This window comes from Anabrus simplex, chromosome 2 (genome assembly GCF_040414725.1).
Source record: "Anabrus simplex isolate iqAnaSimp1 chromosome 2, ASM4041472v1, whole genome shotgun sequence".
In the NCBI taxonomy this organism is placed as follows: Eukaryota; Metazoa; Arthropoda; class Insecta; order Orthoptera; family Tettigoniidae; genus Anabrus; species Anabrus simplex.
The window spans coordinates 143,763,303-144,282,809 of record NC_090266.1 but is presented as its reverse complement, the minus strand read 5'-3'; the positions used below and the strand labels follow the sequence as shown (position 1 = coordinate 144,282,809).

The window sequence follows — 519,507 nt, the reverse complement described above, 5'->3', positions numbered from 1 at the left end:
TGTGATTAAATTCTGAGGTGGAATGATTGGGGCAGAAGTTGGAATGCTATCTCCTGGACGGTGATTTCATGCAAGTTCCATCTCAAGTAGGCCTACATTATCGCTCGACTCTGAATCAGAATGACTAGGTTTGTAATCATGTGAACTGTAATCCAATCCCAAACCCTCAGATTCAGAACCACGTTCGTCATTTTCACTATGTGTTCTGTATCTATAGCTACCTCTAGGTAAATGCAATAACAAGTACACGAAACTTAAAGTTAAGAAGACACTTGTTTACTTATTTCAAGTGACGTAAAACCATTCCCATTATTTTTTGCGCTTTGTTTTTAATTTTATCCATTATCTAATTACCTACTTTAGAGAGATATGTAATTCTTTACTAGCTGAAAAACATATGATTGTCAGTCAAATAATATCATAATAAACACCATTTTCACCAAAAGTGGGCATGTCAGCTTTTACGATACGACTCCGGAATTGTATAATAATGTTTTAAGGACCTAAGCACTGGGTGTAGAATGGGCGGTCTGTCTTGTCCTCTATAGGAGCATTCACTGTGATGCTACCCGCAACAACGTAAAGTCGGACAAGTTGCCAAATATTGATGAGGTCGCAGCAAGTTGAATTTCCAGATAGGCTGCTGCCCCTGCAGCGTTCAGAAAGATATCCGACTTAAAGTTATTGCGGGTAGCTGTTTCGTGCATCGCAATGAATGCTCCTAAAGTGAACCAGGTAGACCACCTGCTCTACTGCGATGTTGTATGTCTCTGAAGCACTCGGATCCTTTACAGGCTATACGAAGTCTGAGTAACCGAGCAAGCGACTAAGTGGTTTGAGTCATGTAGTTATCAGCTTGCATTCGGGAGAAAGTGGGTTCGAACCCCACTGACGGCAGCACTGAAGATGGTTTTCGGTGGTTTTCCATTTTCACACCAGGCAAATGATGGGGCTGTAACTTAATTAAGGCCATGGTCGTTTCCTTCCAATTCCTAGACCTTTCTTATCTGTTGTTGCAATAAGACTTATCTGAGTCGGTACGAGGTAACGCAAATTGAAAAATACTGGGTAACTCATAAATTCGCATAGTTCGTACTCTAGACACGTCCAGGCCCTCAGAAAACCAAACAGGTCGTTTGTAAATGTGCACTTTATTCAAAATAACATACTTCCCCTACACTGCTAGTCAGCTAACACTAAATACGTATTTTCACTTTCCAAAGGAATATATATATGTGTGTGTGTGTGTGTGTGTGTGTGTGTGTGTGTGTGCGAATTGATGATATGATTTCATCTATTGTTACGATCTCTATATGAATGTAGACGAATGAACATAGAGATACACAGGTGAGTGGACACGAGCTTCAACGGTCCCTTATTAAACTATAACGTATCAGACAGAGCTTCAAATAATAATAATAATAATAATAATAATAATAATAATAATAATAATAATAATAATAATAATTGTACTGGGCTAGTTTATTCTGTGTATTTGAATTCATCATCATCATCAACAACCTCAGACTATGTGGTCCTTCACAGTGGCAGTATACCGTTTCATCGGACTTCCAGTAGATCTTTCGTCAGTGGACACATATTGTAGGGTTTGTTTTGGTATCCTTCTTCTGTTCATTCTTCCAACATGTCTCTTCCAGTTTTTCTCTTGAATAAGTGGCGAAAAGGTTCAGTTCATAAAGGCGAATAATCATTTAAAACTATTCAGGTGAATTAATGTGAGTGGAATTAGTTAATTTAGTTGCATTTTCATATAACATTATCACCGAGCTCGATAGCTGCAGTCGCTTAAGTGCGGCCAGTATCCAGTATTCGGGAGATAATGAGTTCGAACCCCACTGTCGGCAGCCCTGAAGGTGGTTTTCCGTGGTTTCCCATTTTTACACAGGCAAATGCTGGGGCTGTACCGTACCTTAATTAAGGCCACGGCCGCTTCCTTCCCCCTTTCCTGTCCCATCGTCGCTATAAGACATATCTGTGTCGGTGCGACGTAAAGCAACTAGCAATATATAACATTATCTTTGATTGTTTTATATGTTTTTATTTGCATTCTTCTTTCAGTTACACATCCTAGTTTTTTAATTAGTTACTGTACTATTGTGAATTTAATATCCTCCCATTTATTCTAAGATATAAGTGTTCGTGAGAAAATAATATTTGTAATAACTGCAGAGGAGTAAATGAGATTTTCATATCTTACAAAGGGGGATTTCAGCTGGAAATATTGGGGAACTACTAGTTTATAGGGTTACTGCATGCAGCCCGTAGGATGAGTTAGTTCAGTGGCTAGCGAGGCAGGTATGATTGTATACAGTATGAGTCCGTTTTATAACAGATGTCGTTAGGAATCATACTTCCTAATTACTTCAAGTATTACACTGAACGTTTGTTTGTAACCATAAATTGCTTGGAACCATTTCACTTCATTTCTTATAATTATTAACTCAAATTATCGTTCGCAAAATATTCATTGAATTAGCGTGGAGCCGCCTTATTTAATTCCTTTTCAACATTAAATTACATATGTGAACTATTTATTCTTCCTTTCTTAATCCGGTTACAGTCCAGGGTTGCTTTTTCCTTCGGACTCAGCGAGGGATCAATCCTCAGCCGCCTCAAAGGCAGTGTCCTTTGGGTCTGGGGTTACAGCTGATGAGGAGGACCAGTACCTCCCCCAGGCGTTCTCACCTGCTACGCTGAACAGGGGCCTTGTGGCTGGATGGGAAGATTGGAAGGGATTGACAAGGAGGAGGTATGGAAGCGGCCGTGGCCTTAAGTTACGTGCCATTCCGGCATTTGCCTGGAGGAGAAGTGGGAAACCACGGAAAACCACTTTGAGGATGACTGAGGTGGGAATCGACCCTCCCTGTACTCAGTTGACCTCCCGAAGATGAGTGGACCCCTTTCCACCCCTCGTACCACTTTTAAATTTCGTGGCAGGGTCGAGAATCGAACCCGGACCTCTGAGGGTGGCAGCTAATCACACTAACCACTACACCACACAGGCGGTCGGAACTATTTTCATTACATTTAAATTTGTTTTAATTAATATTTTCTCCAATAAACGTAAACAAATCGAAATTTAATTGATATGATTAACTGAGTCTAGCTCCTTGGCTCAATGGTCCGCGAACTGACCTTCGGTTCCGAGGGCCCTGGGTTCAATTCCCGGTCAGATTGGGGATTTTAACAGCGTATGGTGAGTTCCGCTTGCTCGGGGCTGTCCATATTTGTTCGTCTTAATACGTTTCACACTACTAACCACCAAAGAAACACATAGTAGTGAAGACATCCCTACACATAAGTCAGCATAAGGAAGGACACCCAACCGTAAAACTACGTCGAAATCACATCCGTTTCTGACCCGGTAGAAAACATGTCAGGAAAAAGAAGATTTGTAGTGATTATTTCAATTCTATAGATGTCAATGCCAAAAACCCGTAACTCTCCCATCTTAACACATAGTGCCTTTTCAAAATAGAAACAGAAAACAACAATTAATTTGTGTCATTATCTTCCCTGTTACTAATTTGAGAGTTACAGGATGCTTCTGTGTAACATATGTGTTTTATTTGAAAACTTTAACCGTCAATAATTCTATTTCATGCTTTCAGAGCCAGGTAGTACTGCAGAGAACTACTCAGATGTAACTGGGCCTGGTAGCGTACATTTCGCAAGAAAATTACCTTAGCATTTTCCTGGAATGGTGTAGCAAACGCGAAAGGATTCTACATTCTGGAGAGTTGTAATCAGCTCTGGGATTTGAACCTCACATCTCTGAACGTTGCAGCTGCTCAGTGGTAGCGTGGAGAAGCTTTACCATTCAACACAGTGCATCCCGTTCGCTCAGTCGTACGGCGCACAGGATCAATTTCAACAATACCACCAAACAGTATAACAGTCGTGGGGGACCATAATCACCAAAGTAATGAACGTTTGCCCATACAACATTTCTCGAATAATGGTCAGCACAAGAACCTGGATGATATCCGTACAAGAACTTTAGTACTATTTCATTCATTTATTCATTTCGATTCTATTTAAACTTGAAATCTTAATATTCTTGATGAAATTCTCAGTAAGCTGACAAGATACGATGTCCTTCATGCTCGAAAAATTAAGTGTAGAGAGGGGTGGGGGAGGGGCACTAGCCTCTCATACTTCGCGAAGATAGGCAACCAATCTAACACTGATAGTCCTTAAGTTCGAAATTTCTCTGCTTGCTACCGGTATGTCTGCAACGTAAAACGAGGCAGACTTACACAAGAACAAAGACTGAAGGCAATCTTTGCGCCAAAATAAAATGACCATTCCACAAACATGCTTTTATGTGTGCGTCTTTTTAATACATGTAAGTTACCGCTAATACGAGCTAGTTAATAGCTTTTATGAAGTGACCTGTTGTGGAATAATGCAAAATGGACGCTGCAAACACAAATCAAGGATATGAAAAGTATGTTACATTGGGAGATTGATGGCCATGCACTGGAAGCTATTTGCTTTACGTCGCACCGACACAGACAGGTCTTATGGCGACGATGGACAGGAACGGGCTAGGAGTGGGAATGAAGCATCCGTGGCCTTGAATAGGGTACAGTCCCAGCATTTGTCTGGTGTGAAAATGAGAAACCACGGAAAACCATCTTCAGGGCTGCCGACAGTGGGGTTCGAACCCACTATCTCCCGAATACTGGATACTGGCCGCACTTAAGCGACTGCAGCTATCAAGCTCGGTATGCACTGGAAGTACGTCTTCTAAGAGCCAAGAGCTCGATGATAAGCGCGGTTGAAGTGACAAGGTTCAGGTGACCCGACGAGACAGACAGCTGATAGACGTTTTGATTACAGCCTATCAAATATTTTTGTAAGTTTTCACAGATTCCTAGTTAAAAGACAGACAACAGGAATCCTAGGCAGTCCCTTCTCGGGGACTATGTAAAATATAAGGATGCACGAGCGTGTACCCTCGTTTCCTCTATTCACTTTATTTTATGGTGACTACGTTTTTAAATTCTAAATTTTTGGGATCTTGTATTATGGATTTTAACTTTTAATCACCAAGTAGTACGGCGGGTTTTCTATCCTATTAGGTTTTATTGTCAGGTCATGTATTGGGAGTGCAAGAACAGTCAAGTTAGACCAAGGTATAAATAGCACACCAATTAAAGTAGCTATGCAGTATTTATGTACAAATGAAATGATAAGGTTAACACGGGATAGGGTGGCATGGAAGCTGGGTCAAATCAGTCCGTGAACTGATGACATACACACCATAATAAGACCATCGAATACAGATTAACTGGTACTAATAACTGATGTTTTGAAAATAAAATCTATCATCAATAAAAGGGGACACAAGAGAATCATAAGTGTGAGTGCAAATGACAGACGATCACATTCTCTAAAGAAACTCTGCACAGGTCACTGTCCTAGTTCGTGCTAAGACATCTTAAGAAATGAGATTTTTTGTTATAAACAAGAAAGTATAGGATTGTTCTGTTTCTGTTCTAAATTATCTCGAATTTCAATTTGTTCACACTTCGAGAACGATGTCTTATATTTCCTAAATTTCAGCATAAAACCTAATCATATTCCATATAACGATGTATGGGAGCCCTCCGTGTATTCAAGACTATGTGAAATTCGGGAAGTTCAGCCCCTTGCCTCTCGTCTTGAATCATGAAAACTAAAATGATCGAAATAAAAAACTTGTAGTATAAGAACTTGACGAGGCACATTTCCAACTTCTCAGCGTGAAAATTTCAATTTTGAATAACAAAGTTTTAAAACCAAAATATGTATCACTGCGTGGTAGATTTTACACGAAACAATTAACCCTGGGCAATGATAGAGTTATGTCTAGTATGGTAGTCATGGGAAATGTCTGCGGGTGAGGTACTTTAACCTTCGTCAGTGTGCTGTATATACAGACATATTGTAACATTCTGTTCATTCATTAATAAGCGATATTTAACGCAGAAGTAATATTGCGCAACATGACGCCAACTGTAAGGGCGTGATGCCATATAGAACGCGGAAATTCAGGAGGTGATTCCCTTGGCAGGGTGTGGTTATGCACAAGTGAAACTGAAGATATGTGGGAGAAGGAAAGAAAGATAATAATTTTGTTTTGGGAAGTACCATACCACCCTAACAATATTTTAAGGGGGAGTAGTCAGGTTCACCTCATCACGGGAATCGAGTGATATCTCCTCTATCTGAAGGATTTCCAGAATGATAAAAAGATGAAAATTATCTCCAGAATTTTATGAAGCCAATGATACGTTTAATGTTGTTAACCAGGAATGAGATTAATAACTGCGTAATAATCCGACCACCGTGGAAAACTGTTTAGTGGCTGCATACCAAACTCAAGAGTGTTTCCAGGGACTCCACCCCCCTCGCTTCGCTTTTTGCACCCTATAAGAGATGAGAGATATGTAGGGAGGTTGTTCATTCGATGGCGAGATTGCTGCTAGTGCGTGTCGCGTGTTTGTCTCTATTTGCGCCAGAAACCTTTATTTAGGACAAAGACTGTGATTACTTTAGTGCAGATGTGCTAACGTTTATTCAGTGGATCGGTGATCTATATACTTTCCAGTAATTATTCAATCGTATGATGGCATTTAGACGCTTTACAGTGAGGTCGCGAGTGCCTAATTAACCGACTGTAGACAATGCCGTAGTAGACTTCATCATGAAGTGGTACGGGTAAACCCGCAGATACAGTATATTGCGAAGTGCGGAAGAAGTGCAAGTATAAACTAAAGCCATTTGTGTTATTCCCGGTAGACTTATGAGTCTGAATCAGTCGAGCATGAGATAATGACAATACGTTCGACCGATCAGGTTGCTGATTTCAGATAGTAGATATATTGCCTATATTTATTCGTGCGCGGTTAAGCAGATAAAGGGGAAGAATGATTTTTAACGTCGCAGATCGCCAGTACTGATTTCTGTCTCAAAAATTAAATAAAAGTACTAGGAGTGACATGCTGTTAATAAATTAGGCATTTCATTCTAGTGAAGACCTGTGCTGTGTTTCGAGAGACGTGTGATACGAGACTTTCCGACCACAACCGCAAGAAGACGACCTCATGAACGAGCCATCCTTCAAGAAGACTGCATCATGAACGAGCCACCCATGGAGACTGGACCCAGAGGATCGACCCAGGACCACATCGCTGCCATGATGGGCTGAGCAGGCACAGCCTAACCCGGACAGTGGGATGAGGAGGTCACCAAAATGATAGATAAGTGAACCACACTTGTAAGCATGTGTTAGGGTTAGGGGGTCGTTACGCAGAAATATAGTAATGAAATTTGTAAATATTAGTATATGACTTGATTATAGTCCATCAGGATATTTATTAAGATGATTTTAAAAGTAATAAAATTGTAAAGCATAAATATTTTTATGTAGCAGATAGCGACGTAAGTTATGTTACATGGTGGGAAGAGGTGTGCTTAGTGTTACGTAAGTTTGTTTCGTGTGTATTAGATCAGTATATTCCTTAGTGTCTTTCGGCGGATAATAATTTCTTGTAAGTATTATTTGGATCAGTTTATCATTCTCTCTATTGGGATAGATAGATCTGCGTAACGTAGTGTTTGCATGCTGCCTGAATATGATTTATATGCATGCATTTATTTGATCGACTCCGGGTGAAATTAAACCACATCGTAGGCTGTGTCATTAAAATCTGTGACTCCGTTTTACTCTGCCAAACAGGGGCTTGTACCTTGGACCTAAAAGTTACCAAGAACACGTCATAAGGATAGACGGTGGTGATTTTATGAGAAATAGTATGGTATAGTGCTTTATATGAAGTAAATTAGGCCCTGGTGGTCAGTTAGTTGAGCCAGATATATAGAATGAGAATTGCTTCCTCATTTGTTTTAAGGCTTATTGGTTTGTCATGTGTAGACGCAACTGAGAGCCCTTTTATGATGTTCAGTCCAGAAAGCAGAGGAACTGGGTCGCTGGCTTCCTTATATATGATTTATTTTGCGTGGGATGTGGGAGGCTTTACTGGAGAGACGAGCAGGTCAATGTCCAACCCTGCACTTCGGGGAGCCGCAGCCATTTTTAAAAGCCAAGGTTGTAAGGGATTCTTTCTTTTTCAGGCAGAGAATTATTTGTGACAGCGATTCTTTCCTTTTGTTTTCCCCTTTCATTTTTCCACTTACTTGTCTATATTGATGTGTATTTTACATATGATATCTTGGTACCAAGGAATTAGGTTTATTAGTTTATCTAGTGTGTATAAAGTAGGCCTATACTCTGTGGATATGAGTGCACATCCCTATGCATTTTATATGTGGTCGGGTAACGTGTAGCTTCGGCGTTGGGTTTATATTAGTCGGCGTTTGTAACATGCAGTGCTGCTATTTAGATGTATATATTTCCCCAGAATATGAGAGAATCTTTAATAATAGCCTTATTTCTGCGAAACATCTCTAATTCTAGCATCATGTTCTTTTATTTTGTAGGTCTATTGGTGCTGTTCCATGTAGGGGCCACGTTTTTCTTTTGGTTCACTGATTTACTCCGCACAGAATCATCAAGCTATTTTATGTTGTCTTTGGAAATTATAGATGTAAGCGTTTACGGCATTTATCTTTTGCACTACGAGTGCAATCTATTGTAAAGAAAAACTGGTTATGAACACAGAAACTTATGCTTTGTAAAATTATATATTCAAAATGCAACTGAGTTCCTCATTTCATAATTTAGAGTAATAGAGTAGTTTTCCTGACCCCATATACTCTCGTCACAAGAACCCTAAATCGACCGTCTGCCGGTTGCAGCTGGACTGGTGCAGTTATTCATCGACAGGTAAGCAGGTAAGTTCGATAATCCATTATTGTTTACGCCCTGTAGGGTATAATATATACAGTACAAGCAGACAGCTACCGAGCTCGATAGCTGCAGTCGCTTAAGTGTGGCCAGTATCCAGTATTCGGGAGATAGTAGGTTCGAACCCCACTGTCGGCAGCCCTGAAGATGGTTTTCCGTGGTTTTCCATTTTCACAACAGGTAAATGCTGGGGCTGTGCCTTAATTAAGGTCACGGCCGCTTCCTTCCCACTCTTAGCCCTTCCCTGTCCCATCGTCGCCATAAGACCTATCTGTGTCGATGCGACGTAAAGCAACTAGCAAGAAAAATGGCCAGCTATAACCTTCATATCAAAGATCTTGCTTTCAGTATTCATATTGACTTATATGTAAAATTAAAAGTAATATGTTCGTTCACATTTAAATGCCAACGGCCGTAGCCGTGTTGAAACACCGGATCCCGTGAGATCTCCGAAGTTAAGCAACATTGGGCGTGGTCAGGAGTTGGATGGGTTGCCACGCGCTGTTGGTGGGGGGTAAGGGAATGAAGGAGCGGCCACCCTACCGCACATAAACTCCGGCTCAGGAACACCTCTGCGGAGGTTCGGACCTGCCTTCGGGCAGAATAACCCGTACCTTACCTACATTTAAATGTGTTTTCAGAAATGGAATTAAGGATAAACTGTGATAATCAACATCCTTTCTGTATAAATGATTTCCCCTTCAAAATAATTGCGAATACGTATAAATAATAGATACATTTAATATTCCTGTGGAACAAGAGGTGGGAAGGTAAGTACTTGTGTAGAAAAATACTGGTTTAATAACAAAAATATATCGGTAATATAAATATTTTAGAAAATTCATAAGAAATTATTTGGCATTACGCGATATTTTTCTCTTAGCAATAACTAAATGCTAGGTGCACCAAATATCAACAGGAATTTAAAATTAGTGGGATTTTGAGAGGATGTCGGTGAGGATGTCCGGGGTAGGGATCTTGATGCGTCACTCACCACAGAGCGACCGCTCGCTTCAGTTCTTCAGTACACCATGAGCGAGCAAGAGGTACACACGTCCGTTGCGCAGCGCATCATCATCAAGTTTCTGGCGAAATAAGTCACCAAAGATTCGGTAATGTTGAGAAGGCTCCATGCACAATTTGAGGACGCAACCCTTTTAAAGACCCAGGTGTATGAATGGCACAAACAACTTCTTGCAAGACGGGAAAAAGTGTAAAACTAGCCCCGCCAAAGACGACCACGGACAAACATCACTGGAGACAACATTCGTGCTGTACGTGGCCTTATTGAAGAAGATCGGCGCATAAACATTTCTGAAATTGCTTCACTCGTAGGAATAAGTTTCGAAGTGTTCAAGCCATCATCAATGATGAACTCGACCTTCGGAAATTGTCTGCCTTGTAGGTGCCTCGTCTCCCCACCCAGGAACAAAAAATTTCCACCAGGATGTTTGTCAGAGGCATTTGAATCGCTACGAGGAGGAAGGATATGATTTTCTGCGTCGCATTGAGACTTCTGATGAAGCATGTGTTCATCATTAAACCCCGGAGTCAAAACAAGCAAGCATGGAGTGGCGGGAACAAGGTGCAGCTGGTCCTGTCATGGCCAAAAACGCCTTTCTGCTGGAAAGGTGCTTGCAACTGGTTTTTTGGACTCTAGGACATTTTGCTTGTGGATTTCTTGCATGAACGAAGGATAGTGAATGCAGCCTATTACTGCCATCTTTAGGTCGAGACAAAAGCTGCATATCTCAACAAACGTCGCCGGAAACAGATCCGAGATGTTCTTCTTCTGCGCGGAAATCAAAGGCCACATACTGAATGGGGAGCTAACCAGAATTTGTAAACATACTCTACTCGAATGTTAAATTGTGTTAACCTTCACTTCTATTATTCAGAATTCACCGGAGTCACTGTTGACGTATTTATAATATAAGAAAAGCGTTGTAATTTTGTTAAGGAACAGACTCGCTACCTGCACAAACAGGAGTGTTCTTTGTAAAGCTTTGGCAAGAAAAGGATTTCGTGGCATCGTAGGAAATAAGAAAGTCGTAGGGGTAGATGAACTGAGAGACTGTGAGGGAGAAATAGAAGGTTGTGACTTTGCGGAGAAATGATGTGTCACTTAAAGTTAAATCTCATTGAACAGTTCAGTAGACCACGCCACGACGAGGGGCTAAGGTGGTAGAGCACTGGCCGGGTTCGATCCCGGCAGAGACAGGTAGTATTTCAAGATATTGTACTCAGATATGCCAGCCTCGCGTTCCTAGATTAAATGCAAAAAACATCCGCAAGAAAAAATTTCCTCCACTTCGATGTTTTATCTTTGAAGACTCTTAAACAGTTAATAGGATATGATACCTATGAGGTACCGAGGGAGCTGGCCATGCGGTTAGGGGGGCGCCGCAGTGAGCTTGCATTCGTGAGAGAGTGGGCTCGAACCCTACTGTCGGCAGCCCTGAAGATGGTTTTCAGCGGTTTTCCCTTTATAGCACTAAGCAAATGCTGGGGCTGTACCTTAATTTAAGGTAACGACCGTGTCGTTCCGACTCCTAGCCCTTTCCCATCCCATTGTTGCCGTGAGATCTGTCTGTGTCGGTGCGACTTAAAGCAACTTGTAAAAAAAAAAAGAAAAACAGACTATGAGATTATTATTATTATTATTATTATTATTATTATTATTATTATTATCGTCTCCAGGAAGAATTGCCTACACTGTCAAAGTCATGTAGCTGCAAGGTTTTATTCGAGAGATAAAAAGTAAATTAGTGCCCTCGTCCCGAGATGGTGCAGGTCTTTACCAAAACTTACCTGTGCTGGTGTGACGTTAATTAGCACGTAAAAAGAAGAAACCACGGGTATCTCGTATTTAAGTAGTCCTACTATCTTTTTTATTGTTAGTGTTTTTTCTAGTGGCTTTACGTCGCACCGACACAGACAGGTCTTATGGCGTCGATGGGATAGGAAAGGCGTAGGAGTTGGAAGGAAGCGCCCGTGGCCTTAATTAAGGTACAGCCCCAGCATTTGCCTGGTGTGAACATGGGAAACCACGGAAAACCATCTTCAGGGCTGTCGACAGTGGGATTCGAACCCACTATCTCCCAGATGCAAGCTCACAACCGCGCGCCTCTAACCCCACGGCCAACTCGCCCAGTGTGTTAGTGGTTTAACGAACACATTGAAGGTTTTCGGCGACGCAAGGCTGAGAAAGGGCTAGGAGTGGGAAGGAAGCGGCCGTGGCCTTAATTAAGGTACAGCCCCAGAATTTGCCTGGTGTGAAAATGGAAAACCACGGAAAAAGATCTTCAGGGCTGCGGACGGTGGGATTCAAATAAGGGTTATCTAGGCGCGTGCCTCTTATGTTCAAGGCTGCGAGATTAAAATCCCGCGCAATCTGTTGGTATTCTCGAGTGCTAAACCCTACATTTTTGTAAAAATTTTAACTTCGCAATGACTCAGGTTTTTGATTACGATGCTACGGGAAAAGGCTAAGATTGGAAAGATGGCCGAAGGCTTAATTGAGTTACAGCTCCTGAATTTGCCTGGCGTGAAAATGGAAGACAACGGAAAACCATCTTCAGCGGTTAGAATCCATGGAAAATAATGACTCCACATGGGACATTCCATGTGAAACCGGAGGATACATACATATATACATTATCATTATAGACTGTTATGCCTTTCAGCGTTCAGACTGCATGCCTCTGTGAATTTACTAAACGTCACCAAAATCCTCGATTTGCAACTAGTGTTGTGGCCTCATTTAGTTCTATACCTCTTATCTTTAAATCGTTAGAAACCTAGTCTAACCATCGTCGTCTTGGTCTACCTCTACTTCTCTTACCCTCCATAGCAGAGTCCATTATTCTCCTAGGTAACCTATCCTCCTCCATTCGCCTCACATGACCTCACCACCGAAGCCGGTTTATGCGTACAGCTTCATCCATCGAGTTCATTCCTAAATTAGCCTTTATCTCCTCATTCCGAGTACCCTCCTGCCATTGTTCCCACCTGTTTGTACCAGCAATCATTCTTGCTACTTTCATGTCTGTTACTTCTAACTTACGAATAAGATATCCTGAGTCCACCCGGCTTTTGCTCCCGTAAAGCAAAGTTGGTCTGAAAACAGACCGATGTAAAGATAGTTTCGTCTGGAAGCTCACTTCCTTCTTAGAGAATACTGTTGATCGCAGCTGGGAGCTCACCGCATTAGCTTTACGACACCTTGATTCAATCTCACTTACTATATTACCATCCTGGGAGAACACACGACCTAAATACTTGAAATTATCGACCTGTTCTAGCTTTGTATCACCTATCTGACATTCAATTCTGTTGAATTTCTTACATACTGACATCAAATTAGTCTTCGAGAGGCTAATTTTCATACCATTCTCATTGCAACTATTTTCAAGTTCCAAGATATTAGACTGCAGGCTTTCGGCACAATCTGCCATTAAGACCAAGTCGTCAGCATAGGCCAGACTGCTTATAACATTTCCCCCTAACTGAATCCCTCCCTGCCATTTTATACCTTTCAGCAGATGATCCATGTAGACTACGAACAGCAAAGGTGAAAGATCACAGCCTTGTCTAACCCCTGTAAGTACCCTGAACCAAGAACTCATTCTACCATCAATTCTCACTGAAGCCCAATTGTCAACATAAATGCTTTTGATGGCTTTTAATAATCTGCCTTTAATTCCATAGTCCCCCAGTATGGCGAACATATTTTCCCTCGGTACCCTATCATATGCTTTCTCTAGATCTACGAAACAGAAACACAACTGCCTATTACTCTCGTAGCATTTTTCAATTACCTGGCGCATACTGAAAATCTGATCCTGACAGCCTCTCTGTGGTCTGAAACCACACTGGGTTTCATCCAACTTCCTCTCAACGACTGATCGCACCCTCCCTTCCAAGATGCCAGTGAATACTTTGCCTGGTATACTAATCAATGAGATACCTCGATAGTTGTTGCAATCCTTCCTGTTCCCTTGCTTATAGAGAGGTGCAATTACTGCTTTTGCCCAATCTGAAGGTACCTTACCAACACTCCATGCTAATTTTACTACTCTATGAAGCCATTTCATCCCTGCCTTCCCACTGTACTTCACCATTTCAGGTCTAATTTCATCTATTCCTGCTGCCTTATGACAATGGAGTTTATTTACCATCCTTTCCTCTTCCTCAAGCGTAATTTAACCAACATCATTTTCCTCCTCCCCATGAGCTTGGCTGTTCACAACACCACAAGGATGATTTCCTTTTACATTGAGAAGATGTTCAAAATATTCCCTCCACCTCTCCAGTGATTCCCTGGGATCTATTATGAGTTCACCTGAATTACTCAAAACACTGTCCATTTCCTTTTTCCCTCCCTTCCTAAGATTCTTTATTACTATCCAGAAAGGTTTCCCTGCTGCTTGACCTAGCCTTTCCAGGTTGGTACCAAAATCTTCCCATGACTTCTTTTTGGATTCAAGAACTATTTGTTTCGCTCTGTTTCTTTCATCTACATACAGCTCCCTGTCTGCCTCGGCCCTTGTTTGGAGCCATTTCTGATAAGCCTTCTTTTTACGTTTACAAGCTGCTCTCACTTCGTCATTCCACCAAGATGTTCGCCTTTTCCCATCTTTACACACAGTTGTTCCTAGGCATTCCCTTTCTGTTTCTACTACAGCATCCCTGTATGCCACCCATTCACTTTCTATATCCTGAACCTGCTTACTGTCTACTGTTCGAAACTTCTCACTAATCATATCCATGTACTTCCGTCTAATTTCCTCGTCCTGGAGATTTTCTACCCTTATTCGTTTGCAGACCGACTTCACTTTTTCTACCCTAGGCCTAGAGATACTTAGTTCACTACAGATCAGATAGTGGTCTGTATCATCGGAAAATCCGCGGAAAACGCGCACATTCCTAACAGATTTCCTGAATTCGAAGTCTGTTAAGATATAGTCTATTATGGATCTGGCCCCCCTAGCCTCCCATGTGTAGCGGTGAATAGCCTTATGCTTGAAGAATGTATTCGTAACTGCTAAACCCATACTAGCACAGAAGTCCAGCAAACGCTTCCCATTCCCATTAGCTTCCTTATCTTCCCCACATTTACCAATCACCCTTTCGTATCCTTCAGTTCTATTCTCAACTCTCGCATTGAAATCGCCCATTAGCAATATTCTATCCTTGCTGTTGACCCTGACCACGATGTCACTCAATGCTTCATAAAACTTGTCAACTTCATCCTCATCTGCACCCTCACATGGTGAATACACGGACACAATTCTAGTCCTAATACTTCCAACTAACAAATCTACCCACATCATTCGCTCATTTACGTGCCTAACCGAAACTATGTTCCGTGCAATGGTATTCCTGATAAAGAGCCCTACCCCAGACTCTGCCCTTCCCTTTCTAACACCCGTCAAGTACACTTTATAATCTCCTATCTCTTCCTCGTTATCTCCCCTTACCCGAATATCACTTACTCCTAGCACATCCAGATGCATCCTCTTTGCTGACTCAGCCAGTTCTACTTTCTTTCTTCCATAAGCCCCATTAATATTGATAGCTCCCCATCGAATTCCATTTCGTTCGCCAAGTTGTTTCCAAGGAGTCCCTCGCATGTCAAATGGGAGTGGGACTCCGTTACTCCCATAGGTCCGAGGCTTGCTTAAAATGTTCCGAGCTCGGTAGATTCATGAAGCAGGATGCTACCCTACCTGCACATAGTCCAAGTGAGGATCTCTCCTCTAACGGGTTATGGACCACCGGTGAATTGTATAGTCCTAGCCGCCTGAGCACAAGGAGGGCCAGGACTCAGAATATGTCCGAGATGCCCACTCCCATTGCATAGCAACTGGTATCCCGACTCTCAGGACCACTTACTAGGCCACTCAACCGTTGCCCATGGTTCACGAACTAGGACGTGACTACAGTAACCCACAAACATGAACCATCCGGAGGAAACACAAAAAACAAAACAAAAACAGATTTTTTTAAAATTTTGCACTAATATCTTACAAAAATGAAGTGGTTGGATATATTCAGCCGGCCGCGTGGTGTAGGGGTAGTGTGCCTGCCTCTTACCTGGAGGCTCTGGGTTCGCATCCCGGCCAAGTCAGGGATTTTTACCACCGGGCGAGTTGGCCGTACGGTTAGGGGCGCGCAGCTGTGAGCTAGTATCCGGGAGATAGTGGGTTAGAATCCCACTGTCGATAACCCTGAAGATGGTTTTCCGTGTTTTCCCATTTTCACACCAGGAAAATGCTGGGGCTGTACCTTAATTAAGGCCACAGCCGCTTCCTTCCCACTCCTACCCCTTTCCTGTCCCATCGTCGCCATAAGACCTGTCTGTGTCGGTGCGTCGTAAAGCCACTGGATCTGAGGGCTGGTTCGAGGTCCACTCAGCCTACGTGATTAGAACTGAGGAACTATTTGACGGTGAGATAGCGGTCCCGGTCTAGAAAGCCAAGAATAACGGCCGAAAGGATTCGTCATGCTGACCACACGACACCTCGTAATCTACATGCCTTCGGGGTGAGCAGCGGTCGCTTGGTTGGCCAAGGCCCTTCAGGGCTGTAGTGCTGTAGTTTTGTTTTGGATATATTCATTTCTGCGCACTATCAACTTCACTGAACCCTGCTGTCCGCAACCCTGAATATTTGTTCCGTGGTTTCCTATTTTCGCACCACTCCTAGCCCATTCCCATCCCATCGTCTCCATAAGACCTATCTGTGTCGGTGCGACGTAAAGCAAATTGTAAAAATAAAAAAATAAAGAAAACATCCGAGAGGCATGCGTCAGTAGATTTACTGGAATATGAAAGAACACATTTTCAAGGCAAAATTCTGGCCCTCCGGGCATTTTAAAACCGGCAGCCGTTGACAAACTTGGAACATATAACACTATATTATTGTAATACAGCGGATGTCATCATCACCATCTAATATTTATCACCAATTCTGATTACTCCATCACCAATCAGTTCACAAATGTCAAGGTACGTTTGTATATTTTTGTCTACCACGGATGTGGTTGCATTTTGGTGTTAGCCTCAAACTCCATTTTAGTAAATAATTAGTGGTCATGTCTGGTATAATGACGTAACCACAGTTGCATGTTCACTAATTACAAATAAAATACCGACTAACTCAGTCCGATGTATTGGGTAATCTCGATTAGAAGCTTTTATATAATGAAATTCAGCCTGCTGTATCTTCCAACAACCACAGTGAGCTATAGGCTGTAAAGCCAAGCTGTTTCTAACATCCGATAGCTGCTAAAGAAACTTGTGGGGCACTGCAACTGGACTAATACATACATACATACATACAGTGCGCTATGTCTTCTGGTATGAGCTAGAGCAATTTAGTTACTTTCATTGATCTGTCTCTGTCTCATCCTTGGCTTTGATAATATGAAAGTGACCGAGATATGAGGGATGCTAGTAATGCCATACCTCATGCAGGCAGTACCTGTTGGGAATGGTGTGAAAATGTTGCTCATAGGGTCGGTTGGTGCATGCATTTCAGTGGACTTGGGAAGCTGATATGTAATAGCAACTTCTGACTCAATGAGGAAAGCAACGGGAAACTTCATCATTCCTAAATTCTCTAGTACCGAGCTCGATAGCTGCAGTCGCTTAAATGCGGCCAGTATCCAGTAATCGGGAGATAGTGGGTTCGAGCCCCACTGTCGGCAGCCCTGAAGATGGTTTTCCGTGGTTTCCCATTTTCACGCCAGGCAAGTGCCGGGGATGTACCTTAATTAAGGCCACGGCCGCTTCCTTCCACTTCCTAGGCCTTTCCTCTCCCATCGTCGCCATAAGACATATGTGTCGGTGCGACGTAAAACAAAATAGCAAAAAAAAAAAAATTCCCTAGTACGCCCCTTCAGTGATGCCTAGGCCATCTGTGACAGTTAATGACGGAGATTTTGAGGATTCAACCAGCCTTCGGGAGAGGACTGAACATACATTTTTCTTACAATCTGTTTTACGTCGCACCGACGATGGGATAGGAAAAAGGCTAGGAGCGGGAAGGAAGCGGCCGTGGCCTTAATTAAGCTACAGCCCCAGCATTTGCGTGGTGTGAAAATGGGAAACCACGGAAAACAATTTTTAGGACTGCCGACATTGGGTTTCGAACACATTAACTCCCGAATGGAAGCTGATAGCTACGTGACCCAAACCGCACAGCTACTTGCACGGTAGTGACCATACATAAACAAATACTATATAGCCACTGAACACAGTACATCCTACCGGCAGCACCCCATAACCCTATAGGTGATCTGAAACTATAATGTCCCATTCTGCGATCTATATAAATAGTAGAATTTTCTAATTTTGTTTGCATATACTGTGCAGTAGTGAGGAATAAAAAGACGTCAGTGATGAAGGAAACAGAAAAATAAACCTAATCCGGTTTACGTAGTTCTTCCGGCGAGCGAGCTCCACAATTTGGATTATGCCAAAATGAAAAATTCCAGCAAGAAATACAGCAAAAGATTATAGATCACCATAAGTATGATTATATTCGGCGCTGTCATCATTGACATTAGAGATGCTTGGCGATTTTGATGTTCTACAGTGGACTATGAAAAGGAAAATTTGGAATGAAAGTCACCATCAGATAGTGTGTACGGGCAACTAGAGAACGCTGTAGGCATGACATTTTCCTCCACATGAACCGGACAATTCACTCGTATAGTTACTACTGTACTGACGAAATGAGTGTATAATACCTATCTTTCAAAACAGTCGCAGCAATATCAACACAAGCAAATGGTTGTGCATATCAGCGACGTGACTCAATCTTTCATACAGTAGATACGTTCGACAATTACATATGGAAGTTTCGTTCCTTTGCCGAGGGGATAGAAATGTATTCAACTTCATCTCCCCAGATGTTTCCACTTCACAAAGTATGTTTAATAAATAGTATAAATTGAAAATATGTCCTCCTCTGTGGTGTAGTGGTTAGTGTGATTAGCTGCCACCCCCGGAGGCCCGGGTTCGATTCGCGGCTCTGCCACGAAATTTGAAAAGTGGTACGAGGGGCTGGAACGGGATCCTCTCAGAGTCGGGACGTCAACTGAGTAGAGGTGGGTTCGATTCCCACCTCAATCATCCTGGAAGTGGTTTTCCGTGGTTTCCCACTTCTCCTCCAGGCAAATGCCTGGATGGTACCTAACTTAAGGCCACGGCCGCTCCCTTACCTCTTCCTTGTCTATTCCTTCCAATCTTCCCATCCCCCGCCAAGGCCCCTGTTCAGCATTGCAAGTGAGGCCGCCTGGGCGAGGTACTGGTCATACTCTCCAGTTGTATCCCCGACCCAGAGTCTGAAGCTCCATGATACTGCCCTTGAGGCGGTAGAGGTGGGATCCCTCGCTGAGTCCGATGAAAAAACCGATCCTGGAGGGTAAACAGATAAAGAAGAAGAAGAAGCATATTGGGAAATTAGAAACACTAAATTAAACATTTCAAAACGACCCAATTATAATACTGTTATTGGCTTTACGTCTCACTAACTACTTGTACGGTTTTCGGAGACGCCGAGATGCCGGAATTTAGTCCAGCTGGAGTTCTTCAACGTGTCAGTAAATGTACCGACACGAGGCTGTCGTATTTGAGCACCTCCTAATACCACTGGACTGAGCCAGGATCGAAACTGCCAAGTTGGGGTCAGAAGGCCAGCGCCTTAACCGTAGGAGCCACTCAGCCCAGCAATAACACACTTATTTAATTACGACATATTTGTATTCATGTTGACGATTACAATTGTAGGCGTCTCCTGGGGTTTTTGGGCAGCGCATGGATTACATTTTCTACGATACATGTTCTTCTTTGTATATACACAAAAGAACTAACGCATTCAATCTTTCCTGTGCAGCCATATTCTGCAAATTCTGCGTATAAGCGTTCTGGTGTGTCAGTAGTTACTGTAAGACAGCAAACAGTTTTTTTTTTTTTTTTTTTTTTTGCTAGTTGCTTTACGTCGCACTGACACAGATAGGTCTTACACCGACAATGGGACAGGGAAGGGCTAGGAGTGGGAAGGAAGCGGCCGTGGCCTTAATTAAGGTACAGCCCCGGCATTTGCCTGGTGTGAAAATGGGAAACCACGGAAAACCATTTTCAGGGCTGCCGACAGTGGGTTTCGAACTACTATCTCCCGAATACTGGATACTGACCGCACTTAAGCGACTGCAGCTGTCGAGTTCGTGCAAACAGTTTCAGTACTCGATGTATTGTTGGGGAAATATCACTGTCGCAATGTATTAAGTGCAGAAATGAAGTCCATTGGCTTTAGAAGTAAAACTTATTTATACTTACAGTATATTAATAGAAGCATCAACACATTGTTGGCAAATACGTAGTTCAAACTAAAAAACAATAACCTACCTAAAATTATTTATATGGTTGCCACAATTAATCACATAATCACAAGTTCTAAACTTCAAAATGGGGGGGAGCGTATTTATCCCTCCAATCCCCCCACTTCTGCGTACGCCTATGCTTCTTTCTGTCAATTGCAAAAAAGTCGAGTCGACGCACACAACCACCTGTAGCGAGACAGTGAATTTCCTCATTCCAAATTCCTTTAATCCGTTTGCTATCACCTTCCTGACTGAGCGTACAAGTGTACTTAGCGAACTTACATCATAACTTCCGGAAACATGCCTTCGCCATGGATGAGCGAGCACCTTCTCTGTTTACGTTTTGCATGTGGGCTACTCAGTTACACACATTACAACATTTCCCATGAAATCACAGGTCGTTGGTCTGTTTACGTTTATAAACAAGTTGATGGCCAAGGACGTATATTGCCACAACAGCAGCATATTAAATCATACGATAAGAAGGTTATCAACGACAAGTGAATCATCTGTTCAGGTCACAGACTTCAAGACAACGCAGAAAAGTACAACAGGTCGTAAATGAAGTGCAGATCTTCGTACATTGGACTCTAGATAAGGCATATTTATCAGGTGTAATATTGCCCCTCCAACTCCGAAAACTGGCATTGAATGGAGTTGTACTTTTCATGTTGAGAGGCGCTCCATGACAAGATAGAAAACAATGTCATCAATTTAGTGTTCACGATGATTTCTTTCTACACAAGAGGCAGATCACACCATGTTCAATAGCTTCCCATAACCATGCAATCTAATACATAATTTGCATCTCCCACCTAATAATAATAATAATAATAATAATAATAATAATAATAATAATAATAATAATAATAATAATAATAATAATAATGGGCCGATGACCTAGATGTTAGGCCCCTTTAAACAACAAGCAACATCATCATCATCATCATCATCATAGTAAACATTTTAATAATAATGTTAATGTGTTGGACAACAAACCTAAAGTCTCGGATAAATGGTTTAAGGAAGTAAGGAAGGACCTCAAGAGCATGGGACTGAATCAGGACATCCTTAACCGATCAAAATACAGATCAGTGATCAACAACTTTAAAGGCTTCCAAGATGAGCAAAAGCAAACAGCGGCTGGAGAGAAGAGAGAAGACAGGCGGCAAGAGAAAGAATGCAGTTTTCCTGGGCTGCAAAAGAACGCTTCCAGAAATGGCTTATAGTTACTTGACATGGTCTCTAATGGCCTTAAACGAAATAATAATAATAATAATAATAATAATAATAATAATAATAATAATAATAATAATAATGGGCTGAGTTGTGCAGGCAGTAGAGCGATGGTCCTCTGAGCTCAACTTCGCAGGTTCGATCCTGGCTCAGTCCAGTGGTATTTGAAGGTGCTCAAATATGTGAGCCTCGTACTGATAGATTTACTGGCACGTAAAAGAACACCTGCGGGATTAAATGCCGTCACTTCGGCGTTTCCGAAAACCATAAAAATGTAGTTAGTGGAACGTAAAATCAATAATAAGAAGAAGGAGAAGAAGATAATAATGCCCAGCTTTGAGTAGCTAAGGAGGTAGAGCGTTCGCTTTCTGAGCCCAGGTTGGTAGATTCGTGCTCAGTTCAGTCCATTGGTATTCGTTTTTGCTACTGCTTTAACTTTACACTAACCTATTGAAGTGTTCGGGGTCACAAGGCTGAGAAAGGGCTAGGATTGGGAAGGTAGTGGCCGTAGCCTTAATTAAGGTATACTAACCAAAAAACTAACCCTATGGCACTACAGCCCTGAAGGGCTTTGTCCTACCAAGCGACCGCTGCACAGCCCGAAGGCCTGCAGATTACAAGGTGTCGTATGGTCAGCACGACAAATCCTCTCGACCGTTATTCTTGGCTTTCTAGACCAAGGCCGCCATCTCACCGTCAGATAGCTCCTCATTTCTAATCACGTAGGCTGAGTAGAAATCGAACCAGCCCTTAGATCCAGGAAAAATCCCTGACCTGGCTGGGAGTTTAACCCGGGGCCTCCATGTAAAAGGCAGGCACGCTACCCCTACACTACGGGGCCGGCTTAATTAAGGTATAACACCAGCATATTCTTGGTGTTAAAATGGAAAACAACGCACAGAAAGCCATCTTCAATGCTGCCGATGGTGAGATTCGAACCAACTCTCTCCCAAATTCAAACTCACAGCTACGCGACCCTAACCGCACGGCCAACTCGCTCGGTTCCAGTGGTGATTGAAGACGCTTATACGCCTTATACGGAAGAATTACCGGCACTTAAAAGAACTACATCGGGACAAAATTCTGGAACCTCGGTGTCTCCGAAAACAGCAGAAATTTAGTTAGTGGGACGTAACACCTATAATTTTATCTATAAAATAATTACACTTTCGTGTGTACACTTCCAATTTTCGCCCCAACACTTCGCTTTATTCTCTCTCGGATGAGGTATTCAAAAGTCGAAAGTGAGATAGAATATGCCAATAATTGTTCATGATATGGTGTTTGATCATTAGTAATAATAATAATAATAATAATAATAATAATAATAATAATAATAATAATAATAATAATAATAATAATAATAATAATAAAGTTCAATTGTTGTTTGTTTGTACATCATGGGAGAACAGCTTAACACAATTTCTAGAGACTCGGTGTTTAACTTCAGGGATATCTGTGGAGTGCACTAGTCTATATATTCTTTGATTAGTATAAAGTGGCGTAGAAAAATTACGGGCACTAATACAAGGAATATTAATATTAGCTGTATCGAAAAACTATACATTATAAACATAAAGGTATTTGTCACTGGTTCAAATATGTTGACGACATTTTTGCCGTCATAGATCAACAAGATAGAGATGAGGAGGGTATTTTAAATTACCTTATTTCCTTAGATCCCTGTACTAAATTCTCCGTGTGTTCTGAAGTTAACCATTCATTAAATTACTTAGATCTCAGTAATACAAAGAATAATAACTGCCTATCTTACGAAAGTTTTAGAAAGCCCACTCAAAAAATCAACCTAATTAAACAGGACTCCTTCCATCCATATTCAAACAAGAAGGCTTCATTCTATAGTTTGGTGCGTAGAACTTTAAAACAGCCCTCTTTCCAAAGAAAACTACAAGAAAGAAATTAATACAATTTATAAAATAGCTCTGAAGAGCGGTTATGATAAAAACTTCATTAATAAAGTAATTGCTTGCAAAAGTTATGTAAAATCCAATGTCTGATGTTTTGTGCACTTTCCTATCTTTCTTTCTTTCTTTCTTAATCCGTTTACCCTCCAGGGTTGTTTTTTTCCTCTACCACCTCAATGGTAGTGTTCTGGAGCGTGAGACTTTTGCGTCGAGGGATAGAACTGGGGAGGAGAACCAGCACCAGTCGGCAAGGTGGCCCGACCTGCTGTGCTGAACAGGAGCCTTACTGAGTCCGGGGAAGACCAACCCTGGAGAGTAAAATGATAAAATAAAATAAAGTTTTAGTGCAAAGTCCATCAACGCCGAAGATCGCTAATATTGTTCAATCGTCAAGGTAACGACTTAAATGACTAAAATAATATCGTCGTGATTGCATTTATAATGTTCAAACCGCGTGATCATCAGCACAAACTGTTCAGGAAGATAATTAATATAAGTGAGAAGAAAAACACGAAGAAAAATAATAGGAGAAAAGGAAGTCATGAGATAAGGTAGAAATGAAAGACACCTTCATCCTCGAATAACGTAATATTGCCGAGCTGGAAGAAAACTAACGACGGTGGCCTTCAATGTGAAAACTAATCAACAACATCAACAGCAACATTACACTCTCCGGCTCCATGGTTTGCGTACAAGCCTTTGGTCCGGAGGGTCTCGGGTTTGATTCCTGGCCTGGTGGAGGATTTTAATTGCGTGTGATTAATACTTCTGGCTCGGGGACTTGGTGTTCGTGTTTGTCGCAACACTCTCCTCTTCATATTCAGACAACCCACCATACTACCAACCACCACAGAAACACGAAACAGTGAATAATTCTCTTCATATCGGGTTGGCGTCAGAGAGACCATCCGGCCTTAAAACAGGGCCAAATGCACATGTACGACCCCACAAGCGTGGAAAAGTGGTAGAAGAAGAAGTAGTTGCTTTGCCACTCCATATGTACTAAAACGGGCTCAAAGGCTAACAAAGAAATAGATACTTAATGTTTCAGAAGTTTAGGAGTCTGTCTAACGGAAGGTATAATTTGTCAAAATAAATAAAATAAAACAAAAAAGAGCCTGCCTCTTTGGTGTAGTGGATAGTGTGATTATATGCCACCCCCGGAGGCCTGGGTTCGATTCCCGGCTCTGCCACGAAATTTGAAATGTGGTAAGAGGGCTGGAACGGGGTCCACTCAGCCTCGCGAGATCAACTGAGTAGAGGTGGGTTCGATTCCCACCTCAGCCATCCTCGAAGTGGTTTTTCGTGGTTTCCCCACTTCTCCTCCAGGCAAATGCCGGGATGGTACCTAACTTCAGGCCCTGTTCAGCATAGCAGGTGAGGCCGCCTGGACGAGGTACTGGTCATCCTCCCCAGTTGTAGCCCGACCCAGAGTCTGAAGCTCCAGGACACTGCCGTTGAGGCGGTAGATGTGGGATCCCTCGACCCTGGAAGGTAAGCAGACAAAGAAGAAGAAGAAGAAGAAGAAATAAAAAAGAAAGAATGAGGGCATGGAGTTATATAAGTTCCTTACAATTTGGTTTACGTCACAATGACACAGATATGCCTTATGGCGACGATGGAATAGGCAATGGGTAGATGTAGGAAAGGAACTGACCGTAGACTTAATTAAGGTACAGCCCCGGCATTTGCCTGGTGTAAAAATGGGAAACCACGGATCACCATCATCAGGGCTGCCGACTGTAGGGTTCGAGTCCACTATCTCCCGAAGGCAAGCTTATAGCTGTGTGACTCAAACCGCGCAGCCACTCGCTCGCTTTAAGTAAACAATTGAACTTATAAATAAAATGTTTGTTGTGGGTGTCCACGGGGTTTGTGTCTAAATGTGACGTGAATTATAATTTGATAATAATTGAGAAACAATTTGCTTTTACGTCGAACGGACACAGATAGGTCTTATGGCGACGATGGGATAGAAGGGGTCCAGAAGTGGGAAGGAAGCGGCCGTGGCATTAATTACGGTACAGTCCCAACATTTGCCTGGTGTGAAAGTGGGAAACCACGGAACATCCTTAGGTCTGCCGACAGTGTGTTTCAAATCCACTATCTACCGGATGCAAGCTCACAGCTGCGCGCCCCTAACCGCACGGCTAACTCGCCCGGTTGATAATAATTAAGTCTGATAAAATACTAAATGCTAGGAATATACAATCCCATGCGCCTATAACTTTTTTGAGTGACAATGCATGGTTTATAAAAAACACGTGCAGTCCTATCCCCATCGGGTTGTCCAGAAATTGAAAAACAAAGCATCTATTGAAATGAGCATCAGATTAATTCCAGCGAGTATGGGTGGCCAGACTATCCCATTCAGGGCTAGAGGTTGCAGGTGGTGAAAGCTCTTACCTTTCACTCCTCTAAAGTCCTTAATAAATTGTGTGGAGGTAAGCTCGTAGTTATATGTCGAACCCGTGCTCTAGAGTTAGCGAGCCTAACTCTCCACCCAGAAGCCCCTGCTTCGATTTCCAGCCAGGTCAGTGATTTTTGCTTGAATTTGGGAGCTGTTTCGGGTTCCAGACAGCTTGCGTGAGAAAAATTAATGAGCTATCTGGCCGTAAGATAAGAGCCTCAGTCTAGAAAGCTAAGAATAGCGCACTGACCACGCGTCAACCTCGTAATCTGCAGGCCGTCGGGTTGAGAAGCGTTCACATTGTCGGTCAAAGTTCATCAGATCTGTAGCGCAATGGGGTTGTAGTTCTGTTTTGATAGGGAATCACAAAGATATGACTGAACGTTTCAAAAAATCCACATGCAATGGACGGAATTCGAACCTCGGAAGCCGTGGTGTAAACCCAGCGACTATGCCACATGGTTATCTCGCCCCCCTGAGAGGGCCTTGCTTCATGATTGATGCTCCGTCAAATGATGTACGTCTTGAGAATTTCAGAGGTTTTTCTTTCAAATATGTCTCTGAATTTGCTGCCACAAGCCTTTCTCATTTAATGTTAGCTTGTATTCGGGAGATGGTGGGTTCGAAATCCTCTGTCGGTAGCCGTGAAGATGTTTTTCTATGGTTTTGCATTTTAACACCACGTCAACGTTGGGGCTGTGCCTTGATTAATTCCACGCTCGCTTCCTTCTCAGTCATATTTCATTAGAACTGTCTGAGTCGATATGACGTAAAATCAACAGCAAAATTAATAAATAATAAAATCGTCTCATTTAAGCGCTCTTCAGAAACCTTGAGCATAGGCGGCGAGTGCCTAACGATCTGCGTTACTCAGGCATTAAAATGCCTATCTCTTTGCCCACATGTTGAGGTTGTCTGTTGATATCTGATAGACGACCCAATTTGTATCCTATCCGTCACCAGATTTGAAGAATTATTTCTGATTCAGTTTGAAAAATAAGGGAAAGTGTCATCCCTCGATGTTTTGCTTCAGTGAATGAGTAAGCCATCCCTGTAGTAGCTGTGGCGTGGCTACCTTTTTACCTGGAGGATGTGGCTTCTTTTCCCAGCTCATCCATTGATTTTTATCTTGGACTAAGAGCTTGAGCGTGGTACACTCAGCCTCATGAGGCCACCTGAAATGCTGTCTGATATGAGAGGCAGTGGACCCAATGAAGAAAGCCAAGAAAAATGGCAGAGGACGTCACACTCCAATACCTACATGCCATCTGTCTGGGCGCCAGACACCTTGACGCTTAATGTTCTGTAGACTACGTGCTACCGCCTTTGAATGTTGTCTTATATTATTGGTTGTTGTTATTCACGTTGTAAAATACTTTACTTTGATTATAGCCTAGTGCTTTAGGACTAGGAAGGATGCCCAAGGACTTGGAAGGAGATTGACATCCAGCACCTTATTTCACACGAGACCAGAGAATCATGTACAGGTTTCTCCCAGAGAGTTGCCGTCGATCATTTATTTTGCTTCCGAATCTTGTAATGGTGACGTGATTTAGCACGCATTCGTATGGAGATTGACACTTGATTTCGATAGGACTTCGGGTAATGTCAGAGTTGAACTAAGTTATTGTTCAGTGTAAAAATTCTACAGCATCATTCTGATATTACCAGCCCTTCAATCTTCTGTGACTGCCATTTCGGCTGATTTATATCAATAGACACCAGTAATTTGTGAATAGTTGATATTCTAAAATACTGTATGATTTTAGGCCTTGGTAATGCCTACCAGTACATTAAGAGAAACGTAGGAAATATGTTTAAGAATAGAATGCAGCATCATAATACAAGGAACTCTAAAGGGAAGACACACATTCTCTTAAAATATTTTATCTCTGGAACTTGGCTGATACATTTTATTTTATCCTTGAGACACTTAATTTTATACCTCACTCCTACAATAAAAAATAAATAAAAATAACATACATTTTGTTATAGAATTTTGTGCCTTTCATCTTCTAGTCTGCAAGCTACTGTGAATTAACTAAGCGCCTCATCAATCTTTTGCTTGTAGCTAGCTCTGTGGCACCGTTTATTTGCACACTCCTTATAAAATCATTAAAAGCTGAGCCTAACCTTCTTCGCCTTCGTCTCCCTCTGCTTCTCTTACCGTCCATTATTCTGCTAGGTAACCCACCCCCCTCCATTCATCTCACATAACCCCACCAACAAAGCCGTTATAAACGTACAGCTTCACCCATAGAGTTCATTCCGAACTGAAGCCTGTATCAGCCCATTCCGAGTACCCTCCTGACTTTATATCCACATGTTTGTACCAGCAATCATTCTCGCTACCTGCTACTTACGAATAAAATATTCTGAGCCCAGGCTCGATATTTGCAGTCGCTTAAGGGGGGCCAGTATCCAGTATTCGGGAGATAGTGGTTTCGAACGCCACTGAAGATGGTTTACCATTTTCACACCAGGCAAATGCTGGACTGTACCTTAAGGCCACGGCCGCTTCCTTCCCACTCCTAGCCCTTTCCTGTCCCAACGTCGCCATAGGACCTATCTGTGTCAGTGGGACGCAAGGCCAATTGTAAGAGAAATCCTGAGTCCACCTAGATTTCACTCCCGTACAGTGAAGTCAGTCTGGAAACAAACGTGCGTAAGGTTCGTCCGAGAGAATACCGTTGTTCTCTATTGCGAGCTCACAGCATTAGCTTTGTTGCCCCTCGTTTTAGTTTCACTTAGTAAAATACCGTCCGGAGAGAATACACTTCCTAAATGATCCGCCTGTTCCAGTTACGTTTTCCCAATCTGACTTTTTTTTTTACAGTTTGTACTACTGACATCAGTTTATACCTGTAAATGCTAATTTTCATATCACGCTCGCTGCACCTCTTTCCAAGATTCAAGATAATAGATTGCCGACTTTCAGCACAGTGCGCGATTAAAAACAAAGTCATCAGCATAGGCCAAACTGCCTAGTAAATTCTATATATATATTGTTTTGCTATATGCTTTACGTTGCACTGACACAGATAGGTCTTATGGCGACGATGGGATAGGAAAGGCCTGGGAGTGGAAGGAAGCGGCCGTGGCCTTAATTAAGGTACAGCCCCGGCATTTGCCTGGTGTGAAAATGGGAAACCACGGAAAACCATCTTCAGGGCTGCCGACAGTGGGGCTTGAACCCACTATCTCCCGATTACTGGATACTGGCCGCACTTAAGAGATTGCAGCTATCGAGCTCGGTCTAGTACATTTCCTGCAACTGAATCCCTCTCTGAAATTTAATCTTCTTCTTATTTTCCTACCGCTTTTCCCACACCTGTGGGGTCGCGGGTGCGAACTACGTCGCACATGTGGGTTTGGCCCTGTTTTACGGCCGGATGCCCTTCCTGACGCCAACCCTATATGGAGGGATGTAATCACTATTGCGTGTTTCTGTGGTGGTTGGTAGTGTATTGTGTTGTGTGAATATGAATAGGAGAGTGTTGGGACGGACACAAACACCCAGTCCCCGAGCCAGAAGAATTAATCAGAAGCGATTAAAATCCCCGACCCGGCCGGGAATCGAACCCGGGATCCTCTGAACCGAAGGCTAGTACACTGACCATTCAGCCAACGAGTCGGACCCACTCTGAAATTTAATACCTTTCAGTAAATGATCCATGTATACTATGAAAACAAAGGTGAAATATTACAGCCTTGTCTAACTTCTGTAACAAGGGAAATTTGTTACGAAATCTTTCCAGCTTTAAATTAATTCGGATAAAAGAGTGTCCTACTGTACCTGGTTTGAGAGTTCGCTGAGGCGAAAGTGGAAATCCACAACAGAGCAAGTCTTATCACGTACATGGTGTTCATTCAGTGAGCGTGTACTGCCGTGTGCTTCGCCCTCATATAGCCTAGGTGAGCTCATGCGCCCACCCCTCCCCTTCGCCTTCCAGCAACCAATAAGACTTGCTTTTCGAAGGACCGAAAAAAGTGACAAATAACACGTTCGAACGCTACTAGGTTTGTGCAACTTGGAATGATAAAAGCTGAGATAGGGCGTGAAAGTGGGCACGGAGGCTTCCATTAGTACCTATCTGTGCGTCACTACGATGGATAGCTTCACTACACTCACTATCGTGCAAAATAGCGCCCGTTTACTTCTCCGCCTGCCTCGCCTGTGTTCATTGAAGTGGATGGCACATTTACTTTCCACTTATCCTTATTGAAGCATAACAATATGATGTTCATAAGAACCTCCACAGGAGAATCACACACATTACCCATAGCTTATTATGATTGTGAGGAGATTGTGCCACTATATTGATGCCTGACGACCATGTGGTCGGTGTAAAGATATACTCAACTAGCAAGGGAACTGATTTGGCTGGACAAGACAGACTGTGTCCGTCCCTGTGGTGCAGCGGTTAGTGCGATTAGCTGCCACCCCCTCAGAGGCTCGGTTTCGGTTTCGATTCCCGGCTCTGCCACGAAATTTGAAAAGTTGTACGAGGGCTGGAACGGGGTCTACTCAGCCTCGATAGGTCAACTGAGTAGAGCGGGGGTTCGATTCCCATCTCAGTCTTCCTTGACGTGTTTTTCCGTGCTTTCCCACTTCTTCTCCAGACAAATGCCAGGATGGTACCTAACTTAAGGCCACGGCCACTTCTTTCCCTCTTCCTTGCCTGTCCCTTCTAATCTTCATATTCCCCACAAGGCCCCTGTTCAACATAGCAGGTGAGGCTACCAGGGCGATGTACTGATTCTCCTCCCCAGTTTTATCCCCGACCAAATGTCTCACGCTCCAGGACACTGCACCCGAGGCGGTAGAAGTGGGATCCCTCGCTGGGGCCGAGCGAAAAGCCAATCCTGGATGGTAAACGGACTCCAACAAATTTCTCTACGACCTTGCGTTCTTAGGTGGGCTGCCACGGCGTGGCAAATTGAGTGATTCTGAACGGGAATCGTTCAGTTTCCTTGCGTTTTGCGTTTTGTTTATAGTATACATGCTTATATAAACATGGCTAAGTTTTCATACAACATTTTTTGTACGCCGTACCTGACACAGATACATCACCGGGCTGAGTGGCTCAGACGGTTGAGGCGCTGGCTTTCTGACCCCAACTTGGCAGGTTCGATCCTGACTCATTCCGGTGGTATTTGAAGGGGCTCAAATACGTCAGCCTCGTGTCGGTAGATTTATTGGCACGTAAAAGAACTCCTGCGGGACAAAATTCCAGCACCTCGGCGTCTCCGAAAACCGTAAAAGTAGTTAGTGGGACGTAAAACATTAACATTATTTATTATTGGATACTTACATCTAGCGATTGACACTCAGGTGCCGTCGTCGGCTATATTCGCTGACACTAGGCTCATAGTGCCGAAGCATGTGTCGTCACAAGTCCCGCTCACTTTTGATTTTTTGAGAAACTTGGAGTGATATTTAGCTAGTGTATTATTTATTTCTAAAATAGTAATGAATAATTCGTGTGCCCAGTACGTTGTACCAGTACATCCTTTAATAATATGGACAAGGATTTCTTCCCTTCCTTTCAGTGTGTGCATTCCCGAAGATCCTTCTCGAAAATAGGCTTTCTCTCAATCTGTAATCTGTAGCTTGTGGTAGTTAGAAGTTTGTTGAAACGTGGATTTAAGTTTTTTTCTTTGAGAATTTTGGAGTGAAATTATTAATTAAGCTAGAGTACTTTTTTTCTAAATAAGTTATGAATAACTTGGTGTGCTCAGTATGTTCTACATCCTTTAATTATGGACAACTGAATCATAATTTTAAGACGAAACATTAAAGTGAAGCAGTAATACTCACATGTGACTTCTGCATCTACAATATTATATGGGCCTCCATTAGAACGATATGATAATATGAATAATTGTAAGTAGATGTATGTTTTTCATAATAATATTAGCCACGTATTTTCTTTTTAAGTAGAAATAATGACTGTGTAGCAAGTAGCATTAGAACCGATTATAATCTGGGCACGCAATAGCACTGTGAGCGTTCATTTATATCACTGAGCTTGTAATTCTGTTCACAATACAGAGAGCTCGAGAAAAATTGTTAATCCTTAGTTTTGAAAAGCTCAAACAGAGGGAGGTTGTGGCTAAATATCCTGCCACTACGACCATGCACGGACTTAGCCGATAACGGCTCCTGAGAACAAAGTGACACAGATAGGTGTTATGAGGACAATGGGATAGGAAAGGGCTAGGACTGCAAAAGAAGCGGAAGTGGCCTTTATTAAGGTACAGCCCCAACATTTGCCTGGTGTGAAAATTAGAAACTACGGGAAATATTCTTGAGGGCTGCCGACAGTGAGATTCGAACCCACTATCTCCCGAATGGAAGCTCACAGCTACGCGATAATAATAATAATAATAATAATAATAATAATAATAATAATAATAATAATAATAATAATAGTAATAATAATAATAGTAATAATAACCGCACGGCAACTCGCTTTGTTGGGGAGGAAGCGACCGTGCCCTTAATTAATGTGTCAAAATGGGAAACCACGCGAAACCTTACTAAGGGCTGCCGACAGTGGGGTTTGAGCCCACTCTCTTCCGAATACAAGCTGATAGCTACGTGACTCGAGCCGCGCGCCAGTTGCTCGGTATGCTACATAATACTTCAGCTTGTATTATAAACGATACAGAAGTATAAAAACCATAAGTTTGCATATATTCATACATGGCACGTGTTAGTGAAATACGCTCTGGAGAGTGAAATTCTATTCGTGTCGTTAAAAACTCATTTTCAGTATAATGTGTTTTATGTTACTTTAAAATAGAACTATAAGTATATTTTAGAGTGGTCCGACTCATTGGCCGAATGGTCAGCGTTGAAGCCTTCGGTTCTGAGGGTCCCGGGCTCGATTCCCGGTTGGGACGGGGATTTTAATCGCGTCTCATTAATTCTTCTGACACGGGATTGAGTGCATGTATTTGTCCCAACACTCTCCTCTTCATATTCATACGACACACCACACTACCAACCACCACAGAAACATGCAATGGTGAATACCTACCTGGCATTGGGAAGGGCATGCGGCCGTAAAACAGTGTCTTATCCATATGTGCGACACAGTTTGCACCCGAGATTCCACAGGTGTGGGAAAAGCGGTAGTAGAAGAAGAAGAAGAAGAAGTATAATTTTACAGTGCATAATCAATACACGCAATATTGATAGTGTGTAAGGGTGTGTATCAATCAAATAATCCCGAGTCAGAAGAATTAATGAGACGCGATTAAAATCCCTGTCCCAGCCGGGAATACATCCCACTAACCACTTTGTTACGGTTTTAGGAGACGCCAAGGTGCCGTAATTTAGTCTCGCAGGATTTCTTTTAGTGCTAGTAATCTACCGACAACAGGCTGATGCATTTGAGCACCTTCAAATATCACCGGACTAAGCCAGGATCGAGCCTGCCAAGTTGAGGTCAGAAGGTCTGCGCTTCAACTGTCTGAGCCACTCAGCCCGTCGAATGTGTTAATCAATACACACAATAATAATAGCTTGTATTTTTATCCCTTGTTTAATAATGTTTTTACAGGTATGTTGTAGTATAATATAACCTGTGTGTTTGATAGACTGAAGAGCTTTTAAGTTACATTTTGTTGTAATAAAAGTGAATGATTTTGGTACGATACGACGAAATGTCATTATGATGCGATAAGTCTCCAGAGTGATTTCTAGCATATTATTATTATTATTATTATTATTATTATTATTATTATTATTATTATTATTTAATCTCCAAAGTGCTGTGGACCCTATTTTACCATAAGGTATGTTCGGGCTGTAGTTTATACAAAATATACAATTTCATTGATAAAATTCAATACGTAAACAGTAAAATAGACATGAACAGAAATGGAAAGATAAAAGTATGATATATACAATCCTTAATACCAGGGAGTCCGCCTCTGTGGTGTAGTGGTTAGCGTGATTAGCTGCCACCCCCGTAGGTCCGGGCTCGATTCCCGGCTCTGCCACGAAATTTGAAAAGTGGTACGAGGGCTGGAACGGGGTCCACTCAGCCTCGGGAGGTCAACTGAGTAGAGGTGGGTTCGATTCCCACCTCAGCCATCCTCGAAGTGGTTTTCCGTGGTTTCCCACTTCTCCTTCAGGAAAATGCCGGGATGGTACCTAACTTAAGGCCACGGCCGCTTCCTTCCCTCTTCCTTGCCTGTCCCATCCAATCTTCCCATTCCTCCACAAGGCCCCTGTTCAACATAGCAGGTGAGGCCGCCTGGGCGAGGTACTGGTCATTCTCCCCAGTTGTATCCTCCAACCCAAAGTCTGAAGCTCCAGGACACTGCCCTTCAGGCGGTAGAGGTGGGAACCCTCGCTGAGTTCGAGGGAAAAACCGACCCTGGAGGTAAATCGATTAAGAAGAGGAAGAAGAAGAATACCAGAGTACTAATATTTAAAATACCAGATCATAATATATACAATACAAATGTTAAACAGCTAATAAGCAGACAATATCAAATTATATATGTTTAAATTCTGAAAAATGAAAAGTGCAGCATTTTTTATAAAATATGAAATTTAGTGATTTTTCAAAATAGCAACTGCAAGTTAACAAAAGCATCTTAAGTTCAAAACGTGCTCTCTAAAAAGCAGGGCAGTTGAACAGAATGTGCTCTACAGTTTGAATGTCTTCAGTGCAGAAGCACAGTGAGCCATTTTGTGTTGGAATTTTGAATCGCTCGAAGTAAGCATTGAATTTACCATGACTTGATAGCACTTGAGTTACATACACAAGCTTTTAATTTGCTTTTTTGTAAAATGTGAAAAATGCTAGTTATGGCAGTGTTGATCTGAACCGTCGACGTACGGTAAAATGTTAGCATAAGCTGGCCGAGTGAGCTTTCCCTGCAGTTAGGGATCGCCTCACTGTGAGCTTGTATTCGGGATGTGCTGGGGATCGTATCCCACCGTCGGCAGCCCCGAAGGTGTTTTTTCCGCGGTTTCCAATGTTCACACCAGGCAAATGCTGGAGCCATCTCTTAATTAAGGCCACGGACACTACTTTTCCATCCTAGCATCGCCGAAAATCTTCGATGTGTTACTGAGACGTGAAACTACTAGAAAAAAAGGAAGGAAAAAGGAATCGAAAAGAAGTCTATCACCATTACTGTGCCAGGTATTTCAAGAGTTGTAATCTGAGACGAAACAATAAGGAAAAATACAAAATTTGTGTACATTAAAATCAGGGTGCGATGATTCAATTCAGTTGATTTTTATAATAAAAATCTATTATTTATATCAGTTTATTTTTATAATAAAGATATGTGATTAAAATAAATAAATAAATAAATAAATAAATAAATAAATAAATAAATAAATAAATAAATAAATAAATAAATCAACACTGATCTGCCCAGGTGGCGGATTCCCTATCTGTTGTTTTCCTAGCCTTTCTTAAATAGATGCTAAGAATTTGGCAATTTTTCAGTTGGATTACTTATTCTCATCTTATTACCTGCTGTCTATTGTTCAAAATTTATATAAATATCAACTACTTTCTTTCTTATTGTTGTCTTATTGCTTGTGGTCTACTGCGTGGTGCAATGGTACCCATACCGCACGTTTGGAATCATAGAAAAATGATGTCTTACGGTACCTGAATTAGTAGAGCGGAGAGATTCTTACTTTATGATTGCCAGGGATTCAGAATCCCATCACAAGACGTTTTCTTACTTATATAGAAGAATAAAAACTGAGACAGTGCACAACAAATGTACATATTAGTAATTATCAAATGATTCCTCTTCCTCGAAGGACTCTTTAATATTCTGAAATATTCTGTGTGATAATAATATTGAACTAGCGAGGATATAAATTGAGGTTAAGGGGAGTCATGACTGAAATTTTGAACTTCTACAATTTACCACTTATCAAAACCAAATTTAGAAAACAAGCACATATTTATAAGATACAGTCCCACACAAAATTTGGAGTTGATGATTTAATTGGTTGCGAAGTTATTGGCAAATAATTTTTATTTTTGTATGTTGCATGGAAAATGTTCCTTACGGCAGAGTTTTCATTTATTTTGGTTATAATTGGGCATACTTGTCAAAAATACTCATATATTTAAGAACAACCCCTGTTTTAGCAGTCGGGTAATAAACTGTTGGAGATATAAGTTTTCCAATTTTTCTTTATTCATTCAATAGGCAAAAATCTAGTTTCATGCTATTTCAGGAGCAAACATATTCTTCTTCTTTTCCTACCGCTTTTCCCACATCTGTGGGGTCGCGGGTACGATCTGCCTCGAACATGTGGATTTGGTCCTGTTTTACAACAGGATGCCTTTCCTGACACCAACTTTATATGGAGGGATGTAATCACTATTGCGTGTTTCTGTGGAGGTTGGTAGTGTAGTGTGTTGTGTGGATATGAAGAGGAGACTGTTGGGACGGACACAAACATCCAGTCCCCGAGCCAGAAGATTTAATCAGAAGCGACTAAAATCCCCGACCCGGCCGGGAATCTAACCCGGAGCCCCCTGAACCGAAGGCCAGTACGCTGACCATACAGCCAAGGAGTCGGACTACTTCAGGAGTAAAAATATGAAGGTAATATTCAGCTGATCAGGGCCTCTCAAACGCCCAAAATAGCACGCGCGCAAACAGCGGTGCAGAGTTCCTGTGAACAGTGCATCGGTCCCGCTCGACTCGGCTCGTCTCTGGGCTACTCGGCTAAGCTCGGCTCAACTCAGCTCAGATTTGGAGCGCTGCGGAGCAAGTGAGGAAGAGGGAGACAGGGGGAGCGAGCGAGGCAGGCGTGGGGAAAGAGAAAGACAGCGCTATTGCTCCAAATCGAGGAGTGGGGGTCTGCACTCTGATCAACCAAGCGAAGTTGTCTTTTGCACCGTGCACAGTGCATGCACCAGGCGCATGCACCCTGAGAGGCCCTGCAACAGATAATGAAATTTAGGAATAATTTTAATTCCTGTACATATTGAAACATTGTCTGAAAATTTCAGGTGAATCCGGTAAAAACTCTGTCGCAGGTAGCATTTTATGCATGACAAAGAGCTGAAAATACGTTAAGGTACATAAAAGTAATTGAAAGTTTTAAGAAACATACTAGCTTTAAAACTGCCCCGGACTAAAAATTCCTCCTTGAGATGTCTTTTTCCCCTTACGCCTTCTACAAGGTAAATACATTCCAGCGGTATTATTGAAATGGTAGTCCGAAAGTTCTTTGAAGGTAATTTTGTATGATAGTGTGAGAGAAAGGGGCGTGGTAGAACCTCATTAATGTGAACTAATTGGGGCTCTAAGTTGTCTGAATTAACGAATGCCCGGATTAAACAATATAACTTATGAAATGCTTCCAATTTGCTTTACGTCGCACCGACACAGATAGGTCTTATGGCGACGATGGGACAGGAAGCGGCCGTGGCCTTAATTAAGGTACAGCCTGGTGTGAAAATGGGAAACCACGGAAAACCATTTTCAGGGCTGCCGACAGTGGGGTTTGAACGCACTATCTCCCGAATACTGGATACTGGCCGCACTTAAGCGACTGCAGCTATCGAGCTCAGTACTTATGAAATGAGTCAAGTTAGATATTTAAAAGCTGTCTTCAGTAAAAGGACGTGTACAGTACAGTACTTTTAATTTAAGAAATAGAAAGTTTATTTAGTATACAAGATAGAATGCAATACAGTATGAGGCCCTACAAAATACAGAATAACTAGTGCAGTACAGAATGTAGTCCGCCCCTGTGGTGTAGTGGTTAGTGCGATTAGCTGCCAGCCTCGGAGGCCCGGGTTCGATTCCCGGCTCTGTACGAAATTTGAAAAGTGGTACGAGGGTTGGAACGGGGTCCACTCAGCCTTGGGAGGTCAAATGAGTAGAGGTGAGTTCGATTCCCACCTCAGCCATCCTGGGAGTGGTTTTCCGTGGTTTCCCACTTCTCCTCCAGGCAAATGCCGGGATGATACCTAACGTCAGGCCACCGGGCGAGTTGGTCGTGCGGTTAGGAACGCGCAGCTGTGAGCTTGCATCCGGGAGATAGTGGGTTCGAACCCTACTGTCGGCAGCCCTGAAGATGGTTTTACGTGGTCTACCATTTTCACACCAGGAAAATGCTGGGGCTGTACCTTAATTAAGGCCACGGCCGCTTCCTTCCCAATCCTAGGCCTTTCCTCTCCCCTCGTCGCCATAAGACCTATCTGTGTCGGTGCGACGTTAAGCAAATAGCAAAAAAATAAAAAACTTCAGGCCACGGCCGCTTCCTTACCTCTTCCTCGTCTATCCCTTCCAATGTTCCCATTCCGCCGCAAGGCCCCTGTTCAGCATAGCAGGTGAAGCCGAGGTACTGGTCATCCTCCCCAGTTGTATCCCGGCCCAGAGTCTGAAGCTCCAGGATACCGCCATTGAGACGGTAGAGGTGGGATCCTTCGCCGAGTCCAAGGGAAAAACCGACTCTGGAGGGTAAAAATAAGAAGAGGGAGAAGAAGAAGAAGTACAGAATGAGAACATGGCAATCAATGCAATCATTGACCACACATGACACGCTTACTAGTTTGAAGAAACTGCCGATCTTTTGTTGTCTTCCTTTGACATCCATTTCTTTAATAATTAACTCACGCACATGCCTCAAATGTTCGCATTATGAAAATGCTTAGATGGTCTTTAATTTCACCAAATTTTGGCTTAGGATTAATTCTATAACCTGTTTCGTCCTGGTCATATTCATCCGTTTCAGAGCTTTCGGCAGCGATCGCATTTTCAACGATCCCCTCCTCTGCGTAGTTCACAACATTTCGCTCGTGACTCAGCTTTATACTGTAATTGAATTTATGTATTACTAGCAGTTGCCCGCGTTTATAAATTCAACCGCGTTAGATTTTTCTAAACCCTTTAATTAAATGAAAACTAAAACTATATTTATTAACATACATCGTTTTCTCTTTTCATTGGTCGTTTTCTATCATTTTGATATTTCACCCCCATTCAACCCCGCCCGTAGGGGTGTCTTACCCTACATTTCACTTTCCCAAACAGTAAGTCATATGAGTATCATATATGCTTGAGAGCTTTGCTGGAATATTCGCACGTACATCCATGATCTCGGTCATTTTGGACACTCCCTTCACCCCTTCTAACCCCCATCCCCATTGGGAATGAACTTTGGCTCAAACGGCATCCAGAGTGTTATGGTTCATCTTAGCTACCCCAATGACTTTGAACTCGCCACTAACATCGGTCATTTTTCGGATTTTTACATTTCAGCTTTTCCTTTAGGAGTGTTAGGGGTTTCTTGCCCCTACAGTATGCTGAAACATACACGCACATTCACCCGTAATCTCTGTTATTTTCGACATTTTCTTTCTTCACTCCTTCTCACCCCCTATGCCATGGGGACTGAACTTGGACTTTGCATTTTTATATACCGTTTATATAATAATAATAATAATAATAATAATAATAATAATAAGAAGAAGAAGAAGAAGAAGAAGAAGATAAGTTAGAAACACATCATAATCTTTACATACTGTTGGTTAGGGAACCCGCTGACCAGACTTAACATGCGGTGTATTTACCTTCGCCTATTTTCTTCTTTTTTTACCTTTCTCACCCACTATGGCGAACTATCCATCATATTTCGTTCAAACCACTTTCTAAACCCTCCCAGGGGTAATAAGAACAAATTGTGAAATTTTCAGTGAAATCGGTCCAGTAGTGTTTTAGTCAATTGGAGACATACATACATACTTTCTTTTTTTGCTACTTGCTTTACGTAGCACCGACACAGATAGGTCTTATGGCGACGATGGGATAGGAAAGGCCTAGGAGTTGGAAGGAAGCGGCCGTGGCCTTAATTAAGGTACAGCCCCAGCATTTGCCTGGTGTGAAAATGGGAAACCACGGAAAACCATCTTCAAGTCTGCCGACAGTGGGGCTCGAACCCACTATCTCCCGATTACTGGATAATGGCCGCGCTTAAGCGACTGCAGCTATCGAGCTCGGTATACATACATACATTTTTATATATATAGATTATTAAACAGCTGTCCGGATTAAGCGAAGTCCGGAGTAATGGATGCTACCGTATACGCCGAACCGCTATCCATTAAATCCTACATTTAGAGCTTTATGGGTTCGAACCCCACTGTCGGCAGCCCTGAAGATGGTTTTCCGTGGTTTCACATTTTCACACCAGGATGTACCTTAATTAAGGCCACTGCCTCTTGCTTCCCACTCCTAGCCCTTTCCTGTCCCATCGTCGCCATAAGACCTATCTGTGTCGGTGCGACGTAAAGCAAATTGTAAAAAAGCATTTTGAGCTTTAAGAATGGCGATAGGTAAAAATTGATCAAAGGGATTTGAAAGAGGAAGAATACGGAGATTTTAATAATAATAATAATAATAATATTAATAATAATAATAATAATAATAATAATAATAATAATAATAATAATAATAATAATAATAATAATGCTACTTGCTTTACGTCACACTAACTACTTTTTTACGGTTTTCGGAGTCGCTGAGGTGCCGAAATTTTGTCCCGCAGGAGTTCTTTTAGGTGCCAGTAAATCTACTGACACGAGGCTGACATATTTGAGCACCTTCAAATATCACCGGACTGAGGCGGGATCGAACCTGCCAAGTTGGGGTGAGAAGGCCAACCGTCTGAGGCACTCAGCCCGGCTCGGAGATTTTTGAAGGTTAAAATTGAAAATTCGATTTTTTAGGTAAAAATGCGTAAGTGCAAGCAGTGGTTAAGTCGGTAACAACGACGTTAGTTTCAAAGGCCTAATTATACTGTAGCAACTCTGGTACAAATATTATGCATGGTAATATGATTGGACGAACAGTGAATGAAAATTGCGATTGTGCAATATACTGTAAGCTGTAATCAAATACACTATAGAAAACTGGACACTTCCGTATTCTCCCGTACTAAACTGAAATGAAATGAAATGGCGTATGGCTTTTAGTGCCGGGAGTGTCCGAGGACATATTCGGCTCGCCAGGTGCAGATCCTTTGATTTGACTCCCGTAGGCGACTTGCGCGTCGTGATGAAGATGAAATATTGATGATGAAGAAGACACATACACCCAGCCCCGTGCCAGCGAAATTAACCAATGATTGTTAAAATTCCCGACCCTGCCGGGAATCGAACCAGGGACCCCTGTGATCAAATACCAGCACGCTAACCATTTAGCCATGGAGCCGAACGCATTAAAGTGAGGTAAATGTTGACAGTAGCGCACCTGGCAGCCCAACTTTAAACATCAGGCGGCAAGATTGAAACTACAAAATTTGCATGTTAAAATTGTTAGAAATAATGAAACAAAATAATGATTTTTGCTTTGTTCTACTACGAAAGTTTAATATTAAAACTGATAGAAATAATGAAACTCTATAATGATTTCGTTTTGTCCGAATCCTTGGCTGAATGGTCAGCGTTGAAGACTTCGGTTCAGAAGGTTTGATTCCCGGCCGGATCGGGGATTTTAATAGCATCTAGTTAATTCTTCTGGCTCGGAGACTGGGTGTCTTTGTTTGTTCTAACACTTTTCTCTTCGTATTCAGACAACACACTACACTTCCAACCACCACAGAAACATGCATTAGTGATTTTTAGGTGCTAAAATGTTATTTTAGCTGCCCAAAATAGACTCCCAAATAGGTTCTAAAATATGTTCAGGCAGCCTCAATTTTATGTATGTTACTAGGCATCAACTGAAATACCATGATTATTTTGCTAAATTGATAATAACTCGTTAGGGGGAAATATAAAACAAGTTGAGTTACGCCTCTGAAGACTTTATCAATGCCCAGGTTAGAGCTTCTGGCTTGTTGTATAGGAAAGCGTTTGGCAGCCAGTGTGAGGGAGACATTAGGTAAAAACATCCCTGAGTATTTCTGGACTGACTCTACTACAGCATACCACTGGATCAAGACAAATGATGCATCGTGTCCATTTGTGAGTAATCGTGTGAAAGTGATTAGAACACTGACGAGACAACGAGACTGAAGACATATAGCCGGTGATCTGAATCCTGCTGACCTTCCATCTCGGGTGATCTTCTGTACGATCTCTGATTGACTCCCGATGGTGGAAGAGGCCAGATTGGAAGAAAAGGACTGACCCCTATCATGTGTTAATGCAGACGAAGATGAAATTCAGGAAGAGAAGGAAAGGTCGTCTCCATGCTTGATTACTACTTCACACCAAGACGTAGCATGGTATCTACGGTTTTCCAAATTTACTCAGAGTGATTTCTGCCACGGTAATGTTTCTGATTTCATTCATAATGATTTCGTTCAGTTCCTCCAATGTGCAAGGATTTGTTCCATACACTTTTTCTTTCAGTTTACCCCACAAGTAAAAATCACACACTGTTAGATCTGGAGAACGAGGGGGAATCTGACGAGCACTGATAACTCTGTCTGCAAACACTTCCGAGATTATAAGATGGGAATATTCTGCTGTATGTGCAGAGGCTGAATCTTGTTGAAACCACCTACGCGATTTTTATTTTTCAGTTAACTGATGGAAGAACGGCGTCAAAATGTTATCTTGGTACAAACACCAATCTTCCTATCATAATGAGGGACTTCATAAACACCGTTAGGATTTTCTGCACACCAATACCGAGAGTTATGACTGTTCAAACGACCATTAGGTTGAAACCAGGCCTCATCCGAAAAGAGCACAAGCTGTGTGTCGAATAAACGATCATTCAACGATGCAGGACACCACTCACAATATATCACTCTTGTGGCTGGATCAGCAGGTTTTAGACAATAGGCCCGTGTAAACCTGTGTGGTTTGATGTGTAACAGCTTTGTAGCTCTGTGTGCAGGAGTCATGACAAGCTACAACAGAACAGATCCTTCCGATCCACTTCTCAGGAAAATAACTGCAGCATAGGCACTTTTGCTGGCATCACAAAGGTCTGGCCTTGGCATTATCGGAGACTATATATTGACAAGGACCGAAAGAAGCGAAAATAGTATTAAGGCAAGAAATTGTAGACTGAGCGGTGGCGAGCTTAATCGGAAATAGCCATGAAAACCTAGTGAAACCATCTACACATACAAGAATGAATTTGTTCCCATTCCCCTTCGATTGAGGGAAGGGTCCGACGTAATCTATATACAAGCGTTCCATAGGGCGAGGTGCTTGATGAGATTATAATAGCCTTAGCTTATTGGACAAGGTGGGCTTACTAGGCAAGCAAGATTTACAGGCTTTAACCATTTCCCTGATTCCACCGTCCATATTCTTCCAGATGTACATCTCTCTAAATTTTTCTCTAGTTTTGAAGATGCCTAAATGTCTCCCTAATGGGGTCTCATGATAATACTTGAAGATAGTGGGCACAAGAACAACTGGAATTACTACTTTCATCTTATGATCATGCCTCGAAGGGCAACACAGAACCACGCGCCTCCCGTACTGCAGCTGCCGTAGCGCAGAGTACAAACACCGTGTGTCTGGGTTTATATGAGAGACATTGTAATAATGAGCTTCAATTGCAAATACTTTTTCAGAAGATATTTTTCAGCTAACGGTAAGATTTAAGCTTTTTTCGAAACACAGTTCAAAAAGTACAATCTGTCAAATTCACACTTGTGCAATTGCACACTTTTATTCTGGATGAATATTTGTCTTTCTTTGGTTTTCCTGTCAGTTTTTGGTACGGAACCTGAGCCGATATTATTTAAACGAATTATAAGTCTGTTTGTATTCTTCTCAAGATAGATCATGAGTGTGATTTCCCACGCGCCTAGACAAAACATGTTAACTTCCCAGTGTAAAAATATTGGCACTAAACAGTTCTTCTTTGAACATCTCCAACCCTGTTCACTATACATTACATTTTCACTTTTCTCCATTTTAATGATCACTGTTCTACACGTCTAACAACACTTTTCAGTACCTTACTTTCTCGGAACTAGATTCATCAATACTACGTCCTTCTCTGCCCGCCCCGTGGTGTAGGGTTAGCATGCCTGCCTCTTACCTGGAGTCCCCGGGTTCGATTCTCGGCCAGGTCCTGAGGGCTGGTTCGAGGTCCACTCAGCCTACGTAATTAGAATTGAGGAGCTATCTGACGGTGAAAAATTGTTAGCATATTTCATTGTGCCAGTAACTACGGACTGCTGTAAAACAGTCATATTGCCGATGTCACGGAACAACATATAGGCATCAGTCAAAATAGCACTAACACAAGAAGGCATGGAAATAGAAGGAGAAGAACATTCCTCAGACTCAATCGAATCAATGTCACCAAAAAACATGCGGCTTAACCCATCTGCGACCACATTCTCTGATTTCCGAATGTGTCGCACGTCAAATTGAAACGCTGAGATGCGGATGGCCCAACGTGCGGTAAGTCATGTACGACAGGGCCTAGCCAAAACCCAACTTAGAACCTGATTGTCTGTTTCTAACTCAAACTTATCATGTTCCAAATGCAGGCGGTACTACTCCAAGGCAAACAGGACTGCAAGTTCTTCTAGTTCATAAATGCATTACTTGGCTTCTTGTGCCGATAAGGTCCCAAATGCACAGACAGTAGGTCGCCTTCCGAGGCTTAAAGTCACGAATTGCCTGCGTTCTGGAATGGTCGATTGAAATTCTATGGGGCTAGACAATGTGCCCTAAGAAGGACAGAGAAGGATTAGCAAAAGCTACCTTACGGAGGCGATTTAGAACTTCCTTAAGATGATCTAAGTGCTCTTCAAAGGTTTCAGAAAACACCACGACATCGTCAAGGTAATGGTAAAGAAAGTCGAATTTGATGTCGGAGAAGACCCTATCCAGCAGTCTAGTAGGAGCAGCCGCATCAGTGGGGAGGCCAAAAGGCACGCGGTTGTATTCGTACAAGTTCCAATCCTTAGCGAAAGCCGTCATATGTTTTGATTCTTCCGCCAGAGGTATATGGTTATGCGCTTGGTTAAGATCTAGGATGGTGAAGAACTTAGCATTACGAAACCAAGAGAAACATGAATGAAGATCAGGAAGGGGCACTGATTGCAATACGACCTTACGGCTTAACGCCCTGTAATCGATGACAGGCCTGAAACCACCTTGGGGTTTGGGTACAGGAAAAACAGGTGATGAATACGCTGACTTTGAAGGTCGATTAATACCATCCGTCAACATTTGATCAATAATCTCCTTAAGAGCCTTCATCTTAGGTGGCGATAGCCTATATGGAGGAAACCTTACCGGTATCGAATCCGTTACCTCGATCTTGTGTTCAATTAGGTCAGTAACACCAAGATTTTCCGAAAATACACCGGGAAAATTCTGACATAATTTACGAATACTATCAGCCTGGTCCTCGGGCAGATGTCTAAGGTCTAACGACATCTCACTATGGCTAGGTGAAATTTATGAAGATGAAGCAGAATTACCTTTTAAAAGGGGAAATATTTAAGTAACTTTTAAATTTGATTGTGTAAGACTTGCTCGGAAGATCGAGCATGAGACCAGAATGCGACAGGAAATCGGCCCCCAATATTACAGGGCATGACTACTGTTTGGCAACGAACAACTTCACTTCCCAAGTAAATTTAGAAATTCTAACTTGAGCATGAATAAATTCTAACATTTCGTCTTTCTTGCTATTTGCTTTACGTTGCACCGACACAGATAGGTATTATGGCGATGATGGGACAGGAACGGGCTAGGATTGGGAAGGAAGCGGCCGTGGCCTTAATTAAAGTACAGCTCCAGCATTTGCCTGGTGTGAAAATGGGAAGCCACGGAAAACCATCTTCAAGGCTGCCGACAGGGGGTTCGAACCCACTATCCCCCGAATACTGGATACTGGCCGCACTTAAGCGACTGCAGCTATCGAGCTCGGTCCTAACATTTCTAAGGGTGAAGAGTTTGCCGGAACACATTTGACAGAAGATAAATAATAATCCGGAAATTTACAGCAAACTTTCAGTTTAGAATACCACTCTTCAGAAATAATCGAGCTAACACTTCCTGAGTCTATCAAGGCCGTGAATGGTTCGTTATTTATCTCAATTTTGAGAAAGGGCGCCAATCCCGGGGTCTCAGAGGCGATTTTAAGAGATTCCCTTGGGCTTTCAAAAGATATATTAGAGAGGGTTTCTTCTTCAGGGAATTCGGTGACCGACGTAACCTGAGCTGAGTCTCATGAAGCTGAACTTGGTGACTCAGCCGACTGCGCTAGTCACTTCCTATCACCTAAATTAGTGGAGGCAGCACCAGAAGAAGAACAGGAAGGTTTCCTGTTAGGTGACGTACAATTTTTGGCAAGATGTGAGAACGACCCGCACTTAAAACATCCCTGGGATGGCTCTGCTCCATTCCTAGTTCCACCAGTCTTTACAAAGGGACACTTACTTCGAAGATATTTGGATGACCCACACGCAAAACACTTGCGGGGAGAGAACGCTCGACGAGGTGGAGGCCGAGGACTATAATCTGATGGAGGAGGCTTCCTAACGGCTCGTAAAGTGTCAGAATACCTAACTCCCTCCGTTGACATAGCCAAAGCCTCAAGTTCAGAGAAAGTTTGAGATCGAGAAGTGAAACATAAATAAGACCTGTAGGATGGAGAAATCTCTTCGAGGATGGTCTGTGCCATGTGACATTCCGAGTAATGAAAGGCGAACACCCTCGTATGAAATTTTATGTCTTCAATAAAGTCAGCGAAATTCTCGTCCAGCTTTTGGACTCGGAAATATTATTTTTATCAACGACGACATACCTCTTGCAGGAATGAAATTCACTAAAAGATGTGAATGAAAATCTTCTATAGAACTTCTCTCAGCTATTGCCTTTACAATTTTGTCCGACAGGACGCCAACAGAGTCTGGGTAAATGATTTGGAGAATTCGATAACGAGACAGAGAAAACACTAAAACATGATCCTGAAATTCCACCAGAAACCTTAGAAAGGTGGTCACATCGTTAGTCGAATTTATGGAAAATTTTGAGAAGCTCTTAAGCAACATGGCTAAGGGCTGCGGCAAGTTACTAAATCCTGGAGATATTAACGGAAATGGCGCTGGATTTTGAGGGGTTCCGAAAGCTGTGTTACTGATGAAGAAAGGTGGAAGCTGTTGTGGATGATCAGCTACTTGTTGAGATGGGGCAGAAATTTGCTGTGAGACAACAGATTTCCTACTCTCAGCAAATTTACAAGGGTCCTCTTCCGTTGTTAATTTTACTATTGGAAGATAGTCACTCTTAGCGCTAGCGGCTCCTGACAACAATTGATTAACCTTGTTTTAAATCTCGGAAAGGTGTTCAACTAGCGTATTAGCTTCACTAGCATACTCATCCTTCATCTTTAGAGACAATAGGTCCCTAGCCCTATTCTAAAAATGGAACAATCTAGCCTGAACTCGCTTTAGCTGATTTTCAGAAAGTTCACCTACTTCAAAATAATTTAAAACAGAGGTTAGCTCAGTAGTGTTGTCGGTGATGGTGGACAGAGCCTCATCAATTTCCTTTTCCTCATATACCGGAATACAGACGGGAAGTTCTAAAAATTATTTAAGTTTAGCTATGTCTATTGCAACCGTGCCACCAGATTGGACTTTTCTATTCAAAGGTCGTAAATAAGCTCTTATTTGCGTAGATACTACGGTGCAAGAACTTCCCTAGGACAAGACATAGTGACAGAGAATCTGACAATTTTAGAAAATTCCAGAAACGGAAAAAATTTTATAGTTCGGTTTCTATTTTTATGAACAGCCGTCAAAAGGGACTTTATCCAGATCCATTCAACCACGCTCTGCTACCACCTGCTACGGGAATACCGTGGTGTACAGAGGTGAAAGAAGATGTGGGCATGAATGGGTGGATAGAGACATTTTTAAAAATGTAAAATTTGACATTTTATTTCTTTCCTGGGATTTCTGGTTTAGTTTCAGATTTAAAACTTTGTTAAACAATAACAAATAACAATAGGACAAAGGTTAGCTCGTGAGCTCGAGATTTTTTCAGAAAAGTCTCGATCGACAACGTTTTACAAAATGAGCTGGAAGGTCCCAAGTTACAAATTTTAGAAGAGCACCATTACTCCCTTCAATAAATCCTCAAGGAGACTGAGATACAAAATACACTGCATTTACACGGAGCGTCTTTGCTTCACATACTTAAGTAGGAGACTATTCTCCAAAATTTACAATTTTCAAGCCTCTCCAAGGCACGAACTAACTGTTACAAAATAAACAGTATTCACTGTCTTATCCGCTGAACAGTCTGATTTAAATTTAAAAAGGACATTAATAATAATAGTTAACTTCAGCAGGGGTGCCCCAGTGCCCATTCTACGTGGCCTTAGTTAAAAAAAGAAACGATTAAAGTTATTGGCCGAAAATCAAAATGTTATGAGGCGAACACTTGCGCTCCTTCGGAATTCACTAGAACGTCATTAAAACCTTATGTGGGCTTATGGCCCGAAGTTACAGTGGCTAAGCCTGTGATACGGAGGTGACTAGATGGAGAGAAAGTTTTAAGTTACAAGATTAAGAGATAGATTTTAAAGATTACAAAATCGTAGTCACCTCAACACCAAGTTGAAGGGGAATAAATGACGGTAAACACTCTTTATTCATAAATTTGACTAAAGCACGCCACTTACTACCGAAATGTTGGCCAACATGCTCTCCGACGTGCTCGTCAACATGCTCTGTTTTGGCCACACACCGAGTCGAACTTAAGTTACACGCGAGCAGGGAGGTGTGTTGACCAACCAGCCCACACACAAGTGAACTTGGTGTAGCAACTTGTGTTGACGAGCATGTTGGCCAACAAGTTCGCTCGTGAGTGGCCTGCTTAAGGTCTTAAACCTGGTTTAAAGATTTACAGAATTACATTAAGAATCGATTTTGAAACCTTCCCCTCGAGTTAGCTTTCAGAGACTATTACATGATTACAAGATGTCTGCCATTACCTTGAGCTGGAGGGCCTTCTGGAGATGGGTGAGGCGCGTCCCCTGCCTCCTCTATGAACACATTCTATTGCTGGATTGGAGCGATCGAAAGACAACATGGCCCAAAAGGTTCCAGCTTTTATAGCGGAGAGGAAGGTTCCCAAATTCTCTGGGCCGAAGCCTTGAACACACCCATAATTTTGATTTGTTGGTTAAATAAATTTCAAAAATTCCTTATTGGCTAACATATAAAGTCGGCGGGAAGTGACAGAATTGTTGATAAGCTTAGAACACAAAAACAATATACAAACAATTCAGTTTTAGAAACTAATGACAACAAAATTTCTCTTGAAAATTAATTGTCTATCCTCTCACCAGAGGAAGCACCTAGGTTGATAGTAGAGGCATGTGTCGATAAACGTTCAAACTCATTCCGAAATGAGTTTTACTGATCATATTATAGGTGGCCTTCTAAAAGACGCTTAGTTTGAATGTACGGAGTTGGTGTACCTCCGGGACACTTACAAAGGAAGTGTTCAATAAATTCCCAAATTCTTTGCAATTATTTAAGAAAAGACTAGGTAGACAACAGATAGGGAATCTGCCACCCAGGCGACTGCCCTAAATGCAGATCAATGGTGATTGATTGATTGATTGATTGATTGATTGATTGATTGATTGATTGATTGATTGATTGATTGATTGATTGATTGATTGATTGATTGATTCGGGAACCCATGGAAACTGCGTGATATAAAAGCGTTCTTCCTTTCTAGAGTTGTTCATCAGTTTTATTAAAAGTACAAAATTAAACAACTCATAAATTTCTGCAGAACAGTTAACAGTAAATGAAATAATTTGCGAAACACTGCTTCTGAACATCTGCTAACGCTAGTGAGCAATTGATTTATTACTCGTCGGTATCTGACGCTAAACTACGAAGAGCAGCTTGAACCATCTTCTTCCCTCTGGAACCCATAATTACAATACAAAACCCTCTGAAAACTCGTACATGTACTTCTCTTGTTTACTGTTTATAGCATGAGCTGAACACAGCCAACTACAAACAATGTATGCGACAGATGAAAAACATGCCGTTATCAACAGCGAGAGGTAATGCAGATGTGTAGATATCTCATAGTTCTCAGACACGATGTTTTACGTTTTCTTACAATTGGCTTTAAGTCACACCGACACAAATAAGTCTTATGGGGATGATGGGATAGGAACAGGCTAGGAGTGGGAAAGAAGCCTTATTCAAGGTACAGCCCCAGCATTTACCTGGTGTGAACATGGGAAACCACGGAAAACCATCTTCGGGGCTGCCAACAATGGGGTTCGAACCCACTATCTCTCGAATGCAAGCTCACAGCTGCACGCCCCTAACCGCGCGTCCAACTCGCTCGGTTCAGACTTGTACAACAGGGTACCCTGTTGCCGATGGTGACGATGGAATAATAATGGATAAGGATAATGAATAATAGATAAGGATATTGTATAAGGATAATGGCTAAGGATAATGGATAAGAGCAAAATAAAGCTACCGTGGCCTTACTTCAGGTACATCCCGAGGATTTAACTGGTGTGAAAATAGGAAACATGGAAAATTATCTTCAGGGCTGTCGATCGTGGGGTTCAGACCACCATTCCCAGAATGCAAGCTAACAGCAAGTTAATACCACCAAAACGTGTACAGTGCAAGAAAGAAATTTCAGGGCAGGTGACACAACAGCCGGTTCAGTAGAGACAACGCATAGCAGTGCAGCAGGTACCGAACGGTTTGTATTGGTGACCACAGGGCTATTTCTTAATGTAAAATCTTACCCTCCTCCAAATGTTTCTATTCAGATAACGAAATATAAGAAAGGAAGCTAGTGTTTGATATATTTAAACACGTGCTGTATTTAAATAATAAACTGTCTTACATTTGCAGATGGTTTTGCCATATTGTCAGAAAACTTGAAAAATTTAGAATACAAGTCAATCTCTTGGAAGAAATAACCAACAAAACAGTTTTAAGAATTTCTGTGTAAAAAAATCTATATATTATAAAGAGAAAAAGATTTGTATGTTTGTACACTGACTGACAGAGCAAATGCACCACCAAGAAGGAGTGGTCAGAACTTTATGCCAATTGCAGGGTAGACTGACGTCACTGAGGTATGCTCATGATGTGAAATGCGCCGCTGTGCTGCGCACGTAGCGAACGATAAATGGGACACGGCGTTGGCGAATGGCCCACTTCGTACCGTGATTTCTCAGCCGACAGTCATTGTAGAACGTGTTGTCGTGTGCCACAGGACACGTGTATAGCTAAGAATGCCAGGCCGCCGTCAACGGAGGCATTTCCAGCAGACAGACGACTTTACGAGGGGCATGGTGATCGGGCTGAGAAGGGCAGGTTGGTCGCTTTGTCAAATCGCAGCCGATACCCATAGGGATGTGTCCACGGTGCAGCGCCTGTGGCGAAGATGGTTGGCGCAGGGACATGTGACACGTGTGAGGGGTCCAGGCGCAGCCCGAGTGACGTCAGCACGCGAGGATCGGCGCATCCGCCGCCAAGCGGTGGCAGCCCCGCACGCCACGTCAACCGCCATTCTTCAGCATGTGCAAGACACCCTGGCTGTTCCAATATCGACCAGAACAATTTCCCGTCGATTGGTTGAAGGAGGCCTGCACTCCCGGCGTCCGCTCAGAAGACTACCACTGACTCCACAGCATAGACGTGCACGCCTGGCATGGTGCCGGGCTAGAGCGACTTGGATGAGGGAATGGCGGAACGTCGTGTTCTCCGATGAGTCACGCTTCTGTTCGGTCAGTGATAGTCACCGCAGACGAGTGTGGCGTCGGCGTGGAGAAAGGTCAAATCCGGCAGTAACTGTGGAGCGCCCTACCGCTAGACAACGCGGCATCATGGTTTGGGGCGCTATTGCGTATGATTCCACGTCACCTCTAGTGCGTATTCAAGGCACGTTAAATGCCCACCACTACGTGCAGCATGTGCTGCGGCCGGTGGCACTCCCGTACCTTCAGGGGCTGCCCAATGCTCTGTTTCAGCAGGATAATGCCCGCCCACACACTGCTCGCATCTCCCAACAGGCTCTACGAGGTGTACAGATGCTGCCGTGGCCTGCGTACTCTCCGGATCTCTCACCAATCGAACACGTGTGGGATCTCATTGGACGCCGTTTGCAAACTCTGCCCCAGCCTCGTACGGACGACCAACTGTGGCAAATGGTTGACAGAGAATGGAGAACCATCCCTCAGGACACCATCAGCACTCTTATTGACTCTGTAGCTCGACGTGTTTCTGCATGCATCGCCGCTCGCGGTGGTCCTACATCCTACTGAGTCGATGCCATGCGCATTGTGTAACCTGCATATCGGTTTGAAATAAACATCAATTATTCTTCCGTGCCGTCTCTGTTTTTTCCCCAACTTTCATCCCTTTCGAACCACTCCTCCTTGGTGTTGCATTTGCTCTGTCAGTCAGTGTATATTTGTTTGTAATGGATAGACTCAGGAACTACTGAACCGATTTTAAACATTCTATCACCTACAGAAACCTATATTACCAGTGAGTAACATGGACTGTATTTTATTTTCACAACAATTAGAGATCCCTACGAAAATTGAAATAATATAACCCAAGGTACAAAAAGTGTGTTGTATGTATGTATGTATTACACCCTTCCGGGTCTCGAATGGAAGACACGTGCATAAGAATGCCTCCACATAACTGGGTAAACACCCCCGGATGAGACTAGAGTAAGGGGGCTCGACTAGCCTAACGAGCTTCGAACCGATTCCCTTCCTACTTTCTGTGCTAGCCGCTGCAGCCCGAGCACTTGGGGGAGTGGTTACGTTCGAATGAAAAAAAATATTTAAGATGGAGCCTTATGTAACATGAAAGTAGGATTCTCCGGGTTCAGCTATTCCTGGATACTGCTTAGCATAACTATAAATGACAAGAATCATAAAATGTGGGGTTACGAATACTAATTTATTCAAAATATGACATAATAAAAGAAGGAAAGTACACCACCCTATACAATGAACTCTCCGCATACGGGAGGAAAAGAAAAGTAATTGACACCCTAAATATGACTCGCCTAAGGGCGTCGTCGGCACAACGGTATAATTGAGGTTTTGGGACCACCTTCGCCCATCTTTCCCTCATAAGTTCATGCCGTTTCATTACATTTTATTCTTATATTCTTAGCACGTAATCAACCGGTCCCTACGCTACATAATTGACACATCAAAGAGATATTTACATAATACACAACAAAAACACACATACTATTTAGCTAAACCCCGGACTCCCCTTATCTATCACCAAGACCAGACAACGCTGAACGACGGTTCTGTTTGAACTCAAAATAGACGCGCCTTACATACCAAACACATACAGATATATACACTTCATGCCGAAAAGAGGCCATTCCTGTAAGAAAAACATGGTCATCAGTATCACTTGCCTCAGCCCATCTGACCTGGGCTCGAACATATGCCTCCGACCGAGAGGTGCATTCCTGAAAGAGAATCCTAACTAGCTACGGTCCCATATCACCGGACGTTGGGGAGAGATCCACATTCATTTATTAATTACCTTTTAAAATCACCGTGATATTATCATTATACAGTATAAGTATTCTTCGCTAAGCCATTTAAACCAAACAAAAGAGCACGGCGAAAACCCAGGGCCCGAGTCTTGCGACAATAGGACAGCAGGTCCCCTTCTGTCACAAAGGGGGCGAACAGACCCGCACAAAAAAAAGGAAGAAAGGGTAGGTCATTCGCCGTACTGCAGCCAGCACTCATTCATTACCTACGTCAGCTTCTTGACTCCTCTCAATTATAATGGCCAGGCCTCCTTTTCCTCGGAGAGACACATATCTCTGGCCCATTTGTTTATTCATCTTACCGAAGAATTCCCATGAGATACACATTTATTCTATACCTTCTCATTCTTTTCATGAGCACCATCACTTCCGAATTATCTCATCAGAAACTATCTGGACATTCGGCCCTCTCATTACGTCTCATATCGCGTATCTTCTTTCTTTGGGCATAGAACTCTCATTATTCCTTGATTCCACGTTCTTCAACTTCTTCGCTTACCGCCCAGAGTTGTCTATATTTATATTTCTACCGTACATAAGACTCTGGCTTCCCTGGATCTCAGCCGGTTGCATACAAAAAAATCCATACCTTTCTGGTTAAATAATCAAGAATCACGGGAAACTTGCGAACTGTCCCTCACTATTATACCTAAATAACATAATGCACCTCTCTCTCGGTCAGGATTTCTTCTCTCTTGTTGTACATGCACTTATCATATGTGTAAATTACGCATGCATCGTCTGATTGACCCATGAGTTTCCCCAGCAAATACAATCGCCATGTTGGACATTAACTAGCAACCTATGGACATGATTTTCTCTGCTAATTTCTTATTGTTCCAGCCACCCCTAAGGGAAACTCAACTATTCTCCTATCCTTGTCTCCCTTACTTGCTAGGATACACCACATATTACTAAGAATAACCCCTCACGATAAACTAATCATTAAGAAGAAAAAAATGGGTCGTCCGAGGTGTTAGCTCCCTTGAATTTACGTTAACATTTTAAAGAACAATAAATTCCCATATTAGGACATGCATTATTTTACAACAGTTTGAGTCTTTACAAATGAAAGCTCATCCTATCCCCGGTCATACATTATCGTGCTTAAGAAATTTATATTTGACATCAACTCATCTGTTTGGTGGCCGTGGTTTTTCCTTCCACGGGAGACCCATGGTGGAGTTTACTCCTGCATGACCTCGGCGCTGGCGTCGAGCGTGCTGTCCTGTGACCCTGGTACACACAGGTACGACATTCTGGCTGGCTCGTTCACTGCTGAAATCTTAAAGTAATCCAAGGGGTAACACTCCACAACTCGTCACACGGTCCTGCTGTTACCACGACACGAACACAGAGTCTGCCCCATGAACAAGCTGGTCATGCCACTTACAGCGAGCGCGTTCACAGCATGAATCGGGTAGCTCACAACACCTGAGCCCCTGACTTAGAGTAGCAACTTGGGTGATACCAATTTACTAATATCACGGACTCATTTAGGCTGGCATTGTACATAGCCGAACCCGCTACTCGTTTATAAACTCTACTTGCAGCTTATTTACTGACACGCGGCACAGAAACATGCCTAGGCTCGCTTGGCTTCCCGTCCGCACTTCACAAAGGCTTCGTATTTCACCGCCGCGAAGGACACAATAGCATTGTTTTAATACGCTGACAATAGGGTTCTGACTGTAAAACTGGGGCACAACGTGACACAATGTCCCCTCTCAACGACCCGCTAAGAACTGTCTTCAGCGAGGGTCAGCTCAGCTTTTATGGTATACGCACCGGAAGATAATGGGCGTAAACGATTCACGGTTCATTAAGGACAAGAGCTCCTTTCACCCCAGGAATTCAGACCATTTAAATAGTGGATATTGTAGCCCTCTTTTTCCTCTCCTTATTGATCCAGGTGCGCTTAACCAACGATCGGCAATTATCCCTAATTCGACTCCCGCCTTTAATTATTTCATTAGCGTCCCTCGGAGGTGGAGTCATCTTTTGAGGGCGACTCCTAGCTTGGGTGACGCTGTTGTATTCACATGTGTTTGCAATCTGTTAAATCTGGACATCTGGTGACCTCCTTTCTTCAACTGAATAAAGTATTACATATTTTTAGTCTGGGAAACGCAGAAAATTCAGCTCTATTCATTGGTGTGTCTCACATTAATTTTCCTATGTCTGGATCAAAATATCATCCCATTTTTACGCGCCAAAATCCGACGTTGGCACCCGTAACACGTGCATAAAAAACCGGAAGTTCCTTATGTTAGTTTGGAACTCTGGGAAGCTAAGCCACACCTCGGGGCGTATCTGACTACTACAGCATCGCGTCCTCTTCTAGCTCTCTCTGCAAGTTGAGAGGGTCTTTTCGCGGGGGCTTGGCTCCTGCTCAGTCTTCCCTTTGTTTTCCAGGCGCTCTTCCGCGGGTTCCATTCTGGCCGGACGCCGCTCGATCCCCATCGCCCATACTACTACCAATTACGCGACCTTTAGGAGTGATTTTAATGAAGTAGAAAGGCACCTATAATTCCAATGAGCTGTACAGGACGATGTACGGTTTCAGTATGTATGTACACTGACAGAGAGAGCAAATGCAACACCAAGAAGGAGTGGTCAGAACTTTATGCCAATTGCAGGGTAGACTGACGTCACTGAGGTATGCTCATGATGTGAAATGCGCCGCTGTGCTGCGCACGTAGCGAACGATAAATGGGACACGGCGTTGGCGAATGGCCCACTTCGTACCGTGATTTCTCAGCCGACAGTCATTGTAGAACGTGTTGTCGTGTGCCACAGGACACGTGTATAGCTAAGAATGCCAGGCCGCCGTCAACGGAGGCATTTCCAGCAGACAGACGACTTTACGAGGGGTATGGTGATCGGGCTGAGAAGGGCAGGTTGGTCGCTTCGTCAAATCGCAGCCGATACACATAGGGATGTGTCCACGGTGCAGCGCCTGTGGCGAAGATGGTTGGCGCAGGGACATGTGGCACGTGCGAGGGGTCCAGGCGCAGCCCGAGTACCGTCAGCACGCGAGGATCGGCGCATCCGCCGCCAAGCGGTGGCAGCCCCGCACGCCACGTCAACCGCCATTCTTCAGCATGTGCAAGACACCCTGGCTGTTCCAATATCGACCAGAACAATTTCCCGTCGATTGGTTGACGGAGGCCTGCACTCCCGGCCGGCGTCCGCTCAGAAGACTACCATTGACTCCACAGCATAGACGTGCACGCCTGGCATGGTGCCGGGCTAGAGCGACTTGGATGAGGGAATGGCGGAACGTCGTGTTCTCCGATGAGTCACGCTACAGTTCTGTCGGTGATAGTCACCGCAGACGAGTGTGGCGTCGGCGTGGAGAAAGGTCAAATCCGGCAGTAACTGTGGAGCGCACTACCGCTAGACAACGCGGCATCATGGTTTGGGGTGCTATTGCGTATGATTCCACGTCACCTCTAGTGCGTATTCAAGGCACGTTAAATGCCCACCGCTACGTGCAGCATGTGCTGCGGCCGGTGGCACTCCCGTACCTTCAGGGGCTGCCCAATGCTCTGTTTCAGCAGGATAATGCCCGCCCACACACTGCTCGCATCTCCCAACAGGCTCTACGAGGTGTACAGATGCTTCCGAGGCCAGCGTACTCTCCGGATCTCTCACCAATCGAACACGTGTGGGATCACATTGGACGCCGTTCGCAAACTCTGCCCCAGCCTCGTACGGACGACCAACTGTGGCAAATGGTTGACAGAGAATGGAGAACCATCCCTCAGGATACCATCCGCAGTCTTATTGACCCTGTACCTCGACGTGTTTCTGCGTACATCGCCGCTCGCGGTGGTCCAACATCCTAATGATTCGATGCCGTGCGCATTGTGTAACCTGCATATCGGTTTGAAATAAACATCAATTATTCATCCGTGCCGTCTCTGTTTTTTCCCCAACTTTCATCCATTTCGAACCACTCCTCCTTGGTGTTGCATTGTCACTGTCAGTCAGTGTATATATGTATGTATGTATGTATGTATGTATGTATGTATGTATGTATTGTGACCGTTCACAACGTCACCTATGGTATGTCATGATATCCAGGAGATGAAATATGCCGTTTTCCGCGTTATTCTACGATAAAAACTGCCCAAGTTAGAATTTTTCTGCCCGCTCCAGGACTCGAGTTGCAATATCCCGAGTCGCGCGACCCAGCTCTAGTTGTTGGTAATTAGCAGCAAGGCGGTGCAAGAGCGCTTATACTGGAAGTTTTCTCACTCCCACCGCGAGCGAGACGAAACGATACGCGTTATCACGTGACAAAGAATCTAGGTCACTAGCTGAGCCCAGAGAGTAGGTCCAACGTGAAAACTAACATTATACCCTGTTTTCCTCGCTTATTCACCACTGCCCACTTAACGCATTCAACTGTTTTATTTCTGTTAATTTTCATAAATCGCAAAATACCCAATGGATAATTAAGCGCAAACATTCATTTGAATCAGGGAATTTTACGCATAATTATGGGACCGAGAAGTGCTCTACTTAACTGACAGAGCGGTAACTACGCTGTAAACAAGGGCGCGTCTTAATGACTAACAGATGTTGGACCCTAACCGTGCCAAGGAACACAAGGAATCCCCTGTGCTCGTCATCATTCACCGCCAGAGACTAAAGGACGCTTTTAAGATTGCTTCAAAACCTACGAAGTTATTTTAATAACAGTCACTCAGTGGAGATGGGAATACAAGAGCTACATTTTGATATCCTGTTCGTCACTGAACGTTGCGTATTAACGGACCAATGTGTGAGAAAGGATTGCATTTTCCCCCACCCTCAGCATTCAGGTCTCTAGCGTAGCGCGCCTATATATTCATGAGCTGAGGAGGAGACACTACCCAGTGCAATCTCAGTGAAACGCCAGTACGGTAGTATTTCGTCGTGGTTTGTGTATGAGTCGTTTGTGAAGAAATAACCTTGTAATTTGAGCAGTGTAATGCAGATTCATTAAAGCCTGTGAACATCTGCGAAAATACCCACAATCTAAGTTTTTTTTGCGAGTACAGTGTGTCGCTAATTAATATAGTGGGAGCAGCACGAAACCGAAATGACCGCTGTCCGTGTGTCGAAGAGGTCGTGCGTCGAGCCTCATATGTGCCGATACTAATACGGCTCAATTAACCACAATAGCCAGGTATCCCAGTGCGTGGAGTTGTGTGTGTGTGTCTCGACATAATTGAGAGATACAAAGAAAGTGCGTGAACGGCGCAGTATCGGCATAATTAAGGGTAGTGTCACGTCTATAAATCTATAATGCAGTTGAGAGCCTGACTTACGCATGACTAGGCGAAATAGAATATGCTTGAAGTGTGGTCGTGTGAGCCGAGAAATTTTAATCCAGTAGTGGCCTAACCAGTGACATTCTTTATTCAGGACCTAGAATAGTTGTATGCTGTTTATAAAAGAATAGATAAATGAGAAGGGATTAATGTCGGGCTTCTGGGACATTACCGGCATTGGGTTGGAATGCTCGTGCTATTGAGCAAATCCAATCATATGTTCAAATTGTGGTGTGTGATAAACTAACGCATTCACTTGAGATAATTTCCCCTCATTTACATGTCTACGTGAACGCCGGAGTGAACGCCGACGTCCAGTTGAATGCCAGAATTTTGCCTGTGTACCGGGGTGAACGAGTCATCTAGCTGTTTGCCGGAATTTCGTCTGGTAGCCGAGAACGTCTGGAACGTCGCTGTCATGTGTATGACCTGCCAGGAAGTCATCATGGGTCTTCACATCGCCGATAACGTGATGCAAGCAGCTTAAATCCGTGGAGTGCCCTCCTGTAAAGCTGTGAACGTGGTATCCAGAAGGCTGAGTACATTTCCAAGTATTTATTTCTTTGAAGGTCGTGTCCCATTGTAAATATGTAAATTTTTCACTTAGATATAACGTAGACTGCAAGCACGCCATTTCAGAGGGATAATAATTATAATTTCATTTTTATTTGGGTCTTTTATAGAATACTTTCTTCATGGTTTGGGAACGACCATATTTTAGTTCCATTTTTTTACAAGGGTTTGATAATGCATGACGTAAATTTAAGGACCTCAGATTAATTATGTGTGAAGTACTGTAAGTAAAAGGGCTTAAATATTGTACGTAAACGACTCCAGTTATCATCTTTCTACAGCCAATAGGAGTCCTCAAAGATATCTCAGTAACTGATTTTTTTTGTACTTCACAAGCTCTTAGGAAATCCTCCTTACTAGAAATTTAAACTGCTGGAACAACGAATGGAGCATGAGATTGGGGTATATATCTTACATCGCTAATTAGTTCGCGAATGCGCAAGTTAATTTGGACCCTGGTGGCAGGACATCATCAATAAATCTGCATCGTAGTCAATGTACCGAAAGGAGAAATGAAATGGGTGAACAGGCGGTAGCCATAATATATAGTGTGAAATAAAAATGTTAAGTTCCCTTGGAACTCTTTAGTAATGTACACGAAGTGGATCTCGTGTTGTGAATATGTTAATTACGGCCGGACATAGCCGATATTGAATGTGAGGCCATAGTGGCTTGAAAAAAAGAAAGCAAGGTCGTTTACCGCGAAGTCATTGTATGGAGACGGCCCAGTGGCCGCCCTTTAGAAATGGTTCTTGGAAGGCTATCAGCTGAATAGATTTACGAGCCTGGCTGTAGGGACGAAGAGAAGTGTTTTCTACATTGAAAGTAAACAGATACAAGTGGCGAGTTTCTTTCCTTTTTGGTACAAAGATTACGCGTGTTAATTTAAATAGAGCCAACGTCGCAGAGATTCCAAATGAGCATTAAATGAAGGATCCCTCCAATTTATTTCTTTAATTATTCACAGCGTATAGGGAATTCCAGGTCAGATATACCCTGTCTCAGAAGGTCCTGAGTTCATTGCAGGAGACAGTAAAGCTTACTGTCACAAGCGGCAGGTAAATAAGGCCACCTGCGGCCCATTGTGTGTATGTGAAATGTATATATTCTTGTCCATTTGTTGCAGGTAGTGCTATAATACTTTGTTTATGATGTCTGGTATTGAAGTCGCTAAATGCTTGTCCATAGGTAACATCGTTGTGTAAATAATGTCCTGATATATGTGTTGATGAAAATCCTAATGAAATGAGCGTGTTTATCATACTGCCCCCATTTTTCCCGAGCTAAGCCCAGCCATCGAGCGAGGGATCCCAAGGTGGACCGTTCGATCGTTGGCTATCACTTTCTAGAGGCATTTAAGGGATGTTAGGGATTGATGACCAAGCAGGATAAAAAGAAATGTTAAAACAACACTCTGACATTTATTCACATAAGCAAACAAACAAATGAAATACTCTTGCTGATGTGTTTACAAAAATAGAACTCTCATAATATTGCATTTCATCCTCGATTTAGAGTGACACGTGTTCTTAATCTCCAGCCTTACTGTGCTGTAATGAAACCAAAGAAAAATTAGGCCTCTTGCCTTTTCAAATCAAAATATTTGACTGAAAGAATTAAATAAATTAACACCGAACCTGAAAAAGAAAATGATTAACAGCTGTCTTGCGAACGAGGGTTTTACAATAAATGTGTTCAAAGCTTTACCAATTCAAAGTAGTCTCAACACGTGGTTTTAAGAGGTACTCAACTGAATTTGTCATTTACAGTATTTAATAATAGTCAATGACACCAACATGAACTTCAGTAGAAAATGACAATTGCTTTCAAAATTCTCAAAATTAATTAATTATTATTCTGATTATTATTATTATTATTAATATTAATTTCTCCTCATTTAATTAGCCTATGTTTCATTGTCGCACGATCGTGCTCTTATTAATTTTCCACTGCATTATTTACCTAATGATCGTCATTAGCATTTCAGAATAATTATTTTGAATTAATTATTAATGACTTATTTTCACCATAACTCCAATTAATCATGCGGCTAACAAATTTCTACCTCTGATCTTTGTATTTCATTTCTATTCAAATTAATCTTAAAATACTTCACATTTTAGAAATTTGCATTACCAACGTGTGAGCTAGTTAAATAAATTTTATTTACAAATCGAGTGCCTTCATAAAGTAACGAGATGATCTTTCCTTTTAAATCTCGCTAATTAAGAAAATAAATTCTTCCTAGTCTTCCTCGACTTAACTTAATCAAACTTTCCCTTAAGGGCATGAAAATTATTTCTTAAGGCAACACACAACGATGAGTGTAATCTGCGTCACAGCGAGTGCGTGACCAGATCAAAATCAAATGAAATCAACATGACAATATACATATTTACATACACACACACATTCACACTAGGGAAACACGTTTTTATGTGCATTATTTACATCGAATCCTGTTTTGGCAAGTTTATTAATGATTTTTATTGGTGGTCGGGACGCGTAATGTCTAGCAGAAATAATCCGTGTACTGAAATTATTCTTCATTATAGTGGCTAGTGATCGAAGTCATGGGTATCACTTGGTAGAAACACATTTCACATCTCAATGTAAGTTCATCTAACTCATGAAATTATAATGGAAGATTCTAGTAAAATCCATAAGCACTACCATCATTTGGGCTACAGGTTGAAATTACCGCAAGCGTGAGCCTTACTTGTATTACTTTTATTTCCTACCTGTGAAATACACTCGCAACACGTGCTCCAATAATTATAATCCATCTTGCGCTCCCAATACACAAGAATAAGTCAAATATCATAATTAATTCATCAATTGCACAATTATACAACAAGTATCCCTCAGGATTGGCCATATTCCAGACCCTTCATGAACAGAGCACATTCAATCTCACATATAAGGACTCTACAGTAGTTTTATGGCTCACGAGCGTTTACTTCTGTTTTACCCGATCTTTAGTTAATATTATTATGATTTAAGTGATTATTACATCTACTGATCCTCATGGAATATCGTAGAATTAGATGACTTCATCATAAATGCAACAAGTGATCTTGAAAGACACTAGGTTCGACCCTATTCACTCAAAATGTACACGTAAATTTCCATCCAGTAACTTTCAACATTACAAGGAAAGTAGATTTATCGTGTGGTCAGTGATTATTAAATATAAAGCTCCTTAAGCATGGGAAATCATTCAAAGACAACCTACATGTCTACTCTAATAGATTCCAAAATTTCATTCACACGTACCTAGTCTACCACGACACCTTAAGAAGTGGAAAAATGAAATATTTCTAACTACAACAAACTAATCGATCTACGACTTAAGAAGAAAGACCTCTAGTTGTACAAAAGATAAGACAGATAAATTAAATTAAAAAGGTACTCAAGTTTTTGATGTAGTTCGATTCCCGTCGACAGTCAGTTATTCCAGCATACTCCTCCGGTCAGTCTCCTTCCAATTACCAGATACGCCTCACATTTTACAGCTCCATGGAGGCTCTGCAACAGGTGTCCCTCGATGAAATGATGTTGTCGGTAGTTGCGGAATTATCCATCTTGAGATGTTCATTTCTAAGACGGCTTCCGTAGAATGCCGGTCACAAGCTGTAACTGAGATGACAAAATTAAGTATTTTGCACAAGCACACGCCGGATATAAATAGCTCGTCTACACTGTCACACTTAACTTGGCTCCTAGGCGTCTTTATTCCATAGAATTCACTAATGGTTTCTCTAAATTCTAGCAGAACGGCGTCGACTTGAACTGGAATTACTTCTCCACGTGGTCTGAGAATGTGGTGCAGCACAACACGACGAAGGATATTCAGAGTAAGAGCTTCAAGAGAGCGATTTACTCGAAACAAGGCCTTTTATCTAATTAGCTAGGGAGGTGTGATCTTCAACAGGGACGGTAATTGGCTGATGGTCTCATTTAATTGGCTCAGACTATTCCAGAAACAAGCTGGGTTGCGCGCGTGCGAAGGCAGTCACGTGGTTTGCTCTGACCTTGGCACAGTCTTGCCGGTGTGTCACCCCTCTGAACGACGAAAAAACTCGTTTTCAGCTCGCCACAACTCCCCAAATGATATACTGCAGTTACAAGCAGACAATAAAATTTTCACTTTCCACTTGTTAAAAATATTCGTAATATCGCCAATTTTAACGGGGACAATACTGCATATTTGGCAACGTTTAACTTAAGGTAGTGTTGTAACGCGACTTTCAAAGGATTGGGAGTGTAAATTGCCTATTTCAGTTCATACGATACTAGCAAACTTATATCATAATTTGATGCAAATTGAATATATTAATTCTTGGTAGGTAAACAGATTTACAGCGGGGTGTGTCCATAATGATTAAATATGTGTGTGATGTAATATAAGTGTAGAGTGAAATAATTAGAGAAGAAACGCCTCTCTAAGTCTGAGGTAGTGTAATAGTTCGAGAGGGAACAACTTCTTAAGTTTGAATATTTAAACATATAATGAAGTGTAGAAAAGGACTACCGAACATTTAAACGTCAAGATCACCCAAGTTACTATATGTAAGGTGTTTGTATGGCATACTCATGTAGATAATGTGTTTCACTAGTATAAGTAAAGATTTGTTATACAAGATATTGTCTCTCTTCTCACTAGTAATGAAATGGTATTCCTTTCATAATTAACTTTTCCCCCTACTATAGAGACTATTACTAAAGGACTTACCGCCCCATCGGACAGTCCACAGACCCGAAAATGCGATACCGACTCGGCTAGCGAACTATTCCAGTAGGGGAGGGTGAGGCTTCGACAAACCGGGCTGAGTTCGAAGTTCACCGATGGTGCTCCATTCTAACGTCATATTTATGAACAATGGTAACTGGTTCATGTACTGATGCCTTGGAAAGGTTACATATCTGGCGTCCCGTAACGTGTGGCCTTATTGTTGTTTGGGGCGAGCTACATATTGTTCTCGCGACGCATAATTTAGCGTCCCGTTGTTGGGGCAAGTTTGTAAAGCCCTACGGCACCATAAATATTGATATAGCCAATATTATGGCACAAGTTCGAATACCACTACTATAAAAAGGAGTACCAAAGGTAGAAGGATTATCAGATTGATTCGGTTAGAACTGAACGAATGGAAATACCAAATTTTACCCGTATATTAAATTTGTTACGAGAGAGGAATACTCAATAGAATCAGAGCGTGTGAACGTGATAGTTAATATGAATAATGTGTCGGATGGAGTGCGTAAGCCGCTACCATAGACAGTTACGTCACGCGCAACGATATTTGAATGAGTGACTGGAATAAATTAAATTTAACGGATGTAAGGAGAAGAATGAAGAGATCGTGTACCAGGTTAAGTGGAAATATACACGATGGTCACTCAGAAGTATGACGGACCTGAAAAAAGTTATGGAGTTGTGTAACTTCAGGGGAGCAATAAAATGACCTTCCCATTGTTGAGGATAAAATGACTGGACTGAGTTCTTCAAATTCTTCTGGTCACAGGTTCATGCCGAAGGCGATGCGCTTGTAGCAGGCCTTGGTAGTTTAGAGGATTCATCCAATGTAAACAGAGTAGATATCGCGGACTAGAGTGGAAGCCTCATCACTCTTAATTTTTTTTCTCAAAATGAACAGTGCAATGTTGTCAGTTCGAGACGGGGAATTGTCTGCTAAAGCATCTTCCAAATCTCGAGGCTGAAAACATCCAATGTTTATTAAGTGCATCACAATTTTGGCACACGTAAAGTACCGAGCTCATTTAGGTCGCGGATTTAGGTAATATTTATTTTAATAAAGGGCTACATAAATTTAATTATTTAAAAAAATATGTCGGGATAATGCTTATGAGTTACGTAAGAAAATACTAGGGAAACACAAGTAATTATTAGGAGGTGTGACGCAGCTGTTTTGAAGCTAATTTTGGCGTAAAACGACTTGGTCATTTTCAAAAATTGCACACCTTCCTAAGTTTAGGAAACTGAATCGTATGAACTGAAATACCACGAGCAGCTTAATTCAGGGGGGCACAAATTTCTCAAGAAGTGAAGTATTATGGATGTGGAAGGTATTAAACAGTTGATGGCCGCCTTACTGGCCGAACAAAGTGAGAAGCAGGCAGAGCTTTTCAGGGAACAGAGTGCGAAGTTTGATGAGCGTCTAGCGAAATTGGAACAGGCTAATGCGGACATTAGTGAAAGACAGGCAGGACTTTTAAAGGAGCAGCTAAAGGCCGATAGTGAAAGACAGGCAGAACTTTTAAAGGAGCAGCTAAAGGCCGATAGTGAAAGACAGGCAGGACTCTTAAAGGAGCAGTTAAAGGCTGATAGTGATAGGCAGGCAGAACTATTAAATAAACTAGGACAGGCAACCACACAAATTGAAGAACGTTTAGACAAGCACAATAGACGAGTAGGTCAGCTCACTGCACGGTTAGACGGATACGAGGCGTCGTGTAAAGCCCAAGCCGCGGAGCTCAAAGAACATGTTAACTCCCGCATTGATGACGTGACGACACGCATAGATTCCCTCGCGTTGAAGCTAGAGCAAACCAGTCGCCGTCTGGATGAGCGTACAGCCGAAATAGAAATAAAAATGACAGCTCAGGAAAGCAAAATGGAAGAAATGGAATGGAAGGTTAACGCCAGCACGGAAGCCATGATAGACCTACAAACAAGATTTGAGGACCTGTCTTTAAGGACCGAAGAAATGGAAGGACAAATAACGCAGGTTCGGGACGGCACAGAGACTAAATGCAAGGAATATATTGATCAGCACATGGATCGGGCGAAGAATGAATTGAACGTTACCGCCGAGGGAAAACGTCGGGAAACGCAGGGAAAGGTCCAGGAGTTGAAGGACAAAATTGATAAATTTGAACTGAAGGCTCATAAAGCTACCATTAAATTAGACGTCCACGAGAGGCTAATCTTGGAACTCCAAGAAGAAGTAGAGAACCTCAAGACGCAAGAATCTCGAGGAGACGACCTGTTGAAGTCCATCTTGAACAAGTCTGATAAGAAGGACCAGGAACCGCCAGGAACGCACAACGAATCTGACTTGACGGGAAAATCAGTTCCAACCCATGAGAACAATCAAACTCGCTTTGTCAGGACGCAGCTCAACACCACAGGATCTTGGTTCGATCCCTTTTTACAACCTTTTGCGTTTCAGTCATGATGAACCTAAGAAATTCGGGTCCAATGCCCATATGACACCGAAGGGGTTCTTAAATGAGATGGACCAATATTTTTCCGACCACAATGTCCCCGCAGAGAGGCGCCTACGGATAGTTGAAAGATATCTCGCGGACCAGCCGTTGATATGGTTCAAGGCATTTAAATACTGCTTTGACGGATACGAAGAATTCCGGCGTAGGTTTTTAGAGAAATACTTGGGCATCGAGACACAGCAAGGGTTACGCCTCGAGCTGTACTCACGGCGATACTCGGCAACTGGACAAACGAGGTTTTGTGAGTACTTCGTCCATCAGCTTCTTCGCATGAAGGAGTTAGACAGCCCACCTTCCGAGTTAGAGCTGATCTCAGCGATCGGGAAGCAACTTCCGCCGGAAGTCCAAAAGATTCTCATCCCTGCCAATGTTAAGACCGCAGTAGAAGCTGAGCACATTTTGCGCCAGTTGGACCAGACAACAAGTGGAGGACATGTGAGACAGAGACACCATGAGACGGTGCACACGATAGACGTGAAATCAGAAGGAGGATCACCGAAACGTCGAAATCAGGGCACGAGTACCGAAGAGAGAAGGGAAACTTACTCAACGTCGAGGGATGGTGATAGGAATCCTCCGAGATGGAGTGAGCCGAGAGATAGACGCTGTGAAGAATGGAATTCCAGGAGTTGTTACTACCAAAGACGACCTGAACGGAGAAATAGGTTTAGGTATAGTCAGGTCGACCATTGTAGAAGGCCATACGGTAGATGGAGAGGAGAGAGTAGACGGTCATGGGATAGACCGAGGAATATGGACAACCAGATACGGGATCGACAAGCGGAATCGAAGAGGTACGTCGAGCAACTCCGAAACCAGACCGCAAGAACTGACAAATGGCAAAGGCCTATCCAAGAGATGGCATCATCTGAAGAAGTTACGGGAGCTGAGAATATCGAATTCCAAGCTCAACGGGAACAAGACCGAGGAAACCGGCTGAACCCTCATGCGTCAGAATACTTCGCAGGGGGCGGAGCTGTTAAAAAAAGCAGAACTAGGTAGCGAGGAGATAGTTTCTCCACACATTAGCAACCATCGAGACGATTCAGACTTAGTCATTGTCACGATTGACTCATGGGAAATTCAACCCGAAGATTTGTTAGAGGATCCAAGTCCATGCTGTAAAAAGATTATCCGAGAACTTCCAGTAATTTATATTCGTGTCCAAGAGTTACGCGCACGCTGTCTAATAGACACAGGAGCTAATGTCAGTGTAGTTTCAAGAACGTTTGTACGTGAAATACAGTCAAAATTCAAAATTCCGAATTTTACCCGTTTCCAAGGTGAAGGTGCGAGGCATCATTCCGGATCGCACGGCAGTATGTGACACGCAAGTGTATTTGGATTTACAAATAGGCAACGCCACACTCGCACATCCATTTCTGGTCATGGACCGAATGGAATACAACATTATCCTGGGATCTGACTTTTTACCTGAATACAAGGCAGTCGTCGACATGGATCAAAACCATGTTAAGTTGTACATAAATATGATTCAAGAGAACGTGAAACTGAATGATAAACCAGAGACCATGGACGGAGAACGGATATGGACGACACAGTTGTCACAAGATGCAGCGGAAGACTACCACGAATTCTTGAATTGGGACGAACAGAAAGTTGAAGAAATTAGAAAACAATTCGACGAGATGGTTGCTAAACTGGAGAAAGTGGAAGAAGCAGAACCGAAGTTTGAGGATAATGTACAGGTCAAATTGAGCGAGGCGAAGATTGATGACGAGAACAAGTGTAAATTAGAGGGAATTTTGGAAACTTATCGGGATGTTTTTGGATCTCAACCAGGAAAGATTCTAAATTTCAAATATAACATGGTTGTAACTAGTTAGGAACCATTAAAAGAAAAACCCCTACCCTGTACCAGAGAAGCACTATCCTAAGGTGCGCGAGATCATCAAGGAGATGGAAGACAATGACATTATTTCAAAGGCTCCAACACCATTCCTAAACCCATTGGTCATTGTTGCTAAACCAAACGGATCTCTGAGGGTTTGCTTAGACGCGCGAGCAATTAACGAGAGACTCGTGCCGGAATACGACCGTGCGCCGAATATCAAAGAGCTCCTAAAGAAGTTTCAGCATATGCAGTTCTTTTCCAGTGTAGACTTGCGAGCATCCTACCATCATGTAGAGTTGTCAGCCGAGTCAAAGGTCTTGACTGGTTTTCTGTTTGACCAGCAGACATACGTTTACAAACGTCTCCCGTTCGGACTCAAAAACGCTGGGTCAGCCCTCATTCGAGCACTTGATCGCAACTTAAGTGATAAGGTGAAGAAAATCACAGTCCAATATGTAGACGACATCTTGATAGCTACGCAAACTTTGGAAGAACACATGGAACATTTGCGTCTCGGTTTGGAAGATTTAGGCCGAAACAATTTCAAAATTAACCTTGAAAAATCCCATTTTTGTCAACGCAGTATCCTCTTCTTAGGGCATGTCATTGATGCCGAGGGTATCTCTCCAAAACCCGTGAAAATCAAGGCAATTCAGAACTTCCCGAAGCCAACCAGAGTGAAGCACGTTCGGCAGTTCTTAGGCTTATGCGGATTCTTTGCGGATCACTGTCCGTCATATACCACCACGGTTGCTCCCTTGCAAGAGCTATTAAAGAAAAACAACCGATGGAAGTGGGATACAGCCTGTGAGGAAGCTTTCCGTAAGACTAAGGATCTGATGAGTAACAGCGTTAAATTAGGATATCCTGATTATAGCCAGAAGTTTATAATACAGACGGATGCGTCCATGATTGGTGTCGGCGCAGTGTTATATCAGGAGAAGGACACTGAGCCACGAATAAATTACTTGGCCTTCATGAGCCGCAAGCTACGCGGACATGAGCAAAATTACACCGTTACCGAATTGGAGATGCTTGCGATCGTAACTGCATTGAATCACTGGCGCAAATACATCTATGGTTTTCCCATTTTATTACGAACGGATCATCGAGCTTTAACATTTGTACTCAAATCCACCATGGCCTCTGAAAGGGTAAATCGTTGGACCTTATTCCTTCAACAATTTGATCTGGAGATAGAACATTGCGCGGGCAAAGAAAATATCATTGCGGACGCCCTTAGCAGAAATCCTGATCCCGAGGGCGAAGCCATACATCATCTACAGCTAGTTGAGGAAGATCGAGAGACCTTGGATCGACTCAGACAAATTCCTGAAGAACAAGGAAGTTGGCCGGAGACCCATCGAATGATTCAGTTTCTGCGAAAACAGTTGCAACGAGGAACGCCAGAATATCAAGACGCTGAGAGACATGCGCAAAACTATAACTACATTAATGGGATCTTGTACAAATATGTGGATGATGCGCATACTCGTCTTAGAGTGGTCGTTCCACCCACTCTCCAGGTTGACTTAATATGGCTGACGCATCACTCCATAGGACACGCTGGCGTAGACAATGTCATGGCGACGCTTAGAGAAACCTTTACACGGCCGCGAATGAGGAGGATGACTCGTACAGTTTTAATGACTTGTGACATCTGTCAACGTATTAAGCCCAACGCGTAGTTACTCAAACAACCACCAAAGCCGTTAATTCCCGAGAAGCTCCGTGAACTGTTTTCCATGGACTTCTATGGTCCGCTTCCAAAGGCGACCAGGGGGCTCCAATTTATTTTGGTGTGCATGGACGTCTTCAGCAAATATGTTATGCTGTGTCCAGTACAGAAAGCGAATACGCGTACTGTTGTCAACCAGATAAGGAATAAGATCATTCCCAAGATGGGCAAACCCGATAAACTCTTAACCGATCACGGATCGCAGTTCACATCAGCCGCGTTCCGTAGAGACATGGAACAGATGGGAATTCAACACCTCATGAGTTCGATTCGACATCCAGAATCGAATCCGTCTGAAAGGATTATGAGGGAGATCGGAAAATTTTGCAGAATCTATTGCCCGAGACAGCATTGCCGGTGGGTAGATGTTGTTCCAACCATAATGGAATGCATAAACTCAACCGTACACGAATCGACAGGGCAGATTCCTAGCGTCGTGCACTTCAACGAACATCCCGAGAGACCATGGAAAGATGTCGTGCCATGCCCAGAAGATCCAAGACCATCAGTAGAGTTGAGGGTGTGAGATACGTTGAAATCTCTGAAGAAACAGGCAGAGAAGCGGTTACGACGATTGCGACGCAAACGATTCCACAGACCTCTACGTGTGGGAGAACTCGTATTGGTCAAACGTCCCGCAACTTCGGATCCTCCACGGAAATTTTACCACAAATTTGCAGAGCTGTATATTGGACCTTATCGAATAATTCAAAATTTAGAAAATAACGCGTACAAGGTACAATCCATGGATTGGACAACTGAGGCTATCTATAACGCCTCAAATCTAAAACTATACCATGTGCCAGGACAATTACCGGAGGAGAATCCAAACGATCCAGATGACCTAGAAGATGAAGGACAACCTCCAGAAGAAGACGAGGACGACGACGGAGTGGACGTCGCGGATGAGGAGGATCCTGAAGAAGAAATGAATGGAGTAAACTACATGGAACTAGAAGATCACCATGGGATGGATGATAACATTGACGAGTCGGGAGATGAAGATTGTCTAGCATGCACGGAAAGACGAGATATCATGACCCAAGAATACTTGCGTATCCTTATGTCAAGATACGCTCTAAGACAAGAAAATGCTATCCTACGATACACTCACATTTAACAACACGAGAACCATGTGATTGGTAAGAAAAATAGCCACACGTGATTTTTCTTATTTTAAGCAGGGGAGGGATGTGACCGTTCACAACGTCACCTATGGTATATCATGATATCCAGGAGATGAAATATGCCGTTTTCCGCGTTATTCTACGATAAAAACTGCCCAAGTTAGAATTTTTCTGCCCGCTCCAGGACTCGAGTTGCAATATCCCGAGTCGCGCGACCCAGCTCTAGTTGTTGGTAATTAGCAGCAAGGCGGTGCAAGAGCGCTTATACTGGAAGTTTTCTCACTCCCACCGCGAGCGAGATGAAACGATACGCCTTATCACGTGACAAAGAATCTAGGTCACTAGCTGAGCCCAGAGAGTAGGTCCAACGTGAAAACTAACATTATACCCTGTTTTCCTAGCTTATTCACCACTGCCAACTTAACGCATTCAACTGTTTTATTTCTGTTAATTTTCATAAATCGCAAAATACCCAATGGATAATTAAGCGCAAACATTCATTTGAATCAGGGAATTTTACGCATAATTATGGGACCGAGAAGTGCTCTACTTAACTGACAGAGCGGTAACTACGCTGTAAACAAGGGCGCGTCTTAATGACTAACAGATGTTGGACCCTAACCGTGCCAAGGAACACAAGGAATCCCCTGTGCTCGTCATCATTCACCGCCAGAGACTAAAGGACGCTTTTAAGATTGCTTCAAAACCTACGAAGTTATTTTAATAACAGTCACTCAGTGGAGATGGGAATACAAGAGCTACATTTTGATATCCTGTTCGTCACTGTACGTTGCGTATTAACGGACCAATGTGTGAGAAAGGATTGCATTTTTCCCCCACCCTCAGCATTCGGGTCTCTAGCGTAGCGCGCCTATATATTCATGAGCTGATGAGGAGACACTACCCAGTGCAATCTCAGTGTAACGCCAGTACGGTAGTATTTCGTCGTGGTTTGTGTATGTGTCGTTTGTGAAGAAATAATCTTGTAATTTGAGCAGTGTAATGCAGATTCATTAAAGCCTGTGAACATCTGCGAAAATACCCACAATCTAAGTAAGTTTTTTTTGCGAGTACAGTATGTCGCTAATTAATATAGTGGGAGCAGCACGAAACCGAAATGACCGCTGTCCGTGTGTCGAAGAGGTCGTGCGTCGAGCCTCATATGTGCCGATACTAATACGGCTCAATTAACCACAATAGCCAGGTATCCCAGTGCGTGGAGTTGTGTGTGTGTGTCTCGACATAATTGAGAGATACAAAGAAAGTGCGTGAACGGCTCAGTATCGGCATAATTAAGGGTAGTGTCACGTCTACAAATCTATAATGCAGTTGAGAGCCTGACTTACGCATGACTAGGCGAAATAGAATATGCTTGAAGTGTGGTCGTGTGAGACGAGAAATTTTAATCCAGTAGTGGCCTAACCAGTGACATTCTTTATTCAGGACCTAGAATAGCTGTACGCTGTTTATAAAAGAATAGATAAATGAGAAGGGATTAATGTCGGGCTTCTGGGACATTACCGGCATTGGGTTGGAATGCTCGTGCTATTGAGGAAATCCAATCATATGTTCAAATTGTGGTGTGTGATAAACTAACGCATTCACTTGAGATAATTTCCCCTCATTTACATGTCTACGTGAACGCCGGAGTGAACGCCGACGTCCAGTTGAATGCCAGAATTTTGCCTGTGTACCGGAGTGAACGAGTCATCTAACTGTTTGCCGGAATTTCGTCTGGTAGCCGAGAACGTCTGGAACGTCGCTGTCATGTGTATGACCTGCCAGGAAGTCATCATGGGTCTTCACATCGCCGATAACGTGATGCAAGCAGCTTAAATCCGTGGAGTGCCCTCCTGTAAAGCTGTGAACGTGGTATCCAGAAGGCTGAGTACATTTCCAAGTATTTATTTCTTTGAAGGTCGTGTCCCATTGTAAATATGTAAATTTTTCACTTAGATATAACGTAGACTGCAAGCACGCCATTTCAGAGGGATAATAATTATAATTTCATATTTATTTGGGTCTTTTATAGAATACTTTCTTCATGGTTTGGGAACGACCATATTTTAGTTCCATTTTTTTACAAGGGTTTGATAATGCATGACGTAAATTTAAGGACCTCAGATTAATTATGTGTGAAGTACTGTCAAGTAAAAGGGCTTAAATATTCTACGTAAACGACTCCAGTTATCATCTTTCTACAGCCAATAGGAGTCCTCAAAGATATCTCAGTAACTGATTTTTTTTTGTACTTCACAAGCTCTTAGGAAATCCTCCTTAATAGAAATTAAAACTGCTGGAACAACGAATGGAGCATGAGATTGGGGTATATATCTTACATCGCTAATTAGTTCGCGAATGCGCAAGTTAATTTGGACCCTGGTGGCAGGAGATCATCAATAAATCTGCATCGTAGTCAATGTACCGAAAGGAGAAATGAAATGGGTGAACAGGCGGTAGCCATAATATATAGTGTGAAATAAAAATGTTAAGTTCCCTTGGAACTCTTTAGTAATGTACACGAAGTGGATCTCGTGTTGTGAATATGTTAATTACGGCCGGACATAGCCGATATTGAATGTGAGGCCATAGTGGCTTGAAAAAAAAGGAAAGCAAGGTCGTTTACCGCGAAGTCATTGTATGGAGACGGCCCAGTGGCCGCCCTTTAGAAATGGGTCTTGGAAGGCTATCAGCTGAATAGATTTACGAGCCTGGCTGTAGGGACGAAGAGAAGTGTTTTCTACATTGAAAGTAAACAGATACAAGTGGCGAGTTTCTTTCCTTTTTGGTACGAAGATTACGCGTGTTAATTTAAATAGAGCCAACGTCGCAGAGATTCCAAATGAGCATTAAATGAAGGATCCCTCCAATTTATTTCTTTAATTATTCACAGCGTATAGGGAATTCCAGATCAGATATACCCTGTCTCAGAAGGTCCTGAGTTCATTGCAGGAGACAGTGAAGCTTACTGTCACAAGCGGCAGGTAAATAAGGCCACCTGCGGCCCATTGTGTGTATGTGAAATGTATATATTCTTGTCCATTTGTTGCAGGTAGTGCTATAATACTTTGTTTATGATGTCTGGTATTGAAGTCGCTAAATGCTTGTCCATAGGTAACATCGTTGTGTAAATAATGTCCTGATATATGTGTTGATAAAAATCCTAATGAAATGAGCGTGTTTATCATACTGCATATTTGGCAACGTTTAACTTAAGGTAGTGTTGTAACGCGACTTTCAAAGGATTGGGAGTGTAAATTGCCTATTTCAGTTCATACGATACTAGCAAACTTATATCATAATTTGATGCAAATTGAATATATTAATTCTTGGTAGGTAAACAGATTTACAGCGGGGTGTGTCCATAATGATTAAATATGTGTGTGATGTAATATAAGTGTAGAGTGAAATAATTAGAGAAGAAACGCCTCTCTAAGTCCGAGGTAGTGTAATAGTTCGAGAGGGTACGCCTTCTTAAGTTTGAATATTTAAACGTATAATGAAGTGTAGAAAAGGACTACCGAACATTTAAACGTCAAGATCACCCAAGTTACTATATGTAAGGTGTTTGTATGGCATACTCATGTAGATAATGTGTTTCACTAGTATAAGTAAAGATTTGTTATACAAGATATTGTCTCTCTTCTCACTAGTAATGAAATGGTATTCCTTTCATAATTAACTTTTCCCCCTACTATAGAGACTATTACTAAAGGACTTACCGCCCCATCGGACAGTCCACAGACCCGAAAATGCGATACCGACTCGGCTAGCGAACTATTCCAGTAGGGGAGGGTGAGGCTTCGACAAACCGGGCTGAGTTCGAAGTTCACCGATGGTGCTCCATTCTAACGTCATATTTATGAACAATGGTAACTGGTTCATGTACTGATGCCCTGGAAAGGTTACAGTATGTACACTGACTGACAGAGCAAATGCAACACCTAGAAGGAGTGGTCAGAACTTTATGCCAATTGCAGGGTAGACAGACGTCACTGAGGTATGCTCATGATGTGAAATGCGCCGCTGTGCTGCGCACGTAGCGAACGATAAATGGGACACGGCGTTGGCGAATGGCCCACTTCGTACCGTGATTTCTCAGCCGACAGTCATTGTAGAACGTGTTGTCGTGTGCCACAGGACACGTGTATAGCTAAGAATGCCAGGCCGCCGTCAACGGAGGCATTTCCAGCAGACAGACGACTTTACGAGGGGTATGGTGATCGGGCTGAGAAGGGCAGGTTGGTCGCTTCGTCAAATCGCAGCCGATACCCATAGGGATGTGTCCACGGTGCAGCGCCTGTGGCGAAGATGGTTGGCGCAGGGACATGTGGCACGTGCGAGGGGTCCAGGCGCAGCCCGAGTGACGTCAGCACGCGAGGATTGGCGCATCTGCCGCCAAGCGGTGGCAGCCCCGCACGCCACGTCAACCGCCATTCTTCAGCATGTGCAAGACACCCTGGCTGTTCCAATATCGACCAGAACAATTTCCCGTCGATTGGTTGACGGAGGCCTGCACTCCCGGCGTCCGCTCAGAAGACTACCATTGACTCCACAGCATAGACGTGCACGCCTGGCATGGTGCCGGGCTAGAGCGACTTGGATGAGGGAATGGCGGAACGTCGTGTTCTCCGATGAGTCACGCTTCTGTTCTGTCAGTGATAGTCACCGCAGACGAGTGTGGCGTCGGCGTGGAGAAAGGTCAAATCCGGCAGTAACTGTGGAGCGCACTACCGCTAGACAACGCGGCATCATGGTTTGGGGCGCTATTGCGTATGATTCCACGTCACCTCTAGTGCGTATTCAAGGCACGTTAAATGCCCACCGCTACGTGCAGCATGTGCTGCGGCCGGTGGCACTCCCGTACATTCAGGGGCTGCCCAATGCTCTGTTTCAGCAGGATAATGCCCGCCCACACACTGCTCGCATCTCCCAACAGGCTCTACGAGGCGTACAGATGCTTCCGTGGCCAGCGTACTCTCCGGATCTCTCACCAATCGAACACGTGTGGGATCACATTGGACGCCGTTTGCAAACTCTGCCCCAGCCTCGTACGGACGACCAACTGTGGCAAATGGTTGACAGAGAATGGAGAACCATGTCTCAGGACATCATCCGCACTCTTATTGACTCTGTACCTCGACGTGTTTCTGCGTGCATCGCCGCTCGCGGTGGTCCTACATCCTACTGAGCCGATGCCGTGCGCATTGTGTAACCTGCATATCGGTTTGAAATAAACATCAATTATTCGTCCGTGCCGTCTCTGTTTTTCCCCAACTTTCATCCCTTTCGAACCACTCCTCCTTGGTGTTGCATTGTCACTGTCAGTCAGTGTATGTATGTATGTATGTATGTATGTATGTATACAGGAAAAGAAAGGACATAATTAAATTTCACTGAGGGTTCAGTAGCCATCGAAGTTATTCGGAATCCTTGAAGATGCCGAACGCGGACTTCGGTGAAACGTCGGGGACCATCATATGCCCCTAGACCACGGCCTACAAGCCCAGAAAATACAGACATTGTTTATATTTCCTTGTTGCACTGAAAATTAATTGAAGTTAAATAAGAACAACTTTGGAATCTTAATTTCCTGTGCTTGTTTAAAGAAAGGTGAGACGCAAGCAATGACTGTCTTACTGTCACACGGAAGGATCCGATAAGAATATTTATACTGATTACACAAGTTCGCACTTGGTTTCTTTGTCTCACACTCATTATCAAACGTTCAGATTCCGGTTACGTCATTTATCAGACGTTATGTCCTCACCTTACTACTATACCTACGTAACTCCATTTTTCAAGTTTTGAATTATGTGCCCTGCGCGTTTCTGCTTGAAGGATTCTTCTGTCTAATGATACAACTGGAAATCTCACGGAATGGACTGCTGCAGCCCAATATGCATTTCAGCAAGTAGGCATGTGTTCATCTAGGGCATATTATCATGCTGCAAGAGGGTACCTGAAGAATTCAAATTGTCTCGTGGTCCCTAGAAGATCCTAACAGAGAAATAATAATAATAATAATAATAATAATAATAATAATAATAATAATAATAAACGTAAACAACATCCTCTGTTATGCGTGAAACTGAAACACATGAAGAAATGTTATAATTTCTGTGTTATAATAACAATTAAAATTAATTATTACTATTATTATTATTATTATTATTATTATTATTATTATTATTATTATTATTATTATTATTATTATTATTATTATTAATATTATTATTATTATTATTTCACCGAGTAAGTTGCTGCATGGTTTGGGTCACGTAGTTATCAGCTTGCATTCGGAAGATGGTGGGTTTGAAACCCCTGCCGGCAGCCCTGGATGTGGTTTTCCGTGGTTTCCCATTTTCACACCAGACAAATGCTGGGGCTGTACCTTAATTTTTTTTGCCAGTTGCTTTACGTCGTTCCGACACAGATAGGTCTTATGGCGACGATGGGACAGGGAAGGGCTAGGAGTGGGAAGGAAGCGGCCGTGTCCTTAATTAAGGTACAGCCCCGGCATTTGCCTGGTGTGAAAATGGGAAACCACGGCAAACCATTTTCAGGGCTGCCGACAGTGTGGTTCGAACCTACTGTCTCCCGAATACTGGATACTGGCCGCACTTAAACGACTACACCTATCGAGCTCGGTGTACCTTAATTAAGGCCACGGCCGCTTCCTTCCCACTCCTAGTCCTTCCCTGTCCCATCGTCGCCATAAGACCTATCTGTGTCGGTGCGACGTAAAGCAACTAGCAAAAAAAAAAAAAGGTTCCTTCCCACTCCTAGCTCTCTGCTATCCCATTGTCGCCATAAGACCTATCTGTGGCGGTGAGACGTAAAGCAAATTGTAAAAATTATTATTAATACATACAACATCATTTTACACTGTTATGCCTTTCAGCGTTCAGTCTGCAAGCCTCTGTGAATTTACTAAACGTCGCCAAAATCCTCTGTTTGCAACTAGTGCTGTGGCCTCATTTAGTTCTATACCTCTTATCTTTAAATCGCTAAAAACTGAGTCCAACCATCGTTCATCTTGGTGTCTATAACAGAGTCAATTATTCTCCTAGGTAACCTAGCCTCCTCCATTCGCCTCACATGACGCCACCATTGAAGCCGATTTATGCGTACAGCTTCATCCGTCGAGTTAATTGCTAACTTAGCCTTTATCTTCTCATTCCGAGTACCCTCCTGCCATTATTCCCACCTGCTTGTACCAGCCATCATTCTCGTTACTCCTAGAAACCTATGTGTGTCGGTGTGACGTATGAAGAAACATTCTCCTTACTTTCATGTCTGTTACTTCGAACTTATGAATAAGATATCCTGAGTCCACCCAGCTTTCGTTCCCGTAAAACAAAGTTGGTCTAAAAACATACCGATGTAAAGATAGTTTTATGCTGGAGCTGACTTCCTTCTGACAGAATACTGTTGATCGCAACTGCGAGCTCACTGCATTAGCTTTACAACACCTTGATTCAATCTCGCTTACTATATTACCATCCTGGGAGAACACACCCCCTAAATACTTGGTATTATCTACCAGTTCCAGTTTTGTATCACCAATCTGACATTCAATCTCATGGATATCCTACCTACTAATATCTATTTAGTCTTCGAAAGGCTAATTTTCATACCATATTCATTACACCTATTTTCAAGTTCCAAGATATTAGACTGCAGGGTTTTTTTTTTTTTGCTAGGGGCTTTACGTTGCACCGACACAGATAGGTCTTATGGCGACGATGGGATAGGAAAGGCCTAGGAGTTGGAAGGAAGCGACCATGGCCTTAATTATGGTATAGCCCCAGCATTTGCCTGGTGTGAAAACGGGAAACCACGGAAAACCATCTTCAGGGCTGCCGATAGTGGGATTCGAACCTACTATCTCCGGATGCAAGCTCACAGCCGCGCGCCTCTACGCGCACGGCCAACTCACCCGGTAGACTGCACGCTTTCGGCAAAATTTGCCATTAAGACCAAGTCGTCAGCATAGGCCAGACTGCTTACTACATTTCCACCTAACTGAATCCCTCGCTGCCACTTTATACCTTTCAGCAGATGATCCATGTAAACTACGAATAACAAAGTTGTCTGACCCTTGTAAGTACCCCGAACCAAGAACTCATTCTACCATCAATTCTCACTGCAGCCCAATTGCCAACATAAATGCCTTTGATGGATTTTAACAATCTACCCTTAATCCCATAGTCTCCCAGTATGGCGTGACATATTTTCCTTCGGTACCCTGTCATATGTTTTCTCTAGATATACGAAACATAAACATAACTGTCTAATCCTCTAGTGAATTTTTTAGTTACCTAGCGCATACTGAAAATCTGATTTTGACAGCCTTTCTGTGGTGTGAAACCACACTGGTTTTCATCCAACTTCCTCTAAAACACTAATCGCACCCTCCCTTCCTCGATGCCAGTGAATACTTTGCCTGGTATACTAATCAATGAGATACCTCGATATTTGCAATCCTTCCTGTTCGCTTGCTTATAGATACGTACAATTACTGCTTTTATCCAATCTGGAGATATCTTACCAACACTCCATGGTAATCTTATTATTCTATGAAGACATTTCATCCCCGCCTTCCCATTATATTTCACCATTTCAGGTCTAATTTCATCCCTTCCTCTTGTTTTAAAACAATGGAGTTTATTTACCATCCTCCACTTCCTCAAGCGTAATTTCACTGATATCATTGTCCTCCTCCCAATGAGATCGGTTGTTCGCCAAGTCACCAGGAAGATTTTCTTTTTACGTTGAGAAGATTTTCAAAATATTCCTTCCACCTGTCCAGTGATACCCTGGGATCTATTACGAGTTCACCTGAAGTACCCAAAACAGTATTCATTTCGTTTTTCCCTCCCTTCCTAAGATTCTTTATTACTGTCCAGAAAGGTTTCTCTGCTGCCTGGCGTAGTCTTTCCAAGTTACTACCAATATCTTACCACGACTTCTTTTTTGGACCTAACAACTATTTGTTTCGCTCTGTTCCTTTCATCTACGTACAATTGTTCCCTGTGTGCATCAACCCTTGTTTCGAGCCATGTCTGATACGCATTCCTTTTACATTTACAAGCTGCTCTCACTTCATCGTTCCACCAAGGTGTTCGTTTTTTCCTATCTTTACACACAGTTGTTCCAAGGCATGCCCCTGCTGTTTTTACTACAGCATCCCTGTATGCCTGTGTCGTCGCGATTGTGAACAGTCTTGATTTCGGACAGTCGCGACTGCGGACACAAAATATTTGGGGAGAGTGTGAACTCGTTCCAGGGTTTTACCCTTTCGGTTGCGTCTTTATTGTGGACAGTCTCGATTGCGGACACACCATTAGTAGTCTCGATGTGACCATTTCCTACAGATAAGCCTTCGTGAAATAAAATACCTATGTTGTACTTTTATTACTAGTGCAAGTGGGTAAAGGTTCATTGTTAGCGCTAACCGGGACTGCGTGTCCTTTCTTTTAGAGCACCTCACTTATTTTCGAGGTAGGTCTGCCGTGTACAGCAGCTCCGCACATGAAGTTAACGGCAGGGGCTCAGAAGACTCACGGACGCCATGAACCGCACGGTTAACCGTACTCGGCCTTTAAAATAATGAATACCTAGTCCCGTAATTAGCTGCTTCTTTCTGCTTTGTCAGAATAACTGTTTGCATTTTTTAAAGAAGTTTGTCGTTTTTACTACTAATTATTTACCTGTTAATTTAGGCTTATAATTATTTCTCATCTATAAGATTCGTCATGATTTTACATACGTACTGTTAATAATACACTCTTATTTACAACATACGTTTTTTTTTTTTTGAACGAACGACGCTTACGCTTACTCCATTCTGGGGACAAATGACATTACGTCCAAAAACCTTTCCAAATGCCATCCTCATTGTACTTTCTCGTGCCTCGAGCAATTCTTTCGTCCAGTTTACAGTGTTTTCTTTTTCTTTTAGTATCTTCCAAATTTAAGTCCATCCGCATAATTAAATGATCTGAATTCTCTGCTTCCAGGTTTATATAGGTGATTAGATCTCTTATTCTTGTGTAAGGCCTTTCAGTTTTACTATTGATTTTGTAATTCCGTCAACAAAAAACAGCGTTTTCTCTCGAAATATTTCCTTAACTAAAGAAGTGGCGAAAATTAACATTCTGTCATCTTTGCCGTCATCTGAAAGGAGAAAGCACTTTCCGTCGAGCATTGTCAACAATTCTTCACTGAGGACGATTTCTGACGCTAATTTCGGTTCTTTCTGCACTCCATGATCCTTATTCCTTCCATAGTGCATCGAATGTTAAATATTTTCAAACTGAGGAATGTATGTTACAAGTTCATATCCTTTATTATGCAAATTTTGAAATTCTTCAGAATAAATCTGAGGTATAGAAGAATTAGGCTCTTCGATAGCCCGTTTCTTTGCACGAAATATTGCTTGTTTTACATCCAGTTTAGCCTCGTCAGGTATGCAATCATGATTTACAATTCCCACGACTTCATCACCTAAAATAAGTAAGCAATTACATAGTAATTAGTAATTAAATATTAATAATAAAAATAAGAATAACAAAGATTTAATAATAAAAACAATTACTTTGTTTGCTAATACGTACAACCAAATTAAGTTCAAAATTTATTTTACACGCTTCACGTGCAGAGAGACTTTATGTTTGTCAATCTGGGAAAAATGAAATTGGATCACAAAGAGTAAATATGTATTTTAATATATTTGCAAGTAAAGTTTAAATGAATCAGAGTTGAAACTTAACAGAGAGGTATACATATTAAAAATATTGAAACTCTTAACGTTAAGTTCTGTCACACACCTTTAGTAAATAAATTTCCTTTGCACTTTTCGTTTTCTCCTCCAAACAAATCCATGTGGTAACACCATTTTTATCCTTCTAAACTGTCTGTAACTATAACCATGCAATAAGGCACGTGGCTTACCTTTCTCCGTCTCAATAACTCCCATAATAGCACAACGAGCTAACGTTCTGTATGATATCCAGAGCAGAACTGGATTGGTAAGACGGGTGGAAGAGGGGGTGGAAAGCCCTGGAACGAGCTGGCACTCTTCCCAAATGTTTTGTGTCCACAATCGAGACTGTTAATGAGGTATCCGCAATGGACACTGTCCACAATCAACACAGCACCTGTATGCCACCCATTCTCTTTCTATATCCTGAACCTGCTTACTGTCCACTGTTCGGAACTTCTTACCATTCACATCCATGTACTTCTAATTTCCTCGTCGTGGAGATTTTCTACCCTTATTCGTTTGCAGACAAATTTCACTTTCTCTATCCTAGGCCTAGAAATACTTAATTCACTACAAACCAGACAGTGATCTGTATCATCGATAAATCCCCGGAAAACCCGTACATTTATAACAGATTTCCTGAATTCGAAGTTGATTAAGATATAGTCTATTATGGTACCCATACCCTCCCATGTTTAGCGGTGAATAGCCTTATGGTTGAAGAATGTATTGTGATCATGAAGCTGTTTTTGTGGTAGTTAAAAATAAATGTGATAGAAAGGAAGGTCTTAAAAGTAGGACTGTTAGGCAGTACCATATGGCTGATAAAGCAGGTATGAGGCAGTTTCTAAAAAGTAACTATGATCGGTGGAAAACGGTAAATAAAAATGTAAACAGACTCTGGGATGGGTTTAAAGAAATTGTTGAGGAATGCGAAAACAGGTTTGTACCTTTAAGGGTGGTAAGGAATGGTAAAGACCCACCTTATTATAATAGAGAAATAAAGAGACTAAGAAGGAGGTGCAGACTGGAAAGAAATAGAGTTAGAAATGGCTGTGGAAGTAAGGAGAAATTGAAGGAACTTACTAGAAAATTGAATCTAGCAAAGAAGGCAGCTAAGGATAACATGATGGCAAGCATTATTGACAGTCATACAAATTTTAGTGAAAAATGGAAGGGTATGTACAGGTATTTTAAGGCAGAAACAGGTTCCAAGAAGGATATTCCAGGAATAATTAATGAACAAAGGGAGTGTGTATGTGAGGATCTTCAAAAGGCAGAAGTATTCAGTCAGCAGTATGTAAAGATTGTTGGTTACAAGGATAATGTCGAGATAGAGGAAGAGACTAAGGCCAAAGAAGTAATAAAATTTACGTATGATAACAATGACATTTACAATAAGATACAAAAGTTGAAAACTAGAAAAGCGGCTGGAATTGATCAGATTTCTGGGGATATACTAAAGACAATGGGTTGGGATATAGTACCATATCTGAAGTACTTATTTGATTATTGTTTGGCCGAAGGAGCTATACCAGATGAATGGAGAGTTGCTATAGTAGCCCCTGTGTATAAAGGAAAGGGTGATAGACATAAAGCTGAAAATTACAGGCCAGTAAGTTTGACATGCATTGTATGTAAGCTTTGGGAAGGCATTCTTTCTGATTATATTAGACATGTTTGTGAAATTAGTAACTGGTTCGATAGAAGGCAATTCGGTTTTAGGAAAGGTTATTCCACTGAAGCTCAACTTGTAGGATTCCAGCAAGATATAGCAGATATCTTGGATTCAGGAGGTCAAATGGACTGTATCGCGATTGACATGTCTAAAGCATTTGATAGGGTGGATCACGGGAGACTACTGGCAAAAATGAGTGCAATTGGACTAGACAAAAGAGTGACTGAATGGGTTGCTATATTTCTAGAAAATAGATCTCAGAGAGTTAGAGTAGGTGAAGCTTTGTCTGACCCTGTAATAGTTGAGAGGGGAGTTCCTCAGGGCAGTGTTATCGGACCTTTATGTTTTCTTATATATATAAATGATATGAGTAAAGGAGTGGAATCGGAGGTAAGGCTTTTTGCGGATGATGTTATTCTCTATAGAGTGATAAATAAGTTACAAGATTGTGAGCAACTGCAACGTGACCTCGAAAATATTGTGAGATGGACAGCAGGCAATGGTATGTTGATAAACGGGGCTAAAAGTCAGGTTGTGAGTTTTACAAATAGGAAAAGTCCTCTCAGTTTTAATTACTGCGTTGATGGGGTGAAAGTTCCTTTTGGGGATCATTGTAAGTATCTAGGTGTTAATATAAGGAAAGATCTTCACTGGGGTAATCACATAAATGGGATTGTAAAAAAAGGGTACCGATCTCTGCACATGGTTATGAGGGTGTTTAGGGGTTGTAGTAAGGATGTAAAGGAGAGTGCATATAAGTCTCTGGTAAGACCCCAACTAGAGTATGGTTCCAGTGTATGGGACCCTCACCAGGATTACCTGATTCAAGAACTGGAAAAAATCCAAAGAAAAGCAGCTCGATTTGTTCTGGGTGATTTCCGACAAAAGAGTAGCGTTACAAAAATGTTGCAATGTTTGGGTTGGGAAGAATTGAGAGAAAGAAGAAGAGCTGCTCGACTAAGTGGTATGTTCCGAGCTGTCAGCGGAGAGATGGCGTGGAATGACATTAGTAGACGAATAGGTTTGAATGGCGTCTATAAAAGTAGGAAAGATCACAATATGAAGATAAAGTTGGAATTCAAGAGGACAAACTGGGGCAAATATTCATTTATAGGAAGGGGAGTTAGGGATTGGAGTAACTTACCAAGGGAGATGTTCAATAAATTTTCAATTTCTTTGAAATCATTTCGGAAAAGGCTAGGAAAGCAACAGATAGGGAATCTGCCACCTGGGCGACTGCCCTAAATGCAGATCAGTATTGATTGATTGAACTGCTAAACCCATAGCAGCAGGGAAGTCCAACAAAGGCTTTCCATTCCTATTTGCTTCTGTATCTTCCCCACATTTACCAATCACCCTTTCATATTCTTCAGTTCTATTTCCAACTCTCGCATTGAAGTCGCCCATTAGCACTATCCTGTCCTTGATGTTGACCCCGACTACGATGTCACTCAATGCTTCATAAAAGATGTCAACTGCAACCTCATCTGCACCCTCACAAAGTGAATACAATGAGATAATTCTCGTCCTAATTCCTCAACTGCCAAATCTACCCACACCATTCGCTAATTTACATGCCTAACAGAAACTATGTAGCGTGCAATAGTATTCCTGATGAACAGCCCTACCCCACACTCTGCCCTTCCCATTTTAGCACCTGTCAAATACACTTTATAATCTCCTATCTCTTCCTCGTTATCTCTCCTTACCCGAATATCACTGTCTCCTAGTACATCCAGATGTATCTTCTTTGCTGGCTTAGCCAGTTCTACTTTCTTTCATCGAAAAGTGTAGTTAAGTTGAAAGTGAAAATATTAGTGCGCATTGAAGGCGCCCGAACAGTTGTATTTTTCAATCAAAAACGAATTAAAAACCGTGAAAATTCTTAATAAACGCACCGCACAATGCATGAAATTGCATTGAATTTATCTTATTACAGACTGTGACTGTCGACTGTGGACCATGGATGAAAGAGTTAAAAATTATGTACGTTAGGTTGTTGAGCATAGTATTGTGTTAACAGTATGTTTAGTTAAAATATTTGGACGTAAAACACAGATCTGCCTGCATTTGTTTCAATTTACGGGCACGTTTAGTGGACCGTAAACCAAATTGGCTATTTTTTCTGTCGTTTTCCACCTGATATTTAGCACATTTATGTATTTATGTATTTCATGTCCCGCCTTCTTCTGAATTGCATTCCGGTGGCACCTTGAGATTTCAAATATGTTCAATTTGTAATTTTAATATCACGTCAATGGCTATGTGGATTGATGGATTAGTCATATACAAATTCTTCTTAAAATGCTTATGGAAACTTTCGGCTACTTTAATAGCAGGAGGAGTGTGTAAACTCGTATTAGCCCAAAGTACAGGAGAAAAGGAGCCATCTTCTACCCCGTATAGTAAGTTTCAAGAATGTAATCGAAAAGACTGCTAACTCTGTCCACTTGTGGTGGAACGCTGATCGGAACGAAAAAATACTTCTTCGATATCTGTTGAAGTCAAATATTGAAACCCTCTCACTCACAAATAAACAAATAAATTAATAAATGTATAAACAAGAAATTTATCCATTCACTTACTTTTCCTTTACTCTTACACAAGCTTGCCAATCCCAACTCAGAACTTTTAAGATACTGTACCGGCTTTGACCAAAATAAACAATACTGAAGCGTGACGGAAGGGGATACCATTTTTCTTGCAAGATGTGCAGCTGTCTCAAAATCTAAACTGGTCATTATATAAGAGGCGATCAAAGTTTCCGTTCGACGGCCGTGCAGTTCTGAATCGGGATGCCAAACAGGCAAAATCGCCGTGGACAGTGAGGCACTCATCCCACCTACGCGACGCACCAGGTTGAAGATCCCCGCGTGGTAAATGACCGTGTCCTGCTGCGAGAAGAAGTCTGTAACCATCTGCTGCACATCCTCGTCCGACAGGAAGCGTCGACACTTTTTGAGGGGACCGAAGACGTGATAAGCTCATGGGGAAACATCAGGACTATGGGTTATGCGCCGGTCAGCCCTAATCGCCTCATCCACTCCCCGCTTGTTTTCCGCAATGGATGCGGCTGGCCTCCCAGATCTACTAGCATCTTGTGTCGAAACGCGACCCAGCACGGGACTTGGTGCACCATTCCCCAGCGGTAGTTTTCGACAGATATGCTGCCGCATACACAGTCTTCATTCTCCGATGGATGTCCATCGGTGTTTGTCCTCCGGCAGCCAAGAACAGAGTAACAGCACATTGGTCCTGTTTGGACGCATCTGGTAATAACGTCGTCATAGTTCATGTGGCCGCATTTCACGCACGTATCTCGGCACGAGACAACTGCCACACTAATCCACTTGCCGACGTCGACGACAAGAAGTTTTCATTCCCCTTCCTGAAGGGGATATTTGGCCGGGTTAAGGAGGGAGTGATAGATTGTGAGGTGGGTAAGCGGAGAGATTAAGTGAATGAACGAGAGGGGATGGTATCGGCCTTTTGGCTAAATGCTGTGAATCCATTATGAGATACAGAACTTAGTTTTCCAGGTTACAGAAGTTGCCTATTGAGGATTATATTAGGAACTGTGTCACTTTGAGTCTACGCTATGTAGTTTGGTTGGTACGACTGACTGAAGAGTATTGTTTAACCATGCGAAGTGCATTTACTTTTGTTGTTTGGATTCATTGCTCGGTAAGTATTTTATACAAATGGATTCAATATACAGAGGTGATGGTAATAGATTTACAGATCTATGGTCCCTGAATTTGAGCGAGCACTGAATAATTACGGACATCTGACATACCTTGTACTAGTGAGACCTGGATGGAAGGAAAAAAAGAATATACTACATACATTGAATAAGACCAATTGCCTACAATTAATATAAATCACTGTTTTAATTTTATTATACCAAAAGTGTATGTGGGTGTAAGTTTTCTTCCTTCCTTCCTTTTTCATACAATAGTGGACATTACATGTACGATGGAATAACAAGAACATTCTACAGCATGAATAAGTTTGGCGGAGTAGTTTCATACACTATGAACTTTTACTAAAATCAAGAGGGTAATTACATGCAGGAATTATAGGTAATAACAGTAATGCTATTTATTTCAAGTCTCAATGGATATCTTGGGAAGAAGATGTGTAAGTAATAATTGTAATAACATATACATATATAGTATATCAGTAATAGATTAGCATCAATTTGTTTACCTTCAATACAACTAAATAATTACAAACTTTAAACATACAGTTCTACTAATAGTAAGATTCTACTTTATTATGAATCCACGTTATGAATTATATACATCAATAACTAACAGCAAACTGTACAAATTGAATTGCAATAAAGGAAATAAGGGGTGCCATTCTTGTAGATCTACACAATAAGTTCAGCATATAGAGAATGGGGGGATTGGCAGTTCTTGATTGAGGTGGATATAAAAGCGCTGGGGAGATGAGTGCCATTTAAGAGATGTGAAAGTGATTACTAAGCACAGACGAATGTGTGAATTTAATTGCCCCTACACAGTCTCCTCACGCTGCCTGGGAGGGGGAGGGGTTTGAGGGGATCTAAGGAAATGGATAGGGGTAGGGACGAAGAGGGGGGGAATTAAGAGGGTTCTTGAGGAGGTTAGAAAGGATGGGATGATTACGGTTGAGAGAACGCTGGAAAAAGCGGGCTGCTAAGAGGGAGACGTAGGTGTCGAGTTTGGGGATTGGGAAGATGTTAAAAAGGTAGGCGGTGTGGAAGGTTTAAGAGAGACGAAGGGTGATGCGGATAAGGCGACGTTCCAAGGATATGAGTGGCCTGTATAGGATGGGACGGGAAATGGCGTCAGCTACCCAGGCGGTGAATTCATAGGTTATGGCGGAACCGATAGAGGAGGTGTTGGTGAGGATGAGGAGTTTGGAGTTTAGACCCCAATTGGTGCCTGCCAGTGGGCGCACCAATTGGACTGTATGGAAGGATTTGGTTTGGAGAGTCTGGAAGTGGGACCGGAATGTCAGGAACATATCTACGGTAATACCAAGGTATTTGAGGGTGGGTTGGGTAGTTAGTGGTGTGTGGCGAATGGTTAGTCATAGATGGTTGGGATCATGGGTGACGGCGGAAGGGTGACGACTACGACGGAGGAAGATACACTGTGTTTTGGATGTGTTGATCTGGAGATGCCATTGGTCGCACCAGAAAATGAAGGAGTCAAAGTAGGGTTGAAGGAACTGGTTTATCCGAGAAGCGGAGGGAAGGGGAGAAAGGACAGCAGTATAATAAGCGAACTGAAGGAGTCTGATAGGAGTGGGGAGTTTGTGGTATGTCAGCTACGAAAAGGATGAACAAGATGGGGAAAGCTGGGAGCCTGGAGGGATGCCGTAGGGTATGGGGAAGGGAGGGGAAAGTTCGTTATTGATAGATATCCGCGCTGATCTCTCAGAGAGGCAAGAGGCAATAAGGCGGATGTAGGTGTCAGAATGAGCAAAACTGGAGTTTAAGAAGAAGGGCGGAGTGCCAGACGGTGTCAAATGCCATGTGGAAGTCAATGGTGATGTGGAGAGAGGGTTGGCCAAGGTTGACATTGTTAGAAGCGGGTAGGATAAGGTTTAGGAGTTGATCGGCAGGGGATAATCCTGGACGGAAACCACACTGGGAAAGAGGAGTAAGTTGTTTGTGGCCAGGTAGATGTGAAGACGACGGACTAGAATTTTATCTAGAATGTTTGCAAGGACTGTGATTAAACAAATGGGGTGATAGGAATCAGGATCCGGAAGAAGTTTACCAGGCTTGGGAAAGGGGAGCATAGTTGATTGTTTCCAGGAATTTGGGTAGTATCCGATGCGGAGAATAAAGGTGAATAGGACGACAAGGATGGAGAAGAGAGAACGGCTCCTTGATAAGTCGCTATTAGATTCGATCTGGTCCAGGTGCGGTATTTCTGGTCTTGCCAAGGACCTCACGGACATCGGTGGGTGTAATAGGAATGTTGAGAGAATTTTGGGAGGGGATGTGGGTGGAGGAGGGTGTAAGCTTTGGAGAGGATGCGATAGAGAGTTAAAGTGGTGCATCTTCTAAAGGTAATTTCGGGCTGTTCTCAAGGTTTGGCGACGAAGACGGAGGAAATATGCGTCGCGGATACGGGAGTAGGATATTGTGAAAGTTTCTGGAGGTGAAGGAATTTGGGAGGAAAAGTTTCAGTATTTGTTTCAAGCCACGAAAGAAAATTCACGAGCACGCGCGGTTGTTATGAGTTTTCCTCCCTTAGGTGAAAATTATGGAAGAGCCATTCAAGCACTTAAGGATAGATTTGGGCATAATGACCTCCTTATTGAGTATTATGATCGGGAGCTACTGAGTTTGGTTTGGAAAAGAAGACAGTCAAGATCAGCACTGTGTATGACAAACTAAAAACTCAGTTACGGGCACTAGAGGCATTAAATATCTTCTCGGATAATTATGCCGCATTATTGTTTCAGCTAATATAATCGTGTCTGGCCACAGACATATTGAAGTGTGGCAACGTTCCAATGAACCCAACAGGACACTGCAGGAGCAAATGGGTAACTTAATGTTGTTTTTGTAAAGAGAAGTAGAAGGGGAGGAGAGACTCACAATGGAAAATGATCGGTCCCTTTCCTATAGACAGGCTAAGAATCCGGGGAAATCACATGGTACGGACAAAGTTCATTTTGCCTCTGCGATCGATCTTGCTACTCTCGGAATTGAATCTGACTCTCAGAAGTGTGTATTTTGTAAAGGGGTGAATCATTATTCAACAGAATGCCTCCATGCACACAAAATGTCACCTGAAGACAGAAAAGGGGCTCTATTTAAAGTTAAGTGATGTTTTTCTTGTACCAAATCAGGCCATTCTGCGCAGCAATGTCGAGCACGATGTGTTGTTTATCGTGGATGGCATGTGCCATTATTATGCCCATCTGTTGAGAAGTACCAAACGGAAGAGAAAGAATATATTGAAGGGAGGCATCCTGAGAGCAAACAAGAAGAGGTTTCCTTATTCAATACTTCATCTGTTGATAGCAATTTGTCAGTTAGCTCCCAAATGGAGGTCTGTCTACAGACTCTGCTAGTTTATGTAAAGAATGGTAACAGAATTAGGAAGGCCAGGTCACTGATAGACAGTGGATCCCAACTTTCGTACATTTCTAGTAGTTTGGCCGAAGAAATGAACTACTTTACAATTGGGGAAGAAAACATTATCCACTCTCTTTTTGGTGGTAAGCCAACAGAGGTAGTCGAGCACAGATGCTATATAGTGCACTTACTCAGCTTATGTAATGACTTTGCATGCAACTTCATAGCGTTAGACTAGAGAACAATTACAACTGCGATTCCATGAGTAGAAGTCAGGGAGGAAGTGAGGGAAGAATTACCGAGAGAACACATTCCGACGTACAGAGATTCTAGGGCTCCGATTGACATCTTGATAGGTTCTGACATTGCGAGAAAGTTGTGGACGGGCAAAATGAAGACTCTACCTTCTGGACTAGTAGCCGTTGAAACTCATTTAGGATGGACGGTAACAGAGAAGAAGAAGGAAGTATGCACCATAGGAAAAAGCAATTTAGCCAAGCATGCAAGTATTGCGAATACAGTCACTGCACTCAGTATTACTCAGCTACCTGTATCTGATCTATGGAAAATGGAGACCAATGGGATCACCGATCCAGTAGGGAATGCAACAAAGTAGGAGAAGAGGATGTCAGCACTCAGATATTTCAAAAATATGGACCGAGCCCGATAGCTGTAGTCGCTTAAGAGCGGCCAGTATCCAGTATTCGGGAGATAGTAGGTTCGAACCCCACTGTCGGCAGCCCTGAAAATGGTTCTCCGTGGTTTCCCATTTTCACACCGGGCAAATGCTGAGGCTGTACCTTAATTAAGGCCACGGCCGCTTCCTTCCCACTCCTAGCCCTTTCCTGTCCCATCGTCGCCATAAGACCTATCTGTGTCGGTGCGACGTAAAGCAACTAGCCAAAAATACGGTTAATTTTGTAGATGGCAGGTATGAGGTGCGTCTTCCATGGAGGAGAGACGCTCCAGACCTTCCAACCAATAGAGAGATTGCAGAAGGCAGATGAATTCGAATGACCCTAAAATTAAAGGCAAAGCGTGGACTCTATACAAAGAATATGATACCATCATACAAGACTAGGTGAAAGGAGGCATTGTCGAAGGTGCAATGGATCTATCTACAGGATACTACCTTCCTCACCGCCCCGTATTGAAGGAAACTAGTGCAAATACGAAGATGCCTCCCGTGTTCGATGCGTCGGCGAAAGGGAAAGGTTTCCCATCACTGAACGACTGCCTTGAAGAAGGACCAAACCTCGTTGAAATCATACAAGAATTGCTCTTGAGGTTTCGACAATGAAGGATAGGTATCACAGTTGATATAAAAAAGGCATTTTTGCAGATAAGAATACACCCAGAGGAGAGAGAATACCTGAAGTTCTTGTGGTATGAAGATAATGAGAAAAACCTACGAATCCTTCATCATGCCAGAGTGGTATTCGGTGTTACCAGTAGTCCGTTTCTTCTTGGAGCAGTTATTGGGTACCTCCTAGAAAAATGTATGGAATCAACTGATCCATAGGAGGCTAAAATTGCGGCATCATTGAAGAATAATTTTTTATGTTGACAATCTAGTGACAAGTCTCGACCGAGCAGAAGTAGAGGAATTCGTTTATCTTTCGAAGACCATCATGGCGAGGGCCAGGCTCGACCTTCGAGGGTGGGCTTTGACCGGAGACAACTCTCCCTAGGAGTCTACACTGCTTGGCATTAGGTGGAATCATCGAATATCAATATGGATTGGTGGGAGAAATCGTGGGAAATGGAAAATCTGACAAAAAGGACTGTTCTTTCAATAGTTCACCGCATTTTTGATACGATTGGACTAACCTTTCCAGGAACGATACGGTTGAAAATGTTAAGTTATGGACCAGAACGTTAGGATGGGACGAGCCTATTGACAAAGATACTCGACGATATTTTGAGAGGTGGTTGAAGGACTTGCCTCACTTGAGAGAAATCGGGATGAAGCGCCACCTCGGCAACGAGGAGGATATCTCACTGCATGTATTCTGTGATGGAAGTCAGAATGCATATGCAGCTCTCGTCTTTTTCAGGAGCGGTTACCATGGAGAGGTACACATTCGGTTAGTGGTAGCTAAAGCAAGAGTAACACCGCTTTAGCGCCTGAACATTCTTCAAGTGGAATTATTAGGAACTCTCATTGGAGCTCGTCTACTGAAATCAGTTCAAGAAAGCCTAGATTGGAAAGAAGTCCCTGCTCATTGTAGGACCGACTCAAGCACTGTGTTAGCATGTATTATTGCCAATGAAGACAAGACTGTGTTTGTTAGGAATCGAGTGAAGGCGATAAGGGAACTCACTGATGTACGAAGCTGGAGACATATACCAGGCGATTTGAACCCCGCTGACCTACCTCCAAGAGGATGTACCGTCGTACAATTGCTCGAATCCGAGTGGTGGAAAGGGCGTAAGTGGCTTGCTGAAGGAGAAGAAAACTGGCCTGAATCTCACATAAGCTATGAAGTGGCAAACGAATATAATCTTATTGCAGTCACTCAAGAATACTACGTGACTGTATCACAGGTTCATCTAATATGAACAAATTGTGTGGATGGTGGGATGGATCTTCAGATTTCTCAACAACTGTCGACACACTGAAATTAAAAGAAGACGTCCATTATCGACAAGTGAGGTAGCTGCAGCTGAAGATAAAATTGCTCTGCTCATTCAGGCAGAGTCCTTCGAATTCCCAGACGATCATAGACTTAAGAATTTTCAAGTATTCCAAGATCAAAAGGGCATAATCAGACTCCAGACACGGATATTCGAACGTGTGGACAAGGGCCCCTTCAGACAACCAGCCTTGATGCCTCCCGAACAGCCGGTGGTCAAAAGGTATGCGGAAGAAGTGCATCGTAAAAATAATCATCCCGGTCCAGCAACTCTCCTAGGTTTGTTACGCGCGAGATTCTGGATCATTAAAGGACGCTAGTTTGCGAGAGGAATCGTCAAGAAATTTTCTATTTGCCGGCGTTTTCAAGCAAAAAAAATTGTGATCCTCCTTTGCCTGATCTTCGAGTTAAGGATGCAGCCGCATTCGATGTCATCGTGTTAGATTTTGCAGAACCATTGTATCTTCGTGATTCGTCAAAGACATGCATTGCCCTATTCACGTGTGCTTGCTACCGGGCTGTCCACCTGGAGCTACTTCCGTCTCTGTCAACCGAAGCATTCATAAGGGCACTGAGGCGTTTCATCGTACTGCGTGGTCGACCTAAAGTGATCCTCTGTGATAATGGCACAAATTTTCGAGGAACATGTAATGCTCTGGAAAAGTTAGATTGGGACCAAATTGTTACATACAGCACCGGGGAACGTATAATTTGGAGGTTCAATCCACCTACGGCTTCGTGGTGGGGAGGCTTCTGGGAACGATTAGTGAGCCTGGTGAAGCAAATTTTACGGAAGACGCTGGGGTAGGCTGCATTGTCTTGGGATGAACTTCAGACTGAACTTATTGACTGTGAAGCAGTGACAAATGCAAGTCCATTGACTTATAAGGCGGAAGATAATAAAGATCCCATTCCATTGACTCCATCCATGCTACTACAAGAAGTACAAGAGACAGGAGTGCCTGACTTGGACTGGATTGAGTCTGCAAGCAACACTCGGAAAATTCGGTATCTGCAAAGACTGAGAGAAGAGGTAAGAAGACGTTCCCGTTCAGAGTATCTGGGACAGTTAACTTGGAAAAAACGACGTGAAACTCGCAATCCTATAGTTGGTGAGATGGTAATAATAGGATCGGACAATCGAAAAAGGATGGATTGGCCTTTGGCAAGAATTGAACATCTCATTCCAGAGCGAGATGGAAGAATCCGGGTGGTTCAACTAAAGACAGCAGTGGTACCGTTGTACGTCCTCTACAGAGAGTGTACCCCTTGGAGGTCCAGCCTAGCGCCGAGAGTTGCCAAACAAAACCCCATCTCCAGGATGAAGACGTGTCTAAATCCCCTGAAGAATTAAGAACAAGAGCAGGAAGAAATGTGGTTCCTCCTAAATGACTAAATCCTTAATTTCATTAGACAGAGGAGAAAGAATCCACTTGGCATCCCTTGTTCAGTTACTCTCAATGTCTTGATAATTTCCAATTTTGAGAAAATTGGTTGGCAATGTTTGTACCTTTACTCATTAGGTTTAGTATTCTGTAGACTGGTGTTAACATGTTTTGATTGTGAATAAAAGTTGTTTATGAATATTGAAAATTGAATACGTTGTTACAAAAATAATGTGTATTTACGACCTAATCAACAATCGGGGAATAAGTTTATTAAATTTTGGCAATGGAATATATGCTAAAATAATAAACAATAGACCTAAGATTATAGCACACAATGTCTCACTGGAAGAACAACGTGGACTTAGAAAAGGCAGATCCTGTACAGATAATATATTTAATTTAGTCTCAAACAGATACTGGAGAGAGAGAATTTAACTTGAATGCTTACGTTACGGTATGTCGCTTCTGTCGACTATGAAAAGGCTTTTGATAGGGTAGATAGAGAACAGTTATGGAATATAATGGTAAAAAAATGCATACCCTAATCATCTTATTCAAGTTATCCAAAGAATGTACAAAACGACGAGAATTGTGTTAGAACTAGAACACAAATTAACGGAAGAAATATTAATTAACCAAGGTGTACGCCAGGGATGCAGCCTCTCTCCAACACCATTAAATATACGAAGGTTGGAACTTGAATAGTGGCCACTATTTATTTACAACAGATAAAAAGAGTTACATGTTAGCAACCTTTACTCTCCTTCAATGTAGTCACTAACGTTGTGTATAACAAGTTGCCAGCGATGTGGAAGTCGTAGTGTAACTTTAGCAGAGCATGTTCTGTTGATGGTTCAATCAATCAATCAATCAATCAATCAATCAATCAATCAATCAATCAATCAATCAATCAATCAATCAATCAATCAATCAATCAATCAATCAATCAATCAATCAATCAATCAATCAATCAATCAATCAATCAATCCTGATCTGCATTTAGGGCAGTCGCCCAGGTGTCAGATTCCCTATCTGTTGTTTTCGTAGCCTTTTCCTAAATGATTTCAAAGAAATTGGAAATTTGTTGAACATCTCCCTTGGTAAGTTATTCCAATCCCTAACTCCCCTTCCTATAAAGGAATATTGGCCCCAGTTTGTCCTCTTGAATTCCAACTCTATCTTCATATTGTGATCTTTCCTACTTTTATAAACGTCACTCAAACTTAGACATGGAGCGGTCTACTACCTGTCGAATCTCTGCGCAGTTCTGAAGCGCATGCGCACGAGTCATCTGATTTCAATCACTGTCCAGCAACTTCGCACTGACGCTCGTAGGACGACCTGCTCGATGAATGTCCGCCACAGTTTGCCGACCATCTTTGAAGGCTTTTACCCAACGTGCCACTGTTCTGTAAGGCAATGCAGATTCCCCGCAAGCCACTTGGGGACGTTGATGACTCTGTCGTGCTGTACGACCTCTGGCACATTCAATCTTGATCCAACTCCGTTGTTCCTGTTTGGAAAACATAGTGACAACGTTACGTTAGACCGCTAGCTCACACGTGACTGTGTTTCTCTCGCTTGTGCGCACGCAGGTGATGTGGGAAGGACGAGTCCATTTGCTCTGAGGTAAGGTTGGTATGTAACCAACGTGTGCTACCAGCGACAATATTAAATTCCGTTGCATAGCGTCTCCACAGCAGTGTTGCCACTATTTAAGTTCCAACCCTCGTATATATATACATAGATGAAGTAATCAGAAAGTGGAAACGAACTGTGCACTCTGGAATAAAATTGAATACAGGCACATACATACAGTAAATACTATGCTCTTTGCAGATGATCAATTTATCCTGCAAGATGATGAAGATAAACTCCAAAAATTAATACACCATTTAAACACCATTTTTAAAAGTCATAATCTTCGACTATCCAGAACGAAAACCAAAGTTATGGCATGGCAACGGAAGTATCCACTCAGAGCGAAGATAGTAACTGACAATCAACCAGTAGAACAAGTCTCAAATTTTAAGTACCTTGGTTGTGAAAAATCAATAAATTACGATGACGAGGTGAAAAAGAAGCTTCATCGATTTCGATATATGTGTGGGAACACTGAAAGGAAAAGTAAGAGAATTATAAGACTATATAAGACTATGGTTGAACCAACTTCTTTATATGGAAGTGAGACATAGGTGGATAAAACAAGCTGTAGGAACAAAATACAATAATCTGAAATGAGATTCCTAAGATCACTGAAAGGATACTCCCTAAAAGATAAAATACGAAACGAAGAGAAAAGACAACAATTAAATATATTTTCAGTGAATGAATAAATGAATATTCCAAAACAGGATAAATGGGAAAAACCAAGTTCTGACGATGGACGATGGATAATAACATAATCCCAAAACTTGCCATGGAATACCATTCTACGGGAAGAGGTGATTTTGATCGTCCTATGAAGAGATGGAATGAAATTTGAGGTCGGAACAGGCTATTAGCCTAGTCCATAAAGGGGAAGTGAGTAAGTATCAATTAAACACGGGATGTTAAGCAGGTGAATTGGAAGTGGGTTTTGAGGCCGGAGTGGGTGGTAACGAAGTGGAGGTTGAGGATTTGATTGGTAGCTGCTTGGAGGTGAGAGAGGACTGAAAGGCGGTGGTAGGGAAAACGGTTTAGGAGAGAAAGGGTGATGAACCGTGGGAGGTCTTTGACAGAGGGTGGTGGAAATTGGGATCGAGTTCGTTGTGTGGGTGAATCGATAGTACGGACAGAGGCGACTAATTCGGGACGGTTTTCAGGGGGAGTAAGTCGGATGGGTTTCAACGCAGGTGTGACAACGAGGCGGTTGGGTGGTTTCGGAGCATTTGGAGGTGGGATGGATCTGTGAGCAATGCCCATAGACAGGACCCGCGGCTTTACAGTCTGCCGTTTTTTGTACATTGTACTGAAGGCACCGCTGACAGCGAAGTGGTTGGGGTGGGTGAGATGTGGGTGGTTCCACTCGGTGGTGCTGCCTTTATATGGATAGTCCGTCCCTCTGAAGTCTATCCACATCAGCTGTGGTGGGCAACTGCACCCGCACCATGAAGGTCGGCCCAGATGAATTACGGATTCTGAGAAACCTTTTTGGCAGGAACGCCCTCGGCGTATAGTTCTTCTAAAATTTCGCTATCGTGTATGTCGGGGTCCAACCCCCTGATGACACAGGAGAAGAGACTGTAGCGGAGGGGGGGGGGAGTGGGAGGCGTTTTGTTGCGTGGCTGAGACAATAGTTTTAATGGTGTGGTTGAACTTAATTGGTGTGCTCAACTGAGTTGGTGAGTTTGGATGCAGCTTCTTCGTCGGAGGTCTTGATAAGGACGCCCTTGTTGGTGGGCCGGATGTTTGCGATATCTTCTTTCTTGATGTTAAAGTGGAGAAGAGTGCGGAAGATTTTTTGAGGAGACAGAAATTCGGTGGAAGGATTGTAAAGGATAGAGGTGTGGCTGCCGGTGGGAGGTTTTTGCACAGTGCGTGGATTAGTTAATGGTCTATGAGTGGCTGATAATGCGGGAAGATCAGGGGTGGAGGCAGGGTTAGGGGATGGTTCATTGGAATCCATCGGGGTAACTGTGATGCCTGCAGTGGCGGATGATGCTGACGGATCGATGGTGAACTTCAGGACCTGGAGGTTTAGCTAGAGTCCTCTTGATCCCTTTGGATGTCTCTCATGTCGAGCTTGGGTAGATATAACCGGTGGTTGTGGAGGTCAGTTGATGTCTGGGTACATAACGCCCCTGGAGTGTGCTAAGGTGGTGCCGATACATGACGATGATAGCATTCTGGATTCGGTAGTGGTAATCGTAGAGGTGGGGGGGGCGGGTGGTGGTTGCGGCTATTGTTGGAGTGGCCATGGTGACAGAGACCACTTACATATATGTTGGGGTAAAGAATTCTGTAGTCGAGTGGGTATAAACCCATGCGATGAAGGGGATAATTCTCCGGAGCGCTGGATGACAAACCAGGTATCCTGAGAATTGCCATGGGTCACATAATACAAGAAGCGTTAGCAAATCCTGGGGTGAAACCCCACACCAACCACTCGGTCCACATATTCAGTACACTTTTTCAAACGTCCCTAGGACGTCGTGTCTGGAGTACAGTGTACGGGTAGTGTCGAACATAGCACTAGTCGAATGACGCATAAACATGCCATGAGAAGCACTGCTGTCGGGGAAAGGATGTCCCTTTGCCTACATGTCCGTGCCTATATAGGACCCGCATCGGCGTCGCACTACGTTGCATGTCCGCTGCAGAAACGCCCTCAAATGGAAACATTTTGATTATACTGTACCCAGGTGAGATGGACCATCGGTACCATGATTTGGTATTATAAAATAAATTCAGGGATATGAGAACATTGAAATACACCGTGTAAGTCTTGAGTGGACGGAAAGATTTCAACATTGTCAGACGTGCTGCGACAAGCTGGCACCAGGAGATTTAAGCCTGTATAATGGGTGATTATTTCCATGTCGAAAGTTAAGAGGATTAAATCGAGCACTCATAACAAAAGGACTGATTGCTACAAGAAAGTGACGGAGCGCTTATTTCTGAACAAGGCTGCAACCCATACGTCACCAATACGGAGTAATGTCGCAATAAATTTTTCCGTGCCTCCAGGCATATTGTTGTCAAGTTGTCGAGGAGAGATATTTAAACTACCCGCTGAAGTTTCAGCCAGTGACAAAATTTCTAAAGTACCCACAGATGCATCAACATGACAGAATACAATATGAACTCCAATTGTCCTCTCAGATAATGACAATTAAAATATTTCAACCACCGAATTGAACAGATGGGAATTTTTAGATATCATCCCCATGTTAGTTAATTGTAAGTTTGATGAATTAAAATACTGAATTCCAGGAATAGGCCCCCGCTGGATCACTATTGGTCAGAAACACCACGCGTACTTGGACGCCGACTTTGCGCGCGGAAAGAGGAGGACAAAAATTGAGTAATATCTTCGTGATCTCCGAGCGATATGAGATGAGAATACGACACGTGAATGTTTATCGCCAGTTTATTAAGTGGGATAAAATAAGAGGTCGAAATCAACGTACAAGTGCCGATTTATGAAAACCATCACCCCCTCTCGGGAATGACCGCGAATGAACCACGCAAGAAGGCACATCATCCATAAATACGAGGGACAGGAAGCTCACAAATACAGTTTGATACTTTGACACGTCAAGTCAGTACCTCGAGACGCATTCTAAGTCAGTTAGTTAGAACCGCGAGTACATGAAGACGGTTCCACGCTGAAAGTACGTGAGTCATTACGGAAGTGAAGACGGACAGTGATATTATTCGTAGTACCGAGCGTCAATATCAGTATAACTGTATGATGAAATTTATACACTTATAAAAGTTTCATGTGATTGAAAAATTATCAACAGAAAGCCGAGAGTACTTTATGAAGGCAGAGTGCGAAGCCTGAATTTATAAGTTTCAAGATAGACGGTAAAACAATTATCCGGAGCAGGAAACTGTAGGAGCGTGGCGAACAATAGACGGCCTAGGAATATTTCGGGAAGTGCCAGTTGAAAATCGCGAAACGCGCCGGGTCGAATAAAACGACACCTCGTCGTAAGTGTCAAAGCTTGTGGTGCGGGCTTAAGCGAAGAAAAGAAGTGTGAAAGTGTAATGGGTCTTAGGCACCTATAAGTGTTTAATTGTATAAATTATTGCAACTTCAAAATTAAGGTGTTAATAATGGGTAATTGCTTAGGAGTTGCTTTTTATATTAATGTTATAAAGTTTGGCGAGATGAACGAGTAAACGAATATGGGACCATGAGGCTTCTCAATCGCCACGAGACGATGGAATTCTACACAGGAATTAGTATACAAATTTTATATATTTGGGGATGTTACCGCGATAAGACGGTGATAAGTGTAAATTAATCATGGTTACTTAACGTAACGCTTGGATCGCTTCACGAACCCATGATTTTTTTAAGATAGACGGATGAACTAATTTACATTCACGTAATTATGGGTTAAACCAATTAATTGATTATTTGTTTGTTGTATATAATGTAAATATGGGTTATATCTTTCGATTAATGCATGCTGTTTGTAAATACATCGACTGAAGTTCATTTCAAGTGTCGGATTTTTGCTTTATGCTAACCCAGTTTATTTTGATTTCTCAATCACTGCGGTGATTATTTGTACCATAGTTATGCATATTTGTTACCAGACATCCAGATATAGGAAAGTGCCAGGGTGTGTAATTATGTGTTTGCGTACGGAAGATCATAAATAACAGCAATAATAATAATAATAATAATAATAATAATAATAATAATAATAATAATAATAATAATAATAATAATACTTTGTGAGTTTGCAAGTTAAAGTAAAATAATAATGATAATTATAATACTTTGTGAGTTTGCTAGTTAAAGTAATAGAGATATGGAGAACATGTGGCGTAAAAGACTTTAATTCAGCAAGTAAATTTGATTTTAACATTAATTGTTAATTTAACGTTTTTGGACTCCATAATACTGTAATCATAAATATTTGTTTAGAAGCGATAGAGGCACTAGTATATGATGGTCACGCTACGTTAAAGGCCCAGAGTGGTTTGAGCCCATTGTTGATGTTGGAATTCGTGCGGGACAAAAATCCGGCATGAGATGAAATTGGGTCGTACTGATGTTGATGAAGAAAGAGATGGATCCTGAGGCCTACGTCGATATAATATGCCGATTCCGGTGTTATGAGTGGCAGAAGAGTCCACGCACCGAGGATTAATTAATGAATTATATGTTTGAAGAGTTCCAGTGGAATAGATGGACTTCAAATGAAAGGGATGGAATAATTTAGTACTCGCAACGACTGGATGTATTTGCCCAGCTGCGAGGTGCCATGGGATTTGAGATTTGGTCTTGGGAGGACATGGTGTTCCCATAAATTAACGGCAGTACGAAAATCAATGTTGCGGTTCGGAATACCGTTATTATGTCTCGACCAATGTAAAAGCAGATATTGGTGGTTCATATTGGGATTAAAACATATGTGACTAAATTCTAAAGATTGGAAATTAAAATATAATATTTTCAAATTAATAATAATCCAAGCAAATCATGTCTTAATTGATTGCTTAGTGTCCAACTAGACCGAAATTGTAAAAGCTTATGCATTAAACATAATAATAGTTATCTGCAGTGTAACAAGTGAAATTTATTTATCATAATAATAATTTGAAGAAGAATAAAAAGAATTTATTATATTATTTCTGAGATTAATAATAATGGTGAAAATGAAATAAAAATATTATCAATGATGAATAAGTGTTACGATAAAGATAATCTCCGCTGATAATAATAATAATAATAACATTTTTTTTTATAAAATTGATCATTAAATTGTGCAGATTAATTACGAGGAAACACCATCCTTCGTTGAAACGTCGGCGAAGGTTAGCATATAATCATCCCGGATGATAAATGATAATAATCAAATAAGGATGATAATCGAAATAAATGATAAAAATAAAATAATTGATGATAAGCAAAATAAATGATAATTAGATAATAATCATAGGATAATATAATGGTAACAGCCGTCATTGGTCGGAACCATCATTGGTACTCCATTTGGGAGATAGTTGGCAGCATGTGTGGAATAACCCACGGACGGCCCACGTTCTAATTATGGGAGAATTAGATATAACCTTTCCGTACGTTATTGTCGTATTGACAAATATAAATATTGAGTTAAGCTTTCAGTTGACGAGCTATCTCTGGCATGTTTGTAAATATGGTTATATAGGCTAGGATTCGTCCGTCCAATTAGTTCCCGTTTTAGATACGATAACATTTCCACAGTGGGAATGCGGCCTGCTAGAATGTAAATATCCGGAGGTGACTCATATCAAATACAGTAGAGACAATACGCGACACTCAGCGAGATATCGACGGACAGCTATTAGAGCTCTCTCTCTAGCGGGTAGACCTGAGAACTACGGATTCTGTCATAAGAGCACGTGTATTTGTGTTGAAGTTTTTGGTGTTATTTATGCGTTTTCAGTGAGTTGACATAATTAAATAGTAGCGTGTGTCATTCCTTGATATCTCCTCTCAACATGAGGGGAAAGGTATGTGCTGTGTTTGGCTGTAGTAACTATGAAGTAGAGAAGAATGCGCGGTCTTTCTTTCGCTACCCTCGTGACAACAAAATGTAAGTAATATTGTTTTTGCATATGTATTCTTCCAGTGACAAAGATATTTTTATAGTACTTCATAGTCTTCTGACCTGCTCGACCCATATTTTAACTGGCTTAAAATGTAATACGCATATTTTATTGTATCGTGCAGCAGTTAACCTTCAATATCGATGTGTTGTTGTAGGTGTGATCTGTGGGTTTTGAAATGTCACAGAAGTGATTTGGATAAGGTGTACAAGAAAGAAGGGACGTTACGCTTATATAAGAATTATAAGATCTGTTCAGATCATTTCCAGGCCAGCGACTTTAAAATTCCTCGATTATACAGCCAAGGGTATGTTACATTTTTACTCTAATTGCACGTAGATATTCCTCAAAGCATCACTATCGATAACATTTTCATACTTTTCTTCCTTTTATCCCTCTTCTCAGATTAAAACCTGGATTTTATATATTTTCTTTCTGTTAGTAGGCTTCATGTTAAGAGGAAAATTGTCCAGCTTTTAAATGTAAATACTTTGCATCATGTGTGTAAGGAATGTGCCGATATTTTTATTGGCAAGTGTCTTAATGTTATGATACAATGTTTTTTAAAAGAGAAAAAAGACAAATCTAACCGTAAAAGTTCAGGCAGAAATGCTAAAGCAATAAAAAGTAATGCATAAATGAAAGATCAACCCATTTCACAGCAGTCCATTTCACATCTTGTTTATATGTCTACTTTCAGTATTTAATAATAACCTTTTAAATAATTCTTCATGCATTTATCCAGAATTGCTTTAGCAACTTCGAAGTTAATATCTCAATAATACTTTCTTTCTAGACGTAATTTATGTATCCATTTTCGCATATGCATTTCCATTGATATTTGAATTTAGAGCGACTTTTCAGGTCAAGTCACTAGGAGCGCCACCGTCGAATTGTCTCCCATTTTTACAAGGCTAAGTTCCGTAAGTGTCGCGTATTGTCTCTACTGTATTTGCTCATATCCCACGGAACGTGGGGATGATGGTGAATCAGGTATACTCTCATGCCCACGTCTCCGAAATAAGATATCCAGCGGTGAAATGTCCACTCATACGGACGTGGATTCGATCCCCAGTGACCAACGGGACGAATTCACCAAATGTTATTCACACCACCAGAGGAGTGAGAAGAAACCTAATTCACGTATTCTTTTTCAGGATGGAAGTTTCTAGAGTGTAATAATTGCCATCACATGCCGTTTGCGAATTAAGTTAATAAATTGCTCCTTATTGCAAATTCAATAGGAAACAGTTTCCATATATTTTTTATTGTAGTTAGTCTAGTTTGCCCATGGAATTTAAGTAGTCACTTCCCAGTCCTATTGTGTAGTCCTAAAATTTGTGTCTATGAACGAGCCTTCCCCTACCTTAATTTGAATGCTCCGTTCATCCCTGTGTTTATTTGTGCGCCTATATTTTTTATTAATAAAATTTTGACATCTATTAAGAAGTGATCACCCCAGAGTTTAATGCTAGTCTGAGACACAGAGGGTGAGCGGGTGCAATACAAAGAGTAAATTCCTCTCCACATCTTTTCATAAGAAGCAGTAATTTAGACGTCAAGAAGCAAAATACAACCTGATAATAATTTTCATAGCATTAAACCAAACCAAACTCCATGGTACAACGACCCCGAAGGGCCTTGATCTACCAAGCTAATGCTGCTCACCCCGAAGGCCTGCAGATTACGAGGTGCCTTGTGACCGGCACGACGAATTTTCTCGGCCGTTCTTCCTGGCTTTCTAAATCGGGGTTGGTATTTCGCCGTCGGTTAGCTCCTCAAATGTAATAATGTAGACTGTATGCACCTCGAACCAGCCATCAGATCCAAGTAAAAATACCTAACCTGGTTGGGAAACGAACCCGTGGCCTCCGGGTAAGGGACAAGCACGCTACTCCTACACCACGGGGCCAACAGCCACAACATACACATACACGGTTTTGAGGTCTTGTTTCTGGATGAAAATGTACGGTTGAAAGGTACCTTCTTAAAAGGATCTCTCTTCAAAAATTGTCCATCTAGTAACCACATCCCTGATTTGGGTGTTACTATCATTAATCACTTGGCACGTCTCGCGATGTAAGGGTAGCACTCCTGCCTCTTACTCCTGCTAGGTCTGGGAATTTTATCTCGATCTGAGGGTTAGTTCGAGATCCATTCAGCCTACGAGATTACACCTGGGGAGCTGCCTGACGGTGGGATAGTGGCCCCTGTCTAGAAGGGCAAGAATTTACGACGGAGTGGGTGTGTATGTGTAACCCCCTAAGCCCGATAATGTTCAACGTAGTTACGCATGATGTGTGTGTGTGCGTGCGCGTCTGAATCATTAATCACTTGAACACTAAAAAAAAGTAACCCAACTGCAACATATTTGTCACCAGGTGATTGGATTCTTGCACTAAAATCAGATGCAGCTCACATTCCAATGGAAATTTGGGAAGCTCGTTTTTCAGAGCTACTAGAGAGGATGATGCTCACAAAACGCGACATAACAAGGACCCTCCCAGAAAAGGGACATTTCTCCTATATAGCTGAAGCAGAAGTGTGGTCTGTTGTACAAAGGAGCAAAAACCACAAGGCAGCAGGACTGGACAACATCACGAATGAACTTATAAAGGAATCCCTTCCGTACACCGTTAGCTTATGAACAGCTCTGTACAACAAGTGCCTGGAACTTCAGACCATTCACAATGCCTGGAGGTGGTCGACAATAAAGATGTTCTATAAAGGCATAGGACCTCAAAATTCACCGAACTCATACAGGGGGATTCCTCTAGAATGCGCTGCCTTTAAGATAATGTCCGCCGGGCTGAGTGGCTCAGACGGTTAAGGCGCTGGCCTTCTAACCCCAACTTGGCAGGTTCGATCCTGGCTCAGTCCGGTGGTATTTGAAGGTGCTCAAATACGACAGCCCCGTGTCGGTAGATTTACTGGCACGTAAAAGAACTCCTGCGGGACTAAATTCTGGCACCTCTTCGTTTCCGAAGACCTTAAAAAGTAGTTAGTGGGACGTAAAGCAAATATTATTATTATTATTATTATTATTATTATTATTATTATTATTATTATTATTATTATTATTATTATTATTATTATTATTAAAATAATGTCCAGTGTAGTTCCAAACAGAATACTTGAACGACTAATGGAGGCAATTCCAATAGAACGGTATGGTTTTATACTAGGGAGGTCACCAGTGCAAGCAGTGCACCGTGTGATCGAATATATTGCAGCCTCACTAAGTCAACCAAAAGGTCATGTGTACGCGGCTTCCATAGGCTAGAGTAAGGCCATTGATAGAATAAATAGAAACATTCTCCTCCAGAAACATGAAGCAATCCTAGGTCCAGAAGACCAATTCCTTAAACTCATAATCAACACCACGGAAAACAGTATAATTACACAAATGTTCATAAAAACCGGAACACCTTGAAAGACTAAACATGGCAAGTTCATATTCACAGCACATGTGCATTAGTGTGTTTTGAAGAAATGATTAGCATTTGAAAGATGTCAGCCCTCAGGTTCAAGGTTCACATCGATATCTCGGCGCACCACCACCGACTGGTAAAATGTGGCTGCGGCTCTCGTTGACGTTGTAAACCGAAAGTAATAGATCAGTGTGACTTGAGCAGACGTGCAGGATGCCTCGTAGATGTATGCGAGAACCGTACCGTCAAATGAGTTAGTGAGAGAACGTGATGCATCAATCCGGGAAATTGCTGCTCGTGTGGGACGAAGTGTGTCGGCAGTACAACGGTTGTGAACAGAATGGTTCACAGAAGGCCGTAGAACACGAGGAGATGGCTCTGGTCGCACTACCCAGACCACCCCCCGAGAAGATAGACACCTCATCCCAATGGCATTGCAGGACAGATCTGCGTACTTCTCTGCTCTAGTGCAATAATGGAACAGTGTAACACATCGTACACTATCAGGAGTTAGAGTCCGTCACCGTTTATTACTGTCTGGGTTACCGGCGCGTCATCCACTTCTCCGCCTACCTTTGAATAATGTCCATAAACATGCTGGACTGCAATGGTGTATGGAACGACGTCACTGGGGCAGGAATGGCAGCAGATGGAGTTTTTGGACGAATCCGGGTTCTGTTTGTTTGGAAATGATGGCTGTATTTTGGTTCGTCGCAGACAGAGGGAGAGGCATCACATTGACTGCATTCGCACAAGATATACAGCGCCAACTCAAGGCCTCATGGTGTGGGGTGCTATTGGGTACAACCACAAATCACAGTTGGTGCATGTCCAGGACACTGTGACCAGACTGACCTACGAGAATGACATCCTGCGACCGTAGCAATTCCCTTTCTTCATGACACCCCAGACGCCTTATTTCAGCAGGACAACGCGCGCCCACATGTTGCTGCACGAACAGGTGCCTTCTTGTTGTCAGAAGATGTCAGACTGTTGGCCTGGCCCGCCCAATCACCTGACTTTCTGCCAATCGAAAATGTGGGGATATGGTGAAACGACGGGTGCAGCGCTGTGAGCCAATGCCAACCACAAAAGATAAACTTTGGATCCAGGTGAATGCAGCATGGATGATTATACCCCAGGACGCAATTCGCGCCTTATACCCGTCGATGCCATCACGAATGGAACAAGTTATCAGTGTCCATGGAGGACCTAATGCTTACTAGGCAACAGGAGACATGCTCAATCTAGGTGACTGAAATGCTAATCGTTTCTGCAGAACATACTAATGAACATGTCCTATGAATATGAACTTGCTATCTCTAGTCTTTCAAGGTCTTCTGTTTTTTATGAACATGAGTGTAATATCGGCGACGGCCTACTAGAATCAGCCGCTGTCATGAAACGAACGGGGTCTTACAAGGTGACCCATCTAAGCCCGATAATGTTCAGCGTAGTTACGCATGATGTAATACGAAAGGTGACAAGCAAAGACGTGAAAATGTCCCTGTATGACAACATGGTCATACTGAGTAACAACAGGACATCAATACGAGAAGGGTTCAATAAACTAGATGAATGGTCTCATGATAATAGCATGCACATAAACCAGAATAAAAGAAAGATCATGAAGTTTCGTAAACGACGAAAGCTGGCAACAAATGACACACTCCTCTGCGCAAATCATAGACTAGACACTGTTAAGTCGTTTAAAGTCTTAGGGGTGACACTTGAAGGCCATGGGAATCACTTTCACGAAGCATATTGAGGAAAGGACTATAGCTGCAATAAAAGGCGCGATGGGCATTGGCAATCTTAAATCTCTCTCAGTCAGGACCACAATATCCCTGTTTAGACTAAAGTAAAACCTGTGGCATCATATGCTATAAAAGTAACATGGCTGTATCTGAAATACTAAAATCTTAAAGCCTTAGAGAGGATCAAAAATCAGAATCATTTGGAAAAACTCTCTGTATCTCAAAGTTTCCCCCAACCCGTCTTGTATAACAGCTGGCAGGATATACATATTTTATAGAGAACCTGATGACCACTAAAACCTGTTGCCTACGCTAGCCAGTACAAATTTCCTAGAAGAACGACGACAGAAAACAGCTGAAATAGATTAAGAGATTTCCGCACCCCAGCCATGATCAACGAAGAATGGAAAACAGCCAACTACAATTTGAGACACCACTACACGCGAGGAATAATAGAATAGAATAGAATAGAATAGAATAGAATAGAATAGAATAGAATAGAATAGAATAGAATAGAATGGAGTACGCCCATCCCCTAGTTCCGGATTCCGGAATTATGGGAGAGAGTACTCTTTTATTGCAATTTGTTCAATTTGATACATGCTTAACAATTAACATTTTCCTCTTACATTTGTTTACTGTACTAAATAAAATTTGTTTTGTCCTAAACGTTAGCATTGCTATCTTGTCTAGGACAACATGTATCTTACCTTAATTTATATATACACTTAAATTAACGAAAAAAAAAGATCATTATCAAACAATGTAACTGCTCACCTTGCGGCAAACTAACAAAGGCACACACTTCTACTTTACAGCAGAAATAAATTAAATAAGTGTGAATACCCACTTTCCAGCGGATACTACATATTATGTGAAACCTTTTCAGGCAAGTCACAAAGCGCCTTCACAGGCATTTAAATAACCTTTACAGGTATATCAATCTGTTCCACTGCATGCTTAAATGCCACCATGTATCTTACCATTACTATATTTGACGGAAGTGCTTGTTTAACAGTAACAATACTTGTGGTTATTGCTAGTGTCTTTTCGTTTCCTTATGCTATATACTTCTTGAAATCTTATTAACTCATACATTTCTGCTATTTCCGAGATCTCTTGTTGTACAATCATCATATTATCTCTCTGCTGCGCTTGTAACTTTCATTGTCATCACACTTTACTCTAATCTGCACATGCAGAAGTGCTGAGTCAACACTGGGCTTGAGATAGGTAGGCCTATCTCTACCTCTCCCTACTCTACTATACTACAGCAGCCAAAACAAACTAATTAACCATCCCACAGCAAATAAAACAGGCTAACACACAGCAAACGACCTCATTGTAAGGAACTCATTACTGTTAGCATGTTGCTGAACTAAATCTGCTACTTAGCAATATACAATATCTAATATATAAATGAACACTGAACAACTACAAGAGAAACATAATCCTAAACTTATAACTATAGTATTTCCGAGATCTCTTGTTGTACAGTCATCATCATGCTCATGTATATTACATTTACTATCATTTACCAGTACTGTTATTACTTTCTGTTATTACTAATCTCATTTTAATTTCTTTCTTCCACATGTTTCTTAGAATACAGAAAAATTTAGCTAGTTTTCCTGGGGTGATCCATTCTCTATTTAACAGTTTGGTTATTGTATAAAATTCTTTCTCTCTTTCTACTTTTAATTTATATTCATCTCCAAGGTATTTAGTTCTCAGTGCCTCCGTTCCCTTACATGTTCTCAGTAAATGAGCTTCTCCCATTATGTCGTCACAAAATAAACACTGATTTACGTTATGGTTCTCACTTATTCCCTTATTTTTGTATAAACCCAAAAGCCACCACAACACACCTCTTAGTTCCCTATTTGTGATTCTATTTTTTCTTATTGACATATATTGGATAATGCCACAAAATTCTACTAGTGTTCTTTTGGTTTCACATTCTGCCCTGATCGTCTGTTTCTCTATGTCCTTTACTCTAATCGTTAATATTTTAATGAAGCTGTTTTCTTTACCGTTCATCTCCTTATCCCAATATAGCCCCATTCCTATTTTTTCTAGCATACCTTTTACTTTCGATAACCAATAATTCTCATCCAAGTGTCTCATCTGGTGCTGGTAGGCTAGGTTTAATATTTCCCTCCCCTCTCCTCTTTTTAATCTTAACCAATATTTTACTATTTTCTTACTTATGTCTGTTTGGATGCTGATATCTCCACATATAGTTCTCACTCCACTATTTGCTGAACATTCTGGTAGGCCCATTATTATTTTACAGAATTTGTTACTTATGATATCTAGTTCTTTTTTATCAACTTCTATACCCCATATTTCAACCCCATACAGTGCTTTTGATACCACAAGGGCATTAAAAACATTTTTATGTACTTTGTATTGCAAATTAGGCATCTTCTTTTCTAAGGCCTTTATACTTGATAGGGTGGCCACACCTTTTATTTTTGCATGACGTATCTGTTCCTTCCACAACCCATTCTTTGTTAATATTATTCCTAAATATTCTAATTTATTTACAACTTCTAATTCAACACCATCTAACAGCCATCGCCTTTCATTTCTTTTTAATTTATTTCCTCTTTTGCAAACCATTACTTTTGTTTTTTTGGTATTTATTTTCAAATTCCGTGTATTACAGTATTCCACCATTTTTTGAGGTTACTTTGCATACCTGCTGTTGTTAGTGAGAGCAGCAGGATGTCGTCTGCGAAGACTAGACCGGGGATCTCTTTATTGTATAAGCAAGGGCTAGTACTATTCTCTTCGGCTAGGCATTCTATTACATCATTAATAAAAAGCAAAAACAGTATTGGTGATAGTTTACATCCCTGCTTAAGTCCAATGTTCGAGTGGATCTTTCCTATCATTACATCTTCTTTGACTTTAACTGAACATATTACTTCGGCATATAATTCTTCTATGGCTTTAATCATTTTCATTGACATTCCTATTCCGGCCAGCTTCACAACGACAGCCCGTCTGCTGACTGAATCAAAAGCTTTTTGTAGGTCTATAGCTGCGATGTATAGTCTACCACCTTTCTTTCTTATGTACTTATCCATTAACGTTTTGATTATAAATACATTGCCAGTAGTTCTCATTCTTTTCCTAAATCCTGATTGGTATACCGAGAAAATAGAGTAATCTTCTGCCCATTTCATAATTCTTTTCGCTAAAATCCCAGTGTAGATCTTACTTAGTGAGTCCAACAATGTAATCCCCCTGTAGTTGTTCGTATTCGTTCTTTCTCCCTTTCTTTTGTAGATCGGGCAAATTACTCCTTCCTGCCAAGATCTTGGAATTTTTCTTCCCTGAAATATTTTATTGAATATTTTAGTTATTATTTCAATCATCTGACCGTTGTTACTTATCTCTTTCCAGAATTCATGCGTAATTCCATTAGCAGCAACTGATTTTCCGCCCTTCCCTTTTTTCATTACATCTAGTACCTCGTCTGTGGTTATTATATCGTCTAGTATAGGCAGCGTAAACTCCATTTGTCTCAGTATACCAATTTCGTTTCTGTTCTCTACCCATGTGTCCTTACCCCCTAATAACCCCTTAAAATAAGTTAACCATTCACGAGGAATAATGCATGGTTTGCACTATCGCATCTGTAATAGGAAAGCTATCATCAAGTGTCCAGTGATTGCATCTGTGGAATCTGCGGACTATACTGCTCATTATACCACTTGTTCGAGTGCACTCTAAGAACCCTACCTATCTCCCATTATGCTAACTGACAATGGCTGCCAAACATTTTGAAATGTTTAATTAATTTTTTCTCAATCAGATTGTGTTTAGTAAATGTATTAAAAAATCATCAGCAAAATGGCATACTTCTTAGACCTTGTGGATAATCTGTTGACGTTCTTCTACCAAAGAAAATATTAAGTACGTTCTGTACATGGATGCTATCGCTGCAGAAACTCCGCTAAAAGTTCTACTGACGGGTTGAGTAGCTCGGACGGTTGAGCGCTGGCCCCCTGAGTCCAGCTTGGCAGGTTCGATCCTGGCTCAGTCCGGTGGTATTCGAAGGTGCTCATACACGTCAGCCTCATTTCGGTAGATTTAATGGCATATTAAAGAACTCCTGCGGGACAAAATTCCGGTACCTCGGTTTCTCCGAAAATCCCGTAAAAGTAGTTAGTGGGACGTCAAATCATTATTATTATTATTATTATTATTATTATTATTATTAGTAAATGTATTAATGTAAATGTATTATTATTATTATACCGGGGGTACACATTCTCCGGCCAGTTAAACTGCGCGCCTTATATATAAGGCCATCTATGTAATCTACCTTGAACTGATGTTATGCAAGATAGTTTGACTTTCAACTATTACTGTAGACGTCTCTACCATAATTTTAATTGCTCCCTCTTGCGGTAAACTACAATCTATATATATAAAATAACTTGTCCTGACTGACTGACTGACTGACTGACTGACTGACTGACTGACTGACTGACTGACTGACTGACTGACTGACTGACTGACTGACTGACTGACTGACTGATTCATCATCGCCGAGCCAAAACTACTTGACATAGAGAAATTAAATTTTGGGGATATATTCATATTAAGATGTATGTGCTCGCTAAGAAAGGATTTTTGGATATTCCTTCGCTAAGGGGGTGAAAAGGGGGTGAAATTTTAAAATGTGTGTATCTATATCTCAAAACTTTGAAAATTTACAGATGTAAAAATTGGTATTTAAAAATAAGTAAACACGTATTTTTTTGTTTTCAGAAAATCCCAATAGGAGGGGTGAAAAACGGTGAAAAAGGGGTTGAATGCCTTTAATCAGAATACCGGTACTTATATCTCAGAAACTGAAGATATTACAGACCTAAAAATTGGTACTTTTGATCTCTTTTAAAAATAAAAAAAACACGTATTTTTTTGTTTTTGGAAAATCCAATTAATGGGAGGGTGAAAAGGGGGGTGAATTTTTAAAAACAGTGCATCTATATCTCAAAACTTTTAAAGTTTACAGATGTAAAAATAGGTATTTAGAATCTTCATCAAAAATAAAGAAACACGTATTTTTTTGTTTTCGGAAAATCCCAATAGGAGGGAAGAAAAGGGGTGAAAAATGGATTGAATGCCTTTAATGAGGATACTTATATCTCAGAAACTAAAGATATCACAGACCTGAAAATTGGTACTTTTGATCTCTTTTAAAAATAAAGAAACACGTACTTTTTTGTTTTTGGAAAATCCGAATAATGGGAGTGAAAAGGGGAGTGAATTTTGAAAATGAGTGCATCTATATCTCATAACTTTTAAAGTTTACAGATGTAAAAATTGGTATTTAGAATCTTCATTAAAAATAAAGAAACAAGTATTTTTTTGTTTTCGGAAAATCCACATAGAAGGGGTGAAAAGGGGTGAAAAATGGGTTGAATGCCTTTAATGAGGATACTTATATCTCAGAAACTGACGATATTACAGACCTAAAAATTGGAGTTTGGAATCTCCAAATAAAAAGCATGTGATTTTTTGTTTTCGGAAAATCCAATTAATGGGGGGGGGGTGAAAAGAGGGTGAATTTTTAAAATGTGTATATCTATATCGCAAAACTTTTAAAGTTTATAGATGTAAAAATTGGTATTTAAAATCTCCTTTAAAAATAAAGAAACACGTATTTTTTGTTTTCGGAAAATCCCAATAGGAGGGGTGAAAAAGGGGTTGAATGCCTTTAATGAGGATACTTATATCTCAGAAACTGAAGATATTACAGACCTGAAAATAGGTAATTGGGATCTCTTTTAAAAATAAAGAAACAATTTTTTTACTTTTGGAAAATCCAATTAATGTGGGGGGTGAAAAGGGGGTGAATTTTTAAAATGAGCGTATCTATATTTCAAAACTTTGAAAGTTTGCACATGTCAAAATTGATATTTAGAATCACCTTTAAAAGTAAAGGAACACATATTTTTTGTTTTCTGTAAATCCCAATAGGAGGGGTGTAAAACGGTGAATAATGGGTTGAATGAATTTAATGAGGATACTAATATCTCAGAAACTTAAGATATTACAGACCTGAAGATAGGTATTTGGGATCTCTTTTAAAAATAAAGAAACAATCTTTTTGCTTTTGGAAAATCCAATTAATGTGGGGGGTGAAAAGGGGGTGAATTTTTAAAATGAGTGAATCTATATCTCAAAAGTTTTAAAGTTTATAGATGTAAAAATTGGTATTTAGAATCTCCTTTAAAAATAAAGGAACACGTATTTTTTTGTTTTCTGTAAATCCCAATAGGAGGGGTGTAAAAGGTTTGAATCCCTTTATGAGGATACATTTATCTCAGAAACTGAAGATATCACAGAACTGAAAATGTGTATATGGGATCTCCTTTAAAAATAAAGAAACACGTATTTTTTGTTCTTGGAAAATCCAATTAATGGCAGTTAAACTGGAGTGACAAATTGGGGTGAATTTTTTGAAAGACTATATCTAAAGAATATCTGAGAAAGGTAAAATGTTACAGACGTAAAAATTGGGTATTTGTAATTTCCTGTAAATGTAAAGGAACGTAGGTGATTTGTTTTTGGAAACTCCCCTTAAGGGGAAATAAAAAGGGGTGAAATTTTAAAATGAGAATTTCTACAGTATATATCAAAAAACTTAACATGTTACAGAAGTGAAAATGGTATTGTTATCTCTATTAAAAACAAAGAAACGTGTATTTTTAGTTTTCGGAAATACCACTTGGGTGGAAATGGGGTGTGTGTAAAAGTAACTGAAAATGGTGTCGATTTCTTTTAATTAGGCTACTGATATCTCAAAAATGAAGATGTTACAGACTTGAAATTTGATATTTGGAATCTGCTTTAAAAGTAAAGAAACACGTATTTTCAGAAAATCCAATGAAGTTGGGGGATGAAAGAATTGAAAAATCAATTGACATAATTGTATGAGAATACATACATCTAATAAAAACTAAAGTTGTTACAGACGTGAAAATTGGTATTTGGCTCTCCTTTAAAAACAAAGAAAAACACGTTTTGAAGGGGAAACCATCTTGGGCGGCTTGAGTGAAAAGGAGTTGAATTCCTTTCATGAGGACACACAAATCAAAAACTGAAGAATTTAAGAGTCGTGATAATTGGAATTTAGAAGATCATTTACTATTAATGAAACAAGTATTTTTTGCCGGAAATTTCACCTGCGGCTGGGGGGCGGGTGAAAGAGAGTAAAAAAAAGGTGAATTATTTTTATGGGGATACTTATGTCTCAAAACTGAAGGTAATAGACGTAAACATTGGTGATTGGAATCTCCTTTAAACATAAAGAAACACGCCTTCATTGAATTTTTCCTTGGGGGGGGGGGGGTAAATAAACTTAACGGCGGTGGTGTGTAAAAGGAGGTGAGTCCAATTGATTTTACTGTTCATAATGAACCATTCTGTTCATTGGAGCAATTGTATTAATTTGAGGATTGGATATTGGAATCATACTAGGCCACCCACGAAGCCGATGTCTTACAGTATATGTCATAAAGGGGTCCAGAAGAAGCGTTCTTATGTGAAGTGAGCGCGAGCGTCATTATGAGAAATCTCCAGAACTCATTAAAAGAAGTTATGTCCCAAGCCAAGCCTCTTGATGGAGATTGGGGATGCTTTCCAGTTCCCGGCTAAACTTATTCTAGGAGGGAAGAATGAAATAAATTAATATCTTTGGTTACAGAAGAGTTGCATTGGATTTGAGACAAGAATTGCAACCTGTATTATTTCTGCTTTATTTTGATAGGCATTAGGGCTGCATTAATTAATGCATTCGCTAATTTGAGCTCATGATATAATTAATGCGGGAAATTTTCCCGGGCACGCTAAGATTGCACGCAGCCAAGCGGCTTGATGACGCTACCCGGAATTATAAATTAAGGCCGCCAGGGCATATCAGAGTCATTCTTGGACCGAGAGGCTGCGGGAACGAATCGTCATACTGCGTGTTGGTGCTGAGAACAACGCTTTGTCTTCAAGCTACACCTACTACCTGTACTGCTATTTCTGCAAAGATGTAAGTAATCAACTTGAATATTCAGAGGAATTGAAGATTTTACCTGTGAGATTATGCTATGGGGAGATGAGGTACTGCTTATAAGAGACTAATGAACTAGTAGCTCCATATTTCTGTGAGGTCAAGGGATTGCGGACGAAATGCTAGAATTATTATTGGCTCAGGTTAGGAATTCTAAAACTATATGTTGTCCATGTGATAGGGTGATAGAACAGTGACTGAGAGTAGTGAAGAAACTATTGTGTACCAGGTTAAAACTCTGAACGAGACTTGGTCAGTGACGTGTGAGACACGCTAACAGTGAAGACAGGCATCGAGTTTGGACAGTCTGTAATATATGAATTTATTTTCAGTTACCCCAGCATCAAGTCAGAACGAGTGTTTGACAGCATCATTGCAAAAAAGCCACAACCAGGAGCTGAAGCCAACACAACAACGGGCATCGATCCAGGAACGTTGGGAGCACCTGACCAGCACAACATCGAAGAGGACACCTTCCGACTACAGGGGGAGCTGTACGAAGACGCCACACCAGCAAGAATGTCTCCAAGTGGTCAACAGTCTCTGATGACAGCTCTGCAGTCTATCAGAATGTGGTAGATCCAGTGGTCCACAGGGATGGCCGCTCCGCTATGTTCTCTAAATTAAGGTCAGAGCTTTCCAATTCTGTTTCAAGCATGTCATTTAAATTTAGATAGGAATATGGGGGCCGTCAGTCAGCAGATTTGTGGTAATAGGAGAAGTTCCCTTGTAATATAGAGCTAGGCCTCAAACTCGAACCCCGTACTTTAAGGTAGATGTTATTTGTAAAGTCCTTGTTAGCGAAGTTATGGTTCATTGTAATTGCGTTATTTTAAAGTACGTGTTTTTGTAAGGGTCTGATTGAACTCATTTGGGCATAGGAGGTTAGTCTACAGATAGGTACTTTTATTAGATCACATTCAGGCATTTGTTTCTGCAGACGTAGAAGTGTATAGTTATGACCAAATCGTGACCAAGTCGTGACCAGGAATTCACCCAGATTCACTGACAGAGTGAGCGAGTCCAAATATTTAAGAGATTTGAGCCCATAAGAGGCAGAAGTAAAATTTGCAGTTGGTATGAGAGAGCCCAACTATTGAGAGTTTATTGAATATATTTTGGAAATGCCTAGTATGGCAATGTGACGATCGCTTAATGATTACTGTTTTGTAGCACCAGGATTTAGCCCATGAGAGGCATTAGTAAGATGAGCGAGATTGCTGAAGGTATGGAGACGAGGGCAGATAGCCCAGGTATATTTAAATGATGGCTTTAGCAGCTGACTACGTGAAGTGTTCTTTTGAAAGGCAAGACTTTAGCCTGTCTCCCCGTTGGAGCTCATAAATTAGGGGACTGCCGCAAGTGGAGGGGTGAGAATGGAGGTCATTGAGCTTGACGTCACAGGCTGGTGTGTTGGTCGTCTGCAGTATTTCAAGTATGCTAGGAGGGGAAGAAACGACCTTCTTGTTTTGAAAGCAGAGAGAGAGAGATTTGTTTTATGTCCTATTTGTTTTACGTAATATTTTAACACTGGCCCGTTTTATAATGACACCCTTGTATGTGTTGATTGGATTCTTTCATATTGTTTGCATAGGTATCTTGGACACCTTACCTGTCATAGGACTAGGGTTCGCGACCAAGTCAGGTCATTGTAAATTTTGTGGTGATTTTGTTGGCACCGGGGTTCGACGGCGCGAGGCATTGTAAATTTTTATGGGAATCATTGTTTTTGTGTAATTAAGCAGATATCCATCTTCCAAAACTTCGTTACTTACACCATTGTTACATGCTTGTTGCAGCTCACGTGTTTTCATGAAGGCAGTGAACTGATAGTCATCGGCTCAGCGTCATTTTTGCATCTCATATTGAAATGATCTTTTATTTGTAAATAATTCAATTTTATGTAATAAATCCCTATTTGTTAAACTTTGAATGCAGCGGTGTTTTCTGTTAGATATTTTTTTTATTTTTTTTAGTCGAATTCTTACCTGAGTAGGCACATGTCCTAGTGTTTTATCTTTATGTTGCCCCGTTATACCCATGTTATCCCTGAGAAGAGCGCTCTCCCGGCTGATTGAAGAGGACAGTGTTCAGGTAAGACTATGTGCACCAGCTCACATCTGTGAGAGTTCGTTCACTACTGTACTCTGGGTTCGAGACCGGCCTTCGCCTGGACGGAACTTTATAGTGCAGTAGGGCACAATAATGTACTTATAAGGAGCCTCCGTTGCTCACTCGGCAGCGCGCAGGCCTCTCACAGCTGGGTTCCGTTGTTCAAATCCCGATCACTCAATGTGATATTCGTGCTGGACAAATCGGCGGTGGGACAGGTTTTTCTCCGGATGCTCCGGTTTTCCCTGTCATCATTCATTCCAGACACACTGTCCAATATTTAATTTCATTTGTCATTCATCGCTCATTGCCCCAGAGGAGTGCTTCGGCAGCCGGCACAATTCCTACTTTCGCCGCTAGATGGGGCTTTATTCATTCCATTCCTGACCCTGTCGAATGACTGGAAACAAGCTGTAGATTTTCGACGTACTTATTCTGATCATAAACCGATCATTTTTAATCTTTCCTGGGTTCGATTTCAACAGCCATCTTTTCCTTCGGAGAACATTCCTAGATTACAGTAGACTCTCCTGGCATATAAATAAAAAATTAAACACATTTGAAATAAACGATACGAATGAGATTGACCGTCAAATTATTAACCTCTATAATAAGGTCAGTAATGCACGGAAGTATGTCATTCGTATCGCCAGAAATCCCGCACACTTGCCTACGCGCGACAATGGGGCTGGTCACATTGTCAAAATGACATTGGTAGCAGATGTAATTTACCGCCAAGTAGAGGTCTTGCATCTTGCTATGGGGTCCAGAACATCTAATAATAATAATAATAATAATAATAATAATAATAATAATAATAATAATGTTCTGGACCGTCGTCAAATTGTGCGGAAGGCACTGGAAACGGGTCCTGGCCTGGTAATGACTACGAATACAGTTAAGCCGCGGGTTCAGTACCGCCAAGGCACCCAAGATGACACCACGCCGGATCTCCTTCAGGATTTGATCCACACTAAAAATGCTTATAGGGAAAGATGGCAAAAATTTAGGGACCGAACTGACCGCGTGGAATACCTGGACCTACCTCGGGAAGTACGAAATTGATTGCTGGAAAGAAAGATTGAAAAATGTGAGGAACTTTGCCGTAATCTCACAGAAAACGAGTCAGATCGCGAATTTTGGCGGATTCTCTCTGAAAACGTGTCAGATCGCGAATATCGGAAGATTATATATAATACGTTAAGCATTTAATTATAAATTTCAGTATAATACCGTAGCGAAGCACGGGTATCTTGCTAGTCTATATATATAAAATAGCTTGTCCTGACTGACTGACTGACTGATTCATCATCGCCGAGCCAAAACTACTGGACATAATGAAATGAAATTTTGGGGATACATTCATATTAAGATGTAGGTGCTCACTAAGAGAGGATTTTTGGATATTCCGTTGCTAACGGGGTAAAAAGGAGGGGTGAAATTTTAAAATGAGTGTATCTATATCTCAAAACTTTAAAAGTTTACAAATGTAAAAATTGGTATTTAGAAACTTCTTTGAAAATAAGGAAACACGTACTTTTTTGTTTTCAGAAAATCCCAATAGGACGGGTGAAAAAGGGTGAAAAATGGGTTGAATGCCTTTAATCAGGATACCGGTACTTCTATCTCAGAAACTGAAGATATTACAGAACTGAAAATTGGTACTTTTGATCTATTTTAAAAGTAAAGAAACCCGTATTTTTGTTTTTGGAAAATCCAATTAATGGGGGGGTGAAAAGGGGGGTGAATTTTTAAAATGAGAGTATCTATATCTCAAAACATTGAAAGCTTACAGACGTAAAAATTGATATTTAGAATCATCATTAAAAATAAAAAACACGTTTTTTTTTGTTTTCAGAAAATCCCAATAGGACGGGTGAAAAAGGGTGAAAAAGGGGTTGAATGCCTTTAATCAGGATACCGGTACTTATATCTCAGAAACTGTAGATATTACAGACCTGAAAATTGGTACCTTTGATCTCTTTTAAAAATAAAGAAACAAATACTATTTTTTGTTTTTGGAAAATCCAATTAATGGGAGGGGAAAAGGGGGGTGAATTTTTAAAATGAGTGTATCTATATCTCAAAACTTTAAAAGTTTGCACATGTAAAAATTAATATTTAGAATCTCCTTTAAAAATAAAGGAACACGTATTTTTTTGTTTTCTGTAAATCCGAATAGGAGGGGTGTAAAAGGGTGAATAATGGGTTGAATGCCTTTAATGAGGATACATATATCTCAGAAACTGATGATATTACAGAACTGAAAATTGGTGTTTTGCATCTCCTTTAAAAATAAAGAAACAAGTATTTTTTTGTTTTTAGAAATTCCAATTAATGGCAGTTAAACAGGAGTGACATTGGGGTGAATTTTTTGAAAGACTATATCTACAGAATATCTGAGAAACGTAGAATATTATAGACGTAAAAAGTGGGTATTTGGAATCTCCTGTAAATGTAAAGAAACATATGAGGTTTGTTTTTGGAAACTCCTCTTAAGGGGAACTAAAAAGGGGGTTAAATTTTAAAACGAGAATTCATACAGTATATCTGAAAAACTGAACATGTTACAGAAGTGAAAAATGGTATTGTTTATCTCTGTTAAAAATCTTTTTAGTATTTTTAGTTTTCGGAAATAACACTTGGGTGGAGAGGGGGGGGGGTAAAAGTGACTGAAAATGGTGTTGAATTCTTTTAATTAGGCTACTGTTATCTCAAAATTGAAGATGTTACAGACGTGAAATTTGATATTTGGGATCTGCTTTAAAAGTAAAGAAACACTTATTCTCGGAAAATCCAATGAAGGGTGGGGGGCAGGTGAAATAATTGAAAAATTAATTGACTTAATTGTATGAGAATACTTGCATCTATTAAAAACTAAAGTTGTTAGGGCCTACAGACGTGAAAATTGGTATTTGGATCTCCTTTAAAGACAAAGAAAAACGCGTTTTGGGGGCAAATCATCTTGGGGGCGGGAGTGAAAAGGAGTTTAATTCCTTTCACGAGGACATATAAATCAAAAACTGAAGAAGTTACAGAGTTACAGTCGTGATAATTGGTATTAAGAAGATCCTTTACTATTAAAGAAACAAGTATTTTTTGCCGGAAAATCACTAAGGGAGGGGGAGGAGTGTGAAAGTGAAAAAAGTGAATTATTTTAATCTCAAAACTGAAGGTAATAGTCGTGAACATTAGTGTTTGGAATCTCCTTTATCATAAAGAAACACGCCTTCTTTTAGTTTTTTTCGGGGGTGGGGGTGGGGAGAGTTAGGTAAATAAACTTAACGGCGGTGGGGTGTAAAAGGAGGTGAGACCAATTTATTTTACTGTTCATAATGTATTTATAAGGAGCCTCCGTTGCTCAGGCGGCAGCGCGCCTGCCTCTCACAGATGGGTTCCGTGGTTCAAATCCCGGTCTCTCCATGTGACATTCGTGCTGGACAAAACGGAGGCAGGACAGGTATTTCTCCGGATACTCCGGTTTTCCCTGTCATCATTCATTCCAGCAACACTGTCCAATATAATTTCATTTCATTTGTCACCCATTAATCATTGCCCCAGAGGAGTGTGACAGGTTTCGGCTCCCGGCACAATTCATATTGTCGCCGCTAGATGGGGGCTTTATTCATTCCATTCCTAACCCTGTCGAATGACTGGAAACAGGCTGTATATTTTCGATGAACTTATTCTGATCATAAACCGATCATTTTTAATCTTTCCTGGGTTCGTTTTCAAGAGCCATCTTTTCCTTCGGAGAACGTTTTTAGATTGCAGTAGATTCTCCTGGCATATAAATAAAAATTTAAACACATTTGAAATAAACGATAGGAATGAGATTGGCCGTCCAATTTTTCACCTCCATAATAAGGTCAATACTGCACGGAAATATGTCATTCGTATGGCCAGAAATCCGGCACATTTGCCTACGCGTGACAATGGTGCTGGTCACATTCTCAACAATGACAATGCCAGCAGATGTAATTTACCGCCAAGTAGGAGTCTTGCATCTTGCTGTGGGGTCCAGAACATCTATAATAATAATAATAATAATAATAATAATAATAATAATAATAATAATAATAATAATAATAATAATAATAATAATAATAATAATAATGTTCTGCACCGTCGTCAAATGTGCGGACCGCGCTGGGAACGGGTCTTGGACGGGTAATGACTAAGAATGCAGTCCGGCCGCGGGTTCAGCACCCAAGACGACACCACGCTGGATCTCCTGAAGGATTTGATCCATATTAAAAATGCTTATAGGAAAAGATGGCAAAGATTTAGGGACCCAACTGACCGGGTGGAATAGCTGGACTTAGCTCGGGAAGTACGAAATCGATTCCTGGAAAGAAAGATTGAAATATGGGAGGAAACTTGCCATAATCTATTAGAAAACGAGTCAGATCACGAATTTGTGCGGATTCTCTCAGAGAACGAGTCAGATCGCGAATTTCGGCGGATTATATATAAAACAATAAGCATTCAATTATAAATTTCAGTATAATACCGTAGCGAAGCACGGGTATCTTGCTAGTTAATCCATAAATAAATTTGTAATGAGGAGGTTTTTCAACCTGGTTCTTAGGATTGCTTTTTTATGTATCAAAGTTGTCTACACTTCTGTTGCTTCCTTCTTCAAAAGCTATCAACCAATCAGAAATTTATAAATATTTTCGCCAGCCAATTAAATTTGGGTGTGTGTGTACAGGAATCCAGCCTATCTATAAAGAGTTCAGGAAACTTTCGCCCTAAATACTATAAAAGCTGGGCGCTTTAGGCCCGTACTGTCATCTTCATCGCTCCAGTTTAGTGAGTGCGGCGTGTTCTTCGGAGGCAGGGGCCGCGGTCGGCGTTCGGAAGGCCTAGAAACTGAATGTAAAGGCAGAATTTTCATAACATATGATAGCTCCGGCAGATAGCTTGAGGGGAAGGTATCAAACCTTTTTTTATTTATGTAAATGTCTAAACCTGGTGGCTTAAATGTAGAATTTTCGGCCGGTCTGAGGACTCTGTTCTATTCCCCTCATGGAAATATATAATGTAAGAGAACAAAGAGTGATTACTCTCTGTTGATTCCCATTCAACTTGGTATGGGGTGAAAAAGTTTCTAATAATCTAAAATACTTAATACACTTTTGGAATTTGATGTTTCTTATTTAGTCATCCTGGCATAGAATAGGCTTAGCCATAAGCCCACTTAGGATTTTAAAATATTCTCGAGGGAGTGCAAATGTTTCGCCTCCTAGCCGTTTGTTCATGGCCAATCATGTTAAACGTTTTCTCTTTACATTAAGACCATTTAGTATGGGCATTCACTGGCCATGTTTATTCGGTAATTGTTTATGGATCAGTGTATAACAAACTGCTGAGCGATAAATAAGCCAACATCAGCACAACGATGTGTAAATACTTCAGTTAAGAACAACTTACAGGTTGTAAGTGCTCTATTAAAAACTGATGGCTCTGTCAGGCTGAACTATGATATACATGGAGCCCAGACTCCCTTGTAGTGTGAAGGATAGGAGCAAATAGTGCTCTTGTAAATTTTGCACCTGCCAAGAGAAATCCAGCTCTTTTCTGTGGAAATTAGTATTTGAAATTCTCTCAAGTTGTACCTGACTTTTGTGGTCATTGGAGCAGTTGATGGAGCTAACGAGCTCATTGTTATTCCATTTAACTGTTATTTGCTCTAAATTTTCTATCTTTCCAATGTTAAAGTAAAAAACGAAATAAATACAATTGGAAAATTTATTGTTTTAATTCATGCTCTACTTAATTCCTTGTCCGCCCATTCACCCCAGAAGGTTCTTACACCTCTGTGATCCACGATATTCCTGTAGCAAGTGGTAGCGGAGCGTGCTTGAATGGGCCCAGACAAAGCCCCTTTTGACGGCTCTCCTTAAAGTTTGGAATTGAATACTAGAAATTTTTCGGTTTTCCGATTTTTCAATATTTAGTCAAACATTCTCTCATTATGTCTGGCCCTAGAGTGGTTCTTGCTCCTTGGTATTTGCGCAAGGAAGAACTTATTTATGAATTAGCTTTTAGAAAGGTCCAGTCTGGTGGCACCAATATTGCTGACCTCGCTACTGTTCTGTGTTTTTTGAGTGATGAATATTCAAGTATGGCTACCTCCTTGGCTCAACATATTTCTGAGCTGTCTAATGAAGTTAATCAATTTTTGTCTGGGTCTCCGAATGGAAAGAGTGACTATGCTGCCCTATTAAATGTCAATACGGAAGGGGACCCTAATAAGTCTTGTGATAGTGGGGAATCGGTCGAGCAACAACAAGCTTCTGCCACATCTGAAAAAGTTGTAAACCCCGTTGGTAATCCACAACATCGTCCTCCACTTTTCATTAGTAATTCCGCTTTCGAATCCCCTCAAACTCCGGTGCCCTCTCCGGTCATATCGCCGGGCTTTAGCATCTTACCCCATCCTTTAGCCATGTTGCTTAAGGGGATTTCAAAATTTTCCGTGAATTCAACAAATGACGCCATAACCTCCTTAATATTTCTCGTAGAATTCCAGGACCATGCTTTGGTGTTTCCCCTGTCGCACTCACAAATCTTGCAAGTAATCTATCCTTACGTAGTTGGTGTTCTGTCAGATAAGATCGTTAAAGCTATATCCGAAAGGAGTTCAGTTGAAACATTTCATGTTCACTTGTTGGCAAACTTTATTCCCGCGAGAGGTATAGCATCTCTGATTCAGAAATATTACTTCCGAGTCCAGAGGCTAGATGAAAATCTAGCTGACTTCATACAAGACATTAAGTTTTACACCAGAGTTTTTGCCTTGCATTATTCCGAATGTCAAGTTGTACAGATATTTGAATGGATTTCGCCATCTTATAGATCATATTTATGTATTGCTTCCCGTTCGCAAATTATACGGAACTTAAGGCTATGTCCGTGTCTGCGGAAGGAGTAAGATATACAGATACTCTGCGAGTCGCGCGAGAACCACCACCTTCTTCTAATATTTATCGGCCACCACCTCGTCGAACTTTCACGCCCCGTAAATATTACGCGTGTGGGTCTACTAACCATTTACGAAATAAGTGTCCTCTATTAAATAACAAAAGAACTAAGAATGTATCATCGTCTTCTGCAGGTTGTTTCAAATGTGGATCATTTACACACCCGGGTAATAATTGTAAATTACAGAGTAGTACTCCTTCATGTTCTACCTCTAGTTCCAACTCAATTTGACTCAAGTGTCCGGCTGAGTCCTCTCCCCTAGCTCAGCCCAGTTTAAACCTGATGTTATGAACCCATAATTCTACGACGAAAAATAATTCCAAATATTTATTTCAGCTACAAGCAACTTTTTGGGAGTAGCCATGTTTTTATTTGAAGAGCCTCGCACTCTCGTGGGAACGAACTCACCGTGCTAAGTGAGCCGCGAGCTCGTGAAATGCCGGGATACTTCGGTTGACCTCGAGTACCGAATAATTTATCAATTTCGGAAAATCCTTCTTAACGAAAGACTTTGGCGACATGGTAAATCCAGGAATAAAGAATCTAAATTATTAATAAACCTTACGTGAAGATAGAATCCCCAGGGTAAATATAAATGCAGTTAAGCCTGGAGGAAAGTTGGCGACATACTCGCGGATTTGCGACACGTGTCAAGGCCGATTGCTGAAGAAAGACTGTGAAACTACATGTCAGAAATAAATTTTCATTACGCCCGTTGCAAGTATGGGAAAAATATGAAATTAACACCATGATGAATTATAAGTCTGTCCGAATTTATGGAATAAATTTCAAGAAAATTGGTCCAGTGTATGTGGAATTAGCAGATGCACCATCGTACTTCATGTTGAGGATGGCGTCCTCTCAGAGGGTATATAAGAAATCCCCTCCACCTACTTTTTTGTCATTCTATCAGATGGTCTGGATGGTGAAACCCACGTCACTCGGCTGCAAGAAAGTGCGGGGTTTTGTTCTCAAAATCACTTCTTATATATCCGTGTCAATGGTTCAAGTAGGAAGGTGATAGAAATTTTCCTGAGCTTTCACCGATGAAAACTGTGAAGGCTTAGATATCTGTTTAAAATACGTAGCTGAGTTTCTCTCCGTATTACAATTGTGTGTGTTTGATATTGTCAAAGGGAGTCTGGAGGCTAACCGGTGAGGGCTGATTTTTTGTTATCTATTTGAAACACCTGGACAGCATTAGAGTGGACGAAAGCAGAGTTCTGGGGAAACAGTGGCAGTCGCCAGTTGAGAAGGATGCTCGTCGCATGTTAAACGCGAAGAAAGTGCGTCATTTGCGGTGTTAATCGATACCAAGTGTAAACTCTGTGTAGCTTAAGTTATATATACAAGAAGATGATGTCTGTTGTAGCCATGATCGGCTAAATAAGAGGGCAGCTGGCAAAATGCGGCCGGAATCTCCAGGATGACTACTATTACAGGTCTGTGTCTATATTTTGTATCAGTGTTGTAGTTTAGAATTCGTTTGTCCCAATAAAATTTTCCGTGCGTGTGTCGAATTAATATTTAATAATGATCAGGCGAATGTGTTACATTTCTGGTCGTCGTGTGAAACTCTTCAGGGCAGTAAAATCCACGTCGAGAAACTGTAAAAATGCGAAGTTTAAATAATGTGTTAAAATTATTTGAGATAAGTAAAGTTAGAAATGTGACAACGATAATGTAGTCGTGGTGTATGCCTTAATTTCGAATATCGCATGAGTTTAGAATTTTTTTGCCGAAATAATAATAATAATAATAATAATAATAATAATAATAATAATAATAATAATAATAATAATAATTACAATTACAGCAGGATAAAACAAAATTTCAATGCTAAACGTGTATTTAACAGATCCGTTGATTAAGATTTGCGTTCATCTCGAAATCCAGTGGAGTCTGATAAAGTTCTATTTATTTTTTTTGCTAGGGGCTTTACGTCGCACCGACACAGATAGGTCTTATGACGACGATGGGATAGGAAAGGCCTAGGAGTTGGAAGGACGCGGCCGTGGCCTTAATTAAGGTCAGCCCCAGCATTTGCCTGGTGTAAAAATGAGAAACCACGGAAAACCATTTACAGGGCTGCCGATAGTGGGATTCGAACCTACTATCTCCCGGATGCGTTCTATTTATTCGTTGGAGGGTAATTTTTGTGACATCGTGTATGTCGGTGATATGGGAAATCACGGTGTGTTATTGTATCCTTGAGGTTCGAAAGTTGTAGTAAAAATGAATGAATATGATCATTATAGATTTGTTCGTCACGGGAGTATTGAGGTTTGAAAAGTTTTGAAACAGGAAGAAATGGATTGTGCCGGAATGATATGTTTAGAGAATAGTTGTGTAGATGTTGAAGGCATAGGAAGCCTGTATTTCATGTGTGATGCCGCCGTGATAGGCGATGAAGATCAATTTTTGAGACAGGCTATATTTGTTGATGGCGAAGAATTTTTGAGACAGGCTGTATATTAAATGTGATATTTCTGAGGCAGGCTGTAGTGAGATTTCGCTAACAATCCGGAACAGCTGACCAAGTGAAGGTTGGTTCGAAATGAGTGCTCTGTGACGCACATTATGATTTCAAGTTAAGATCTCCCAGTGAAAAACAATTTCTGTAGAAGATTGTAGCTCTTGGCAGTTAAGTCCAAATGACGATTTATGTAAAGTCAGCATAATGAATATTATAGTATGCGACCTCAAGGGTAGAAGAGCATTCTGAATACACGATTGGTGTTATTTGACTGTATTAACAAATTTCTACTCAGTAAATTTCATAAATTACGAGACGATAATTTATCATTAAATCGAAAACATTGTCGGATGAGATATTGGACGTTATTAAGGCGATAGTTTGGCTGTGTAGATTCATTGAATTTCGCTTCACTGGATAGTTTATGGATATAAATGTTTGGAATAGTTAGATGGTAGACGATTTTGGGCCTCACCCTAGAATTACAGTGTGGATTTTTGCGATGGTGATGATTACTGTTTTGACGATATTCATGGAATGTTAGACGTGTGTTGTAATTCATTATTATTTTTCCAAACTTCATTGCGTATGTCAAGATCGTGTGGATTGTTTGCCACGCGTTATTTATTTTCAATTTCACGTTTTATTGACAAGATAGGGACTTAGTTGCATTTCCAGACTTGCGTTCATTTAGTGGCAAGATTTGTTTCATTGTATGCTATAGTTTCGATAAGGTTTCCAGCTAAAATATCTAAGAGTGTGTTTGAAGTTAGGATTTCGCGTGACATTCTAGAGGAAGCGTAGACAACCCGGTTTCCGCTCGACGGTAGATTTAGGACGTCACACGTTATCATAGGAGTATACTGATGATGAGACGTCCCACTTTACGCTCAACGATAGGTTTAGGAAGGTGTGTTTGTACATAGAGGTTAGTGTTAGTGTGCGTAGACACTAGGTAGGCCCGACGATAGTTTTAGGGTGTCGTCTGTATATACTCAAGTCTTAGATTCGGTGGTTTTGCGAAGTGACTTGAAAGATGGTAGTGTCTGCAGTAGTGTATGCAATGCAAAGAGTGTTAGCTAAGTAATATTGAGGCCACGTTTCGACAGCCCGTACCAGCTGGAAGGTGTTTACCTAAGATTGTGGAACCACTAGTGGCATGAACGTGAGGGTTGTCCAATATTGGGTACTGAGCTAACGGCGATTGAGTATTTACTGCGGTTTGCCATGTGCGTTTGAGTTCATTGAACTTTAGTATTTTATGTTAGTTAGGGACTTAATTGTTTTGTCGTTCTGACGTCCGATTGCTTTGTTAGTGTGCGTGTTGACACTTATCTTCTTTATGTGAGACTTGAGTTACGAATGCGGGTTCGATTCGTCAGCTGGGAATATATTTTATTTTCAATTTTTCGTCCTTTCATTTTTATAATAGTTGATTGTGGTCGATCAATAACTTTGTAGTTAGTTTGTTGGGACAAACTATAAGTAGATGAATCTGTAATGGTAGTCGGAGTTATAAAGGAAAAAATTCCCTGGATTTTTTTATTTTATTTTACCATGTGGACTTGTAATTTTATTAAGCTTAACGTAACCGTTTATAACCTGAAATTTGGTTCTATAAGAATATTTTTCAAGTGATGTACCACTTTTTACTTTAACTTCAGTGTTTGGCATTTCTTCTAAATGCATGATGAATAAGTGTTTCCTGCATTTCGCAGTTTTGTTCCTTCAGAACGACGTAACGTAAGATCCTCTCTAATCGAATTGTTGTTGGTTCCTTCTGAACAGCTGTTCGGGTGATGCACGTTTCAGCATCGGGATTATTCTATAACTTAAGGGTGTCATGAAATGACAACACATGGTGGAATTTAATTTTTTATTATGACTACTGCTGTTAACTTGTAGTGAACACCATGCTTTCCAGTAGTATTTCGCAACCTATCCAAAGCAAGTGATAGTCAATTTGGTTCGATTAAGGGTCCATTCGGCGGGTGTTCCCATATCCAACAGGATATTTGACTGGTGGATAACCTTAATTAAATGTAAATCTGGAATTCTACTTGTTGAAGGTCAGATTTTCCACGGATCGTGTGGATTAATTCTCAGTTATCGTTTGGATCAATAGGTGCCCGATTTTTAGGTTTACGTTTCATTTTTCTAAATTTGCTGTCCACTAATATGCGATATTTCTACTTTTCTCCGAAGAAAGTTCTTCGATAAATGTAACTAATAAAACTCACGCAATGCAATGTGATTGTTTGAAACATTAAACAATTAATTTTTGATGAATTATTTTATATAAAAAATTTGCATTTAATTAATTCAATAAAAGTTAGTAAGCACATACTTGCTCCTCATTTCAAGTAGTTAGGCTGTCTTCTGAACCCCATTGTTTGGTTAAAATCGTGACCGAAATATTTCCGCTACGACCCCAAGATTTAAGAGTTCGATATTGCTCTACTGTAGCAGCTGTGGCCGACCAACAATGGAATGGTAAGTTCAAGGGTTCAGGTACTATGTCACATAATCAGGAAGGAAGACCGTTTAAGACCATCTTCGAAGCTGACGAGCTCATTGTTATTCTATTTAACTGTTATTGGTTAAAAAGTTTCTATATCCAATTTTAAACTAAAAAGAAGGAAAGAAATAAAATTTCAAACTTTATTGTGTTAACGTATGCTGTATTTAATTCCTTGTCCACCCATTCACCCCAGCAGCTTCTTACACCTCTGTGTTCCACGAAATAAAGTTGAAGACACGCCTAACCAAACAATTGAAAAGAAAATGAATTAACCAACTTTCAGATTATTTACTGTACAATTCATCTTTCTTTCCTTCTTTCCTTCTTAATTGAACGGGGTCCTCCCAGCCTCGGGAGGTCAACTAAGTAGAGGGGGTTCGATTCTCGCCTCAGCCATCCTGGAAGTGGTATTCCGTGGTTTCCCACTTCTCCTCCTGACAAATACCGGGATGGTACCTAACTTAAGGCCATGGTCGCTTCCTTCCCTGTTCTTTGCTCCAGCCTTCCCATCTCCACCCCCTCCCCCCGCAAGTCCCCTGTTGAGCATAGCATGTGAGGCCGCCTGGGCGAGGTACCGGTCATCCTCGCCAGTTGTATCCCCCGATCCAAAGTTTCACGCTCCAGGACACTGCCCTTGAGGCGGTAGAGGTAGGATCCCTCGCTGAGTCCGAGGGAGAAACCAACCACGGAGGGTAAACAGACTAAGAAAGAAAGAAATAACTTAATAATAATAAACCAAAGAAGACCTGCAAATGCTACATATCTCAGCTGAAGACGCCCTTAACAGAGATCTCTTCCACAAGAAAATATTTACGAACGGGCTAAACCGAGACGAGCAGGCCAAGTTCAGTGTCAAATGCAACAAGACTTAACGTGGTCCTTGATGGCCCCAGTAAATTATATACAATAATAATAATAATAATAATAATAATAATAATAATAATAATAATAATAATAATATATTTTTGCATATGTTTGTTACTAACCTGGTGCAGTCCTTGTAAGGCAGACCCTCGGACGAGGGAGAGCTGCATCTGCCGAGTATAGGAAACTGGGTGTTAGTGTGGTGGAGGATAGTGTTATGTATGGTGTATGAGTAGTAGGAATGTTTGAGACAGCATAAATGCCCAGTCTTCGAACTAAAGTAATTAACCGTTTACGAATGGAAATTCCTCTATGTAGCCGTGAATCAAATTCTGGGCCCCGAGGATTGAAGGCCATGGAGCAGTGTAATAAACATTTTTAACCTATCTAAAATTTCCGAGGAGTGATGATACCTCCAAAGCCCAAAGTGTCAGAACTTCTAAATCCGGTCCTGTTGTCGACCTCTGTGGCGCAGTCGGTTAGTCGTTTCACTTAAGTTCCCAAGGTGTCCGGCTCCATAACTAAATTTTTAGCGTGCTGGCCTTTGGTCACAGGGGTCTCGGGTTCGATTCCCGGCAAGGTCGGGAATTTTAACCTTAATTGGTTAATTTCGCTGGCACAGGGACTGGGTGTATCTGTCGTCTTCATCATTTCATCCTCATTACGACGCGCAGGTCGCCTACGGGAATCAGATCAAAAGATCTGGATCTGGCGAGCCGAACTTATCCTCGGACACTCCCGGTACTAAAAGCCATAAGCCATTTCATTTCATTTTAGTTCCCAAGGTAGCAGGATCGATGCCAGCTGAGATCCGTAGAATTTTTGGGCGTAAAAATGCGATAGTTCCGCATCACTGGCTTCTGTGGGACAGAATCTCGACACCCCGACATCTCGTAAAATCTATATCAGTTGAGGGGACGTTAAACATTTGTTCCAGCCACGTTTTAGGTCAACCTGTCTGTTACTGTCACATCGCCAGGGCAATGGGATGTGTGTTGCTCCACCCCTCCTAATGCACAAGCTCGTGTTTTCTTCCAGTTGTCAAGTGTTCGTAATGGAATACGCATTGTTGGTGACTAACTTACTGGAAACAAGGTTAATTCGTCTACACGATGTCTCAAAAGTTATGTTACCAACCGAGATGAATTGAGGAGTTATCTCCAATAATCCCTTAACGCCGAAAAAGTGAAATATTGATTCTGACGGTCAAAGTTTTAATGTACAAAAATACATTGTACAGAGGCATAGTATAACACTCAACTTAACCACGGAAAACCATCTTCAGGGCTGCCGACAGTGGGGTTCGAACCCAATATCTCCCGGATGCGAGCTCACAGCTGCGCGCCCCTAACCGCACGGCCAACTCGTCCGGAAACCATAAATAAACAGAGAGGATAGTGGCAAAAGTTTATTGCTGTTTTCTCTTTTCATTTATAAAATATTTTATTTGGCTGGACGGGAGAATTGCCGGCCCCGTGGAATAGGGGTAGCGTGCCTGCCTCTTACCCGGAGGCCCCGGGTTCGATTCACGGTCAGGTCAGGGATTTTAACTGGATCTGAGGGTTGGCTCGAGGTCCACTCAGCCTATGTGATTACAATTGAAGTGCTATCTGACAGTGAGATGGCGGCCGCAGTCTAGAAAGCCAAGAACAACGGCCAAGAGGATCCATCGTGCTCACCACACGACACCTCGTAATCTTCAGGCCTTCGGGCTGAACAGCGGTCGCTTGGTATGCCATAGCCCTTGGGGGCTGTTGCGCCATAGGGCTTGGGTTGGTTTGGTTTGGAAGGGAGAATTGAGGGGTTCTTTCATGCTCGTAGGTGAGGAAGTATATACGATGAGGAACGCAAGGTTCGTTAGCAGTGGCGATCTGACGGAGCGAAGCCTAGCACACCTATTCCCCGGACCCCGCATCTATCGGACATACAGCAGGTAGCCGCATGAGGTGAGGCGAGGGGAGAGGGACGCATCACCTGGGCTGCAAAATCAGTCTCCGATGCCTTGCTCTCAGAAATACGTTCAACGTTTTTTCTAATTGCTTCCAAGTTTTGTAAATGGAACAATGTGTCAGACGCTTACATTAAAATGTGTTTTAGATTATCATCGTCCTCATTTGAGGGTTGAATTTCACCGATAGCCTTGGTACCCCTCAGTAAACGCCACTAATCAACAGACACGCTGTCGTACCGACTACTGATGAGAATTGCTTTCGTAGACAGATACGCTGTCACAGAGACGATTATCGTAAGAAGAAAGATGCTCTAGCCAGTCTGAGCTTCAATTATATAGATTTCACTTCTCAATCTCCGTCTTCATTTGTCTTCCAGAACTCTTCCAAAGAAGAGGCATCACCAGTGATCTCAATCTACATATATAAAATAACTTGTCCTGACTGACTGACTGACTGACTGATTCATCATCGCCGAGCCAAAACTACTGGACATTGAGAAATGAAATTTTGGGGATACATTCATATTAACATGTAAGTGCTTGCTAAGAGAGGATTCTTGGATATTCCGTCGCTAAGGGAGTGGAAAGGGGGGTGAAATTTTAAAATGAGTGTATCTATATCTCAAAACTTTGAAAGTTTACAGATGTAAAAATTGGTAATTTAATTAGAATCTTCTTTAAAAATAAGAAACACGTATTTTTTATTTTCAGAAAATTCCGATAGGACGGGTGAAAAAAGGTGAAAAAGGGGTTGAATGCCTTTAATGAGGATACTTATATCTCAGAAACTGAAGATATTCCAGACCTGAAAATTGGTATTTGGGATCTCCTTTAAAAATAAAGAAACACGTATTTTTTGTTTTTGGAAAATCCAATTAATGGGAGGATGAAAAGGGGGGTGAATTTTTAAAATGAGTCCATCTATATCTCAAAACATTTAAAGTTTATAGATGTAAAATTGGTATTTAGGATCTCCTTTAAAAATAACGAAACGCGTATTTTTTCGGAAAATCCTAATAGGAATCATGAAAAAGGGTGAAAAATGGGTTGAATTCCATTTAATGAGGAAACTTATATCTCAGAAACTGAAGATATAACAGATCTAAAAATTGATATTTGAGACCTCCTTTAAAAATAAAGAAACATGTATTCTTTGTTTTTGAAAAATTTAATTAATGTTGGGGGTGAAAAGGGGGCGAATTTTAAAATGAGTATATATATATATATATATATATATCAGAACTTTTAAAGTGTACAGATGTAAAAATTGGTATTTAGAATCCCCTTTAAAAATAAAGAAACAAACTTTTTTGTTTTACGGAAAATCCCAATACGAGGGGTGAAAAATGGGTGAAAAAGTTGTTGAAATGAGGATACTTATATCTCAGAAACAGATGATATCACAGACCTGAAAATTGGGATTTTTGGATCTCCGTTGAAAATAAAGAAACACGTATTTTTTGTTTTTGGAAAATCCAATGAATGGGGGTTAAACAGGAGTGAGAAATTGGGGTGAATATTCAAAAGACTATTTCTACAGTATATCTCAGAAACGTAAAATTTTACAGACGTAAAAATTGGTATTTGGAATCTCCCGTAAAAGGAAAGAAACATAGGTGATTTGTTTTTGGAAACTCCACTTAAGGGGAACTAAAAAGGGGGTGAAATTTTAAAATGAGAAATTCTACAGTATATCGCAAAAACTTCACATGTTAGCGAAGTGAAAAATAGTATTTTTTATCTCTATTCATAATAAAGAAACGTGTGTTTTTTGTTTTCTGAAAAATCACTTTGGTGGAGGGGTAAAAGTGACTGAAAATGGGGTTGAATTCTTTTAATTAGGATACTGATATCTCAAAATCTGAAGAGGTTACAGCCGTGAAATTTGGTATTTGGAATCTCCTTTAAAAATAAATGAATACGTATTTTTGTTTTTGGAAATCCACCTAAAAGGGGGAGGGAAATGAAAAATTAGTTTAGTTATTTTTATGAGAGTACTATTATCTCAAAAATAAAAGATTTTGCAGACGTGAAAATTGGTATTTGGAATCTGCTTTAAAATTAAAGAAACACGTATTCTCGGAAAATCCAATGAAAGAGGGGGAGGTGAAAGAATTGAAAAATTAATTGAATTTATGTTATGAGGATACTTACATCTAATAAAAACTAAAGTTGTTACAGACGTGAAAATTGGTGTTTGGATCTCCTTTAAAAACAAGTAAGAAAATCGTTTTGGGGGAATCATCTTCGGGGGAGGGCGGGGGGTGAAAAGGAGTTGAATTCCTTTTACGAGGACACATATCTCAAAAACTGAAGATGTTAGAGTCGTGATAATTGGTATTTAGAAGACCCTTTACTATTAAAGGAACAAGTATTTTAAATGGGAAATTCACTTGGGGGGAGGGGGGATTGTGAAAGGAGGTGAAAAAAGTGAAGGTAACGAACGTGAACATTGGTGTTTGGAAACACGCCTTCTTTTTTTTTGGGGGGGGGGTAAATCAACTTAACGGCATTGGGGTGAAAAAGGAGTTGAGACCAATTGATTTTACTGTTCATAATGTACTTATTACGATCATAAACTGATCATTTTTAATCTTTTCTGGGTTCGTTTTCAAGAACCATACTTTCCTTTGGAGAACATAAAGTTAGATTACAGTAGATTCTCCTGGCTTATAAAAATTTCAACATTTGAAATAAACGATAGGAATGAAATTGACTGTGCAATTATTCACCTCTATAATAAGGTCAATAGTGCACGGAAGTATATCATTCGTATCGCCAGAAACCTCGCGCACTTGCCTACGCGCGACGGTAATGCTGGTCACATTTTCAGCAATGACAATGGCAGCAAGTAGCAGTCTTGCATCTTGCTGTGGGTTCTAGACCATTAATAATAATAATAATAATAATAATAATAATAATAATAATAATAATAATAATAATAATAATAATAATAATAATAATAATGTGCGGACCGCGCTGGAAAAGGGTCCTGGCCGAGTAATGACTACGATTGCAGTCCGGCCGCGGGTTCAGTACTGCCAAGGCACCCAAGACGGCATCACGCCGGATCTCCTCAAGGATTTGATCCATGTTAAAAATTCTTATAGGAAAAAATGGCAAAGATTTAGGTACACAACTGACCGGGTGGAATACCTGGACCTAGCCCGGAAAGTACGAAATCGATTGCTGGAAAGAAAGATTGAAAAATGGGAGGAACTTTGCCGAAATCTCTCAGAAAACGAGTCAGGTCGCGAATTTTGGCGGATTCTCTCAGAAAACGAGTTAGATCGCGAATTTCGGCGGTTATATATAAAACGTTAAGCATTCAATTATAAATTTCATTATAATACGGTAGCGACGCACGGGTATCTTGCTAGTATATAAATAGGATTCACAACAGCTGTGCTTTGGAACTGCATACATCGTGACGTTCGAATTGGCAACTCGGTGCGTATTGGATGCAAATTATTGGTAAATTGTGCTCCTGACTGAAATATTTATTTCGAGATGTGTTTTCGTTTTAGCACATCTACCGATAAAAAGATAACTATATTACTCTTATAATAGCAGCCCTGCAGTGCCTTCCTTCAAGGACGTAGAATTAAATGTGAGTGAAATACCAGCATTCTGTTCTGGACTTAACTATTTGCTCCATCCTCCGCCATGCGGCCACCACTTAGGAAGGACAACTTAGGAATGGGAGGTCGGCCCGTTACTGACGTCTCCCTGGAATGATCTGGACGGCCAAGATGAGAATGTTCGAACCGGGAGTTTTCTGGACACCTCCTCTTTGTGTAAATATCTCGAGTAACTGATCCGACCTATATAAGGTGGACAGGCAGGCAGTCAGTCAGCCAGTCAGCCAGTCAGCGGTCCAGTTCAGTTCAGTACGTCTCTGCACCGGCAAAACCTCGTTTCCCACAATGCCCTTCGTCGTATATAACTCACTATGAAACTGACTGATATCTGACTTAATCTTAAGCGTTACATAGCCACACACTCCTTATACATTATATACTTTACTTTACTTGTTTGTACAGGTTTTCATTTTCTCGGCCTGATATTCTGAAGAAGTGGGTTCAAGCAATATGCAGAGAATATTGTTCATCATCATCATACAGCAGACATATTACACGTGATTGATATCAATCACGGTCTGGTACACTTGTACAATTACTGAAAGAAGATGCTCTACTATCAGTCTTCAGTTTTCCAGGTGTTCTGTAGCATATGTTTTTATAACAAGGTTCCTGCCGATCTACTGACGTAATTCCTATCCATTATTTTCCTTAAGATTCGTCACATATTGTGCCATTTCACCGTTAGCAGTGAAGATTTTGGTGCAAAATGGTCGCTATACCGTGAGAACGTCGGAAATGACATGCTAACATAATCGTAAATATCAAGATGATACTTTTACCAGGTACAAGTAAGGGAATAAAATATAGAAGGCGATGAAAAAGACAGAAATATGGAATATTGTTAAAAAATTATTTTTGAAAAATAATTCCATTCGAGAAGGAGCTACTCAACCAGATCGCTACGGCAAACTGACGCAAGAAGAAGACTAGGCTTGTAAAAGAAAGTTTAAAATTAAAGAATAAATAAGAATAATCAGCGGAGGAATCCTGCAAGACAACGGCATTACCGCATGCCTACAGGCTGACAAAGTAGAATAGAAGAGCTGGATCAGAACATTACGTAATCACTTACGTCACGACACACCGAGAAGACGTACCCAGCGACAAAATTCGATCTCAAGAAATTATAGAGGAATAACAACCAGTAAAAACAAGCTATAGGAAATTAAATACCGTCACAATTGAAGCTTTAATAACCATATTGATAGACTGCAGAATTCTAATACGACGCCATTATAAGAAGCATTAGTCGCAGGATATTTCTAAATCATAGAAGGCTTTGTAACCTAAGATGACGAAAATGACCATCTCAATGTTTATTTCTGTTTCAACTGCGCAAGAAACCACCTACGTCATGTGCTAAGAAGACTGAGGCGGAGACTACCTGGACACGGAGACATGAGCCGACAAATCTATTCCCTGATGACCGTAGAGGAGCAAAGACCTTCCCAGATGTTCCCAGAGGCTGATATGATGTCGTAATCGCATTAACAGCATGTCCTAGGCAGTTGGACATATCACAGCGACGAGGGGAAACAGGAAGAAAAGATAAGTCAGTAAAGAATCTAATATGTAAGTAATTCAAATAATATTTTGTTTAAGAAGTGCCATTTTCTATTCTCGTGAAATATACATGTGATGTGCTACCTTGAATTATTCAAAGAAGTGATATTACGCGGAAAGTCAACCGAATTAATGACATAAGAGGTTATTAGGTAGTCATCTGACCAGAATGACAAGCTCATTGGATTCGGGGATTATTATGGTTAGTGTAATGTAAAGTGAAATACGAGATGTGCAATATGAAGTAGATAATATATGTGTGTGAAGAATGGTCGCGTATTAAGAAGAGTAATGATGATGATTATTGTTTCATCGAGATTGAAGAAATGGATATTTTTATTGACGATGTTAGGTCAGTAGACGCATTTTAAGGTCGAGGATAGATATACTTGATTCCCTAGTGCATGTTAATTCTTCAGTAGTCCACATATAATACAGAATACGATCTATATAGCGTGCATATGTTAACTAAATACCTGTAGATCATCAAAAATAAATCCACATAGGGAGAATAACACAAACGTAGCCTATATTGTCACGAATTTCTAACCACAAATATTTTTACTCAAATGAGAAGAGTTAGGAGGCTTATTTGGTTACATTGAATGGTATCACTTGTAATATTATCTGTAATTGAAAATTGATATTGATTGGTAGAGTCTTCTGACAAGCCAGACTACTGAATATCCAGAAGAATTTTATTAAATAGTTGTCAGATGTAATTGATAGCATAATGACAGATCACGTATGATAAATGTGTTGGGACTTAAATTGATTTTTGAAATTAATATTTATTTTTGATGAATAACTTGAGTAATTAGCAGTAATGGATAATTTCGATTATTTTTAGAGTAAATTGATGACTTAATGAACTAACTTTTCTTCCATAAAACGTGAATGTTAGAGATGAGAACTTTGAAACACTCGATAATTTTTTAAATTAATGAGAAGATTACTTTACATGAAAGAGTAGACGAATGTTTTTCTTTTTATGGCAGTTAACAAACAGTTGTGCTGATAATGAAATATGGACAGCTACTTACAGGCAAAGCTAACTTATACTGTGAATTGATTAGTAAAGGTGATAAATGTGTACATTAAATGAAAATTTAAGGAACTAGATTCCGTAAAGATAAGTGCAAGAATAAAACGTGATTTTATATTTGATATTACCCTGAACAATGTGCATCAGAGACATTTTCTAGATTCTAATCAAAGCTTTTACATAACATGAATTTGTTCTTTTTCAATTTAACTAGAGGCCTTTCTTTTAAAAATATCTTGTGAATAATAAGTAGACTTCGAAGTCAGCTGATGATAATTAGATTCTTTTTTCTTGATATTAGATTATTCAAATCATTTCTCAAGATGTTCTTTTATATTTAATAAAATAATAGGCTATTAGTAAAACTTTATTCACTCTTTCAATGACTTCTTAGGTTAAGCATGTAGTTTTAAGTAAACATACGTTAAGAATCGTTGAGAATTTGAGGAAACGAACCGGATCGCGAGTTGGAGACGTCTAATGCGTAGATGTTGTATTTATTCAACTGTTTATCCCGTTTGGCCACTCTCGATATGAACTCATGACCCTGATTCGACCCCGATTGGAAATTAACGAAACTTCGAGCTAGTCTGGATCTGATTGCGACTCGACCTGGACCCGGGAACAGCGCAGTACGGATATGCAGTCCATTAGAACAATTTTTTGTTGTTTTCGTTTTTGTATGCTGTCGTGTAAAGGAAAATGAACTTTTAGTACATTACACTGTAGGAGTGCATAAATAAGTCATGCAAACATACATTCCTAGAGTGCGGTACGGTAAGTTTTATTTTTCTTTAGGGTAATCATACGAAAATTAACACAACGAACATTGTTCAGATGGACTAGATACCCATATGTGGCTGGGAGGTGTGACTAGTCTTAAGGAATATAATGGATAGGAGGAGCGTTGAGAGATATGACCTTTTGCCCGAACAGCGACGATATTTTCTTAAATGTGGTCAAATATGAAATATTATTTTTAAAATATGGGTTTAGCCAGCAAATAACAGCCTTTTATTACCTCTTAGGAACTACAGATTAACATCAAACTACTCAACACATGAATTAATTAATATTGCTTCTTATTACTCCCCGCCCAGTTCTTAATTCAGTATGATTCTGAAAATCTATGCCACAAAATGGGGTTTAAAATTTTCAGATGTGAAGCTTCTCTTACGCCGCAGTAGTTACATATACTCTTTCCAGCTACGCTCTGTATCACATGAGGCATGGGTGTGTGCTTAACATTGAGGAATAACGCTTTCCCATCTGTTGCAAGATATTCAATTTAAAAGTCATAACATTCATTTTTAATTTGACAATTGTAGTTTCTTTTGCTATTTGAAAGTAGGAAGCTCACGGGACAAGAGTGGATTAATGACTAACAGTGCTGGTTGATGCTTCCCTGCTAACTGATGGATTATCATGCCAACTTATTTTACCTAACTCAAAAGGGTAAAGGGATATTCGCTGTTATTCAAGTTACACCCACATACTTTTTTAAATCTCTCTACATCTCCTCAAAGAATTCACATTAAGAAGCTACTTTTGTATTAACTGTTGACTTTACCTGCATTGCCATAGTTTTTGTCACTGAAAATGTGCAGAGTTCTGGCTGTCTTTACTGCGGAAGAAATATGCGTATGCATATTGCATTACAACCACTAAACATGAAATGATATCGTCGCTATTACAGACTCGAATCTCCCAATGCTCTTCCTATCCATTATTTTCCTCAAGACGCCTCACAGTCGCATATGGATATGTAGTCCATCAGAACAACGTTCGTTGCGTTCATTTTCCTATGGTTATCGGTACAGGAAATTGAACCGTACCGTAGCGTGCTTTGGGAAAGTGTGTTTGTATGATGTATAGGAAAAACAACGCAATGAAAATTGTTCTGATGGACTGCATATCCATGTGCGGCTGGGAGGCGTGCCCAGTCTTAAGGAGAGTAATGGATAGGAAGAGCATTGTCAGATTCGTTGTATTAGAACTAGGCCATAGATATAAATCTTAGCCCTATTTATGAGTAATCATCTCCCTGTAGTCATCCTCATAGCAGTATTTCATCCATTAAAACTTCACACGCATGAAATTGCCTTTATCAAGGTATTTTCTTTACTAGCCGTAGCCTTCATTAATCACAAATACACACTCAGGGGAGGTAATTTAGACACAATCCACAATGTCCAATATGTTGACAGAATTAGTTAGTTAGTTAGTTAGTTAGTTAGTTAGTTAGTTAGTTAGTTAGTTAGTTAGTTAGTTAGTTAGTTAGTTAGTTAGTTAGTTAGTTAGTTAGTTAGTTAGTTAGTTAGTTAGTTAGTTAGTTAGTTAGTTAGTTAGTTAGTTAGTTAGTTAGTTAGTTAGTTAGTTAGTCAGGTAGTTAGGTAGTTAGCTTATTGTGTAACATAGACGCGCACAAATTGAGTAAGAATAACGCGATGAAAAACAACGAATACTTTATAAATCAGAATAAATATAAAAATTCAAAATAAGACAAAATATAGAAATCGAGAGAGATATGTGCGATACAGAAAAGGAGAAAGAAAATACACAAAAACACAGAAATGATCCAAATACAAGTAAATAATAAATTAAGAAATTAAAAATGTGAGCTTGCATCCGGGAGATAGTGGGTTCGAACCGCACTGTCGGCAGCCCTGAAGATGGTTTTCCGTGGTTACCCATTTTCACACCAGGCAAATGTTTTGGCTGTACCTTACTTAAGGCCACGGACGCTTCCTTCCCACTCTTAGACCTTTTCTATTCCTTAGTCGCCATAAGATCTATCTGTATCGGTGCGACGTTAAGCAATTTTGTTTAATGATTACTAAACTAGTATGTTTGGTTGTTGCAGCCACTGAATGGCCGTTGTTTAAGCTGTCAGAAGGTCGTCGATAGTTCCGCAGAAAGCTCTATGTGGCCATCAAAAGGTGATGTGTAGCTTTGTCTGGAATTCTTCACCACAGTCACAGCTTGTAGAATGCATCGCAGATCCACTTCTTCCACGCCCAGTGAGCACTCTGTTTAGTGGGACCCATGTACTCCGCAGAAAATGAAATACGGGCGGGGGCTGCGTAGGGTGAAAGATCGATCTCCATTCATCGGGAGCCTTAACAGTCCATACTGTACCTTATCTTGTCTGCTGTAGGCTCCGGCTAGACAGCGATGAGACCGCAGTCTGTTCGATAATTAAAAAAAAATAGGTTTCTAAAATATAATTGGCAGGACCAGGATCAACGTGCATAATTGTGAATCAGAACTCAACGACATAAGTTTGGGCAAATTTAATGAGAAAAACATAAAGTCTGGAATAAATTCTCACTAAAACCTGTACAAAATACTTAAAACCCTAGCACATAATTGTTTGAGTGATGGGTCCGCTGCCCATATTAATTACATCATCGTCTTTATTTTGTGGATACGTGAGATAGCTTGTTGTTCATGAAAATATTATGATCTTTTAGTCCGAACAGACGGATATTTACACACAATTAAACGTCCATTTAACACGGGAAAAACTTGATAGGCTCGCGCATTCACATCCACGAACATTTAAAACACAAAACACAATAGCATTTTTTCAGGACCTTTCTAATACACCCAAAATAATCACCGACTCTAGATATGGACGCGGTTCCATATTTCAGTTGGACGAGTACAGAAGTAAGTAAGTAAATAAGTAAGAGAGAAATTAATCTTTATTAGTGGCGAAGTTAGGGCTCGTCCGCCTCTGTGGTGTAGTGGTTAGTGTGATTAGCTGCTACCCCCCGAGGCCCAGGTTCGATTCCCGGCTCTGCCACGAAATTTGAAATATGGTACGAGGGCTGGAACGGGGTTCACTCAGCCTCGGGAGGTCAACTGAGTAGAAGTGGGTTCGATTCCCACCTCAGCCATCCTGGAAGTGGTTTTCCGTGGTTTCGCATTTCTCTTCCAGGAAATGCCGGGATGGTACCTCACTTAAAGCCATGGCCGCTTCCTTCCCTCTTCCTTGTCTGTCCATTCCAATCTTCCCATCCCCCGCCAAGGCCGCTGTTCAGCATAGCAGGTGAGGCCGCCTGGAAGAGGTACTGGTCATCCTCCCCAGTTGTATCCCCCGACCCACCACTGCCCTTGTCGCGGTAGAGGTGGAATCCCCCGCTGAGTCCGAGGGAAAATCCAACCCTGGATGTTAAACAGGTTAAGAAAGAAAGAAGTTAGGGCTCAAGGCCCTCTCTTACACTTATCCACAGCATTTAAAATAATTAACAGACATATAATTTTTAAATACAACAAATATCACTCCCCTGTGTAAGCTAACGAGCTCATTCCCGGTTATATCTAGGACAAAACAACAATAAAATGACAATGAACACTGTGAGAAAAATTCAAAGAAAACACGCAAATAAATATCTCTGTACCTGAAACACACAAGAAATCACTCGTCGTGGAGGTTTAGCGTATCGTAAATCTAGTGGCTAAGGGTGATCCCGGATTACCGCCTTGGAGCTAACAAGAACTGAGACAGGATCGTTGTCGGCTGCTCCCCTTTTCTCTGTAAGCTTGTCTCTCTCCTCACCAAACTCGTAAAACGCACCAATACACGCCCGAATTTTTTCGGCTGGGTGGCCCTCACCTATAAACGCAACCCAGTCGGCCCAATAAAAACATAAATAGGCAGACGCCTAGTTGGCAGTCGCCTCCACTCACCATATCTTACTGCCTCATCCCTGCCGTGGATCTCACAATACCAGAAGATCACATATATGAAGATCCCCGAGCAGCAGACGTCCCAATAATCAACGCCTACCGATTACAGGACGGCCACACCTCAGCACTATCCACCCACGTTTTGGTTCAACTAGAAGGAGAAGAAGCTCAACGCCGCCTGTTCGCCACTGGAACAATTATACGTAACATAACTTATGCAGTGGTGCCACCTCCTCCATCCGTCCTCAACCAACTAAAAGCCGACCCATTCAATGTTCCCATCCTCCATGTGCCTCCATACCAGAAATCGCCCCCATCCAACTGTACCAACCTTCGCAACAACTACTAACCGCACAACCTTAACAACCACAACATGTACCCCCTCCCCAGTCACAGTCACTAAACCTATCACCCATCCACTGTAATGGCATCATCCCTCCCACCCCAGCAGATCCCTGACACTCCACCTCCGCCGGATGCTGAAGTCCCACCAACATCAAACCAACAAGAACCGCCCGCTCTTACAGCCATCTACAGCTGCGTTCTACGAGGGATACCACCAGAAATCACCGAGAGAGAAATTACATAAGAACTACGGAAAGCTGGAGTACCTGTACATCGAGCCATACGAATTCATAGCGCCCATGGACCTATATTTATGATGCGCCTGCAGATGCCCAGTGAAGAAGACGCCCATCACCTCATCAATACCGGCGCCATCATCGAGCGGAGCCCTCCCACTCCCCATCCCCGCCTGACAGCCAACCCTCAAACAATACACACCGCCACCCCCGACCAGCCCCTACCCGTGTTCACCCATATCCACAACAAAGTCCGTCCCCTCTCCCAACTGGACCCATCCCCCTACCCTTTCAAACATACGACCTTTTCCGCCTAATCTCCTCTCTCCATAACATCACCACCCCTCTCCAGTTCCTAAACTTACATAGCTACCCCGGACCCCACTTCCGACCGACTTAGTCATATCATACTCAAACATCAAGAATTGTATCACCTCATCCATCACTATCTATCTGAATTGTAAAGCTGTAACACAAATGTATCTGTATCACTAAAACAATAAATACATAGAACAGACTACACTCCCTTAGCCAAGAGGCCAATCATCCAACAGCCCCCCCCCCCCGTTAATACATCGCCGTTTTCCCCTCTTCCAACTTCTAAAATCCTCCAAACCCGCCAAATCTTCTGGCCAGAGAGAAGGCGTTATCTTCTAGGTGGCCCACCCCTCCCCTTCGGGGAGGGAAATGAAAACCTTTCCTAGGTCCTAGGTCCTTCTAAATACTCAAGATAAACAACCTTCCCTGGGCGAGCGAGGAGGAAACATAGCTGTACAGACATGTGTTTCGTGGCTTTCAAAGGGTAGTCTAGGCGCTTTTGACATTCATTTCTAACCTCTTGATCTTACATTCCTTCTCTTCAAAGTTACCCTTGTTCATAATTCTACCATAACTTATTTTATCGCATTCTTCCTATTCCATGGGCCTCGGTTCATATTCCTCGTAATATTTCCTATCTCAGAACCCTTGGTTCATATTTCTCGTAGGATATCTCATCTTAGAACCCTTGGTTCATATTTCTCGTAGTATAATTTATCTTAAAGCCCTTAGTTCATATTCCTTGCATGTATTTTTTACACTATGTTCCCTAGATCACATCTCTCGTCTTAATAGCTTTTATTTAATTGGCCCTTGTCCATGTCTCTCGCCCTACCATGAATTACCTTTGCCCGAATATCTTTGGGGACTCTACTTCGTCAACGTTGACCCGTCTTGCTCTCCCATCTCTTCAAATGTCCGACTCGTTAGCTGAATGGTCAGCGTACTGGCCTTCGGTTCAGAGGGTCCCGGGTTCGATTCCCGGCCGGGTCGGGGATTTTAACCTTCATTAGTTAATTCCAATGGCCTGCGGGCTGGGTGTTTGTGCTGTCCCCAACATCCCTGCAACTCACACACCACACATAACACTATCCTCCACCACAATAACACGCAGTTACCTACATATGGCAGATGCCGCCCACCCTCATCGGAGGGTCTGCCTTGCAAGGGCTGCACTCGGCTAGAAATAACCACACGAAATTATTATTATCTCTTCAAATCACTGTAAATTCATGTACGTAGTGTCATTATTGCAATTTCTATCGCTAGGTAGTCTATCCCCCATACTGATCTACAGTGGCCACAGAAAGTATTCGTACACCTATGGAATGTGATGGAACATCATTACGGCTTACGAGCTGAAATTAGATTTATAAACGGCATAAAGACAGACATCAGATTTACACACTGAACATACAGATCGTTTAAATACGTAACATGATCGGCACGATGCTGTATACAAACGGCAGATCGTACCGCCAAGAAAGTATTCGTACAGTGCGGACTGCGCATGTACTGTCATTGTGATTGGTTAAATCAGTTGTCGTCACAGGTGTAGGCAGCTTTGCCTGCAGGAAGGGTTGTTTTCTCTTCAGTCATCACTGTACTGTCGTTGCCGCAAGGTTATTTAGTTTGGGGGCGAAAGACGACGGAACTTTCATTGAGTCAACGAGTGAATATAGTGTCACTGTATAAACAAGATAAAAGTTATCGTCAAGTTGGAAAACATCTCTGCATTAGCTTTACAACAGTGAGTTCAATAGTTAATAAATACAAGCACAGCGGACAAACAAAAGACAAACCCAAGTCTGGTCGTCCAGAAGTGCTGACAGTACGGGAGCGATGCATTGCTGTGCATTCAGCGTTCTGAAGTGCTGCATCGATCGCTAAAGAACTCACTTCAAGGTCCAACAAAAGGGTGAGTGCGCAAACTATAAGGAATGTATTGCACAGTGCGAACCTGCGTCGTATATGTCCACTAAAGAAGCCACTTATAAGTGAAGGAAATAGGCAGGAACGTCTGCAGTTCGCGAAAGATTATTGTGAAAAGACAATGGACTTTTGGAACACCATTATATTTTGTGATGAAGCGAAGTTTACACAGTTTGGACTGGCAGGAGCAGCAAGGTATTGCGGAAGCCAAACACCGAACTTGAACCTCAACACGTAATCCCCACGGTAAAACATGGAGAAGCGAAAGTGATTGTTTGAGGCTGCATGGCTGCGAATAGAGTGGGAAACCTGGCATTTATTGATGGTATATTGGATGCCAGGAAGTACAGAGATGTGTTGCGCCATAAGTTAAGCAGCAATGCACACAAGCTTCATCTGGATGGAGTCTTGTCCTTTACACAGGATAATGATACTAAGCATTGTGCAGTGATAACCCGTGAATGGTTGTTGTACAATGCACGAGTAGACTTCTCACTCCACCGCAGAGTCCAGATCTCAGTCCCATAGAGAACCTGTGGGATCATCTAGGCAATGAAGTCCATAAACGCCATCCTATTAGTAAAGAACTTCTTAAAGAGACTCTCAGATGCATGGACCAACATATTTGAAGAGTACACCAAACGTTTAGTTAACTCAATGCCAAGACGTCTGGAACAGGTCACCAAAGCTAAAGGTAAAGTCGGTTCCTTGGTCTGTTTAAGGACCCTAACTCTCATATCTCATGTCCCTAGACACGATACGACTAACCAACTAACAAACTACAAACATATAAACTATCCTAACACATGTCCCTCAAAACCAATAACCTGATCCCACATACAAAAACTGTACACACAACTAAGACATATTTTGGTCCTGAACCTGCCTAATTTGCTATTCATTTGCCTTGAGGCTTAATTAAAGATTCATTTACTATCAAATTAGCGAACCCTACTATTCTAATCCATGCTAATATCTGTTCAGACTTATTTATGTGATGTCGTCCGACTCCATCGTCTTGGACCACGGCGAAAATTAGTATTACATAGTCCCTCTGGCACGTTCTCCACAGCAATCCATGGCGACGTGATCTGTTTGGCCGGAATGAAGTCGAATGGCCACGATCTCCTCAATCGATGCTGCTATCACTCGTATAAACCGTTAAGTCCTATCACCTCGTTGAAATGAAATGGCGTATGGCTTTTAGTGCCGGGAGTGACTGAGGACATGTTCGGCTCGCCAGGTGCAGGTCTTTTTATTTGACGCCCGTAGGAGACCAGCGCGTCGTGATAAGGATGAAATGATGATGAAGACGGCACATACACCTAGGCCCCGTGTCAGCGAAATTAACCAATGATGGTTAAAATTCCCGACCCTGCCGTGAATCGAACCCGACATCCCTGTGACCAAAGGCCACCACGCTAATTATTTAGCCATGGAACCGGACATCACCTTGTTATCCTGGCTCTATTCGTTCTACTGGGTTGAGCGCTGTTAGTCACTGTAATCAGCCTAGAAGCATTTGCTGTCGCCTGGGCGTTATGATACTGTCATTGACTTCACTATCACATAATAAGTCAAAGGATATTGCTATTGTAATCGAACTATGCCCTCCTTTAGCGTTATAATACGTATGGTTTATAGGATCTCTCCCTAATTACTTTCAACGCCCCGTTCCACCAGTATTAATGTCTTGGAATCTATTCCTTTCTTTCTTTCTTTCATTCTTTCTTAATCTGCTTACCCTCGAGGGTTGGCTTTTCCCTCGGACTCAGCAAGGGATCTTACTTCTACCGCCTCAAGGGCAGTGTCGTGGAGATTCAGACTTTTGGGTCGGGGGATACTACTGGGGAGGATGACCATTACCTCGCCCAGGCGGCTTCACCTGCTTTGATAAACAGGGGCCTTATGAGGGTATGGGGAGATTAGAAGGCATAGACAAGGAGGAGGGAAGGAAGCGGCCGCGGCCTTAAGTTAGGTACCATCCCGGCATTTGCCTGGAGGAGAAGTGGGAAACCACGGACAACCACTTCGAGAATAGGTGAGGAGGAAATCGAACCCCCTCTACTCAATTGACCTCCAGAGGCTGAGTCGACCCCTCGTACCACTTTTCAAATTTCGTGGCAGAGCCGGGAATCGAACCCCGGCCTCCGGGTGTGGCAGCTAATCACACTAACCACTACACCACAGAGACGGACATCTGTTCCTTCAATTTGAAAATTATTCTGGATTCTTACAGTCTTTTCGGAAAGTCTGAATGATATTATTTCCCGCTCTAGCGCACTGTCTTACCCTTCAATTGTCTCTTGATTCGCGCACCGTAACATAGGCACAACCACTTCCTTCCATAACTACTTCAGAATTCAAGAGCGTCTCTTGGTTCTCTAACCTTATACAGTGTGTTCAGCAGCCCCTTCCAATATCGTTTGCTGCAGTCCAACTAAAGTGCACACGATTATAGAGGTGCTATTCCCCTGGAGGCATACTGTATGATACTAATGTTCAGTGAGCACATTTTGCATACGATTCTGAACCCTAGCGAAATGTTATATCATCCGTTCGCAAAACATTACGCCTTGAAATCATGTAGCAACGTCCTTTTACCATGTAACTATGTTAAACCATTAGTGCATAGTGTCCGAAAAATCGGAAGTCTTAAAAATGATAAAAAGTACAAATTTTATGTATGGTTTTAAGCCCACACTTACTTTCCTTCACTTCAGAAAGGCTGTAGCCAACAGGAAACAAGAATACATTATTCTCAATTCTTAGCGTTCATTGTTGAATCACATTTGTAGCCAGGTAGGCTGCAAGACAAAAAAAAACTTTATGAACTAATGTGTCGTCCTTCGTACCGGGTGTAACGAAGAGGGGAATCAATGCACAAAACTAGGTAACAGTGCAGTAATTAATATCTTAAACACCGAACTTGATGGCGTATGTACTCTGCTCTCGTCGTACTACCAGCATCTTCCCACCAGTGTAACGTACCGGATGTGGTTAGGCGTTCGCCTAGCAATCGACGGAATGTATCAGTGGCGTTTCGAATCCTGCGTTGTTCCAATATTTTTGCGTCGGTATGATGCTTGAATACGTAAACGCAGGCCCACGTTTGCCACATTCAAACAGTAGAATGACGTTGTTATTCATCTTGTGCCTTGCGCATACTCCGCTGGTTAGGGCGTGAATGTACTGTAATCCCTGCTGTCATTTGGCATGTTTTCCACAGAGGAATACGTTGAAATTCTCCTCATTTATGGGGAAGCAAGACAAAACGCGTGAGAGGCACTACGTCTGTACCAGGAATGGTATCCCGACAGGCGACACCCAGCGGCTACGACATTCCGTTGTGTTGAAAGACGCCTGAGGACAACAGGCGTATTTTCCAACCAGCAACTAGTCCGCGATAGGCCCGTTACATCGGGTGAAACAGAAGCGGCCGTTCTGGAGGCAGCTCGTAATAATCCACACATCAGTACAAGGGCGATTGCACGACAGGTGAACACCAGCCAGCCGTCGGTCTGGCGAATACTGCATGAACATAAATTTCACTCATACCATCTTGAGCTACACCAAGAGCTCCATGGGCGAGATTTCGAAGCTCGAATTGAATTCGGTCAGTGGCTATTAGGCAGGCTGGACAATGATGCAGCATTCGTATCGCATATCTTGTTCTCGGACGAATCGCGCTTTCACAATAATGGGAACGTCAATCGCCACAACATGCACTGTTGGAGTCCGGACAATCCTCAATGGGTGCCACAGGCAGCCCATAGAGTACGATGGGGAGTGAATGTTTGATGTGGAATTTTGGGGGATCGCCTGATTGGACCTTATTTCTTTGAGGGCCATTGGACGGGCCCACGCAACCTTCAGTTTCTGTGTCAGGAACTCCCACTGCTGCTGGATGATGTGCCCTCGTACAATCGTTTGACGATGTGGTTGCAAGAGGATGGAGCTCCACCACATTCTACTTTGCCCGTTCGTAACCATCTGAACGAGGAACTGCCAGAGAAAGAGATAGGATGAGGAGGCCCTGTTTCTTGGCCCGCCAGATCACCGGATCTAACGCCGTGAGACTTCTCCTTGTGGGGACATTTGAAGAACGTCGTTTACATCCAAGCGCCGGAAAACACCGACAGCTCCGGCAACTCATCAGGGACGCCTGCCGAGCAATTACACCTGGAGTGCTTCAGCGCGCAAGATGATCTATTGGACACCGGTCCCGAATGTGCATACACCAAAACGGTCATCACATCGAGCATTTCGACGGCTTACTTTTAAAATCTCGTATGTCCCAGTGCTCTTCCTATCTATTATATTCCTTAAGACCGGTCACGACTCTCACCCACATATGAATATGCAGCCCATCAGAACAATTTTCGTTGTGCTCATTTTCCTATGGGCCTGTGCAAAGGAAAATTAACCTTAAATACATTATACTGTAGGAGTGCGTAATTTCGCTTTCAAACGACATCCCTACAATACGGTACGGTAAGGTCTATTTTCCCTTACACATTAACAGAGGAAAATGAATACAACGAAAATTATTCCGATAGACTGCATATAAATATGAGACTGGGAGGCGTGGCCAGTCTTAAGGCATATAATGGGTGGGAAGAGCATTGGGACATACGAGGTTTTAGAAGTAAGCCATCGATTTGCTGCGATAAAACTTTGTCAGAGCAATTGTGTTCCTACTATATCAGGTCTGTATGTGTCCGGCCTGCTAACCAATCAGCCCTTCTTAGGGCCACAAACACATTCATTCACACACAATTTGCATGAAAGCGGGTATTGAACTTACGTTGCGTGCGGTAGGTCCCACGTATTAAACAAATATTTCAAAAATGTTTAATCTTCGCCCCGGTCTCGAACCTTCCATCTGACATTCAAGTCCGCTCTACCTCGCCTTTACCAACTACAGTACGGTTCCGTACGGCACGCTGGGCAGCTTATAGCAAGTATTAGGTTTAATGCGGTCACAATATCAATTTAGTGTTTCGCCGCCGTGTCAGGTTCATATGATCTAGAATGCACACGCATCTCTTCCAGTGTTTAATACGAGTATAAGATTACGGGGTCTTATCATGGTGAGGCGGTAAATAGCAAGTTATACGGTTATGTTGTCTGAGCATACCGGCAGGGCAGATGTTTTCAGGACGGAATGAATATTGTGGGTTGCATAAAACTACATTGGAAGGGGCGGCTGAATCACGCTGTATAAAGCTCTGGGAAGACGCTATGCTTTGGGGAATCACTACCAAACACAAGCTATCTCTTTGTGATGAGTTCGCGTGGGTTCCCCTGCTCCTTAAAAATCAGTTATTTATTACAATTTGCACAAGTTAGCTGATCTAATCTCATCGAGAGAAAGAGTAAATTTAACCAATATTATCTCACGTTTCACACTAGCAGAACATCGCTTGTAGGCGCATTTAAATAATTATTTTATTACCATTTCACAACTGTATTTTACCGCTTTTTGTGGCGGGATGGTGGCATCTGGAAGACTCGTTATCAGAGGTAGAGACTAAATTGTAGTTTCCCGCAAAATGCTGGGGTCCCTGCACGTCGTGTATGGGCCGCTATTGCGGTTCGTCTCACCTTCTGACTCTCTAACCTAGCTTCAATCCCTGGCGCTAATACATTATATGCATAAATAAATTATCGTATCTTCCTGGATCGATACGGTTCAATACTTCATTCCACGTCCGCAGTCCACGTTTTTGAGCCAGGGCAGGGTGTCTGGATTTCAGTCGGGTTGAAGCGACTCTATGGATGTCTTGGGGAAATGGAAGTGATTTTTTTGGCCTATAGTTTATTTGTTACCGAGCTCGATAGCTGCAGTCGCTTAAGTGCGGCCAGTATCCAATATTCGGGAGATAGTAGGTTCGAACCCCACTGTCGGCAGCCCTGAAAATGGTTTTCCGTGGTTTCCCATTTTCAAAACAGGCAAATGCTGGGGCTGTACCTTAATTAAGGCCACGGCCGCTTCCTTTCCACTCCTCGGCCTTTTCTGTCCCATCGTCGCCATAAGACCTATCTGTGTCGGTGCGACGTAAAGCAAGTAGCTGAAGTTTTTTTGTTTCTCAGACGAGTTTTTTCATTCAGCGTAGATCCGGAGGATGGATGTGGCTAGGGACTAGAAGCCAGTGCAATTGGGCTGTTTTGATGACACCGCTGTTAATCCGCATTGTCTGATTCAGGACGGTGTCAATTTTCTTCGTGTGGATGCTATTCAGCCAGACGGAAGAGCAGTATTCAGCTGTTGTATAGGCCTACACCAGACTTAACGCTGTGGATCGCCATGTGCTGCCAGATAGCTTAGATAGGATGTTGTTTCTTGGACTTAGTTTGACTGCAAGGTTGGAGAGATGTTTACTGTACGACAGTGTCCGATCCAGTGTATACCGAGATACTTTGGCTTTGGGTTGTACGGTAAAATGCTGTCTTGGAAAGTCACTTTCAAGGTGGTCTGAGCTAGTATGTTACTCAAATGAAAGCAAGATGTTTCCGTTTTGGTTGAGACAGGTGCCAATTTTGAAAGAAATTTGTCATTAAGCAGAGATCATTCGTTAGCGTGTCCTCAAGGCTGTTAAATATTGTGTGTTACGTGGCTATCATAGGGACTGTTGCTCAAGTTTGTTCAAGTCATCCCTTGTCAGAAGCTAGCATGCTTACTAAACAACATGTTATCCAACCGTCGACTTGCTGTATTTCTGAACGGTGAAAGAAGCAGGTGGAGATCTCTAAATAATGGTTTACCCCAAGGGTCAGTTTTATCTCCCATTCTATTCAATCTTTACATCCATGACCTGCCAAGAACAACTTCAAAGAAGATACAGTTTGCAGATGATCTAGCTTTAATTACTCAGAGTACGGATTTGGCACACTGTGAGGATGTATTTACAGAGGACCTAGCTACCATATGCGACTATTTTCATAAATGGAGACTCCAACAAAATCCTAGTAAAACGGAAGTAACAGCATTCCACTTGCATAACATGGAAGCTAATCGGAAGCTACATGTGCTTTTTAACGGAACAGATGTCTCCCAGAACTTCTTCCCAAAATATCTGGGTGTCACACTGGATCGGTCCTTGTCGTTCAAACATCATTGCTCGAATCTGTCAAAGAATCTGAGTACAAGAGTAAATCTACTGCATAAACTAGCGGGCAGCAACTGGGGTGCAGATGCAAACACTCTTCGCACTGCTTCACTTTCTCTAGTATACTCGGCTGGTGAGTACTGCGCTCCTGTGTGGGAAAACAACGTACATTCGAGCAAGATTGACGTACAGCTCAATGAAACCATGAGAGTTGTTACTGGTACAGTGAGGTCCACTCCTACTCAGTGGCTGCCTGTTTTAGCAAACATTGCTCCTCCAGATCTGAGGAGAAAAGCAGCAATAGTACAGTTGCTCAAGAAGACCTTTGCACACAGGAACTCACTTTTGTTCAATGCCTTACGAGATCCACCTGTGATGAGGTTAAAATCCAGGAATCCACTCTGGATTGATCTACACTCCTATGAAAAATTCAGTGTAACAGCAGAATGGAGACAACGATGGGAACAATGTCCAGCCACCAACGCCTTTCTGATTAAAGACCCAACGAAGGAAGTGCCAGGTTTCGATCTTCCTCGACATGAGTGGTCAAAACTCAACCGTTTCAGAACAGGCCACGGCAGGTGCCGATATATGATGAAAAAGTGGGGATATTGTGAAAGTGCTGCGTGTGAGTGTGGTGCTGAGAAGCAGACATTGCTTCATGTTGTTGAGAGCTGTCCACTGTCAGCATTTAAGGACGGTTTACGGATTCTGCATGAATTGACACCAAGTGCAGTGGACTGGTTGTCGAAGCTGGACATTCTAGTTTAATTACCACTATATTTTAATTTGTATGTTAATTGTATATTTTTACAGAATATGCTTGTAAATCATCATCATCATCTGCTTACCCTCCAGGTTCGGTTTTTCCCTCGGACTCAGCGAGGGATCCCACCTCTACCACCTCAAGGGCAGTGTCCTGGAGCTTCAGACTCTTGGTCGAGGGATACAACTTGGGAGTATGACCAGTACCTCGCCCAGGCGGCCTCACCTGCTATGGTGAACAGGGGCCTTGTAGGGGGATGGGAAGATTGGAAGGGATAGGCAAGGATGAGGGAAGGAAGCGGCCGCGGCCTTAAGTTAGGTACCATCCCGGCATTCGCCTGGAGGTGAAGTGGGAAACCACGGAAAACCATTTCGAGGATGGCTGAGGTGGGAATCGAACCCACCTCTACTCAGTTGACCTCCCGAGGCTGAGTGGACCCCGTTCCAGCCCTCGTACCACTTTTCAAATTTCGTGGCAGAGCCGGGAATCGAACCCGGACCTCCGGGGGGTGGCAGCTAATCACGCTAACCACTAAACCACAGAGGCGGCTATGCTTGTAAATGCCATACGATAATAATAATAATAATAATAATAATAATAATAATAATAATAATAATAATAATAATAATAATAATAGCCACAGGAGCTCCAGCTGTACGTAGAATCCGAACCACAGGAATTTGTCGTTTAATTTAACCATCTGACATCTATTGGCTGGAATCGAAATCGTGGCAACTTAAGTGGTTCATTTTGAGTTGTTGATAATAATAATAATAATAATACATTGACTGACAGAGCAATTGCAACACCAAGAAGGAGTGGTTCGAAAGGGATGAAAGTTGGGGAAAAAACAGAGACGGCACGGACGAATAATTGATGTTTATTTCAAACCGATATGCAGGTTACACAATGCGCACGGCATCGACTCAGTAGGGTGTAGGACCACCGCGAGCGGCGATGCACGCAGAAACACGTCGAGGTACAGAGTCAATAAGAGTGCGGATGGTGTCCTGAGGGATGGTTCTCCATTCTCTGTCAATCATTTGCCACAGTTGGTCGTCCGTACGAGGCTGGGGCAGAGTTTGCAAACGGCGTCCAATGAGATCCCACACGTGTTCGATTGGTGAGAGATCCGGAGAGTACGCTGGCCACGGAAGCATCTGTACACCTCGTAGAGCCTGTTGGGAGATGCGAGCAGTGTGTGGGCGGGCATTATCCTGCTGAAACAGAGCATTGGGCAGCCCCTGAAGGTACGGGAGCGCCACCGGCCGCAGCACATGCTGCACGTAGCGGTGGGCATTTAACGTGCCTTCAATATGCACTAGAGGTGACGTGGAATCATACGCAATAGCGCCCCAAACCATGATGCCGCGTTGTCTAGCGGTAGGGCGCTCCACAGTTACTGCCGGATTTGACCTTTCTCCACGCCGACGCCACACTCGTCTGCGGTGACTATCACTGACAGAACAGAAGCGTGACTCATCGGAGAACACGACGTTCCGCCATTCCCTCATCCAAGTCGCTCTAGCCCGGCACCATGCCAGGCGTGCACGTCTATGCTGTGGAGTCAATGGTAGTCTTCTGAGCGGACGCCGGGAGTGCAGGCCTCCTTCAACCAATCGACGGGAAATTGTTCTGGTCGATATTGGAACAGCCAGGGTGTCTTGCACATGCTGAAGAATGGCGGTTGACGTGGCGTGCGGGGCTGCCACCGCTTGGCGGCCGATGCGCCGATCCTCGCGTGCTGACGTCACTCGGGCTGCGCCTGGACCCCTCGCACGTGCCACATGTCCCTGCGCCAACCATCTTCGCCAGAGGCACTGCACCGTGGACATATCCCTATGGGTATCGGCTGCGATTTGACGAAGCGACCAACCTGCCCTTCTCAGCCCGATCACCATACCCCTCGTAAAGTCGTCTGTCTGCTGGAAATGCCTCCGTTGACGGCGGCCTTCCATTCTTAGCTATACACGTGTCCTGTGGCACACGACAACACGTTCTACAATGACTGTCGGCTGAGAAATCACGGTACGAAGTGGGCCATTCGCCAACGCCGTGTCCCATTTATCGTTCGCTACGTGCGCAGCACAGCGGCGCATTTCACATCATGAGCATACCTCAGTGACGTCAGTCTACCCTGCAATTGGCATAAAGTTCTGACCACTCCTTCTTGGTGTTGCATTTCCTCTGTCAGTCAGTGTAATAATAATAATAATAATAATAATAATAATAATAATAATAATAATAATATATTTGTTTTAATTGTATCTTTTTGAACTATGATATTTATTCAGTGGTTGATTGTCTGGCGGGACGCCACTGCTTGGAGCATAAACAAGTAACTCCAGCCTACACGATAGACTGATAGTGCACAGTGTTGATGGCTCCTGTCTTAAATAGATAACTTTATGATGAATATTGGAACATGTAAATTTCTATTCTAATATATTATCACTTCATTGCCTTAAATTATTGCCTGACAGCATGTAATACAATGTTGAATACTGATATGATTATTTAATTTATACAGCGGTAATTAGCTTGTTTTCTATGATTAGGCTCTCCTTTCACTTTTATTTCTTTGCTCTTTATCATGTGGCGTTTATCTCCTTATATGTTACATTTTCTAACTATTCCAGATAAATCGTAAATACCAGCAGATGTTTGCAGCAAACAGTATTCTGGTTAATTATAAATATAAATAATAAATAAATAATAACATATTATTATTATTATTATTATTATTATTATTATTATTATTATTATTATTATTATTATTATTATTATTATTATTATTATTATTATTATTATTATTATTATTATTATTATTATTATTATTATTATTATTATTATTATTATTATTATTATTATTATTATTATTATTATTATAGTCTGCAGAAGATGTGGAGAAATTGGTGAAATGTATGGACAGAGTCTTGGAGAAGGAGTACACGATGAAAATAAATAGGCCTAAGTCCAATAAAAGCAAAGTCGAACGAAGTCAGGTGATGCAGGAAATATGTATATTTTTGCTATTGGCTTTATGTCGCACCGACACAGATATGTCTTATGGCGACGATGGGACAGGAAAGGGCTAGGACTGGGAAGGAAGCGGCCGTGGCCTTAATTAAGGTACAGCCCCAGCATTTGCCTGGTTTGAAAATGGGAAACCACGGAAAATCATCTTCAGGGATGCCGACGGTGGGGTTCGAACCTACTATCTCCCGAATACTGGATACTGGCCGCACTTAAAGCGACTGCAGCTATCGAGCTCGGTGCAGGAAATATTAGATTAGGAAATGAAGTCTTAAAGGAAGTAGATGAATATTGTTGCTAGGGTAGTAAAATAACTGTCTACGCTAGAAGTAAGGTGGGCATAAATTGCAGACTAGCACAAGAAAGAAAGGCCTTTTTTAAGAAAGGAAATTTGCTATCTTCGAACATTGACATAGGAATTAGAAAGTTGTTTTTGAAAACTTTCGTCTGGAGCGTGGCATTGTATCGAAGTGAAACATGGACGATAACTACCTCAGAAAGAAATAGAGCTCTTAAAATATGGTGTTTTAAAAGAATGCTGAAGGTTAGACGGGCAGATCCAGGGGGGGGGGGGTGCGTCATTAAGGGCTAAAGGGGCTTAGCCCCACCAGATTTTCGGACATAAAAAGTTTAGAAATGTTATATAACTTATATTTTAGAGAATTAATTTAATGAGACCAAATTAATATCTGAGTACCACTGTTCTGAAGTAATGAGAAAATGAAAGTATGGTTGTACTACATGTTTCGTACGTTTATCCTGACACTGGGGCTAATTCGCTCTCAGTCCTCACAGCGAGTATAGGTAACTGTTTTGAAGGTTAATGAATCTTTGAGGGAGTGAAAGTTTGAATGCATTTTAAAATGTAAAGCTAGGGGCTAGCTTTGGCATGCCTGCAAAGAAAAAGAACGATATAGACGAAGCTGTAGCGGCGAGTGTTATGGTGATATTATTGCAAACTCGCTTGTATTCTTCTAATCTCATGTAACATCTTCTTGTGACCATTCACAGAGTGAAGCTTTCGCCACGTTTCGAATTTTAGTTTACAGTTCGCTTTTAGCTGGTGCGGAGTGGAGAGCATAAGTTCTGGATAGTTTTTGTTCAACAGTGGTTAGTATATAGCGTTTAAAATAGTGAATAGTTCCACCGCAGAAGAATCGACGAGCGCAGTGCCTTTGTAAATGAGGTAGGCCCTCACTTTTAGAGTATTTTATTATTAGCATGCACTAGAATCAAGCATCCTTAACTGTACTGATACTGCGAATAAAAATGTGATGACAAGGTTTAATATGCGTATATAAACAACAGCAGAAACAACAAGAACTATAATAATAATAATAATAATAATAATAATAATAATAATAATAATAATACGCACATTAGCCCCACCTGCCATTTGAGCCACGAGCCTCCACTGGGCAGATCGAATCAGGAACGAAGAGATACTGAATCGAATTGGTGAGAGAATATCGATTTGGCTAAATTTGATTTGAAAGAAATATAGAATGATAGGCCACATCTCAAGACACCCAAGACTTGTTCAGTTGATTTTTGAGGTAAATGTAGGGGTAAGAACGCTAGGGGTAGTCCAAGGTATGAATATGACAAGCAGATTAGAGCAGATGTAGGATGTACTAGTTACGTAGACATGAAAAGTTTAGCACAGAATAAGATGGCACGGAGGGCTGCATCAAACCTGTCTATGGACTGTTGACCCAAAAAACAACAACATTATTATTATTATTATTATTATTATTATTATTATTATTATTATTATTATTATTATTATAAGGTTATTGCTACGGTTCCTGAGATTTGAAATCAGGTGGTTTACATGCAGAGCGCTAGATGAAGCCTGCACACTTGATGACCTGTTAGCTCCTAGAGTATGATGTGTTTAAGGTTCATTTGCCTTTACACATGCGCAAAGGAAAAAGAACTCAACGAAAATTGTTCTGATGGACTGCATATCCATATGTGACTGGGAGGCGTGATCAGTCTTAACGGAAATAATGGATAGGAGGAGCATTGTCACATTCATGGTTTTGCCATAGGAGTAACGATATCCCTAGTCTACAATGTTAACAAAGTATTTTAATAAATACAAACTACTGTACATATTTAGAAGAAAAAGATGCTCCATAGCACAACTACTTAATCATTCTGTATAGTATGTACTAATTCTTTTAAAGAAGTCTTCTATATTATTTTGTTTTTCCTTTTAACATCGTCTTCTTGCAGCTATGTCACGCCACCGTTTCATTAGCAGATCATCAGAAGGCTCTGATTCGTCACATCTTTCGACGAACCGTTTCCACTTGGTTGATATGACGCGCAATAAAGTCACGTCGCAGAAATGGTACAATCACCACTGCGCGGACCATTTCCAGCGCACTAATGAAAGAGTCAAAACAAACTGAGTTAGCAATAGAGAAGGGAAGGAGGCAGTCAATGCATTCCGTTACTCATCTCCTTTGTCATAATTAGAGCCCGGAAGTTCAGGCATTTAATTTTGCTAAAATAGGCTGACAAATAAGCACTTAACATTGAGGAAATAGGCAGTAAAATAATAAAATAGGCAATTACAAATGACAAAAATGACGAAAAAGGGCACTAAAACAATAAAGATGCTTTAATGTAAGCTACGTAACACACATCTGGATCACATTTTAGTACTTAATCTTACATTTCCCTGGGCGTCAACGTCAACGGTATCCCCTGTCTGTCGTAAGAGGAGGCGACTAAAAGGGGGGCCAGGGCCTTTCAACTTGGGAGCATGGTTTGGCGACCATAGTTCCCCTGGCTGAGTGTGGCGTTGCTTCCAGTTACTTGTGTCAAGTTTCTCGCTCTTACCCTTCCTGTCTGACCTCTCTTGTTCTACTCTTGTTTTTCGACTACGATGGTATAAGATTTGAAAGACCAAGAGAGTCTTTCATTTTTACGCTCTTCTAGGTCCTTCCTTTTATTTTGCCGATGCCTTCATTTTCCGAAGTATCGGATCTCTTCCATTCTCCTTCTGATTAGCGTTATAGAGGATTTTACCAAGTTGTTCTTCATCTTAAAATAATGATCACCACCAGCACTTAATTTTACGTAGCAAGGACGAGACCTGGCAATCCTCTCGACCATTTGGCTTATGGAGTTTTCAGTAGAGATTTGTGTAAAATGAAAATATCGTTTATGAAAATGTTATTTTTTATTTATTTATTAAAATGATTGTTTTCTTTATTATTGATACAGTACATTGGAATTATTTCATTTTTCTTTCCACCGATTAATTTTAATACGTTATCAACGGCGGAAAAAATCCACAACAACTTAAAAAGTTCAAAAAGTGCATTAAACTACCAAAAGGCTACGGAAGCTAAAACATATACAAAAAAAGGTAAAATAATAACTAGTCTGCCGTTCCCAAACGTACGGAAACATGTTTGTCTCTATGTGACACTACGATAATATATCCACCTAGATAAAAAAAAAGGCATTTTGCCTAACTTCCCGCCTTAAGTCATAACATGACGAACGATGCTTCTTTCATTCGTTTTAACCAAAAATATACATTCTCGGTCCTTTCAATTAAACGGTATTTCGTTTAAAAGTGCTATATGTTCTGGGCGTCGACCCATGTGGATATTTTGTCCCTACTGGCACCATATTGTATGAACCTGCGTGCAATTGGAATGGCGGTAGTGTGGAATGTTGTGTGTGAGGAAAGGAAGACCAAAGAAGTCACAAACACCCAGTCCTCAGGCCAGAAATATTAATCATTACAATTTAAAAACCCTGACCCGACCGCGAATCGAACCCATGGCCACCGAATGAGAGGCGGAGGCGTTGCCCCCTACACCGCGGGGCCGTACTGCTCCGGGAGTAGGCATGTGCGTACAGCACACTGACGTAAGGCAAAGTACGTCGCCAAGAGTTGTTTGCCATGACTGCCTGCTTGTCGCGACACTCTTGTACAGACCAACGTCTTTGACAGGCCAGTTCTATGCACTTGATGCATAATATGATACCTTCAACGATCGGGCGTACCCTGGTCAATATTAGGAGTTAACCTAGCAGCAGATCCTCCCACCACCAGGACGCTAAGTGATTTCAAAATCAACCGCGCTAAACAACTTCATCGAAGTAGTCTTCAAGGCCGGGCACCAAGACACTTTAACCGACAATCACAACCGAGCTATTCTCCTTTAGTACGTGGACGACAGCGAATATGGCTATTCAGTATTAGTTCATTCCAACAAGATTGTACATGCCTAGTTCACACAAACACAGCATGTACGTCAAAGGTCCCCATGTGCCAAAAGACTACGTCCAACCATGCAAGATATCACAGTTCGTCCTAGTCCAAGTACAAGAGAAACTTACGTAAAATACTTTTGGACAAACATTGTGACCTCGATTTGATGCCACCATCTGCTTTTGTGGTTGCCCTATAACCGCATAACCTTTTGTGATTCTATTTGAGGATCCAACCAGCCTTCAGACGGATGACTTAACGGGCAAAATATGTTAAGCTATGTTTCTTACATCCGTTAAGAGAAAACATGCTGGACCCAATTAGATTGGTCATCATTTTCAGTTGGATCTGATATGAATTGTCCACTTCTTGCTAAGTGGGACCGTTTTGGGGTAGAAAAGTAGAAAGAGCGATCGAGGCGGGGTTTAGGCAAAACCAGAACAAAATTCAGCTTCCACTGAAGTCTCAGGCTCAAGTGGTATGGAAGTTGCTGACACATTGCTGGTAGAGGATGACTGGTATATTGATGGCTTTGTTTTAAAACCTCGTATGTCCCAATGATCTTTCTACCCACTATTTTCCTTAAGACTGGTCGCACCTCCCAGTCACGTATTTATATGCAGTCCATCAGAATAATTGTCATTGTTTTCATTTTTCTATGCCAATATGCAAAGGAAAATGGACCTTACCACACCGTAAGTAGGAATCTTGTTTGTATGGTGAATGTACGCACTTCTACAGTGTAATGTATTTAAGGTTCACATTCCTTTACACGTTAGCATAGTAAATTGAACACATCGAAAATTATTCTGATGGACTGCATATCCTTATGTGGCTGGGAGGCGCGACGAGTCTTAAGGAATATAATGGGTAGAAAGAGTATTGAGACATACGAGGTTTTAAAAGAAAGTCATCGATATCGTCGTTGAAGAAACAATACCGAGTATCAGAACCTTACCGTACTGTACTGTAGGAATGTATGTCTTTATGACGTACAGTATTTACTTACTCCTACAGTACAATGTATTTGAGGTTCATTCCCTTTACACACCAGCATAGGGAAATTCTTTTGATGAACTGCATATCCTTATGTGGCTGGGAGGCGTGACCAGTGTTTAAGGAAACTAATACACTACGTGACAAAAGAATTGAAGCAGCCAGAAAAAATGGTCGGATGGCAATGTAACTTCGTACACGTACACACATTCGGCAGGTATGTAAATGATTACTGTTGCAATTCTTTGTGACAGGTAGAACGACCACCAGTCATTAGTGCTGTTCGTGTTGTTACCAGGCCTCGTAGAGCATATAATGGGTGTGAACATTGTCAGAAGTTGAGTGATCTCTGTGAAGGATACAGAGATGCCGCGTACTCGTGTGAGATAGCGTTATAAGCACCTGACAGAGTTTGAAAGGGGCCTCAATGTGGGTCTCCATTTGGCCGACTGGTCGAGACTTGTGGAGCATTTGGATGTGACAGTGACCCGATGTTGGACTGCATGGGAAAGTGACGGCATGCCTACTCGGCGTCAAGGTCCCGGTCGACGACGTCTGTCCATCACAATGGAGGATCTCTAAGCACATCGTAATCCCTTCACATCTGCACCTGCCATCCAAGAACATCCTGCATCCCTGCCATATTGGCCAGAGACTAGTAGCAGCCGGACTGGGAAATTACTGTTCCATGCGTAACCTGCCTTGACCGGGAAGCATGGACTACTGATGAATGGCATCACATTGTGTTCAGCGATGAATCGCGGTTCTGCACTATCCCGGATGATCATCGTCCGCGAGTATGGTGGCGACTTGGGGAGAAGTCTCATTCTTCCAATGTTTTGAAGAGGCGCAGCGGTGTTACTCCTGGTGTCATGGTGTGGGGAGCCATGGGGTATGATTTCAAGTCATGGCTGGTAGTGACTGAGGGAACTCTGATGGCACAACGGCACGTCAGAGAATCTGACCGACTGCCGTGCTAACAACATGTGTGTGGCTGTACGTCACAAAGGGAGAGAAACTGTCCAGCTTCCGTGCTAGTAATGTGTGGGTGGCCGTGCAGGTCTTGTAGGTTATGTACGTAGCAGTGAGCCGCAGAACCAGTTAAATTTGGCTTAGCAAACGGTACAGAAATTGCAAAGGGTTACGCGAGGCAGAGAAGGAATCACTGTGTACAGCATAGTTAGCAGACTGCCAGTACAAGGCAATTGCACGAACTTCGAACTGTTCATCAGGAGGGCCGAGTGTCATAGCGAGCCTATTCTATCAGTAAACCAAACCTGGTAATCAGAACTGTTGGGAGAAAAACTATTCTGGTCAACGACGGAGTTTGAGGGTGTTGTGTTCGAACCCCGGAGCTACACATCCGCGTGAACGAAACATCGCATCACTCAACGCGACTACGGTATCGTGGGCGCAGAGAAGTAGTCAAGAGCGATGACGACACAGAAGATTGAAGAAATCTTCAATCAAAAACTAAGTAACTACCAAGTGTGTATAGTCAAGGACTACGGACATCCTGCGTCCTCGTGTGCCACCTCACATGCGACATGCGTCCACACACAGCACGTGCCTCTATGAACTGTATGCGTTATGTTGAGGTACTCCCGTGGTCAGCAAGATTCCTAGATCTGTCCCCGATAGAACATGTGTTGGGCCAGCTCGGACGTGAACTCCGTTCCAGTGCCAGTATCCAGGATATCAAGGATCAGGTGCAACAGTTGTGGACCAGCTTGCCTCGGGAGAGGATAAGACGGTTTTATGACACCCTACCCTTTCCAACTGAATCAGTGCCTGCATCCAGGCCAGAGGGGAGTGCAAGATCATACTGATCAGTATATTCGTACTGCCAAGTTCTTTGTAAATGTGGCTCGATTTTGTAATCACTGAAATAATACGTGGTATTCAACATGGAAAGTTGCATTTCGATTTCCTTCCCATTCTGGGCGCTTCAATGTTTCCTGTCCGGCAGTGTGGATGAGGAGAGCATTGTAGAAAATGCGGTTTTGTTTCTTCAGCTACGATGTCTGAAAGCAATTGAACATGTAAAAAACGAAGCAAGCTTGTAGATTTACATAACCATTAATACTGAAATCATAGGTATAAGTCCTCCAGTTTTACGTTGAATCCGAACTACAACGGAGTGATTTTTCATATCTAAAATTCCACCCGCTTTGACCAGGATTTGAACAGTAGTCGCCACTCGGCCATCATGATACTAGTTCACAGAGTCAGCAATGGTACTTTCTGGTTCAGCGAGAAAGAAAATGGCGAACTACGTCACTCATAATTTTACCCAATATGCCTCAATATCACACCACCATCGAATTTTATGGATTCTCCACTGTGTAACAGATTGATTTTTAGTGACGCTATTTGAGGATACAACCAGCCTCCGGGTGAGGGAGCTTATAACATCTTGAGGTTTAGACGTGACAACATCAATAAAATCTCCTTGCTGAATTCGTCAATCTACCGCATGGCGGATTATGGTAATTCATTCCTACCTGTGACCATAAACCAAACCAAACCCCATGGCACTACAGCCCTTGAAGGGCCTTGGCCTACCAAACGACCGCTGCTCAGCCGAAGGCCTGCAGATTACGAGGTGTCGTGTGGTCAGCACGACGAATCCTCTCGGCCGTTATTCTTGGCTCTCTAGACCGGACCTGTGACCATATCTTCCTGTAATTTCCTAGCGGTTATAGTTAGATACATATTAGTAGAAATATATTTAAAAAGACACGTTAGAAATGGTACATAGACTTAAGAAATAGCACTCATTTAACTTGTAACATTAATGTATCCATCAATAATGTATCTGGTTCGAATCCCAATGTCAGCAGTCCTAAATGTGGTTTTCCATAGTTTTCCATTTTCCATTTTCATACCAGGCAAATACTGGGTCTGTACTTTAATTAAGGCCACGGCCGCTTCCTTCCCATTCCTAACCCTTTCCTGTATCATCGTCGCCATAAGATCTATTTGTGTCGGTGCGACGTAAAGCAACTCGTAAGAAAAAGGAAATCTGGTGCTAATAAGTGTGAAAACTATCGCACTATTAGTTCAGCATCTCACGATTGGAAAATGTTAACACGTATTATTTACAGAAGAAGGGAAAGACAAGTTGAAGTTGAGTTTGGGGAAGACCAGTTTGGCTTCAGAAAAACAATTGGATATTTCTTTAGCATCCATTCTAAAACGATAGGTTTTAAGGGACTTGATAGTGACAGACGCTCGCCCCCTAGGAGTTGCCGTACTCAGACACCTCCAAATGCCACCGACCTCCCCGGGATCGAACCCCATGACATGGGAACAGAAAAAAGAACGACAAGCCGATTGTGCCAGTGGGTTGGCAGCTTCTTCATCAATTAGCAGGGCTGCACTTTGTACAATGTTGAGTTAAGGACATCTTGGTAATAAAGAGAAATCAGGTATAGAAGGTCATTACTTTGCGTATCCAAACGCAAATCTGTCCTTGGCACACATGGTGCGCGTACACAGCTGCTTGCAAGGGCATTAGGGCATGATAATCGTCCGCCACCGTAACCAAGCTTCCTGCTTCTCTTGTCCAGATTCAATTCTCGGCACTGCAACACATTTTTAAGTGGGTTGAGTTACTGTAAAGGGGTACACGAAGCACCAAGGAACATGAGATAAAAACCTATACCAGACCATTTCAGAACTGGTCTTTGGACACTGATACCATTATTAGAGTTGGTGCTGTTGTTGGTATTGGTTAGTTCATCAGTCCGTAAGTTGGTTTGATGCAGCTCTCTATGCTACCCTATCCTGAAATTACCTCTTCATTTCTACGTAACTATTACATTTTACAAATTCATACCTTGATCTACCCCTACCGCTCTTACACTTCCCTCAAAAACCAGTTGAACATGTCTTGGGTAACTTAAGATTTGTCATAACTCTTCTTCTGGCCAAATTTCTCTCTATTCGGGAGATAGTGGGTTCGAGCCCCACTGTCGGCAGCCTTGAATATTTTTTTCCGTGGATTCCCATTTTCACACCAGGCAAATGCTGTGGCTGTACCTTAATTAAGGCCACGGACGCTTCCTTCCCACTTCTAGTCCTTCCCTGTCCCGTCGTCGCCATAAGACATACCTGTGTCGGTGCGACGTAAAACCAATTGTAAAAAAAAATCTCTAAATCATTCACCCTTCACCAAGTCGACCAACTTGATTCAGCATCTCTTCATCCGTGATTCGGTCTACCTATCTGGAATTCAGCATTCTTTGTAACACCACATTTTAAAATTTCTATTCTGTCATTCGGAGCTAGTTATTGTCGAAATTTCACTTCTGTACAGTTCCCCTCTCCAGACGAAAGTCTCCAAAAGCACCTTTCTAATTCCCATATGAATGTTCTAAGAGAGCAAATATATTTCTTAAGAAAGGCCTTCCTTGCTTGTGCTAGTCTATATTTTATGTCCTCCTTACTTCTGGCATCGTTAGTTACTCACTCTACTACCCAAGTAACAATAATCGTCTACTTCCTCTAAGACATCATTCCCTGATCTAATAATTCCTGCGTCACCTGTCTTCCTTCCTTTGGACTCAATTACTGTTTGGATGTATTTAAATTCATCGCGTACACCTTCTCCAAAGCTACAGTATATAAAAAGTAAACACCTTAGTTTTTTGCCTCACATGTCTTCTGAATAATTGAAGACAGCGATAGATGGCTTTCCCCTAAATAACAAACAAAAAGGGGCGCATGAAAAAAACGTGCAAAACATGTCCCATGATTTAATAAGTACCTAGGTAGCGATACCAATTTACTTTCTAAAAATATAAACCTATGACGAGCACATGGCACATCTTTTTCTATCTGCTTTACGTCGCACCGACACAGGTTTTATGGAGACGATGGGATAGGAAAGGGCTGGGATTGGGAAGGAATCGGCCATGGCCTTAATTAAGGTACAGCCCCAGAATTTGTCTGGTGTGAAAATGGAAAACCACGGAAAACCCTCTTTAGGGCTGCCGACGGTTCGGTTCAAACCCACTATCTCCCGAATGCAAGAGCTGCGCGCTCCTAACCGCACAGCCAACGCGCTCACTCGTGCAATATGCGTCCCATGCTTTAATAAGTACCTAGATATCTAATTGCTTTAAAAATACGAAACTATACCCATTTATGTCGTACACATAGTTTTTAGTAGGAAGCCACATTCAAGAATGTAATTATTTCCACAGTTAGACATATATCACTTGCGAAAAGGATTCCTGAATTGTACAGGTATTCAAAAGTGGCGCCAACATTCTGAACTTTGAATACATGAGGAAGGCTATGCTTGAGAAGCAGCTTTTATGTTCAATCTCCCTGGTGGGTTGCCGGATATCTGCTGTCAAGGAGATTTGCGGTCACCGGGCATTTGCGGGCACAGAGATATACTTGTGCCCACTCACAGAAATTCCCCAGGAGTCACAGGAAATTTGTGGTCACTCCAACGGAGGGGGGGGGGGTTCGTTAGAATAATCTCGAGGTATCCCCGCTAACCTGCCTGGGCTTCTGCTCACTTGGTTCGAGAACAACATTTATTTCTCGTGCTCATTAATTACAGAAACAATTTCTTGAAATTGACGCATCGTTAAAGCAGGTCCACCTGCGATAAAAAATATGAAAATATAAATTACAAATTTCAAACCAACATGTCTTAACATGAAAAGAAACGAAGAAAATGATGCTGTTATTGAATTTTCGGTAAGCCAGTTGCTTCTTTCATATAAACAACCTCCAAACACTAGTACACACAATATTTTCGTCGACTAGAGTGATGACCCACTTCTCCGGCGCCAGATACCCTCTCGCACCTCGGCCGACACAGCGCGGGCACAAACAGATCACAGTGACCGCAAATGTCCGGACACCGGCCAGTAGTACTTCCTCTTAAAATAATCACCCCACCATTAATGTGTAATAACACCTGATGGCACCACATCTCAAGGAATGCACATTTCAACACTCATTTTCGCTAGTACCACATATATGTCTGTGGAATTAATAACGTCGATGAATGCGACTGCCTGCCATCAACTATGCACGTGTCAGAAATGGGTATAGTTCCATTGAAATAAAATAAAAACATGATGCAGCTATATCGTTATTTTCTAAAGCACGGAACACATACTGCAAGTTCCTTTATGTGCCCCTTGTCGTTATTCACCTAGATGTAAACCATATACCACAATATTCACCTAGTCAGAAGATGCTTGAAGTGAGAAACTTTGATAGGTCACACTGTATTTCGGATTACCACGTTTCAGTAAACGGGCTGCCTGGCCGAGGCGGTAAAGGCGTGCTCGGTTCGCCCGGAAGGACGTGGGTTCGAATCTCCATCAGGAAGTCGTACAATTTAAGAAACGAGATTTCCACTTCCGGAGGTGCATATGGCCCTGAGGTTCACTCAGCCTACACTAAAAATGAGTACCAGGTTAATTCCTGGGGTCAAAGGTGTCCGGGCGTAGAACTAACCACTCTACCCCAACACGTGCCGAGGTTAACAATGGTGGAAGCCTTTACCTTCCACTCCTCCAAGGGCCTTCATGGCCTGTACGGAGGTGACACTGCTTTGCTTTTACGTTTCAGAGGGTTAAAGCTGTCTATGTTCAGGTACATGGTGGCTCTACGTCATCACCACACAAACTTAGCGCCCCCTCCCTCCCACAGTCGTATCTATCACGTCATTGCCCTCAGAGGATTAAGGATATCTAACAAAGGAGGAGCTCTTGGACTCAATTGGCAGCACTTGTTTGGTGTCGAGGTCACTCCTAATATTTTTCAAACAGAAATCCGTATCCTGTTCATATAATAATGTGATGTTATAGAATAACATTAACTACAAAAATACGCAGCATTGCATATCGACGGCCTTCTTTTAAAACCTCGTATGTCCCAATACTCTTCCTACCCTTTGTATTCCTTAAGACTGGTCACGCTTCCCACCCACATATTCATATGCAGTCCAGCGTTTTCGTTGTGTTAATATTCCTGCGCCAATGTGTAAAGGAAAATGAACCTTATATACGCTATACTGTAGGAGTGGGTAAATTTGCCATGGAAACATCATCCCTACAATACGATATGGTAAGGTCAATTTTCCTTTACACATAAGCATAGGAAAATGAACTCAACGAAAATTATTCTGATGGACTGCATGCAAATACGTGGCTGCGAGGCGTAACCAGTCTTAAAGAATTTAATGGGTAGGAAGAGCATTGGGACATACGAGGTTTTAAAAGAAAGCCACCGGGCGAGTTGGCCGTGCGCGTAGAGGCGCGTGGCTGTGAGCTTACATCCGGGAGATAGTAGGTTCGAATCGCACTATCGGCAGCCCTGAAAATGGTTTTCCGTGGTTTCCCAGTTTCACACCAGGCAAATGCTGGGGCTGTACCCTAATTATGGCCACGGCCGCTTCCTTCCAACTCCTAGGCCTTTCCTATCCTATCGTCGCCATAAGACCTGTCTGTGTCGGTGCGACGTAAAGCCCCTAAAAAACAAAAAAAACAAAAGAAAGCCATCGATATGTGCAGAGGAGAATTTTACTTGCATGCTGCTGCGGCTGTACCTTAATTAAGGCCACGGCCGATTCCTTCCACTCCTAGCCCTTTCCTATCCCACCGTCGCCATAAGACCTGTGTATGCCGATGCTACGTTAAAAAAACTTGCTTGCTATGAATTCTCTAATTAAATATTGTTACAACAAAATGAAACCCAGAAAATGGTATTCTCGATTATTTTACCATCTGGTTGATATAACACTGACAAAAACTTGGATTTTGTATAAAAATTAAATGATTCTAAGGAAAAAGGACCTTCAACCAGAAAAATAATTGATTTCATCTTGCACAAACCCTGTGCCAGATTGGAACATTGAATTTCAAGTGGAGACCAAGTTCGGAAATATTTGAGGAAATGATAGCAATGTACTGAGGAATGAAATGTCGTATGGCTTTTAGTGCGGGGATATCCCAGGACGGGTTCGGCTCGCCAGGTGCAGGTCTTTCTATTTGACTCCTGTAGGCGACCTGCGCGTCGTAATGAGTATGAAATGATGATGAAGACAACACATACGCCCAGCCCCCGTGCTATTGGAATTAACCAATTAAGGTTAAAATCCCCGACCCGGCCGGGAATCGAACCCAGGACCCTCTGAACCGAAGGCCAGTACGCTGACCGTTTAGCCAGCGAGTCGGACTACTGAGGGATAATCAATCTCTACATCTTAATAAGGGAGGATTCTAGCGACCACTGGCCACTGCGGAATGCAAGATGCCCTTAAGTACAGGGTACACTTTCATCACATAAGAGAAATATAAACGTAATGATTCAACGTCGCACTAACACATTGAAGGATTTCGGCACCGAACAATTGGCCTTGCGGTTAGGGTCGTGCAGCTGTAAGCTTGCATTCGGGAGATAATGAGTTCGAACCCCACTGTCGGCAGCTCTGAAGATTGTTTTCAGTGGTTTCCCATTTTCACACCGGGCAAGTGTTTGGGCTGTACCTTAATTAAGGCCACGGCCGCTTCCTTCCCACTCCTAGCCCTATCCTATCCCATCGTCGCCATAAGACCTATCTGTGACGGTGCGACGTAAAGCAAATTGTACAAAAAGGTTTTCGGGGACGGAAGGATAGGAAAGGGCTAGAAATGGAAAGGTAGCACACGTAGTCTTAATTAAGGTACAGCGCAGCATTTGCCTGCTGTGAAAATGGGAAACCATGGAAAACCATCTTCAGGGGTGCCGATGGTGGGATTCGAACCCTCCATTTTCCGAATGCAAGCTGACAGCTACGTGGCAATAATCGCATGGCCATCTCGCTCGGTAAATAAACATTTATCTGAACAGAAAAAGACAATTTTTCAAGGCGTTTCATGCTGATTAGCTGGAGTGAAGTGTAAACTTAAACAGTGAAGGTGAAACCAGCAATAAAATGGTGTTTATCTCTGACTATTCATGAGCATGGACATTCCCTAGGACTAAAGTGTGGCTAATTGTGCAGGTATACATATTAAAAAAATTCAAAACTCAGAATATCTTCAGTTTGATTTGAAAAATAAATTTTAAGATACTTTTGTCTTGATAATGGGATGACAAAAATATTTGTAAGAAATAAAGAAGATGCGCATTTAATAGTTAGACCAACAGCGAGTTTTTCCCGTATTGGTCCATGAATCTATCTCTCACCCATATTTTAAATTCACTCCTCTTTGAATATCGGAATGTACTTAATTAAGTGTAAAAAGAACGAAATGTTCATAATAAATACTTCAGGTCCGCCTCTGTGGTGTAGTGGTTAGCGTGATTAGCTGCCACCCCCGGAGGCCCGGGTTCGATTCCCGGCTCTGCCACGAAATTTGAAAAGTGGTACGAGGGCTGGAACGGGGTCCACTCAGCCTCGGGAGGTCAACTGAGTAGAGGTGGGTTCGATTCCCACCTCAGCCATCCTCGAAGTGGTTTTCCGTGATTTCCCACTTCTCCTCCAGGCGAATGCCGGGATGGTACCTAACTTAAGGCCACGGCCGCTTCCTTCCCTCTTCCTTGCCTATCCCTTCCAATCATCCCATCCCTCCACAAGGCCCCTGTTCAGCATAGCAGGTGAGGCCGCCTGGGCGAGGTACTGGTCATACTCCCCAGTTGTATCCCCCGACCAAGAGTCTGAAGCTCCAGGACACTGCCCTTGAGGCGGTAGAGGTGGAATCCCTCGCTCAGTCCGAGGAAAAAACCGAACCTGGAGGGTAAACAGATGATGATGATGAAATACTTCAGACTAATCAGCCACACAGTAAATTCGATCAATTGTATTTAAGGTCCATGATATTTACTGACACTATAGTTTGAAGCCTTGATAGGTTAAGATTCCAGGGCATTTAGCCCTTTTTCAGTTCAGGGCTGTGCTATGAACGTGTTAAGATCTGGTTTGAGTGTTCGAACAAGAGCGTCCGTGTCTTAGGTGGCAGCGAACCGGCCTCTTCATTGCTGAGTTCCGTGGTTCAAATCCCATTCACTCCATGTGAGATTTGTGCTGGAGGAAGCGAAGACGGGAACATGTTTTTCTCCAGGTACTCCGGTTTTCCTTGTCATCTTTCATTCCAGCAACACTCTCCAATATAATTTCATCTGTCATTAATCATTGCCCCAGAGGAGTAGGACAGATTTCGTCAGTCGGCACAATTCCTATCCTCGCCGCAAGATGGGGTGGGGTCTTCATTCCCTTCCTTACCCGGTTGAATGATTGGAAACAGGCTGAGGATTTGCATTTGAGTGTTGGTACAGAGTCACCCAACTTTGTGAGTATAGCTGTGCAGGAAAATAATTTCGAACGTTAATTTTTTTAATCTCGAAGGGACTTTTCCATAATATTTCTTCAGCTCCAGGTGAATGCTCGTTATACAGGGCATGCTCGTTTTTCTTTATCTCGTAAAGCAGTGACGTCAATCAGAGCGTACAGTACATGCCCGACGCTGCTAGAGCATACCGAACTCGCCCCTCCGGACAGAGGCTTTAGTCAGAGTTCTACAAAGCAAAGCTCGAAATATCTGACCCAAACTGCATAATGGGAATTTCGTTTTTAGTTGATATTTTTGAATGTCTTAACCCTTAACCATTGACATGTGTTCTGTGCCAGTCGTCATCAAGTAGTTGTTCTAGGGAAGAGGCGCTATTTGCTCCGCTCGGCATGGCTGCTCCACGTGAAGAGAGAGCAGCGTACCGGCGGGTTGCATACTGTAACGGTACTTGCAGTAACCGCACGGACATATTGTTACCATATGAATAATAATAATAATAATAATAATACTTTGGAGCATGGATCATGAGGAACGAACAGGACACAAATTATAGAGTAAAACAAGTCAAGAAAATTATTCATCATTCATCGACAAAGGAAAAATACAGCAGTGTCCTGAATAAATACATTTTCACGATTAAGTAACTAAAGTTTCGGGACAGATGCATTTATTGAAATAAAATATAGGCTTGAACGTCGTGCAGTATGAGAATAACGTGCATCCCCACTGGCCTTTAGTACGTATTACGACATGCACTTCCCCTCACTGTTCGCTCAGCAGCTCTCGTTCCTCAACAGCGGGGAGCAAACCGGCTCCAAAGTTGTTTCGCTCTGACTTGACGCTAGCTGTTCTATACGATCATTCCTCTTAGTGTTTGCTCATTTATAATAACTTCTTGGATCAATCAAGTCTATCATTCATGTTCATCTTGATCCCATTGGTATTAACGTGGCCGCGAAAATAATCAGTTGCTCTTCATGGCGGTCCAAGAAACCACACGTCCATGGTTTGTAGCTGGAGACAGAGTGCAGTGAAGAGATGTCAATCCTACATTACCTACGTTACACAAACTTGATATGTTATGCCGTAGACACAAATACAACAACATATGAACGATTTCAATATTCAAATCAGAATGATTAATGATTGATGCTTCTTTCAGAGCTTGACATTTGAACACTGTTAGCAGTGATTAGAATTTAAAACCATAACATTTCAACTAGTAAACAAATAAAAGTTGATAATGCGATTTTTTAAATTTTGAAGAGCTCTTTAAAATGCAAATTGGCTTCCACTCTTTTTTTAATATTGTCCAGAATAAAATTAGTACTAAACGGTCACTAAAACCTTGCACATGTGCTAGTGTTACAAATAAGCCATGTCCATTGTTAAAGGTTAATAATTTAAGTTTGAGACTGTACCTTTAAATCTGTAATATGGTTGACACCGTTAACAGCTTCAGGATGAAGTTATCGTTGGATTATCTCATTTATCAAAACGCAATTTCTTTCACTTTCAGCATATTCAGTCACTGGTTACTAAAACTGATACAGAAAAATATATTGCAGAATGTTAGAATATGTCGGTACGTACTTCGACACGAAATTTCGGAACTTGTAGGTAATCACACCGAAAATTTAACTCTTCTGTTGACTTCATGCTATAAATGAAGAGACTGTACCGTAGGAAATGCAGCTAGATATAATTATCTTGGCAATACAGTATTATGTCCGCCTCTGTAGTGTAGTGTTTAGTGTGATTAGCTGCCACCCCAGGAGCCCCGGGTTCAATTCCCGGCCCTACCACGAAATTTGAAAAATGGTACGAGGGTTAGAACGGGGTCCACTCAGCCTCGGGAGGTCAACTGTGTAGAGAGAGGGGGGGGGGATTCGATTCCCTCTTCAGCCATCCTCGAAGTTGTTTTCCGTGGTTTCACAGTTCTCCTCCGGGCAAATGCCGAGATACTACCTAACTTAAGGCCACGGCCGCTTCCTTCACTCTTCCTAGTCTATCCCTTCCAAGCTTCCCATCCCCCAACAAGGCCCCTGTTCAGCATAGCAGGTCAGGCCTCTTGGACGAGGCACTGGTCCTCTATCCCAGTTTCATCCCCCAACCCTAAGTCTCACGCTCCATGACACTGCCCTTGAGGCGGTAGAGGTAGGATCCCTCGCTGATGCGAAGGAATAACCAACCCTGGAGGGCAAACGGTTTAAGAGAGAAAGAAAGAAAGAAAGAAAGAAAGAAAGAAAGAAAGAAAGAAAGAACACAGCTTTATTAAAACATGTATATAATTATCAGGATATATATAGCTTTAATAAATCTGATGGCTCGTAAATTTGTATCGCAAATTATGACGAATTTCGGTAAAGCTGAACCAGGGGCAGAATTATCCGATAAGAATATACTTGTACGGTTAGATTTGCGGCTTCAGAAAAGATACTACCAGGCATTACAAGAACGATATGCAAAAAAAAAAAAAAAAAAAAAAAATTAAAAAAATGCATTGGCGATTCTTGTGAGATTTCATTTTTAAGAGATTCATTTTCCTATTTTCACTATTACAGTGAAGATAATAATTGTAATAATGTAGAAGATTCAGATATAATTATATCTGTTACGCTATTTTAAGTGATTCAATCAGTACAATAATACAAAAGTAAATCGGGCTGATTATCGTAAAGCATATACATCTTCTCCAGCTGTAAGATCATTTCATGTATTAAAAATGTATAAACAAGAGTGTAAATACGAAAGCAATTCACGTAAACATAAATTACATGATCATTATGATGCTCATTAAGAAACCCTTGCATAGTTTACATAACGAATTGACATACGAGAAATAATAATAATAATAATAATAATAATAATAATAATAATAATAATAATAAACAAAGTGTCAGTGACGTGTCAAGGAGAGGGGCATGATGTGGCAGTGGAAAGGACGTGACGTGACGAAAGTAGGTCAACGGACTACAGCTAGGACCCACGCCAAAGACAGAGCAACGGTTATCCAAACACCTCGCAGTTAATGCTGGAGTGGAGACAAAGCAGGACGTTACTGAGATACGTTCTAGAAATTAAGTTCCTAAATATTAAACGGAGATAAATATAAATATTATTTCCAAATATCTGAGTGTGACTTGATAGAATCAGATGATGTTCTTTTAAGAACGAAGCATGTCATTCTTTGTTTAAGAGTGTATATTTTTATCCCTTGTTTAATAAATGATTTTTACAGGTAACTTGTAGTATAATATTTATGTTATGTAACGTCTGTGTTCGACACACTGAAGAGCTTTCAAGTTACATTTAAAGAGCTATTGCATATCGACCTTACAATTATAATCCCTCTTTCCTGATCCTTCCTGTGTTTACAGCAATCCACTCCAGTACAGTAGCATGCGAAAGAATCGCTTTGACAACACTGGTTATTCTATCTTCAGCTTATCTGAGATATTTCTAGGGTCGTTAGAGGCACCCAGGATCATTTTGCTTTTGACCAAAGAATTACGTCGATGCCTTGCGCCGTTGTCATTTTATCAGCTTCTGAAGTTAGCCAATTAGATCTCTTCGCGGGCGAATTCAAATGGGCTGTACGAGGCGGTGTTGCTAAATCTGCACGTAGCCTGGTCGAGCTTGAGAGCCATGCCGAGAAATGAGCATCAAACACTAACATACCGTGGGTTTCTGCCAATGCCACCGTAGCGTTACTCTATCGGAGGACGGAAGTATAAAGCACGCTACGTTACTTTAAGAGACATAGAACATACTGAATTAGGTGACCTGCGCAATGATGCATATAACTTACCGTGGGATGACATACGTAATCTTCATGACGTTGACTCAAAGGTTAACAGATTCAACTCATTAGTGTTGAATGTATATGACAAACATACTCCGGAGAGGCAGGTAAGATTTACCCGCCCCCCTCCCCTTCCCATGGCTGACGACTGGATAAGATCTGCTATGGCCAGCCGTAGTGATGGGACATTCGATTCATTTTACTGAATCGATTCATTTGATTCCGTTCACGTTACTGAATCGATACAGTGATCCGATTCACGGCTCATTGGTCACCGCTCCTACTGCATCTGTGTAGTATGTGCTGGTAAGACAGCAGCAACAGCATTCACTGCTCGCAACTTCAATCTGGTCTTCATACTATGGACTCCTTTCTTAGAAAAAATGCTAGTTATTCTAATACATCAAAGGTTTCCGGCGGCGCAGGATGGGAAAAGTTAGGATTAGGAAGGTTGCAGCCATGGCCTGAATTAAGGTACAGTCCCAGCATTTATTGGTGTGAAAATGGGGAACTACGGAAAACCATCTTAACGGCTGCCGACGGTGGGATTCGAACCCACCATCCCCCGAATGCAAGCGCATAGCCACGCGATATTAACCGCACGACAACTCGCTCAGTATTTTTCTATCAGCTGAGGATTTTTTTTAAATCGTCATATTTTGTTTAGGCTACCCGAGATGTGCAGTAGCCCGCTGGTTTTCTGATTCAACATACTGTTATTGCGTCTGTCCACATTTGAAGTCTTGTGCAACGATGTGACATATGAACTGAGAGAATACTGAGCCGTTCTTCCCAATATAAAACAGGTACTTTTGAGTGGTCATGAGCATGACTCATAGTCATAGGGCAGGCTAGAGTCGAGTTTAATTGTCAAAAGTCAACTAAGTTATAATACTAAGATTCATTAAACTAATAAATAGTATAACCTAATAGCCTACCTACTTACTACCTACTTCAGAATTATGTTGTGACTACCCTTTTAAAACTGTAAATAAATCCATCTATTATTTAAACCTCCCTGTAAGAAGAGGACAGTGAATGCAAATGGGTATTATTTTCAAATGAGCTGAGCTCGAGAGTCCATTATAGCATACGATTCTTTCAGTGTAGCATGGCTCACTGTATGTCTCGCTGCAGTGAGCCGATAAGGAGCCGTGCGTATCTTGTGTCTCACTAAGCCGGCTCGTTCACGATTCTTTCGGTGTGCCATGGCTCACTGTATGTCTCGCTGCAGCGGAAGCTCGGCTCTCCGCGAGTCCAGTGAGCCGATAAGGAGCCGTGTGTATCATGTGTCTCACTGAGCCGCGCTCGTTCACGATTCTTTCGATGTGCCATGATTCACTGTCTCGCTGCAGCGGAAGCTCGGCTCCCCGTCAACGTCCAGTGAGTGCGCCACTCAGCACTGTCCGCTGGGAGTAAGCTGAATCGTGTGCCGTGAGCTCGCCGTTCCTGTGAATCGATTCACTCGGACACTTGAATGAATCGATACACTGCTTCGAATCATGCATTCAGTAGCCAACACTACAGCCGTGGCCATTGGTACAGGCAATTCAGACGAGCATGTGACAAAGATGACTTTGAGCAATACAGGAATCTTAGGAACAAAGTCAAACAGCTAATTAGAAACAGAAAATGCCACTTCTTTCAACAGTTCAAAGAAATAATAATTTAAGCCAAACCTGGAAGAAGCTACGACCTTTTTAAAGCCATAGATGAGCACATTCCCACCATATCTCTAGATGCTTACTTTTCTCAGGCAAAAGTCGGACCAGTTCCATTACCGGCTAATCCCACAAACTCCGTATGCCGGTCCCAGCGTGACCATTTCTTTTTTCCGCACGGTTAGCGCAAATTATATTAAACATGTGCTGTACTCTATCACTTCCGATGGGACAGGTAATGATGGTATCTCATAAAATTAATAAAAACATCATCGGGGCTGTACTGCCGATACTTACATATTCAACTACTGCTTGACCAATGGAGTATTCCCTAACGTTTGGAAAGACGCACTAATAAGGCCAGTCCCGAAAAACACTACCTTGGATTCTTCATCAGATTACCGCCCTGTGTCCATTCTACCACCTCTCGCAAAAGTACTCGAACGTGTGATTCATGCACAAATCACTGTATACGTGACCCAGAATTCCCTCCTTGACCATTTGAAATCCGACTTTAAAAAAGACATATTACTGCGACAGCATTACTGCAAGTTACGGACGATGTCAGACATGAAACAGACCAACGATTTGTGACTGTAGAACACTACTAGGCCTATGAAGCGCCTTTGACACAGTTAGCCCTGGATTACTACTGCTCAAACCCCGCAGTCTCAACTTAAATGGGATACCCCTTAATTTTTTTGCTCCTGCCTCACTGACCTTCGGCAACGAGTATCAGTGGGAACAATGTACTCAGAAGGGCATAACAAGTCAATAGGTGTCCCGCAAGGATCGGGTTTGGGCTTACTTTTATTTGTTGTTATTGTGAACGACATAAAAGACGCATTTAAATATTGCAAGTACCACTTATATGCAGATGACCTTCCGATTTATTATCACTCATATCCACAAGACATAAATGTAGCCGCTGACAGAGTAAATTTTGACTTAAATTTTGACTTACGACGACTGAATTGCTACGCCCAAAATAACAGCTTGTTAATAAATGCTAACAAAAATAGGTACAAATTTGGTACAAAAAGAAACCTTAACTTGTTAAAAAGTAGACATGTTCCCCCAATTATTTTAAAGAGTACTGTCGTGCCCTATTGCATGTCAGTAAGAAACTTAGGTGTTACAATGACTGACACGCTAAATTGGACTGAACAAGTGACGAATACATTCCGTAAATTTCAGAAATTCCTTTTTCCTCTCAAACGCTACTCCGCTATATTTCCAAAACATTAAAATACAACTGGTAAACTCCCTAACCTTACCTATTCTAGACTACTGAGACACTGTACTTACGGACATATCTCAAGACAGTAAAAAGATGCTCGAACGGAGTTTAAACACTTGTATTCGATTTATATTTAAGCTGCGATATGATTCTCACATTTCACCTTATTATAGGGAGTTGTCATGGCTTCGTGTTCATGAGCGTCGCAGTCTCCACATGTTATCACTTCTGCATGGAGTTCTAAACTCAGGTGTACCGGAGTTTCTCTCATCAAACTCTGGCTCTTCTTTAACTATATCTCTCAGTTACTCCAGGGCTTACAACCGCTCCTTTGTAGTAACTGCCGCTAGGCTATGGTATACCCTCCCTGCTACCATTAGGGATTTGCGTTCTCGTAGGAGATTCAAGGTTTGCCGAAATTACTTGCTGAATACTTCTAGCTGACTTGTACGACGAGTGAAGTGTGAATGAGTGCGTGGATGAACGTATTTTCATAAAAATTAGAAATGCATTTGCTAGCTTTCTTATTTTATTATGACTATTGTTAGCTTTATAATTATCATCATGTTCATTTTTTGTCATGTTATACATTCTATATTTATGTTTTATTACTATCTCCATATTTGCTATTATTACTATATTATTTTAAAAAGATCTGTTGTATTTAAAAAATTATATTTCATTTATTTTGAATGTTGTGGTTAAGTGTAAGAGACGGCCTTGAGCCCTAACTTCGCCATGAATAAAGACGAATTAATTAATTACTTAATTACTTACTTACTTACCTACTTACTTACTTACTTACTTACTTAACTTAACTTAACTTAACTTAACTTAACTTAACTTAACTTAACTTAACTTAACTTAACTTTACTTACTTACTTACTTACTTACTTACTTACTTACTTACTTACTTACTTACTTACTTACTTACTTACTTACTTACTTACTTACTTACTTACTTACTTACTCTATACAGTATATACAGCACAACAATATACATTTCCAAACACCACAAAAACACGAATTAGTGAATAATAGATCCCTACACATAGAGATGACATCAGGAAGGGCGTCGGGCCATAAAAGTAGGACAAATACACACCAAATTCCGACCCTAATAAATTGCGAAAGAGACCAGGCAAAGCAAGAACAATACAGTACACGGATCTGTTGACCACGCAGTCCAAAGTTCTTTGAGAAAAGTAACATCAACTGTCAGTAATCTAGAGATGTTATAAGCCAGTGACCAGCAGCGTCCTTGTGAACTGGCTCTCATTCGTCCCCAATGAATGAATGAATGAATGAATGAATCAATCAATCAATCAATCAATCAATCAATCAATCAATCAATCAATCAATCAATCAATCAATCAATCAATCAATCAATCAATCAATCATCATTGATCTGCATTTAAGACTGTCACTCTGGTGGCAGATTCCCTATCAGTTGTTTACCTAATAATCTTTTCTTAAATGATTTCAAAGAACCATCGAAAATTTTCCTTAATAAATTATTTCAATATCTAATTTCTCTTCCTATAAATTACTATTTCCACCAATTCTTCCTTCCACATACCGATCGAGCTGGTTATGCGCTACAGTTTGTATGGCAGTGAGCTTACAATTTGGGAGATGGCAGCTCTAAACGTGGTTTTCTGTGGTTTCCCAATTTCATACCACGTGAATGTCAGGGTTGTGAGTTAATTAAACTACAGTTACTACCTTCCAAGCCCTAGCAGTTTTCCTATAACAGCGTGGCTGAAAACTGACGTAAAATAATAATAATAATAATAATAATAATAATAATTTACATCGCACTTACTACAATAAGTTTACTGTTTTCGGGGACGCCGAGCTGCCAGAATGTTGTCCCACAGGAGTTCTTTTACGTTCCAGTAAATCTACCGATACGAAGCTGACGTATTTGAGCACCTTCAATACCATCAAACTGAGCCTGGATCGAACTTGCGAAGTTGGGGTCAGAAGGCCAGCGCTTCAACCGTCTGAGCCATTCAGCCCGGCCCACGTTAAACAACTTCCGCGTGGGGCGTACACAAGGCTTTAACAACGGAATGACCATAACATGCAGTCGCAATAACGTAAATTATGTTGATGAAGGAAAATTATACTGCACTTTAATACCTGAAGAGGACATACGATGTCAGCGGCATGAAATGAAAGCACAGATTTGCCAGTGTAAACATTCTACTATTAAATGGTAAGGGAAGTTCAAAAAATAACCGGGGTTCGAAGATAACTCTTTATGGGGCTTACCTGCAGCCTAGTTAGCTTTGTATCCTTAGAGGTACTCACCTCCTCTATTATTTAATCTCCCCCAATGCCGATTCCACTTAAGGAAGCTGCCCTGGAAGGCAATTTGTGGAATCAGTTCCACCTGCGTTTTAGTTTGATCTCGTCAACTAACTGTAATCTTCGTCCTTTCCGGGAGAATTTCAGATTAGGAAATTAAAAATGTTTGTAAGGGCTAGTTCAAGTGAGTAGGTTGATGGGGAAGCATAGCTGTCTTCGTGTTCGTCAAATGTACGAATCAACTACAATGGGTGAGATGGCGTATTATTGTGGTGGAGGCTCCAATAAAAGTTCACCGTAAGTCTGGTGTTTTTGTCCTGAGAGTTTCTCTCAAACGCCTCAAAGTTTCGAAATAATACTTGAAATCCACCGTTTGACACTGAGAAGGAAATGATGATGCACAATTCCTTAGATGTCAAAAGAGACCGTCTGCAACACTTTCACATTTGGCAAGATCTGTCAAGATGTTTTCCGCCTCGGCGATACTCCAAAATGTCTTCATCATTTGGTATGTCCCCGTAAACATTTTCCCCAGTTTGAAGCAAAAGCCAATGTTCACGCGCTGCTCGTAATATTCAGACATCTCGGCAACCGCTACTCATACTCAGTACACTCACAAACAAACAGCTGCTCAGCGAAAATTAATTGTTTGGAAAAAAAAAAGTGCGGTAAATGGTTAGTTACTTAAGAACTACCTACCAAGAAAACCGCTAAAATATCGCATCTGTTCGGTATTTTCAAAGTGCGATTATCTGTTGATTCGGCCTCGAATTTTTCTACTTCTTAAATTGTTTTTCAAATATTCCACATCTTATGGAATACAGTACATTTCTCATCCTTCAGCTATCTGGTTATGTAACTTAACACGCTACACACTCTCAAACTACTGTAAGGCAAAAAATATGGCGCAATAGCCCCGAAGGGCCATCGCCTACCAGGCGACCGCTCCTCAGCCCGAAGGCCTGCAGATTATGAGGTGTCGTGGGGTCAGCACGACCAACCCTCTCGGCTGTTATTCTTGGCTTTCTAGACCGGTTCAAACTAAGGCACTTACTCGCACGGGAATGCCCGCACTTCGCAGTTCAGGTCCGTGCTTAGAACGTGTATTAAGTGTTGATCTGTCGCTCCAAATGTTCTCCAGTTGTGAAGTGTTACATCGGGGTATAATTCTCTTAACGCCTCCACATGTGCACACTGTAGAGGAAGGGTATTTATGTACGATAAATATGTGAAAACTGAGTCTTGCAGGGAAGTCATTAGGCGATCTGTAACACAGTTTCCAGGTATACGCCCTCCACAAAGGGACCGTGCGGAAATTCGCAAACGAATTGAGAGGAACTAGTTCTTTACTCGATAAGAAGTAAAGTGTTAAAAAACGTGTACATAACGAGGAAAAAGTAAATGAAATCGCAGAAAGATCAGAACATACGCCTACAAACTCCCTAAGACGACCTGGACAAGAACCCGTGGTTTCGAAGCGTTCAGCATGGCGGGCTACGAAAATGTTAAGGTACAACTTATTTTCTTAATCACTTATTTTCTTAATTTTAATTGTTATCTCATGTCATGCACGGATAAAGTGAGCGAAGTGCTGTTGTTGTTGCTATGCCGCGGAGCGGGGAGTGATGAGTCAACGGGAGGCAGATAAGCTGGGCGCGCCTGGCGGCCAACCGATGAGAGAAACTCACTGTATTTGGATCGAATTTCTTAAAGAGGCATATGCATCTTTTCGGCCATTTACATTTTCTTCTCATTTCATACTCTCGATTGGTTTTAAACGGGCGTTTGTCATGCTTCTGGTTCAGTGTCAAATGCATGCTGAAACTTTCATTTGTTTTGGAACGGGCGTATTTCACTGAGATTTGTTTAAATGTATATCCAGAGGTAATTAAAATAACGCCCGCCGGGCTTAGTGACTCAGGCGGTTCAGGTGCTAGCCTTCTGACCGCAACTTGGCAGGTTCAATCCTGACTCAGTTCGGTAGTATTTGAAAGTGCTCAAATACGTCAGCCTCGTGTCGGTGTACTAACATATAAAAGTACTCTTGCGGGACACAATTCTGGCACCTCGGCGTCTCCGAAAACCGGAAAGTAATTAGTGGGTCGTGCAACCAATATTACTATTATAATAATTATTATTTAAAATGACGCCCAACTACCATTTTATTGCATTACTAATTCTCAGAATATTGTATTCATAAAAATGAAGAAACTGATTGTTCGCTTGCTTTCCCTAAAAGCTAAAGCCTGTGTGGAGACGATGATGTGGAGATTACGATTATCATTATTAAGTTATTATTATTTTTATTGTTATTATTACTAGGGGTACATCTTACCCGGCTATTTAAACTGTGCGCCTTCTCCACTATGGCCATCTCTGACAGTGATTAAAAACTCTTAAGACGTTGTAAAACTTGTTGCTCCGATGGTTAGATGGCTCTGGCATCTACTTTCTAGTGATCTCTGCTGGGCTATGCTCCAGTGAATCTACTGAGAAATTTAATTTGTTATAGTTGGTAAACCCTTTGTCTTGTTATTTTTTTAATTTTTTTTTTTTTTTTTTTTTTTTTTTTTGCTATGTGCTGAAGTTACCAACTCCACACCTGGTTCCTCCTCTAATGTAATCTGCCTATCACATGCCGGTAATGAAGTTTTCTAACCAATCAGAACTCAGATTAGTGAATGGAAATTTACCCTATCAACGCTCTGGATTCAAATATAGTCTAGAACCTACCCCTGGGGTCCTGTTTAAGCATTTGGGCCATCTTGTTTGATATTGCTCCGGTGATTGTGTGTGCGACATGACGGAGGTTAGAGTGGGCAGGAGGCATGGGACGGCCGGCTTGTAGATCCAGAGCTAACAGGTAATGACAGAATAAACCTAAATATGTGATTGTGCTGGCGTGTGTTCTGAGGGGAAGATTTCATCGGTTTTCTTTAAAATAGAATATGTAAGCTTTTCATTTTTCTCTGTAATGCAGGACCATCTGCGCAGTCTTCGGACTGAATTTATATTCTCTACTGGGAAAATAATTAAATGTAAGGGAGCACGAGTGTTTTACTATCGGAACCCCCCTTCTATTTCTGAGCTGGGTGACTAAAGTCCTTCAACCACTAAATTTGGAAATTAGTCTTGGCCATCAATGCTCCTCTTTTTAGTCAACCTTTTAGCATGGGATTAGCCTCTACTTCAGTGGCCCTTAATCCCACTTGCGTTCTTGTCGTCTCCATTATATTCTTTTTAGGAGTGCTAGTGTTTCACCCCCTTGCCTTTTGTTAACGGTCTGTATTTTTGTAACCTTCTTCTTTTCCTTCGTAAGGCTTATTAGGATGGATAATATTCACCTGTAAATGCATTATGGTTTTGCGGGTAACCGTGTCTCCATTTACATTACAAGTGGAAAAAGTACTCCAACTGTTTGTGACATTTTGTAAATGATAAGCCCACCATGGGGCACTATGAAATGGTGTCACCCAATTGGTTACCAGTGTAATTGGGAAGGTAACAAGCGACATATCGCTTCATATAGGCTAGCCTCTATTAAACTCTTTCATACGTATGTAGGTTAATAACAAGGAGTTACTTGTCATTAAATTTGTACCTGATTAAGGACTTCTAAGTCCCCTGTATTGTTGGAGCTGATAAGCTCTTTGTTATATGTTACTATTCTCAAGTATTTTTAACACCTATGTTTTTTGTGGTTCTTGTTAAATCATTTAACTACTCTATTTGGATTTTAAGAGAGGATAGAAATACAATATCCAATTTTTGTTAGAGTTTACTCTAAGTGGTCCCCTGTCCAACCATTCACCCCACGCGCTTCCTTACCTCTGCGGTCCACGGTAATTCCCTATAACACTTATTATTATTATTATTATTATTATTATTATTATTATTATATAATTCGCTGGGGCCATCAAGGACCACGTTAAGTCTTGTTGCATTTGACACTGAACTTGGCCTTCTTTAGAGCCCAAATTTCCCTCATTCTTTGTGAGTGGGCCTGCTTACGCTCCTCTGTCCAAGGGGCACCGTGTCTTCTCTTCGGTTGCTCGTCTCGGTTTAGCCCGTTCGTCAATATTTTCTTGCGGAAGAGATCTCTGTTAAGGGCGTCTTCAGCTGAGATATGTAGCATTTGAAGATCTTCTTTGGTATTTCTAATCCAGGCAATTGTGGTTTTGGGGTTTGAATAAAAAAAAGTGAACGATTTCTTTAGTTAACTTTCTTCCGTCCATTCTTTTCAGATGACCGTAAAATCGTGCCCGTCCTTTTCTGATTGTGTCGGTAATTTTCTCTATTTTGCTGTAGACTTCCTTGTTGGATCTCTTTTGATGGATTCCAGTTCTGTACTTTGATCCCAAGATTCCTCTCACAATTTTGCGTTCTCTTTTCTCCAGTTCTTCAAGGAGTCCTTTGTTGGCATTTAGAGACAGGGTTTCGGCTGCATATAGAACTACTGGCTTCAGAACTGTTTCATAGTGACGTATCTTGGTGTTTTGGGAAAGGCATTTTTTGTTGTAGATTGTGCGGGATGTTTGGTAGGCTATTTCCAGTTTGCGTACTCGCTCCTGAAGTGCTTCTTTGACCAGTCCATTTTTCATGATGATCTCACCCAGGTATTTGAATTTGTCTACTCGGTTGATGTCCCCGTATTTTGTACGGAGTTTTGGTGGAGCCTCTTTGATGTTAGTCATTACTTCTGTTTTCTCAAACGATATCTGCAAACCAGTTTGTTCGGCAATTTCCTTTAAAATTTCAACTTGAGCTCTAGCGGTTTCTATGTCGTTTGAGAGAACAGCAATATCATCAGCAAATGCTAAGCAGTCTGTTGCTATCCCCTTGGATTTGGTTCCTATTCTTAATGGACTGTAGTTGGTTTCCTGTAATCTCACCCGCCATGTTCTGATGATCTTTTCAAGAACACAGTTGAAGAGTATCGGGGATAGCCCATCACCTTGTCAGACTCCTGTTTTGATGTCAAAGGAATGCGAGAGACATCCGTGGAACTTCACCTTGGATTTTGGCTCTAATTAATGCCAGCAGTTTCAAATCAACTCCAAATTCATTTAAGATGTTTAGCAGGACTTCCCGGTCAATGGAATCGTACGCTTTCTTAAAGTCCACAAAGACAGACACATACTGCTTGGACCTTAGTGTACAATATCTGATGATCGTTTTGAGATTTTGGATCTGTTCAGCTGTTGAGCGACCTTTTCTGAACCCTCCTTGGTATTCACCTATTTGATGTTCGACTTGTGCTTTCAAATGCTCCAGGATGGCAAGTGATAGAATTTTGTAAGTCACGGGTAGTAAAGATATTCCTCTGTAGTTGTTGATGTTCTTTATGCTGCCTTTTTTGTGTAATGGATAGATCATAGCTATTTTCCAATCTTCGGGTAGGGTCTCCTTGTTCCAAATTTCTTCCATTTGCTTTTGAAAGATATCAAGTGATTCCTCTGGGGCATATTTCCATAGTTCTGCTACTACTGAGTCTTCCCCCGGCGCTTTGTTATTTTTGAGACGGCGCTTGATTTCATCTCTGTCGGGTGGTCTGGAATCTGGGTACCTGAGTAAGGGTTCCTTGGTCTCAATGTCGCTTTGCGGTTTAGAGCAATTAAGTAAATTCTTGAAGTAATCTGCCAGAATGCTGCAATTTTCTTCATATGACGTCGCCAGTGTGCCGTCCTTTCGCTCAAAGCCTAGAGATGGTGGTTTATAGCCAGTGAGTTTGCGTTTGAAGGCTCTGTAGTACTCTCTGCTTTCATTCTTCCTAAAATTTTGTTCTATCTTTTCAATGAGAGATTTTTCGTATTTACGTTTCTCAGTTCTGAACACTCTAGCTGCTTGGGCACGTTGGGTTTTGTAAGTTTCCCAATCATTTTCTGATTTCGTAGAGTAATACTGTTTCCACGCATTGAGTCTTTCTTGGAGGACTGATTCGCAGGTACCATTCCACCAGGCATGCTTTTTGCTTCTCTTGATTTCTGCGACGTCTTTGGCGGCCTCAACAAGGAGACTTTTGGCGTTGTTAAAGTCACAGTCATTTGGTCTAGCCTTCTCCTGGAACTCCTCGACCCTTTGCTTAAGTTTATCATTGTCGAAGCGTGTGATCTGTTTGGTTGTCTTCCTTGTGTTTGCGGGAATTGGTTTGAATCTGATAAGAGACATATAATATATTGCAACATGGTCAATTTGGAACTCTCCGAGAGCTTGGACGGGAGAACTCCAAGTCATTTGCTTTCTGGATAGATGGCGAAAGTGGGTCGACATGACCTGCAGGTTGTGATTTTCGCAAATGGACACCAGTCTTTTGCCGTTGGGATTGGTTCTTTTGTGAGCAGGGTAATTTCCTATAACTTTCTTGTACTTCTGTTCACGACCTAGTTGGGAATTGAAGTCACCCAAAAGAAGCTTGACATGGTGTTTGGGGATTTTGTTTAATTTTTCATCCAGTAGGTCCCAGAAATTATCAACTTCGTCTGGATCAGACTTGTTCTTATCGTTTGTAGGAGCATGTGCGTTAACTAGGCCGTAGGTTTTGTTCGCGCATTTAATTGTGAGTATAGACAATCTGTCATTCACAGGTTCGAAATTTGCAACCGATTTAAGGATCTTGGTTCTAACAGCAAACGCGGTTCCAAGCATCACAGCTCCATTGAGGATTCCTCTTTGCACTTTGCTCTTGAAAAATCGGTAGCCTTCGTATTCAAAAATCTCTTCATCTGGGTACCTTGTTTCCTGTAGGGCCATTATGGATATCTGATTTTCGTGAAGAGCTTTGGTGAGGGTTTTCAGCTTGCCAGTTTGTGTAAGTGAATTTATGTTGAAAGTTGCTAGAAAGGTTTTAGATTTTGGCCTGAGTTTTTGACTCATTGGGGTACACCGAGACGCTCCGACTCGTCTCTTGCATGATGTCGAGGCTCCCCCAGAATCCGTACGAGACTCGTGCGCCGTGGCGTTCACGACGAGGGATTTATCCGAAGATTTACCCCCTGGGGTATGTTTCTTGAAATGTTGTGCCATCATGCTTTTTGACTTGACTTTGCTTTGGACGGTCACCCATCCTTTTACAACTAGGGTTGTTAGCCCTAGAGGTTGCCTCAAGATGTTTTCTGGCTTCTGGTCATTTACCAGTCTTCGCCGTAACCCTGGCAAGGGACCAGTTTTTTTTCACGGTGGTATTTTATTTCCCTACTACCCTCTGACTCTGCTGGCGGCAGAGCCAGCGAGCGTCCCCAATTCTAATGGGACACGCCCGATGGAGGTAACCGGTAAATCCCCACACGGGTATTATTATTATTATTATTATTATTATTATTATTATTATTATTATTATTATTATTATTATTATTATTATTATTATTCCTGGTCTTTTCTTGATAACCCGGAGTCATCAATTTGCATGAATTTAGTCCAGTTTTCCGGTCGGATGCCCTTCCTGACGCCAAAAACTATATGGAGGACTATATTCAATATTGCGTTTTTCTGTGGTCGTCCGTAGTGTGATATGTTGTATATAAATTAAGATGTGTATTGGCACGGAGACAAACATCTGGCCACCGAGAGAGTTGGCCGCGGTTAGGATCATGTAGCTGAGAGCCTGCATTCGGGAGATGGTGGGTTCGAATCCCACGCTCGGCAGCCCTGAAGAGGTTTATCCCTGGTTTCCCATGTTTACAACAGACAAATACGGCCACGGTCCAGTCCTAGCCCTTTCCCATCCTTATGCAGCCGAAAACGTTCGATGCGTTACCGCGATGTTAAATCACTAGGAAAGAAGTAAATCTATTATCTATTTATTGGATTAACACTGAGACATTTCCAAGTGAAACATTTTCTATTACCCGAATAGTATAGGCCTTAATTATTTTGTGGAAGTTTTACGAGACATCATTTATCGTAACTTAAAGGGCTTTCGTTGAACACACAAGTTCAATGTAAAATATCACGCTATAACATACCTGTAAAAAGTACACATTATTGAACAAATAATAAAAGCATATACTTTTAAACAAACGCCTAGCATTGTATGCTGGAGTGGAAAGAAAGCTGGAATTTTTAGGAAAAAAGCAAAAGAAAAGTCATCTCCGTACAGGCCATGAAGGCCCTTGGAGGAGTAGAAGGTGAAGGCTTCCACTATTCTTAACCTCGGCGCGTGAAGGAGTAGAGTGGTCAGCTCTACGCCCGGCCGCCTTTGCCCGCAGGAATTAACCTGGTACTCATTTTTGGTGTAGGCTGAGTGAACCTCAGGGCCATATGCACCTCCGGAAGTGGAAATCTCGTTTCTTAAATTTTACGACTTCCTGACGGGGATTCGAACCCACGTCCTTCCGGGTGAACCGAGCACGCCTTTACCGCCTCGGCCAGGCAGCCCCTAGGAATGTTTAGGATAGGTCCCAAATTTCAAACTCGTAAGTGTTTGGACAAGAAATAAATATAAATATTTCCAAATACTGAGTGTGACTTCATTGAATCTGATGATGTATCAAGAAAGAAACATGCCATTGTTTAATTCATAGTGTGTAGTTTTATTTCTTAATTAAGCTTTTAATTTACATTTAACTGAGTCGACGCGGGAAAATAAGGCTTCCTTCTTAACAGATCATTTATTATTAACTAGCAAGATACCCGTGCTTCGCTACGGTATTATACTGAAATTTATAATTAAATACTTAACATTTTATAAATAATTCTCCGAAATTCGCGATCTGACTCGTTTTCTGAGAGATTACGGCAAAGTTCCTCACATTTTTCAATCCTTCTTTCCAGCAATCGATTTCGAAATTCCCGGGCTAGTTCCAGGTATTCCACGCGGTCCCTAAATCTTTGCCATCTTTTCCTATAAGCATTTTTAGTATGGATCAAATCCTGAAGGAGATCCGGCGTGGTGTCGTCTTGGGTGCCTTGGCGGTACTGAACCCGCGGCCGGACTGTATTCGTGGTCATTACCAGACCACGATCCGTTTCCAGCGCGGTCCGCACAAACTGATGACGGTCCAGAAAATTATTATTATTATTATTATTATTATTATTATTATTATTATTATTATTATTATTATTATTATTATTATTATTATTATTATTATTATTATTATTATATGTTCTAGACACCACAGCAAGATGCAAGACCGCTACTTGGCGGTAAATTACATCTGCTGCCATTGTCATTGTTGAGAATGTGACCAGCACCAATGTCGCGCCTAGGCAAGTGTGCGGGATTTCTGGCGATACGAATGACATACTTCCGTGCATTATTGACCTTATTATAGAGGTGAACAATTTGACGGTCAATCTCATTCCTATCGTTTATTTCAAATGTGCTTAAATTATTATTTATATGTCAGGAGAGTCTACTGTAATCTAAGAACGTTCTCCCAAGGAAAAGATGGCTGCTGAAATCGAACGCAGGAAAGATAAAAAATGATCGGTTTATGATCAGAATAAGTACATCGAAAATCTACAGCCTGTTTCCAGTCATTCGACAGGGTCAGGAATTGAATGAATAAAGCCCCATCTAGCGGCGACAATACGAATTGTGCCGGCTGCCGAAGCACTCCTCTGGAGCAATGGTCGATGAATGACAAATGAAATGAAATATTGGACAGTGTGGCTGGAATTAATGATGACAGGAAAAACCGGAGTATCCGGAGAAAAACCTGTCCCGCTTCCGTTTTGTCCAGCACGAATATCACACGGAGTGACCGGGATTTCAACCACGGAACCCAGCTGTGAGAGGCCGCCTGAGCAACGGAGGCTCCTTATAAGTACATTATGAACAGTAAAATCAATTGGTCTCACCTCATTTTACACCCCACCGCCGTTAATTTTATTTACTCCCTCCCCAAAAAAAAATTAAAAGAAGGAGTGTTTCCTTTTTTTTAAAGGAGATTCCAAGCACAAATGTTCACGTCTATTACCCTCAGTTTTGATATATAAGAAAAATCACACGAATAATTCACTTTCTTCACTTCATTTCACACTCCTCCCCCCCCCCCCGCCAAGTGAATTTTCCGGCAAAAATTTACTTGTTTCTTTAATACTAAAGGATTTTCTAAATACCAATTATCAAGACTATAAGTTCTTAAGTTTTGATTTATGTGTCCCCGTGAAAGGAATTCAACTCTTTTTCACTCCCGCCCCGCAAGATGGTTCCTCCTCCCCCCAAACAGCGTTTTTCTTTGTTTTTAAAGGAAATCCAAATACCAATTTTCACGTCTGTAACAACTTTATTTTTATTAGATGTATGTATTCTCATACAATTTAGTCAATTAATTTTTAAATTCTTTCAACACCCCCCCCCCCCCCCGCGCTTCACTGGATTTTCCGAAAATACGTGTTTCTTTACTTTTAAAGCAGATTCCAAATATCAAATTTCACGTATGTAACATCGTCATTTTTGAGATATCAATAGCCTAATGAAAAGAAATCAGCACCATTTTCAGTCGCTTTCACCCTCCCTCCACTCCACCCAAGTGGTATTTCCGAAAACTAAGAATACACGTTTCTATATTTTTAATACAGATAAAAAAAATACCATTTTTCACTTCTGTATCATATTAAGCTTTTGATATATACTGCAGAAATTCTCATTTTAAAACTTCAATTATTTTTAATTCCCCTTAAGGAGAGTTTCCAAAAACAAATCACCTATGTTACTTTACATTTACAGGAAATTCCAAATACCCACTTTTTACGTCTGTAACATTTTACCTTTCTCAGATATTCTGTAGATATTGTCTTTCGAAAAATTCACCCCAATTTGTCACTCCTGTTTAACCGCCATTAATTGGATTATCCAAAAACAAAAAATACGTGTTTCTTTATTTTTAAAGGAGATCCCATATACAAATTTTCAGTTCTTTAATATCTTCTGTTTCTGAGATATATGTATCCTCATTAAAGGCATTCAACCCTTTTACACCCCTCCTATTGGGATTTACAGAAAAAAATACGTGTTTCTTTATTTTTAAAGGAGATTCTAAATACCAGTTTTTACATCTGTAAAATTTTAAAGTTTTAAGATGCAGACACACTCATTTTAAAAATTTACCCCCTTTTCACCCCCCATTATTTGGACTTTGCAAAAACGATAAAATACATGCTTCTTTATTTTTAAAGTAGATCCCAAATACCAATTTTCAGGTCTGTAATATCTTCAGGTTCTGAAATATAAGTAGCCTCATTAAAGGCATTCAACCCATTTTTCACCCTTTTCCACATTTCCCATTGGGATTTTCCGAAAACAAAAAATACGTGTTTCTTTATTTTTAAAGGAGATTCTAAATACCAATTGTTACATCTATAAACTATAACAGTTTTGAGATATAGATACACACATTTTAAAAATTCACCCCCTTTTCATCCCTCCCCAATGAATTGGATTATCCAAAAACAAAAAATACGTGTTTCTTTACTTTTGAAGGAGATCCCAAACACCATTTTTCAGGTTCTGAAATATAAGTAGCCTCATTAAAGTCATTCAACCCATTTTCACCCTTTTCCACCCTTCCTATTGGAATTTTCCGAAAACAAAAAATGAGTGTTTCTTTATTTTTTAAGGAGATTCTAAATATCAATTTTTACATCTATAAACTTTAAAAGTTTTGAGATATAGATATACTCATTTTAAAAATTCGGCTACTTTCCACCCCCCATTAATTGGATTTTCCAAAAACAAAAAAAACAAAAATACGGGCTTCTTTATTTTTAAAGGAGATTCCAAACACCAGCTTTCAGGTCTGTAATATCGTCAGTTTCTGAGATATAAGTATCCTCATTAAAGGCATTCAACCAATTTTTCACCCCTTTTCACCCCTCCTATTCGGAATTTCCGAAAACAAAAAAATACGTGTTCCTTTATTTTTAATGAATATTCTAAATACCTATTTTTACATCTGTAAACTTTAAAAGTTTTGAGATATAGATGCACTGTTTTTAAAAATTCACCCCCCTTTTCACCCTCCCATTAATTGGATTTTCCAAAAACAAAAAAATACGTGTTTCTTTTTTTAAAAAGTGATCAAAAGTCCCAATTTTCAGGTCTGTAATATCTCCAGTTTCTGAGATATAAGTACCGGTATTCTGATTAAAGGCATTCAACCAATTATTCACCCTTTTTCACCCCTCCCATTGGGATTTTCTGGAAACAAAAAAATACGTATTTCCTTATTTTTAAAGGAGATTCTAAATACCAATTTTTACATCTGTAAACTTTCAAAGTTTTGAGATATAGATACACTCATTTTAAAATTTCAACCCCCTGTTCACCCCCTTAGCAAAGGAATATCCAAAAATCCTCTCTTAGCGAGCACCTACATCTTAATATGAATCTATGCCCAAAATTTCATTTCTTTATATCCAGTAGTTTTGGCTCGGCGATGATGAATCAGTCAGTCAGTCAGTCAGTCAGGACAAGTTATTTTATATACACTGACTGACAGAGCAAATGCAACACCAAGAAGGAGTGGTCAGAACTTTATGCCAATTGCAGGGTAGACTGACGTCACTGAGGTATGCTCATGATGTGAAATGCGCCGCTGTGCTGCGCACGTAGCGAACGATAAATGGGACACGGCGTTGGCGAATGACCCACTTCGTACCGTGATTTCTCAGCCGACAGTCATTGTAGAACGTGTTGTCGTGTGCCACAGGACACGTGTATAGCTAAGAATGCCAGGCCGCCGTCAACGGAGGCATTTCCAGCAGACAGACGACTTTACGAGGGGTATGGTGACCGGGCTGAGAAGGGCAGGTTGGTCGCTTCGTCAAATCGCAGCCGATACCCATAGGGATGTGTCCACGGTGCAGCGCCTGTGGCGAAGATGGTTGGCGCAGGGACATGTGGCACGTGCGAGGGGTCCAGGCGCAGCCCGAGTGACGTCAGCACGCGAGGATCGGCGCATCTGCCGCCAAGCGGTGGCAGCCCCGCACGCCACGTCAACCGCCATTCTTCAGCATGTGCAAGACACCCTGGCTGTTCCAATATCGACCAGAACAATTTCCCGTCGATTGGTTGAAGGAGGCCTGCACTCCCGTCGTCCGCTCAGAAGACTACCATTGACTCCACAGCATAGACGTGCACGCCTGGCATGGTGCCGGGCTAGAGCGACTTGGATGAGGGAATGGCGGAACGTCGTGTTCTCCGATGAGTCACGCTTCTGTTCTGTCAGTGATAGTCACCGCAGACGAGTGTGGCGTCGGCGTGGAGAAAGGTCCAATCCGGCAGTAACTGTGGAGTGCCCTACCGCTAGACAACGCGGCATCATGGTTTGGGGCGCTATTGCGTATGATTCCACGTCACCTCTAGTGCGTATTCAAGGCACGTTAAATGCCCACCGCTACGTGCAGCATGTGCTGCGGCCGGTGGCACTCCCGTACCTTCAGGGGCTGCCCAATGCTCAGTTTCAGCAGGATAATGCCCGCCCACACACTGCTCGCATCTCCCAACAGGCTCTACGAGGTGTACAGATGCTTCCGTGGCCAGCGTACTCTCCGGATCTCTCACCAATCGAACACGTGTGGGATCTCATTGGATGCCGTTTGCAAACTCTGCCCCAGCCTCGTACGGACGACCAACTGTGACAAATGGTTGACAGAGAATGGAGAACCATCCCTCAGGACACCATCCGCACTCTTATTGACTCTGTACCTCGACGTGTTTCTGCGTGCATCGCCGCTCGCGGTGGTCCTACATCCTACTGAGTCGATGCCGTGCGCATTGTGTAAACTGCATATCGGTTTGAAATAAACATCAATTATTCTTCTGTGCCGACTCTGTTTTTTCCCCAACTTTCATCCCTTTCGAACCACTCCTCCTTGGTGTTGCATTTGCTCTGTCAGTCAGTGTATATAGATTTTAGAAGTCATTATCATGCATGTTAAAAGTTCGTGGCTAGCAGCAACAATATATTTCTAGCCTTGTAATTAGTATTTTAAGGCCACCTCCTAAATATTATAACCTCCGAATTTCTGAATGTCCCATATCTCTCTAACTAAATAAAGACCATTCTGTCGTAAGCAACATTCATAATATTTGAATTCACCATAAATCATCACATATCTTTGCGAACAAGAACATGGAAGAAATATGGTATGCGGTCATACATTAACAGTAGTATATAATATTTCAATTGTGTGACCATAGAGTTACATGTCTTCATACCGGATTTAGAATATTGAATTGGTAGTATTTGTTGCAATATTTTCTTTCTATGGAATTGCTTGTTGTACTCTTGTTTTTGTTGTTGTTGTTGTTGTTGATGTTGATGTTGTTGGGTAATTATGTTTAAACTTTACTTTATTATCACACTACTATAAGTGATAATTGCCACTGGAATATTTCCCAGTTGTGATTTGTTTGTTAACAATAATATAAAAATGCCATTATTAGCTTCCTAGAGACGATATGACCATTGCTATGAGATGAAGAATGCCGTTGACATTATCTCCGCAGTTAGATACGCTAGCAGTTAATATTTACACAGGGATTACGGCTCCTCTAAAGCAGGCAATAAACCAAACCAAAGCAAATCCTATGGCGCTACGGTCTAGAAGAGCCTTGGCCTTCTCAGCAAGTGCTGCTCAGCCCCAAGGCTTTCAGATTTTAAGTGCCGTGTGGTCAGCGAAACTAACTCTCTCGGCCGCTATTATTGCCTTCTAGACGGGGGCCGCTATCTCACCATAAAATTGTTCTCACGTAGGCTAACTAGACCTAGAGCCAGCCCACAGAGCCACGTAAAACCATTGACCTGACCGAGAATTGAACCCGGGGCCTTCTGGTAGAGGCAGGCTGCTACCCCTAGACCGCTGAGCCAAAGAAGCCAGTAATTAAATTGATTAATCAAAAGATCGGTTAATATCCATATCTACAGTAACTCAGATTTGTTTCCCTTTGCAAGTAAGATTCCGTTAGCTCATGTTTTCTTCATGATAGTTGAAAGTTTGAAATAAATGAAAACAAAAGTACCATAAATTCACATCACACAAGGTATATAGTTGCTTACAGCACGTGTTTAGGATTGCTTCATTGTGTACGAAGTCAGCCAGCAATTTATTCCGCGATTTCAACCATTTATCTTGACAGCTTGACATTCCAACAAACAATAATCATGTCACTACTGCGTACGTCAAATGAAAAGACCAACAACCGGTATACGTCCTTGTCATATCACTCGTATCTAAAGAAACAACTTGGCTAGTTTGATATTAGAACTATTATCTTATTTGTCAATGAATGTTATTCTAGAAGCCCATAACCTAATTTAGAGGTACGGGCTGTGAACTGATATGGGGGCTGCCTAGTCAAAGCAGTAAAGGCGTCTTTGATACACTGAAGTAAATTCGTTTCTTCATTCCGAGGTGGTGCACCTCTTCTTAGGCACACCCCGCAATGGAGGTAAGCTCTGGCAGTACCGGGAACCGAACCCGGGCCACCGAGGACGGCAGCTAATAGCGCTAACCATTACGTTACAGAGGCGGAAATTTGGTACGCTCAGAAGACCGAATAAGAACGAAGAAAACCAAACCCCATGATGCAACAGCCTTAATGGGCCTTGGCCTACCGAGCAACCTCAGCTCATTCCGAAGGCCTGAATAATACGAGGTGACGCGTGGTCAGGGTGATGATACATTTCCACTGTTTTTCTTTTTACTTTATAGACCAGAGTCACTCCCTCGTTATCAGATAGTTCTTCATATTTTCTCACGTAGGTTGAGTGGAGCTCGAACCATCCCTCAGATCCAAGTAAAAATTCGTGAGATGGCCGGAAATCGAACTCGAAGCCTATTAAGGACCAGGCCCGTTACCTCACCGCTACAATATATAAATAAATAAATAAATAAATAAATAAATAAATAAATAAATAAATAAAAAGCCTTTATTATCCGAGGCGAATAGAATAGAGTGGAATTAAGTCAGACATTAAGCATTTAACGTACAATAGACATTAACAAGAAAATCGTAATAATAAAGTTATTGATGTTACGTCCCACTAACTACCTTTACGGCTTTCAGAGACGCCGAAGTGCCGGAATTTTGGCCCGCGGGATTTCTTTAACGTGCCAGTACATCTACAGACACGAGTCTGTTGTATCTGACTACCTTCAAATACCACAAGACTGAGCCAGAATCGAAACTGCCAAGTTGGGCTCAGATGGACATCGCTCTACCACCCGAGCTACTCAGGAAATCAAGGAAATCAAACCCACAAAATGTGCTTCTACGATCTAAGAATAATTTGTAATTTCAAACACACAACAAACTCATTCATTTCAAAATATTTCTGCACTGCCGAAATCGTATGATACGGAGTGTCGAATGAACTTTGAACCACCTTTCAAATATCCGACTACCTGTGCTAGATCTGAACCCGCGATTATGGGATCAGGGGAGCGACTTTCTGCCATTGATCCACAGAGGTAACTACTGAGTAAAAGTGATGCATTATAAAGGCTAGTACACACCAAGCGACAAAGTTGCGGAACACGTGTATCGCGACAAGTTCCTTTTTTTTTTTTTTGCTAGGGGCTTTTACGTCGCACCGACACAGATAGGTCTTATGGCGACGATGGGATAGGAAAGGCCTAGGAGTTGGAAGGAAGCGGCCGTGGCCTTAATTAAGGTACAGCCCCAGCATTTGCCTGGTGTGAAAATGGGAAACCACGGAAAGCCATCTTCAGGGCTGCCGATAGTGGGATTCGAACCTACTATCTCCCGGATGCAAGCTCACAGCCGCGCCCCTCTACGCTCATGGCCAACTCGCCCGGTGCGACAAGTTCCTGGGATGTCCTGCGACATTTTTTCCGTGTTTGGGACTGTCGCGATACAAAAGTTGCATGTCGCAGGTCTCCCATTCGAAATGGGATATATGATACAAATGTTGCGCAACATGATGTAGTCTGGACGTGTCGCGAGACAAAGTCCCGGGACACGCCGATGTCAGTGTGCAGATAGCCGCCACGTGTTGGTGTTGTGTTTCGTGTTCTGTTGTTTTGCGATGGGAACTACTCTCAAAATCATTGAGGATTTACACACCCTCCCTTGTCTTTGGGATGTTATGTCTACCGAGTTTAAAAACAGAGACAAAAGGAGGGAAGCAATGGAGTCTCTGGCCAAAAAGTTCACTATGTCCATTCACGAGATAGAGAAAAAGATTCAGAACATTAAAAACACATAAATCAATTTCTTGCTCCATTTCGCGCCGATTCCTGTGGTGCAACTGGCTCTATAGATGTGGACGCGGGACATTGTATCGCAACAGTCTAGGGACAGTGTCTCGCAAATGTCCCCATACAATGTCTCGCGACTTTGGCGCTAGGTGTGTACTATCCTTTAGTCCATATACATAACACTAATAATCTGTTTTCTGGTAACGGGAATTGTGAGGAAACGGCTGAACTATTTCAATGTACGACCCCGCATTAAAGCGTACAGTCCAAAGGACTTCGAGAAAATAATAATTTTTATAGGATCGCCAGGTTTTCTATATATCTTTCTAACTATTTATACTTTCTAATTAGTTCCAAGTTTTTCCGTTAGGTACCGTGGTGCGCGGCTAGGTACCGTGCGGCAGCTGACGTAGTTCCAAGACCAACCGCTAAGTACCGTATCATCGCCACTAGCGCTACAGCAGAAGAAAGCAGTGATAGTTGGCGTACTGAATACGCAGTAGCGTGAAGTTCCTGTACTACGAACTGTGGCTTGAAGGCTAGTTGTTACGATATTACAAAGTTACCTTCGCCCTACAAAATGTAGTGTACAAGTCATTCTATTGTCATGTTTGCTAGACGTCCTCGCACGTAAGAAGTGAGAATTACAATACAACAACTAGATCGTAAAGACCTATTGCAGAAGAGCGTTTTCCTTATTTTTTATAGTACTTGTTCCACAAGCCACTAGTCATATTTCAGCCTAAAATCGAATACAGTATAGTCTCGATTATCCGGGTTAATGACCGGAGTGAATGGCACGGATAATCGGAAAACACGGATAATCCAAAAGCATGTGGTTATTGCAAGAAAAACGCATTCTATAATATTTTAAATTACAGTACCATATACAGTAGGCTGTAATACATTTACATTTTTATGGTTCTCTGCTTTCGGTTGTTCATCTGCTTCCTTACCTCGAGACCTATTTTGCGTGCGGCAATGAAAATGAAAACCTACAACCTGCTTTCCAGCCAGTGACCAGGTCATGGATGGAATGAATGAAGCCCCCATCTTGCGGGGACGATACGAATTGTGCCGGCTGCCGAAGCCTGTCGCACTACTCTGGGGCAATGATTAATGACTGACAGATGAAATGAAATGATATTTGGGAGTGCTGCTGGAATGAAAGATGACAGGGAACACCGGAGTACCCTGAGAAAAACCTGCCCTGCCTCCGCTTTGTCCAGCACAAATCTCACATGGAGTGACCCGGATTTGAACCACGGAACCCAGCGGTGAGAGGCCGACGCGCTTCGCCTGAGCTACGGAGGCACTCCTCACATTTAAAAATATAGCCATTATATTTATCAAGTTAATTTTCATAACTCAACGGAATCTACATATATTTGATTAGGAAGGCATAAGAGAATCTTTCTTTTAAATAAATTAAATTCTGTATTATTCATAACCCCTTTGTTAAATGAAAGTATTGAAATAAATCGAAGGGTGTATATCGTAAATGGGATCTAATACTGTATAGTAAGCTGAGATTATACTAAGATGTATTAATGAAATATCAAATATTAATAACACAATATAAATAATCTGGGCTTTATGGATTAGTCATGCGATTACAGTATAAACTACAGTACTTTCTTTCCATTCGACAAATTTCAAATGCAACTGACATATGATTTCTCATTATTTACTTCCTGATATTAATGACACTCACTACATTCGTTAAATAATACAATTGCACCATTTTTCAAAGTGGCAGCTGACACGTGATGTAAAATGACATAACGATTATGGTTTGAAAATGGGGTCCTATCACCAAGACAAGTGAACCTAAATGGAATTCAGCATTATCTTAAACGTCAAGCTCTCGACTCATAGCCTGGGCCTTCTATTCAACTAAAGGAGATTAAAAAACAATAGATCTAGATTAGGAATTCTACGTGGGGTCCGGCATAAGAATATCTAATGAGTAAGGCGTTGTCTTCCAGACTTTAAAATAAATGAAAATAAGTAATGTTGTTGTTGCTGCCAGTAAGTGGCTTGTGACATTCTGGTCAATAGCCCGTGTAATTAGCGGTTGCGAAGTCTTGCTTGATAGTCTGTCCATCAGTACTAATGATTTCATTTATGTGTGCATGGTAGCTGACGAGCACTTTATCCCACCTCGAGGTCCGGAAAGCACAGAGTAGTTGATATCATTGAAAGCTCCTTGTGCAATTTTAGCTGCTAATGGAAAGGAGGACGATGGAAAGTTTACATTTGAGCAGGGGTAGTTCCTCATAAGGGCGTGAAAGTGCCCCCTCCCCACTGGGAAATTTTAAGACATTATTTCAACCCCACGAATTTTAAAATCATTTTATTTTATTTAAAAATATATGAGGCCGCCTCTGTGGTGTAGTGGTTAGTGTGATTATCTGCCACCCCCGGAGGCCCGGGTTAGATACCCGGCCCAGCCACGAAATTTGAAAAGTCATACGAGGGCTGGAACGGGGTCCATTCAGCCTCGGGAGGTCAACCGAGTAGAGGGGGCTTCGATTCCCTCCTCAGCCATCCTCGAAGCGTTTTTCCGTGGTTTCCCGCTTCTCCTCCAGGCAAATGCCGGGATGGTACCTAACTTAAGGCCACGGCCGCTTCCTTAACTCTTCCTTGTCTATCCCGTCTAACCTTCCCATCCTACAACTGGGCCCCTGGTCAGCATAGCCGGTGAGGCCGCCTGGCGAGGGACTGGTCCTCCTCCCCAGTTGTATCTCCGAACCAAAGTCTCACGCTCCAGGACACTGACTTTGAGGCGGTGGAGGTGGGAGCCCTCACTGAGTCCGAGGGAAAAACCAACCCTGGAGGGTAATCGGATTAAGGAAGAAAGAAGAAAAGTATATGAATGAGAAATATGTTTTCAGTTTAGATACCAGATGTTATTTTCAGAAAGCATGTAGCTCGGCGCGAAAGAAGCTGTGCCAAGAGCGCCTTGAAAGCAGGATTTTAACAGACAAGTGTTGCGGATGGAGCTTCCTCATATTGTTTGTGTCTTCCCGGCGTGGCGCGTATGTGCCCGCGCCGTGGCAAAATTATCTTGCAAATTCCTGCCATTTCTCCTACCAAAATTTTAGCGTTCAACTCACAAGTTCTATAGAATAGTTTGTACGTGTTTTATAGGATTATTTACAATCTCTGCCATTATCATGATACATTGTTATTGTACTTGCCTCTGTAGATCACCATAAACAAGTTAAATAATGCGCCCTGGTGGGGGTGGGATAGGCGTCATTCAATTGTAAATAATTATTCAGGAATATACATTTCATTTTCAGAAGAAAGAATATCTTACTGTAAGTACAGAACAGGCCGAGATGGTATTGTGCAATCTGCCACAGACTGTTGTCTCCACTAAGATTAAGAAATCCAAGGGACAGCAGAATTAGAATTCTCAGAAATGGTGACGAAGGGGAAAGAGAGAGGCGAGAATTGTTGACAAGTTAGCGGAAACATTCATCGCCCCGAGCGAAATTGGTAGTGGTGTATAGAGCCGTGTGCAAAATTCGTAGAAAAGATGTCAAAGGAGCTCCAAGTTACTAGCAGTAGCTGAGCGCAAGGTTGGCACTTGAAGAAAAAAATATGAAACTTCTCTGTCCCGCGCTAGCATGGACCAATCGTAAAATTCATAGACCAGTAGTAGGTACGCCAACTTCGTATTGTAAGAAGCACCGTCAACCTTAAATCCACGGATTAAATTTATAGAAGGAAGTGAGTTATAAATTCGGAATAAGGTGGAATTTAGAAGCCTAACCATATAACAAAAGTTATTAAAAGTCACTAACTGATGGAGACTGATTGGCGTAATTCTGAGAATTCATGAATGCTATCCGTTGATTGGCTGCAAGCAAAGGACGTAGCAAAAGAGTGCGAAATCCCAGGCCGGGATACCAGAGCTAAATTCGCAATTATATCAATTACAAGCGAACGATGCTAGTTGAGAATTGGCATGGAGCCTTTGAGAACATAATTACATCATTGGATCCCATATTTAAGCCACTGGCAAAGGCGCAAATAGTCGGATGAGGATATCAGAATTGCATGCCCTAAGATGACCTCCCGTGAACTCGGAGGAGAGGGGAGTCGAATATAAATATAGGGTCGTGGAGACGGACTTACTTACTTCTGATAATGTGTTCGAGCTGTTACCACGCCAGGGGTGCGTAACTTACTTGTGAAGATTCTGTGCCGTTACTACGCCAGAGAGCATGTGTGTATTTACTCGTGCAGTAGTGTTGGAAGTGATTGAATGTTACGTATTAGAGTGATTCGTGACGTTAAGTAGTTCATATTACAGTCTTGAACAGTCTGCTAGCAGGAAGAGTTCCAATAATTACCGAACAAATTATATTAAAACCTATGGATAGGAGAGTGAAATTCTACAAAAAGAAATTAGAAAGTACGTGGCGTGAGAACGATCACGGGTGTTCGACGTATTTCACCCAGTAAACAGTCAACCATCAACTGATACCTGGTCAGCTGCGTGAAAACGAGACGGGAATTCGAGTGCGCGCCCGGGCCGTTGTAAAAGGGGATCCCGAGGTATCCCATGTTCCTAGTGTCCGGCAGAGGAACAAAGAATGTATATTTACATTAAGTGGGCTTGATAAGAGGCCAGGAATGTAAAGTTTCAGTTCAATATTAGTGTGTGTAAATTTATTAAAGTGTTAAAATTTTAAAACTTGAAAATTAATATGTGTAAATTCGAAAAGTGCATCGGATTACATCTTCAAGCGGCCATGAAAACCAGTAGAATGCAGGGCTAGACTGGAACGGGGGCTATGCTCCTCGTCCAGTTTAGCAAACTACAGGCTGAGATGAGTACCCATTGACATACATTTGTAGATTGCTATCGTTAGCGGGAAGAAATCATATTCCTTCATTATGGTAACTTGATTGCTAAACGAGCTGTTTCCGGCTCGTATAAATTCAAAGATAGATATACAAAGGGACAAATTAATATGTACATAATTAGATCAAGCACTCATCATAATTTTGATTATTTAATAGATTAGAGTAGGGTTGATTCGTTTATTCAAGTGCTTGAATTGTTTGAAATTATATGAAGCACGTTTCACGTAAAGATAAGATTAATATTCATTTCATAAGTGCTCAAATGTGTTTTCCGTTATCGGAAACTTTATAGATATTAAGGCATGTTGTAAGAGTATCCAGAGGTAGAGGGTTGCCGACTGATGTTTGTTCTTGTGGGACGGAATGAAGTCCATTGAATTCTCTGTAAATATCGATGATTATTCGTGGAACGAAATTTATATTGAAATTTTGTGTATTTGAGAGACTGGAAAGTTTTAATGTCCCATTTGACTAAGTCGACACTGGAAAGTATGGCTTTCTTCTTAACAAATTAAGAAGTTCGTACAGAATCGATATTGTACCCATACAGTTTCTAATGGAAGCTACTTCACAGTCACTGGATACAGCTAAGTTGAGGCTGTGTGCTGAGCAGTGGACATATAAATCAGACGGAATGATTTCCCTTACATGTACCTGAGCTCAGTTTACTTTTCCTGTCATGGACATAGCTCCGTCATACCCTTGACCACGAATCTTATTTATGTCTATAATGAACGCATCTTGCCAAATATCGCTCTTTTGATTCCTTTGCGGTCACATCATAATATAATGGTACGAATTGTAGAAAGTGTTTCTTTACAGTGACATTTTCTCTATCAACATGATGAAAAAAGTGATAACTGTTTTAAGCCTTGATATGTCTGACATCTCATCGGCGAGAACAGAGATGAAGTTGGAGGCAATAAGTACTTTCACGAGATTGCACACTTAAGTTATTTCATTCTGTATTCTAGAACTGGTGTACTGCGCAATGTCGACACTACAAGTCAAAATATTTTTGAATACAGAATCAGTCTCACATCGAAAGCGAAGAAGTGCCCTGAAATTGCCATCATTTTCTCCTGGTCTTTGGTCGACCGCTATTCCTCCCGAATCCCTGTGGCCTCGCAATACGATACATTGTTTCACGTAAAACAAAACACTTTCAATAATAGGAATAAGATTTTTCCTGTTCTACAGTTTATTTTGAATTGTTACACATCGATAGACATTTTTTCCCACATGAAATACAGTATCAGCCAAAGTACCGGCTACCTCCAAACTTTCATACAGACAAGTCTCATGTTCTGAAAATCGCTCAAAGGCATGTTTCTAAGTGTCAAATTTCCCATTACAAAGTTGACCTAATGGTTGCTTGCCAGGTCCAACACTATCAGTTGTAGCATAAAGTGCACAAAATTTACAAAACCTCCCTCCCTTGAATTTGGAATATGCAAGCCACTTCCAGCGGTAAAGCCATTTAAACAGAAATTGCAGTTGTTTCTTTCCTTTCGCTGGAAAAGCAAACCCTGGATTTGATTTCTGGACATTGTTCAAGACTTCCAGTTTTCTTTCTTCATAGACAAGTTTTTTCCTACGTGAACTCCAATGTCATAAGTGCGTGATTCACTGAAACTTGTAGATCCTGATGCTTCCGGAATCAGAACAATATATATCGCTTCTAAATGATTCAGCAGCTACGTCAACATTACTGAATCATGTCGATGTACATTCACTATCAGCTAAGTTTTCACAGGAGGACTTAATACTACTTTCGGGAAGAACGTTTACGACAGCATCGTTACGCTGCGTTTGCGAAGAAACGTTTGGCAATGTGAAATTTTCATTAATCTCGTGAGAATCTCTACCGGTACGCGACATTTTGCTTTTAAAAAATGGTAAAATTCAGTATTGCGGTAGCTTAAACATATCAAAGAACCCGGAACGATAGTGTGAAGTTTCTATTTTAAAATATGGACTGGCAAATGCAAAACATGTTGAACGAACGCTCCACAATAAAATCTGAACTGAGACTACCGGGTGAATACTGCTCGACGTTGTAAAATATTTCATATATATATACTGCAGAACTGTCAAAACAATGTGATTTACAACACGTAGATGTAGGGTACCGGCCTTATTTTATTAGAAGTTCGGTATTATTATCGCCAGTGAGAGCACTGCCGCGTTCTCAGAATAGTATACTGAATGACAGCTACTTGTGTCCTACGTTCAGTGATGTACGATGTACCGCAGTCCAAAGTTCAGGGATTATACTCTTAAAGAAGGGGAGGGTTGACTTTATCTTATGTCGATAGATTTTTTCACTCTGACCGTGAGAAATTAAAGGGCAGAAAACGATTATGGACTTTCAAAAAGAATACTCAAATATAAACATGTCAATTTTTATTTTATATAGTTGTATAGACCTAAGCCCGTCTGGTGGCCATAATCGTAAAGACGCTGAAGTTTGAACGGTCTCACACCGTGGTTATCCGGTTCGAATTCCGTTGGTCGAAAAACTTTTCACCATCTGAACGTTGGCCGGTAGGGTAGGGGAGGTGGTTGTATACAATTTCTGATCACTAGATTGCATACCAAAACATTACATTATCATTATAGACTGTTATGCCTTTAAGCGTTCAGTCTGCAAGCCTCTGAGAATTTACTAAACGTCGCCACAATCCTCGATTTGCAACTAGTGTTGTGGCCTCATTTAGTTCTATACCTCTTATCTTTAAATCATTAGAAACCGAGTCTAACCATCGTCGTCTTGGTCTCCCTCTACTTCTCTTACCCTCCATAACCGAGTCCATTATTCTCCTAGGTAACCTATCCTCCTCCATTCGCCTCACATGACCCCACCACCGAAGCCGGTTTATGCATACAGCTTCATCCATCGAGTTCAATCCTCAATTAGCCTTTATCTCATCATTCCGAGTACCCTCCTGCCATTGTTCCCATCTGTTTGTACCAACAATCATTCTTGCTACTTTCATGTCTGTTACTTCTAACTTATGAATAAGATATCCTGAGTCCACCCAGCTTTCGCTCCCGTAAAGCAAAGTTGGTCTGAAAACAGACCGATGTAAAGATAGTTTCGTCTGGGAGCTGACTTTCTTCTTACAGAATACTGCTGATCGCAACTGCGAGCTCACTGCATTAGCTTTACTACACCTTGATTCAATCTCACTTACCATATTACCATCCTGGGAGAACACACAACCTAAATACTTGAAATTATCGACCTGTTCTAGTTTTGTATCACCAATCTGACATTCAATTCTGTTGAATTTCTTACCTGCTGACATTAATTTAGTCTTCGAGAGGCTAATTTTCATACCATACTCATTGCACCTATATTCAAGTTCCAAGATATTAGACTGCAGGCTTTCGGCACAGTCTGCCATTAAGACCAAGTCGTCAGCATAGGCCAAACTGCTCACTACATTTCCACCTAACTGAATCCCTCCCTGCCATTTTATACCTTTCAGCAGATGATCCATGTAAACTACGAACAGCAAAGGTGAAAGATTACAGCCTTGTCTAACTCCTGTAAGTACCCTGAACCAAGAACTCATTCTACCATCAATTCTCACTGAAGCCCAATTGTCACATAAATGCTTTTGATTGATTTTAATAATCTACCTTTAATTCCATAGTCCCCCAGTATGGCGAACAACTTTTCCCTCGGTACCCTATCATATGCTTTCTCTAGATCTACGAAACATAAACACAACTGCCTATTCCTCCCGTAGCATTTTTCAATTACCTGGCGCATACTGAAAATCTGATCCTGACAGCCTCTCTGTGGTCTGAAACCACACTGGTTTTCATCCAACTTCCTCTCAACGACTGATCGCACCCTCCCTTCCAAGATGCTAGTGAATACTTTGCCTGGTATACTAATCAATGAGATACCTCGATAGTTGTTGCAATCCTTCCTGTTCCCTTGCTTATAGACAGGTGCAATTACTGCTTTTGTCCAATCTGAAGGTACCTTACCAACACTCCATGCTAATTTTACTACTCTATGAAGCCATTTCATCCCTGCCTTCCCACTATACTTCACCATTTCAGGTCTAATTTCATCTATTCCTGCTGCCTTATGAAAATGGAGTTTATTTACCATCCTTTCCACTTCCTCAAGCATAATTTCACCAACATCATTTTCCTCCTCCCCATGAGCTTGGCTGTTTGCAACACCACCATGATGATTTCCTTTTACATTGAGAAGATGTTGAAAATATTCCCTCCACCTCTCGAGTGATTCCCTGGGATCTATTATACCAAAAGTCTGGATTAAATTCCAAACCTCTCCGCAGTGCTCATATGGAGTGAGGGCATATGACGCTGTTGATGGTGATTAGTCCGTCGGATGGAGAAGTTAAGCCTTGAGCAGACCCCTTGATGCTATTCGACAGGTGTAGGCTATGCGCCGGCACCGGATTTCACCCTTTCCCTTCCTATTACACTAGTTAACAAATTTAAACTTTTTTTTTTGCATCTGGTTTGTAAATGGGTGGATTTACCTAATTTTGGGGTGCTGAATACACTGGTAAAATCAGTTTTTCTCTATGACGTCACATTTCCTAGATATACAGCAGAATAAAAAACGGCAATAGCGAAAATTGACACAATTAAGTCAAACAAAAATACACATTCAGAAATCAATCAATACTGTTTTGTATGTATATATGGGCATGATGCCAATAAAAGGTCCAAATTAGTTCAGAAGATATTTTCACCCTTAATCGTCTTTGGTTTTTGAAACATTCGACGACGGAGCTCTTCTTTTATTTGCCGTTTCATCACACTCCCTAACAAGACCCCAGCAGTAGTCACCCATCATCGAAGAGTTCCAATGGCCTTGGTAACGGTGTTCCATGGTAAGAATGTCTTGGTGAAAGCGTTCACCATGCTCATCGCTTACGGCTCCCAACTTTTCCGGGAACAAATCAAGGTGAGAATGTAAAAAGTGAATTTTAAGGGACATTCTACACCCCATGTTCTTATAGTTGTCCAACAGATCATTCACAATGGTAACATAGTTTTTGTCTTTCCTGTTACCCAAAAAGCCCTTCACAATTGCTTTAAAAGAAGACCAAGCAGCTAATTGGATATCTGTGAGTTTGGTATCAAAGGTTGGGTCTTTCTTATTTGTGGTCCAACAAATATACTCTCTTTCAGCTTTGCCTCATTTAATTTGGGAAACTTTTCTTTTAAGTGATTGAAGGCCTCACCTTCTTTATCCAGAGTTTTTACAAAGTTCTTGATAAGGCACAACTTGATATGAAGGGGAGGCAAAATGATTTTATCGGGCTCAACCAATGGGGTATTGTTCACATTTACGTTTCCAGGAACATATGACTTCCTTATAGGCCATTCCTTGACTGTATAGTGGTTCTTGGTGTCACGGCTGTCCCAAAGGCACAAAAAGCAGCATTATTTCGTGAATCCAGCCTGTAAACCTGTAAGGAGTGCAACAACTTTTAAATCACAGCAAAGCTGCCATTCATGATCCTTATATTTGATTGCCTCTAGCAGCAAAGCCATGGCTTCATAAGTTTCTTTCATGTCTACTGCGTAAGCCAAAGGTACCGATGGAAATGCATTGCCATTATGCAGTAGTACTGCTTTCAAGCTGGTTTTACTGGAGTCAATAAATAGTCGCCACTCCTGTGGATTATGTTGTACACCTAGCTTCATCATCAGACCATTGACATCTCTACATACACACATTGAATTCTGCATATCGAAATATTGAGCGAAGGAAACACCTCTTGATCTGAAACAGGAAATTTTTGTCCCTGGAGCTAGAAGGTTCCGTTGCTGCAGTCTCGACCCTAAGAGTTCAGCTTGCTGTTTTGAAAGTTTTAGATCGCGAACCAAATCGTTCAATTCCTCTTGATTAAAGAGCTGAGGCGAAGTGTCATGATATTGAGGGCAGTACTCTTCTATATGTTCAGTACTTTCTAATTCACTTGACATGGTGTCTGGTTCCGTGGCTTTCAAGTTACAGAGAGGAACAGGCAACCCCTCATCATGGGGCACAGGCAAATGCACTGAAGATACATTTGGATACTTTATTTTATGTCTAGTTTTGCTTGAATGTCCCGAAATATTTGTAAGACAGAAGTAACAGTCTGAATAATGGTCTTTAGGCTCACACCACACCATCGGAACAGCGAATGGCATGGCTCGGCGTTTTCCTTTCAAGCACTCGGTTAAGGTCGTAGTACACGTTATGCAGGCAATATGAGGTGCAAAATTTTTATCTCGATCACCAACAGGACAATCAAAATACAATTTATATGCCTTCTTAACCAAATCAGTGATTGGTTTTCTTTGGTCTTTTGGAGTGAATTTCCCACACACATAACAAAAGTTTTCGGGGTGGTTTAGACAGCAACGAGATTTACTAGTTGCCATTTTTCTTAGTGTAAGTTTTAAACACAAAAAGTTTGCACTATCTTTCACAGGAAACACTCACTGAGGATCTCTTTCACACCACTGGATTACCACACCAACCATTTACTGACGATTCGTAGATCTTCTAGCTCTCCTCTGCAAATGAATAAGAAACAATTAAACATCAAAACAGAAGAACAGCAAAAAGCGAAATACTGAATACAAAATTAAAAAAATCTTTAAGAACTCAAAAATGGTGCGTGCTAGAACATTTTGAAAGGTATATTCGGATTCTAAACACCAAAATAAATACTAGTTGATGTATCACATTCCAGATGCAAAATGGCTGTTGACTAACTTGACTTACTTGACTTATTTCCTGTTGCTCCCTCTGGAGCATAGGGCCTTGGCGAAATTTCTTCACACAGTACGGTTCCTGGCCATTCTCTTCACTTCGCTCCAGGTCTTGTCAACCTCTGCAACTTCCTTTTCAGTCGTCCTCTTCCAGGTCTTCTTTGGCTGACCTCGCTTTCTGGTGCCTTGAGCGTTCCAGTCCAGCACTGCCCTCTCAACAGCTCCATCCGGCTTCCTTAATGTGTGGCCGATGGCTGTTGACTAGTGTTATCATATATCACGTCATTCATTTCATCTCATCATCTCCTCTGAAAAGGTTGACGTCAGGGAGGGCATCCGGTCATAAAAACTCGCCACAACAGATTCATCTTACCTCATACACGACCCCGTAGAGAAAGGGGACAAGGGTTGGACAAAAAAGCAAACAAACATATAGGCCTAATATTAAAAATGTGGTTAAACGTTCAAGGGGCTTCAAACCCGATACCCCCTTCCCCACCTCCGCACTGGTATATCTAAGATATACAAGGTGTACCAAAACTCGACGGCAAAAGTTTAGGAATGGATTCCTCACATAGAGAGAAGGAAAGAAGTTTGTTACAACATGGGTCCGGAGACGTATACTTACAGATTTATTCAAACTCTTGTACATTTACACCGTACGCCTGTAACGGCAGCTGAAACACTTTGAGCATGTATCAGGGGAAATGTTCAAAGTGACGACCTTCAGCTTGAATACAAGCTTCCGCTCGTCGTCACATGGAGTTACGCACGCGATCAAAAATGCCTGGTGTAGTGCGTACTGCCTGAGATGTTGTCACAATGCGATTACATAAAGTTGCTTCATCAGGAACAGGAGTCGCATACACGAGAGACTTAACGTGTCCCCACAGGTAAAAGTCCAGGAGGTTCAAGTCAGGAGAGCGTGGTGGTGGCCAAGCAACCGGTCCTCCTCTACCTATCCAGCGCTCAGGATAATGGGTATTCAGGTACCTGCGGCCAGCAGACTGAAATGTGCGGGAGCACCATCATGCATGAAAAACATTCGTCGACGGGATGCAAGTGGCATGTCTTCCAAGTAATCAGTCAATGCAGTACGCAAGAAATTCGTGTAGTTCTGTCCAGTAAGCCTATTCGAAAGAACGTAGGGTCCCAACAAGGAATCACCAAGAATGCCTGCCCACATGTTAATGGCGAACCTCTGTTGATGAGACGATTGGATGATTGCATGAGAACATGTAAATTATTACTAAAATTATTTTGTGTCACAAAGTTTGAATAAATCTGTAAGTATACGTTTCCGGACATATGTTGTCATAACCTTTTTTTCTTCTCTCTGTGTGAGGAATCCATTCCTAAATTTCTGCTGTTGAGTTTTGGTACACCTGTATAAGAAACATCCAAAACATGTCTCGAGATCTCTACAGGAATGTTTTCGTTTAACGTTTCTCTTTAGGTTTTCAATAATGTGTGTGCATTTATCCGTAAGTTTAACTTTTATTACTAATCAATCAATCAATCAATCAATCAATCAATCAATCAATCAATCAATCAATCAATCAATCAATCAACGATCTGCATTTAGGGCTGTCGTCCACGAGGCAGCTTTCCTATTAATTGTTTACCCAGCTTTTCCTTAAATGTTTTCAAAGAACTTGGAAATATATCGAACTTTTCCCTTATTCTTATTCTTCTTAATCTGTTTACCCTCCAGGGTTGGTTTTCCCTTGGACTCAGCGAGGGTTGCCACCTCTACCGCCTCAAGAACAGTGTCCTGGAGCGCGAGACTTTCGGTCGGGGGATACAACTGGGGAGGAGGACCAGTACCTCGTCCAGACAGCCTCACTTGCTATGCTGAACAGGGGCCTGGTTGGGGGATGGGAATATTGGAAGGGATAGACAAGAAAGAGGGAAGGAAGCGGCCATGACCTTAAGTTAGCTACCATCCCGGCATTTGCCTGGAGGAGAAGTGGGTAACCACGGAAAACCACTTCCAGGATGGCTGAGGTGAGAATCGAACCCACCTTTATTCAATTGACCTCCTGAGGCTGAGTGGACCCCGTTCCAATACTCGTACCACTTTTCAAATTTCTTGGCAGAGCCGGGAATCGAACCCGGGCCTCCGGGGGTGGCAGCTAATCACAATAACCACTACACCACAGAGGCGGACTCGAACTTTTCCCTTTATAATTTATTCCAATGCCTTACTCCTCGCCCTACAAATTAATATTTGTCCTCTTGAATTTCAACTTTATATTATTCAGGATAACGTACCATGAAAAACAGAAACATTTAAAAAAAAATGGATTTTAATCACCGATGCTAGTTGGCAGAAGTCGGACAATCTGAACGCCATTTGAGTTTTTATAAACTTGAAGACTGCACAGAAGATGTGTACAACAGTTTAGATAAATTTAGTGCAGTTCTGCGCGTGATCTTGAACCCCCCCAAAAAATACAAGAAGCGAACGTCGCGCAGGGTTCAGTCGGTTTTTCTAGCTGAAAATAGAAAGTGATTTGATCGTGCGTGTGCACTTCCGGACTATACGGGGTTATTCACCTAACATGTTACACGGAAATAATTTCTAAACCATGAAATGAAATGTCGTAACTTATGGCTTTTAGTGCCGGGATATCCCAGGACGGGTTCGGCTCACCAGGTGCAGGTCTTTCTATTTGACACCCGTAGGCGACCTGCGCATCGTGATGAGGATGAAATGATGATAAAGACAACACATACACCCAGCCCCTGTGCCATTGGAATTTTTTTTAGATATAAATAAAAACAGCATGCACGGTTTTGCATGCCGCAATTAGACGGCGTGAAGTTGGCAAGGACATATTGACGCGCAGGCAGTTTCCTGGGAGTGAGTTCAGCCACAGAATGGATACCAGGCATGTAAGCACCTCGTACACATGTGATGGGTTTGCTAAGTGTGTATGACAGGCGAACTCATGACAGGACAGGGAGGGATGATGTGTTTAGAAGGAATAAAATAAGTACTGTGCTTGAAAGGAACATAACCAAAGCTATAATTGTTATTGGTTTTAGTGTACAGTACAGCCGCTCGCATAAGTATTCGTCCGTCTGCCCTTTTCATATATTGAACACCAAGAATACATTACAAAGCTTAAGGTACGTTTAGAAAGAAGTAAGCAGTGGATATGCAATATATGTATGTATGTTTAGTCCTCAGCCCGAAGGCTGGTTGGATCCTCAACAGTTCCGCCATCAGCTGTCATAGATGGCCTAGGCATCACTGAAGAGGTGTACTAGGGAAATGAGGAGTGAGGTAGTTTCCCGTTGCTTTCCTCGCCGAGCCAGAAGTTGCTATTACATATCAGTCTGCCAAGCGCACTGAAATGCATGCACTAACTGACCCTATGAGCAATATTTTCACACCATTCATAGCAGGGACTGGCTGCAAAAGGAATGGCATTACTAGCATCACTCATACCTCAGTCACTTTCATTTTGTCCAAGCCAAGGATAAAGCTGAGACAGATCAATGAAAGTAACAAAATTGCTCTAGCCTATATCAGAAGACATAGTGCATTGTAAACACTAGGTCCTGCCAGCAAAATACTTACAATAATAACGGCAGAATATACCCTCTTGCAGGTCAATACTCTTTAATAAAAAATAATTAGTGTGGTTAAGCTAGGAAATGGTAACGCAAAAGTATTCGTCCACCTTGTGCATGGTCTTGTATAACGATCACAGAATTGAGAAAGTCAGTCATATCACCAAGCTCAGCCATTCAGTGTCAGATGCGGACAGTGTCAGTGAGGGAACATCTAGTGCATGCCCCGAGTACAATGGTTAAGATAAGGAAACGAGCTGTTATTGAACACGAACATGAACGCGTGGTCATGTAGCCCCGTTTGCTTGGATGTGTGTGTAGTACAAAGCGCACCTCGTTTTGTGCTGGGTTATTTCAGGCGAAGGAGCAGTGTTACCAATGCTGGATTATTTAGATTGGGATAGGTTAGACATTAGGAGACAAACAGCTCGACTTATTATGTGGGATGTTCCGAGCTGATCGTGGTGAGATGCCAGCAACACTATTATTTATTTATTTTACACGCATTAGTCTCCGCGGAGCTCAAGCGCGACTGTAGTAGCGGGCATTCGGGAGAGCGCAGGTTCGAGTCCTGCCTCGTCCAACCTGAAAGTGATTTTCATGGTGTCCCATGTTCAACACCAGGAAAATGCCGGATAGGTACCTTTGGGATAGGCCACGGCCGACTTCCTTTCCAAATCCTTCCCATTCCCATCCGTGGGAAAAGACGCTAAACTGAGCGCAACCTATTACACATGGATGTCAAGACAAAACAAAGCCAAACAACTTTAATCTCCCTTCCTCGTTGTGTGTTTGCCAGTCATACAATAACGTTGCACACCCACGGTATGTTACGGTATATCACATTATGTTTACAGTACATGTCTGGTATCCGTTCTGTGGCTGAACGCACTCTCAGGAAACTGCTTGCGTGTCAATATGTCCTTGCCCGACTTCACGCCGTCTAATGCGGCATGCAAAACCACGCATGCTGTTCTTATTTATATCTCAAAAATTAATTGTCCGATTTTGAAAATACTTACAGTACTTATTTGACTTGTACGCAGTTGAACTTTTAGGCCAGCTGTATGAATTTGTGGCATTCATTTTAAAAATATGGAGTTAGTATCAATATCTCGGCAATTAATCATTCCGTGAGTCTAAGTAGCACGTTATTTTACAAGACCCTGGGTACCATTTACGAATATGAAAACAGAATGCCGATATTTTTTATGGTTTAGAAGTTATTTCCATGTAACATGTTAGGTGAATAACCCTGTATACCGGTAATAACATTAAAAAATGCTCTGTGCCAAAGAAAGTGAACACCGATGGTACTCGCGGTTGGCCTATTAAGAAGTTCGAGCAACGTTCGCTGAAATGTAAGGAAAGGCGCGTAGGCCCTTTTGTAGCGAATAACTCTGCGGAGGAGCTTCCCTTTGCTGTTCATCAGGCAGCGTCTAAAGAAGACACACCAACACATGAAGACTCCCGGAATAAGGATGTAAACAACAAATTTTTGAGAAGTAAGATTTCTGTGGAAATAGGGTGTATCATCACGCCCCTATGCTGTGGTGTGATCTCATATCCTACATTTGAACTTAAAGCTGGTTGACAGCCAGCAGAACTTTGTCCTCTGTGGTTAAAAAAAATGAATTGGCGTATGGCTTTTAGAGCCGGGAGTGTCCGAGGACAAGTTCGGCTCGCCAGATGCAGGTCCTTTAATTTGACTCCTGCAGGCGACCTGCACGTCTTAATGAGAATGAAATGATGATGAAGACGACACATACACCCAGCCCCGTGCCAGGGAAATTAACGAATTATGGTTAAAATTCCCGACCCTGCCGAGAATCGACCCAGGGACCCCTGTGACCTAAGGCCAGCACACTAACCATTTAGCCATGGAGCTGGACTGTCCTCTGTGGTGTAAGGATGGAACATCAGTCAATATGGTGGACAGTTCTTGTGTTGATTCATCATCAGGTGTAATAGATTATTTAAATAAAGGCCATAGACGAAATCACATTTATATTTTGAAATATTTTCTTGACATTTTTGTTATGATCTGATTTTTTTTTTTTTTTTTTGCTTGTTGCTTTACGTCGCACTGACAGAGACAGGTCTTATGGCGACGATGGGACAGGAAAGGGCTAGGAGTGGGAAGGAAGCGGCCGTGGCCTTAATTAAGGTACAGCCCCAGCATTTGCCTGGTGTGAAAATGGCAAACTACGGAAAACCATCTTCAGGGCTGCCGACAGTGGGTTTCGAACCTACTATCTTCCGAAAACTGGATACTGGCCGCACTTAAGCGACTACAGCTATCGAGCTCGGTGATTTTTATTATTACAATAATGTTATTTATCATTTGTGTCCCGAGTCCATGTACAGGATTTCTCTTGTGTTACATACAAACGTAAGACACAATTGCAGATTATTTCCCATTGCATACTTCAATTCATACATTATTTATAAAACCTTAAGTTTAAACATAAAATATTGTTTTCAATAGAACTAATTTGTACACTTATATTACTGATATGTTGGTTACATCCTTATTCCGGGGAGGCCATCAGATAACGAATAACGAATATACCAAACGTCTATCAGTTATGCAAGCCTTATCCTTAGTTGTAAATCTCGATCCTTGAGGTCGGCCATCAACAGCATTCATGAAAACTGTTTCCCTAGCTTATACAGTGTAAAGCAAGCAAATTTCAGTCGCCGAAACATCTACACAGGTATAGACTTATACTTGGGGGCGAAACATAACGAGCTCGCCTCACACTAATACCTTCCAGCGGCAGCCCGGTGTCTATTAGCAGCGTATAGGATTTACTGCGTCTACTGTATGTGGAGTTGCCAAATCGTCTACTGCACTCGACACGAAGAAAGGGTAAAGACTGAAGAGAGTGTGGAAGAAAGTAGTTTGGCAACCTCTCCACACCAAAGCAGGATCACTTAGAACAAATACACTATTGATAATACTGGACACATCAGTATTCTCTCGTACTAAACTGAGAGACATGTTGACAGTGGCGCACCTAGCGGCCCGACCTTAAACATCAGGCGGCAAGATCGAAACTATAAAAGCTGCATGTTAAAACTGATAGAAATAATGAAGTGCACCTCTGTTGTGTAGTGGTTAGCGTGATTAGCTGCCACCCCCGGAGACCCGGGTTCGATTCCCGGCTCTGTCACAAAATTTGAAAAGTGGTACGAGGGCTGGAACTGGGTCCATTCGAACCCGGGCCTCCGAGGGTGGCAGCTAATCACACTAACCACTACACCACAGAGGCGGACCATAATAACTCATTAGGGGGAAATATAAAACAAGTTTCACTCACCTATTTGCTACAAACATCACAGAATATAATTTTTTTTTGCTAGGGGCTTTACGTCGCACCGACACAGATAGGTCTTATGGCGACGATGGGATAGGAAAGGCCTAGGAGTTGGAAGGAAGCGGCCGTGGTCTTAATTAAGGTACAGCCCCAGCATTTGCCTGGTGTGAAAATGGGAAACCACGGAAAACCATCTTCAGGGCTGCCGATAGTAGGATTCGAACCTACTATCTCCCGGATGCAAGTTCACAGCCGCGCGCCTCTACGCGCACGGCCAACTCGCCCGGTGGAATATAATTTTACCATCCGATATGAAATGGGGAAACTCCTGTACCCTAACGACTTTTTAACTGAAGACGACTTGGAACCTGACACTTTCGGTATAATCCATAATCTACAAGCAGAAATTTAATGATTCTCATGTCAAATATGCGGATGAATACCTGTTTTTTAGTGCCTCCGTCCCTATTCAATTGTTTAATGTACTGTAATATACGGAACAGTTGCCTCCGTGGCTCAGGTGGAAGCGCGCCGGCCTCTCACCGCTGAGTTCCGTGGTTCAAATCCCGGCCACTCCATGTGAGATTTGTGCTGGACAAAGCGGAGGCGGGATAGGTTTTTCTCCGGGTACTACGGTTTTCCCTGTAGCCTTTCATTCCAGCAACACTCCAAGATCGTTTCATTTCATCTGTCAATTAATCATTGCCCCAGAGGAGTGCGACAGGCTTCAGTAGCAGACACAATTCCTATCCTCACCGCTAGATGGGGGTTTCATTCATTCAATTCCCGACCCAGTCGAATGATGACTACAAACAGGCTGTGAATTTTCATTTTCAAAATCCGGAACAGCCCTGTGGTGTAACGGTCGTCTAGAATCAACATCGTACTGAACGTCTATTATATTCGTTTTCTCAAAATAATTGCCGAACTGAGCAAGTTGGCCTTGCGTTTAGGGGCGCGCATCTGTCAGCTTGAATTCGGGAGATATTGGGTTCGAACACCACTGTCGACAGCCCTGAAATGGATTCCCATCTTCACACCAGGCAAATGATGATGGTGTACCTTAACTAAGGCCACGGCCGCTCCTTTTCCATTCCTAGCTCTTTCCTGTCCCATCGTCGCCATAAGACCCCTGTGTGTCGGTGCGATGTAAACCAAATTGCAATAAAATATTTTATTAAGTTATTTCTTTTTCAGGTAGTTTACAAATTCATTTATAGGATTTATAGAATTTATTTATAGGATGGTTGGTTCTAATCCCATCGTTGGTAGCCGTGAAGATGTTTTCGGTGGTTTTCCATTTTCACACCAGGCTGTGCCTTAATTAAGGCCACGGATCCTACAGATCTCAAAATTTACAGAGAATCGAATGGCATACATAATGGCAGACGAAACATTCTTTCTGGAAGACATCAAACAAATATTCGGACTACCAGACACCGCCGCATCGACTGCCGTCCTTGAAGAAAGGAGACAGAAAGCCCAGCAGACACCTGAAGGTTTCTACGAAACAGAAGTAATGAAGAACAATGAATGCAGGAGCCCAAACTACAAAGTACGCCATGTAGTGTGTCCACGGATTCCACGGGAGAATATGCCTAACCATCAGACTCCACGCCCCAGACGAAGAATATATCTGCCGTCTCTGCGGCATGACTTGTCCTAGGTACCACATGATGATCTGTACTAAACAAACACAACGCATCAGCACACTTGGTGAAGACTGGTAAAAACGAAGTGATGTACCAAAAGAAAAATAATGACAAATTGTAACCTTTAACATATATGTACACATTGTGTTTAATTTAATAATGTTATTTGCTTAACGGGGATCGTATCCAGTACGGTAACTTACATGTACAAGGGCATACGCAGAAATTATTTTCGGGGAAGTGGGGCGGTATTAAATGTTAAAATTTGAGGATATCTATAACACTCCAGTGGTCGCGCGAAGAAATGTCACGTTAGTGGTCGCGCGGATCACAACTGTGGTCCGTACTTTCTTTGTGATGTAAGGCTATTCTATGACACCTTATTCAATGAATATGATTATGCATTGTGAAAAGAAGTTTATTTTCTGTACAATATAATATAATTATGCATGCATTTATAAGAAATACCTGAAAAATTACCGGACATTGTGATTTGTCTCACTTACTCCCTACATCAGGTTTTTGAGGTATCTCAACTGTCTGGTTCATTCAGCCATCGATTTATATTCTCATAGTCATCCATTTTGTGCTTATATACCAGTAATTAATATAAACTCATAAAACAGAGTAGATATATGCACATGAACTGAGATTAGACATCGTAATAAGAAAACAAACAAAGTCAAAAAATATCACGTTAGTGGTCGCACGGATCACAGTTGTGATCCACAAGAATAAATTGCTTTATAACACAACAACCATTAGTCAAGGTTAGCAGACTACTGTCTTATCAGAGAGGGGATTGGGTGCGAGGAAGGTATACAGATGCTCAAGGTCAACAGTCATACCAAAAAGCAGGAGCGGAAAAAACTAAACTGCTGGATCACTATTGTGATCCGCGCGACCACTGGAGTGATAAAATAATGTTGGGTGCATATTGTGAAATTAGAAACATTAAATGAAAACTTTCAAAATAACACAATTATTTAATGAAGACACATTTGTATTCATGTTGATGATTACAAGAGCAGACGGCTTCCTGAGATTTTTGGCCAGCTCATGGATTATATTTTGTACGGTCACATGTCCTTCTTTGTACATATACAAAACAGCTAACACATTCAATCCTTCCTGCGCAGTCATGTTCTGAAAATAACTTTTTTAAACCGTATTTCTGGGATGAAAAAGAGAGTTCTGGTGTGGCAGTGGTTGCTAGTAAGACAGCAAAGAGCTTCAGTACTCGGTGTACTGTTGGGAAAATATCACTGTCGCAAGATGTTAAGAGCTGAGATGAATTCCACTGGTTCAGAATGATTGCTTTTAGAAAAAAAATTTACATACACTATATTTGTTAATGGAAGCACCAAAACATTGCTGTCAAATGCGTAGTTCAAATTATGAGCAAAACAATGAGCTACCTAAAATCTTCATTTACATGGTTGCCACAATGAATCACAAGTCCTAATCTCCCCCTCTGCATACGCCCCTGTACGTGTACTCAAATCGATTCCAATCCCCATGTAAACGTAGTATGTCTCTATAGCGGCGTGCTAGGTGTGCTCTACCATGGCATACATTCTCTGCTGTGCATTTACGCTCCAGTTAACATCCCTGGTAAACAGCAGGACACAGCTGGAAACGATTGAATTGAAACTCATTTCAGCATTATATTTAACTGCTCAGCATTGCATATGTGTAAATGAGAATTAACCTGCTTGCTATATACCCTATTAGATAGTTGAGTTTTTTTATTTCTGCTTTACACGTTTGCAAAAGTGTTTTATTACTTCTACCTTCCCGATATACACGCTAGGTGCCGTCAGTATAAAATACTGAACAATCTTTTGTTTCTAGACTATTCATGCTAAATAGTTGGAGTGATGTGTAAACTTTAAACAATGAAGGTAAACTTAATACTGAAATGTACAGTAGTTTATCTCAGACATTCGATGGCATGGATATTGCCTAAGAATGGAATGTGGTAGTAAACTCTGTAGCTAAATGCACAGCTTTGTATAGCCTATAAGTAAATAATTCAAAGCTCATATTTTCATTTTGACTTAACAAATATTTTACAGAATGTATTTATGATGAATATTGGAAAGAATTAGATGATATGGTTCGGAACAAGAAGAGCTTTGAGAGACCTAAATACGAACAAGGCACCTGGAACTGATGATATACCGATACCCTCTGAATTACTATTTTTGCTATTTGCTTTACGTCGCACCAACACAGATATGTCTTATGGCGACGATGGGATGGGAAAGGACTAGGAATGGGAAGGAAGTGGCCGTGGCCTTAATTAAGGTACAGCCCCAGCATTTGCCTGGTGTGAAATGGGAAACCACTGAAAACCATCTTCAGGGCTGCCGACAGTGGGGTTCGAACACACTATCTCCCGATTACTGGATACTGGCCGCACTTAAGCGACTGCAGCTATCGAGCTCGGTCCTCTGAATTACTGACCACCCTAAGAGAAACCAGCATGACGAAGTTATTCTAATTAGTGTGCAAAATGTATGATATAGAAGAAGTGCCATCCGATTTGGGAAATAATGTTGCTATACCCGTTCCCAAAGAAGTAAGTACCGACAAGTGTGAAATCTATCGCACCATTAGTTTAGTATCTCATGCTTGCAGAATTTTAACACGTATTATTTAAAGCAGAATCGAAAAACAAGTTGAAGCTAAGGTCAGTTTGCCTTCAGAAGAAATGTAGGATCACGTGAAGCAGCACTGACTTTAGGTCTGATCTTAGAGGATCGAATTAAGGACAAGCCCACATACATGGCATTCGTAGATCTAGAAAATCCATTCGTAATGTTGATTGAACCAAGTTATTTGAGGTTCTGAAGGTGATCGGGATAAGATACTAAGAAAGAAGGATTATCTTCAATCTGTATAAAAATAAGTCTGCAGTGATAAGAACCGAGGGCTATGAAAAAGAAGCAGAAATACAGAAATGATTGTCCCCTTTCCTTTTCAGTGTGTATATAGAACAGGCGGTAAAGGAAATCAAAGAGTAATTTAGAAAAGGAATCACAATCCAAGGACATGAAATCAAAACTCTGAGATTTACCGATGATGTTATTTTATCTGAGTCCGCAGAAGATCTGAATGGTATGGACCAGTGATTTAGTTGGAACAAAATATTTACAGGAACTCGCCTTATTAACTCAGCATTTTCCAAATGGACTCTTATTGGGTGTCAAAATGTTTCCGACAAGTTGTTTCACCAGCTGAACGTCTCCCCTTTAGTAGCCATGACTTGACATATGGTTGTGGGTTAAATATATGCACAGGAGGTCTAACGCTGCTTATAAAAATAAGTCTGCTTGATCTTGTAACCAGCAGCCTATTTCTCTTTTCGGTGAGGATCTCATCATGGTACTGAAAGCTCTTTCAGCTTCTGTTGAAGAGATGGGAATGTTCTGTACAGTCTTGATTAAAGGAATCACCTCCACTGGAATTTCCTTGGTCACGACATACTTTCTAAAAGCATTAATGTACCTCCTCTAGTCTGACACGTGGAAAAATTCACAAAGGTTGCCAACACTCTCATCACCATAGCAGATATCCAATGTAGACGTGGAGGGCCAATTATTTTTGTATAGTACCTTTCAATCACTGATAACTTTTGTCATTCTCTCATGTCTCTGCTGACTAAAGCTGGAACCAAGATGAGATGATGTGGACACATTTTCTATAAGCATGTTGTTTAAACTGTTCACAAGACTTCTGAAAAACTTATTTCTGTCAATTTTTGCAACTTTTTTTAGAATCATGTAATCCTATGTTACTAAACTTTTTTGTTTTCTGCTGCTTTAAGAACTGTTCTGTAGTATTGTCCAGAAGCTGAGTTACACATAGATTCAAACAGTTTTATAGTGCGCTTGATTGCATTTTGAGCCTCTGTTAGACTTGCCTCTCTTTTCTGCAACTCTAATGTCAAATCAGCTAACTCAACAAGAGTACACCCATGACGTTTAAGCGCTATGTATAGATACATAATTGCAATATTTTCTAGGAATTCCACATATGTTAACATACTATCTAGACCTTGGAATTTTGCCCTTTCTTGGGAGTCTCTCTGGTGGTCATTTTTGGCCTCACTACAATGTTTTACTAGTGCACACTAGTTTTCCCAGACAGCTTTTACAGTTCTCTGGCTCAATACTACCCATCTCATTGTAAATATTTTGGATTCACTTGGATTCACACAAACATAACAATTGGAAGAAGGTTGTTGTGCTCACTTCCCGCTCTCCGAATCCAGTAGCAATGTAGCCAACCTTAGAGAACCAGAAAACCGCCCAGGAGTGTAAAACCGTAAGGTTCGATATTAATCCGCTAGAATAGGTACACACATGACGTTTCAGCGCTATGTATAGATTATAAGATTTTCTTACTGAATGTAAAAATCTTACGTCATTCTAAAGCGGGAAAATATTTTCCGGAACGACGTTCCGGTCCAACTAAACCACTGGTATGGACACAGTCTTACAGAAGTAGTTCAAGATGAAAATAAATGAATCCAAAATAAAAGTAATGGAGTGCAGTCGAATGAGTCAGGTGACGCAGGAAACATTAGATTAGGAACTGAAGTCTTAAAGCAAGCAGATGCATATTGTTGCTTCGATAGTAGAAAAACTAACAATGGCAGAAATAAGGAGGACATAAAATACAGACTAGCACAAGCAACAGAGATCTTTATTTTAAGAAAATAAATTTGCTCACTTTCGTAATTGATATAGGAATTAGAAAGACGTTTTTGAAGACTTTCGTCTGGAGCGTGGCGTTGTGTGAAAGTGAAACATGGACGATAACTAACTCAGAAATATAGGGAATAAAAGCTTTTGAAATGTGGAGTTACAGAAGAATGCTGAAGGTCAGTTGGGTAGATCGAATCACGAATGAAGAGATAATGGAATTGGTGAGAAGAGAACGATTTGGCGAAATTTGACCATAAGAAGAGCTAGAATGAAAGGACACATCTTAATACACTCTAGGACTTGTTCAGTTGGTTTTTGAGGGAAGTGTAGGTGATAGGAACGGTAGAGGTAAACAAAGGTATGAATAATATACCAAACAGATTAGAGTAGATGTAGGATGTAGTAGTTACGAAGAAATAACAAGTTTAGCACAGGATAGGATGGCATGCAGAGCTGCATCAAACCAGTCAATGGACTGATAACCCAAACAATAACAACAGCACGCATTAGTTATGAAATAAAAAACAACATTCGAAAGAAATAATATATTGCGCATTTCAAGGTTAAAATTCGGAGAGTTCTTTGAATTCGGCTCTATGAAACTCAGACACATACATGTAAATTAATGGAATAATAACTAGGCTATCGGGAATTAAAGAAGCATTTTCAAGCGGTATGTTCATTTCAAGTTAAATAAAACTACAAGAAGTAATTGTGCTGTGAGTGGGTGTTCGTCGTCTTCCCTTGAAAAGGCATCATTATGCTCAGTGCAGTAATTTCAATAATAATCATAATGTTCCTAAAGCCACTGGGTTTCATCTCGTACTTCGCTTCATTAATCTGTCATCGTACCCAATGTTTGGATTTAAGCAAAATACTAGGTTATGCTCTGAATTATTGTAGGTATAGCAGTCGCAGAATTTACATGATAAGCGGCCTATTCGCTCACTGCTAATTGCAGTCATAAATTCAGTCATACTCACTTTCTGTTTTATTGTGTTTTGGGAAAATATAGAAAGTATGACTCGCCTTTCTAGCTGGCAGTCAACCACTCACTGAAGTAAAAAAGCATATGAAACTCGTTTATATTTACTTGTTACTAAACGAGGCATGTTTTAGGCCTACATTACCCGGTAAAAAAATCTTTCCATTGAACTGAAGAGTATGATTCCAAAATTCACCCACGAGGAAACGGTACGAACTCGGGTGGCGAATTTCAATTTTGTTCTTTTTACATATTCGTGAAGGTCTTTTTAAGCTGAAACAGGTAGTGGGGGTCTAATTTCTTGCTAGGCCTTTCTAAGGAGGGATTTGAGAGCTCCAATTTCGCTGTGCGCACTCTTAATGATACAGTACATGGAGGTGATGACCTAGATGCTACTATAGATGTTAGGCCCCTTTAAATAACAATCATCATCATCATCATCATCATCATCATCATCAGTACAGTACATGCCAGAACACAGCAGCGCTCACAGCCAGCGGCTGTCTTGCCTCGCCTTCCCTCTCCGAACGTTCAGTTCTCCATTGGCCCTCACCACATACGGCTGCCTACAGTTGTGTATACTTGACGTCGCGTTAAGATTGTCTGGTGTTTCTTTCTTTTCCTGCCGCTTTTCCCACACCTGTGGGGTCGCGGGTGCGAACTGCGTCGCACATGTGGATTTGGCCCTGTTTTTACGGCCGGATGCCCTTCCTGACGCCAACCCTCTATGGAGGGATGTAAGCACTATTGCGTGTTTCTGTGGTGGTTGGTAGTGTAGTATGTTGTCTGAATATGATGAGGAGAGTGTTGGGACGGACATATACACCCAGTCCCCGAGCCAGAAGAATTAATCAGAAGCGATTAAAATCCCCGACCCGGCCGGGAATCGAACCCGGGACCCTCTGAACCGAAGGCCAGTACGCTGACCATTCAGCCAACGAGCCGGACAAGATTGTCTGGTGTAATTCGGAATATTAGTAGCAATATGTTTAAAGCTTTCTGCGAGATTACAAGGCAATCTTTCTTTTCACCGATAACGAAAATACATCACAGAATTATTCATTGACAATTACTTTTAATCACCTTCTTCCACTTCTTTTTCCCATACAGGTGGGGTCTCGAGTACGAAGTATGTTCCGCATGTGAACTTCGCCCGATTTTATGACCGAATCCTCCTCCTAACGCGCTCCAAAAACCGTAAAAGTAGTTCGTGGAACGTAAAGCCAATAACATGATTATTATTATTATTATTATTATTATTATTATTATTATTATTATTATTATTATTATTATTATTATTATTATTATTATTATTATTACCTGAAGTAACCAAACTTTGTTCTTTAATTTTGATTATTTCTGCTCTTAGAGCTTCTGCCGAACGATCTTTCTCGGCAATGAAGCGGATAAAAACTTATTTAAGAAGTACGTAAGCACAAGAAAAATGATCAAAATTGTCATTAATTTCAATTAAGAAGAACCTCCTGAAAAGTTGTACGAACAGTCCGGGTTTCCACGATTCTGTTGTAGACATTTTTGCTGCAAAACACCGCTGGATAGAGCTTTGCTACGATAAATAATATATGCAGATGTACAGAGAGGATTGATTCTTGTAAGTTTAAGAATGCACGCCTCTATTTAAGCTTTAATATCCATCAATTGTTTTTGTCCATGTTTATACAAACGTGTGTGCTAACACTTTGATAAGGGTCACGCACCGTCTCTGGCAGCGGCCGTGGCCTTAATTAAAGCGCAGCCCCAGGATTTGCCTAGTGTGAAAACGGGAAACCAGAGAAAACCATCTTCGGGGCTGCTGAAAGTGCGATTCAAACTTACCACATCCCGAATGCAAGCTCACAGCTACGCGACCCTAGCCGCACGGCCAACTTGCTCGGTACTTGAGTATAATAATTGAAACAAACGGTGCACTAGCCGCCAACGTCTTGGAAAGGTGTGCCAATTCAGCTTACGAACCCACTGCCACAATGGGGTGAAACACGAACAATTCCACGAATTAAAAGGCATACAGATCTGAATATTTCAACATTCGCAATCGGTGAAATTAAATTATGGTTTCCTTCTGGGAAAAGTTTTGATATAAAAGCCTAAAGCAGGCACTTATACAAGTGGAGTTTTATATCTCCCTTACTATATCATCACTGCTTTGTCCTACAAAGGAGGCTTACAGCAGAGTCTCGTGCCACCCCCCCCCCCACCTCCCACATCTCACGAGAGATCCTCAAAGCCCACTGCGGGCGACACACGCACAGGCTTTTCATCACCATCTCCAAATAGGTCTATACTTTACGTCCACGCATCTTTTCGTCTTTGTATGCGGCCGGGTGGCTATCATCTATAGTTGCCACCTAGCCGCCCTCCAAAAAGCATAGGTTGACGCCTCGTTGGCTGTCGCCATGTACACCTGCGTCATCCCGACATTGCTCCAGCCATCTCCGAAGATGATATCTGCACCGCCATCCACTCCACCGGCTTCCGCATACATGACGCCTACCGGCTATTGGACGGCACCAGTTCATCACCATATCCACTGATTCTTCTCTACATACCCACGTTGGATGATCAGCAGTGCCTCATCGACGCCGGCGTATCCGTTCATAACCGTTTCTACCCCGTGGAATGTACTTCTCCGTCCATACTTGCCCAGCTCTCTGCCGAGCCCACCACCTCCCCGTCGTCCACATGCCACCGACCATAACCTCGCAACAACCCACAACGACCTCTTCTTCCCTTTCCCCTACAACAACTATCACCACCACGACTTCTACCACGACGCCTTTGTCCTCCTCTCATATACCGGTTACCTTTGTCGCGACTTCCCACCCATCACCCATTGTGACCTTCTCCCTTCCACATTCAAAATTTTCTACAACGGTTAACCCCTTCCCCCTTCCTAACAACCCCTTGGCATCCGCCGCCTCAGCGCCGCCATCGTCTTAATCATCGCTTCAAGACAACGTCGCAGCAGCACCACCGTCATCGTCGCCCACGCAGCAACCTACATCTCTTCCTGGTCTCCCCAGCTGTGTGATCCGTGGACTCGACCCTTCCATCTCCAGCCAGTACATCCTACAGGAACTTCACGCCCCCGGAATCCCCGCCTGCCGTGCGTTTCGCATTCAGACCAGTTCAGGCCCAACATATATGGCACGTCTCCTCCTCCCGACTGCCGCCGACGTCCAGCACCTCATTGCCACTGAAGCCCCCATCTATGGTCATCCATATAGAGTGGAGCCTTCTCGTTCACCACCTCCACCAGCACGCTCTCCAACCCACACCACCTCTCGTCGCCCCCGGACGACCCCTCCTCCTGTTCCACTCCCTGCTCCATCTACTTTCTTCTTTTCGCCACCACCGTCCTCCCCTGACCTTTTCCGACTCTTACTCACTTCTCTTGTAACCTTCGCATCGGTGTTTCATCTCCTTGCTCTTCAACTCCCTCCTCACCCCCTTGCTTAAAACTTCTCTTCCTTCAGTTCCGTCATGTCTCTCTTAAGTCATATATTAAAAACTTCCACACGCACCTCACTTTTCCTCACTTCAAATTCCCATCTACCAACTGCCTTTGCTCCTTCCCAACCAGCCGAAACTCCTGGCCAGGGTGAAGGCGTAACCTTCAGGGAGGGGAATGGGGAATGAAAACTTAGGAACAAAAAGAGTCTCGATCTCGGTAGATTGAGAGTGAGTCTCGGCCCGTGAGTGACCACGGCTGATCCGTGGTCCAACAGCTCTGCACTCTGACCGGCCAACCAAGCAGAGGAGGGGTGGCCACGGCTCTACCGTGGCTCAACGCCTCTGCATTCGGGAGACGGGACAGGGCTGGACCTCATGGCCGGCCCCAACCGTCGACTGTCCTGAGAATGGTTTTCCGTGATTTTCCATTCTCCTGCACTAAGCCGAATGCCAGGACAGTTCCTAGTATAGGCCACAGACGCCAACCCCCTCACCTTCTCCGAGCATCTCCTTAACCGTAATAAATCTCCCGGCCTGAGAGACGGCGTCACCGTCTAAGAGGCCCGCCTCCCCCTTCAGGGGAGGAATGAAAACATTTTAGTAGTAGTAGTGTCTCAACGGTGCACTAGCCACCAGCGTCTTGTAAATGTACAGTATAACGCCCACGGCCACACTGGGGCGAAACGCAGGTAATTAGGCCTAGATGAGTTGAATACTGAAACAAAATAATTTTCTCGCTCATAGTAGGAGTGGTGTTGTTGTTGTTGGTGGTGGTGGTGGTTCGATTATTTGCCCCATATAGTGAATCATAGAATGGCTCATTATGACGATGGTGGTGCTGCTGGTGGTGGTGGTGGTACGATTATTTGCCCCATATAGTGAATCATAGAAGGGCTCATTTTCTTCTAATATGAACCTGTAGTATTCGTATTTAGTTAGAGTTGGCACATTATGATGGTGGTGGTGGTGGTGGTGGTGGTACAATTATTTGCCCCATATAGTGAATCATAGAAGGGCTCATTTTCTTCTAATATGAACCTGCAGTACCGGTATTCGTATTTAGTTAGAGTAGACCGTCCCGCAGCACAGGTGAAGCAGAGAATTTGCCGACACATTTCGAGTTTAGACTGGAAATTTACTTCTCGGAAGCGCCTGTTACTGAACTGGATATACTCGTACCTGAAGCACGTGGTATGTATGTATTGTACCCGACAGGGGCATGAACCAAGGACTAAAGAATACATGACGAAGTTTATTAAATTGTCAGAGGGGAAGTTCGCGGGCTTTTGAAGCGTGCAGTGCTAAGAAGCTTCACCCAAGCCATCCTCGTAGCGACACAGGGAGATACAGTGGAACGAACTAGAGAATCCCCTAGGATGAATAATTCAGTCACGAGCCCTCAGACAGCATGACCAACACTGATCTCGTTGCTTGCATTTCAGTTATTGAATTACTACGACGTGGGAGATGAAGTCAGAACATTACTATCTGAATTTATAAGGACCACTGTCATATTCCATTCTACTACAAATGATGAGAATAGGTATTTGTGTTACATAAAAGCGGAAATTTTCATGAGCCATCTGGCTATCGTCCGGCAGATACTTGAGAAACAGAGTTTCCCCTCCAGGGGGGAGAAAAGATAAGCCCTTAACTCTATAAATTACAATCGGATCCTTTACGGACCAATCTCAATCCGCAACTAATAATATTAGCTGCCTGACAACCACACAATTTCATTCATAACACTCCATGGATAGGGAGTAGGCCTACTCGATTTTGTTGTGGGGGAACAATCCGAAGTTACGTCATTTTTTCACTGATGGCATATAAGTACCAGAGGCACCCGTACCACAGAAACTTGACTATTTTACCTCGAGCGTAACACCTGTGGGTGCATCGGAAACGTTTTCCTTTGTGGGACTTGTTTTGTGAACATTTTGAGAAATAAATATAATTTTTAAAATATTGATTCATAAACTAGTGCCCAGTAAGGAAGCCGTATGCACGAAGCGATTTGACTAACTTTTCGGGATGACTGAAAACTCTTGATTATTATTATTACTATTATTAATCAACTTTGAAAGAAGGTGGTAGACAGACGAAATCGTAAACTGTGAGCAATACTAGAACGAGTAATTATAAGTACAGACATCAAGTCGCGTAATTCAGTGAAGTGAAACGTGTAGGAACGCGTAAAACTCTTAGTAAGTCCCCGAGTCTAGAACAGTGTGTCGGGAAAAATCCCGGTATCGAAAGGTGAGCGTTGTATGGTGGCGTTCGAAAAACAGGAAAATAACTAAGTGTGTTCGCAGCATGAGGAGTGGATATTAAAGCCACCAGGACCATGGACTTCCATGGTATGGACGGGAACTGGAACCAGGATTTCACGGAAATCAACGTGGAGGAGATGACTAACTAACCACACTTCCCAGAGTTCGAATGGAGACGTGGAGAGGCATAAGGCTGAAAACAAAATTACTTTCTACTGCATGGGCATGTCGGGTGGCGTGTTGAAATTGTAATAAATTGTAAGAGTAGGTGATAGTACTTGGTCTAAAATGTGCCTAGAATGCAGGTCACAAATTTAATGTTAGGAGAAGTACGTAAGTTGTCATTGTGAGTGCCCGTAGCTTTTCGAAATATTTAGCTGTTCGTATTATTATTATTATTATTATTAATAAGTTGCTTTACGTCGCACAGATAGGTCTTATGGCGACGATGGGACAGGAAAGGGTTAGGATTGGGAACAAAGCGGCCGTGGCCTTAATTAAGGTGCAAAACTCGGAAACCACGGAAAACCATCTTCAGGGCTGTCGACAGTGGGGTTCGAACCCACCATCTCCCGAATACTGGATACTGGCCCCAATTAAGCGACTGCAGCTATCGAGCTCGGTGTTCGTATTATCAGAGTCGTCATCGTAATGTTTAGGCCTGGAAAGAAGCATTTCCGGTACCAGTACAGTGATTTATTTAGTAATTTGTAAGGACATGTTAGAGCGTGTCTTGGACATTTGAGTTAGGACTGGCATCCTAGATCTTGTGCATGTGGGGTTGTTAAGTAGTATAACAGATCTGTGTAAGAAATGATGTGAAGCAAATCTGAGACCGAGGTTCGAACTTCGTCCTCCCTTATAGCTAGGCGTTCGCCGTACAGGCGAGCAATATTGTGTTTACCCCTTTGGCATTAAAAGGATCATCAGTAAAATCATTTTTATAAAAGAATTAAGGGCTTTGTGTAGAAAAATGTAGTAGATTTACACTAACTACACAAGAAAAAATCATTTAAAGAAAGCATTTAGCTGCTGTAAGTTCATTATGTCTCTCATTACTTCTAACTTGAGCTGATTGATCTGCAGTACAACACTCAGTTCAAGGACATTTTTCAGCAATCTTAAAATGTGTCCGGTTTTAAATAACGCTCTCCCAACAGCAATATCCCTGTCTACACAGGCAAGGTTCTAAAGTTCTTTCATTGTTCGGTTCTATCTATCTATGAATGCGAGCGTTTTTTTAAATTTCCTTCCTGTTACGAAATTGAGCGAGTCCCGGCAACGTGCAGATTTAGTGGACCTGCGCAACTTCGTGCGGTTGATTGTTTCGTGAACCCTTGTTTCAAACAGAGTACACATTATATAAATTAACTAACATAGTCCCATCTTAGGTCACGGTGTTCTTTGTATTACTGTAAAGGGTGAGTCCCCGAACTATGCAAAGCGGTGTTGTTATACAGTACATTAATAACTTATTCTTTTTGTCATAATATTACGTTTGTTTAGTAAAGCTGTGAACGTGGATTTTTGTTTTTCAGTCAGATTTCACCAAAAGCACACCCTCCACTTATCCCCACAAATGAAATGAAATGGCGTATGGCTTTTTAGTGCCGGGAGTGTCCGAGGTCATGTTCGGCTCGCCAGGTGCAGGTCTTTTGATTTGACACCCGTAGGCGACCTGCGCGTCATGATGAGGATGAAATGATGATGAAGATGACACATACACCCAGCCCCCGTGCCAGCGAAATTAACCAATGGTGGTTTATGATGGTTCCCTGCCGGAAATCGAACCCGGGGCCCCTGTGACCAAAGGCCAGCACGCTAACCATTTAGCCATTGAGCCGGACTTTATCCCCACAGACCGCGACTGTCAGCATAGGGCCTACATCCGTCTCTCCTACTAACTACACCGAATATCGCAGTGGTGAGGGATAGCTAAAGCGCTGGCCAGATGTCATCGAACTCCTAGGGCGCGCTAGCACGCGAGGGGCTCGAAGTCGAGGTCACCACTGTGCTAAACGCCCATATAACCGAGGGGCTGGTAGAATATACTGGTTAGACAATTCTGATGTACAACGCTGGGTCGTATCAGAACAAACCTGAATAACATCCTCTTAGATTGGGCTAGTGGTTAAAGACCGCATCAACAAGTCACAACCACAGGAATTTTCGCTACTCTAAGACTGTTCTATTTTCGCTAATGTACCTATATTATGATGAATGTGTTGCTAGGTACGGTAATTCGGTAGTGTGCTCTAATTACTGTAAAAAGAAAACTGTAAAATTTCAATCAATCAATCAATCAATCAATACTGATCTGCATTTAGGGCAGTCGCCCAGGTGGCAGATTCCCTATTTGTTGTTTTCCTAGCCTTTTCCTAAATTATTTCAAATAAATTGGAAATTTATTGAACATCTCTCTTGGTAAGTTATTCCAATCCCTAACTCCCCTTCCTATAAATGAATATTTGCCCCAGTTTGTCCTCTTGAATTCCAACTTTATCTTCATATTGTGATCTTTCCTACTTTTATAAACGCCATTCAAACTTATTCGTCTACTAATGTCATTCCACGCCATCTCTCCGCTGACAGCCCGGAACATACCACTTAGTCGAGCAGCTCTTCTTCTTTCTCTCAATTCTTCCCAACCCAAACATTGCACCATTTTTGTAACGCTACTCTTTTGTCGGAAATCGCCCAGAACAAATCGAGCTGCTTTTCTTTGGATTTTTTCCAGTTCTTGAATCAGGTAATCCTGGTGAGGGTCCCATACACTGGAACCATACTCTAGCTGGGGTCTTACCAGAGACTTATATGCCCTCTCCTTTACATCCTTACTACAACCCCTAAACACCCTCATAACCATGTGCAGAGATCTGTACCCTTTATTTACAATCCCATTTATGTGATTACCCCAATGAAGATCTTTCCTTATATTAACACCTAGATACTTACAATGATCCCCAAAAGGAACTTTCACCCCATCAACGCAGTAATTAAAACTGAGAGGACTTTTCCTACTTGTAAAACTCACAACCTGACTTTTAACCCCGTTTATCAACATACCATTGCCTGCTGTCCATCTCACAACATTTTCGAGGTCACGTTGCAGTTGCTCACAATCTTGTAACTTATTTATCACTCTATAGAGAATAACATCATCCGCAAAAAGCCTTACCTCCGATTCCACTCCTTTACTCATATCATTTATATATATAAGAAAACATAAAGGTCCGATAATACTGCCTTGAGGAATTCCCCTCTTAATTATTACAGGGTCAGATAAAGCTTCACCTACTCTAATTCTCTGAGATCTATTTTCTAGAAATATAGCAACCCATTCAGTCAATTTTGTCTAGTCCAATTGCACTCATTTTTGCCAGTAGTCTCCCATGATCCACCCTATCAAATGCTTTAGACAGGTCAATCGTGATACAGTCCATTTGACCTCCTGAATCCAAGATATCTGCTATATCTTGCTGGAATCCTACAAGTTGAGCTTCAGTGGAATAACCTTTCCTAAAACCGAATTGCCTTCTATCGAACCAGTTATTAATTTCACAAACATGTCTAATATAATCAGAAAGAATGCCTTCCCAAAGCTTACATACAATGCATGTCAAACTTACTGGCCTGTAATTTTCAGCTTTATGTCTATCACCCTTTCCTTTATACACAGGGGCAACTATAGCAACTCTCCATTCATCTGTCCTTAGTACGGTATCGCTTTCTTTTTTCCTCTCTATGCGTCTTCCTTTTAACTCCTCAAATTTTAATACATAAACATACATACATACATTATCATTATAGACTATTATGCCTTTCAGCGTTCAGTCTGCAAGCGTCTGAGAATTTACTAAACGTCGCCACAATCCTCGTTTTGCAACTAGTGTTGTAGCCTCATTTAGTTCTATACTTCTTATCCTTAAATCGTTAGAAACCGAGTCTAACCATCGTCGTCTTGGTCTCCCTCTACTTCTCTTACCCTCCATAGCAGAGTCCATTATTCTCCTAGGTAACCTATCCTCCTCCATTCGCCTCACATGACCCCACCACCGAAGCCGGTTTATGCGTACAGCTTCATCCATCGAGTTCATTCCTAAATTAGCCTTTATCTCCTCATTCCGAGTACCCTCCTGCCATTGTTCCCACCTGTTTGTACCGGCAATCATTCTTGCTACTTTCATGTCTGTTACTTCTAACCTATGAATAAGATATCCTGAGTCCACCCAGCTTTCGCTCCTGTAGAGCAAAGTTGGTCTGAAAACAGACAGATGTAAAGATAGTTTCGTCTGGGAGCTGACTTCCTTCTTACAGAATACTGCTGATCGCAACTGCGAGCTCACTGCATTACCTTTACTACACCTTGATTCAATCTCACTTACTATATTACCATCCTGGGAGAACACACAACCTAAATACTTGAAATTATCGACCTGTTCTAGTTTTGTATCACCAATCTGACATTCAATTCTGTTGAATTTCTTACCTACTGACATCAATTTAGTCTTCGAGAGGCTAATTTTCATACCATACTCATTGCACCTATTTTCAAGTTCCAAGATATTAGACTGCAGGCTTTCGGCACAGTCTGCCATTAAGACCAAGTCGACAGCATAGGCCAAACTGCTTACTAAATTTCCACCTAACTAAGTCCCTCCCTGCCATTTTATACCTTTCAGCAGATGATCCATGTAAACTACGAACAGCAAAGGTGAAAGATTACAGCCTTGTCTAACTCCTGTAAGTACCCTGAACCAAGAACTCATTCTACCATCAATTCTCACTGAAGCCCAATTGTCAACATAAATGCCTTTGATTTATTTTAATAATCTACCTTTAATTCCATAGTCCCCCAGTATGGCGAACATCTTTTCCCTCGGTACCCTGTCATATGCTTTCTCTAGATCTACGAAACAGAAACACAACTGCCTATTCCTCTCATAGCATTTTTCAATTACCTGGCGCATACTGAAAATCTGATCCTGACAGCCTCTCTGTGGTCTGAAACCACACTGGGTTTCATCCAACTTCCTCTCAACGACTGATCGCACCCTCCTTTCCAAGATGCCAGTGAATACTTTGCCTGGTATACTAATCAATGAGATACCTCGATAGTTGTTGCAATCCTTCCTGTTCCCTTGCTTATAGATAGGTGCAATTACTGCTTTTGTCCATTCCTAAGGTACCTTACCAACACTCCACGCTAATTTTACTACTCTATGAAGCCATTTCATCCCTGCCTTCCCACTATACTTCACCATTTCAGGTCTAATTTAATCTATTCCTGCTGCCTTATGACAATGGAGTTTATTTACCATCCTTTCCACTTCCTCAAGCATAATTTCACCAACATCATTTTCCTCCTCCCCATGAGCTTGGCTGTTTGCAACACCACCATGATGATTTCCTTTTTATTGAGAAGATGTTCAAAATATTCCCTCCACCTCTCAGTGATTCCCAGGGATCTATTATGAGTTCACCTGAATTACTCAAAACACTGTTCATTTCCTTTTTCCCTCCCTTCCTAAGATTCTTTATTACTGTCCAGAAAGGTTTCCTTGCTGCTTGACCTAGCCTTTCCAGGTTATTACCAAACTCTTCCCATGACTTCTTTTTGGTTTCAACAACTGTTTGTTTTGCTCTGTTTCTTTCATGTACGTACAAATCCCTGTCTGCCTCGCCCCATGTTTGGAGCCATTTCTGATAAGCCTTCTTTTTACGTTTACAGGCTGCTCTCACTTCATCATTCCACCAAGATGTTCGCCTTTTCCCATCTTTACACACAGTTGTTCCTAGGCATTCCCTTGCTGTTTCTACTACAGCATCCCTGTATGCCACCCATTCACTTTCTATATCCTGAACCTGCTTACTGTCTACAGTTCGAAACTTCTCACTAATCATATCCATGTACTTCTGTCTAATTTCCTCGTCCTGGAGATTTTCTACCCTTATTCGTTTGCAGACAGATTTCACTTTCTCTACCCTAGGCCTAGAGATGCTTAGTTCACTACAGATCAGATAGTGGTCTGTATCATCGAAAAATCCGCAGAAAACTTGTACATTCCTAACAGATTTCCTGAATTCGAAGTCTGTTAAGATATAGTCTATTATGGATCTGGTACTCCTAGCCTCCCATGTGTAGCAGTGAATAGCCTTATGCTTGAAGAATGTATTCGTAACTGCTATACCCATACTAGCACAGAAGTCCAGCAAACACTTCCTATTCCCATTAGCTTCCATATCTTCCCCACATTTACCAATCACCCTTTCGTATCCTTCAGTTATTCCCAACTCTCGCATTGAAATCGCCCATTAGCACTATTCTATCCTTGCTGTTGACCCTGACCATGATGTCACTCAATGCTTCATAAAACTTGTCAACTTCATCCTCATCTGCACCCTCACATGGTGAATACATGGACACAATTCTTGTCCTAATTCCTCCAACTGACAAATCTACCCACATCATTCGCTTATTTACGTGCCTAACAGAAACTATGTTGCGTGCAATGGTATTCCTGATAAAGAGCCCTACCCCAGACTCTGCCCTTCCCTTTCTTTTTTTTGCTAGGGGCTTTACGTCGCACCGACACAGATAGGTCTTATGGCGACGATGGGATAGGAAAGGCCTAGGAGTTGGAAGGAAGCGGCCGTGGCCTTAATTAAGGTACAGCCCCAGCATTTGCCTGGTGTGAAAATGGGAAACCACGGAAAACCATATTCAGGGCTGCCGATAGTGGGATTCGAACCTACTATCTCCCGGATGCAAGCTCACAGCCGCGCGCCTCTACGCGCACGGCCAACTCGCCCGGTCCCTTCCCTTTCTAACACCCGTCAAGTACACTTTATAATCTCCTATCTCTTCCTCGTTATCTCCCCTTACCCGAATATCACTTACTCCTAGCACATCCAGATGCATCCTCTTTGCTGACTCAGCCAATTCTACCTTCTTTCTTCCATAAGCCCCATTAATATTGATAGCTCCCCATCGAATTCCATTTCGTTCGCCAAGTTGTTTCCAAGGAGTCCCTCGCCTGTCAAATGGGAGTGGGACTCCATTACTCCCATAGGTCCGAGGCTTGCTTAAAATGTTCTGAGCTCGGTAAATTCATGAAGCAGGATGTTACCCTACTTGCACATTGTCCAAGTGAGGATCTCTCCTCTAACGGGTTATGGACCACCAGTGAATTGTATAGTCCTAGCCGCCTGAGCACAAGAAGGGCCACGACTCAGAATATGTCCGAGATGCCCACTCCCATTGCATAGCAACTGGTATCCCGACTCTCAGGACCACTTACTAGGCCACTCAGCCGTTGCCCATGGTTCACAAACTAGGACGTGACCACAGTAACCCACAAACATGAACCAGTGCGTCTTATATGCCAGTGCTGTTTATTTTTTATTTTCGGACAGCTAAGGCATCATTAATCTCTGACGGAAATATGACAATACTATGGTTTATCAGTTTCTCTCTATGCAGTATACATATTACAATTTGCTTTACGTCTCACTGATACAGATAGGTCTTACGACGACGATGGGATAGGAAAGAGCTAGGAGTAGGTAGGAAACATCCGTGGCCTTCATTAAGGTATAGCCCCAGCATTTTTCTTATGTGAAAATGGGAAACCACAGAAAAATCTTGGTGGGGCTGCCGACAGTGGGATTTGAATCCATTATCTCTCGAATGCAAGCTGACAGCTACGTGACATAAACCACGCAGTCACTCGCCCGGTCCTACGATATAGGGGCAATGTTCTTTAACATACAAGTACACTTTACAGCTATTTGGTATGGTCGTCTTTCAGCAAAAAGAGATGGAAAGTGAGGGTCAAGGAAAATATTGTACAAGATTTCTACTGAATTTTGAGACTTTCCTGTGCCTTATACTATGAGTAAAGTGCTCCTGCTAAGTGAGACATAAGTGATGTGCAATGTGTGAGCTACTTTACTGGTTTCAGTAAAGCTCAGTGTGATATCACAGTGCAGGTTCTACGCTACAAAGATGAGAACGTTCTCTTTTTGTGTAACTAAATCAATCTGAGGGGCAGAATGTCCTATCAAAGAATAGTTTTATTTGTTGGATGTGGCGCGATGGTATTCCTTCGATACTGACAACAGTGGTCAGATGAATATTTTCATTCTCGAAACAAAGGAATCCGCATCTGTGGTGTACTGTTTAGCATGATTAGCTGCCACCCCCGGAGGCACGGGTTCAATTCCCGGCTCTGCCATGACATTTGAAAAGTGGTACGAGGGCTGGAATGGGGTCCACTCAGCCTCAGGAGGTCAACTGAGTAGAGGGGTGTTCGATTCCCTCCTCAGCCATCCTCGAAGTGGTTTTCCATGATTTTTTACTTCTCCAGGCAAAATGCCAGGATGGTACCTAACTTAAGGCCACAGCTGCTTCCTTCTCTATCCCTCCCAATCTTCCCATTCCCCCATGAGGCCCCTGTTCAGCATAGCAGGTGAGGCAGCCTGGACAAGGTACTGGTGGTCCTCCCCGGTTGTATCCCCCGACCCAAAGTCTCATGCTCCAGGACACTGCCCTTGAGGTGGAAGAGGTGGGATCCCTCGCTGAGTCCAAGGGAAAACCCAACCCTGAAGGGTAAACAGATTAAGAAAGAAAGAAACAAAGGATTTACATGGCCCAAATACCCCTTAAGATCATCTTAAGGACAATAGTGACAGACTTCACCTTTTCTTCAGCATAATTCCAGGACAAAATGGCACTGATAGGACAAAAAACATAGTCACTCAAAGCAAAGGGAAAAAAAAAAAAGAGAGCCCATGGAGTTTTATAAGTTCTTCATAGGTACACTTTTTTCTGAAACAATCTAACCTATATCTAATGTTATCCATGGGATTTGTATGTGTATGGGAGGTGAATTGTATTTTGATAATTAAAATTAGGTTGGATAAAATATGAAATGCAAGCAACACACAATACCATGCAGTCTTTCTTCTTTATTAACTACCATTTTGATGTTAATTATTATTGTTTTGTTTTATTTTCTGTATCAACATCTAGTGAAAAACATACATATATCTTGGAGGTATGAAAAGCATTCAGGGCAATGGAGAGACTAAGTTCCTTGTACTTTCACTGGTAGCAGCACAACAGCACATCCCACCTCTTGTGGCATTCATTCATACTACATGCCTCGACTGTAAACAGCAACTTACACAGCTTATTCCTGACCTAATTTGGAATCAGTTATCTGTGACAATAGTGTCCAATTTATTATTATATCTTGGCATACAATATATTAAATTCAATTTGTAAACAAAGAGAATACATTGCTCTTAATATACAGTGTATTTTGTATCTGTTCTACTTTGGTAGTTCTTTCTAAAGCAGTGGCGGTGGGCCCTCAGGAGCACATGAACTCCCAATTCTAATGCACATTCATGCATTCATGGATTCATGGATAATTCAAAATTGTTTCCTTTGTTTCGACCTGACTGAATCAATCGATTGCAAGCATTCGACTTACATCGAAGCTCTGTTACACTGACAAAGCAGGCAGCACACTGGCTGTTGTGTTACGAGCCTGAAAACTATACGCATGCGCATGCCGATTATGTCATGGTTTATGAACAGATAACCCCCATGAGTGAGGAGCATGGTAAGGTATGTGTGTTTCCTTCTAAGCCACCCTCAAACCTGAGATAGTATTACAATTAACCACAAGGGTCCGCCACCTCCCCTGTTACTGCTGGCCACAGCTCCCATAAGTTACTGCTGCATTACATTGCCGAAAGATTTTGCTAGTACGTAACTCTGAACAGGTGTTCGTTATAGTGTGAAGAAGTTTGTTTTACATTATAGGTGAAGAATCGTTTCCAGTGAAATTAATTTGAATACCGGTAAATGTGGTACCACTACATGTTGTTTTTATACTTGTTGTCATACCTAGGTGAACTTGGTACTATGAAAAACCAAGAATAGTGTTCATATCTTTTAACATTCCACTCAGCCCAGCAGTGGTAATTTTAGTTTTGTTGTACACTCACAGATTAATCTCGGAAAAATGCATCCTCCGTTGCAATGGTTATATCATATTACGAGAGGAGAAGGAACTGTACAAGGAACTTTTAGTAAAATGATGTAAGTAAGCTGTTTTGTACTGATTTGCATTCTACTTTGGTACATTTGAGGCATGAACAAAAATGTTGCTGTGAATCCCCTGAAAATTTTGTCACAAGCCGCTGTTCTAAAGTGTTGTAGAGAAAATTGGCACGTGCGCGTTGAAGGACGATGGTATGCATTTGAGGTTTCTGATTATTACAGCAGAAGTGTGAAGTCTGATATTGGGTTCATAATACGATCTACAGAGCTGCAGAACCACCAGAATGATAGATATAATATACAGCGATGAGCGATCCCATCCTGCATACTGAATGATGTTATCAAGTCAAAAATCAATAGACATTTAGTTACTGGTGATCTTGCAATCTTCCCTGGATCTGCAAAGGGCAGCACGTTAGGGACATATGGGACCAGTGTTCGTGGAATAAAATCAATGTTGCCCGTGGCAAAAATTAATCAGAATGTTATCGAGGATTACGCGAAGCTTGTGGCGAAAATGCACAATGGGTCAAGGTGTTTTGTGTGGGTCGGAATGTGACTGCGGATATGCACCGTACATGTCGGCCGTCCATTCCTCAAGATCAGATTTACATCAGAGTGGTCTCATTTCCGTAGACCATCGATGGACTGTTGGATTAATCCAGGCTATAATTCAGGCTTTTAGGCTCATGCCCATGTCTCATTAATGGCGACAGAACACTTCAGAAATGTGTCTCCGTCGTTGCGGTATCTGTTCAGGTGGGTGCCCGCCAGTGCATACCGGTGCCATTTCTGTACATCGGTGATTTGATGTGGAACCCAACAGGATGGGATTTTCCTCATATTAAGACATTTCATAAGTATGTGACACACACTTTGGTGACTGAGACCAACCTCTATGGATAATCCATCGATGGACAAGTTTCTCGATGCCACTTGCCCTCTCTAACTCCAGTAGTGTCCACTGTCTGTCTTCTTCCAGGAGCTACTTGATCACAGCACGTGTCATATCGGTCTGTACACTGACAGGTTGTCCTGAGCATAGCTGATCACCGGTTGCCACACGTCCTTGCTGAAACGTTCCTACCTACCAGGCTACTGTACAGTATGAGAGGGCATTATTCCTAAGGGCTTCCACCAATTCACTGTGACATTCTCTCACATTTCACCCCCGGAGAACGGCTATTTTGATGTATGCGCGCTGCTCAACACGGGTTACTTCCATCTTGCCACACAACTGATTTCACAGCGCTCTCTGTGCTACTACACGCAAACACAGAGCCATCTGTAGTAGTGAATTCACACTATGACTGTACAGCTTCCACGCAACAAATAGCAATTTGTGATCCGCTCACATACCTGCAAGAAAACAAAGTAGTTCAAATGACTTTTGTCCCAATGCTCGTATTAGCTTTGGCACTCACCATGATGATTACTGTATTACTTGCAGAATTCTAGAGAGGAAGTCAAAAGTTTTGTATATAACTCTGATGATGGGAAAATTATTCAGAGTGAGAACTGTGTTCAAAGAAGCTAATAAATTTTATGATTGAAAAAAAGGATTATACTACCATAAAACAATATTTTGATATTCAATGAAATCAGCCTGTATCAAAACTTTCAGCAACAGACACTTTCTAGGCAAGTAAATTTGGAAAGTCAGGTTACCGATTGATGATTCCCAAAAGTACACTAAAGTCTGGCAAACCGGGCGAGTTGGCCGTGCGTGTAGAGGCGCGCGGCTGTGAGCTTGCATCCGGGAGATAGTAGGTTCGAATCCCACTATCGGCAGCCCTGAAAATGGTTTTCCGTGGTTTCCCATTTTCACACCAGGCAAATGCTGGGGCTGTACCTTAATTAAGGCCACGGCCGCTTCCTTCCAACTCCTAGGCCTTTCCTATCCCATCGTCGCCATAAGACCTATCTGTGTCGGTGCGACGTAAAGCCCATAGCAAAAAAAAAAAAAAAAAAAAAAAAAAAAAAAAAAAAAAAAAAGTCTGGCAATAAACTCAGCTACCTTTGACTAGAAACTAATTCTCAATGTGGAGTCAATGAAACAGCTCTGGCATTTTACACCTTCTTCAAAACATTGAAGACATTTTGATTCAGGCAGGAGTTAAAAGTACAAAATTTTTCCGTTTTCACGTAACTATGCAGGTTAACACAAATTTCTCCATATTGGCTGTACTAATGCATTTCACAGAGAAAAGTAAAGTTTTAAGAGAGGTATCATATGTATTCCCTTTCCCTGGACATTGTTGTATTCCTTCAAAATGAGTATTTGAAAGGACAGAAAACAACAATAGACGTAAGGAAGACGTTCTTTCTCCTCAACAACATTGTGACATACTGAAGGAACATGAACATTCAGATGCTCAATCAGTACTGGGAATTAAAGGACTTCAAGAAAGCTTTACATCTCATATTTAAGCCTAAGTTGCCTGTTCATATTTCGGAGGCTGAAGTTCTAACACTAAAGAAAGAGCAAGAAGAAATGTAACTTATTAAATTGCTCCTCTTACACAGGACCAACTGTTGAATATCAAAGACTTGGGTAGTCAGAAGAATGACCAAGAGTGAATAATGTTTCCTCAGCCAAAACAAGAGATGTTACAAACCAGCATTTCAAAGTATCTGAAAATTCTTACAATTTTATTCAGAGATCTTGTTCACAACAGGAATAAGGTTAACAGATTATAGTTGGCGATTATATTAGAAAGTGTTCCTAATTTCATGGAATACTGTTCCAGTCCTAGGTGTGTTAATATGTAAATATTGTCCACACTACAACTTCTATATTTCAAACAAAAGACTGTTTATTAAGGGCTATATAACCATCTACGTACACTCAACTGCACAAAATTTACGCATCGCAGAAGATCTTTCAAAATCCGTGTTTCAAATAGGACAAACATATTCAGCAGGCAGTAGGATTCTACATATCATCTCTTTGGCCACCGGCTATCCGCAGTTCACGAATATCCTCATGTTTTGAGGATGTATAAAAATAGGTATTACTGCAAAACTGTATAGTTTGACTAATAGGGAACAACCTTAGTCCTTTGATGGTTATTTCTGGCTTGTTGAAATGTGAATTGGAGAATTATCATGCTGTATATATTGCGACTGAGGAGAATTGACAGTTGCAAACTTGGTGTCTGAAAAATTAAAGAATGGTATTGAAGAATGGCGTGTCAAATGTGAATGTGAAATAAAAGTTTGAGAATGTTAATTTTTATAACTTAATTCCTCAAGTCCTTGTAGGGTTGCTTCCAGTGGCCTTGCTAGAGGTGCACTGCATGTCGTCTTTCACTTGTGACGAGCTATTGCTTGGAGTGCAGGAGGGGAGGGAGATGGGGGGAAAGGAGGGGCTGTGGGCGGAAGAGGCTAGAAGGCATGTTTACAGTGTTGATTAACAGTCTTATCAGAACAGAAGTTAGCAATTAAAGGGATGGTAGCATTATATTAAAAGATGTTTGCTTTTTCTGTTATTTCGTTCAGGTTACAATTGGGGTTAGTATATTGATCTAAATGTATGAAACATTCTTCAATAATATTGAGAGCAGGGTACCTTTTGGTGTAATTTTTAGGATTTTTAATCCTGTTCAATATTTGAGAAATTACGTTTAAAGTCAGCCCATTGCAGAAAAGTGATTCTATTTTATTGCACTGGTATGTTCAACATAATGGGTGTTATTTTGAGATTACGTTTTTTGAATAAGTTGGTAATATGGTGAGTGGTGGTATTTTTTTTGCTATTTGCTTTGTCACCAGACACGATACGTCAAGTACTTAATATGATATAGGGGTCACATAAACCCCGATTTGCAATCCTCTTCACCGAAAAGAAGATCCATTTTAGTTTTGGACATTTTCCATATTAAATAGATTAGGACCAAAAAACTTTACTGTATTGACTTATGTTTGTATATATTGTATATAATGTATATGTTGTATATAGTGTATATATTAGTATGTTTATATTAGTTAAAAAGGTCCCAAACCTTGACCTAAAGGTTGTTTACAGGCTGAAGATGCCCAAAATAATGGGTGAAACATGTACCTGACCAAATGAGTCTACATAAAATCATGTAGATAATAACCACATTAAACGTGGAAAGTATTGAATAGGTGGTTTTTTATTTAATTATCCTTGATATCTATGCCTAACGTCATCTTCAATACGGAACAATAATGAGAGTTGTTACTTGTAATTTGCTTTACGTCGCACCGACACAGATAATGTCTTACGGCGACGATGGGCTAGGAAAGGCCTATGAATTGGAAGGAAGCGGCCGTGGCCTTAATTAAGGTACAGCCCTGGCATTTGCCTGGTGTGAAAATGGGAAACCACGGAAAACCATCTTCAGGGCTACCGACAGTGGAGCTCGAACCCACTATCTCCCGATTACTGGATACTGGCCACACTTAAGCGACTGCAGCTGTCGAGCTTGGTGAGTGGTGGTATTATTAAAAGTGAAAGAGGTATATTCATTTTTAGATTAGTCGTCTTTAATCCAACCGCATCTGTAAGCATACGAGTATGCTGACGCAATAAACGGTTCTATAGCCATAAGGGTACTAGTACGCAGCACTCATCTGTCCGCCAAAAATGAGATATGCCACTTTCTGTCGGTAGACCTGTTCAACTACTTGGTAGTTCTTAACAGCTGTTTACCAGAGATGAGATAGCCTGCACCCTGCGGGCTGATTTAAGAACTATTTCATTTGAGTGGTGCTTGTAAAAATACTTGCAATCTCCGAACCAGATTGTTTGGAAACAATGGCTGATGAACAGAAGCATGTGTTCGTTAGTGGCAAGGATGATGAATTAATGCCTTATTTTAAACTTCTAGGCTCTGATTATAGTAGTAGTGATGATGAGGAAGATCCTGGTGATAATATGCATGTACGTTCAAATTGTAATGCAACAGCAAGCGAAAGTGAATCAGAACTTGACAACACAACGTCAGTGGCAGATGAAATTATGCAGACAGTAAATTTTTTTTGCTAGTGGCTTTACGTCGCACCAACACAGATAGGCCTTATGGCGACGATGGGATAGGAAAGGGCTAGGAGTGGGAAGGAACCGGCTGTGGCCTTAATTAAGGTACAGCCCCAGCATTAGCCTGGTATGAAAATGGGAAACCACGGAAAACCATCTTCAGGGCTGCCGACAGTGGGATTCGAACCCACTATCTCCCGGATGCTAGCTCACAGCTGCGCGCCCCTAACCACATGGCTAACTCGCCCGGTCAGACAGACTAGTGAACAGGAATTACAGATAGAACGTTTCAAGTGTTCAAACAGAAACTGGCTGAGGAATTTATTGCTAATCACTTCAAAGAAGGCATTGTCAAGCGACGAGCAGCTACACCTGGAGAATTGCTGTCACAATTGAATGGCCAACATTTTCGCGCCAAGATCCCCCCAACAGAAGCCAAAGGAACTAAAACTGCAAAACGCTGCGTTTCATGTCAGCAAAAAAAGGCCAGAAGGGAAAGTATATGGCATTGTGACTCCTGCAAGATTCCATAGTGTGTGAAGCATCTTCAGTCACACCACACAAAAAAAAGGCCTACTGATTTTTGAATCACAGCATGATTCAGCTGCCCCTTCCAATGTAGTTTTATGCAACCCACAATATTCATTCCGTCCTGAAAACATCTGCCCTGCTGGTATACTCATAACACACAACCGGATATCTTGGTATTTACTGCCTCACCATGATACGACACCGTCATGTTATACTCGTATTAAACACTGGAAGACATGCGTGTGCTTTCTAGATCATATGAACCTGACACGCCGGCAAAACACTAAATTGATATTGTGACCACAGTAAACCTAATACTTTCTATAAGCTGCCCAGTGTGCTGAACGGTACCGTAGTGTAGTTGGTAAAGGCGTGGTGGAGCGAGCTTGCATGTCAGGTGGGAGGTTCGAGTCTGGGCCGAAGATTACAAATTTTTGAAATATTTGTTTAATACGTACTGCACGCAATGTAAGTTCAATGCCCACTTCCATGCAAATTGTGTGTGAATGAATGTATTTGTGGCCCTAGGAAGGGCCGATTAGTTAGCAGGCCAGACACATACAGACCGGAAATAATAAGAACACAACTGCCTTGACAATGTTTTATCGCAGCAAATGCTCAATGTGATGACCGTTTTGGTTTATGCACATTCAGGCCCGGTGTCCAATAGATCATCTTGTGGGCTGAAGCATTCCAGATGTAATTGCTCGGCAGGTGTCTGTGATGAGTTGCCGGAGCTAGTCGGGGCTTTCTGGCGCTTGAGTGTAAACGACGTTCTTCAAATGTTCCCACAAGAAGAAGTCTAACGATGTTAAATCTGGTGATCTGGCAGGCCAAAAAACAGGGCCTCCTCATCCTCTCCATTTCCCTGGCACTTCCTCATTCAGATGGTAATGAATGGGCAAAGTCGGATGTGGTGGAGCTCCATCCTGTTGCAACCACATCGTAAAACGATCATGCAAGGACACATCCTCCAGCATCAGTGGGAATTCCTGATGCAGAAAGTGCAGGTGGCGTGCGCCCATCCATTGGCCCAAAGAAATAAGGTCCAATCAAGCGATCCCCTAAGATTCCGCACTAAACTTTCACTCCCCATCGTACTTGATGGGCCGCCTGTCGCACCGAGTGATGATTGTCCAGACTCCAATAGTGCATGTTGTGACAATTGATGTTCCCATTATTGTAGAAGCGCGATTCGTCCGAGAACAAGATATTCAAGGTTATAAACTTAATTTTTGGTTCTGTATTGAATTAAGATTACATATAAAATAAAATGTTTAATCCACCTACTCAATACTATACAGTAATTGCAATGTTTATAAATACATTACAATATATTAACAAGGTACTAGTTTCGACCCTGTATAGGTCATCATCAGACTAACTAAGATACTTATGGATATGCTGAAGTCCAACTATGATAACATATTGTAATGTATTTATAGACATTGCAATTATTGTACAGTATTGAGTAGGTGGAATAAACTTTGTAAATTATACGGTGTTCACCTGTCGAGCAATCGCCTTTGTACTGATGTGTGGATTATTAGGAGCTGCCTCCAGAATGGCCTCTTCTGTTTCACCCAATGTAATAGGCCTATCGCGGACTGGTGGCTGGTTAGAAATCACACCTGCTGTCTTTAGGCGTCTTTCAGCATGGCAGAATGTCGAAGCAGCCAGGTGTCGCCTGTCGGGATACCGTTCCTGGTACAGACGTAGTGCCTAGCACACATTTTGTCTTGCTTCCCTGTAAATGAGGAGCATGTCAGCATATTCCTCTGTGGAAAACATGCCGAATGAGAGCAGAGATTATAGTACACTCAGGCCCTAACCAGCAGAGTATGTGCAGGGCATAAGGTGAATAACAGCGTCATTCTACTGTTTGAATGTCGCAACCGTGGGCCTGTTTTTATGTATTCAAACATCACACCGATGCAAAAATATTTGAACGATGCAGGATTTGAACCACCGCTGCCACATGCCGTTGATTGCTAGGCAAACGCTTAACCACATCCGCTACGCTACACTGCTGGAAACATGCTGGTAGTACGATGAGAGCAGAGTACATACACCATCCGGTTCAGTGTTTAAGACATTAATTACTGCACTGTTACCTAGTTTTATGCATTGATTCCCCTCTTTGTTTCACCTGGTCACGAGGCATGACACATTAACATAGTTACATGGTACAAGGACGTTGGTACACGATTTCAAGGCGCCATGTTTTTAGAACGGATGATATAACATTTCACTAGGGTTCAGAATTGTGCACAGAATGTGCTCACTGAACATTAGTACCATACAGTACGCCTGCAGGGGAATAGCACCCCTATAACCATGAGCATGTTAGTTGGGCTGCAGCAAACAATATTGGAAGGGGCTGCTGAATCACACTGTATATAACTGCTGCTTCACAACCCTTTTCTGTAAACAGAAACAATTGTTGTTAAGGGCAAATTTGAATATATTTAGAAATTCTTCAACCTCTATGAGACTTAATTTGCCATGCTGCTTGAAATTGGTTTCTAGAAATGTTATGCTTCTTTTTGTACAGCAATTTATGATGATTTATTCAGAGGTCTACAAACTGAACAATTTGTGCGAAAATTCATAGTTTCCAAGCCCTTTTTGCTATAGGAGGAGGCAGATGTGGATGGGTTAACTAGGTAAGGCTTAGGCTTGCATTTTACATTAGAAATAATTTTGTTTATAAATTTTCTATTATAACCATTATTTCCAGCTATTGTGTGAATGATATCTATTTCTTTGTTGAGGTTTTTGGAAGATAATGGGGTATTAAAACCTCTGTGGACCACACTGTAGTATGTAGCTCTAATTGTTCTAAAAATAGAATTACCATGGGTGAAGCATTCATCTACTATAGCAAAGATGTTTTCTACAAACCTAGACCAAAAAAGATATACTGTATTGTTGTTTTTGTGAATTTTGGAGTGTTCTAAGTGGTCTAAATAGATCTCTGCTATGATCCCTGAGGCCGGCGATCTCATGGGAAGTTAATGTTGTTGATAGATGCCGTTGTTGAAACAGAAATAATTGTTGTTAATGGCAAATTTGAATATATTTAGAAATTCTTCAACCCCTATGAGACTTAATTTGCCATGCTGCTTGAAATTGGTTTCTAGTAATGTTATGCTTTTTTTTTTGTACAGCAATATTTGGATACATATTTGTAATGTTGTATGAAATTAATGAAGGGTAAGGTGTTTTTTTAGTGATATTACAGAATTCTATGGTATTTTCTACTGTACTTTTTGAAATAAATATATAACTTAGTGTTTTTTCAAAAATCTTTGGATAAACTGTGAAATCTTGTGGGTGGGGCTGGGTCTAAAGTTTGTTATGGGTCTCATGGGAACATTGGTCTTGTGGATCTTGGGGTATGCTTTATCTGTCGGGAGTCTAGACTACTTAGAACACTCCAAAATCAACAATATATTTTTTGGTCTATGTCTGCAGATGACGTCTTTGCCATAGTAGATGAACACTTCACCAATGGTTATTCTATTTTAGAATAACTGAGTACCTTAGATCAAAACATAAAATTTACGATAGAAATAGAAACAAACCACACATTAAATTACCTTGATATAACAGTCACCATACATGATGATCATTTATCATACAATATTTACAGGAAACCCTCCCAAACTTCAAAAACTATAAAGTGAGATTGCACCCTCCCTATGTCTCATAAAAGAGCTGCATATTACAGTATGGTCCATAGAGCTTTTGGCATCCCATTATCTTCCAAAAACCTCAATAAAATAGATATCATTCACACAATAGATAGGAATAACAGTTATAATAGGATATTTTTACACAAAAATATTTACATAAAACACAAACCCAGGTCTAACCTAGTTAAGAAGACAAATCCAAAAATGAATGACTCTTTCACTTTTAATAATACCCCTTCTCACCATATTACCAACTTATTCAAGAAACAAACTCAAAATAGCATTTAGAACTAACAATAATTATATTATTTTCCAGCTGTTGAGGATCCAACCAGCCTTTGGGCTGAGAACTGAACTTACATACAATTCCCAGTCAGTTAATAAATCCAACAAATATAACCATTCAGGTATCTACATACTGAAGTGCATCAACTGTATACACCAAACAGGCAGAAGTTTCAACACCCGTTGTACTGAACATATGGATGCAATAAAACAAACATATTTCCACGTCGGGGCTGCACATGGCTGACTATAAACAAAATTTCTCTAATACTGAACAGGGTTTAAAAATCATAAAAATTACAGCAGAAGGTACCCTGCTCAATATCATTGAAGAATGTTTCATACATTTCGACCAATATACTAATCCCAATTGTAACCTGAACGAAATACCAGTAAAAACAAACATCTTATACAATGCCGCCATCCCTTTAATTGCTAATTTCTGTTCTGATCACTGTTAATCAACACTGTAACATGCCCTCCAGCCTCTTCCGCCCAAAGTCCCTCCCTTCCCCCGCACACCAACTCCCACACCTCCTGCACTCCAAGCAATAGCTTATCACTAGCGAAAGACGACATACAGTGCACCTCTAGCAAGGCCACTGGAAGCAACCCTACAAGGACTTGAGGGAGTAAGTTACAAAAATTAACATTCACAAACTTTTATTTCACATTCACATTTGACACAGCATTCTTCAATACCATTCTTTACTTTTTCAGACACCCAGTTTGCTACTGTCACCTCATCTCAAATGCAACATACAGTAAAACCTCGATTAATTGTTCTGCGAATTAACCGTTGCAAATAAAAAAAAATAAAAAAAATCTATTTTTTAAAAGCAATGTACAGTCGCTCCTAAACTGAATGAGTGTACTCTTGATGTCAATAATAATAATAATAATAATAATAATAATAATAATAATAATAATAATAATAATGTTATTGGTTTTACGTCCCAGTAACTACTTTGACGATCTTCGGGGACGCCGAGGTGCCGAAATTTTGTCTTGCAGGAGTTCTTTTACGTGCCAGTAAATTACCGACACGAGGCTGACGTATTTGAGCACCTTCAAATACCACCACACTGAGCTAGGATCGAACCTGCCAAGTTGGGTCACAAGGCCATCACCTCAACCGTCTGAGCCACTCAGCCCGGCTCTTGACGTCAAGGTATCTTGATACAGTATTCTGTTTTGGAGTGACTGTACATTGACTCTCAGACTCCTGAGTCCACGATCATAACGTACAGTAACTACTGTATGTACATGAGCATAGACCGGCGATCGGCATTGGAGACATGACTTCATACATTTTTTTACTACGTAATTTTATGTTGTGTAAAATTTTTTAACTTTTAACTGTTATGAAAGAAGAGGGATGCTATTCAAATTCAACAGTCACAAAGTTTATTATCCATTCCATTGTTGACGAATAATGTACTGTAATGTGCCTTTCCCAGCCCACGGAGCGTAGAGTACGGTATGCTGGTCATTTCTACTTCAGAACAATACCTACAACTTATTTGGTACCGTACGTAGATCTTTCATATTGTTCTCTGTCGAGGTTAAATACTTTCGCCACAGGCTACTGCATCATAAATATTTCACAATGCACAGGAATCGGAAACCAGCGTAGCGGTCTGTCATAGTCAACCTCCGCTATTAGTAGACAGCTAGGCTACATTCTGTACTGTAGTACAAAGTAAGGAAATGTGAGAGTGACTGATGAAGCTGAACATTTATTTTCTATTCTAACAGCCGAGAAATGTTGAGATCGAAATCTGCAATAAAAAGAAAACGTGTACTTTTAACCATACAAAATAAAGTTAATATAATTGAATGGTTAAAGAAAGGTGAACTAGTCACAAATTTAGCATCAGAGTTCGGTGTGGGTGTGACAACAGTGCGGGACCTAATGAAGAATAAAGACAATGTGTTACAGTTTGCGGCGAGTTCTGACAGCTCGCATGGACTCGCTTAAAGGAAAACAATGAAAGCATCTGCTTTAAAAGAACTGGATGCTACGTTATTCATGTGGTTTCAGCAAAAGAGAGGCGAAGGTGTACCTAATAGTGGTCCTATGATAACAAGGCAGGCACAAATTTTTCACGAAAAGATGGGGTTCTCAGGGTCCTCACCAGTGTCCAATGGTTGGTTACAGAGATTTAAGGACAGACATGGCATTCGAGAATTAAACATCGAAGGAGAAAAACTAAGTGGTGACAGCAGTGCAGCAGAAAACTTTAGATACGAGTTTAAGTCCATAATTGAGAGATACTGTACCCTACAGGGCACATCAACACTGCAGGATCAATACTTACCTGCTCACCTGTTCTTACATACGGGCACCAGCTCAGCTGCAGTCGGCAGAAATGGTCGACAACTGGGTTCTTATGACGAGAGGATCATGGGGAACTCATACAATTACATTAAACTACGAAATGAGGAACACTTTCGCTGCGATCAGAATTTTTGAGCATAAGTTTGTATTCACAACTCAAATTATTTACAATGATTGCACCTGGAGTGCCCACATAAATGCCGCCAAAGGCTCACATCTACAGTTTAAAAAGAAAACAAAGAAAATACAATCTGGATGATGACGTTATGCTGAAGTTTGTCGATCTGTGAACCAGGAAAGAACGGATGTGTCCCCCACATGGAAACAGCATCACTATGCCTACGGCATAAAATGACATGATGGTAGAATTAAGGATATCAGCAGAAATCAGCGCTATTATGAAAGTTTCCTCCCAAATCGGGATATTTATATACACAAAAATAGCAGCACAATAAGTATAAAAGTAATCTCAGATAACCTGCTCTACCGCCCTATATTACATATTTACGTGGACGTGAACCCACGTCCACCAAGCAGAACTTTGTGTGAACAGATGGGCTCTCGTAACAATTACATCGCGCAGGATACCTTAAGAGTAATACGCAACCATAAGAAAGCAGAAACAACAAAAGAGAAAGGAAAGGAGGTAAACGTTTAAATGAATGAAGCAACAGTGTCTCCAAAAAGCTGTTCTGCCAGAAGACAGACGACCTTCCACCGGGCTATACAAAGATGGCCGCTCGAACCCCAAGGCGCGGGCCGTGCATTGACCTGTTTCGTCTAGCCATGAGAGGCTCGCCCTCACCAAAAAAAATATTTCATAAACACCGACCACCTGTGACCCAGTATCCTGGTTCTTGGGCTCCCAGCGCTAACTTCACAAAGGGGGCTTTTATTTATCTACACTTGACAAAGCAATGGCCACATAAATAAGTGAGGAAAATACATCTCACTCTATGTATCCGATTTCACTAACAAACCACCACAGGCCCCATTTATATCATATAAAGTATTCTACCATACTATACCCCAATAAAAACAACATCGTTGGTACATACGACGGGTTCACAGTAACCTTAGGTCTGCGGTTCACGCCCTGTTTGGCAGAGTCGCACAGAGTCAAAAATAACATTTATGTCTCCACCTGTGTTATAGATTACGTTCATCAAAGTTGCATAAATAGAGCCATGCATATGATCGAGATACAATCAGCATGCACAAATAACATCATGCAGATATGTCTGCCCTTCCCCCGGAATATAATGGTACTTACTCATAGTGATCCTAACCCTACAAGGAAAATGTATTCACCGACCGACCCAAAAGAAAATGTCCGGTCTATCGTACTCAAACAATACGTATCAACTAGGCACACTACCTCTTGCCGCGTTAACAAAATTACATCATTGTCTGGTTTACATAAAAAAAAATCTATCTACCCTTACCCTTTAGATATATCAAAACTATCTTAATATGCAGCCTGATGGGCCACAATCAAATCCTATATTAATATTTACAAGTTTAATTCTACTATCTCTGCGTGACTCCCTAACTCTATTACATGTCTAGGAAATCATGGTCCACTTATCTCGTTATGATGACCTCCTCTTCTCCCCCTCCGGGTAGGCTATAGTGATTTAGCCCATCATGGTGGAGGTCTCGTCCAGGGTCGATTCTTGGAGTCCGATCTCCCCGTCCCGCTGGTCCATGGTGCTGTCTTCCTCTTGAGGGATGCCTCGTTCAAGGTAGCGTCTTTGAAGCCACGTTCTGAAGTTCTTGCACCTCACTTCCCTCGGAATATGTCTCGACCTCTTACTACAATGAAATGTTCACTTTAAACACAACGCATCATTCTGGACTTTCATTTAGGTTGAGCCATTGAATTATAGGTTATACTGGAATGCTGACTGCAGTGGTAGCTCTCGCAGAAAACTGCTTCCTGTTCCTTGGCTAGTCACGCCCCCTCGTGTACGGCAAAGTTGACTAGATACAGAGCCTGGAAGTTAGCTGATGTATTGTGTTTAATGGACTCTTTTGTTAATATCTGACCGTACGTCAAATTTGTGATACAATCAAGATGCCTATTTTTCGTATAGCATACGGTTGCGCTAACAGGTAGCCGAAGAAACTATTTGTGACCTCACAAAAGCTTCATTTCCACAGGTAAGCAATCTCAGCATTATCTCACTGCAAAGCTATATATGTGGTATTTTAAAACGATAATTACTATTTTCTTCCGGTTTGGCTCTTGTCATTAGGTATTCTATGTCTATGGAGATATCTCACATGATACTTTGGCATATTAAATGTCGTACGTTACGTTTTATAGGTTATAGTCAGAATGATATTGTTACATTTTAAAACGATAATTACTATTTTCTTCCGGTTTGGCTCTTGTCATTAGGTATTCTATGTCTATGGAGATATCTCACATGATACTTTGGCATATTAAATGTCGTACGTTACGTTTTATAGGTTATAGTCAGAATGATATTGTTACATAATTTATAATTTCAATTGCAGATTTCCGTGGAAACGTCCGGAAATATTAAAAAAGTGAGTTATAGCTGTGAGAAGGAAATACTGGACCCGAACAAAATGGGAGATGTTCGATACATTTTCAACTTTTGTGAAATCATTTCAAAAAAGACTAAGGAAACAACTGATAGGGAATCTGGCACCTGGGTTGGCGCCCTAATTGCAGATCAATTATTTTGTAACGTGTATATATTTTGTTTATTAAGTGTATATTCCAATGCGAAGTTGTGTGTGTATGTATTAATATGTATACATGCATACGCATGCTGCCTTTGTCCTGATAATAAATATGGTTCAAAACCTGATTACAATGTATTTTCAATTGACCATCATTCGCAGATATTTCCCGTCTAAACTCACTAAGCCATAATTTTTTATGCATATGTTTCGTTTGTATGGCGTCTATTTTATTGCCTTTCTAGTGTAGGTATCGGTCTCGAGAGCCAAGAATAACGGCCGAGAGGATTCGTCGTGCTGACCCCACGACACCTCCTAATCTGCAGGCCTTAGGGCTGAGCAGCAGTCGCTTCGTAGGCCCTGGCCCTTCGAGGCTGTAGCGCCAGGGGTTTGGTACTTGTTTTTAATGTAGGTATACGCATTTACTGTCTTGTGATCCCTTGAAGAAAAAATGTTTGAGAATAATCAGGCCTAGAAATATTTTCTTTTTATCCAATATTCCTAGCCATATTGTTTCAAATTGCTATTAATCCTCTGAAATATATATTTCACCGTTAATCAGGTGAAATCTGCAAGAGACATTCCGCCTAAATGTTTAAAATTCGCCAAGATACCTATGTCTCATCGCATGTACGTATATGTCAATCATGCCTCCATGCCGTACAGCTAGTCGCCCCGGAAGCTGCACTTCGCTCCCATACAGTCAGCGTTCCAGTATTACCTACAGTTCAGTGGGTTGAGCTAGCATACAGCTCTAACACTTTGCAAGATTACAACTCCTTGTCCTCAATTCTCGTATAACCGAATACTCACTAACTTGTGCACTATGCCATAAACTATTTTCAGCCCTAGAAAACTATCTACTCAGTTATTGTGTTTTCATGCCCACTTAATTCGGATTCACAAGTCTATCAGAGGATGGATATAGACCTCCTTAGCCTATTGTCCACACTTCCTCGGCACCTCGGGAGCTTCACCCCTACCGCTATTTATCGGAGTCTATAAGTACGGCGTTCCTTTGTTGCCGATACAATTAGCCACATGCGACCTCACTGATAGGTATCTGAACATTGTCACATCTATGAATCTACCACCTGTAACTCTGTAGATCACCGATCCACTGGATCAAAGTTACCGCAATGCAATAATTACTCACTGTCTTTGTTCTGAACAAAAGGGTTTCTGGTGCAATCTAGGCAGATACGCGACGCGTACAGGCAGCAATATGATCGTCGACTGGATGCCCCTTTCCATAACTCTCAGCTCTTATAGGAGGCAACATACCAAGGGACGCCCGGGAATCCACCGAGAAACATCTCGAGTCTGGAATGCGGCCACTCCAGATCTTCCCACGGTGGTTCTGCTTGCTGCGTGTTTATTGGTCTAATTATATATTAATAAACCTTGAGGTATCTATGGCTTCGTAAAATTCTGGCATTCATTTCCATCTTTTTATTTTCCTGAGAAACCTTCAATTATACAAATTAGGGCTCGATTCCCGTAGTGTGGTGACCCTGTCTGCTCTCGCTTAAAATTCTGTTAGGTTGGCGCTGGGACTTCTCATAACAAAATCTTATCTCTCTTTCTCTCTTCCACATATACTCTTTCTCACTTGTACACAGCCGCACCCTGCCTCGGGAATTACCTTCTCGATTCCCGCGCTCTATATAGCATCACGCCCTTACAAGCAGCGTCCTACATATGAATAGTAACACAGTAAAGGTTTCCACCTATTCAGTACTAATATGTATTTACAATGTTATAACTTACATGGAACTAGTTTCGACCCACCTAGGGGGTCATCATCAGCCATATTAAAGCATACCTAAGTTTTTGTCGAATCCTAAAACATGTTATTTTTAACTGTAATAATCGTATGGATTTTATAATTGAAGGGTCAGGGGAAAAAAGCAGGAGAGTCAATATTTATGCAACTTGAGAAAAAGCAACTTTTGTGCTCGACTTCCCTAGTTCCTTCCCCTAACAGCGAAACTTTGAGTGCTAATTTCTCCTGACTCGCCTGCTTGTTTTTCATTTCTGACCTCTCAATAGATGCGGATGATCACTCTGTAGCGCACTGTAACAATATCTTAATTTCGATGAAAAAGTGACTTACCTGGTTTTTTCCCCCGACCCTTCAATTTATAAAGTGAAGTTTGGTAATGAGATGAGAAATGTTAGTATGGTACAGGTGAGTAGTAAATAATAATATATATACAGACAAGTTTGGAACAAAGTACTAGTGAGGTGCTTAGAGTTGTAAAAATATAACCTCGTGGATGTCAGTAGCCCTCGTACTAAAGAAACAATGTAAAATAACACATATAAACATATATACAAGTGTGTACAAAGTCTGGAGAGTAAAGAGTGATACTCTTTTAATGTCGAGTCGGCTTGACACTGATCACTTAAGCGGAGAAATTAGGTATTTGGTGTATTAAAGCTGTGTTGGTCGGTTGCGTTGTTGATTGTTGGACGTGAAGTTATTTTTGAATTTCTGGTTGAGAAGAAGGTGGAAACTGCGCGTGGATATATTGATTCTCAGTTCTTAGCGGAAACCAAATTGGACCTGTTTAAATGGAGAAAGTCGGTAAAAACAAAAAATGGAGATAGGAAAAGGTTAACATAAAGTGAAAGGACGCTTACCTTGCGCTGCGGTGTGTGTAGTACAGCTGATGGTGTGTGATTGGTGGCAGGAGAGAAGTGTGGGCAGAGAAGAGGGCAGGCGCGTGCGGGTTAGGAGGGGGTTAGGAAGAGTGGGGGTGGTTTGGGGTGAGGTGGGGGTGGGGAGCTTTTAAGGCGGGGCTGAAGGGTGCGGGAAAAAGGGTAATTGTCCCGGAAAAGTACCTTTGATTAGACTTAGGATTGAGTTTTGGTTGGCTGCATTATTGTTTCTGAGGAAAGTGATGAATAGATCAAAGAGCTCTGCGCAATATTTTTACTGCGTTAAATATCCATTCTCGCGATTAAACAGAATGGTACATTTGCCTCCCTACACACCAAAGAAAAATATGAAAAAATTTATCTTTTTGTATTTTTCTTTGCGTCTGACATTCAACGCTCGTGTGCCCCTTTCTTACGTTCCAAGCTATCCTGTGGTGCTTTCGGAGCTTGCTCCAATAATTCCTCACGTTCCTTCCTGATTTCATAGTAAGCATCTAACAAGGCTAAAAATTTTCTTTGATGTCCCAAACATGCATTACGTTCAACTTCGATGACTTCCTCTATCGAGCTACTCTTCGGCTCCATTTCTTCTGCTTCTACCATATTTAGAGACGTTTCATTCGGGTCATTCCCAAGGTTTGAATTTTCTCCGTCTTGTGCCTCTGCGAATTCTTCTGCACCTACCACGTCTTCTTCATCATCTTCTTCTCCTTCATCCATCTCTTCATTCTCTCTATTATCCTCGATTGGCTGTTGTCCTCCGGGAAAATAAACCTTAAGATTCGATGAATTAAATACCTTCTGAGTTCTACCATCTAGACTCTGTACTCTATAGGCATTATTATCGTAACACTGAATTATACGATAAGGTCCCACATACAGTTCGGCAAATTTATGGTAAAACCTAGTCGATGGTTGGCTCGGAGTAGGGCGCCGAATGAGAACTAATTCATTAACTCGTAAGGGGAGGTGGAAACGCCTCCTTCTGGTCCTTCTCATCCTACGTTCGGCCTGTGCTTTCAGCTGGTCAGCGGCCTTCCTCACAGACATCTTTTGTGACATTCTCGTGTCGGTGGGGCACGGAATAACGCCCTCCCACGGTCGGCGGGGGTAGACATTGTGGTGTAAAACTGAAGGAATTTGCGCCGTAGCTTCATGTCGTGTTGAATTTATGGACTCTGTAATGATGGGTATCACACTCAACCACTTATAATGTTCTCGTGGGCAATAGATACGACAGTACTTAGCAATCTCTCGCATTATTCTTTCACTGGGATTTGCTTTGGGTTGCCGTATGCTACATAGCACGTGTTTGATTCCCAAACATTCTAGTTCCCCTTTAAAAGCCTCAGAGGTGAACTGCGCACCGTGGTCCGATAATAGACTCTCAGGTTTCCCCACGGAAGGAATTATCTTGTTTTTCAACTGATTTAGCGCCGTTCGGGTATTTGCTTTCCGTACCGGACACAGTGTTGCATATTTACTGAAAACATCCATGCAGACTAATATGTATTTAAAACCTCTACTTGCTGCGGGGACTGGCCCATACCAATCTACTGCGATGAGTTTTCTTGGCTCCGTAGGGAGTAACGGTTTCGGCTTTTGCTTTAGTAGGTAGGGGTTCGGATTCACCTGTTGGCATATATCGCAGGTCTTAAGCAACTGCTGAACTGAAGGCCTCAACTTAGGAAAAACGAAAGCTTCTTGTAGTGTCGCAGTAACCTTATCAATACCTGCATTTCCTGTAGCATGGTGTGTAAGCCAAATTAAACCTGTCTGTAAATAGGAAGGTACAACTATTCGTAACCGGGCGTGTTCTTCATCCACAAACTTATGTAACATTCCGTTAAGGAAATGGTAGGATGCAGCCTTCTTCTCTGCCTCAATATATTCTGGGGTTCCTTGTTGTAATTCTTTCTTAAAATACTTCACCATGAGACTAGTAACGCGGTCTTCTAATTGCTCTTGCCCTATGTTTCGCAGCTGGTCTAAAACTTCCTGATCTTCCTGTCCCAGTGTTGTCAAGTTTATCGAGACTTCTTCCGGATTCTGATTACGGCTCAACGCATCTGCCAGTACATTCATTTTCCCCGGACAGTGCTCAAAAGTTAAATCAAACTGCTGGACATAAAGCGCCCATCTAGTAACTCGGCCGCTTGCCAGATTTGTCTTTAATACAAAAGTGAGAGCCTTATGGTCTGTTCGGATTATGACAGGAAAACCATAAACATATTTCCTCCAACAACAAAAGAGAAAGGAAAGGAGGTAAACGTTTAAATGAATGAAGCAACAGTGTCTCCAAAAAGCTACTCTGCCAGAAGACAGACGACCTTCCACCGGGCTATACAAAGATGGCCGCTCGAACCCCAAGGTGCGGGCCGTGCATTGACCTGTTTCGTCTAGCCAAGAGAGGCTCGCCCTCGCCAAAAAAAAATTTCGTAAACACCGACCGCCTGTGACCCAATATCCTGGTTCTTGGGCTCTCAGAGCTAACTTCACAAAGGGGGCTTTTATTTATCTACACTTGACAAAGCAATGGCCACATAAATAAGTGAGGAAAATACATCTCACTCTATGTATCCGATTTCACTAACAAACCACCACAGGCCCCATTTATATCATATAAAGTATTCTACCATACTATACCCCAATAAAAACAACATCGTCGATACATACGACGGGTTCACAGTAACCTTAGGTCTGCGGTTCACGCCCTGTTTGGCAGAGTCGTACAGAGTCAAAAATAACATTTATGTCTCCACCTGTGTTATAGATTACGTTCATCAAAGTTGCATAAATAGAGCCATGCATATGATCGAGATACAATCAGCATGCACACATAACATCATGCGGATATGTCTGCCCTTCCCCCTGGAATATAATGGTACTTACTCATAGTGATCCTAATCCTACAAGGAAAATGTATTCACCGACCGACCCAAAAGAAAATGTCCGGTCTATCGTACTCAAACAATACGTATCAACTAGGCACACTACCTCTTGCAGCGTTAACAAAATTACATCATTGTCTGCTTTACATAAAAAAAAAATCAATCTACCCTTACCCTTTAGATATATCAAAACTATCTTAATATGCAGCCTGATGGGCCACAATCAAATCCTATATTAATATTTACAAGTTTAATTCTACTATCTCTGCGTGACTCCCTAACTCTATTACATGTCTAGGAAATCATGGTCCACTTATCTCGTTATGATGACCTCCTCTTCTCCCCCTCCGGGTAGGCTATAGTGATTTAGCCCATCATGGTGGAGGTCTCGTCCAGGGTCGATTCTTGGAGTCCGATCTCCCCGTCCCGCTGGTCCATGGTGCTGTCTTCTTCTTGAGGGATGCCTCGTTCAAGGTAGCGTCTTCGAAGCCACGTTCTGAAGTTCTTGCACCTAACTTCCCTCGGAATATGTCTCGACTTCTTACTACAATGAAATGTTCACTTTAAACACAACGCATCATTCTGGACTTTCATTTAGGTTGAGCTAGCATACAGCTCTAACACTTTGCAAGATTACAACTCCTTGTCCTCAATTCTCGTATAACCGAATACTCACTAACTTGTGCACTATGCCATAAACTATTTTCAGCCCTAGAAAACTATCTACTCAGTTATTGTGTTTTCATGCCCGCTTAATTCGGATTCACAAGTCTATCAGAGGATGGATATAGACCTCCTTAGCCTATTGTCCACACTTCCTCGGCACCTTCGCCCCTACCGCTATTTATCGGAGTCTATAAGTACGGCGTTCCTTTGTTGCCGATACAATTAGCCACATGCGACCTCACTGATTAGTATCTGAACATTGTCACATCTATGAATCTACCACCTGTAACTCTGTAGATCACCGATCCACTGGATCAAAGTTACCGCACTGCAATAATTACTCACTGTCTTTGTTCTGAACAAAAGGGTTTCTGGCGCAATCTAGGCAGACGCGCGACGCGTACTGGCAGCAATATGATCGTCGACTGGATGCCCCTTTCCATAACTCTCAGCTCTTATAGGAGGCAACATACCAAGGGACGCCCGGGAATCCACCGAGAAACATCTCGAGTCTGGAATGCGGCCACTCCAGATCTTCCCACGGTGGTTCTGCTTGCTGCGTGTTTATTGATCTAATTATATATTAATAAACCTTGAGGTATCTATGGCTTCGTAAAATTCTGGCAATCATTTCCATCTTTTTATTTTCCTGAGAAACCTTCAATTATACAAATTAGGGCTCGATTCCCGTAGTGTGGTGACCCTGTCTGCTCTCGCTTAAAATTCTGTTAGGTTGGCGCTGGGACTTCCCATAACAAAATCTTATCTCTCTTTCTCTCTTCCACATATACTCTTTCTCACTTGTACACAGCCGCACCCTGCCTCGGGAATTACCTTCTCGATTCCCGCGCTCTATATAGCATCATGCCCTCACAAGCAGCGTCCTACTGCGCAATATTTTTACTGCGTTAAATATCCATTCTCGCGATTAAACAGAATGGTACAATACATTTTCCTTCCAAGTCAAGTGTACAATGCCGATGAAACTGGACTTTATTGGAAGTGCTTACCCAGTAAAATACTAGCAGCTGCTGAAGAGAAATCAGCTCCTGGTCACAAATCTAGTAAAGAGTGCGTTACCATCTTGTGCTAAGCGTATGCTAGTTTCAACCATAAATTAAAATTTGCTGTTGTTGGTAAAGCAAAAAATCCGTGTTCTTTCAAAGAAACAGTGATGAAATATTTCCCAGTAGATTATTGTCATAACAAATCTGCATGGACGACACACAATATTTTCAGGACTTGGTTCCATAATAAGTTTGTTCCGCGGGTTCGAGATTTCTTGCCGTCCAAAAGCTTGCCATTAAAGGCCGTCCTTTTTCTTGATAATGCACTCTCTCACCCTGTTGATAGAGTTGAAATCAGAGGATGGAAACATTTTTGTTTCCTATTTGCCACCTACTGTAACTTCCTTAATTCAGCCGATGGACCAAGGTGTCATCGCAACCTTTAAAGCGCATTATAAGAAGAAATTTCTAGGCCTCTTACTTTCTGAAGAAACGTCGATGGTTGAGTTCTGGAAAAAGCTCAATCTTAAAGAAGCAGTTTATCTTGCCCAGAAATCATGGGATCTAGTAACCGCTCAGAACATCACTCAATCATGAAGAAAATTGTATGTTGATGTCGAAGAGCTCGCCGACGATTTTCACGGGTTAACTGATGAAGATGAAAATGAGGGATTGATGATCAAAGATATCCTGAATACTATTGAAAATGACATTCATTTTGGAGAAGTGGATGAAAGTAACATTGAGGAGGGCTTCATACTGACGATGTATTGCCTGTGCAGCACATTTTAACTGATGACGAAATAGTAAATAAAAGTGCGAACAGGAACTCTGCAGTCAGCTGCGAAGTGACGAGTGAAAGTGAGGGGGATGGGGAAGAAGAGTGCGTCACAAACAAGCGCGTATTGCTTCAGACCGCACTGGAGTCAGCTGAAGCGTTAATGGAATTCTTGGAGCAAGAGGATGATACGGATTTTTCAGACATTCTTGTAATTAGAAAGCTCAGAATGGACATTAAGTAGAAAATAAGTTGTAGGGAGCGCAATAAAAGAGTAACGGATTTTTTTAAAGCAGCTTAAATGACAAGGTAAATTAATTGTTTATGGTCTTCTGGTAATTTAGGTGAATATTTAGTATGTATTGTTGTAGCTTTGACTACATTTAGGTTTTAAAGAGGGTTTTATGCACTGCATTTTAAGGTTATAGAGTGTATATTTTATGTACTTTAAAGTCCATTAAAATTAGTAGAATGGATTATCCAATTTTTTAAATTAACCATTCACCCTTTCCCGGGCATTAGAACGGATAATCGAGGTTTTACTGTATAGAGCATGATAATTCTCCAACCCACATTTCAACAAGCCAGATATAGCCGTCACAAGGACTAAGGTTGTTCCCTGTTAGTCAAACTATAAAGTATTGCAATAATAGCTTCAAGTGTGCTGTCAAATACATTATCATTCTACATATCAATTCAAAATAACAAACTGTACTTATATTTTATATGTATTTAACAAGTGCACAACAATCAATTCAAGCAATCACTACTGATCTTGATTTAGGGCAGTCGCCCAGGTGGCAGATTCCCTGTCTGTGGTTTTGCTAGCCTTTTCTTAAATGATTGCAAAGAAGTTGGAAATTTATTGAACATATCCCTTAGTAAGTTATTCCAATCCCTAACTCCCCTTCCTATAAAACAATATTTGCCCCAATTTGTCCTCTTGAATTCCAACTTTTTCTTCATATTGTGTTCTTTCCTACTTTTAAAGACACCACTCAAACTTATTCGTCTATTAATGTCATTCCACACCATCTCTCCACTGCCAGCTCAGAACATACCACTTAGTCAAGCAGCTCGTCTCCTTTCTCCCAAGTCTTCCCAGCCCAAACTTTGCAACATTTTTGTAACGCTACTCTTTTGTCGGAAATCACCCAGAACAAATTGAGCTGCTTTTCTTTGGATTTTTTCCAATTCTTGAATCAAATAATCCTGGTGAGGGTACCATACACTGGAACCATACTCTAGTTGGGGTCTTACCAGAGACTTATATGCCCTCTCCTTTACATCCTTACTACAACGCCTACATACCCTCATAACCATGTGCAGAGATCTGTACCCTCTATTTATAATTCCATTTGTGTGATTACCCCAATGAAGATCTTCCCTTATATTAAGACCAAGGTACTTACATTGATCCCCGAAGGGAACTTTCACCCCATCAACACAGTAATTAAAACTGGAACACTTTTCCTATTTGTGAAACTCACAACCTGACTTTAAACCCCGTTTATCATCATACCATTGTCTACTGTCCATCTCACAACATTATCGAGGTCATTTTGCAGTTGCTCACAATCTTGTAACTTATTTATTACTCTGTACAGAATAACTGCATCTGCAAAAAGCCTTATCTCTGATTCCACTTCTTTACACATATCATTGATATATATAAGAAAACATGAAGGTCCAGTAATACTGCCTTTAGGAATTCCCCTCTTAATTATTACAGGGATAGATAAAACTTTGCCTACTCTAATTCTCTGAATTCTATTTTCTAGAAACTTAGCCACCCATTCAGTCACTCTTTTGTCAATTCCAATTGCATTCATTTTTGCCAGTAGTCTCCCATGATCTAACCTATCAAACGCTTTACACAGGTCAATTGTGATACAGTCCATTTGACCTCCTGAATCCAGGATATCTGCTATATCTTGCTGGAATCCTATAAGTTGAGCTTCAGTGGAATAACCTTTCCTAAAACCAAACTGCCTTCTATCGAACCAGTTATTAATTCCACAAACATGTCTAATATAATCAGAAAGAATGCCTTCCCAAAGCTTACATGCAACACATGTCAAATTTACTGGCCTGTAATTTTCAGCTTTATGTCTATCACACTTTCCTTTACACACAGGGGCTACTATAGCAACTCTCCATTCATTTGGTATAGCTCCTTCATGCAAACAATAATCAAGTAAGTACTTCAGATATGGTACTATATCGCAATCCATTGTCTTTAGTATATCCCCCAAAACCTTATCAATTACAGCTGCTTTTCTAGTTTTCAACTTTTGTAGCTTACTGTAAATGTCATTGTTGTCATAGCTTTAGTCACCTCCTCTATCTAGACATTATCCTTGTAACCAACAATCTTTACATACTGCTAACTGAATACTTCTGACTTTTGAAGATCCTCGCATACACACTCCCCTTGTTAAATAATAATTCCTGGAATATCCTTCTTGAAACCTGTTTCTGCCTTAAAGTACCTATACATACTCTTCCATTTTTCGCTAAAATTTGTATGACCACCAATTATGCTTGCCATCATGTTATCCTTAGCTGACTTCTTTGCTAAATTCAATTTCCTACTAACTTCCTTCTATTTCTCCTTACTTCTGCAGCCATTTCTAACTCTATATCTTTTCAACCTGCACCTCCTTCTTAGATTCTTTACTTCTCTATTATAATATATTGGATCTTTACCATTCCTTACCACCTTTAAAGATACAAACCTATTTTCTCATTCCTCAACAATTGCTTTAAACCCATCCCAGGGTCTGTTTTAATTTTTATTTATTGTTTTCCCACTGATGATAGTTACTTTTTAAAAACTCCCTCATGCCTGTTTTATCAGCCATATGGTACTGCCTAATAGTCTTAATTTTAATATCTTTCTTTCTTTCACATTTATTTTTAACTACCACAAAAACAGCTTCTGTTTCTCTATAGAGCCCACTTGGTTTTACCAGCACCACATCCAGAATATTCTTCCCTCTAGTTGGTTCCATCACTTTTTGAATCAGATGCCCTTAATTTATTTGCCATTTGTTGGTCATGCTTTCTGTCGTTTGCATTACCTTCCCAATTGACATTTGGTAAATTGAGATCACCCACTACAATCATGTTCCTTTCCTTATCGTTTCCCACATAGCTGATTATCTTATCAAATAATTCTGAACCAGCGTCTGCGTTACCCTTTCCCGGTCTGTACACTCCAAAGACATCAAGTTGCCTATTATCTTTAGAGATAGAGTTTCATGTTTGTCATCTTTCTTTTCGTAGCTTACAAATTCTTCTTCATCAGAATGAATAATCCCCCTCCTACCAGTCCTATCCTATCTCTACGATACACACTCCAGTTTTATGAGAAAATTTCTGCATCCATTATATCATTTCTCACCTATGATTCAACTCCTATTACAATATGTGGTAAGTATATATCCATTACATTATGTAATTCTATTCCTTTCTTTACAATACTTCCACAGTTGAGCACTAACATTTTTATGTCATCCCTACTTGATTTCCAGTTCCCTGTTCCCTTATCACCGCTCCCTAGGCCACCCCATTTCCCTGAATGTACTTCCCTACAACCCTTCTGAACAAATTTCGTAACTTATATGTACCACTGCGTTTTAAATGAAGGCCATTTGAGCGCAAATCTCTATCTCCTACCCACCCATCAGGATCTATAAATCTCACTCTCAGTTTCCCACATACCCACTCCATAGTCTCATTTAAATCCCCAATCACCTTCCAGTCAGTATCCCTCCTACACAGTATTCCATTGATAACAATCTCCGCTTCCATAAAACTTCACCTGTACTGCATTTACCAGATCCCACACATCCCCAACTATGTTGGTACTTATAGCTGTTTGTCTTACGATGTTAGTACCAACGTGAAACACTACCACCTTCTCCTTCTCTCTTACTTTCCTCAACATCTGCCTTAACCTAATTCCTGGATATCACTCTACCCTGGTACCCTTTCCTCCAAACAATTTCCCGACATGTCTAACAATGGAATCCCCTACAACCAGAGCCTCAACCCTACTTACCTCATTTAATCCCCTCCCCTCCTGGTCAGTCCTATCTTTCCTGACAGCTGCAGAAGCTACTTCCTCCTCCATTTTCTCCATCCCATGACCCTGTTCCACCCATCTCTTCCTATCCACTACTCCATATTTCCCTTTCCTACCTTTTCCCTTTCTCCTACTTCCACACTTCTCAGCAACAGTTCCCTGTTCCTCAACTTCCCTCGGTTGTTCTACCTGCAGTCTTTTAAACAACCCTATTTTACTATGAAGAAAGTGCATCTCCATGGCTAAATCGTGAGCGTGCTGGCCTTTGGTCACAGGGGTCCCGGGTTCGATTCCTGGCAGGGTCGGGAATTTTAACCATCATTGGTTAATTTTGCTGGCATGGGGGCTCGGTGTATGTTTTGCCTTCATCACCATTTCATCCTCATCACGTGCAGGTCGCCTACGGGCGTCAAATCAAAAGTCCTGCACCTGGCGAGCCGAACATATCCTCGGACACTCCTGGCACTAAAAGCCATACGCCATTCCTGTGAAGAAAATATTTTAAGACAATAACAGTGCTATTAAAAAACAGTGAACTGAGCCATTTTAGAACTTAACTGAAAACGGCCAAAACTAGTACTAAATTGAAATATAAGTACATATTTTTGTACATATAATGTTTTGATTAGGGGGTAACAGCCCATCCTTATGTCTTGTGAATTGTAGACTCATCAATACAGAGAAATAAAATCATTAGCATATGTTTTATGGAAGATGAAACAGGAATGTCCCGTCTCTACTGAGCCCCAAATATTCTAGTACTCCATCACCAGCAATACAAAAGGAAGCTAGCCACGAATGGGATAGCTGGAGTATGACAGCAGTAGTGCTGGCTGCTGTTGAGTTGAAGTGTCAAGTGTGTGGTAGGTGTCCTACCAGAGTCAGAGTATTTTCGGGTTTGAGTGTTGTTGGAGTACTGTGTGAGTACTGCCGTGGACTGTAGACTGACATGGAGTCGCTGTGTGTGTGGAACAGTAGGTGTAAGCAGAGTTGGAACAGTGTTAATTGTAGTCATTGTGAGGAGTATTGTAGTGCTGCTTAGCACTGTTGAGTTGTTACTGCCGTTCTCAGGAGCCTGAGTTTGATTCCCGGTACCATTTACGAATGGCAGGAAGGCTGATATGTGGTAAAAATGGTATATACAACTCCCCTCCACCGGGGGCATGTCCAAAAAGAGCTGCACCACCTTGGGATGAGAAAAAGAGTTTACTTTAGTTAAATATTCATGGTTGTTGCTATGAATACAGCAGGCGAGATCATTCACAAAGTGATCGTTTAATCTCTCGTAACTCGGGCCAATATAGGTATTTTTTTGGAGAGAAACAAGTTTAAAATGCAATTAAAACAATACAATCATAACAATTGTTTCAGTCATCAATGTACCGAACAAATAATAATAATAATAATAATAATAATAATAATAATATTGATTTTACGTCCCCATTTACTTTTAACGATTTTCAGAGATGGAAAAAAAAATACTATGCATTAATAAAAAATGGAGACAATGAACATACGAAATGAAACATTATGATAATAAAACACATTACCGCCACACCTGTTGATATCCATTAATGCCGTAAACTTTCCTGTTATTTATTTTTATTCCTTCCGTTGTGGAATTTCTGGCACTACCTGGGCACTTGATAGCATACCTAACCTAAACAATGCAGTCTCTCTCACCTCATTTACAGCTGTTTAGGTAAATTCTGATGTGATAAATGTAGAGGACAAGCATGAAATATACTTAAAAATAAGGGCCTGTCTTTCAACAGCCGCAGTTATCCAAAGAATGCTTCCAGTCACTATGTATTACATTCGGAAGTACAAATCGGAGCATACACTAGTTATCAGCTGGTGGTTTGGCACACTTTCTACAGCACGGCTTTATTCGGAAGGAGTGGCTTCTGCTACACATACACCAACTGGAAATATCAGAGACCATCTCCATAAACCATTAGGGAACAGATTCTCCCTGTCTGGACTCTGTAGTCGGGAACTAAACTACTTTTTAAAGTTTCAGAAAGACAGGACCTCGAATGCTCTCGATTGCAGTGCATGGCTGACGAGATGGCAGTGAAGATGACGTCATCTGGAATGACGACACGTCGGTAGCAGGGAAGTTAGCGGCCTAGGATGATAATTCAAATGAAAGCAGTAATCATGTTTACAGTCTGGTAGGCCTGCTGCTGAACTGAGAGACACAAATAACTGGCCATTAAGTTCTTTTGTATCATATTGCTAATATGATAATACAATACCCTTATCCCTTTTCTCTACTGGGTCGAGTATGAAGTGAAGTGAAACGAATCTTCTTAGCAAGTTTTTACGACTGTACGCCCTTTCTGACGTCAACTTCATCAGAGGAATTAATGAGATGAAACTAATGACTTGATATGAGTAACTAAAACTGACTATATTTACTTTATATGTAGGTCTAAAAGTCATGTTCATCATTTGTTTTTTGTTTTTACATTTAGAAATACTGCCTTCCAACAAAAATAGCCAGTATAACTCAGATACGTTCATATGTTTGTTAAAGAATAGTGTAGAATGTTTACATGTACAATTTTTAGCTCTTTATATCCTAGAAGTTGTGTTCATTGCACAAAATTTGAGTTAATTGCATATTGGACCCCCCACCACCAGCTTAGTGTTTTTTTGGCTGCAAAAGTGGAGAAAAAAAGGGGGTCTAATATGCGAGTAAATGTGGTACATTTTCCTATAATAAATTTGCCATTACTATCTTAGCACCACGGTAACAATTTTACATTGTTCATTATTTGTTGCAATTTACTGCAGATGAATACAGATGAATCCTGTTATAGACGGATACATTATCTGCAATTTCGCATATACGCGACTTTGGTTTCAAGTCTTTTGCTGCCGTCTGTTAACAGTATATGGAAGCTGTAAAGCCTTAAGGCAGGTACACACATGCGTGCCAAACTCTTTAACGTACACTACATTATGCGCCAAGGTTAAACACGGCAGGTGCATATTTACGTGAACCTTCTGTCGTGTTTGTTGAGACGTGAATCGTCAGTCCCGCTCAGTAGAGCTGTGAACTTGCACTTGACAGGTTTCATATTTAAAACGCCGGGTAAAAGGAAATAAAGTGTGCCTGTCGAAGGAAAGAAGTGTGTACCAAAGTCGTATTCGTTAGAAACAAAGTTAGAAGTTTTAGATTGCTATGAGAATTCGGTATGCGCGACAATTCCGCGGAACGTAACTATCGCCTATAACAAGGTCTACCTGCACCTTACAATTTAATCCATTCCAGAAATTGGAATTTCATAAATTTTCATTCGTGAAATCATACTCTGGAAAATGGGCAGGAACAGAAAAATTCATTCCTATGACTAACAAAAGCTGTTTTATGTCTGCTACAAAGGCTGAAAAAAAAAATTGCAAAAATTAAGCTAAAGATAAGATATGAAGTCATGAACACAGATCTGGACCTTAATATAACTAATGAAATCTTCAACCATCTTGCTATTCCAATGATAATGTAACAATCAGTTGATTTCTTTTGCAATTTGCTGTATGTTGGACCGACACAGATAGGTCTTACAGCGATGATGGGATAGGAAAGGGCTAGGAATGGGAAGGTAGCGACCGTGGCCTCAATCAGGTATAACACCAACATTTGCTTGGTGTTACAATGGGAAACCGCAGAAAACCATCTTCAGGGCTGTCGGCAGTGGGGTTCGACCACAATCAGTTTATGACTATTACACACATAAAAGGAAAGAACCAAAAATTTTGATCAACAGTTGCTTTTATTCAGAGCAAGAAAACTGAAGATTCAGCATTTTATAAATAGACAATACTGATAACTAAAATCTCAAGATTTGAAACAACATATATAATAACTATACAATAAGAAAACGTATTTACCTACAATCATTCTTTCAGTGTCAACAGAATAAAGAAAATTAATTCTTTATTTTCTATTATAACAAAATCAAACTTGAAACATAAGACAGTTTTAACTGCTGTACTGTAGAAAGGGGATACTTGCAACAGTTTAACAAAATTATGCTTTGTAACTCAGCAAAATGGTACAATTACACATCTCAAGACTGCACATTTCCACTAACATGCAGTTGTGAGGAAATAAAATCCTTTTAAAAGAAATCTTTAACTCTTGAAACTGCATAGAAATATAATCAGTCAACAACTAGCAACACACTAATGCCGTTCTACAAAAATAAAGGATGTGGGGATTATCAAGCCATAAAACTCATGAGACATACCCTCAAGTCATGGGAAAGAATTGTCAATTAAAGGATACCACTCTTAGTTACTGAGAACCCATGAGGTTTTGTCCATGGCAAGGCCTATGGGTAAAGAGTTGGTCCCCAAACACATAACTGATGATGCATGAGAATGCACACCACTGAACAATTCTATAAGTAGTCCAAATGTGAAAGTTATGTTACAAGCATGAAAATTACATTATTTTAAAAATGCCTGAAACATATCATAACATAAAAGTTTTGTATACTGATCGTATGTTCCAACGCAAATAAGTACAATGTTTTCAGCAAAAGTTTTCTGTAGTTGTGCTAAGTAATTTGGAAGAAGTTGAATCTGTACAGGTCCCAAAACACATGTGATGTCCATAAAAGGTTCAATTCAAAAATACTGATCTTTTAATGGTTGAAAATGTATAATCACATTTTTGATATTCATTAAGGCTGCCTCTAAAAATACCACTGAAAATAAGCCACCTGAATGAAAATGAAAATCCACAGCCTGTTTCCAATCATTCAACCAAGTTGGGAATGGAATGAATGAAGCCCCCATTTAGCGGCGAGGATAGGAATTGTGTCAGCTGCCGAAGCCTGTCGCACTCCCCTGGCGCAATGATTAATGACTGACTGATGAAATGAAATGATACTGGAGAGTGTTGCTGGAATGAAAGATGACAGGAAAAACCGGAGTACCCGGAGAAAAACCTATCCCGCCTTCGCTTTGTCCAGCTCAAATCTCACATGGAGTGACTGGGATTTGAACCATGGAACCCAGCGGTGAGAGGCTGGTGCGCTGCCGCCTGAGCCACGGATGTTCTACTGAAAATAAGCCACCTATCTGACTCATTTATATTACTAACTCAACACATGCAGTGTTGCTTTCACCCACTTCAAATGTTATGCCTTGATTTGGAATAACAAATGTTTTGTTATGTGCTGTAAATAACAAAGAATTCCTTTTAACTGCAAAACAGCTTTGTATTCTTTATTAAACTGTTATACTGTTGCAGTAAACCATAAACAGTCTCTGAAAAGAGATTCTAACATAACTTACATCAATGTGAGAAGTTAGTCTTTTGGGAAACAACTCACAGTGGGCAAATTAAATCTTTCCATGTAGATTTAAAGTATATTAAAAATATATATACTTGACATTGTTCTGCTGCTCACTTTTACACTTATCATTCCACCATTTGTACTTCACAGCCTGTAACAATTTTCTTTTGTTTTAATTCAAAGTTCATATCTTCTTCACAAGCACATAAATCGACACATTATTCTTTGTTCTCTGTCTCAGGAGCATCACCATTACTCAGCTGTTGCCTCCACATAGCCGAATAAATTCCTCCCAATTCCAGAAGATTACTGTGACTGAAAAGAGATAAAATAAAAAATTGATATGGTGTATAAAAATAAAAAGAGTCATCCATAACAGCTGATGTACCCAAACACACAAGGAAAAGAAAAACTATGCAATATGTAGATCTTCATACAGAATGCATTCAAGGATTGGCCAACTAGGCTGCAGCCTCCTGCACTACAAAATGTAAATGAAAATAAAAATGAAAAAAATTGAAACTATTCACAAGTTAAATATGTTGAAAGTTAACATCATTTACTATCAATAATAATCTTTAATACATGAATTCTTTAGTTGATGCTTTTCTGGTTCTTATCCTAACAGAAGAGAATAAGAAATGCAGGGAAAGTCTTTTTAAATAAAAATATCGACTGTGAGCAAGCAATACATCGTATCCCAGAATGCTCTTCCTATCCGTTATTTTCCTTAAGACTGGTCACACCTCTCAACTACACATGGATATGCAGTCCATCAGAACATCAAACTTATCGTACCGTACCGTACTACAGGAATGTATATTTTCATGAAGTATTTACGCATTCCCACAGAATAATGCATTTAGATTAATTTTCCACAATGAACATTGTTCTGATGGACTGCATATCCATGTGTGGCAGGGAGGTGTGACCAGTCTTAAGGTGGATAATTGATTGGAAGAGCACTGTGGGATACGAGGTCTTGCTTGAGCCCCGTAGTTATATAAAAGGCTCAAAATGAAAGATTTTTAATGTGTTTTTTTTTTTTGCTAGTTGCTTTACGTCGCACCGACACAGATAGGTCTTATCGTGATGATGGGATAGGGAAGGGCTAGGAGTGGGAAGGAAGTGGCCATGGCATTAATTCAGTGGGGTTCGAACCCACTATCTCCTGGATGCAAGCTCACATCTGCATGCCCCGAACTGCATGGCAAACTCGCCCAGTGATTTTTAATGCATAATCTTAAGAATCATGCAATGTTTATCGCCAAGTTTCAATCAACACTACATTTAGTAAATTATATGGGTAGCAAGAAGGGAATTGGAAAAAGAAGTTAAGGGAAAGAGACCAGCTGGAAGACCGAGAAGGTGGATGGATCAGATTTGGAAGGACATTAGAGAAGCTGGATTGGATGTGGCAGAAGTAATGGAGCAGGAAAAGTGGGAGGACAGAAAGGAGTGGAGGAGGCTTGTTAACCACACCCGGGCGACTGGAGTGGGACATTGATGATGATGATATTTTCCTCATTGTCCTAACAATGACATATTGTTTTTTAATATTATTATATACCTACAGAAGTACACAGACAAACCAAATCAAACCTAAACTGTGGACAAAATGTTCAAAGTTAATTAAAGTATTCATGAACTATTCAGAAAATTCATGTCTTAGTTTCATTATTTTTATCAAAGAAGGAAAGCCATGAGAAAATGTTTACATAATAAAATAGGTATGTGCGGGTGTGTGTGAGAGAGAGAGAGAGAGAGAGAGAGAGTGTGTGCGCGCGCGCGCGCGCGCGCGCGCGCGCATGCGTGCATGTGTGAAATACCTGAAATTTTGCAGATTTGGTCTTATACATGATCAATAAGATCTTTATAAACACTAGCCCAGGGCCTCATAAAGTACGGTATTGTTAAAAGCAGTACGACATTGATTGGTAAATGTGGGGAAGATATGGAAGCTAATGGGAATGGGAAGCGTTTGTTGGACTTCTGTGCTAGTATGGGTTTAGCTGTTACGAATACATTCTTCAAGCATAAGGCTATTCACCGCTACACATGGGAGGCTAGGGGTACCAGATCCATAATAGACTATATCTTAACAGACTTTGAATTCAGGAAATCTGTTAGGAATGTACGAGTTTTCCGCGGATTTTTCGATGATACAGACCACTATCTGATCTGCAGTGAACAAAGTATCTCTAGGCCTAGGGTAGAGAAAGTGAAATCTGTCTGCAAACAAATAAGGGTAGAATATCTCGAAGACGAGGAAATTAGACAGAAGTACATGGATATGATTAGTGAGAAGTTTCAAACAGTAGACAGTAAGCAGGTTCAGGATATAGAAAGTGAATGGGTGGCATACAGGGATGCTGTAGTAGAAACAGCAAGGGAATGCCTAGGAACAACTGTGTGTAAATATGGGAAAAGGCGAACATCTTGGTGGAATGATGAAGTGAGAGCAGCTTGTAAACGTGAAAAGAAGGCTTATCAGAAATGGCTCCAAACAAGGGCCCAGGCAGACGGGGATTTGTACGTAGATGAAAGAAACAGAGCAAAACAAACAGTTGTTGAATCCAAAAAGAAGTCATGGGAAGATTTTGGTAATAACCTGGAAAGGCTAGGTCAAGCAGCAGGGAAACCTTTCTGGACAGTAATAAAAAATCTTAGGAAGGGAGGGGAAAAAGGAAATGAACAGTGTTTTGAGTAATTCAGGTGAACTCATACTAGATACCAGGGAATCACTGGAGAGGTGGAGGGAATATTTTGAACATCTTGTCAATGTAAAAGGAAATCATCCTGGTGGTGTTGCAAACAGCCAAGCTCATTGGGAGGAGGAAAATGATGGTGAAATTATGCTTGAGGAAGTGGAAAGGATGGTAAATAAACTCCATTGTCATAAGGCAGCAGGAATAGATGAAATTAGACCCGAAATGGTGAAATATAGTGGGAAGGTACGGATGAAATGGCTTCATAGAATAGTAAAATTAGCATGGAGTGTTGGTAGGGTACCTTCAGATTGGACAAAAGCAGTAATTGCACCTCTCTATAAGCAAGGGAACAGAAAGGATTGCAACAACTATTGAGGTATCTCATTGATTAGTATACCAGGCAAAGTATTCACTGGCATCTTGGAAGGGAGGGTGCGATCAGTCGTAGAGAGGAAGTTGGTTGAAACCCAGTGTGGTTTCAGACCACAGAGAGGCTGTCAGGATCAGATTTTCAGTATGTGCCAGGTAATTGAAAAATGCTACGAGAGGAATAGGCAGTTGTGTTTATGTTTTATAGATCTAGAGAAAGCACATTACAGGGTACCGAGGGAAAAGATGTTCGCCATACTGGGGGACTATGGAATTAAAATTAGATTATTAAAAGCAATCAAAGGCATTTATGTTGACAATTGGGCTTCAGTGAGAATTGATGGTAGAATGAGTTCTTGGTTCAGGGTACTTACAGGGGTTAGACAAGGCTGCAATCTTTCACCTCTGCTGTTCGTAGTTTACATGGATCATCTGCTGAAAGGTATAAAATGGCAGGGAGGGATTCAGTTAGGTGGAAATGTAGTAAGCAGTCTGGCCTATGCTGACGACTTGGTCTTAATGGCAGACTGTGCCGAAAGCCTGCAGTCTAATATCTTGGAACTTGAAAATAGGTGCAATGAGTATGGTATGAAAATTACCCTCTTGAAGACTAAATTGTTGTCAGTAGGTAAGAAATTCAACAGAATTGAATGTCAGATTGGTGATATAAAGCTAGAACAGGTCGATAATTTCAAGTATTTAGGTTGTTTGTTCTCCCAGGATGGTAATATGGTAAGTGAGATTGAATCATGACGTAGTAAAGCTAATGCAGTGAGTTCGCAGTTGCGATCAACAGTATTCTGTAAGAAGGAAATGAGCTCCCAGACGAAACTATCTTTACATCGGTCTGTTTTCAGACCAACTTTGCCTTATGGGAGCGAAAACTGGGTGGACTCAGGATATCTTATTCATAAGTTAGAAGTAACAGACATGAAAGTAGCAAGAATGATTGCTGGTACAAACAGGTGGGAACAATGGCAGGAGTGTACTCGGAAAGAGGAGATAAAGGCTAATTTAGGAATGAACTTGATGGATGAATCTGTAAGCATAAACCGGCTTCGGTGGTGGGGTCATGTGAGGCGAATGGAGGAGGATAGGTTACCTAGGAGAATAATGGACTCTGTTGTGGAGGGTAAGAGAAGTAGAGGGAGACCAAGACGACGATGGTTAGACTCTGTTTCTAACGATTTAAAGATAAGAGGTATAGAACTAAATGCGGCCACAACACTAGTTGCAAATCGAGGATTGTGGCGGTGTTTAGTAAATTCACAGAGGCTTGCAGATTGAACGCTGAAAGGCATAGCAGTCTATAATGATAATGTATGTATGTATGTATGTATGTATGTATGTATGTAGTACATCATTCAATTGCCGTGAGCATAACTGCAAAAATTGATAGCCAGATGTATAGTTCCATATGTCCTAAAGATTGCTCGGGAAATTGTAATAATAATAATAATAATAATAATAATAATAATAATAATAATAATAATAATAATAATAATGTTATCTGTTTTAGGTCCCACTAACTACTTTTACTGTTTTCGGAGATGCCGAGGTGCCGGGATTTAGTCCTGCAGGAGTTCTTTTATGCGCCAGTAAATCTACCGACACGAGGCTGACGTATTTGAGCACCTTCAAATACCACCAAACTGAGCCAGGATTGAACCTGCCAAGTTGGGGTCAGAAGGCCAGCGCCTCAACTGTCTGAGCCACTAAGCCCGGCAGTATTGTAAAATATAACGGCAGTAGTGATGTCATGGACCTTCACAAGTGAAGACCCATAACCAGTGTTGCCAACTTATATTTTCAAGATCCGCTAAATGCTACTAAAAATCCGCTAAAATTCCGCCAAGAAGTCCGATCTCAAATAATAATAATAATAATAATAATAATAATAATAATAATAATAATAATAATAATAATAATAATAATAATAATAATAACAACAACAACAATAATAAACATTTAAAAAAAGTAAATGTCTGCACTCACCTGATCTGTGAGTTTCACTGGGCGAGCTAAAACTTGTAGGCGTTTCAGTGCCGGGAGCAAACTAGGTGAATCCCCTATCTCAAGGGCCACACATAGTACAGGCCAGTTCATTAAACGGTCTTCCTTCATAGCATAAATATAAATGCTACTCTCTCACAGTCCCATTATCTGTCATCATTTGTCATTCCCCATGCATTACAAATTTATGATACCATGATCTCATAACATCAAATCCAAATAACATGTTTTCCCCATGTGACTGCTAGCTCCTGACAAGAAATACGGAATAGCTCGGAGGCAGACTGGAGTACAAACTTTTAAAAAACGTAAAATGGATAAAACACTAAATTCCGCTATAATAAATCTAGAATTCCGCCAAAAAATCCGCTGTCCGCTAAATGATATATTTCTCCGGCGACAGCCTTCTAATTCTGCCAAATTTAGCGGAAAACCCGCTAAGTTGGCAACACTGCCCATAACTATCTCTTCTATCATCTGGAGGATTATAGTAAGAACTCTAGAGAGTATCATCAGAAATTATGTGTCATTAAATCAAAACCAGAAAGGTTTCTTAATGACACTAGGAACCTTCATAAACATCAATAGGTCCATGCTGAGGTGCTTTAACATCTGGTTGTGGATGTTATCTAGTCCAGGAGTTATGTCCTTGCAAATTGCCAAGGCACCCCTGAGTTCTCACTCCGTAAAGGGCATGTTATAATGCCCTGAATCTATTAATTTAACCATTGTGGTTTACTTTCGTTTTCGCCCATATTGACTTCAATCTATTCACTAGTGAATGATACTCTGAAGTGTGAGTAGCAAAACATAGATGACTGCTTTCTGCCTCCAGCTTCAGAGTAAGGAAATTAGGATGGTAATTCTCAGAACCAGACACACCCGCAGGGTGACTTAGTAGATGATTCGCAACCATGTGTGGATCAGTGACAATACTGCCTGTAATGGAAATTCCTGGTACAAAGGGTTGTCCTTTTATTTCTGAAATGCGCCAGAGTTTAGACCACACTTGAGGTGTGTGTTTTTGCTGTAATGGACAACACATACCTTTCCCACAATGCTTTCTTATTTTGTTGAATAAGAACTCGCACCTTAGCATGGAGTTTCTTAAATGTTACCAAGATGGCAACAGTATGCTGCCTTTGATAGAATTCATGAGCATGACATCGCTTTTTTATGATTGCTGCAATTTTTTCTTTCCCCCAAGGAATGAGTTTTCATCGAAGAGTCCCAGAAAAAGATGGAAAGGGCTCCTCCACCGGTAGCAAGAACTTGTGTGATATAATTGATGTCTTTGTCTACGCTACAGTTATTTTAGTTGTTAAAGACAGCTAGTGATATGAACATTGGCCAATCACCACATTTTAGAATCCAACAAGGAGGAAACTCTATGGATTTCTGTTTGAACACAGTATAAACAATGGGGATATGGTCACTGTCACAGAGGTTGTCATGTACATCGCACCAAAGCAGGGGAACAAGTGCATGGCTGCAAAGACTAACCTCAATGCGGCAAAAGGTTCCGTGCGCTACGCTGAAGTGCACTAGTTCCCCTGTATTCAAAATGCATAGAACCAGCTCTCCTGTAAATTTGTCCACATCCCCTCCTCTGCGGCAAGGCATTTCGGAGTCCCATAATGGGTGATGGGCGTTAAAATCACCTAATGTGAAGAAAGGAGGCGGGAGCTGATCTATACGGTCACTTGTTACAAACTGTAGTCATGATAGGCAACGAAACACGAACCACTACTGACTCCAGCTCCGCTCTTAGTGGAATCTCTTCACTGTAGGCATCAGAAAGATACCAGCACCACAGGAAGACCAGTTGGCATAACCCCGTTCTTTCGAGTAAAGTCAAAAATTACAGTAGAACCTCGATAATTCAAAATCGGTTAATTCAAAATCCCACCTAATTCAAAGACCGGAAATGTGAGATACAGTTTTGCATGTTATTTAAATTGTTTAATTCGAAATTTGCATAATTTGTCATTCGAAGTACAATGTCAACCCCATTACCGAAATTCAGACTTTTAATTCAAAACTGCCTTTACATTTTAAAACAATAGTATGTTACAGAGTAATTTCAACTCGAAATTTATCTGCATCATAATAGAACGCGTGTTCCGGAGCGTGGAGAGGTACCGTAGCTTTCCGCATTTACACTCACTTCGGTGGGTCTACAGTGCGCTTCATGATTACTAAGTTGAATGAAATCTGATTTCTTTTGTATTCAACCTTTTAAGGAACGCCATAATATCAGGCAACAGGCAGTGTGCGGGAAAACAGAATCCGCGAACACTGGTGATGCCGACAGTTGACGAAAAAACGTGGCTCATATAATCAATACGTACGCACCGAACAATATTGTCATTGCCGATGAAACTGCATTGCTTTATTTTAATGCAAGCCCAAACGGTCTTATGGTTTTAAAGGAGAAAGTGCCAGTCGGAGAATCGTACAAGAGTGGGGGATGGGGGTCATTGTAGTGCGTTGCAATGCACATGGAAGCGAGAAACTTTATCCCCTCGTCATAGGAAACTTCGATAAGCCACGATGTTTTAAGGGTATCGAGCGCTTTCCATGCCAGTACAAAGCATCTAAAAATGCAAACAGTACAGAAATCCAAAAAATAATGCATTTGCGCAGGGGAACCAGCATAATTTGTCCTAGTCTTTGAATTGTGTGATATTTTCTTTCGTTGCGTGAGGTTACGTCTGTCAGTGATATATCCAAGTGCATTATTTGAACAACGTAAATGCACCTTGTTGGATACATGTCGGAAATTTTTTTTTCCCCATGGCATTTGAAAGGTTTAAACCGTGAATTGAGGTGATTGCATGAATTAAAGAGTCTTAGAATACTTTGTGATGCGGCAAGTGTTTACATTTCTGAAGTATGAGAGAAGTGCCATGGCGAGAAATCGTACAAGGATAGTCATAGGAAAGTTCGATTTTAAGGGCATTGGGTACTTTCTGTGTAAATACAAGGCATCGAAAAATGCATACAGTATAGTAATCCAATGAATAAAGCACTTGCACATGCAAGCCAGCATAGATTTCTCCACGTCTTTGATCGTGCTTTTTTTTTTCCTTTCTTTCGTTGCGTGAGGTTATGTTTGCCAGTGAGATATCCAAGTGCATTAGTTGAATACTATAAATGCACCTTCTTGGATACATTTTGGAAATAGTTCTTTTTTCATGGCATTTGAAAGGTATAAACTGTGAATCAAGGTTAACTGCATGCAGTAACGGGCCTTAGAATATTTTGTAATGCAGCAAGGGTTGGTTCTTCTGAATTGCAAATTGGCAGTTAATTTGAAATCACGTAATTGAAGTCCGATTTTTTAGTCCCAACGACTTTGAATTAACGAGGTTTTACTGTAATTAAAATCGTGTGATGATCTGGTCTGAGATCAGTTTCTTGAATACAGACTGTACTTGCCAGAAACTGATTGGTTAGCTGGCGCAGCTCAGTAAGATGCCTGTCATAACCATTGCAATTCCACTGTAACAGTGCCACAGTGTAGACTTTTGCTGTTTTATTTTAGGTCATAGGCAGCAAGGTGCTTTCTAAACTAAACACTAATTTCTACATTTCTCTATCGAAGGATGGACATGAACCCTCAACATTCATCACCTTGTCACTGGATGAGGTTTCGGAGAGGTTAAAGGTCCTGGAGCGCTTCGTCCATGCTTTTAGACGGCGGGGACAAGGGAAGTGTGCACACATAAATTCACCAGAAAGGAGAACATGATCAACTATTTAGATGGTGGAAGAGGACCCAGTCCCAAAGGCAAATAAAACTGAAGAACTTTCTCCTGTCAGCACACATCTGTACTTTAGTGAAGCATTTGCAAAAGGCATCTCTACATCTGAGGAGAGGCCTAAAGTTACACCTGGAAGTAGGTGTAAAATGCCTCTGGGAGTGTTGACTCCACTGTAATAATAGCCTATACATGATATGGTACTTCTAAGCTTGCCTTAGAATACATTAGGGCATACCCTGCAAGCGACGCACAGTTCCTTGGGTACGGGAAAACTGAAAAATGGGCGACAAGTAACCAACATCATGAAGGTGGACATAAACAACCTGATGACCCCGACAGGAAAGGCAGAAGAAGTGAAAAAGAGGGTGTGATGGGGTTGAGTGAAGTTAAATAGAAGGGGAAAGGAAAGAGGAGAATGAGGAAAGGATATACATTATACTGGAGTTGTAGCAGAGAGGTGAAACACGGAGTGGGCCTGATAATTTCAAAACAGCTGGAGGAGTATGTGAATATGGTTGAGTACATCAGTGACAGGATAATGAAAATTAGACTGAGATTGAGGAACGAAGTGTATGCACCACAGACAGGGAATAAAGAGGAGGATATTGAGGAATTCCTGGAGAAACTAGAAAAGGAGATAACTGATGGGAAAGTGATTATAATGGGAGACTTAAGTGCACGGGTGGGGAAAGAAAGACAAGGAAAGGAAGAAGTAATAGGACCATATGGATATGGGAAAAGTAATGAAGGAGAGAAACTAGTTGAGTTTTGTGAGAGGAATGGAATGATTGTGGGCAACACATGGTTTCGGAAGAAAAACAGCAGGAAAATTACATGATATGGCTGGTGTGACAAAATAATAAATTAAGTAATTGATTACTTTCTGGTGGAGAAGACAAACTGCAGACAGTTGATAGACATGACAACTTTGCCAGGAGAAGCTTTAGATGGAGATCATAGAGTGGCAATAACAAAAATGGGAGAGGGGAAAATTGAAAAATTAAAGGAGACAAGAGAAAGTAAAAATAAAAGTGTGGAAATTAAACTCTAAAAATATACAGGAAGAATTTCTGGAGAGACTGAAGCTGTAATGGAGTTGTATTACTCCATTACCTTAGAACTACATATATTGGATTCCATTTATATAGTTTAATATTATGTTGTGCGTGTCCACGAATTAAGAGTTCGAGATACCATGGTACCTTCTCGGATTTGCGCATGGGGAGCCATCTTGCGGTGGACTTGGTTATAGAAACACGAGGTGGCTAGTGTGTGCTGCGATCTGTCTGCGAAACGTGAAGTTTACCTGGCGAGGCACCGTGCTCGACAATGATGTCTGAGCGTTTTTGTTTTTTTAATTCTTGGGACTGAATTGAAGAGACGCTCTGAAGCTAAGCTCTTGGTTGTGGTTTAACGACAAGTTAATTATTCAAGAAAAGAAGATGTTGGTGAATTTCGATCCGGGTTAAAGGATTTCCACCTGAGCCTTAGGCTCGTAGTTTGGTTTGTCATTTGAAAAGATTATTCACTTCTAACTAGCCGACCTCGTAAGTAGATTCATATGTACTTCTGAACTGGGTTGATATCGCCGAAGAAACTACTAATCATGACGTTTGAAGACATGGAGAAAATTTATGGCTATGATATCTGAGAAATGGAATATTTAATGTTTCGGACATTTGTTTTGAGTATTTAAAGTGAAGGACTTTTCCTACTGGTCTGGTTATGAGCTTGTAAAATTCAATCTAGATTTGGGGTTTCAAGGTTCGATGGTAACTATGATATTAATTTTAACTTTTGGTTCTGTTACTTAAGATTTCATGCGCATGAAGCAAGTTTTTATATTTGGGGAGCTCCTCGCTAAACTAAATATGTATGTAGTATCGATGCAACCTAATTCATTTTTCTTATTTCCCTTTTAATAATAATAATATAATTTTCTGATTACTAAATTTTTCAAACCTATTCGAGGGTGTTAGGTAATGTTTGAATATTGTTAAGATGAAAACTTTTCTTTGGGCTACTCGGTACTGGCGTAGCCATTTTGAATTACGGTGACTCTGTTTTGTTTCTGTACGATGTAATAGAATGCACACGTGGGTGGGCGTTGTCCTGTTGCCTGTGACAGGCGAGGATCTGAGTTGATGATTGACGGCTAGAACCGTGTGATGTAATGGTCTTGATTTTGTCGCCTTGTGGTGGCCCGGTTGCTGTTTGGTGATATTCAAGTGATTTAAGTTTCGGTTTCTGATGTAATGTTCTCTTAGTTAATCCTTCTTGTGGATTATGTACCTTCATTTGGATTATTTCTTGAAGATTACTGAAGTAATATGGGTTGGTAGAGTATGACCGAGATTGTCATTGGAGAAGTTTTCATCTTCAAGACTGTAACTGAGAATTTATAGCTTTTAATTGTCATTTGATTCTCTTTAATTAATGCATCGACCTTGATGGTTTAATTTTCAGTTAATTTTCCCTTTTAATTGATCCAGTTGCAACATTTAAATTTTTAATCAATTGTAGTTTGAGAGGTCGGTTATTTTCTTTTGAAGATTTTGTTAATTAAAGTTTTCTTTTCTTTCAAATTTATTCCGTAGTTATTATTCCAGCCTTTAGCTAATTTATTTGTTTTATTGATTCGCCTGGCCTCTTGGCCCTGTTGCTTCTACAAATTGCGACGACCTTCTATTGGGATTGCACGGTAAGTGATCTGGTTCCTATTATTCTTGTTTTCTTGGTACAATCCCTGGTCGTGCTATACGCTCTACCTTAGTATTTCTTGTTGTGAGACTGTATTTGGTAGCAGATTGCGTGGTTGCCATAGCAACTACGTTCTGTTATTCACGTTATTTGTGCTTAGTATCTGAGCACGTGTAATTTATTGAACTACTAATTGATACCTGGTGTATCACCTTTTCTTTTCATATTTCTTGTGAATTATTGGCTAATTTAGCCAAGTCACAATGGTCTATTGGCTGGAATAATAAGGAGATTGAGACAAAAATTCAAGGTTGTGAAGGGAAAGGCAGACTTACGTTGGGTGGTAACTTCTGTGTTTTCTGTTTCATATCATTATGCCTGCACGTGCTGTGTTGTTGCCGCGAATGTTATGAAAAGGGGAGCTGCAGTACGAACTGCAAGTCCGCGGCTTGGTATCAACCGGTTCCATGGAGGGTGACGTTGCCTTGCTTCAGGCTTCCCTGGATTCTGCTGTAAAACCAGGTGACATGAACATCCAAGTGGGTGAGTCAGTGAATTACCTTTCAGTTTCAGTTAGTGAATTGTTAGTCTTTTTAAATCAGCTTAAAGAATGCAATCCATCTGACTATCAGTTGAGAAGGCTAAAGGCTCGAACTAATCACCTTATCAACAGGGTTCAGGATTTAATTTCCCTTGGGCCTGAAGGAGAGTTGATATCCCAGTGTACTTCCTTGTTGACTTCTGTCATCAACATTTCTGTGGAACTTGATTTAATGATTAGTACCAAGAAGGTTGGTCAATTGTCGTTGAATGATGAAATTGAGAATAATGAAGGTAATTGCTTTGGTCAAGCTAATGAGAATATTTCTCCCCAAAACGTAACTAATCCGTGCTCATCTCATTGCTGTGGGCTAAGTCCTGTGCTAGAGAATTTGTTGGTTAGGTCATGTTCGGCCCCAAACTCTATTAAAGATCTCTTTAAGGATGTAAAGGTCTTTTCTGTAGATTCCATTGACGAAACCATCAGATTCCTGCGGTTTCTGGTAGAATTATCTGAGTCGGCTAATGTGTATAGCATGGATGCTCTGGGGATTTTTAGAGTGTTATTTCCTAACTGTCAAGGTGTCCTTAAAAAAGAAATTTCTAAGGCTATTAGCAGCAATTTAAGTGTAAATGAATTTCACGAGTTAATCTTGGCAAAGTTTATTCTGTCCCTTGCGTTACAAAGTCTAGTTCCAAAACATTGTTATAGGACGCAGTACTTGCATGAAAATCTATTGGCCTATGTCTTGGATTTGAAATTTTATTGCGAGGTTTTTAAAATCATGGTACAGGAAGAAGAGATGGTAGCTCGTATAATCAAAGGCATTACTCCTCAATATCGGTCCTTTTTATCCTTGACTAAGTGCCCGAGTAATTTTGCAGAACTTGAGGAAGCATGTACCTTTGCTGAAGGCGTAAAACATGGAGATGAGTCTCGGCACACTAGGTATCCTCCTCCCTGTGTTTCTTATAGAGCTAATGATATCTCTAACCATCATGTCACTCCCTTATCATCAAAAAAATGTTACGCTTGTGGATCCAGAGATCATCTAAGAAATAATTGTCCTTCAGTGAGGAAAAGTGGTAACGTGAGTTCAAATCAAAACGCTAGTTGTTATGTTTGCGGATCTAAGTCTCATATGAAAAGACAGTGCCCTAAAATGAGGAACGGTAATTCACAATGACCTATTAGTGTACCCAGTGCAGTGAATAAGAACTTATTGGTTGAAGATCATGGAAAGAATAGGATTCCCTTTCCTCAAATCTTAGGTATCTCTAGTGATATTGTTCCGAAATCTTCTACCATTTGTCTTGAAGTTAATAATGAACCTGCATTGGGGTTGATTGATTCGGGTAGTGTGGTGTCACTTATCAGTGAAGCTTGGTATTTGAAGATGAAGAATTGTTGTAAATTACCCACTATTAAGGCTTCTAAACTTCAATGTGTGGCTGCTAATGGAGGCGGATTAAGGATTCTGGGTTCGGTTTCGGTTAAGATCCGAATTGGTGATTTCACTTGGAAAGCTGATTGTTTGGTTGCCTCTGATTTATCTCACCAAATAATTTTAGGTGCTGATTTTATGGGCAAGGTTGGAATGATTTTGAACCTTCAAGATAGAAATTTTAGTTTCAAGTTTTGTCCCCGTAGAATTTTCAATTTTAATGAGGATATAATATTTCAAAGGTATCCTGTTTGTGCTCTTGATGAGGATATTGAGGACAGCAGTGGTAATAAATTAGATCTTGATCATCTGCCTCCCGACCAAGCTAGTAAAATTCGTGATCTTTGTGCTATGTATCCTGAAGTTTTCACTGATAAATTAGGATTAACTAATGTGCTTAAATACCACATTGATATTACGGACAAGATTCCTGTTAGATCTCCGCCCTATAGGTTATCACCACCTAAGATGGTTGAGTTAAAGAAAATCATCGATAAGATGCTTCAGGATGGTGTTATTCGACCTTCTATCTCTCCATACTCGTCTCCGATGTTTCTGGTGCCCAAGTCATCTGGAGGTTTCAGGCCAGTGACGGATTATAGAGAGTTAAACCGTAAGATCGTCATGCAGTCTGTGCCCTTACCGGATTTGCATACTTGCTTCTCTTGGTTCCATGGTGCTAATTATTTTTCGACCTTTGATTTGAATCAGGCATACAACCAAATACCTCTTGATGAGGAATCTATTCCTCTCACTGCTTTTGCCACTGACTGGAATCTGTATGAATACACGGTTATACCTTTTGGGCTATCGACGGGAGCGGCTGTGTTAACTCGATTACTGGATTCTGTGTTTGGGGATGTGAAATTTAAGTACGTTATTCATTATCTTGATGATCTTGTTGTGTATTCTGCAAATTTTGAAGATCATCTCAAGCATGTACAGGAGGTAGTTGAAAGATTGAAGAAAGCAGGTTTAACTGTCAAGCTTTCGAAGACCAATTTTGCCAAATCTCAGATCTCCTTCTTGGGACATGTAGTATCGTCACAGGGAAGTTCAATTGATCATGCCCGTACTCAAGCTATTCACGATTTTAAACCACCTAAAGATGTGAAAGGGATTGCCAGATTCATTGGTATGACTAATTTCTTTAGAAAATTCGTTCCGAATTATGCTGAAATTGCTGCCCCTTTGAATTCCTTACGTAGAAAGAATGTCAAATTTGTGTGGGAAGACCCTCAACAAAGAGCCTTTGAAACCTTGAAGAGAGCTCTCAGTAATGCTCCTATACTTGCTATTCCCGATTTTAATAAAAGGTTCATCATCCAGACTGATGCCTCAGGCAAGGCTATTGCAGGAGTCTTATTGCAAGAGTCGGAAATGGGTAGACGTCCTATCGCTTACGCATCTAGAGCTCTCTCCCCTCTGGAAAGGAAATATTCTGTCTATGATTTAGAGTGTTTAGCGGTACTATTTTCGTTGGAGAAATTCCGTGTTTATGTGGAGCACGTTAATTTTGATTTAGAGACAGATAATGAAGCTCTTTCCTGGGTTCTGAAAAGACCCAAAAGAACTGGAAGGCTAACTAGGTGGGCGCTGAGAATTTCTGCTTTTAAATTTAATGTTCGGCACATTCGTGGAACGGAAAATGTAATCGCTGATGGGCTTAGTCGCATGTTTGATGAGGAGGATGGTTTTGAAAACTTGGAAGCGAAGAGTGTATCTCAAGTTGTTTCGGTAAAAGTGAATTCTATCTTGACTAATCTTCCAATGTTGTATCAAGATATTGCTCTGCATCAAAACGATGATCCCCAGTTAAAGGAAATTCTGGAAAAGATTAATTCTGGTAAAATTATCAAACCCTATTCCTTGGCAAAAGGGGTACTCTGTTGTCAATCCCGTTATGATAAAAAGATAAAGATTGTTGTCCCCAAGATTTTAATTCCTGTAATATTTCAGTATTACCATGATAGTCCGGTTGGTGGACATTTGGGAAACTTCAAAACTAGGTCAAAAATAAGGGAGTTTTTTATTTGGAAAAACATGGATCAGGATATCACATCCATGGTTAAGTCTTGTAAAAGTTGCGCCATTAGTAAACCTAACCTAAACAAACGTGTGGGGTTGTTGTCATCGACTCAAGCTTCCAGAGCTATGGAGCGATTGTTTATCGATCATGTTGGACCCTTTCCACGTTCCAGTCGAGGAAATACTCATGCATTGGTGTGCATTGATGGTTTTACCAGATTTTGCTGGATCTTCCCGACTAGATCGACCAATTCGCAGACCACTATTTCCTGTTTAAATTCTATTTTTGCCTCCTTTGGAACTCCTAAGTTTCTTGTATCTGACAATGCTGCTGGGTTTACTAGCCATTTATTCAGGAAGTACTTGTTTGATTTGTGCATCTCCCATGTGACCACTACTCCATATTATCCCAATCCCTCATATTCCGAGAGGATGAATAGAAATTTGAAGTCTGCTCTCATAGCTTACCACCACTCGAATCATACCAAGTGGGACACCTGTCTTCATTGGTTGTCGTATGCATTTAATACTGCAACCCATGAGTCTCATGGCAAAACTCCTATGGAGTTAATGTTTAGTTTTGTTCCATTTTCTCCGCTATCAAATCTCCTTCGAATTGAGGAACTGCTTCCTGAAGTCTCTACTCCTCGTGATGTGCGAAAGGTGTGGGATGAGGCCAAAACGAGGTTGGCTGTGTCGTATGAAAAGGTACGAAAGAACTATGACAAAGGCCGAAAGCCCACCAAGCTAAGTGTTGGAGACCAAGTCTTCGTAAAATGTTATCCTGTCAGCAAGGCTATAAATAAATTTACTTCAAAATTAGCTCCTAGATTTCAGGGACCTTGTACGATATTGCAGTTTTTGAGCCCTGTATCTATGCTTGTCAGTGATCCTGTGGCGAAAAGGATTCGGAGAGTTCATTTATCCCAAGTGAAAGCGACTTGATATATTGGGTGTTTTGGGTTGAGTTCAAAATCTTGTGGGAAGTCGATGGTATTTAATCAGGTAATTGTTTTAGTTAAAACTGTGATGTAAGCGTAGGACTTGTCCGGTCCATATCAATTTTGGAAAACTTAAGTATTGGTGTAACTATATCTTGATGCCTTGCATATCTGGTGGAGTTCGAATCTTATTGAAAAGGGGAAGTGTAAGGGAAGTTGTGTTAAGTGATTTCATCCTGTGGAAGTATTGAATATTCGTGTGGACTTCACGCTGTAAGATGCTCTGGTACCTCTGCTTATTCATTGCTGTTATCATCATTTTCTAAGGTGTCTGGAGGGAAATTACTACTTATTTTCCAGTATATTGTTTGTGAGAGTTGTAGATTCATGTAATGTATTTAGAGTTTTACTTCTTCCATCCGTTATAGTGAAGTGATGTTGAGATAGTTAAAGGATTCATGACCTAAGGAGTGTACCTCCTTTTGACCTGTAGGGTACGGTTTCTGATCCTTATTATGGATGTGAGTTTTGGTATTATGGGTTTGATTTTGGGGAATTGTGTTGGGGTGGCATTATGGTTTCGCTGAGAGGTGACTGTGTTCCTCTGAAGTCATGATGGTGTTATTGCGGTTGTTGTGATGATATTGGGGTGGGCACTCTGTGATTTGTGAGATGCTGTCGAGGATTTGTATGTCCTTTACCTTCGAGGCTGACACATCGGCACTGGTGGTCATTTGAGTGGTGATGTATTGTTGTTATTTGAGTTACTTATTATGTGGGTTCTTGTAGTATGGACACCTTGAGGAGGTTGTACATTGCCTTTTATTTTTCTCTTGGTGTTAAAGGCGGATTTGGTGAAAACTCATTTTATGTATCTACAACTCATTTTGGGAAAAATTCTTAACTATGTGTTTATTTCGGGTCTGTCACCTGACTTGTGGTTCAACTTCTTATATTCTCTGCCATATCTTGTTCACCTGTGGACATCTTCCTTATGCTTGTGGATTTAAACGTTCATTTTAAGTAACCTGCCTATCTAAGGCCTTCTATAATGGGAGTCTCATCTGAATGATGTCGTTGGTATGGTAAGTTATCGTTCTGTTATGAAGAAGAATAAGTATGGGATTATTCTGCTCATGCACTCGGTACTGCAGTCATCGATCCTCTACCTGCATATGGGGGCTTGTAGAAGGAGTATGTGATTTCAGAATAGTGTTGTCTCCCGTCCTTCTCCTGGTCATTTTCTGTCCCGGTGTAGGTGTTCATATTGTATGTTAATTGTCTGGTAATCGCTGCTAGTTCGGTTGTTGATGACCCACCTTATGCGTACTCTACATCTGAATTGTGCATATGTCTCCAACTGTAATTAACCTTTTACCATGGCTCTGAACATTGATATCTTCTACTCTAGTTTATTTTTCTATACTAAGCATGTTTGTTCCGTGTCCTTCTATTGATTCTTGTTCTAGTCATTCACCTTCTCTTTGGAATGAAATTATGTGTACTGGGGTATGGAAGTTGATCCTGAGTAAGTGTTGAGTAATTGTTGATTTCTGAACTAGAAATGATTTCAAAAGAAATTTTGGTGGGGGACTATGTAATTCTACTTGTTTGCTGGCCCTTGATTTCACAGAGATGTATATGTGTGTTAAATTTAACTGTATTGTAATGTTATTTCCTCCTTATTCTTGCTGTTGGCATGATTATTGATTGTGTGTTGTCTAGTTATTTATGTAATATTCCTTGATCTGGAGTTCATGCCTCTATGGTAAAGGAAACTGATGATAAGGAGATTAGTGTGGAAACGTCACTTAAGGATTATGTAGAATTCGGTGCACTGACTTATCTCTTGAAGATGTTTGTGTTTCCTAGTTATCTTATTTAATCTTTTCCTTTCTTCTCCTTGTATTTTATCTTATTAATTAATGTGTTAATACCTTACCATTCAGAAAGTCATGCCTTTTTCCTACGTAAGAGAAAACCCCAAAACAAGTTCCAGAGAATTTTTTATGCTACTCTTAAAATTATTGTAAGACCTGTCTTCTCAGCGTAGTGTGTTCCTGAGGTTTAATTGTGTTACAACGAACTTGAGTACTCATGTACTACTCGTATTAGGTCAATCGCTTCGGAATTAAGTGAACATTTCAAGGAAGATTGTAATGTGAAAAAAAAAAAAAAAGAACTTAAAGGAATCTTAACGAACTGGGGGGAGCTGTAGCACTTGGTTTGGCATGTGTGTTCATGTGCCTCTACTCGCTTCGTGACATGTCAGTGTTGGTTGTTGGAGGAAATCAAATTTTCTTATATATAATTGTAATTTTCATCGGGCCTGCTCGTCATGCCCCATCCCTTGTAGATCTTTTCGAGGGGGAGGCTGTAATGGAGTTGTATTACTCCATTACCTTAGAACTACATATATTGGATTCCATTTATATAGTTTAATATTATGTTGTGCGTGTCCACGAATTAAGAGTTCGAGATACCATGGTCCCTTCTCGGATTTGCGCATGGGGAGCCATCTTGCGGTGGACTTGGTTATAGAAACACGAGGTGGCTAGTGTGTGCTGCGATCTGTCTGCGAAACGTGAAGTTTACCTGGCGAGGCACCGTGCTCGACAATGATGTCTGAGCGTTTTTGTTTTTTTAATTCTTGGGACTGAATTGAAGAGACGCTCTGAAGCTAAGCTCTTGGTTGTGGTTTAACGACAAGTTAATTATTCAAGAAAAGAAGATGTTGGTGAATTTCGATCCGGGTTAAAGGATTTCCACCTGAGCCTTAGGCTCGTAGATTGGTTTGTCATTTGAAAAGATTATTCACTTCTAACTAGCCGACCTCGTAAGTAGATTCATATGTACTTCTGAACTGGGTTGATATCGCCGAAGAAACTACTAATCATGACGTTTGAAGACATGGAGAAAATTTATGGCTATGATATCTGAGAAATGGAATATTTAATGTTTCGGACATTTGTTTTGAGTATTTAAAGTGAAGGACTTTTCCTACTGGTCTGGTTATGAGCTTGTAAAATTCAATCTAGATTTGGGGTTTCAAGGTTCGATGGTAACTATGATATTAATTTTAACTTTTGGTTCTGTTACTTAAGATTTCATGCGCATGAAGCAAGTTTTTATATTTGGGGAGCTCCTCGCTAAACTAAATATGTATGTAGTATCGATGCAACCTAATTCATTTTTCTTATTTCCCTTTTAATAATAATAATATAATTTTCTGATTACTAAATTTTTCAAACCTATTCGAGGGTGTTAGGTAATGTTTGAATATTGTTAAGATGAAAACTTTTCTTTGGGCTACTCGGTACTGGCGTAGCCATTTTGAATTACGGTGACTCTGTTTTGTTTCTGTACGATGTAATAGAATGCACACGTGGGTGGGCGTTGTCCTGTTGCCTGTGACAGGCGAGGATCTGAGTTGATTATTGACGGCTAGAACCGTGTGATGTAATGGTCTTGATTTTGTCGCCTTGTGGTGGCCCGGTTGCTGTTTGGTGATATTCAAGTGATTTAAGTTTCGGTTTCTGATGTAATGTTCTCTTAGTTAATCCTTCTTGTGGATTATGTACCTTCATTTGGATTATTTCTTGAAGATTACTGAAGTAATATGGGTTGGTAGAGTATGACCGAGATTGTCATTGGAGAAGTTTTCATCTTCAAGACTGTAACTGAGAATTTATAGCTTTTAATTGTCATTTGATTCTCTTTAATTAATGCATCGACCTTGATGGTTTAATTTTCAGTTAATTTTCCCTTTTAATTGATCCAGTTGCAACATTTAAATTTTTAATCAATTGTAGTTTGAGAGGTCGGTTATTTTCTTTTGAAGATTTTGTTAATTAAAGTTTTCTTTTCTTTCAAATTTATTCCGTAGTTATTATTCCAGCCTTTAGCTAATTTATTTGTTTTATTGATTCGCCTGGCCTCTTGGCCCTGTTGCTTCTACAAATTGCGACGACCTTCTATTGGGATTGCACGGTAAGTGATCTGGTTCCTATTATTCTTGTTTTCTTGGTACAATCCCTGGTCGTGCTATACGCTCTACCTTAGTATTTCTAGTTGTGAGAGAAACAACAAATTCCAGTTATGGAAGTAGAAAATGTGGAAGATGAATGGTCCAACTTCAAAAAGGCATTTGTGAGTGGGGCAGAAAGTGCTTGCGTTAGAACATTGACGAGAGTGAAAGTAAAGGAGACACTGTTGTGGAATGAGGAGGTTAAAGAAGCAGTGAAAGAAAAGGAAAAAGCATGGCAAGAATGGAACAACCAAGCTAAAAAAGAAGAAAGCAAAAGGAAGTATCTTGATATTAAAAGGAAATGTAAGAAATTGGTAAGAGAAGAACAGAAAAAAAGTTGATAAGAATTTACACAAAAGATGGAAACTTATAGAGCTGGCAGTAAAAGAAGGCTATATGGAGTTATACAAAGTAATAAAGAAAGAGTTTATACGAATCTGATGGTAGGAATATTTTGATACACTGCTGAATGTGAGAAATTGTTCAGAGGAGACGATAGTAATAAGGTGTGATGACTCACCAATAGAAGATATAACAATGTATAGGTGAAATTAGCAGTACGTAAAAAATGAAAATGGGAAGGCACCAGGGATGGATGAAATTAGTGTGGAAATGATACAGGCTGCTGGACCTGTTGGACAACAATGGAATTACAGAGTGTTGAAGTGCATATCGATGCAGAAATGTGCACCAGGAGACTGGGGATAGGGAATAATAATACCAGTCTTTAAGCAGGGGGACAAAAAATGTGGGTGATAAGTCTAAAAGAATCGCACTCTTATCACAAGTAGCAAAAATACTGGAAAGGGTAGTAGAGAGGAGAATAAAAAGCAAGTTAGAGGGAGAGTTGCAAGAGGAAAAGTAGGGCTTTAGAAGCGGAAGGTCTACAGTGGACCCAATCTTCAGCATGAGGCAATTAATGGAAAAGAATTGGGAATATGGAAAGGATCTGGTCACTGATGGTCAAAGAGAGACATTGGTACACAAACTGTAGAAATGGTGCAAACAATATACAACAGCAGCATCAGGAGCATACAGACTCCAGTTGGAAAGACAAAACGGTTTAGAAATGAAACTGGACTACCACTGGGGAGCATACTGTCACCTCTTTTGTTTTTAATATTTATGGATGAAATTGTAAAGGAGACAAAGGAAGCATTATGGTAATAGGGAGAAGAAGTTATTACTACTTGCAGACGATATTGCAGTCTGGGGATCGAACAACAAAGAATTACAAGAACAATTTGATGCAGTGAACGAGAAAATTTTAAAGTATGGTATGAAAATCAGCACAGAGAAAAGCAAGAGGAAAAAGACAAGGGAAAAGCATTTTGAAAATGGGTGGTCAAATCCTTGAAACTGTTGACAGTTTCAAATACCTAGGGAGTAAATTAATGCCGAATACAAGGCTGGACATGGAGATTAGTAAGAGGGCGCAACAGGGGGGGAATGCATTTGACCAGAGTGTAAAAAACCTTGTTTGGAATAAGTACCAAGAAGTGTAAAGAGATAATATACAAAATGTATTATGCTTTCATACTGACTTATGTAGCTGACCTGGACAATAACAAACCAGCACAATGAAATACCTTAGAAGTATGAAAGGAACGGCAATGAAAGACAGATTGAGAAACAGAGGTGTGGAAAAGGTCAGAATGGAAAACTTAAATGAGAGAATTGATAGAAGATGGTTTGAACATGTAAAGAGGGTGGAGGAGAAAAGAATACCAAAACAGATGATGGAGACGAAGTTTGAGGAAGACTGAGAGGGAGACCTAAAACAAGGTGGAACGATTCAATAAAGAAGAGTGCAAGAAGAAGAAGAAACCTGGATTGGGACAAAATGACAGAAGGAGAGAAGAAGGTGGAGAAGTGTCATAAATGCACCAACCCAGGAGGAGCTGGGTAAGGGGAAAGGATAAGGATGATATTGATGATGATGATATGAGGTTTCATACTGCAGCCTCCAATACAGTAATGATTGTTTAATGGGCTTTGTTTTCCTAGTTTTTACAATTGACTTTATGTCGCACCAACACAGACAGGTCTTACGGAGACGATGGGACAGAAAAGGGCTGGGAGTGGGAAGGAAGTGCCTGTGGCTTTAATTAACATACAGCCCCACATTTGCCTGGTGTGAAAATGTGAAACCACAGAAAACCACCTTGAGGGCTGCCGACAGTGAGGTTCAAACCCACTATCTACCGAACGCAAGTTCTCAGCTGCGCTCCCCTAACCGCATGACCAACTCACGTTCTTTTTTCTAGTTTACGTGACAACGCGCTACTTCCAAAGTTCATTACAGTTGACAAGAAAGTCAATGGAATACAGGATATTACAGTTATTAGCGATTATTATGATACCTAAATTTCCAAATATATTAGATGATTTCAAACAAAGAGCAGTAGAAGTACGCAACAAAAATAGGGCAACTGAATACTTACGACCCTCGTTCAACAATCTCTCCTTCTTTGAGAACTAGAATTTCGTCAGCATGGATGATTGTTGAAAGACGATGTGCCACAATAATAGTTGTTTTATTTGAACAGACTCGGGAGAGGGCATCCTGAATGTGACGTTCAGTCTCTGTATCCAGGGCACTTGTTGCTTCATCCAGCAACATAATGGATGGAGACTTCAAGATAGTTCGAGCGATGGCAACACGCTGCTTCTCTCCTCCGCTAAGCTTCAGTCCTCGTTCTCCAACCTTCAACAACAACAACAAATACAGTAACAGTGACTAATACCCTGTCTCTTAAACAAGGAAAATAATTCATATCCCTCTAATTTTATTTTGACTATTTTCATTCTCCTCTACATTATGCCATTTGTTAATTATTTCCTATTAAGTACAAAGCATTCATCAAGCCACATAAGATGATTCAACATTTATACAGATTTGTTCGTATCTCCTCTTTCTCTTGCAGCCTCTTTCCAAGCTGACCTGTCATTGTGTTTTCCCTATTATGTGTTGCTATTCAAGTTCTTCTCTTTAAAGGTATGATTAATTTGACACTGTGTGTTCCTTCGTATTACTGATTTTTTAATATTGTGTTACTATATCATTTAATGTACTCATTTCATTGAAAAAAAAAAAAATGCTCATGAATCATAAAGCTTGCATTTCCAGTATGGAATAATTACAGTACCATCCATCCGTCCATCTTTACTTTAGACTGTTATGCCTTTCACATTCAGCCTGCAAGCCTCTGTGAATTTACTAAATGCCACCATGATCCTCTATTTGTAACTAGCTCTGTGGCCTCGTTTAGTTCTATAACTCTTTCTTCAAATCATTTGAAACTGAGTTGTCATCTTGGTCTCCATCTACTTCTCTTACCCTCCAAGGGTGAGTCCATTATTCTCCTAGAAAATCTATCCCCACCTCCATTCGCCAAACATTACCCCCACCACCAAAGCCAGTTAATCAACAGAGGTCATCCGTAACTTTGCCTTTATCTCCTCCTGCCATTGTTCCCACCTGTTTGCACCAGCGATTATTCTCGCTACTTTCATGTCTGTTATTTCTAACTCATGAATAACATACCCTGTGTTCACCCCGGTTTCACTCCCATAAAGCAAAGATGTTCTGAAAATAGACCAGTGTAAATATACAGTAGTTTCATTCGGGAACTGATTTCTATCTTACAGAATACTGTTGATATCAACTACAAACTCACTATATTAGCTCTGCTGCACTTTGATTCAATCTTGCAATACTACCATCCTGGGAGAATACATGTCCTAAATAGTTGAAATTATGCACCTGTTCCAGCTCTGTATTCCAAACCGGACATTCATTTCTCTTACATTTCTTAACTACGACATCACTTTAGTCTTGAAAAGGCTAATTTTCATATTATACTCATTGCACCTATCTTCAAGTTCCAAGGTATTAGACTACAGGCTTTCAGCCCAGTCTGCCATTAAGGCAGAGTCGTCGGTATAGGCCAAACTGCTTACTATAGTCCAAATACTTAGTAAACATCCTGTGCAGGAATCGGCCGCACATGTGGGGATGGGCAATGAGGGGACTGCCACGTCTCCCACCACTCCCGCTGCCTAGTCTTCGTCTACACATTGTGCTAAGCTGACATTCAAGTGTGTTGTGGTGGATGACTGACAGGCTCAATGCTCACTCCCACGTCAAGTTCTTGGTCCCTTGCACAGTTTCAATATGCATTTTTAGTTCTATACTTTGGTGTGTTAATGATGTAAGCTTATTTTGTTGTGATATAGACTTCAAACTGTACACTGTCAGCCTTAGACTTGTTAGTTGTTTAACTCTATTGTGAAAAGTAGTGAACATGACTACAAAGTCCTATTAAAAACCTGGGAGGCCTTTGGGAGAGCAAGACAGTATACAATAATTTCCTTGAATACTGGTAAAACGTATTGTCCGTTTGTTTTTGTTCTTAGCTAAAGTATGCCTTATGTTTAGTTTTCGTTAGTTTAGTAATAACGAAACCATATTGTGTACGGTACCTTTCATAATAAAAAAATCTGATAACTCTATCAGGAGCATATATGCGCTGTCCGCCTCCTTCCCAATCCTCTCCGATAACAGATACAAACATTAGTACAGTCACCACAGTTACATAGGTTATAAGACAAACCTTCACACTTACTGAGTACATGGGGTTGTTAGTGGAATCGGAGGTAAGGCTTTTTGCGGATGATGTTATTCTCTATAGAGTGATAAATAAGTTACAAGATTGTGAGCAACTGCAGCTTGACCTCGAAAATGTTGTGAGATGGACAGCAGGCAATGGTATGATGATAAACGGGGTTAAAAGTCAGGTTGTGAGTTTCACAAATAGGAAAAGTCCTCTCAGTTTTAATTACTAAGTTGATGGGGTGAAAGTTCCTTTTGGGGATCATTGTAAGTATCTAGGTGTTAATATAAGGAAAGATCTTCATTGGGGTAATCACATAAATGGGATTGTAAATAAAGGGTACAGATATCTGCACATGGTTATGAGGGTGTTTAGGGGTTGTAGTAAGGATGTAAAGGAGAGGGCATATAAGTCTCTGGTAAGACCCCAACTAGAGTATGGTTCCAGTGTATGGGACCCTCACCAGTATTACCTGATTCAAGAACTGGAAAAAATCCAAAGAAAAGCAGCTCGATTTGTTCTGGGTGATTTCCGACAAAAGAGTAGCGTTACAAAAATGTTGTAAAGTTTGGGTTGGGAAGAACTGAGAGAAAGAAGAAGAGCTGCTCGACTAAGTGGTATGTTCCGAACTGTCAGCGGAGAGTTGGCGTTGAATGACATTAGTAGACGAATAAGTTTGAATGGCATTTATAAAAGTAGGAAAGATCATAATATGAAGATAAAGTTGGAATTCAAGAGGACAAACTGGGGCAAATATTCATTTATAGGAAGGGGAGTTAGGGATTGGAATAACTTACCAAGGGAGACATTCAATAAATTTCCAGTTTCTTTGAAATCATTTAGGAAAAGGCTAGGAAAGCAACAGATAGGGAATCTGCCACCTGGGCGACTGCCCTAAATGCAGATCAGGATTGATTGATTGACTGATTGACCTCGATGTCCAAAGCCCACCATGAAACGACAACATGTGTGTATTAATTTCTTTGTTTCTTGATTTTAAATTATAAAAGCAGGGAAGGTAATATCTTGTGTCAAGCACAGCGGAACACAGTATTTTTTACCCATGGCAAAATGGATTGTGAATAATTCTTAGTCTAACACGTATTCTGCCCTCTACCCTTTGCTACTTTCTTAAGTATTCTTGATGGCTTGACATTTTCCTTACATCTGTGTTATTCGAGCAGCTGATGTGCTTGTGTGTTTATTTCAGTCATATATTATCAGTTTCATTTTTGTATTGATAGTTCAAAAGTTCACAATTGTAGGTTTGGGGTTCTCCACCTAATCAATACTTGTATAGTGTTAATTAATGTATTTATGTATTAATATTATTCAGCTGCTAAATGTATCATGAACATAAGTATATCAAGATAGAAAATGAAAATCCACGGTCTGTTTCCAGTCATTTGACCGGGTCAGGAATGAAATGAATGAAGCCCCATCTAGCGGCGAGGATAGGAACTGTGCCGGCTGCCAAAGCCTGTCGCACTCCTCTGGAGCAATGATTAATGAATGATAAATTGTATGAAATTATATTGGAGAATGTTGTTGGAATAAAAGATGACAGGGAAAACCGGAGTACCCGGAGAAAACTTGTCCCGCCTCCGCTTTGTCCAGCACAAATCTCACATGGAGTGACCGGGATTTGAACCATGGAACCCAATGGTGAGAGGCCAGCGCGCTGCTGCCTGAGCCACGGAGGCTTCATATATCAAGATAGCAATACATTAATTTTAAAAAAAATTACACTGTTTAAGATATGTACAGTTCCAAATTATGGTGATAAATAGACATTCTCTTAAAAAGACAATATTCTTGATTATATTCACTATCTTGATTCTTATGTTTTGATACATGCTTGAATTTTTGCTTGGTTGGTCCATACTGCCAAGCTAACTTGCACATTATTGGGTTTGTTTAGGCCAACTATAGACCGCGTGGTTCTTAACTCTGGCAGGGTTCCTTCTTAACGAAGTGCTCTCTCATCTTTGCGCTGTGAATGTCCTGAGTCCATTTCACCCTTATTGCAGGGTGCAGTGTTTTGGCTGTTAGTGACAGGAGAGTGTCTGAAGTTCTGATCAGCATTCGATACTTATATCTGTTGTAGATCTCATTCGGGTCAATTTCTAGTTGTTCTACGTCTTTTCTAACTAGTCTTGCCCACTTCGCATTTATCGCTTTCCCTATATAGATGGTGTTGAAGACTCTTGAGTAAGTCTCTGGTTGTCCATCCTGACTACATGACCATAGAAGATTAGTCTCCTCCTTCTTCCAGCTGTTGTAATGTTCTCTAGTTGTCGGTAGAGTTTCTTGTTGTGCCTGATTCTTTATTTACCTTCGTCTTTGATGGTGCCCATGATATTTCTCAGGATATTTCAATCTTTCAGTACTAGTTTTGGGGTTGTCCCTTTCTGACCACGATCAGTCTTGCAGCACTGATTGTCTCACTACGATGATGTAGTGTCCGAGTTTGAGGTTAAGGGTGAGAGATTTAGATCGATACATGTTCTTACAGAGGTGGTAAGCTCTCTCCAGCTTGGTGCATCTGCTGTTTATGGCCAAGTTTCGCTGATGTTTAGGCGTTCTCCAAGATATTTGAAGGAGTAAGTTCTTCATATTACAGTGTGCCCCAGTGGGATCAAGTGGGGTGCATCTTTGATGTTGGTGATGAACTTAGTTTTACTGATGGCAATCCCCAGTCCTACTTCAGCTGCTAAGTATGTATGTATTATTATTATTATTATGATCATCATTATATTATTATTATTATTATTATTATTATTATTATTATTATACCATAAACTTGTTCTGGCATTCAATGTAAATTTCTCTGATTACCAGTCATAACAGCCTCCGTGGCTCAGGTGGCAGCGCGTCGCCCTCTCACCGCCAGGTTCCGTGGTTCAAATCCCGGTCACTCCACGTGAGATTTGTGCTGGACAAAGCGGAGGCAGGACAAGTTTTACTCCGAGTACTCCAGTTTTCCCTGTCATCTTTCATTCCAGCAACACTCTCCAATATCATTTCATTTCATCTGTCAGTCATCAATCATTGCCCAGAGGAGTGTGACAGGCTTCGGCAGCCACCACAATTCCTATCCTCACCGCAAGATGGGGGCTTCATTAATTCCATCCCTGACCCGGTCACTGACTGGAAAATGGGTTGTAGGTTTTCATCACCAGTAATAACCTAATCCCTCTATAAGGCCCTTATTTTTCCTTGAGAGCACCTCTGGAACTACAGTACAGTCTAATTATCTGAGTCTCGATTAACTGAGTTTCCATGCTATCCTAGCCTGATCAAAAAATTAAAAAATTATCGTGTTTCCATTTGCACCAACCAATTCAATACTGTTTCATGGGCAGAGACTTAACTGCTCTCTTTTAATTGATACTGGACTGAAAATGCAAGGCAACAACAACATTGTTTCGCAGCTCGAGTCATGCAATCCAATTGCTGTACCGTGACATAACTTGTCAGTTCATGTTGGCATGATATCAAACCAGACATGTTGCTAGGATATTGTTTAATAGGTTTTTTTTTTTTTTTTTCCAGTTTTGTAATCACTATGTTGGCTGTCGGTCAAATGGGTGGGAAAAGAAGACGTGGTGGTATGATAAACAGTATGAATGAACTGGTGAAGCCACTACCAGTTTCGTATCATAAAGATGAAAATGATGAAGATGATGGCATAACCAACGTAGAAAGCAAAATCAGTCATACTGACGGTCCGAATGTGATAGAAAAGACACAGAACAGCAAGACAACATATCACTGGCCAACATGGCAGTGAAAAAGTGAGGCAGTGCAATATTGCATTTTTTTTTTTTAAATGTCTATAGTTCATATTAACCAGATTTGTTCATTCAATTTAGTTTAATGAGTTTTTCTAGTTTCTAATCTAAACACAGCTTTCAGTAACTACTTGCTTTATACAAATTTTTTCTTTTCCAAGGTAGTCCATGGTCCACATGAACTTGGTTAATTGACACTCTACCATATAAAACGAAACCATAATTGGCTATTTCTGCATTTAATTAATGTCAAACATTACACATTACAAAAATTATTCCCTCACCACATTATTGAGGTTACAGCCTGCTGGTAGTCAAGTACAAAAGGATGCACAGCCTCCTGACTACATTATTAACCTGGATCCGCCCAGCATGCCGTATATGGCACGGCAAACTACACCGTCTTCTTGGACTCTTATTTTTGACTGTATTGTTCACTATGGTACTCTCGTGTTCAGAGAAATGCCGCCTAACATCTTACGTGGTTTGTTTTAGTATATCATGCTCATTGGTACAGTACAGGTACATAAAAAAGAAGTCTTGTTTTCACGAGTACCAGCAATGGCTGCACATTTGAGGTAAGTAATTCCTGCTTTACTTCTATAGTTATTTATATAGACCCTGTTGCACTACATTTTTCTCTAAGGTGCTTATGTGGATGGGGATTAGCTAAGATATGTCTTGGTGATGATTGGTGTCCTTTCATTTGAAGTAGAAATTTGGTGGTACCTATCTGGCACGCTGGGTGGAAGTACTGTCTTTCTGTCTGGCACAACTCAGCCTATAATTGTTATAGTTCATTTCATTCTTCTTTATCAACCTAGCAACGGATAATAGTGTAGCCTGTAAGTTATTTGTCTTAATTTAACAATTTTTAATCACACAGAGTATAATTTTCACACAAAATTGACACTACATTGTGGTTTTCTTGTTGAAATGTATCTTTTATGCAGTTATTCACCTTGTCGTTTCACGTGCTTCACATTTATGGGTTCATACATTTTTCTAGGAGAATTTCATTATGAGAAGTACTCAACTCATTGGAAAATGATGAACTTTCTGACGTAGGAAATGTATTCGTTGAACCTCCAGACGCTGTAACTTTGTCGGATGAAGGCAGCGGGGACGAAGATGGAGGTGGCCTCGCCGACAATTTGCCTGGTAGCCAGCTTCGAGCGAACGCAGAAAAAAGTGGTGGTGTGCAATATCTGCCTGGCTCGTTGATGTAGGAATGCATAATTCATGGCAGCTGAAACACATGTCTTGAGAAGGCATTTCTCATCTTGATTTTCGACGAGCAACTGTCCAGACTTATCTCACTCGCTACAAAGCTGCTCCCTTGTTCAGCAGGTCTCACTGTTTTGGACATAATGCAGTGCAGGAACTTCGGTACGATGGAAAGCATCACTGACCTTCTACAATTCCAGGAGTGAAGAGAAAAGTTTCTTGCTAGGCCTAGAACCCAGTGTACCAAGTGCAATGTAGGTTTATATGTAGACTGTTTTACTGATTATCATACACACAAATGTAATAAGTAGTATGTACTTGCCTTTCAGAACATCACCGTTAGTGCTGTACTCACTCACATGAAAAAGTGACTTATCTCTGTACATACCGCTGCTATAATTCCTCATACAGACTGATTGCCTCAGGATGTAATAATAGTGATTTGGGTAGCTTGTGAGATTTTAGCATTATTATTTAAAATATAAATTCATTTCCTCATACAATTAACAACTCAGGTCATTTACAACCCCTATAAAATCATCCCTAGCACCAAAAATCAAACATCTAGGCATTTTTTATAGTTCTGGAACAACATTATTTTTGTAATATATGCAAATATTCAAGAAAAACTTGTATACTGATGATTTACAAAAGAAAGTATTGGATAAAAGCATAACTGTAAGCCAAATGCGGACATCAAATTCCCGTATGTGAAACAAAAGACAGCACTACCGCCCATGGTGCCATATATGGAATGGGCCTTTTCTCGGAAGTTACATGTCGAATAAATAAAATTAAAGCTTTTCCGGGATCTTCATATGCACATTATCCAATGCTAAAAGTTAAAAATAGATTCTCAAAAAATAAAATCTTGTGCAGATCCAGGTTAATACAGCACAGTAGGCAATAGCAGAGAAAGGGCTATCATGTATTTTAGAATTAGTTGTGTTTTTTTCTGAGAATACAAAGTGCAGTGATTTGCAAATCATATTCTACAACAAATTAACTATGAAAATAGTAGATCTAAGAAAAAGGTCACTTTTAAAGGAATTACCTGAGTGTCATAGCCATCAGGAAATGACAGTATTCGTTCATGAATATCAGCATGCTGAGCAGCAGCGACTACATCAGCATCTGATGCAGCTATATTTCCATACTTTATATTAAATCTGAAAACAAAACAACACCAATCAAAGCCTCACTACTGCATTCATAAATAGTTTAAAGCTTGTATGTGCCAATGGAACAAGACTGACATATATAGCCTACATCCGGTTTTCATACTTATGACAGTGCATGAAGTCTACAAAGCCAATACAGTAACAACACAGTAAAAATCTGAGAGAGGAACAATGAAAATGAATCAGAATATTATACTGATAGTGGAATATTTTCCAACTAAGATACTTGATTCTTTACATAACCTATGAAGGTAGTTCAAATATAAATGGGAATTTGAATGTACCACTGCTGTTAGTAATAATTCTGAGGCAGTGCTTTGCCAGGATTTTGGTGGGGGTGTCTGGAGAAGGGGGTTTGTGCACGTGAATGACAGTGGAGAGCTGGGCTGCTTCAGTACGCCATGAGTGAGCAACAGGTGCACACGTCTGTTGCGCAATGCATTATTATCAAATTTCTCACAATCGAGGGCACCAAACCTCCAAAATTTTGAGACGGCTCCGCGCACAGTTTGGGGGAGAAACATTTTTGCAGACTCAAGTGGATGAGTGGGCTAAAACCTTTTTGGTAGGAAGAGGCTATGTATCATAACAAGCAACGCTGGCAACCGTTCCGAAACGTCATTCTTCTCTATGACAATGCAACGCTTTAACACAGGAAAAACTAGAGGAAATTCACTGGACACCTCTGGAACACCCTCTGTACAGTCCAGATTTAACGCCCTGAGATTACCATTTGTTTGAACCACTCAAACAATACCTAGGAGGACAGCGGTTCGATGATGATGCAAGTGTAGAAGAGTTCATGCGCAACTGGTTCCGCACACGTCCCTCTTCTTTCTATCAGGATGTCATCAAAAACTTACCAGTCCGATGGAGAAAATGTGTATCAAATGCAGGACACTATGTAGAAAAGTGATCTCTATGTGTGTATTTTTTTTGGTTGATGTAACAAATTAAAAAAAAAAAATTCCCGTTTTTAGTTGATCCCTCCTACTTGCACCTTTTAATCACGGCCTCTCAAGTAATGAATATATTCGCCTGAGCCAAGTAAATTAGAAAAAACTATCCCTTGTTCCTTTTTACCATTCTGAGAAGCAGTAAGCAAAGTCCTACAAAATAATAACAATAATAATAATTAGATTGGTACACGCCTTGATTAGGGAGAGCAGAATCTGCCGAGTATAGGAAACCGTTAAAAGCTATAAATTTCATTTTTGTTCCGTAGTGAAGTGCAATTATAAAAATAAATTGACAAAAGGGTGTATTCATAGCTTCAATATCATTGGTGTCAGACGGTTTTTACTGTAATAAGTGGGTCCACAGATTCATCAAGAAGGTAAAGAAGTCCAAGGGATGGGAGAACAATAATGATAGGTGTAATGGCTCACACTAATCGTAATTTAAAACATCTACCCCTTACAGTTCTGAAGGATTCTTTGTCCATTTTATCCACACCTTTCTATTTTGGTTAGTTGTCTTTCAGTTTTTAATTTTCTGTTTTATATTTTGTAATGTTTTCGTAATTTAGCTTTGGTACCTTATCACTGTTTAAGAATTTTTTTTTTCTATGGAAGTTAGTAGTTTTGTCTTCCAGATCCATGTGGTTATCCACAAGTGTGGTCACATGACTCTGAGAAAAATATACACACACAAGGAGAGGGTGAAGCATGCGAAAGAATCAGCCAATAATATTAAAAGGATGATAAATTAAAAAGTCAAGGTTTATTTGCATCACGGCTATTCTTTTATAATTCCATGAATGAAGACATAAATTCATGCCACAAAATTGTCTTGCATCGTTGATAAAGTGGCAGCTGTTTGGAGATAAAATAAGTACGAAATGAAGGTAAATAATAACAATATATCGAATCACACTCAAAAATATTTATAAATGTATAATACAATATCCAACGTTTCAACAAGTGGCCATGCAATTATATAATGAAAGAAAATCTTGAATTTAACATGTCGTGCACAAATTTTAATGACGCACTGAGAAACATATTGAATGGATCCGCTCTGTCAGGAGAACTAAATTAACGGCAAGCAACATCGAACTCCTAGTTATTTCAGCATAGTAACGATTTATAAAAGGCCACAGTTTTTTCCAGTTATTTTTCAAGACATTAACCCCTTAAATGAACATTAATTTTCCACGTGTTGCATTTTTTTTAACTTCAGATAATTTTTCATCACTAAGAAAATGTTCAAATATTGTCAATGGTTCTGGATTATCCCCAAAATTAGCATGAATCCCACTATTGCCGGTAAAATAGAATCTGTTGCGCGGCCATCGAAACGTAACCCAGGCACTCTGAACGTCTTCAATTTCTTCTTATTCGTGTCTGTCATAGTTGAATACATCACTAGATTCGGAAGAATAATTGTCACTTTCATCGCAAAGCAAGAGCATTTGCTCAATATCACAACTAAACTACTTCTTTTACACTCGGGGGTTTTAGCACGGAAGTCATATGACTTCGACTGCTGACCACACGGAAAACGTGTGCACAGCAACATGAATTCTACACAGAATACGATATTCCACGGAAATAAAATGTTGTAGTTAGTTGCAACATAAGGCCAATAGATGTCAGAAGTATCTATAAACTTCTGACGCTTATAAGCGGTTGACGCTATCTGTAATAAACACATGAACTTGGACGACGCTTATAAGCAGTTCACGCAATTTGTGAATAATTACCTTGACGCTTATAAGCGGTTGATGCTGGGAAGGGGTTACGTTGTATATTATACAATATACGTAATACGTCATGTATATTGCAATATCCAAGGTGTCAACAACAAGCGGCCATGCAATTTTATAATAAAAGAAATCTTGAATTTAACCTGGCGCACACATTTTGATGAGGTTAAGCCATACTGGGAAACTTGTTATGTATTACGTTTTTACAATGTGAAATTGGCAAAACAAGTGGACAGAAATGTAGAGCATGGTTTTCCATCACACAACGGTGTTAGTTTTAATTCTTTGGTAACTTTTTCATTAAGTGTTTTACACACTGTTCTTCAAGTGTTCAAGCAGGTTTTAGACTTTTCAGACTAGTGAAAAGAACAACAGACATTTGTAGATAACATACATAAAACAAGTATAAGAATAAGCTGTGATACTGTTTGTTATTAATGCTTTGAAGTGAAGTAAAGTATTTAGTTTTAGGTGTTTTCCAAAATTGTTCAAGCAAAAGTAATCAAGTCATTTGAAGATGGAAAGTGTAGTGTTCACTGAAGAAGAGAATTCTGTTTTTCCTGAAAGAGTTATGATTGAACAAGTATTACGAAATAAACAAACCGTACTGTTGTTTCCTGGATACAAGATGCTTAGAATTGACCTGCACCACAGGCATTCAGATTGATTGTAGATGTCCCATAAGAGGGATGGCAAAACATGTCCTTCATTTTAATATGACTTACCCTTGATGATGTGTATATCATGATATGTACTGAAAGGTGGAATGAACACGTCTCTCATAAAAGTAGGAAAGAACATAATAGAAAAATAAAATTAGAATTCAAGAGGATAAATTGGGGCAAATATTATTTTATAGGAAGAGGAATTAGGGATTAGAATAATGTATCTAGGGAAATGTTCGAGAAATTTCCAAGTTCCTTGGAATCGTTTAAGAAAAGACTAGGTAAACAACTGATAGGAAATCTTCCACCTGGGTGATAGCCCTAAATGCATATGACTGATTCATCGGAAAACATGTACTTTAACATGGACAATAATAAATTAGTACACACTCTTAAGAGTTTTCCAATTCACTCAAGACTAATTGTTCAAATAGTTCATATAGAGTACATGAAATGATTACATTTACAGATCAATAGCTCAAGCAGTACTGAGGTACCAGGTGTCGATCCATGCTGAAACACCCATATTAGTCGTGGTGTATCCTCCACGGGCGGCAATGCAGGCACTGATTCTGGCATCCATTCGATCATACAGATGGCGAATACTGTCTTGGGATACATTATTCCACGCCTGTTCGACCTGTTCACGTAGTTCTGCAAGAGTTGTGGGTTGACGATTCGCACGTGTTAGTTGTCGTCCCATCATATCCCACACGTGCTCGATGGGAGACAAGTTTGGAGATCGTGCTGGCCAGGGAAGTTGCTGTACGTCTTGCAGAGCACAGTGAATTTCATGCGCAGTGTGTGGGAGAGCATTATCCTGTTGGAACAACACATCACCTTCCTGTAACAAGAATGACAAAAGAACGGATCTTACAACATTCTGCACCTACTGAGCACTGGTCAGCGTTCTCTCCACAAACACCAAAGATGAACAAAACTTTTAGCTTATCGCATCCCAGACCATAAGGCCTGGGGTGGGGCCAGTGTGTCTTGGATGAATGCACTCTACGAGACACCGCTTGCCAGGTCTACGTCGTACGTGCAAACGACCATCACTTAAGTACAGGCAAAATCTGGTTTCATCGCTGAAGACTACACCTGCCGTTCCATCCTCCAAGTGATCTTCTGATGGCACCAGTCGAGCCGTGCACGTCAATGCTGTGGCATGAGAGGAAGACAGGCTAGAGATGGGTGTGCCCATAGTCCCACTGCTGGTAACCGGTTGGCAACAGTTTGTGTTGACACTTCTGGGCTAACAAACCCTCTTATCTATGCTGTGGTAGCTGTACGATCTGCCACTGCTGCCCTTACAATACAATGATCTTTGCAGATGTCCATGCTGCCTGGAAGTCCAGAACCTCGTCTATGGGTGTGAGAATGTTCACGTGACCATTGCAACCAGCATCGTTTCACAACTGATGTAGCATGTCCAACTTGTGTGGCAATTCTCCGAAAGGACCATCCTGCCACTTGGAAGGCCACAATTTGACCCCTGTCAAACTCGCTCAGTTGGCTGTGGGAAGCATGGGTGCATCTCCGTAGCATGAAGCCTGTTTGCTTTGCACGTTTATATCACACTGAATCTTATCGCTGTAAACATTCTCTATTACAGCGTACACACAGATGGCGCTCTGGAAGCTATATCACTACGCTATCTGTTGGCGGATGACGTTGAAACCATTGTCAGTACATCTACTACCCCCAGGTGGCATCTGCCATCATTGGATCAAAATCGGTCGTCTTTCCAGGTGTACTAATTTATTTATTTTTTCCGGCAGAGAGAGAGAGAGAGAGAGAGAGAGAGAGAGAGAGAGAGAGAGAGAGTGTGAGTGAGAGAGAGTGTGTGTGTGTGTATGTGTGTGTGCGTGCGTGCGTGTATATATATATATATATCATTCTGAATGACCTTAAATATTGAGTTATAAACTGTCTGTTCCTAAGAATAAAAATAAAACTTTTCTCTTTGATCTCCCTTTAAAATTGAATGAATTAAAGTATAGTTGGCTAAATATGTCTTTCTGCTAGTTGCTTTACATCGCACCGACACAGATAGATCTTATGGCGACGATGGGACAGGGAAGGGCTAGGAGTAGGAAGGAAGCGGCCGTGGCCTTAATTAAGGTACAGCCCCAGCATTTGCCTGGTGTGAAAATGGGAAACCACGGAAAACCATTTTCAGGGCTGACGAGAGTGGGCTTCGAACCTACTATCTCCCAAATACTGGATACTGGCCGCACTTAAGCGACTGCAGCTATCGAGCTTGGTGCTAAATATTGCAGCATGATACATAATGTTGCATTGATGCAACATTGGGAGTTCCTTGGTGCCAGTCCGTTGACCTTCTGCCATGACATGCTCCTTACCCGGTTAGGTAAGGACACACTGTAGTTTACTTTTAGGCGTTTTATTTTTAGTACTCCCCTTACTCTTATCATTGTTGTTATCATCACCATCATCATCATCATCATTATTATTTTCTCATAATACAGTTCTTTTGTGAACTATGCAAGGGTTATTAATGAGCATCTAATGGTCTGCCTATTATAACAGTAATTTTTGTTATTTCATTTTCACTTACTTCAACTCTTTAGGAACATGACTTCAGTTTATTATTATTTTAATCTGGCAAGGAAATTTAGTTTTCCTTAGCCCATACATGTGGCGTTGCACTTTGTTACTTGACATTTGAATTCAATGAAATTAAGCTACCATTTTCATTGTTATTACTATTGTTATATCATTATCACAATTTGAATTGTTGTTTTTGAAAACTATTTAGGGATTGTCTAATGAGCTTTTAATGGGATGGTTAGTTTTCCTTTAATTTTCCGTTATGTAATTTATATCTATGTGAACAGCTTTCATGGAACTATATTCATAGTTTTGTTATTATGCTAATTAGAGCAAGTACTGCGAAGGTGATCTGCGGCAAGTATGCTTAAGGGACCATCTTGACATCATATTCGCCTGGTAATGTTTAGGGAAACCATGGAAATCGTAACAAAGAGTGGGCCGCAACAGTTCGAAGGAGACAGAGTGCATTCCAACAGCTCAACTTAAAGACTGAACGAGTTTTGTCAAGTAAAGAAACCTGCATTATGTCCAGGGTTAGATGTTTATTTCTGACATACTTTTAACAACAGTATCACCAAGCAGGAATACAAAGAAAATCTCTCAAAGCTGGTTGAAGAATACAAATTGAACGACATCTATAGCGTGGATGAAACCAGCCTATTTTTCAACTGCTTACTGGATTTTAAAGAAGAAACTTGTCACAGAGGAGAATGTGTAAAGCACCACACGACTGTTTCATTGTGCCATAACCGTGATGGGTCGAACAAGCTTATTTCTGTCATCATAGGCAAAGAAGCAAAACCAAGATGCTTTACGAATGTCGAGAACATAACCAATGTGGTACTACATGAACAGTAAAGCCTGGATGACCATAATTTTTTAAAATTTTCTTTGTGGACTGGATGCTTCTATGCGTGCTCAAGTGAGAAAGATAGTTTTGTTTCTAGGTGACTGTGTCACACAACCTTATGAACTTTCCTTTTCTTAAGAAATATGTGTCCTCTAGCCTCTAAATGCAGGAGTAATTAAGTGATTCAAAGCAAACAGATGGTGCAAAGGGCTGTGCATATGTTGGAAGCCGGGAAAAAGGTGAAGATGTACATCAATATTCTACACGCAGTCCACTTTGTTGTCTTAGAAGGGTTCCATGTTTTGCCCATTACAGTTCAAAACTGTCTTCGTAAGTGTGGCTATGGCAAAAGGAGAGGCACAAATGATATCAACACTGCCAGCGAAGAACTTTTTATCAGTGAGATCTGGGGGAAGCTCGCGTCAACGGATGTTAAATTCAAGATGTTCACAGCAGTCAATAGTGAGCATGCTACATGCAGCGTAATGAGCATAGAACAGTTGTGTGACAATGCTATTGTTACATCCGGTGCGAGCTCTGCACATCAGATTGCGAGCAAGGTGGAAGACGAAAAGGAAATCAATCCTCTGCCTATGTCTGAAAAAGCATTAGCCATCTTTGACAAAATTTGCACCTATATCCCCATGTATGACAGATGGTAACAAATTACAAAGCATTATACACAGTATGTTGAAGGAGCACTGAACCATGTTAAGACAAAACAAACAACAACTGACTATTAAGGACTTATTCACTAGAAAGTGACTATCCTATATCTAAAGAAATGTTGCATAGTACGGCAGTTCAAGTGAAGTATTTACTGTATATACCTTTTTTCTTTCTGTGAATACACAGTATACATGTGTAATGGCGCCACTAATTTTTTGTGAGTGCCTATTGTGCAAGCAACATTTCTCGGCTGCTTATTGGCCAAAAAAAGTGAAGGGAAGGTAGAGACCTAACGCCTTAAACAGGGCAGCCTTAGAATTAATTGCACTGATAAGAAGAGAGAGGAAAGGGGATCAACTAAGTGGAAAGGAACTATGCAGGGTTGCAGTTTATCCCTATCAATTTTAATATTTGTATAGAACTAGCAGTAAAGGAAATCAAAGAGAATTTGGAAAGGAGAATCAAAGTTCAATCCAAGATTTGTGGACTTTTACTTTTTCTGAGTCTGCAGAAGATCTGGAGAAATTAATGAATGGTATGAATACAGTCTTGAAGGAGAGCATGTTCAAAATAAATCTAAAATAGAAGTAATGGAATGCACATAAATGAAGTCAGGCGATCCAGAAAATACGAGGTTTTGTGCGAGCAGGTGTTGATTTAACTTGTCGAGCCAGTATGTTTTGTTTTTCTTGCGACTATTTTTGGAAATGTTAGGGGACTTTGGAACTCGTATCGGCAATATCAATGACAAACACCCAACATTCAGAACAACTATATTTTGCTTATACTGTACAGTTGAGGAAATGTGCATTTTAATTTATGAGAACACTGGAAGTGATATTTCAACGCGAACTATCCTGAACTAATTGTGTGAACTTCATAGTTAATGAATGCCTTGCTAATTATGCAAGAGGGTGTTTCGATAATAGACACCCAATTGGAAAGTTGTGGTGTATTTTATAAACTATTTGTAGGCATTCGTCACTATTATGTGAAAATAAGGAAGTATTAATTAAGTACATCAACTGAACAATTACTTCTGGTGGTATGAATAGTAGCTTGACAGGTTGTGTGCACAGTGTCATTCTCATCTAGCCTTCACTTGTTTACCTGCTCTGGAAACATTCACTGGGAGACTTTGCTTGGACTCCACATCAATGTGATATAGTGGGGACATTCTCAAAATTTTCAGATGGCAGGGTCGTCTTGTGAACAATTACATCAGGCATACTAATGGTTACATATTACTTTATAACCAACAGACGTCAAAACCGCTATGAGTATTGACAAGTACATATTAGCCTGCAATATTGAAGAAGAGTTGCAGATGAATTTTTTGCTGAATTGTTTTGTACCAGTTTCAGCAACACCTTTCAAGGAAAGGACACTACACAAGACTAAACAAGAGGATTTCACTGATTTTATTAATATGAGGATGTAACCAATCAGAGTTCAACTTACATTTCATCATATGGGCCTAAATCCAGGAACCACAATCAATGACTTCAAGATGGGAGGATACCGACCCTGAACAGACCAGATGAGGGCGACAGCTCATCATCCAGGATGAAGCCGTCGAGGTGAGCAAAGTCGACACAGTCTTATACTAATTATCTGTTCAGTAGTTTGGTACTTTGATTTCCTTGCATTATTGGAGTGGTCTTGTAATTTACTGTAGTGTAGTTGCTCTCATATGCTTACTTGCAGTAGTGATTCTGACATGCATTCTTCCTTGTGCATTTGAACATCACATTTCAGGTAGGAATTATTTTCAAGATGATTGACCCGATATCCGTGTGTTATTTCAGTCATCTATAAAATTTTGAGGAATTTTAATTCATCAATGAGTGGAGAATAATTTGATAGAACTTTGGTGATAATATTTTCCATCTACGATTTTTACTTCGGCAATATTTAGGAACTTTCAGATCTTCGAGTGGCAATGTTAATTTCATCTCAGTGAATTAATGTTAACGTCTGACGTGATTCAATTATGGTAATTTCTAATTGATTAGAGTAACATTTGCGACAGGTTGAGTCTTCAATCTGAAAGTCAGTCAAATCGGGGATATGTGCGTGAATTATACTTGGTGAATTTTCTAACCACGTGTTTCGTGACATCCTGATAGGATCAGAAATATTTGCGTTAAGCGGCCGTGGCCTTAATTAAGGTACAGCCCCAGCATTTGCCTGGTGTGAAAATGGGAAACCATGGAAAACCATTTTCAGGGCTGCTGACAATGGGGTTCGAACCCACTATATCCCGGATGCAAGCTCACAGCCACGTGCCCCTAACCACACGGCCAACTCGCCTGGTGCGAATATTTGTAATAAGAATTTTGGCTGACATGGAATTATTGGAGTCATAGCTGGTGTGATATTCGACTAATGTCTTCGCAATGTGTTATCCATTGGTGCAGGATTAGTGAAGAGGCATTTTATGAGAGAGACGTCATATAGTATTTGAGTAAGATAGTAGAGTCTTCTCAATGTGAATTTATATGGTCATATCACAATGTCTTTGAGATTTATTAAACCCGTGTGTTGAAACATAGGTTGTGAATATGAGTTATTATGTGTGCAATATCACTTGTTTGAGATTTAATAATATCAGATGACACTCTAGTATTTCATAGTTAACCGGGCGAGTTGGCTGTGCGCGTAGAGGCGCGCGGCTGTGAGCTTGCATCCGGGAGATAGTAGGTTCGAATCCCACTATCGGCAGCCCTGAAAATGGTTTTCCGTGGTTTCCCATTTTCACACCAGGCTGCACCTTAATTAAGGCCACGGCCGTTTCCTTCCAACTCCTAGGCCTTTCCTATCCCATCGTCGCCATAAGACCTATCTGTGTCGGTGCGACGTAAAGCCCATAGCAAAAAAAAATAAATAAATTCATAGTTATAGTTTATGTTAATCTAGATTGGTCTCGAATCTTCGTAAGGTGATTTCATGAGTTAAAATCTCAAGAAAAACAATTCCTCATTCCTGAATGGCATTGACCCGAGTATATTCCAAGATGATGTAAAACCTCGTGTAACTTCACCAACTGCCTCCATGCCTCAGCCTACTTGACTACTTTTGAAACAATCTCCGCCTCAGTTCTCGAGAAGTCTGCAGTGTTGCCATATCAATTCGCATTCACTCCTCAGTCACATAGATGAAGTTCGTTTGATGTCAACCTGTAACACGCATCTTATGTGTATTACTGAAACCTGGATGTCTGACAAAATTAGCTCTACCCAAGTAAAACTAGAAGGATATAGTCTCTATCGGCATAATCGCACTGGCAGGCGTGGTGGTGGTGTAGCGGTATATTGTAGAGATGATATTAACATACATACATACATACATCACTATAGACTGTTATGCCTTTCAGCGTTCAGTCTGCAAGCCTCTGTGAATTTACTAAATCTCGACACAATCCTCTATTTGCAACTAGTGTTGTGGCCTCATTTAGTTCTATACCTCTTATCTTTAAATCGTTAGAAATCGAGTCTAACCAGCATCGTCTTGGCCTCCCTCCACTTCTCTTACCCTCCATGAGTCCATTATTCTACTAGGTAACCTATCATCCTCCATTCGCCTCACATGACCCCACCATCGAGGCCAGTTTATGCATACAGCTTCATCCATCGAGTTCATTCCTAACTTAGCCTTTATCGCTTCATTCCGAGTACTCTCCTGCCATTGTTCCTACCTGTTTGTACCAGCAATCATTCTCGCTACTTTCATGTCTGTTACTTCTAACTTATGAATAAGATATTCTGAGTCCACCCAGCTTTCGCTCCTGTAAAGCAAAGTTGGTCTGAAAACAGACCGATGTAAAGATAGTTTCGTCTGGGAGCTCACTTCCTCCTTACAGAATACTGTTGAACGCAACTGCAAGCTCACTGCATTAGCTTTACGACACCTTGATTCAATCTCACTTCCTATATACCATCCTGGGAGTACACACAACCTAAATACTTGAAATTATCGACCTGTTCCAGCTTTGTATCACCAATCTGACATTCAATTCTGTTGAATTTCTTACCTACTGACATCAATTTTGTCTTCGAGAGGCTAATTTTCATACCATACTCATTGCACCTATTTTCAAGTTCCAAGATATTAGACTGCAGGCTTTCGGCACAGTCTGCCATTAAGACCAAGTCGTCAGCATAGGCCAAACTGCTTACTACATTTCCACCTAACTGAATCCCTCCCTGCCATTTTATACCTTTCAGCAGATGATCCATGTAAACTATGAACAGCAAAGGTGAAAGATTACAGCCTTGTCTAACTCCTGTAAGTACCCTGAACCAAGAACTCATTCTACCATCAATTCTCACTGAAGCCCAATTGTCAACATAAATGCCTTTGATTGATTTTAATAATCTACCTTTAATTCCATAGTCCCCCAGTATGGCGAACATCTTTTCCCTCGGTACCCTGTCATATGCTTTCTCTAGATCTACGAAACATAAACACAACTGCCTATTCCTCTCGTAACATTTTTCAATTACCTGGCGCTTACTGAAAATCTGATCCTGACAACCTCTCTGTGGTCTGAAACCACACTGGTTTTCATCCAACTTCCTCTCAACGACTGATCGCACCCTCCCTTCCAAGATGCCAGTGAATACTTTGCCTGGTATATTAATCAATGAGATACCTCGACAGTTGTTGCAATCCTTCCCGTTCCCTTGCTTACAGATAGGTGCAATGAATGCTTCTGTGCAATCTGAAGGTACCTTACTACTCTATGAAGCCATTTCATCCCTGCCTTCCCACTACTTCATCATTTCAGGTCTAATTTCATCTATCCCTGCTGCATTACGACAATGGGGTTTATTTACCAACTTTTCCACTACCTCAAGCATAATTTCACCAAAATTATTTTCCTCCTCCCCATATGGATAATTTCATGTGGCTATTTCTAGCCGGGTGCAGCCCTTGTAAGGCAGACCCTCCGATGATGGTGGGTGGCATCTGCCATGTGTAGGTAACTGCATGTTACTGTAGTGGAGGATAGTGTTGTGTGTGGTGTGTAAGTTGCAGGGATGTTGGGGACAGCACAAGAACCCAGTCCCCGAGTCAAGGGAATTAACCTTTTAAGGTTAAAATCTCCGACCCGGGACCCCTGTGACCAAAGGCCAGCACGCTAAGCAATTAGCCATGGAGCCGGACAATGTAAACTCTTGTCCTCATTCCGAAGTGGTGCAGCTCTTTTCAGGCACATCCCCAATGGAGGTGAGCTGCATGTACCATTTCAATCACAAACCAGCCCTCCTGCCAGTCTTAAATTTCGGGCAGTACCGGGAATTGAACCCGGAACCCTGAGGACAGCAGCTAATAACACTAACCGTTATGCTACGGAGGCAGACCTCCCCCCCCCCCCCCCCCACATGAGCTTGGCTGTTCGCAACACCACTAGGGAGATTTCCTTTCACGTTGAGAAGATTTTCAAAATATTCCCTCCACCTGTCCAGTGATTCCCTGGGATCTATTATGAGTTCACCTGAATTACCCAAAACACTGTTCATTTCCTTTTCCCTTCCCTTCCTAAGATTCTTTATTACTGTCCAGAAAGGTTTCCCTGCTGCCTGACCTAGCCTTTCCAGGTTATTACCAAAATCTTCCCACGACTTCTTTTTGGATTCAACAACTATTGTTTCGCTCGGTTTCTTTCATCTACGTACAATTCCCTGTCGGCATCAGCCCTTGTTTGGAGCCATTTCTGATTAGCCTTCTTTTTACACTTACAAGCTGCTCTCACTTCATCATTCCACCAAGATGTTCATTTTTTCCCATCTTTACACACAGTTGTTCCTAGGCATTCCCTTGATGTTTCTACTATAGCATCCCTGTATGCGACCCATTCTCTTTCTATATCCTGAACCTGCTTAGTCCACTTCTCACTAATCATATCCATCTACTTCTGTCTAATTTCCTCGTCCTAGAGATTTTCTACTTTTCACTTTCTCTATCCTAGGCCTACAGATACTTAGTTCAGTACAGATCAGACAGTGGTCTGTATCATTCAAAAATCTCCCCCCCCCCCCCAAAAAAAAACTGTATGTTCCTAACAGATTTCCTGAATTCAAAGCTGTTTTGATATAGTCTATTATGGATCTAGTACCCCTACCCTCCCATGATATTAAATGTAGAATTATTAGTAAATCATCATCTGGCATCACTCCACAAATGGAATATATGTTTGTTGAGACCGTAATTAACCGTCAAAAATTGATAGGCGTTATCTATAAACCACCGAATCGCTGACCTTGAATGTGATCTTCTCGAACTAGTACCAACCTACGAGCATATACTATTTTTTGGTGACTAACACAAATATCTTAGCCCGATTGGCAAATCAAACCGAATCAGCAACCTATTTACCTCCGTCGATATGATGATCTTACCACTAGATGCAACTAATTATGTTCATGCATTCAGATATCCAACTGACCTCCTGATTACAAATAACCTGCATAAAGTTCGTAAGTACATTCAATTTCCTCCACCTTCTCAAACTAGTACCAACCTATGAGCATATACTACTTCTTGGTGACTAACACAAATATCTTAGCCCCAACTGGCAAATGACTTAATTTACCTGTGGTACTCTCTACGTGAACCAAAGTACAAAGCTAAATGCATTAGTTATACGGATATGAAAAATATCGCTCTACAGCAACTCCAAAATCATGCATACAGTTTGCCTTGGGAGGATATAAAGCAATTACACGACACAGATATGAAAGTGACAAGATTCAACATTCTATTCATAGGACTATATGACAAGCATGCTCCACATAGGCAATCTAGAGTCACTCGCTCGCCTGCACCTTGGTTAACTAGCGATATAAAAGCAACAATGGCTTGGAAACAAATAATGAAATAGATTTTTAATAGTATTGCAATTAATTTGCAAGAGCAAATTTAATCAGATTAAAAATGTAACAAGGAACTTAAACGCATATGACCTGGAACCAACTTTGAGCTATGGGAGATGGAAAATGTAAGAAGCCTCGTGTGCCAACTATATCCCTTGATACAGTAAAATCTCACTTTGTAACTAATCCAATAAATGAATCTCAACCTTAAAATCATATCCATATAATAAAAGAATCAGTGACCATATAGAAAATGAACATAATTTCTCTTTTCACCCAGTCAGTGTAAAGGATGTAAAACATATTTTCAATTCAGTTCAGTCACAAGCTCAAGGAGTAGATAACATGCCAACAGTCTTTATAAAAAACATTATTGGTGCTGTCCTACCAATCCTTACCCATATTGTAAACTACTGTCTAACCACAGGGATGTTTCCAACTGCATGAAAGAATGCTCTAGTAACCTCAATATTGAAACAAACCACAGCAAATGTGCCATCTGATTACTGGCCTATTCGATTCTTCCCCTCTCTCGAAAGTTCTTGAATGAGTTATACACGAGCAGCTAGTAGAATTCTTAACCAGTCATTCTCTTTTTGACCCATTGCAATCTGGCTTCAGAAAGGGACACAGTACTATGGCTGCCCTTCTTTGGGTAACAGATGACATACGACTAGCAATGGACAAACTGCAGGTGACGATACCGACACTCCTTGACTTACGTAGTATGTTTGACCCGGTAAATATAGACATACTATTATCTAAGCTCCGCTCTCTGATTATCGACCCGATAGCTCTAAAATTTTTAAAGTCGTACCTTTCAAATCGTCGCTAGTGCGTAGTGGTAAACGGTCAAAGATCCCAATGGGCTGTAAAATAATCCGGTGTCCCTCAAGGGTCTGTTCTAGGGCTCCTATTATTATGCACGCATATACATACACCCTTTATTAACAATTTACATTAAACAGTTCAGCATACTAATTAAGATATTGAAAGGCTTATGTGTTTTGAAAGCAACTACAAATAAGCTCTTTTACTGGCTTGCTAGGCCTAACTTAACTGAGGATTTTCTTTTGGGGTTTACTCCCTTAGCCTTTAAGGATCCCTCCTCATCCCACAAGGCAGTGGGTTCCATCTGTACTACCCCCAGGGGAATGGGTTGCATCCTCTACCAGCTCCACCGTACCGAATCACATTCTCCGCTTTTGCTGCCGTTGAGGTCTTCACTCGTTACCCTGAGCTGGGACCCTTTACCAGATGTTACACACCGGGTCAGTACAAGAACAGTCAGAATAAGTTTGGAAAGACAGGTGGAGGGGAAAAAACCTGCAGAAAGTCCTAAAACCTTATGGATGAACAAGATCAAAGTTGATCTAGTTACCAGAGGATGGACAAGGATGATGTTCTTCATGACAAGTTGTACATGGACAGGAAGAAGTGGAAGAGGCTCATAAACAGTACCCGGGAAACTGGAACTGTACAATGATGATGATGATTGAAAGGCTTACCGCCTATTCTAAAAACAATTCTAAATCCTCGTAAAACACAAAGTATTATCATAGGAAACTGTAAATTATTACATGTAGTAAGTGATATCAATCCTCCTCCAATTATCATCAATGAGAATCTGACCTGGAATGAACACTCAACTAATGCATGTAGAAAGGTTCTTGCTGCTCTATATCCCCTGAAACATCACAAGAATGCTTTTCCTAAAACCTTAAATTTAATTTAATCCAAGCACTGCTATTCCCAATTTTAGACTACTGTGATACAGTACTAGTCAATCTAAATGCTGAACAAACATTGAGACTTCAATGAGCACAAAACTCATGCATACAATATGCCTTCCAACTGCGACATGACACTCATGTTACACCATATTTCAAAACATTGGAATGACTACGCATAAATGAATGAATTTTCACCTAATGACACTTGTTTACCAAGTAGTCTCGAACACTCCTACTTACCTATCTTCTAATTTTCATTTCCTTTCCTCATTCCATGAAATTAGTACCCGTTCTGGTTCCCTACTTGAAATTCCACTAAATCAAATGAACTCCTACAATCATTGATTTTTAGTTACTGCATCAAGACTTTGGAATGCACTCCCATTGGACATTCAGCATGTTACTTCCTCTCAAAAATTCAAATCTGCCTGTCGAAAAATTTTCCTGGGAACATGTAACTGAGTTGTGAGAGTCACTGTGTGTATTTTGTGTGAATGGGTTTTCTTCTATCTATTATGCATTTCATCATCATCATCATCATCATCATTCCTCTTTTTATTATTATTACACTAATTGCCGTACTGATTTGTAATCTAGTCTTAGTGTAATCTGTGTGTAGTATTATTTCTTTGTAGAATTACTGTATTTTACTTTTATGTTTACATTTTAAAATTTTATTGTTTAAAGTAGTTAAGTGAAAGAGAGGGCCGTGAGCCCTAACTCTGCCACAAATGTAAGTCAGGAATGAATGAATAAATAAATATACCGAGCTTGATAGCTGCAGTCGCTTAAGTGCGGCCAGTATCCAATAATCGGGAGATAGTGGGTTCGAGCCCCACTGTCGGCAGCCCTGAAGATGGTTTTCCGTGGTTTCCCATTTTCACACCAGGCAAATGCCGGGGCTGTACCTTAATTAAGGCCACGGCCACTTCCTTCCAATTCCTAGGCCATTCCTATCCTATCGCCGCCATAAGACCTATCTGTGTCGGTGCGACTTAAAGCAAATAGCAAATAAATAAATAAGCAAATTTTCAATATAATGTTCTTATCTTTTGACACGATTTTAAGCCTATTTTACAGCAGAAATTTAATTAATTCTTGGTAATAGTCTTTGTAATTGGACTTTCATATGATAATATTTTATCATCGATTTTTCAATATTTTTCAGATTTGTTCGAGAAATAGCCAGCAAAATTAAATTGTTAAATTGAAAACCACAAAAAAGAAAATTTATTGTATTCACAATTTTGTTAGAGTGGATAGGGAAGAATTCTAATGTACCACCCAATATTGTTTGTTCATTTTTATGTGACATCAAGATCATTTCAGTAGTACAGTAATGATCATATTCCATAATCATAGCTAGCCAGGATGACAAATTTTAATAAAAAAAAATAAATATATATCATACTGTGTTTAAAATTTGAAATGTATTGCTTGGCTGATATTACGGCCAATGCTTACTGAACACACCACAGGTGTTTCTTGCTCTTTGATTGACCTTATTACGGGTGCAATATATCTGGATAGTAAAATAACCAATTACTGTACGATTAAAGTTAAGAGGAAATTTGATATTAATAGAATCCAGAGAAGCATATTTTTTATGAGCTTGGCTAACCAAAGATGCTGACCAGAAAGAAGTTTACATGGAAAAGTTTTTTTTTTTTTTGCTAGTTGCTTTTTACGTCGCACCGACACAGATAGGTCTTATGGCGACGATGGGACAGGAAAGGGCTAGGAGTGGGAAGGAAGCGGCCGTGGCCTTAATTAAGGTACAGCCCCAGCATTTGCCTGGTGTGAAAATGGTAAACCACGGAAAACCATTTTCAGGGCTGCCGACAGTGGGGTTCGAACCTACTATCTCCCGAATACTGGATACTGGCCGCATTTAAGCGACTGCAACCAAAGATGCTGACCAGAAAGAAGTTTACATGGAAAAGTGACAAATTTCTCCAATAAATAGGGGTGTGATATTTTGGTATTAACAATAAATGCAGAATTTTTGGAAACCATTTTACAATCACAAAGAATGGGTACCGTCCACCTAATCAATACTTTATTATGTCTTGTTACTAAGCAGTACTGGTTTCGACCTTCAGAGAGGTCATCCTCAGCTGGTCATGAGATCTAAAGCTAACTTAATATATAATTCAAAAACATTACTAAATCTAATGAGGAATGTCACATGATATGAGTGATAATATTAAAATATACAATATATAAAATATACAATGATATGATGTGTCTTCTGGTTTAAAAAACAAGCGTCGATATTCTATGACATGAGAGAGAGAGAGAGAGAGAGAGAGAGAGAGAGAGAGAGAGAGAGAGAGAGATATGCTTCCCAATAATTCTGCGTTGTTAATAACACCATTAATACATTTATAAAAAGGTGCCAACTGTATTTTTTTTCCACCACATACTTAAGTACTCTCATTAAAATTCTTCCAGTAACCACTTATATGATCTTTTGTCCCAGTATGAAGAACGCTGGTATTTTTAAGATAAAGATAATGCAGAAACTTATTTTGAACCCTTTCAAGTTTACATACATGCGACTGATTAAACAGCCATACTCAAGTTTACTTGTAACCAGAAAATTTAACAAACTAAGACTGTATTAGAGTCATTCAATTCAGGTTTCGAATTCCTAATGATAAATCCCAATGTTTGACATGCTTCGTTGGTCATGTTTTCAATATGGACATTAAAGGAGAAGCTATTACTGATTAAAATACCCAAATCTTTTATGCAACTGTTTATGTATCTATTAAATAATTAAACAAATAGGGGTCCTTTCTCCTAGAAAATGTTGGAACAAACATTTATTATATGGTAGCTAAAATGCAGCTGATAGCAGTTATTCATATCCTGTTGTAATTCAAGTAAATACAGTAGAAGTCCGTTATAGCAAGAATTCACAACAGCGGAAAATTTACTCGCTATAGTGGATGGTCGTTATATCCAATTTTTGTATAAAAGTCAGAAAACCCCCATACAAATTAAAATCGGTATGAAACGGCAATCAGTTTGTTCAAAACTAGCGTTTCAGCGGATGATATCCACACTGCGGCTTACTTATTTGTTTTTTTTTTCAAAATCCGATACTACGTGCAAGTGTATGTTTAATTTCTTTCTGAAAAAATTACAGTACCGTATTTCTCCAAATCCAAGATGAACTCCACTTTTTCCTTCAAAAAATGTAAATCAGGCTCAGAAAGTGCTTTGTAAAATCATATGAATGCCTTTGTTGTACAGTACGCATTTTTAGACGCCGAACACTGGCTTTCGTTATGCCAAATTTTTTTGCGGCTGCATAATTATTCTTTATTTCCGCGGGTTTAATGACCATTAACTTAAAATTGGCATCATAATACTGAAGACAACCCCTTGAAAATTTGCCAGCAACACCTATTCCATGCGTCTTTACAATATGGCGATCCGTCAGGAAATTATTCTTGCTGTCTATAAAACTGTTACAGTACGGCACTTTTACTCAGCGTCAGATATAACTGGCTACCGCTACACGCACGTCTCGCCTGCCGTGTTTGGCCAACTTCAGCGACTAGCGATGTATAGGCCTAATTGCGGACGTTGAAGGTCAACGAACAAGTTTATTGCACCACGGTGTGGCCATTCCGCCCTTGCGTTTTTCGTGTAAATACCTCACAATTTTATCTTCGAATTCTTTAAAGCGTCCTTGTTGCGGACCACTGAATGCATTTTTTGTACAGTACACATTTGTTTAGCTATCTTTGTGTTTACACTGATGCCAAATATTGGCTTTAGTTAAGCCTATGCCATATTTTCTTGCAGCTGCACAATTATTCTACATTTCTGAGTGTTTAATAACCATTAATTTAAAACTGGCATCATTATATCGATGAGAACCCGTTGAAAATTTGCCAGCAATACCTGTTCCACGTATCTTTATGACTTTCCATCACGATAATATTCTTGCCGTCTATAAAACTTAATTTTACTAAGAGTCAGGTACAGTAGACAGGTTATAACTCTGCCACTCAGTAGCCGTGGCCTTTCTAATAATTCGAAGGCTTGCATGTTTTGATGCCATTCTGAAGATTTGAGAAACGTTTTTGTAGAGGCTAACAGAGTGTCGGTCTATCTTCACTATTTCCCCGAGATCCAGTGACGTTACACACAGGCCCTGTACAACCGGTTTTCGCGGCTAGCGATGTATAATAAAGAGGCGGTTGTTGGCAATGAATTTTATGTTTGCGTGTGCGTGCGGGGGTGAAAAGGAGCAGCGTGGTTACCACGAGAGTTGCCAGTGGTATTCATTACTGTTAGCCCGCGAATGCAAGATGATCCTTGATTTTTCGCAAGAGATTCTGAGGGAAAAAACGTCGCCTTGGATTCGGAGAAATACGGTGTATCACTCCAGAGTTTTTTCTTCAAATGGCATCACCAAACCTAACCTATATGTGTCATGAAAACATATTTGAAACGCATGTAGAGAAATGAGTTATCCTCGCTAAAAATTTACATGTGAATAGCCTTTCCGAAATTTAATTAGACGTGAGAAAATATGAACTATCCTCTGAAATCAGTGATGTACTCTGCCATATCTTAGGGTGAATCACATTCTTACTTAATTTCAGTACCGGTGTATAACATTAAAATTAAGAGATCGTTTACTTCAGCCGTTCTTTTTAACGAGTTAACAACTGCTATCGGCCTCGTTATTTACGCATTTATTATGAAAACTTGTTAACCTCTTTCATTTCGAATTTTCTTTAGAGAACAGCAGTCGTTGGGTATTACTAATCGACTCCAAAATCCCTTCTGAATGTCAACGAGAGAGGTCGCAAATGCACATAGCGAGAAAACTATACCGTACCAAAGATGATCAATCACATTTTGTGGCGAACGTTTCAGTTTCCTTATTGAAACTGCGTCACCTAGTGCATAAATATCGGAAACGGAAAAAATTGCGCGCGTTTAATCGCTCATAATAACGGATGAGTCAGTGATAGGGCTCTCGCTGTAACCGAAGGATAATACACAGTTTAATATAGGAATTTTGAAGGGACAGCACAACACTGTCGGTATAACGGGGTTCTCGTTATATGCCGTACTTGCTATATCGGACTTCCACTGTAGTTATTATTTGATATTTCTTTAAACAATTTGACATTGTTGGCATAAAAAAGACATCCAGAATGATTAACAATTGTTGGCAAATCATTAATGAACACTAAAACGAACAAAGGGCCTAGATTTGACCCTTCAGGGATGCCTGACCAAATATGGTACTGGAAGGATCTAATCTGGTTAAACTGTGTCCAGTTTTGTAAATGAGAAGGAGGGAGGATGAGAGAAACATATCTACAATATAATATGCTGGGTGGGTATCTTCTTGTCTTATTGTTGCCACCGAGTACATAATGTATGTTGATACATGCAAAGATTTCTAGAAATCTTGATTTAAGTTAGACCCTCATTTAAATTGCCCCATGGCGCAAAAGCCCCGAAGGGCCATGGTCTACCAGGCAACTGCTGTTCAGCCCGAAGGCCTGCAGATTATGAGGTGTCGTGTGGTCAGCACTTAGAATCCTCCCAGCAGTTATTGTTGGATTTCTAGACTGGGGCCGTCATCGCTCTGTCAGATAGCTCCTCAATTGTAGTCACACAGACGGAATGGACCTCGAACCAGCCCTCAGATACAGGTAAAAATACATAACCAGGCCGGGGGTCGAACCTGATTCCTCTGGGTAAGAGGCAGTCATGCTACCCCTACACAACGGGGCTGGCTCAGACCCTCATTTAAGGTAAAAAATTCAGGTCCCTATAAAAACATCAAATACATGCTTTACTGTAATATACGGTTCATTAGGATTTTTACTATTATAACTGTTAAAATTAAACTTCAGCTGTTGAAAAGATCTTGTATGCATAATGACAAGGGTATTAGTTTACTGAATCTATCAAGTTTTGCACACCAATGTCTCTTCTATTCTGCACACTTCAAGTTCAGTATTACTTACCGGATGGTATTGTTGAATAGCACAGTGTCTTGTGGCACTACTCCAATAGCTCCCCTGAGGGATTCTTGGGTTACCTTACTAATATCTTGTCCATCTACTGTGATCGATCCACTGCTTACATCGTAAAATCGGAACAGAAGTCGTACGATAGTGCTTTTCCCACTTCCAGATGGGCCGACCTATCAATTCAAGGAATTTCAAACTTCAAACTAAGCATAAGGAAATTAACTCCATCAGTATATGTATAGCAATAGTAGCAAACACATGTAGAATATGAGGAGGTAAACAGATTACAGAATTTTAAATACATAGGAGGCAATGATAAACATTCATTTTTTGATATAAAACATTACCAGCAGAAAAAATAGTGATCACATTCAGCAAACAATGTACATGTTAATAAATAATGGTTTTTTTAACGTCCCATAACTACTTTTACAGTTTTCGGAAACGCCGAGGTGCTGGAATTTAGTCCCGCAGGAGGTCTTTTACATGCCAGTAAATCTACCGAAATGAGGGTGACATATTTAAGCACCTTCAAATACCACCAGACTGAGCCAGCATCCAACCTGCCAAGCTGGGGTCAGAAGGCCAGTGCCTCAACCGTCTGAGCCACTCAGCCCGGTAAGGTACAGTACATGTTAAACTGACTTGTTTCACTATGCATCATACCATTACCACCCTAAGAGCCCTAACAATGGTAGGGAGCCTGCAGGACAAGGAGAACTTCAATAATACAACAAGGAAACTACAGCAGGAGTAGAACAGAAAGCAAATATGCTTGCACTTTCCTTTCTTTCTAATGAATTTAATCATAATTTCAAACAATTGGTTATACAACACATTGTACCAGAAGTAAATTTCCATTCACGTTTAACAAGTTACATGGAAACAATACAATAACAGTGACAGGAACAAATCAATGAATCCAAGAAGAAAATATAACCTATAGAATGGAAAATCCCTCAGCACTATGGTCCATTCAAATTTACAAACTGTTAGATGGATGGAGCCTGACCCTGCAAAAAGCTTGATTAGAAGACACAGCTAGATTTTCTACACGAAAGGATAAATTTTACGAAATCATACTATCAACTACCCAGGAAGAATAGATACTTATAAAGACCAAACAAGAAACAGAATGGAGGAAGCATGGGGACAAACACCATGTGAGACATCTATATGGGATTAAGGAATCAGAAATATCCTCTAGCACCATCAATGCAAACATTAGCAGACTAATTCTTTCAGATGAGCTGCCAAGTCAAACAGATGATGAAGCATCTAGAAGTTTGAATGATTTTTACATTACAATATAAATGAGGCGCTCGGGGCTAGATACTGGTAAGCCACATTGAGGAAATTTTACAGCAGAGACATATGAAGGTTCAAAAAATTCCATAAATCAGGTGATGGACATAAGAGGTATGTTTATTGAATGATAAGGTACTACATACATTAAGGTATTCTTGTAACATGAAATAGAACCTTTTTAAATAATGCACATAGTAAAAAAAAAAAAGTACAAGGAATACATATCATTTTGTGGCTTGTCATTGTCTATCACCGAAGTTTCAGTGCCATCATTTGAATTTACTGATCACCGATCACGTCACTCTCACCGTCATTTAAGAAACTGCCATCAATTAATTCAGGTTCATCAACCTGCTCTGTGGTTTCATACCGAGTCAGAGATAAATAATATCCATGATGCACCGCAGGTATGTAGGGAAGCAGGTCCATGACGTCAGACAGTTTCTTTATGATATTTTGGTGTTAAGGTCGCAATCCACGATATCTGTGTAGGACGGCCATGCTTTTTGACAATAATTTCACAGAAGTCTCCGTGAAGAGTGTGCTTCAGGAAAATTGAATAAGGATTTGAGGCCAAAACTTTGAACACTGTAGCTTCTGAAAAGTTAACAGGATGTCCATCTGTTGCTGTATTTCTTTTTGTTATGTACTGTGCTGGCAGTTTGCTGAACTCTAGAACATCGTCTTGTTTCACAACTGTCACAGCAAATTTCTTTTCTACTCTGCTTTTCTTGACAATATCAACCCAGTCAGTGGGCGAGAAAACTTGGCTCGCCTTTGGTATTTCTCAATGGATGCAAAATCTCTATCAGATGGCAGTCGCGTGTGACCAGTAATCAAAAATCTGTGTTCAATTTCTTTGAATTTGCCACCATGTACCAGTGACAACCACGTGCACAAAACCACTGAATTCTTATTTTGTCTGGTGCAGTTACCTGAATAGCATATTATTTTGGAAGCAAAGCTTTTTGTCTGGAGAAACTTTAATATACAGCTGCATATCTCATCACTGCCACGTTTTGCAACATCCTCAGTCCACATGTACATGTGTCTGATGCCTGTTCCGCAGTCATGTATACCCACGTTGTACATCCATACTTTTCTCTTGTAAAAAGCTGGACCAACAGTAAATTTTGGAACAGGGAGAGTCTGCTGCAAGTCAACTGAGATGACCACGATACTGGAATCAGTCTTGGCTCTGGCGATATCTGCTGGCATGGTAGCTTGCATTGCTTCTGCTTTCCGGTGATGTAGTTCTCTTTTCTTCCTCAGGTCGTCGAATTTTTGTTGATCATTGGGTAGTTGGCAGGAGTTAATCTGAGTAGCAAGTTCGTCACATACTTTACAGGTGTCAGAAATGGGCATCTTGAAGCCTATGTTGTATTCTGTGCAGAAAATCCGTCTGTACTTATCCTCTTTAACACTGGCAATTTTCTGTTCCTCACAGTAGTGTAGATAATGATCCCGGTATAAAGAACTGATTGTCATCTCGCAGTCAAAATAAACCCTTTGGGGATTCTTTTGCCTGCTGTAATGACTTCGGTAAGTGGATATGCTTCGTATATGGTCGTGAACACATACTATAACTTCGGGTGGATATTTCCGAAGATTTTTATGGCACCCCGTTTGGTCTTTCTTAACAAACTCTTGACCACTAGCAACTTGCTGTACGATGTTTCTCACTCTTCCTCTTGATTCTTGTAGCCCATGTACAGAGAGAAATGCCACTTTACAGACTTGGATTACTTCACCTTGCACCTTAACATAGTACGTAGGCGTAGCAGTGATTTTTCGAGAAGACTGCTCCTTTTTCCTTTTCTTCGGGTAGGAGCATCTTGGAAGTGCTGTTGAGTTACACGAAAAGATTTAGTTGTTTTGTGCATCATAATTCCCAATGTCCCAGAAGCCATGGAATATTTTGGAAGCTGTTTCTCCTATCTTCGTCATACACTTCCGACGGCAAGCACATGGAGATCCCATTTCCCTGGTAACTACTTTCTTTTTGGTTGCATCACTCGTGTACTCTTCATCCTTAAAAATAAAAAATAATGTCCTTGTTACAACATGTTTATGAAACATATCGTATTACTAATTTAATATTAATTTGATATTCTGTGCCAACTCTCCTAAATAATATTAATTATTATTTAATTAAAGTAATTATTCTTCTAATATTTTTAATTCTGGTTAATAGCTATCTTTAAGTACATACCCGATTATGCCGGTGTTTACGCTTAGCCCTTTAACTCAATTCCGGTGTTTGCTGCTGCCATCGATGCCTTCCATTCTTAGCAGGTGAGATGGGCACCTCTCTAACAACAGGAGCTAAGTCTTCATCCTTGCGGAAGAAAAAAGAATAAAAAACTAATAGCATGAACCTATGAAACTATACTGAACAATACAGCAATTTAACAGCTATATAATGGCAAGCCACAATAACTCCTATAGCAGTCACCTAGTGATACTCATCTTAGTTTAACAGTCGTTTATGGTTACTTGGCTCCATATAAATATCTTAGAAATAGTCCCATAGTTCATAGTTCCATTAAATATTAGCATTATCTAACAGTACTACATGTACTGCATTGTCATGATAAGCCACATTGTCACATGCTATAACATGGCATGCCACATAATAACATTTTGTTGATGCTTACCTCTGATGATGATGAGATATCACATGGATTTGGCTGATAATCCACATCTACAACAGTTGTCATCGCACGAGGATTCACTCTCAAGACAATCGGCTTCCGTATTGGTTCCAAAATGCATTTTTTCATCGGAACAACAGCTCACACTGTTTCCTCTACAAGATGCCATCTTGCTGCGGCTTACCATACTAAAGCACAAAAATGACGTGCTGTGTCTTGGTGCAATACATAACAACAGAGCGTGTGCGCTGCAATCTCTTGGTTTCTTCAAATACTACTCCTCCAATGGCTTGCCACCCTCTTGCAGACATGAAATGCGTACAAATCTCAATATTGCTCAATATGTGGCTCACCATTATCTAGCCCCGAGCACTTCAAATGCAGACACATTTATCAGTAATTGATTTCATGATAAACAATTCCAATGTTCTCCCTACGACCTTTTTAATGGGTGCACCGCCCTGCCATTTTTACAGACAGCCCGGCTAACATAACCTACATATGTGCCAGTTACATAATATTAATGCATTTTAGAGTCAATGGGTGTTCTAAATTAAAACATAAATACCGTAAAACTTTTTTTTCAATGATAAATCTTCATTATTGTCAGCATAATTGCTTCAGTTTAGCTGAACTATCATGTAGTGTTGTGCGGGAGTGATGCCTGGAGTAGGATGGAATCGCATGCAAGCACTCTATTTCATATGATGTTTCAAATCTGTATGGTACTCCACAACCACCGAGTGGTAAGCCCCCGTGTTACATGATTATGAACGAGTTGTACACAACTAGAAGTTCATAATGCTCTGTTATGTCTCATTCGTCATGGCGTCAAAATAGTTCAATTATGCAGTTAATGTTTACCTGCCTGATATTATTGTTAATACCCAGAGGAGAATAAATTGAAATGTTATCATATTCATTTTTTACATAGTTTAACCCACCTGGCTACTCATTCCTGACACCCAGCTGATGAAACTTTTTGGGGAGAACATTGACAATTCCAACCTCACATGACAACATAACAAATCTTTCAGGCCAATCAAAATCCTACGTTCTCCAATTCTATTGTGTCTATGAAGGCCAAGAGTGTGGAGGAAGTGGTGGAAGCCTACAATACCGGTGGAATAGCAACAATGTGAGCAGTGAGCAAAACAACAGCCCTGGCAAATTGTTGGCCAGGCTCCTTAGAAGCTGCTAGAAGCTGGCTAACAACGGAAAGCCACCTGACGTGATATGAAAGCCGGAACTGCGAGATACTTTCTGCAGAATATTCCACGGCCCTAAATAAATAGCAAGGTCAGTTTTAAGTCAGTCAAGAGATAGTCCAGAGCAAGTCAGTCAGTGACAAGTCATTCAGGAGTGTGTTAGCAATGAGTAAGACTGTCTCAATCATGCAAAGTGTGGCACGAACGAAAAGTTGTGGAATAACAGCTCTGAGGACGACACTGCACTGTGAGCGGCCATGTTTGAGAGCAGGAGTTTGATGGGCCTGAAGGCTGATTGTTCAGCGAAGTTTGTGAGTACAAGCTGCACAAAGTGGGAAAACTTAAACTTTTAGAGTGCTAGTAAATAACCATAAACAGTAGTTATGCTCAGTATAATGGCAAAATCTGTACTCTCCTTAGGGACACTGTATAAGTGAAACTCAAATAAAACTCAAGTGAAACAAATAATTACTCACCAAAGCTACAGTGTGACCAGCAGGTACAGAAAAAGATATCTTGTTAAGGACAATTCTATCAGGAACATAACTGAAGGTAACATCGTTGAACTGTATAACTCCATTTTTAACATTAAGAGCGCCAGCTCCTGGAACATCTGCCACTTCCTGCTCTTCACGAAGGAGGTCAAACATATTTTCCATGTCTACAAAATTCTTCTGTATGGCTCTGAAAATATTACAAACATGCTATAATATTCAAAACAAAAAGAAATAATTCAGTATCAAGAAACAGAACTGAATATCAACTTACCTATAGAATGTTCCAAACCAATTAAGTGGCACATAGAGTTGAATAATATATGATGCAAAGAGCACATAATCACCAACAGTGAGCCCATTATGTTGTACCACCATACTCACACACAGAAGAGAACCAGCAAGGAGACCAGAACATACTACAAAGTTCTGAATAGTATTCAAAATATTCAGAGTTACTGTAGATTTCCACTCCTCATCCTGGAAAAAAAAAAGTTAATTACAATTAGGTTGCAGTCGACTAATGTTTCAAACAGTGAATTGCCTGATTAACAAAAAAAAAAGATAGTGCTTATTATTTACCTATGAAAGCTCACATAAAGATTCTATGCAACAATACCTCTCTATCTAACATCAAAGCTGATTTTTTTCTTGCTACTTGTTTAATGTGAAAGATTTTCGGCGAAGGAAGGATGGGAAAGGGCTAGGATTGCGAAGGTAGTGGCCGTCGTCTTAATTAAGGTACAGTCCCAGCATTTGCCTGGTGTGAAAATGGTAAACCATGGAAAACCCTCTTCAAGGGTCCCGACAGTGGGATTCGAACCCACTATCTCCCGAATGCAAGCTCACAGCCACGCAAACCTAACCAAATGCCCAACTCGCTTGGTAAATCAAAGCTGGAGTATTTAAATAAAATAAAATCGCCACAAATAAAGCAATAAAAATACAGTGGAGAGAAGTTAAAAAAAGTGTCAAGAAAGATATAAATGAAAATTTTTTACTGTGTGTCACAGAAAGAATTTCAGAGAAGAACTTTGGAACCTTATACTGTCTGCATCACATATCTTGAGCTACCCTGCAAGGAACGGAGACAGCAGCAATATGAAGCTGTGAACGCTCCACAAATGTATTGTGTGCACAGGAAACATTCAACTGGAAGTACTATCTGTCTCATTCTTTCTTCAGTTAATTTGAAGAATGGAAATAGAATTATTTCGAAGTGATTTATCTCACCATTCCCAGAGTTCGATCAGTGAAGATAATATTTCTTTTTTATTATGCTAGATGAGTAACTACAGTAACCCTCATATGAAGCTATTTTGGGTAACAGCTGAACTATTCGGCCCATTACGAACCAAACCAAATTTCAATACTATGGTGCTCAAGGTTCAAGTCACAGTACACAGTGGTGATACTGTCAATATTGTGGAGTCCCATTCTTCTGAGTTAAATGCAATCCCCAAGCTGAATGAAAAATTCAAGATAAAGGCTTGGATCCCTAATGATCAGTTGCTGCATACAAATTCTGTCCAAATAACATTCACTCTAATAGCAGACAACCATCAGTTGATGGATGAACCACTGATCCATAGAGCCCAGATGTTTAGGACCTTTTCTTTTTTTTCTAGTTGCTTTACGTCGCACCAACACTGATAGGTCTTATGGCGACGATGGGACAGGGAAGGGCTAGGAGTGGGAAGGAAGTAGCCGTGGCCTTTATTAAGGTACAACCCCAGCATTTGCCTGGTGTGAAAATGGTAAACCACGGAGAACCATTTTCAGGGCTGCCGACAGTGGGGTTCGAACCTACTATCTCCCGAATACTGGATACTGGCCGCAATTAAGCGACTGCAGCTATTGAGCTCGGTTTTAGGACCTTCAATATTGTTAAAACAGCCATACAAAAGGTAGACGGAACAATCAAAATAGGCACTAAAATAAATGCAACTTGAAATATATCATTTATTGGATATACTGATAACAAACTACATTTTCATATATTATACATTACTGAAAGACGATTCTTCGAAGTCTAGTGTTCAATCACCATGTCCTTTCAAATAAAATACAGCTGAAACCGTTCATTGCAATATCACTTTTAACGACTTAGACCTATTGGATATAATAGTAAAATTTAATGGTACTGTCTAAATTCTATATTCACAGTGTATTTAAAAGCTAGCTTCTTATGACGTAGCGTATAAAACGTTGTTTCATCGTATGTAATGGCTATAACGTCCAATGTTGATTTTTGTTTATTACATATTTGGGATTTGATCTAAAGCTTACTTTCAAACTCTTGTTTTCAGCTGAGTGTAGAATTCAAATCAGTCTGTCTTAAATAGTCAAGGCAAGCATCACTGTGGAGATGTTGCAAACGAAGCATGGGGAAACAAACGTCAACATCATGAAGGATTTGGAAAGACAGAGAGAGCATCTCATTTATTAGCCAAGAGCATGTGCGACACTGATCAATTTACCCTTGATGCTACTTATTTGCTCACTAATCTCTATATATAAAATAACATGTCCTGACCGACTGATTCATCATCACCGAGCCAAAACTACTGGACATAAAGAAAAGAAATTTTGGAGATGCATTTACATTACAGTGTAGGTGCTCACTAAGGAAGGATTTCTGGATATTCCTTCGCTAAGGGGGGTGAAAAGTGGGGGTGTATTTTTAAAATAAGTATATCTATATCTCAAAACTGAATAGTTTACAGACGTAAAAATTGGTATTTGGATTCTCCTTTAAAAAGTAAAGAAACACACTTTTTTGTTTTCAGAAAAAAAAAAAAACTTCAGGGGGATGATAAAAGGTGAAGAAGGGTTGATAACCTTTTATGAGGATACTTATATGTATTTTCTGTTTTTTGGAAAAAACACTTAAAGGGGGTAAAAATTCATAGGGAAACAAACGTCAGCATCATGAAGGAACTGGCTGTATCACACCCAACGATTTATGAAAAATGTGTTGATTATTAAAATTCGGATACTGATATCTCAAAAACTGAAGATGTTACAGATGTGAAAATTGATATTTGGAATCTCCTTTAACCCTCTTGGAGCCAAGAGCCGATCTAGTCGGCCGCTCCCCATCAGCTGGAAGAGGCCAGAGCTCCGCCTCCACTCTACTACTGTAAAGTGCCAGGCCGTTTTCAGTGGAAATACATGTATTTTAAAATTCGCGTATATCTACCGGTGTATAGCAAATACCGGCATGAAATTTTCTACATATCGACTACGTAGAATAAGAAACTGGTTTGGAGTAATATAAAGAGTCAAAAATGTTTTATTGTTGATTTATAGTTGTCGAAAACGTTTATTTTTAGAAAGAGAAAAATATTTTCGCACTTTCTCTCTCAATATCTACGTTGAAAAAATAATTTACGATACAAAAGAATATACGTAATTATGTATAATGTATTTCTAAATACAATTCTATAGAATAACTAATTTGAACGAGAAAAATAAAAACGTAAAAAATAAAAATTCAAACATATGTCATTAATAAGAACAAGACAATTTTACTCACCGATAAAATTCGCATGTATGTATCGATGTTTGGCAAATACTGACAACAAATTTTCTACGTGCGGACAGCACAGTATTAAAATAATTCTGAATTATTAAATAAGTAAAAAATAGTAGTTGACATAGTTTTTGTTTTCAGAAAAAATAGTTTCTCGTTTTCGGTTGTAGTATATATTAGAAAAATAATTTTACAATACAACAGAATTTACGAAATTAAGAAATGTATGGCACAAACGCCGTGATTTGCTTTGACCTACTAAGCAACCGCTGCTCATTTCGGTACCTGCAGTTTAGGAGGTGAATTATGGTCAGCGAGACAGATCCTCTCAGTAATTATTCTTGGTTTTCCAGACCGGGGTCCTCTCACCCTCAAATATCTCCTCAATTGCAATCACTTAGGGTCACTTAGATTGAGTAAACCTCACCAACCCTCAGGACCAGGCAAAAATTCTTGGCCTGGGAGGGAATCGAATCCATGACCTCCGGGTGAGAGGCAGGCACACTACACTTGGCCTGCGGAGCCCGGCATTTAGGTAATGATAGAGGACTATATGTGACTATAAGGTTTGATGATATAGATGTTGATTCCCATAGGGAACCTAAAATATTTGTCCTGAATGAGGCAACCAAGAATGAGTTAGCTGGGAAATTTATAATGTCCAATAACGGACCATTATATGACTATAAGGTTTAGCAGAGAGTAAGTGAAAAGTAAATTGAAGTGTGATATGGGCGGAGAATCAGACGGTAGGGCATGTTTATGTCAAGAACTTCCTTGAAGGAGACAGGAGGTTGAGGAATGTTGTTGGATTCATTAGGACAAATTTCCACAAAATGTTCTCCAGAGACATCATCATCATCATCATCATCATCATCATCATCATCGTTATCACTAGTTTCATCTATCACCACATTCAGAGTAGCTTTAGTGCTGCTAGACTCAATTAAACTTCTCTTCTTTAGCTGCGGTGATTCCGGGACGTGTCCGGTATAATTTCGTCGCTACTCTCTGAACTAAATTCCCTACCGCTATCCGATAAATCATCAGCGTTAACTTCGCACTGTTCTAAATACTGCATTAATTTATTGTCATCAATACCTGCTGAAAAATTATCACGTGAATAACATGCCATTTTCCTGTCACAAATCCACTCACTGCAAGGAGCAATCTCTTACTGACCGGTTAGCGGTATTTGTAAACACAGGAAACGACTCTTGTGAAAGGTATAACACCCTCTTAGAACTGCCAAAGCAAGGCCAGGCACACAATGACGTGTAGCCCCTTTACTACAGGTTGTAACAAAAGTATGCACTTCACTATAGGTTGCCTCAAAATTACGTATATCACAGAATTTTAAGCCGGCCGATGTAATCGGCTTTGACAACTTCCGACTGGATTTTTAACGGCCGACCAGATCGGCTCTGGCAATTTAAAGGACGGATGCTCACACTACCGCCTGGCACCAAGAGAGTTAAAAATAAAGAAACACATATTTTTTGTTTTTTTGGAAAATTCACTTAAGGAGGTTTGTACAAAGGACTGAAGAAGGGGTTGAATAATTTTTTTGAGGATACTTACATCTCAAAAGGTGAAGATGATACAGGCATGAAAATTTGTATTTGGAATCTTATTTAAAAATAAAGAAACACATGTATTTTTATTTTTGGAAAATCTACTTATGGGAGGGAGATGAAAAGAAGTGAAGAAAGAGTTGAATTTATTTTTATGAAGATACTCATATATCAAATACAGAAGATATTACAGATGTGAAAATTGGTATTTGAAATCTCCTTTAAAAATAAAGAGACATGTATTCTTTTGTTTTTGGAAATTCCACTTAAAGGGGGGAGAAAATATTGAAAAATTAGTTGAATTTTTTTATAGGAGGATACATATATCTCAAAAACTAAAGCTGTCACAGATGTGAAAATTGGTTTTTGGAATCTCCTTTATGTATGTTTTTCTTCGGTAAGGCCACTTAAGGGGGGTGATGAAGGTGTTGAATTCCTTTTTTGAGGATACTTATATCACAAAAACTGAAAATGTTACAGTCATGAAAATTGGTATTTGGAACCTCTTTTATAAATAAACACATACATTTTTTTTTTGAAATTCCACTTAAAGTGGGGAGGGTGAAAGGAAGTGGAAAAGATTGAATTATTTTTATGACGATAATTATATCTCAAAAACGGAAGGTTACAGACGTGAAAATTGGTACTTTTGAATCTCCTTTAAAAATAAAACATATTCTTTTGTTTTTGAAAATCCACTTAAAGGGGGAGGGGGGGGGGGGGGTGAAAAGAATTGACAAACGAGTTGAATTCTTTTCATGAGGATACTTATATCTCAAAATCTGAAGATGTTACAAATGTGAAAACTGGTATTTGTAATCTCCTTTAAAACTAAAGAAATACAGAACAATACAATCCTAAGGGGGTTTGACTGGAGGGGATAGCTGACGACATCATTATTAATTTCTCTCTCTCAGTTTTTAATATACGAGCTTGAAATTTCACATGATGGTTGTCCTACATGTCTTAGATCTTACATAACAATCCTCCTCATCATCATCATCTTCGTCATCTTCGTCATCAATATCCCACTCCAGTCGCCCGGGTTTGGTTTACAAGCCTCCTCCACTCCTTTCTGTCCTTCCACTTTTCCTACTCCATTACTTCCGCCACATCCAATCCAGTTTCTCTAATGTCTTTCCAAATCTGATCCATCCACCTTCTTCTCGCTCTTCCAACTGGTCTTTTCCCTTAACATTTCTTTCCAATTCCCTTCTTCCTACCCATTCCTTTCCCATTCTTTTTACATGTCCGAACCATCTCAGTCTTTTTTTTTCTGTATCTTCTGTACTAACAGTTCTATATTCAGCTCTTCTCTGATTTTAATGTTTTGAATTCTATCTTTTCTTGACTTTTTAACCTATTTTCTTAAAAAATTCATTTCTACTGCTTGGATCTTACTATCTTGTCTCTTATTAGTTACCAGCATTTCTAGTCCGCATGTTACAATTGGTATGAAATACTGTTTATATAATGTTAATTTCGTTTTCTTGGGTATTGTCATCCTATAAAAGCTCTGACTTGATGATAAAATGTTGTACCTTTACTTAGTCTATTATTAATTTCTGGGTTGATTTCATTACTTCCATTAATAATGCTACCCAGATATGTAAACAGTTCTACATTCTCTAACCGTTCTCCATCTATGTTCACTTGGCTTCTCTTTTTCTCTCTTTTCCACAGTGCATGGCTATAGTTTTCTTTTTACTTATTACCATTCCAAACTCCTTCAGATTTTCATTCCAAATGTCTAGTCTCCTTTGTACTTCCTTGTCTCCCTTTCCCCAAATCCCCACATCATCTGCAAATACCGAAGCATTCACTTCATCACTACTGATACTCTGTTTTACATGTTTTATGATTTCATCCATCAATGTCCCAATAATGGCAACAGTGCACTTCCTTGCACGATACCTTTCTTTGTATTAAATGTTTCAGAGTCACCACTCCCCACTTGTAGGCTGCTTTTACTCTCATGATACATTTTTATCTTGTTAATTATTGATTTTAGCACATTCCTTTTCAGTAGGCATTCCCATATATGTTTTCTCTTAACTGTATCATAAGCGTCCGGCTCCATGGCTAAATGGTTAGCGTGCTGGCCTTTGGTTACAGGGGTCCCGGGTTCGATTCCCGGCAGGGTCGGGAATTTTAACCATAATTGGTTAATTCCGCTGGCATGGGGGCTGGGTGTATGTGTCGTCTTCATCTTCATTTCATCCTCATCACGACGCGCAGGTCGCCTATAGGTGTCAATTCAAAAGACCTGCACCTGGCGAGCCAAACTTGTCCTCGGACACTCCCGGCACTAAAAGCCAAACACCTTTTTTTTTTTGTATCATAAGCTTTTTCCAAATCCAAAAATACGAAAATGATTTCCTTGTTCCTTTCTAGATGTTATTCCATTATCGTTCGCACTGTAAATATCAAGTCTATTGTTGATCTATTCGGTCTAAAGCCATATTGTTCGTCCTCTAGCTGTGTTTCTATTATATCCCTCAGTCTTTTGTCTATGATTTTCTCCATTATTTTTAGCCCATGTGATAATAGGGTTATACCTGTATAATTGTCACATTTCTTCCTTATTTCCTTTTTTGAACAGTGGTACAATGCTTCCTTGTTGCCAATCCTCAGGTATCCTTTCATCCTTCCAAATGGCACTGAGGACTCTGTATAACTACTGTAGTCCAATGCTTCCTGCTGCCTTAATCATATCAGCACTGAATTCGTCTTCTCCACTTACTTTTCCTCTGGTCATTGCTTTCACTGCCCTTTCAAGTTCCAACCATGTTATTGGGCTCTCTTCTTTTTCTCCATCTATTATTTCCATTTTCTTATCTCCTTCTTCCTCCGAGCAGTCATCTTCTTCATAAAGTTTTTCAAAATACTTTGCCATCACCTTCTGAAGACCCTTTTTGTCATGTACTATGGATATATCTTCTCTCTCTAATGCCTTGTTTTTTTTCCCTTTATTTATTCTTTTCAATTTTATTACTCTGTATAACAGTTTCTGATTTCCTCGACTATCTTGCTAAATTTTGTTGGTAAACTCTCCCCAACATTTCTTCATTTCTTCCTTGATACTCCTCTTTACTTGCAGTTTCAATCTTTTGTATTCCACATGTAACCTTTCTATCTTATTCTCATCCCTCTGATATGTTTTTTGCTTTTCCTTGTCCATTTCGTTCTTCACCTTGTTCCTTTCTTTTATTTCTTTTTTTTATTTTGTCTGTCCACTACGGTGGCTCCTTTCCCTTAACCTTTACTTTTGTTTTCCCGCATACCTCAATTGCTGCTTCCACAAATGTCTGTCTTAAGTTGTCCCACTCTTCTTCTCCACTTCGTATTTCTGTGTTAGGCAACTTCCTTTTTATACAATCTTGGAATGCCATTCTTTTATCCTCCTCCAATTCTCAAATCCTTATCTTTGGTTTCTTCTTCAATACAATTTTAGGGACTTTTACTTGTTTTAATTCCACAATTAGTAAACTATGATTACTTTCCATACTTTCACTGGGGATTATCTTCGTATTCATGACTTATCTTCCCCATTCTCGGTCTGTTATTATAAAATCGATGAGTATTCCATACTGTCCATCCCAACTATATTGGCTTATCTTATGGCTAATCCTCTTCATAAACCACGTGTTCTTTATTATCAGGTTATTTCTGATACAAAAGTCAAACAGTTTCTCTCCATCTTCATTTCTATCGCCATACCCATGTGGGCCCAGAACATTCTCACATACCATTCTATCCATTTCCACATGGGCATTCAGATCTCTCAATATCATGATCCCATCTCCAACAATATGTGTTTCCAGTTCATTGAGGAACTCTTATTTTTCTTCCATGCAACATCCTGTCTGTGGAGCATACACCTGTACTATCCTCAGTAGTTCCTTGTTTACATATACGTACATTATTAAAATTCTTTCATTTACATACTCAATTTCAGCTATTGGTTCAACATTCTGATTCACTACATAACAAGTGGTCTTAAAATAATACACGTGTAAGGTGTTTTGACCAGGTGGTAAGGCTTGAAAACATAAATATTCATCTCTCTGAACGGTTTGACTTACAAGGTTGAAATTCCATATGATGGTTGCTCCTATATGTAATAGAATTTAAATAAGAAGTGGTCTTCAAACAATTCACCCCTAAGGGGTTTTGACTGAGGGGTGATGTCCGATGACAAACATATTTATTTCTCTGATACCGTTTGACATACGAGGTTGAATGTTCACATGATTGTTGCTCCTATATATCTTAGATCTTAAATAATAAGTGGTCTTGATACAGTATATTCCTAAGGGGTCTGACCAGGTTTTGGGACACGATGATAAAGTACTAATTTCGCTAAAACCGTTTGACGAACGAGGTTGAAACCTCACATGATGTTTGCTCCTGTAAGCCTTCCATTTTACCTAAGAAGTGGCCTTAAAACCACACACCCTTAATGGGTTTTAACATGGGAAGGGGGGAGGGGTTCTGAAGCCGTACATATTAATTTCTCTGAAATTGTTTGACGTACAAGGTTAAAATTCCGTATGATACCGTCTCTTCCCCTACTCCCACTTTTACAACGCATAAAGACTCCTCTCCACACGATACACCAACGAATGCCCCGCCTACTGTTTCTTCGACTAAGTCCCTTACTCGCCCTTCACATCAGCTTCTTCGTACGTATAACACAAGAAGTAGAAACATGAAAGCAAGCAGTCACCGTGATGTAACAAGCACAGCGAGGCATTATAGCAGCAGTCAAGGGTGACACACACCAATACGATCACTGTGAAAGCACAATAACAAACATTATCACGTAATTTCCTTTGTTACAGATGCACCATTACTTAAAGATTGTGAAAAAGGATAATATATCAACATTTCAAGATTTTCAGATTGACGTCCCTTTTAACCAAGCTCTCATAAAAACGAACTGCTTCCAATGTAAAGTCTGCTCGTCAAATCAAGACCAGTTCGAGGAAACTACCAACAAGTTGCATCTTACCGTTTACAAGTAATAAATTACAGAAGCATGCCTCAAACCAATACATGATACAGAACATTTCCAACCTCCTTAACACACATACTAAGACTTCAAGCTTTACATACTATTGAGTTTTAACAGGATTTATGATTCAAATTTTAATGTATACAATATAATAAGTCAACTAACAATCGTTTTTAAAAAACAAAGAACTTGGGAATTTTAGCCAAATCTCATTACTGTGAGGATATTACTGTATTTTGGACGTCGGTGTTATTAGATTCAATGTCTATCCCAATTTTAGCACTGTCATTTTAAATTGTTAAACTGTCCATTGTGTTTACAAATGCCTATGTTCACATATTTTACCACTTAGTTTTTATAATCGTAATTAAGTACAAATTAGTTATAAGCAAATTAACAATGACAGGTCTTAACCTTGAGATAAGTTACAAAGGCAGAGGATGCTCGGAAACCAAGCAAAACATGTCCCTTTTAATGTAGTGTTGTAGTAAAATCAATTGTATTGAATAGGTGAAATAGAAAAATAAAAAAAATTTGTATGCAAATTATAAATAAAAAAAAAGCAAAGACGTCATCCCGCCCGGAATGACTGCTAGGTCGGTTTTCCCAGCCTTGATATGTTTCTTCACAGAGTCTGTTGTGTGGCCGCGGTAACCGTCGAGAACAAGCAAGCTCTTTTGTCTCAATAATGCACCAGGGCTATGTTGCCAGACACACTTTACCCAGTCTTCCACAAGTGAACTGTCCATCCAGCTGGAGTTCTGAGATCTGACGATAACATCAGCGGGTAGATTTTTAGGAAGCGTCTTTCGCTTGAGAACAATGTACGGCTGCAATTTGGTTCTGTCAGCGAGAACACACAACATTACCGTATACCGTTGTTTTTCGTTACCACCTGTTCTAATGGTAACACTTTTTGCACCCTTAATATTCATAGTCCTGTCCACTGGCATTTCAAAGTAGACTGGCGTCTGATGTGCATTGCCAATTTGGGAAAGCAAATATGAATTTTCCTTCTGCAAGCAAATTGTGTGACGCTGAAATGACAATAAGGCACCAGGAAGACGCTGTGAAATTGAGGTACGCATTGGTATGCTCAACCCATTTCTTTTATAAAAATTACAAACCCACCCTCGGCTTGCCTTAAAGCCTTCCGTTGAAAGTTCCTTTGCGATCTCTAATGCCTATAGCTGACACATTTCGGTTGATACACCATATCCCAATTCCTGCCTTTCTGACACGTATCTATAAAGTTTTTTTCAATTTCTGGAAACTGTACACTCAGTCTACGAAAAGCTCTACGATTACCACTACATGTTAATAGCATATTTTTCTTCTTTCTCCAATCGCGAATACACGACTCGTCAATATCGCATTTCCTACCGGCGGCACGATTTCCAATAATTTCGGCTTCCCGAACTACTTTCAGTTTTTCACTCGCAGTAAAAGATCGCAAACGCTTTGTGGTATTCATGTTAATACTCCGGGAACGTGCGTGAGACTGACGCCAGTGCAGAAGTAGCGTATACTGAGAGTGGAGAGAGCATTGGTACCAAGCCGCGCCAGCGGTGATGCCCGATTTACGCGCATTCGGAAGGATAAATTTCTCAAAATTTTAAATAACACCCGCACCCAATTTTGGAAGCGATATTTTTGAAAAACAGTGGGGGTGGTATTCATCCCTCCCAAACCATTTGACGTGCAAATTTGTAATTTTACGAGAAGGTTCATCCTTTATGTCCTAGGTGTAAAATATCATATACTTCAAAATATTTCTCCCCTAAGGGGTTTGGATAGTGATTGACTCTCAAAAACAAAATATCTATTCTTCAAAAACCGTTTCAGGCAAGAACTTAAAATTTTATATGAAGGGTGGTCTTCTATATCCCAGATGTTAATAAATATTCTAAAACATTCATCTCCTAAAAAAGCATTCATTCCTCTATTATTGTTCTACATAAAAAGTCCAAATTAACAGGTTGGCCAATTTTATGTCCTAGATATTAAAGAAGATAATAAATAAAATAATAATAATAATAATAATAATAATAATAATAATAGAAGAAAATAATAATTCCCACAAAACCATTTGATGAAAGAACTGAGGATTAATTTTATAAGCTCAGCCAACAGTGGACTCTCCAAAATGTAAAACTTTGAATAATAACTTTCAGTTTAAAACCATAGCAAAGCACAGGTATTCTGCTAGTTTTATATATATATATTTCGGGCATATTACTGCTGTTTGTACTCTGTAAATATTGGAAGAAAAATTCCTCTCAGTCCTAGTCCACAAATACTGTATTTCAAATTCAGGACTTATTTCTCTTATGTTTTGTTGAAGTTTTCACTTTATTCTGTTAATTAACACTGTAAGTCTGCAGCCTAAAACTCTCAGATATGACATTTTTAGCAACAATATAAAAAGACTGGTTTATGCGACTATCGCCTATAACGACTGTTAATTGGCGATCTCTTTGGAGTTGTTATAACCAGTTTTGACACATCAGCACATCAGCACACTATGTTTCCTCGAATTCTCAGAACTTGAAGTCTGCCTCCTATCAGACAATACATTTCACTGCAGAAAGAGATCACTCTACATCGACATGTGATGAGTGTGTATTTAAAGCAAGTAATCTAGATGGACTTCAATCTATGTCGACTGTGAGATCACCACCTTTCAAAAAGTGGCAAATTTGCTTCAGTTTCTGCAAATATGGATTTGCAGACAAAACATTCTTGCACTTTTCACTGACAGTAATTTATACTCCACCTGGAATACATTCAGTAAAGTTCACAGTTTCTTCAACAATGTTCACCAAAGTCACAATGGGGTCTCATTTTTCTGCAAGCTTCATAATCACTTCTGACAATTCACCATAATAGGTTGCTATGAAAGACAAACCATTCCAGACACTTCCATCAGTGGGAAGTTTCTTCACGTCATGATCCGATGCAGCGTAATTTTCAGGGAATGTAGCAATCACATCAGATATCTTGTCAAAGTTGTCTTAACAGCACAAGGCAGCAGAAATCCATGTCCCCCATATTGTTAACACTGACTCTGAAGTAAACATGAGTTTGGAAGTAACCTCCTTGAAGATCTGGACTCGGAGCTTTGGCAAGTGTCTTCTTTGAACTAGAAATTAATTTGTATACATTTGGGAAACAACTGTACATATTGTTTGCAATTCTATGAAAACTGTATGCTAAGCAAATCACATGGCCCATTTCCAGTAACAAAATTTAAGAAAAGGATAACTGTATCTGGCTCGCATGTTGTCCATGTCAATAAAGGTCGTATTTGACAAGCAACTATATCAAACCAAAGAGAGATCGAGAAGGACCATAAAGTAAATGACTTGGTCGAGACAGTTATAGCTGCTAATAATTAACATTTAATCAATCAATCAATCAATCAATCAATCAATCAATCAATCAATACTGATCTGCATTTAGGGCAGTCGCCCAGGTGGCAGATTCCCTATCTGTTCTTTTCCTAGCCTTTTCTTACATGATCGCAAAGAAATTGGAATAGGTGGATTTATTCAATAAATGTATGTGAAATTTTATGATTGACACATTATTCAATATGGAATGAGATTTATTACATGCAACATACCACTTAGTCGAGCAGCTTGTCTTCTTTCTTCCAAGCCTTCCCAGCCGAAACTTTGCAACATTTTTGTAACGCTACTCTTTTGTCGAAAATCATCCAGAACAAATCGAGCTGTTTTTCTTTGGATTTTTTCCAGTTCTTGAATCAAGTAATCCTGGCGAGGGTCCTATACACTGGAACTGGGTCTTACCAGAGACTTATATGCCCTCTCCTTTACATCCTTACTACAACCCCTAAACACCAACATAACCATGTGCAGAGATCTGTACCCTCTATTTACAATCCCAATTATGTGATTACCCCAATGAAGATCTTTCCTTATACTAACACTTAGGTACATAGAGTGATCCCCATTAAGGAACTTTCACCCCATCAATGCAGTAATTAAAACTGAGAGGACTTTTCCGATTTGTGAAACTTGAAACCTGACTTTTAACCCCATTTATTATCATACCATTGCCTACTGTCCATCTCACAACATAATCAAGGTCATTTTGCAGTTGCTCACAATCTTTTAATTTATTTATTACTTTACACAGAATAACATCTGTAACTACTCTACTCATATCTATATATATATATATATATATACAAATAACTTGTCCTGTCTGACTCGTTGGCTGAATGGTCAGCGTACTGGCCTTCGGTTCAGAGCGTCTCGGGTTAGATTCCCGGCCGGGTCGGGGATTTTAACCTTCATTGGTTAATTCCAATGGCTCGGGGGCTGGGTGTTTGTGCTGTCCCCAACATCCTGCAACTCACACACCACACATAACACTATCTTCCACCACAATAACACGCAGTTACCTACACATGGCAGATGCCGCCCACCCTCATCGGAGGGTCTGCCTTACAAGTGCTGCACCCGGCTAGAAATAGCCACACAAAATTATTATTACTTGTCCTGACTGACCGACTCATCATCGCCGAGCCAAAACTGCTGGACATAAAGGAATGATATTTTGGGGATACATTCATATTAAAATGCAGGTGCTGACTAAGGGAGGATTTTTGGATATTTGGTCGTTATGGGGGTGAAAAGGGGGATTAATTTTTAAAAGGAGTGTATCTATATATCAATTTTTTCAGAAAGTCCACTTAAGAGGGGAGAGGTGTGTAGAGAAGTGAAGAAGTTGAATTCTTTTTATGAGGATACTTACCTCTCAAAAACTGAAGATGTGAAAACTGGTATTAAGGGGATGAAAAGAATTGAAAAAGCAGGTGAATTTTTAAAATAAGTGCCGGTATATGCACAGTATATGTCAAAAAGTCAAGTCTCTGGTAAGACCCCAACTAGAGTATGGTTCCAGTGTATGGGACCCTCACCAGGATTACTTGATTCAAGAACTGGATAAAATCCAAAGAAAAGCAGCTCGATTTGTTCTGGGTGATTTCCGACAAAAGAGTACGTTACAAAAATGTTGCAAAGTTTGGGCTGGGAAGATTTGGGAGAAAGGAGACGAGCTGCTCGATTAAGTGGTATGTTCCCAGCTGTCAGTGGAGGGATGGCGTGGGAGGACATCAGTAGACGAATACATTTGAGTGGGGTCTTTAAAAGTAGGAAAGATCACAATATGAAGATAAAGTTGGAATTCAAGAGGACAAATTGGGGCAAATATTCATATATAGGAAGGGGAGTTAGGGAGGAATAACTTACCAAGGGAAATGTTCAATAATTTTCCAATTTCTTTGCGATCATTTAAGAAAAGGCTAGGAAAACAACAGGTAGGGAATCTGGCACCTGGGCGACTGCCCTAAATGCAGATCAGTAGTGATCGATTGAAAACGTAACATCTTACAGATGTGAAACTTGGTATTAGGAAAATCCTTTATAAACACAAGAACATGTTTTATTTTTGTTCTTCGGAAAAAGGCACTTAACGTGAAGGAAAAAAAGTGAGAAAGAGTTGAATTTTTTGTGAGGGTATTTATATCTCAAAAACTGAAGATGTTACAGACGTGGAAATAGTTATTTGGAATCTCCTTTAAAAATAAAGAAACACTTTTTTAAAATTTATATTTTTCGACTTGAGAGAAGACTGTTTCTCACATGTACAGTTCTATGTCGCATGGTCATCTTTTCCCCAAAAGGCAATACCACAAACGTGGTTAACAAAGGGTTTCTGGGCTAAATGAAACTCAATTTTTCGGTGACTTTGTATACTTTAGGGATTTTCAGATAATGTCTTAGTACAGTACTGAGGAACGATTAATTTTATCAAATTACGAAATCTACGCGAGTGAAGCAGCGGGTAACTGTTTGTTTATATATATAAGAAAACAAAGGTACAATAATACTGCCTTGAGGAATTCCCCTCTTAATTAATATAGGGTCAGATAAAGCTTCACCTACTCTAATTTTCTGAGATCTATTTTCTAGAAATATAGCAACCCATTCAGTCACTCTTTTGTCTAGTCCAGTTGCACTCATTTTTGCCAGTAGTCTCCCATGATCCACCCTATCAAATGCTTTAGACAGGACAATCACGATACAGTTCATTTGACCTCCTGAATCCAAGATATCTGCTATACCTTGCTGGAATCCTACAAGTTGAGCTTCAGTGGAATAACCTTTCCTAAACCCGAGTTGCCTTATATCGAACCAGTTAATTTCGCAAACATGTCTAATATAATCAGAAAGAATGCTTTCCCCAAGCTTTCAATGGATCAGTTGTCGTGTACCGACCTCCCAAGGGGCTCGAACCGGCGGACTGCCAGATGGACGGCAGCCGGGTTTCGCAGCCGAGACTCGATCTCAAGGTGTCAAGGGAAACAAACTAGTATTAGAATAATAATCATCGATATGAGACACCTTGTAGTATCAGAGTAATTGAATAGTAATTAGAGTCAGATATAATAATGGAAGAGAAGAAGGAATATTGAATATTTTAAGAAGCTACATGTAGTAGAGAGCAGCTTGTGAAATGCGCTTACGAAAACCTGTTGACAACAACGGATATTTACTTGTGTATTGACAGAGTTGGTATGCGAGCCGGGCGGCTGGCGAGCCGGCAAAGAAACAAAGCCAGTACAGTTGCAAGGAAAGATGAGTGCAAAGTAAGACAGAGACAGTAGTGCCCAGAGGGCAGCACGTACTGGGATAATTATTTGAGAATAATTAGTTGAGGGCGCCACCGACAAGGTGAATAGTTAAGTAACGCCCATAAGACCCAACCCCTAGGATGGTGGGAAGGGATCGACCTTTGCTTCAGGAGAGCAGATATAACCCTAAGCCAAGATGGCGCAGGGCTCTCTCCCAACCAGGAATTCGTACTTTCAGAACGAGGCTCTTTCGAGCAGTTGTTCGTGTCAGGAAGTTATACGTGCCGCAGGGCAAAATTCAGATATACGTGTAGTCGTAGAGTAAGCGCGTGGAGCAAGCTCTCTCTTTTTTTCAGAACGACATATCCAACTTGTAAATACTTGTATATACTAGACCTAGTCGTCTTAGGAAATAAAAGGCAGTGGAGATTATCAATTCTTTCATTTCGTGAGTTGCGGGACAGAGTCACACCTACAATTACCTCCCTACTTTCTGCTCGGCAGGACAGGTAATATTTCAACATCCAACTGCCTGGTGACCAACCTACAAGTACGTCTCCCAGGACAGGTAGGTCACGACACAGTCTAGAATTTTATACAGATACTCTTTTAGCAAAATTATTCGTTATATGTTTTGTCTGTTAATGATAATCTAAGATTTGAATTGTTGTTTGTATTTTATAAGGTGATACATTTACTGTTTCTAAATCATTTAAACAAAACATTTCAACACTCATTATAGATGTTCAAAATTATTTTAATGTGTCAAGTTAAGAATTTGGGATTATAATGATGTAACGAGTCCAAAAGTATGTTCGGTAATTTTACACCGCTGAAGAAGTGAACAGTTGAAGTTCCTTGAACACATGCGGCTTTTAATAACAACAAACTGTTAATAGTATTGACAAGGTGGAAAAAGGTGTTTAAATAAATGAATGTATGATTAGTTACTGGTGAGTCATATATTTCACATAAATTCAAACCCTTAACTTTGGAAGACATGTTATTTAAGGAAATAATAATAATAATAATAATAATAATAATAATAATAATAATAATACCGGAGGTACACCAACTCCGTACATTCAAACTAAGAGCCTTTTAGAAGGCCATCTATAATATGAACAGTGAATCCTCTAGTGGAAGAAGTTTGAACGTTTATTGTCAGATGTCTCTACTGTCAATTTAGGTGCTCCCCTAGTGGGAAGATGAACAATTAACTTTCTAAGAAATTTGTAATTTTGAGGTTTTCTGCACTGAAGTGTTGTAAACTCTTTTTTGTGTTCTTAGGTTATTAGCACTGCTATCCCTTCCTTCTTATAAACGTTCGACCAATCAGGAATTTTTATATTTATTTGATTATCCAATGGGAATTGTGGGTGTGTCCGGGGCTTCGGCCCAGAGAATTCTGGAACCTTCCTCTCTGCTATAAAAGCTGGGACCTTTTGGGCCATGTGGTTTTTCCATCGCTCCAGTCCAGCAGTAGTGTGTGTTCATAGTGGAGGCAGGGGACATGCCTCACCCATCTCTGGAAGGTCCTCCAGCTCAAGGTAATGGCAGACATCTTCAAATCATGTAATAGTCTCAGAAGGCTAATTCAAGGGGAAGGTTTCAAAATTATTTCTTAATGTAGTCTTGTAATGTTAGTTTTCAATCTGGTTTAAGACCTTAATCTTACTTAGGGAAAAAGGAGTGGGAACCCTCTTTTATTCCCCTTCTACTTGGTATTGAGGTGACTATGGTTTTGTAAACTTTAACATTTTCCTTTTGTAATGTAAATCTTTCTCTCCTTCTAGTCACCTCCATAGTATAGGCTTAGCCTCTGTAACTTAGGGCGATCAACCCACATAGCGTTTTAGGTATTTTCAAGTGAATTTCAAAGGAGTGTAAGTGTTAGCCTCCTAACATTTTGATTTTTGGCCAATAACTTGAACCTTTTCTTTTTTGCTAAGGCCATGTAAAATAGGCATTTATTGCCTCTGCTGATGTTTAACTATTCAAATGGGTGCCTTTGAAAGGCTGGAATATTGTAAATATTGAAGAGTACTCTCCTAGAGAGTAATTATGTGGAGCAAAGATGCTCTTTCAAATGTTGAACATTTTTGAGGCCCGTCTCCTTTCTTGTAAATAATTGGAGCAATAGTGCTCTTGGGAATGGTGTAACGTTTGAGCTATCTAACTCAACTCTTATTGTACCTGATTACTGTTTATCAAAGTTTAAATTCTGAAAAAAAAATTTTTTTAAAAAAAGGGAAAGAAATAAAATTGTGAATTTTAGATTTTAAGTTAAAATTTGATCTTTTCTCTATCCACCCATTCATGCCCACACCTTCTTACACCTCTGTAAACCACGGCATCCTTATAGTATTAGTAGTAGTAGTAGTAGTAGTAATAATAATAATAATAATAATAATAATAATAATAATAATAATCATAATGTTATTTGCTTTATGTCCCACTAACTACCTTTACGGGTTTCAGGGGTGCCAAAATGCCAGATTTCACTATACAGACAAGAATGTGTTCCACCTATCAGTACCTTATTTATTATAAATGGATTTACATCACGGCCATCATCAGCTGGTATATTACAATACTAGCTTTGCTACGGTATTATAATGAAATTTATAATTGAATGCTTTAACGTTTTATGCATAATCTGCAGAAATTTGCGATCTAACTCGTTTTCAGAGAGAATCCGCCAAAATTCGTGATCTGACTCGTTTTCTGAGAGATTAGGGCAAAGTTCCTCCCATTTTTCAATCTTTCTTTCCAGCAATCGATTTCATACTTCCCGGGCTAGGTCCAGGTATTCCACCCGGCAAGTTGGGTTCCTAAATGTTTGCCATCTTTTCCTATAAGCATTTTAATATGGATCAAATCCTTGAGGAGATCTGGCGTAGTGTCGTCTTGGGTGCCTTGGCGGTACTGAACCCGCGGCCAAACTGCAATCGTAGTCATTACCCAGCCAGGACCCGTTTCCAGAGCGGTCCACACATTTTTATGACGGTCTAGAACATTATTATCATCATCATCATCATCATTATTATTATTATTATTATTATTATTAGGGTAGGTGATATTAGTTGAATTTAGGTTATTATTATCATTATTATTATTATTGATGGTCTGGAACCCACAGCCTGATGCAAGACCACTACTTGGCAGTAAATTACATCCTCTCCATTGTCATTGCTGACAATGTGACCAGCTCCATCGTCGCGCGTAGGCAAATGCGCGAGACTTCTGGCGACACAAATGATATACTTCCGTGAATTATTGACCATATCATAGAGGTGAACAATTGCACGGTCAATATCATTCATATCGTTTATTTCAAATGTGTGTAAATTTTTATTTATATGCCAGGAGAATCTACTGTAATCTAACTTTATGTACTCCAAAGGAAAAGATGGTTCTTGAAAACGAACCCAGGAAAGATTAAAAATGATCAGTTTATGATCAGAATAAGTACATTATGAACAGTAAAATCAATTGGTCTCAACTCCTTTTTTACCCCACTGCCGTTAATTTGATTTACCCCCCCCCCCCCAAAAAAAAGAAGGCCTGTTTCCTTATGTTTAAAGGAGATTCAAAATACCTGTCTGTTACCTTCAGTTCTGAGATATAAGTACCCCATAAAAAGAATTCACTTTATGATTTCGCCCAAAAACGCTTTTTATTTGTTTTTAAAGGGGATCCAAATATCAATTTTTACGCCTGTAAAAACTATTGTTTTGATTAGATGCAAGTATCCTCATGCAATTATTAATGCAATTAATTTTTCACTTCTCCCCCCCCCCCTCCCCTTCCTTGGATTTTCCAGGAATACAGTGGTCTGCCAAATTATTATACTCAGAACAAGTAATTGCCTTTTTGAAGAGCAAAGCTGTTATATTTTCCATTGTTAGTTTTACAGCTTGCCCATTCATGAGTTATTTATTCTTTGGAGACTGCTACATATAATAAGAAGTTGGCAAGTCCTGAAATAGTGTCGTATCATTGTTTGTCAGGCTGGAACTTCAGCATTACTGACGCGCAAGTTTTGTATTACTATTGTTCGTTGATGTCCTATGGTTATTGCGGTCTATATGTTCTCTTTTAATGTTTGTAATTACAAGTTACTTTTACAGTAAGGAATGCGGAGTAATTAATAAGAAGCCGTGTGGAACAATGCATTAAATCCATTGTTATTCTCCGTTTAGGGATTCTAACCTACAAATTGAGATGGGGAAGCTTTGTGACTTAAGCCTTCGTAAGAAAGCCACAATTTCTACATTATTGCCCCACTGTCAGTTTAACCAATGGCAGATTGCATCAATTGTGGGGTTTCGCGGTCATCGGTGAGAGATATCGCCAAAAAAATGAAAACAAGCACACCTCGAGACTCATGCCGCAGAGGTCGGTGTGGCAGAAAAAGGATAACTTCGCCCAGAATTGATAAAATAATTTGCAATTATGCAACGAAAATTCATCGTACACCCTCTAAAGTGTTAACCAATAAAATTCGGAATGCTGGGATTGCTTTACCGAAAAGAATTTTAGAGCGGCGTTTCAAAGAGGTGGATCTGAAGTGCCACTGCCCTTTAAAGAAACCAAAGTTGACAACTGCTGTGAAACAAAAAAGGCTTCAGTGGGCTAAGGATCACAAAAATTGGTCAGAGGAAGATTGGAATGAGGTTTGTAAAATTGTACATGCAATTTCTTGTGTTCTCATGATGTAAGATAATATTGATTAATACTTTCTTACACTGGCATTGTATTTTTACATTTGCTTCTTAGATGAATCTTTGAAACAGATCCTTGATGATATAACCGAGTTTGTCCGATGCTGCACCAATGAAAAATTCAAAGAAGAATGTGTTGTAGAACGGGTGAAACATCCTCTCTCCATAATGATATGGTCTGTGATTAGCAGCAAGGTTATTTGCCCTCTGTATATTGTTCAAGGCACAATGCGGAAGGATCAGTACGAGCTGGTGGTAAGGAATGAACTTTTGCCTCAAGTTTCAGAATGGCTCCCGAAAAATGATTTTACCTCCATGAATGATTCAGCACCATGCCACAAGGCTAAACCAGTAACAGCATTCCTACAGAATCAAAAAATTAATATATTGGACTGGCCAGTCAACTCGCCTGACATGAATCCAATAGAAAATATTTGGAAGGCGCTGGAAAAAGAAATTACTAAACAAGGTGTCATTACAAGCAAGAACATGCTCCTACGAAGACTTAATGAGGTTTGGAACAGCCCATATATGGAGGAATGGGCAAGAAAATGCATTACAAGTATGCTAAGGAGGGTCTCTGCACTGATTGCAGCTAAGGGTGGCTTCACAAAATACTAAACGTTTGATCATTACAAAGACAATTGTAGTTAAGAAAATGCTTTTTCTGTGGAAAATGGTAAATAGAATATGTGAAATACAAATGAAATAAAGAAAATGCATGAAATACTACCAGAAATATGTTTATTTTGCCAAAATGTTAGCAAATCCATATATTTTCAATCTGAGTATAATAATTTGGCAGACGAGTGTATGTGTTTGCTCGATTTTAAAGCAGATTCCAAATACAAATTTTCACGTCCGCAAAAATAGTATCCTTTTACAAAATAATTCAACTAATTTTTCAATTTCCCTCCTCCCTTTAGGTAGATTTCCGAAAACAAAAAATACATATTCCTTTATTTTTAAAGGAAATTCCAAATACCAAATTTCACATCTGTAACATCTTCAGCTTTTGAGATATCAGTATCCTAATTAAAAGAATTCAATCCCATTTTCAGTCACTTTTACCCCTCCGCCCAAGTGGTTTTTCAGAAAACAAAAAATACACGTTTCTTTATTTTCAACAGAGATAAAAAATACTATTTTTTCACTTCGGTAACATGTTAAGTTTTTGAGATATACTGTAGAAATGCTCATTTTAAAATTTCACCCCCTTTTCAGTTCCCTTTAATAGGAGTTTCCAAAAACTAATCACCCATGTTTCTTTACTTTTACAAGAGATTCCAAATACCAATCTTTACGTCTGTAACATTTTATGTTTCTGAGATATACTGTAGATATAGTCTTTCTAAAAATTCACCCCAATTTGTCTCTCCTGTTTAAGCCCCATTAATTAGATTTTCCAAAAAAAAAAAAATACGTGTTTATTTTCAAAGGAGATCCCAAATACCAATTTTTAGGTCTGTAATATCTTCTGTTTCTGAGATATAAAGTATCCTCATTTAAGACACTCAACCCATTTTTCACCCTTTTTCACCTCTCCTATTGGGATTTTCCAAAAACAAAAAAATATGTTTCTTTATTTTTAAAGGAGATTCTAAAGACAAATTTTTACATCTGTACACTGCAAAAGTTTTGAGATATATATACACTCATTTTAAAAATTCACACAACCCCCCTTTTCAACCCCCATTAAATGGATTTTCCAAAAACAAGAAGTATGTTTCTTTATTTTTAAAGGAGATCCCAATTACAAATTTCCAGGTCCATAATATCTTCAGTTTCTGAGATATAAGAATCCTCGTTAAAGGCATTCAACCAACTTTTCACCCTTTTCCATCCTTCCTATTCGGATTTTCCGAAAACATCAGTATACGTGTTTTGTTTATTTTTAAGGAGATTCTAAATAACAATTTTTACATCTATAAACTTTAAAAATTTTGAGATTAGACAGATTCATTTTAAAAATTCACCCCCTTTTAACCTCCCACTTAATTGGATTTTCCAAAAACAAAAAGTACCGTAAAATGGGGTGAATAGAAACAATTTTAATTTTTGAAATTGTCTGGACAACGCTCTACGAAAGATACATGAATTATTTTTGTGGCAATATATGGGTGTAGGTCAAATTATCAACTGGCCAAATTATCATGGTCTTAGCAGTTACCATTCACAAAATATTTTTATAAAACATGTCTGTTTCTATTTACCCGCCAGTGGGGTGAATGGAAACAGGCATACATATTACCATAATGTTGCTACTGTACCTTCATTTGGGGGATTGGAAACAGTCAGTACAAAATTAGTAGGTTAAATTGAATAAAAGTTTACAACATTCAGATATATTTTAAAAATGTACACATTTTCAATGTCAAACGGTATTTCTGATCATAGAATGCCTACTGTCTGTCCTGTATAAAAAGCAAAAATTGAAAACAAAAGCACACATGGAGTTATAAATAACGCCAGTCGAGTTTAAATTTGAGAAGACCTCTGCCATACGTTTCAGGACTCTCCACTTTAGTTTTCACTTGACTGTATTCGCAAATCATATTCATCAGGGACGTCTAGATACTGGTAGATATATCCATTGAAATTTTTGGTTGAATTGCCACAAAGAAACTGACCAGAAAACATGTTATTTGTCTTCTTAACAACCTTGCCAATGCACAAGCCATCCTTTTCCTTGTTTGAAGTTGCTTTGGACGTGTCACATGGGAAGGAAACTAGCAGCCAGTCACCTTCTTCAATATCATTCTTGGAAAAGCATGGACCATCAGCAACACTGAAAGCTGAAATTAGAGTGGACGGACTTTCACTGTCTGGTTCCTCATGTTCAGTGTACCGGTATGAAACAGAATCTTCATCAGAACCAATGACATGTTCTGACTCATCTACCTCGTCTGAAGACTCGTCTGAAGCTGAGACACTTACCTGGCTCAACACAAAGCTTCTTCTGAATTCGTCTGGGCATTGAAGAGTCGCCATATCTAAGGTTTTCTAAAATTACCACAAAGCTCCTGTCTAGAGCATCACTGTTTGGGGGGGGGGGTCCTTCTTCATTTCTTGCTGGTATCAATTTCAGAACTTTCTCTGGGTTAAGGGGCACGATACCACATTTTCTGAAACCAGACTTTGTTTTCGGACTTGCTTAGTTCTATTTTCTCAAGAAGCTTCAGGAGGAGATGGGGAAAGACATCCTTTGGCACACTTGTCTCCTTCGCACCAGGACCATTTTTCCACGATTCCAATACTGATCTCCAAGCATTTTTCAATGGTATGAAGAAGGCAACGCCTAGGGGTTGCGTTAAATGCGTTGAATTACTCGGTAAGAATATGAAGCTGATATTATGGTCTGCACACATTTTTATCGACTCTACTGAAAGGTGTGACGAGAGATTATCTCCAATCAGTATTTTCTTTCCTTGAATACAGAATACTTTATTTTATGTTTCTTGCTTGCGTCCCTATAGCTCAGGCCATTGTTTGTGATGTCATCCACTGCTGCCTGGATCGCTTCTTGGCTTTGTTTGTGATAGCACTTGCTCCTAGGATCACGTTTATAAGTTCGGGGCATGATGAAGTTCTTGTTTCTATTCACCCCACAAATCGACCATTTGTGCTGAAAAATAAATTGAGGGTAGATATACAAACACATGTAGAAATATAATATGCTATATTTATGGTATTGTTTATTAAACATAAGGCTAAGTATTTCATAAAATAAGATTAGCGTATGCCAACATTTTACCTGCTGCCTGAATGAAGTTTTACTGCCCCAATTTCCCCGTGATAATTTGTCTCCAATTTACTTGACAATGGCTTCCACAGAACAGTGTGGACAACCTTTGAAACATGAATTCCTCTTTCAGTATATGTTATTTTACAAATATATCCAACACATTTTAAATTGCAACAATTAGAGTGTTATTTACAGCAAATTATTAAACTTTCCTGGTTTTTGTTTCTATTCACCCCATTTTACGGTACATGTTTCTTTATTTTTAAAGGAGATTCCAAACACCAATTTCAGGTCTGTAATATCTTCAGTTTCTGAGATATAAGTATCCCCATTAAATGCACTCAACCCATTTTTTACCCCTTTTCACCCCTCCTATTGGGATTTTCCAAAAACAAAAAAATATGTTTCTTTATTTTTACTGAAGATTCTAAATACCAAATTTTACATCTGTAAACTTTCAAAGTTTTGAGATATATATACACACATTTTAAAAATTCAGCCCCCCCCCCCCCCTTTTTCACTCTCCCATTAATTGGATTTTCTAAAAACAAAAAGATACGTGTTTCTTTATTTTTAAGAGAGATCGAAAGTACTAATTTTCAGGTCTGTAATATCTTCAGTTTCTGAGATATAACTACCGGTATCCTGATTAAAGGCATTTAACCCCCTTTTCACCCTTTTTTACCCCTCCTATTGGGATTTTCCGAGAACAAAAAATTACTTGTTTTCTTATTTTTAAAGAAGATTCTAAATATCAATTTTTACAAATTTGAGATATAGATACACTCATTTTAAAATGTCACCCTCCTTTTCATCCCCTTAGCGACGGAATATCAAAAAATCCTCTCTTAGCGAGCCCCTACATCTTAATATGAATGTATCCCCAAAATTTCATTTCTTTATGTCCAGTAGTTTTAGCTCGGCGATGATCAGTCAGGTCAGGTCAGGTCAGGTCAGGTCAGGTCAGGTCAGGTCAGTCAGTCAGTCTTTATATATATAGATTGTAGCCATTAAACATGTCACAGAAATGTTATTATGATTAAATCATCTTGATGGGGTTAAAAATAAAATATATTGTAGTAATGTTTGTCTATGTGGGGGTTAAAATATGATCTATGTGGAAGTGAACGCTACAGTAAACTAAATTATTAAGTGTACATTAGACATATTGAGCACATTAAACATATTAAAATACATAAAGCACAGTATAAAACACTTGATGAGTTTAAACACACTAAAATATAGAGTACATGTATGTTAAAACACTTGTTGAGAGTTCATGTTGTGTGGAGGTCCTTCTTCAAGCTTCTTTATAGTTCTTGCACTTCTATGTCTATGTTGATTTAGTTGCATAAAGTGATCTTTGAGAATATTCTATTTGGCTGCTATATGTCATGTTAATTTGTGGTGAAAACCCTTGTCGTGAAAATTTTTCAAGTACTGTTGTGATTCAACCGTTGATATACTTCAGTAGGTTTTGTGACAGACTGCAAGGTCTTGAGTTTAAAAAAAATTTGATTAAAGGAGCTGTTGGTAGCGACACCTCTCTCGTCTGTATTCGTGTTGTAGATATTGCTGTTATCTGTAAAGATAAGCTAGTATAAGTATAATGTGTGTAAGAAGGAATGCATGAGGTTTGTATGGAGGTGAAAAGGGTACTTACTGTTGTTGTGGAGGTCATGTAGCGTTGTGTTTGGAAGCTTGCTGTGTACTACTGCGAGTGCGTCTGGGACTCATGTTAGCTGTGGAGAGGGATATAGGTGGAGGGGTAGGAGGAGTGGCTATTATGAGGGTAGGGCTGGGGTTAGGATTGTGATTCGTCGTTCTTTTGGGGCGTGCTATGTTCTGTTTGTTTACTATTTTGAGATAGTCATTTTTTAATGCAGGAATGGCTTTATCAAAATGATTCTAGTTTTCTCTGTAATGTCATTAATATTGTGAATGGAATTGGCGTATTGTTCCAGGGAAATATAGAAATCTTCTGTTATGTTGAGCAGGGGGCCCTTAGAGTTTATGTTTAATATCGTCATATCATCATTGATGTGTAAATAATATAAATAATAATGCCAGACTTCAGTCCTGCAAGAGTTCTTTTATATGCCAGTAAATCTACCAACATGAGACTGATATATTTGAGCACCTTTAAATACCACCGGACTGAACCAGGATTGAACCTGCCACGTTGGGGTCAGAAGGCCAATGCCTCTATCGCTTGAGCCACTCATATTTAAGAAAAAATTACTGTCCAGAAGAAGGGGAATTGACAAACAATTACTACACAGCAGTATCTATGAGGTGATTAGATATCCTTTACTCCAGCATGTCTTTTTGCTATGGGTGACTGCGCGCCCGTTTGTTGTGTATAGATCCAAGGTCATTAGCTGGAAATTCAAATAAAGTGACAATTATGGATGGAGATTTCCCACCTAATCAATACTTAATATCTTTGAGTGTATGTATTCACATTAAAAAAGTACTGGTTTCAATCTTCTGCACCTACATAGGAAATGACTCACCACTTGCTGTAGTTCACACTGAGGATGCTGGGTAATTTCCTGACAAACATTAGGTTTCAGCATGCTTCCAGTAGGAACATGAACAGCCAGCCCAGCAACAAGAGAACATCCCAATTTCTTACACAGTCCACCACAAACAGTTAATAAATATAACAGCAAGGGATGTTCTCACCCACTTCAACCATATAATAACAACTGTGGAAGGCAATCCATACAAGAGTAACCAAAATTAAGTTCATTACTCGCCAAAGAAAGAAAGGTGCTATTGAAACTGCCAGTCTTCATTCTCCACACATTTCTGGCACCTTCATAGGAAATGAGTCACCATTCACTGTAGTTCATTATGAGGAATCCCGGCAATTTCCTGACGAACATTATGTTTCGATTCTTGTATGGTGTGTTGATTTGTCTTGAACATGGCATTTTTTAAATTTATCCCAGAGATAACAGTCGCATGCAGATAAATTGGGAGGCATCTGGTTTAAAAAACCCACTACGAAGATTCATCTCGCTTCATACTCGACTCCGTAGAGAAAAGGGATAAGGGTTGAACATAGTTTTATTTCTTGTATTATGCAATACTAATACAAAAGAACTTAGTGGCCAGTTTTTATTCTCTGTCAATTGAGCATCAGGTCTATCACACAGTAAACTTAATCTCTTTCATTTGAATTATCGTCATCTTGTGCCGCCAACTACCCTGCTACCGGTGTTGTTGCCATCCCAAATGATGTCATCTTCATTGCCATTGAGAGCATTCGAAATCTTGTCTTTTTGAAACTTTTTAAAGACTATTTTGTTCCCGATTATAGAGTCCATACAGTGAGAATCTATTCGCAAAAGTTTCTGGAGTTGGTCTCTGTTATTCCTAGTTGGTGTATGTGTAGCAGAAGCCACCCCTTCCGAATAAAGCCATGCTGTAGATAGAAAGTGTGCCAACCCACCAGCTGACTGCTAGCATATCGTCGTTGCCGGGACAAAACCTCCTATGTGATAATATTTTTGGATATATACTGACCTGCAGCACATACATTATGAAGAGCCAGAATGCCTCGACAATATTCACACAATATTGCACCTTAGATGACAGAACCTTACCAGCCAAAGTTCTAAGCTAAAATATTTCACACCGAGCTCGATAGCTGCAGTCGCTTAAGTGCGGCCAGTATACAGTAATCGGGAGATAGTGGGTTTGAGCCCCACTGTTGGCAGCCCTGAAGATGGTTTTCCGTGGTTTCCCATTTTCACATGAGGCAAATGCCGGGCTGTACCTTAATTAAGGCCACGGCCGTTTCCTTCCACTTCCTAGGCCTTTCCTATCCCATCGTCGCCTAAGACCTATCTGTGTCGGTGCGACGTAAAGCAAATAGAAAAAAACTATTTCACATAGGAGGTTTTGTCCCAGCAGCGACGATATATTGAGTTGTACTTCCGAATGTAATATATAGTAAACAAAAGCATTCTTTGGATAACTGCGGCTGTTGAAAGCCAGTCCTTCCATTTTTAAGTATATTTCATGCTTGTTTTCGCTACATTTATAATGTCCAATAACGGACCATTTATATTGGTATTACATTTATCACATCAGGATTTCCCCAAAACAGCTATAATTAAGATAAGAGACTGCACTGTTTAAATTAGGTATACTATCAAGTGTCAGAAGTTCCACGATGAAAAAAATAAAAATAAATAACGGGAGCGCTTCTAAAAAATTTCTGCCCAGCATGATCTCTAGACCTATTTCATACAGAACACACACATATATAAAGGAAGTATACTCAACTTGCTTTGTTAGATCACCTAAAAGTGTCAGAGAATTACATCAACATGAGAAAAGGTATAAGGTATTACATGAGGATACACTCCATTTTGCTCTGCATTCCATGTAATTACCTGTGGCAATTAAGGTGCTATGCATTACTCTTAAACACAAAAACATAAATCATATCTCAAATGTTATTTTTTTATGATTTTAATTATATTTCTAGACATATACAACATAATTAACCTGAGTGTACTAATGGGAAACAGCATGATACAACTGAAAGAGACACAAAACACTAAAATTTATGAAAAATTAATTTTTTTATTTACTTTGGATATGTGATAATTTCTCTTTTAACCAGTGTATAAATTATGTTAACATCTGAACTAAAAGAACTTTTAATTAATTTTTGTAAAACAATACAAATTCTACACTCACTAAAGCCATGACATTAATAGCCATTTCTTGCAAGTTAATTTTTTAATACTTAATGGACATTTTCTCAGCATTTTTAAAATGCAGAGACCTGAAACTTCCTAATTTCCTTTATACTGGCGTCATGCATATGCTGAAATGAAACTCTTATGGTGATTGGTGAAATGGTACAGATTTCACCACACAAATCATGAGAAAACCATAGTGAAAGATTAGATATTCAGAAAGAAAGAAAAAAAAAAATCACAAAAATTAATTCCTGATCTTATTAAATTAATTTCGGTTTCAAGACAAGATATGTATGTATCACCTGTAAAAGATTTAAATGTCTAACTTCAATAGGTTCCGAGGAAATATTCCTTGGTGCTGCATGATTCAACATTGTAAGCAAAAGGCATTCAGGGTCCGCTTATGGCTCCTGTTATGAGACAGTGAAGTATAACTGATCTGTCGGCTGATGTTCAGATATAGTGACAAAAGGAAAAGATTTAATGTTGAATTTACATTTTGGGTAATACTGTGTTTTGGCCATTACTTAATTTAAGTTATGTAAAAACAAGATAACTTTCAACAAAAATATACAAAATAGAAATACGTTACATACCTGATAATTCAGGATTGCCTCACGGAAACAGTCTACCTCATAGTTTTCTGCACCATAATATTTGACTGTTTCAAAATTCAGCAATGAATCCACACTCCGAGCTTTCTGAGCATTGTCAGCTAAGTTCATTCGCCGCTGAAATTTTGTTCTCCATTCAGTAATCATGATTGTAGACACTGGAAGAGAGACAACCTTCTATAGATTCAATACTATGGTGTATCATAGACAACTAAATACATTTATTCAATAATGAAGTATATTCAAAACGATCTAAATTACAAACTGATCTTCACTAAAACTATACCATTTGACAAGTGTGTGTTATAGCAATGTTATACCTATGAGGATAAATAATAAAGTTCACATTACTATTACTGACTCTTAGCATATAGTCCTGAGTGTAATGTTCTCATTGTGCCCACTGGGTGCTACATTCCCTGACAGAATGCCAAAAGGAGGCGAGAATGGACTGGTATCGTTTCATGCCAGGAAAATTCAATGGAGGGCAATCCAAAGACACCTACAATATCGTCAAAGGTAATACAACATGGGTCTACCGTTATGACCCTGAAACAAAGAGACAGTCTTCTGTGTGGTGTTTTACAGGGGAGGAACCACCCACAAAAGTTCAATGAGGTCAGAGCTCAGAAAAGGAGATGGTGGCCACTTTTTTTTTTGCAAAAATGGGGCATCTCACCTCTGTGACCTTGGCCACACGTCGTACAGTCAATACTGAATGGTACATGAATGACTGTCTTCCCAAAGTCCTCGCCACATGGAGGTCAATCACAGCACCCAAAGTCCAAGAGTGGGCACCTTCTGCTGCATCACGACAATGCATCTACGCACAGGGCTGCCAGAACAATGGACTTTTTGGAAAATGAAAAAGTGCGAGTATTACCTCATCCCCCCTATTCACCTGACCTGGCCCCATACGACTTCTTTCTGTTCCCTAAGACCAAGGAAAAAATTCATGGGCAGCGGTTTTCGTCAGATGAAGAGCCCATTACAGCATATGAGAGTGCCGAGTCAAATACGGTGCAAGATGTCGCGCCGCAATTTTCACACAGTGACTTTTTGTGATTATAAAAAGAATTTAAGTGCCGAAGAATGCCATTCTTCTTTCCTGCGTGTTTTTGGTGAGGCTTCCCCTGCTAGGGCCACAGTTGGAAATTGGTTTTGCGAGTTTTCAAGGGGTTGGCAGTCAATTGAAGATGAACCTCCTCCCGGTCACCCAGCAACAGCTGTAACTCAGGAAAACATTGATGCTGTGAGGAAAATGATCAAAGAAGATACACATCTTCCATTTTGTGACATTGAAGGGACCTTAAATAATGGGTCAAAGGCAGTCACTTAAGACATCCCGAAAGAAGCTTGGACCGAGACGTTTTCTAAGTGGTTTCAGAAAATGGAAAAGTGTATATGTGCTAACGGAGAGTATTATAATTACTGTTCTGCAAATACATTTTTCCTCACACTCTGCAAAAAACTTTTGGCATAACCCTCATAGAGCAGTGCCTGATGTTATCCTCATTTTCATTTCCCATTCTCCAGCTCCTGCCAGGTCAGGTTGTTGATGGCACTTCTCCATCATTGCCTCTCCTTCCACCACTCCTCTTCAGTAATTGTATTCCAGTTCAGTCTTTTTCTTATTCTGTTCTTGACAGAATCAATCCATCTTGCTCTGGGCCTCCCTCCTGCCCTCTTTCCTTCTATCTTAGCCTCCAACACTTGTTTTGGTATCCTTCCCTCCTCCATCCTTGTAACATGTCTAAACCATCTCAATTTATTCTTCTCCATCCTATCACTATTTTTTTTACCCCTATCTCTTTTCTGACCTCAACATTTCTTACTCTGTCTCTCCTTGCCTTCCCTCTACCATACTCCTCAGGAACTTCACCTCACTGGTCTGAATTTCACTCCCATTTCTTGCCGTCAAAGTCCAAATCTCTGATGCATATGTTAATATAGGGGTATAGTATATCTTGTACATTATCTCTTTATATTTCACAGGAACTTCTCTGTTCCACACCAGGTTCCTTACATTTTGATAGAACGTATTTCCCACTTGTACCCTTCTGCTGATCTCCTTATCCAACCTTGCATCTTGGATAATTTCATCATTATCATCAATGTCCCATTCCAGTCGCCCGGGTGTGGTTTTGGATCATTTCACTTCCCAAGTATTTGTATTCAATAACCTCAAAAATTTGTCTGCTGATACTAACCATTCCTTTTCCTTCTCTTTCTCCTTTTGTCATCACCACTGTTTTGCTCTTCTCCACACTAATTTTCATACCACATTTCTCAATATTGTCATTTAAAGACTCTAGCTGAAATTACACTTCTGTATTGTTGAATCCCAAGATCACTGTCATCTGCAAACAACAATATTTTCATATCCTATCCATATCTTCCCTTTGTTTCCTTTAGAATTTCATCTACAACCATTATAAACATAAGTGGAGACAATACACTTCCCTGTCTTAGTTTGGTTTCTAAACCAATCTGTTCTCCCCACTGGAGTCTGGACACAACTGAAATAATTCTTATAGGCTGCTTTCACTACCTCCCTTGATTGCCTTCCACATCTTTTTCTTTCCAGGGTTTCCCACACCTTTTCTCTAACACTATCGTATGCCTTCTCTAGATCAAGGTATACCAACACCAGATATTTTCCATATTCCCAGTGTTTTTTTCCAGCAGAAATCTCATGGTACATATAAGGGTCTATCACTGACCTGCCCTGTCGAAATCCATACGGCTCTTTTTCTAAATTTCTTTCTACCCTTTCTCTCATCCTCCTTTCTATTATTCTCCCCAATATTTTGGCTACTTGTGACAACAGTGTAAGTCCTCTATAACTGTAACATACATTCCTGTCACCTTTCTTAAATACTGGTGTTATCACACCTTTACACCAATCATCAGGCACATGTTTTTTTCCCCCATATACATCTTAGCAGTGTCCGGCTACATGGCTAAATGGTTAGCGTGCTAGCCTTTGGTCACAGGGGTTCGGGTTTGACTCCTGACAGGGTCGGGAATTTTAACCATCATTGGTTAATTTCGCTGGCACGGGGGCTGGATGTATGTATCGTCTTCATCATCACTCCATCTGCATCCCGACGTGCAGGTCGCCTACGGGCATCAAATCAAAAAAGACCTGCACCTGGCGAGCTGAACATGTCCTTGGACACTCCCGGCACTAAAAGCAATATGCCATTTAATTACCTTAGCAGCCTATATAACCAATGTAGACCAATACGTCCTGCTGTCTTTATCATTCCCACACATATTTCATACCATATGACAATATAATGGTCCGTTATTGGACATTATAAATTTTCCAGCTAATTCATTCTTGGCTGCCTGCGTTTCACCCTCGTGTGTTAAGTTGGGCTCATCAGTTGGTACTTAACACACCTACCAAGACGCAAGGCTAGTGCATACCGTGGAGGCCAATGCATAGGCTACTTGAAGCCACCAGCAGTATTGGTATTATAAATTTACTCATTCAGGACAAATATTTCATATTCCCTATGGGAATCAACATCTATATCATCTGATGGCCAGGCAGGCATCAATTTTTGGAAGTGAGACATAGTCTCTCATAGTGCATGAAATGAAATCAATTGTAATATAGAAGAATATATTTTATTTCTGGATTTTGGCATGTATAAAGTTTTTTCGAGCAATTCGTTGATGGCACATGTAGAGTATGTTTTTCATAGCTGCAGAAAAATATTTAGCTTGCCCAGCATGAACATTTTTTTTTTTGCTAATTGCTTTACGTCGCACCGACACAGATAGGTCTTATGGCGACGATGGGACAGGGAAGGGCTAGGAGTGGGAAGGAAGCGGCCGTGGCCTTAATTAAGGTACAGCCCCAGCATTTGCCTGGTGTGAAAATGGGAAACCACGGAAAACCATCTTCAGGGCTGCCGACAGTGGGGTTCGAACCTACTATCTCCCGAATACTGGATACTGACCGCACTTAAGCGACTGCAGCTATCGAGCTCGGTGCATGAACACAGAGCTAAGCGCGAAGTAAAAGAATTTTGTATTTCGTTGTTTGTGATGGTGGTACATAGTGAATTTTTGTAGCGTTCCTCTTGGATTATAGGTGAAGTTTTCGTGAGTTCTATGCCATTCTTCATTAATGTAATGTGTGTTGTATATCCTGCCAAATATTTTCCCCACACTTGTCATTGTTTCACGTACACTCAGTAAACGAGTGAAACTATAAAAGTTTGGCAACGTTAAAATACCAGTTAAATTTTGCTGATTCTTTAGGTTAGGTTTTTTTAAGTTAAAGACAAATAGTCAGTCCCAGTGTAATTTTGTGAAAACTATGACTGTACTATCACAAAGCATCACGGATGAAACTAAGTACATTGTTTAAAATCTGCTCTAGATTAAGTTATGATGGTGTCGTCACTGCAGTGAATATCAATTTGGAAATATGTGCGAGTGTCTGGTTGAGAATTTTCTTGAAATACCTTTCTCAGGCAGACCTTTCCACAAAAAATGCAGCCTTATAAAATGGTAATGTTAACTTTAGAGAGTGTAGTGGGGCTACGATTGCTTATTTTTAAAACATATTTTGGCAGCTGCAGTAACGAATGCTAGTGTTTTTTTTTTGCTAGTTGCTTTACGTCGCACCGACACAGATAGGTCTTATAGCGACCATGGGACAGGAAGGGCCTAGGAATGGGAAGGAAGCGGCCGTTGCCTTAATTAAGGTACAGCCCCAGCATTTGCCTAATGTGAAAATGGGAAACCACGGAAAACCATCTTCAGGGCTGCCGACAGTGGGGTTCGAACCCACTATCTCCCGGATGCGAGCTCACAGCTGCGTGCTCCTAACCGCACGGCCAACTCGCCCGGTAGGTAACGAATGTGTTCACCGCATGCCACTGTGTTTTTTTGGGGTAACGAATGTGTTCACTGCACGCCACTGTGTTTTTTCCATGCTGTCATCACATATATGAACTTATTTTATGATGTGTATTTGAATGTAAAGTACGCGATGTAATAAACAGTCCTGGCATACCACATTTAAACATTTTAGAGAAAGCTGGGAAAGTGTTAATGCCAATAATTTTCAAAGTGGCAAAGAGAATGTGAAAATATTTAGTGAGTCAGAAATTAAAGAAATATTAGACTTTTATGAAAGTGAATTAGATAAACCAATAGTGAGAGGTGATTATCTTGAACTCGTACAACTTTCTCAATGTTTTTTGAAGGACACTCTGGAAAAAAGAAAACCCTAAAAATATGCCCTCCTAGGGCAAAGCATCAAACTTGATGGATGGCAAGAGCTATTTATTGTTTAAAAATGTTTCTACTAAGATCACAAATTAAACCATCCAGTGCAAGTGAAAATGCCTTACGAGATGTCTCTGATCATATAATAGTTTATGTCAAACCGTAACCTCAGCGTAGTGCAGCTGTAAAAGCTCCTTATCAAGATCTCTGCTTCTTAACAATTCTAAAATCATATGAAAGGATAGATTCCACAATTTAAAAAGCATCTCTAAAGAAATTTAGTCACCATATGTGGTATTTATCAATCAACACTGATCTGCATTTCGGGCAGTCGCCCAGCTGGCAGATTCGCTATCTGTTGTTTTCCTAGCCTTTTCTTAAATGATTGCAAAGAGTTTGAAAATTTACTGAACAAGTCCCTTGGTAAAATACTCCAATCCCTAAAATTAACACCACTCAGACTTATTCATCTACTAATATAATTCCACGCCATTCCTCCACATACTGTTGTTGGTTTATCAGAAGAATTGTCTGTCCTATTACTCTTTGATGATGAAATAGACTTACAAATCAAAACCAAATGGTAGCAAATTTAGCCATAGAGTATCTACATATGGAAAAGAGATATATTTCTCTTTGTGAAGAATTGGCTGGATAATTATAGGGTAAGTTTAATTTTATCCTGATTATTATTATTATTATTATTATTATTATTATTATTATTATTATTATTTAATTTTTAATTCGTCAATTTAAATTTCCTAATTTCAATCTTATCTTTATTTCAGTGAAAGCAATAGATGACTATGTGTCAACCAATAGCAGAGATATCTTCTCTTGCATGAAGATGGACACTAGTTTTATTCAAGAATATCCTTCTACATGGACAAGCAACATTTCATATTTAGAAGCTCAAAGGATTGTTATGGAGTTGAAATATGTGAACGACTGTGCTGAAAGGGGTGTTAAATTAATGCAAGATTTTCATGGACTACTGACTGTAGATGAAGAGCAAAAGCAATTTGTGTCGTGTTGTGTTCAAGAACACTGTACACTGTACCCAGGTTGCAACAAAGAAACACTAAAGAGAAAGTATCACAATAATTCTAAAAACCATAGTACAGTCTAAAAAGCGAAAATGTATTAAAGTGTTATGTAAAATTAGACCAAATAAGGCAATATGGGAAGAGCACCTGATTCAGAAAGTGATGGAACCAACTAGAGGGAAGAATATTCTGAATGTGGTGCTGGTAAAACCAGATGAGCTCTATAGAGAAACCGAAGTAATAGATGGTATTAGCGATCACAAAGCTGTTTTTGTGGTAATTAAAAATAAATGTGAAAAATAGGAAGAGTTTAAAATTAGGACTGTAAGGTAGTACCATATGGCTGATAAAACATGCATGAGGGAGTTTTTAATAAGTAACTATGATCGGTGGAAAACGGTAAATAAAAATGTAAACAGACTCTGGGATGGGTTTAAAGCTATTGTTGAATTATGTGAAAATAAGTTTGTACCTTTAAAGGTAGTAAGGAATGGTAACGATCCACTATATTATAATAGAGAAGTAAAGAATCTAAGAAGGAGGTGCAGGTTGAAAAGATATAGAGTTAGAAATGGCTGCAGAAGTAAGGAGAAATAGAAGGAAGTTAGTAGGAAATTGAATTTAGCAAAGAAGTCAGCTAAGGATAACATGATGGCAAGCATAATTGGTGGTCATACAAATTTTAGCGAAAAATGGAAGAGTATGTATAGGTACTTAAGGCAGAAACAGGTTTCAAGAAGGATATTCCAGGAATTATTAATGAACAAGGGGAGTGTGTATGCGAGGATCTTCAAAAGTCAGAAGTATTCAGTTAGCAGTATGTAAAGATTGTTGGATACAAGGATAATGTCTAGATAGAGGAGGAGACTAAAGCTATGACAACAATGACATTTACAGTAAGCTACAAAAGTTGAAAACTAGAAAAGCAGCTGTAATTGATAAGGTTTTGGGGGATATACTAAAGACAATGGATTGCGATATAGTACCATATCTGAAGTACTTACTTGATTATTGTTTGCATGAAGGAGCTATACCAAATGAATGGAGAGTTGCTATAGTAGCCCCTGTGTATAAAGGAAAGTGTGATAGACATAAAGCTGAAAATTACAGGCCAGTAAATTTGACATGTGTTGCATGTAAGCTTTGGGAAGGCATTCTTTCTGATTATATTAGACATATTTGTGGAATTAATAACTGGTTCGATAGAAGGCAGTTTGGTTTTAGGAAAGGTTATTCCACTGAAGCTCAACTTATAGGATTCCAGCAAGATATAGCAGATATCCTGGATTCAGGAGATCAAATGGACTGTATCGCAATTGACCTGTGTAAAGCGTTTGATAGGTTAGATCATGGGAGACTACTGGCAAAAATGAATGCAATTGGAATTGACAAAAGAGTGACTGAATGGGTGGCTAAGTTTCTAGAAAATAGAATTCAGAGAATTAGAGTAGGCGAAGTTTTATCTAACCCTGTAATAATTAAGAGGGGAATTCCTAAAGGCAGTATTACTGGACCTTCATGTTTTCTTATATATATATATATCAATGAAATGTGTAAAGAAGTGGAATCAGAGATAAGGCTTTTTGCAGATGCAGTTATTCTGTACAGAGTAATAAATAAGTTACAAGATTGTGAACAACTGCAAAATGACCTCGATAATGTTGTGAGATGGACAGTAGGCAACGGTATGATGATAAACGGGGATAAAAGGCAGGTTGTGAGTTTCACAAATAGGAAAAGTCCTCTCAGTTTTAATTACTGCGTTGATGGGGTGAAGGTTCCCTTTGGGGATCATTGTAAATACCTAGGTATTAATATAAGGAAAGATCTTCATTGGGGTAATCACATATGGAATTGTAAATAGAGGGCACAGATCTCTGCACATGGTTATGAGAGTATTTAGGGGTTGTAATAAGGATGTAAAGGAGAGAGCATATTATATTGTATTGTATTGTATTGAATAGGTGGAAATAAATATTAAATATTTTCCTATATACATTTTAAGTGGTATGTTCTGAGCTGTCAGTGGAGAGATGGCGTGGGAGGACATCAGTAGACGAATAAGTCTGTATGGTGTCTTTAAAAGTAGGAAAGATCACAATATGAAGATAAAGTTAGAATCCAAGAGGACAAATTGGGGCAAATATTCGTTTATGGGAAGGGGAGTTAGGGATTGGAATAAATTACCAAGGGAGATGTTCAATAAATTTCCAATTTTCTTGCAATAATTTAAGAAAAGGCTAGGAAAAGAACAGATAGGGAATCTTGCCACCTGGGCGACTGCCCTAAATGCAGATCAGTTGTGATTAATTGATTGGATTGATTGATTGATTAAACATGTATCAATAGCTTTTCCACTGACTTAAAACTACGAAATCTGCAGTATAATTCCTAACATTCAAATTTCGGCACAGGTTAATATCAGCCTATTGAGATGAAAGTGTGTTTTTGATTAAATCTGACCCAATAGAAAACATTTAGGGGATGAGCCCATATTTTTTTTTTTGCAAAATAAGACACCCTAATGACCATCTTTCCACTTTTTGAGATAACATGAAAAAAATGTTATATCGACATACACTGACTGACAGTGACAATGCAACACCAAGGAGGACTGGTTCAAAAAGGGATGAAAGTTGGGGAAAAAACAGAGACGGCACGGACGAATAATTGATGTTTATTTCAAACCGATATGCAGGTTACACAATGCGCATGGCATCGACTCAGTAGGATGTAGGACCACAGCGAGCGGCGATGCACGCAGAAACACGTCAAGGTACAGAGTCAATAAGAGTGCGGATGGTGTCCTGAGGGATGGTTCTCCATTCTCTGTCAACCATTTGCCACAGTTGGTCGTCCGTACGAGGCTGGGGCAGAGTTTGCAAACGGCGTCCGATGAGATCCCACACGTGTTCGATTGGTGAGAGATCCGGAGAGTACGCTGGCCAGGAAGCATCTGTACACGTCGTAGAGCCTGTTGGGAGATGCGAGCAGTGTGTGGGCGGGCATTATCCTGCTGAAACAGAGCATTGGGCAGCCCCTGAAGGTACGGGAGTGCCACCGGCCGCAGCACATGCTGAACGTAGCGGTGGGCATTTAACGTGCCTTGAATACGCACTAGAGGTGACGTGGAATCATACGCAATAGCGCCCCAAACCATGATGCCGCGTTGTCTAGCGGTAGGGCGCTCCACAGTTACTGCCGGATTTGACCTTTCTCCACGCCGACGCCACACTCGTCTGCGGTGACTATCACTGACAGAACAGAAGCCTGACTCATCGGAGAACACGACATTCCGCCATTCCCTCATCCAAGTCGCTCTAGCCCAGCACCATGCCAGGCGTGCACGTCTATGCTGTGGAGTCAATGGTAGTCTTCTGAGCGGACGCCGGGAGTGCAGGCCTCCTTCAACCAATCGACGGGAAATTGTTCTGGTCGATATTGGAACAGCCAGGGTGTCTTGCACATGCTGAAGAATGGCGGTTGACGTGGCGTGCGGGGCTGCCACCGCTTGGCGGCGGATGCGCCGATCCTCGCGTGCTGACGTCACTCGGGCTGCGCCTGGACCCCTCGCACGTGCCACATGTCCCTGCACCAACCATCTTCGCCACAGGCGCTGCACCGTGGACACATCCCTATGGGTATCGGCTGCGATTTGACGAAGCGACCAACCTGCCCTTCTCAGCCCGATCACCATACCCCTCGTAAAGTCGTCTGTCTGCTGGAAATGCCTCCGTTGACGGCGGCCTGGCATTCTTAGCTATACACGTGTCCTGTGGCACACGACAACACGTTCTACAATGACTGTCGGCTGAGAAATCACGGTACGAATTGGGCCATTCGCCAATGCCGTGTCCCATTTATCGTTCGCTACGTGCGCAGCACAGCGGCGCATTTCACATCATGAGCATACCTCAGTGACGTCAGTCTACCCTGGAATTGGCATAAAGTTCTGACCACTCCTTCTTGGTGTTGCATTTGCTCTGTCAGTCAGTGTATTTTGAGATATTTGAAGCCATTTTTCCAGTCTGAAACTCAAGTGTTGGACTTCTCCAGTTTTGATACTAGATGCCTCATTTAAATACTAGTAGTCAAGATGGCTCCTGGACTAGTGTCGAAGTCCTCCCTCTTAATAAAATGGTAAAGTATAAACAAACTTATCGCGGGGTGAGAAAAAATGGATGTACAATAATAATTGGGATGATGAGGAGAGAGCCATCTATTTGAAGACAGTTGAAGAGCTCCTTTACATGACAAATAATTTACCAACACAAGGCTGACATATGAAAATATGGAGGTTGTCCTTGTTTCCTTTTTTTATTTCTCCCTCTTTTTATGGTGACTTGTCACTGTGCTTATCCTACGTGTTCCTATTCATGTTCCTATCATTCTATGTATGACTCAAATAGTAGTACATTAGCCTCAACCAAACCGGTTAACACATTGGAGACGCCACCCGTAGTTTCTACGGGCGCATGATTTCATTGCTACTGACGGCGCTCGGAGAATCTAAGAGCGTATGTTTTCACTGTGGCTAGGAAGAGAAGGCGCTGTTCCAGCAAGCTCTTATTTCACCAGGACACTGTCAGATGCTTCTAGTGAGCATAGTGTTTACTACTTATGAGCTGCAGTCAAGAGCTCTTCTTTCAAAGCATTGATAACACAGCTGCGTTCCGACATAGCCTGTGGCTGCGTCATCGCTCACGCTCAGCTGTGAAACGAGCGGGAAAGTACGTGCGTATGGACAGGAAGAGAGTGTGTTTCGAGAGCTTGGCTTATTTGTGTCATTCTTGTGGCTATTATGTCTAATTCAAGTGCACAAAATTTAGACGAATCCATACTGGATGTTCTTATGGAAGACTCTGGTTCTGAAATGGAAGACAATGGTGACGATTTCATTCAAAGTGACCATGATGATTCCGACGTTCCAGGCAAGTATACTTATTATTTAGCTGATTATAAAATAGGTACAAAGTGGGTTCTGTAATAGTTTTATTTCGGGTCCCTAATGATTTGGGTTGTTTCCTGCGTACAGCAACCCGATGCAAGCCCGTCGTCAAGTTTCGAAATGCGGGAAAATCATCAAAACAAAGGGAAGAAGCGTGCAGTTCAGAGACCCGCTATTGATGACGGATGGTCGTCTACTGATAATCTTCCTTAATTACCAGTATTTCAAGAAAAAAGTGGAGTCAGAATTCCAGGGGATAATAACAGTGATGCATGGGAATGTTTTAGTAATTATCTGAACGTAGATATTTTTTGGGACATAAAATCAGACACAAATCGTTATGCAAGCGATGCAATAAAAAAGAAAAGAAATCGCAGTGAACAGATAAAGCAAAGATCTCTCTTTGGCTCCTGGACTACAGTTACATTGAGGGAAATATATCACTTCTTCGCAATAATCATTCACATGTATTTGGTTGTGAAGCCAAAGCTGACAGATTATTGGGCAAAATCACCGATTCTTCAAGCTCCTTTCCTGAGGTAACTCCTATCTAGGGATAGATTTCGAGCGATTTTGTCATTTTTACACTTGAATGACAATCGAACCTATGTTCCAAAAGGACAACCCAACCATGATCCCCTGCATAAGATTAGACTGATATAAGACCATTTTATTAGAAAATGTAAAGAAAATTTCTATCCCACTGAAAATTTGACAGTTGATGAGGGCATATGTCCTTTCCAAGGCTGGATAGGGTTCCGTGTTTACATGAAGAATCAGCCAAACAAATATGGAATCAAGTGATGCAGAATCTGGTTACGTTTGCAACTGCGAAATTTATACAGGGTCGGCTGGGGGAACAAATAACACTGTTCAGGAACTAATAAATCGGTTATGTGGTCCTTATTTCAACAAGGGCCACACTATTTATATGGATAGATTCTTTACCAGTGTCCCATTGTTTGATCATTTGTGGAGCAGAAAAACAATGGCAGTTGGCACTGTTAAAAAAAATAGGAAAAACCTACCGACAATTTTCAAAACAACTAAATTGAGAAAAGGTGAAGTGTTATTCAGATGTAAACAACATTTACTTGCACTCAAGTGGAAAGACACAAGGGATGTTTATTGTCTTTCATCACGACACGAGGCAAAAATGACAAGTGTTCAGGTAAAATGTAAGGGAGGAAACATAAACAAAGAAAAGCCTGATCTAGTATTAGATTATAATAAAAATAAAACTGGAGTGGATTATGGGGATCAGTTCCTTAGTTATTATCCATTCCAATGTAAGCAACTGAAATGGTGGAAAAAAGTATTTTTCCATACCTTTTGTATGGCTATTGTTAATTCATTCATAATTTACAAGAAAACACGGTCAAATCCAAAGAAAGCACATTTAGAGGGCTTTATGATTGAATTAGCAAATAAGTTCGTGGAAATGGGAGGGACTGACAATCCAGTACCCAGCGTAATATCACAAATTCTGCTGCGCGACTGACTGGGAGGCATTTTGCTGAAGGGATTCTGCCCGCCACAGGAAAGCAGTATGCATCTAGGTACTGTAAAGTATGTTCAGACAAAGGGCAAAAGAATAATGGAAAGAGAATTAGGAGGGAAACACGACTGTTCTGCAGCATTTGTGATATTGGTTTGTGTATGCCGGATTGTTTCAAGGCCTACCACACTAAAGCTAATTACTGCTTGTAAACAATGATACCCATGCCAAATGACCTCGTAGGCTAGACTATGTATATATCAGTAGTATGTTTTAGTGGATTTGTTCTCAATATTTGCAAAATTTTAAAATATTAACCTGACTAGTATCTATAGCAACATCAGGAAAAAAAATTTTTGCTTGTAAAACATACCATGTTCATAAATATATAAAAAATAAACTGATGTACTGTTACAATAATTAAAACATATTTTGTGAAGAGGAAAGTCAGGTCTTTCTAATTATTCCAACAGTTTTTACAACCATCGCTTTACCTAACCGTTAAAAAACTTTTAAAAGTGTTAAAAATCCTGTGATTTCTGGAGGACAGCACGTTCAAATATGGCCATCTCCAAATGTGTTATTTAGCCCTTGTGGATCATACTTTCACTTATGGTCAAGATACACATTGCTAAAGGATAGGAATTATAACCCATGAATCACATCAAGTTTGCAAGATATGTGGTAAAAATCGTAAATATAGGAACATAATAACTGTTATAATCAACAAGAGGATTTCCACTTTTTCAAAACCTAAAACCTTTCACCTACCTGCTCTGTACACAACGACCAAGAGCAAATCAGCTCAATTTTTCATCAATGTACAGGTGAATTTCACCATGAATATTCAGAATTCATTCCAATATGAGAAAGCCTATCCACAGTTTACAGTACAAAACATTGAAACATTAAATACCAATCCAGGTAGAACACTTACAATTTCTGCGAAGTTCTAAAGGCTGAGCAGTAAATGTACTCTTAATGTAAACACTTTAATAATGGTGTTATTGGTTTTACTTCCCACCAACTACTTTTACGGTTTTCGGAGAAGCCGAGGAGACGAAATTCCGTCCTGCAAGAGCACCTTTACATCACAGTAAATCTACCAACAGAAGGCTGACATATCTGAACACCTTCAAATACCACCAGACTGAGCCTCGTTGGGCTCAGAAGGCCAGCACTTTATTGTATGAGAGCCCAGCTGTAAACACTTTATTTGAAGTACTGATCAACAAAATACCTCAATAATTAAATTTAAAATACAATAATTTTCATTCACTATAACACAAATATATACTTACATATATATAATGTCATTGTCACAAACACAATGAGTCCAAACCAGCCATTAAATGTGACAATAAAAAATATGACTGCGATAAGTATGTCGACAATTGTTGGTACTATATTGAACAAGATGTAGTTCAGGAGGTTAAATATACTATCAGTTCCTCGATCCATCACACGCAAAACTTCTCCAGTCTTTCGACCCAAATGCCATCGCAAACTTAAGCTGTGCAGATGGCTGAAGAGCTTCAACTGAAATAAAGAAATTTGCAATAGAATCCAATTTCTGTAAACACTTCATGGGCTAGTACAAACATATTTAAAGCTATTAATAATGCATCACAATCAGCAAACATGAATATAAATAATTACATAATACTGAAACTACCAGCAAAGAAATAAATACAATGGATACAAAAGTAGAAATGGTTATTGTGTTAAAAGAAAACTGTTCCATATTTAGGAGATATTTGGAGTTCTTTCAGGAGATATCCAAAAGAAATTAAGCTGAGTAATGATGAACGATATTCTCAGTTATTTTGTACTTCGGAACTGTAGTCATGTATGGGGAATAAGCATACTGGACAAAAAAATGAATCACCCCCTTGAAAGAAAGCACAATGGTCGCTTTGGAGGGATGTACATGGGGTTGCACCGGTACCAGGCAGTCATGTGACCCTTGACTACAGACATTTGACCATGACAGAGAGAGAGTCTCTCTCTCTCTCTCTCTCTGGTTGTGAAAATATCCCAACCAACATGGACTGGAGACTGTTGTCCAGCCTTGTCAATAAAAAATGGCCTCAAACCCGAGAGGAATTGCTGCTTTCAGTGAATGAACCCAAACAGTTTCCAAGTGAACAATGCGAAGGGGACTACATGCAATGAACATTTGGGTTCAGATACCTTGTAAGAGACCATTGCTCACAAGAGCAAAAAGCTGAACGCCTTTGATGGGCCAAACAACACCAAACATGGACAGTAGCAGACTGTAGATGTGTAGTGTGGTCTTACAAGTCATGATTTTGCCTGCTTTCAAATTACACAAGGTGTCAAATGCAATGACAGTCAAATGAAGTGTTTAACCTGCTGTGTGTGGAGGGTGTCAGAAGGACGTGGGTTCGAATCCCCATCAGGAAGTCATAAAATTTAAGAAACAAGATTCCCACTTCCGGAGGTGCATATGGCCCTGAGATTCACTCAGCCTACACCAAAAAAAGAGTACCAGGTTAATTCCTGGGGGCAAAGACGACCGGGTGTAAAGCTAACCACTCTACCCCATCACGTGCCGAGGTTAACAATGGTGGAAGCCTTTACCTTCCACTCCTCCAAGGGCCTTCATGGGCTGTACGGAGGTGACTTTGCTTTGCTTTGTGTGGAGGGTGTAGTGTAGGCCAGAGGTGGTACCATCATGTTTTGAGAATGTTTCTCATACTATAACTAGGGCCCACCCATTCAGGTTAACGTGAACATGAACTATGATATTTATTTCGACATTCTCAGTAACTAAGTATTGCCTTTCATTCAGTATCTTGATGATGAGTATGCTGCGGACATTCCCATTTTCCAAGATAACAGCTGTGTTCAGAAGGCTAGATTCATATGTGACTCGCTTAACAAACACATCAACATCCTGTCACCCATGGACTGGGCCACTAAATCCCCCGATCTTAATCCCAGAGAAAATGCGTGGGACTATTTGAAACAACGGGTGAAATAAAGACATCAGCATCCCGACAATTTGGTGGCTCTACGGGATCTCATTCATCATCAGCGAGTGGCTACAACAGGATATGCCTTACCTAGAGAAGCTTGTGGAATTCCTTCGTTTCCAAATAAAGGTAGTTATTTGAGCTGGAGCAAGTGTACTTGGTATTAGAAGTATATCCCCAGCAGGTGACTAAATTTCTATCCAGTGAGTTTATAAGTTTGGAAGAGTATATGCTTCATCATATCCTAAAAATAAACTTGACGAAGATGCAAACAAGAGGAATATTATTCATGAAATTCACCAGCTTTCATACACTTTCATCGGTTACATGTTTCTGATGTTCAGATTGATTCTTTCACGGCCCAGAATAATGAGCATGATCAAACTGCAGGGAAACCTTACTTTGCTATACTTCCTAAGAAGATGATGATGATAATAATAATAATAATAATAATAATAATAATAATAATAATAATAATAATAATAATAATAATAATGTTATTAATTTTGTCTGGAGACGTTACCTATAGGTTAAGAAGATAAGGGGTATGACTCATATACTGTATTGATGTCACCAGAGAGAGTGAACATGCGAGCAACCTCTGGTGCATCACCCGCACCACGTTTTCAACGTTCAAAATGGTGGCGCCACATTTTAAACTGTGCACACTTCAACACCCCTGTCCACCCGTGCTATATGTCTAACTGAGGAACTATTTGCATCCCTGAATGTGGCTACCTATGAACAAGTATGTATGTGCTAGCAGTGGGTATAGCAGGGGCGTATACTGAGGGCTACCAAGGCTATCAGTGAAGCCCAAACCTCAATTGAGAATGATGGAAGTCTAAAGCGCATTATAATGTAAGCATCTGACACACTGTTCCATTTACAAAAATTGAAAGCATTAAGAAAAAAAGTTGCACGTATTTTTGAGAGCAAGGCATCGGAGACTGATATTGCAGCCCAGACTCTCGCCCCTCTCCTTTCGACTCACCACACACGGCTTGCTGCTGTATATTGGACAGGAGCAGGGACTGTAGGGATAGGTGAGTAGGCTTCGGTCCGTCAGATCGCCACTGCTGTCAACCATTTCTTTACTCATCGTATATACTTTCTCACCTCATACTTATGACTTAATTATATAGATAACAGAGTGCTGGTATTTCACTCCTGTTTACTTCTACATTATTGTAGAAAGACACTGCAGGGCTGCTATTATAGGAGCAATATAGTTTTTTCCTTATTGGTAGATCTACTAAAATGAAATGCAATCTTTCCGGTTTAGTGTTCTCTTTTGTTGGTTGGGATCGAACCCGTGATCATGGGTCAGACACCACAACTAATCTCCCGAGGAAGCTAATAAACCAGTGAAGGATGGGTATGACCGCTGTAAAATTCAACATTGTTATTTAATAATAATAATAATAATAATAATAATAATAATAATAATAATAATAATAATAATAATAATGGGGCATGGCATCTATACAGGCTTCGTGGTGACCTAATGAGAGTAAAATGAATGGCGAAGAGGTCATAAACACCCAGTCCTCAAGCCAGGGGAATTCACGGTATGAGGGGGTTGATTCCGAAAACTGAACCGCGGCCATCAGACTAAAGGCAAGTATTCTATCCATTTAGCCACAAAGCCGGACTTTCATTTGCTAAACCTTAGGCTACCATCTCCACTGATCATGGGTTGAGCATTGGCAGTAGCAGAGGCCAGGGCAGTAGCTTGTGAAGCAGCCATGACAACACTGCAGGCTTCTCCTTTGGCTATTGGCTGCAGCTCAAAACACTGAAGAGGATTAATGAACTACACAGACAAAGGGGCACTCGATCCACTGACATCCACTGGCATATTGTACTAATGTGCTGTAAGGAAAGATAACCACACAAATACTAAAAGACATTCGGGCTAGTGATAAGACAGGTGTAGGACTGTCCTGCTTGGTTATGTCAGAAAGATATTTTACGTTTCTACTCTATTGCCATGACTTGACAAGAAGGATACGAGGGAGGAGAGGAAAAGATATGTTAACTTGGCATCAATTTGAGAAATTCTTACCTTGTTTGTAAAAAAGTCAGAAAGGCATATTGTGTTGGGGAGTACTGTATACTGGATGAAAAACTGGAAGATTTTTGTGGAAAATGGCGCTTTACACACTTCATTCTGAGCAAGCCCAATAAGTATGGTCTAATGATACGTTTTGGTCAATGCCAGAATATGCTACACAATGACCCTGGAGATTTACGCAGGGAAACAGCCTGAGGGATCATTTAAAATTAGCAAGAAGGCTGCTGATGTAGTGAAATGCCCAATTTTAGTTGTATTAGGTACTGGAAGAAACATTACCATAGATAACTGGTTCACTTAGTATTGCCAACTATCTGTACAAATGTAACATTACTCTAGCTGGAACCCTAAAAATAAATAACCACATATTCCTCCAAATTTCCTGGAACCAAATCAAGAGGGTCAGGTCATCTCCAAGATGCCCCAATATTGGTTATCGTATGTTGCCCAGGAGAATAAAGTTATTCTCATTCTCTCAACAACAATGCATCATAATGCAGCAATCGATCCTGGAACTGGAGACAAAAACAAACTAGAAAATTATAACATTCTACAACGCTACTAAGTCAGGTCTTCACACTGTGAACTAGGTGAACAATACAAGCAATTTTACAAGGAAAACAATTGCAATTGGGTTTATGTCGCACCAACACAAATAGGTCTTATGGCAACAATGGGAAAGGAAAGGAAGTGGACATGGCCTTAATTGAGGTACAGCCCTGGCATCTGCCTGGTCTCGAAAATGGTAAAACCACGGAAAACCATCTTCAGGGCTGCCGACAGTGGGGTTCAAACCCACTATCTCCTGAATGCAAGCTCAAAGCTAAGTGACCCTAACCATATGGCCAACTCACTTGGTTGCAAGGAAAACAAACAGATGGCCAATGATAATGTTTTATGCTACACTGAACGTAGCCGGAATAAATTTGCAAATTGTTTCCCAGAGCAACAATAACGCTAATGTCAGACAGAGGCACTCTGCTTGTGATACCGCTGATGATTACTTGCGTGTGCACTCGCAGTGCACTTCCTTCCCATAGCTCACAATGGGGATATATCTAATTTGTGCACGAACACTATAGGGCAAGAAATGATGACAGAAGCTGGTCCAAGCACCAAGAGGAAGAGGTGTTACGAATGTGGCCGTTCAAGAAATAGGGCCATAAAATACACTTGCAGAACTTGCAGGGAATACATTTGTCTTGACCATGCCCAGTAGATCTGTTCAGACTGTGCTTAGTGCATTCTCCACTATAGTATTTTTTCAGATATTTGAAAAAAATACTTAAGCACTGTTAATCATGAAATTTATTTCCAGCAGCATTCTCCACTATGCAGAGATATTTCTATTTGTTCCTGCTATATATAGCGTACTTGTATAAACTGTATATTGTGAGTTTCTCACTGTGCTTGGGTACAAAATTTTGATTCTGGTTGAACATGGCCTAGTGTTTATTTAAGTGCTTCACGTAATGAGAGATTTCATACCATAGTGAGAACTTGAAGTCTGCATGCTGGTTTTTAAATTCATATCATGTTAAAGAAGTGTTAAATGTTCATCGTTAGTTGCTTTTATATCAATAAATTAGATTTGATAATCTATATACATCCTTTCAAAATGAATGTAAATCCTTAATCAAAACTCACAAACTCGGAAATGAAATGGTGTCTCTCAGACTCCACGTGACCTACGACAGAGGATTTAGCACAACCACTGTAGGGTTAAGTTACACAGGTAAATTGCTAGTAATATTCTGAGTAAAATGGTATGATATGCTATAATTACCTTGATTTTTCATGTTTTAAATTTAAAAATAATGTGTCGGCAACATTGCTATAAAACGTGCTTAACAACAGGTAAAATGGTCATTTTTAGGGTTAATGAAGGTCCTTGCCTCTTTTAGTAATGAATAAAAATGAACCCTGTATGCAAATTAAAATAATAATGCATTTCTATTGCGTAACATTATAATGTGATTAAAAATACCATGGTACATGCAAGCAGAAATAAGGTATCAATCGATAACACTGGATATAAAAAATTTAAAATAAATTCCAATTCTATCCACTTGACAAGAACAGCCATATATTATATTTCAAAGATAAAACAAAAGCATAAAAGAATTGAAATGAAAAGGATCAGCATGTCTTCAAACATTCAACTTGGAGGGAGGAGGATCAAGTAAGGTACAGTAGACCCTCTCATATCCGATCTCAGGATATCTGACCACCCACCCACAGTGCTTCTCACAACATCAAAATGAGCTATCACTGCTTCAAATCATTACCAATGTTCCCCAGGTTGATGGTAATGAAGACGATACAGACGATGAAGACAAAGATGAAGAAGGAAACAAAAAGATTACTCATTCTGTGGCCAAGGAAGCGTTTGAGATTGTGCTGAAATACACTGAACAGCATCCAACAGCAACACCTATGGATGTGTTGAGGCTAAAATGAATGGAGGGATGCATCCCCAAGAACACAAATGCCTAATTTGAAAGAAAATAACATTACAGACTTATTCAAATGAATTAGTGTAAAGTGGTTTCTATACAGCACTGCACACCTTATATTTTATTAAAAACAGTGTAATAACCAGGAGGCCTACAGGGGTATAACCTTTGTTTTATTCATTTCACGAAGCATCCAAAAGTATTCTTTTACAAATGTATGTGACTAAGTAATTATAGTCACAGAGTTAGGTGAAATTTTTTTCTTAGTTATTATAAAACAATTTTATATTCCTTTTTATGTTATAATAAAAGTTATATTATTTGTTCCTCTGATTATACAACCTGTTTTGTGTACTGACCATGTTCCAGTCCCATAAGTGACAGATATAAGACTGTCTACTGTAATAAGAACTCCTATGTCAATAGCAATGCAAATGCACACCTCAATTTCCCGTGTTGTGTACTGCTGAATTCGGATCCACAAGAAGGAGCGGAGGTTACTGAGAAAACCCATGCCACCTGTACCTCCGCCTTGCAGGAACTTGAACAGCACGTATAATAATACCAGATCCCATCGAAAGCGGGCACCAGGCTCTGTCATGCTATCAACTACAAAAAGAAGTCATGTAGAAAGCAGCAAATATATTTCCACAAAGCACATTCAAAGTTAATCATTTGAAGTATTTCAATGGATGCAGGTAGGCTTTAAGCATCAATAATGGAGTAATAGCCAAAGGACTTATTACTGCATACACTTACACTTGAAAATGACAGGATTGATCATGATGGAAAGAACATAAGGTGGTACCACATGCATGCTGAGATTCCTCCATTTTTCAGCCCAATCTGTGATATAGGCTAGGGAAACTCAGTCTCTCCTGTTCCACTTGGTGAACTTTCGGTTTGTCTGCCTATCAGAGTTAGCGGAGTTCACTGGAAACATCATTAACATTTTCATCCAGATTAAGTGAATGATTCTTGATATCATGCCACTTGCTTAATCTGGCATAATAAGTCAGATATGATGTTATATATTGAATATTTTTAGATTCAGGTTTATTAGAAATATGTATTGGAATAGCACTGTGAAAAAAAATGAAAAAAAAAAAAAAACCAAACTGAATGCCAAAAGGATGTACTGGGTAAATACACTAGACAGTAAAAAGACTGCAAAACATTCCAATCTCTTAGCTTAATTTATATGGTAGGCCGATGACCTTCGATGTTAGGCCCCTTAAAACAACAAGCAATTTATATGGTAGTTATATTTAACCCTCCCCCACCCACAGCGTAGTAATGCGTAGTGCGAAAGCTGAGGGCCTCCCGCCCACAGCATAGTAAAGCGTACTTGTACTTCCAGTCGCATTTATGAGCCATCTATCAGCAGATGGACAAATATAACTTACCGTTACTAGCATGTGTACTTCCTAGAGACCAAAGATATCAGTTTTCTTTTAAAACCTTAGCAGGTGTATTAGAACATGAAATACCGAAGGCAGTGATATATTGGAAACAAACATGTTGGCGCTTTCGCGTGAAAATGTTTTATGCGATAATGACGTTGAACATTTGGTGAACGATAATGATAATTCTGACTGTGAAACTGTTAGTAGTGGCTTGAGTGTACTCAGTGAAGTGGAAAATGAAAGTGACGATATTACGGGAAATTTCAGTGGACAAATACATTGTCTTACATCGGGAGAGGGTTAATAAATATTAACAATTATAAAACTTAAGGACGTTTAAAATTACAGAGCTACATCGCACCCACCATGTATCCTCTTGAGGCCCGACTACATAAAGTGTCCTCAATTGAGGACATTGTGTTTTCTCATAATATTCCATTTTAAATCCACTGACAATATTTCAGCCCAACTGTACTCATCTGAGGACAATTTGACTGCCCTCTGGTAACAGAATTGTTAACTGGAATAGACGGGATTTGTTTGTTTTACATCACAAGTTGTATTGTTTACCTGTGTGCTACTCCACAGCAAATTATTGATATTGTTTATGTACAATTGTTGGTACTCATTCTTTCTCTATTGATATGGTGTGTTTGTAGTTTTCTCTCAGTCCATTATTATTTACTGAAGGTGATTCAAGACATTCTGATCTGTATTCATCATCATAGAATTCGTCCTCAAACAAGGACATCAGGCTCCAAGTTAGTATTTTCAAAGTATTTACTTATTTCATTCAATCGTTTCTCTTACTGATTACATTGGGTTATTTTTACAATTTTATTTTGTTTACAGAGAGAATGTCACTGAGGAATGCATTATCTGCAGATGAAATTCTGGATATGATTGAAAATAGCAATGTATCTGATTTTGAAGATGGCAATGATATTGAACACAACATATCAGATCCTTCCTTTTCTGACATTGCATCGTATGAGGTTGATGTTGAGAATCGGGTAGTGGTTCAAGGGGAGGATGATATGGATGTAGTTACATCTGAACTTACTGAAAATGAGTTGGAAGGGGATATTATCTCCAGCCATCTGTTTCTTCCAAAGATAATTTACGCCTTCATAAATGGAGAAAACACTACCAGTTTCAAAATCCAGAAATTGGGGATGACATTCAGCCTTCAGTTGAGGATGTTCATAATAGGACAGAGGGGTCTGCAATTCATTATTTTCAACAATAAGTGACTGAAGACATATGTGAAACGGCCTTGAACACTAACTTACGATCTGTACATAATAATTGAAAGAGTTTGAATGGAACCAAGGATGAAGTTAAGAAATTTATTGGTGCTGGCATTCTTATGGCTAGTTTAAATTACCCACAAATTAGAATGTTCTGGAAGAGGAGTACCAGGGTTCCTATGATTGCTAGTTCTATTTCAAGGCAAAGGTATTTTGACATCAGAACTAATTTCAAATGTATCAATGACAATGATGTTACGCAAGAGCAGTGAGATAAAGATAAGCTGTGGAAAGTTCGACCATTATTAGATGCTGTTCCCTCAGGCTGCTTGAGGCTCCCACGTCCCAAGCACATGTCAACTGACGAACAAATTATTCCCTTCACAGGGAACACATCTCTCAAGCAGTATGTAAATGGAAAACCCAATCCCGTTGGACTGAAAAATTTTGTTTTGGCATCACCATCAGGATTAGTGCTCGACTTTTGTGTTTATCAGGAGAAAGGAACATCATTTCCTAATTCTAAAGACATTGGGGATGTAGGCATTGGTGAATCGGCTGCCATTCACCTTTGTGAGACAGTGCCACCTGCATCATGTATTTACACAGACGGGTACTTCAAATCTCATAAACTGGTCGATTTCTTGCTCCAAAAATTTATCTATGTAACTGGTACCATTGAAACTAACCGAGCTCCAATTGTTCCCTTAACATCAGACAAAGAACACTCTAAACAACCCCGTGGAAGCTAAATGGTTTATTTTGTCACCTAATCAATACATATAAATTTTACATTTAGGAATTTATTCTTAATTCCGCTTGAGGCATGTTTCGCCCTTCATTGAGGGCATCATCAGTCAAAATTACCTCCTCAAAGCAAAAATCAGGTACCTGATTAGTATTTAACATGCACAAATTAATATACATTACAATGGGAAAATTAAGTATGAGGAACTCTTGTACATGGTGATGGTTAAACAATATAAGTTTAAAGAATAAGAAGTCGGCACCAATGCTTAAAATTACTGGGTAATTATAGCAGAGTTCAGCAGTGGTGCTCTGAAGAATAATTGTTGCACTCATACGAAATTATAAATATTAAAATTATTTACAGTATAACAGTCGGGGGGAAGGGTATAGTGCTCGGCGACAATGTTTTTAACAAAAATTACTGCCAATGGTTAGTAACTATACAGTAAATTTACATTATCCAAATGAACAGTTGAGAATTTACAGTTTATATACATATTCACAAGAGAGCAGCTTGGTGAGCAAGGATATAAAAAGTAAATTACCAAGTGCGTCCCGTTGCTTTAATCGTTGGAAGATGATTGTAGCATTGACATATTAGAAATATGCAGAGTGGTTTAATCTTAGTTAATAATCACAGGGGGCAGGGAAAATATTCATAGCCAAATGAGGTTCTATAGGCGTCAAACAGAAAGTTGTCTGGTTGAAGCACCGGGTTCGGTACGGTGAACTTGTCAGCGTGGACGGAGACTCAATGGGAGTCATTGAGTAAACAGTGCATTTGAATGGCAACAATGATGGCAGTTATTTGAAGGTAAATGTATTACTGGGAATGTGTTGCAGGTTGAATCCTTCACATTTTTTTTTAGATTTCTTGTAGCTTGGAATGATGTGTGAAAACATCGGTGTGAGATGCAGGTGAGACGTAAACTGATATTATTTCGTGAATGAATGTATGAAGGACCTCGGGACGAAGTTACAGTTTTTTGTTGCTGGTCTAGTGAAAAAGAATGGAGTTGTTTATGCTGTGAACTGCAGTGGAGAGATTAGAAAATATATGGTAACTATAGAGTCAGAGCAATGTAGCTGGGACGAGGCATCACTTCATTATGTGTGCATTACCGACTGTGCCTCCTTCATAGTCAACCAACATCCGTCAACAAATTGCCTCTCAACGACACATTAGATAACTTCCACTTCATACAACACAACTGCCAACAACACGCTAGAATTCCAGCGTACATCGGCACAAATATGGCGTGCCACTACGGCTCCTCTTCGCAGACCAAATGAAGTGATACCTCGTCCCAGCTACATCGCTCTGACTCTATAGTTACCGTATATTTTCTAATCTCTCCACTGCAGTTCACAGCATAAACAACTCCATTCTTTCTCACTAGACCAGCAACAAAAAACTGTAACTTCGTCCCGAGGTCCTTCATACATTCATTCACGAAATAATATCAATTTACGTCTCACCTGCATCTCACACCGATGTTTTCACACATCATTCCAAGCTACAAGAAATCTTCAAAAAAATGCGAAGGATTCAACCTGCAACACATTCCCAGTAATACATTTACCTTCAAATAACTGCCATCATTGTTGCCATTCAAATGCACTGTTTACTCAATGACTCCCATTGAGTCTCCGTCCACGCTGACAAGTTCACCGTACCGAACCCGGTGCTTCAACCAGACAACTTTCTGTTTGACGCCTATAGAACCTCATTTGGCTATGAATATTTTCCCTGCCCCCTGTGATTATTAACTAAGATTAAACCACTCTGCATATTTCTAATATGTCAATGCTACAATCATCTTCCAAGGATTAAAGCAACGGGACGCACTCGGTAATTTACTTTTTTATATCCTTGCTCACCAAGCTGCTCTCTTGTGAATATGTATATAAACTGTAAATTCTCAACTGTTCATTTGGATAATGTAAATTTACTGTATAGTTACCAACCATTGGCAGTAATTTTTGTTAAAAACATTGTCGTTGAGCACTATACCCTTCCCCCCCGACTGTTATACTGTAAATAATTTTAATATTTATAATTTCGTATGAGTGCAACAATTATTTTTCAGAGCACCACTGCTGAACTCTGCTATAATTATCCAGTAATTTTAAGCACTGGTACCGACTTCTTATTCTTTAAACTTATATTGTTTAACCATCACCATGTACAAGAGTTCCTCGTACTTAATTTTCCCATTGTAATGTATATTAATTTGTGCATGTTAAATACTAATCAGGTACCTGATTTTTGCCTTCAGGAGGTAATTTTGACTGATGATGCCCTCAATGAAGGGCAAAACATGTCTCAAGCGGAATTAAGAATAAATTCCTAAATGTAAAATTTATATGTATTGAATAGGTGACAAAATAAACCATTTAGCTTCCTACATTCAGTATCTTCAATACGGACAACAATGATTTTTATCACTTGCAACAACCCCGTGGGTCGTCCAAACAATTTGTATGTGACGATGGAAAAGTTTCTTAAGAAAATGGTACGATAACAAGGGAATTATAGTCATGTCCTTTTGTCAAGATTCTTCACCAGTTGGCAAGTGCAGGAGGTGGTGTAAAAAAGAAAAGAGAGTGACAGAAATACCTCGGCCAAATATGATCAAATTCTACAATGAGTTCATGGGTGGAGTGGATTTGAATGACCGCATGATTGCATATTATCGCAATAAATATCCCATAAACAAGTGGACTCTCCGCACAATTCTCCATTTCACTGACCTTTCTTGTGTTAACGCCTGGTTCCAGTATCGAGAAGATTGCAAGATACGGGGAATTGCTCGATAAAACATAATGCAGCTCTTGAACTTCCGCATTCTTCTTGCTGAAGAACTAATTACAGGAAAGGACAGCACAAACGAAACGAGTAGTGAAGATGATGATGATGATGAACCACCCAGTAAAGTAGTTAAACTTCCTTGTGAAGAAGCAAGGAAAAAGGGGGCAGTTCATCTTCCTGAAATTGTGGAACTACCTAACCCACAACGTTGCCGTTGTGAAGGATGCCGTGAAAAGAGTAGAACGCATTGTATCAAGTGTAAAGTGTTCCTGTGTCTCAACAAGGGTCAAAACTGCTTTGTTCTGTTCCATTCATAAGCATGTGGTTTGGATTTCGGTGTTGTTAATGTTAAGTATCATTTCAGACCCGATGTCCTCAACTGAGGACACTATTTAAATCACTGTTGCTGCTGAACAATGTGAACTTTATCATTATTACTGGTATGTGTCGTCATATAATGGTTAAAACCTGTATTTGAGTATGATTAGAAGAAAATATATTTCCAAAAATTTCAAGAGGGTATGAGCCACCCAGAGAGCTTACAAAAAGAGTGTAATAAACGGGATAGCATTAAAAGCGGAGGCGTTATAACAGGATTTATCTGTAGTTCATTGTGATTTATATGGTGAATTTATATCATCAGTATGCATTTTGTGATGTGAAGTGATAATTTTCTGCTGTAATACATTGCATGCTTTGTTTGTATTTTTATGGAAAGTTAAATGTCAGGCACGTTCATATTACGAAGTTGTAACTTTCAAAATGATGGCTGAAAAGAATTACTTTAATTCAGGGGAAAACATGCATTTCAATGTGGGCAGGAGAGGGTTTATACCTTCTGAAAATATTGTATCACAGCAAATTAACAAAACTCCATAATTATAGTAACACATATCAAATGTCTTTGAGCAGTACTTCAAATAAATAATTACTTTTTAAAGCAGTGAAACAGGAATGACCCAAGGAATCATTAAACAATATACTGTACCCAATAAGAACCTTTCAATGTTAAAACCTGAAAAATGGAACAGTTGAATAGCAGTCCATGCATATTCCCAAAACATGAAGCCCTCATTTCGGTTGTGATTTGATCAGATGGGCTCAGGATTAGAAGTGTGATGTAATTTTGTGGTATGAGCTCCTGTTCCACCTAGATTGCAGCCAGCAGAGCAATCAGTGTCTCAAACTGGCATATATATTAAGCATTTCCCAAATATGCTCAATTCATTTCAGATCCAGGCTGTAAGTTAGTAACTTCATGCATTTAATCCCAATATACATGATGAATCACCTAAAACTTGAACCCCAAATATTTCTGAAATGAAAAGTGCTGTTGATATGTTATTTTCACAGAAATTAAGTGTAACCAATTTTATTGAGGTGACCATATATAATCTAAATTAATTAGTTAAATAATAAGTCATGAACAGATACATAGTTCATGTGTCAATTTAATTTGGATTTTATGATAAAGCAAAAAATAAATGTTAACCTGTTACGTAATACTAATCACATTGTAAATCTTAAACGACATATACTAGAGTCCTGGTAATCCGAACCCCGTTAATCCGAAAGTCTGGTTAATGTGAACTGAAATATTCAATTTAAAAAAAATAAAAAAAAAAAAAATCTCCTTATTGAAATGAAAGAACATTATAGAATGAAGATTTACTTGCATTTTATTAGTCATATTTTACTAGAATAACTTAATGTAAACATAATTACACATCATAAACCATCAATCACTGGTTGTTTATCTTTACAAAGTCTGTTAGTTTCTTTTTCCGCAGTGATTGGAACCTACTCGAAGATGCAGTGTTAAACCAGCGTCTCAGACATCACATCAGTGGGCGTAGCAGCGAAGTGTTGCTCGACGTAGAGTACGGCAAGTTCTAAGGTGGCCGCGGTATCTGAATGTGACACTAGTTGTTCATTGTGGTCATCTTCATCATCATCACTCTGTTCGTCATCAACTCCAGATTCTTTCACCAGCATAGCTACAATTTCTTGGTCTGTTTGTAATTGATGACAGTCAGCTTCCATCCACTCGCTAATGTCATTTTCATTGTCGTTTTCTCCTCTACGGGTTCTTAACTACCCTACTGTAATTTTATACAGTATTTTATTAGGGTAACTGCTAAGGAATGAACAATTCAAATTACAGTATGTACTGTATTGTAGAAACTATTTTCCTCAGACGGTTCAGGCACTGGCCTTCTGACCCTAACTTGGCAGGTTCAATCCTGCCTCAGTCCGGTGTTATTTGAAGGTGTTCAAATACTGTACGCGAGTCTCGTGTAAGTAGATTTACTGACACGTAAAAGAACACCTGCAGGAGAAAGTCCCGGCACCTAGGCGTCTCCGGAAACCGTGAAAGTAGTTAGCGGGACTTAAAAACAATAACATTATTATTAGAAAACATATTCTGGTTAAACCAAAAATTTCGTTATCTGAACAGACTCCGGTCCCAATCAGTTTGGATTAACAAGACTCTACTGTATTTCAAGTTGATTTTTATGGCAAGAAAATTAATTTAATTACATTTATTTTTCTTTCCAGTCTAATTCTATATTTAAAATCTTATCTTCGATAATTCAATCTTCTTTTTCGATTTATTCGAGAATCTTTACCTCACAAGCCTTTTTTTCTCAAGAGAATTCTTTAAATTGTTCATTGATTCATACTGCGCAAGAACAAATTAAATTTTGTAAATCAATTCTGTAAGCATGGATAGGACAAATTTGCTTGTACCACCCCTTTTGCTCGCATTATTTTTACGTGACCTCAAGAGCAAGAGCAATTTAAAATTTAACGTAATGATCATTCCCATAATCATAGCTAACCAGGATGGCATTCTTGTTCTTTTAATAAAATCATGTTGATTAAAAAAAATTAATATGCCCTTTCATTTGCCAAATCCTTCGTTATTTTCCCTGAGATTTATTTTACTTATGCAGTATTTGTTGCCAATCCTTACTGAGCACCATTGAGGTGTGTCTTCCTCACCACTGACCTCATAATGGGAACAGTACTACTATCAAAAAGTAAAGTCTTGCAAAAAATTCACAACTTTGCAGATCAAGAAAAGGATAAGTTTTCATCTAGAGTAAAGGAGGCTATCCTCGAGAAACAGTGCTATCTTACAACAGATATGTGGATTGACAAATGCAGATGGTATGGTTATCTGACAGTTACATCCTACCACATAGATGTCAGTTAGGCATTTAAATATAATTTCTTTTCACGGTTATATTTCCGGAAAATAGAGCTAAAACTGGGTTAAATGTAGAGAGAAATTGGAAATCAACAGGGAATGGCTTAATATTCAAAAGAATGAACATGAACTAGCTACTATAATCTATGTCTCAGACCAAGGGGTGAATATTAAACGATTCTCTGATTACAGAGGGCTAGCCTGCTCTGGCTACTGAATAAGTACCATTCCAAAGCATGTATTTGAATCGAAGAATGAAAGAGATCACCTGGATTGTAAAAGCCTCAGAGAGGTGTATTTGACTGTAGAAGCATCTGAATGCAGTCTGACTCATTTGAAAAAAAGAGTGATTTGGTAACAAAACTAAAATAGACCATCAACGCCCGGAGGCCAGGTGGAATAGCCATAGCCGTGTAGAAATGCCGGAGTCCCTTAATGATCAATACAATGTATTCCAATGTTACTAGTCAGCGGAAAAGAAAGGATCCATAATGGAAGACAGAGTGAAAGGAGAAAATGTTTCCACTCTTCATTTGATTTTCCACTGCCAACAGAAGCTGTTGAAACATTCAGCGATTGTCACAAAGGTATATGCTGAAACATCAAGATTCTCATATATCTATAAAATCTATAAATCCACTATGTGATGTTTCAGGCTGTGGAAAAAAAAAAAAAAAAAAAAAAAATAATAATAATAATAATAATAATAAGCACGTTATTTCACACCCCTTAAGCCGGAAGTTGCACTGACACAAAAAATAGCAACATTTCTGCTGCCACCTTTCAGCTGTTAAACATGTTGCCAACTGAGCAGAAAGGAGCAGTTTGTTTAAATGTCAGAAGATATATTTTGGAAGTTTAATGTTAAATCACATACCCTAAATTAGACATAAAAGAACTGTAAAACTATATTAATATAACTCGTACATTAACGGTAATTTTCAGAAAATGAGACAGGAGAACTATCAGAGAAAAAAAAAGTCTAATTGACTCCCGATATTGATGAGTGGCTTCCCACTCCTGTATGAAGCAATGAAGTTAGCAGATATATCTGCAGCCACTGACGTGAATATTAAAAAAAAAAAAGAAGTTATTTCCTGGTAAGGAAAATATGAACATGGGTACTTAAAATTAGTGATTTTGGCCAAAAATGTTCTTTGTACTCCACACACCAGTACTTACAGCAAAAGGACTTTTAGTAAGGCAATCATTGTTGTAAAAGAGAGAAGAACGCCATTATCTCCGGAAACCAAGGATGGCATTTTAATTGTGCAAAATAAAACAAATGTTTGAGTCTTGGATCAGTATGTTACTGTACCATTTCTCTTTGTGGTTTGGTAGCTTTGAGTACCGTATTATTGCTTATGGTAGTTGCAATATGTTAATATAAAAGTAGATTTATGTTTCGTAGGAAATATAATTCTTTTTCCTATATTTTCCTATATTCAAAGGGTAGAGAAGGGTCCATCTATTCAATACCATAAGCTTGTATATGTAGCTTGAAGGGGAACATTTGTAATTTTGAATTTTGACGAAAAGCAATACCTATTCAAAATTATGAATGTTCCCCTTCAAGCTACATAAGGTAATTACCAATATTACATTGAACAAGCATAAATTATGAATCCGGTTTCCTAACAATACAGATAGGGATGCCAAATCCCAGATCAACTCGGGAACTGCTGTAGGAGCGACGACATAGTTCGGCATCAACCACAGCAGTTTTTATGTGTCATTTAGTTTTAAGTTTAGATGTGTTGTTCGGACGATCAATGTTTTAAATTAAGATTGTAAATTGTGGCATACCAAAGTGTTTAATTTATTATTGGTTATATGTGTTCATATGTCTTCCAATTGTAACATGACTGAAGATGACCCAATATACATGGGCTCGAAACTAGTCCCAGTTATATAACAAGCTTATAGTATTGAATACGTGGACCCTTCTTTACCCTTTGATAGTGATCAGTTGTCAATACAGACCATAATGAAACTCATAACTTATGACAACTAGATCTTATCTAATTGCTGACAACTGATTATCTTAACCATATTGGTTCAATCTTTTCTGTCCGTATTGACTTATAACCAATTTCTATATAACACTTTTCTGCCTTGTCAATACTTTAACATTTTATTATATTTAATTACCATATATGTTTCGAGAATAAATACTCTCTTCTTCAGCGGTGCCAGAACATCCAACTAAATCTTTGGACTTGATACATTTGTACCAATACAGTTATTAACAGAACAATTATATATAAATTTTGAAATCGTTAAAATATTTCTTTGTCTCTCAACTGATTACTTACTCACTATGTCATTTAGTAAAAAATTCATAATAGAATAATTTCAAATCATAAAATGAATAAAACCTATAAACTTAGTCACTATATACTAAAATTGCCGGCCCTGTGGTGTAGGGGTAGCGTGCCTGCCCCTTACCCGGAGGCCCCGGGTTCGATTCCCGGCCAGGTCAGGGATTTTTACCTGGACCTGAGGGCTGGTTCGAGGTCCACTCAGCCTACGTGATTAGAACTGAGGAGCTATCCGACGGTGAGATAGCGGCCCCGGTCTAGAAAGCCAAGAATAACAGCCGAGAGGATTCTTCGTGCTGACCACATGACACTTCGTAATCTGCAGACCTCTGGGCTGAGCAGCGGTTGCTTGTTAGGCCAAGGCCCTTCAAGGGCTGTAGTGCCATGGGGTTTGGTTCGGTTTTATATACTAAAATTTAAACTCTGCTCTGCTCTTTGAACTCAAGTCTTTATTTACACCTAAAAAAGTAATAAAATGTTCCTTTTTGTCTAAATTTACACTTACTATATCATTTAGTAAACACTTTAAATAGAATAATTTCCAATTCATAAAATAAATAAAAACTATTAAGTTAGTTACTATATGTTGACTTTAAAATATTTTCTGCTCTCTTCTTGAAAATTTCTCCTTTTTTAAAAGTCCTTTCACATAAATCGGAAATTCCTCCTCTTAATCCCGTCTGACCATGCGAGCCATTTTGATGATGATGATGATGATGCTTGTTGTTTAAAGGGGTCTAACATCTAGGTCATCGGCCCCTAATGGCACGAAATGAGACGAAATGTAAGGACAATTAAAAATTCATAATCCTCCATTGACCAGAATTCAAAACATGAGGGCGAGGAATTAATGGATGGATATGAAGTTAAAACAATCAGTGGATCTGGCCTGCAATGTCCCACATTCCTCAAAACTAGCGTTGAACAATAGTATTACTGACCTAGGGACTGCTTCTAAAGCACAATACTGAATCGATGATGCTTGTAGTCTAAACGGGTCCAAAATCCAGGTCATCAGCCCCTCATAATGGTATATATCGCTAGGAATGCAGAACCATGGTATTTGTCTATGTTGCGGTAGACTCGCGGTATTCCACACATTATAGTACTACTCACAGGTAATGTAATGCGCACATGTAACACAGACCTATGGTGTTTCGCACATTGTGTCGCTATTTACAGGCAACACAAACCTATACAGGCAACGCAAACCTATGGTGTACTTCACATAAGTGGACTAACCACAGGGACTCGCACTATCCCGTGGTGTTCCTCACAATGTGGGTACTAATCATAGGCAAGGCAGAACCATGGTGTCACTCACCCATGGTGTCGCTCATATATGGGTAGTGGTACGAATCATAGGTATTGTAAAATACATCCTGAGCACACACTGTTGCTACTAATCACAAACCTATTTTGTACCTAACATAGTGGTACTACGCGCAAGTAAATGCAACCCATGATGTTCCCTGTGTGATGGTACTAATTACAAGTAGTATCATGGTTCTATCCCTTGGTCGCCCCTTTTAGTCATCTCTTACGAAAGGCAGGGGATACCATGGGTGTATTCTTCGTCTGCATCCCGCACCCACAAGGGGTTGTGTGTTTGGTCCGCGAGAGGTATTTTATTTCCCTCAAGTCCGCCGGCAGGCCGGTTAGGACTCCCCTCTCCGCCACCTGGGAGTATCACTTCTCGCCCTGCTACACCAGCATAGTACACTAGGTTCGTGGCAAGCCATTTTAACCATCAAATTCTTCAGTTTCAGCTTGTGCAAATTTATCCAAAAATTTAAATAACATTACACTAGTCTGAACCAAACAAACATGTCCTTGCTCCTTTGCTGTCATTGACACCTGAAACTGAAGAATTTGACGGTTAAAATGGCTTGCATGGTCGGACGGGTTTAAGAGGAGGAATTTCATAGTTATGTGAAGGGACTTAGGGAAAGAAATTTTCAAGAAGAGAGCAGAAAATATTTTAAAGTCAACATATGGCGACTAACTTAATAGTTTTTATTTATTTTATGAATTGGAAATTATTCTATTTAAAGTGTTTACTAAATGATAGAGTAAGTGTAAATTTAGACAAAAAGAAACATTTTATATCTTTCTTAGGTGTAAATAAGGACTTAAGTTCCAAGAGCAGAGCAGATTTTAAATTTTAGTATATAGTGACTAATTTAATAGGTTTCATTCATTTTATGATTTGAAATTATTCTATTTTAAAGTTTTTACAAAAGACAGTGAGTAAGTAATCAGTTCAGACAAAAAGAAATATTTTAATGATTTCAAGATTTATACATACAGTACTTGTTCTGTTGATAACTGTGTTTGTACAAGTGTATCAAGTCCAAAGATTTAGTTTGATGTTTTGGCACCGCTGAAGAAGAGAGTATTTACTCTTGAAACATGTACGGGGCCGATGACCTGCGATGTTAGGCCCCTTAAAACAACAAGCTTAAAACAACAACAAGAAACATATACGGTAATTAAGTATAATAAAATGTTAAAGTATTGACAAGGCAGAAAAGTGTTATACAGAAATTAATTGCTGACATACGTACTCCTCGCACGCTCTGGTTCGATAAGCACAAATTTATGTGCACGTGTTCTAATGATGGATTATATGACTTCACAGATTTTAAAGTCTAGTGCATCAGCAGTCGGGAATCATCTCTCAAGTAGTCGATTTATACTGTATATTGAGATCTGGATCCCGGACCTAGTACAAGTAAAGGAAATCCTACACGTGCATGCAGCCCACGGATAAGAGAACAGATTATTACAGAACTAGTAAACGATTTGGATTCTGATCTGTATGAAAGTAATTGTGAAAAAGAAAATCCACAAGCCCCTCAGGATAATGAATCATCAGATTCATCCCAGAAGAACCAGTCGCAAAAAGACGAAGGGAGGTGAGATGCACGGGAACACAATGGAAACAAGATATTGCTACTGTGAACAGGCCCGTTTTTTCTTCTCCTATCAAAATTTTGTGAACGTTTGGCAGATGATTTGGTGTGTAGTGTTGCTGCTGAAATTATTGAAGAATCACGAGCATCATCTGTGGGAAGGCTAGCAGGTAGAGGTTATTTTCCACATAGAATAACTGCAGTGGGCGTGAAGAAGGAAGGACACTCGCAGCGTATGTGCAAGGTTTGCTACAAGAAGTCCAAACACAACACCAACTGAGCTGTGAAGAAAATGATGACCGTATATTGCCGTAAATATGACTTAGGTCTTTGCATAGGAGAATGTTTTGAGTGTTACCATACCAAAGCTAGGTAATGGGAATAACAATGTGTAATTCTGTTGTTCAGTGACTGAAAACTATCAAACTTTTCTGAGTGAATTAGAAATTCAAGTGCATGAACAAGGGTAAAAGAATGTACCAATATTGTAGCCTCATTATATTTCCAATGCTGAAGGGGTACGCATTTTTGAATTGATTTCATGTGATAGTCCACATTTCTAGAATATGTATATAAATCTGTTTATTTATACTGCAAAAACTGACAAAACTGCAATTTTTTTCTGACAGTTTAAATCATGCCGGCACAGGGTAGGGACGCTATCTTGACTCGTCCGGGCCCATAGTGTTAACTAAATTAAAGAGGCAATGTCCTCTTCAAAAGAATGTATGCAGTTAGAGAATGATAACCAGAAGCACCATTCTTCAGTTTTGTACAAATAAGTACATAATCAGGAACTATTAATAATAAGAATTACAGCTAACAACTCAATTTAGGTGTCAATATCCTCCTAAGGATAAATACCACAAAGTGCCAACCTTCAATTCTGTACGTATTATGTATGCAATCAGAACTGCAATAAGTAAGAATTACAGCCATGAATTTCATTGACATCAATAAGAAATAAGGCAAGGAGAATGAATACCAAAAAGTAAACTGTGTCCTTGTGTCCTGTGCAAAATAATTCCAGCCACTGAATAAACCCCGTGCCCTAGTTTTAGGAAAGAAAATGTTGGAAAATGATTTTTTGTGTAGCTTTGCTATATATTAATATTGAAAACTGTAAATATTACAGTGCAATATATTATAAAATTATGAAGGCATTCATCCTGCTGTATCCTTGGTTCAATGGTCAGTAGAAAGAGCAGAGAGGATACTGGGTTCGATTCCCGTCTGGGTCAGGGATTGCAAACGCGTACTGTTAATTCCTCTGGCTCGGGGACTAAGTATATGTGTTTGTCCCAATACCCTCCTCTTCATAATATGGAGCTTTTTTTTTTTTTTTTTTAACCCATGAACGACCTGTAACAAAAACTCACACCACACGCTACTACTTAATTCAATGCAACCCAAATAACACGATATGTACGTGGCACACTCCTCTGTTATGGTGGGAACAGAGTTGCAGAGCGAACAGAAGAGTACAAAATTCCAGATTTCTGTATGTCAGGAGCACTCTATCAACCCTGACGAAAATAATACCCACACCTCGACTTTTTCGCCATTAGATTTAAAAAAACTCAGGAATTATTTGCGTACATATGGTGTCCTGTAGGAGTTCTTTAATGTGGCCCCACCCAACAACATGAAGCTGTTGCATCCAAACACCCTCAAATGTCACTGACCTAGATGTGGTTTCGATCTTGCAAACTTGGAAACAGAAAGACTACAATTAATCAGCTATGCCACCGAGACTGCTTTATGGTAGTTTTGGAGAATCTGAGAAGAAAATCATTAATACTTTCAGTAAAGTACGTGCAGAATTAAATTTACTGCAATGTCGTGTGACATGTATTAAAAATTAAATTCTAGCAAAAATACATTCTTATTAAAACTCAGAAACAATGGCAGGCAGCAAATTAAGAAGTAACATTCTATGAAGGGACAACGGTAAATTTGCATCATATGATACTTTCAAATTTCATGAAAAATTCTCTATATCACTTTAGATCACGAGACTGGACTGAGATTTAATATATTTCCATATTTTTTTATTTTTTTTTATATATGGGAGGAATACAACTAAATTAATCTAAAATCAAAATTGGATTTGCCTTATGTCTACTGATTAGTTTTACTTCATATACAATCAACACAGCCATGCAAAGCAAATAAGGCCAATGTAACGTGAACCTTCACGCAAATAATAGAATCGGCTGCAACCAAGAGATATAAGCTTGCAAGTGTCTTCACCTTGTATTCTTTCCAGTACAGGACAAAGCAACATAGGAGCAGGAAGAAGGTGCAATGCAGAGGAACAGAGGGAATCTTTAACTCACAATATGGAATAATAAACACTAGGACACATGCAAATATCAATCAATCAATCAAATTTTCCATTCTGTTCTTAATATTCTGATTATAAACACCTCAATCTAAAGAAAAACTTACAAGTTAAAGACAAAGGCCATTCATTACCTCTGGTAAATAAAATTGCAACGAGATGTATATATTTTGCATTGAATACTAGGAAAATGGAAAGGGAGTTTACAAGGGTATGGATGTACATGAATGACAGGAAGAGGAATAGAAATGGAAATAAACATTGAACAATGACAGGCTATTACAGGCAGAGAGAGGGAGTAACAGAATGGAGAAGCAAGAACAAAGAAGAAAACAAAAAGAAAACATTCTCAAATTTTCATTTTATACCTTAACTTGAGGAGGGAAATTAAATATAGTTCTTCAATGTTGATAATCCATTAAAAAGAGATATTCAAATTTAAAAATATATATATATTTCAAATAAAAGAAATGCAATATAATTTATATCCACTTGAAATCTTAATATATTAGATATTTTTCTACCAGACATATCAGACAAGACAAAAGCAATGCCCCACTCGTGGTATATTCAAACACAGGACACATGTCCCAAGGGAAACTTAATGATATAAGTTTACAGTACCTTCTACTGCTAATGGTTTGTGAAATAATAATGTTCAATGGACCTTCAATTACTACAGATTGTAAGAAACACTGGGGTGTAAAAATCTTGTATTGCAGTAATTTTGCAACATGTCTAAAGCAAACAGGTCAGAGTTGATATTTTTAAATACCTTCAAATGCCATCAACCTTAGCCATGATCAAACACACTCCTTGCATGTACTTGTGATGGAGAGTGATGTCTTGCTCTCTTGTCTTACTGGACGGATAAATACTACTGCATACATATCAAGACTGGTTTCAGAAATTTTAATATCATAATATACACTAGCCAACATGATTTTGCGGTAAAATAGAAAATATGTAATTCTTGTGGAAATCGCTGCCCTGATTCCGAAAATGATGCTATTTTTTTCCTATCACGTCTAGTTTCGACGCAATTCGGTGTTTTAGTATCTGCATGAATTCGTAAGATATAATGTTGAGAGATGTTCTAGCACAACTTTTTTTAGAATACAATTATGTGATTCGATTTGTTATTGTTTGCATTGCAATCTGACGATGAAGAAATAGATTTCGAGCCACATCAATATGACACACCTTCAAACAAATTCACGCAATCCGAATTGAATGATCAGATAAGGGACTTAGAGCTAACCACAGAAAAATGTTAATTACTTGGTTCAAGATTGTGCGAAAAGAATATGTTGGCACACGGTGTTACATTTTCCTGGTACCGAAATCGTGACAAAGAATTCCGAAAGTATTACACTCAAGAAGATGAACTTGTATTTTGTACGGATGTTTCAAATTTTCTACATCAATTGGGAGAGAAAGAGTATGATCCTAGTAACTGGCGTTTTTTTTATTGACTCTTCCAAAAGAAGTTTAAAGGCTATTTTTCTTTATAATACAAATGTTCTGGCATCCGTACCCCTTGCACACTCCACAAAAATGTCTGAAACATATGAGACCTTAAAGTTGGTGCTTGAAAATATTAAATATCATGAGCATGGGTGGCAAATTTGCGGTAATTTGAAGATCATTGGATTGTTGCTGGGACAACAAAAAGGCTATACAATATATCCCTGTTTCCTATGCGAATGGGTTAGCAGGACACGAGATAAACATTGGGATACGGTGAACTGGTCAGAAAGGAAACAACTACAACCAGGATCCAAAAATGTCTTGAATGTAAGTCTTATTGACCGTGAAAAAATTCTACTTCCACCCTTGCACATCAAATCAGCATTGATGAAAGAGTATGTCAAGGCATTAGACAAAAGTAGACTATGCTTCCAATATTTATCCTCTAAATTTCCCTCATTATCAGATGCAAAAATCAAAGAAGGCGTATTTGATGGACCACAGATTCGTAAACTGGTGAAGGATAAAAATTTCATAGATACAATGACCAAAATTGAGAAAGAGGCATGGAACACATTCAAAGATGTAGAGACGACTAAATTCCTTGGCAACATTAAAGACCCTCAATACATTGTAAGGAAAATGTTGGTAAAGTTTAAGAAACTCGGTTGTAATGTGAGCCTTAAGCTTCATTTCTTAGCTTCGCATCTGGATTATTTCCCTCCAAATTTAGAAGCTGTCAGTGAAGAACAAGGTGAAAGGTTTCATCAGGGTCTCAGAGATGCAGAACGACGCTATCAGGGACATTGGGATGTGAATATGATAGCCGATTACTGTTGGTCGATTGCACGAGACTACCCTTCTAGAGATCATTCAAGAACTTAAAAAACCCGGAAATTCCACGGAAAACGGAAAACGACGGAGGTGTGAATCTAACCTGCACATAATGTAAGTAACAAAACTACGTATGTTTAACCATGTAATTTTTATTCAAGGTACGGTTATATTAATTTAAAAGCAACTGTACAGCCGAAACTAAATAGGCGCTTTATGCTTCAGTTTCACGAATTTCAGTATACATTAAAAATATAGTACAAACCATCTACTTGCTTATAAAGCAGCATTTATGTGTATTTAATGCATGCAAAATATGATTACGTTTTGCAAGCTGAAATTTACATTAATATATCAAATTTAATCAATACTAAGTATCAACAATTTTACGTAAGAACAAAGTAACATTTTGTAAAATTGCCACTAAACCAGACGTGATACGCCAAAACTAATTTTTTTCTCGAATTCTGCGTTAAGAAATACATAAAACCCACCTATTTTCGTTTTTACCGCACAAAAAGAGGTTTTTTCTTGCAGGCTAGTGATATTTAAAAGTATTGTGTATTTGTCCCCGTCATATAATACACGGAGAACCAACCACCTGTGCCACTGAGGTCAATTATTAATCATTTTTAGTCACACTGAGGAGTTAGGATTTTGACAGAAAAAAGGTTTTAATGTATCGGTGAATCCACAGACTTGCAGTACTTCAGTAACCAATGCCAATGATTTGTGGACATGCATACCAATTGCGTGGAGGGAGACTCCCCAGGAACACATCCAGAACCACTGATTCCATGCCATGACATTTAGAGGCTCTAATTCCAGTGCATGGAAGCTAAACAAAATACTGAATACTCAAGCTGAAAGGTCATGCACAGATCTATAAATTTAATCATTTGTGTATTCTAATTTACAATTCATGTACTGTCATGTACTAATCTGTGGTATGAAGTTCACTTAAATCACATGTTTCCTTCTTGGTGTTGCAATTTTCATAAATTGCAGTGTATGCTAAGACATAAAAATTCCTGAAAAGGGACTAGATGAGTGTGTAGTGCTGTTTATTTGTCCAGCAACACAAAACAGGAAAATATTACTCTCTACTACAAGCACATGTGCAATGTATCATCACTCTTCTCACTAAAGCCAAAGAAAAGAACTAACTCCACTAAATAATGATAATTATTTTGCACTGGATTCAAGAAAAAATTAGCCCTTAAAGCAAGATATTAAGATGTGCACCACAGACAAGAATTCAACATGAAAGGGAGAGTTTTGAGATTTCCTCATGCATGAGCCATCCTAGCAGAATTGGTTTTCACATTTATCCAGATAGTGGGGTATACTGAGGTCTGTGTCCCAATGGTAGGACTGCTTTCTTTTCACAGCATAATATTTTGCTATATGTTACAATTATTTTTGGAGAAGCTATCCTCCAAAGCTTGTTATGAATTATATTATGTATACTATTGTTACAAAGAGAGAAAGTTACTTTGTTTTTATATGGAGGATAATCTCGAGAACCATTCAACCAATTTAAGTCATTATTTAACTGTTAGAAAAGTTATTTCAACCAGATTATTATAGACTCCACATAATAATTCTTGATTATAAGGGGAACAGGTAGATTAAATAAAATTGTGCATCCACAGCCCTTAAAAGTGAATACGCTTCCCAACTATTATTGAGACAACAACATTATGTGAGTAGCATTTGTAACTCTTAACAAAACCTACAAAAAATGTCTACGACAGCTTATGTCTATCTCAACTCATAATAAGCACTTTTATGGCCGGCCGAAGGTATATAGGCCAGGAGCGACTTGCCAGGGCACTTTTAGAGTTGGAGTTGGTGTAGTTCAGTCACGAGCTCAGTGAGTGTGTGGACATAGTGAAGCAAAGGAGAATAAAGTGCAAGCTACATCAGTTATTTAAATTTAAGAATTTCATCTTATATCGGTATTGAACTGAGAACGTAAGAGAGGTAACTTAAAGGGTCAACCTTTTCAATACAAATGAATGTTATAATGGTTAAGTTACAACATATTTACTTAGGACTAGTTTCAACGCTGTTTAGAGTCATCTTCAGCCAAAATGTCAGAACAGGCAACACAAAATATTATAACATTATGCTTAAATGTGAGTAGAATGGGGAATAAACTAGTGAATAGATTTTCAATCACAAGTTCAGAATTTGACAGTCATTATCGGAACAACACATGGAAGGTGAAATAAAATAGCAATCTGATCGTTCAAACATGAGTTAAGAAATCAACAAACATAATTTTTAAGAATACATATAATACTTTAAAACATTTGTTTAAGTCTGAGTTGAACATGGTAGTCAAGTGTTCGACTTTTAAGTCACAATCCAATCCAATCCAATCCAATCCAATCCAATCCAATCAGTCACTACTGATCTGCATTTAGGGCAGTCGCCCAGGTGGCAGATTCCCTATCTGTTGTTTTCCTAGCCTTTCCTTAAATGATTGCAAAGAAATTGGAAATTTATTGAACATCTCCCTCGGTAAGTTATTCCCATCCCTAACTCCTCTTCCTATAAATGAATATTTGCCCCAATTTGTCCTCTTGAATTCCAACTTTATCTCCATATTGTGATCTTTCCTACTTTTAAAGACACCACTCAAACTTATTCGTCTACTGATGTCCTCCCACGCCATCTCTCCACTGACAGCTCGGAACATACCACTTTTCAGATTCCCTATGGGAATCAACATCTATATCATCTGATGGCCAAGCAGGCATCAATTTTTGGTAATGAGACAAAGTCTCTCATAGTGCACTGGCACTGCCGGTGGCTCTAAGTAGCCTACACAGTGGCCTCCACTGTATGCAATAGCCAGCGTCTTGGTAGGTGTGCTAGGTACCAACTGATGAGCCCAACCTAGCACATGGGGGCGAAACGCTGGCAACCAGGAATGAGTTAGCTGGAAAATTGATAATGTCCAATAACGGACCATTATACTGGTATTATAAATTTACTCATTTGGGACAAATATTTCAGATTCCCTATGGGAATCAACATCTATATCATTCCCTATGGGAATCAACATCTATATCAAATACCACTTAGTCGAGCAGCTCGTCTCCCTTCTCCCTAGTCTTCCCAGCCCAAACATTGCAACATTTTTGTAACGCTGCCCTTTTGTTGGAAATCGCACAGAAGAAATCAAGCTGCTTTTCTTTGGATTTTTTCCAGTTCTGGAATCAAGTAATCCAGGTGAGGGTCCCATACAATGGAACCATACTCTAGTTGGGGTCTCACCAGAGACAAATATGCTATCTCCTTTACATCCTTACTACAACCCCTAAATACTCTCATAACCATGTGCAGAGATATGTACCCTCTATTTACAATTCCATTTATGTGATTATCCCAATGAAGATCTTTCCTTATATTAATACCTAGGTATTTACAATGATCCCCAAAGGGAACTTTCACCCCATCGATGCAGTAATTAAAACTGAGAGGACTTTTCGTATTTGTGAAACTCACAACCTGACTTTTAACCCCGTTTATCATCATACCGTTGCCTACTGTCCATCTCACAACATTATCGAGGTCATTTTGCAGTTGCTCACAATCTTTCAACTTATTTATTACTCTGTACAGAATAACATCATCTGCAAAAAGCCTTATCTCTGATTCCACTTCTTTACACATATCATTGATATATAAAAGAAAACATAAAGGTCCAATAATACTGCCATGAGGAATTTCCCTCTTAATTATTACAGGGACAGATAAAGCTTCACCTACTCTAATTCTCTTACAGTAGTTCTATTTTCTTGAAACAGATGATGATGATAATGCTTGTTGTTTAAAGGGGCCTAACATCAAGGTCATCGGCCCCTAATGGTACGAAATGAAATAACAAAAAGTTCAAATTCATCCACTGACCAAAATAAAATAAAAAATGTCATGAAGAATAAATGGATGGACATGAACCCTACAAAAAACAAAAAACAAAAAAACAGTGGATCAGACTCAAAAAAATATCGTAAATAATAGTATTACTGACCAAGGGACCACTTATAAAGCACAATGATGCTTGATGTCCACAGGGGTGCAAAATCCATGACTAAGGCCCCACAGAATGGTACATGTCGCGAGTAAAGTAGAACCATGGTATTTGTCATGTTGGGGTACTAATCAAAAGTAGCGAAGGACTCACGGTGTTCCACACATGATGGTACTACTCACAAGTATTGTACTTCGTACAGGTAACGCAGACCTATGGTGTTCCTCACACAATGGCGCCACTCATAGGCAACGCAAACCGATGAGTTTCCTCACCTAGGTGTACTAGTCATGGGTGTCGGTCTCACGGGTCCCGTGGTGTTCCTCACATAGTGGATACTAATCACAGGCAACGCAGACCCACGGTGTCGGTCATATAGTGGTACAACTCGCAGGCAACGCCCAGACCCGCGGTGTTGCTCACATGGGTACGACGCACGGGTACTGGAAAACCCCAGGCCAGGCTCTATACTGCTACTAATCACAAACCCATTTCGTACCTAATATAGTGGTACTACTTGCAAGTACAGGCAACCTATGGTGTTCCCCACGTGATGGTACAAATCAAAAGTAGTTTCATGGTTCTAATTCAATCATTCCTTGGTCGCCCCTTTTAGTTGCCCCTCACGACAGGCAGGGGATACTGTGGGTGGATTATTCGTCTGCGCCCCCCACCCACAGGGGGTATAGAGAGAGAGAGAGAAAAGAAGAAGAAAGAAGGGATCCGTCACTTCGAAAGATGAAGTAACGGATGAAGACAGGCAAGGGCTACGAAGGGCGTGGAAATGAAAGACTTCCTAGGCCTCGAATGCTCTAATACCGTCGGGGTCGGAAAAGAACAAGAGTTGACCAAGGGAGGTCGGACAGGATAGGCGAAAGTGAGGAGCCTGGCACAAGTAAGTGGAAGCAATGCCAAGACTCAGCTAAGGGCCCCGTGGTCGCCAATCCACACTCCCAAGTCAAGAGCCCCTTGGGCCCCTTTTAGTCGCCTCTTACAACAGGCAGGGGATACCGTGGGTGTATTCTTCATCTGCATCCCCCACCCACAGTAGGTAGTGTGTTTGGTCCGCGAGAGGTATTTTATTTCCCTCAAGTCCGCCGGTTAGGACCCCCTATCTGCCACCTGGAACGCGCCACTCGGGAGTATCGCCTCTCCCCCTGCTACGCCAGCATAGTAGGTTCGTGGTTTCTAGAAACAGAGCCACCCATTCAGTCACTCTTTTGTCAAGTCCAACTGCACTCATTTTTGCCAGTAGTCTCCCATGATCTACCCTATCAAATGCCTAGACAGGTCAATCGCGATACATTCCAATTGACCTCCTGAATCCAGGATATCTGCTATATCTTGCTGGAATAATACAAGTTGAGCTTCAGTGGAATAACCTTTCCTAAACACAAACTGCCTTCTATCAAACCAGTTATTAATTTTGCAAACATGTCTAATATAATCTGACCGGGCGAGTTGGCAGTGCGCGTAGAGGCGCGCGGCTGTGAGCTTGCATCCGGGAGATAGTAGGTTCGAATCCCACTATCGGCAGCCCTGAAAATGGTTTTCCGTGGTTTCCCATTTTCACACCAGGCAAATGCTGGGGCTGTACCTTAATTAAGGCCACGGCCGCTTCCTTCCAACTCCTAGGCCTTTCCTATCCCATCGTCGCCATAAGACCTATCTGTGTCGGTGCGACGTAAAGCCCATAGCAAAAAAAAAAAAAAAAAAAAAATCTGAAAGAATGCTTTCCCAAAGCTTACATGCAATACATGTCAAACTGACAGGTCTGTAATTTTCAGCTTTATGTCTATCACCCTTTCCTCTATATACAGGGGCTACTATAGCAACTCTCCATTCATTTGGTAAAGTTCCTTCATGCAAACAATAATCAAACAAGTACTTCAGATATGGTACTATATCCCCTGAAACGTTATCAATTCCAGCTGCTTTTCTAGTTTGCAACTTATGTATCTTACTGTAAATGTCATTGCTCTCATAGGCAAATTTAATACTTCTTTAGTATTAGTCACCTCCTCTATCTGGACATTATCCTTGTAACCAACCACTTGTTTCATTGAATGATATCACTTATTGACTAGAAGTATAATGGATATTTTCATTGAGTAATGATTTTGTTGCTTTTTGACCAGAAGTACAACATTCAGTTTGCATGAAATGTTCCTATGAGAGCTTTCAAGTCAATGTTACATCACGGCTGTGTTGTAGCCTGTGGTCTAATGTTTTAATGCTGTAACATAACATGTGAGGTGGAGATCAAGTTTTGAACCAAGGTCCTCAAGATGTTCGCAGTTCAATGGAGGACCCGCAGTATAAAAAAGGGACAGCTTTGCCGCCCAAGGCGAGTCTCATTCAATTTTAGTCCAAGTTCTTTTTCCTCATCGTTTTCAACTTTTAATATCCCTTTTTTATACTGCAGGTCCCGCATTGAACTGCGAACATCTTAAGTACCTTGATTCAAAACTTGATCTCCACCTCACACGTTATATTACAACATTGAAATATTAGACCACAGGCAACAACACAGCCGTGATGAAACACTGACTTCAAAGCTCTCAGAGGAACATTTTATGCAAATTGCATGTTGTACTTCTGGTCAAAAAGCGACAAAATCTTTACTCAATTAAAATATTCATTATACTTCTAGTCAATAAGTGATATCATTTAATGAAAAAAGTGACTTAAAAGTCAACCCCTTGACTACCAAGTTCAATTCAGACTTAAAGAAATATTTTAAAATGTTATATGTATTCTTAAAAACTATGTTTGTTGAGTTCTTAACTCGTGTTTGTTTGATCAGATTGCTATTTTAATTTATTTTAAGGAATTCCATTGCAGCTAAATCCATTTTCCCACAGGATTAACTTTTGGTAATAGTGTTCTTCCTGTTCCTCCAGGTGCATCAAGGAAAAGCATTTTTCCTTCATTGTTTTCGATACTTTTTATTTAATATAGGCTCATCAATGATCAAGTACCAAATTTTGGATATTTTTTGAGATGAAGTCATGAAGTTCATCATTGTCATTTGACTGTCAGAGTGGCACCTCTTTTGGGTTGCTCAAAATGTTTTCACAGTTTGGTGAGGGAAGATAAGTCAGCCAATGTTGTGTACAAAATTGAAATTTTTTCTTTCTTATTTGTATGAGGACTTCATCGGGAAATTTAACCATCGTTGGTTACTTTTCCTGGTTTGTGTGTTGTCTTCGTCATTTCATCCTCATCACGACTGGCAGGTCGTCTACGGACGTCAAATCAAAACACCTGCACCTGGCAAGCCGAACCCGTCCTGTGATCTCCAGGCACTAAAAGCCATACGCCATTTCATTTCAATAACAGTATTCAGATGTGTTAAAACTGAGCACCAAGAGACAAATTAAGTAGATGTCTATCAATACATTATGGTAGGGCGTCAGAGCCTATAGTGTAAACTCACATACCTTTCTCATTCTTCTCCGCAGGTGGAATTGAAGTTTATGACAAGATTCATCTTCAAAGCATCAGGCATGAAAGACCTCCGATTATCACTTAACACATTCTTGTAAGAAGTGAAGCTCCTTTGTACGTCACAAGACGTTATTGGTGCATATTTAAATAATGTTAATTCACTGCTGTCGAGTATGCACTCATCTTGAAGTGTATTGGTACCTTCTCCTCTAAGAACATCATTTATCATGCACACACGACGAAAACCATCATTTGGATTTAGCACATTTTGAAGTTTCCGTTTTACACTGTCATCAACTATTCCATGTGATTGTTGTACTGAAAGTTCAACACTTCTCACAATGTCAATACTTGCATGAATTTCTAAGCCAGCAGATTCTAAACGAGTAATTGCCCTCTAATAAAATTCCAAAGTTCGACTTAATATATGCCAGACATTCTAACAAACTGTTGAAAAACAATTCCTGTGCAATCTTGATAGAAGAGGCGATATCTTTGTTGAAGCCGTTAACAATGTTTTTGATAGTGGAGTAGTTTTCGCAATAATACGCGGCAGCATCGAGCACATCCCCCACCTAGTAAGAACTACAGTCCATCTCCATCAACAGCACACAATTAAAGCACATATATCAAGGGATTTTTTCACTTAAACCAGCCACATAACAATAGCCCATAAGAGATAACATAAGAACAAGACAATATTAATAATGCTATTTGCTTTACGTCCCACTAACTACTTTTTCAGTCTTCGGAGATGCTGAGGTGCCAGAATTTAGTCCCGCAGGAGTTCTTTTACGTGCCAGTAAATCTACCGACACGAGGCTGACGTATTTGAGCACCTTCAAATACCACCGGACTGAGCCAGGATCGAACCTGCCAAGATGGGGTCAGAACGCCAGCGCCTCAACCGTCTGAGCCACTCAGCCCGGCTAAGAACAAGACAGCAGACTCAGTTTTATACCAACAAGCATCTGTTTTGAAGTGGAGTAAATTTTAACCTACTTTACTTAAACATCACAATAACTTGTTCATTCACCAATATTAACCACTATACCACCATTTTACTATAGATTCTGATCTAAATATTTGACTAATGTGTGCCCATCTTACTGGCATGAATAAAAAGCCATATAGACAAAGTTCTTTTACTATTAACATTAGAACATAAGACCACGCATGTAAACTTCAAGTGGAAGAATATTTAGTGCAACTTAATTACTAAAATATAAGTCTGTGCAAGTGAACTTCAAGAACGAAATACACTGTTTTTAACCTGTTGTTGTCACATTTTATCATTATTAGTTAGGACTGTATGGAAATCTTAGAATAAGTCATGTTTTTAAATCAATGTATTTGCTGTTTTGTTACTTGATGTTCATGAAATCTTCAGTAGCTGAAGATGATCTCTTATGAGGTTGAAACTAGTACTGCAACATAATGTATTTTTGATGTAAATACATACACTTGTAACTACAAAACAGTATTGATTAAGTGGAAACTCTCAACCACATAACTGTGACTGTTGAACTATCAATACTGAACCCATGACCTTTGTGCCCTAAGAACATTATGCATAAATCGACAATCATTTAAAAGTTGGATTCTTGACAGCATGGATTTGACACGTGACGAGGGGGTGATTACCTTCGGTCCCACGCTCTGGGGTACGTGACGTCAGCCACACGTGTCGACGGCAGAAGAATCTCAAGTCATTTTTGTGAACTATTTCAAAGCGCGTGTACATGGCGTGATCCAAGCCAAGTCAAAAAAATATAGTGCCTATCAAAGGGGGTCAATCATCTCACAAATCGAACCCGTAAATATTTTAAATGTCCATGAACACTACCGCCAGAAATGTAGCAAGCATGTAGTCACTTTCAAAACTCTTGAAATTACAGTTTAGTTAAGTCAGAAAATTTATAGAAATTTTCTTGGCGGCAAAGGGAGATATCCGGAGAGAGGGGGTAACTGCTATAAATATGAAGGGACGCCATGACGAAGTCTCCTTCTTCGGCATTTGTGATACAAAGCGGACGAAAATTTGTTGAGCTGCTCTGCGAAATCAAACCAACGAAAGTAGACTGAGTTCAACTGCAGATTTTAGCCATTGTGGCTAGGTCTTGTCTCCATGAGGAGATAGTTTTATTGAGTGAAATAATTGTACCAGACAGGACGGTCAAAGTACTGAATAAATTCTAATGTAATTAAGTAATTCGTGTGCGGAAATAATTATAGTCCATCGTGTGCGCTCAGCAAACAAGTGAAGGGTATTTTCTTTTTTTTTAATGCTTTATTCCAGGAAACCTGAAATAACATAATGAGTTGTAAAGCCATGAATGTAAAAATGGCTAAATAAAATGCCAGGGTCGCAGGTGAGCCCTATGACGAACAATGGTGTGACGACATGAGGTAGGTGACTTTCCATCTTACTACCTCTTATATCTTGTCTCATGATCTCTAAAAGTGTATTTGAATGGGGATATACGACGCAGTGGTCACCCCTACTAAGTTTTGTAAATGTGAGAGTACGACTAAAAGAGTCATTTGTTTTATTTCCCACTTGGATAAATTTTTGAAGTCTTGCGAGTGCCGTATAATGTTGTAAAAGTCATTGAATAGGATTTCGAAGTGATATCACGTCCAATGTAGATCGTCATCCGTGTGAGTGTACTGCCTATATTTTGTGATGTCAAATTAAGATGTTCATTCGACGTAAAATTTTTCTGTCTGCAATTTGACGTTAATAATAATAATCCATGGTTACTCATTTTCAATCGAGTGGAAGCGCGCTGTCGGGTGAGAACCTAGGGTGATGAATTTGGTCACGGAGAGAAACGTTTTTCTAGGCCCATTGTAAACTGTGTCTGACTGACAATAAAAAGATCTAGTAGAATGTTTCAGTCATTTTGTTCGTAAAAATCAAGTTATTAAATACGATATCCTTTATGCGAAGTTATTCATGATTAACGCATTGTGCGATATTAGACGTCGAGATTTCTAGTGAGGATTTTATTCCAGTTCTTTGTCGATGATAATTGTGGAGCTGGGAAACAAAGGTTAGTTTTGTTGATATGAGATTTGTGAATCAGGTTGGACCTGTCATTGAAGCCGGGACACGGAAGCCCGAGGAATGTTTTATATGAGTTGAGATGAGATGTGCGAATCAGGTTAGAGTCCTGTCATTGAAGCCGGGACACGATAGCCCGAGGTATATTTTATAATGTTGGGAATGGAAAGAAATTCATAGAAATCCATAGCGGTATTAATTGGCGACGCGTATAATTAGTGTGGGCATCTTGAAGCATAATCTGTGCATTTTGTTGGTTAGAATATCGTATTCGTTTAATTTGTCGGCAGAGTTTAAAAGGGAGCATTTTGAGAAGTCAGGTAGAACGAACCGGGTGTTTCACAGCACTGACAAGCGAACTTGGGGGTGAGAGGCCTCAGCTGATAGGGGGGAAAACAGCGGGGATATAACGGGACACGCGTGGAATTGAGATTGTATTTCTCGGCCAGGGAAAACGTTAAAATGCTGGATTTAGTTGAAATTCATAGCCGGTAATGATCTTCTGAGTATTGTGAAATACTGTAAAATTTGTTTAATTGGGGACGTATTGAACATTTGAAACCATAAACTTCGAGTATAAGGAACAGAGTAACCAAATTCAGGGTTGTCCAAAATATAGAGCGATGGTCGTGATGATTGGTTTGTCTGTGAGGAGTGTGCAAAATTCATAAATGGTATGACGAGATATGGCATTGTAATTATATGGTGAGTGTTTGGTTTGTATGTAGATTCTTAGGATATCCAAGTGTTAATAACGGTTAGGACTAGATTAGATTTTAAAGTGTGAAATCATGAGACAAGATATATAACTGGACATGAATTATGTAACAATTCTTTTCCAGCCAGACAAACATCACAAGATTGAATTCACATCACAGCTGCGTAGGAATTTGTGAAGAAACCAGAGTCCGCGGAGATAAAATTTACTGTTCTTTAACATTTCGCTAAATCATTTAAATTTATTTCATTATTAAATTCAGTGAAACCGCATTTTGAAATAACTTTAATCAAGCGAATAACTTGGAGATGCATTCTGGAAATTTTAGTTTGTTTTCTGGGGAATATTAAAATGTAAAGTAATGATTAAGGGGACATATCCGAAGGAAATGGATTTTACTGCCACAAAGTTTGTGAGCATTGCTATTGTTGTAATTATTGAACTTTGATTGAGCAGTGAATGTGCTGGGGATAGTAAAGTGGAAACTTTGGTCATCAACCGATGTAACTTAACTGTGTTTAGCCTTCAGCCTAGAAACTTGGATGGTCAGGGGGTCATCAACCTCAGTGACTTGGATTAGGGCCATATGCCATTGTAGCATCATTTCCTTACGGTCATCATCCACAATGACTTTAAAGTAACTTAGAAGATTAGATGTCGGTCCATGACATAGACGCAGGTCACATCGATTCAATTAAGGGTCCATGCCGTAGAACCACTGTGTGGCACACACCGATTGGACAGCCTTAATTATACCCAGAGTCCAGAGTTCGTGTTACGAGGGCTGGACCATAACGAATCACTATGATGGTACATGTGGTCTCACATGGAAGCCGAATTTAAGGATTTCCAGACTTTCCTTTCTTAAATGATTAATAATTGAGACAATGGTTTCTAGTATGAATGCCCGTCAGGCAGTTACGTTAAAGTCTCACACCAGTGTTCTGACGTTTATGTAAAAATGATTGTGGTGTCCAGTGGACATAATTGACTTCTATGATACCGTTGACATATCAGATTGCTTCAGGAATTTCCTGAATAAATAGGAATCTTTTAAACAGACCTTTCATTCCAGTAGATAGATTAGAATTACTGAACCCTACCTTTACCTCAGCAAGTGACGAAGAACCCGATACGACCCAAGAGACAGATCTCATGAACTTTGCTGATAGGTAAGAAAGGTAGGTATCCCTCTATATGGACCTAAAGGGTTCAATACAGACATGAAAATAATAACATATGATAATATAAAGCAATACACACGTTACCACATCAAAGCACAATCTTACCGATAATTAACTCTGGTTGGGGAATGTGCGCTTATGAACATGAAGGTGATCCATACGAGATAGGAGTTACATTTCACAAAGGATCCACTGTCAAAGAGTTAAAACATGATCAAAGCAGACTTCTAACTTGTATTAAAAGCAGCCAATGAAGAACAAGTCACTGAATTGATCATTAATGTTCACTGTACCTAAATAGACTGATCAGCCAGAACATTACGTCCACCTACCTAACAGCCGGTATGTCCACCTTTGGCACGGATAACAGCAGCGAAGCGTCATGGCATGGAAGCAACGAGGCCTTGGTATGTCACTGGAGGGAGTTGGCACTGCACGCACAAGTCACCTAATTCCTGTAAATTCTGGGGAGGAAGCGATGAGCACTGACGCCACGTTCAATCACATCCCAGATGTGTTCAGTCGGATTAAGATCTGGCGAGTTGGCGGGGGGGGGGGGGGGGGGGGTGGTGGTGGTGGTGGTGGTGGTGGCAGCAGAACATCAAATGAAACTCACCACTGTGTTCCTCGAACCACTTCATCACACTCCTGGCCTTGTGACACGGCGCATTATCTTGTTGAAACATGCCACTGCCATTGGGAAACATGATTGTCATGAAGGGGTGTACGTGGTCTGCAACCAATGTACGATATTTCTCGGCGTCACGATGCCTTGCATGAGCTCCACTGGACCAATGAATGCCCATGTGAATGTTCCCCACAGCATAATTAAGTCATCATCAGCTTGTCTCCGTCCTGCACTACAGGTGTCAAAGAGCTGTTCCCTAGAAGATGACGGATTCGCACCTTCCCATTGGCATGATGAAGGTATCGCGATTCATCAGACCATACAACGCTCTGCCACTGTGCCAACGTCCAGTGATGATGGTCACATGCCCATTTCAGTCGTAGTTGCCGATATCGTGGTGTTAACATTGGCACATGCATGGGTCGTTGGCTGCGGAGGTTCAACCTTAGAAGTGTTTGGTGCACTGTGTGTTCAGACACACTTGTACTCTGCCCAGCATTAAAGACTGATGTTAGTTGCACCACAGTTCGCCGCCTGTCCTGTTTTGCCATTCTGCCCAGCCTACGACGTCCGACATTTGTAATGAGGGATGTCCGCCCAACCACTTGACGTTTGGACGTGGTTTCACCTTGGTTTCACCACTTATTGAAGACACTCACCACAGCACTCCTCGAACACCCCAAAGTCGTGCAGTTTCCGAAATGTTCGTGCCGAGCCCCCGGGCCATCACAATCTACCCTCGGACAAACTCGGATAGATCAAGCACCTTCCCCATTCTACACACGGACAGCACGCTCACTGATAATACATGCACCGTGCGTGTGTCTGACTAGCTGTCATTTCTCCAGAGGTGGTGCTGCTATCGCCTGGACGGGTTTATATCGATAGTAGGTAGGTGGTCATAATGTTCTGGCTGATCACTGTAGATCACCTCCCTATTCAGAGGCATATCCTTTACACACCACCCAAAGGCAAATTTTCCATTGTTCTTGTGTGGACGAAGTTTTCCATTAGCAGCTAAAAGAAAAGCAAGCAAGCTTGTAGTTTTATGCGACTGCTGATATGATCACAGCTACAGCACTTCTAGTTTTATATGGATTCCAAACTACAGGTTTGTGACTTAACTTTTTTTAAATTTCACATGCACTTACCATGATTCGCCTTGGTAAGAAGACAGTGGTGATGCTACTTGGCTATAATATCCCTTTAGCAGCTAATATTACGTAAGTGAACTAGATGTTGCACGCCGCTTTCAAAGTTATGAATAAGGCCCGGATGCTGATGAAGTAAAAAAACATTAAAAAATGCACTTAAAATTGACTTTATTAAATGACCTAAAAATAATGAAAATGCATTATAATATGTAAAAAATGATCTTTAAAAATTAATGTTTAAAAATCCTTCAGAAAATACCAAGTTAGACACAAACTTACGAATTACTAACATAGGTCTTTTGTTTGGAGGCTGCTCGAATATTGGTTGAAAAAAAAAAACCAGTTTGAAAAGAACCCATCATAGTAAGACGATTTGTGAAATTAAAGTCTACAAAAACATTTATAAAATCATAAGAAACAACTTGAGAAATTAATGTCTACAAAATGTAAATGTGATTCAGAAACTAAGACTGGAAAGAACAATAAGACTACTCAACATTATATTGAAATGTATTGTTTCAATATTTGTTTAACTACTACAGTAGTTAAGGCTTTTAGATGTAATGTCATAGAATAATATGGTAACAGGATAAAAGGGACAACATGACCTAAAGAGACAAAACTCTCCAACATATGACCGAACAATTCCCCAAAATAAAAATAAAATGCTCTAAAGTATAAAAAGAATGCAAAATAAAAAGGATATATTTGTATTTGAGGTGCTACGAACAGAGTTTGTATATATTGGAGCATTACACCTGACCGCTCAATAAAAAGATGACGTCATCAACATCCGAGCCCTATAGTTATGAACATGTGCTTTCCATACCTCAATGTGGGATGGGTCTTTCATAAGTGTTAAGTAATCTGACCACCAGTTGTACACTGTGTTCCAAACAGTTATAGAAAATTAATACTTCCTACAGTAGGAGGGATGTCATTCTGCATCTGCCATAAGACGACTCAGATGAATAATCAAGATCTTACAAAATCAGATTTATAGAAATCTATCACAAATGAGGCCTACTGTTACTGTATGTAACAGCAGTATAGATTTTATTCCCAGACTTCTAGACTTCAGTACTCATAAGCCCTTAGACACAGAAAACTGAAAATGTACATGGAACAAACTCAATGAAAGAGAAAATAAATGCCATCAATATTCACTTACCTATTAGTTTACTGTAAACGGGGACATAAAGGTTAATGATACGACCTCCTATAAGGAGCATAATGCACATCATGACCCTTAACTGCAGATTCCATGTGTTAGGCCATAGGAATGGAAACAGAGTTTTCAGTTTTTTCCAGGCATTCCGGAATGTAGAGCCCTGTTGTTCCTGTAAAACAACAAGGTATTACATTTTGAAGTACTTTCCCATCAAATGAACAAAATCAAGTTTAACTTATTGAAGGAATGTTTCCATAATGTCTGACACTAAACTAATTTTATAAGTATGGCTCAACATTAATAATTATTGTGATGAAAACAGCATTATTATAATGTTAAAGGTTCAAGTATGTATGGAATAGGTCTTGAATGCTATGTTGTCCTATTTCAATTATACCTAGTTTATTGCCATATTTTTCAGTTATAAATTAGAATCTGAAACGGAATGAGTTTCCACCTGCAAAATACAAGAAAAATTCAAAGGTTTTACAAAAATATAACAAATGAATAACATTCCTTTTCACAAAAACCACAGTTAAATGGATTTCTTATTCCAGGAAGTTTAAATATATATATATAGGATGCCTATTTTGCTACTGGGTTTACGTTGCTAGGAATGAGAAGGAAGTGAGCATGACCTTAATTAAGGTACAGTCCCAGCATTTGCCTGGTATGAAAATGGGAAACCACAGAAAACCATCTTCAGGGCCACCAACAGTGAGGTTCAAACCCACCAACTACCGAATTCAAGCCCACAGTTAAGCAACCTGATCACACAGAAAACTGACTCTGCGCTATCAGACGAGACTGATCCAGATTTCTTCCACAGAGTGTCATCATGTTAATACTCCCCCATAAGAGGTGGCGAAGTTATTTCCTTCTGCTTATAACAGCTCTGTATTGTAATATTTTGATGAATACTGATAAATAAAATCATTAATAAAAATATAAAATTAAATAACATTACTCAAAAACTTTATAAAATACTTGAAATAAATTAAATTAATAAACATAATTAATAACAATAATTAATCGAAATGTCCGTAATATGGGCGCCAGAGTTCACCAGAATGGATCCCTCGAATTTAGATAGAGCACGATAATTCTTTATATCCTAGGGCGTGTACATAATGCTGCGTACTGGTACATCTGCTTCAGGCCTTACCTAACCCTCTGAAAACGACTAAATAGGTAGGAACTGCACCTAGGTTCATCAATAACTCCACTGATTCTATAATATCTAACTACACTCGTGCTCATAAATTAAGGATAATTGTAGATTGTGGAGCCCCACAACGTGGAACTACACAAAACTGGCACTAATAGCATAGGCACATAGTGAACACAAATGAAACAAATCTGTAAGTCCACGGTATTGGAGATAAGTTGAGAAAACCGTCCCAAAACACATGTGCTACAAAACGCCACGGTTTCCTGCGCATGTACCCCGACATCAATATGGGATATGATCACCATGCACACGTACACAGGCTGCACAACGGGTTGGCATACTCTGGATCAGGTGGTCGAGCAGCAGCTGGGGTATAGCCTCCCATTCTTGTTCAAGTGCCTGCCGGAGCTCCTGAAGTGTCCGAGGGGTTTGAAGACGTGTAGCGATACGTCGACCGAGAGTATCCCAGACGTGCTCAATGGGGTTTAGGTCTGGTGAACAGGCAGACCACTCCATTCGCCTGATATCTTCTATTTCACGGTACTCCTCCATGATGGCAGCTCGGTAGGGCCGTGCATTATCATCCATCAGGAGGAGGGTGGGACCCACTGCACCCCTCAAAAGACGGACATGCTGATGCAAAATAACATCCCGATACACCTGCCCTGTTACAGTTCCTCTGTCAAAGACATGCAGGGGTGTACGTGCACCAATCATAATCCCACCCCACACCATCAAACCACTACCTCCATACAGGTCCCTTTCATGGACATTACGGGGTTGGTGTCTGGTTTCTGGTTCACGCCAGATAAGAACCCGGCAAGAATCACTGTTCAGACTATACCTGGACTCGTCCGTGAACATAACCTGGGACCACTGTTCCAATGACCATGTACTGTGTTCTTAGCACCAGGCTTTACGGGCTCTCCTGTGAACAGGGGTCAGTGGAATGCCCCTTGCAGGTCTCCGAGCGAATAAACCATGTCTGTCCAGTCGTCTGTAGACGGTGTGTCTGGAGACAACTGTTCCAGTCGCTGGGGCAAGGTCCCGAGCAAGGCTATCTGCATTACTCCGTGGCCGTCTGCGGGCACTGATGGTGAGATATCGGTCTTCTTGTGGTATTGTACACTGCGGACGTCCCGTACCGTACCGCCTGGACACGTTTCTTATCTGCTGGAATCGTTGCCATAATCTTGAGATCACACTTTGTGGAACACGGAGGGCCCGTGCTACGACCTGCTGTGCTTGACCAGCCTCAAGTCACCCTATTATTCTACCCCTCATAACGTCATCAATATGTGTTCGTTGAGCCATTTTCACCACACAGTCACCAATAGCACGTACACATCACGTCGCTTGCAATCGGGAGATGGTGGGTTACAACCCACCCATTGGGAGGTCTGAAGATGATTTTTCTAGTTTCCTATTTTCACACTAGGCAAATGATGAAGCTGAACCTTAATTAAAGCCAGAGCCACTATCTTCCCTACCCTAGTTCTTCCCCAACCTTACATCACCAAATACATTCTATTGGTTTTTTTTTTTTTTTTTTTTTTGCTAGTTGCTTCACGTCGCACCGACACAGATAGGTCTTATGGCGACGATATTTTCTATTGTTAGTGTGAAGTTAAAACACTAGCAAAAAACTTAAATATGTATCTACATAAAAACTCTTTACTTTCTCATATGCAAGCACTGTTCAGGAGAAGATTTAAAAGCTGGTCTTCACCTGCTCTGACACAAAGATGTGGAGGAAGTCCCTTGTGCAAATACTGTTTAATTACTAACTTCAAGCTGTCAACCATTTCCACAACTGTTTAATATTTCATTATCTATTATTATTATTAAATAAATAAATAAATAAATAAATAAATACTGATATATATATACAGTATATTAGTTACTGTATATTTTTTTGCATAGGAGCACCTCGTGTATGGGTGTACTTTTGGCATTAAAAAAAATAATGTTATTGATTTTACATCCCACTATCTACTACTAGGGTTTTTGGAGAAGCTGAGGTGCTGGAATTGTGTCCCACAGGAGTTATTTTACTTGCCAGTAAATCTACTGACACAAGGCTGGCATATATGGGCACATTCAAATACCACCAGATGGAGCCAGGATCTAACCCCCAACTTGAGCTCCAAACACCAGCGCTCTACCATCTAAGCTACCCAGTCTGGCTTTTGATGTTAACAGTGACACCAATTAACATAATTCCTTCTCATGTGCGAGATGAAAAGTAGCTTGACGTCAATGTAGTTATGATGACACCTACTGTACTAGACCAATAATATTAGGCTTTCTATATAGCTCGGAGCATTTACAAACAGAACACACAATCATACTCCTTGAAAATGGATGATATGTTGCAACCACAAGCAAGGTAATAATTAGATGCATCTATTAGTAAACTATGGTCATTTGGCACAAAATGCTGAGCTACCAATATTAACCTACTTGACTCATTTGACGTAATGTTCGCGCGAGCATTCCCAGGCCTTCAGCTCAAATTACGAGACATTCATGTGCCGCGCCGAGTTCTTTGCACTAGCTTATATTTTGTTCACCCCTGCAAAGTTTTCCCTTTTGCAAACTTCTATGAATAAAAAAAAAAGGGATGTGGCTTGTTTACAGCTTTCCTTCTAAGAACTTGTACCGTTATTTATTGCCCAATTGTAGCCTTTGAAAGCACAACCATTTCATCAAGGGTCAATCAGCCTCCTACGCATGGCTCCAGGTGTAGTAAAGGCCAGTACCAAGTGAGCTGGCCATGCGGTTGGGGACGCGCAGCTGTGAGCTTGCATCAGGGAGATAGTGGGTTCGAACCCCACTGTCGGCAGCCCTGAATATGGTTTTCCGTGGTTTCCCATTTTCACACCAGATAAATGCTGGGGCTGTACCTTAATTAAAGCCAAGGACGCTTATCTTCCCACTCCTGGGCATTTCCTATCCCATCGTTGGCATAAGACCTATCTGTGTCAGTGCGAAGTAAAGCAAATTATGAAAAAAAGTAAAGGCTAGTGACAGCAAAGCTATTGCTGAGTACTGTAAAGTGTTTTAGACAGTAATTTGGAGCACAATGATGGTGATTATGATAATACTGAAGAAGAGATTTTAAGTGCAATTTACAGTTCATTTGATATGAGTGTGAAATCGTACCTAAAGTCCAGCAAGCAAAAGCAAAACGTAGTGACTGGGTGTGAAAACCAACCATTATATTCATCACTTGACAGGCTCTCCAGGTGTGTCAGGAGAACTGAGAGGCAAATATTTAGATAATTCTGTACTGGATTTGTCTGTATTTTTTGGAGTTTATGGACCTGTTGTGTTCCTGTTTGCGTGAGACATAAACAATTGCACTATGGAACAATTATCAGACCCATAAGGGAAAAGAGGATAAATTATGACAAGTGGTTTGACACTAATGAGGATGAAATTACAGCCTACTTTGCCCTCTGCATTTGTAAGCTTCACATCCAATTATATTGGAGCAAAGATAAATGTATTAAGACCCCAAAATGTGTGAAGTGCCTATACTGTACCAGGAAAGCCTAGGTCCTGGTCCATAGTTATTAAAAGAAATGTTGTTCCAGCATATAAGATCCGTCCGACGTACGAACATCTAAGTAAAAGAATGTTCCAGTATGTACCAGACTCCACGAGTGCGCTAGGCGGAGTCAAGTGACGTCACCTGTCGTTCAAAGCTCACCTCCCCTAGAGATATTTCTCGAAAATATCTTGTTTTTTCGCAAGTTTTCAACGCCTGTACCAATTTTAATGGAACAAACGCTAAATTGTAGAGGACGTCATGAAAATTAATCTCTATAAATTCCAAATTAATCCATCCTGTGGTTGCTGAGTAACAATGATTTAAAATCTGACAGAAATTACGCACTCACGGTCACATGGCCGAGAGAAACTACCCCTCGCAGCGCCAGCTATATATGCCACTGGGTCAAGGCTAACAGGCAGGTGTGTTGTGTGTTGAGTTGAGTTCAGTTCATTGCAAGCAGTCCAGTCTAGCAGTGCAGTATGTGTATGAGTAAGAGAGAGGGGAGACTGGCCCTCACATAGTATGTTCGTGCAGTCTCGAAGACAGTACTTTTCGTCGTGTTTCGCGGAGACGAAATTACGGGCTAGTAAATCGCCACCGTACTTGAAAAAAAAAAAAAAAGACGTCGCACTGTAAGTAGTCTATTGTGCCGCGACTACGATATAACTTACAGACATTTCGAAGTATAACACGTACGAAATCAGTGAAGTTCGAAGTTATATATTGGACATTCACAACATGACGTGTGGACTTAATTAATTGCACACAATATTAAATTACCAACAGAAACTGTCGTGTACAGTAACTTTAACTACTCTAGAACTTATTTTCTAACATAGCACATCCTTGGACTGTGTCTTTTTATTTATGTGCCATATTAGGACATGACGTGTTACAGTGATAAACTTAGTGAACGTTAAGAACTTTTTCTAAAATAAGATAGTTCTATCAACATTAGAGAATCAGTGTTATCTGTCAGGACAACGATTCAAAGACTGTGGTCAGAGACAGTAATGAGAAATATTACGTGTTTGCACTGTGTTGGACGTTCTCAGTGACAGTATAAAATAGTTCTTTTTTTTTGCAACAAGGACTGTGATCACTCATTTGACGTCCTAAAATTAACATAGCATCTGTAAATACTACTTGCATGTTCTGTGTGTTATGATCATTTCCACGAGCAGCAGAAATCTTCAGAAAATTCTACAAAATCCAACTACCTTCAACATCATTTCATCTATGACGTCAACGTGGTTTCTTCGTGGAACTTCAAGTTCGAGTCATCATCCGCACCCGCGGAATGTTCCAGATTCTCATCAGTATTCGTAAGCCAAGTTTTTTAATAAGTGAGTAGTCACAAACTGACTTTCTTTTTTTTTCTTTCATACCAATCGTGAACAGTGTTTTACCCAGTGCTGCGTATGACGATACTTCGTAGTTTTCCACCATTACTCAAAATTCATCTTTTAATGATAAATCTATTTTCAAAATCTATTTCACATAAGAAAGACTCTAGGAGTTTCAAGTGTTCTATGTTTCAAGACTCACAAACTGAGAAACTCTCAACAGAAGTTCAAATTCTTATTTTCAATTATAAGTGTGTTCATGTCATGTCATAATACTTAGAAAGACTTTAGGTGAAAAACTGACACTTTATGTTTTCGCAAAAGACTATTGGATCTGTGAGATTTATTTATTTTCACAAATTGCATTCAAGAAGATTTACGTTAACCTTTTTGATTTCAACAAATTATTTGCATTCTATATCGACATTGCAGGGTGGTGAATTGATTAACATTATTAATAAATTGTTTGAAAAAGGGTATAACCATCTATTATTCGCCCTGCAAGTCTATCCTGCTCTGTACCGGCTCCAAAAACCAACTTCCACTACCTGAGATCCTTCTCATGCCTTACGCCCCGAACTTTTACTGGTACAATACATATACCTGAATGTTTCAAGATTTATCACACAAAACCTTCATTTTGACGTCTTTGTTGGCGAGTACAATTATTTTGAATACCTCACTGAAAACTGCATGAAAATTCTGGTTGCTGTTCCATTTATGGCATTTATTTCAGAGCGGTGTACAGTAGTTCTGATACGGTGTGTTACTCGTGTTGAGGGTGATTTCAATCTGACTTATAAACGAGCATGTGGGATCTTCAAACCTCAAGTGACTGGGTTAATGGGGCTTATGAAAGAAAGCAGAACTGGCTGAGTAAGCAAAGAGGATGCATCTGGATGTGTTAGGAGTAAATATTCAGGTAAGGGGAGATGAGAAAAAGATATATTACAAAGTATTCTTAAGAATTAAAAAGGGAATGGCAGAGTGTGTGGTAGTACTATTCATCAGGAATACTATTGCATTCAACAACCATACTCCTTGAAAATGCATTCGTTGAAACCATTAGCAAGGTAATAATTGGAAGCATCTATCAGTAAACTTTGGTCATGAGAAGATGATGTTCTGAATATGGATGACCAACTGTTAGGTAAGTAAATGAGTGAATGATGGGGGTAGATTCAGCAGTTGGAGGAATTAGGACGAGAATTGCATCAGTCATGTGAGAGTGCAGAGTGTGTAGATGACAATAAAATTGATAAGTTTTATGAAGCACTCAAGTCACATATAGTCAGGGTCAGCAGCAAGGACACAACAGTGTAATGGATTATTACAATGCAAGAGTGGGATATATATATTTTTTTTCAATTTGCTTTACATCGCACAGACACAGATAGGTCTTATGGTGACGATGAGATAGGAAAGGTAGAGCTCTGCATTTGGAAGAAAACAACCGCTCGAGCATTGCCCATTTCGTGCCGCTGCTCGACGGCTGGGAAAAGCCCACGCTGTGATAAGGCTGTGGCTGTCTAACGGACCATGTGGCCGGTCGTCCTTCACCTCTCGGTGATCAGTGGAAGTGTCGAGCACTGCCGGGCGCTCGAGCGAAATCATAATCCCGGCCGGTGACAGTAAACCCGCCGCGCGCTCAACGGTACGGATTTGCATCAGAAATCGTGTGTAAAATCAGTTGGTGACTGGGCTTTGAGCAGTGCAGACAACGTTATGGATCAACCAAGTATAGGTCGTAAACGCTAAATTCAAGAAACGACGAGAAGTATTCTGGAGAGAATTAGGAGCAGCTCGTTAGTCCTGAAGAAGAAAGATATGTCGGAAGAGGAGGCGAAGAGTGAAGCTTGGAAATCGTTTGCACTTGTAGTGGATCCTGTCACGCAGGCTTCTTCTGGGTTCATGCAGTGATGTGATACTGTACTTTCTTACCAGTCAAGCACAACAGGTATGATTCGGCGCTGCAAAAGTAACTGCGCATCAGAATTCCACCGAACACGTGCAGTACCAAGCAGCGTAAAGAAAGTTGTTGTTGATAAGTTGGTCGATATGAGTGGAATAGATTTGCTACCGGTAAATACTTGTAGTAAGGTTGGCTTCAAAAACTATTCGCAGGAGCTCATCAATGTTGGTGCGACTTGTGGCAAAGTCAATATATAAGATGTTCTTCCTACCCTACCACTGTATCACGGCATGTTAAAGAAAAGGCCGAAAAAATACGGGCGACAATGGTGCCCAAGCTAATATGTGCCCTAAAGAACAAAATGTGCGCTTTAGATGCTGATCTGTGGTCTAATAACTACAAGAAGAGAAATGTTTTGACTGTGACATCGCATTATGTTAACGATGAGTGGCAGCTAGAAACGCTTGTTTTGCTAACAACTGAGTTTGCGAACATACCGCCCGGCTCCATGGCTAAATGGTTAGCATGCTGGCCTTTGGCCACAGGGGTCCCTGGTTCGATTCCCGGCAGGATCGGGAATTTTAACCTTAATTGGTTAATTTCGCTGGGTGTATGTGTCGTCTTCATCATCATTTCATCCTCATCATGACGCGCAGGTCGCCTACGGGAGTCAAATCAAAAAGACCTGCATCTGACGAGCGGAACTTGTCCTCGGACACTCCCGGCACTAAAAGCCATACGCCATTTCATTTCATTTCCGGACATACCTAAGACAGGAGAGAACATTCGTTACGAAATCGAAGAGCGGTTGCTTGAGTTAGCAATTAACAAGAATGATCTTACAAAATGTTACTTTTGCAATCGCTTAAGTGCGGCCAGTATCCAGTATTCGGGAGATAGTAGGTTCGAACCCCACTATCGGCAGCCCTGAAAATGGTTTTCCGTGGTTTCCCATTTTCACACCAGGGAAATGCTCGGGCTGTACCTTAATTAAGGCCACGGCCGCTTCCTTCCCACTCCTAGCCATTCCCTCTCCCATCATCGCCATAAGACCTATGTGTGTCGGTGCGACGTGAAGCAACTAGCAAAAACAAAAAAGTTACTTTGTCACCGACCAAGGAGCTAATATTAAGAACGCACTTGAATCTTACGACCGTTTGCCTTGCTTTGATCACTGCCTGATGACTGCGCTTCATCACACATTTCAAGAGACGTTTTTAGAAGATGAAGCTCCTGAAATCCTGTCGTGCTTGGTATCAGCAAGAGCTATAGTAGGCAATTTGAAGAGATCGGGTCACTCGGGGCGTCTGCAGCACTCTGTGAAGCAAGAAGCTGTAACGCGGTGGAACAGTGTACTGTTAATGCTCAATTCCATCCTAAGTCAAATTGACGATATTCGAGATCTACTAGAATCAAAACTCTTAGAAACTTTCCATGAAGAGTGCGTACGAGAAGTTATCGCTTTTTTAACCCCCTTTAAAGAAGCGAGTTTGGATTTGGAAAGTGGAAAAGTAACAACGCTGGAACGTGTACGATGCGATGCGATGTAAGTTATTTCATTCCTGCCACAACAGTGGAACGTGTGCTGCCTTGGTACACGTGTCTGTTACATCATTGTGAACCAGAAGAGAGTGACAACGAAGTAAGAAATATTTTAATAAGTTACGATTGTTTATACACCTGTTGAACTATCGGAATTTAATTATGTATATACTGTTTATCCTTTTCAGTGCATGAGGAAAATAAAAACGAGAGCAGCATACTTCATCAGAGAGAAGTGCAAATTGGAGGCTGTCCATTACGTTGCAACGGTTCTATGGCCATCAGGACGTCATTTGAAGAAAGTCACAGCAGAAGAAAAGCAAGTCGCGTATGCTGAAATTCGACGATTGTGCTTGGAACTGCCTGTAAATGGTAAGGTTGAATCACTGAAACAAATTAGTAAATAAATGTTTGTTTGTCTAATCTTCCACCTTTTGTTAGATCAACAATTATGCCGTCTAAAATGTACAATATTTGGGAAGGGTTTCGCAGCCTAAAATTTCCACAATGCACTTTGATGTAATTTTTGCGATATATATAGGAATTCACTGGAAATACAGCATTTTAGTAGCCAGTAATCCTAACTAAGTTTTATACATATTTAAAGGTGACAGGAATGCATTACGGATGTTTTTGTTCATTTTTATAGCCCATTCAAGCAAACAGTGACCAAGTTCTTCCCATGAAAAAGTCCAAGGTGGACTGGAGTTCGGATGAGGACGACGAAGATGGACACATAAATTCTACTAATGAGCTCTATAGGTACTTTTCGCTCTCCAAATCCGACTGTAGCTGTGCCAAAGGACACATTTTGAAGTGGTGGAAAACGCATGCGGAGTTATTTCCAAGGCTGTCGGTAGTAGCCAGAAGAAATCTCTGCATTCCTGCCACTAGTGCTGCCAGTGAGAGAAATTTCAGCCAGGCCGGTCACCTGCTGTCCAGCAAAAGGTCGTGCTTGGAATCAGACAAGGTGGATGATCTCTTATTGATCCATCAACATTTCGTAAGTATTCTGAACATACCACGTAATCACAAGAAAGGAAACATTCCTCAAGCTCTATAAATGTATGATTCCGGTTTCATTTACTTCACAGGAAGAAGTGTAAACCGCCAGCTGTAGTAGTAGCTCCAGGAACACAAATGACCCCTGTGCATCAGGCAGCACCAATGACGAAAAACGAATTGTATAGTTATAATTCACATGTAATTTTATTTACAGGTCATAATTTGTTTATAAATTAACGCTATTAAAAATAAAATTGATGAGTCTTTGTTTAAAAACAATCCTGCAATCCTTCTTGATCCTGCATTTGATATTAGTACAGTGTATATGTGGCCGAGTCTGGAGATAGGCTACACATAGCCCACTATTACTGAGTCCCCGTTTATCTAGCGAACGGAACAAAATACTATATGAAGACATTACAGTTCATAACGTTACAATTGTTGGAATACATGATCACCTCAAAGACGAAAATCCAATAGTCTGCAACATATTAACACACATCAAATGTAACATACCGGTATTCAATTGTAATATTTAGGTTATAGAACTGATAGTAAAAACCGAAAGACACTTGTAAAAGAAATAGGTGGGGGTTAATGTAAAGTAGTGGCCTATGATCTCGAGTCCGGCGAAGCGCAGCTCGCTGGCTGGCTAGCACTGAATGCGCCGGTTACTGGCGACCGACCGAGCGCTTGGTGCACTCGGCCAGTCGCTGATGATCGGTAGCCCGCAACCGGCTGCACAGGACGCTCGGCCGCATACTCCCGAGAGCCAGAGAGGCGAGCGGTACTCGCCGGTAAAAATCAGAGATAATGCAGACCTCTAAGGAAAGGCCCAGGAGTGGGAAGAAAGCAGCCGTGGCCTTAACCCTTCAGCGACGGGGAACATTTGAGTGCCGCTTTTTCCAGCAAACGGAGGTGATTCAGGTGCGAGCACCAACAAAATGCAGCAATCTTTTTAAAAATTCAGTGTTACAAGTTTAGCTGAGATTATTTTCAAACGTTTACAGTTGAGACTAAAAAGAATGTAGTTTACATTCATTGTCTTTATATTTACTTTATAGTCTACTAATGGAGAAGAGACCTTCCACATCTTATACGGAAGAAAGTGATGTTCTTTTATTTGCATGGGTTGTTTCACAACGCACTAGGGTAATCGTTACGTGGAGAACCCTGAGTGGAAGAACTGGGAACAATATTTCAATGATTCATTTAGCACAAATCCGAGATTAATGGGACTATTAGTTCATGAGGAAGAGGGCATGTACTCTGGCGTGTTTCGTCATCCATTACTTTGTCTTGCGCACTCTCGGTATGAGTTCACTCTCACTTTGCTCAATTCAGTCTGGTGTAGTCCTGTTATCGGCTGATTCATTAAAACTTTATTATACTTTTCTTCCATTCAAACTGCACCGTGCCATGCTTCTGCACCACGCAATATCGTATTTCAACCTGACAGCGAGTCAGCAAAGCTAATGCAGTGAGATCGCAGTTGCAGTCAACAGTATTCTAAAAGAAAGAAGTCAGCTCCAGTCTGTTTTCAGACCAACTTTGCTGTAGAGGAATGACTGCTGGTATGGTACAAACAGGTGGAAACAATGGCAGACGGGTACTCAAAATGAGGGTACAAAGGCTAAGTTAGGAACGCACCCGATGGTTGAGGCGGTACACATAAAGCAGTTTCTGTGGTGGGTTCATGTGAGGTGAATGGATGAGGATTGGTCACCTAGGAGGGTAATTCAGAAGTAGAGGAGGACCAAGACAACGATGGTTAGGCTCAGTTTCTAATGATTTAACAATAAGAAGTATGGAACTAAACTAGGCAACTGAGCAAATTATACAGAGGATTGTAGATGCATTTAGTAAATTCACTTGAAGAATGAACTCTGAAGGGCATTAGTCTATAATGAAGATATATGTAAGTAATGCTGTTCATCTAAGAAAAGAGGAAAAGTGCTTTAGAGATCGGTAAAATCTTTGTGCAAGATAGAGAGAATGCTGCTGGTAAATTAATGATTGAAAGCTAGTTTGTGAAATCCACAAACAGTGATTTCAGTTTACAAGATAATGATCTAAAAGACCACCAAGTAACAAGAGGCAGAATTAGAAGAGATTATGAAAATTCCCAATCCGATTTCAGCCAGCTTACGTCTCTAGCAAATTCCATGTATGGAAAATTATTTGGAGATATTAATTTTGTTAAAGAACACTTCATAGATTTCTTGCCTTCAAACCATCCCAGTAAAAAGATAAATGTTTATGTCCTTGTCACAAGTTGGAGCAGCTCTTTTTAGGCACACCCCCAATGGAGTGTGCTTCATGTATCATTTTAAACCACATAATAGCCTTCCTGCAAATTTAAATTTCTAGTGGTTCCGGAATCGAACCAATGCCTCTGGGGAGGTGAGCTAATGGCGCTAACGACTATGCGATGGAGGCAGACATAAATATAAATGTTAACACTGTGGGAAAGGTATATGAAGGTTCGGAAAAAATGACTGCTAACTGAACGACTAAATATTTTTTCTTACAAACATAAATATCAATTTGTGAAAATTTGAATTTATAATTCCACCTTTACAATACTTTAATTGTTTTTATTAAAACGACTACATTAAATTATACTCGTGAAACATGTTTCGTCCTCTTATGGGACATCTTCAGTCACAAATACAAAACATTAAAAATAAGGCGAGGATACGTTGAAATAAGTGAATAAAAAGTTTTTGTATCCTGTGACGTGATGGCGTCTTGTCAACATTTAACATTGAAGATTGACAAGACGCAATCACGCCGCGTCACAGGATAAAAAGACTTTTTATTCACTTCAACGTGTCCTCGCCTTATTTTTAATGTTTTGTATTTGTGACTGAAGATGTCCCATAAGAGGACGAAACATGTTTCACGAGTATAATTTAATGTAGTCTTTTTAATAAAGACAATTAAAGTATTGTAAAGGTGGAATTATAAATTCAAATTTTCACAAGTTGATACTTTGACAATACGGACTCTAATATGAAGTTTATAACGTGCAAACATAAATATGTTCAGTTTCAAACACTGGAAATGAATGGGATTTCATGGGCAACCAAATCTTATATATCATAAATTAAGTAATATGCATGTTCATTTATTTCCTCACCCAGTTCATCCAATAGATTTAAATCTAAATCATCTGTAATATCCCTGTATTTACCAGTACATAGGGAACAAAGGCCTTTAATTAACCTTTAAGACAAATAACATGATTTTCATATATTGTTCATAGCATATGTCTTGTTCTTTGAGGGCACAGGAATAACAAAACATCTTACGGAGGCTTACAACTCAATGTTCCGTACGAGTCCACTCTTGCTTTGCTCAATTTGACATACAACTTCTAACAACCTTCTCTAGCCCAATGATACCAAATGGCAATATGACATAACTTACTATTTTTCGAATGTATTTCAAATATTAAAGGATGCCATATTAACGTTATGGAAGTTTATTTTGTGTTAGTGGATTGTTGGTAGAAATAGATCAACTCAACAGTTGAATATCACCAAACATTTGTGCACAATTTAGGAACAACTCACAGCAAGGAAAAAAATAAAAAGTTGTTCCTCTTACATTCTAGTAATTTACAAAGTGTAGTAGTATGTATGTATATATATATATATATTTTTTTTTGTGCAAGTTGCTTTATGTCGTACCGACACAGATAGGTCTTATGGTGACGATGGGCCAGGAAAGGGATAGGAGTAGGAAGGAAGCGGCCGTGGCCTTAATCAAGGTACAGCCCCAGCATTTATCTGGTGTGAAAATGGGAAACCACAGAAAACCATCTTCAGGGCGGCCGACAGTGGGGTTCGAACCTACTATCTCCCGCCCGAATACTGGATACTGGCCGCACTTAAGCGACTGCAGCTATAGAGCTCGGTATGTATAAATAGAATTAACATGAACATTATTTTTGGTTAGTTTTACTAAAGGAAGGATCTGATTTGTGGCATATCACATGAAGGACATCATAAGAATACTTCTTTTTTACAGCTTACAATAATTTTTATTTCCTTAGCATATTATTAGTCCCATACTACTTTTGTACTCCTGTGTTAATGAAACTTTTTTTTTACTGTAGCATTGATTCATATTCAGGATGTAAAGTGAGTTAACCACTTTTCATGGAAAAGAGAAATTTCTCCCTCGCTCTGGATAATTCCAGAAAAGACTCGGATATCTTGTAAATTTGTGAGAATTTCTATGGGGTGATGGTGTATTTACAACATTAAGCTAGCAGTAGGTCAATGTACTGCTCCTCCTAGTGTAAATTATAGTGTTGAGGTATTGGAAATGATGAAGTCATCCGTGAATTTCTATGTAACTGCATTGTAATTATTATAAAACTCGATGTGTGTAATGTTATTACATTAACAAAATATTACTAGAAATCGGACTCTACTAAAAAAGTGTATTTAAAATAGTGTACGTACTGCACAGCTAACCTTAAATTCTGATATGGATTGCACATTGTCGACGTTTTCTTTTGTTCATTTTAAACGAGTCTATATTGGCACATTGCCGTCATGTTCCTTGTGAAACATTCCTTCATGGCAACCCGCAGGTGCTGTGTGTGGACCCTGATGCCATCTGTCAGTGAATTGACTAACTACTCTTGTGTACGGACTTGATCACTAGAGCGCACCATATTCGCCAGACACTAACGCCAGCACAGTCACCTTCTGAATGAGACTGTCTGCCATTGAGACTGGTCGAATATAGAAGCATGAAGCCACGCCCCCGTTTTCATCTTCTAAGATGAAGAACAATCCGACTGGAGTCTGTTGAACCGATTTTATAACCCGTTCAGGGGTTATCTAAAATGTTTATTTTGGTTGTAACACATTTATAATGTAAACTCTGTAGTTCGTATTTGTTTTATTATTGGTGATTACCAGTGCATGGGTCAGGACCAGTAAGTTGCGATTTAAATTCCTCTCCACTCTTGTAAGTATTACCTTAATTATTTTAGTTGGATCAGTAATTTGTTTTATCATACGTAAATTTATATTTTGGTGGAGTTATATGGTGAGATTTTCGATCTTGTGTTCATCTATTACGCCAATTGAGCTCCATTATGGTAATATTTATGACATGTCCATTGTTTGACCGGTAACTTTGAAATTCATTTTTGGTTATCCAAATTTTATTTTCAATCTCTGGTTATTTTTATTTCTGCTCGTTTTGTGATTTCTTGTATTATTACGTTTGGTGCATGTGTTATTTCTATTGAATTTTCTTGGGTCTTGTAGAGATGGTATTTTCTTTGCCCCGGTTCTTGCAGGTTTTCATTTTGTCATTCCGTTATGGTTTATTTATATTAATTGCGTTTATTTTGATTCTGTAATTACCTCTGTTGACCTATGCACTGTGTAATCACCATTTCTGTCGCCTTTTTCTTCTTAAGTTAAAATATTATTATTATTATTACTATTATTATTATTATTATTATTATTATTATTATTATTTATGGTTCATGTTTGTGGGTTACTGTAGTCACGTCCTAGTTCGTGAACCATGGGCAACGGCTGAGTGGCCTAGTAAGTGGTCCTGAGAGTCGGGATACCAGTTGCTATGGAATGGGAGTGGGCATCTCGGACATATTCTGAGTCGTGGCCCTCCTTGTGCTCAGGCGGCTAGGACTATACAATTCACCGGTGGTCCTTAACCCGTTAGAGGAGAGATCCTCACTTGGACTATGTGCAAGTAGGGCAGCATCCTGCTTCATGAATTTACCGAGCTCAGAACACTTTAAGCAAGCCTCGGACCTATGGGAGTAATGGAGTCCCACTCCCATTTGACAGGCGAGGGACTCCTTGGAAACAACTTGGCGAACGAAATGGAATTCGATGGGGAGCTATCAATATTGATGGGGCTTCTGGAAGAAAGAAGGTAGAACTGGCTGAGTCAGCAAAGAGGATGCATCTGGATGTGCTAGGAGTAAGTGATATTCGGGTAAGGGGAGATAAGGAGGAAGAGAAAGGAGATTATAAAGTGTACTTGACGGGTGTTAGAAAGGGAAGGGCAGAGTCTGGGGTAGGGCTCTTTATCAGGAATACCATTGCACGCAACATAGTTTTGGTTAGGCACGTAAATGAGCGAATGATGTGGGTAGATTTGTCAGTGGGAGGAATTAGGACAAGAATTGTGTCCGTGTATTCACCATGTGAGGGTGCAGATAAAAATGAAGTTGACAAGTTTTATGAAGCATCGAGTGACATCGTGGTCAGGGTCAACAGCAAGGATAGAATAGTGCTAATGGGCGATTTCAATGCGAGAGTTGGGAATAGAACTGAAGGATACGAAAGGGTGATTGGTAAATGTGGAGAAGATATGGAAGCTAATGGGAATGGGAAGCGTTTGCTGGACTTCTGTGCTAGTATGGGTTTAGCTGTTACGAATACATTCTTCAAGCATAAGGCTATTCACCGCTACACATGGGAGGCTAGGGGTACCAGATCCATAATAGACTATATCTTAACAGACTTTGAATTCAGGAAATCTTTTAGAAATGTACGAGTTTTTCGGGGATTTTTCGATGATACAGACCACTATCTGATCTGTAGTGAACTAAGTATCTCTAGGCCTAGGGTAGAGAAAGTGAAATCTGTCTGCAAACGAATAAGGGTAGAAAATCTCCAGGACGAGGAAATTAGACAGAAGTACATGGATATGATTAGTGAGAAGTTTCGAACAGTAGACAGTAAGCAGGTTCAGGATATAGAAAGTGAATGGGTGGCATACAGGGATGCTGTAGTAGAAACAGCAAGGGAATGCCTAGGAACAACTGTGTGTAAAGATGGGAAAAGGCGAACATCTTGGTGGAATGATGAAGTGAGAGCAGCCTGTAAACGTAAAAAGAAGGCTTATCAGAAATGGCTCCAAACAAGGGCCGAGGCAGACAGGGAATGGTACGTAGATGAAAGAAACAGAGCGAAAGAAATAGTTGTTGAATCCAAAAAGAAGTCATGGGAAGATTTTGGTAATAACCTGGAAAGGCTAGGTCAAGCAGCAGGGAAACCTTTCTGGACAGTAATAAAGAATCCTAGGAAGGGAGGGAAAAAGGAAATGAACAGTGTTTTGTGTAATTCAGGTGAACTCATAATAGATTCCAGGGAATCACTGGAGAGGTGGAGGGAATATTTTGAACATCTTCTCAATGTAAAAGGAAATCATCATGGTGGTGTTGCAAACAGCCAAGCTCATGGGGAGGAGGAAAATGATGTTGGTGAAATTATGCTTGAGGAAGTGGAAAGGATATTAAATAAACTCCATTGTCATAAGGCAGCAGGAATAGATGAAATTAGACCTGAAATGGTGAAGTATAGTGGGAAGGCAGGGATGAAATGGCTTCATAGAGTAGTAAAATTAGCGTGGAGTGTTGGTAAGGTACCTTCAGATTGGACAAAAGCAGTAATTGCACCTATCTATAAGCAAGGGAACATGAAGGATTGCAATAACTATCGAGGTATCTCATTGATTAGTATACCAGGCAAAGTATTCACTGGCATCTTGGAAGGGAGGGTGCAATCAGTCGTTGAGAGGAAGTTGGATGAAAACCAGTGTGGTTTCAGACCACAGAGAGGCTGTCAGGATCAGATTTTCAGTATGCGCCAGGTAGTTGAAAAATGCTACGAGAGGAATGGACAATTGTGTTTATGTTTCGTAGATCTAGTGAAAGTATATGACAGTGTACCGAGGGAAAAGATGTTCGCTATACTGGGGGACTATGGAATTAAAGGCAGATTATTAAAATCAATCAAAGGCATTTATGTTGACAATTTGGGCTTCAGCAAGAATTGATGGTAGAATGAGTTCTTGGTTCGGGGTACTTACAGGAGTTAGACAAGGCTGTAATCTTTCACCTTTGCTGTTTGTAGTTTACATGGATCATATGCTGAAAGGTATAAAATGGCAGAGAGGGATTCAGTTAGGTGGAAATGTAGTAAGCAGTTTGGCCTATGCTGACGACTTGGTCTTGATGGCAGACTGTGCCGAAAGCCTGCAGTCTAACATCTTGGAACTTGAAAATAGGTGCAATGAGTATGGTATGAAAATTAGCCTCTCGAAGACTAAATTGATGTCAGTAGGTAAGAAATTCAACAGAATTGAATGTCAGATTGGTGATACAAAGCTAGAACAGGTCGATAATTTCAAGTATTTAGGTTGTGTGTTTTCCCAGGATGGTAATATAGTACGTGAGATTGAATCAAGGTGTAGTAAAGCTAATGCAGTGAGCTCGCAGTTGCGATCAGCAGTATTCTGTAAGAAGGAAGTCAGCTCCCAGACGAAACTATCTTTACATCGGTCTGTTTTCAGACCAACTTTGCTTTACGGGAGCGAAAGCTGGGTGGACTCAGGATATCTTATTCGTAAGTTAGAAGTAACAGACATGAAAGTAGCAAGAATGATTGCTGGTACAAACAGGTGGGAACAATGGCAGGAGGAAACTCGGAATGAGGAGATAAAGGCTAATTTAGGAATGAACTCGATGGATGAAGCTGTAAGCATAAACCAGCTTCGGTGTTGGGGTCATGTGAGGCGAATGGAGGAGGATAGGTTACCTAGGAGAATAATGGACTCTGTTGTGGAGGGTAAGAGAAGTAGAGGGAGACCAAGACGACGATGGTTAGACTCTGTTTCTAACGATTTAAAGATAAGAGGTATAGAACTAAATGAGGCCACAACACTAGTTGCAAATCGAGGATTGTGGCGACGTTTAGTAAATTCTCAGAGGCTTGCAGACTGAACGCTGAAAGGCATAACAGTCTATAATGATAATGTATGTATGTATGTATGTATGTTATTATTATTATTATTATTATTATTATTATTATTATTATTATTATTAAGTTGGTGTTTCATAAATATTAATTTCTCATGGGTAGTTTATCTCAAAGTTAGTTAAGGTTTATATTGTTTAATTATTACTATTATTTATTGCTTCAAGTATGGTAAATTTCAATTTCTCTTTATGTTAAAACCTGTTCTGTATTGTAAATAGTGTTCTTGTCCAAAAGTTAATGTCCATAAAAGTCATTCAAAAGAATACCTTTAATTATTAATGCTGGGACATCCTAGATATTTTAAAACTTGTTTATTTTAAGTACAGTAGAACCCCATTTATACGCAATAAAGGGGGCGGAACCACTTCAGTTGATGCGGATTTTCGGTTGATGCATGGTAAATATATTCGGAAGTTAAATGTCAAAATAAAAACGCATAAACTCTGTTAAGCAAAGGTGCATACTGTATATTAACATTAAAATGTTTACATAATGTCACTCGTATAAAATCAGTGATTTTCCTCTGAATTTTCTTGGTGCAGCTATGTCGCGCCACCTTTTAATCAACAATACGGCAGCTGGTGTAGATTCATTGCTTTGTTCAACAAAGTGCAAAGCAATCTGAAATAATGAAACATTTTTTGTTACTACTGAACTGAATATTATACAGGGTGAAGCGAAATTCGCGTACTCAGGTGTCGCAGCGCGACTCCTCACATGCCAGCAATAAAAAAATGTCTCTCACAAAAGTTGGTCTTGCGAGTATATCAGGCAGAAAAAGGACGTTGAAGAGTGGCAATTTGGCAACACCGTAACCACATGGAGGGTAACTACCTCTGTCAGCACATATTACTCGTGCTGTATAGTTGGTGCAGTGGATTGATTTTTGGGTTAGCATGCAGGAGGTTGAGGGGTCGATGCTGGGTTGAAGCGTATAATTTTTTATCTCATAAATGTAGTCCAGATGGTATGGTATCTGGCATCTTAATCGTCAACAGCGATTGCAGCAGGTCCTCTAGACACCATTTGCACTTACATACTACGATCCTAGAAATGGACGAACAATTGTTTTCATTGGTCAGCTTTGAAAGAAGCCCTTTCCACGTCGTGGGCGTGAATTCATTCGCATCACTTCATATACTAGATGTGAAACCTGTTTTCTTTGTACCCTCCTTCAATGTTCTCATAGATTAGTACCAACTATTATTCTTGCCTCGTTCAGGTCCATTAGATTTTGTTAGGGCCTTACGTTACTAGTAGGTCTAGCAAAGTATTTGTTGTGTTCAGCGTTACAAAATGTTGTATATGTACGACACATGTGACCTAAGGTACGGTGTCTTACTGTATTACAGTATGTAATGTCCGATGGAAATTAGCAAATAAAAAATGCGCCTCAACCCAGGATCGAACCCTCGAGCTCCTGCATGCTAACCCAAAACTCTATCCACTGCCCCAACTGTACAGGACGAATAATGTTTGCTGACAGAGGTACTTACCGTCCATGTGGTTACAGTGTTGCCAAATTGCAACTCTACAACATTCTTTTTCTGCCTGATATACTCGCAGGACCAACTTTTGTGAGAAACATTTTTTTATTGTTGGGATGTGAGGAGTCGCACTGCGACGCCCGAGTGCGCGAATTTCGCTTCACCCTGTATACAGTAATTAAAGCGTGTGGTACTGTATTTTAATAAAAATTCGAAATGAATCTTACCTCCAATGCATTAAATCCATCATCTAATGTAACTCGATCCTCAGAGCTGCTATTGTCAACGTCGGAGTAGTCTGCATAACCTTCATGACGAATAATACAGTAATAATAATAATTATGATCATGATAATAATAATAATAATAATAATAATACAGTAATTCCTGCTTGTTCAAGGAAAAATGTATCATGGCACGAACTAGAGGGTAAGAAACTGTTTTGTTTTATGCTACACGTGCATTCTGGCATAATTCATAATGTAAATAGGGTTTGCCTAGTAGCTCTCAGCACATATAGCAACAGAATTACTAATATCAACAGCTAAGAACGAGAGGAAAAAACAAAATATTAAAATATAATTTTGCCAGAGCATTTCGGTTAAGCCGGGTTCCGGTTAAGCGGGGTTCTACTGTATGTAGTTTAACTGAAATATTCTAAGCAGTGTAGTTAACTTAAAATTCCTTCGTGGGGGTTTATGCATTCTTTACTGGAGTGTTTCAAGCATTTAATATCCTTATCTTAACTTCGCATTGTTGCTTTATCTTGCCTCCATTTTGCCCAATTACGTAATGGTGTCATTATTGCCTAATATTGCGCATCCTTCTTTTGTTCTCATGTGGTGACGCCGATTTGTTATTGTTTTGATCTTGGCGTGAGATCGTTGTTGATTCTCAGTGTGTGTGGATGCCCTGAGTTACCGAGTCTACCTTGATTTCTATTTCATTGCCCATAGGGTTTAATTTAGTTGATTTACTAATCCATTTTATTTTATTTTGGGATTTATGTTTGATTTATCTGTGTTTGATTTTTTTAAAATTTTGGGCTGGTTATGTGTTAATATATTTTTCATCTGGATGGTCTTTACATTTTAATTTAATGTGACGATTAATGGAACTATGCCTCAGACCATATATTGGGTGTGTGATACCTCCACTAGGAATTGTCATTTATTTTGCAGAAAATTTATTATATTACCACTATTTGTTTCCTTATATTTTCAAATTTTAATTTATTTACAAAAAAATGATTGCTTTAAAATTTTTCTTTAATGTAATCTGTTCCAAAACTCAATTTATAATTTTATTTTAAAGAATACTGGTGTTGTCCTTTGGTAACCTAGCTCAGTATTTCCTGGGGATCATGGACTTTTTTTTATATGGGGTGGGTTTTCAGTACAGTTTTCATTGCTTCCGCTTGTGTCTGGGTAAGTTAATTTTTTCTGGACGTCTGTATGTTGTATATTTTGATTGTGCTCCTTTCCTTTCTTGCTGTTACCGTAGCCCTATGGCGTTTGTTGAGTGTAACGTCATTCCTTCACATCTCGGGATTGCGTTGCATGTGTTATGAAATATTTCATGTTATATTTTGTAAGATTCACACAAATTCATATACGTTTTATTGTATTATAGTATGTTAAACATATTGTAAGTCATTTTTAATTGCCTAGTATTTTTTAAAAATTTTTTCATGTATTGCTTGTTTTATTCTTCTTTCGTTCTCATGAAACTTCTTGTTCTGATGTACCATAATTTTCTTCTATCTTGTTTTCATGTATTTGTTGTTATGTATTTTTTGGTTTCATTTAATTTCGTTCCTACTATTATAAGCAGACACTGCCACCGGGATATCTCCCAGCTGCATTGTATTTGTCAATTATAATTTAAAAATGCAACTAATATGAATAAACACAGGAGAGATTTCAAAATCTGTATGAAATACTATTGATTAAACAGTTATGGTATATTGAAACACCTGCAAATTAATTCTGAAGACATATTCACAACTGTATTTCCATATTTATTCTTTTCACTCTGGTTCAAGAGTCCCCATAAAATTAATTTTCTCTTATTCAAGCAGAGTCATTTATCACATTTTAGTACATTATAAATGTATTTTGTGCTATTTGTATTTTATACATTGCTATTACTTGAATATTGTTTTACGAATTGGTTGCCTGAATATTATACAGCAAATGTTAAACTGTAGCAACCGAAGACAGAAAAATTTATTCAAGTATATGTTTTGGGCAAAGACAAGATTAATCCAAAACATCTAGCTAGCACGTCAATGTTATTTTCCTTATCTACTAAAACCTCCTTTGATAAGCTAGCACTTTTCTGTATGTGAGGGACAGTGGTGTTGACTGCAGTTTTAAGGGGGGGAACAGCAGAATTAGCAACCCCATTACTTCCTTCGCAGAAGCAGCATTTGTCTGTGTTGAGATAAATTGAGTACCTAGTAAGGAATAATACTTCATACAAAAAAAATGGTAAGCTGATCATACTGCACAATGCATACTTTCAATGAAATGATGACCACATTCATAAAGGCAAATGCAACTGAAGATATGATATATCTGAATCAAGTTTCCATGAGTTTTTGGGAATGTCGGTAACAATATTAAATTGTTCTTATTCATCCTCTGCACAAGAGATTACTCTATGATAAAATGAAGGAGTTATCATATACTCCATTCAGAACAGAAGCACAACAATCAGAATAGCAATACTTGTATCCAGAAATTAATCTGTGCTTTAGAGAAATTTTCTGACAAATAATTCTGAGAAGGCATTTGAGAAAGATGCACAAGGAAGATGAAACAGCCAATATAATTTCATTTCACACAGAAGCAACTGCCAAAAAAAAAGAAGAATCCCTGAAGTTCTCTTTCTTAAAAGTTGGCAGATAATGTACACTTCTTCCCTTAGATCTCCTTTTAATTGCCAACAAAGAAATTTATACAGGAGATATTTTGCAATACAGTTCTTAGCCAACATCATACATACTGTAGAAATAATTAAGCGGTAACGTAGCAGATGAAGCAATCTAAGACCAGGGCCAAAATAATCCAAATAGTAGCCAAACTAAATTATAGTATATATTTATTAAATGAAGGCTTTTCTATTTTATAGTGTTCTGCAAAATAACACATGCATCTTCATGTATGAATGTCAGTATACATCTTCAGTTTAAAATATAATTCAGGGATTTCTGTAACACAGCTGTATTTTTAGTCTCCTTTGATTGTAATTACATGCATATAAAAAAAGAAAAATGTTCTTGTAACTGTCTACAAACCATGAACACCATGATAACTCTGAAACCAATTTTACCCAAGCTTTTATTATACATATGAAAAATAAAGAAGTATGATGTCTAGCAGTTCTATAACATACAGCATTAATATCATCCATACAAATTTCAATAGCCTACTGCTTACATCTTACACTGTGCAACTTGTTCCGGTTTTCTCTACCAAGTGTTTAAAGTGTTTAGCTCTTTTGGTGACAAAGGCATAGGCAAGGGCTAGGACTAGGAAGGAAGTGGCTGTGGCCTTGAGGTACAGCCCCAGCATTTGCCTGGTGTGAATATGGGAAACTATGGATAACCATTTTCAGGGCTACCAATGTTTGGGTTCAAGCCCACCATCTCTCAAATGCAAGTTCACAGGTATGTGACATGAACTGCAAAGCCAACATGCCCAGTTACTTGTTCTACATTTCTTTTAGTGGTATGACTCCAAATATAACTACAGGTGTCTCAGGAGTAATCTCAAGTATAACCTGAATAACACAGCTAATCATCTGATTTTAGGCAAAACATAAAATACGTGTCAATTGAATGTTACACATGAAGGCATGACTCATCCAAAAAATATTTTCAGGTAAAATAAACAGATCCCAGTTAGAACATACACAACCTTGCCTCTCAAGCAGCTCACTTCCTCCATTTTCTCTTCTCAATAAATTTAGTATGTTACCACTAGCAACATTGCTTTTTAATAATTTGGTGCACAAGAAACACAATTTCCCTACTATGGCTATGTGGCAATTTTCTACTACCTTCAAAATTTTTTTCCCATTTCAATACACTCAAAACTGCTCAATGCATTTACAAACCCTCAATTCTTAACCCCTTAACTGGGTACTAAATTCTCCACATGCGTAACCTGCCGTGGGTACTTTTTCCCCACTTTGTGATATTTAAATATTTCCTTCATAAATGTGTACACAATTAGTTTAATCTAATACGATAGTAATTATTATTCTTCAATAACGTGATACTAACATTATGTACATTATTTACATTGTTATGAATCCAAATGTGTTACTAACATTATTTACATTGTTCTGAATCAGGATGATTATAGGTTTTGTAGATTGTTATCTGTGTGATATAGGCGGAAACAAGGGATTACACACAAAGCCTTTTCACAGTCAGGACACCAGTATGATGTTTCCTCCGCTTCTAAAACTGTCGAAATACCCACACAATCAAGCCGATCTACTTTACGTTTGGAAGCCATGTTTCGCGACATAAATGGCTGCGCGGGAACTTCGTGCAAGGCGCCAAAACAAATGCATTTCATGAAGCTGTGACAGCTCTAAAAAACAATACACAGAGTGATCTCGTGGAAAACATATCAACTAATGCAATAGATTCCATGGACACGCCGTATGCCTTCACCATCAAGATACATACGCGATAAATTTCGACTAATGCCGTCATACCCACTGTAGACGTCTAAAGACGTCATACCCACTTAAGGGGTTAACAAAGGTACAGTTCAAAGAAACACTGTTCGACAAGGGATCTTTGCCCATCCCAGTAACTACAAATTAATGCTGCTGCACACCCCTAGACAGTTGTGCCGAGATTGTGAGTAGTTATCAGGAGTAAATTCAAACATTATACTTCTTTTCCTTGAATTCCATCCACTTTTTCAATCTGAATTTTGTAGTAATACTGTATTTACTTACGTACAGTATATCTTGCACCCTAATTTCTGATATGGACTTGAGGAAGCTAAATAATTCCCACTTTCTTAATGTGTCAGTATAAATACAACAAGGTACACCCTACGGCATGCATGCCTGCTCACAGCTCACGGTTGAACTGTCTCCCGTAATCCTCCCCTTATCTTAGTCACCGCAGCTCTCTCATCTTTATGGTAAAAGGCAACAGGTACCTAATTCCAAAACCTAAGATATTCTCTGGCCTATCGAACAAGATGGAATGTGACACTGTTCAAATGGCTGCTATTTCAGTACGCCAGTATGGTATTTTTGTGTATCATTTGCCACCGAGGTAGATACCTAATTTGCAAATGAAGTGATTTTGATTTTGCATGCACGAGATGTTAAGATATAAGACCAAGTCCAGTGTATTATGATACCATAATTTGCATTCCAGCTTATAAGCGAGTTATGAAGTATTAAACTTTTATGTAAGTTTTAAAATCTGAGCAACCGAACGAGTTGGCTGTGTGGTTAGGGGCATGCATCTGTGTGTGACCTTACAGAAGGGGGATAGTGGATTCAAACCTCATTGTCAGCAGCTCTGAAGATGGTTTTCCATGGTTTCCCATTTTCACATGAAGCAAATGCAAGAGTTATACCTTAATTAAAGCCACGGCTGCTTCCTTCTCACTCCTATTCCTGCTCTATCCCATCGTTGCCATAAGAATCTATCTGTGTCAGTGTAACGTAAAGCAACTTGTAAGGGAAAAAAACCAAAACAGAGTGATTCTATTTGCGGAGAAACATGGTACTCTTACTGCGGGAAGAGAACTTAATATGACAGGGTTTAATGTACACTACTGGCAAAAGTAGAATGTTGTTCTTGAAAACACTAAGAAATCAAGAAAAGCGGAAAGCTTCCAGAGGTTGAAAATGAACTGCTTCAGTATGTGAAATGTTTACGTGATGATGATTATGGTGTTTCACAACAAATGCTACAATTTAAAACACAAGAAATAGCGACAAAGTAGGGTATTCGCCGTATGGAACTGAAGGGAGCCATGGGTGAATTATCCAATTCACAGAAAGAAAGGGACTTTCTCTTCGGCAGCAAAAGTCCCTGGGGATGCTGAAAGATTATGAAGAAAAACTTGTCTCTTTTCATAGATATGTTATTCATTTGAGGAAGAGACAAAATTATCTCCTGTCCCCACTGAAATTTGATATGTCATGGAATATCACATAGGCTACATACATACATACATACATACATACATACATCATTATGGACTGTTATGCTTTTCAGCGTTCAGTCCGCAAGCCTTTGGAAATTTACCAAACAGCGCCACAATCCTCCATTTGCAGCTAGTGCTGTGCCCTAATTTAGTTTTGTAACTCTCATCTTTAACCCTTTACTGCATGAATTATTTTTTGTTTTCGTTTGGTGAAGAAAATTTCAAGCTTTAATGTTCAACTTACATTCAGTGTTTTAGATTTACCAGCAATTCTTAACTAGGGTTAATAGCTTAACACTATCATCCTGCCTTCGTCTCACATTCGATTTCTTCTTTGTGGATTTGATGCCTCTAATGACTTTGATTAGGAAGTCGAAAAGAATAGTAGGTTTTTCTGATATTTCATTGAGGTTTAGATTGGGATTTGAAAATTGGTCTAAATGAATAAAACAGTTTTCCGTAACGTTGAGCAAAGGGCCTTTGTTTATGTTCCTGAGAATTTCTAGGTCTTGTTCTATGGTACTGAAATTATGTTTTAAGTCATGGATATGTTGGCCTATTGCTGAAAACCTATTATACTTAATGGCATTGACATTTTCTAGGTATCTAACTTAGTATGGAACAGGTTGAACCTTTCCTCAATTCTCATTGTGAGGTATGTCTTTGTTGCATATCCGTATCAATGGAAGAGTTGCGTGATCTGCTTCGGACAACAGTCTTGGATTGGCTATAAGGATTGTTTGGGATTTGTCAGGGTTGAGATACAGTCCATGATTTACTACCCACTTGTTTACTGATTAGAGATCTAAATTTAATTCTTCCGCTGTTTCTAAAATGTCATCCGGTCTACAACCAATGTACAGCTGCACGTAGTCTGCATATATGTGACATTTGCTATATTTAAGAGATTTAGAGAGATCATTATTATACAGTGAAAAAAAAAAAAAGAGGTGGTGCTAGTGCAGAACCTCGAGAAACTCCTGTCTCCACAGTCCGTTACAAAGAAGATTGGCCACCTTTGTTAGTAACGCATTGCTGCTGACCATGTAAAAATTAGTCCATCCAGTTTAAAATGCTATTTGAAAAACATGATAGGTAAAATTTTGACAGTAACAAATCATGGTCTACAGAATCAAATGCTTTGTTGAAATCGAGAAGGACCATTAATGTTGTCTGTCTTTCGTCCATGTCATTGTTATACTTCTCAACAATAACATTTTGTTTTGCACTTTGATCCGATGCAATGCAAGGCGATGCAAAATAATCATTCTGCTCTTCGAGAGATATATCCGGATTTTAATTATTTTCAAATGTATTTACACAAAAGTTTCTAACTGCCTTCCACAAAAAGTCAGGTCATGTGCCCTATACAATCAAACTATGTGCAAATCGCAGTCGAGCGTATCTTACTTCCTCTTTTGTCTTATTACAAAGTTTCCAGTAGTCGTCAAATTTGTCTTCCGCTGTGTTGCATTTGTATTTTTGGTGAGCTGCATCGCTTTTTGTCATTAAACGTTTAATGCCTTCATTTAGCTGCGGGGATTTTCCTTTCTTAGTTATTATGCGTAAAGGAGCATGTCTATCAAAAATCTAACACTAGATCATTAAAAGTGTGAACCATGTCATCAAAATTCGTCATTTGTGTAATGTCATGCCAAGGTCTCAAATACGCGCCTGCCATTAATGCATCACTGTCTACGTTACTGTAGTCTCGTAGAGTAACGTACCTGGGCTTTGCTTTAGGTACCTCTAGGGAGTAGGATATGAAAATGGCATCATGAACTGAAAATCCGGAGACTGGTGTCCGTCTGTAGTTCAATGTACATAATAGATGCTTTGCTTCCACTGAGTTACTGTCTAAAAGATTCATACTGAAGTCTCCCATAATGATCACATGCTCATATGAGAGCAATCATCTCACTAAGTCTCCTAAGTCGCAAACGTTCTGCCTTTGGTGGTCTATATACACTGACTTAGCAAATGTCATGGGATAGTCACCTAATAGCGTGTGGGGCCTCCTCTGGCCCTGTGAACTGCAGTGAGACGCCATGGAAGTGAGTCGACAAGTCCCTGATAGTCCTCTGGACACAGCTGACACCAAATCGTTTGCAGAGCGGCCACCAATGCTGGTCTGTTCGTGGGTGTAGGATCTATGGCACAGAGCCTGCGTTCCAGGACATCCCAGATATGCTCGATAGGGCTCATATCGGGGCTCCTGGGTGGCCATGGCAATCGTTGGACCTCCTCTGCATGTTCCTGGAACCATTCCCGGGCGACATGGGAGCGATGTCGCGGCGCATTATCATCTTGAAACACCGCAGAACCGTCTGGGCGCTGGAAGGCCAAAAATGGGTGGAGATGGTCTCCGAGCAACTCAACATACCACGTACCATTCATTCAAAGTCTCTTCCAGAACAACTAGGGGGCCCATTCCATACCAGGAAAATGCACCCCAAACCATAACAGAGACACCAGCGTCCTGGACCACACCTTCGAGGCAGCAGAGATCCATCACTTCATGTGGTCTGCCATACACAGTGCCTCCCATCGGCATGGTGCAGTTGAAATTGTGATTCGTCTGACCATATCACGTTACGCCACTGTTCCAGTGTCCATCCCTGATGACTGGCGACAAATGCGCGTCGTTATGCCCGATGACGCTGGGTTAACAGTGGCACCCATGCGCGGCACCGGCTCCCATACCCCAGAGAACCCATGATCCTACGGATTGTCCACTGGGAGACGTGTCTAGCATGGCCTGTGTTGAATTGAGCCGTGATTTGTTGCACGGTTGCCCGTCTGTCACTATTGACAATCCATCTCAGATGTTGCCGGTCACGGTCATCGAGGGTGGCTGGACGGCCGGTCGTTCGTCTGTTGTGGACGGTGACACCCGCATTCAACCATTCACAATACACCCTGGACACGGTTGATCATGTGAAGCCGAATTCCCACACCACTTCCGAAATCGCACTTCCCATCCGTCAGGCACCGACCACCATACCCCGTTCGAACGGTGTCAGCTCACGACGACGTTCCACGTTACACCTGTCACATGCACAGCCACTGCTCACAAGGTCCCTTATACAACTGCCGCTGGCACAGGGGGCGTGTGGTGCGCAGACAACACACCTGCACATCAGTGCTCCGCTATCCCATGACATTTGCTCAGTCAGTGTACAGCACACAATAAACACTTCATACTCAGCATGGTAATTTCAAAAAACATATATTCTGGTTTCCGCTCATATGGTTGAGATGACTGACAGATGATTTTCGGTTTTAAATGGCTAAGTACATATGCCCCTAAACCACCATTCCTATTTCCTCTATCGGATCTCAGAAGTCGGTAACCTGGTAGGATGAAATTATTTACTTTTGAGCAACGTTTGGCTCATTAAAATAACATCCACCTGTAATGTGTTGAAACAGCTTTTTAATTCATCCATTTTTGTTTGCAGAGCAAGAGACTGAGCATTTAAGTAAACTACTGGCAATACATTCTTCTGGTCACTCAAGGCCACATTAAACGTATATGCTGCTGACTTTGGGGCTAAGGCTGGACATTGGCATTGGAATGCAAAAAACAGTTACTATTGCCAGAGAGATGAATGACATCGGTGGTAAACGTTGCCAACTTACTTATAAAAATTTAAAGATCACCAGTAAAATTATGATTTGAGCTTTGCTGTGGTTAGCCAGAATCTGTAAACAACTGATTAAATTCAATGGATTTTAATTTGATTTGTTAAACTGTAGTGCAAATTTTGTAACATTTTAGTCAAATTTGAATCACATTCTGAAATAAATACAAGACTGAAGTTAACAAGGCAGAGAGACAAAGAAAATCAGAGGATACATAAAAGCAGAATCATTTTAATTGGGACTTACGATAAGGGTGACTAGGAGAGCTTACAGTATTCAGCAATTATAAACTATGCTACCATTGAAACTCATGCACTTAGAAGTTCACTTAAAGGCACACACAAACTTTTGATCTGTCAGGTTTTAATAATAACGCCTCCTTCATGCGACCAACAACTGAAATGTCCGAAATGCTCAATCGCAACTTTCAGGATGGATAATCTTGTCGCCATGAGGTCTTCGTGAATTGTGGTAAGTGATCCTTTCAACATCCTTTTATTTTTTAATATTTCTTGCTGGTAATATGACGTGAATTTAACAATAACTGGCTGGGTTTTTCTTTGGGATTTTGGCCCTATGCAGTGGCAGCGATCTATGTCATTCACAGTAACATCAGAACCCACTGCTGTACAAAAATTCAGAACTCTTCACAATTTTCATTTACACTTTCTGGCACACCAAAATCCCAGACATTATTTCTCCTACTATAGTGTTCCAAATTGTCACACTTAGCACTCAAATTTTTTCTTAATTTAATTTCTGATTCTTTATTTTCTAATTGCCTCTTCAGATCAACTACCATGTTGGTATTAAAATTTAGCTATTGCTTATACCAGTTTTTCGAGAAAGTCCGACAAATTGACGACCTCATCTAAGACACTCTTCACCACATGGTCTAAGCTGGCAGCACTGCGAGTAGCGCCGGCTTGATCCATGCTGCTGTCACACGCAATGTCCGCTTACTCCTGTCACAACAGCAGATACAAGCCCAAGGTGAATGCGAAGTAGTACATGGCAAGCTCTCAGATCGAACGCAACCCAGCCACGACAACAATAGTAAGTACACATTCATATTAGCACACACCCTCAGGCATTCCTTCAATTTACAATTCATTACTTACACTTTATTTTATCTTTCACAGATAACTGTAACACCAGCACACAGGTATAGATGAGGAAGGAGCCTCCACCATAAACTAATATTAAACAACTCATGAATGATCAGGACCACATCATCTGCTTTTAACTTAAAGAACAAGACTCCACTTACAGCAGAGCTGCACATATCCACATAAACCGAATCTTGTTAACAACGGAAGTGTTTTATTATATGTACACATGAAGACATCTTTTAGCAAATAATAGGACATTTTAAGAGACCCACATCATTACCCACGATCACAAGCACCAATTGATGCACAACTATGGATAAAAACTCAAACACGGGAGTCAAATGAAGATATACGCAAGACACGCATATTCAAACCTATGAAGTGTTTTTACACATGTTATTTTAATATATTTTAATGTGTTCAGTGTATTTTAATGTGTTCATTGTATTTGTATATACAACTTAGATTTAAGCATTAGAATAGGTTGCATAGACAAATTCCAAGTTTTAAAGAAGACAGTTTTATACCCACGTACCCTAAATGATAACTCATATTCAGTTTACATTTAGCATGCCCAATTTGGACACATTCAGATATGTTGTTTCCTCACAGCATCTCCCTTTAGACAGAATAATGTCAATTATTGCCTAACGTATATGTAAGGGTACAAAACTATGTTCAGCTGATGATGACCAGATAAGGTCGAAACCGGTACTGTAAGATTAAAAAAAAATTTTTTTTTTACAATAAACAGTATTGATAACGTGGAAATCCTTTCTTATCTGTATATGTGTAATCTGTCAATATGGAAATGAAACTCATAAATCACAATAGTTCAGAAGTTATTTGTAGGGGGAGTGAAAGTTATTGCAAATGCTAATGCTGTTCACAAGTAATTATGAATGTAATTCACAGACTTAAAATTCAGTACCAGACTGTAGTTTCTATAACTTCAGATTCAGCACGTTACATAGGCAAGTGCATAAACGCAGTTAGGATTTTAGTTTCAGAAGGGTTAGTACACATGCAGTGCTGGGCTCATAAACTGAATTTGGTGGGCAGTGGAACTTAGTGCTTTGAACCAATGTGTTGTACAGACAAAACACATCTTCCTTAATACACTGAAGCATGTATACATGTAATTCTGGAAACAGAAATAAGAAGACGAACCCACTAAAGCTAAACTCTTCCCTATTCCCGTGATCACGGGTGGAACTCTTAGTTTAAAAGTTTTGAGTAGATTGGAGAATATCTTTGTGATCAGTCAGTAATGCTGATAGTGAGAGGGCATTCTCAACATATTGTAATGTAATGTCTGACAGGAGAACAGCTCTGACTCCCAGTAATATGGAACTCATGGTATCTCTCTCTTTTTCAGACTGATGTGTATATACTTAGGCTAGGCCCTACTTGTTAAAGTGACAGCTGATACAATTTTTTCAAATTTCCATGCTTTGATATAATGTGTAATACTGTATGTGTCCTAAGCAGAAGCATAACTCATGTACAGTATATATACAGTAGAAGTTCGTTATAGCGAGTAGGACATAACGAGAAATCCGTTATAGCGATGACATTTTTCTGTCCCTTCAAAATTACTATATTAAACTGAGTATCGTCCTACGGTTACAGCGAGAACCATATCACTGGTGCATCCGTTATTACGAGCGATTAAGCACGCGCAATTTTTTCCGTTACCGATATTTATGCACCCCAGCGATGATATTGCATGCGATCGATTACCTTCGGCATCGTTTCCTCGCTATGTGCACTAGCGATTTCTCTCGTCGACATTCGAAGGCGATGTCGGAGTCGATTAGTAATATCCGTCGACAGTTGTTCCGTAAAGAAAATTCGAAATGAAAGAGAACATATTTTCGTAATAAATGCGTAAATAACGTGTCCGATAACAGTTGTTAACTCGTTACAATTAAGGCTGACTAAACGACCGCTTAATTTTGAGGCTAAATACTGCAATTAAGTAAGAATGGGATACTCCTTGAGATATGGCAGAGTGCTTAATTGATTTCAGAGGTTAGTTTATATTTTGTCGCGTCTGGTTAAATTACGGAAAGGCTATTATGAAAATTTATAGCGGGAAAGGTATAATTTCTTTACTGGCGCTTGAAGTGTGTTTTCATCATACGTATTGTACGGTTAAGTTAGGATATGTGATGCTGTTTGAATAAAAAAACTGAAACGTTTGCAACAAAATGCTATCGATCATCTTCGATAAGGTATAGTTTTCTCACTTTGTGCATTTGCAAGCTCTCTCGTTGACATTCAAAGGCGATGTTGGAGTTTATTAATAATACCCACTGACTGCTGTTCTCTAAAGAAAATTCGAAATGAAAGAGGAAAACACGTTTTCGTAATAAATGCATAAATAACGTGGCCGATAGCAGTTGTTAACTCGTTAAAAATAAAGACTGAAGTAAACGATATCTTAATTTTAATGTTATATACGGAAATTAAGTAAGAATGTGATACACCTCAAGATATGGCAGAGTACATCGCTGATTTCAGAGGATATTTCATATCTTCTCGCGTCTAGTTACGGCTATTTACACGTAATTTATCTACATGCGTTTCAAATATGTTTTCATGATAGGCTACATATATGGTTAGGTTAGGTGACGCTGTTTGAAGAAGAAAGCTGAGGTGTTTGCCACAGAAATCTCTGGAGTGATACCGTATTTCTCCGAATCCAAGACTTTTTTTCCCTCAGAATCACATGCGAAAACTCAAGGGTTGTTGCATTCGCGGCCTAACAGTAAGTTAATGGATACCACTGGCAACTACCGCGGTAACCACGCTGCTTCTTTTCACACGCGCACAGAACTCATTGACAAACGCCTGAAAAGCCATACATCCAATTTTTGATCTGATTTTTGATATGCTCTATTGGTGGAAAAATATCTAATTCCCTTCATGGGAATTTAGTATTACTCTTTACTACACATCGCTAGCCGCGACAACCGGTTGTACAGAGCCTGTGTGTTTCTCAAATCTGCAGAATGGCATCAAAGCATGCGGCCCTTCAAATTCTTAGAAAAGCCATGGCTACTCAGTGGCGGAGTCATAACGCGTCTATTGTACTTGACGCTTAGTAAAATTAAGGTTTATAGACAGCAGGAATTGTAAAGATACGTGGAAAAGGTATTGTCGGCAAATTTTCAACGGGTTCTAGTCGATATTATGATGCCAATTATAAGTTAATGTTTATTAAATACACGGATATGTAGAATAATTGTGCAGCCGCAAGAAAATACAGCATAGGCCTAACTAAAGCCAATATTTGGCGTTAGCGTGAAGACAAAGAGCTAAAAAAATGCGTACTGTACAAAAAATGCATTCAGTGGTCCGCAACAAGGACGCTTTAAAGAAGTCGAAGATGAAATAGTGAGGTATGTGCACGAAAAACGCAAGGGCAGAATGACCATACCGTGGCACAATAAACTCGTTCGTTGACTTTCAACGTTCGCGATTAGGCCAATACATCGCTAGTCGCTGAATTTGGCCGAACCCAGCAAGCGAGACGTGCATGTAGCGGCAGCCGGTTATATCTGACGCTGCGTAAAAGTAACAGTTTTATAGACAGCAAGAATAATTTCCTGATGGATCGTTGTATTGTAGAGACGCATGGAATAGGTATTGCCGGAAAATTTTCAACGAGTTCTCTTCAGTATTATGATGCCAATGTTGAGTTAATGGTCCTTAAACCCACGGAAATAAATAATTGTGCAGCTGCCAAAAATAAAGAAATACGGTGTGACGAAAGTCAATGTTCAGCGTCTAAAAATAGTCTAAAAATGCGTAGGCCTACTGTAAGACAAGGCATTCATATGATTTTACAAACTTCCTTTTGAGCCTGATTTCAATTTTTTAAAAGAAAATGTGGGGTTCATCTTGGATTCGGAGATATACGGTACTATATATTTTTCAGAATGAAATAAAACATACACTTTCACATACTATCGGATTACGAAAAATAACAAACAAGTAAGCCGTAGTGTGGATATCATCTACGGAAACGCAAGTTTTGAACAAACTGATTGCCGTTTCCTACCGATTTTAAAGTGCATGAAGGGTTTTCCGACTTTTATACAAAAATCGGATATAACGACAATCCGTTATAGCGAGTAAATTTTTCGCTGTTATGAATTCTCGCTATAACGGACTTCTACTGTACTTATGCAAAAATACAATGTTGTTATACTGCAAATGTGTTATCAACTAAGTTCTTGGTTTATCTGTTATTGCTGAAAATTGGAAATAAAATTTAGCAAAATTATTGACAAAATAAAATAAAAATAGCTAAAAATACACCAAAATAGCTGTTAAAAATGATGAAATTAGGCAAAAAATTTCAATACAAACAGGTGCCTCTAGGAATGAGTTAGCTGGAAAATTTATGATGTCCAATAACCGACCAACTATATTGGTATTATAAATTTACTCAGCCAGGACAAATATTTCTGGTTCCCTATGGGAATCAACACCTGTATCATCTGATAGCCAGGCAGGCATCAATTTTTGAAAATGAGAAAGTATCTCATAGTGCACTGGCACTGCCAGTGGCTCCAAGTAGACTACGCAGTAGTCTCCACGGTATGCACTAGCCATGCACCTTGGTAGGTGTGCCATTTACCAACTGATGCCCAACTTAGCACACTGGGGCAAAACGCTGGCAACCAGGAATGAGTTAACTGGAAAATTTATAATGTCCAATAACGGACCAACTATATTGGTAATAATAATAATAATAATAATAACAATAATAATAATAATGTTATTTGTTTTACGTCCCACTAACTACTTTTTAACGGTCCTCGGAGACGCCGAGGTGCCGGAATTAAGTCCCGCAACTATACTGGTACAATAAACTTGTTTAGTTCTATTATGTTAACAAAGTGACAAGCAGCCCTTAGGGCAATTTACACACCTCTGCATATTCAATAACCAAGAAATCTCTAAGATATTGTGCTGCTCTTTTCTGTCATGTTTGAACTCAGGGACTTAGCATATTTAGCTAATCACTTCCCATGACATAAGTTGCACACGTATGAGATACCACAAAATTCTTTCTAAATATGCAACATATATATATCAAAACAATTTTAATATATGCATTTTATTCTAAACCATAATGCTTACCAAAGGAATAATACAATATTCTTAATATCTATAATGAAACTTACACTGTATCTTATAATGAAGTAAATTTCCAATCTTCATTCATGTAATAATATTCTGCTTACCTCTGGTGTGAGATGATCATAGCTTGATGGAAAGAAATTGTATGCTTTCCATATTCCAGGAGCTTTTAATCCAAGGATGAAGATCAGCAGGCAAGCAATATAACATAGAACAAAGAGACCCATCTCTACCTTGTCTGCGAGCCTATGAATAATCAGAAGCATTGTAAGAATATTAGTGACGAATTAAACATACATACTCATTATAAATTGCTACATTTTTGATGCTCAGTCAGAAAGCCACTGTAAATGAACTAAAACCCTCGATAAACATCTCTTTCCAACAAGACGGCCGACATTGAACTAATTACATTCTTACATGGGAATGCCCAAGCTAAAATAGCTAAATCAGGGGAAAAATTGGTGTAAAGTACAAAACTGTGCTCGTACTAACATCCATCAAAGTTATGTAACTCCATATCTGTTTACTTGCGATGTTTGAATGACAACAAATTCAAGGACGAAGAAATTACATCGCTGAAGAAATACTTCTACGAAACTAATAATTTTGGCATGCAGATCAGCACAAGAAAGAAAGACATCTGGAAATCAGGTATTATTTGGAAAACAGTTACAAGACATTAACTTAAAAATAATTATACAGTGGGCTAAAAAAAACATCATACCAATATGATGTTTTCAAAGAATGCAAATTTATTGAACACAAAATTAAGTTATATATCTCTTCTTCTTCTTTTATGACCACATAGGATCACTTTAGTCAGTCCGTCGTTCAGGTCTCTTTGAAGGGATTGTTCGGGCTTTGCGGTCCTCCCAGTACTTCTCCAGACTCTCCGATCTTCGTGCCCTTTCCTCAGTTGAAAATATTCATGTTGTTGGTTTGTTTCGTGTAAGGGTAAAGCGGAGGTTTGTATTCTTGGGTTTTGTATTCAATTTTATCTTATTTGTGGTGTCTTCTGTTCTAACGCCTATTTCCTTCAGATCCTCTCTTACTTCTCTGATCCATTTACATCCTGTTGTGGTATTTTTTGAGACAAGATTGTGTTGTACTAGTTGTTTCAGAAGTCTCGAATCCTGCATCCTCGTGATATGTCCAAAGAATCCCAGTCCCCTCTTACGCATAGTATCTGTAATAGGTTCTAGTTCTTTGTAAACGACTTTGTTAGGTATTATCCGCCACTGTCCATCTTTCTGGTATTTTTTTTGATGCAGGTTCTTCCAATCCACGTTTCAATTTTCTGAAGTCTGTCAGTCTTTGATTGTTTATTCAGGTGAAGAAGTGTTTCTGCTGCATATGTAGCTTCTGGTTTTATAACTGTGTTGTAGTGTTTTATTTTTGCATTTATTGATAGACATTTCTTTTTGTAGATATCTCATGTTCATTTTTGTGCTTTAGCTAATCTATTTGTTCTTGTTTGGATTGAGATTTTTTCATTTGGGTTATGTGTTATTACTTCTCCAAGATATTTAAATTGTGTTACTATTTTGATTTTATTACCATTTATGGTAACTTCTTTTAGCTGTGTTGGTTTTTGGGCCATAATTTCTGTTTTTTCAAATGATATTTTGAGGCCAATTTTATTTGCAATGTTTTGAAGTTCTGATATCTGGGTTTTTATCATAATATCATAATAATTTTTTTCATTCCTCCAAGTGTCTCACGCCTTAGTGGGGATGCAAGTGAGAACTGTGTTGCACGAGTGGACTTTGTCCTATTTTTTACAGCTGGATGCCCTTCCTAAAGTTTTGACCCTTGCTTGGAAATCAATTGCAACTTTTATATTAATAAAACAGGAAATTAGAAACAATGACCAGGATGCCTTGGAATCTCAAGGGTACAGACTTTATAAAGGTATACCCGGTAAGAGAGTGATGAAGAATGTCCCACAATTTGGAACAGGATTTTTGGTCAGCCTTAAAATAATAAACTCAGTTCAGGAATTCAGATCACAGTCTCCACGACTCTCAATGCTCACCTTAAACGCATCTAATAAAATGCCCATACTTCCACTAATGATAAAAACAACTCCTCAAAAGACCAGGAGGAAACAGGAGAATTTTGGGACCTATTGGACCAGACCATAGATAACATCCCCAAACACCATATAAAATTATTAATAGGCGACTTCAATGCTCAACTAGACAGAGAAAGAAAATACCGTGACATCATCGGAAAATGGCCAGCACACAAGAAAACAAATAAAAATGGACAGAGACTAGTTGACCTGTGTAGAAACCATAATTTAATCTCAAAATCTACATGTTTTAAGAGGAAACCTCAAAAACTCAAAACATGAAAAACCCTGACTACACTAAAGGAGAATGGCAACTGTATCACGTCTGCATGGACAAATACCACCACAAAGAGATCTATAACGTCAAAGTCCTCCGAGAAATAGACACAGGTTCAGATCACTACATAGTTAAAATTAAAATTAAACTCACTCCCCAGAGGAGACAACAAAAGCAAGCCCTTAAAACTAAAAGAAAAATAGATCCTACCCAGCTAATCAACAACAAAAATTTCCAGAAAGCAACTGAAAAAATAAAAATCATAGATAAACTTGAAGACTTAGTACACAACCTTAAACAAATTGCAGAAGACCTGGCTCCAATTAAACCACATAAAAAACACCAATGGTGGAACAATGAATGTGATGAAACAGTGGAGAAAAGACATCACGCATGGCTGTTACATCAGTCCCAAAAAACAGAAATATCCTATCAAAAGCTAGTAAAACAATGAAAAGAAACTACCCCAAGTCTTAAGAAGAGTAAAAAGACAACATCATAAGGACACCCTGCAGTTAATTGAAGAACAATTCAATAAAACTCAATCAAGGAACTACTACAAAACCTTCAGAAAGCAGCTCCAAAAATATGAACCCCCGACCCTACTGAAGAAGATGGAGATGGTAAGCTGGCCCATAACAATAAAGACAATGCAGAAATTCTGGCTAAACATATCAACAAGCTTTTAAATTGTGAGGAACCTACAGAACTCCTTCATTTGGACACCAACACCCCGATAAAAACATCACCAGAGAACATCAATCCCCCCACAATAAAGGAAGTCTACCAAGCTCTGAATAAATTAAAAAACTACAAAGCGCCAGGAGAAGATCAGACCTTTGCGGAAATCTGGAAATATGCAGGAACATCAGCAAAAGTTGCCCTCCATCAACAACTTGTCTCTATCTGGATTAAAGAAGAACTACCAGAACACTGGACAATAGCCCTCGTTCATCCACTGCACAAAAAAGGAGACAAAACCGACACTAATAACTACAGGGGAATCTCGCTCCTAGACATAACATACAAAATATTTTCAATAATCATCCTTAACAGGATAAGTTTACAACTTGAGAAAGAACTAGGAGAATATCAAGGAGGTTTCAGACCCTGGAGGAGCTGTCCTGATCAGATCATGAGTCTTAAGTTGATAATGGACTATAACAGGAGAAGAAACAGAGATATGGTGATAACATTTGTAGATTTAAAGAAAGCTTAATTTGCATCCATAGAGAATCTCTGTTTAAAATTTTAAGACACCTTGGACTACACCCCAAATTAATAAACATGATAAAATTGACTCTCACCAACACCAAATCAAAAGTGAAGTTTAGGGGTGAAACATCAGATACATTTGAAATTAAAACTGGACTACGGCAGGGAGATGGGCTCTCACCACTATTATTTAACTGTGCTCTAGAAATGGTAATGAGGGAATGGTTTAGGAAATGTCCCCCCAAAACAAAGATTGGCCGAAAAATCAAAGCAAATTGCCTGGGTTTTGCTGATGATTTAGCATTACTAGCAGTGGACATAAAAGAAGCAAAAACCCAGATATCAGAACTTCAAAACATTGCAAATAAAATTAGCCTCAAAATATCATTTGAAAAAACAGAAATTATGCCACAAAAACCAACACAGCTAAATGAAGTTACCATAAATGGTAATAAAATCAAAATAGTAACACAATTTAAATATCTTGGAGAAGTAATAACACATAACCTAAATGAAAAAGTCTCAATCCAAATAAGAACAAATAGATTAGCTAAAGCACAAAAATTAACATGGGATATCTACAAAAAGAAATGTCTATCAATAAATACAAAAATAAAACACTACAACACAGTTATAAAACCAGAAGCTACATATGCAGCAGAAACACTCTTTTACCTGAATAAACAATCAAAGACTGACAGACTTCAGAAAATTGAAAGGAGGATTGGAAGAACCTGCATCAACAAAAAATACCAGAAAGATGGACAGTGGCAGTTAATACCTAACAAAGTCGTGTACAAAGAGCTAGAACCCATTACAGATACTATGCGTAAGAGGAGACTGGGATTCTTTGGACATATGAGAATGCAGGATTCGAGACTTCTGAAACAACTAGTACAACACAATCTCATCTCAAAAAATACCACAACAGGATGTAAATGGATCAGAGAAGTAAGAGAGGATCTGAAGGAAATAGGCCTTACAACAGAAGACACCACAAATAAGTTAAAATTGAATACAAAACTCAAGAATACAAACCTCCGCTTTACCCTTACACAAAACAAACCAACAACACGCACATTTTCAACTGAGGAAAGGGCACGAAGATCGGAGCGTCTGAAGAAGTACTGGGAGGACCACAAAGCCCGAACAATCCCTTCAAAGAGACCTGAACGACGGACTGACTAAAGTGATCCTATGTGGTCATAAAAGAAGAAGAAGAAGAAGAAGAAAAAATTTTTTTTCTCATTAACAATGAAATAATTTAACAAAAAATAATTAAGGTGTCAGAGTTCACCAACATGGATTCCTTGCCGTGGTGGGGAGGCTTGTGTGTCCCATTTAAGCAGGTAGCCAAACTATAGGTGCAACCATATTGGATGGGTATCTTTCCAGAGACCAGACTAACACATGGTTCAGCAAAAGAGGGGTAGCAGCCTTTTGGAACTTGCAAGGGTGGCAGTCTGGATGACTGACTGATATGGCCTTGTAATAATATTTAACATCACTTAGCTATGTTGATACTGTTGATACACAGATCAAAGCAACGGGAAACTACAGCTGTAACTAACTCCTGTGGACCTGCAGTTCTCTTTCTGTATGAATGGATAATGTACTAATGATGGTTTGATCCCGGGTAAAATATTCCACAAGTAAAATAGTCCCCCATTCAGATCTCCGGGTGGGGACTACATGAAAGAGAGTAATTATCAGGAAGATGAATACAGGCATTCTGCAAATCGCAGGGTAGGATGTTAGAAGTTTCAATCGTTGTGGTAAGTAAGAGAATCTGAAAAGGTAAAAGGATAGACCAAAGTAAGGTGTAGTTCATATAAGTGAAGTACACTGGCAGGAAGAGCAGGGCTTTTGATCAGGTGACTACAGAATTACCAACACAAAATCATGATGATGATGATGATGATGATTGTTGTTTGGGTCATCGGCCCCTAATGGTATGAGGTGCAAGGAAATGCAAATTAAAACTTTGAAATGTATGCAATGACTAGAATCTAAAACAAATGGTGATGAGAAAATAATTGTGAAACAAAAACTGTCAGTGGATCCAATTCACAATATCTTAATTGCTGGAATGATGCTTATCATCTAAAGGAGTCCAAAATCCTGGTCACCAGCCCCTTACAATGGTACTAATCACTAGTAAAACAGAACCATGGTGTTCCTCCTACAGTGGCACTAATCACAGGTAACATAGGCTCATGGTGTTTCTCGCATGGTGGTACTAATCACAGGTAACGTAAACCCATGGTATGTCACACACAATAGCATTACACACAGGTAGCACAAACCTATGGCGTTTCGCACATAAGGGCACACAGACCCATGCTGCTCCTCACGTAGGTGTACTAATCACGGGCGCGCCGGTATTCCCGTGGTGTTCCTCACTTGGTGGAACTAATCACAGCTCATGTATACTCATGGGGTCCCTGACATAGTGGTACTAATCACAGGCAATGCGGACCCACGGTGCATCACACATTATGGTAATGCCCAAAGGCAATACAATCCCATGGTGTTCCTCACGTAACAGTACTACTCTCTGGCAACACAGACCAATGGTTTTCCTCAAATAGTGGTACTAATCACAGGCGTCAGCCAAAGCCGTGTTGCTTCTCATATAGTAGTACTAACCGCAGGCAACATAGACCCATGGTGTTGCACATAAAGTGGAACTGCTCATAGGTAACACAGACCATACTGAACACAGTGGAACGAACCAGTGGGATACACATGACAACCTCTTAAAACAAGCAACACTCAGACCCATAATATTCCACACAGAATGGTACTGCTCCTATGTAACGTAGACCCTCGCAAGGTGGTACTAGTTGCAAGTAACGTCGACACATCATGTTCCGCACGTAATGGTACTATCACAAGTAATCTCATGGTTCTAATGTCATCATCCCTTAGTCGCCTTAGTCCCTTACGACAGGCAGGGGATACTGTGGGTGTAGTCTATACCTGCGTCCCCTGCCCAAAGGGGGTAGAGAGAGAGAGAGAAGGGGGGGGGGGGAGGAAAAGGAAAGGATCTGATACTTTGAAAAATGAAGTACAAGACAAAGAAAGACAAGGGCCATAAAGGGCGTGAAAATTAAAGACTCCCTAGGCCTTGAATGCTCTAATACTGTCGGGGTCGGAAAAGAACAAGAGTTTACCAAGGAAGGTTGGACAGGATAGATGAAAGTGAGGAGCCTGGCACAAGTAAGTGGAAGCAATGCCAGGACTCAGCTAAGGGCTCCATGGTCGCCAACCCATGGTCCCAAGCTGGGACCCCTAAGAGCCCCTTTTAGTCGCCTCTTATGACAGGCAGGGGATACCATGGGCCAACACAAAGACAAATATGGGAAATACAGGAGGCGGTTTAATAATGAATAAGAAAATATGGCAGCAGATATGATACTACGACCAGCATAGTGAATAGATTATTGTTGTTAAGACAGACACCAAGCCAATGCCTACCACAATAGTGCAGGTCTACATGCCTGCTAATTCAGTGGATGATGAAATCGAAAGAATATATGAAAAGATAGAAGATTTGGTACAATATGTACAAGGAAACAGGAATCTAAATACAATAGGAGACTGGAATGCAGTGGTAGGCCAAGGAAGCGAAGGTAATGCAGTAGGAGAATTCAGACTGGGACAGAGGAATGAAAGAGGAAGTCGGCTTGTTAATTTCTGCACTGATCACAATTTAGTCCTTGCTACTACTTGGTACAAACACCGCAAACTACGGCTGCGTACGTGGACAAGACCTGGAGACACTGGAAGGACTTCATTATGTTTAGGCAGAGATCCAGAAACCAGGTGCTGGATTGCAAGATCTTCCCATGAGGAGACGTGGACCCTGACCATGAAATGCCATGTGAATTATCATGGAAATCTTTGGAGAAAAGAAATCTAGGTGTATGAATATTAAGAGTTCAGATGGAAGACCACTTCTAGGGAAAGAAGACAAGGTGGAAAGATGGCAGGAACATATCCAACAATTGCATCAAGGAAAAGAAGCAGATGTAAGGTTCTTGAACAAGGGGAGTCTGTTGATGGTGATGGGATGGGAGACCCAATTCTAAGGTCCAAATATGACAGAGTTTTTAGAGAGACCAACATAGAAACAAGGCATATAGAAGTGATGACATACCCTCAAAACTACCGACTGCCTTAGGAGAAACCAGCACAGCGAGGTTATTCTGTTCAGTGTGTAAGATGTACGATACAATAGACGTGCCATCTAATTTTAGACAGAACGTTATTACATGTTATAAACTTCATATTGGTCTGTGGTGGAATTTAGTATGTAAAAAACTCAACGAACAAATTAAAAAATTCCACCTTTCCACCAATTTAATAATCTTTGATTATTCTTAAACTAGCTGAAGTACCCGTGCTTCGCTACGGGATTCTCAGAAAGACTGACTTTGTGGCTTTCCTAACTGAAGTCAACATAGGTCATTACAGAAACGTCAGTAGGAAAGTAGCGATTAAAAGCAATGTTATCATATAAAATACTCAATCAAATGAAAAACCACACTTTTCTCACTTTTAACAAATAGTACTACGGTGCCGATCCAACAGTCCAAAGTTCCAGAACTGGAATGGCCAGGCCGCAGACATCCGTGAACACTCATCTGCCATTATTCCATTAAATATGCACACTGCTCATTCCAATCAGTGCCTCAGAGTGGGGACTGAATAGCTGAAATGCTATGATGAACCAGTGTGTTATGTACCAGTAGTATCAGAAAATTTATGAACCAGAGGAATGTCATGCTAAAGAAGAAAGTTATCTAACTCCCCAGCTACTTCCCACCAATATTCAGGCAGACTGTTACACTCGGTACAACCAGGCGAATTGGCCGTGTGGTTAAGGGCACGCAGCTGTGAGCTTGCATCCCAGAGATAGTGGATTCGAACCCCAATGTTGGCAGCCCTGAAGATGGTATTCCGTGTTTCCCATTTTCACACCAGGAAGATGCTGGGGCTGTACCCAAATTAAGGCCAAGGCCACTTCTTTCACACTCCTAGCCCTTTCCTGTCCCATCGTCACCATAAGACCTATCAGTGTCGGTGCGATGTAAGGCAAATTAAAAAATATATATATATACTCGGTCCGCAGCAGTAATCCTGTCTATCAGAGATGAGTGGCAACAGAAAGCACAAAGCACATCACAAAAACAATGGTCAATGTAATGTTATTGTTGATAAATTTTATGAGCTTTCCCTATTGTAGTCCTTGACATTTAGTTTTCTTTCGACTCTGTGATATTAGGGCATCTTATAAAATTATTTACAGCATACACTGTAGTTCCTTATTCTCTGACTTTACATACCGATTTTCATTAAATCCTGTTTACCCATTTTCTCATGACTCAGCGCTGATATGGACTTAGTAACAAAAATCCAAATTCATTAATATCTCTGTGATCATAGCCGGTACAGTAACAATGTATAAGACATAAATGATCGGAAATTTAATACGTATTATTTATACGTAGTATTTATCGATACGAGCACTAAGAACATAATTATTTGGGAATTAAATTTTAGGCTCTCCCCTAAACTATCATTTCATGCAGAGTGAATAAAATTATTTATGGCCTAAATTATAGCGACTTATTCTTTGACTCTGCATACCGATTTTCATTAATAATAATGTCATTTGCTTTACGTCCCACTAACTACTTTTTAAGGTCTTCGGAGACGCCGAGGTGCCGGAATTTAGTCCCACAGGAGTTCTTTTACGTGCCAGTAAATCTACCGACACGGGGCTGTCGTATTTGAGCACCTTCAATTACCACCGGACTGAGCCAGGATCGAACCTGCCAAGGATTTTCATTAAGATAGGACCACTAATAACATAAATATTTGGGAATTCCATTTTAGGCCTTCCCCTAAATTTTTTTCTCAGCGAGAATACAATTATTTATAGCCTAGATTGTAGCGACTTATTTTCCAACTTCACCTACCGATTTTCGTTAAGATACAACCATTAATAACATAAATATTTGAGAATTAAATTTTAGGCCTTCCCTTAAACTACCATTTCACTCAGTGTGAATCAAATTATTTATAGCCTAGATTATATAGAAGTTAAGATGGCGTCAGCGAAGGGTGTAAGTGAAGATAGCTCCCAGTTCTCTTGCGAAATAATCAGGAATAAGTGTGGTGTAAACAAGAAGCGAGCGAAGAATGGTATCCAGTGTGAAAAGTGTTTAATTTGGTATCATTTTGAGTGAATATGTAGTGCTGGTTTTGCTAAAAATGAAGATACTTGGACCTGTGTGAGCTGTAGCGAGTGCAATTTGAATAGCGGTAACAAATCTAGGACTACAACAGTCAACGAATCGCTAGCGTCTCATTCCTTGGAGGATGAAGGTAATGATAATGTACATGTAATTCTCGCTTTACTGCAACAGGATTTACAAGCATTAAAAGCGGAGAATGAGATTTGAAAGGAGAAGGTACGTTTACTGGAATCAAAAGTACCAGTACCAGTAAACACTCAGAACACAGGTGGCTCCGTGAATTCTAGCGCGTGGTGTTAAGTTGCTTCAGATTCTAGGAGGAAAAGTGTACAGGTAAATAACGACAATTTTGTAAGTGATACCAAAAATAGATTTTCATCCCTGAGGGAAGGAAGAGATACACAAGGACTTATCCGTATGGGAAGCAGTCAGACGTATAGTGCAAACTCCGTTACGAGAAGTGGCAAAGTTAGACCTAAAATCCCACACAGTACACCGGCGAAAGTGTCAAACATTCTTATATTTGGTGATGGCCAGGCGAGGGGAATTGCGAAGAAAATGAACAATGAAGATATTGCAGCATTGGCCGTCATCTATCCTAGGGCTCCAATCAAGAAGGTATTGGAAAACACGAAGCAGGCAGCAAGAAATCTCGGAAGTCGTGATGCAGTAGTGATCGGTGGGACGAATGACGTAGCTCACAACGACGCTAAGAATGTCATTTCTGATCTTAAATGTACACTAGGTAAGCTGACTCACACTAACATCTTTGTAGTGAACGTGCCCCACAGGCATGATTTGATTAGAGACTTGTGTGTGAACATTGAAGTGGACCAAGTTAATACAGATATGGTTAGAATTTGTGAACATTTCCATAATACCCAGGTAATTGAATGCAGCAGTTTCGCGAGACACTGTTACACAAAGCATGGCTTTCATCTAAACAATTTAGGTAAACAAAAGATATCAAACATTGTTCTAGATTTTATTAATCTTAAGATATGTACTGTAAAAAAGGCAACTCCCTTGAGTTATAATACTGACCAGGAAAACTAGTACAAAGAGCCAGCTGTACCTCAAGCTGGCTCAGTCAACTAGAAAATGAAACTATGAAACTCAGGAATGTAAGGAATTTCAAGTTACCCAAGTGCAACAGTCAAGTTTTAGGGAGGAATGGGGTCTGAGATTGCTCTTGGTAAACTGTCAAAGTGTAGTAAATAAACAATTAAAATTCAGTACATTGATGGAATCTTATGAGACTGATGTGGTGATAGGAATGGAATCGTGGTTGAGAGAAGGGGTGGGTAATAGAGAAGTATTTCCAGAAGGGAATACAGAGACCGAGGAGATAAAATGGGAGGGGGGGGTGTGTGTGTTTATTCTCGTAAAGGAAATTTGTTGTTCACATGAACGGTTTACCGATGAAAGGGATGAAATATTAGAGGGTAAAATTAGTTTGTGATAATATGAAGAAGGTGGGAATTATAGGAACATATAGGCCTGGAAGAGAGGAAAGAGACATGGAAATATTTGAGAAAATAATAGATTATACTCATAAAAACAATAATAATGATATGGTAATAATCGGGGGAGATCTAAACTTGCCTGAAGTTGAATGGAATGAAGCTGCAAGTGAAGCCCATGAACAGAAACTGGCAAATAAGTTAATCTGGGAGGGAGGATTTACACAAGTAGTACAAGAACTGACTCGTCTCAATAACTTGCTAGATGTATTTTTGGTTAAACCATGGGAAATTGTTGATAAAACTGAGGGAATTGAAGGAATAGGTGACATTAAGGCTGTAATAATGGATGTAGGACTGGTACCAAAAAGGCTTAATAAGAGGGTCACACAAGACAAGAAATTATACAGAAAAACTAAAGTTGATGATTTTGGGACTTACCTTAAATCACAATTCAGTTGTTGGATACGTGAAGGGAGTAATGTGGATACACTTAAAGGAATCATTTGGGAAGGAGAGGAGAGATTTGTACCTGTTAAGAAGGCTAAAATGACCTCAGACCCTGTTTATTATACAAAAGAAATAAGAAAATTAAAAAGAAAATGTAGAATAGTAAACAGGAAAATCAAAGAGGGTAGGGAGAGTAGAGAAACTAGAAAACAGCTAATGAGGGAACTGAATAGAGTGAAAAAGGAAGCAAAAGAGACTTATATGAATGGCATACTTCAAGAGGGTAATGACCACAAATGGAAATGGAAAAAGCTGTATTCATATATCAGGAATCAAAAAGGAAAAGGAATCCAAATTCCTACAATGGTGGGAGAAGGGGGTGAACACTACTTAACAAATACTGAGAAAGCAAACCTATTCAGTATGGAATTCAGAGTTTCAGTAGAAGATTGTCAGGAGTTGGAAACCAAAACAGAAGACAGAGAGGGAGAGGCACATAGGGAAACAAGAAGCTTCTCATTCACAAATGAAGATATTTTCAGAGAAATCCCGCTGCTTCAGCAAGGAAAAGCAGCAGGAAATGATCAAATTACTGGGGAGGTATTAAAGACAATGGGGTGGTACATAGTGCCTTCTTTAAAATTTCTCTTCGACTATGTCATAAATAATAGTGTAATACCAAAGGAACGGAAGGAATCTATAATAATACCAATTTACTGAATTGCTCTTCAGGAAAATCGCCAGAAAAAATGAAAATTTCTTACAATCAAGCATTTCAATGAAGGGTAGATCTAATGCACAGAAGCGATATTTTAACTGTGCTAGAATAATATAATGTACTGGGCGAGTTGGTCGTGCGGTTAGGGGCGCGCAGCTGTGAGCTTGCATCCGGGAGATAGTGGGTTCGAACCCCACTGTCGGCAGCCCTGAAGATCGTTTTCCGTATTTTCACATTTACACACTAGGCAAATGCTGGGGCTGTATCTTAATTAAGGCCACGGCCAATTCCGTCCCACTCCCAGGCCTTCTTAGAAGTAAACTTTATGGAAAATATTTTGATATAGTACGACTTAAATCCGAATTGAGGGCAGTGTTCACTTCTGAACACGTCTAAGATAAGACTGTGGCTCAAATCCAGAAATTCCTATTGATCAGTGATGTCCACAGCAGATTTCCTGAGCTTTATAAGTTGTGCACATTGATTACAACTATTCCCGCTACATCATCATCTGCAGAACGCTCTTTCTCTGCCCTAAAGCGAATAAAATCTTTCGTCCGCAATTCTCAAAGTCGTCTCTCTGCATTAGGAATGATATGTATAGAAAAGGTTCTTCTTGTTGAGATGAAAACACGTGAGGACTTCTAAAGTGACGTCACCAAGGAATTCTGCAAAAAGAATTGCAGGGTCGATTTCACCTACATGTAATTAGGGTGAGTAGAAATGAAATTTACTTAATACATTGTGTTACTGCAAGGGTATTAGTTGCATGCCTCGTTGGAGATTCCAGGATACACCACTGCTCTCAGGGTATTTAATTCCTCTTTTTACAATCACTTTAACTTTACCCGGATCATCTACAAAATTAGTTTCATCGTAGTTTACAATGTTTTCTGGAGAAATTCCATCCAGTGATGTTTCTAAGTTGTCGAAGTATTCATCAATTTCTACTGATCCTACGGAGGCTCTAGCACGTTTGATATTTTCCGCAAAGCAAAACGATAAATCTCAATGTCTTTCTAGAAAACTTTTTAGCCAGTCTGCACCAGGCATTATCTTTGAAGATGGAAATTGTTTTCCCTCTCTGTCTAGATAATTCTTCACCACAATTCAGATGTCTCCAGGTGTTAACGGATATCCCCATACAGCACATGTTCTAAGTCCATGAATGACGTTGGCTTCTTCCTGAAAACAAACACCAGAGATGATAGGTAAATAAAAATCTCGGTTAGCAATACCTCGGGGGCATAAAGAAAGCAGATACATATAAGCGTCAAAGCAAACCTCAGTTGAAAGAATGCATGGACGTCCTATTTTTCCCGCGTGCTTCTTGTTCAGCTTGACTTGCAAGGTCGATCGCGGAACAGCATTTTTTCCAAGGCTTGATGAATCATTACTGTGCCTTTCCTTGTCTCTTCTAATGCATTTTATTTAGGTAAACAGGACTGTAATTACAATACTTGTGGCCGCCTAAAACTTTCTTGTACCTTCTTGGCATGGCCAAAGTTATCCTGGAAGAGGACTAAGTTACTTTTATCACAAAATTATTCCATGAAAAACCTATTTGAAAAAAATGCAACAAATTCAGTTATCAGTTACCAGACATACATACTTTTTAACACCATAAACTGATGGAGTAGAGAATCAGATGCTGGGGCTGGAGAACAGTTTGTTTTCCAATGTTACCCAACAAGACAATAACACTGTCCTGCGATGGTTTCATTGCCGCCATCCTGTATTGCTTTCTAGGATGACTTCTGCATCCTGAATCAGGATCTGATGTTAATTCTTCCCTATCACATCACATTTTCTCAAAAATCCTATATTATGTTTACTTCATCACATGCACTAATGCACTTCTTACATTGTTAGGAAGAGTGTTGCTTTAATTTAGATTTCCATATTCGTTTATTAATTTATTTTTTTATTTTATTAATTCGACATCCTCCAGCCATCTCGTAGTCCTGTATTATCTCGCTCAGAGTGTAGAGCCGGCAACTATGTTCAACATAGCGGCAACGCGTGGTTTTGGCTGAGTGGCGTCATTTTCTCTTTATGCTTCGTCCCCGACAGTCTGAGTTGTGTTTCGCTTGCTAGTGAAAAGAGACTTTTGTCTTCAGAAGCGTTCTATATGTGAATAACATACTGTGTTAATATTTTTACTGAACTTACATCTATCAACATGCCACGACGTGGCTGCAACAACAATCCAGATACATTCTGCTATGTATGAGGAAGTTTTGTGCCGATGAGACAGCGGCGCAATCCAACAAGTTTGTGAGAAGGGCCTACTTTGCCTATTTTGGCTTGAAACTTGGAGACAAAGACAAGCCATGGGCGCCACATAAGGCTTGTAGAACCTGTGTAAAGCAGTTACGGCAATCTGTGAATGGCAAGCAAACTGCGTTGCCATTCGGTATTCCAATGGTATGACGAGAACCCCCAGACCACAGTACTCACTGTTACTTCTGTTCTGTGAATGTGAAGGGATTTAATAGCAGCATTTTGTATCCAAGCAATATTCAAGCTGCAATTTTACCCTTCCTCATGGCCCTGATACACCAGTACCACAGCGTCCAGAACATTTACAGGATTGTCCCACTTCTGAATCTGACGCAGAAATGGCGGGCACTAACTCCGACTGTGATTTCTCCCCTGAATGTGCTGAAAAAGAACCAAGACTGTTCGAGCAAAGTGCATTAAATGACTTCGTTCGAGATCTTGGCCTTACATAGGAATCTGCCGAGTTACTCGGGTCTAGAGTTCATGAAAGGAACATGCTGGCACCAAGAATGACGTACTATTGTACAGACATCGCGAACAAGAATTTACACCCTTCTTTTCTGAAGAGGGAGCCTTGGTTTACTGCAACAAAATTCCGGAGGTTATCTTAAAACTAGGAGCACCACAGTATGACCCTATTGATTGCAGACTTTTCAACGACGCCTCCAAGTGTAGTTTGAAGTGCATCCTTCTTCACAATAAAAACAAACTTGCATACATTCCCGTTGCTCATTCAGTTATTATGCGAGAAACATATGGAAATCTCGAAATGCTGTTGTGTAAACTGAAGTACCAGGAACACAACTGGCAAGTGTGTGGTGATTTCAAAGCGATAGGTATTCTGTTAGGTTTACAAGGAGGTTCCACAAAGCACCCCTGCTTTCTGTGTGAGTGGGACAGTCTAGCAAGGTTAAATCACTGGACTCAAAAAGAATAGCCATGTAGGCAATGGATTGTAGGGTCGAAAAACATAAAACAAGAACCTCTTGTTCACAAGAGCAAAATACTGTTACCTCCGCTTCATATCAAACTAGGGCTTATGAAGCAATTCCTTAAAGCCCTAAACAATGAAGGTGAATTCTTTCAGTACCTGTGTAATCGATTCCTAGGCATCAGTAATTCCAAAATCAAGGAGGATATTTTCACAGGTCCAGATATCAGAAAAATTCTTTCTGATGCTAATTTTGAAGACGATATGTGCGCTGCAGAGCGATTGGCATGGACAGCATTCCAGAATGTGGTCAAAAACTTTCTGGGAAACACAAAGGATTCAGACTACAAAGAAATGTTGGATAGACTGCTTGTTTCTTTCCAAGATTTAGGCTGCAAAATGAGCTTGAAAGTGCACGTGTTACATTCACATTTGGACTACTTCCCTGAGAACCCAGGAATGCTGAGCGAAGAGCAAGGAGAGAGATTCCATCAGGATCTACAGCAAATGGAATGCAGATATCAAGGGAAATGGAACAAAAACATGCTGGGAGATTACTGCTGGTTACTAAAGAGAGAAGGTCCAACTACTCCTCACACACGAAAAGCAAGGCGAAGACGTTTCTTATACTAAGGTAGGACATTATAAAATTGAAACCGTAGACTTACCATTCTCAGTACGTTATGAGGCTTCATGCGTGGCAAATTTCGGTCCATTTGGCTGTGTTTTTCTACAGGTCTGGTGACACAATACACTACATATCTTTATATTATGTTCATAAGTAAACCAGTGTAAGATAGGAGTGTTCAGATGGGTGAAAATAATACGAAAGAAGCGTTGTTTACATGTGATAACAGTAATCTTGCATGTGCATGGTCTGCCTATTTATAAAATTTTCATTTTGAATTTGCACAAAAACCTGATGTGATAGGGGAAGACTGACTTCATTCCGGAATCAGCATGCCCGAAATAAAAAAGATCACTATGTAAACTTCATGCAATGATTGGAAAGTTTGAATTTGCAGGTCAGTGTAATCGGTGCTGCGAAACAAATCGCTTTACTTGACAATGAGCCTGCCTATATTCTCTGAACTAGCGAGTGTTGATAGAGCATTCTATTGCACACTTATTTTAGTTGTTGCAAGTGATTAATCTTTTATAGTATAGGGAGCAGGAGAAAATCAGTGTTGCCATGCGTCAGTGGCCGAATTTACCCTCGATGGCCGAAGTTACCCTGTTTTATGGTATGATATGAAAATCAGTGCAGAGAAAAGCAAGACAATGGTGATATCAAGAGGAGAAAGACAAGGCAAAAGAATTGTCAAATTTGGTGGTCAATGCCATGAAATTATTGACAGTTTTAAATACCTAGGGAGAGAATGAATGCAGAATACAAGGCTGAACGTGGAGATTAGCCAGAGGTTGCAACAGGGCAATGCATTCTACCAGAGCGTAAGAAACTTGGTCTGGAATAAGGAAGTAAAACAAAGTGTACAAAATGTATTATGCACCCATATTGACTTATGTGGCTGAGACCTGGACAATGACAAGTGGGGACGAGAGTAGAATTCAAGTATGATAGGAAAGACAAAGAAAGATAGATTGAGAAACAAAGGTATGAGTAAGGAGGTCAAAATGGAAAACCTAAATGAAAGAATTTATAGGTTTGTTAAGAAAGAAACCATATTTTCCAGTGTAGACTTATTAAATGTAATAAAAACAAAAATGGCATTCTTTGTATATAAAATGCGATTTTTACATTTATGCTTATAGTGTTTTAATTTGCATTTGAAATTGTTGTGTGTCTAACAGACTGGAAAGTTTTTATTACATTAAATAAGTCAACACTGGGTCTTTCTTAACAAATTATTCTGTCCGCCAGGCAAATTACAAAGCCAAAAATCTCAAATCACTTAAAATAAAAATCATGAACATTGACAAATCAGTCATATTCAATAGGAAATGTTGAAAATTGAATCTCGTTCCTAAGTACATACCCATAAAAGATAATCCCACAACAACTTCAGCTAAAATATCAACATCCCAGACACAGTTATTATGGATCAGAAACTAAATTAAATTTGCGTACATAAAGAAACAAGCAATCAATAAACAAATTCTAAACATCCATCTGAACCTTAGCAACTTCTTGCACCATACTTAATGGATATCATACTCAACTACTTTACACGAAACATTAAAAAAGAAGCAATCAGGAAACAGAATGCCATCGGAAATAAAATACGTAACCTAATCAATAAACAGAAAAAAACTGAAAACACCAACCACAACATACATACTAATTTTCACCCTAGATTAGTTAACAGATCTGACACTACATTTCCAAAGAATGAAATAAACCTGCTAGAGAAGGGACTCAAATTCAATTGTTAGGAATACCATAATAAAAACAAAAAACAGCTAATCACTGATGTTGAAATTACTTGCAAAAAATTCCCCACTCAACAAAGAGAAATAACTAAGAACGTAGCCACCAACGAAGCCCTAAAGATAATCAGATTACAAAACTCCACCAAACAATCAAATTGCGCAACTCAATACTCGGCATTAATATCAATTAAGAACAAAATAAAGAACGACATCCTAATCGTCACAAAAGCGGATAAAGGGAACATGACTGTAGTAATGAAGAAAGACGAGTACACAGAAAAAACAATTGACTTCATCAACAACAAAGGGATTGAGGTACTACAACGCCACCCTAGATATATAAATTTCAAAATGCAATTAAACAAGCTGGAGAAACCAGATGGGTCATTTACTCAGGCAGGGAAGGACATGCTGGAGATGCTAATGGTGTGTCACTTTCCCGAGGCTGAGGAAATGACAGAAGAAGAAATGGTTGGAACAGAGACCGGAGCTCGAAGAGCAGACTGGAACTGTGCCAACAGAATAATAAAACATAACCATGTAAAATGGGCAATCGACACGTTTCACCTTATAAAGGCTCCAGGGCCAGATGAGATACTGTACTTCCAATACTCCTACAGGGAGGATGGGAGATACTCATCAATGCCCTGACGGACCCCTTCAGAGCTAGTCTAGCTTTAGGGTACGTGCCGAAATTATGGTCTGAAGCTAAAGAAGTATTCATACCTAAACCTGGCACAGGAGGCGGGATCAATGGGGAAGACCTGAGAGATCAATCCAGATGAGCCTGGGCAGACACACTACAGTCTTTCAAGCTGAAATGATAGCTATCACAACATGTCTTGAAGACAATCTGAAAATGAACTATAGGAATAAGAACATTTTCATTTTTACGGACAGCCAAGCGGCCATTAAAGCACTAGAGGTAGTCCAGATAATATCCAGAATTGCCTGGTATTGCCACTCACTTCTCTTGAAGCTGTCAAAGTATAACATTGTCAAAATAATATGGGTACCAGGGCATGCAGGTACAGAAGGAAATTAAAATGCAGATAAACTGGCCAGGAAAGGGGCAGAAACACACTTTGTAGGCCCAGAACCTGTGTGCGGGATTTCCTATGGACAACCCCGACACTACATAGGAAAATGGGTACAAAAGAAACAAATGGAAAACTGAAAAAATACTCCAGGATGCAGGCTTGCAAAGGAACTGATAAAAGGACCAAACAAGAAGCATACTAAAGAACTAATGAAATTCAGCAGAGAAAATATAAGATGGGCAGTAGGACTGTTGACAGGATACTACAATCTGAAAAAAAAAACACCTACACAGGATTGGAGTAATAAGAGACAACATATGAAGGAAATGCAATGAAGCAGAGGAATCAGCTGAACACATACTTTTCGAATGTGAGGTGCTGGGTAGAATCAGACTCTCCACTCTAGGACTACCAGGTGAAGAGAGAGAAAAAATTCAAGACGACCCAATAAGAACAATCTGCAGCTTTGTGAAGGAAGCAGGTATATCTAGGTGGGAATGAAGGCAATACATGGTAGCAAAAGATCTTAGAGGTCGATGCCAATTAGGAACTAATATTTAGAGGCCCCGTTAAGAAAAGAAGAAGAAGAAGAAGGTCATGGTTGCAATATTTTTATACTGTTATGTATATATAGTATGAGCATGTTCGACTTCATGGCTAAATGGTTAGCGTCTGTTGGCCTTCGGTTCAAGGGGTCCCGATCGGGTAGGGGATTTTAACTTTCCGTGGTCAATTCCGACGGTTTGGGGACTGTGTGTGTGCATCGACTTACGCATTAGGATTCCTCTTAGGTAGGGCCACATTTTCATAACCGCGTAGATAGCCTATCGCACAACAACTTGAAAGACCTGCACCCAACTTCGGAGGCCACTACTCGTTGTTGTTGTTGTTGTTGTTATGTTACATAACAAAAAAATGCCCAAATACAATAACCGTTATTTTATTATTTTGATTTCCCCCTATTTTTTATGTCACCCGCATTCATCATTTACTTTACATGTCATAATCCTCATGTTTTATCCGTGTTGAAAGTTGTTATAACTTAAAATCCAATGAAAGTATTTATAATCCACATATTCAATACTTTTCGTCCACTTATTGGTGGTTACAAATACATATAATCATTTATTACTTTTGGGGCATGTTTTGCCCTATTTAAGGGCATCTTCAGCCTTGAATACAATCTTAAAATATTGCAGTTAAATACTAAAAGAGAAGCAAAAAAAATAGCGTTGTAATCTTATTATCTAAAACATTGGTACATATATTGTGAAATGGATTACATGTGATAAACTCATGATAAAATGTCAATGGAGTACTATCTATGGTCATTCTAAAATAATGTAGTCTGAGATTAAAACTAGATCATCTTCTTGGATAAAATTTAAAGTTCTAATAAAATGATTCATTAAATGGTGTACTATTTATCCAAGGCAGTAGTATGTATATACATTATAAACAAGCGATATCACAAACACAGACAAATATGTCTGCCAAAAGAGGTGGTCAAGGTTGCAGCTTATGTCTTTAAATTTGAAGGTAGACAGTTTTACTGATTATCATATGCGCAAAAGTAATAAGTAGTGTGTACTTGCCTTTCAGAATATCACCGTTAGTACAGTACTCATATGAACAGGTGACTTACCTCTGTAAATACCACTGCTATAATTCCTCATACAGACTGTCTGATCGCCTTACGATATAGTAATAGTGATTTGGGTAGCTTGTGAGATTTTAGCATTATTATTTAAAATATAAATTCATTTCCTCATACAATTAACAACTCAGGTCATTTACAACCCCTATAAAATCATCCCCAGCACCAAAAATCCAACATCTAGGTATTTTTAATAGTTCTGGAACAACATTATTTTTGTAATATATGCAAATATTGCAGAAAAACTTGTATACTGATGATTTACAAAAGAAAGTATTGGATGAAAGCATATCAATAAGCCAAATTCTTATATGAAACAAAAGACAACACAACCGCCCAGCGTGCCATGTACGGCACGGGCCTTTTCTTGGAAGTTACATGTCAAATAAATTAAATTAAAGCTCTTCCAGGATCTTCATATGCACATTATCCAACGCTGAAAGTTACAAGTTGATTCTCAAAAGTTAAAATCTTTGGCGTATCCAGGTTAATATTAGAAGAGGACCGAGACCCTTCTATGAAAAACACCCTCACATTGTCATCCCAACTCCACCAAATTTCACCACGGGAACTGTATAGGCTGGCATGTACCATGTATCATTCATCTGGGATTCAACACACCCAAAACCCTCCATCTAACAAATGCATAATAAACAGTGATTTATCATCCTAAATCATACATTACCAGTTGTCCGTGGACCAGTGGCAGTGCTCCTTATACCACCAAATGTGGCACTTAACGTTCACCACAAAAATGTGTGATTTCTGGGCACCTGCCTTAATTTTATTTTTTTGCTAGTGGCTTTACGTCGCACCGACACAGGTAGGTCTTATGGCAACGATGGGATAGGAAAGGCCTAGGAGTTGGAAGGAAGCAGCCGTGGCCTTAACTAAGGTACAGCCCCAGCATTTGCCTGGTGTGAAAATGGGAAACCACGGAAAACCATCTTCAGAGCTGCCGACAGTGGGATTCGAACCCACTATCTCCCGGATGCAAGCTCACAGCCGCGCGCCTCTAACTGAACAGCCAACTCGCCCGGTGCCTTAATTTTTAATCCCAGTCCTTGCTTCTCCCGGTACACAGTCATGGTGCTAGCTGCACAGTTAGTGGCATTGAGGAATTAAACGGCTGATGTTATCACATGATGACAAGACTTTTCTGTACCACCTACTTGATGTTAATGGTCCCTGTCACTTGTACCCTGCTGTGCTTTTGTTTTCATTTCCACTTCAAAATCACACACCTGACAGTCGACTTGGCCAAAGTCAGAAGAGCGGAAACAGCCTTGACTGATTGCTTACTGATGTGGCAACCAGTAACCATTCCAATTTTCGAAGTCATTAATCTACCTTGCTCCACCCATTCTGCAGGTACAGTGAAACCTTGGAATGCGAGTAACTTGGTCTATGAGAGTTTTGCAAGACAAGTAAACATTTTAAATAAATTGTAACTTGATAAACGAGTGAGGTTCCGCAATACGAGCGTCACGTGTGCCTACGTTTTCCCCTCCCCTGTGCCTTTGTTGAATGGATGAACGAGGTCTTTGGTCCTGTAGTGAAGAAATACCTTTCAGAAAATAATCTGCCGCTCAAAGTCTTGCTGGTTATGGACAATGCTCCTGCTCATCCTCCAGGCCTTGAGGACGACTTACTGGAAGAATTCAAGTTCGTTAAGGTAAGTTCCTTCCTCCCAACACTACTCCAGCCTATGGATCAGCAAGTCATTTTGAACTTCAAGAAGCTATGCACCAAAGTACTACTTCAGTGATGCTTCGAAATGACCGAAGGAACAAACCTTACCCTCCGAGAGTTTGGGAGAAATCATTTCCCCATCGTGAACTGCCTGAATATCATCGATAAAGCGTGGGATGGAGTCACCAAGAGAACTCTCACTTCCGCTTGGGGAAAGCTGTGGCCTGACTGTGTTCTTCGAGGTGACTTTGAGGGGATAGTTAGTGAAAATGAGCGCCGATTGTCGATGAAATTGTGTCCTTAGGGAAGACTATGGGATTGGAGCTGAATGACGTGGACATTCGAGAGCTGGTGGAAGGACAGCCAGGAACTGTCCACCAACGAACTGATAGACCTGCATCGCAAACAACAGGAGGAGGTTATGGAGGAGATCTCGCGCGGGGAAAAGGAGGAAAAGTCAATGGAATCTCTCACTTCAACTGAGGTTAGGGAGAAGTGCAAAACGTGGGAAACAACGCAAAATTTTGTAGAAAAACACCACCTGAATAAGGCTGTAGTAGTACGAGCGATGAATCAGTTCAATGACAATGCAATGTCACATTTTCCTGAAATCCTCAAACAGAGGCAAAAGCAACAGTCATTGGACAGGTTCCTCTTTAAAGTTGCACGAAAAGGAAACAATTCCAGTGAGCCTACAGATAGCAGTGATTCCGTTAGTGAAATTCGTGCTACACAGTAACAGTCTCCCTCACACCAACAATGATTCCATTGTAAGGTAAAATGCATTTTAATTTGTTTTAAGTTATATTTTGTTCCAGAAATATAAATAAATAAATATTTTTGTGTTGTGGACGAATCATCCGTGTTTCAATTGTTTCTTATGGGAAAACTTGCTTTGATATACGAGCACTTTGGATTACAAGCATGTTGCCAGAACGAATTACGTTCGCAATCCAAAAAATCACTGAGCACTCAGCAGCATTTGAAAGCAGCAGTGGCAATCATACTGACATCTAGACTAATTTATGTGTACAGAGGGGTGTCCAGATACTTGTGATCAGATAGTGTATATTTTCAATCACATAAATTGAAGATCAGGAGCTATAAAATATACACATGCAGAGAGATTTACAAAAATTAAATTTACATAAAGAAACATATTGCATGTTACATGTATAATTATTGTTCAGATCTCTCCACACAAGAAAGAATGAATGAATATTGCAACTCAAATCACACAGCAAATATATATTCAGGGTATATCAAAATATGTAACTGAATAATACTCACGTTGTAAGATTGAACCACCATCTTTCCTGTCGAAGATTTAGGAATGACAGGTTTTGCACTATTAAATTCAAAGTCCAGAACAATAGTAAAATTATTCCATGTCCTTGTGGAGGCACAGAAGGTAGTAAATAATTCCGTTCTAAGATAATCAGGAAAATGGAGAACGGATATACTGCAACTGTCAGGATAAGTGACAAAATCTAAAATAAAATAAAATAAAATCATAAACTAGAATGTCATTAACGTAAGATAATGCTTAGTAGTCTAAGAATTTAAGAATGGCTTCTATAGCAATAACCCAGGACAAATCAAATGTTGCATCTAAAGATGAAGTTGAAATCCATGACCTATCCTCCTTAGAATTCAAGATTACTGAGAAACTTTTATAATTGCAGGTTCCATAAAATGAATCTGCCAAGGCTTAATGCAGTTTTTCTTGAAATTATTTCTGTTAGAAACATGGTACATAAAAATACGAATGTGATCAATAGGCAGATTTTTTATGTCATTATTTTTTTGTGTATGTTTTAACACATTTTTTCTTTATTTGCTAGCGTTACATCGCACCGACACCCATAGGTCTTATGGCGACAATGGGATAGGAAAGGTCTAGGAGTTGGAAAGAAGCGTCCGTGGCCTTAATTGAAGTTCAGCCCCAGCATTTGCCTGGTGTGAAAATGGGAAACCACAGAAAACCATCTTCAGGGCTGCCGACAGTGGGATTCGAACCCACTGTCTCCTGGATGCAAGCTCACAGCTGCGCGCCCCTAACCGCATAGCCAACTCGCCCGCTTTAACACAATTTACAAAGTTTATTATCCCTACTGTTCATCCCTAATCTTAATTCACATAAAAACAATTTTCACAATTTTGAAATATAAATACACATTATAAGAAAATCTATATACATAAAATAACTTGTCCTGACTGACTGATTCATCATCGCCGAGCCAAAACTACTGGACATAAAGAAATGAAATTTTGGGGATATTTCATACTAAGATGTAGGTGCTCGCTAAGAGAGGATTTTTGGATATTCCGCCGCTAAGGGGGTGAAAAGGGGGGGGGGGGGGGGGGTGAAATTTTAAAATGAGTGTATCTATATCTCAAAACTTTAAAAGTTTACAAATGTGAAAATTGGTATTTAGAATCTTCTTTAAAAATAAGGAAAAACTTTTTTTTTTGTTTTTAGAAAATCCCAATAGGAGGGGTGAAAAAGGGGTTGAATGCCTTTAATCAGGATACCGGTACTTATATCTCAGAAACTGAAGATATTACAGACCTGAAAATTGGTACTTTTGATTGCTTTTAAAAATAAAGAAACATGTATTCTTTTTTTTGGAAAATCCAATTAATGAGAGGGAGAGAAAACGGGGTGAATTTTTAAAATGAGTGTATCTATATCTCAAAACTTTTAAAGTTTATAGATGTAAAGTTGGTATTTAGCATCTCCTTTAAAAATAAAGAAACACGTATTATTTTTTTTTTGCTAGTTGCTTCACGTCGCGCCGACACAGATAGGTCTTATGGCAACAATGGGACAGGGAAGGGCTGGGAGTGGGAAGGAAGCGGCCGTGGCCTTAATTAAGGTACAGCCCCAGCATTTGCCTGGTGTGAAAATGGGAAACCACGGAAAACCATTTTCAGGGCTGCCGACAGTGGGGTTCGAACCTGCTATCTCCCGAATACTGGATACTGGCCGCCCTTAAGCGACTGCAGCTATCGAGCTCGGTACGTATTTTTTCTTTTGTTTTCGGAAAATCCCAATATGCAGGGTGGACAAGGGTGAAAAATAGGTTGAATGCCTTTAATGAGGCTACTTATATTTCAGAACCTGAAGATATTACAGACCTGAACATTGGTAATTTGTGATCTACTTTAAAAATAAAGAAACAGGTATTTTTTCCTTTTTTGGAAATTCCAAATAATGGGGGGTGAAACGGGGGGTGAATTTTTAAAATGAGTGTGTCTACATCTTAAAAATTTAAAAGTTTACAGATGTAAAAATTGGTATTTAGAATCTGCCTTAAAAATAAAGGAACACGTATTTTTTTGTTTATTGTAAATCCCAATAGGAGGGGTGTAAAAGGGTGAATAATGGGTTGAATGCCTTTAATGAGGATACATATATCTCAGAAACTGAAAATTTGTATATGGGATCTCCTTTAAAAATAAAGAAACACGTATTTTTTTGTTTTTGGAAAATCCAATTAATGGGGTTAAACAGGAGTGACAAATTGGGGTGAATTGTTTGAAAGACTATATCTACAGAATATCTGAGAAACGTAAAATGTTACAGACATAAAAAGTGGGTATTTGGAATCTCCTGTAAATGTAAAGAAACATAGGTGATTTATTTTTGGAAACTCCACTTAAGGGGAACTAAAAAGGGGTGAAATTTTAAAATGAGAATTTCTACAGTATATTTAAAAAAACTGAACATGTTACAGAAGTGAAATACGGTATTTTTATCTCTATTAAAAATAAAGAAACTTGTATTTTTTGTTTTCGGAAATACCACTTGGGTGGAGGGCGGGGGTAAAAGTGACTGAAAATGGCGTTGAATTCTTTTAGTTAGGCTACTGATATCTCAAAAATGAAGATGTTACAGACGTGAAAATTGGTATTTTGATCTCCTTTAAAAGCAAAGAAAAGCGCGTTTTGGGGGGGGAAACCATTTTGTGGGGCGGGGGTGAAAAGGAGTTGAATTCCTTTCATGTGGACACATAAATAAAAACTGAAGAAGTTAGTCTGATAATTGGTATTTAGAAGATCCCTTACTATTAAAGAAACAAGTATATTTTGCTGGAAAATTCACTTGAGGGAGGGGGGGAGGGGTAGGATTGTGAAAGGAAGTGAAGAAAGTGAATTATTTTTATGGGGATACTTATATCTCAAAACTAAAGGTATTAGACGTGAACATTGGTGTTTGGAATCTCCTTCAAACATAAAGAAAAACGCCTTCTTTTAATTATTTTTTGTGGGGGCGAGGGGTAAATAAACTTAACGGCGGTGGGGTGTAAAAAGAGGTGAGACCAATTGATTTTACTGTTCATAATGTACTTATGAGGAGCCTCCGTTGCTCAGGCGGCAGCGCGCCGGCCTCTCAGAGCTGGGTTCCGTGGTTCAAATCCCAGTCACTCCATGTGACATTCGTGCTGGACAAAACGGAGGCAGGACAGGTTTTTCTCCGGATGCTCCGGTTTTCCCTGTCATCATTCATTCCAGCAACACTGTCCAAAATTTCATTTCATTTGTCATTCATTGATCATTGCCCCAGAGGAGTGCTTTGGCAGCTGGCACAATTCCTATTGTCACCGCTAGATGGGGCTTTATTCATTCCATTCCTGACCCTATCGAATGACTGGAAACAGGCTGTAGATTTTTGATGTACTTATTCTGATCATAAACCGATCATTTTTAATCTTTCCTGGGTTCGTTTTCAACAGCCATCTTTTCCTTCGGAGAACGTTCTTAGATTACAGTAGATTCTCCTGGCATATAAATAAAAATGTAAACACATTTGAAATAAACGATAGGAATGAGATTGACCATCAAATTGTTCACCTCTATAATAAGGTCAATAATGCACGGAAGTACAGTATGTCATTCGTATTGCCAGAAATCCCGCACACTTGCATACGCACGACAATGGTGCTGATCACATTGTCAACAATGACAATGGCAGCAGATGTAATTTACTGCCAAGTCGCGGTCTTGCATCTTTCTGTGGGGTCCAGAACATCTAATAATAATAATAATAATAATAATAATAATAATAATGTTCTGGACCGTCGTCAAATGTGTGGACCGCACTGGAAACGGGTCCTGGAGGAGTAATGACTAAAAATGCAGTCCAGCCGCGGGTTCAGTACCGCCAAGGCACCCAAGACGACACCACGCCGGAGCTCCTGAAGGATTTGATCCATATTAAAAATGCTTATAGGAAAATATGGCAAAGATTTGGGGACCCAACTGACCAGGTGGAATACCTGGACCTAGCCCGGGAAGTACGAAATCGATTGCTGGAAAGAAAGATTGAAAAATGGGAGGAAACTTGCCGTAATCCACTAGAAAACGAGTCAGATCACGAATTTTGGTGGTTTCTCTCAGAAAAACAGTCAGATCGCGAATTTCGGCAGATTATATATAAAAGAATAAGCATTCAATTACAAATTTCAGTATAATACCATAGCGAAGCACGGGTATCTTGCTAGTTTTTAATAAGTACATAAATCAGCAATATTTTATAGTCGATAGAATTTAAAATGCTTCTGTGTTATAAAATGACCCTCTTATTCACATTTTATGATTACAGTATTGTTCTTATACCCTACAGCACTCATGCAGCCTACATGTGTAGCCCAGCTATTTTCTTCTCTTTCCTGCGCCATAGCCAACAGCGATGGAGGGACGTGTTTTATAGTACCTTCCTTTCAGCTAATCTTATGATGACTTATTGAGCATCTGCACTTTTAAGTAGTTAGATATGTGTGTAATTTGGTGTTGAAGTCGATTGGGCTACACCTATAGCCCACGTGTGTAGTTATGTTACTATGTTGGTGGCCGGTGCTAGTGGTTGGATGAAGACAGTGATACAAATACTGTAGTGTTGTGCAAGGTGACAGCGATGATGGAGAGGAAGATTGTGTTATGAATGAGGTACACTATTCTGACATTGAGGAAGTAAATGATGTCAATCACGATGGTTATCAGACTTCCTCAAAGGATCAGCAGGGTGATAGTGATGGTAGATATTACAATGGGAAAAAAATTTAAGTGGAGGGAGTATGATGCACCACAGAACCTTCGTACTCGAGCTCAGAACTTCATTCTTCACTTTCCAGGGCTTAAAAATCTAAGCCAGGGTGGTGCAAACTTAGATGGAATGTTTAGAACTGTTTCCAAATGAGAATATTTTGAAAACTGTTACGACCTGCATTAATATATGCATCAAAGAGATACAGCATAGACTTGGGCATGAAAGAGATGCAAGGCCTACAGATGAAATAGAAAGGTGTCCCATTTTTGGTATTGTCTTTCTAATAGGATATTCAGCTTCCAGAGTAAGACAACAAGGTAGGCCAGAACTCGTTGTGCAGTCAGAGAGGACAGATAAACGAGGGAAAGTTGTATGCGATGAAGGAAAATCTACTTTTAGCATTTGGCTCTTGTTTACAGGGAATGTCTAGATGAAGGAGTGACCTATGTCGTTCTTTCCATATTTGCCCATGAACATAAATTTATCATAATAGGCTGAATAAAAGACAATATCAAGACACTGACTACCAGATTTCTGAGGCTGAAAAAAGTCACTTACTTGTTCTTATAATAGTTCAACTCTCATTTACTTATTTTATTCAATATTTTTGTACTAAACTATCCACAATAAACCACTGTTCAAAATATGAAATATGTACTAAGTCCTGGCAAATCAAACATATTCTACACATCTTCAAATTTAGACTACTTTTCAAATATGTAAAATTGGAAATGTCATATTTTTACTGATCATAGAATTAAAAGTGTGTAAATATGAAAACTGGCTAGAATTGAATGTTAATTAATCCCTTAATATAAAATGCAACAAGCCAGATGCAACGCTTCCATGTATAAACAGGGATTCCGCAACTCCCTAGCCTGTGAAGTTCGGGAACAGGCTATGGAACACGTTGTGAAGGACATGTAGCATGAGGAAGTACAAAGGATCGTTCGAAGAACTCACTGAAGTGAAACTGCAGCTCTAACTTGGCTGCAGCTAGTACAAGTCAATTGTACTGTGCCATATTTCTTGAAAGAAAGAAAGAAAGAAAGAAAGAAAGAAAGAAAGAAATAAAGAAAGAAAAAAATGCATTTTAACAGTAGTCAGTCCAATTAAGGCTTCATACATATATATAAAACAGACATCAGACTGAATTAGTGGCGCCAGCACAATTACCAATAAGAATGTTAACAGGCAAGTGTGGAGTGTCAGACAGTCTGTCGACAAAGTGAAGAAAATAAGGAAGGGCATTAAATTGCCTAGAGGCATACATGTACGTGTGCAATCCAAGGGATGGATGTGAACCTGATCATGGACTGAGTGAAGTAAGTGTGGTACAGATGAGCAGCAGCATTGTTGTAACATCCAGCTACGCTTCTCTTGGATAGTTTCCGAAGTGAAGTGTCTTCTCTGTGAAAAGAAGACTCAGCACATTATTTTTCCTGGTGATTTGATATCCATTCTGCTGCTTCTGGACGTGTGTATCAAAGAGATATCTTAAAACAATCTGCATCAGCTATATAACACATGGGTGATTAATAGAATTTTCAGACTGATGCCCGGTGCCAAGGTGAAATGGCCGTCACTGGAACTTATGCTAATGGGTGATAAGAAGTTGAAGAACTTACTCCTCTCGAAACAGTGGTAAAGAGTTTCAAAAAGAAAGGAAAATCCAACACTACAGATGGCAGCGAGGATACACCTGCGATAGAATGACAGCGAATATTGTGATATCTCATCACTCATCGCATTCGAGTGGCAGTGGGAAGAAAGGGTGTGACTAAGATCCCCCAGGCGCAGATGAGAAAATAAGTTCCCACTGCAATATATTCTACTGCTCATTCTCAAATATTGAAGGCAATGACACAAAAAATTGCCCGTACAATTTGGTATGTCTCTTGTTTACGCTCTTTAAATGTTATTGGCTTTACGTCCCACTAACAACATTTTTGCTTATTCTGAGACACCGACGTGCTGGAATTTAGTCCCGCATGAGTTCTTTTATGTGCCAGTAAATCTACCGACACAAGGCTGACATATTTGAGTCCTTCAAATACCACCAGACTGAGCCAGGATCGAAGCTGCCAAGTTGGGGTGAGAAGGCCAGCGCCTCAACCGTCTGAGCCACTCAGCCTGGCTGTACTTTTTTATGACTGACAAGATGACTGCCTCTGAAGAACGTGATCCAAGATTGATAAACTTTTTCTAAAATAATTTTTTGATGAGCTCTCGATATGATTCATAGGTTCTAGGGTTCCTATGAATAGTTTTGTAGTTAATTATTTGAACAATATGTGTTTCTCGAATTTTGTGCACGTTTTCCCTTCAGATTAAATTTTTCACAGTTCTTTTTAAAAGATATATTTAGCAAAACGTATGCAACGCATATGCATGAAAATAGGGTAATTTTGCTGTTTTTGTACATACTGAGGTGACTATATTTTATACCACAGCAGTACTTGATGTGCCAATAAATCTTATGGGTGTGGGTCTGATTCTACGGCAAGTAAAGGAAGTGAATTGGACAGGGGTCGTACAACAAGCTATCCAACCTGATATGTTTATGAATACAATTCTTAATTCAATCAACAACGAATACACCCTTTCCACTTAGAAAAGGATAAACAAGAAGATCAGCCTTTTTAGTACAGTACAAAGTGACAAGGAAGAAAACTAGAAGTCAAGTAAAGAAGAAGCATTCTTCAACAAAAAATATTTCTTCAGGATCACAACACCAAAATTTTTTTTAGTTTTTTTAAACAAGTGATTTTATTAAGCCTTCGGGACCTAAAATGATACCAAAGACATTTTAGCTCATAGATAGTATTTTTAATTCATTTTTAAGTTTAACGTCCTAGTAACATCTGCCCCCCCCACCCCCGCCTGCACACTACCTCTCCCCCGCCTCCAACCCATACATCCTTTACTAACATTAGTAGTTATTTTTTTTTTTTTAAGTAAACAAAGATTTAACTATGTGATTGCTTTATGCTGTTTTATCTAAGCTTTTCTGTATGCAGCTGATGATGATCGCAAAGCGATTGAAACATGTCCTGTTATTCTTCATGATTTTAGAAATTGCCAAATGCTAAATAAAAGAAGGTATCGATTAGGTGGAAATATTTTCTTATATTAATTAGCTGTGGGCTTGCATTCAGCAGATGGTGAGTTCAATTCCCACGATCGGCAACAATGAATATGGTTTTATGTGGTTTCCGATTTTCACATCAGGCAAATGATGGGGCTATACCTTAATTAAGGCCATGACTGCTACCTTCCCAATCCGAGCCTTTCCTAACAGTACATCGCCAAAAACCTTTGATGTGTTAGTGTGACTTTAAACAAATAACATAACAAAAAGCCTGAAAAGAAAACATTTAATAATAAATTATACCCGAAATAATATCATTTAATTAAAAATAGAATGAAAATAGAAAGATCATAATCAGATTCTATCAAATCATGCTTATAATTATTACTAGCCTATATTTTATTTTTATGAATTGATGAATATTATGAAGATGGATACTGACATTCTGCGAGTCGGAGCGTGGAATGTTAGAAGTTTGAATCGTTGTGGTAGGTTACAGAATCTGAAAAGGGAGATGGATAGACTAAAGTTAGATGTAGTTGGTATAGGTGAAGTACGTTGGCAGGAAGAAGAGGATTTTTGGTCAGGCGACTACCGAATTATCAACACGAAATCAAACAGCGGAAATGCAGGAGTTGGTTTAATAATGAATAAGAAAATAGGGTAGCGGGTAAGCTACTACGACCAGCATAGTGAAAGAATTATTGTAGTCAAGACAGACACCAAACCAATGCCCACCACAATAGTGCAGTCTATATGCCTACTAGTTCAGCAGATGATGAGGAAATCGAAAGAATATATAAAGAGATGGAAGGTTTAATACAATATGTAAACGGTGACGAGAATCTAATTGTGATAGGAGACTGGATGGCCAAGGAAGAGAAGGTAATACAGTAGGAGAATTCGGATTGGGACAAAGGAACGAAGAGGAACTCGGCTGGTTGAATTCTGCACTGACCATAATTTAATCCTTGCCAATACTTGGTTCAAACAACACAAATGATGGCTATATATGTGGACGAGACCTGGAGACACTGGAAGGTATCAAATAGACTTCATTATGATTAGGCAGAGATTCAGAAACCAGGTGTTGGATTGCAAACCTTTTCCAGGAGTAGACGTGGACTCTGACCACAACTTGTTGGTCATGAAATGCCATCTGAAGTTGAAGAAATTGAAGAAAGGAAAGAATGCAAAAAGATGGGATCTAGACAAGTTGAAAGAAAAGAGTGTGAGGGATTGTTTCAAGGAACATGTGGCACAAGTGCTAAATGAAAAGGCTGAACGAAACACAGTAGAGGAAGAGTGGATAGTCATGAAAAATGAAGTCAGTAGAGCTGCTGAAGAGATGTTAGGAAGGAAGAAAAGATCAACTAAGAATCAGTGGATAACTCAGGAGATACTAGACCTGATTGATGAATGACGAAAATACAAGAACGCTAGAAATGAAGAGGGCAGAAAAGAATACAGGCGATTAAAGAATCAAGTGGATAAAAAGTGCAAGGTAGCTAAGGAAGAATGGCTGAAGGATAAGTGCAAGGATGTCAAAGGTTGTATGGTCCTGGGAAAGGTAGATGCTGCATATAGGAAAATCAAGGAAACCTTTGGAGAAAGGAAATCTAGGTGTATGAATATTATGAGCTCACATGAAAAGCCATTTCTAGGGAAAGAAGACAAAGCAGAAAGATGGCAGGAACATATCCAACAGTTGTATCAAGGTAAAGATGTAGATAATTTGTCGTGCTGATGAAATGGGCGACCCAATTTTGAGGTCAGAGTTTGACAGAGCTGTGAACAACTTAAATAGGAACAAGGCACCTGGAAATGATGACATTCCCTATGATTTACAGATTGCCTTAGGAGAAACCAGCATGGCAAGGTTATTCCATTTAGTGTGTAAGATGTATGAGACAGGAGAAGTCCCATCTGATTTTCGGTAGAATGTTGTTATACCTATTCCCAAGAAAGCCGGTGCTGACAGGTGTGAAAACTATCGCACCATTAGTTTAGTATCTCATGCCTGCAAAAATTTTAACATGTATTGTTTACAGATGAATGGAAAAATAAGTTGAAGCTGCGTTGGGAGAAGATCAATTTGGCTTCAGAAGAAATGTGGGAACACGTGAAGCAATCCTGACTTTACGTCTGATCATAGAGGATCAAATCAAGAAGGACAAGCCCACGTACATGGCATTCGTAGATCTAGAAAAGGCATTCGATAATCTTGATTAGACCAAGCTATTTAAGATTCTGAGGGTGATTGGGATCAGATACTGAGAACGAAGAATTATCTACAATCTGTATAAAAATCAGTCTGCAGTGATCAGAATCGAGGGCTTGGAAAAAGCAGCAGCAATCCAGAAAGGAGTGAGGCAAGGTTGCAGTTTCCCCACCCCTCCTTTTCAATGTTTACATAGAACAGGCAGTAAAGGAAATCAAAGAGGAATTTGGAAAGGGAATTACAGTCCAAGGAGAGGAAATCAAAACCTTGAGATTTGCCGATGATATTGTTATTTTATCTGAGACTGCAGAAAATCTCGAGAAGCTGCTGAATGGTATGGACGAAGTCTTGGGTAAGGAGTACAAGATGAAAATAAATAAGTCCAAATCAAAAGTAACAGAGTGCAGTCGAACGAAAGCAGGTGATGCAGGGAATATTAAATTAGTAAATGAAGTCTTAAAGGAAGTAGATGAATATTGTTACCTGGGTAGTAAAATAACTAACGATGGTAGAAGTAAGGAGGACATAAAATACAGACTAGCACAAGCAAGGAAGAGCTTTCTTAAGAAAATAAATTTGCTCACTTCAAACATTGATACAGGAGTAAGAAAGATGTTTTTGAAGACTTTCGTGTGGAGCGTAGCACTGTATGGAAGTGAAACATGGACGATAACTAGCTCAGAAAGAAAGAGAATAGAAGCTTTTGAAATGTGGTGTTACAGAAGAATACTAAAGGTGAGATGGATAGATCGAATCACGAATGAAGAGATACTGAATCGAATTGACCAGAGGAGATCGATTTGGCTAAATGTGATAAGAAGAGATAGAATGATAGGACACATCTTAAGACACCCAGGACTTGTGCAGCTGGTTTTTGAAAGAAGTGTAGGTGGTAAGAACAGTAGGGGTAGACCAAGGTATGAATATGACAAGCAGATTAGAGCAGATGTAGGATGCAGTAGTTACGTAGAAATGAAAAGGTTAGCACACGGTAGGGTGGCATGGGAAGCTGCATCAAATCAGCCCACAGGCTGATGACTCGAACACACAAACACAGGTAGTCATAATCTTTCGCTCATGACTAAGGATAAACTTAGGGTTATTGAAGATGCAAAGAACATTGGGAACTGTGCAGCTGGAAGAAAGTATGTCATAGAAAGTTGTACTCAAGACTTGGCAGAAAGCAAAACGTGACTCATAAAAACAAACAGTGTTTGCCTTGCATTTCACACATCACGTTCCTATGCAGTTAATACCAGACAGCACACTCACTACAACACAGAGGCAAAACTACCAATAACAAATATCAGGCAAAGGTAAGCAAACCACATGACAATTCTAATTAGTCTACCCAACAGCATGTGAAGATTACATCGACTGCTTAGGATCAGACAGATGTGGCTACATTTTTAGCTTGTTGTAGATACTATCATAGTTTTGATCAGGAAGTGCACAGTTACTACTCATACAAACATATATCTACCTGCCATATTCCATGAATTAGCTGCCAGTGTATCTACATTTCCTGATTGAATTTATGGATCATTGAGACCTAACTACATTTCATTATTAAAATTAAGGATCACAGAGATGTAAAAGCTATTGTACCTAACTGATTATTATAAGAGGATAGTTCATACTGTTACTGTGCTGTTACATATATGATTACACACAGTGTGTGGTTTAAAACAAGCATGCAAAACTGGTGCCTATCAATGTACAAATGCACTGCTATATTGACGTGAGCATGTATTTCTGCAAGCTGACAGACCTACACAAACCAGAATTTCATGTTCTACCAACATGAGGCGCAACTTGTCAGTGAAGTTCAACTAACGCTAGACAAGAGCTGGCTCCAGTTTACGGTGATTTTCAGTGCATTAGTGAAGCGAAGAAGAAATACTTGCTAGATCTGTGTCTTAAGGATATTATTCCAAGCAGGTACCAGTCAGACTCAAAACAGTTCACTATGAGACAGAAAAATGGCAATGAAGGCTCTTGCTCCATTAGCTACAATCCTCTACTGAACACTCGCTACCATTGGATGCATTCTATGAAACTTGCATAATTCAATGCAATTAGACATAAAAGCCAACGTTGACTCCCTAATGGATCCTAGTGAGTTATAACATCAAGTGCATTGCAGGCGCCAGCAAGTGGGCCCATGGCTAACACGAAACAGAGAATCATGAAGAATCAACACCATGTCGCCCATTGAAAGGGTTTCTGCTAAACATCCCTCACATGTTACAGCAATGATTTTTTTTCAGCCCCCTCCCACAACAAACACACATTTCCTTCAACAGTTGGTACCACCTAACAACACACCTATTAGCACGCTCCTCAACTAACAACAAAGAAGTATCACCCTGTACTGAGCATCCATCTCTACTCTCTGCGGCCCCCATCTTAGGATTGTAACAATCCTTTTCTTCAATATAAAATACTGCTTGATTTCCTTCTCATAAACTGCCTAAAGCTTTCCCAACTACTTCATAATATTTGTGAAGTGAATCTACTGGAAATATTTCTATCATTACCTTATTGCCTGGCTGAACAGTATGCAATAAGTTAAATTCATCTTGAACAACTACGAACTAGTACACTTACCATGTAACCATACACAACTCCTCCATACAGCAGAGTAAACTGTACCACAAATCTTGCAGCTGCTATCAAAGGCATTAGAATGGAGAGAAAGATCTGCAAGTGGTACAGATTTGACTGTGGAAGCGAGATTGATGAAATCCGTGTTCCATATTTTCTGTACATTCGGACTTCAAAAGCACCAAAAATAAATAAAATTCCTGCCACTATGCTTGGTGAAATGGTCTCCATGAAACATCTTGAGGTGCCATGATTAACCCATACTTCACTAAGAGTAACATTTGGAGGACAGTACAACATTTTGGAGATCTCAGCTACCTGAAATTGTAACACAACTTATTAGCATGTAACAAAAATTTTCAAATAATATTACTACAAGTAATGCAAATTTACACAAAAATATAGTCTTTTGTAATTATGTTTACAAAACAATGCTACAGCATTACTTTAGGAACACAGTTATCATAGTCAACATTCTAGTGAACTAAAAGCATCTTATTATGATAGCCTGGATTGTGAAGGTTCTCCAGAACCCAAGTATCCATTCAACTACACTGACGGAAAAATCATGCGACATCCTCAAGGACTGTGTTCAGTGGCACCAGGGTATATGTGCATACTGAGGGGTTATTCATTTGTCATGGACATCGGCGATCAGATGGCGCTCAGAAGGCCTGCCTGCGTGCACTCTGTTATAACTCTAGGTTAGAGGTGAACAGTGTTTGCAACATACATTCTAGGGTACAACCATGCCCAACCAACAAGTACGTACTCCTGTTGAACAACCGGGGCCATTTGAACGGGGTCGCAATGTGGGCCTGTGGGAAGCTGGATAGACGTATCAACAGATTGCTGCACATGTTGGGACAATCTATAGGTGGTGTGTTGCTCCTTTCAGCAGTGGTCTGTAGAACATTCCCACACCCATAGATCACGCTCCGGACGTCCACGTAGTACAGGCGCACGTCAAGATTAATGCATTGTGCAAGCAGCAGTGGCCGATCAAACATCACCCAGGAACGAAATCTGCTCACACGCTGCACCTGCTGTGTTGCCAAGGGCCATTGGGAACAGTCTGTTAGCAGCAGGGTTGCAATCACGTGTGCCTCTGGCCAGGCTACCACTGACACAACACCGCCAAGCGCTGCTACTCTGGTGTCATGAGAGATGACTGGAGAGGGTAATGGTGCTCTATTGTCTTCAGTGACGAGACTAGGTTGTGTTTGTATGCATGCAAGTGATGGATGTACACATGTATGTATAGACAAGAAAAGGTTCCACCTTATCAATACAATTTTTATTATTGTAAGAATTCACTTACAGGACCGGCTTCGACTTTTAAATAGTCATCATCAGCTGTACATGAATACCTTTACATTTGTGTCAAGCATTAGTTAATATGTCCTTTCTTAAAGGGAGATGCCATAAGGAAGCATTATGTCTAAGTGTCCAAATTGGGCATGTTGAATGTGAAATGGTTATATATTATGATTCAGGTACTTAGGTATAGAGCTATCTCTATAGCACTAGAATTTGTTTGTAAAACATAACTTAAGCTTAAATCTAAATTACAAATACATTAAAAACATTAAAATACACAGTACATGTTAAAATCCTTTAAAATAATGAATATAAAACATTTCATAGAAATGAATGTATGCGTCTTGTGTTTATCTATGTTCTCGTTTGAGTCCAATGTTATAAATAATTCAGTGCTTGCGTTCATAGGCAATGTTGTAGCTCTATTGGGAAGTCTTATTGTATATTTAAATGTCTCCACTTGTGTGTGTGGTGAAAAGCTTCTATTGTTAACAAAATCCAGTATATAGACAGTACACGCCAAGCACTCAAATTCAACGCAACCCAACCACGACAGCAATAATAACAAATGGTAATTCTAAATTCCCATGGAGGGAATTAGATATTTTTCCACCAATAGAGCATATCAAAAATCAGATCAAAAATTAGATGTTGGCTTTTCAGGCGTTTGTTCTATTAACCAGCATTTCGTCTTAGGTCTGACACTAGACTCGTCAGAGGCTTCTGATAAGTTCACCTGCATACACCCCAGCATCAGTGGGTAGGGTCTGACACATCCCACTCTGACGAGTCTAGTGTCAGACCTAAGACAAAATGCTGGTTAATAGAGCAAACGCCTGAAAAGCCAACATCTAATTTTTGATCTGATTTTTGATGTCTGACACATCCCACTCTGACGAGTCTAGTGTCAGACCTAAGACGAAATGCTGGTTAATAGAGCAAACGCCTGAAAAGCCAACATCTAATTTTTGATCTGAGCAATAATAACATACATCAGCATACAGTTATAGACGAGGAAGGAGCCACCACTCTGCATCAAGAAATACTTCTAGACCACAACTTCCTCCAATACTTGAAGATAATATTCCACTCACAGCTGCACATACTTACCTCCGTCTATATACCGGATTTTGTTAACAATAGAAGCTTTAAAAAAAAAAAAACCAACACACACACGCACACACGCACACAAAAAAGTGGAGACATTTAAATATACAATAAGACTTCCCAATAGGGCTACAACATTGCCTATGAATGCAAGCACTTAATTATTTATAACATTGGACTCAAACGAGAACATAGATAGCCTACACGCAAGACGCATACATTCATTTCTATGAAATGTTTTATATTCATTATTTTAAAGGATTTTAACATGTACTGTGTATTTTAATGTCTTTAATGTATTCGTAATTTAGATTTAAGCTTTTAAGTTAGGTTTTACAAACAAATTCTAGTCCTAAAGAGATAGCTCTATACCTAAGTACCTGAATCATAATATATAACAATTTCACATTCAACATGCCCAATTTGGACACTTAGACATAATGCTTCTTATGGCATCTCCCTTTAAGAAAGGACATATTAATTAATGCTTGACACAAATGTAAAGGTACTCATGTACCGGTCCTGTAAGTTAATTCTTACAATAATAAATATTGTATTGATAAGGTGGAACCTTTTCTTGTCTATACATACGCGAACTATCAATACGGAAATGAAACTAGTAAATCAAGGATGTACACATGTACGGCGAAGGCCTGATGAGCGGCCTATTCAAGAGTGCACCTGCCCACAACACTCAGGTCCCACCCCAGGCTTCAGGCTTCATGGTGTGGGGGGGGGCCATCAGTTACAACTCGTGGTCACAGGTGGTGTTTCTGCAGGGTAACGTAACCAGTGCCCGCTACATTGTACAGGTTGTTGTCCCCGAGCTACTGTCATTTCTTCGACAGGAAGGTGATGTGCTTTTTCAGCAGGAGAATGCACATCCACATACAGCTGCTGTGACACAACGTGCTTTACATGGAGTACAACTGCCCTGGCCAGTAAGATCACCGGATCTCCCACCATAGGAACACGTATGGGACATGATGAAGCGGGAACTTAAGCATTTCTCCGAAGCCTGCAAGAACCACTGCCAAATTGCATCAAAAGATGCAAGATGCTTGGGACAATCTATCGCAGGATGTCATTCCGCACCTTTATGACCATTTGCACGTGTGAATACATGCCTGCATTGCCGCCAGAGGGGAGTACACTGTGTATTGATGCGACAGTTTGTGCACCCTTTACTGTGACGTATGCTTCATTTGGTCTGAACTTGTAATCATGTTGTTGTTGAACCATCAGTCCAAAGACGGGTTTGATGCAGCTCTACATGCCATCCTATCCCGTGCTAACATTTTTAATTTCTACGTAACTATACATCCTACATCTGCATGTCATATTCTTATCTTGGTCTACCCCACCATTCTTACAGCCAACACTTCCCTCAAAAATCCAACCGAACAAGTCCTGGGTGTCTGAAGATGTGTTCTACCATTCTATCCTTTCTTCTTGTCAAATTTAGCCAAATCGATCTCCTCTCACATATTTAATTCAGTATCTCTTCATTCGTGATTCGATCTATCCATCTAAGCTTCTATTCTCTTTCTGAGCTAGTTATCATCCATGTTTCACTTCCATACAATGCCACTCTCTAGACGAAAGTCTTCAAAAACATCTAATTCCTATATCAATGTTCGAAGTAAGCAAATTTCTTTTCCTAACAAAGCTCTTCCTTGCTTGTGCTGGTCTGCATTTTATGTCGTCCTTACTTATGCCATCATTAGTTGTTTTACTACCCGAGTAACAACATTCAGCTATTTCCTTTAAGACTTCATTTCCTGATCTAATATTACCTGCATAACCTTAATTTGTTCCCAAAACTCTGTTCATACCATTCCGCAATTCCTCTAGATCTTCTGCAGTCTCAGATTAAATAACAATATCAGCAAATATCACGGTTTGATTTCCTCTCTTTCTATTGTGATTCCCTTTCCAAATTCCTCTTTGATTTACTTTACTGCCTATTCTATATAAACACTGTAAAGGTGAGGGGAGAAACTGTGGCCTTGACTCACTCCTTTCCAGATTGCTGCTTCGTTTTCGAAGCCTTTGATTCTTATCACTTCATACTGATCTTCATACAGATTGTAGATAATTCTTCGCTCTCGGTATTTGAACCCGATCACCTTCAGAATCTCAAATAACTTGGTCCAATCAATATTATTGAATGCTTTTCCTAGTTCTATGAATGCCATGTACATGGAATGGTCCTCCTTAAGTCTATCTTCTAAGATGAGACTAAAGAAAGGATTGCTTCACATGTTCCTACATTTCTTTTGAAGCAAAACCTATCTTCTCCCAACCCACTTTGAACTTCTCTTTCCATTGTTCTGTAAATAATATGTGTTAAAATTTTGCAGGCATGAAATACTAAACTAATGGTGCAGTAGGTTTCACACTTGTCAGCAATGGCTTTCTTGGGAATAGGTATAACAGCATTCTTCCGAAAATCAGATCCCACTTCTCCCGTCTCATGCATCCTACATACCTTGCCATGCTGGTTTCTCCTAAGGCAGTCAGTAATTCAGAGGAAATGTCATCAATTCCAGGTGCCTTGTTCCTATTTATGTCTCTCGAAGCTCTATCGAATTCTGACCTCAAAATTGGGTCTCCCATTTCATCAGCATCAACAGCCTCTTCTTGTTCCAGAATCATATCATCTACATCTTTACCTTGATACAACTGTTGGATATGTTCCTGCCATGTCTTCTTTCCCTAGAAGTGGTTTTCCATTGAGCTCTTAATATTCATATACCAAGATATCCTGTCCCCAAAGGTTTCCTTGACTTTCCCGTATGCAGCATCTACTTTTCCTAGGACCATACAACCTTCAATATCGTTGCTCTTCTCCTTCAGCCATACTTCCTTAGTTGTCCTGCACTTTCTATCCACTTCATTCTTTAATTGCCTGTATTCCTTTCTGCCCTCTCCATTTTTTTTTTTTTGCATTCTTGTATTTTGTCATTCATCAATCAGGTGCAGTATCTCCTGAGATATCCATTGATTCTTAGTTGTTCCTTCCTTTTTAACACTTTTTCACCAGCCCTACCGACCTCATTCTTCACGACTGTCCATTCTTCCTCTATTGTGCTTCCGTCAGCCTTTCCATTTAGTCCTTGTACAACATGTTCCTTGAAATAATCCCTCACACTCTTTTCTTTCAACATGTCTAGATCCCATCTCCTTGTATTCCTTTCATCAATTTCTACAACTTCAGATGGCATTTCATGGCTAACAAGTTGTGGTCAGAGTCTATGTCTGCTCCTACGAAAGTTTTGCAATCCAGCACCTGGTTTCTGAATCTCTGCCTAATTGTAATAAAGTCTATTTAACACCTTTCAGTGTCTCCAGGTCTCTTCCATGTATACAGCTGTCGTTTATGGTGTTTGACAAAGTATTTTTTTGCTAGTGGCTTTACGTCGCACTGACACAGATAGGTCTTATGGCGACGATGGGATAGGAAAGGCCTAGGAGTTGGAAGGAAGTGACCGTTTATAGTAGCCCATGTGTATAAAGGAAAGGGTGATAGACATAAAGCTGAAAATTACAGACCAGTCAGTCTGACATGCATTGGATGTAAGCTATGGGAAAGCATTTTTTCTTATTATATTAGATATGTTTGTGAAATTAATAACTGGTTTGATAGAAGGCAGTTTGGGTTTAGGAAAGGTTATTCCACTGAAGCTCAACTTGTAGGATTTCAGCAAGATATAGCAGATATCCTAGTCAGGAGCTCAAATGGACTATCGCGATTGACCTATCTAAGGCATTTGATAGGGTAGATCATGGGAGACTACTGGCAAAAATGAGTGCAACTGGACTAGAACAAAAGAGTGACTGAATGGGTTGCTATATTTCGAGAAAACAGAACTCAGAGAATTAGAGTAGGCGAAGCTTTATCTGTCCCTGTAATAATTAAGAGGGGAATTCCTCAAAGCAGTATTCCCGACCTTTATGTTTTCTTATATATATCAATGATATGTGTAAAGAAGCGGAATCAGAGAAAAGGCTTTCTGTACAGAGTAATAAATAAGGTACAAGATTGTGAGCAACTGCAAAATGACCTTGATAATGTGAGATGGACAGTAGGCAATGGTATGATGATAAACAGAGTTAAAAGTCAGGTTGTGAGTTCCACAAATAGGAAAACTCTTCTCAGTTTAATTACTGCGTTGATGGGGTGAAAGTTTCTTTTAGGGATCATTGCAAGTACCTAGGTGTAAACACAAGGAAAGATCTTCATTGGGGGGTAATCACATAAATATGATTGTAAATAAAGGGTACAGATCTTTGCACATGGTTATGAGGGTATTTAGGGATTGTAGTAAGGATGTAAAGGAGAAGGCATATAAGTATCTGGTAAGACCCCAACTAGAGTATGGTTCCAGTTTATGGGAACCTTACCAGGATTACTTGATTCAAGAACTGGAAAAAATCCAAAGAAAAGCAGCTCTGTTTGTTCTGGGTGATTTCCGACAAAAGAGTAACGCTGAAAAAATGTTGTAAAGTTTGGGCTGGGAAGACCTGGGAGAAAGGAGACGAGCTGCCAGTGGAGAGATGGCGTGGAATGACATCAGTAGACGAATAAGTTTGAGTGGTGTCTTTAAAGGTAGGAAAGATCACAATATAAAGATAAAGCTGGAATTTAAGAGGACAAACTGGGGCAAATATTTGTTTGTAGGGGAGGGGGAGTTATGGACTGGAATAATGTACCAAGGGAGATGTTCAATAAATTTCCAATTTCTTTGCAATCATTTAAGAAAAGGCTAGGAAAACAAGAGATGGGCAATCTGCCACCTGGACGACTGCCCTAAATGCAGATCAGTAGCGACTGATCGATTGATTTGCATGGTGTGAAAAATGGGAAACCAGAGAAAACCATCTTCAGGGCTGCCGACAGTGGAATTCGAACCCACTATGTCACGGATGCAAACGCACAGCTGCTTGCCCCTAACCGCACAGCCAACTCGCCCGGTGAACCAAGTATTAGCAACTAAATTATGATCAGTACAGAATTCAACCAGCCAACTTCATCTCTAATTTCTTTGTCCCAATCTGAATTCCCGAAATGCCTTAGATAGGTCAATCGCGATAGAGAAGGTAATAGGCCATTTGTTTTAAATTGTTAAGACAACAACATCGTCCAATCTAAAGCCAAATTTTAAGTCTGTACACAAATTTTCTGCTCTCTCACTCTCTTTCTCTCTAGACTGATATATTCAGAAACTTCTGAAGTGGTCTTAGATAACATACTTCTTTACCTAGATTTATACAAAGTAAAATCTAAATGAGCTGTAGTATGGTTACTGTGAATGCAGAAGCATGGCAACACTGTATGTCATCGTCCACAAGGTCACCTTCACGACTCCACCAGTTACCGGCTTGCAGTGAGCCAACAGCAGTGTAAGATGGAGTGGGGAGAGTATGAGAATTGTATCGCTGTACTGGCGTTATTTCATTGCGGAAAGCAAGCTAAGGAAATTTTTTCTATGCTGAAACCTGTCGGTGTAAATGAACGGTTTGTGATTCGGACAATAGCACGGTTTAAACAAACGGGTACAAATGATGACCGCGTCAGATCGGTCCATCCTGGGGGCACACAGAAACAAAGTTGTGAATGCTGTTCGTGCAAGGATTCGTCACAATTTTTTGCATAAACAAACAATTTTGTCTTGTGAAATGAATATATCTCCACGAATTGTCACGTATTTTGAAGGATGATTTGCATGTTGGTGCATATAAAAGATACACACAGCATTTACTAACTGAAGAAATTTTTTTTTTTGCTATCTGCTTTACGTTGCACCGACACAGATACGTCTTATGGCGATGATGGGACAAGAAGGACTCGGAATAGGAAGGCAGCAGCCGTGGCCTTAATTAAAGTACAGCCCCAGCATTTGCCTGGTGTGAAAACGGGAAACCACGGAAAACCATCTTCAGGGATGCCGACAGCGGGATTCGAACCCACTATCTCCCGGATGCGAGCTCACAGCTGCGCGCCCCTAACCGCACGGCCAATTTGCCCGGTAACTGAAGAATTAAAGGAGATACGCCGGGTTCGATCCCAGGCTTTGTTAATGACGTATGGAGATAGCCACTATCACAACATCCTATTCACAGATGAAAAAAATATTCACTGTGGAGGAGCCGTTCAACAACCAAAACAATCGTGTGTACGCATGGTCCTCCAAGGAAGCAAGAGAGAAAGTGAGCAGAGTAGGACATCACCCTGCTTCTGTCATGGTATGGTAGGCAGTTTTCTGGCGGGGAGCATCGGAGGTGCATTTTTGTGAAGGTGGAGTAAAGACTTCTGCAGCTGTTTACCAGACAATGTTGGAAAAGGTGATACCACGTATCAATTTGAAGCTGACTGAAGGAAAATCGTGGATTTTTTCAGCGGGTTAGTGCTCCAACACACAAAGCAAAAATGATGGAGCAGTAGTTGGCAACCAATGTCCCACAGTTCATCGCTGCTGCTGACTGGCCTAGTGGAAGTCCAGACCACAATCCATTGGATTATTCTCTGTGGCAGAAGCTCGAGGCATGTCAAAAACTGCACTGCAATATTAAGATGTTAAAAATATCAATCACGTCAGCTTTCAAAGAAATTACACTGGACACAATTCATGCAGCTATTGATGAGTGGCCTCAATGTCTTTGCCACTGTATTGCCACACATGGTGATCATTTCAAATAAGAGTATGTTCGTCCTGTAGCATTTTTCTTGTTTTACACAGAATATATGTATTTAAAGAGTTTGCGTAGTTTAATTTAGTAGTTATATGCATTGAAAGTACTGACAAAACTTATGGCAGTACTGTGAACAGCCTATTGTTCAATATTTTCATTACACCCATGCATTACTCCATGCTGGTACCCAGGAATGATCGACTGACATTTCATAAGGAAGTTGCTGTCACTGTCTAGAAACATACAGCATAACTATAAAGAAGGGCAGATTTTGAGTCTATCCATATTCTTGCCAAACAGTTATGCCATTTGGACAGACTCAAAATCTGCCCCATCTGTGACAAGTGAGTGGAAGAGAATGGGAATGCCGTATTATGCAATGGGGTCTGCGAGAAATGGCACCACCTATCATGTGCAGGACCACAACAAGAGGAATTCAATGCTCAAAAAATTACCAACAAAGAGAAGTCAAAAGTTGTAGGCCTATGGCTTTGTTTCAACTGAGAACAAGACTTCACCCTATAATAGGCCGGGAGGAGAATGCTACAAGAACTAAAAGCAGTAACAACAGAAAAAAAATACAAAAATGAATGAAATGGGAGAAGCCCTTTCAAAGTTAACTACTGAATACAACACAAGGCCAGAATATGAAGACAAAGAAGGGAAAGAAGGAGAAGAATGAACAACAACAACAACAACAAATAGGCTATCACAAAAAGAAGAATTCCCACTGGCAGAAACAATCACTGAAACTGCTAGAGCCCCCAACAAACGAAGACTCCTAGCAGCCCCAACGACAAGACCTGAACAGGACATCACTGTGATCTCAGATAATACAAAAGAGAAAATCCTAAGGAACCCATCAGAAAATTAACTACAGCCAAGCTGATACAAACAACGCCGTGGCAGAAGCTCACACACCCCCATCGAGAGCTGACGAACAAGTTGCAGATAATGAAACGTGGGCCTATGTTGTGGAAAGAAGGCACAGATGTGACATCATCATCATCATCATCATCATCAGTAGTAAGCCACACTACGACGCGGAATTCCTATCAGCTAGTAGAACTCCCTGACTCTATGTAGGAAAGGTAAAAGCTGCCATCATGGATGAGTCTGTAACAAAATATCTCCACAGGAACGGAATACAATAAGTCAGTTGTGAATATCTGGACACCAAAGGAGTCAAGAAAACATTGAAAGTCTGGATCCCACTAGAATTTCTTCAGGAAGCAAAAAACCCAGACATCTGGCCAACAGAGATCCCTGTAAGATGATTTTATTTCTTCCGAGGCCAGCGGAGAAATGAAGGATCATCTTTCGACTAGGATCTTTAAAATATTTCTGTGAAATGCTGAGTGTCTAATAAACACTCTGAAATATGTACCACCAAAATTAACTTTTCAATTTGATATTACAATCGCTGAGAGTGCCTGCTGTCATTTCTTGATGGATACAGTACTTTTTCATCCATCTCTTGGCACAGGCCAGAGTAAAGTGTAGCTTCCACTGAAGTCCCAGTCTCATCCATGGCTGTGACAATATGGAAGCTGCTGAGTGTGGGTAGTCCTAAGTAATGACACTCGGAGCACAACCAGTATGTCTGAGTGTTAGGGTACGTTTATGCTGCAGCCTGGCTGCTGGCACATCGCCAAGCCTCGCTGCTCGATGTTAGGCGATGATGAAACAAACCAATGTATCTCAATCAGTGCTTTTACTCTGGAGCCCGGCTCATAGCTGCGCTGCTGGCTGCTATCCTCGCCACATCCATGGTCTCAAACACGTTTGATTTTCGAGCCTGGCCCATCGCCGGCTATCCTGTAACTTGGACTGTGATTGGTTCTTTCAAGGTCAGTCGCTCTCCCACTCTTCCTCTCTCCGCACTCTATACACACGTTCAGTGATCACTTGCTCACTTGCTATCTGAACCTGTCTTCGAACGCAATGTGATTTGGAATAAGCGGCATGCGGATCATCACAAGAGTTTCATATGAGATAAAAGGAGTGACGAGATGACGAGCGGCCAGTAGACCTTTTCCTACGTTTTATGAGGGAGAGTGGCTTGTTATATTGTGTTTAAAAGTAAAATTTAAATTTGTATTTTAATTGGTTTATTGTTAACTAGTATTTTACTCTACCGGGCGAGTTGGCCGTGCGATTAGGGGCGTGCACCTGTGAGCGTGCATCCTGGAGACAGTGGGTTCAAACCCCACTGTCGGCGGCCCTGAAAATGGTTTTCCGTGGTTTCCCATTTTCACACGAGGAAAATGCTGGGGCTGTACCTTAATTAAGACCAAAGCAGCTTTCTTCCTATTCAGAGGCCTCTCCTATCCCATCGTCGCCATTAGACCTATCTGTGTCGGTGCGACGTAAAAAATTAGCAAAAAAACCTATATTTTCTATTGACTATGTGTTTATCTTTGTGTATTTTTAATTGGAATTAAATATATTATTTTACTTCTATGTCAGTACCTTATTCAATTTTATTACGTTTTACTCTTTTTAACTTTAGAAGAAAATAAGGCATTGCGAATTAGATCCACTACTTATTTTAAATTCATAATAATTTTCCTCATCATTATCATTTTTTAATCCATGTCAATGGGTTAATTATAACTTTTAATCCATTTCGTCTCATCTCGTACCATTAGGGGCCGATGAAGTGAAATGCCGTATGGCTTTTAGTGCCGGGATATCCCAGGACGGGTTCGGCTCGCCAGAAGCAGATCTTTCTATTTGACTCCCGTAGGCGACCTGCACGTCGTGATGAGGATGAAATGATGATGAAGACAACACATACACCCAGCCCCCGTGCCATTGGAATTAACCAATCAAGGTTAAAATTCCAGACCCGGCCGAATCGAACCCGGGACCCTCTGAACCGAAGGCCAGTACGCTGACCGTTCAGCCAACGAGTCGGACTAAGGGCCGATGACCTACATGGTAGCCCACTTTAAACAACAAGCATCATCATCATCAAACTATGGAATGACGTGGCAAAATATGCGGAACGATTACGTCAACTTTGTTCTTTTATTCTTGCCATTTTGGGGACCTCTATCATTACAAGGAGGTGATTTATATAAAGTACCTCGTTTTTCATGGAAAGTTCGACAGTTATTTTTCAAACTGTAAACACATTTTGTTAAGGATACCTAACTAAAGTCAAAATGAGATACTCCATAACCCCCTATTTTACATTATTCAAAAGTACACTATTAAATTACGAAATGAAGCATTTGTAGCTTCATTCTTCAATCAACTCCCGCAGTAGAAATGCACTGAAAAATCCAGACGAAGTATTTTACACTTTTTATTTCACATTCAGTACCTACACCAAATTATTGTAAGATACACTCGCCAACAGAACTGCGACTCACTCGTTAAAAAAATATCTGAATTTATTCTGCACTTCAGAAGCTTCAGCTGGAGCTGTGTTGTTTCTCCTCGATGGGGTAGCTCTTGGAAGTACGTCTTCGTAGTCTAAGTGTTCATGTCCTCTATATCTATAATCAAATTATGCAAAATACAAACCGCCTTAACTATCAGTTCCTCTGTTTTGAATTTTCGACTACAGCTGAGAGCTGCCAGCAGCGTGCGCGCGGGGCTGCTGCAGGATAAAAGCTCCATGGCGAGCAGCCAGGCTATAGCCAGCAGCGGGGTACTAGGGCGAGCATCCATGAGCCAGCAGCGAAGCTGCAGCATAAACATACTCTTATGAAAGGTGTTGCTCATAGGGTCAGTCATGCTACAATAGCACTGCCTGGCACAGCGAGGAAAGCAATGGCAAACTATCTCACTCCTCATCTTGCCTAGTATGCCTCATTTTGGAACTGACATTGTTTTTTGTGATTTTCTTTGGAACTGACATTGTTTTTTGTGGTTTTCTTATAAGTGCATAGCATTTGGTGGTACTATTTGAGGATCCAACCAGCCTCTGGGCTGAAGACCTAACAGACAGACACACAATCACGGAGACTCTCCTTCTAGAACCTACAGACATACCTGGATTTTATGGATTTCACAGGTATTCAACACCTACAGGAGGCAGACCAGCAAGAGTATCATTCTTTCTCAAAACTACAGCAGGAACTATAACAAGGAACAAGAGAGTAAAAAAGGCATCATCAAAATCTCCCTCTAGCAGCTCTGAAAGGCTTATACATCTCCTCAGAGAAGAGAAGTGAGGTCATTATTGAATGGGCAATGGCACATGTAACAATTGAGGATAAAGTAATAATCATACAAGACCTGAAATGCAGACTCAATAAACCAAGCACAAAGGCGGAACAGGTAATCGAAACTGAGAAGAAAAGGGCTTCTCCCTGGTCAACAGCAAAGATATGAAAACAATTCACTCCTAATAGCTTCAGTGTAATAGACTTAGTATTCTATAGGGGAAAGAAACTAACCATAAAGATGCAGGAAGGTCTATGATCATCAGGAGCAGTCCTAATCAGAAAACACATTCCAATAATGACAGAACACCCAAGAAGTAATACCCAATAGCATAAAACCCTCTAGAAACCTGCAAGACATGGAGGAATTAGACAAAGCAAGAAAAACCTTAGCCAAGGGCCATCTAGATGAAGCGATGGAAATAACCAATGAAGTACTCCAGAGCAGCACCATACAAGCTAAAAGATGATACACTAAGAAATAGTTTGATAGCCACTGCTACACTAGGAGGAAAGACAAATTACCTGCATTGCATCAGGCAGACGACCGTGACAACCAATGACTTAAGAAAATACGCAAACAAGAGAAAAGCTTACAACAGCTCCTAAAGACAAAAAGATCTGAATTCCTAGAAACGCAAGCCAGAAAACTAGCGGATGCAAAAACAGATCCCTTTTGTTGTTCTGAAGGAAAAGGCAACCCGACAAAGACAAGGGGGATCCCAATGGAAACCTGGGAGAGACAATTCTCAGAAATCTACAATCAAAATAGGAAGGAAGAGGCATACAACGCAACCGCCCCTAGAGCAACACTACTACCTACAGCCAAATAACTGTGGAAGAAGAATAAAAAAGAAAAACAACGCAATCAACAAAACAGGGAAAAGCTGCTGGACCAGACAATATCTTCATGGAGCATATCAAAGCCTTTCAAGAGTACCTCCTCCCAATACTTAACTACCTTTTCTTTTTTCTTACAAGTCGCTTTACGTCACACCGACTCAGATAGGTCTTATGGCGACGATGGGACAGGACAGGGCTAGGAGTGAGAAGGAAGCGGCCATGGCCTTAATTCAGGTACAGCCTGCTGGTGTGAAAATGGGAAACCACAGGAAACCATCTTCAGGGCTTCCGACAATGGGGTTTCGAACCCGCTATCTCCCGAATACACTTAACTACTTAATCAGTGACTTAACATGACCAGAATCCCAGAAGTTTGAACAGCAGCAACAGCAAAAGTTTTATATAAGTGAAAAGGGAGCACAAAGGACCCAAAATCATACAGAGGCGTTGCACCTGAGAGCAATATATTTAAACAGTTCACCAAGATCTTAATGAAAAAGCTAGTCTAACAAATGAAATGCATGTCTGCATATCAGACATCATATTGGTTTCAGAAAAGGAACACTCTACAAGCAGTAAAACAACTCCACGGGGAAGCACAAGAAGCTCTAAAGAGACCAAAAGGGGAGTTCTATGCAGATTAATAGATAACATGAAAGCTATAGAGCAGAACAGAGAAAACCTCATTGAAAAATTAAAGCAAATAATCGGAGACCACCCTCTTGTTGCAATCATAGAAACTATCTTAGCCTACAACCTAATAGTAACATTAATGACAAAGACACTACATCAAATGAAGCGATACAGACAACTGCCATACTCGAAGGAGACCCCTTAAGCCCTTACCTTTCAACATAGCTACATCGGACATCGTCAATATTACTAAAGACTACTCAACTACTCAAATAATGTATGCAGAAGACATGGCTCTGGTCTCGCCTTATAAAGAACTTCAAAACACGCCCAAAAAAACAGAAAATCGGCCCGCACGATAAACAAATGGAAGACACTACAAATGGTTTTCAGAAGATCATGTGAATGACACCCTCACACTAAAGGACAGACTGTTAGGAATTGTGAACTAACTCAATTACCTAGGCATTACACTCCAACCCACAAACACGCCCTTCAATCAACACATACAAAATAGAACAGCTGCAGCAGTCAGGACTACATATATATATCATAAAAAATTCATACACAGTTTCCCTTCCCACCGCAATGAAACTGTTCGAAACAGTCATAACACCAGTTGTCACCTACAAGATCGACATCATGTGGAACAAACTGATAGTGAGTGGCATGAACAGAACAGAAAAAAATTAAAGACATGACTCTGGTCTCACCTTATAAAGAACTTCAAAACAACCCGCCCAAGACTCTGCACCACCGAGACTTGTTTATGAAAGTACAGAAGAAACCTCCTTCACTGAGGACATCTAGACGAAGCTATTCTTACCATCTAACAGATCCTACGACAGTTCTAGATTCAAGGAAGAGGAAGCAAGCTGGAATAGAACTCAAATTCTACAGCAGGAACGCAATGACTGACCGAAGCAGGACCACAAAAATCCAAGATCAAAGAAGGGTCATCACAAGACGTGTAATTGATGGTTTCCCCACAAAATCTGCTCAAGAACAAAAATTTCACCAACCCGCCCAAGACTGTATCTGCACTCTATACAGTAAACAGTGTAAATGAACATTACCACCTAATCAAATGAGATGATGATGATTATGATGATAATGAAATGAAAATCCACAGCCTGTTTCCAGTCATTCGACCAGGTCAGGAATGGGATGAATGAAGCTCCCATCTAGCGGCGAGGATGGGAATTGTGCCGGCTGCCGAAGCCTGTCGCACTCCTCTTGGGCAATGATTACCGTAATGAATGACAGATGAAATGAAATATATTGTAGTGTTGCTGGAATAAAAGATACAGGGAAAACCGGAGTACCCGGAGAAAACCTACCCTGCCTTCGCTTTGTCCAGCACAAAAATCTCACATGGAGTGACCAGGATTTGAACCATGGAACCCAGCAGTGAGAGGCCGGCGCGCTGCCGCCTGAGCCACGGAGGCTTATGATGATAATGTTCGTCATTTAAAAAGGCCTAACAGCTAGATCAATGGCACCTAATGGTACGAGGTGAAAGAAATGAAATTTAAAACTTCAAAAGGTATCCACTGACTAGAATCTAAAATGAATGATGATGAAAAAATGATCGTGAAACAAAAATAATCAGTGGATCCAATTCACAATACCGTAAAGTACTGGGATGATCCTTATCTAATGGGGTTCAAAATCCAGGTCACCAGCCCCTCATAATGATACTAATCACTGGTAAAGCAGAACGACTGTGTTCTCCTAGAGTGGTACTAATCACAGGTGACGTAGACTCATAGTGTTTGCCTAATGGTGGTACTTATCACAGGTAACGTAGGCCCATGGTATGTTACACAATGGCGCCACTCACAGGTATCACAAACCTACGGTGTTTTGCACGTAAGAGTACTACTCACAAGCAACGCAGACCCATGGTGTTCCTACATAGTGGGACAAATCATGGGCGCCGGTGTTTCCGTGGTGTTCCTCACTTAGTGGAACTAATCACAGGCCACGTATGCTCAAGGTGTTGCTCATATAGTGGTACTAATCACAGGCAATGTAGATCCACGGCATATCACACATTATGGTAATGCCCACAGACAACACAAACCCATGGTGTTCCTCACATAATGGTATAACTCTCAGGCAACACACACCAATGGTTTTCATCACATAGTGGTACTTACCGTGGGTGCCAGCCAAACCTGTGGTTTTTCTCACACGGTGCCAATCACAGGCAAAACGCAGAACCATGGTGTTTCTCATAAAGTGGTAGGTACTACTCATAGGTAACGCAGACACATTCTGATATTTATCACAAGCAACACGCGGACCCGCAGTGTTCTGCACATAATGGTACTGTTCCTATGCAACGTAGACCCATTGTTTTCCTCGCAAGGTGGTACTCGTTGCAAGTAACGTCGACCCATGGTGTTCCACACGTAATGGTACTAATCAAGAGTAATCTCATGGTTCTAACGTCATCATCCCTTGGTTGCCTCTTACGACAGGCTGGGGATACCGTGGATGTACTCTTCATCTGTATCCCCCACCCACAGCGGTCCTAATCAAATGTGAGAAAAGAGGCAAGTCATTATCTGAGTTAAGCAAACATTGAACTGTTCATGTATATTCCCAGGTAAATCATACTAAAGTCAATGTTTTCTTAGAAATCCCCGACTGTAAGATGAAACTATGGAACACATGCAATGCATCGTGTGAGTGTGCGCGCGTTTGTTAATAGATTTTATTGTGTATATAATTAAGATTGGATATCTTTCAAAATGTATGACAAAACCTATTAATAATAATGGCGTGTGGCCTACGAAGAGGCCGAGTGCAGGTCTTTCGAGTTGACGCCGCATAGGCGACCTGCGCGACTATGAGAATGGGGCCCTACCTGTGATGAATTCTAATGTTGAAGATGGCACACACACCCAGCCTCCGAGCCAATGGAATTAACCAATGAATGTTAAAATCCCTGTCCCGACAGGGAATCGACCCCGGGACCCTCGGGACCAAAGGCCAGCACACTAACCATTTAGCCATGGAGCCGGACACAAAACCTATTGTACAATGTGTATATTTTTTTGCTAGTGGTTATACGTTGCACCGACCCGGATAGATCTTATGGCGACAATGGGATAGGAAAGGTCTAGGAGTGGAAGGAAGCAGCAGTGGCCTTAATTAAGGTACAGCCCCAGCATTTGCCTGGTGTGAAAATGGGAAACCACAGAAAACCATCTTCAGGGCTGCCAACAGTGGGATTCAAACCCACTGTCTCCCGGATGCAAGCTCACAGCTGCGCGCCTCTAACCGCACGGCCAACTCACCCGGTCAATGTGTGTTTAATGATGAATAAACTATTAGTCTAATGCTCTTTCAAGCGTACCTTTTCTATTATTATTATTATTATTATTATTATTATTATTATTATTATTATAAGGAAGGAAGCTTGTATTTGTATGGGACTTCTGATATCGTGATCTTAGTCACCGGTCACACTTACTGATCTGCAAATGCTTTAAGACTGTTTCTGAAATATTTTGTAAATCAAAGAGTCAATGAAAAAATTTAAAATATCAAAATAAAAGGAAATGGATGTTATAAAATCACCTCCTTGTACATCCATGTTTGTCGATTGCATATGTCTACCTCCGTGTGATGAATATTTTTAAAATTTTTTGCCAAACTCTCTCGCAACTCTAATGCTTTGATAAACCAGCAGCCAAATACAGACACTAAATACTTGTACCTATGACCATATGAACAACAGAGCTCATGATTATTTTTTCTTAACAACTGGCTTCATATCCCACCGACACAGATAGGTCTTATGGCAACAATGGGATAGGAAAGGGCTAAGAGTGGGAAGGAAACAGTCATGACCTTAAAAGGTCATGGGAAACCATCGAAAACCATCTTCATAACTGCTGACAATGGGGTTCAAACCCACTATCTCCCGAATGGAAGCTCACAGCTGCCCTCCCCTAACCACACGGCCAACATGCTCGGTTCTCATGATCTTCATTGGTGTATTCACATTAATGAGGTTGTAAAGCAAGGTTGGTTACTGGTATCTTCACATGGTTAAGAGGTTATTTAGGAAAGGGCACATAAGTAGGCCTATTTGCTAAGACCCCAATTAGAGTATGGTTCCAGTGTATCGGACTCTCATTAGGACTACTTCATACAAGAACTGGAAAAGATCCACAGAAATGATGATGATGATGATCATGATTTTTGTTTAAAGGGGCCTAACATCTAAGGTCATAGGCCCCGATCCAAAGAAAAGCAGCACGATTTGTTCTGGGTGATTTCAGACGAACGAGTTGTGTTGCAAAAATCTTGCGAACTTTGTGCTGGGAAGACTTGGGAGTAAGGATCCGAAATGCTCGAGTAAGTAGTATGCTCCAAACTGTCAGTGGAGAGATGGTGTGGAATGACATTAGTAGACGAATAAGCTTGAGCGGAGCTTTTAAATGTAGGAAAGATCACAATATGAGGATTAAGCAGCAATTCAAGAGGACAGATTGGGGCGAATATTAGCTTATGGGACGAAGAGTAAGTGTTTGGAATAATTTATCAGTGGAAATGTTCGATAAATTTCCAAAGTTCTTCGCACATACTTAAGAAAAAGCTAGGAAAACAATTGATTGGGAATCTGCCACCTCGACGACAGCCCTAAATGCAGATCATTAATGACTGACTGACTGATTGATTGATTGATTGATTGCAGCAAAATAAAGTTACCGGCAGATCCATGAACGGTCAAGCTCCTTTTCCCTTAAGATGGCAAGTTCTAGAACGCGTTTTGATCAGCTCCCACGTTTATACCTCAGAGAATAACATTACTAAGGGACTCTGCCAATTAACACTGTTTGCTATAAACACATAACAGACAATGCGCACCATCATCGCACTATTTCAACACAGGTTATGTATAACTTTAGCATATCGACGAAGTTACCATATACATAAAGGAAAACGTTCGTAGAACAAATCTATACATTAAACCAATAGAAAGAAACATACTTTACACAGATTTTACAATAAGATGAACATATTATCAACTCAAGACCTCTGGCCGGCACAACAGAGTGTAATAGTCATGCTACACCACCACGTGATGAACGTGTAGGAATCACGGGTGCCAAGAGTTCCAAAGTAGCACCAAAATACCTGTGAATTATACAGCTTTCTCTTGCGAAGCAAAGGGATGGTGTCTGTTTAGTGAGAATGGTACAGAAAGTATATGTAATTATAACGAGCAAATGAGTATGAGAGAACTAATACTTTCTCATTAAGTAATATATCCTATGCTCCATTTCTTTGTTAAAAGTTGGTGCAAAGATAGGTTGTTTGTCCAGGCCTCATGTGGTTTTTTGTTGTTGTTGTTGTTAGAGAAGTTATAGGCTCTATTATTTCACCCAGTCACAACACTTATTATCGTGAAATTACACTGATAATGCGAAATCGCACGCAATTATTCACACTACGAAGGCGACAAGAACAGAGGTGAACACTTATGTCTATGTACACATCTTAAGCAACGAGAAACAATAACAACGGAAGTGCGCAGAAACAAAAAATAGTGGAAGCAGGAGTATTTAACCATGCGAAAATGAAAAAGACAGTAATTTACAAATGAATATGAGAATCATCCAAATATTGATTGATAGCATGTATTATAGCAGGAGACATATCGGTAAGCAAACAGCAGATGTTGGTGGGAACAGATTTCTGGAGACTGACAAGAGGAGAAATAAAAGCCGGACGAGAAGAATCATACACAGTTCTTTGGAAAAATAAATGATTTACATCAGTAATCGGAGTACCACATAGACAGGAGGAATGAGGGGAGAGGTTAAATCGATGTTTATACAGAGGAGTAAGGGCATGATTAAAGCGAAGGCGAATAATGTTTGTAATGTGACGGCGAGAATAGTTACCCTTCAGATACCAAGGATTGCGAGGAATACAAGGCTGGATATTGTAATAAAAGCGACCTTTATAAGAATCAGAACAAGTCCACTCTTCTTGCCACTGACGATAAGCAGAATGTTTAAGAACAGGGTAAAAATCGGGTAAAGGAACGGCAAGTTGAAGTAGGGATTTCCCATCACGAGCAGCTCGCTTAGCGAATAAATCCGCTTGTTCATTCCCATAGATACCCATATGACTAGGAACCCAGACGAAGGAGAGACCAAGCCCCAGATTGATGCAAGGTATAAATGAGCCTTTTAACATGATGCAAATACCAGTTAAAAGACAGATGAGAGGACATTAGTGACTGGACGGCACTGAGATAATCCGTATAAATAGCTGCTTTAGGTATAGAATGAGGCTTAATTGTACATGAGAGCATGACGAATACCGTGGCAAAAAGTTCCGCAGTGTAAATAGAAAAGTCACTGGGTAAACAATAGAGTTCAGAAACATTGGTACCGACAGTAAAGAACGCTGCCTCAACGCCAGAAGAGTTTTTTGAGCCGTCTGTGTATATATTGACGCCGGAATCACTTAAAGCAAAACGTACGTAATTTTTTACAAGGAGGGCCAGTCAAGGAGGAACCAGAAATAGAGGAGGAAAAACAAGATGTAGGGGAGATAATGATAGAAGGGACAAAAAATAAACAGTCAAAATATACCGTACTGAATAAAATGGAGGAGAAGGAGTGCGTAAGATAGCATTTTTATATGAGAGTAGAAATTGATATGCAGACAACAAAGCAGGCATCTTATGACTGCGGGCATGTAAAACAAGGGAGTATTCATCTAATAACTGCAATTTAGGAAGCAATGGGTGTATAGCCACGGCAAATCGTTTAAATCAAAATCAAATCAAAATCTCTTTATTTCCAAATGAGGTGTCTACCTCGGTGGCAAATGGTACACTAAAATGCATTATTGTCAAGCACTAAATTTTAAATTAACAAGAGACGAAGAAAATTTTCCTAGAATACAATATTATACAATTTACGCTAATAATTTTTTCTATTAAACACACACATCATCCTTAATAAATTTACATTGTTTAAAAAATTCTACTTATAATATCTCCTGTACTAACAAACATAGTCAACTCACATACAGTATGTGGAATTACTTCTAATAATACTATACAAATGGTATAAGATTAAAATTAACATTGTATTTACCGAGCTCGATAGCTGCAGTCGCTTAAGTGCGGCCAGTATCCAGTATTCGGGAGATAGTGGGTTCGAACCCCACTGTCGGCAGCCCTGAAGATGGTTTTCCGTGGTTTCCCATTTTCACACCAGGCAAATGCTGGGGCTGTACCGTAATTAAGGCCACGGCCGCTTCCATCCTATTCCTAGGCCTCTCCTATCCCATCGTCGCCATAAAACTTATCTGTGTCGGTGCGACGTAAAACAAATAGCAAAAAAACATTGTATTTATTTACATATTTATATTTTACCCATTTTGGAACCTAAGTAACATAACGACCTGTTGCGTCTTAACCAGAACCCCTTTAGCCACCCCTTTTCAGAGTTCCTGAAGGGCTTTCACAGCTACCGTAGCGGTCCCAGGGACCTCGAAGTCCCCACTGTACTTCACCCCTACAGGCAGTTCCCTACTTGGGCTGTTCAAACTCCATAGACCAGGGGATGGAATTAATTTAATCACACACATTTTCTATTTACAATATCCTGCACTGGTCGAATGCCCTCTAACATTTCATTTATTTTCTCTGTTGCTGTTTATTCTCTTCTTGAATATCTGTACAGATTTTGGAAAAGGATCAAACACTACCCCCGGTAAACTGTTCCACTCCTTCACGCCCTTCCCGATGAATGAAAATTTACCCCAATCGCTTCTGCTAAAATTCCTTCTAATTTTGTAATTGTGGTCAGTTCTGCCAATATAATTATTTTCCAATCGAAGCCTCTCACGGATTTCTCTCCATGCTTCTTCTCATGTATAGGCTCTATATAATCCTATAAGTCTAGTTTTCTCCCTTCTCTTACTTAAAGTTCCCCACACGAGTTCCTCTAATATTTCTGATACACTACTCTTTCTCCTGAAATCCCCTGTTACAAATCTTGCTGCTTTTCTCTGCACACCATCTAGTTCTTTTATTAGGTATTCTTGGTGAGGATCCCAAACACTGTTTGCATATTCCAATAATGGACGAACCATACTTAAGTAACTTTTTTCTTAATTCTTTGTTGCATCCTTTAAGTAGCCTCATTATGACATGTAACGATATGTATGCTTCCCAAACAATGTCATCAACATGACCCTTCCAGTGCAAATTACTTTCAAATCTCACACCTAAGTATTTGCACTTGCCATCTTTTGGGATAACTACCTCATCCAAAGTATATTCAAATTCAGTTTTAAAGCTCCTGTTTGTAAATGTTGTAACAGTTGATTTGCCTCCAATAACCTTCATATTATTTTCTTCAACCCATTGTTGGATACTCTCAAGGTCCCTTTGTAATTCTGAACAATCCTCAATGTTATTTATTTCCCTATAAACAATGATGTCATCTGCATACAATCTTATTTTCGATGTTATCTTGTTCCCTACATCATTTGCATATATTAAGAAAAGTAACGGACCGATTATACTACCCTGTGCAATTCCTTTCCAAACTTTCTCTTCCTGTGATATATTATTTCCTACTTTGAGTTTCTGAACCCTTGAATTTAGAAATGTTCTTATCCAACGTATAACCCTTACGTCCAATCCTATTCCCTCCAATTCCTTTAATAATATTCCATGTTTCACTCTATGAAAGGCTTTGGAAAGATCTATGGCTATGCAATCTAACTGGCCTCCTGAATCCAACTGATCTGATATGTCCTGCTGAAATCCCACCAGTTGTGCCTCACAAGAAAATTTCTTTCTAAATCCATACTGGCTCCTCATGAACCAATTTTTATCATCACATATCCCTCTGATGTACTTTGCTATTAAACTCTCCAGTATTTTACAAATATACTGGTCAGGCTGATTGGTCTGTAGTTCTCTGGTTTCCTTTTATCACCCTTTCCTTTATAAATTGGTATTATTATAGATTCCTTCCATTCCTTTGGTATTACACTATTATTTATGACATAGTCAAAGAGAAATTTTAAATAGAGCACTATGTACTACCCCATTGTCCGTAATACCTCCCCAGTAATTTGATCACTTCCTGCTGCTTTTCCTTGCTGAAGCAGTTGGATTTCTCTGAAAATATCTTCATTTGTGAATGAGAAGCTTCTTGTTTCGCTATGTGTCTCTCCCTGTCTACCTTCTGTTACGGTTTCCAACTACTGACAATCTTCTATTGAATCTCTGAATTCCGTACTAAATAGATTTGCTTTCTCAGTATCTGTTAAATAGTGTTCACCCCCTTCTCCCACCATTGTAGGAATTTGGATTCCTTTTTGATTCCTAATATATGAATACAGCTTTTTCCATTTCCATTTGTGGTCATTACCCTCTTGAAGTATGCCATTCATATAATTCTCTTTTGCTTCCTTTTTCATTCTATACAGTTCCCTCATTAGCTGTTTTCTAGTTTCTCTATTCTCCCTAACCTCTTTGATTTTTCTGTTTACTATTCTACGTTTTCTTTTTAATTTGCTTATTTCCCTAATATAATAATCAGGGTCTGAGGTCATTTTACCCTTCTTAACAGGTACAAATCTCTTCTCTCCTTCCCAAATGATTCCTTTAAATTTAGCCCAAAGTGTATCCACATTATTGCCTTCACTTATCCAACAACTGAATTGTGATTTAAGGTAAGTCCCAAATTCATCAACTTTAGTTTTTCTGTATAATTTCTTATCATGTGTGACCCTCTTATTAAGAATTTTTGGTACCAGTCACTTATTCCTTCAATTACCTCAGTTTTATCAACAATTTTCCATGGTTTAACCAAGAATACATCTAGCAAGTTATTGAGACGAGTCGGTTCTTGTACTACTTGTGTAAATTCTCCCCCCAAATTAATTTATTTGCCAGTTTCTGTTCATGGGCTTCACTTGCAGCTCCATTCCATTCAACTTCAGGCAAGTTTAGATCTCCTCCAATTATAACCATATCATTTTTGTTTTTATGAGTATAATCTATTATTTTCTCAAATATTTCCATGTCTCTTTCCTCTCTTCCAGGCCTATATGTTCCTATAACTCCGTCCTCCTTCATATTATCACAAACTAATTTTATCCCTAATATTTCATCCCTTTCATCAGTAAACCATTCATGTGAACAATAAGTTTCCTTCGCCAGAATAAACACCCCCCCTCCCTTTTTATCTCCTCGGTCTCTACGATAGACTGTATTCCCTTCTGGAAATACTTTTCTATTACCCACCCCTTCTTTCAACCACGATTCCACTCCTATCACCACATCAGTCTCATAAGATTCCATCAATGTACCGAATTTTAATTGTTTATTTACTATACTCTGACAGTTTACCAAGAGCAATCTCAGACCCCCTTCCTCCCTAAAACTTGACTGTTGCAATTGGGTAACGTTTGACTCATGAGTTGAGAACTTCCCTGGAACCCAGATCCTTGTACATGGATCTTGATTTAAGGATCTGGGTTTTCTGGTAAGTTTCCCTGTATGTGCCAGTTTAGTGGTATGGGTTTTCTTAAGTACAGATTAGTTTCCAAATCTCTGTTGATAATAATATTTAGATGTTATCAATATCATTTTAAGGCGAATTGGAAGATGAAGCTCACTGGTCTCAACAAGGAGAGCATTAGTAGGGGTAGACATCAATGCTCCATCACAAGTAATCAGGGCTTTAAATTGTATAGTATTTAAGTGGTTAAGAGAAGAATCAGACGCGGTATCTATTACATGCGCACAGTAGTCGAGACTAAAGCGAATATAGCGGAATATAACAACTGAGCTGTGCCAGGATCAGCACCCCGTGGTCGTCTAGCAACCTCTTGGAGAATTTTAATATGCGTATCAGAAGAATTACGTAACCGATTAATATGATGTTTCCAAGATAACGAGCGATCTAGCATGACACCAAGGTATTTATGGGAGGAACAAATAGGAATGATATGAGAATCGAAAACAAGTGACTCAGAGTTATACCTACTCTTAGAGATATAAAACATAGCACAGCATTTGGAGGTGGAAAGTTGAAGACCATGGAAAGTAAGCCATGTAATGACTTGCTCCATTAGCTGATATACACTGACTGACAGTGACAATGCAACACCAAGGAGGAGTGGTTCGAAAGGGATGAAAGTTGGGGAAAAAGCAGAGACGGCACGGAAGAATAATTGATGTTTATTTCAAACCGATGTGCAGGTTACACAATGCGCACGGCATCGACTCAGTAGGATGTAGGACAACCGCGAGCGGCGATGCACGCAGAAACACGTCGAGGTACAGAGTCAATAAGAGTGCGGATGGTGTCCTGAGGGATGGTTCTCCATTCTCTGTCAACCATTTGCCACAGTTGGTCGTCCGTACGAGGCTGGGGCAGAGTTTGCAAACGGCGTCCAATGAGATCCCACACGTGTTCGATTGGTGAGAGATCCGGAGAGTACGCTGGCCACGGAAGCATCTGTACACCTTGTAGAGCCTGTTGGGAGATGCGAGCAGTGTGTGGGCGGGCATTATCCTGCTGAAACAGAGCATTGGGCAGCCCCTGAAGGTGCGGGAGTGCCACCGGCCGCAGCACATGCTGCACGTAGCGGTGGGCATTTAACGTGCCTTGAATACGCACTAGAGGTGACGTGGAATCATACGCAATAGCGCCCCAAACCATGATGCCGCGTTGTCTAGCGGTAGGGCGCTCCACAGTTACTGCCGGATTTGACCTTTCTCCACGCCGACGCCACACTCGTCTGCGGTGACTATCACTGACAGAACAGAAGCGTGACTCATCGGAGAACAAGCAAGGAAGGTCTTCTTTAAGGGGAGATTTTACCTTGTATACTGACAACGTTAGATTTGTCTCATTTAGGTACATTTATTTCAAGAAATATGCATGATAAGACAATAAAATGTTAGTGGCTGATAGAGCTTGATTATATCTTTAAAACAGCTCGATAGCTGCAGAAAGCTCATAACATTGAACAACAATAACATTACATTGACCATTGTTTGTGATGTGCTTTGTATCTTCTGTTGCCAGTCATGTCCGATAGATGGGATTACTGATGCATACCAAGTTTTTTAATGTGCTTTACGTCGCAATGACACAGATATGTATTATGGCGATGATGGGAGAGGAAAGGGCTAGGAGTGGAAAGGAAGAGGGCCTGGCTTTAATTATGGTACAGCCCTAGCATTAGCCTGGTGTGAAAATGGGAGACCACGGAAAACCATCTTCAGGGCTGTCGACAGTGGTTTTCGAACCCACTACCTCCCGGATGCAAACTCACAGCTGCAAATTTAATACTATATAACTATAGTAATGTAGTAGTTGTCGATAGGACCACTTATAACAAAAATTTGAGAATTTAAATTTAGGCCTTCCCTTGAACTACCATTTCTTTCAGTGTGAATATTATTATTTATGGCCTAGATTGTAGAAACTTATTTCCCGACATTACATACCGCTTTTCATTAAGCTAGGACCACTAATAACAAATATTTGAGAACTAAATTGTAGGCTTTCCCCCAAAACTACCATTTCTCTCAGCGTGAATAAAATTATTTATAACCTAGACTGTAGCGGCTTATTCCCGGACGCTACATACCGGCTATAACAGAAATGAAATGAATAAATTTGGATTTTTGTTGCTAAGTCCATATCAGCGCCAAGTCACGAGAAAATGGGTAAACGGAATTTAATGAAAATCGTTTTGTTAAGTCGGGGAATAAGGAACTACAGTCTACGCTATAAATAATTTCATAAGACGCCCTAATATCATAGAGTCGAAAGAAAACTAAATGTGAAGACCTACAATACAGAAAGTCGCTTAAGTGCGGCCAGTATCCAGTATTCGAGAGATAGTAGGTTCGAAGCCCACTGTCGGCAGCCCTGAAAATGAATTTCCGTGGTTTCTCATTTTCACACCAGGCAAATGCCGGGGCTGTACCTTAATTAAGGCCACGGCCGCTTCCTTCTCATTCCCAGGCCTTTCCTATCCCATAGTCGCCATAAGACATATCTGTGTCGGTGCGACGTAAAGCAACTAGCAAAAATCGAGGAAAAGCATAGACAACAACTGAAAAGAGAAGGAACTTTCGAAATATGATATTGCTGATGAGTGATGAACGGATGACGGGCGTACA

At 40.2% G+C, this 519,507-nt stretch overlaps 2 protein-coding genes across 2 annotated transcripts in view; both read right to left on the bottom strand.

Annotated features, from left to right (window-relative positions):
• Positions 1–29,771, bottom strand: part of LOC136862708 (hyaluronidase B) — a 124,428-nt gene extending 94,657 nt beyond the window's left edge. The window contains exon 1 of the mRNA XM_067138924.2: positions 29,637–29,771. Within this exon, the coding sequence (XP_066995025.2) occupies positions 29,637–29,710 (74 nt within the window). The 5' untranslated portion in view covers positions 29,711–29,771. The remainder of the gene's footprint in view (positions 1–29,636) is intronic.
• A 242,080-nt stretch (positions 29,772–271,851) lies between these two features.
• On the bottom strand, positions 271,852–511,411 carry Hmt-1 (ABC transporter ATP-binding protein/permease Hmt-1). The gene is made up of 14 exons (XM_067140389.2): positions 511,311–511,411; positions 491,527–491,841; positions 478,843–479,042; positions 455,197–455,338; positions 418,133–418,301; positions 383,842–384,008; positions 377,169–377,406; positions 363,105–363,280; positions 332,797–333,002; positions 332,505–332,712; positions 326,853–327,031; positions 304,636–304,750; positions 296,389–296,651; positions 271,852–273,718 (listed from the first exon to the last, which is right to left on the bottom strand). The coding sequence occupies exons 2-14, from the start codon at positions 491,821–491,823 to the stop codon at positions 273,622–273,624; spliced, it is 2,457 nt and encodes an 818-aa protein (XP_066996490.2). The 5' UTR covers positions 491,824–491,841; positions 511,311–511,411; the 3' UTR covers positions 271,852–273,621.
• Between the last annotated feature and the right edge of the window lie 8,096 nt (positions 511,412–519,507).

Bases quoted from the DNA above. Each gene is read 5' to 3' on its own strand.
- Hmt-1 (XM_067140389.2), bottom strand. From the start codon at position 491,823: ATGTTGTACTGTCCTCCAAATGTTACTCTTAGTGAAGTATGGGTTAAT. The intron at 455,339-478,842 runs GTGAGTATTATT...GATTATTCATAG, and splicing joins TGGTGGTTCAATCTTACAAC to GCTCGCAGACAAGGTAGAGA. The intron at 304,751-326,852 runs GTAAGTAATACT...TTTTGTTTTCAG, and splicing joins CTATTCAACAATACCATCCG to ATTTAATATAAAGTATGGAA.